This window comes from Zalophus californianus, chromosome 5 (assembly GCF_009762305.2).
Source record: "Zalophus californianus isolate mZalCal1 chromosome 5, mZalCal1.pri.v2, whole genome shotgun sequence".
Taxonomy (NCBI): Eukaryota; Metazoa; Chordata; class Mammalia; order Carnivora; family Otariidae; genus Zalophus; species Zalophus californianus.
Window position 1 is genome coordinate 63,648,655 of NC_045599.1, and position 576,716 is coordinate 64,225,370.

Sequence of the window (576,716 nt, forward strand, 5' to 3'; positions counted from 1 at the left end):
TATTGTAGTAGGATGTCATCAATGTAGCACAAAACCTAGATTGTGACATTTTGAGTCCTGTTCACTTGTTATTTGGGTAAATTTGGGCAAACATTCTGTATCTGTTTTCTCATCAGTGATCTGAGGATAATTATGATGAATTTAAAAATGTATCAGGGGATATCCAAAGGATACAAACATAGTGATTCAAGGCGGCACATGCACCCCAATGTTTATAGCAGCAATGTCCACAATAGCCAAACTATGGAAAGAGCCCAGATGTCCATCAGTCCGCCGACAGATGAATGGATAAAGAAAATGTGGTACACACACACACACACACACACACACACACACACACACACACACACACACCAGGAATATTATCCAGCCATCAAAAAGGATGGACTCTTGCCATTTGCAATGATGTGGAGGGAACTAGAGGGTATTATGTTAAGCGAAATAAGTCAGTCAGAGACAGAGAAATACCATGTGATCTCACTCATATGTGGAATTTAAGAAACAAAACAGATGAACATAGGGGAAGGGAAGGTAAAATAAGATAAAAACAGAGAGGGAGGCAAACCATAAGAGACTCTTAACTCTAGGAAACAAACTGAGAGTCGCTGTAGGGGAAATGGGTAGGGGATAGGGTAACTGGGTGATGGGCACTAAGGAGGGAACGTGATGTAATGACCACTGGGTGTTAATATGCAACTGATGAATCACTAAATTTTATCCCTGAAACTAATAATACAGTATATGTTAACTAAGTTGAATTTAAATAAAGAATTAAAAAAAATGTATTGGGAAATTAAATGTAGTCACTGATTTACTCTACAACAATTTAGTGGGCACCTACTTAGCCAGGCATTAAGCTACTATTCTGAAACAAGATTCAGTACTGCCATTTAAAGCTGTAATCAAGTATGAAAAACCATTTTGGAAGTATGAAAGATCTAAACAAAGACTTGTAGTTACTATTAAAAAAATGTAAAGATGGAGTAACTATTTTATCTATGAGATAATTCAATGTTCTGGTCTTGGTCTCTTAGTCTTAGAAATAGCTTAAACAGCAACTTTTCAATATTATATCAGTTTAGACAGCGTGTTCTCTCAAGAGTATCTCTACCTTTCAGAGACTCTATCATAAATAATAATTACACCTTTCTAATCCCAACTCTGTTGTGTGAAACAAGCAAAGCCTTTATTATCTCACCCAGAACTAATTTTCAAGACAACACATTAGTTTTGCTAGTTATATCCTGATTCAGCTTTTGTAGTGCCTGGAACATATACAAATTTGGGGTCTCTTTAAGAAAATGAATCTAATACCAAAAATACAAAACTAGGTTCAAGTGGAATATACAGATTTAGAATGAAATAATAAATCAAACTATAAATATGAAAACATTTAGCCATCAGACACCACAAACATCACAAAATTAAAAAATGATGCTTTATTAATTAATTTCCACTAAAATTAAGGGTTTTTTCCCCCTACAGTTTTGGCTGCCTACCCCTTGATCACCTCTCCATATAGTTTTTTTAATACCACTTTCTCTAGAGACAACAGAGTTCAGTCTTTTGTCAAACCTGGTTGATTGAAAACTGCTTCTATTAATTTAGAAATGTTGCTTCCAACCTCATAGCTTTCTACTGATAATGTCATATACATTTTAAGGATTTCTATCAAATTTGGGACATTTCTATCAAGTGTCTTTGTAATGTGAATTATACAATTTGGAAGAATTTTTTCTTCTACTGCTAGTATCTTCCAGTGATTAGAATAGAAATTCATATTCTGATTCAACCTCTGGGCTGAAATCTACATGTCATGGAGCTGGATGAGTTGGCATAATTAGGGGTCAAAGTGTTCCTGAAATGCATCCCTATACTGGATGGCCAGCAATAACTTAACTGTACATGGAAATGATTAGAACTACATGATATATCTCATTAAAGCCAACCTAAGAATATCTTCAACTCAACCTCCCAGTAACTCTACCTCCCAAATCCTCATGACCTTTCCCATATGAAAGAAAGTGAAGGAAAGTAGAAGAGGAGAAAAACATAAGCAATTATTTGTAAGGTGTCTTATGTTTTTAGATATTAAAAAATAACAAAGGACCATGTGAACACAGGGCTAGAACTCCTCCAAGAACTAAGGAAGGGGCCTTTGCAAATGAGAAGGGCCAAAGATTATGCTTCATTATTTCATCATAAAGTTGCCTTTGTGCTAAGCATAGGTCTTTCCTTTTAGAGCAGAATATTTATTGGATGGGTGTTATCCCGGAAATAGTATTATAAGATGGTAGTATTTTAATGTGAGAGAATGACATGGTTCCATTTCCTTGAATAAGGCCTTTATCTACTTCAAATATTGTCTTTATCAACTGCTAATTTGTTTGGAACCATTGGCTCTTAATTTATTCATGCAGTTAACCAGCAAATGTCACTTAGGTAAGGTAGTGTGCTAAACCCTACAGATGATGAAAGATGTGGGACAATCACTGCCTATCTCCCAGGGATTGTGGGCAGGTGTTTAACAGAGTAGATCACTTGTAAACTGATAGTCTTATTTCTTTTTTTTTTTAATTTTTTAAAGATTTTTTTAATTTATTTGTCAGAGGGAAAGAGAGAGAAAGCAGCAGGTAGAGGGAGAAGCAGGCTCCCCGCTCAGCGGGGAGGCTGATGCAGGACTCGATTCCAGGACCCTGAGATCATGACCCGAGCCAAAGGCAGATGCTTAACCAACTGAGCCACCCGGGTGTCCCTGATAGTTTTATTTCTTGAAATTCCGTCTTTTATCTGATATTTTAGAAAATAATGTGGAATAATCTCTGCTTTCTCAAATATCTTAGTATTTTTTTCTTTTTAAAAATTTTTTATTTTATTTCAATCCAATTAACATACAGTGTACTATTAGTTTCAGGTGGACAAAATAGTGAGTCAACACTTCCATACATCCCCTAGTGCTCCATGTAGATTTGTAATGAAATGTTTATAGCTATGTTCCTTGGCAGAGACTGAGGGAGGACAGAATCTTTGAACATTACCAAAGGTCTTGAACTGCTGTCTCATTACTGGACATATGGGACAATACAGACACCTCAGTTCCTTGTATTGTTTTTTCCTAGCATTGTCCCTATGGTGGAAACATTCCCTTTCGTATTTGTTTTAGATAGAATGGTAACCATCTGTATCTTCTCCCCTGGGAGTTGGTGGAACTGAGATGCTGACTGAAGACCCATTGATAATTCTGGTCAAGTTGTCACTGTATTTCATTTCTGAGAACCCATTCCTGCAGAGGGACTATTTTGATTTTGTTAATTTAGTGATTCGTGTGAAATGGTATCATGTTATGTGGGTGGCTTATATTTTCTTGTTCTTTTCTTTAAGATTTTTATTTATTTATTTGGGAGAGAGATGGACAGCAAGAGAGAGAAAGGGAGGAGGAGTGGGAGAGGGACAAACAGCCTCCCCGCCGAGCACAGGGCCTCAGGTGGGGCTCGATTCCTCAACCCTGAGGTCATGACTTGAGCTGAAATCGAGAGTCAGAGGCTTAACTGACTGAGCCACCCCGGCACCCCACATTTTCTTGTTTTTAAATGAGATTATTTCAGTTAAGAATTACACTATTCACCTGAGAAACTAACAGTGTCAGTGAGAGTGGACAGAATCCCTCTGCATGAAGAGAATGAGAGGCTTTGGATGAATCTGGGAGGAACCCATGGCATTGAGCATGGTTATCTTCTAATCAATCAAGATAGATTAAAAACAGTATTTTGTGTTTAAAGAAAGCATCAGAACAATTTTCCTAGTTACCCCTTCTAGTTTTCAACAATTTTGACTCTTAGGCAGTTGTTTTATTTGTAATAAAATGGCCCAGTAGTGAGCTTTGGGAACGAATACAGGTGGCTGATAACGAGAGCTCTCCAAAGGGCACCATGAATCAAAGCAGTGGTATTGAGGCTTGTAGTTTTGGAAACCTCCAATAGCCAACTGGGGAAATGAGGTAAAGTACTCAGCTTTGCAAAGGATTCCTATTAAGACCCTGGAAACTGGCGAATTTGTGAACATTCATTGAGCCCCTCTGAAATCAAGGGCAACTGCACCTCCGTTTCACAGAAGTGCCTTCTTTCTCATTCAGATCTCTTGGCTACACTTTGGTGAAATATTTAATTTTGAAGACACTTATTTCTTATTCAACATACTTTTTCATTGCCCCTAACGGTGTTCAAGATAACACACTAAGGATCCAGAGATGAGCAAAGGGCCACAGTCCCTGACCTTAAGGAACTCAGTCTAGGAAAAGATAAACATGAGGATATGTCTGAGGACCACTGTGGTACAATTATGCTCACCCAGAAAGAAACATATCAACAGGTCTCACTAGACAGGGAGAAATGCAGGAGTTTTACCCACTCTTACCACACTCGTGTTTTTAAATAGCTTTTCACATTAAGAAATAGAAAGCCTCTCAGGGAAGTATGTTCCATTAGATTACATCTCCCAAATCTAGAGCAACACAAATCCAGTAAATGGATACCATTTTTTGTCTTGAGCTTGGAATCTACTTTTTTCTCTCATTTTTCTTGTAAACCATTTCTCATTCTATAGAATTCAAAACAGAGATCAAATCTCATGGGAAACTCTCCCAGACAGCTCTAACCACTTTCCCTCTGATTCACAGTATCTTGAACAGAATTCGACTGATGTTTTTATCATATCATATTTAAATCTTATTGTTTACTTACTCAAGTTGCCAACTAGATACAGGGTTTCTTATGAGTAGAAATGTCTCTGCCTTTATAGCCCACAACCACAGCCAGCACACTGTGCAAATCAGTTGAATTGAGAAGTTGAAGTCATTAAGTGGAAGTCATTTTTTAAAAACTTTAAAAAAATTCATCCTATTTTTGATAATTATCTGCAGAGAAAAGGAATAGCAGGATTTTAATTAGTTGTCTATTAGGGCATTAAAGTAGTAATATAGCCAATGTTATAAAGTAAGCCCTTAGAAGGGAAGATCAGGGACACAAGTAGTGGTAGAGCCAGCCCTAAAACATGGGCAGAAGAAGTAGGGAAAACATTGAACAGGCAGACAAGCACCTTGGTGCAATAAATTGACAGATATTTCTAATACACCTGGAGGTTGCCCCCAAACTCCCAAGATTAATTTTGAGTCCAGGAAGTCGGGGAATGAATGTCATGACTTTTATCTCTAAGAATGGCAGACTTGACCTACCAGAGCTAGCAAATATTTCAAAAGAAACTTTGAGGCATTTTATAACTTAGTTGCTCTTATTAGTAATTATCTACATATAAAATTAAATGAGCATTATTACTCTAATTTGAAAGGCCATCCTTTGTCTTTTTTTACATTTTTTTTAAGATTTTATTTATTTATTTATTTGCCAGAGAGAGAGTGAGCACAAGCAGGGGGAGCAGCAGGCCAAGGGAGAGGGAAAAGCAGACTCCCCATGGAGCAGGGAGCCCACCGCTGGGCTCAATCCCAGGACCCCAGAATCATGACCTGAGCCAAAGGCAAAGGCTTAACTGACTGAGCCCCCCAGGTGTCCCTAACCTTTGTCTTTTAAATATTTCTTATTATTCATCCTGTATGTTTTATTTTGAGAGGTATTTGTTTTTTCCTTGAAAAGTAGCTGTTACTTAACAAGAAAACCTTTCTACTCATAAAAAAATATCATTCTTGATACTGCATAGTAAATATCTTTATAATGCTATAATTATGGGGCAGATACTATTTTATTTTGTGGTTAATAGCACCTTTATTTTGACCTTTCCATGTTTCCTTGGGATATTTTTCTTTATGCATTGTTATTTTAAGGATTATATACCAGCTTATAAAAATGTTTAAGTACAAATGAGAAAACAACAGGAGCAGAAGAAATATTATGTGGATGGGTTAGTAAGGTGCTTGATTCTACTTTGTTTTTAATAACAATCTAGTCGTATATTTTCTCAGTATATATGTTAATTATTTGTTTCAACAACTGTCTAAACATATCACTAAATATGGAAGTAGAATTGATACTTGAAAAATTTAAGTTGGATATACCTGGTGCTTTCATTTTGAAAATAAGGTTAATAACAACAAATAAAATATGAGGGGCACCTGGGTGGCTCAGTCATTAAGCATCTGCCTTCGGCTCAGGTCATGACCCCAGGTCCTGGGATTGAGGCCCGCATCAGGCGCCCTGCTCGGTGGGAAGCCTGCTTCTCCCTCTTCCGTATATACCCCCTGCTTGTGTTCCCTCTCTCGCTGTCTCTGTCTGTCAAATAAATAAATAAAATCTTAAAGAAAACAAATAAAATATGATTATAGAATAAATATGGGAGAAAAATAAGACTTGTGGAGGCTCTACCTACTAGAAGAGCAGGTTAACCTCTGGAATGAGGCATCAAAATGAACAGCTGAAGTTTTTCACATGCATATTTGCTTAGATGAATTGTGTGTGTAAATATAGATCCACGTATGTAGGAATATGTATATACGTGTGTATATATGTCTGTGATTATAATTTTATATATATATAAATAACATTGATATATATTTTATGTATTATATATGTGTATACATAATATAACAACTAAATAAGATATATGAAATTATTTTTATTTTATATATATTTCTATCAAATATATATATATTTCTAGGAAGATAATCAGTGGAGTCATTAAACTTTATGTGAGTGGAAACTATTCTTAAGAATTTAAAATCAAAGTATGCATTTATGTCTTTAAATACCGCACTTGAACTGCAGTACTTGATTTATCAGTTTAAGTAATCCTTATTGATCCCTTGCTATAAAATGTGAGTCAATTAAAAGCTTTCTCCCACCTTCATTCCACCACTCCATCTCCTGCTTTTTGTTAGTGATTTAAGTTATTTCTACATCTCAAAATTGCTATTGTTATGCTTTGATTTGCCCTTGGAAACACCACCCAAATCAAAAGTTATTTTACGTCATATGAGGGTTTTTCTCTTGCTATAAAATATTATTCTCTCCAAGAATGGGAGAAACATCTATTGATTATAGCAAAAACAGGTAAAATTCTTGAAACAAAAATAAATGAAAATAATCACTTGATAATAACAGGACATTCAACATGGCAACAGCTTTGTAAAAAGGCAGGTTCCTAGAGGCCCCCGGGGAACGTAAGGATTACTGACCTATAAAGTATTTATTTACTCCGCAAAAGGCAGCAGGTCCTTTGTCCTCCAAGGGTGGGTTGTCAACCGATACATCTTTGGATCGATACCATTTTGAAGGAGTCACCAGGTTAATTTATCCTTTTGTTATCTCTATATAGATTGACAGCTATGCACAGGCAAAAGTGGAAACCTGTTTCTTAAGATGAAAGAGTTTGTAGGGAATTCTAGGTCACTCTAATTACTATCACTCCAACTTAAACATAACGGCAGGTTGTCTTTTGATTCAGAGTCTGATGGTATAAAGGGATTTGAAAAATGCAACAAAAACTTTCAATCCACTGTTCACAGAGGGTTGCGCTGACAGTCACAGGGGTAGAAGCAGGGCAAGCTTTGAGTAAAAGTGATAGAAATGAGACATCTTCATTTCCATTTCCCCCTAATTATGATTGTCACACGATTAATCATGGGCTATGTCATAAGTATCTCAAGATTTAGGGACAGGTGAAATTAGAATAACGCCTTTACCCTGTTTTGTTGGAGCATCTGCTTCCATTGGCTCTGACAGAAGTACTTTCCTAAGGGACTCCCACGCTCCTCTCTTCCCTTCACATTATTCAGAAACGTTTCCCTCCTTCACTTAGCTACCTGCATCGGAGCAAAGCTGTGTTCAGTGATTTCTCCAGAGGTGAGGCTTAGCTGGCAACTCACCATAGACAACAGAGACGTGACAAGAAGTCATCTAAGAATTCGAAACTGTAAACAAGAAAAAAAAATATATACTCAAGCAACTTAGGCAAAGAGGTTATCCATGTATCTTTCCTGGTGCTTCTGAGAGATCTACAGAAGGGTCCTCTTATTATCTTGCACACACTGGGTACTTAAACTGTGCTTCCTGATACTATGGTAGCTGTGCCTCTTTAAAAGACAATACAATAATTATGGCTATCTAGCTGTTGAATTGGGTGGCCTGGCAAATTTCTTAGCTGGTTATTCACTGTTCCTTTACATCAGCTGCACATGGAATAACGTGGGGAGGTTTAAAACATTAATGCCTGAATCCCATCATCAGAGATTCTAATTTACATGGGCTAGCATGTAGGCCGGGCCTTGGGATTTTTAAAACCTCCCAGGTGATATGTACATGCAGCCAAGGTGGCAAATCATTGTGTAAATTGTATTAGCTGTCATGTAGGGAGCGCTTACTTTGTTCAAGCCCTGTGCTAAATGCATTACCCATGGCATCTTGTGTGCTCAGCAAAAACAACTCTTGGAAATTGCATTTAGTACCTCCATTTTACAGACGAGGACACTAAACTTAGGCTGAGTGCATTTCTCAAAGTCACATGGCTGGTGAGTAGTACAGAAAGGGTTTGATCCAGGTCTGTCCACCTTCCTCTACTGCTCACCATCCTCACTGGCAGAAGTTTTAAGACTGAGGTAGAACAAATAAATCACTGGTTACATGTTAATTCCGTTGTTAAGGAAGTTTCCTTACTGGGCAGGAGATAGAGCTGACCAGTGTTTTCCAACTTCTCTTAATGATGAGAATTTTCTGGGGTTTCCAAGCCTCTTTCCCAGAAATTGATTCAGCAGTTGTGGGTTGAGGGTCTAATGATTTTGTTGATGTTGTTGTTAGCAAATGTTTTGGTTGGTTCTTACACTGGGGAAGCCAGGGAAGCATTGAACCAGATGACTGCTGTAGGATCCCAGGATTCTGTGAGTTCCATTCCCCAAATCCTTCTAAGGAAAAGACAGAGGAACGATGGTTCTGAATTTCAACAAAAGCAGGAGACACAGACAACCTTGTCACTATATGCTTTTGTGTTACAGGCTCTGCGCATTATCCTGACCCCAGTGTTTTGGGGCAGCTCTTACCGTATCCATCCTGGCAGCTGCTGGTCCTGCTCTGTTGGTTGAGTCCTCTTCTCTCAAAAGCCAGCTATGCCCATCTCTGGCCAGCTCTCCTCCGTTTTCAGTGATGTCACACGTTGATAGCTTGCAATTGGCCATCTTGAGTTTTTTAAAATTTTATTTTAAGATAAAATTTTATTTTCGAGTAGTTTTAGATGTACAGAAAAATTGCAAAGATAAAACGGAGGCCTCTCATATTCCCCTTGGTGGGAGTTTTTATGCCAAAGAAATGAGCAAATGCCAAAACCGGGACTCTACTCCCGTCCCCTTTCCCTACCCTCCAGCTCATTTTTAAACATTTAGTGGCACACCACTGCCGAAGCATCTAAAACCGCTTACACAAAGTGGTAATATTTCTGACTGGAAAGGTCAAATTTTTCACTTAAGAGATGTTTTCCAATTTGTTTGCAGACTTTTTGTTTGGGTAAGATTCTCACTTTAAAAAAAATAATTCCAATTTAGGAAATGTATACTCAAAGTTTGAAAGATGGAATGCAATGCTTCCTGATTAACTTCAAGGGACAGTGAACACAATGGAAAAAAAAAAAACCAAAATGATGTCTTTATTTTACATCTCAGATATCTAGAGAGGTAGACTAGGGAATTTTATCTGAAAAATTTTGTAGGAGGCCTACGGGCTTAACCTAAGCCTCTAGGTACTAATGTATTTGTAATGATTTTATTTTTTATGAAGTGCTTACATAAATAGCTCTTCATTGCAACGCACCATAGAAATTTGCTTCATATTTATTTCATTATAGTTTAATATTTCTAAATTTCCATCTTTATGACATAATCAAATATTTTAAGGGTTTTGGAAAGGGTTTCTATTTAGAAAGCAAAAATACCTGCCAGTTATGAAAGCCCTGTTACATGTGGAATCAGAGTTCACTTAGTGAAATCTAACTCCTTTGTCTAAGACAAGGCCATTGCTCACTCACTCCAAAATAACATTTCCTTACTACACCAGTTCAGAATGATCCTTTCTCCCTCTGATTTATTGCTATTCTTCCTCTCCTCCCACAAGCTATTTGTTTGGCTCTTAATACCCTGAGACCTGTATTTGCAAGGTTGACTTTGAGGTTTCCCAAGAGAGCTCCTGTTTTGTTATAAATCTCTCGCTTTGCTATTTATTTTTTCGTGTTATTTCTCTTACACAGATTTCTGAGAATATCAAACTCTACAGTATCTTGGGTTTGAAGACATTTTAAAGCTCTTTCCAACATCATCCTCTCAAAAGGCCTCCTCCTTGTAGTAGGGAGTCACTGAAGCAGAGCTGACTTTATGGCCTGTGCGGTCCTGCAGGGCCCCAGACTCAGGGGACCTTGCACTTGGTTTAATGCTCTGCTGTTGTGTCTTGAAATTCTTAATAGTTTTTGAACAATGAGCTCTGAATTGTATTTGGCAGTGGGCCTATCAATTATGTAGCCAGTCATTCATCCAGTTGCTGATCACTTGAGGACACTGAGTACATCTTTCCTTTCTTCATAGTAATCCATGGCCTAAAATGTAATTATTACTCATTAAATATTTTCTCGATCATAGGGAACAGACTTTGTGCCAACCCTTGATGATCCCACCAAGGAAGATAAAGAGTCTAGGGCTATACATAATCTCTTTGAATGTAGAATGTTTCACAGTGGTAATGGCTTTTATTATATAATTAAATGGTTGACATTAGCCATAGAAAAGGAGACTTTTGGGGTAAATAGACCATATTTTACAAGGTAACTAACACTGAAGACATTTTTTATAATGCTAAAAATTAATGTTTTAGGCTTTGTGTCTAATGTTGGTAATAATAATTTACATTAAAACTATAATAACAACATCAGGAAAAATCCAACTGAGATTTCTTGTCTCATTTTCACTTAAGCCTGAAGGTATTAAAAACACCAGTTGGCAAATGTAGGTTTTGAATAATCAATTAGCAAAGCCTAACCCATTCCTTAATGTTTTACGAAATTAAAAAAAAAAAGAGAGAGAGAGAGAAGAGAAAAAGATTTTTACTAGAGACTCAAAATGAGCTTGCACTGCTCAGTGGGAAACCTTAATCAGCTCATTATTGTCTTAGGTTATTTTCCTTCATTAGGTAAGTGAACAACATTGAAAAATAAAATAACGAGCAAGAAAGTGGTCTTAGGTCTATACCTTAAAAAACCAATAGAAGATCTACCACCAGCTATTTAAAAGCTAACAGACTCTTATAAAATATGGAGCTTTTGATTATTGTGTTTTAATACTCTTCTGTGGAAGTGGTGAGCATGCATGATGGAGAAGAGAAATGCTCAGTGTGGAGGTGCTATCTCGAATACTGAGGTTTGGTCTCAGCAGTTCTATTGTGCCATGGACATATCAATAATACACATCTCATTTTTTGTAATTGAGAGCTGCATAACTGAAAGAAAATACTTAATCATATAGTAATATTGTTGTAATAGTGTACTGACTTGTTAAATGGGTAATAATACTCTTTCTATGTTTAGGGAATGAATAAACTAAAATCTTTGATATCTACTGATTTAATTTAGCCTGCCCTGAAATTATATAATTGAAGGAACTAGCACTACATTATATTTTTTAAGACTGAAGCTATCTATACATAACAGTGAACACTGTAGGGACAAATAAGGCATTACATCAGCAATGATTACTGTAATATTGAAAACCTGCCCTTTCTGACTGACCCGGGAGTTTTCGATTCAAAATCTAGGTTGCCAAATAGTGGGTCAAATTCTCCCTTTGTCATTTTTATCTATTCATGTTCCATGCTGAGAAATATTACAGGGTAAGTGTTCAATAGTAAATAATATAATGATTTCTACCTAGATGTGTACTTTGCCTAAAAGAAACCATTCATTTGGCACTGAAAAATGTGAGATTTTTCAAGAGTTAAATTGGATGCATTCTTCCTCGTAAGTGAATTGAAAGAGATAGCATTCTGAATTTTGAAAAGGTGAGGAAAAATTATAAGCTAATTTTTGGTTTAAACATTAGAGATTTATCATGCGGGAACATTTGAGATGTATTGAAAAATAGTAACTTTAGTAAGAAGTTAGTTTAAAGCTTCCCAAAGAAATATCACATTGTGTTTTAAATAATGAGAAATCATACATCCAACAATTTCTTTGGTGGACTGTAGTTCCTAGCAGAGTAATGTCTGTACATTTTTTTTGCATTTATTTCTAGAAGGAATGGCTGAATTATTACAGATGTGATAAAAACTGTGATAACCTGATGAAGTAACTGCTCAACTCAGCAAAGAGAACAATCAAAACCAGTGGCAATGTGTGAAAAAGATGTGAACAGAAATGCTGAAATGTTCACTTTGGTCTTCTATGGGCACATCATTATATTTCACTGAGAAGTCTTTTTTTTTTTTTTTTTTTTTTTTTTGAATCCTCAGACAAGTTTCCCCCATGCTAGGAACCTGAAAGACTGGAGACTAGTGACCTCACTGAATCTGATCCCCTGGACCCTACCCAAGGTCTGTATCAGGCATGCTTTTTCACTAGTACACATCCACCGGTTTATATCCTCTGAATGCTTTTTTGGAAGTCCACAGGTTGATTCATTTCAAAGTATGTCTGTAACATCTACATTTAATTTCCAGAAGTCACACATAAACTTAGGCTCAAGAGTCACCGGTTGGTTCCTTGTGTTGGTGTGGGAATCCTGCTGATTCTCAAGGAGAGCTGCTCCACGCTAAGGTAGAAGCAGAGACCATGCGGGCACAGGGGACAGGCTCGCTTTCTGGCAGGCTCAGGGACAAGCAATTTCACCCTGCAGAGCAAGAAAGGATGAAACCTGAAGGCCAGATTTTTGGAAATGCTATATGAAATCTGAAAACAGACTTCCCATGAAATGTAACGTTTTCTCATTAAACTAATGACTGGAGAACAGCTGTTGACTTTAGTTCAGTGAGCTTTGGGGCTTTCTCTTATTGCATTTTTCATCATGTACAAGTGTTAGTGTAAGGATAAAGTCTTGGGCTTGCAGTTAGGTGACCTGAATTCAATTCCCTTTACAGCACTAATAGGCTATGTGATCTTCATCAAGCCTTTCCTCTTTCATGCTTCATTGCCACTTATGAAATAGGGACAGTAATAAGGTGTCTTTTAGAGATTTTGTAATTTTTGTTTTAGCTATTATGAAAGGGAAATAGATTCACTACTTTTATTAGATGCTTGCTTGTCTTTTTCTTCTCATTCGCTATTTCAAGACGTGCGCGCGCGCACACACACACACACACACACACACACATTTTTGTGGCCAAATGGAAAATATTTGTGGCTAACCCTCTAGGCAAAGGTACCTCAGTGTCTAAGAACATCTAAAATGTCTCTGTGTAAGTCTTCATGCGAGTTTTTTTTTCAGTCACAGTGAGTTTATTTGATTTTGAAGTTCATATTCCCTACTCTGTATTTATAGGTATATACTGCACACACCCTTTGGTTAAATCTCAGTTTACAGATTATTTTTGCTCACATCAGAGGATCCATTAGTTTGCTTTGGTTCATAAAAGTCCGTATTTAATTTGTAGGAAATATTTAAAGAATGTGACCTTTAGAATTAAACTTACTCTGAGCTAAAGGTAGTGTGTCAATAGATCCTTTCCCGTGGTTACACAATGGTTTTCTTTTATGAAAATTAAACTACTTCACACAAATGATTTAATGACATTAAACTGCATACCTTCCATTTCTGCTAATGATAAGACAGCATGTGAAAAAAACTGGATATGCTACGATTTTTATTTATTTTATTTATTAAACTCAATTAGCATTCAAAATGGTGTGGTAAGTTGGAGAAAATCCTCAGGAACCATATTTTTACAGAAGGTAAATATGGAGGGTCTTTAAGCTGCCGGGCTGTTGGATTTGAAGTCATTTCTCCTGACTAGATTGTGCTGTTTCTATTGAAAAGAGCTCGACAGATTCTAGTATCCCAAATACTTGGTTTCTTCCTATTGTGGTCTGACTTTATCCCATTTACTAGGGATTCAAAACGCCTACTACACTGTTAAGATAGTAAGATCACTTTTCTAACTACATCACTTATTTGCAAGTTGAAATAAAAAAGCTGGAGTAAGACCTAAACTATCCTGAAGAATGGGATTTATCATCAAAAGCTAGAATGCAGGCATGAGCCAATGCTCATGGAATTCACAGGCCTTAGGTCTTACCATGTTCCCTGTCATCCCAGTAGCTGGTTTGGTAGAATGGTAAAATGGCCTTTTGAAGATGCAGCTAATTGCCAGCTAGGTGGCAATGCCTTGCAGAATGGGGAGGGGGCTCTCCAGAAAGCTCTATATGCTCTGAGTCAGCATCCAGTATGTGGTGCTGTTTTTCTCATGGCCACGATTCACAGGTCTGGAATCAAGGGGTGGAAATGGGAATGGCACCACTCTATTATCTCTAGTGACCCACTGGCAAAATTTTTGCTTCTTGTTCTTATAACTTTATGCTCTGCTGGCCTACAGGTCTTATCCCAAAGGAAAGAATGCTTCCAACAAGAGACACAACAATGATTCCACTAAGCTAGAATTTAAGACTGCCACCTGGCCAATTTGGGCTCCTCATTTCTTTTTTCTTTTTTCCCCTGCCTTTTCTTTTCTTTTAATTTAATTTTATTATGTTATGTTAATCACCATACACCATTAGTTTTTGATGTAGTGTTCCATGATTGTTCGTGCATAATACCCAGTGCTCCATGCAGTATGTGCCCTCTTTAATACCCATCACCAGGCTAACCCATCCCCCACCTCCCTCCCCTCTAGAACCCTCAGTTTGTTTCACAGAGTCCATAGTTTCTCATGGTTCATCTCCCCCTCCGATTCCCCCCCTTCATTTTTGTGGATCAACAGACAAAGAAAGGATTTACTCCACTGGATGGTGTGATTGATCCTGACTACCAAAGGAAACTGGACAATGGAGGGAGAAATATATCTAGAACACCAGAGACCCCATAGGGTGTCTCTTACTATTATCATGTCCTGTGATTAAAGTCAATGGAAAACTACAACGACTCAGTTCAGGCAGGACTTCTAATGGCCCAGACCCTTCAGAAATAAAAATCTGGGTCACCACACCAGGTAGAGAATCATAACCAGTTGAAGTGCTTCTGAGGGCAAAGGGAATATGAATGGGTAGTGGAAGACGGTGGTTATAAATATCGGTTATGACCACATGACCACATATAGAAACAAGTCCTGTAATTGTCATGAGGATTTTCTCCTTATTTTGTTGTGAATATATTTGTGTGTACACACACAAACAATAAGAATGTATGTTTTCTTTCTTTTCTTATCTCCTTATCACGTAAGATATATTCACTTTATATCATAGTATTTAAGTATTGTTAACTTTATATCATAGTAAGTTACAGGAGGATATCAAGGAGAAAAGTAAACAATACTCAAGGGCACTGCACCCTCTTCTGAGGAAAGACTTAAGAGCATTTTCAGTTGTATATAGGATGTTAGGTGGAAATATAACCTTATTATTATCTTTACGTGGACAGTAAGAGTGGTTTAAGAAGATGTCCTTGGGTGCCAAGTTGACAAAGGGTAGATTTATGATGGTTAATTCTATGTGTCAACCTAATTAGGCCACATTACCCATATTTAGTCAAACATTTTTCTAGATGTTTCTGTGAAAGTATTTTTTTAGATAAGATTAACATTCAGGTTAGTAGACTTTGACAAAAGGAGATTATCCTTCATTATGTGGGTGGGCCTCATCCAACAGTTGAAGGTCTTAACAGAAAAGGCTGAACGGTCTGGAAGAAGAGGAAGTTCTTGCAGAAGACTGAATTTGAACTGCAGTTTTGATTGTTTCTTGGGTCTCCAGCCTGCCTGCCTAACCTGCAGATTTTGAACTTGTCAAGCCCCCACAATGACATGAACCAATTCCTCAAAATAAATTTCTCTTTCTTCCCCCCTCCACACACACAGGAAGTGATAGGTGGATCATAGCAATTTTTTTTTAAATTTCAGGAGATTCAATATAGAGAGAAAAGATGTAGGGAAGAAGGGAGATTCACAATTTTAGGGAATAATGTTTAATAGGAAGGGCTTTAAAATCCAGGTTTACTCACTAGATAGTTGCTTGACTTTGGGCAATTTCCTTTACCTTGTGAAGCTCCTTATTCACCCACATAATAGATAGAATGATGTCACCTCACAGTAGTTGGGAGTTAAAAATGTAGAAGCATGCTCAGAATATTTTTCAGTACCTGGTGGGTGTAGCAGTTTCAAAACTTTAAATTCTTTGACACTCCTTGAGATTTTTTACTCACTCGAATCTGGAGTTATTGTAACTTCTTCAAGCAATAGAGTTTGCCAAAACTAATGATATGTGACTTTTGACACTGGGTCAAAAATGTCATGTTGTCTTGAGCTCTTGAAACACTGAACCATCATGTAAGAAGTCCAACTACCCTGAAGCCACTTGCCATGTTGGAGAAGCCCTGTATAGAGCCTCCAGCCAACAGCTGAGGAAGCTGTCTGGGAAAGCTATTCTCTAGCCCCAGCTTTTCAAATCCCATTTCTCCAACCATTTCAGGCTTCCCAACTACAACCTGTGCATCACAAAGCAGACACAGTCCTCATTTGCTGTTTTTTTTTTTCTTCAAATTACTTATCTACCAAATAGGTGATCATAATGAAATGGTTATGATTTTACAATACTAGTTTGGGGTGGTTTGTTTCACAGCAAAAGTAACCGGACAGCAGGAGTATAGGTGGTTGCTAACATGTCCAATAGGGTAATAAGCATGTTTATACCAGCTATTGCATGTGAGCCCCACAGCAAACCTACAACAAATGTATTATCATTATTATTTACATTTATCATGTGGAAAAATCAAGGTACAGATACAAGAATTCTTTTTCTGATGTCACAGAATTAATAACTGTAGACTTAGTAGTGAAACTTGTGTCTTTATACTTTGTAATACCAAGAAGTTTAAGATCAAGAGAGAGGGAAAATAGAGGAAAAGAGTGACAGAGAGACAGGGAGGAACGTGGGTATGGTGTCTGTAGAGTTGGGACAGAGTGAGAGGGGCTGGTTTTGGCCAAGACTACCACTGATTCAGACAGCCAAGGGGAGGGAAGCTGTAAGACAGGCTCAGATGGGGCTGGGTAAGGGCAGCATGGAGCCAGACCAACATCAATTTCCTGTTGTGTGAGGGGCCCTTGATGGGAGCCCTGGCTGGGGCTGATGGACTGAGGAAAATGGTACTGGTTTAATTTAGACCACCACTGGGGGGCAAAGGAGAAGGCTCTGGCCAAGGACAGGCAAAACGATTACTAAATAACATTGCATGAGGAGTTTACATAGGAAGGGAGTTGAAGCATTTGTCGTGGCAACAATCTGTGTAGCTCTGTGACCTCCCCCTGGGCTAACATCAATTCAGAGAGGGACCTTAAAGAGGCACATTTGGGGATGGGTTAAAGGTTGGAGATTTGCAGTATCTGTGTGCTGGAAGTGTGTAGTGAAATATGGGGAAAGGATAATTTATTCAATCACACAATAAATATTATTTCTATCTACTATGCTCCAGGGCCTCAATAAATATTTGTTTGGGGAGGTAGGGTCTAGACTAGTTGGGATGAACCCCCTGCATCTATGGAATGCAGGTCTGAACAAGAACAAGGAAAAACTGCGTGAGAGTGAGGAAGCAAGAGATCCCGGCAAGTTGGGGACTGGGCTGAAAAAGGGGCATATTAAGGTTTCAAATATCAAAGAAGTAATATATCTTGATGGTGACACAGTCCTAAAAAATGGAGTAGCTATCTTTAATGAAGTGAAGGAAAGAGTAGACATGAGGAATTCAAGGAATGTTGAGGCTAAATATTATATTTCCCCAATCCTCTTGGACCCGTCAAGTTGCCTGACATAAAGATAAGGTGCCTGTTCGTTCATTCATCACTCATTCATTCACTCATTCATTCATTCATATGTTGAAATCCTAACTCCTAAAGTGATGGAATTAGGAGGTGGGACCTCTGGGAGGTTCTTAGGTCATGAAACCCGAGTGCTTATGAACGGGCCTCATGCCTTATAAGTGCTTATGAACAGGCTTCTTGCCTTTTAAGTAGAGGCCCAAGGGAGCTTGCTTCCCCTCTCTCTGCTCTCTGCCATGTGAAGATACAAGGAGAGACATCCATTGCAATATCTGCTGAGGGAAAGAGTCCTTTGCCAGGACCTTCATCTTGGACTTCCCAGGCTCCCAAACTGAGACATAAATGTTTGTCATTTAAGGCACTCAGTCTATGTTATACTTGTCTAAGACAGTGACCTTTAGGGTAGGCTTTTATAGATGAGTAGGATGCTTCCAGATGAAACATGTGAGAAAGTGTATCATAGTCACAAGGAACAGCTTCAGTAGATGATCAGAAATATGAAGCCCTTTGAGTCAAACTTGCCTGGCGGTTGCCTTAGAAATAGTGGCAGCAGGAACTGGTTTCACAAGGGATGAGAGAGGCTAAGCTCTATCCTACATAGAAGTCCTCTCTGAGCGGCGGCTTCTTAATACATTTAGTAATGTTAGATGTTTGGATGAGATCAATCTCTGTTTACAATGTCAAAATAATTTACTCAATTTTGGATGCAAGCACACTGGTTATAAAAATATACACCGAGAGTATGAAAAATTATGTGAGGGACGCCTGGGTGGCTCAGTCGGTTAAGCATCTGCCTTCGGCTCAGGTCATGATCCCGGGGTCCTGGGATGGAGCCCCATGTTGGGCTCCCTGCTCAGCAGGGAGCCTGCTTCTCCCTCTCTCCCTGCTCCCCCCAACTCTCTCTAATAAATAAAATCTTTTAAAAAAAAAAGTTATGTGGAAGTATATAACACTTTTAATACAACTATGTTCTAAATTCTTATTTTCACACACACAGAGGGAGAAAGAACTCTTGACTTATAGCCAAATAATATTAGCAGTGAAACATGAATGTACGTGCTTAATTTAGATCTTGGGAATCATCAGACAGCTGGAAGGAGGTTATGCTTTTTCCCTCTGTACACTGAAGAACACGAACAAATGGCTTTATGAGTTCATAATTCACAGTGTATTATATCAGTCTGAAAAATAAAAATGTTGGTAACAGTTGGGCTGGAATCACTCTATAGAGTGAGATGCCCCAGAGGCACTGGCACATGAAGATGCTACTACTAACCGCCACCTCTGTTCATCATGATTATCAAGCAAGCCTGAGCCTCATGTGCTGATCTGGGCTCAGGAGGGCACTGTGATACTGAGCACAGGGAGACGGCCACTGGGTTCACAGTGACCAAAAGAGGGCAGAAGTTAAATCAGGTCACAAATGAGGATTGCCTGGAGTGCCTGCTTTCAGGCCACTGCTCAGTGGAACAATTTAGTAAAGCAGGAAGAAGCCAAGCCTTTGGCCACGCTCGGCTCCACACTGGACGTGCCAGATACAGAGTCTTTCTGATGCATGGCCTACAACGCTGTCTTCCTGTTTGTTCTTTCTCTAGTCGCTGCTTTAATCCAGGCATCAGCCCACGTCCAGGCTGCTTACTATTCTCTGCATTGAACTCCTTTTCTCCTCCAAACACTTTGTTCACGGTTGCAAGTATGGTTCTCAAACAGTTATGAGGATTTCATTCTTTTGTAAGGCAGAGGTTGCTGTTTAGCTGAAGAATACATTTCCCTGTTTCCCTTGTAGCGAAGCATGGCCACGTGATGGGATCTTGTCCAAGGAGACATGAAAAGAATGGATGGGAGCAAATTCTGGTGTATGGACTTGAGAAGGAAAGGACGGTGTTCTTTGCCCTTTTCTCCTTGCCCTGCTGACTGGAATGTGGGTGTGATGAGGGGAAGGACACTGGGTGGATCAGCCAGCTTCAGATAGCAGACCAACGAGACAGAAGGGAGACGTCTGTGACTCCGACGGCAGGATGCTGCCCTATTGGCACCGGACTGCTCATTCTTAGGTCTTTGAGTGAGAGGAATAAACTCTCCTATTGTTTGAGACACTCTTACTGTGGCTTTTTGCAGACTATATCCTCAGGCACATTGTTTATGAATCTTCATTGGCTCCGCTTGCTTGAAGGTAAGTCTTCCCGAAGGAGGGCATTTATGGTTCCTTCAAAGCTAGTTTCAGTCCACCTTTGCAGCTCGATTCCCTGTCACCTGCCCTAGGGATACACTCCTCGAGCCACATTAGTCCTTCCTTTTTCCCAAACCTACCGTCATGCGGTGCCTTTACCTAGGCTGTTCCCTCTTCTCCAGACTCATCCTTCAAGGCCCAGCTCTGAGGGCACCACCCCCGTGCTCCTTTCCCAGACTTCTTACAACACTTTTCCCTGGCAGACTTCATTTCTTCTTCCTCAGGGCTTCCTGAGCGTTGTGTGTGTGTGTGTGTGTGTTTGTGCGTGCACACGCGTGCGCCCCACTCCCTCATAGTTTCTTGCATTGTAATTTGTGTTTCTCTCCCTCACTTATTCCTTACATCTTACTGGCCAGAAGTAGACTATAGTCCACCCTTCATCGTGTTACAGGCAAAGTGAACAGTGGATAATCAGGATGGACACAGAAGTGAAGAATCTATCTTTCTCAAGGAGTGGAGCCCTGTTAGAAAAAAGGAGTGGAATAAAGTTTAGAGGTGCTTCATGTTCTTTTCAACGAAAATGCCTTTGACGATGGCAGGGAATGCAGGAAATCAAACAGCATGGGCCAGATGCCTTTGGTTACTGGACTCAAGCTGGAAAAACAGTCCTTGACAGGCTACAATCATTATTGTGTATTTCTAGAACTTTGAAAGATAAGGAGGAAATCTGCAGAGTAGCCCCATAGGGATAGGAAGGAATTGGGCCAGTGAAGTCCCTGAGAACAGGCATGCCTTGTGTCACTGGCTGTGGAAATGGCCTCCCATGTGTCTGACAACCACAGCTGCCCTTTGACATGGTCGCTGCTGACATATATGAATACAGCAGGCCTGCTCTGTGCCGAGTGTGAGACATCACAGCCAACGCATTTGGTTTAATCTGCTTAATCTCATGCTTAGCCTTGAACAAAGAATCATTTTTAACATTTGTGAATGAAGAATCCATATGTCCGAGCACTTTACATTTCCATTGAAACACACTTCTCTGCTCTGGGTTGTCCCCCAAATATCGAAGCCCTGTGAGAAGGGTCAATGGGCTAGAATTTTAGGAAGTCTAGTTGATGAAAGCATGAGATACTGGGAAAACAGTGTGAATATCTAAAAGTTACAAACTAATTTTGAAAATAAACTTTGAAATGAAAACCAGTGATGCAATTTTTTTTTCAATTTTTGAATAAGCTTATGAGAGTAGAGAAAGCAGATTCTTTTAAAACTGAATGGGAGACGGGTGCCTGGGTGGCTCAGTCGTTAAGTGTCTGCCTTCAGCTCAGGTCATGATCTCGGGGTCCTGGGATTGAGCCCCACATCGGGCTCCCTGCTCCACGGGAAGCCTGCTTCTCCCTCTCCCACTCCCCCTGCTTGTGTTCCCTCTCTTTCTGTCTCTCTCTCTGTCAAATAAATAAATAAAATCTTTAAAAAAATTTAAAAAAAAAGAATGGGAGAATGTTACATAAACATGGTGGTTAAGAGCATGAGCTTTGAGGTCAGAGTCTATGGACTGATGGTCTGGTTCTGTCCCATAGCAGCGGGATACTGAAGCCTGCTGGGCTTTAGTGTCTTTATATATAACATGGAGATAATATTACTGTCACTTCATAGGCCACTTATAAGAATTGAGATAAACATACGAGATCTTCCTTGAGTGCTGGCACCTAGGAAGTACAATAAATATTAGAACTCTCCATTAGTATTTTATGTAACATTCATTTGTCAATTAATACTCTTTCCCTTGACCTCTTACAGAACCCGAGACAATGGACTGTTTCAAAAATCGTATCATTTTGCTGGGACTGGTGACCTTATAAAAGAGAATGTCAAGAATTCAATATCTCCTTTTGTGACATTCTAGGATACAAATGAGGAGAATATAAGCTGATGTCTAAGTAATAAGTCCAGACTGGATTTTGAAAAAGAAAGAGGTTCTATTATGTTAGTTCTTCTGCAAGTGTGATCAAACTGGCATATGGTGGAATTTTGTAGGTAGGTTTTCGTAGGTGGTACTGGATAAAATCATAAATGTGTTGGAGGAGAAAGGCTCTTAAAATTAACCCACACAGCATTTCTGGCACAGATCTTCACGTTGGCCACCCCTGAGACAGTGCGAGCGTTTGAAGTGGATTTATGCCCAAATTCTTCATGGCATAATTTAAAAGAATTTAGGCAAAATATGCTGCCACAATGAACACACACTCTGTTTTATGAATGGTCTGTTTAGAGCTGTGGTTCTGCGCAACTAGAACAAACTGGTCTAAACCGGTCAAATTCATGCAGAGTCACAAGGCTGTGCTTTAAATCTATTCCTTGCTCCTAAATTCACTTTCAGCTATGTTAATGAGTAGATATTGAAATGAAATATACTGGGTTGTGCCCCTTTGAATGGCTCCATATATGTTACTATTTACTGCGGAGTGTGAAGGAATCAACGTGTTCCCCCAGCCGGTGTGGGTCTGACTGCAGGAAATAGCAGCTCAATCTTGGAAGCCAAGACTTTCCCTCTGCCTCTGCGAGTCAATAGCCCCGGAGAGCTTCCTCACTCCAAGGAAGTCTAGATAAAGTGTGTGATAGGAAGGGAGAGGGCTGTCTGTTGTGCTGTCAGAATGGCACCTGAGGGAAAGCAGCTGGCTCCTGCTGAGTGATAAGGTGAAGGTTACTGAGGCAGAGATAAAAAGCTCACTTGGCCGAAGTGCATTAAAACCGAAAGAGCCCCAACAGGAGTTTTTAGCATTGCACCCCAAGCCTCTGAACAAAATGACAGTCTGTTCTGTTTTTTTTTTTTTTTTTTTTTTTTAAGTAATATAAGAAGTATACTTTGCTAAGAGGATCAAGTGTAGAACACACACACTCACTCACTCCCTTGGCTGACGCCTTCCCCAGTGGGACACTTTAAGAAATCATTGCAAAGGACCAGAATGGACAGGATAGAGGATTCCATTGCTTGGAGCAGGACTTTTTATTGCTCCAGTTGCAAGTGTGGTGATGCTGCTGGTGCTGGTGGTAAAAGTCAGTGAGGGAGCTCCAGGAATAAAACACCTAGGTGGACGGGGCCATGGAAAACCTCATTAACTCAATACCGTAGCGGGTGTCTAGCCCACACTTTAAAACTCCTGCCTGCTTTTGATAAACATTCACTTCTCAGGCACACCTTTCCCTTCATAGTTCTGTCCACTGTCCCAATGGTGCCTCCACAGTGAAGATTTTTTGGGGCCTTATTTTCTATGGTTTCCATTTCTCCTGAAACATAGGTTCCCCTACCCAATACAGAACTATGTTAGCACTGTGACCTGACTCCTTTCATACTGCATGTAGAACGCTCCCTTATACCATACTGGTGGGGTTACCATCCGAACATCCTCACCCCCAGGTATTGTCCCAAACTTTTTTTTTCTTTTTAAAGACATACAGGCTTCCTGACACACTTTGCTAAGACCAAGCACATGGCAAGCCTTGTCTGAAAGAAATCCAAAAAAAATTTGTGCCATAGTAAGGGGGTCTTAATGGGAGATACTTATTACTTCCACCTGCTAAAGAACACACAGACCTTCCCTCTCTTGCTAGTTTGAGATGCCATTTCAACCTCTATATTCTTTCCATGCCTCCCAGCAACAATCCATAGTATAGCAAGACTTCCCGAACAAGAACTTGAATCTTGTTTACCTTTTGCCAATCCAGTCTGTCTTAATGAACAAAGACATCAGGGGGAGCTCTTCGAGTGAGCTTCGGGGTGGGGGGAGCAGGTGGGGGTGGGAGAAAGACAAGGTAAGACATGCAGAGAAAACAGCTTTGCAGAACTAATATTCTGCGTGCATGGGTCACAAAGGCGACCTTCCCTCCAAACTTGCTGGGTAGGCGTAGAGGTAGCCCAGGAGAAAGAAGGAAATGGTCAAAATTTAAAAGGAATGAGGATGGGGGCAACAGCTTGATGGTGGGATGGGGAGGTGATTTTTGGGTACAGCATAGTGGGCACTCTAGTTATCTCTAGGCATCGTTTTTAGAAATCTAGACCTGGAAACATGGATGGCCGGGGACCCAGCACAAGACTGTAGCCTCAGGGGTGGGGTCAGCACCAGGTGGTGGTCTTCTGATGAAAAACAGTAAGTGAGGTGAGCAAGAAGCAAAGGTTATTTGTGTTGGCACCAGCACAGGATTTCTTGGGGCAGAGTCCAGGAGTTGCTAATGTGTTAGACCAGCTTAGGAGCTTACAGACTGGCACAGGAAACGGCAGATGCCACAGATGGAAGCAAAAAAGCATGTATGAACCTTCCCATAGACCACCTTGAGCCAGAAAGGAGAGATGTGCAGAAACCAGACACCAGATTTTGCTCATAATCGTCAAATTTACCGTTCTGAAGTTGTATTAAAACCCTGTCATCTAGGATGATTTGGGACAGAGCGTGTTAAATATTGTCTGCACACACATCAAACGGTAGCTATACATCCTGTCACAAAGACATGTAGAGCTTCAAATAGGATAACTGTCCTTTTCCAATATGTCCAAATCACGATTTTTTCCCCCCACTTAAGCCATGTTTTCGTTGGTAAAACAAGAGTGAGAAAAAGCAAGCAAAAATACAAAGTGTAGCTTTTATCTCTCTGATTCCCGGGGAAAGAATTCTACGTGAATGTCACACTTACCTACCTACAGTCTTCCACAAAGACAGGGTCGAGAGAGCCGCACGTGAGGCTAAGCGGCCGCGGCCGCGCGACTGGCAGGCGCGACGAGGAGGCTCTGACCTTGGCTTCTTCCCGGACCTGCGCAGGCGCTGCGAACGGAACGCAAACCGAGTCTCCGCGGCACATGCTTGGCTTTGCGCGGGAACAAGATGGGTTAAAGGGGCTCGGTGCGCAACAGGCTTTTCCAGACCTGTGAACTGAAGTCAAAGCTGCGTGACACCTTTCCTTTCGTTTTTCTTTTCTTTGTTTCTTCTTCTTTTTCCTTCCTTCCTTTTTTTTTTTTTTTTTTTGATATGTCAAACTTTCGAACTGTATTTTGTATTTTGACACCTTCGTTGGAAACAGTAGGGAAGTTGGGGGATATTAATGACGCCTCACAAAGCATGTTTCCTCTTGAAAAAAGGTAGTGAATTTCGGGACTTATGATTTTAGATGAGCTAAACTTTTACAAGTGTTACTTGGCGTTTCAGCCTGACCAGTTATTTCTGAATGTACAAATGAAAAATTTCAGGATCTAAAATGAGTCCAGAAGGAAGGAGAGGGTGAGAGAAATGGACAGAGAAAGAGAGAGAAACCAAGAAGAAACAGAGATTACAATAGAATTTATGGAAATATTTAAAGGTCAAAAACCATTTCTTTAAGTTTATCAATTCCCAGTGCATTCAATTGTAACCATAAAAAAATGACAATAATCTATTTTACTAAGTGTAAATAACTTCTCATACCCTTTTTCTGCAGATTATAGTTGCTAGGACTCCTCATATATATTTTGAACTATTTAACCTTATATATAGTTTCTAAATATAGAAGTACTGCCAATTTCATTTACAGTCTTCAAATAAAAAAACAAAATAGGTTGTGTCATAATTCATTGTGCTTTAATTTAACAAAATCTCCTGAATGCAAAGGCTTTATCTGTCTGCAAGTTATTCAGCCCCTTCACTTTACTGATGGGGAAACTGATGTTCAGAGAGGTCTAATATACCTTTTTGTGTGTGGCTAAGTGATACATGAATTACTAACGGAAGTGTCCCTTCCTCATAGGTCTTCATGCCTTTAATTGCGGCCTTCTCCCAGTTCTTCCGTTTCAAGTTAAGGCAGAAAAGCCACAGTCTGGGTGTCTCACAGAGTGCCCCTGCTGACTGAGTTACTGCCTAGAGCTGACATGCTCCAGGACCTTGGGGCTTGGGCAGGAAGGAGTGGTAGAAGAAAAAGGGGCTCTTCTGCATTGGTGCAGGGTCTGCACAGAACTGGCTTCCCTTTGGTGGTGCAGAGGGCTGCAGTCAAGAGCACAGGGTACCTGTGACCCATTGTCAGTCCAGAGTTCTGAGTGTCTGCAGCCTCACCAAATGCTTATGTCAGACTGTCTTGGGGGTGTAGAATGGAGATGGCTGAGGCAGGGTTCAGGGGTTCTGACAGCAATACCATGTCTTCCTCTTTAAGGAGAATCTCCGAAGAAGCTGTATTTGTTCATTCGTTCGTTCATTCATTCATTCATTCATTCATTCAACAAATATCACAGAAAATAGATATGTATATAGGACTGAGATTCAGCAGTGCACGAAAGCCCTCATGGAGGAGCGATCCTCTAGGGAGGTGTCCCACTCGCCCAAAGATGGGTCCATATCAACTTGGCCAGAGGTCAGTGACTTGGGGGCTCATGGTAAAAGGCAGCAGCAGAGATGCCATCAACAGGACAGGCTGATTCTATATATCTCACTGGATGCCCGATGACATGGAGATGTGGGCATCCCTGTCCCATTAACTCACATCCTTCTATATTCTCTGAGGCTTAGGCTCAATCCCAGCTGAAAGACTGAAAGTGGGAAATTAGTGAATTTGAGAAGAAATTAGTAAATTCATAGGATAATTTAGAAATCTCTGAAGTAACTCAGTTTTCTTAGAAATAACTAAATTACTTTTTTTTTTTGGTGAGGAAACCGTAGGTAAAATATAAAGAATAGCGTTTTTGTACACCCAAGTTTGTGTCTGTGAAAAGTATGTCTGTCACAGTGACAAAAACAAAAATCACATCAAAAAACTGAAACTTACCGAGCACCTATAATATATATACAGATTTCCAGAGGAGAAACCAAAAACTCCTGGTGAGCTGCCCAGAGAAGATTTGGGATTTGAACTCAGGGCTGTCTGATTCCCAAACTTGAGACTTACTTTTTAGAGGCAGTAGAACGCTAAGTTCTTTAAGTCATGATAGTAATTATTTGCAAACATGGGTGTCTTAGGTATATCAATTTAAAGAAGGTATATCCACTAAATGGAAGAATTTGGCACTTGTCAATAGATGCTGCAGAATCCTGTAGGACATCTGGTGCACTCCCTAGGGATAGATTGGGAGATCTAAGTTTGCTAATAGAATTTACAATTTAAAATACCAAACTTAGAATATGCTAATAATATTAAAGTTTATATATTTCTACACTTTAAATAATGTCAATGTTTGAGCCTGTGAATAACTAGCTCTTTCTTTGGAAATAAAGTAGATAGTAGGTAAGAATATGACTCTCAGATGGATTACTATTTTTATTAAAAGTTAACTCATACTACTGAAACCACTCCATTGGAATAAATCCGTTCTAATAAATATTCTCTAAAGTAAATTTCAGCTGAGCCACAGTTATTGTTTCAGAGCTTGATTTTGTGATGGGGCCAATTACATTTTTATTTAGGCGGGGCTACATAATTCTGAAAATACCAAAGGATATGCTAACAGAAAGAAATATGGCTTGTATAGGGAAACCATTGCTTTTATTTTTGTGGGATTGTGAGGAGTAAATTTACTCAAGTCAGATGTTAACCTAAGGGACATGTATTTTTAATATTTTAAGAATCCTTTTAGAATATAAATCAATGACTCTCATCCTACATTAATTTATGGGACTGTTCTAATGAAAGTTTCAGTGGAATCACTCATTAATTCAAGTTTACAGAAACACACTCTGCCTTCCAATTCGTGTTATTTTTAGTGATACGCAATATAGACCATAAATTACAACACAAATGTACAAATTTTCGGTTTTATTTGCATTGCTGAATGAATTTTTATTAAAGTATTCCAATAAACATGCTTTTGAAGGAGAAAAGTAACTCAAATATTTTGCAGAGAGTATGAAAAGGCAAACCTTGGCAAGTACCAGCTACAAACATTTTCTTCAGGAAGAGTCAGAAGTAAGGTCCTATGCACTTATTCAAAGATGTCACTATAACAAAAGAGCTTTTTCATTCAGTGGGGGACAATTTGCATCAGCTCCTCATTCTGCCTTTGCTGCCCCAAATTCCACCATCATTAATAGCAAGCCCTCTGAGTTCAGGTAGAATGTCGACATGGTTATGTGGGTTCCCAAGTCTAACCCACACTGAGGAGCCATTTAATAGTAACTTACTGACTGAATAACAAAGACTGTAGAATTTTTGCTTTTCTTTTTCTGTTCAATATATGACTTTCCTGATACATCCTTAACTGTAACTGTTGCAACCATTTTTAAAAGCAGGAATAAGGGATGGGAAAAGACCTCCATACTCCCGTTACATGCAACTCATGACCCACAGCATGATCAGTGAGGGAAGATGGAAGCAAGTGCTGGAGTTGTCCCTTTTACGCCCAGAGTTTTACTCTGGCAGGAAATTTTCAGACTATGTTAAATGTATTGCAAAACTGTAAAATATTGATAATCTCCCATACTGGAAGATTGCCTTTCACAAAAATGGTAGACAGGCATTGAAACAAATCAAGCCTTTGTCCCCAGCACATAAGATGCTAATTATAATTAGCAAAAAAGGCCTCTTCAGGGAAAATGATATGCACAAAGGCACTTCCTATCCTCGGATCTCCCTCAAGATTTTAGCTTGCTAAATGCAAAAGAGGCTGGATTTCAACCTGAACTCATACCCCTGGGCCTTTCATTTTTGTGTGTGGCACAATCTGCTTAACAACACACAGATGCCCTGGACATAAATTTTATTGTTGATATTTCCACATGTCCTTTTGTTTTACTTTTAGTAGATACTAAATAGATTTCTTAGAGGAAAGAGTGCCTTCAGCACAGGTTTCAAATCATTATTTACTGCAAAAGTGGTTTAAATAAAAAATAGGAATACATATATGATAATGTGGTTAAGGAGGAAATGGATATTGGCCCAAACCAAGACCAAGGAACATTTTAATGTGCAGAAATACGTTAGAGATAGTCTGGTACTCACATTAGACTACAGAATGAACATCCTCAAGCTTATAGGTGCTGCTGCAAGATAAGCTTACTAAAGGATAAATCAGATAAGGGTTGGAAATGATCTTTTACTGCATTCCACGCACCTTACCCAGTTTGATGCCTTACCTTTTCAGAAGATCATTCAAAACATTGAGTAGGTTTTAAGCATTTGAAGAGGGATGCAAGAACAAGAACAGACTGATTGTTAAAATACCTTAACTACCAGTTTTCTGATTTTAATGAAATACATAGATTCAGCTTCAGCAAGGATGTAATTCAAATATTAGAAGTAAGATTCATTGACCATTAGAATTGTTAAAGACTTACTCAGGTTATACCGTCCTTTCTAGAACATATTGAAGACATTGAATGAATACAACCTAGAGAATTAAACATTTAAACAAATGCATCCCAGACGTGGTGGTCTCTTAATTCCAGTTGTCTAAGATTCTCTCAGCTTATTCTGGTTCACTGATGAACGATGGACAGAGAATTGACTAAATCAAGTTATAGAAATTTAATTTACTGATTACATGAGGTTACTCAAGGTTATTTGTCACTGAGTAAGCTCCTAATTCTACTAATTGAAGAGTCACCGGGGAATGAAAAAGATAATACCATTCACTCAGAAGTTGGTTCCTTAAATTGTGTTAGCACCCATGCTTTATTTTCTAAGATATTAGTCACCACTCAGCTTCTCTTCTAACCAAGTGTATATTAAATTTTAAATATTGAGAACTAGAACTCAAGCAGGGGTAGTTCTGTGTTTCCATTATGTAACATGAAATTCTTTTTAAAATATTGGAAATATCTGTGGTTTCTCTTATCTATAAAGCACTATTTTCAGATTTTTCTTGAATATAAGGATTTTTGATTATTGCATTAAAGATCTCATGCTCGCCACATGTGGATGGCCATTTACTGTGTCTATGGATAGGTGATTTGATGTTTTGGGCTTATTACTCACCTTTGAAAAAATTAATGCTATCTGCTTGATACCTCATAGTAGTCATTAGTTGTTCAGTAATTTGTGGCTCTTCATATATTCATATGATGGTCAACACTTCACCCACCGATCAATTATTTCAAATACATGTTATTAGATAATACTGATGTATTAAATTGTTTAGAACAAGAGGAGAAACTGCAGAAGAAACAATGCATTCTGGGTTGGAGGCAAATCATTCCTGTTGTTAATGTACTAGTGTATAACAAAACACATTTTCAGGACCTTTTGACTTGAAAGAAGAAAAAGAGTATTGAACTGGGTGGGAAACATCTAAGATCTAGGTATGTGCAAATCAGAGCTCTACAACCTGGACAAATCTCCTAACCGCTTTCTGCTACTCCATTTTTATTTATTTATTTTTTTAATAGAGAGAGGGAATGGAGAGGGGCAGAGGGAGAGAGAGAATCCCAAGCAGACTCCACGCCCAGCAGGAAGCCCAACACGAGGCTCAATCTCGTGACCCTGAGATCATGACCTGAGCTGAAATCAAGAGTCAGATGCTTAAGCCACCCACATGCCCCACTCCTCTTTCTCCTCTTACCAAGAGGACATGTTATTTCATTCTTCCTAGAATTGTCATACTAGTAAATTGGATGTTTCAGTTGTCATGAATATTAAATTGGACAGTTTGGTGTCCTTTCAGATGTTGACTTCCTCGGACTGCCTTCCCTCACTGAATTTTTACTGGTATAAGTTCTGTTTTATGTTCTCTTTGCACTTTGAACATATTTTTGTTATACAGCCTAATATGTTTACTTTCTTGTTAACCTCCTACTGCCCTCCACACTGTGAGCTCCCGAGAGTCAGTCTTTTCATCTCTGTATTTCCAGAATCTTGCATCGTCCTAAATTTTGCTCAAAGAATGATTTTAAAAAGAGGTTGGTTGATCTTAAAGGTTTAACCGAATGGTTAAACTTAATAGTTTAACTACTTAATAGTAGTTTCTATGGTGTTATTTATAAAAGAATTTAGCCTTATTTATATCTCCAGTGAAAGCGAAAACAATTTAATATTTTACAGAACCTGAATTACAGCCTAATGCTACAATTCAGAGGCATAAGTGTTTGTGATACCAGATTTAGGTAGGATTGTTCTCAAGCAAGGAATTAGTAGTATGAGTTTCTGGAAACAGCTTGAGAAGTTTAGAATGAGGGCATGGGGGAACCAGATTATGGATTTTTAAACCACAAGTGAATGTAGAAAAATCAATTAAAAGAAACAAACATCAAAGTCGACTCAACATACAAACAAACAAAACAACACATGGACCTGCATTATATCCCAAGTGGCAGGACCCCGTAGGTGGCCTCTGTTCATGCTGCAAACTCACCTTCAGGCCAGACTCAATAGTTGGCCATACCTTCTCTAGCAGAATTATTCCCTAGCAGAATAAACAATGAAACAGAATAGGGAAAAACTTGTTGTATTAGAATGATTTATGGGGAGAAGAATAAAGGGCTTTATCCACCACACAGAAAAAATCCACACAGTTCTCCTAGTATCTTTGTTTTCTTAAAAAGCCTATCAGCCTCCAGCACCACGGTCCTCTCTGTCCCCACCAAGCTTATAAAAGCCTCTTGTTGCCAGGATCCATCCAATTCTGGCTCTAAACTCACACTGACCACCCAGCATACCAGGCAGCTAGCAGACACTATCCGTTTAGAAAGCAGTTCATGCCCACGGTGCTGTGGTTTTCTAATGTTTACGACTGCGTCTCAGAGTAAGAAAAATAATTTATGCTGTGGTCAAGAACACATATATGCACAGGAATATAATTAAAATAAAAATGTTTTAGGAAAGATTTTTTACAGTGGACTCATTCCTCCCCTCCCCTCTTTCTCCACTCCTCTCCTAGTTTATTTAATTAAAAAAAAAAAATTACTGGTCCTAATCCACCAATTTCTCACCACTAGAAGTATGAAAAACACTTCAGTATTGTTTAAACATGGCTCTTAGAGTCTCAGTACACAACCCAAACAGCTTATCCAGGTATTTATACTACTAAAAACAGGTTCCTTTTAGGGATGTGTCTCAGTTTATTCAGGGAGCTGTCATACAATACCACAGACCGGGTAACTTCTTATAAACAACAGAAAAGTATTGCTCATGCCCCCACTTCCAGAGGCTGTGAGGTCCAAGTTCAAGACACTAGCACAGTGAAGCGAGGGACTACTTCCTGGTTCATAGCCAGTGCCTTTCCACTGTGTCCTCACATGGTGGAAGAGACTAGGGAGCTCTGGGAGTGTCTTTTATAAGACCACTAATCCCATTTATGAGGGCTCCACTCTCATGACCTAACCACTTCCCAAAGGGCCCCCTCTACACCACTACTTTTGGGGGTTAGGATGTTAACGTATGAATTTGGGGGGTACACAAACATTCAGACAACAGCAGGATGCATCTGCTATTGAAAAAATAGCATTTTTTTCTGAGGCACCTGGGTGGCTCATTTGGTTAACGTCTGCCTTTGACCCAGGTTGTGGTCCCATCCTCCTGGGATGGAGCCCTGCTTCGGTCCCCTTGCTCAGCGGCGAGTCTGCTTCTCTCTGTCCCTCCCCCCCATCCCTGCTCATGCTCTCTCTCAAACAAATAAATAAAATCTTTAAAAAAATAGCATTTTTCCATATTATTACCTAAGGAATTCAAGAACCGAGGAAGTTAAACCGCTTGAGGTTAATTATGTAGTGCACTTTGTGATACGCCCTCTTTCACCTCTCTGTTCAATTCCTCTTTCCTGAGCCCAGGTGGAAAATGCCACTGGGCTCAAGAAGCGCTGTACTAATCCTGTCAGCTAGAGTCACTGGCCTGCCACAGTTCCACTACAAAGCAAGTCATTATTATTATTATTTTACTATTATTATTTTTAAAATAAAATAGAATTCTCTTAATTCTCTTTTATTATTTTTAAAATACACTATTTTAAAATTCTTCATTATATTTCTCATTTTTATATAATTAGCTCTATTATTCACTAAGAAGCGGAACAATTATAAAATAGGTGCCAATCCAGGTTTAATCTGCCATTTAAGTCATTTATTATTGGAAACATTCCTTCTCTGTCATAGGCATGCAGTCCGCTCCCAGTCGCCTTCCCCTTAATTCTCTACAACGTCTGGGCCCCGCTGCTCCTACAAGTCATTACGAAGCTGTTTCCGTACTGGCCACGGGGGACTTGCTGTTTGAATGCGGCATCAGTCTCACTCCCACCACTTCTTTTCCAGGTAGCAGCAAGTTGATCTTATGTCAATTCATCATCATAATTAACATATTCATGGCTAGGCATGTGAATGGCACTAGGGGGACTTTACATAAATATAGAAGAGTGTGGTTCATGCCTTTGAGGACATTAAAACAAAATTAAATCAGAGGCAGTCACCATATGCAATGCCTAATCATGTAATATGGTGACCATTTGGTGATGTTACTATACCATATTTCCACAGCATTAGTGTTTTCAAATGACTCAATCAACTCCTGCCAAGATATGCAAAAACAACTAAATGAGGAGCCTTTTCCAAAAATGTTTTCCTGTTTCCGTTACCAAATTCATCTAATAGAATCACTCTCTGAGTAAGTGCCACTTGCCTACTGTGGAAAACACTTTATTTGGTAGCAATTTTGAAACTTCCAATATGAATTATAGATACTTACTGCAGTAGAATCAAGGAATCCTATTTCCCCCTTCAAAATCAATAGAAAAATTGCTACATACACTAGGTATTCTTTCTTTGTAAAGACAGATTTAACATTGCATTCTGTTTCAGAGCAGTTCAGGTTATTTCCAGCTAGCAAAGTGGCTTAATCCTCCACTTTACCTGCTCAGGTAAAAGAGTTGTTTTGCATTTTGAAGGCTAGAGGCAATATTTTGCACAAATAACACACTAACTCCATTGTTAATATTGTTTTCAACTGGCCTTAGGGAGGAGAGATAGAGAACACTGCATCACCGACAGTAAAAACTAATGTTTCTTTACCAAAATCTTTACTTAAAATCATGTACTCACAGTTGAAGTGCTAGATGTTTTAAACTTGTAGGTTCTACAGAGAGAATATCTTCCATTCATGATGTTATCCCTAATTGATTTTTAAAACAGATTCCAACAGGGTCAGACTTTCCTCCTTGGAATTCTAAATGTTCCTATTGTTTCCACATCTTGAATCAGTAATTTTAAAAGCTTCATAATTGAAAAATTTTCTGTTGAGTATTTATTCTATCACAATGAATTTTTACTCTGTGTAGATGTTGTCCTGATTCTTTATTGGCCTTCTTAAGTATATATTAAATATATGATATTATATATATATATATATATTTAACTTAGTAAAAGCATATTTGTATATGTTTGTGTATGTGAAAAGGTGAGGTAAGCAATGGAGGCCCACTGAAGCATTCACCTTCAAATGCAGTTAAAGTAGGGGAACATGAATGACTACACATGACTACACATGACTACAATGAACACACATGACAAGTTGATACCAAGATCTCTCAGAGATTCACTGAAACTCAACTAAGGAATCAACATCTAATAGCTTACTTTTTTTTCCCTAGATTTTTGAATCTTAAGAAAATATCTTAAGAAGTGGGAAGAACACAGACTTAATATTTTACCCATGACTTCCAGAGAGGCAGAAACAGGGCTTATGAAGAAATCAAGTGTTCTGACAGTCTTTAAGCAATAGCTGATGTTACATGGGTAAATATATTATTAATATTTGTGTTATTGCTTATTATTGACTGGATTGCTTCATTATGCTCCTGAGAATCATGTATTTAAAAAATACTAGAAGTGCTAGCAATGGCATGTGATTAACAACGGGCAGATCAATCCTGGAACACAAAACTTTAAACATGTATGAGGCAGAAAATGACTTTGCGCTACCAGTATTCTAATAAATTTTGCACAGCTAAAAGGAGTGGGAGAAATGCACACATTTTAAAAATTTTGGAAAATTGAGGTTAGCTGTTATCAAGGGGTATTTGGAGGCTACTGTAATTTGTTTTTTTATGCATTTGCTTAATTGTCTTGTACAAAGAAAAAGTACATCAAGCATGTAGTTAAGAGTAGTGGGCATTCAGACAATTTGTGTATTCTTACAAATGTGTTTAATTACAACTGCTTCAAAGGTATCCCAGATTTTCAAAAGTTTTATTTTAAGTTTGAAGACTAGACAAGGTCATACTAATTTTACAACATCCTACACGATTTAAGTCTATATATAAAGAAAAAAACCAACATTGGAATATTACACAGCTTGAAAGTTTGCAAAGGTTATTTGTGTCTTAGTAACTTCTGTACTTACTGACACATCAGACGCCAGCAGTATTGTTTCATAATTTGTTGACTAGCAAAGATACAATCATTAGTACCCTAAGTCTTCAAAGTTCACACCAATCCTTTGAAGCCATTCAGAAAGAGAAAGTCAACCCTGAAATTAGAATTAGTTACTATGATAAGTGCTTTCAACAGGACATAGATAAAATGGAGATGTTTAGAATGTTATTTCATAGATTATAAAACTAGCATATTATAGCTACTCCATATAGCGAAGACTTAGGTGATTTTTCTGTGTGTTCTGCTTCTAAGATTTCATTTGTTTTAGGGTGAATTTAAATAGAATAAATTTGTTTCCCTTCGGTGTCATTGATGCAAATGATACAAAAGCTACATACTACTTCACAGGAATTGTTAACATCACCACATGTGGGAATCCCTTTGTCTTCACGAATTTGAGGCATCGTGGGACAAATAGATACCCCACTGGTCATGCCACATTAGTGAAGAGCGCAGAGAGCAGAGAGAAAATGCACAGGCAAGAGAGAGCCACTCCACTGTATTTCTAAAAGGTAAGAAGTGTAAGTTTAACAAACTCCCTTTTAAAATATTTGTTTTGTAAGTTTAACAAACTCCCTTTTAAAATATTTGTTTAAAAAACTATCAATAAAATAAAACTCAAAACATCACAAGAAGCCAGGAATAGTTTTGAGAAAGTAAATCATTACAAAGCATTACTCATAATTTCTAAAACCTACTCTGTTTGGAATGAAGAATCGTGCATAGTCTGCAAAGGAAAACGGCTAGAAATTTGGTGGGGCAGTAGATGTTTACGGAAATAAAAGGCATTGGCTAGACAGTAAGTGTGTGTGTCTTTTTGGACCTAAGTAATTATTTGTAATACAACTTTGATATTTAGGAAATTAAAAAGATTTAATTCTTAATTTTAAAGTTGTCTGAAAAAGGCAATATTGGGACCTAACAATTTTGTTTGTGAAAGATGCTGAAAAATGATTACCGTTTCAGATGCTTCCAATCAACAATTTCATAAGAACCTGAAGTAGAAAGCCCATGGGCATCGGAAAAATGTGTGGCCAGCCAGTCCTAATTTTACTCTTATTAAAAACACCATTATGATTGACTTTCCCTTTAAATTCTTCACTATGATTGAAGACCACTCCATATATACATCATTAAGAAATGCTGTTAACACATGGACAGACAAGACAGTAACAGTCTAGTGGCTTTTGTTATGCAGCACAAATAATAGAGGGGAAAAAAAAAAAACAAAACCAACTTCTCAGTTTTGCACAGGACCTTAACATTTCATACACATACTATACTTTCTTTTCCAGGACCCTTAATTTAAAACTCCAATAATTCTGTGTCTAAGCCTTATAAAATAAATGCTTGTAAAGCTTATAAATTAGATGTTGAGGACTATTATGGAGGCAGTGTGAACTTTAATTTGAGAAACATGTCAATGAAACCTCCATTATCAATAACAAATTGTTATGATAATTGCTTATTTTTTCAGGACCTCTGAAGCAAAATAAATAGAAATCAATTTTCATCTTAAAATGATCTACTACATTGTCATTAGTAAATACTTTTCACAAATAACTACACAGTGTGCTTTCCTGGGAAACTGCCACCAGTTTCATTCAAGTCTCAGTAAAGTTTTAGTTTCACAGGAAATGCAGAGATGAACAAAGAAATGATGAGTATGCTTGGCCAGGCTCTGCAGCACTGTGTTAATATTTGTTTGCCAAAAAAATTTTAAATGGACAAAGAATTCATTATTGTATTATTTTAAAGATAAGGCTATGTACATACCGTCAAAACAAAGTTTTAACTTCTGGTTTAAAGGGACATAATACTATTTTGTTGTTGTTTATATCTTGCAAAATGGTTGTAATGGGTTTTTTATAAAGGAAGTATTTGGAAATTATATAGTTATAGCTTCCTTCAAAAATAGAATTGCAGATTCAATCTACTGATATTAAATATGATCAATCTACTGATATGCAATCATGTTCCATATATATGTATGCATATATATATGCATACATATACACACACACAAACATGAAACTTTTTGGCAAATAACAGGAAAAAACTCAATTAGAAAAATATAGGACTTAGTCAATATACAATATAAAGAATATAGAATAGAATGAAAAGGAAAAAGATCACATGATATATTTGATTAGAAATAATGAAAGTAAAATGAGAATTATAATATCAATTAGTACCTGCATGTAACTGATTCTTCAAAATTCGGTTATAAACACTGACAGTGTTCGGTAGGCACAGGGAAAACAATTATGATCATGTGGAGTCATTACAGAAGAAAAAAAACTTATTGCTAACATTGCAGTGTTCCTTTTATAAGAATTAGCTGAGTATTGATTATAAATGCTCTATCAACTCTTGCTTTTATTTGATAATTATGAGATTTTTTTTTACCCTTGCTATCAAAAGAGTGCTACTTTCTTTCCTTAATATATTTCAACCATTGAGAATAATTCAGAAAACAATGACAAAAGTAATGCACAAGGTATGTGATGTTGCTTAAGAAATTTAAAACAATAGAAATTAAAATTAAACCATTGAAAAGGCAGGCTTAGACCTCCTGAAAAAGACAGTGGACATAATTTGAGCATTTTTTATGAAAAATCCCATTCAGTTTCCTACAGAGTTTGTACAGTTCTTCCCACGGAGATAGTTTTAGGGGGACAGAGAAGAGGGTTGTGGGGTGTGGAGGCTCCTTACTCTTCCTCTGTACAACCCAGCAGCTCCGAGCGCAGCGTGATCCTCCCATACCAGGACCAGGGGAGGATTCTGATGTGCCGTGCATAGATGGGAGGGTCGATGACATTTTTCCTGTGGGTATCATTGTCAAAATTGCCCTGGAAAACCTAGGAGAAAAGAGCGAAGAATATCAATCATACCGCCTTCTTTTGCCTGGGAATTATTTTTATCATTTTCTTGTTTGGAATCTTTTTTCCCAAACATGGGATTTTGATAGCTAATCATGTTTTTCAAAACAAATTATTGCAGCTACTTTTTCATGGACATTTTAAAATTAAGTTGTCGGAGCGCCTGGGTGGTTCAGTTGGTTAAGCATCTGCCTTTGGCTCAGCTAAGGATCCCAGGGTCCCGGGATTAAGCCCTGCTTTGAGCTCCCTCCTCAGCGGGGAGCCTGCTTCTCCCTCTGCCCCAACTTCCCGGCTTGTGCTCTCTCTCTCTCTCTCAAATAAATAAATAAAATCTTAAAAAAAAATTGTCAAGTAATGTTTAAAGAGTTAAATAAGATGAAACTGGTCATCTAAGGCAGGAATACATAGATTTATCATCTTCATCTGCCTATCAGGTTTCTTTTTAACGCAATAGATATTTATTTCTTGCTTCTGTCACAAGCTGGTGTTGGTCAGGCAGCTTGCTGAAGGTGCTCTCTTTTAAGGAGTTGACTCAGAGATCCAGGCTGCTTGCAAATTGTAGCCGTCATCTGAAACAGGTGGCCTCCACATTGACAAAGGGCAAGGTGAGAGTTGTTAGACTGGGTGGGATGTTTTAAAGAACATAGTATAGCAGCAGCTTACATCATTTCGAGATATATGTCATTGACCTTAACTAATTATATGACCCCAGCCCAGCTGCAAAGCAGCTGGGAAATGGAGAGGAGCACATGGGTATTTGGCGAGGACAACACTCTCTATCACAGTGTCTTTTGCTCACTTCTCACATAGACAACAAAATTAACCCATCTCCAAGAGAGAGAACGCAATCAGTGCTATTTTGAACTATTTGTTTTTTTTTTTTTTTGGTTTCTATGTCTATTCATTCCTGGATCCCTGCAATACTGTTTGTGATCATTGTGACTTATAACATCCTGACATGTTGGCACTGGATTCTTCTCTACCATTCTTTTGTCTCAAAGCTTTTTTTTTTTTTTTAGAGCATTTATGTCCATTTTTTTCTCCAAAGAGACCTTGATAATAACTTTGCAAAGTGCTTGCTTCAGAAAAAACAAAACCAGAACACTGGGATCCTGATAGGAATGACATCAAATTACACATTACTTTGGGAGAAATTCATGCATTCATAATATTTAGTCTTACTTGAAGATTTCATCGTTTTTCATCTACGGAGCCTGCACACTTATTATTGAAGTAGTTTCTAACTATCTTATACTCATATTTTCGTTTTAGCTCAAATAGGATAATGAAAAATCTCTTCAGACTTTCCCCTTTTAACTTTATGAGGCATCTTATAATTGGAAGATAATTTCTTTCTTGCTTGAGATCAAAACTTGACTATATCGCTAAAGGGAGACCTGAAACAAAAATTCCCCAAAGGGGGGGAAAAAAAAACTCCATCACTACATGACAGAATATTTAACCCATATCTTTGAACATTCTAAAATTAAAGGGAATGTTTTAAAAATGGCCTTCTAGAATAAGTTGGTTCAGTCTCAAATGATCACAAAAGGTCTCCTGGATAGGGAAAAATAAAGATAGCCTCTCAAAGGCATTAGACAGCATGGCACTGATTAATAGAAGCAACAGACAAGATGGGGTAATCTTCCTGCTGGTTCCATGGAAAGATTATGTGTCATTGAGGGCAAATGCGAAGTGCCATCCCCATCCGGTGGAGAACAATTTTTCAGCCTGACACAAAATATATCCCCAAGGTGATTTTTGAATAAATATTTGCTGAAGAAGAGAATACCGAACTGTGCCACATCTAGAATTCATCATCCTGGCATATCTGAATCCATTTTCATTTACTAGGAATTTTATCCTCAGCAATGCTCTGGCTTTGCATTGACCAAGCAAGAACTAATTCTGGACTTAAATGTGTTACTAAATAACAGTGTCTCAGTTAGCAGAAGCTCACATGAATAGGACATACCACACAGACACTCACCAAAAATCCTTAAGAGAGGTTGTCATTGCAAAAGCAGAAAATAAGAGAGTACCTTCTATGGTTTCCTGACCTTCTCTCTGACATATGATGTTGGATTCAAATGCTTCACTGAGACTGTGGTGTTACAATTTAATACAGAATCTTAAATCCAATTTCATAGCCTTGCTAGAGAACTTAATGTGTTTCTTTGGAATAACAGAACTTAAATTCATTAACTTTCATCACAAGATCTATAACAGTACAAAATATAGTGTCATACCACTTCTTGGGAAGGATACTCAGTAAGAAATAATTTTCTTTTAAGTCACTGGTCTTTAGCACAAGTTTCAATAAGAAACTATCAACCCAGAAATAAATAGTTGAACTATTATACTTATCCTTTATAATGGAGAATACATTTAGAGAAACTACATCAGCTCTGAAACTGCATTCAACTCTGACACTTCGGATTCAATTCAATCTGTGAAACTCACAGATATTTGAATCTCATTAAAAAGATTAAATGAAGTTTCATAAAACAGTATAATTTAGAAAACAAAAATTTTCACAGAAAAAACAGCCACAAGCTACCTTGGAATCAACCAAACCATGGCCTAAAGGTAGTGAAGAGCCATTTTTATTTTTGGAAGTCTTTCAGTAATGACACAGCAGAGAACACAAAGCACATACTTGCAAATTCAAGCATGACATCTTGTACTTGCTGTGCAAACATGTGGCCCAAGTACTGTTTTCTTGTCTCCAGCACTAGGAAGATCTTGCTTAAGAATGCTAGTTCAATGTTTTATCCAACAAAGGAATGCAAACTCAGTATTTTTAGTTAACTTTTAAAAATGTGTAAAAATTCTAGAGACGGGCTTTCTATTTACACACTTCAGAGATAGGAGCATCTCAATTGATATCAAAGTCTGGAAAGACTGATGGAAAACATTATATCTCCATAGAGAGGGGAAAAGTTGTATATGAGAAAGACACTGAGAAACTTCTAGAAAAGAATATGCATATGCTTCAGTTTCAGGAGGAGGCTTAGCAAATTAGCTGATGACAAGTTTGCTGATGTACTCAGACATGATAATGCTTAGGGATCTCTCAGGCTTTTCCCATCATACGGGCCCTCAAGAAAAAGGTGCCCAAGGTACTTTGGAGAGGCTTCTACAACTACAACCTAGAGGATAATAAATAGAGAGAACTGCCATTGCCTCCATGTGTCTGAGATCTTGGATTCTGCTTTTCAGCGTCAACTCTCCTGTGATACTAGTTAAAATTCAAATCAGATTCCAATGAGGTTTCAAATCTCAGCACAGAGAGACTGTCAGATAAAACAATTAAATGTTGCTTCGAGCAACGTTTTAATATTTTTTTGTAAGATGAGACTTGTCATTCTTCATTAGGGACAATGGTCTATCCAGGCGAGAGCTGACGTCATCAATGCGAGACTGCCAAGAAGGCAGGGTTATCCTTTCATGACACTGTCAGACAGCTGGGGCATACTCAGCTTCTCTTCGCGGCCATGACCTATAACTGCCTTTCACAAAAGTTGTGGAATCCTTGCGGGGATTTCTTGCACATACTATTTATTTAGAATGTCATCTGGTCTGTGAAGATATACTTCTTTTTATTTGTCCTAAAAAATGCGTTAAAAGATTTAAAGAGAGGGGCGCCTGGGTGGACTCAGTTGGTTAAGCGCCAGCCAGACTCTTGGTTTTTGCTCAGGCCACGATCTCAGGGTCCTGGGATTAAACCTCCCCCACCATCGGGGCTCCACGCTCAGCAGGGAGTCTGCTTGAGATTCTCCCTCCTCATCTCCCTCTGCCCCTCCCCCTGCTCGAGGCTTCTCTCCCTCCCTCCCTCCCTCTCTCTGTCTCTCTTTAAAATAAATAAATAAATCTTTTTAAAAAGAGGTTTTAAAGAGACTCCCATTGTTCTAACCTTTTGGAATTTATGTTCACATCATCCAAATACCAGCAGTTTTAAGGATTTTTAGATAGCCTCCCTGAGCTCCTCAACGCTAATGAATCAGTATTTTAGCAAGGTCTCAGGTAACCATCAGTTCATCCCTAGGCCTTTTGGTTTCCTCTTTCTAGCATTTGAATCCAACATCATATGTCATCATTTGGTCTCCTCTTCTCTAATCAAAAGAGAAATAATGAAATGTGGAGACTAGAACTATAACCGGGATTCCAGATATTGTGAAAATACAAGGGTCGAATAAGCTATTGCTTGCATGTGCTTTGGCAATGGTGTCAAACATACCATTGGCTTCATTGCCTATGTCTGTACACTGATCTGATATCCTTAAAGGGTTAACGACAAAGATAAAAATCCATTACCCCAGAGCAGCATTTGTGTGTGGGGGGGGTGGGGTGGGAGGGAGGAGTGGAAAAAAGAAAAAAAATTTATTCAGCATATATAATTTCAATTATTTATTCTTTCATCCAGAGTACTTATGAAGGAGCTAGAAAAGAACAGTCTTTTCCAACTCTGATCCCTGAGAAACACTGTTTTTATGTAATTCCACCCATAGAGTAGAAGAATCTGAGACTTGGAAGAGATGGTATAGATCTGCCAGCACCAACTTTCCTCTAACATTTCTGACATGGGACTTCCCACGATGGTGACACAATCCTCAATATAATAGGGTAGGTACATATTTAGACACTTTGAAAGTCTGTCCTTTCATTAGGCTGACACACGCCTCTTTCTAACTGCCATCTACTGATCCTAGTGCTTTATTCTCAACAAGCATAGACGATATCTATCAAAAGAAAAACACTTTTAGATACATTTAACAATAATTAACATAAATCTCTCAAAAACTCAATATAGTGCTTTAGGCTAAACATTTGTGGTTGCTTAAAAAATTCCTCATGTAAGATGATTTTCCAAATTATCATTTTGATTGCATTCCATTGGATACCCTCTGGTTTAACTATGACTTGATTAAAGGGTGGTATTTATTCGGACATAGTACGCAGTAATGACCTGAGTGACTCAAAATATAGAGTGTACCTTTGTTATGGATACAATACTTCTATCAATGCAGTCTAAAATTTAAAACTATTATATTACACTTTCGGTCATGATTGATGACTAATGGTCAAAATAAACTTGGAACTTTTTCATAGAATTTCTCTTAAGCCAGGTTTTTCCCAATGTTTTACTTGTAAAATAGATTTATAGTGGATGTAGACATTTATATTTATTCCAATTTCATTTCATTTTATTGAATCATGACACTTTAAAGATAGCAATTCGTAGTTAAGATTATGATCTTTATTAAAATAGTGGAAATTTAGTGGACATAGGATTTAAGTATCTATTTCATAAAGTAACCATTTATATATTATGTGAGTATAAAATCTGACTTTTGTGGGTGATATAAAGGACTTACACTTACTAGTTTATGGTTCAGTATCATAAAAATCATTTTTATATACTTACTATTAACATTTAACATGCCTTGAATTTCTGTCAAATATTTCAGTTACAACTTGAATCAATGCTTTAATGACTTAAAGTCTAAAGCACAAACACAGTATTTATCTATTTGAATAGTGTTTATAAGAGAAACTTCAGTTGTTTCTCATTCATGTTTTACTTTGCCCTGTATTAAAGCATTCCAAAAATCACAACTTTTCATTAAAAGGTAAAACAAAAATTATTGTGTTAAAATGTATAGAAAATTGTTAGTGGTATGAAGGTATATCCCATTAAAAAGAAATCTTATTGGAAGTTTTCCATGTATGAAACTTCTGTTAGTGATTGGATATAAAAGTCTAAAACCAAAGTTTGATTATTTTAGCTTACACAGACTCTAGCTATTATTCAGCGAATTCAATTTTCTAGGAAAATTTATCAGCATCCTGAAACCATTTCATGATTGAATGGCTGGTGTATCATTCTTGATGGTTTTCTCTCCAATCAATTCCACTAAACCAATGAAACTCTGTAACAAAATTAGTCTAAATATAAGTACATTCTTTCTGATGTAATAAGGAAACAAGAAATCAGTTTCCAGGTAAATTCCAATATTCTAGGAAATGTTCCTTGGAAAATAGTGCATATTGAGAATCACATTCTAACAAGTGCATGCACACATAAAGAAAGGCTTTGTTGGAGATAGGAGATTGTGTTAACAAGTCTACATTGATCATCAGTCTGCAGCAGAATGAGTTGGGGGATGAGCTCTCACTATAGGACATCCCAACAATGATACAGCAAAAATCCTCATCCACAGAGAGGAACAGGGAGCTGCCTCGGTGTGTTCCAACCCAAAGCATTCTTGAATAGAACTACTGCCCTCCAAAGGTGCAGATTAAAGGCCATAGTCAACCAAAACAATTTATCAGCAGGTGAACCTATCTGCAAAGTTCAAGGTGTGTCCAATCTAGTATCGTCATAGTGATGCAGACATGTGTCATTCCAGTGAGGAGAGTACGGTTCATACAGGTTTGTATAATATGAGTGTGCAGTAAAATCTTAACCTTACCCAAAAGGAGGTCTGACCTTTGCTTTCAGTTCCTGGGAGATAATCTCTAAACCCTTAGAAAGTCCTGAATGATTAAGACTGTCTTTGTTTACATGGGAACCTTGGGCCACACCAGATAGTCTAGGCTAACAATGTAATTTATGGTGGGGGCATTGGACCAGCTTGACCACCGAAGGGGCTGGAGACACAAGTCAGCCTTGCAGGCAGTAAACCATGTCTACGTGACTGAGCTTCAATAAAAACTTTGAACATCAAGGTTGAGGTAAGCTTTCTTGGTTGGCAATACTTAGTGCATATTGTATGTCACACATCATTGCTGAGAGAGGTTAGCACTGTTTAAGACTCTGAGAGAGAACAACTGAAAGCTCATGCCTAAAACTCTTCTGGATTCTGCCCCACATCCCTATTCTCTTGGCTAATTTTAATTTGAATCCTTTCACTATTATAAACTGTAACTGTAGGTATAATAGTTTTACAGGAGTTCTGTGAGTCCTTCTAGTGGATTATCGGACCTGAAGTGGTCTTGGGGAACTTTGAACTTGCAACTGATGTCAGAAGTGAGAGTGGATTTGGGAACTCCCGAACTTTGCAATGAGTAATTGATGTCGAGGGGTTATAGGTTTCACAGAGGACTTTTTGATATTTGTTAACATTGATTAGTCTGAGAAGGGACCTCAACTGTCTGAAAGAATTGTGCCCCAAACTTCCTCAACATTATGTGCCAGGCCTGTCAGAGATATCCAGGCTTCAAAATTAATTGTGAACTTATTATTTTCTGATTCTTTGAATAAATCCTAACATGGCAACCTATTGAAATTTATTTATTGTGGCCCTTGAGTACACTTTCTAAACCTTTTATTCTTAGGTTCTACTCTCTCTATTTTACTTGCTCTTTTATTTTCTGGGTGATACTTATTCTCATGAACATAAACCTAATAAACATATCAAACAACTAGTGTTACTTGTTCTTTTTCATATTTCAGTAACAAAACAACTCAACGTCTTTATTCTTCTGTATTTCTTTAATATCATTTCTGCAAAAGCTTATACATTCCTTGGGGAATATTACTTTGGCCATCTACTAGGGATTAATTTGAAATCCCCTGGGAAACTGGCAGGTTTTCTGAAAGCTATAGAACATGGTGACATATATAAATCATTCTGCACCATATTTCATATTGGATACCAATTTCTGTCTGTGTCCCTTTCAAAATGTTATTTTGTTCCACAAGCCCTTTAAAAATCTGGACCCTGGTTCCTTCAGAGATTTGCTTCCCAAGCTCCCTCAATGAAATTATGAGACTTTCAAACTGCCTATCCAAAGACTTAACTTCAAAGGTCCAATTATAGAACATTTTTGTTTGATGGGAGAAGTAAAAAGAAAAACATGGGGACAAGTTCCATGTCTGTCTTCCACTAGTGCATGAATCATTTTAAACCATTAAAATGAATATATGGATTCTCTGAGAAAATGAATTCCACTCCCATTGCTGCCCTCAGGAGATTTCTTGTGGCTCTGAAGTTTGCTCTCTTTTGTAATTATGTAAAAATTAGGTCTCTAGCTTCAGGGAATGCTACATTTCACCGAACTGATCTGGCTTTGCTTCCTGTTCCTAGTGTATATAAATCTCTGATTATATCCCAATAAATTTTTACTAAACCACAAATTTGACATTCAGTTAGAGTTCTTGCAGTATTATCTGCACTCTATTGTTTTTTTTGTTCCACATTTTTTTTTTTTCCAAAATGCACCAGAGGGAGACTCTAATAATAACTGGGTAAAAAAAAATGCAGATATGTAGTCTTTTGCTTTCTACTCTGACAATAAAGGGTCATTTATTGCTTTTCAAACTATCACACCTCTCTTTCATTTTCCTGTAATTGATGTGAAAGCTGGTTGGCTGATACTTAATTCTTGATTGAAAAGAAGGCTGTGATATCTTTCTAAAATTCGTTCCTCCTTAGGTACTCTGGGGGTTGGGAGTTTTGGGAAAGAGGAGGAAGCAGCACATCTTTGGGAGTATTTTTGAGAACTTTTCACTTCTGGTCTCTCATAGAAGGGCTCAACTGACCCATAGAGATCTGAGATGAAGGGCCGTAACTCTCCACTGTAATAGCAACTTCCCTATTCCCAGTAAGCTGGTAGAGATCGTACCTGTGATTCCCTCGTCCACTGTGAGAATGACACACTGAGCTAAAGAACTGCTGAGATCCAATCTAATAAGATGAGAGGCAGAAGGGACAGGGGACAGGGTAGCCACCTCCATTCCTTCTGTGCTTTTCTTGCATACCTTAACTCTAAGAAGCTGGGGACCTGGCCACTTCTTACAGAGGGCCAGAGAACCTCCCTGAGAAATTTACAAGACTTCTGCTAAGTCTTGACCTTGGAAAAAGACACCAAGAAACATCAAAGCAAAACTTTCCAACTCTTGTCGACTGTTGCCTTCTTTCTCCCACATGTGCTGGCATTTGGAATGCTCAGTCTAAAAGTCATTCAGTAGGTAGGACACACCACCAATATTTAACTTCTTTAAGATGAAAGTCTCTTCGGGAAACAAGAATATCTTAGCAAATATATCTCATAGGATGATTGCCTATAAAGATTTATGAAACATAAAATATGCCATTCTAAAATGTGGCTATAGATTTAAACTATCTGCTTTCTGGCACTTAGATTTTGACTGCCATAAGAAATATTCCTACAGAAAAAATAGAACTGGAAAATCATCTGCTTTTCACAGATATCTATCTATAGGAGATATTACCAAGAGTAGTCAGACAGCAAGACCATCTAATTTTTTTTCCTTTTTAGTCTAACATCAGAAATGTAGAAATGCCTTTCCTCTTTTCTATAAGAGTACAAAATAGTCTGCTTCTCTAATGAATCCCAGCGCTCATCTCAAAGTTTCCTAAATCACACCGGCATTTTGCATTGTATCAGAACAATCTGTAGTCTGACTCTACCCCTTCAGAGAAGATATGTCAGTGATGTGGCAGGAGAGACATAGGTGTCTGATAATTCCCACCCCACATTAGGAACCTTTCCCTCACTCCACATCTCATGCTATTTTTGGTCAGAAATGACTTAGTACAGAGCTAGAAGTATGAGCACAGTAGTGATTTAAGCATTCAGCCATGTGTCTTCTAAGCCAGACTGGTGCTGAGGAAGAAACAGTGTTAGGGAGTTGGAGAAGATAATTCTGGAGACAAATGATGAGGTGGCAAAGTGGAGTCACAGACATGAAGCAGGTTGTGAGAGTGTGTGCATATATGTGCGTGTATGGAAGAAAGGCATTCTCACTTTATCCTCTCTTCCTTAGGTGTCTTCTCAGGAGAACATCTGGTCTAACTGGAAAATCTAGGAGATCTTGAATGGAGACAGAGTTGCAATACTTATACTAAAAGAATTATTCATTGCTTATCTGAAATTCAAATTTAACATGGTGTGCTGCATTTTTGTTTGCTAAATCTGGCAACCATAAATGAAGAACATAGAGAATCCTGCCCTGAGCTGAGCAGGGGCAAACTCTAGTTTGATCAGGGGAATCCTGGGTCTTTTTGTCTCAATGTGTTGAGGGTACACTGATTATTAAATTATATTTGACATCAGGAGGAAAAAAAAAATCACCTTTGCTAATACTTATAGATATTGGCAAAGTACCAAAAAGAAGAAGAATAGTGAAATTTTGCTATGTAAAAGTAACAATTTTTCACTCACCTATGAAGCATGCCTTCCTTCCCCCAAGCATATGGCCCACCGATATACAACAGAGGGTCTCCTGACTCAGGTTTTATGAAACATTAATACAAGACCCTTTCCCAACAATAGCTAGCCCCCTCAAGGTCCTAGAAACCTTGCTTCCAAATTCCTTAGAGACTTACGCTATCCCTAACCCCCTCCCAACTTGAAAGTATATAAGGAGCCGCTCCTCCTGACCCCAGTGCAGCTCCTTCTGCCCAAAGGTCCTGTCCCCGGGCTTTAATAAAACCACCTTTTTGCACCAAAGACGTCTCAAGAATTCTTTCTTGGCCCTCGGCTTCGAACCCTAACATCTTTCCTACATCAGTTTTCATAGTGGGAATGATAACCACCAGATTCACATTAAATAGGTCTCTATTTCTTCTAATAAAAATTTTCAAAATTCTTCCCAGCTAAGCTCTACTGTTTCAATCAGGCTCTTCACTGCCTTTTAAAGAATAATAACACACTTGAATTTTAAACAATTTATCAAAGTTTTATAGCCTTGACCATTTTATTGGGGACTTACCGCTAATCAGGACTTTTAGGGTGTTAACCTTTTTAATTGATGCCTAGGGCCATAGTTGGGCTAACTCTTGATGGTCCCTCACAGTTGAAACACAAGCATGACCTAAATAAGAGAATGAGTAATTCTTTTCCGCTGAGGAATACTGTCATTATACAGTTGTGTCTAATAATATGTAAGTCAAACATAAATATAAACATGAGATGTTCAGAATTTTCATTGGGGATATTTTTATTAATTTCTGATGAGTGATGGTGGATTAGGATGACAAAAAATAAGACATTAAAGTTTTTTGGCCTTTGGGCATTGGGAAAAATAAGGCCATACATGTAGTAATAATATGTAGTAATAAAAAATTATTTTTAATGAACATTTTACTTTAATAGCATGTTCTATATCATATTTCTTGTGTTTTTCACACGTTTTTTCATCTGTTAACTGGAAAAACTATATGGTCTCAAATTTTAAAGTAGCTTATCAAATTTTCTGGAAACAAAGAAGTTCTTGAGTTTTTAGGACATAAGATAATTAACACAAAGAAAAAACATATTCGTCCTTCACTGCATTTCTCTGCATTGTTTGTTCCTGTCTCCATTGTTAAAAACAAAACCACAGGCCCCAAATGGCATCAGTTAGGCCGACTTTGTAAACTGGGGCTTCCTAGTTAATCTAGTGCAGTTTCAACCTCCCCCAGAAATGCAGTCTTAGCTGTCAGTCAGGAATTTTCTGACGGGCGCCAATGCGTCTGCCACTGGGCTCTCTCCAACACCCTCCCCTCCCCCACAGAGGAAGATGAGGTAATCCTGCATGATAAGACAGACCCCTTGCTTTGACTCCTAAGGGGAAGCAGCCTTGCCTGCAACAATCCTCTCATGCTACTAATGTTCTTGCCCCACCCTCCCTCTATAAAAACCTTCCATTTTGTACAATTCCTCTGAGCTCCCTCTACTTGCTAGAAGGGGTGCCGCCTAATCTTGAGTCATTTAATAAAGCCAATTAGATCTTGAAATTTACTTGGTTGCATTTTTGTTATTTAACACTTTAAACTTCTATCTTACTGTGAATAATGTTTCGTAGCCTCTGCACTGGGATATTACCTGTCTCTAAATAGGAGTCATAGCAGCAGGGTATTTTCTTCCTCCTTGCTCCCAACCCACTTCCAAATTGGTGAGTTTTTATGGATTTTGTGTCTAATATTTACTTTTTTTTTTTTTTTTCTACTACCTTATAGTATAGGTCCTTAGACCAGCACTCTGCTTTTGTTTTTTCTTTTCAATGAAGATCAAAAAATCCAAACGCCATCTAAGAAATGTAAAGGCTTCAATGGTCAAAATGAACCATCTATTTTCATTGCTTGTCTTTAATATTATAGAATGTGAAATAATGTACAAAGAATTTTTTTTTTTGCAACTTCAAAATTGATCCTTGAAGAAAGACAATCAGCTTTCTCTTGCTGTCTCCAAATAAACTGAATGACTTCTTAATGAGCTCCTTAAGACCAATAGCTTCTGATTGTTCCTGTGGCTAGTCTCATTCTAGTTTGTCTTTTATCTCCAGCATTTAGCTAGTTACTGGATTCTACAGTTGTAATTACTTAAGTTACTAACCCTCTTCCTGCTCACCTCCATCCCAAAAGCCCCATTTCCTGGCCCTCCCTCCTTTCCTCATCATAAACCATTAACCCTCTATTCAGGAACAAACATCTTTGGGTAGGCAGGACACTTGGAGTTCATGTTAAACATGGAAATGGAAATACAGTCCTCCCTGTAGCTGACCTCTGCTCTTGTCTATTTGCGTCTGGATTTGCATCCAGTCTTCTGCCTTGTTTCTGACCCCCAGTCCCCATCTCACAACTAATTCTGATTGGTGAGGCCACATCATGTTGTTCTCTGTGCACCTTAACAACAACTACCACACCTGTCACTGGTGAAATGGGCTGCTTTCTGAATTTAAATGTGTTCAGTGGACTTGTTTTTTCCCATTCCAGTGGGCAGATCTAAGTCTGAAAATGACTTTCACTTTGATAAATCAATTCTTCTCTACTGGGTTAGTTCTTGAGATATGGCCTTCTTCGTCAGAGGCCTTAGTAAAATTTAGAGGGACTCCATTCTATTTTTGTCAAAAGCATGAATTATAAAAAGGTACATAAGGAATTACAGGATTTCCCTGAACTTTTTAGTTGGGGTATATATAGATTATGGCAATAATGGAATGTCTTTATTTACATGTTTTTACTAAATATTTTGTCTCTGCATGTTATCAACCTTCATTCAGTCTTGATGAGCACATCAGGCCCTAAGATTGCTGTTTTCTTTCTTTTAATTTCTTAGTTCAACGCGTTTTTTTGTTTGTTTGTTTTGTTTTTTGTTTTGCATTAAAAGTGGAATCATGACATTAACTATTATCTCTCTCTATCAGCTCCTGGGCAGGGCTTTTTAATATAATTTAAAATTAAAAATGGTGAGCTCATCATTGAACTTTACATTCTGCCAAAACAGAAACATTCTCAGGTGGTGTCCTGAGTTTGAAAATCTAATAACATCCACATTTATGTGAATACAGGTGATTGTGTATTCTTCATACCCAAACATATCCCAGCCAGGTCCCATAATATTGAATTATGATAAGGAAAAAAGCAGATAAAATTCTAAATAACAGTTGATACCAGATGGTGTTTATTTAAATAACACTGTCCTTATTTTTAGACAATGCTGAAACTGTAGCATTGTTTCCTTAACCTAGTTCCAATTAAGTGACTCACCAAATACCTAAGTAAGGACACTACAGTGACTACATATAAATCTCTGTCATGTAGGGGCACAACTCCTTTGCTATTTTTGAATCTGAACGCTTTGTGTAGAGTTGATTAGTTGTTGGGAAACTGCTTTCAGAAAAGCAGCGTCTTTTCTTTCCCTCCCTGCCTTATTTGAAAATAGTAACAAGGCTCTGAGTGGTTGAAACTAATGGTCTCCATGCAAGATGGAGACACCCCGTCCTTGATCCTGCAGCTCAGAAACATGTGGCTGCTCCACCCTGAAAGACTTGCTCATCCTCTTTCACTTCCTCCTGCTAGAATCCTTCTCACCAAATGCCACTGGGGATTCCATTTATTTTACCTCCCAGGGGATTCTGCAGGTTCCAAATTTTCTCAGCCAGGTCAAATTTCAAAAGAGCAGCATGGCTCTGATTCCTGAATTGACATCTCATCTGACCTCTGCCTCACAGATGAGCTGGACTTCCAAGGATTTAAATATTCAAATTTAATTTCAGCTACCTGAGAGCGCCAGCTTCAGCAGGAATGAAAGAATACCCTGCAGCATCTGTAATTACTGATTAATTTGAATATATCCTCCAATGCAGATTATGAAGGCTTTGCTAATAAGGACTGGTGACATTGCTACTTTTTTCTTTTTCACATCAACGTTGAGAAAAGAAAATAGAGAAGAATCAGGAACTCTTTTTTTTTTTTCCTATTGCAGAGTCATAGACTTTTATGAAATGAGCATAATTTAATATTATTATTATTGTTCTTAGATAGCTCTAAGCTTGTGTTACTTATTTCCTACAGTTATTTTATCAAATGATACACTTGGTAGGTTATATTTTGAGTCTTCAAAATAAGCTGACTGAATCAAACTTTTTCCACCATTCTTGAGTTCCTTATTAGGCTGGGATTTCTTTGTTGACCTGCTGTCATATTCAGGTTAACCCCCAATACATCCAAAACAGAGTAGACAATAACTGCCTTCAGAATAATACATGATTGAATGAATATAAATGTCACATCCTTCTAGATGTTTTCCCACCTAATATGTGTTCCTAACTACATAGATCTATTATTTAAATTTAAAATTTGTTTAAAGCTAATACATGCTTACTTGTTGGTGTTTGTGAGACAACTGGCAAACATTAAAATCTAAACTTACACTTGAGACATTGATTCATACTGACTTGCACCACTGACAAATTAGAGGCCAGCCAGTCCTAAAGAATTATAATATAATACATTCCATTCTGACTAGAAAAATACAAACTACACAGTTTCAAAAACTTAAATTTGGTGCCAATCAGAGTCATCTTTCCCACACGTGCTCATTATTCAAATTAGCTGGGGATTCTGTAAACATTTATTCAAATTAGCTGGAGCCTCTGTAAACATTTAGATTCCCAGCTCATCCCTCTGAGAGTCAGAGGCAGGGCCCAGAAATGTGTATTTTTTAACAAGCTCCCCTACGAGTGTCATGATCAGGCAATTTTGGTAACCACTAAATTAGAGAGTTCACCAAGATGTTGCAGGATTGTTCTTGATGAGTATGTGGCATCTTTAAGGACCAATAAAATCCTTTATTTATTTATTTATTTATTTATTTATTTATTTATTTATTTATTTATTTATTTATAAGGACCAATAAAATCTTAACTGGAAACAGACTTTTGGATTTTCTTTTATAGAAAATCCAGGGTGAAGCTGCAAAGTTTTGATTTATACTTTTAAAAACCTGGACAATTTCAGGGAGGGAGGCAGAATATTACCAGCTTCTTTTTTTTTTTTTTTCCCAAGAAGAAAGCCCCCATGGTGTGAATTCAGGTTTATTTAAACACCATGACATTATGACTAATATATTGGATGAGAAAATCCATTTTCATTTCTAATTTTTCCATATAAGAACACTTCCTGAAATTTATTATTGTTTTACTTTGGCTTATAACCTTAAAAATTAAATACTGGAAGTGTCTGTCAAATTTTGCAATTTTCCTCCTAACTGCAGTAAAAAACAGCTCCAAGAGTATAAAACAAATGTCACTCTCATGAGAGCAAAGGAACATTTGACTTTCAAATAAAAAATGTATCTGAATCCATGGTGTAGAGAAATATAAAAGTTAGTTAAATGTTAGAAAATATTGTAGACAAGAAAGAGAAAAATAAGAATGTAGAGATTGTGATGAGACAGTATCATCACATGCTCCATCATGAAAGACATAATGTGGAATTTTGTCAAAAAATAAAATGTTAAAGTAAATTGCAATTCTTATAAAGGCTCTGGGAAGATAGTGAGAAACCGACATTTCAATGAAGAGAACAGGAATTTGTCTTTAATTGACTTTTGGCATAAACACACACACACATACATACATACATACATACATACATATACACTGACACATACATTTAGACATTCCTATGTACATATACGCTTTTTCCTTGGCATTGCTTTCCTGAGGCTTAGTCAGTTATGAGAAACAGAAAGGGCATTCATACATTTTTTTTTTTTAAATTCAGCATTCATACCTTTTTAGTATTTCATTTACACCACTGTGGTAAACCTAGAAAATTGCTTATTTTGAAATTGTTTTTCTGAAGTAATCTTGTTTTTGGATCTATAGCAGACATCCACACCTACACCCCTAAAATCTAATTAGAGCAAGCAATCAGTAAAAACGTAAAGATACAAAAAAGAAATCAGAAAATTTTGTTTGTAAATATTTCCTTTTGAAATGTACATACATAAAACATTTCACAAGCACATGCTTCGCCCTGAAACATTCAATTCATTTATAATATTTGTGTGGATGAAAGTTTGTAGTTGAATTTGCATTTGTAAATACTGAAGACTTTTTCCCTTATGGAAAGTAACCATGGAAAGCGAGACACAAATAATATTAGGAATCAATAGGAAATGGCTTATTCAGAAAAATTAGTTACTAAGTTGTGGCAGCCTTCTGTAAAGAAGAAGAGCACACTTAGGAAGAATATATAAAATTATAGGTAAAATACCTAGTACAAATAGTAATAATAATAATAAAGCACAATTATTTGTATATATATATATATATACACACATATATATTATGAGTGATATATGTATACTTTGGAATATATATACATACAGATATGTGTGTGTATTATATATATATATATATTCTGTGTGTATTATATATATGTGTATATAATGCCTCTATTTCCAAGAGTTCAAAGAACTTTTGCTCTTCCTTCTTATAAAGTATTTCTTTATTGTAATTGTAGTTGCTGTATTCTTATGTACAGTTTATTGGAGTTTGTTGTTTTCTTCAGTAACAAATAGTAAACTTATCTAAGACTTATCTTCATCATACTGAATTAGTTATAATACCATAAACAAATTGGCTAAATTAATTTTAAAACTACCAGTTACATGGTCTGGGTTTAGCTGATTGTCATACATATAACATTAAAATGGTTTAATTCTTCAGAAATTTTTATATTGGATAGATGAAGCTGATTTACTGTCTCACATAAGAATTCTGGCCTACATCCTTTTCACTGGGTATCAATTTACTCTCATAGTTGACGAACTTGCCTAGTGGGAGCCTATTTCTTTCTTTATGGTAAGATGTATTTGGGGAATGTCAAAATCAAATGTTATAATAAATGTGGCTCCTAAGAACATGGATTTATAAGATCTATTTTGTGCTTCTAGAGGTAGGTTTCTGGGGCTCTGCATTAATTTGAAGGTAGACTAGTAAGTTTAAAATGTATGCTACAAATCTTACAGAAATCACTACAATAATAAAAAATAAAGTTATAGCAAGTAAGTCAACAATGAAAAAACCCCGACTGGAATCATTAAAAAATTCTATTAATCCAAAAGAAGACAGAAAAATAGAAAAAAAAAAAATGGAAAAGATGCAACAAGTAGGAAAATAAACAGAAGTATGACAGATTTAAACCCAATTATAATCAATATTCATATCAAATATAAATGGTTTAAATTCTCTGATTAAAGAGCAGAGATGGCAGGATTGGGGGGAAAAAAAGAGACTCAACTTTATGCTGCACAGAAGAAATGCATTTCAAATATAAGGTACAAATGGGTTAAAAGCAAAAGGATGAAAAAAACACACACCAACATAGCATAAATAAAAAGAAAGCTGAAGTACCTCTACTAATATCAGCAAAGCAGATTCCAGATCAAAAAATATTTCCAGGGATAAGGAAGGTCATTTTCTATTCATAAAGGAGCTGTTTGATCAAGTGGACATTACAGTCCTAATTGATCATGCATCTTTCAACAGAGCTTCAAAATACATCAAACAAACAGTGATATAACTGCAAGAAAAAATCAGTAACACCACAACTATAGTTGGAGATTTGCACATTGCTTTCTCCATAATTGCTAGTACAAGTAGAAAATCAGTAAGGATATAGAAAATCTTGGTCAACTTGACAAAAATTTTACATACATTTCAGACAAAGATAATGAAATGAAATGCACTAATATGCAAATGCATCATCTATTACTAAGGGAAAAATTAAAAAAATATTCACATAGAATCATGAAATCACATGCTTAATGTAAATGGAGAAAAAAAGTATTTCATCAGTACAATAATTTAATCATATTTTTCTTTATACTTCTTTCCTAAATCAATCTATATAAGGATTTTGCTATTACAGATATGCTTTTTTTAAAAAAATTGTTTATTTATTTTAGAGAAGGAGAGAGAGAGCAGGGATGAGGGGCAGAGGGAGAGGGAGAGAATTTCAAGCAGACTCCCCATTGAGTAAGTAGCCCCTTGTAGGGCTCAATTCCACGACCCTGAGATCATGACCTGAGTGGAAACTAAGAGCTGGACGTTCAACTGACTGAGCAACCCAGGTGCCCCTAGAGATGTGCTTTTTAGTGAATATTACACATGGAGAATGAATGAGAATATTTATCTATCTTAAAATTAATTTCAAGAGCTATATAATTTATGAAGTTTAAAAAGCTTCATTTTATGGAATATATTTTCATTCTCTATGCATCAGAATGCCTACTGTAAAAAAGGAAAAGGTAGAAACTGAAACAGTTATTAGCCATAAATCATGGCAGATATCTGTTTACAGCTCACAAATACATTTGAAGACAGTTTTACAAAAAACCCTATATCCTTTCAGTCTAAGATGCTATTGATTAGAAAACATGCCATTATTTTAGGTTCTTCTAGAAAATATTAAATGCTCCCAATTTAATTGTGACATTGTAAGATACAACAATTTCTGAGATGTTAAAATATAAAGTGTATGTGTGTGTGTGTATGCTCTGAGATGTTAAATAATGTACCCTGAGATGTTAAATGAGTGTGTCCTGAGGTGTTAAAAGGTAAATAGGGTGGATTTTATAATCTAAACCTAAAAATACGTCTCCCCTAAAGTGAATTTTATGTGAACTGAATTCAGACTGTGTTGACTCACTGGAATAGCCATTCCAGGCTTAGTATTGCTGGGAAAATCTATAAATTCTCTGCTTGGATATTTGAAAAAGATATTCCTGGGGTGCCTGGGTGGCTCAGTCAGTTAAGCGTCTGCCTTTGGCTCAGGTCATAATCTCAGGGTCCTGGGATTGAGTCCCACGTTGGGCTCCCAGCTCAGTGGGGAGTCTGTTTCTCGCTTTGCCTCTCCCCCCGCTCATACTCTCTTTCTCTCTCTCTCTCTCTCTCAAATTAATAAAATCTTAAAAAAAATAATTTTCTTAACTTTCTACTGGTTAATAATATGATAAGAATAAGGGAATGAAAGGGCTACATAAAATGGATAAAGTCATTATTAACTCAGAAATACTTAACATATTATATTTTCCCCCAAATCCTTGAACTAAGATATTTGTTTCCATTATGTCTTTAGAAAGTTAGAGTTCTTTGCACAAACACTCTAAGCAATGAATGAGTTTCAATTTCATTGGTCCAACTGAGACTACATTTTAACATCTGAATGAATTAGTTATTGATATGGAAGCCTGAGCACTTTCATTTTCTGGGGCCCTATAGGAATTTGGACCAGGAGATATTATGGAAAGATGTTTAAAATGTAAGAACTTTTAGAAAAACAATTAGATATAATATGTGTAGAATTGTATGGTGCAATTATATATATATATGTATATATATATATATATATACCTATTATTATATTAAAACAGTTACACAGGTCAAATAATGGAATAAATCCATGAATTAAAATGCAATCAAGGAAACTGGGCAGAGAAACAGCCTATGTTTTAATTTTGATAAACTAGTATAACAGTTAAAACTTGTCCCTTTCTAAAATTCCTAATTGTCAAAATAATAAAAGAAATACATAATTAAAATATCTTTTAGTTAATTTTTGAAATATTTTTTGCCAAAGAACATTTTTTCTAATAACAGTAATGTTTTTAATAGTAAAATTAGGGGCACCTGGGTAGCTCAGTTGGTTGAGTGTTCGACTTGGTTTCAACTCAGTCATGATCTCAGGGTCATGAGATCAAGACCCGTGTTGGGCTCCACAGTCAGCCAGGAGTCAGCTTGAGATCCTCTCCCTCTCCCTCTCCCTCACCCTCTTCTCCTTACCCCACTCCCATGCGTGTGTGCTCTCTCTTTCTAAAATTAAATAAATACATAAAATCTTTTAAAAAAGTAAAATTAATAGTGGTAAGTATTCAAACAATAACTATTTACATGTGCTTTATGATAAATTATTCAAGCTTCTATAGAATATAAGCAAATTTTACTTAGGTGGATCTCAGATAATTGATAATATGGAAAATGTTAAAGCTTTTTATTTAACATACATTCTTCAGTTGTATATAGCCATTAATTTTAATACCTATGTATAAGTAGTTCATTCGATCAAAATTGGATTCAGTTTGGTCCTCCATTTCTGCCTGTTCTAAACCACTCACATCACTTACCTTATCTTTTTTTTGCTTTTCATCCTGGTATACAGTCCAGTGTTCTCCATCATTGCTGTAAGCTAGTTTGTAGGAGCCTACGAACTGTACGTGACCAAAATCTTTAGCTCCTTGTGTAATGATGCCAGTTACTTTGGTAGGGACCAGAAGGTCCACCTAAAAAAAGGAAAAGATATAATTTAAATGCCACGATAGAGTCCATTATAAACTTGCAAGTCTCTTGAATTCAGGAGATTAAGTAACATACAAGCCAAAAATATACTGATTATTTGAATTTTGAAACTGATGACTGAGCTATTATTGGCTCATAACTTTGATTTTGCCACTGGATAAATTTAGTCAAAAACCTGAATAACTATTTTGATCATTTTAAAATAAAGTGATGGTCATTTCAGTCTACCAATCAATTTTATATTAAACTGACACATCTACCTGTGCACTTTTGTGCAACTAAGATAGTACAGAGCTGGCAAGTCTGGCCTTCTTGAAATGATTATTATCTTCCAGAGCTAGTGCTTATAATTCAATTTGCTGACTTTACTGGTCAATTCAATAATAATAAAAATAAAACTATAGTTGTGAACATATTAGGAATAAAAATGATATTATATGTATCACAGTTAAACATTAAATAAAAAGCCAACACTATTTCCATGAATTTTAACCAGCTCAGGAAAATGTAATTGAATAATAGTAATCATTGTCCAACGAAAATCTCTTTCAGAAAATTACAATCCTAAAAATGTTGAGGAGGAAGTCAGGCATTCTTCAAAAATGAAGAAGGATTAAAGTATGCATCCATGACTTGTGGGATCTGTGCTCATAATGTGTTTGTTCCTACAAAATATGTACTTATAAAACTATGAGACCCATGGTGACCTGGTAAGCATTAAATTAATCAAGATGTAATTGAAATGCAAAAGATAGGATTGATATTTATGAAGAAAGAGTACATAACACTGAATAATTTAGTATAATTCTTCTTTGTTCTCTAATTCATGAAGCTTTTCTTCTTAGGATGCGAATTTTAAAAAATTATAGGAATCTTTGTTTTCCTTGTGGATAATTCTTATAAGACCTTTACCTTTAGGTTTATTGATGTTCCTTGATCTACAGCTTCCTCTCTCCTTCCACAATAGCCACCTACTTCCTCCTACTTCCTATGACTAACTGCCCTGCTTACATCCTTGATCTTATCATCTTTCGCTGTCATGATCCCATGTGTGACCTTGGTGGCTTTCAACCACTATGTCCTTTTGTTTCTATTTCAGGTTCTCCATCCTGTGTGATATATGTAGCCACAAATAGACAGTCATGGGTCAGATACAGTACATGAATGAAAAGACAGTGTTGAATAGACCATATTTAATGACTGTATTTAGATGCTCTTCAATAAAGATATGAAAAAAATTCCCAATGTTTCACAGCCTAGGGATATTTCCTTAAAAAGTCATTGGGGCTTTTCAACACCGTTTGGAACATTCCTTAATTAAAGACATTAGACTCAAACTGGGCAATGGATTAAGACAGAAAACTACCTTTAATGCTTTATTAAAACATTTTAGAAAGCTTATCAAACACTCTAAAATACTTTTGTTTTTGCTATTTCCCAAACATGTATTATATCATCTAAAATATCTTATCTGTCCCACAGCAGGGCAAGATGGCAGAATTATGATACCTGGGAAGGAAACTGTTGCTACACCATACACACTATACTGAGTGCTTTCTTATGTCCTCACTGAATCCTCTCAACAGCCCTGTACCATAGCTTTGAGATGAGGAAACAGATGCCTAATACAGCATGATGTGTGATCCAAAGATAAATAGTGAGTAAAGGGAGGATCCTAGATTCAAATCCACCTTTCTGATTCAAAGTTCCACCATACATATAAATTCTCACTCAGTGATTTCTTTCCGTTCTTTGGGACAATTTCAGAAATTTCTGAAGAATCTCAAAGCTTCCTCATCATACTCATCAAACTTATAGGAACTCTAAGCCCCAATCCAAACCAATCCTGGCTTTACAATATTAGAAGAGCCCTGTGTTTTAACATGAATTTCGTCTCTGTTCTTCCCCTGTCCAGAGTTAAAAGTATGGATTGCTTTTGTTGTCCTAAATCCAAATATAATTGTGCAGAGACACCTAGGCATAGCCGCTGCTCTTCAAAATGCTCTTAATGTTGCTGACACTCAATTAATGGGCAAAAAAACCTTACAGTATTCTGAGTCATTGCATTACCATCAATGCTATAAATGCACAGAAACTCAAACTGTCACTAAGAATATGAACACTTCTAAGGCTGTATCCTTTGGTTCCTAAACATATCTATGAGTCTTTAGCTAGGATGATGCAATGAAGAGTCTTATAGCATATCTCTTTTTCTGTGGTATTTCTTAAAGTCAGCTGGGTTTCCTGCTGGGTGGAGATGTTTTCCCCTTAAGTTGTGTGTCTTGGCTCTTTCTAACAGATATGTTTTTCTCCCACTCTAACTGCTCCCCTTCTCCAGCTTTTTTTTTTTTAACTAGAAATGTTTTTCTTTTTTGTTCCAGTTAAGTCAACTTCTCTACTTAAATAGTCAGCAATCTGTTTCAAGCTGGATTTTGTCCTAAAATTTGCTACATTAAACTTAGAATACCAAGCCTAAGCAAACCTCTTTTAGTGTAAAAATAATCAGCATCCCACACTTAACACGAAAGTTCTGCAACAGGACATGTAGAAATCTCAGTCTGGGACACACTCACAGACATGTCACTCTCATATTCAGGATGATCCCAGAAAAGCTCATTCTTCTGGATCTATGCTTACCATTGGCCCAGAAGTACTTTGCCTTCTCATAGATCTTCTGAGTTAAAGTTGTACTGCAAACATGCTGGACAAAATGTCTTCAGCTGTTTTAGATAGACCCTCACCTCCCAAGGTTTGGCCCGAATACAGCAGATTATTTAGGGCACTGAGCTGGCAGATGGGTAGACATTTGGCTTACTGCACTGCACTTCATGTCTGCATCTGTATTAAATGTGCCTTACATATAACAGTCCCTCAATAAAGGTATGCTGGATTGAGCTAAAACTACTTCTTAAGTATGTTTCATGGACAAGAACTAACCATGGCTAAGGATGCCACAAGGTACCATAGCAGAAACTCTCAGCTGTCTTTCTCTTGTTTTTCTATATCGGGTAACATCGCTGGTCGAGGAAACAGTGTCACAGTGGTGCCAACCAGTTTTTACTGGGCAACTAGTTAAAAATCCTCTCCGATATTCTGATCGTGAGAGGCAGTCCATTGTACAAGAGCTGGGTGGTCTGGGTTCCTAAAATGGCTCTGCCTTTACTGGCTATATGCCCTTGGGCAGGCTACTTGACTACCCCACATCTCAATTTCCTCATCTGAAAAATGAAGATAATAATCGTCATTGGATTTTATGAGGATTAGATGAATTAATATTTAATAAGTGTGTAAAACAACATATAGACTATAGTAAGGGCTTTATTATAAGAGTTTGATAAGAATAAAACAATAAATAAATCTGGGGGAATAATCTATTATCAGTCTCAGCATGTTATTAGAAACATAAAAATAGAATCAGGGAAATGGGGTGGCCAGATTGTCCTAGAAGCAAATTCTGGATCACAGTATATTTTGGTCACCTTCTCAGGTTGTATACAAAGATAGTCATTTCATCTTTACTTAGAGTAGAGAAAATCTGAAGCACTGAAATTCCCATTTATGGGTGAAATGGCTTACTAAAAATAATATAATTTTATGGAATTTTGTACATCCCCATTTGAATATTAAGGTTATATTACAACAGGGAAATGGCTCCAAAATAATGCTAAAAGAGGAAATTAGATTCCAAATTACAGTGAGTGATTTATTTTCCTTTAATTATATGAGTAAAAAAAGAGGGATGCATATACAGAGAGGCTCAAATGATATGTGAGTAAAGAAAAAAGTATTGCATGAGGGTTATGTGGGAATGTTAACTCTTTTGTTGTAAAATGTCCTGTAATGTTTTAGTGAAGCATAATTATTTTTAGAGTGTCTAACTTAGGGAAACTGTAGAACAACTAAAAGCATCTGTTTGAGAAAGGTCAAGATAAATGACATTTCAGATGTCTGCATCATGCCCTGACAGATGGCTCCCTGGAAGGGCAGACTAGGAAAGTCAGCTGATTTTCACAGAGATGCTCTTAAAGGAGTGAGGAAAACAGATAAAATAGTGTGCAAGAAAAGTGAAAAGAAAAAAAAAAAAAGACCAAAGAGATTTATCACAGAAATATGCAACACGGCTGCGTCTAAAATGCTCTAGAGTTAGCCTGTCTTATTAAGCTATTTTGAATGACATATTTTCTAACTTCACAGAGCTTTGTAAAATTAACTCATTGAACAGAAGTAACCTTGAGCTAATTATATAGCATTTAAAAATCAAATTATGGGTAAGATGTTTAGACAACATTTTGGTTTCAATAAGGAATTTTTTACCATAACATTACATAATATAATTGTATGTAATCCTAGGTCCATGTAAGGCACGTAATTCACTGCACTTGGTATTTGAACAATATTGTTGGTTATCAGATGTTAGTAACACTTTTAGTGCGTATTTGTAGGCCAACTAGTTAATGTGATCAACTCAATATGAAATATTATCCAGCTCTTATATTTGATATTATCTAGTAGCTCCAGGGTTACAGGTTCGGTATTCTTAAAATACCAAATCCTATATATTCATTTCACCACTCATTATTGCTTTCCTCCTCCCTTTACTGAAGTTTAACTTTCTAATAATATTTTTAAATATTTAATATAGCAATTACTTTTTCCATATTGAACTTTACAGCTATGAGCACTAATAACAAAAAATTATACTATAAAATAACCTTTCAAAGGATAGAGGGTCTTTTCTGTTTTATTGGTGTTTTATATAGTATGCCTTTTGCATGTAAAACCACATATAACACATGTATGGTGCCATAAACAAGCTTTGTAAGCTTAGGTGATCATTCAGGAGTATGTTTTGTAGGACACCTGGCATAGAGTAGACATTCCAAATATCTAGGTATCATCTGCCCTGGATTCAAAATTGAGATAATTCTGTACTTAACAATTACCTGCAGTTATAACATGAACAATGCTCCAGGTCAGCCTGAGCTACACCCCGTGATTGCTGTCAGCTCATGAGTGCTAACTTTTTAAGAGTTCATTTAGAATCATGCAAGTTGTTCAACTGCATGTTTTAACTGAGGATGGGAGATAGCATGGTAACTATGCACAATTTATGTTTAATAATTTTATTTTAATAATCTTTCTCATGAAAGTAATACATACTACGAAGAAAAATTGAGGAATACAGAAAGAGTAGAAAACAATTCTGTCTCACTATCAGATACAATCAATGTTTTTTATTCATCCTAAACATGGGTGTTTTAGACAAATTTGTTGTACTTGGCATTTGATTGGTTACCAGGTGTAGGTTGCACTTTTAGTCTGCATTTGCAGGTCAATTCATTCTTTTTTCCACTTAGTATTTCATCAGTAATTCTCTATGTCAATAAACTATTTTTAAGACTGTTTTTTGCCATAACACACCATGTTAAAGATTTGCTGCAATTATTAACTATAAAACATTTACTCCTCCCTGTATCCTCAATTTCGTTTCTATTAAAATTAATACTCTCAAAAAATCCTAGTACTTTCATTTGATCACATATCTCATTTACATAGGATAAATTCATAGAATTAGGGTTATTTGGTCAAAAGATGTGAAAAATAGATTCATTTTCTAAAGATAAATAATAAACATTGTGAAAATTTCAAGTGGTGAAAGAGATAGAAGGAATTCTGATAATTTTAGATATTAGATAAATTAGATATACCATTGTTTTGGTAGAAAATTTTCTACTTTTATAGTTTCTCTTCATACCTTTAGAATAATTTCTGTCCTTTTGTTGTTCTACATCTTAAAAAAATAAGCCTTATATCATCTAGTTTTATTTTCCTTTACTTGAACAGAGAGAGGACAGTCCTGATGTCTGCCCAGCACACTAGTCACAAGGGTTCCCCTTTGCCTCTCACTATCTATTAGGCAGTTGTGGGAATTCTCTTTCTGACCTTCAGCTATCAACACTGCCCTGTCTGTTACCAATGCCCAGCAGACATTTAGGCTGAACACCTTAGTTAGTCTGAAGGGACAAGCCTCTCCTACTCTTGCTGTTTTTCCTCATGGATAGCCTAAATTAGATAAATTTAGATTTAGATAGATAGAAGGAATTCTGTAATTTTATTATCCGGAGTTAATTCTTGTTGATCTCTTGATACTCATATTTGCAGATAGTTTGTATTCCCATATATCTCCATAAAAATAAACTTTATAACTTGCATTTTTTTCACTTACTATGGATATTTTTACATATAAATAACAATAATGTATAATGGCTGTGTAACATTCTCTATTATGGATACAAGAATGAATATGAAAATTATTTAACCAGTCCCCTAATGACATTCCTTTAATTTGTTTCCAATTCTTTTTCATCAGTAAAAACCTAGAATGACCTCCCATGTTCATATCTTTGCTTGTTGGTGCAATTATTGCTTTATTGGCATAAAAGACCTGGATAGCACATAAAATGTGCTATACATTGTTTCCTTTGTCTCCAAAAAGATTACACACTTGCATCTACAGTATATGATAATTTTTTCTCTACATACTCACCAATCCCGTTTTATAAAATTTTGCATTCGATAATTTAAAAAATGGCATTTTTATATTTAATGTACATAAATTGTGATGTGATGTTTAATTGACATTCTAATTGTTCAGTGTCACTAATAATATATACATACAGTCTACTTAATGTTCTTTATTAGTCATTGGATTAGAGATTTTCTTGTTGGCTTTAAGAATTATGTATTTATATAGCATCAATATTGGCTTCTGTTATATTCATTGCATTTTTTCCTAATTTGCTATGTCATTTAATTTTATATTTGACACAAAAGTTTTAAATTTTCCTGTACTCAAATCTACTGATCATTCCCTTTGTGATTACATATTTTTGTATGCTTAAAAAACTGTCTAATTAATTAAATCAGTTAAATATGATCTACATGTTTTCCTATAATTTCCTATGGGTTTTCCTTCTGTGTTTTCTTTCAACATCTAAACCATCTTGGCTTTATGGATATATATGATGTGACAAAAAGTTCATACTTAATTTTTCATAAGGATGTAATTTTCTCAACACTCTTTCTCAAATAATCTAGTTCTTTTGTTTTGTTTTGTTTTGTTTTTTTCTCTCTACCTGGCTGATAGTTACAAGGTTTGCTCTTCATTTTTGAAATTAACACTACTAATGACAGTTGTCATCATCACATACCAGGATATTATCTTGGTAAGAGTCTCTTCTATTGCTTTTGGATGAAATCAAGTGGGTCTTGGTCTATTCAAGCTGTAGACATGTTACTGGGGGATGGAGGTATGGTCAAAAGGTATTCTTGTTTATAGTTTAAAATGTTGCTTCTACTTCTTTTGGTTTCTCCCAGCAGAAGGTCAGTTATCCAAAGACGGGCTCTTTTTTTGCTTCTGATTTTTCTTATTTATATTATTTTCTCGCTCATAATTTTCATTTTTTTAATTATTCCCCTTTGCATTCTCAGAGTTTCTCCATTTTGTCCTCAGTATTATGAATTTTATTTTTTTAAAGATTTTATCTATTTGAGAGAGAGAGAGAGAGAGCACACAAGCAGGGGGTATGGCAGAGGGAGAGGGAGAAACAGGCTCCCCAGGGAGCCTAACTTGGGGCTTGATCCCAGGATCCTAGGATCAGGATCTGAGCCGAAGGCAGATGCTTAACTGACTGAGCCACCCAGGCGCCCTGAATTTTATTTTTTATAATGCAATTTCTACTACTAAATTTTAAATTTAAATTTTAAAATTTCCTTGAAATTTACCTCCATCTCAGCATTCATCTCATCCTCTCTATTATTCACGGAGAAAATTCCTTTAAATATATTCTAGTAACGCATTGTTTTGGTAGAAAATTTTCTACTTTTATAGTTTCTCTTCATACCTTTAGAATAGTTTCTGTCCTTTTGCTGTTAAAGTTAAAAAAAAATTAAGCCCTATATCATCTAGTTTTATTTTCCTTTACTTGAACAGAGAGAGGACAGTCCTGATGTCTGCCCAGCACACTAGTCACAAGGGTTCCCCTTCGCCTCTCACTGTCTATTAGGCAGTTGTGGGAATTCTCTTTCTGACCTTCAGCTATCAACACTGCCCTGTCTGTTACCAATACCCAGCAGACATTTAGGCTGAACACCTTAGTTAGTCTGAAGGGACAAGCCTCTCCTACTCTTGCTGTTTTTCCTCTGAATATAGGAAGGATAATTATTTCTTGATAATACAAAATCCAAAGTACCCTCTTGTCAAATATAAAATTACAGCGGCAGGCAACTTGGTCTCTGTTGTGCACAACGTACCCGGCATATATAAGGTGTTTCGATAAACACATAATGAACGAATGGTTTGTTTTTTTAGGATTCAATGAGCTAACATGTAGTCAATGTGAATTCCACTCCACTTTGCCAGGTTTGTATTCTAGGGCCAACGGGTGTAATGGGACATTGGGAGGTAGAGCAGTGGCCACAGCATACAGTTTCTGGTTGTAGTAGAGTGACCATTGGGCCCTCCAGACCTCAGGGCGTGCTCTGGGTCTTGACCGCCACTGTTCTGATTTAAGGTTGGAATCCACACACTGTAGTTACAGGGGACTCTGCCCAGGGCCTGGAAAATCATCAATTGGCATACATTTGTATGTGTACTTTGTGGATGAGGGAAGGGAATCAAAGGTTGCAGCAGAAGCTGAATGAGTTAAAATGATGGAAGTGATCTCCTTGTAAGCTCAACATAGGAACACTTAAAATCAGGCTTGCTTCTCTCAGCTCCAGAGGAACCTTCCAAATGTAGTTCTCAGGAAAATGGTGGAGAAAATTCAATCAGGCTTCACTAAAGCTCTATGTGTAAATGGAAGTCCATCTATCAAGATTTTTTCATTAAATCTCAAACAAGTTTAAAAGACAAAAGAACCAAAATTATAAATATGTTAGGATTAATAAAATATGATGACTGACTCTAATGCACTTGTATTGATTTACTTAAATCATGACATATAAAGGGAAAATAAGGTGATACCCTTTCTCTCTTTTTTTAATGAGGAGACCTCTGTAATATTCTATATACATTTCATTTTTTGAATTGTTTTGCAAATATTATCCTCAAACAATTATAGTTAGAAGTAACTAAAATTAAAAAAAATGAAGTAACTAAAATTGACATCAAGTTAACAGGTAAGCTCTTACGCATTTCTTCAAATCCTATGACAGAAAGAAAAAAAAAACGTTTGAAGAAAATTATAAAACTTAGTAAATTCCTAGGGAAAAGAATCATACTTTTCTCATTGGGTTATTGAAAGTGACTTTCTGCTGAGTTCACCAAAAATAAGATCACCCTGAGAGAGTAGAATTAACATACCTTTATGTACATTTCAAGCCTGATTTTGATTAGGCTGGGAACTTTGGCTTATTCCATGAATAAAAATTCAGGGCAATGGCTAATTGAATTAGTCTGCAATTGATAGGGTCATTATTAATTGGTAAACGGAGACAAGAATTTTTAATAGAAGACTTTGATCAAAGAGCTTAATGATATCCAAAAAATATTGTTCAGATATTTTAATTAGAGCAGTGCCAAAGCCCAAATGAAGTAGAAAATAAAGAAAACTACTGGCAAATGATCTGTGTGTAGTTTCAAATAAAGAACACAACTTTTTAAATAGGAATTGAAGTAGTTTGTTATTTTGTGCTTTCTGATAGCAAACTGAGAGAGGAACCTAGGTAAAAATTGTGTCAGCATCTTTTATAAAGCTAAAGATTCATTGAACTGGCAATCAAACTTCCATGCACTTCAGTAGCCAGTATTTGGTTGACTGTTCACTTGAAAAAGCTGTTTCAATATATTTCTTTGGCAACCACTTTACTAAATATTACCAAAGGCACTTATATTTCTTATAATCATTATATATTCTAGAGGCTGACATTTACAAATACAAAACATCTATACACAAAAATGTGTTGATATGTAAATTTACATAAACCTTCTTGTTTTGTGACAAGTAAATAAAAATCGTGAGAACTCGGAAAATAAAACCCCCACAAATTAAAGTATACTGCAACAGCAAGTCACATTGCATATCTTAACTATTACGAGGCCCTCGAAAGGTAGGCAACTTGACAGAACACACAACCTATTTTTATGTGCCACGCTTGCTGGAGGAGCTATGCATTTTAGGCTGATATAAAACTTTGCCATTCCCACAATTTATAAATCATCCATAGAGTCCTGTGCATGATTTTGTTTCATCAGATCGGGTGAGCCTTAATACTAGATTTTTTTCAGTCTTCGCATACGTACATTATTCGATGACTGATTTTTAGGCTTCAACGACATCAATATACCAAGAGAACTAGGTGTAACTTTTCCCCTCCTTGTCCTTACAAAAGGAAGTGGAAAGGGTCATGGCATCTCAGGAACCAGGCATGAAGTAAATGCTTCAGATTGCTTTGGAGAAAATGTACCATCAGTGTCAACAGCTGGAAAACAGCCCAGGTCAGCGCGTTGCTCTGAAGTGATTGAAGGGGAAAGGGAGGGACATGGCTCAGCAGTAAGAGCTGCCTGGGGATTATGGGGTTAAGAGCCATTGACACAGAAAGTGAACTGCCCTAAAGGGTGGCTTAAAAAAAAAAAAAAAAAAAAAAAAAAAAAAACTTTTGTCCTAAGGACAGAATATACACATAGTGTGGTTAAAAAGGATACAAATTATTTCCGTTCAAATGCATGGTCAGTAACACTGTCAGCATTTTATTTGTGTAAAAAGGACAAGCCCGGCTGGGGTGGATCTGGCAGGGCTGTCTAGTCCCTCAGTACACCAGTCCCCACACACTAATTATAGTTTTAAAGAGCCTCACTGAAAGCCCTGGTTATAGATTTCCTCATTGAATACCCATAAAACCACCGTGTTTTATTTATTTATAGTAAAAATATCCTCTCTATATTCTTCCACTGTTATTGATGTTAATTTCCATCTGTTTTGTTCCTAAGTAGAAATAAGGAGCAGCTGAATTCTTGGAACTCCAATTTCATCAAGCTTCTCTTTTAGGTCCTAACATTAATTTCCCATTTATTCTCTTTAATATAGGGTCCAAGGTCTTTTGAGCTTATTAAGCGGTAAAATAGAAAACTGGGTGCTGGATGCTGATAAAATCTAAATACTACCTGAGGAACATATTTTAATTAGCTTCCACAGTGCAATGTGGCCTGGGTATATTTATAATAAAGCCCCAAATAGGCATATGCCTAAGAGTTATAATGTCATGGCTTGAATATCGGGTATATAGCTTTCGTAAAATATGTCCTTCTTGATTGCCCATGAACAATAAGATGCTAATACTTTCCTTCTTTCAAGCAGTAGCACTATATTTAAGGGACTCTCGTATATATGCTTGTCTCAGAACAAGAGCTCGTTTCTTTGTGCAATCAGCTCCAAGCAATCTCATATTTTTAAAATCACATTCTTTAACTCTAAAACTATTCATGCACTATATTTTTATATTACTGTAAAATAGCTCATAAACCACAGTTTTAAATTAGGTATGGAATTAATAAATCACTTGGAACAAACTCATTATATTAAGTTTATTTAATTTTTTTGCATTTGTATTCAAGAGTTTAAAAACTCTCCAAGTTATAGCTCACTTCACTAAAGGAGCACTTATAGATTTAAATGAAGAATTTCATGAGACACCTCCTACCCTTGTGGTTGAACACCTTTCAATAACTGTCTTTGATATCCCATCTGAGACTTCAGTCACAAAACTGCTGACATTTTTAACATAATTTGAAAAAAAAAGAAGTGAAATAAACAGGAAGTAGAGGCACAATTCCCTCTTATTTGATATTATAATTGCTTAAGGATCCTAAAATCCAAAAGATATTTTAGTGAATTCAAACACTGATTTAAAGAAAAGAGGAATCATGTAGAAATTATTTGATAGAATGACAGTAAAAGCATAATTTTAGAAAATTATTTACAATGGAATCAATCAGCAAGTAATCAAAACAGAAACAAAAATAAAAAAAAAAAACCTGTTCATCTTCACAAATAGCTCACAAGATTTGTCTCTTGATCTTGTGGCTTGTCGTACCTAAAGAGGTATTCTGACATGTGTTTCTCATTACAGAGAAATCTGGTACATTTTAAGAAGTGCTGAAATATCTGTTAGTTTAGGAATCAGAATATATACTTTGACACATCTATATGTTAGACGGAATCACTATAGGTCCAAGGCAAACAACTTTTTAAAATCTCCCCTTTCGAGACACTTAGGCCAGAGGTCACACATAAAATTACTACTTTTTTAATACCCTAAAAAATTAAAATCGTCTACAAAATCATGACTGTGTAATGCATTGTCTCCAACTCTTTTGTAATATTTCCTTTAAAAAGTAACAACAAGTGATATAAACAGTCATGTAGAGATTATGCTTTTAGGAGCGAGAAATTCACCATTGTTGGGGAGATTGAAAGGTTAATTGTGAAGAACAATTCCGAAATAACGAATTCTTTTGGAAAACTTTTAGGTCAAAACAACAAATGTGGTTATATTTTCAAGATGGAAACAATAATTTAATCCAACAGGAGGGGTGCCTGGGTGGCTCAGTCAGTTAAGCGTCTGTCTTTGGCTCAGGTCACGATCCTGGGGTCCTGGGATCAGACCTGGGTAGGGCTCCCTGCTCAGCCAGGAGTCTGCTTCTCCCTCTCCCTCTGCCCCTCCCCACTGCTTGTGTTCTCTCTCTCTCTCTCTCTGTCTGTCTCTCTCTCTCTCTCTCCCTCTCTCAGGTAAATAAATAAAATCTTCAAAAAATAAAATAAAATAAAATAAAATAAAATAAAATAAAATAAAATAAAATAAAATAATCCAACAGTAAAAACCCAGATATTAAGAATGTGTCTAACATTTCTGCACTGAGAATGTTTTCGATATAGCTTTTTTTTGTAGATATGTTTTATGAGATTAAGAACTTTCCCTTCCATTATTAATTTGTTTCAGAATTTAAAAATCATGCATAGGTATTTAATTTTATTAAATTATATGTCTGTTATATTGAGATGACCATACAGATTTCTCCTTTAATTAATTAATATGTAACAAATGGCCCCCAAACCAACACTCAACCAACACCAGAACTATAACAGTGACAATACCTATGGGCAACCTTTCCACTGTCTTCCTGCTTCTCTTAACTATGGTTTACATAATCCTACCTTTTTTGTTATTTCCTTGCTTTTTGAAACACAGTTTTATTAGACATGAGTGGACCCATAAATAATATTTAGTTTTAAGTTGTTTTTAAAATTTATAACAAAAGTATCATATAGCAATCTTCTGGGATCTGCTTTTTCCATTCAATATTACAGTACTAAGATTCATCTACATGTTTGTTTATAGTTATGTATTTATTTTTACTGCTGTGTAATAATAGTCCCTGTGTACATATAAGGCAGTAAGACCCATTCTATGTCATGAGTATTTGATTATTTCCAGTTTTAGCTTTTAAAAATCAGTGCTATGAACCTTCTTGTACTTACCTCCTGGTATACATATTCAAAAAAATTTTTTGTGATTATGTACCTAGGAGTAGAATTTTTCAGTTGTAGAGTATATGAATGTGCAATTCTATAAGATAAGGCCAAAAAATTTCCAGAATGACTTTACCAATTTACACTCCTACCAGCAAGATATATATATTCTTTACGTTTGATTTCCTATTTTGGTGATTAACATTAGTAGATTTTCTAATGTTTTTGTAAAGTTTGAACATTTTATGCATTCCTGGGATAAATTCTTCTGTAGTAAACCTATTTAAACTTTGATGGATTCTATTTAGTCACATTCTATTTGAGACTCTTACGTCTCTGTTTACAAGTGAGATTCTAAATCATTTTCTTTTCTTGTAACTATGCCCAGTTTTATTTGGTACCAGAAAACCATGGTTTCATAAAAGAATTTGAGAAGCCTTTCTTTCTTTGTTTTCTATAAAATAGTTTGTGTAACTCAGAGGGTATATGTATTTTGAAAGCTATAAAATCTGGTTTGAAGTCTTTAATGATGGTAGATCTATTCAGGGTTTCTTTTTTTCCTTTCTCTCTCCTATGTGAACTTTCTTGACTATCCAGGTTTCTACGTTTTTTGAGTGAATACTTTGTGTTAATGTTTCTTTTACTATAAACATATACATATATGTAAATACATATAGAAACATCTATCTATAACATATCTATGTAGTAAATATGGCACAATGTTAACCTCTATTAAATTTGGATATTGTTCTCTTCACATGACTGAAATATTTCATAATTAAAAAAAAACACAGTTTATTGTGAAACTCCAGGGAAGGACTGAAGTAGTCTTTGTATTTGTTTTTCTTTCCCCAGAAATACATGGAGGGGAGGGAGGGGATAGAACTGTTTAAGATATAATCCAACTTTCTCCAGTAATACTGACACTATGTATTTAGTTTGGCAATATAACCTCAGAGCACATTAATCCTTAGAATGAAAAGTAATGTAACTAGATAACTTCCTGTTTTTTTTTTTTTTAAATCTGCTTGCCCTGAATATTGTAACTGTAGCCCTAACAAAAGCCCAGATACCTCAGTGTTTAAAATCTAGGCTCTCTATTTTATTTTTTGGCATTTCACTTGTCTTCTTTTTAGTACTGTATCCACACCATTAGCCATTCATTTCATTCATTGAGCCATTCATTTCAAAGAAAGACTTTGCTCTATTAGCTGTATTTATTTTGTATAACTTATTTTTATATTTCTGCATTTTTGCTGCCTTTGGAAAAAAATAACTATGACAAAATCATATAAACATGAAAAAACAATGAAATCTGCAATATTTCAAAAATTATATTACCAAAATTAGGTTTTCTTATAGTGACAGAGGGAGAGGTAGGGACACTAAATATAATTCAGTTACCTTCCATAAACTTTATCATTTTCTTATTTTAAGTTTTATGAAAGATGAACTCTAACCCAGGCACCTTAAAGTCATTTTTGAAAACCATGCATAACAATAACAGAATTTAATGAGAATAATTTAAAAAATATTTATTGCCTTCCCAACATGTTCTGCCACTGCCCCACTTCAGCTTTTCTTATATTGCATGATGCCTAGTACAGAACTAGACCTCAATAAATGTTTTTATTTTTTCATTACTGAATGGAACCAAAATTCACGTCAACACATGAAAATTAATAAACCCATATTTGATATTCATCTGACACTCAAACATAAGGACTCTAAGCCCACTTTTCAAATTATCAGTCTATGCTCTCTTTAGCATATTCCTCCATTACAGCATATATCACATTGAGTTTGCAATAATCTGTTGATGAATGTTTGTCCTCTACAAGATTTTGAGCTCTTTGCCTGTTCTAATCATGTTTTAGTCACCTTTGTGTCTTCCAGGTTTATTCTAAGGCATGCATGTGTTAGGCATCCAGAACACCTTTACTAGATAGGCAGATAGATGAGATGGAAAGAGACTGGCTCAGAAATACAGGTTGGGATTTGTTTTCAAAGTATAGCAGGGCCAACTTTTTTTTTACAGATAAGCAGAAAGGAAAAATGATGTGTAAATGTCTAAAGAAATGTTTGAGTGAAGAACAATATTTTCCTGAGAGAGAAGTTTTAAGGTAGAGTATTAAGAATTTTATGTTTTTACCCCATGGTACTGTGAATTTGGCAGCATTGTGCAGTATAGTATCAACCTTGGCAGAAAAAGATCAAAGTTAATGAGAATGACTTCAGTGCTTTGTCAGTAATGCAGAAGGAGGTAAAGGTCCCTAGATTCTAAGAGCAGTAATAAGAACAGAAAATCCAGGGACAATGTGACAGGTGAAAGGACAGGATCTTTTTTTTTTTTCTTCTTTTTTTGGTACAGTTCACTCAATTTAATCAAAGCTTAAATCAAGATAAAGAGTGTCAAACTGACAGCCAATGCCAGCCCTCAGGAGCAAGAGTGGGTTAACACATCTAGGTCGGTAAAGGAGCTGGGACAGGAAGAAGAAGCTAGCAGAATACCAAGTCTAATGTCATTTTGCCAAGTAAGTTTCAGAACCAGGAGGCTAAGGGAACCAGTATGGTTTGGATTCTCTTGCTAGGACTAGAAAGGTGGACCATGCAAATCCATATTCAGCACTGACTTAAGAGGCCAGACAGGAGGAATGGCATACATGGGAACAAGGAAAAGAAGCTAAGTCAGGCCAGTTGGTCTAGAGTATCTTGGGAGACAGGATGTTACAGTTGGCTGTTGGAATTTCAGGAACCCAAGAGTGACAAAAGACAGAAGAGCTAGTGCAGAAGTTTGCAGATCTGAGAAGTCCAGCAAGATGTACTATATAGGAAGTAGAGTAAAGGAGGGTGTGTATCAAATGGGGACTAGAAGGGGTATTGGAGATGTCTGGCAGAAAACGACAGGTAAAGTTCTAAGCACACAGACACTCTGTGTATCTAGGAGCAGAGACATAGGCATAAGACTATGTCCCCTCAGTGGCTGTATTCTCTTTTCAGGAAATACTGATGAGACTTATTTTGGTACAATATGGAGTATCATGCAGAGAATCAACTGGGAGACCAAACAGGGTTGTGATGCAAAGCTGCCCATGGCAACAGAGAGGAACAGCAGCAATTTGAACGATACCCGACCCAGACTTTGCATGACAGGGCTTTACACGTGCCCTGTCTTGGAATAAGATTGACTCCAAAATTTGGGACTCCGGAGGGAGGATGAACCTGCAAGGATGGATGAGGTACCTTCAATTGTGGGGGGTGAAAGTCTGCAGAGAGTTCACTATACTGATCAGATCCATCCAGATCACTGAAGAGCTGAGGATCCTGAAGAGTGCTGCACTAGAAGTCATCTGCTCCTCCACTTCTCCCTATCATAAAATGCAACCCATTCACACCCAGACAGCTTCCGCCTATGACAGAGTAGATACGACACTGAAAGGAGAGGGTGAAGTAGGGTTTACCTGCACGGGTAAAGTATCATGGCACTGAGCAAAGATTACACACACGCACACACGCGCGTGGTTGAATAAACATAACATGGTTCCTACAGTTTTAAAATTCCCTTGATTTGCTCCTCAAACATTCCCTTGATTCTCCCTCCTTCCATCCCAGATTAAGTAAAAGGAAGAATGCAGGGGAATGGAGAAGGCTCTCTCTGCTTGGTGTCTGTACGTTCCTTTTTGTGCTAATTGTATAGTATGTTCCTCTGCACGCTGATTACTCCAGAGAAAAATAATCAGAAATAAGTATTATTAAAATCTCTCATGATCAATATAGGGCATCATGCTAGTTCTCTCTTCTGGCATAAAGATTTCTATAGTTTAACAAGTCTTGGTATGGCATATCTCCTAGGAAAAACATAAGATCTTTTGGTTGGACAAAATATTCTTTTAAGACTCTCATTTTTTCTCTTGTTGTTGGTTGTGAATATGAAGTGTGGGTTTTTAGTGACAGAATTTAATTGTGGTCTCTGTATGTTGGTGCTGAGCCCAGAAAGCTTTAGGAAATGGATGATTTTTGTATACCAAAGGAATAAATAAGAGCTACACACTCTCTGCTCTAAAATTTCTTGCTTATTCTTGTTCCTGAAATCAATTTTCGGTTAAAAAAGAAAAAAAGAAACCTACCTTTTTAAAATAAGTAAATTCATCTTGATTTTATGTCTGCCTGACCTCTCTTGCTGATTGTTTTATATATTACCTGTCTAGTGCTAGGTCAAATTATTTTTAGATTCATTACTTTAAAATTCAGTAAGTTAATTCATGCAATTTGAAATCTGCTTTTCAGAACTGTATGAATACGTTTGTATTGTTATTTCAAGTACTAAGATCTGACTTGTTTTCAGTCACTCTGATGTTAGAATTGATGCATGTATAATTTTTAGGGTCAACTGGGGTTTACAGTGAAACATAAAATTTCATATTAAGAAGTGTAGTATTGTAATACAGAACATGAAAATAAGACCTGGAAACAAGATTAATGCTTACTGAGAAAAAGGAAGGAGAGGCAAAGTGCCTTGATTTAAAAATAAGCATGTAAAATGCTCAGTATCATTTCCTTTGATCTACAAAATAAAAAGGATATAATTAGCAAACCAGTCCAACAATAAAAAAATAAAACAATGGCTTGTATAAAGGAGTTTAGTCACCAACTGCTCCTCAATACTTGAAAAAATTTTTTAGATTTTTATATACTGGTAAAATTACCAATAACCAAGATGTAGTTTATATAACAAAGTTTCTTTCATCAGATGCTTTATGATGTAGAACTAAAACTGTATGATACAGTTTTAAATCTTAAATCTGGGGGTGCCTCGCTGTCTTATGTGGTAGGCTTATTTGGTAGAGCATGTGGCTTTTCATCTCTGGGGTTGTGAGTTGGAACCCCACGTCAGGTGTAAAGATTCCTTAAAAATAAAATCTTAAAAAAAATCGTGAGGGACGCCTGGGTAGCTCAGATGGTTAAGCATCTGCTTTCGGCTCTGGTCATGATCTCCGGGTCCTGGAATGGAGTCCACACGTTGGGCTCCAGGCTCAGTGGGGAGATTGCTTTTCCCTCTCCCTCTGCCCCTCGCCTTGCTCATGCTCTCTCTCTCTCTCTGTATCTCTCTGCCTCAAATGAATAAATAAAATCTTTAAAAAATTAAAAAAAATCTTGAATCTGTTGTACATTAGTTTGATAACCTAAAGTAAGTTGCTCTCTGAAACTCACTGGTAAAATGAGAGGCATAGTTCAGAAGATTTTTGAGGTGCCTTTCCATTTGGAAATCTCTGTAATTCCCTATGCTAATGCTAATCAATAACAACCACCTCTGTTCAATTTCCTTTCATTCTCTGTTTATCCAAACATCAATCCAATATTTTTGAGCACCTACTTTATACTAGGGTCCCATGTTACTAAAATCCTCTTGAGCTCTGTTATCATGGGAGAAGCAGACTCATGTTAGCACAGATTATAGCACAGAGGCGTGGACCCTTTGAGGCATAGGAACAAAGTGCCTACAGAGTGTGAAGAGCCACTAGAGCCCAGGTGACCCCCAATGTTAAAGCATTAGTAGGAGCTGGGGGTGGGGTGGGGGAGAGCATTCTAGGCCAGGAGAAGTGCACTTGCAAATGTACAGTATCTTGAAAGAGCTTTCTGTGTTTGGAGAAGGAGAATTCCTTTTGGCTGGAACATAGGGCAGGAAAAACTGTAGGGGCAGGAAGCTGGAATGGAAGATTTGAACTGACTTCTGAAGGGGTTTTCTTACTCACTCACCATAGTAAGTGAGAGAAGAAATTTACAGCATAAGGACTTTAGATTTTAACTTAAATGTGCTGTTTTAAAAGTAAAGATAATTAGGTTGTCATCATGTACTCCACTTGAACAAATCCTTCAAACTCTCTGGATTTCAGGTTCTTTATAAAATGCCCAGGCCTACCGTTCAACACCATGTTTCTGTTTCGCCAATCTTCTTGTTCATTTCTAAATTTGGGCAGTCCCTAGCTATCAATTTTTATATAGATCCCTCCATTTGCAAATGGCTTGGTTTCTTCTTGTTTGAGTCTCCAATAACACAAAAGTCTATTAGCAATATAAATAATTTGTGAGCCTAGTGAGCACTTTGGTAGCAATTTACACCTTTTTAAAAAGTAACATGTATTCATATAGTATGAAGTAAACTTAAATCTTTTTGACTTAGCCAGACTACCAAACAGTATCCCATCCTTAATTTCTGGTGACATTAGTATGCTGACTTTCTAAAGTTTACTGTTTGTCAAAATACATAGCTGTTTTTTTGTTTTTTTGTTTTTTTATCTAGGGAGAAATTTCATACATCACCTTTTAGGTGTGTTAGAAAAAAGCAACTGCTAAAAATCAATTTTCTATTTCTGAAAAGTGCAGATACTTTGTGTATCTGCAGCTTTTATTTCAAAGTGTTTGCTTCTTACAGCTTAATCCTTTAAACGGTCACTGCAACTGTGTCTCATTATCCATATATATGTCCAGTATATGCAGACTCATCACTTGTATCCAAGCCTCCACAGTTTTGTTCTATCTCTGAGGAGGAATGATTACATATACAACTAAGAGTCTGAAAGGGATAATGTCCCAAATTCTTTTTCATATTGCTTTGGGTTAAAAAATTTATTTTACAGATCATATCAGGAAATACATATCCAGATACCACTACATATATCACAGATGGTTTATTATATATAATAATTAACCATATATCATATATATATATATATATATATCTTATTAAGAAAAAGTCTCAAATAATGTTTGTTATAATATGACCAACGTGTACTAGAAAGTGAAATGGAACCTGGGCTGGGGCCCCAAACTGGAATACGGTGAATATCTCCAGAACCCTCTTAGACATGGTATGGTCTTCTGATGACATGGGATACACTTGCCTACAACTTGCTTTTTCCCACTGAAAATGACCCTCCATCATTAGATATTAACATTGCAAATCCACACTAAAACTGATCAGAATGGTATCTGTATAAATTCTTATACGCGGAGAAAAGTAATGACAGCATTAAGACAGCCAAAACCAACACATTTGTGTGTTGACATTTCAAGTGATTTATGTGCTTATGAGATGAGCCAATAAAATAAATGCATAATTACCAAATCTACTGACACATAAAAGAACTAATTGTCTTTTTCTGACTCAGGCAACTTCTTTTTTAAAGGTGAATGAAATTCAGTGAGTGTTGTATATTAAATTTGAACACCTTTTCCTTTGAGATTAAGAAAAAAAAAAGATCAACTAAAACTATGCTCCCATAAGAGCAAGAAGAAAACAGTTCTTCTTAAATGTTTCTGTCTAGATTTGGAAGCCAGGAAGTATGTGGAAAAGCGCTCTCAGGAGAGCTGGCAGGCTGGGCTCAGAGGACCTCAGTCTTTTCCATCTATGTACCCCTAGACAATCCTGTGTCTTTTCTGAGACTCTTTCCTTTCCTCTACAGTAGGGTTCATAGCAACTGTCCTGACCTCCTTATATAATTGTTTTCAAGGTCAAGTGAGACAGGAAAATATTTTTGTAAGGGTAAAATGCTATACCAAAATATATCTTAAAAGTAATTTCCCTTTATATTTAGTTAAAAACTTGTTTGTTCCTGAAGAGCAATATAAGCTGAGTTTCCTAGAAATAAATGACACCAATTTAAAATCCTACCTAAAGATGCAATAAAGAGCAATAGCAACTATATAATGACCACCAAGAATGACATTTCTTAATCTTAGACCCAAACCAAGTATCAATGCTTGGAGAAGTGGTCAGCTTTTTGGGTTGAGAATCCTTTAACAGGGAGTATTTTTGAATCATTAGAAAACGATTTTAAGAAAAACAAAATCAAATATGAGGGCTTTCGTTCACAAATTGATTTGGGGTTACAAAGTCAACTTCAGATTGTTTACTCTATCTTCCATGTGGTTCAGGATAATTGAATAAAACCCTGGCAGTGGAGTAATGGTTCTTCCTTAGGTTCTTAAACTCTAGGAACTGAGCCTATAGGAGAATACAATTCCTCTTATATTTTAACAAATGCTAAGCAGAGAGAAGCAGCAGCTCCTCCCCATCTGGTCTTCCAGAAACAAGAGAAGTTTAGCTTCATTAGATAAAGATCTGCAATCTCACTGAGTTCCTTTTCGCTTCCCACCCTCCAGCCCACACTGCCCCGTGCTAGGGTTGACTCTGCTCCCACTGTCCAAATGTGAGGCTTTGCTAACAGCTCTACAGAATAGAGATGACTCCTAGATAGAGGAGCTATTAGCCAGAAGAATGTTCTGATTTTTTTCCTTGCTGATGCTGTCTTGAAATGCATATTGCTCCTTATCTTTTGTGAAGTGGTGATGGAGTGTCCCTGGAGGCTCTTCTCAGAATTCTCTTTATAGAATGTGCTCTAGGATCAGTCCTTTGACTGAAAAGGTGGGGGAGAAAGGACACAGGAAAATATAGGATGGCTAAAGCGATAAATGATCTTGTAAGAGGTATTTGACTCAAGTATGGACTTTAAATGTGGCAGGTAGACTTTCGGGTGATTAGGGTAATTTCAAATTTCTTGCTGTCCACACCGTTGTATGGTCCCCTCCATTGATTATAGGCAGGATCTGTAGTTTGCTTCTAACCAATAAAATAGGGAAAAGATAATGGGATTTCAGTTCTTTGATCACATTACATTATATAAGATTCTGTCCTAGCAGAGTGCAGCTTGAGTTTCTTCTAGCAGGCTTGATGAATTCAGAGACCATGTTGAGAAATCCACATGGCAGGAAACCGTGGGTTGCCTCTAGAAGGAGAAAGTGACCTCCAGCAACTGAGGGTATCCCATAGGACATAAGGACAGCCACTGCCTGACAGCCAGCCAAACAGCTGAGCCCTCATACAGCAACATGGCGGTGAATTCTGAAAACAATCTGAATTGTCTTGGGAGCAGATTTTTCCTCAGTCAAGCTTACAGATGTGAATACAGCCCACCTGACACCTTGAATGCATCCTTCTGAGACTCTGAGCACAGGACCCAGCTAAGCCTGACGCATAGAAACTGTGATATAATAAATACGTATTGCTTTAGTTCCTAGTAATTTGCTTTGCAGCAATAGAAGACTAATATACCAGATAACAGGAGAAAGTAAAAAAGATGACTTGGTGAAATGATTAAAATGCAAGTAATAGAGAAAAAGATGAAGGACATAGGTAAAGTGAAGAGCACAGGGTAGCGTGGGGAATGGATTGCACAAGAGTGTTCTACACTATTGACAAAGAGTAAAGACCTGTATTTGTGAACAGAATGTCAAACACTGCTGTACAGCATACCTTTGGAATGCATTCATTTCCACTTATCCTGTATTTTTTTCAGATCCTGAAGCTTTTCTTCGCATTAAACATTTATGTTGCTTGCTTCTAAAGTGTGATCCCAGTATTGCATATTCCATTTTCACAGCTTTGTTTAGAATCTCTATAGCAACTGGCCTACTCCCCCTTCCTTGCCTTACCTAGGTGAACTGCAAGAAACAGTATTTTTTTTTTTTTTTTAAGATTTTATTTATTTATTTGAGAGAGAGAGAATGAGAGAGAGCATGAGAGGGAAGAGGGTCAGAGGGAGAAGCACACTCCCTGCTGAGCAGGGAGCCCGATGTGGGACTCGATCCCGGGACTTCAGGATCATGACCTGAGCCAAAGGCAGTCGCTTAACCAACTGAGCCACCCAGGCGCCCAAGAAACAGTATTTTGTAATAACATAAGCAGTCAGATTTGACATTGTCGAAGTCTTTTTTTTTTTTTTTTTTTTTAAGAGTAAGAGTATAACGAAGCAGTTAAATCTTTTTTTAACTAGAAACAGCTAGATGTACTTTCTGGTAACCAATCACTCTATCTTACTGTATCTGCCTCATCGATTCACCATCTGCTTCCAAACTTCATCCAACAACATGTTTTTCTTCTTTGATCACACCTCTTATTTTCTCACTTTTATTTAAATTCACATGAACCTTCTGGAAGTTAACACGTTCATGCTCTCAACACCTCACACACAATCATAGTCTCTAGGCCATTCACTGCCAATTAATGATGGCTATGAGGCAAGCAGCTCAGGGAGCACAGTATCTGGACAACTTGACATTGACGACATTGGGGGCTGAGGAAAAAGGCGTTGTACGGACTCGCAGCCATGGCCACAAAGAGCGTCTCTCAAGTTTTGGCAGGATCCTGACATATACTTGGACTATTTGCCACCCTTCTCAAAGGCGGAACGTGGGTTTTCCCCACTGCTCTCTTTCCCCCTGCTGTCTTGGTGAGGAATGCCTTTCTCCCCAGAGTTCCCCATCAGAACGGGAGTGTCCTCACACACCCCCTGCTTCAGCAAAATTATTTGTCAGACACTTTTGGCAAATTTGTGGATTCAGATAATTTCCATTTTATGCTCTGCGATGTATTAGTTTGCTTTTGAGGTTTCATAAAGCTTAAGCAGGTGCAACACATAGGGATTCAACGATGCACGAATGATGGTAGAGAATACATGCTATTGTCACTATGTTACATTTCTAGACAGCAGTTCCCTGTCAAGGACCTAGGCAGGCACCTGGAGGCAGACTTCGTGTGTCACTCCAAGCCAGCTCATAACAGCAAAGAACTGAAAGGATATGATAACTGTGTTCAGAAGTCTGCTTTATGAATTCTTCAGATTAAAAATCTACATTTATTCCATAGACACTAGTAAAGCAAAATACTGATTTGGCCATTATCAAACTGATTTGGACACCATGCTCCACAAACCCTCATAATTAAGACTAAATGCATTCCTAATTTTCAAAAGTATCTTTCCTAACATATGCTCTTATAAGGATCATTTCAATGAAAGAGTCAAAACACTGCCATCTAGACACTGGTTAACAAAGCAGCAAGAAGAGATGGAGGCAAGTAAATAGCTCAAAAGAAAATTTTTGCAAGCACCTATGACAAACATGTTTATATTCAAATCATTAAGTTCAGGTCATAGCTCCAGTTTTAAGTTACTTTATCAACAGAGACAATGATATCTCCATATACTTCTCTTTTTTTCACTATCAAATTATTTTAAACAAACTATAGCCTGGAGAAATGAAAGATATCTTACATGAATCTATTAATTTTTTAATGTTATAGAAATATTATTGTTCCCTACTATATTATCATATATGATATTCTGAAAGTTATAGACTTTTAAAAATGAGGACTTTTAATTAGTGATTATTTATTTTGGTTTTCTCTTCCAGATTAGTAATGTATGAACATAAAATTTTAAGATTTTGGCTCAGATTCAGTGCCTACCCAACTCAACTACTGTGAAGTATCTGTGGAACCAGCTGCTGTTTTGCAAGATTCAATTTACCTAAATAAGAATCTTAAAACAGTCAATAATATGAGACATTAGAATAAATAATTCCAGGGAGGAAGAAATAAAAGAGCCCGAGTGGTAAAAGACTTCACTTGAGCAAAACCTTAATTATTGTAAGGAGGTGTTTCTTGACTTTATAAAATGCATGGCTCCCTTTGTTGAATGTAGAGATTTTACACTCTTCTTAATATTATCTGAAATTTTAAGTAAATTCCATGAATAAAACAAAATCAAAGTAATGTGACAAAATGATGTTTTATTTATAAACCACACATATTCTCCTCTGCCCTCCATTAAATTAAGAAGCCCTAGGAGTGCACTACTTTCTCCTATCTGAATGCTTACCCTTTCAGTCTGTAAATGATAGCCTTTAATCACATTAAGAAAAGATTGGAGAGAATCTTCAGAGAATAGCTATTGAATCTACTTGTCTACCTGCCACAAGACCTTCTTCTTAAATTCTGAACCAGCGATACTTAAGCGTGTCAAATTTTAAGTAATTCCAATGGGAAACAAGTTTCCTCGAAAAACAAAATGAGGAATGACTTCACTGAACATGCTCTAGGTTACACCCTGCTTTTGCAAACTGAATCTTCCACGGAACACGCGTGTGCAAAATAGTGTAAACTGGACTACTCAGACTGACTGGGGAGGGGGCAAGGCTGCCTCTTTCCCTCTGCCCTCTGGCACCACTGCGTATCCGACATCTCTGAGGCGATCCTGGGGTTCTGAGGGACACCATGAGAAAACTACCAATTTAAAACATTTTGACATATTCTGTTATTGCTTATATTGTACCTTCTGATTCAGTGCTTGGCCACACTGCTCCCTAAAGCTATCCATAAATATGTACAGGTCTCTTAAGGGTTATGTAGTAATAGCATATTATAACAGAGCTACTTTGAATTAGGACATAGTTGGAAACCTTGCAAATTATCTGTCTCCATCATTTTTGGATTAAAGTATCCTATGCATCCTTTATGGGGCAAACAGTTCTTAGGTCATCCCACAGAGCTGGAGGTATTAAACTTACTACATACTTTCAGATAACCATATTCTTTTTCAATAATTATACACCTGCTACACTTATATCATCAGTAGACTAAGTTAAATATAAAAGATTTTGATAACTTTATCAAGTTACTTTTTGGAAGAGTATTTGAAACTGAACTTAGAGAAATCCACTGGGAACAATTTCACACGACTTCTTTTCCATTTCAATTATTCTACCATTGCAGGCTCTTGTGTAAAGGTTTTCATTTAGCAAAAAATAGCTTGTTTTACAAGTTCCGTTTTTTTCCCCTCTATACTCAGGCAATAAAAGTAAGGTACATTAAAAACACCCATTTAGTAACTTTTTTTTCTATACTGGCTGATGGTAAGAAAGATCTGAATAAAAGTCTCAAATTTGGAGTTTGGTAACTGTTATAGATTCACTTTTTGGCTGGCATTTTATGAGAAACACTGTTTACCAACACCATATTGCTTAGTTCTTTCCAAATTACTTTTTGCCTGGAGAGAAAACCTGGATCTACTGGATGTATTTCCACCTAAATTATGTGCAGAGAAAAACATTTCTCATTTTGTTTTTCAAGGAAACTTGTCTCCCATTGGAATTACTTAAAATTTGGTGAAATTAGAGAATATAATTCTGTGCAAAACTCTGTATTCCACAATTCCTAACTCCTTAATTATTTCCTTCCTTTATTTCTTCATATCTTATATGAATTGCTCTAGACTGTTGGTAGGTGAAAGATACTATCTCTTTCACTGCAGGACCAAGTAGAATTAAACACACACACATACACACACACACACACACACCACACACACACACACACACAGATTGGGTTGCCTTTTTCCTTTCTTTACAGAAGTAGTTTTACTTATAATACCTATTTATTGATAAAAGACATGGCAAAAAAAGTATTTCAAAATTCTGTGACACTTTTAAATTCATTTTAATTTAATTCTTAACAGCAGTACCTACACACATTTTTTTCTTTTAATCCTGGAGACAGCCCTCAGTATGTTAGGAATCTACAGTACCTTAGCAAACCATCCAGCCCTCCTCCCTGCAGCCAGCTCGGGAATACCATGGTTGTGGGGGTGGGGGGGAGGGGAGGGTTTGCAGGGCTCTTGTTGGGAGTCACTACATTTGTAAATGAACACATGCTTCAGGGGAGAAGGGTGGGGTACTAGGGAAGGCATTTATTCCGTGAATGTTACTTTCTATATATAGTATCCCCACACCAGTATCTGGCATACAACTGATGAACCATTTGCAAAGTTATTTCTACATCGGTCTAAAGAGTAGAATTATCTGGCAATAATCATTAAAACTGCTGAGCTGTTACATGCTAAAAATGAATGTCAAATCTAGGAAGTTGAAACTTTAATCCATTTTCATATACTCTTAAAATTTTTAATAAAATCCAAACTCTGTAGACTTATCATACAATCATTGGGGATTAAAAATATCACAAACTTGCCTGATGAGCCATCTTAATGGTCAGTGAAATTTGTATGCCATCTGTGATCTTACTTAGTGGATATGTCTCAATTTCTGCTTTATTACATTCCATGATCATGTTTTATTCACCTGCCTATTCCTCTCCTGCTCAAAATTTCCAACTGAGAACAGAAAATGCTGTAACTTTCATGAAGGCTCATTCTCCCTCCTACCCAGTAAGCAAGGCCACGATTCTGATTATGTTCTCGACAGACATATTTTTATCCATAATGAGCTAAGACAATGTGTACCCTAATTTACCTCAGCCCCTGTAATTGATTAATTAGGAAACATAAAGTATAGCTGCTATGTTCATATTTTCCTATGACCTGTTTATGAGTAATCTTAAACTTCTTTCATTTCAGCAGTCAAATTTAACGATCCCTGGTAAATCTGAAGATATTTTGAGATAAATAATCTAGATGAAAAGAGAGCAAGGTGTTTCTGATTAAATTTAGTGGTTCCTACAAGCATATCAGCCAACATATTATGTAAGTGCTGTTGGACAAGTGCAAACCTTTCTAATAGTATTGGACACAGAATGATTAAATAGTAAAATCTCACACTACAGTATTGAACAAGAATTTTCATGATGCCTATATTTCTGGGTAATTATAGCTATGTTTTCCACTTTGGTATTCAAGCAGAAAGAATCTACTCTGAAAGAAAATCCAAGTATCCCTCCTCTCATCCCAGGGTGTGGAAGAATACAGTACAACAGACAGAACATGGCTGCCAAAGCAGCAGAACACTGGTGGTGTCAGAAAATGCTTTCTTCATTAAAAAACGTGCATATTCTCCAGCTGAGAGCCTGCATTGCCCAATTTGTTCTTTGAGCAAGAAGTAGACATGGCAGCAATGAAGGCAAGGGGAAATATCAGCATGTGACACACTGCAGAGGATCCAGAGTGTTCTGGGCATACTGTGATGTATGATGATGCTATCAGTCCAACAGACCGTGGAGACATGACAATAAACAGGTGATAACAACACAGGATCATGAGTGCTATGGTATGGGGGAGTGTTCCATGGGGTTACCAAAAAAGCAACTTTCTGACCCTGAGAGGTCAGGCAAGTCCTTCCAGAATAAGTGATATCTGAAGTGACTTCTAGAACCTTCTTAGTCAAGGTGTAATCCACCAGAGCATTGTCATTGCCTAGAAGCAGTTGTAAGAAATACAGAATCTTGTGCCTCAGCCTGAACCCACTGAAACAAATCTGTATTTTAACCAGATCTTCAGGTGATTTGTGTGCACATTAAAGCTTGAAAAGCACTGTTCTGGAAGACAACTTGTAAGTAGCCTAAGGGAACACGAAGGAAGACAGCTTTCTAGGCAGAGGGAGCAACATGGGCAAAAGGGCTTGAGGTAGAAAGAGCTTGCCTTGTTCTGAGAACTGTAGGCGTATAGTGGTTAGTGTGGCCAGAGGCAGTATAATGGGAGAGGTTGCTGGAAATGAGGCAAGAGAAGTGTACAGAGGTTGTTGAATGATAGATATGCTACATATAAAGGAACTGGACCTCCAAGATAACGATCAAAAGGATCATTTTTATATTTTAGTAAGATCCCTTTAGCTGCTCTACGGAGAAATTTTTGGTGGAGAGCATGTAGGGAAGCAGAAGACAATGAGGAGCCTGTTGTGGTAGTTAAAGGGAAAAAGGATGGTGACTTAAACTAGACAGAAGCAATGGGCTGGAAAGAAGGGCATACTTACATAAGGAATAGTAATGGGAAACTGTTTGACAGACTCAGTGATTAACTGAACACAGGAGATGGAGAGGCTGTGGGTAAGGCAGAAGGAGAAATCCCTGACATTCTCAGGGCATGGGAGTCTGGCTGGGGCATCTGGGTAGTTGGTGAAACCAGTCCCTGGAAATAAGGATTGAATTTGGATGGAAAAGGTAGGCAACTTATTCAACAGTTTGAGTTTGAAATAATCTGTAGGACATAGGAGTGAGCATATCTAGCGATCCTTGGATATATATAGGCCTAGAGCTATAAATCTGGAGGTTGTCAACAGAGTTGTTAAGAAAGGATTAAGAGTGGATTATATCATGCAGGGAGATCATATAATGAAAGGAAAAGAAGGCACAGGAAAGAGTGCTGGGAACAGGAAGAATAGCCCTTAAAACATTCCAGAAATGATCAGGTGAGAAGAAAAAAAAAAAAGAAAAAAATAACCTATTATTATTTCCACAACAAGAAGGAACTTTATGTCTAACCATGTCAAATATAAAATCTTATTGCTGATATGACCTTGCTGAAAGCAGTTTCAAAAGAAATGATGGGGTGCCTGGATGGCTCAGTTGGTTGAGTGACTGACTCTTGGTTTCTTTCGGCTCACGTCATGATCTTTGGGTTGTGAGATCGAGCCCTGCATCAGGCTCTCTGATCAGCGAGGATTCTGCTTGAGATTCTATCTCCCTCTGACCCTTCCCCCACTACCTCTCTCTCTCTAAATAAATCAATCTTTTTTTTTTTTAAGAAGTGATAGGGCAAAAGAGAGAGTAGGAGGTGAGAGGGATGTGAAGAAGTGAAGGTAATGAATAGTTAGGTGACTATTAATGGAAAGAGAATGCAGGGATTGCTTAATGGAGTCCCACTTTAAAAAAAGCTGCTTCACGGATTGTTAAATACAGACATTTGAACTTCATGGGCCCACCCAGGTTGTTTGTTTCATTTAAAAATTTTTTTTCAAAATGGGAAAAATAAAGACAGCCACTTTTTTAAATAAAATTCTGCTTAATGAGGCTTATTTTTATTTGAGTTTGTTCACATTATGCAAACCTCATAACTGGGAAATTATGGAAGTGATGATCATTAACCTGAAGACATTGTGCTATGTAGGGCCAAGAACAGATGCAACCAATAGCATCACCCAACATTCTTTCCAAACTTGAATGATCCAGACTGCAATGTGATGACACGGCATTTTCACTCCCTGGACCTTATTAAACCTTTGTTTTGAATAACAAATATCTTTAACACATTGAAGTCATTGTCAATCTGAGATACGATTATCTATAGAAATAACCTGAGTATGTTAACATTATTATTGTCAGGCAATTAAGCAAAATTTCAGGTAGATTAATGTTTAATTTAATGAGGCTAACATTTGAATTAAGATCGTGTGAGATTAATGACATTGAGAAATGTCAAGAGTAAAGAACACTGTCATGAAGGGGCTTCTGCACAAACATCAATGTCGGCCATGATCAAAGTGCAAGGGTTCGTAAAGGGGAGCTAGATGGCTGGACCCTGCACAGTTTCTAGGAATTGCTGAAGACTGTGACTGTAAACAGACACGTGAAGTATTATAGGTGGTGGCAAGGAAGAAATTTCCACTGACCAGGCAGGACGGTCATCAGATCCCACATATTCTTTTCCTTTTACCACATTGTCCCTGCCCCTGGCCCAGATGGCACACCACTGCCACCAGCTCAGGCCCAGGGCCAAGTTCTTTGCTAAGTTCTTTATTTCAGGAGCAATAATTTATTAGGACAGGCGTAATTATTCCTGTTCAACAAAGGCGGAAACAGAGCTTAGCGAGGTTAAGCAACTCATGCAAGTCACATAGCTAGCAGGTGGCCTTGCTGGGACTCATAGTAGAGTTTGGCAGATGCCGGGGCTCATGCTTTGAAAAGCAAGGCCCCTGCCTCCCAGGAACTCATTAATTACTTACTTTTCAGGATTATGGTTGGGGCTGTGTTTGTAATATAATGTTCAATATCCAAACTTCCCGTTTCTTCCTCTTTCTGCGTACTAGAGTATGTCTTTCTGAGTAACATTTGTATCAAGATAACTTCTTACAATGACCTCATGCATGATTCTTAATCAGCAGTCCAGGGACATCTTACCAATCATTTTTCTGTTCATACAATCTCATTCTTTGTAACATTTTGCTTGTACTTTCTACTCATACTATGCCACTTTGCTTATTTTCCCCAGCTTTGTCTTCTTTGCTGTACTATAGTCTCCTTTCCTTCAAAATTATTAATTTTTCCAGATTACCTCTCTGTACAGGTTCTGTTTCTCCCAAATATTTAATGTTTAATTGTAGCTGGTTTTACAAACATAAGGTACAGTTTATTTTATACTCTTGTCTGGTTTCATGGGTGCTGTTTAAGATTAATAATTCTGTGTACATATTATTTTGTGCTTCTAGGTTTACAATTATATCAATTAATTTTTCTTTGTTTCATATACACAATATCCCTCATTGTACTAACAATTCTATCATGTTCTTTACGAACCGAATAAATCTGGCATCTGCTAGCATTGGGGGTTTTCTAGATGGTTGTCTAATAGGCAGTTCACACTCCACGCTCACTCACATTCCCCCTCTTGTGGGAGAGAATTTCAGACAGGGGTGAAGCTTGGGGAAGCTGAGGGAAGCTTTTGGGAAGCAGACCTGGACTACATCCAGTCAAAAGTAAACCCACCCCAGTGAGCAGACAGCATATAGCAAGAGTGTCCAAAACAGCATAGGAGGTCATATGCGCGATGAGATACAGCAAGCCCCCAGAAAAATGGGTCCACCTCATATCCATATAGGAAGTGTCATCTACACTTCAGTGAGAACTTCAGGGCCCCGGAAGAATCAAACCTCTGACTGTAGCATGCTATGTCTCCTATTGCTTTATGTAACATTTCTTTTAGTTTCCATACCCTTTGCCATTAATGACATTTCATATCATCTGTGTCTTTAGACTTCCTTAGCCAGCTGCGTTGCGGCTGCCCTGTAATCCTCACCCAGCTCCTCCTCTCATCTCTATCTCAGTTTTCAGCCAAAAACGTGGAGATCACACTTGATTCCTCTTTGCCCTCGAACTCTACATTCATTCTATCAAATCATATAAGTTCACCTTCAAAATTTAAATGGACTCTGACCACTTCTCCTTATTTCCATTGTTCTTACCCAAGTTCAAAATCCTTTCTCATTTCTCATCTGAATCCTGAACTCTTCTCTTAGATATTCTTCACTGGTCTCACTGCTTCTATTCCTGCCCTTCTATAGTCAGTTCTCTTCATACTTGCCGAAGTAATCTTTTAAAAACAAGACAACTTCTTCCTTGTTTAAAAGAAAGCAATGGCGTGGTATGTCCTGGGCCCTGCCCATCTCTCCAACCTCAACCACACTGTGTCCCTGACTTGCTCCTCTGGCCAGTGTTCTGCATTTTTCTGCAATGTACCAAGTTTATTCTTGCTTTAGGGCCTCTGTTTTTGCCTTTCTCCACAGGAACTTATTTTTCGTGACTTGTACCCTCACCTCATTTAAGAACTTACTATACCCTCAAGTCTTTAAAGAAGTGGCCCCCTGGCTACCCCCCCGCAAACAGCAACCCCACTTCCATTCAGGCACACACATTCACACAATTTTATCATTTTTTTCCTGTTCTGGGTTTACTTCATGACACTTTTCACTACCTGGCATTATTATCCGTTTAAATTCTTTGTTGACTGGCATCTTTTCCACCCGATAGAAGCTCTATAAGGGTGGGGATCTGGTCTGTATTAGTCTTCCCTCTGTTCCCAGTGTTCAGCATGATTGAATGTGCTCAGTCAATGTTGATTGCATAAACTGTTACTATTCATATCCATCTTTTCAGGAAGGATTTGAAAAAAGGAAGGTCTGACAGGGAGGACTCCTCTAAGAGTCAGCCTAGATAGGTTGTAGAAACAGGATGCGATGTGGAGGTGAACTTGGACCTGGACTGGCTGGAATAGCAAGTCTGTTCCGAACCACTAAATGGCTCATCTTGGGCACGTTTCTTCCCTCTCTAAACTTGTGTTGTTTTTTCTTCCTCTTTTGACTTGTAAGTAGCAATGATGATATCTATTTTTCACAGTTTTTGTAAAGACCAAATATAGCTTCTATGGAAACCCTCGCATTCTGCCTACCACTGCAATTGGTTCATCCCCCTAGGGCTGTCACCAGTCAGTGCAGTCCTAGGGTCAGGACGTTGACCTCATGAGTTTAAGTGACAAGGATTAATTCAATAAAACAAAATGTTTGGATTTAAGCAAATGTTCATGCTTATGTTAGGAATACAGTTCCATTGGCAACTGTAAACAGTTTCTCAATTTGTTATTCTCCATGGCTTAAGGCGTATTTGAAAATTGTAATTACTCTATCCTAAACTATTAAAAGGGCTGATAAACTAATCAAAGTAATTCGAAATCCTTCCAGATATGATTTGATCTCTTTTTTTTCTGACTGAAGAAACCAAACTTATTACCGTATAAATAAATTTCATTTTACATGACTCTAACTGAATATATAAAATCTATTAAATACATTTACATTTATATGAAGATTTTACTGTGTTTAGTAAAATGTGCACTTCTAATCTTACTAGAGTCTCCTCCTAATTAAAGAACATATGGCTGGCAGATTTAAAGAACTAAAAAATTTGTTTTACAAATACAATTTTTAAATAATAAAACCTTTCCATGCTTTCAGAGAAGAATTTGTAACCTATTATACTTATTTCTAGGAATAGAAACTGAAAAAGTACACCTTCCATTTCTAAATAATCTCATACACACACATAATATCCATCAAGGTAACTTCAAAACTAAATTTCATACCTTTATTCCAAAAACAATAATGGGTATTGTTTATTATAAAAGTGCCATTCTGTTAGGAGGTCTCAGCTGAAGTCATAAGCATGGTCTGTGATTTAGAGTGGGGTGATTAAGAGCTGGAATGGGTGACAGTTGTCTTTCTTTTTTTTTTAAGGACTCTTTAATCATGAAGACCGAAACCATTTGAAATTTATGAAAAGGTTTCAGGAATATTATGCTGTCAACCATAGAGATTCTTTGTGTATGGGAAGTGATTGTTAATACATTAAATGAAGAGACATTGAGGAATAGGAGATAAACACCTCATTCAATTATTCATTCTCTCAATCATTTAACACATTTACTGCGTGCCAACCATGTGGTCCTCATGGTTCTGAAGGCTGGGATAGAGCAGTAAAAAAGGAAGAATTTGGTATATGTAAGTAGATGTTTTTAGTCAAGCTTAAAGTACCTGTTTAACCCAAGTTGAACAGTGTAAGATATACAAATATGTCTCTCAGAACACAAAACATTTTGTATCTCTAATCTGTTTTAAGGGGAATAGCTCAAGTGGAATTAACAAAAGGCCAAAGTACTCAGCCAATCAATCTGGTTGAAAAGTTGGCCAATGCAGTTATATTACTTCATATAGATTAAATTATAAGTCAACTGAAAGCTATTTTTTTGTTGTTGTTTCTCTTTTTTGTTTGTAATGGGCAATGGAGCATCTTAGAATTAGCCACACCTGCTTATATTGTGTTTAACTTTCCAAGCTTCAAATTCTAGAGCCCTAATAATTAGAGCAGCTCTATTAACCTATGATAATTGATTATATTTTATTTGGTTCAAAAAATCTTGACTCCATTATGATTAACAGGATTTTTCAATGTGCTACTTTCAGTATTCTTCCAAGAGCATGAAACTGCCATATCAATTGTCTAGAACTGTTAAATCACTTTGAGAGTCTTTGATCACATTTGTGGCTAAAAATTACAGACTCTCTAATGAAGTAAAATGTGAAATGAAATGCCACTTTAACACGGAATCCAGGAAAAAAGAAGATGAAAGGAAAACTAAGTAACTAAGGAAATTACTTTTCTGTCTATGGGTCACTTGGCTGTGGGTCCTAGCTAACTGAAGAAAAGATAAGGAACTCTGAATACCCAAATAATACTAGAGATTGAAGTCTCCTGCATTTTGGCTATAAATTTGCAACCCAACACAGAAGAAGGTTGGGCAGAATACACAGTGATCTCTGTAACATGGAGCAGTTTTGTAGACTTGCTGCTCCTGACGATTACAAAATAAACTGTTCTTCTTTTATAGATGAACGAACCAGACACTTGGATGAGCTGAGGAGTGATTTTAGTATGTGGTACACTTGGGACCTAACAGGGTATAGCTAGTGAGCATGGTTGTCTGTGAAGTGGAAAACACTATTTGTGAGTGAAGCGATATGGGCTCAGAAGGACAATATTGAAGCTGAAGAAAAAAGCAGCTCTATCATAATACAGTGGAACATTAGAGATGGATAAATGGTACAAGTCATCTAGTCCAAGGGGGAATGAGAAGGATTTAGTACCTAATATAGGTGGTACAGCTTGGACAGAAACGCTAGACTCTGGTTCTTAGGCCAATATTTTTGGCACAGACCTGTACCTTCATTCTAGAATTTATTCATAAGTTTCTTTTCTAGGGATAGCTCTGCCATTGTTTTTCAAAGAATATACTTAAGAACTTAATATCAATGTAATAAAAAATTTTATTTCAGAAAAAATGGAAATTAAAAAAATAATAAGACAGATTTTATGCAAAACATGCGCATTTCCCCCAACAAAACTCTTAGTATTGTAGGAAGAAAGCTACTTGGTTGGGATGAAGCAAGTAAGAATGTATACGATCAATTTATAGTGAGAAATATCATAAGAATACATGCATAGGAACATGGTTGTCTGGTATGGCAACAGAGTGAGAAAAACAAGGTTTTCAACAGCACTAAAAACTCATGGAACTTTTATCAAAAAATGAACCAGGCTGAGAAGTCTCAAAGAAGTAAAAAGATTCATATGAAGAGCAGAAGTGCTCTTAAGAAGTAAATGTTAAAACTGTGGCAATAGCCCTGAGAGTTTTCATTTAGAACTACAGCTTTTCTAGAGAATAGCAATTTTTCTATACCTTTGTCATCTCATAAATCTGCTTATTACCATGTGTGTTACAGTTAATAGAGCAAATTTGCTCTAAATGGTGTGTGATGAGATTTCTAGCCAAAGGAGAATGTTTAAGCCAAAGTTCAGAATGAGTCTGGTTTATCTGTATGCATACCAAAACCCTGGTTAGCTCCAATAATTATAGCCCATCCTGCTTCTTTCTCTTCTTTCTGTAAAGCTTTATTCTGATCTCAGTGTTGTGAAATGTGTGGAAGTTAATATTCTGAACTTATATTTCCTATTGATTTCATATTGATGGGTGCTGTAATTCACCTAGTTCAAAAAACATTAATTGAGTGTAAAGGCTTTGTATTAAGAGATAGAAGAGATTATAGATGATTTAAAAATCAGATGATTATTGGAGCTGGAAATGTCTTAGATTATTTGTCCAACCTTCTTATTTAAAAGGTAAAGAAAATAAGAATCTGCTTAAGATTTTTATACTTGTTGGTGAAGCTAAGATTGAAATTGAAGTCCCTTAAATTCTCATCTACTTTGCTTTATATTAAACCTCACTAGGCAAGAATCACTGAACTTCCAAAGCTTGCTATTTTGTGAGGAGGATAAATAGACATTTTTATACTTGGCTCAAAGAAAGGCAGAAAGATGCTATGTAGGCTCCACGCTCAGCATAGAGCCCAACATGGGGCTTAAACTTATGACCCTGAGATCAAGACCTAAGCCAAGATCAGACACCTAACAAACCAAGCCACGCACACATCTCAAGATTGCTATTCTTCTCACTGGAGGCTACTCAATTGTTGCTATAGAAGCCAAAGAGTGAACCAAGACAGGTGATGTTTGCAGAGGGAATCAAGAGGAGGTTTGATATTATGTTAAACCTTTTCCTATATCCAAAGTCAAATTTAATCCTCTCAAGGATCCTGTGAAGTAACTAACAGATGTTTAAAAAATTAAAAATAAACAGATGAGGAAATGCTCCCACAATGAGACTAATTTGGCTATCTAGGGTCAAAACTTGTGTGGAAGAATGTGAACTCATACCCTGACCTTACTGTTGAAAAGTCTATGCTCTTTCTCAATAAAACTGAGGGGGGAAAAAGTCTATGCCCTTTCCACAATGTCATCTTGTCATTCAAACCTACTTAAAATTATTCAAAAACTTTCTTCACATGGAAACAAGCTGTGTGTGAGCCCTGCCAAAATTCAGCTTCCACAGAGACTGGTTACCTGCAGGCAATGTTGTAGGGACACTGGATGTGAGTGTTGGAAGATGCAGGCTTGAATCTTCCCTTTGTTTCTAAGTAGCCTGTAACCTTGGACCTGCTCCTTAACTATTATGACTCTCAGTTACCTCATGTACAAGATGGTGAGTGTGATATCTGCCCAACACCTTCCACAGAGTTTTTAAGAGGATTAAGGCAGAAAGTGCTCAATAAATCTTTTCTCCATGGATGTTCTTACTCTCACATTTGCCCTTACACTCAAGCTAGATGTACTGTCAAGATTTATAGTATTCTTTTTATAAATCGAAATTGCTGTACAAATATAAGGTATTGTATTATGTGCCAAGCTGTTATATAGGGCTTTGCTACTGATAAACCTATCCTTCCATTTGTTCTTCAGTATGGTCCACAGAAAGTTTCAGTGAGAGTAATTATTACTATTTTTTATTCACTATAAAGACAGTTATCCTTTACAAATGTATAAACAACACTCTGTGACTTTATGAGGATCACATTATCCTGAGTTATTTTTATGAATTTGGAGGTATCTTTCACAGACAGCTATATTTATTCTTTTTTAAAAGTAATTCCTACATCCAATGTGGGGCTTGAACTCAAGACCCCAAGATTCCAAGATTTGAGTGCTGCTCTACCGACTGAGCCAGCCAGGTGCCCCTGTATTTATTCTTGTGAAACTGTGTGAGGATCAAAATAATTTTAAAATTCATGGTTTATCTTAAAAGTTTAGGAATAGAAACACATGGTGGCATACCAGGACACATTTTAATTTTTTTAATTATTTTTTTTAAGGACTTTATTTATTTGAGAGTGAGCAAGAGAGAGAGAGTGAGCAAGAGAGAGAGAGAGAGAGCACAAGTTGGGGGAAGGGGCAGAGGGAGAGGAAGAAGCAGACTCCCCTCTGAGCAGGGAGCCCAACATGGGGCTTGATGCCAGGACCTCAGGATCATGGCCTGAGCCGAAGGCCGATGTTTAACTGAGTCACCCATTTGCCCCTTAAATTAGGTTTTTAAAATAAATGTGTAACACATGTGGGGACTGCATTCACTGGACAGGAAATATATAATGGAGCATGACTTGGAAAAAATGATAGCATGCACTCATTGGGTAACATGACATGAATTATAAATAGTTCAAAGTGAATTCATTCTGTTGTTTTCTTTTCAATGGTTACTTATTCTGTCATCTGTTAGTATTGATTATAAATTGTGCCATTTCCAAGAAAGGTTCTATATAAATCCAGAGGAACAAATAACACATTCCCAAAGAAGGTCTGTTTTATTCCAATTTGAGTCATCACAGATGTCACCTTTCTTTGACCATCATATGAAAAGTTGTCCATGAGAGAAAAAAAATCATTGACTTAATTTTGTGCATATTTGGCCCTACTCTTCTATGTCTAACTATATCCCTCTTCCTCTCTGAAGTCTTGGTTACCCCAAGTCCACAGTCATTTCTTTCTTTTGGGAGCTCTTTAGGTCTGGTTGTCTAAAGTAGGCAGTAGACAATCAGCATATAGTTACTTGCATCTTTCTAAGTATAAATTCTGACTCTACATCTGGATGTGAGACTCTTACATCTGATGTTTCTGTACAACATTTGCCTCAACATGGCGTCTGCTTTATTAGACAACCATACAAATCCTTGATAAGATTCATGAAGAACTGATGTTTAAGAGGTCTTTGTGGTATTTTAACTCCTGTTTCCCCAAGCAGACTAACTCCCTTAATGGCAGGAGGGATGTTTGGTTTCTCTTTGGGTTTAGTACAATGATAGGTCAGAGGGGCATGAAGAAAATGCTAAGTAAATGTCTCCATAGCTGTCCTGACTCTCACATTTAGCCTCACACTCAATCTTATTCTACTCTCAAGAATCATAAAATGCCATCAGCACCTGGCTCCCCTTACTCCTTGTAATGGGCTGTGTCTTAGCTGGAATAACTAGGGAAGCTCATAAATCACCCTATTCAAAGAATTGGTAAGGTCTTCTGAGGCTAGCCTCTCTCTCCAGTGGTGTTAGAGAGTCATTAACTCTGGAATTACAAAACCTCACATCCCCAAAAGGCAAAGGAACACTCTGACCCTGGGGCTGGTTTTAATACGCATTGCAAAAACTTTCACTTCTCTCTTGAAATATGAGAGAGGAAAATAACACTAGGAGTCTAACACACTTTTCTTGGGCTTTTAAGTAATTATATGTGAAGGGCTGGATATGCAAGACCTATTTTCATCCTATTTCCTAGCAACATAAATATGAACAAGAAGCCCAAAGTGGGCTAATCATGCTGGTTCTAGCTGAACCCTTGGTTCTTTTCCTGAGTCGTTGGAACTGAGTCATTGTATTCTAATTTAGTTCTAGTTTCCTGATATGACTGTCCTGGGAGGTCCTGCGGCTGCCCCACAGAGCACTGGTCTTCCAAAAGTGCCTTGCATCCAAAGGGCTCCTTGGCCAAATCAGTATGGGGGAACCCTACAATTAATGGCCCTTCCTGAAGATTCATAATGAGTATTCGTGCATTAACATGCAGATTTAACTTTGTGCAAAAAGAAAATGCTTTCTTTTTATAATCTCATGTATTTCTTCTAGTATTAGCCTTCTAAAGATAAAATTTTATAAAATGCTGTTTTAATACATATAATATACCTTCTACTGTGATAATATAAAGAGGCATTTCTTAGATGCTTAAAAACAGATTTTACTCTCATCCGAGCCTTATATTCAGCTACTAATTGCTTTAATAATTTAGGACACTCGTACCGATTGGGAATGACTCAGATTTATATTCACCCAAAGGAAATATGGATTAAGAAGATTGCTTTCTCATGGGCCATTTCTCCAGAGATAGTTGCCTGAATTAAGGAATAAAATGTCAGGTCAAACTAATTTCTTATTACAATCTAGCAATCTAAATGGCAGCCATTGAGGTAAGTCCAGAAGGGGTTACATTTACATGGGAACAGGTTTATTGATTACCTAAAATCAATCCTTCTTTGCATCTCTTCAACTTTTAGAGAATAATTTTGCCGGATTAAAGAGGTCATTCTCCTTTAAAGAAATTTTGACCCTCGATATGGAGAGCTTTGCAATGGGATATAAAAGTTGGTTACACACACACACACACACACACACACACACACACACACACACACACGAGTGCAATGATTTCTGTTCCAGTGATTGATCTATCTATGCAACTACCTGCTTCTCTCAGAAACATCTAAATATGTACGTACATCATTTCCCCCTCCAGAACACAGTTATATTAGAGAAATACCTTTCTAATTCTCCTTTACGTTTCCTTACTAAAAATATGCCACTAAACAATCTCAAATATACAGACACATACATGCCACTAATTTCTACTTTTAGGTAGAATAAACATATTACCTGAATTTTTAAAAATAATGAAAAGTAAGTCGAAGAGAAAAATGTCAAGTAGAAAAGAAATGCATTATAACTAAACATAAAAATAAAATTAGGATGTAAAATAAATTGATTTTTAAAATGTGCTTAAGAAATGACTGGCACATTCTTTATATTCTAAGACCTAGTCAAGTGTGGAAATTATTTATGCTTTTTATATCACACAGCACTGTGAAAAGTAGAACATTAAGTACCTTCTGCAAATATTTAAGTTTATTTTAGCTTTACACAGATTTAAGAACAAATAGATATTGGGCACCATGAATTTAGTCTAGCCACTGGTAATGTATTATAAAATCTTGTCCTTTGGAATAGTAAAACTATTAAGCATTATTTTGACATAAATAATTCTACTGATTTAACAATTTTTGAATTGCACAAAAAGTTTTAAGTATAGATTATTTGCCTGTATATTGCTCCACACACCCTAAAATAATATGCTTAATGTAAATGCAAAAAAATTATTTATCTACTTAGATTGTATTCAAATTTGAAGCTGAAGAGATGTGTTCTTTATTAAATAAAAAAAAACAACAGTCGGGTGTCAAGGTTCCTATAACCTCTCTCATTAGGCCTTTCTTCTTTATTGTATACTGAGGACCTAATTACTAACTGGCACATAGTAAAATGACAAATCATCCCATTATCAACCAAAAAAAAAAAAAAACTGAACAATTATTTCAATATCTAAATCACATGCAAGATTACAGTTCAAATGACACAATAGCACTGCTCAATTTAAACTACATCCTTCTGTAAAGCTGAAAAGCAGATTAAATTTGAATAATTAATTTTAATGTTTTCATTTATATGTGATGCATTAAAATTTTACTTGCTCTGAGTCATTAATGATGGACTATAACCCAATTTCCAGGATTTAGAGATTATTTCTGCTCAGATTAGTCCTGGTGTTTATACCAGGCAAACCTTCTCAGAGGCAACGCAAAATTTGTAACTATACTTCACTTCTACTTGGTCTGACTCAGGCATGCTGTAACTAAGCAGACCCTTCCTGGAAGTACTATTCTGAAAGATATTGTAGCTATTTTCTGGGAAATATCTTTTGTTAACTAATTTTCAATCACTTTTAAAGTACAGTACAGTCCTTTGACATTACTCCTAATAGCCTACTTAAAATTAAATATTATTTAGCATAGCCAAAAAAATTGTTTTAATAAACTTTCCTTAACATCAGTGTTTCATTTGCTTTTTCCTTCTGTCCTTTAATGCCACTAGTTTTCAATCATTTACTCATTTATTAAGGACTATGTGCGTGCGTGCGTGCGTGCGTGTGTGTGTGTGTGTGTGTGTGTGTATGTGTATGGCCCTGGGCTAAGCACTCTTTAGGATATTCATGTTTAAGTTCAGAACCTGGTCCCCTTAGAAGTTTACTTTATTGCAATGGTGACATGATATAAGGCAGTGTGGTAAAACCTGGAGGAGGAAGAAAGGAGACTGAACAAAGAATCAAAATCTCTAGGTTTTGATCCTGGATGTGCTGGTTGGTTAATTAAGGGGCTTATTAGTATCCCCAAAGACACGAGTCTTTCCCATTTTTTTCACTCCATTGTCTTCAGAATATTGATTTTGTCCCTCCAACTAGCTTCCTTCAGTATCCCAAGATGGCTGCCTCAATTACCTGCCACATCATATGCCAACACAACAACATTCAGCATTATTCAGCAAAACCAAATTTAACTAAAGGAGAGTTGTCTTTTCCCTTTGAACTATAGACAAAAGACTGGGCTGTTGCCACCATGAGTTTACTGTATGTCCCTTGCACCCTTTGCCACTTCACTAAAACTGGATTAATCAGATTTTCTCAAAGGAATTCTAACTGAGCAATGGCTTGTTAATTTGAACTAGTTCCTTGATAAAGATGACATAAATTTGGTTCCAAGAGAAATTCTTGCTACTCAAAGTGTGGTCCCTGGACCAGTAACATTGACATCACCTGAGAGCCGGTTAGAAATGAAGAATATATGTCCTTACTTCAAGACATACTCAGAATCTGCATTTTAACAAGATGCCCAGGAGATCCATATGCACACTGAATTTTGCAAGACATATTTTTATAGACCCCACATATGTTTTGAATCCAAATATTTCATCAGAATTAGGCTAACAATGATGTTTTCATAAGAGAGCATTTTCTGAAGCAAATTGCATTGAGTCAGTTTAATTGTTTAATCAATTTTCTTTTCAGAGAAAATCTGTTTCCTTCATTCTTTTTTATTTTTTCTTTATTTGATCAATTCTTCTCTAAGTAAATTTTACAGAACAGATTCAAATCACTTACCATCTTTTATTTTTATATAAAATTATAGTATTTAACCTGCTGCCACATGCCTTTTTTTTTTTTTTGAGGGGGGAGGGACATTTCTACTAAGTTCAATTTTCCTGGCTTAAATTTATCATCTCTAACTTTTGTCAAAAATATTTTATTTCCATTAATATTTAGTCAATACAAATTTTACTATCTTTGGTTCCAGCCACAGTTAATTTTATTTTTATTTGATTATTTCTAATTAATAATAATTATATTTTCATTTAATAATGAAAATAACTTTCATTATTAGAAAAAACAGCTCCAAATACTTATCTTCAAACCAATTAAATAGCTACAGCTATCCCAATGTGTTGTCTACTAAGGTCTTAAATAAATTAAGAAAAAAGAAAAGGTCTTAACATTTAGGCTCAAAGTGGCTCATGTAAGAACATCTTGCTTAGCTGCAGTATCCTTTGAATTCAAGCTAGATTATATTAGTTTTTGTTTGTACAATGTAAAGACATTATTAGAGGGAATAGTACGTGTTGGTTACTATAAGAATATCCACAAATAAAAATTCTACTGGAATATAATCTCCTAAAGGGTAAGATCTATGTCTCATTCATGTTTATTCCCCTGCAAGAATTAACAGTGGTCAAAACATTTTTTGAATTAGAGAAAAGAAATAATAAACATACCCGTTCTCAGACAGATGCTGTAAGAATTCAGAAAAGGGAAACTTGGTCCTATCCGGGCTATAAGTTTTCATGCAGTAGTTGGTATTCCTTCCAGAGGGTACAGCATAATCCAAATATGGAGATGGAAATGCCCAGAGCTTTTTCTAGGACACTGTCCATTTTGATTAAGTATACAGTGCTCATGAGCTAGCACTGGAAAGGTAGGAAGTCAGCATTCTTATCAGTGAGATAATTAATCTGGTAGTCAGTACATATTAGACAGGCATAGAGGGTGGGGAGTGGAATGAAGCGAAGGAGGTGGTAAGAAACTGCCAATAGTGAAATCAGTGCGTAAGATAATTGCAGAGGTAATAAGAGCTTGTGCCTGGAAAATAGGAACTGGAGTGGAATAAAAGAAACAGATGCTGAAGATGCTTCATGGCAAAGATATCTCTTACTCTTGATCCTCTTTTCTTTTCATGCTGTTTTTTTTTTCTCCCCAAGGAGAGGAGTTATTTGCTAATAACTTTCAAATTCTAGTTTGCTTTCTCCTGTACTGCAGATAACATTTTAATCATTTTAGACTAACCCCTGGGCATTTATTCTACCATGTTGTATATGAACCTCAGTGTCTCAAAATAATCCTCCATGTTCTTTCCCAAACTAAGATTTTCTTTCTTTGTTTCTTTTCTTTTCTTTTTTTTAAGATTTTATTTATTTGACAGAGAGAGACACAGTGAGAGAGGAAACACAAGCAGGGGGAGTGGAAGAGGGAGAAGCAGGCTTCCCATGGAGCAGGGAGCCCGATGCAGGGCTCGATGCAGGGCTCGATCCCAGGACCCTGGGATCATGACCTGAGCCGAAGGCAGACGCTTAATGACTGAGCCACCCAGGCGCCCCTAAGATTTTCTTTGTTAATGATGACATTGTGAAAGGTAAAAATCAGTCTTATATACTACTAGTCACACAGGACTACCAATTTTATCTCTTAATTCACGCCTGCATTTTTCTCTCTGCTTATGCCCACTGCCTCTGCTACAGTCAGAGTCTTACTTATTTCTACCTACCTTTACAGTGTCTTCCTAACTTGTCTATCCAGTTCTTCATCCTCCAAGTCCATCCTTCATACAGGTGCCAGAGTAATCATTTTGACATGCAAATCTAACCGTGCCACTCCTCAACTTACAATCTATTAATGGTTTCTAAATCTTGCCTTTGGGAAATGTAATGAGTTATAATGGAAAGGGAAATATAATTTAGAATCAGACATGTAAATTTAAATTTTGTTTCTACTATATATTAATCATGTGGCTTTGAGCAAGTTATTTAATTTATCTGGCCCTCAGTTTCAAAAATGTTCCCTATAGAATTATTCTGAAAATCAAATGGAATTGTATAAAGGGCTTAGCACAGTACATAATAGGCATTGAATAAATACATACCCCATAAGAAAATTAACATTGAGAACGAGACAACAAAATTTTCCTTGAATATTCTGGGCAAAACCAGGATTAGATACTTCCTTAGCCTAATACAGTTAGATAGCATCAATTTCCTAATAAGGGGGCAATTACGTCAATACTAGGATCCATGTTAATTGTTTAGAAAAACACAATTCGACTTAGCTATAGAATTAACTATTTTGAGTGAATCCTGGCTCATGTCATAATAACATAAAGAAACCCTCTTGGGTATGTGGGTTATTGGTCCCTGAACCAAGTGAACCCAAGTAATATGTGCTGAAAAAATTCTGGTGCCTCATATAAGCACCTGAGGTTGGCTTTACTCCTTTGGATTAGTGTCCAAAAGCTAAGAACCTTTTCTATCTGGGCATGCCACATGATAACTGATGGGGAGAGAAACGGCCAGAGGCTGTGGCCACCAGTGGAAGGAAAGAGAATCAGGAGTGACAGGGAAGTTAAGGAAGTGAATGGAATGATATTTACATTTTGATGGTGGGAGGAAAATAAACATAGGATTATGACTTGAGCTATTTTTTCCCCTAAAATTAGAAGAGTCCTGGTCTTTTTGGTAGACAATGAGTGGAAAGAAATGAGAGACAAAACCTGTAGTAAAGAAGTATGTAATGGAAGCATCAGATGAGGTAGGAGAGAGTGTAATCAAGGATTACATGATAATGGATCCTTGATTTAAAAAGAGTTTGATAAATGTAAGCCTCAATAAACTTAAGTCTTGGTAAAAAAGAAAGAGTCCTCTTCTATTGAACTAGGAAGAAAGGAGGAGAGGATTCTTGTAGTTGAGGTAAATTTGTGACTGTGAATAATTTCCAACCTTGTCTGCACATTAGCCTGACCCAGGGGACTTCTACAAAAAGACCAATAGAAGGGCCCTCCCTGAGATTCTGATCTAATATATCTGGACAGGGATTGGGCATGGGAATTTTGTAAAGCTCCCCAAGTGATTTTAATGTGCATCCAGGGCTGAGGTCCACAAAGTTGCTTTGTGGTAGAGAAAAATGGAGGATAAATGACACTAGGAGAGATCATCTTGATCTCAGTAGCTATGAAAAAGGTAAAGTCTTTGGCAGGATGAGAGAAGTGTTTATGGGATAGGGGCAGAGAAACTTTTGAAGTTTGTGTAAAAAGCTTCCATTCCTTATCATGCTGCTTCTTCTGTCTACATCAATATGTGGCAAGCAATACATAAAGACATCAAGAACACACACTACATGGAAGAGGAGCTTCATGGAGCCATCCATCTGTTGTCAAACTCCCAAGGTGATGTTCAGTGAAAGTGGGGGTTGTTGATTTCAGAAGAAGAGATGGCACAAGGAATATAATGTGGCTCAGTGACATATTTTTTTTCCAAACCATCTTAGAGGAAAAAACAAAATAAAAGAATAGTATTAAAAAAAAGGCATGTGAAAGTATGTATGTGGGTAGATCATACTTTTGGTATGTATTATGAATTTATATTTTTATTCAAAGACTCGTAATTTTGCTACATAAAACATCTACTATAGGACAGTATAATTAGGCAAAGATGATACATGAAAATACACAAAATCCATGGACAATGTATTGGAAAAATTTTAAACTAAATGTATATGTATATATGTGCACATATAAAATTACACATATATATTCAGTCTTTATATATATATAATATTGCCTATGTATAATTTTAAATTTGAGTAATGTCCATCTGTGTTGAAGTTATAAACATAGATTTATATATATGTATATGTGTATATATATATATATTTCAGGAAAAATAATAGAAACAAAAAACATAGAAATAAAAAACTACTTTAATGCTTTTACCAAAATGGGGTATTCACCTTTCCTAAGACTAAGGTAAACTTTATCACTGGTATTTATTTGAGAATTGCTTTGGTATGCTGCAGTTAGTTAGAAGAGGAAAAATGAACCATAAAATTTTATGTTCAGGTATACTAACAACATGAAAAACTTCTTGCATTTCTTTCCTGTAAGAAATGGAATATACTCCAACTGTGAGATATTGCTGGAAGAACAATAGTAAGAAAACCTGCCCAGTGCTAGGCTTCATTAACTAAAGTCTATGTCTACAAACTCAGAGGCCAGAGACACCCTCACAGGGCATTCTACCCATCTCACTCCATATTGATTAGAATACTTATGGAGCATTGTGTTCAGTTCTGGAACCACATTTTAAAAAGATATTTAAAAAATGCACTGAGAGAAAGACAAATGAGTTTGCTAGAGGTACCATTCTCTATATACAATGTAAAGGTTAGAAAGAGGCTAGAAACTCACAGAAGCTTTTTAAAGAAAGGGCAATTTAATAATCTGAATAATCCAACAATGGATGCAGTTCCTTGTAACCAGAATATCTAGGTACAGGCTCAATGACCATACATCTATAAAAGCTATGATGAAAGGATTCTAAACATCAGGTTTGACGCATCATGTCTGAGTTTTGATCCGGATGACCTTAAAGTCCCTTTCTAAATCTGTAATGCCATTACTAGGACAAGAGTACATGCGTCCACATACACACGCATGTAGTGTGGACAGCCACTTAATGCTATAAAGGGACGACACAACTATACAAAAACACTAATACGTTTTTCTTTTTTGTTTATTTAAGTAGTTTTAAATCTTATAGGTGATCTTCTTTATAATTACATACATATTTGCTTATCTAAATGTAAGCAATAATATTTAAAAAATTATGTATCTCAGATCAAATCATTTATCTACAATTTTTTTTACTTTCAATCTTGTAACCAGTACTTCCTAAGCACTAAAAACGAGATTAAATGGCTTTCCTTAAGGAATACATGCATCAGGAGTTGTTCTAAAAATATCTACTAGGCAAAGCAATTTTCCAAGGTATAGCTGGGTTATGATAAATAGCACAAGAGCATATATATTGGATGCTTGTTTATTCTTAGGTGGGTATTTATATATTCGTAATGCGAGGGGGGTACAGAATATTAATTTAAACATATTTCTTGAAGCATCTGAGAGATTATGTTACATTGCTATGGATTTTCTGCTTCTGGGATTTGATTGTACTGTGAGCCCAGCAGCCTTTTTGGTCCTTTCCAGGTTACATCCATACAAGAACACTAGGATACCGATTCTGACTCCTGCAGTAGCAGAACTGACAAGGGACCTCACCTCTGGGGAACACCAGGGCCATGAGCTGTGGCAGCCTGCCCGCCTGACAGGGCCTCCTTCCTTGAGCTTCTCACACAGCTCCAACCATGTCTCTGATTCTCCCGGGGCTTGTCACTTCAATAAACTCCTGTCACAGATTGACTAGATTCAGCCATTGTATTAGTTTGCTAGGCTGCCATAACAAAGTACTACATGCTAGGTGGCTTAAGCAAGAGAAATTTATTTTCTCACAGTCCTGGAAGCTAGAAGTCTGAGATCAAAGTGCCAGCAGATGGCTGACTTTTCTCCGAGTCTTCACATGATCTTCCCTCCGTGTGTGTCTGTGTCCTAATCTTCTTAAAAGGACACTGGTCATATTTGATTAGCACTTACCCATACGACCTCATTTCACATTAATTGCTTCTTTGGAGATCCTCTCTCCAGATACAGTCTCATTCTAAGGTATTGGAGGTTCAGCCTTCAACATATGAATTTGTGGGGGAACACAGTGGAGCCCACAACAGTAATTTTAAAAAGTAGTAGTTCATTAAGCTAACTTTTAAAAATATGAAATACTTGTTTGACAATTTTTTTTTCAAGATTTGACTGGATGTTTTTGCATTAAGGAATTTTGCTAAATTAAAGATAATTTGGATAATATGTTTAACTTTAGCAAACCGTATTTTCAGACAAAAAGTCTAGATATTATTTTGGAGTTTTGATTCTACCTGTTCAACTACTTATTACCAGCCAGGCTCTACGTAAAAATGATACAAAAGCTTTATTAAGAATTTAAAATACTACAGAGGAATTTCAGTTACAATTTTAGATTTGCCAGATGCATTAGCATAAAACCTCATTGAAGTTTGTCAACATGCTCCTTGAACCATAATAGAGAGAAGCATAAAGTAGTATTTGAAAAGTATACTTGTTCTTTACATACGGAGAAATCAGTGTTTTCTTTTCCTTATGAAAGAGCTTCTCAGTGAAGAACTCATATAAGATTGCTAAATGCCTTTTCTATTTAATTAAAAATAAAGTTTTATCTGAAACGGATTAAACACAACTACTGTTTAATTAAACCAAAAGCCTTTCAGAGGGTCTCTCCAATAAGATCAATTAACATTCTGTTCCATATTGAACATAATTAGAAAGGCAATTCTTACAATCCACTGACATAACCTTTAAAATACACTTGGCCTTTACCATGTATCTATATAGCATTTCCTTAAGAATCCAAATGGTTAAACAGAAAAATTATATATTAAATTTAATGTTAGCTTTCATTTTAAAATTAAAATTACTCAGAAAATAGAACTAATAAATATTATTTCACAACTGGTATTTCTGATTAATTTGAGAAATCTGCATGAGAAAATACATTCCCACAGGTGAAAAAGGAGGAGGATCAAACCTTACGTTAGGGAAGTGAAATATTGAGCAAATATAAGAGGAATTCGAGTTCACACACTCCTTTTCAAAAACAAAACCGTTTCAGTCAGAGCTTTTGAAATATTTGCCTTAAATTTCTGAGTCATACAGCTTATATAGACAACAAAATTTTATGAATGCCAACAATAAATTTGAAAAGGTTTGTATTTTCAAACACTTGTATGAAATGGCCAAGAAAATTGCAAGAAACAGAAAAAACATACTGAAGTGGCCTTTGACCACTGCTTTGCGATATGGAGATTATCAACAGGATTTTAAAAGTATGCCCCACACTTAATCAAATATAAATGATACTCCTTGCTGCCAAATACATGCAGTTAAGTTTCTCCCATCAAAAGTAAAATATCTTGAAAGGAGTTCTAAGACAACTGGTTGAGCGGTTGAGATGTTCTACTTAACACTCAACATGGTTCAGATGGGCTAAAAGACTCTTCAGAAAGGTCTGGACTTTGGACATGCTCACTGGGGAAAGTCAGGCCATAGGAGAGGGTAGAGTTTCAGTACCCTCAGGTTTGAACTGCTCCTGGGTCCAAAGGTCACATTTTCAAGTCTTTTGTGTCCTCAGCCTAAGTAGGTATAGCCCATCAAGGAGTTGCCAAGACTTTGCCCTCAGGCTTTTTTTTTTTTTACGTAATTGCTTCTTCAGTGCACACTAGTCCAGTGTGGCTGCTTTCTGGAGACAAGACTCCCAACCCCTATATGTTCGTCATTATCTGCATATTGCACTGCTTTTCCCTTACTATTTGGGGAATAATTTCTTTCTTTTTTTTGGGGGGTGATTACTTTCAACTTGATTATTTCTTGACCAAAATACCACTTTGCTTCTGAAAAATCCAGTCACTTGACCAATGAGAATTAGTAACTTGTTTTCATATTTTCCATACTTCCTTAATTTTTTTTTCTTCTTACTTCAAAATTGAACTAAAGCATCTAAGATGCATAGAGTTCAAAAATATTAAAATATCAACCAGTTGGCATGTAACACCTAGGGAAAGAAGGTTTCGGAAACAATGCAAAGAATCGGTATGTCTAGAGTTCTGGTACACTTTCTGTGAGTCGCCAGTGCCCTACAGACAGAGAGCCGCACCCTCTGAGGGGTATACTAACTTAGTGATTGGACTCTGAGTTGTACCGGGACCACATTTTAATACAGTCGTCTGACAAAAGGGTCTGTTCTCTTAACCCTCACAACTATCTTTCTGACACATGGACAAAGGCTCTCTTCCTCTGCATGGTCTTCTCTAGACAGGAAGCTCTTCAGGGAGGGAAGAGGGAGCATTGGTTGGCTTGTAGCCACTCTCAACCCAGAAGAATGCAGGGCAAGACCCTGAGCCCCCTAGGCAGACTCCAGGTTACAGTGTTGGAAACAAAAGCTCTGTGCAGCTACTGCATAAAATTAGAAGACCAGAAATGTGACAGATAGTTAAAAAGGCTTCAGCATTTAAATTTACTCATTTTTAAAGAGTAATTTGTTATGTATTTTCTAAATAGTTTAATCAGTTTTACTAAAATTAGAAGAGCCACACATCACAGGTGCATAATTACATTTGCCATTAAATACAAACACAGATGCATGAAACAAAATTAGATGCAATCATTTCATTGAGAAAAGAATGACACTTGTTTCTCATTTCTCATTTTTGATTCAAAAAAAATAAACTAAGCTTTGGTTTTTCTCAAAGACTAAAGGGTATATTGTGTGTGGTTTGTAAAAACAAAACAAAACAAAACAAAACGCACAAAAACCAAAAACTTCCAACTTTTGGTGAGGAATTAGTGATCAGGTCATTCTAGAAGTAATGGAGAGAAACTTTATCATATCATAGCCGAGGCTTCCATCACTGTAGTCATGATAGTCATCACCATGTCATAATCAACTCTATATGGGAGACACTGCAGAAAGCAAATGTGCCTTCAACCCATCTAGAATGGCCCTTGCTATAATTTTGCCTACTATGGTATATCCATGTGGGGAAACAGGGCAGGGGGGCTGTTTACTATTTATGTACCCAACAGTATGATAACAATTTTCATGGATGTCCTCTCATTCCAGCTCCACAATAATCCCTTGAAGTAAAGTTGGCCTCATTATGAAGATGAGGAGACCTGGGGAGGTGAATTCATTTGCCCTGCTAATAAGGATACAAATTCTAGCAACAGAGTTAGAATTTGAACTCTGTCCTGGAATCTATTCTGGTATTCTACCTCCTTATCAGTCAACAAACCCACAGAAGACAAAGCCTTCTCTAGCCGTGGCCAGACAAGCTTTATCACTGATATCAAGTCCCACCATGTACATCCTGTAGGCCTGAGTGAGTGACCCCTCTCAGTACCTGAGCTTTTGGAATGCAGATGTTATATGGTGATTTATTTTTTATTTCTCTGTGACATTGCTTTTGTCACAGACTGTAAGACTACTGATGTTTTCTGAAATGGGCTCTGATATCAGAATGGATTTCTCTGACCAATATGGCTTTGGGAATGATTAAAATGAATCCCACATCAGAATTCTCATTAGTATTAGCTGTGGGTAAAAATAATTCATTTGAACATCTGTATAAATAAAGTTTTTTATTCTTTTATTCTTTAGACTTGATGCAATTTTAGGGCAATAGGGAACAAAGTTCATTCTCATGTTGATATGGCTGAATTTCAGCAAAGATCTTGCTGATTAATTCAGCTTTCTTATGCTGGGATAATAATCTCATTTCCCTTCTTTCCAACTCTTATTATAGAAACTTTTCAGTTTTAATATTAAATGATATGTTTTTAACTTTTCTTAGCTAGAGGATTAAGAAATAAAATCAGTTACATTTTTAAAAAAAGATGATGATCCCTTAAAATTAGATTTATTTAATTCATAATAAATATTTATGTGAATACTTCTTGAAATGGGGTCATTCATTGGTACAACTATTCCATTAAACATCCTAAATTTCATTTTAATATTATGCTGTCACTTTACTTAAGATTACATGCAGAGAACATATTGGGTAATGGACCTAAAGTTTATTCAACCTGCTAGGAGTCGAACTTCTTTTAGTTTCTCAGATATACTACACTTTCTTTTATCTCTAGGGCTACACATTGTTCCTCCTGGAACATTTTTTTTACTCCATCTCCCTCCTGTTTGCAGGCACAACTAACTCTTCTTTCTTTTTTTCTTTAAGTTGTGCAATCGTTATCATGAATACTATAAAATGATTTCTTTCTCACCCAACTCCTATCAATTCCACTTCATTGACAGATATCTCCTTTTGGGTGAGGTCCAGAGTAGCATTGTTATAACTATCACCATCTTCGTTCTTCTTATCGTTAACTATTTAATGTGGGTTTACTATGAATAAGTATTTTGCTGAATATTACATCTGTATTATATAATATAAAGCTTAGAGTAACCCTATAAATAAGGATTAATATTCTTATTTTGTACATTCTCTGCCCTTTGGTTTCAAGACTAAAAATTTAAAGAACTTGCTGGTTGACTTCCTTTTGGTCTCATGAGACTGCTGTGGTTGTCAGATGAATCTATATGACAGTGACATCATGCTCCTGTGCCCAGTTTTGTAATACAAATCTGGACCCCTTATCTGTTTTTTCCATTTCTCAAATCTTCCACTCAGAAGAGAGAAGCATCACTTCAGCTGCCAATCATTGACCAGGGTAAATCTCATGGCAAAGCATGAAATCTGTTGGTGAGAAGGTTTATTGTCCTCTTTCAGAAAGGAGAACTGCAAGGGAGTAGCAGTAGTGAATCTTTTGAAAAATAATATAAGCTTTCATGTGTGATCTCTTCAACAGGTATCATGTGTCATTTGATAATGAGCTGAAGAGGTACTTGGTAGTTTAAATTTTTGTAATTAAATTCCCATGTAAAAAACAAACTATAATTTAACATATTGAGACATGGATGTTTTGCATTCTTGTCTCATTAATTTAATATCATAACAGGTATGGGGCTCCTATGATTGAAACTTGAAGATCTTGGATACAGTTGTCTCCTAATTAGCTTTAATTGGCCAGTTTAATACTACTGTTCATTTCCTCATTTTCTTTGTGATTCTATATGCATCGGGTAAAGTGGTAGAAAAATAATAAGTCTGATTTATTTGACTTTTACTAGGAAATAACTGTTGCTTCTAATTTATTTTGGACATATTGAAAACTAGGTAAATATTTCAAAATTATAAAGGAAATAGTAAGAAATAAGATAGATTTTTCTAATATGGTTTGCATTTATTTGATCCATTAAAAAAAAACCACCTTGGAAATGAATATATTTATGTTCTTTATAAACAGATTTTAGTGTATTAAAAAAACTCAAAGAATAAAACTTCCTAAAGAGATTCTATACTTTCTATATTTAAACTTGATTAGCAATTTAATTCATGATTATTATTTATAGATAGAATTTCTCAAGTCCTGTATTTTTCAGTTGCATTTTTCTCCCAAGACCTGAAAAAGAGGCAGAATACTATTGTTCTATCATTATATTCTCATAGACTTCTAGGACCAAACAAACAAAGCAACCCTGAAACAATCAGTGCATAGCCTTTTCTAAAACATAAAGACTTGGGGCGCCTGGGTGGCTCAGTTGTTAGGTGTCTGCCTTTGGCTCGGGTCATGATCCTGGGGTCCTGGGATCAAGCCCTGCATCTGGCTCCCTGCTCTGCGGGAAGCCTGCCTCTCCCTCTCCCCCTGCTTGTCCTCCCTCTCTCACTGTGTCTCTCTCTGTCAAATAAATAAATAAAAATCTTTAAAAAAAATAAAAAAATAAAACATAAAGACTCTTTCACCATGAATTTTTCTTAAATATTTGGCACTGTCCACTTTTTGCGGGTTAGTATGGCCTGGCAGATGCAAAAAAAAAAAAAAAAAGTTGTTGTCCATTAATATGAATAGAGAGCTCAAGGAACAGCAAAATGTGTTGAGATTCTCTCCCACCTCCTGCTCTTAGAGTGGCTTTCCTCATATGGCAGGTTGGGACCAGCCTGTTTTCCAGTTTCATACCTGAGAGCAGAGTGATGGCTTCAAGGAGTTGCTAACTCTGAGGTGATTGGAAATTTTTGGTTTCTCCTTCATCTTTCTACAAAACAACTCTAAATAAATCACTTTGTCATAAATTATGGTATGCTTGCTTTACAAGTACAGCTTAAGGGAATGTCTTCTACTTCTTCCACCTTCCCTGGACAATTCCAACAAGATGCCACTTTTAAATCCATTTACAAGGAAGTTCTAGACTCCTCCCTGAAAAACTCACCTTGGGGGGTGGAACATGGGACTATGTCGGTAGCTTCTTTTACAATACCTGACTGGGGTAGCTCCCCAAAGGAAGTGACTTTCCAGAAGAAGGGAAATTAGACTGATAAAGCTATGAATAATCTTATAAGGGGTAGGAGGGAATTTCTCCAGCATTATTCAGATAGTTAAGTAGAACAATTATGGAAAAATCCAGGAGTCTAGGGAACTTCTGCAATACATAAAATACTCTGAATCAAAGCAAGGGACACAAAGTAGATTATTTCTGCCTTTTGATTAAATATAATAGAGCCACAGGATTTGGAGTCAAAATTAGCACCAGTACTGATAATCTCTAGAGTTACTGTTTTAAAATGCTGAGGAAGAGGCAGGAAAGACTGCTCCCATGGGGCACTTATCCCATTCCAGGCACCTTGCAGAATGTTTTATATATGTGATTGCCTTTGATCTTTCAACAGCTCTGTGGAGTGGGCATTTGCTACATTCCCAGGTGAAGAAACTGATGTTTAGGGGGAAAATACCATTCCTATTGTCACACAGTCAGTAGGTAAGGGGATCAAGAGTTGAGTTTAGGTCATAAAAACTCTTATCTTTTTATAATTGGAATTCACAGAGCCAAAAAACTTAGAGGATCTTAAATGCCATCTAGTGGCAATTTCTACAAACTGTAGACACAATATCCCGAAGGTCATTTAAGAGTCACTCAGGGGCATTCCTGGCAACTTCAGTCAATTCCTATGATGGAAAATATTATGCTGGGTTCCTGTATTTTGAGAGAGACTGACTTCCAGAATGTATCACCTGCCTTTATGTTTGGATCCCAGAGGGTTCATCTTATCCTTAGAAATCCATGAAGCACAGAAGAGCCAGCATATAGTTCCCCATCCCTAACAAAATAGGGATTAATAATATTGAAGTGGAGGTCAATTTAAGCATATCTATGTGGGAGTTAGTAAACTATTGGCTCTGCAATATCTATTCATCTGGAACATAAGTGCATTGCAAAAACAATTATGGATGAGCAATCTATTAAAACCATTCATCACCATATCAGCATCATATGTAGTTCAAGAAGAGGTGCCAGGGTAAAGAAATCAAATGAGATGTAGCAAAAATAGGGTTGCTGGATTAAGCAAAAAAAAAAAAAATACTGGATGTCCAGTTAAATTTGAAGTTCAGATAAACAACATTGTGTGTGTGTGTGTGTGTGTGTGTGTATAAGTATGTGCTCTGCAATATTTGCAATAGAAAAACTATTCTATTCATCATTTATCTGAAATTCTTAACTAAGCAATGAGTATTTTTATTTGGTAAATTAAAATAAAAGAAGATGTATACAGTTTCACTGGTTACTGGATTATTCTGATTAATAAAATAATAGTAAATAACATTTTATAGTAATTATTTAATTATTATAACCACTTCAGTTATGTTAACACAATCTTACAAAATAGACACTATTATTTCTGTTAAGAAAGTGAGAATATTGTGACACTAACAGGTGGAGTTATAGTCACACACTAGTTAGCGGCAGAGAAGGAGTTTGAACCCAGACAGTTTTGCTCTATAGCGTCTACCACTCTAATAGTTATGAAATACTGTTTCTTATCAAATATATCAATTAGTTTAAAATTACTCTATAAACTACATACACATTGACAATTTTTGAAAATATTATTCAACAGACTTTCAACATGCATTAAGGTTCTACTTTAAATAAGGCCTTTTCATGAGACAAAAACAAATACTCCATCTTCACTGAACATATTTTACTCTTTGCAAATGATACTTCAGAAACTGGTAGTGTCTCATGGTCATTATTAGGAATATCAAAGGACTAATTATCAAAAACCCTTGATTATTTAAATTCCATAATTCCATATCCTAGAGTTTTAATACTATCCATACATATGTATATGGTTCACAGCCAGAGAATACTGGAGATACAGAATCCATTACAGATTCCCTGTTTTAGATTTTAGATATGGTTCTATGTATGCATTTTTGATGTACCTTATTTCCCATAGAGGTAGGAGAAGCTAAAGATTTGTTGTTGGATTCATTCATTTAATAAAGTCAGATCAATGTAAGCCTGATATTTTTGAATTCTGCATATTTATTTAATTTGAAGTGTCCTCATAGTCTACTCCTAAACTGCAATTAGATTCCTATTCAAATAATTTTCAATTCAACATATACCTAAGCAAGTTCCATTAAAACAGTTGCCTCTAAATAAAAATGTTTGTCAGTCAAGCCATAAATTGCCAATTCCTTTTCTCTCAGATTTCATCTTGTGTAAGAATCCCAGCATATATACTCCAAAATGCACATTTTCTATGCCTCCAGAAGCTCTGTAGATGGAATCTGGCAATCTGCATTTTCAGCCAGCCCATGCCAGCTGATTCTAATGCAGGAAGTCTCCAAACCACATTTTGAGAAAATGACTTTGATTCCAACCTGCAAGAAGGTACAAGCAGCTGGTGGTATGCTTTCTCCCATTTCAAGCTTTAAAGCTGCTTTATTTTTAGAATTTCCCCTATTTCCCATTACAGAGCTTTGAGGCAGCTGTAGAAACACACACACACACACACACACACACACACACACACATTTAGTGTTACAGTCTACAGTGTTCTTAGATATATTATCTTGTCAATATAGCTCCTCCTATATCATCAGGCATATGCCTAACAGAACAGATGGGTCCTGTGGTATTCATGGAGAGCCATCAAAACCCATAGCTTTGGGGATTAAAACTACAGTGCTTCTCATGAAAGAAACAAAGGCTGAACCTCAAATAGGTGGTAGGATGTTGGGATAGGGGAGAAAGGTGACACAGAGCTTAACCAGAATAATAGTTATTCAATTACCTGTGCTTGTATTTTATTCATTTACTTTAAGTCCACTTAACCATATTTGGGTTCGTTAATTATGCTGCATATAAAATGGTAACAATAATCTTATACAATTCCACAATTATAATTAATACAATTTTGTATAATTAATACAATATAAAATTCTATTCTTTCTATTGTAAAACTATAGAACAAGGTATCATATAAGTAGATACTAATTAGTAATGCTTATAGATAAATATCTCTTGGTTTTTTTTTCTTTCTTATATTGGATAACCTTAGATGAAATGCTTTTTATCTGTTTTTAGCAGTATAAAGAAAATAGTACAAGTGGGCAAATGAACCTATTCTACTGAATATATTTTTCTCTACCAAAAGCCACTGACCATGTAGAAGAGAGGATTTATGGAGCAACAGAAATTTTATTATTCAAAGAGACTATAGTCTGACTTCTTAAATGAGGAAATTCTGCAAGGAACATATTTGTAAAACAATGATGCTTTCATAGTTCCAAGTTCCCATTGTTCAGCAGCGGTGAATGCTACAAAATGTCTATTGCTTATGTTTAGTGTCCCATTTTACAATAAAACAGTGACTATCCTAATACGAATTATACTTTAAAATTTAATGCACATCAGCTACAAAAGCCTCTCTCATTACAATGAAGAGAGAGAACTTTATAACATGAACATAGAGAAGGCAAACCCAAGAAGTGTATGAACATTTGCAGGAGGATGAACTTCACAGATTATATATTTAAAGATAAGTTTCAGTGATGATCCTCTGTCACTTTAAGTGAGGGAAAACAATTTTAAATAAATTATCAAATGGACTTTTCAACAAATGAGAGAAAAATTTTTTACCACTGGAGTGTCAAGTATTTGTGTACTATCATAAACTTCTCTACCTAAGCTTTATAGCTCATAGGAGATGTTTCTTAACAAGTGAAATGTTCACATGTTACTTTCCTTGCTTAGAGTGGTCGGTCAATGTACAGAGTCCATTTTAGTCATGGCATGGGTCCACTATTCTCCAGGTACACCCGGGCTCACTTTAGCTTATGGGAAACATTCTTTCAGAAACAGAAGTGAAAATAATGCTTTGAATCCATTTAGGCAATTTTAAATGCTTGGCTTGTACAGATATGGACATAGAATTGATGACGTTGTGATATTGAGTAGGTCTATCACAAAAATAGAAGAATGCAGTGAATTGGAAAACCCTACTTCCAAATACACATATTTTGCATATATTTGGCTATACTGAAAAAAATCGTGGGAAAAAAAAAAGGTTGCTAAGGATAGACTTCATTTTACATGATGCCAAATGCAAATAGCCATGAAAAATGGCACTCAATGGAAAACAGAGAAATTGGAATTTTGGGTCAAGTTCTGATATTTATAGGATTAAGTCATATAACCTCTGTAAATTGTTTCTTTATGTCTTGAGACAGAATACTTTATACAAATAATTATATGTATGCAGATTATTATAAGGATACAGTGAAAATTATTAGAAAAACCCTTTGAAAACAACAAAGTGCTGCAGAAAGACAATTTAATTGGTATAGAATATTCTAAGTGGTTCCTGGAGATGTTAAGGTAGTTATTTTTTTAAAAAGCACTCTGTGATCAAATAAGTTTGAATATCTCCAAATAAAACAAAACTCTTTCCTATTGGACTCTTAAGGATCCTGTGTTAAGATTCACTTGAATCAGTAAGAACAGAGAAGAGGATATAGGCTTTACCAAATATATTTCGGTACAGAATCTTTTTTTTTAATAACCTATGGAAGCAGTGTTTTGCAGGGTGCATTTTGGGAAATGCTCATAAAAGTTATCATTTGGGGAGAAAGGGAACTTAATTTGTTTTAGACTACTGCATGTTTTAAGATGAAAGAGTGATATATGCTATCCTAATTTTATCAATTCATAATCACACTGAGGAAGAGATGGCCTTTTGGAAACTCTGAGTCTGTGGTCAGAAGGGCAGAATTCTGGTGGTAGAACTACCTGAAGAAAAGGAGGATCTAGAAAAAAGAAAAATTTTGAGGGTCAAAACCGGGAACCAAAAGAGCTAAGACTGAAGTCAGTTGTGGCCACAAGCTGAACCTAGAGAAGCCAGTAGTCAAGGGAGCACTTGGTGACCCTTTGAGAGCCAGGCTGGGCTGAACCTTCCACAGGGATGAAGGTGTATCATAAACAGGCCGTCAACTTTCAGAGGGCAGAGCTGGAAACAAAGCACAGAGTAGACAAACCAAACGACCAGGACACAGGAAGCTTAGGTGAGAGGAGGGGAATCAGACACACCAGGACTCCAGGGAAACAGAGGGCAGGTCAAAGTGAGGGAACAGCATGCAGACATCTTGACGGACCTTGGGTAAGGGGCCAAAACTCCAGTTGGCTTTGATACTAAGACCACAATCTATCCTAGCCAAGAAACATATCTATTTTCCTCTGAAACACATACTACTTCCAGAAAGTAATTAATTGGAAGCGATAGGCAGGTAAGTCCTTATGCACATATTAAAAAAATCTCAGAGAAGATTCTAACCAGAGGTTAATACAGAAACAGGCATCATTAGGTGGACCTACACTTCCCAGGAGACAGACTTGGCCAGTGAACTACAGTAGCAGCATGAAGCAAAGACATTAGAGATTTAAAAGTCACTTCACAGAGGCATGTTTTCCCCACAGAAATGTGAGTTTAATAGTGAAAGAGAAAATGAATGTGATACTTGCTATAAATAAATTTATTTGATGTTGACATTAGCTAGCAAATAAATACTTCATAAATGAGAGACATCTTAATCATGAATGTAAATGAAAACTGGATGACCTACTCATCATGGCACCACTGACTTTGAAAAAAAATTACAAAGGTCTTTAGGAAAAACCAAAACAACTGGAGCAGGTGAGTTTAATTGTGACCAGGAGTCTTGAATAGAGCAGCGTTCTATAAAATGTAGGGTCTGTACACAGATGTGCCATCAAGTTGTAGGAAAAATTAGAATTTCTATCCTATTTCACACTAGTTTTATATTAAACCAAACAGGAATCACATTTTTAAAATATTTAATGTGTGCGTGTGCGTGTGTGTGTGTGTGTGTGTGTGTGTCTGTGTGTGTGTGTGTGTGTATTTAATGGTCAGCCAACACTAAATAAAATTTTTACAGTGTGGAGCCACAGATTTAAAGGGCAAGCTAGATGTACGGAAATACCAGAAGCCTTCCTCCCAGACAAGGTAAGTGGCCAGGGCTATGCAGTAGGCTCTGAAAGAAGGGCTTTCTAATCCAACAATATTCTCTGGAAAAAGGAGTCACCTCACTCACTGAACAGTCTATAAAACATTGCGGTAGAAATTGGCACATGAGCCTCCTGGCATGTTTCAAGTTCCCAGTCTATTGCTGGCTGGCCCTGCAATCTTCAGCAAGCCTCTCGGACTCCCTGTGGCCTCGTTATAAAACAGACATAACTTAGTCACTGAGAGAGTTCCTTTAAAGGCAAAACAAAATCACTGATTAGAGGAGATTTTCATTTTATTTAGAAGTCTTCACAAATGCTTGTCTTATTTCAATCAGTATTCTGATTCTAAATTCCAGGTTCTAAGTTTCACTCATTGGCATATCTTCAGCTCATATTTTTAGAGGAGAATGGTTACTATTCTTTAAAACTATATCTCATTAATAAAAGATAAAGAATATGTCACAAATTAAAATTTATTTGTGCACAAAGGAATCAGAAGTCATTTAATTCTTATTATCACAAAAACACGAATGGGCCTGCTGTGCACACACCATTCTTATAAGTCCCGCTGTTCAGCTTTTCAATGGTCTCAAATACTTCTAAGCTGAAGCATCCAATTCCCCCCATTTCTGTATATTGCCTCTGGACCGTTGTATCATGACAATTAGGGCGTCAGTAATCATACATGCAGGCAGACACAGTGCCAAACATACCTTTCAGTTCCTTGCACCTGGCACTGTGTTTTGCAACAGTAGGTGTCTCAAAAATATTTATGCGAATTTTTGAATTATGAAGCCACTTAAAATAACCTCTGAACCACAAAGCCTCCCTCCAATTTCCATGTCCCATCGAGGCTTGCTTCCAAAACTGCACCCTGCACTTAATCTAATGTACACTTTAGAAGCTACTGTTTTGTACATTTTTCATAATTTGCTATAGGTCAATGTTAGTGTATTAGTGCTTCATAATGGCCTAATATGTCTCACTGCTTTGTCTTAAGGGATTCTTATTTTTTTAAGCTGTTTATAGAGAGATATATACTAACCCATAGAAATGATGCAAAGTTAGAACAGGTGGAAAGGTAGGGGGGGATAGTTTAGGTATTAATAGATAAACTCTGCATAATATATGTTATTTTTTTTAATTTGAGAGAGAGAGCACAGAGGGAGAGTGAGAGGGAGAAGCTGACTCCCTGCTGAGCAGAGACCCCCCAATGCAGGGCTCCATCCCCGGACCCTGAGATCATGACCCGAGGCGAAGGCAGACACTTAACCATTTTAAGGTTAGATGGTTATATCTGCAACACTAAGTAATTATATGATGTCTTTTTGTTAACTTCATCATAAATTAGCTGGTGGTCCTGATAATTTTCTGATTACTTTGGACGTGGCCAACCATTATGTAAGATACTACAATCTTAGTTGTCTGAGAGTTGTTTTTTTTTTTTTTATTATGTTATGTTAGTCACCATACAGTACATCATTAGTTTTTGATGTAGTGTCTTAGAGTTTTTAAAAGGGAAGGTTGCCTGGGCGGTTATCTTTCTTTTTTTTTTTTTAATAATATTCACATTTCATTTTGTTTTATTTTATTTTTTAAAGTGATCTTTACACCCAATATGGGGCTCAAACCTACAACTCTGAGATCAAGAGCTGTGTGTTCTATGGACTGAGCCAGCCAGGCACCCCTATAATATTCACATTTTGGATGAACAAGAGAAAAAACGGAGTTTTAGAATACTGACGTGATCTGTCAGCCCCCCAAACCAGATTTTTGGACTTCAAACTATGCACTCAGTGTACTAGTTTGACTCTGGCTGCATTTCTCTTTGCCTTCTAAGTTCTTGCTATATAAATACACTACTCAATTTTTTTCTCATTAAAAGTTTTTTTTTTTTCCTAATTGGATGGTAGAGATTCCCTTTGATATTGTAAACTTACAAAAAATGGAAAGATGATTTATAGTCTAAGCCAAGTATGGACATCTTTGACTCATTTCATAAACTCCAAAATATACTAATGTTATGAAAGACGGAGGCTGTTTCATAATCATACATAAATTGTTTCATTACTTGATCTCTTTCAGATCTGCTTTATAACTGAACCTTTCCTGTGGGCTTATGGATTACTATATATGAGATTTTGGAATAGTAAAATAGAAATCAGAATATTTCTTCATATTGCCAAATGTTTTCCAGGGGCCTACAGGTCCCTTGAGCCTTGAAAATCTTTCCTTCAGCTTCTCTGTAAATAAATTGTCCAAAGGGCAAGAAAAGTTAATGGCTTTAAAGAAGTTATGAATTTTATGGCTAGAATACCCCCTTTAAAAAATCTGAAACAGACTAAATTAAATAAGGTTTAGTTAATTTGAAAACTTAAATTCAATTGCTTTCTCACACATTTCCATAAAATTAGTATTGCAATGAAGCTGTGTAGGGTTAGCTGCAATTTTGACAAAGGTCAATACTAAAGTGTGCAGTCTAACAACTCTATTAATTCTACTAGTTTGGTTGAAATACTATGCAGATACCTTAAATTAGCAAATGTCCCATGAAATAGACCAAAAGGTCATTTCCTAGGTGATCTGTTGACATTTTCCTTCCTGTTAGTCATTTATATTATGCTACCCTTCGTGAAATCTGAAAAACTTTTAACCAGACTCAGTTATGGATGGTGACTTAACCATGTTCTATAGTCACCACCAATAAGGCAATGAATTCATGCATGATATATTCACTATAAGAGAATTTATAATGTCTTATTTAAAAAAATATTTTTAATCAATCCAAGTTAATTCTTAGAGTGTTCCTTGTACAGCTGCATCTATTAGACCAAAATATTTCTTCACAATTTATAAGATTATCATCAGTAATGCTCCTACCTCTGTTAGAATGTCATTAAACATCTCAATTCCATGCTGAATTTTAAGCAGTTTGTATAATCCAAGCATAAATAAGAAGGGAATTTACTCAATCTGTTGAAAAGCCACTGAAAATGGTCATAAAAACACATAAACATTCTAGTAAGAATATGATTTCTGTAGAGAACTCTGCCAAGTGACATAATGTGCATTTAAAGCTATTAATATTATTGTTACTACTCGCAGGTAAAGATCTGAAAAATCTGCCACTACCTAGATAAGAAATTTGAAATTTTTTGTTTGCTAATGCAAATTTATGTAATTTATCAACACTGCTCACAGTTTGCAACTGAGCTGGTAGTATAGTATTTTACATTTCATCATTTTATTGGAAGAAGCAAAGAATATGGATACATATCTTCATTCTTAGTTATGACTGATGGCATCAGATTATGTTCTCCTGAGATTATGTAAATCACCAGAAAGAAAAAAAAAGGAGCTATCCATTGCTGGGAACCTATGTGCTTCCTTGGTTCTGTCATTTGTCTGATTTAATTCACCTTAAAATACGACAAAACTTCTGGGTCCTTTGTTTAGAAACTAACCACAGAAGATAACTGTCTGATTCTAAAGAATCTCAGTGAGATAAATGTCACTTTATTTTTATAACAGGGATTAAAATCTAATCCAACCATGTGTTAGGAATGTCCAACTATGAGTCAGGAATGATTGGCTTATGAGGTTTCAATTTAGGTGCAGGAAAGATTTTTTGAAAGGCAGAAACTGCAATTTAACCTTCAGAGGCTTTGGAAAACACACTGGTAGGACTTCTTGCTCAAAGTTTTAGAGAACATCAAACATATCAAAGTGACGGAACAACCTTTTTTCTGAGGTCTGAGAAATATCTCTCATCTAGGACTGCCTGTGGACCTAACACCCTTTTGCCACGTTTCTCTAGGAATAGCATAATGATTTCATGATTAACAGTAGCTCAAGGACATTAATCGGTTAGGTAAGATCACTTCCAAAAAATAACACAAGAACATTTGCTGGAGAAGCAGCTGATAGTTTGACCATATTATAGAAGAGACTAGAAGAAACCTTAGAGCAATAATAAGAATAAAATGTTAAAGTGATACTTGAATACATAAGAATTCCTTAAAAGAATATCTTAAAGAATTCCTTAAAACACATAATGACTGGGCCAAAGGGCATTTGGGGGGTTTCTTTTAGAGCAATTTTATTTCCAGATATTATCCAAATAGGTTTGGGGAAAACTTTTTAAACTGAAATAAAACTCTCATCATTAGAGGGTTATAAATACAGTTGCTGTATAAAAGAAATTTCTTAAAAATCAATTAGCAGGAGATTGTTAATGAAGGAAGGGAATTTTAAACGACAGACATGGTTTTTCTTCTGAAGAGCTATTTCTCAGAACTGATGCATTTTGGTTAAAAACACAGCTAAAACTTACAAATTCAGAAGTCTCAAACAAGGATAAAAACTGACTCTACATCAGTAATTCCAAAACCAAATCACCCTACACATTATCTGTAAAAATGTTAACATTATTTTCAACAAAGATACTAACAAGCATAACAAGGTACAGCAGAACAGATTATATTCTCTTGAGGAGAAGATGCTAAAAATAATCAATTCTGGAGCATTTTCTTTCATGATGTCAACAAAGAAAAAAAAAAATATAAGAAAAGATGTCAATTTACCTTGCCCTGGAGATTCTGAATGTGTTCTGACACAACAAAAAACACACTATACTGGAAGAACTGGTCCTTGAATTGACAGAAAATCTGTCACCAACAGAATGAATCTATTTCAGCATGCAAGTGACTTCAAGAAGACAGTTGAAAAGCCATCTTAAAAAAAGTGATGGATGGAGGTGTGGATTGAAGATTACACACTGATTCATGTAAAAAATGTTTGTTTTATTTTATCTTTCTAAAGATATTTGCCATAAGCAATCCTTTCATGTGGATATTTCTGGAGTCTACTAGCTTATCTGAGTTACTTATGGGGTATAAGATATTTTGTCTTATTCCACATGGCATTATGACTCACAAATAAAATTAGCTAAATCTAGTTAATCAGAGGTATGACTAGAATATTTCCAATACATAAAATGTTATACAGCAACAAAGAACCAGTTTAACTTTGCCATCCAAGTCTAATAAATGGAAAAAGTTTTTCCATGGTTTCTTCGAATTAAGAACTTGAAAACTTCATAAAGTCTATGTATTATGAAAATTTAGTTCCTGTGTTATAAAGACTAGATCTTTAACATGAGATTTTATTTTATTTTTTTAAGATTTATTTATTTATTTTAGAGAGAGAGCACACGCATGGGTGGGGGGGAGGGGCAGAGGGAGAGACTCTCAAGCAGACTCCCCGATGAGCCAGGAGCCTGACACAGGGCTCCATCTCACAGCCCACAAGATCATGACTTGAGTGGAAACCAAGAGTCAGACGCTTAACCCACTGAGCCACCCAGGAGCCCCTAATATGACATTTTAGATTTCTATTTCAAATATTATTTTAAAATTTGAGGATATTACCAGTTAGGGACCAGAATGATATGCCATCTAGGCCTAAATCAATAATTTGAATTACACTTTGAACTATTCATTTATCCACTTATTCATTCATTCGACAAATGTTTATTGAATGCCTATCATGTCAGGTGTTATAACAGGTATTCAGTTAGGTACTGGACAACAAGTTGAGAAGTCACAAAAGACAAATGTAGTTTCATCTCTCCTGGAGCAAACAATTGAGTCTGAGAACACAATTTCCAATACAGTGTGATAATGGACAGTGAGGGAATTACTGAGGACACAGTAGTACTCAGGGGAGAGCTGAGTACTACCGTGGTAGGATGAAGCTGGTAGTAGTAGCAAAGCCTTCCCAGAAGAAAGTACATCCAAACTGCAGCTGAGGACGTCAGCCACACAAGGCAGGGGATGCTAAGGGTAGAGGTGCTCTTTCCATTCTTTTCCTCTAGGAAGAGGACATTTATAAAGGCATTGAAAGAGAGAACATTTGGTTTGAGAAAGTGAAGCAAATTTAGAAGTGTGGTAAGAGATGAAATGGGGCTAACTCCCGCAAAAACTTTGAGGCTAGGGGCGCCTGGGTGGCTCAGTCGTTAAGCATCTGCCTTTGGCTCAGGTCATGATCCCAGGGTCCTGGGATCGAGCCCCGCGTCGGGCTCCCTGTTCGGCGCAAAGACTGCTTCTCTCTCTCCCACTCCCCCTGCTTGTGTTCCCTCTCTCGCTATGTCTCTCTCTGTGAAATAAATAAATAAAATCTCCAAAAAAAGAAAAAACTTCGAGGCTATATTAAGAAATCTGCACTTTATTCTGAGGCTAATAGGGAGCAATTGAAGGGTTTTAGAAAGGGAGTAAGAGAATCATATTTGCATTTTAGAAAAAAAAATGCACTCACTGGTTACAATTTGGGAAATGGATTTTTAGAGAGTGAGACCAGAAACAGGAAAGCTGGTCAGGAGGCTTCTGCAAAACCCAGGTGAGGGGGTGGTAGCCAAGATCAGGGAGGGGGCAGAGGGGATGGCGAGAAGATAAATATACCGTGTGAGTGTATACGTGTGTGTGTATGTTTGTGTGTGTGTATGTGTGTGTGTAGACACACACCCTTCCTTCAAAAAGCTCTTAAACATTAAAAGGAGAAAAACACACAGAATTATCCTTAATGCATAATAGCTAATGAAAGAGCTCAATAAAGCTCCAGATCAATAGAGATCCAGATAGAATGTTAGGGGAAAGTAAAGAGAAAATTGACTATTTCTATTGAGAAGACTCTATTGGACATTTCAGGTAACTTAGAACAGACTCAGGTGGCAAATTCTGGTTCCATGAAGAGTAACATTTGTTGCTATTATAATTGTTTTTGTGATTTTCAGAAATGTAATGAATTACCACAGTTTTGAAACTCATGGATACAGCATAAAAATACATAATAGAACTCATATCTTTCAAATAAAATGACCTCATCATGGAATTAAGCTGTCTTACTTTACTTTGCCACAGAAGACATTAACAAATTTGTGCATACTTAAAAGTACTCCACAATAAATGCATTTCAAGAAGATTGTTTTTAAAAAGCACTGACTATAACTGCACTTCATTTGCAAATGATAAATAGACTCTGCAGTGTCTATGCTTTCCTTCTATTAGCAAGGTCTCTTATGAGAATGTAATCAAATTGCTCCATTGCTTAGCAACCACGGGTAAAGAGCTAATAAGTCAGGAGTCCTGATTCTGTGGGAACAATCTGCAGGTCAATCGCATGATTTCAGGGTGGTCTGGAATCCTGCTGTGGCACTTTCAAACCAATACCAACAGGAAGCATTAGGACAGATGAGAGTTAAAATGCAAATGCTTTCATAATCGATTGAATTGACCTATGTATATTGTGATCTGGTACAATCTGGGGCATCAGTCTGACAGAAGCATCTATAAATAAACATCACAGTAAAAATAGTCCATGGATATGGCTTCATAAGGAATTTTTGTTTTACCAATTTTAGGTAAGCCAAAGAAAAAGGTACACCTAAATTAGAATGAAGGCAAGGATTCTGACATTCACCTAACCAACAGGAAATCTAAGGAAAGAGGAGCAGGCACTGGTGAAACAGTTTTTGAAAATATTACCTGTAACCATTGTGACTGGTCATTGTGGCCAGAGGTCCAGGCATTCACTTTGCCCTGTTTGTCCAGCCGAGCTTTCCTTGGTTCCCAAGTGAACATGTCCATGTTGAGAGTCCTGAAGATGCTTGATGCAGTGATCTGATAGTCTTGTATATGTCCTGATTTCATCCCCAGAGGCTCCGAACAGCCTGGAAGAAAATGAGAAGGGCTCCATGAGAAAAATAATTTATTACCCTGCAAGTTTTCTACGTTCATTTTGGGTGGGCAAAAGAAGATTAAGCATAATGCTATTCATTTCCCCAAAGAGAAAGCATCTAAATTCAGAAAAGGCTATAATCAGAAATAAATCTGGAACAAAATCGAAAAACAAGATAGCCAATTCAGGCTATTTTGTCTGAATATATTTTGGAAAAATTGAAAACAAGGCAGACAATTCAAACTACTTTTCTGCGATAGATGATTTTGCAAAATGAAAACAAGGCTGAAATGCTCTCTCGTCTCATTACTGATAGCCTCATGACTATTCTCTGGTTTTCAACAGTTTCATTGTGTCTTTAAAAAAGAACATTTTCCCACAAAGTATATTTGGTTTTCTTTTATTTGTTTCCATAATATTGCAAATGAAAATTCCCTCAGTACAAAGTCATTTTCACAAACCACTCCAATGGTATATTTCAAACTGGACAGTATTTTGTTTTCTGAGAATTGTCTGTTAATCTTTATCACTGATTCTTATAGCACCAACATGGCTTCTTCTGGACGTTGAGGAAGCTTATAATTATTCAATGTGTACCATGTGCCAGGCACTATGCAAGTATAGAATTTAAAGTAATAGATAATAAAAGAAAATAAGGTAATTCTTGCAAAAATCACTATTGCACAAGCCTTCTTATAAAAACTTACATTTTGATCATACTCAGTAACTTCTAGTATTGGATATTTTTGAAAGATTTTCAAATCGGCACATATGTTTTCAGTTTTGACATGGTATGAAATTTGGGTTTGTCAATGGGAAATTGTGTGTATACGTCCTCACATGCGTGCATGTGCACACACACACACAATTTCTCAAAGAAACGTACACACAACTTCCCAATCTTGAGTTCCAACTGTGACAAAATTCCATTCACAAAGCTCATAACAGGAAGCACGATGCTATTATCATATTAGTCAGTAGTTGAGTCTTCCTATGTAAAATTGCTACATTTTGACCAAAGAACACATGAGTCTGATCATCAAGAAAGCCAAGATGAAAAGGGGGACTTCTCCAATCAGGTCCGTCGCCTTGTACTGTACTGGTTCCCCACTTATTCTCTGTGTGACCTTTTACCCATTATTTAACCATTTTATGCCTCCCTTTTCTCATCTGTAAAATGGTGGTAATAATAGAACCTACCTCAAAAAGTGTCCAAAGAAATTAGCTAAATAAAGATTTATTTATTTATATATTTATTTATCTATTTAGCTAAATAAAGTATTTAGAAACAGTCTGGCATATAGCTAGCGTTCAGTAAATGTTAGCTATGCTTATTATTTCCATAAAGCTCATTCTGACACATAACAACCTTAAGTACCCAGATCAGCAGACCAATAAGCACTAAATAATGTAGTAGGACTGGTTGCATTTTTTTTTTAAAGATTTTATTTATTTATTTGAGAGAGAGAGAGAATGAGAGATAGAAAGCATGAGAGGGAAGAGGGTCAGATGGAGAAGCAGACTCCCTGCTGAGCAGGGAGCCCGATGCGGAACTCGATCCCGGGACTCCAGGATCATGACCTGAGCCGAAGGCAGTCGCTTAACCAACTGAGCCACCCAGGCGCCCCTGGTTGCATTTTTTGAAACTAGGCTGTTTTAAGTCCAGGCTCTAAGAGAGAGGGCTTAGAACTGCTCATGATAAATAATTCTTAACTACAATTAATTGCTTCTGTTCTAGTCAATCTAGATCACTACCTTCTTGAAGCTTCTCCACGTTTGGCTTCACCTCCACCTTCTAGGAAATACCTCTCCTATGCAAACATGGCCAAAACTGACATGGAGGGTTAGCCAATTGTGTGCCTTAGCACAAGTCTTATTGGAATTCAGGTGTAGGAGACGTAGACCATAAGTCTCAGGATTAAAATAGTTCAAATTCCTAAATAAAACTTCTGAGGGAGAAAAATTGCAGGACAAATCTCAAAGATTCTAGAAAATTCCAAAATCTTAATGACATGCCATTTATCTGCTGGCAGTTCTAAGGTAACACGCATTGCCTGCATTATAGATTTCTGACTTTTCTATTATGACCAACTCCCCGCCCCCCCATACTCACCCTGCCCTGATACTGGAGTCTTTGTAAAACTGCTTGGCTTGCAGAAAGATACAAGGGAAAGGGAAGTTGTTTTCTCCTTTTGTGATATAATATTTGAAGTCGGATGCCTTTACTTTGACCATTTCTGCTTCGTCATAGAATTCATTTCATACCCACTCTGTTGTCTAGTAGCTAGCCCAGAGCAAGTGCTGAATAATTTGTTCAAAGAATGGATGAATTAATCACTATTCCTCCTCTAATTACAGTCATGATTCATTTCATTCTAACCATCTTAAATCATACCCTTTGCAGAGAATTTAGGGGATTTTCTTTTTTAAGTGTCTGGCAAAAAATTAACTGTTGATCTTCTGGGCAGGCTGAGAGATCTTAGTAACAGCTTATTGAATACAGTAAGGCAGACTTGTGCTTAACGGCGTTGCAGGGGACTGTGGGAAATCATCTGGCACATTATATTGCTGTTTATTTCCAAGTGTTACAGCTAACCTCTCTGCCAATTTGCCTTACACCACAAATTTTCCTTCCCATCCATATGATTTCATCTGTGTAGATTAACACTTTTACGAGAATAGACAGCACCTGAACAAAATGAAGTATTAACAAAAAAATTGATTATTTCTAGAGTGAGGTGCCCTAGCATTTAAAAGCATCCACTGAGAGATTTTATCCTCTGCATGCAAGTTTAAAATCAATTTGTGGAATTGGAAGATGGGGTATGTTCTTTTTAAGAGCATAAAATCTGTAAAGTATCAGGTGTAACCTCCAGTAAAACCTGAAAGTAAAATATATTCATACCTTGGGGGCGTAACTCTGCCATGTAAGAGAGACTGACCCCTATGAATCAAGAGACTGGAGAATTGGGGATGGCAATGTTAAATAACTAAAAACCACGGGGCTTGGCTTCTCCTTGATTGCTTTATGATGAATGACTTAGGGATGACACTGGCCTGTGATGACAGAGTGACATGTAATATAAACACTGCACAGCAATGATTCTGTTGAGATTTCTGGCTGTCAATAAGCTGGTTCGAATTACCAAAATAAAGAAAACATCATTGTTAGGATAATTAATGGTACTAAAACCATATGCTGGTTACTTTATAAACGATGCCCATATATAGTATGAAAATGTGATTCTCAAAATAGATTCACTCATCTGGCCAAATGTCTCTAATTCCTTTAAATGTAATGGGTTCACTTAAAGTTTGGCTGTTTTTAATAGTAACTTTTATTTGCTAAAAATCACTCTTTCTTGGCACCACAAATAAACCTAAGGAGGGAAACAAATATAAAGCATGCATTTTAATGTCTGTACAACCTCTTGATATGAATAAAAAGCTCTCAGTTGTCCATTTGGACAGATGTGTCCTCGTATTTTTAGCTAAATGGCATTATTTTAAGTTTGATAAAGTTTTTCATGCTAAAAAGTGGGGCACACATGAATTTTGGCTTTCTACAAAACAACTGTTTGAACAAAATAATCTCAGAGCATAGTGGCAAAGATAGTTTTTAAATGTTGATGCTAGAAATACAAGAACCACCACCAAAAATATAGAACAGTGAAATGCCTAGACAAGGTTTTTTGTTTAGTTCAGAATCTAGCTATATTGAAATGGGACCACTGTGAGATCCACACATTAAGTCTTCATCTTTATATCTGGTACTGATGGTCCTGGAAGACAAGAATTATTTAACTCTGAATCCTTTGATAGATTTATCTTTGAGCTGGATAATCACTGTTTGTACAATAAGCAGGTTGCTAGATAAGAATAATCTCAGAATGAATTTATAGTAGCTATCATGGTTTTGAAGTATTACCTCCCTGAGAGGAATGATAAATTTACATGTTTCATAAAACCTAAACAAAACAAAATAAAACCAAGTTCTCATGGTGGATGGACAAAGATAAAGCTTACTCCTCTATGCCATAAACCCTAAACATAACTGCAATTTATGAGGTCAGGCAGATTCCTGTTTTTGCTGAACTTTTGTCACAAAACATAAATCATAGTTACTCCTAAAAACAAGACACAGTTAAATTTGACAAAAGCTTCCAGTGAGAATTTGTTGTACTTTTTTGAAATACACTGCTCCTTCCACATTAATTCTATTCTTGTTTTAGAACTTGTTTATCCTACACACATGCGTGCACATGTGCACACACACACACATTTTCTCAATGAAGCATGCCCTAGACATTTTGTAGCAGAAATTAATATCTATGAGTGTTGGAAAATGGCAAATTAGTAGTAGACTACATACAAATATGTGTTTTTTTCTTTAAAGAAAATACAGAAATAGATAATATAAGACTCACCTGATAGTTCACATCCAAGAAGTTCCATTCTCAAAGTGCAGTGTCTTCGACAAACTTGCGGATAGAGTCTTACATACTGAGCTTTTATCGGGGGTGTAAAAGAGTTAGCATAAGGTGTGTTGTTATCAACATTTCCACGAAACACCTGGGTAAAGAGATAATATAGAGTTTAAAATTATTAATTGCAACAGCTTTACCTATTTTCATATATTGACCCTATATCCTATTCAACATAATGCTTCAATAATTGGATTAAGCAATTTGGGGATCTGGAGCATTTAGGAAGCTCCTTGTCCTCAGCTGTAAATATAAAACTTATAGATAAAAAACTTATAGATAAAAATCCTAATTAAAGCTATAAACCATTGTGGTCTATGGCATAATCTATATTCTACTATGATGGTCTTGTTGATTTTAAGGTCAGTCCTTCAGAGCCAGGGGAGTGCTTCTTTATTTTTTTGAGAAATGGGCATCTTAAACCTTTCAACTTGATCTGGGTCCATCCGTTCATGCTACTTAGTATTTATAGGTGTTTTTGTTTGGTTTGGTTTGGTTTATTTTTTGTAGGAACTGGTCTTCACTAGTACTTTCTGATTACTCAGTCTCTCTAATGCTATGATCAGACTTAGGGATGCTTCAGGGTCTGATTCCTCAAGATTACTCTCTTATCAGTCAGTCCCAGATCACTGGATGAGAGAATCAAAGCCTTCATATATATCTCCAGTGAAAAACAGTGTTTCCCTCTAAAAATTAGATGCTAAAATGTGTTATTTTTAATTCTTTTAAATCTCATTCTTCTTTTACTTTTCATATAGCTTAGTAATCAGAAAACTTTATTTAATTTCACTTAAGAAAGTACTTAGAAAATCTTTCATAAAATTTATTAGAGTTTAGTCTAACCACTTGGTTTTAAATGAGATGAGCTGCAGTCCTGATATTTTTAAAATTAAACCTTTTGAGGAAAATTTGATAAAAAATTAGGACTATCATATGAAAAGGCAAAATAGACACTGAATATTATATTCATTTCCTCTAACATATTATATTCTGCTGAGTAACAAAGTTGTTTTCTAATATGAAATATACAAGCATACATCTTTTCTATCACCTGGTATTTTTGTTAATAATAATAATTTTTTTCTTCAAAAATAGTAATTTTGATTTGTACTTACTTGATTAAGGCGAGTGCTAATCTGTCAAAGCAATAAAATGAAATTGAAAGCTATTTTAAAAATAAAAATTGTCATATACAGGACTATGTTAACATTGTGATAAAGTGCTTATACAACCACCAATTAAAATCTGAGAAAATCTTAAACAGTAGCCACTGTACATTTATAACTTGGAAAAACTCCTTACACCCTACACCTTACTAGACCAATTAAAAAAAAATTACAAATGTATTTGCAACAACATAAGGCTTCTGTTTAAGACTCAGTAACTATTTGGCAATCAATGATTATTAATGAAACTTTACTTTTAAAGTAAATATGTTAAGTCAGTCTTACCATGTCTTCATTGGTGCCTTTTACTTTGTACATTGTCCAAGTTTTTCCATCGTTGCTATAGGCAATTTTGTAAGATTTTATATATTCTGGACTTCCAATCCTTTTAGCTCCTTGAGTAATCACACCAGTGACTCTCATTTTTCTTTGTAAATTTATCTAAAGAGACATGGCATAATCAACGGTAATCTCACTGTTTTCAAGATAACAATATTGACAATATCGATTTTGGGAATGGGACATTTTTATTTATTAGTATAGATTTAAAATAATACAAAAACATATTAATTTTCCTGTATTTTTTCAGATGATTATTAAGTGTACATCAAGTTTAGCTTCAAAATCTTTCTCTAATGGAATATATTTCTTAAGTAAGAAATATCTGTGAACAAAGTTTGAAAAAGGCAATTTGCTGCCAAAATATTAGTATGAAAAACATTTGGTTGGTCACAATATGGAGGTATGATTTAGTAAACTAAAAAATGGGAATATTATCTTGTCAAAATTGCCTCAGTGACATTACTTTGAAACTGTAATGTCAACATAATTTTAATGTGTCTCAAGTTCTTTTGACTTCATCAAATTTCCATTTAAAATTAAACACGAAAATCGTTCTGAGATCACTGAATACTAGAATAAAAAAAAGATAAAGGTGACAGTAATGACAAAAACAAACAAAAAAACAAACGGAAATATCTTCAGTTGCTGGATCTTTATACTGTAGTCTCTATTATGGGTTATGGAGGGTTTTTCAACACATAGTTGCTTTTCTCTTCATTTCATCATATGGAGACTTTCTAACCAGTATTTTCTCTCCATTTAGTCTCCCCATTCCAAATCACCTTCTAATAGTTTGCTGCAAGAGTGACAGTCATCTAATAAAATTTTTAGTATTTTTTCATAGTTAAATAGGGAACTCCTTCTGAATGCTACAAGGTAAGAAACATTTTCTTCATATATGGCAAACATTAAAAATTCTTCTATTAGTAGGGAGCCTTGGTGGCTCAGTCAGTTGAGTGTTGGACTCTTGATTTTGGCTCAGATCATGATCTCGAGGGTCATGGGATGGAGCCCTACATAGGGTTCTGCGCTCAGTGGGGAGTCTGCCTCTCTCCCTCTTCCTCTGCCCCTCCCCCCACTCGTGTGGGTGCATGCTCTCTCTCAAATAAATAAATAAATAATCTTTTAAAAAAAATTGTTCCATTCACTTTAGAATGCCCTTACGATATTTATAAAATCTTCAACTAAGTAGAAAGGTACTGTCTCAAATGTTCTTGACAAATTGCTATAGAGCTCCCTTCTCACCAATTACAAATCAGAACAATTTTAATGTCTCATATTATAATGTTAAGTTAATAATTCAGATATCATTTCCCAAAGAAAATGAGAAAATCTTCAGATTCATGCAAGTGACTAGGGTTTTTCACTTTGTGATGAGACTAAGAGTTCACATTTGTAGAGGATGTGCATGAGGAAAACAGCTCCTCTATGAGTCACTATATATATACATATATATAGCATATATAAACTATATGCTAAATATATATTCATGTTGCATATTCAAAAAGTTAAAAATCAGAACTAAGAAAGCAATCCTTAAAACCTTCCCACCCCCATACAATCCGTGTGACTTACTAAAGGCCTACAATGTTTTATTTCCCTGGATTTATAGATTTTAAATGTGTTAAGTGTGTTATGGGCAATCCTTCATGTAGCAAATGTTCTTTTAGGTTTTGGAAAATTTGCCAACAGGGCAAGGGCTACCTTCCTCTTTATTGTGAGTTTCCCAGTCTCATCTTCCCTCACTGAACATCATGAGGATCCTTCCCAATCAGTGTTAACAAGGCAGTTCTCTTCGGAAAAGGCAGTATTGACTCATGTATCGAGAAGACTTGTAATTCTGATGAGTTAAAGAACTGGGGCAGGGTAGTCCCCAGCTTCTGACTGGTGAACATGCCCCTCTTTCATTCGCATAATGCAGAACTTACAAACAACATTTTTTTTGTTAAATTCTGGGTCTTTGGTCCCTTCTCTTCTGCAACAATGCCAAGTAAGTTGACTCGGCTGTCCAGTTTTACTTTTCTCATTTTAATACTCTGACATCAACATTTCTGACATGAATACATTTTATGTCCTGTTCTTGTTTGGAGGCTCAAATAAAAGACTCTACTCCATGAAGGTAAATTTTACCTATTGCTCTTAATATTTATCTCAACTAGTTCTCTAAAGATTGATTTTGGAATTTTAACTGTGAGTTTAGAATAGGTAACCTCCAGAAGATATTTATTATTTCAATATGTTAAGTAAATTAGCACATTGCTATGGAAGAACAACATTCTTCCAGTATCTTACATATGATCTTCTTTTTCTTTTTTTAATCTGAGACTCTTCATAGTCTAAACCATTTTAATATATACAACATAAATAGTGGACACTTTGAATCATGTTTCCTCCCATTTTGGAAGCCAAATTCCACCCTTGATATTGCTGAACATTCCTTTTCAATTATCTTTTATCTTGTTTCAATTATCTTGTTTATACCTCTTATAGACAACCAAATTATCTCTGCTTGAGTTTTGGCTGATGAGCTGTAGACTCATTTTCTAAAGCTTAAATTGTGGAAGTACAACAATCAGAAAATAAAAATTTGAGTACATGTTTCTCTCTAAATCATTTGAAATGATGTTTTAAAAGATTCCTATTTACTCTAATATTTATAGGCCCTGAGAGTATATCTCAGGGAGCTGGAATTCCAGGTAATAAAGCACCACCCAACTTGGGTTGTATCTACTTTCAGTCAGTATTTGTAATTAAATATCAGGGCTGTTTTCATTACATAAAAAATTTATAGAACACAGGTTCTGGGATGATTAACACTTACTAGGTTTTAGACTGTTGAGTTCTCATATACCTAGCACTCTTAAGCTTGGATAATAAAATATTCAATATAAGATGGCTAAGACTTCACTCTCATGGTCAAACTCCAGTTTAATACCAGGAATCTATATTGCTATGAGAAATAAACTGAGCCTTGGAAGAAAGCTAGGGCATGATTTTAGAAACATCTCCACCACATAACTTGTTGCAAGTAATCCCCTTTCATAGATTCAAACATTATGTTATAATCTCTTTGTAAAGTGACATTGGCTCAAAGGAGAACTGCCTATTCTACTTATTCTGCCTGTATGAACCACTCCAGATACTATGTTAAAGGTCTACCAGGGACTGCACCAGAAATTCCAAAATTACTCCCTGAACTTGACAGATATTCAAATATACAATGAATTATTTTCATTTATTTATCTGGTTTCAGAGAAATTATTATTCTACTGGGAGGTAGGTAGATTGCATGACCAAACAGAAGCTCATTCTAAGGTATTTTGAGTGAATGGTGTCCCCTGCATGCATATAAATATTAAGAAATATAATCTGGATCTAGAATGCCTAGAACCCATGCAAAGGCCAGGCAGAAGGCAAAAAAACTGACGGTTTCAGCCCTGGCTTTTGTCACTTCCCACCAATATAATCTTGGGCAACTTGTCTAAGCTTTCTGAAATTTAATTTCCTCCCTTGTAAAAGGGATTTTAATAGAATTATTACATGTGAGGATCATACGATGTAATGCATGTAAAAATTTAATAACACCTGCCACCTAGAAATCTCTTGGAACATTTGTTTATGGGGTTGACTTTCAGTTTTTGTTGCTATTTAAATGAAAAGAAGCATTCTTTCTACTTTAACCATTTGATGTTAGGGAATTTGGACTTGGAGAGGTACACTGCATTTATTAGAGCTGATACTCATAATAACCATATGAAAATACCTTTAGAAACAACTTCCAAAGCTATGAACTTATAAGACGTTTAGGGCTACTATGTTTAAGTGTGTGTGTGTGTGTGTGTGTGTGTGTGTGTGCGTGTGTGTGTGAATCCAATCATTAGCTTCAAAGTGGGGAAAAAAGGAAAATTCATGGGCTCCTGACAAGACAAAAACAAGTATGGGATACTGCCCCTGTCCCCTGAATCCAGCACCGGAGATACTCCAGGTTAGAAAGTTGCTGAGCAGGCCTTGAGATTTATTAAACTCTAACGCAAAACAAACAAACAAACAAACAAACAAAAAACCATGAGAAACCTTTAGTGTAATAGGAGTTTTCGAGATCCCCGTGCATGTCTCTATGTTTGGGATGTGGGGAAAACTCCAAGGGCTAGTGATGGGAGACAGGCTTGAGAAGAGCTTTCTAAGTTTGCCATTTCTCATTCTCATTTTGCAGGCTGGCTCCTTCCTGATCTACCCAGTTCCAGTCCAGTGCCAGGGGAGGCAGTGGTGACATGTGGGCCAGGCTGGAATGGGGAGCCTGCAGTCACTAACAAGTCTGCGTGTTTCCCCCTCTGCACTCTGCAGCCCTGTCTCTGCACCAAGGAGGTAGAATGGAGCAATGGAGATGCTGATAGAAGCACGGTCTGGGGCAACTGAGCCGGGGGGGGGGGGGGGGGAAAGGGATTCAGGGTAAGTACAGATTATAACTGTCATAAGGCCCCCTCTTTGCACCAATGTGATCCACCTGGAAGAGCTGAAACTAGGTGGGGTGTCACCTTGCCCCTCAGGTTCATGACTAGCCAAGATATTAATACAAACTCTCTGAGAAATGCAAGCCCTGTAATCAAAGGAAGAAAACGAAAACAGAACTAATACTAGAAAAAAACTAATCTAATAGAACTGAAAGATTAAGACTTTAAAGTTAAAAAAAAAAATTCCCTAAGAAGATAAGGACATTTTTGAAACGTAAGACAGAAACAAAAAAACAAAACAAAACAAAAGAACCAATTGGAAATACTGAGAATAAAAAATATAATTAAAGTTAAAAAAAGTTTAAAATTAAGCTACATAAGGTTCCTAATGGGGGGATTTCAAACAAAGAGACAGAGCTGTAGAATAAACTAGTGAGCCCAAGACAGGTTATGAAACCCTTCCAGAAGGCAGTAGAATGGGATTCAGAGATTGCCCATACTGGCAGATGATGTAACAATTTACTTGGAGAATTCAAGGAAGCAACAAATAATAAAAATGAATGAAAAAGTTCTGCAAATTGGCTTAATATGAGATCAACATTTAATCTATATCAGCAATTAATTGAAAATGTAATATAAATAATTAAGAGAGTGTGACACTGCCATACGTAAAAGCAGACAGATCAATAAAACAGAGTAGAAAATCAATAAATAGACCCCACTCTGTAAAGAAATTTTATATATGAAATAAGTGATATTCAAATCAGTGGAGAAAAAATAGAATATTGAACAACTGGATTGGGATAATTTGGTAAATATCTTAAATAAAGAAATTTAGATCAATATCTGTCCTTTTATCCCAGAGTAAATTCCAGGTAAATTAAATACTTAAATGAAAAACAAACAAACAAACCACCAAAGGACCAGAGGAGAATACTGAATTAAAAATAATCTGAGATGAAAATGACTTTCTAATCATGGCACTAGTTTTAAAAAAGTCATTAAACTAAAAATTTCTTTAAGATAAAAAGAAAAATAAAGTAAAACTTAAATGACAACTAGGATTAATGTTTTCTAAATCATATCACAGCAAAGAGTTGATTAATCAAAGAAATCAGGAGATCTTACCTATTAACAGGTAAAACACAAACAACTCAATAGAAAAAACATGGGTAAGGGATTTTTGTTAGTTGACATCAAAGGAAATACATATGGATCTTAAACATATGAAGAGATACTCAATCTTACTCAGAATACAAATTAAATTAAACCTACTCCAAGATACTATAATTCACACAATATTACACAATATTCACTAAAGTGTAAAGAAATAGGCAAGCTTGTACATTCCTAGTGGGAGTATTAAATGACAGTCTTTTATGAAGGACTTTTATGAATTTAGTGACATGAAATGAAATGACAAATGCACATTTCCTTAAACTCAGCAATTTCATTCTAAGAACGTAGCCTACAAGTATAATCATACATAGGCAAACTGATGTAGGTACAAAGTTGTTCCCCCCAGCACCGTATATAACAGAACACAACTTCAAACAATTGAAAATGTCTATCAATAGGGGTCTAAGTCATTTCATTATGGAAAAGTCCAGAAAATAGAATACTCTTCAGTTGTAAAGAAAAGGAACAAGAATGAGGGGTAGGAGGAGAGGAGCAAGAAGGGGAGGGAGAGAAAGAGAGAGCTCTTAGCATAGGTTTAAGAAATTACTGCTTGTCAAGTTGTGGTGTGGTATCAAAGAAGAGTATCTACAATTATCTGGAAATTATATGGAAAAAACAGTAAAACGTTTGCAACAGAACAGTGTGTGCTGCATACTTCTGTTTATACTACTGTAAAGGGCAAATAATACATATACATATTTTCTTGTGCAGGATTATAATGTCTCTGAAAGCAAAAACACAAAACTGGTTAACAGTGGTTTCTTTAAAAGGAGGCAAACAACTTGGGGAGAGAAGAGGGAAGAATAACTTTGACAGTACTGTATATACTCTTTAGTGTCTTTTGAAACTTGAAGTATGTGATATCTTACCTATTCAAAATAGAAATACAATTAAAGTAAAAATAAAAGATTGATAATAAGATGTTATTTATAATAGTGAAAGGAATCATAAAATATCTAGAAACTGTTTCTAGAAAATATCTAGAAAGTATTAATAAACAATTAATATGACCTTATGGAAAATATTTTTTAACCAAAAGATATAACAGAAGACCAGTATATATTTTACTGGATGAAACAACATAATAAATTTGTTCTCTGAATTTTGTTTGTAAATTCTGTGCAGTTTTCATCAAAATCCAGGACAGTATTCTGTGTTATGATAAATTTATTCTAAAAAAATCTATAATTTTATTTTAAATTATACATAGAAAAACAAGTTTTCATTATAAATACTCAGGAATACTGGAAAAGAGATATGGAAAAATGGGGGAAATTTGCCATATATTAAGATATCTCAAGACTATTTTAATTAAAAATAATGTGGTGCTAACCTAGAGACAGAAAAATACCTAATCGGAATTGGAAGAGGGGTCCAGAAGAGGCCTAGACATATATTCACACTTGAAGTTTTACAAGTCAGGGGGAAAAGGCCAGATTTAGTAAATGGTGTTGGGAAAATTGGTACTCTATATAGAGAAAAATGAGGTTGGACTGGAAGGTACTAAGGGCCAAATGTGAAAAGTAACACTATTCATCTAATGGAAGAAAATGTAGAAACATATTTTTTGTGACCTCAGAGTTGAAGAAGCTGTTCTTAAGAAGACCAGAAAAACACAAAGTGTGAAGGGAAAAATGAAATTGGTTCCTTTTAAAAAATTTAAAGATTTCTATTCAACCAAGTACATTACAGGTAAAGTTAATAGAAAGGTGACAACTCGGGAGGAGAGATTTGTAATGTCAAACACCAACAGGGGCTTATGTAGTACACTAGTTCACAAAATTCTAGGTCTCAAGACTCCTTTACTCTTAAAAATTACTGAAGGACCCAAAGAGCAAATGCACTCACACACAGCATTGTGAGAGATTGTATATATATATATATATATATATATATATATATATATACACATATATATATATATATACACATATACACACACACACACACATATACACACACACTGTATATAGTAATATAGTAATATATGGAGTATATAACATATATTTATTGTATTAAAAAACTGACAAATTAAAAAATAATTAATTTTAAAATAACAATAATAAACCAAATGCATTTTAACATAAACAACATATTTTTCTAAAAAATAATTATATTGTGCCAAACTAAAAATTTATTGAAAGGTTATTTTACATTTTTACAAATCTCTTGAGTATCTAGCTTAAGAGAAGACAGGTAGGTTCTCATATTTCCTGCTGCATTCAATCCATTACAAAATATTTTTTGGCTGAAGCGAATGAAGAAAACGCAGCTTCACACAGATATGTAGTTGGAAAAGGAAGGACTATTTTAATAACCTTCCCAGATAACATGTATATTCTTCCTTGTTAGCACATCAAAACTTGACAACAGTTTAAATTTTAGTTGCAGTGTGGAATCTGAAATCTTCCAGTGAACTTTTTATATTTGTTAAGTTAAAATCCATTGGTTTATCTTGTACTTTAAACAGATGTTTTACCTACTCATGATTTTGTACCATCATGCAATGGCCATTTGGAAAATACGGTCTCACCGAGCTATGGAGAGTCTGTAAATATCAATACATTTTATTTTATAATGTCAAAAAGTTACATTCATTAATATCACCACCAATTTTATCAGAAAAGTCTTTTTTTTTTTTAAAGATTTTATTTATTTATTTGAGAGAGAGAGAGACAACGAGACCAGGAACACAAGCAGGGGGAGTGGGAGAGGGAGAAGCAGGCTTCCCATGGAGCAGGGAGCCTGATGTGGGACTCGACCCCAGGACCCTGGGATCATGACCTGAGCCGAAGGCAGACGCTTAACAACTGAGCCTCCCAGGCGCCCCTATCAGAAAAGTCTTTAAGTATTAGAAGCTATCGAGCTCATGTTGGTGCTTACATTTTTTTCCAAAATTCTAATTTTCATTTGAAATTTCAAATTTTATCACTAGCAACAAATGCTGTCAACTATGTTCCTTAATGTAGCAGGATTACTTTGTTCATTTTCAAGGCAATATCTGCCAAATATTCAGTTATGAACAGTCAAGGTTTGTCAATATCTCCTTAAAGTAAACATGATATTTAAAAAGGAGGGGGTAGGGGTGACAATGTTGGACTCTTGATTTCGGCTCAGGTCATGATCTCAGGGTCGTGGGATTGAGCCCTGTGTCGGGCGCTGTGCTGGGGTGGAGTCTGCTTAAGATTCTCTCTCTCCCTCTCCCCCCCACCTCTCTCTCTAAAATAAATAAACAAATCTTTAAAAAAAAATAAAAAGGAGGGGGTAGTTCAGCTTTGTTAACTCACACAATCTCCCAAATGCTTCTCCTTGAGATAATCACCATACTTCCATACTTACCAGAAGTGCTTTCTGTGTAATTCCAATTTGATTGTGCAGAATATTAAAGACAGAGTAAGGATTGGCATTTAATAAAATTAACAATCATTAACGCTTTATCAAGAACATTCTTAAATGAGCTGAATTTCTTTAAATTTTTTACCCCAACATGTGCCTGATGGAGATGGATAAAATGACTATTAGTACTGTGTGGTGCTACTGTCTTGATTTGTGCTAAGGAATCAGCAGTTTTGTGCATTGTTGTTTTGTGGCATCAGTGCAAATATTAAAACAGTGAAAATGGTAAAGAAAGCCTTAGAATTATTATGGAACTAGTGTTGACCTGTGAACCTCCTGAATGAGCTGGGACCCACTCCTTCCACAAGGGATATGTGAACTCACATGCAATTGAGGAGTAGTGATCTAAAATATGCAAAGTGTTTTTACAAACACACACACACACACACACACACACACACACACACGAGATGAAGAAACCAAAAGAACACAGAGCAAAGGATATTAAAAAGCAATTCAGAGAAAAGGAAATGGCAATAGCCAAACTCTCACTATTAATTAAATAAAAGATAGTAATTTATAGTCAACAGATTTATAGTCAACAGAGTGGCTATACTTCAGTCTGTCAGTTGTTAACAAAACTAAGCAACCTATTTCTGGGTATTATTCTCTGAAAAGTTGTTGCCTAAGTGTTCAATGAGAAATGCATGCAAATATTTACTGTAGAATTTTTTTATGTTAGCAAAGAAGGCAGTTTAAGTGAATATTCCTAGAGGTATAAGAGATTTAAAATATAAAATATATGTGTTTGCACATGCATGCATGTATGTACTCTTGCACACATACACACAGCCATACTTTCTAAGAGTCAGAAGTGATGAACTGGATTTATATATGGCTATCAACAAACATAAGATTATGTGAAAAAGAACAATAAAATATACACAATACCATTCATGTAAACTTAAAAACACACATATACAACATAACATCACACACTTTCCAATAATTCGCTTGTCTAAACCAACATAGGAAGGGTGAAATGACAGGTTACACATCAGCTCCACTGGGCTGGGTTTCTGTAAGGAGAGGGGAATGGAAAGGAAGGTGGGGAAAGAGTAACAATGCAAAGAAATAAGGAGATTCATCCTCAGATCAGTGCTGGTAAATGATACCCTAAATGGGGCAAGGAATCATTGGTTCTTCCCGTTTACTCCTCTCTTCTCAAGGAAAATGACTTATGCCCATCTGATGTAATAGTATTGGTTACATACAAAAGGATTTTCTGGACTCACTACCTAGTATAAAATACAGTACACAGGCATTTCAAACATACTTATTATATAATAACATACTTAAAATTATTTATGGTTGTAATTTAGGTGAAAGCTAGTATTAAATAAGCCATTGGCTTTAAAAGTAGTTTTATAAATAGCTAATTGTTTTCCTCTACATCAAGCTTGTTGCCAGAAGTTGTGATATACTTAAGTAGTACATTCAAGTGTGAGTCTGATTGGTAGCTGGTATCACTACATAACAATAATCCAAACAAAATGCAAACAGACACAGTATGCAAAAAGGAATTACCTTATTATTTTATTTAATTGAAAAATAAGCATTTAGTTTCTTAAATGTTGTAATGCTTGGGAAGTGGAAGAGGAAGAACTCCTTTTTGAGGAAACTATTTTTTTATTTTTTTTAAAAGATTTCATTTATTTATTTGACAGAAAGAGATAGAGAGAGAGGGAACACAAGCAGGGGGAGTGGGAGAGGGAGAAGCAGGCTTCCTGCCAAGCAGGGAACCTGATGTGGGGCTTGGTCCCAGGACCCTGGGATCATGACTTGAGCAGAAGGCAGTTGCTTAATGACTCAGCCACCCAGGCGCCCCACCCTTTTTGAGGAAACTTTAGGAAGCATTTCCCAACTGAAGATTGTTAAAAGGTAAACTTGAGGCATAGTAAAATTTTTTTTCAGAGTTTCTTTGAACAAAAATCAATTCAAATGGGGCAGCACCAATCCAGAAGAGGTTGGGAGTGCTCTGCCAATAGGGGTTAGGGAAGAGACTCTTTATGGGGAAGAGGTTAAAGCAAAGCAAGGAAGTTTGACTGGCTATACCTTGCATTATTTGGGAAAGCCTAGTTAAGCTGTTTGTGATTGGTTGTCCTTAGGTTTTGATTTCTTAACCTTGAGGCATTAGAAGCTTAGGTTTTGGTTTGCTCACTTAGGCTGCTAAGATATTAAAGCCAATTCAACTTAATGGTCTCCTCATTTAATTAATTTAATAAGATCAATTAGCAAGAAAAATAAATGCCTGATTCATAGCTATTCTTAGGAAAATCATGTTAATCATCAAACACTCAGGGATCATTTACTTCATGATTATTGACGCACAAGCAAGCAGTTTGTGAGTTTCTTCTTTGTTGTTGTTTTTAAAGATTTTTATTTATTTATTTATTTGAGAGAGAGCGAGAGAGAGCACAAGCAGGGTGAGGGGCAGAGGGAGAAGCAGACTCCTCGCTGAGCAGGGAGCCCAATGCTGGACCCGATCCCAGGACCCTGGGATCATGACCTGAGCCCACTGAGCCACCCAGGTGCCCTGGTTTGTGAGTTTCTATATAAAAATGCAGATTCAAATATTAAATAGCATATCACATCACAGTATTATATAAATATATAGTACTTACATAATAATGATATTTTATAGAAATCATTATATATACCAATGTTTTCATAATTTGCATAAAACAGGTAATTTGTTTAAACTGATTACTAAGTGGTAGTGAATAGAAATTTCTAAAGTCTTATTTTTTCTTTTTTAATTATGAGGGTTATAGAGTATCATATAAATAAAAGCATCAGGTAAAAGATTAAGTAATAAAAGGATCTGCTAGACAGGATGAGACTCATATATATTCCATCATTCAAATTGCTAAAAATACAAAATGAGGAATTTGCTGTTACTGTATATTAGCTATGCATACAGTCACCCTTAAACTAAGAGAAAAACACACTTTCAAGAAGAACCACCAAACCATAGCCACCTTTCAATTTTAGGAAATGAGTATTTCACTTGAACATCAGAGGTCCTTCTATTGAGTTAAAAACATTATTTTTCATATGATTATTATAAGAAAATATGTAATTGGAGAAGTTGGAGAACCTAAAATTGTAAGTTGTCATTATTCATAATACGTTCATCTTAACAGAGATTTTATTTTATGTACTAGCATTCTACCTCTGGTGGTGATACGTTCAATTAGCTCTTTTTCCTAACACCAAGTATCTGGAAGTATGTGAGTATAGGTATTTTTTTGAAATTTCCAAATAATGATTTTGTACTGATAGTATTTAAACTGTTATATTTGTAATTTTTTTTTCAAATTCACAATATTGTTCATAATTAACCTCATTTAGGCATGCGCAGTTCACAGTTGAAGACAATCCTCCCAGGAGGGCTTTTGGGTAGGGTCTTGGAATACAAGTAAGCTTCAGGCAAAAAGAAGAGGTAACCATCTGTTTTGTGTGATATGAGAAATAACTTGAGCCTCCCAGGCAGTTTTAAATATTTGGATTATAAAGATTGTCACTTAGGGGTTAAAAACAACAACAACAAAAAAACCCAAAAAAACACAGGAACATTATCACCAGAAGCTTCTCATTATAAATAAGAGGGAATTGGAACTCCCCTGTTCCTTCACATTATCTCATTAATGTATTTTATCGAATCCCTCTTTCACATCTTCTGTAGAGGCCTTGGTGGTGGGAAGCACCATGAATATGCCTAAGGAGAAAGGCATGTGTTTGAAGTATATCAAGATGAAAGGAGCAACTCAGAGCAACAGTGCACAGCTTACAGTTTTGACATGACTGGTCATAGTTGCTATAATATACTTTCTCTTAAACAACCTCCATATCACCAAAAACCCAGTCAACTGACATTCTCCATTCCCAGTTAAACATGATCCCTGCTCTACACACTTCCTGGCGCGTTGGGCTTTTCTTGGTCAGGCCCACCACTCATGTTCTTGAGAGCTGAACTGCACATTAACCATGAGTCAGTTGTGTTTATTCTCCAAACTTTTTTCAAGCTGCGCTTGTTATTTTAATTATGTAATTTAGTTAAACATAATTGCTAAAATGTAACTGGGAAAGGGAGGGTTTTTTGCCTATGAAAACATGAAAAAGCTTGCAAAAACCTTGGAAAGGCAAATTACTGAAAACAAACGATAACACTAGAAGAAATGATTACTAGAACTATTATTGAAGATATTAATAGAACTATTGTTTAAAATATTAATATCTAGGATTCTACTCTTGGATAACTTCACCAGTAGGTTTAAGCAAAGAAATAAGAACTGAAGTATTATTAATGCTTTATGGGTGTGGTTCATCCAAGAAACATAAAACAGAATTTAAATGTTTTTTTAATCAATTTTTATTACCTAACCAAATATTTAGTTCTGAAGCTCCAAATAAGAAGGCTTCTCAACTGTCCTTTACTATTTTGAGTGTCAGCCAGGCTTTGACATCTGTTCAATTAATACAACTGTCTTCTTTAAAAAGAGATGGGAAAAGAACACATGTGAACAGACATAAAACAATAATCTCTTGATGACTCCTTGCACCTGGTAAAGCTTCCAATCAAAGTGAAACACCTCATTCACTAAACAGCATGCAACAGAAGCAATGCACTGTCATGGGTGTAATCTGTTGGTTGTTCCAAGAGTCCTGGCCTAGCATAACAGTTTCCTCTGTATTTCCACCTGTTTCTAAAGGACTCTCACTATACTGTACTCATCTTTCTTCGTACTTGCCGTGGGTAGACTTTCTTCACATGCTCCGACACTCACAGCTTCACATTCAGAAGTGAACTGAACTGTGGCTATTTTGTTTAAAGACTTCTACCTGTATATTAAGTTCAGTGGAATAGTGTATAATAAAGGGAGTGTAGAACCCTCATAAATAAAGTCCTATGGTCTGAAGTATAGATTTAAATTCATATGCTATGAATTTTAGATTTTTGTCTCTTTCTTGGTTACTTCATATGGCTAGGGCAAAAATTAAAGGAGTCGTGTTTATAAAAAGCCCGTCAGTCTGAAGAGATTCAGTAAAAAGATGGAAGGGGGTGAGGGAGGGAGGAGAAAAATAAGAGAAACCACGAAGCACAGATAGGAGAAGTTAGAGAAGAAACCAGAGGAATAAAAAGAGAAAATGATGTCAAGACATAAATAGGAAAGCTAACGCCAATAAAAATATGTTAGAAATAATGAAAATAAGGTTACTTTGCTTATCTCTATTTTTCAAAGAAGCCTGAGGTGCTCCCCAAAAGAAAAAAAAATCCTTGATGCCTAAACACAGGGCCCCAAGTGAGTATGCTATAAAGGGAGAGGGAACCGGGGAGGCTGAGGGCAAGACCTGACTTTCTTACATTCCTGTAGGTGGCAACAGCTCTTCTGTGGGAGGGATTTCCATGTGAATGCTCTCTTCTGTTTCAACCACTTCACTGAGTGGACTTCAAAGTGAATGGAACTAAGAACAGTGCTGAGTAAATCAATACAACAACAATATAGATATACACAAAAATAAAAAACAGATATCCAATTACTTTACGGATAGTCTTAGCGAAAACCAAGTCCCCTGATGCCAGTATCCCTATCCAGGACAGGGAAGGATTAGCAGGCAGACAAAAATGTACTATCTCAGTACATGCCCTCTGATTTTTCTTAATTCATTGTATTATTTGTAGCATGCAAACAACAACAATGTCAACAGAAGAATTTCCAAGTTTTGCTATGGGAACATTCTATACTTTTCCATTTATGAAGGTATTATTGGCAGGCACAGCAAGTGACCTGAAATTTTAAAAGCTGACATGGGATCAATTAAACATCAAGACAAAACCAAATATCACATAATAAAAACTTAAAAGTACTTGTGGGAGGCAGAATACTATGATAATCTTCATTTTCATGTACTGCAAAGTCTACAAAGTAAACATATGCTCTAGCACAAGAGATGGCAAGTTTTCTAGGATATTATTTTCTAGCATTATGCAATATGAATGAATTAACTTAAAAAAAGCAATAAGAGGGCTAACAAGTGAGACTGGAAAGCTCTGGGACACAGATGTAGTACTGATTATCAAGTATTACCTTTATGTATTCCTTGTGTTCTTCTGGCTTTATTTTGGTCTAAATAAGTACAATCTTATATCTGTGTGTCAAAAATAAAATTAAATAACTGTATTTCAGCAGTTAAGTTATATTGCCATATTGGAATATATCAGCAGAGGCCTTGAGCAATAACAAAATAGACTTATATTTCATGGGTTTTTTTTTTTTTGAGAACTCCATGATTAAAAATTTTTGTACAAATAGACAAACTACACAGTGCTTGGTTATTTCTCCTTATGAAGAAATTGTTACTCTAGACCTAAAGGTAGGTGCTAGGCATGTTACTAAGTGGGCTAACCAGATTATCTAATTTCAGACATGCTGAAAGTAGGTTTTTAAAATGAATCCCAAATCAGACAAACACTAGCAATATTCCATACTCTCTTAAAATGTCACTGAATACAAAAGATTCATTGCAGTCTAGAGTGAAGTCACCCTAGAAGAAGCAAGTAATGTCTTTTAGTTCTTCTGCTTGCTTATGAATTTCTACAGTAAGGATTAATTTGTAATTTGCATTGTATTTCTATGGGAGTTATGGGAATTACCCTTAAATATCTAATTATTTTTGAATAATACATGGAAGGTAAAATGCCCTAAACTGTTATAACATTTTGAATACATTTATAAGCAAATAAATCCTGAAATTTGAGGTCAGAGTTTCTCATAACAAACCAACATCTGGGACTGGACTTGCTGAGATTGGGACCTCTTAGTATTTGGTGTTGGGGAGAACGGCAGTGCTATAAAAACTGGAAAGATGAGAAACGAAGAGAAGCAAACCCCGGGAATTGGAAGTCCTGTACCACACATCTGTAGGATGTGCAGGCCCCTCCCTTCTGGGGGCTGATCAGCAAAAAGGACCGCTAACACCCCAAATTGCCTGTCTCCCCTAGAAGATACTAGAAGGAACAACTGAATTTCTGTTTCTTCAGGGCAGGAGTAGATCACTGCACTTAATAGCAAGATGTTTGTTTTTGAAAAGCCAGGCTGGTAAGTAAGGTGTGCCCCACTACACTTTCTAACATGGCTTTGGGCAAGTTTCTTAACCTCTGTAAATCAGAATTTCTTTACCCATACAATGGTAATGAGGTGTTATCTAACTCACAGGGTTGTCTGAGTATTAAAGATGATGTTACCCTTACCTACTTGGCATCTTTAAGCATTTGATGATTGTTTGCTATCCTTACCATTTTGTCCAGGGAAGACCAAAACTGAATTTTCACTTCCGAATGTGGAAAAAGAAAAAGAACGAAAGGATTCTTTAACTCACAGTGATTAGGCACATTAGACTCCATTTTTTTAATTTTACTTTTCAAAGTTCCTCTATATACATGATATACTATTTCATTTGTTCTTTATATTAACCTTAAGAAATTAATTGGACAATTCTGGTCTTCTGTATGGGCTAACAGGGAAAGATGATGGGGGACTTTTTGGTCATCTCTGCTCCCTTAGAAGTAAGGAGAAGAATACACAAAGAACAAAACCAACCACAGAAAAAATTCTACCCCCCACACACCACTCTGGTCCAACAGCAACTCCTTAATAACATGGAAAAATAACATTTTTACATGTTTTCAAAGAAACACAGTTTCAACACTACCAGACAATTCTATATAGCAAAACATTGAATTATTTGAAAATTATGAGGAAGAAAATAGAACATATCTCATTATTTTAAAATAATAGTTTTGCTGAGCAGATGTTGGTAATTAGGAAATCTTTTAAAAATGTACTGATTGTATCATTTGCAAAGGCAAATTGAGGCAAACTAAATTATACTTGATCTTTTTTTTTTTTTTTGGTAGCTTGAACTATAGATTTTTTCCTTTGTTAAATCACTTCACTGTTAACAACAATAAAAAATTAAAAAAAAATCACTTCACTGTTTTCAAACCTTCAGTGGCTTTTCCCTCCTACCCAAATTAAAACATGTATGTTTTCCACTGTAGCATGCACAAATTTCTATGACATCATACAACTTAGCTTTCCAGCTGTAGTTCTGATTATTATCACATGTGTATTTATGCCTCTATATAATCATTAAAAGGATTTAATTCATCCATTATTTCTTGCATGTCTATAATCTACAGACATAATGACAGATACAGTGGGAAAATGTAAAAACAGAAAAGATTTTCGCACTTGTCACGTAATCAAAAAGAGTAAGACACACAGGGCGCCTGGGTGACTCGGTTGAGCGACTGCCTTCGGCTGGGGTCATGATCCTGGAGTCCTGGGGTCGAGTCCTGCATCGGGCTCCCTGCTCGGCGGGGAGTCTGCTTCTCCCTCTGACCCTCCCCCCCTCATTCTCTCTCTCTCTCTCTATCTCATTCTCTCTCTCAAATAAATAAAAATCTTTAAAAAAAAAAGAGTAAGACACACAGATGACTAACTACAAAACAAAACAGAATGATATAAATGATAAGGGGACAAATCCTTTGTCATGGACATAAAGAGAATATCAATTAATACTGGAAATAGGAAACCAAGGCCGAGAAATGCCAGGGGGCCTGCCCAAGGTCACATACCAGGACTGAATGGTCATCAAAGACTCAGAGAAAGGAAGAGAGATATGGTACAAGGTGGAGCACCCACTATGCTTAGGAATAATGAGAGGTCTGGTGAGGCTGGACAAAAAGGGAATTCTTCTTTTTCTATGTCTGTCCACCTGAAAGGCCTCTTTCATCTACTGCAGCAATCTGAAAACTTATCTGCTCTGTCAGCCTCATTTTATATGAGGCTTTATATGTAATGCTTTTTTGTAATACTTAAATTTATATGTAAAACTTAAACATTTATATGTAATATTCAAACATTATTATTATGGCATTAAAACATTCTGCCTTGGATATAATACTGAACATGCTATTGGCAGACTCATATATATATATATATATATATATATATATATATATATATATGTATGATTTGGTTCAGCTGTGACAAAAACCCAACTTAACAGTGGCTTAAATAAGATAGAACTTGGCTCCTCTCTCGTGTAAACATGTGACTGGGCAGATGGGGCTGATATATCAGGGCCCCAGGAACGTCTATCTTGTTGCCACTGTATGTAACCTTGATCTCATTGTCCAAGATGGCAGGATTTGAATTCTCAGCAGCAAAATGGAGAAAGGGATGAAGAGGGCATGTGGGTGTTATATCTGAAGGAAGGTTCCTAGAAACCACCATGTGACACTTTTGTTTATATGCTTTTGGCCCTTGTGAGTCACATGGCCACAGCTAGTGGAATGGGAGGTTGGGAAATACAGCCTAAAAGAACATATTTTTATACAGAATATACAGAATCTTACAGAATAAAACTGAGGTAAAAATTGCTTAGCCACTAATCCTCTTGCTACAGAAACAGATGAAAAAGATATGGGGAGACAGTTAAAAGTCTTGGATACAACTCTCAAATATTTCTGAATATGTGAGAATGTATATTTATTAATTACTTGCTATATAGCCAACACGTAACTAAACACCCATCATACAATCCTCACAACAATCCTAAGAGGTCACTCTATTTTTGTTGTCACTTTATATATAAAGAACTTCCATCTTAGAGTGGTTAAGTAACTGTATTCAAAATGACAGTGGCCAGTTGAATCCAGAACCACTGATCTTGAATACCATATTGTTTACCATAGAATATAACTGCTTATGTAACCTAAGTGTCCACTGAGAGAATGAAGAGAGAAGATGTGGTACATATATATAATGGACTATTACTCAGCCATAAAAACAAATGAGATCTTGCCATTTGTGACAACATGGATGGACCTAGAGAGTATTCTATGTTAAGTGGGTTAAGTCAGTCAGAGAAAGAAAAATACTGTATGATTTCACTTATATGTGGAATCTAAAAAACAAAACAAATGAACAAACAATCAGAAACAGACTCATAAATACAGAAAACAAACTGGTGGTGCTAGAGGGGAGAAAGTAGGGGAATGGGAAAAATAGGTGAAGGCGATTAAGAGGTACAAACTTTCAGTTATAAAATAAATAAGTCATGGAGATGAAAAGTACAAGGAATATAGTCAATAATATCATAAGAACATCATATGGTGACAGATGGTGACTACACTTAGTCATGGTGAACATTGTATAATGTGTGGAATTGTCAAATCACTATGTCGTGCACCTAAAACTAGTATGACACTGTATGTCAACTATACTTGAATAATAAAAATTTAAAAAAGGAAAATAGAAGTTTTATTTATAACATTGATTATGACAACAATTCTGTTCTTATTTATTAAAGATTTAGTCATAAGGAGTGGTGAGAATACAAGTGAGCCAACAGATAATGCCCCTACCCTCAAGCAGCTTACCTATAATAATCTCTGATACAGTCTTTAAGTATAAGCTGTGACAAGTGCTCGAGAAGAAAAGAACAAAATGTTATAGGTACATATATTAGGAGAATCACATTTAGTCTGAGGTGAGGGGTGGAGTTAAAGAAGGCTTCCTTGAGAAGGCAGCATCTAGAACAGTAATTGGCACATGGAAAATACTCAATGAATATGCTAAATGAATGGATTTATTAATTTAAATGGACTTGGAGGTCACTTTCAAAGTCACTTTTCTAAGCCTGAGGAAGCAGAAGGGAGTACACTTCAAAAAAGTCCCATGTGACTGGAATTCACATGGTAAATTTTCCACTCTTCCCAAAGCACAGAGTTAAGAATTCGGTTGTTCACTGAATTCAATCAAACAGCTTTTTCCTTCTCAAATGTCCATACAGTGAAGTAGAACATTTCCACATAAGATAATTTAAAATGTTTTATCTACTTAGACAAGCTCCACATGAGCACAAAAAACTTGTGTGTTGCCCAAATGGCTCCCTGCAAATAGTAACTGCTCAATAAATACTAGTTTATCGGCAACAGATCCGAAACTAACAAAAACATTCTGAAAAAATATTAGATAATGTACTCTTCTTTCAACATTTATGTACATCTTTCTAAATCTGGGTTAATGCTTCTAAGAAAAGGAAAACTAAGATCCACTGGTAATATTAAAATGTCATACTTGTTTTTTTGTTCTGCATGATAATCACATTTCAGTTTAAGGGCTTCTTGAAAGCTGCTGTTATGTAAAAATACTGGCTTAGGTTGGGCTCCTGCTAGGAAAACTAAGATACAAAAACTCACATCTACTTCTGAAATTCAGCACTGTATGTCTTAACAGCACTAATGATAGTAATAAACTAGGGAGACCTGGGTTTAACACAGTTTTTTAAATCTGAGAAATGAAAATACAGCTTATGTATTATGAACTCAGGAAAAATACTTCAAAGCTACTGAAGCATTACATATATAATAGATGCAAGAAATTTGTGAGCCCATTTGTGGAAAAAAGGAGACCTTTATTATTTTTTAAGAACCCAAAATCACAACACAGTAAAACAATCTACACTAAGCACACCAACGTTAGGCTGAAATAGCTACTGTTTTAATTAACTCTATCACTTCTGGGGAAAACAGTAGCAGCCACAGCAAAAACAACATTAAAAACAAATATATGGAGAAAATGAAAGTAACCTATGGTATGGAAATGGAATGTCCTGAACAAGGCATTCATGTAGAATGGCTACACTTACTCAGAAGCTCAAAGGTCAGTTCTTTCCTTCCTGAGGGTCCTGCACAATGGTGCTCCCGGGTAAACTGTTTTCTTATAAACGGCTTTGATGGGAATGGAATTAGAAGAAACAGAAGCTTTCACCGTTTTGGGAAGATACTTCATTTTAGGGTTCCTATCTGTACCCTCAAATATCTATTTCTTTTTTTTGGAGATTTCCATTTATTTACTTGAGAGAGAGTGAGAGCGAGAGAGATCACAGAGGGAGAGGGAGAAGGAAAGCTGACTTGCCACCAGGCAGGGAGCCCAATGCGGGACTCGATCCCAGGACCCTGGGATCATGATCTGAGTGGAAGGCAGACACTTAACTGACTGAGCCACCCAAGGGCCCCTCAAATATCTATTTCAACTCTAAGTGGACACCACCTTACTTTGCATTCCACTAGGTGAGGCCATGTGATCCACGAGTGGCCAATGAGGATAAGTAAGTGTCTCATGGCAGTGGTGCCCACTTACTCTACTTCTAAGGTCTGTACAGAGCAGCAAACTATCACTCTTCCAACTTTAGGCTTGACACTGTTAGGATTTTCTCCAAGTAAATCAAACATTAAGACTCAAAATACATTCATCATTTTCCAGCCACACCAACTCCTTTTCCTGATTTCTATATTTCTATTAATGGTACTAAAATCACGCTTAGGCTCAAAACCCTAGAGTTTAATTTTTCTCAATTTTTTTCCTTCCTTCTCTCCTCTAACACACAATTCAATCATCAGTGCTGCACCCTCAAGCCCTCTTACAATTTAATCTTTTATTTTTATTTCAACAGCTGCTACTGTAATTCAGGTTCTCCTTGGGCAGTTAGCTATAAAAGCCTCCTAACTGGTATGCCTGCTTCTAGGCTTGTCTCTGCACTAAGCACGACGTTTGTTTGATGAAATTTTACTAACTGCCTCCTAAACACTCAGTATTGTGTTGGGCACTCATAATACATCCCATTGACAGGTCATCTTCCTGAACTCTAGTTCTGACATGGTCAACACCCTGCTGAAAGCCCTTCAATAATCATCAAGTGCCGCCACATTGGACACTGATGTGCTTGCACATTCTGGTGTCGCCCTACCTTTGCAGATTTCTATTCTCCTATTCCCCTACATATACCCATCTTGTCAGTAAAGACCAGTCCCTGATACACCTTCCGCTCCCTCTGTTTCCCTTGTGACTTTGTTCATTCTGTTCTCTCTCCCCCTGGAATAACTTCCTTAACATCAACCTCAAAAATGCTGAATATGCTAAATTCACCTTTAATAATTAAAATGTAAATGGCTTTTTGATGTTTTCATTATATTCTGGTTGCATGGAAAATAAATATTTCTTCTTTAAAGACTCCTAAGACCCAGCTGAGGATTTAACAATAAAACATTCAAAGCCTGGTGTTATAGGGATGTAGATTTTTGTATAATCCTTTTATCATTTAATTATGACTTAATTATTGAAGGCCTCATGTTACAGACAAAAATCCTATGAAAACAATTAAGCTTTACTATATCTAGTTCATGGAAGAATGGGGATTCTACTTAGAGTCAGCCACCACGTCCAATGCAACAATTGTTGCATTGATATACGCAAGTTAGTAATAAAATATCACCAAAGCAGCTTAGGTAGTTAGGTCTTGGATTTGTGATGTTTTGATGCCATCCATTACTTTAAAATGTTTCACACCAATGTCTCATTTTGAAGAGCAATATACTGTTTTCTGATATCTTAATTTTTTAAATTGTTTCCAATAGTGAAAGGGGCACATCCAAGGGGAAGGTATGTCTCTCACACAAAGACTAGTGTGAGCTCCATTAGCATAGTGGTTACTAGTTTTTTTCTCAAAATCACCACTATCAAAATCCACCTGGATTGTCTTTTCATTATATAGTGTCCTAGGTCCCAACTCTGACCCATGAACTCAGAAACTTTAAGGGTGAGGACCCTATTTAAACAGCTCTCCAGGTAATTTTTATGTAGTTGAATTTTGAGAACTGCTGTCCCAGCTAGAGGTGGATTGCTTGCATACGGGCAAATACAAATTTTATTGGATACAACAGGCACTTTATAAAGCCTTAAAAAAATGCTAGACTCCCTCAGGCCCACTACAAGTGCCCATCACTTCTTCAAAAAAAAAAAAAAAAAAGAAAGAAAGAAAGAAAAAGAGAACTTTCAAGAGCTGTCAAAGAAAGGATAGTACAGAGGTTGTGAGTAGTTTGGGGCTGGCCTCTCACACAAGCTCCCTGTGTGTAAATCCCAAGCATGCAGCCTACTATTTTAGTGAATTTGGACAACTTCCTTTTCTGTGCCTAGATTCCCCCATCTGAATAATGGGGATAAGAACAATGCCAATTACCTGGAAATAGGTGGTCAGTATATGTAAAGCAATTGTAATAGCACACAGTGCTAGTGTTAGCTTATTTTAAAGCTAATATATAATACTATTGCTAATGAGACTCACTTGTAACCTAACTATAAGTGAATATAGTAACTTTTTTTCTACACTTAAGCCTAACCACATTCAGTTAGTTTTAAACAACAAACTCCCCCAAACCAAAATGTTTTCAAATTAACTACTGTCTCAAGAAAATGAAGCTTTCAGGATCAGACTAGCTGGCTCTGTACTTGGTCACATTTTCAAAACAAGGGGGTTTTCAGTAAGGCGTTGGGGCAGAACAAATTTGTTCAGTGTCTACAGTGGAAATAAGGGATTCCTTCAGCCCAATCCAAACAGTAATCCCACTGGTTCACAGAAGATAAACATGAAGAGACAATCAAACCTTTAGCTCAGACTCTCACTTTTCCCCCTGCGTCTCTGCATTTCTCACCTCTAGGGACTCAGGATAGGCTGCCAAAGGCACTCTGTCCTCACCCTATGAGGGACAATTGTTGCATTGGACGCCGTGGCTGACTCTATAATTTGTAAACCACATTTCCCATCAGCAGTTCTCATGAGTGGGTTTAACACCTTCGGTGAAGCTCGATTCACAATCACAGGATTATGAGGACTGCATCAAGCAATGTAAAAGAAAAGTTACAATAAGAAACTCTGAAAGATGACTGGAACTCAGTTACCCTCCTTTAGTCCTAGGGCCAGAAACTGGAAGAGACAGCCCAGAGGCTGACTAGATGGTCACGGGGAGAGATCTGAAGAGGAAACCGACCTGTTTGCCACGAATGTGATCAGGGCACATTGTAAAATGAGAAATTCTAAATGTTGACTGTTCTATTTTTTTTTTATGACAATAGCAAGTCATTATTTTCAATTAATTCAGATTATCTCTAGTTCATTCTTAACAGTATCATAAACTAAAAAATCGCTCTGGTAATAGTCACAAGATAATGGGAACTGAATGAACTACAAGGCACTTAAAATCTTAACCTTTCTAAATACAAAAGTTAAGCTGGAAATGTTTCCCTCATGGCCAAAATGTGTAGCAAATACAATCAAACAGTCTTGTATATACAGGTGGCTCACTGAATTATCTACTCAGAGTTTAATAGATGCTAAAAATTGTGTTAAAACAATTCCCTGTAGGAAGAATGAAGGGGGGGGAATCGGAGGGGGAGATGAACCATGAGAAACAATGGACTATGAAAAACAAACTGAGGGTTCTAGAGGGGAGGGGGGTGGGAGGATGGGTTAGCCTGGTGATGTACCCACCACCAGGGCACGTACTGCATGGAGCACTGGGTGTTATACGCAAACAATGAATCATGGAACACTACATCAAAAACTAATGATGTAATGCATGGTGATTAACATAATAAAAAAAACAATTCCCTGTAACTCTTTACATTCTATATTTTATGAATAATAGTAATAAGGTATAGTTTGTATGTTTTTGACATTTCTGTAAGGGTAAAAATCACAAATTACATAAGCTAGAGAGATACTAGTATTTTAAAAGCTTGTTTTACTCGGGCAAATAAATCTTAGAGAAGATATGGTTACTTTAGCAATAGCAGCATTGTCTAAAGTTTCAAATTCTTGCGTGAATATAATAAATTTATAAAAATGTGCAAGAAGCTAAAACATTTAATTTTTCGCATTTCAGGAAACACTTAAGCAGGATAGGAGAAGATGAAAATTCTGGTGTTTGGTATTCAAGGCTTAATTACCAGACTTCCTAGAGAACAAATATTACCCATGTCTATCTAATGTTGCTTATAAAGGTGGTTTGAAGTGATTACAGAAAAAGGTATGGGTCATCAGGATTTGCAAAATTTCTGATTCCTGTGCTGCCCAGATGGGTGAGGCTTTCCCTATACTGTGGGTAGACATACCCCATATGGCACAAAGGAATTGTGCTAAAATGGCACAGTTCACATGAAAGTTTATAACATCTGAACACAAAGAGCGAACTGAGTAGTTGGGGGCACTCTCAGCACCACTCGTGCAGTATAATTACCATGCAAAAACAGAAACTATCTCTTTTCCACTTATTTTGTTCAGTATTTTCTATTCTATCAATCAATTATTTGCATCTAAATGTTTTTGCTTTTTATTCAAGGTGCTATGGAAATAGACTTAAATTAGGTGTAATTAGTACTCTCAAGTGGCTTACAAAATAGGAGAAAGGTAAACAATGACCATAGAGAATGTTAGCTGCTGGTGACTAACATATATAATTGACAGAGTAGGAAAAAAGGACAGTGTGGTCACTTTTTTTCCCTAAGATTTATTTATTTATATTGGAGAGAGAGAGAGCAAGAGTGTGCAAGGGGCATGGGGAGGGGCAGTGGGAGAGGGAAAGGGAATCTCAAGCAGATTCCCTGCAGAGCACTGAGCTGACAAGGGGGGGGGGGGGGGCGTCAATCTCACAACCCTGAGATCATGACCTGAGCCAAAACCAAGAGTCGGCTGCTGAACCAACTGAGCCACTAGGTGCCCCCAGTGTGGTCACTTCTATCTTTGGAGATAAAAAGCAGGAATTCCAGGAATCACATTATACAGAATGGAATGAAGGACCTGAACCTACAGAAGCCTGTTAGATGGTGAATAGATGAAGTAGGCAGGGTATGTGCCTAAAGCACAGCAGCAGAAAAGAGCCAGATGAAACTGAGGAACAGCAAGAAATCCAGGTCAATGAGGCCCTGGGTGCCAAAAGTTGGAGAGGAAGCAGCTTAGAGCAAAGAGAAGAGATTCCAGATACAGCTTCTTTCAAATTAGAGAACAATTGCTATTTTCTCAATCATATATTCCATAGCTCATAGAATCTGGAATTAAGATCCAGCACACATCCTTTAAAGCACATTAGAAAGCAATATGTATTAGTATTAGTATAAATGCTGTAAATGACCGAATAAATAGACTAAATATATTATTATATTTTTTCTTAATGCTAAGTATCTTTTTGTTTTGAAAAATAAAAAAGTAATATTTAATTTAAAAAGTAGTGTTTAAAAATATTACAAAACACACACAACTATGTATGAAAGGTTACTTCTAATAAACAACTTAAAGAAAAAACTGCAATTTTCCATTTAGGATTCCTGTTTATAAAAAGAGATCACTAGAAGCAGCAACACATTAATGTTCAGATGTCATTAGTCTTACAGAGGAGTTTAGTATGGATGGCAGTGTATCTGAGAAAGTAGCGTTTTTTTAAGGAGAAACACAGGCTAAAACATTTTCTACTTGAATGAAGAAGTAGTAAAGATGAATTGGAGTCTATGTAATTCAGGTTCTGTAACTAGAAAACAACCTGAAAATGAAAGAAAAATCTACCTCTTAAAATCTGTGTTTTTGAAAATGGTTTTTGTATCTCAAGGAGCTCCAGCTGTCTATGAGTACCAAGAGTTTCACACACATTACATACAGGCTTTTGAAATGACATAGATGATTACTCTGTTTTTTGCTGCATTTTCAATCCTACTGTTCACAAAGATTAAAAAAAAACAAAAACAACCATGTATGAAATGTGTACTTCAGAAATATGAATCTGTAACTCAACTTGTGCTCACATAATTCTCATCTGGGCCCATGTATTCCACAGTAACTATTATTTTGTTTGAAATACAAAAGTCAGATGGTCTTGCTTTGGGATATTTTAAATTTTCCAACAACAAAGAGAATCTATAGCCACTTAGGACCAGTAGTTGCTGAAAATTCTTAAAGATTTTATGACTAATGAATAATGCTTGTTATGAATTGCTGCTAGAGCTGGGGGCACTTCTGCCTAGGATATCTAACATGGTTCTACCTCCATCCAGTTTAGAGAACTTTTGTGGGCCACATATTTCTCATTATCCTTCCTCATTTTTCTTCACCGTTCTTTCCTCTGTTTCTACTCTATACAGTTATCACTACTTGCAGTTCCAACAACAAAGTGCCCAGATCATCAAGCAAAAGTGTTATTTTAATTTTATTTATTTATTTTTTAATGTATCTCGGGCAGACCAAATCCAGGGTTTATGAGCTGATCAGACATATTTTTTCAGTGTAGTCTGACGATCTGCAGTAGGTCTGAGAGGCAATCCCGAAGTTTCTGTTTTTACCCAGTAACCCAAAAGATTCCTGTGCACATTAAAGTTTGAGGAGTAAGGATCTCTCCCCACACAAAAACTTTGTGGCATATAGAAAAGGAACATATTAAGATCATATTCACATTTTTTGAAAGAGTAATGAATTATTTAAAAGGGAAAGATCAAAGCCTATTTTTCTCAGTGATAAAATACTTGTACTGACACTACTACTGGTAAATTAACTTTCAAAGGAAAATTATGACTTCGCTTTGGTATGCTCATCAAACAGATCAGCATGTAATAATATAGCTATGTAATACCTAGTATAATGCCAATTCCTCTCCTCATGTTCTATAAATATTATGCTAAACCAGCTTTCCATTTAACAAAAGTTTTATTAGAATAGGCTGTTCAAATATAATAAAATATTATGGTTCAAATGAAAAGGTTAGCAGATGAGGTAAGACCGGGGTGTGTGTGTGTGTGTGTGTGTGTGTGTGTGTGTGTGTGTGTGTGTATGTATGTATATATATATATATATATATAATAGTTATATTTACCTTGTTCACTTTACTATATCCTAGATTCAGAACATTTTTTTTTTTAAGATTTATTTATTTACTTTAGAGAGAGAGAGAGTGTAAAAGCAGGGGGGAGAGGCAGAGAGAGAGGGAGAGAGAGAATCTTCAAACAGACTCCCTGCTAAGCACAGAGTCTGACGTGGGGCTCTACACGGGGTTCAACTCCAGGACGCTGCGATCATGACCTAAGCTGAAATCCAGAGTCGGCCGCTTAACCACCTGCCCACCCAGGTGCCCCTAGATTCAGAACATCTTGAAGGAAAGTGCTGTCTTTCTTCTAGTGCCTAGTAGAGCAGAGACTACAGAGGAGACAGTCATTTAGTAAATGTTTGTTGCATGGATGAATAAAATGACTAGCTGGAAATGTAATATATAAGCATTCTAGAAAGAATGTACATGCATAAAACAAATCAACTCAGAAATTAAAAAAAATATTTCACTGCATGTATCTATAAAAGAAATATAATGAATATAAAAGAATTATCTTTAAAAATAAATAGCAAATAGTCATCTTCAGCCCCTTAGTCAGCAAAGTACCCAGAAGAATTAAATAAGCTTATACTTTTTTATATAAGATAACCCAAGACATAATACATAATTATACAAAGTCGCTATTTCTAATACATCAGTCAGAAAGAGAAATTCACATTCCAAGATGCTAATGATCTAGTCAATGTTCAATGTGGTGGGTATTTATTGGTGGGAAAAAAAAAACGTAGGTAAGGAATATAAGGTCAGAAAAACCTGAAAATGGGGAGAAAAAGGTTTTGTTTAACTGTATTTGTTGCACTAACCCTTTAAATCCAAAACCAATTATAAACATTGTGGTGCTTTCAATAATTGCCCACTGAGTGTGTAAATTTAAAATGGCAATTTCAATTTTCATTTCACCTAGACAAGGAAGAAAATGGAATTGAATACTAATGTGTGTCATACACCTGAAAGAGTAAGGGAATACTGTGCTCATTATAAGTGAGTTTAAGCAAAGTACTCAAATGTTTCATTTGAAGTACTGAATATAAACAAAAGAATTAAGTGACAAGGGAAATTAATAATGCTCAGACAGAAGACTGGGTACATGAGTAGACTTCCCAGAGCCTCTTAGATATGATTTTCCTTTAAGAAAGGGATACACTTTTTCTTTTAAACAAATAACTCAGAAAATAAGATGTTATGAAAGAATCCAGTAACATAATATAATAACTTTGAACATAATCTCAGAATACTTATTAAAATGACAATTGAGAGTTTTCAGTTTTCCCTCCATTATACACAAGGCTTTTTCATTTAATTTAAAAGCCTTTTTATTTACTTATATTGCTTTTCTCTGAGAGTTCATTATCATCTTCAGACTAAAAGCAAAATAATAACAATAAAAAATGATAGACCCCCCTTAAAAATAAAAGAGGTATTAAATTATTCAACTTAAAAAATAAATAAAATAAAATAAATTACTCAAGTTAACAAAGTTATATTTAATCTAAATTTTTCTAAGAGTCAACCAATGTCCTGTTCCACTGAGGTTATTTCTACCTATAATTCCTGTGATAAAGAGAACTTAAAGTTAATTCATACTTTGAAAGGCAGAATGATGTGTAAGTTAAGTGGGCAATAAACTGGGACACAGTAAGTGAAAAGTCAGGATGTGAAATATTAATAAGGTGTTTCTCAGAGAAAACATTGCAAAAGTATGTTATTTATGGTTTATCAAAACATGGCAATGACTGAAGCTCGCAAACGTAATTTGTCAAACAGAAACCCCAACGCAGTTTTGTGACATTGTCTCACATCATTCTGCAATTTCTGCTACGAATCTTAATTTCCAGAGTTTTATCATGATTGCAATCCCACAGATGGTAACAGTCCACTAGGGTGATTTAAAAAAAATGGTCTCCACAATAATTTTTAACAATAGAAGATAAGCATTTTTTGTTGTTCTGCATCTATTTTAAATCTTAATTTTATCTTCATTACTCTGGGATCAAAACTGTATAGATATGCCATAGCCACTATCTGGAATTCTCTTTGCACATGTAGCTAGCTACGCATTAGAAAAATCAAGTGTAATTTAAGAAGGAATTTCTGCAAATGCATGCAAAAATAAATGCATAAAACAAAACAATATCAGGTAACCACGTGGAGCCATATAGATAAAAGGAATGTATATAGGTAGGATATGTAAAAATTCATAAGAAACCTGAACAAAGGAAATATCTAAAGGAGATTTTAGCCCAGTTCCTAAGGTAAGGAAGTCATGTTACTTGGCAATAAATCAATTTCTCATCCTATTAATTCCTGTAAAGCAATCCCTATACACTGCACTTAATAATGTCAAATCATGGATTTCCACATTAAAAATTACCCCAATTCAAAATACATAGTAAACAAAATAGCTCAACTATTTAAATCAAAATTCTGTAATAGTTCCCTGGAATAAGCCCCAAATCTTTTAGTATGTATGAGTCTTCATACATACTTAACTCACACTTAATTAGAACATGTTCCTCTATACACAAGTCATGGTTTTCTATATCATGTTCCCCAGATTCTCACCTATTTCTTTGATCATGCTGTTCCATAGATTTTTAGTCTCTACTGAAAGCCATTTTCCATGGCCCACCTAAAAAACTATTCTCCCATAAGGCTTTTTCATGATAATTAATTATGTCTTCCACTAAACGCATTGCACACTGGGTTTTCCTTCTCTTCAACACACATCGATGACTTGTTAGATGTTATTAATGTGCTCTTCTCAACACAGATATAATCTTTACCAGAAATCATGGTTTAATCACCTTTTCTGTCCTCTTATTATGTAGTTTACTGTCTCCCTTCAGCTAAGTCATCAAAAAGCATTTAACTGGATAAAACAGAAGGTTCTGGTATTACTACCATCCATCGCATTTTAGGGAAATCACTTACTATCTTGGTATATCATGCTCTTTCTGTTTTAAAAAAAAAAAGCTGGCTGATGGTAATAAATAAAACAGTATGAACTGAAACACTCTCAGCTATTAAAAGAAGGTGCAGAAGGCATTTTAGGGATTCTCATAATCTATTGTATACTTTACATGTTTTGTGCACGTGAAACCAATTCCAAGACAGAGAAAGAAAAGATGCAATTTTTACTTTCTTCAAGTGTCAGAAGTTGCTGTTAAATGTTAACACAGTACTAATGAACACATGGCATATGTAAAAACCTCCTTCTTTGACATGTACCTTAAAATAGTAATATTTATAGCCCAAGAATTTCAACATTTTTAACCCTCTTAATGCACTTTTCAGTCAATGGACATATATGCCAGTTTCAGATTTTATACCGAAATTGGACTCAACTAACTCATCCTATCCTCTGACCATGAAGAAAAGTCACACTTTGGGCTCTGACTTGTATTCTTTCTGAAATGATTCTGGTCATTCCTTGGCAGTCACCTTGTCCCATCCCATGTGTTACCTGAATCCATGGCCATCTGTCATTTTCTGCAGCTGTCCATGCATTTATAAGCCCCTTCTTATTGAGACGTGCATAGTAGGGATACCACTTCTGGAGTCCAAAAAGAGCTCGGTGGGTAGAGGAAGCTGTGATTTGCTGATTTGATATGATTCCACCTTCCATTCCCAATGGGCCTGAGCATTCTGGGAAGAAATCAGGAAAAGATGTGAGTGTATCAGAAATAAATCACTCTCAAAATGTGCCTGTTAGATTTGATAGGAGATATTTTTAAAATAAATTTAATTTGTACCTTCGTGCCTTAATTTGTACAAATTTAATTTGTTCCATACACCTACTTTACAGATCTGTCATCGACCTCCACATGAAGAAAATAATTCTTTCTCTTCATGACACTCTTCTTCCTTTGCTTTGAGTGCGGCAACCTCAACAGATACTGCCCTTCTGGATTACGAGTCTGCATATGCACTGTCATCTGTTGGCTGTTGATCACATCAACAAGAGTGCAATGCCCTTAAAGGGCCTATCTCATATTTTATGTTTTCAGAAATTAGCATACCTCGTAAATTGTAAACCCTCAATAAATATCCTCAATCCAGTATTTCTTGACTAACCTGCATCTGAGTTTTGTGTCAAAATCATTTTTATACTGACTTAGCATTTCTCATTACTATAAATTTTTTTAACTTAAATTTTTATAAACATCAGCAGGTATGCTTCCAACAAAAAGGGCAAAGTGAAAATCTGTCAACATTTAATAATAATAACTTGTAACATGTTATGAGTAATAGAAAACATGTAGACAAATTATTTTTATAAAGTAAACAGGTAAACTCCCTGACATTATACTTAACTTATGTACAACTAATAAGTAAATCAAGATATTAAAATATTTATATTTCTAATATTTTAAATTCAAAATTCATAATTATACATATAGGTATTTTGCACTTACATTTTAATTCTCTTTTAGAAATTTTCTTTAAATTTGCAACTTGGAAACAAGAAAAATTTCTTAATAAAATTTTTAAATCTTAACATTAAGGCATAATATAATGCAAATATGTTTTCAGATATCAAATGCATTTAGATTTTAAAATTAGAAATGAAGGCAAATGTATCTAAAAAGTAAATATATTTTTATATATATTTGAATTTCTTATTTCATAAAATTTCACCATAAACGACATTTATTTTTAAATTCAGTTTTGAAAATTCAGAATAAGTAGTATTATGATAACATGAAAAGTAATACCTTGTTTTCTTAATTTCAGTTATACATTTAATACTCATCTTTTTGTCAAATTCAATTTGTATAATATGATAATCCTGTTATAAAATATGCTATACTAATTTATCAGAATTCCTAAAAATATGCGAGGAGCACACTGCCATTATGAATTGTCAGTATATATGTAAGTCAACTTGATCAGTGATTGTCACCAAGCATATTTTGGGTTTTAATTAATATTGAAGCCCAACATTTGTTGGTAATTAAATGTTTACACTTAGATTGAGGATGGAAGTATGAAAGAAACAATTTTACAGTTGCATTATAGTATTTTAAAAAGTTCCAAAGATGTTTCTCATTGGTAACCATTCTTTCATTAAGCATAAACATGTTTCTCTTTTCTATTCCATGCTCAGAGAATAAGTAGCTCTAATCACATTACCTACTAATATTTCTCCAAGGCTTTAAAATCTTGAAATGCTTTTTATAAAACAGATGGAAATATGTGGATAAGTAATCATCTTAATCAGACTTTGTTAGTAAAGATGGCATCAATACAGCAAAAATTGCATCTCTGTAATTGATAACTGATAAATCATTTACCTTTAGGAAGATGCACTATATCACTTTGAAGTCATTAAATTAAGAAGCCATTCATTTTTAGAATTGCAGTATTAGGATAGATAATCATCTGATTTTCACATTTCAAAAAAAAAATTAACCCCCAAAACTCAGATGTTGAGCCTTTGGATTCTTGTTTTGCTTTCTATTTTAAACTTCAAGATCTTTCCAGACTTCATAAAAGCACTAAGACACTTTCATGATGATACTTTGATTTTAGACAACCACAGGAGGCTGGCTTTTTAAGAACACTGCCTTTAAAGGAGTCTTAAGCATGCTTGTCCTTGATTTGTGCAATGTTTGGATGGGAAAATACAGCAGGCAAAGAGATCATTTATTGTAGGCCAGTCAGTAGAACAGCAGAGAGAGAGAGCCAGGTTTAATTTAACTTAATTTAGTTTAATGTATTAATTAAACTACATGATAGCCTTAGAAAGAACTCTATACCATTTAGGTGTCTACTTCTAAAGACCTTATGCTGAACTAGACATTCTCACCAAATCTGTAACCATTTTAAAAGAGAGAGATTAGAACTCAAGCCACACTATTCAGTAAGTCTACTTCATTGGTACTCTTAACCTACCAACCTCCACTTATTAACTAACATGTCAGCAAACACAGTGGGCCAGGAACTGTTGCATTATCAGGTAAGTCAAATACAAATGAACAATTAAAACATGTATTTGTGTATTTTTACTCTGCCATAAGACTTCCAATTTTTGTTATGCCCTCACTACACATTCATTGAAACAAAACATAATCCAAAAAATATAAAGTGACATGTATTTTTATCGGGTTTCACAGCTTACAAACTAGTTTTACATGAGATATCTTATTGCTGTGATGTCAAATTTATTAGTATTTCTTTTCTCAGTCTTCAATCCCACATTTTTTTAAAAAATAAATTTTTACAACATTCACTTACATGCTGTATGTTGCCAATCAGTAAAGCCCACCAGAGGAAACATGATTATGTGTGGGGTTCTTAAATGAAGCATGCATCTTGAATGAAGGAAGTATCAGCTTACTTCCTTCCTGGCTAGCGGTCCCCAGTTTTTCTCGTTTTAAATATTGGGGTTATACTGGCAATGACGTGGATGCAGCTAGAGTGTATTATGCTAAGCGAAATAAGTCAGTCAGAGAAAGACAAGTACCGTAATGATTTCACTCATATGCGGAATTTAAGAAACAAAACAGATGAACATAGGGGAAAGGAAAAAAAAAGAGAGAGAGAGAGAGAGAGAGGAAAGCAAACCATAAAAGACTCTTAACAATAGAGAACAAACTAAGGGTTGACAGAGGGAGGTGGGTGGAAGATGGGCTAGAGAGGTGATGGACATTCAGGAGGGCACTTGTTATGATGAGCACTGGGTGTTGGATGTAAGTGATGAATCAGGGAATTCTACTCTTGAAACTAATAGTGCCCTGTATGTTAACTCATTAGAATATAAATAAAAATTTGAAAGAATAAAATAAAAATTGGGGTTATGATGACACCCTAATTCACCAGCTCTGAGGTAATACGAGGTAAAAAGTGCTCTTCCTCTGTAACTATAAATTGTTAGAAAAGAATGAGCTTGGTTCTGTACAGCCGCTTGCATGTTTCTCTTGAGAGCATAATATCGAGGTGATCCTGGATGTTTTGCTTCTCTGGAGCAGGCTCTGGGTCTTACACAGTGTTACATCCTTAGGTGCCCATGGTGGTTTGCACACAGAAAGAGTTTAAGTGATATGTGATGCATGTTGGTATTGGGTTTTTTTTTTTTTTTTTTCTGAACAGTAAACTAATAAGCAAATCCAAGGCTTATTCTTCATGTCACACTGCAAGTTGTCACAACAGCAGCTCTTCTTCACTAATCATTTGGAATACAATCAAATGGATGTCATCATAATAAAAAGTTCAAAATCCAATTTCCTTTTGCCTGTGCTATCCACTTCCCCAATGTCCTATTAAATTCAACAGTTATAAAAACTAATGAAGGAGTTGCAATTCAGAATGCAAATGATTATACACCTAAGATTAAGTGACCTTAAGCAGTGAACAATAAGATGCTTAAAAGGCAGATAATATGGAGATATATGCTGTCATCACTATCAACAAATAGGGGATAAATATGAAATAATAATTGATGAACAACATATTAGATGAGCATTCTGAAGTCTGAAAAGAGCATTCACAAGTATTTTCTCACATCAACAAAATAAGACTACACGAAAAAGAGGTTACCACACTTATTTCATCGATGAGGAAACTGGTGAGAAGGGCAGTTAAACTTGTAAAAGATGAGTCTGGAATTGAAGCCAATTCTCTGCCTCACAAATAAAATAATATCAATTGAGGGGAGTGAAGAGTTCAGTAATTCTTCAAACGTTGGTTCTGGACCTTTTTCTTCTGCTGTTATTTTATATGGGGGGGTGTGTACTTATCCCAGGAGAGAGAATAAGAAATAAACATGAAGGAAACATGTAGAATGTCACTAGTGGCATTCAGGATATGACAGATCTTTCTCAAAGTGGGATACATTAAAACAATGGGTGACAGCTGACGGCAGTGAGTCACAGAATTAAATATCGAGGTTTTGTGGAGGTCTGTGTCCCACAAGGTGTTAAAAAATGAACATGCTACCATTTTGGCCTATATACTGCTTATCTAATAGGGATAGGCTAATTCAGTTCCAACTAATTTATTGACTTCTCACTATGTGTCCATCCATCCATCAATTCCCCATTTAATTTGGTTTTGAGAAATGCATATTTATTAAAGCCATACTATATACTAGGGACTTTTCTAGGCAGTGGTGAACAAGGCAGAAAAGGCCTCAGCTCTCAAAGAGTTCATATTCTAGTGGGGAGAAAAACTGTAAACAAAAACTGAACAAACAAGGACTATCAAAGAGTGATAAGTAAAGAAAAAAAAGACAAATGAAACAAGTGAAGGTGTGCCAGGTGATCAGAGATGGCCTTTCTGAGCGCTGACACCAAATCTGATCTCTGAGTGAGTGAGAAGCTGGGCTATTGTGCACCGGTTTCCTCAAGGAGTTTTCAGTCCGGTGGGAGAGACACACACAGAAATAAAACACATTTTAATATTATGGCAGATGCTGTGATGGTGGATGCACTGAATGCAATGGGACAAAGGAAGAATGAATCATAAACAAGCTTGGGAATTCTTCAGGGAAGAATTTCTAGGAAAAGAGGGGGAGCTAGGCAAGTGAAGAAGGGAAGACATAGAGGCAAGAAACAGCTTGGTATGGTTGGGGAAGTAGAGGAAGTTCAGTACCCCTAGACCAAGGTGGGTTGGGGCAGGGATGGTCAAGAGATGAAGTGAAGAAATAGACCCTAGATTATTTTGCTGAAGAGCTTGCTGAGAGAACGTGCTGGGAGTTTTTGAAGGATTCTAACTATGGTCATATTTTCATTTAGTATCCATCATTCCTGCTGTACAGTGGAGGGTAGATTTAAGAGGGGAAAAATTATGGCCAAGATAGCAAGCTACTAAAATTGTGCAGGTACAAAAGGATGCAGGTCTGAAAGAGGAATGAAAAAGAGGAAGAGTTCAAAGAATATCCAGAAGGAAAGCTGCGCAGAGCTAGTAATAATGAAATGGTGGGTAGAGGAGAGAAACAGTATCTTCAAAGTTGCCAGACAGCGTAGCTGGTGCCCCTTCAGTTGGGATTTCCCATGTCTCACAAATAACACTGTTGAATCAAATCCTCCCTTAAAATTTTATCAAATGTTATTCTTGCTGCTGGATGCTTGGGAGGACCTGCTTTTGCCCTACCTGCTGTTGCCATGCAGACCCCACTAGGCTACACCCACATCGATCCGGCTGCAGGGAGAGGATTGAAAAGTGAAAACCTGCTTCTATGCTCAAGCCATACCCAGAACTTCCCTGCCCCACAGCGCATTCCCATGAATTGTGTATGTACATCTGTTGGCCCACAAAACAGGGAGCCCCTTTGCAGGTAGGGATTATATCCGTCATGTCATCGAGCAGTAAGCCTTGATCTTAGCAGACAATAAATATTTACAGAGGGAGCTAAAACTTTAAAATAAACATGAAAGATAAACAGCAAAAATGACAGGTAATATTGTAACATTTTATCTGTGCAATTCAATTTTAAATTAAAAAAAATAATTTCACCTATTCTCTCAAGAGTACAGATATAGAGGCCTCCTTTGGAAATTATTTGTATGCTGAGTGAAGAAGAGCCCCTCTTTACTAATGAAAAAAATGCACCGATAGTCGAGTGAGTTACTGCGCTTTCTGCCAGACGGCAACCAGGTAGTTCTAAAAACTGTCCACCATTATCCCTAACGTGGGCCCAGGGGCAATTTGATCAGGGCCAGTGATGGCAGCAGAATACGGTAGTCTATATTTCCCGGTTGCTAGATTTGTGTTTATGCATCTTTAGTATTGTGCTTACTTTTGTCAGGTTTAACAATAATCCTAAATTAATGAGTCCAATCAACATCGATTACCAGAGGCTCTTAGGCATCATTTACATAGTCGGTTAAAATAACGGCTTTGCCTGAATTGCCTGAGCGGCCAGCAAATGCCTTCTGACCCGAGCCCTGCTGTTCAGACTAACTCCGAGCGTGGGTAATGTCACCTGGCAGGTTGAGCAAGAACAGCTGGGCCAGTTAGGGCCAGGAGTCCGGTGCCATCCCCAGAGCAACGTCCCTGCCTTTGCCAAGTCCGTGTGAATAAAACAGTCTCAAAGTGAAGTCCTTCTCACTCTGCAAACTCATTCTCTGGAGCGTGGCAAAGAATGGCGTCTGCATTTTATTGATCTTGCAGCTGACAAGTAAGCAGTGCCTCAAGATGTCTCACATCTTGTTCCTGAGTGTGCTGATTAAGTCTTTCAAACAAGTGAGATGCACGGCTGAATCCGTAACAGGAATGCACTGCTTTCATTTGCTCTATCTCAATATCCACACATCTTCAGAATGAAAAGGATTTCAAATTAAAGCCATGTTAGAAACAAATCTCCTTTAAACATCTCCAGGCCTCTCTTTCTCTGAGCATCTCATTTTCTCAGAGGAGTGTGAGTCATCTGCTGTGCTTAGCATAGCACGATAATTGTGCTGAACACAAGCCCCAGAGAATGGATTACTGATGACCTCCAGCACTGCAGAAATTAATGCTGATTCAAGCATTAACCTCCCTCTGTGCCCCCTGGACCACGGCCTTTCCTTTATTCCTAGTATTTCTTTTATTTTAGAGCTGTCTTGAGACCAGACTCTAAATTGGTGAGGGAGAGGTCAAGGCCACTATTCCTCACACTGTGGCCTGGGGGTTAAAAGGAGCTCTGAAGATTTTTTTTTTTTTTTCTTGTGAGACTTCTCACCTAACCCCCCCACACATTTGCTCTGATTTCTCTCAGGTTATCACTTTTTTCCTGGTGTTGGGGAGTGGTGTCAGAAGGCAAGAGAGGAAATGAAGACAGGAAATCTAAGAAAGGTTGACCTCAGGGCTAGGGCTTGGATGCACAGGTGTGGCTGTAGGACACTGGGGAGGTGGCAAAGGAGCTCCCTGGACACAGTGTGAGAATGTGAATATGTACAACATAGCCTTCCCTCCACTCAGTCATTCACAAATTCCCATGAGCACCCTCTCCCAACCCCGGGGGTCAGCCTCTGGTCACGGCACTGGGAATAACCACCTTAAAAGAATTTAAGAGTAGAAATCCCATTTGGTGATGTTTCTCTCCACACCCAAACTCTGCTTCTTTGTATAAGAGCATAAACTTCACATGTGGCCATAGTAACCTCAATTAGAAAAACCAGGAATTACAAAATCATAAAAATAGTTTTCAAAAATTAGTTATGTTTATTTGGATTGCACATAAAATGTACGTGCATGTAAGAGAAAAGGTCATTTCTTCGCGTCACAAATCTTGAAGATCATTCTGTGATATGTGGCCACTAAAGAATTTTCCCTGTTCTATAGAAACTGTATTCTGTTATTTTCCATACCGGAAAGCTCAGAAGTTTCCAGGTAAAATGACAAGCAACAACTATTTGTGCATATTTTTTCTTCTGAGATAATATACATCCTAAAGGTAGAAACCGTGCCTTTTGTATTATTTATGTTTCCGAAGCACTTAACACAGTGCCTTGCAAATTGGCAGTTCTCAGTTATCATGGGTTAAAGTAAATTAAAACAAATCATTGTTTTTTGGAACTATTTCTCTTCCTTTCTTGAAATTTGAATTAATTTTCTGAATGCAGATATTATTACTCTAAAGATTCAACATACTGGGTGGGTGTTAAAATCAGAAAGGTCTTCTTGGTATGCTGGGATGCTTGAAAATATTTAAGAACCAGCTTTTGAAAGCAGAGGAAATACCATGTTTGAAATAAAAGCCAGCATTCGTAAAGTTACAGATTCAATTATCAGTCGTCTAGCTATTTTCTTATAAAATGTGGTTATGCTTTTCTTCACGCTGTATTATCTCAAGTCAATTATGATATATTATCTGCTTAAATTAATTGTTTTGAATTGAGGAAAAAATTAAAACTATGAATAAGCTAAATTAGAATAGGAATGTCAATTTTTGAGAATATTGATGCAGGATGATGGTGTGATTCAAATAATAGGGCCTCCGGACTTTAATATTCAAAGGCCAAAATTCTTATTGAGATAGTTCACAAAAGTCAACAAAATCTAAGATTATCATCCTAATGCAGTGAACAATGTTGCTATAGCAAGTAGAAGAATGTGTTTTAGTTTACTTAAGATGCATTCTTTCAAATGAGAAAAAGATATGGGCTTTTCAACTGCTGAATGCACTTTTGCAGCCAGGCAAGATTTCAGTAACTTGTTCTCAGGCTTCCACTTAAACTGCACAATTCATCTTCTACCAACTACGAAGATAACGACATGGTTTGATGAAACATTTGTCTGTAGAGTCAAAAGCCTGCAATTCAAAAACCTGTAGATGTATACCTATTCTTGCCTCCTCACAAAACATACATCTGCACAGGAAAGAGATAAAGAGGGGTATAAATGCCAAGGTAAAATGCTAAAGGTAGGATTCTGTTGCTTCAAGAAACTTGAGTTGAATACCAAATGTAAATATTCAAACACTGCTATGCAGAAGACATATCCCTATGCTTTTAAGTTATTTACCTCTTTTAAGCTTTTATTGGTGAATGTGTATCAGGATAAATACCGCAAGGCACTGCCTCAGATGTTTTGTTGCAAAGCAATATTCTTGGTATGTCAACCACTGATTTTTATTTGAAAGATAAATCATAATCCCAAATCCAATTATCAGCTATCTAGCCATCTTTTCTATGCAATGTGGTTATGCTTTTTTTCACACTGGATGCCATCTCAGGTCATGTATGAAGTCTCAGTGTTCCAGAGGTCAAAAGAAATCTGAGAGCTTAAATGGGAAGCCATTGCAGATGGCAAGATATGTCATAATGAGTCCTCTCTAATGCTAGAACACTTTGGAAAGTAGCTGGAACAAAGGATAGAGAGCAAAATAGAACCGAGAAAGTGTGTAGTGGGTGATTTGTTTATTTGAATTCTAGAGACTTCTACATTATGCATTCACTCCTAAAAATACAAAGGAATGTTTGCCATACAGAAAATAAATAGATAGTACCCATATAGTCAGAGAGGTTTTGGAATTAGGGACGGAAACTGAAAATTCCAGTAGAGAGTGAAGACAGAAGATGAATTCTTGATATACACATTTACTAATTAAACATTCCAGAGAATAAAGTATCACAAAGGCTTTGCATATAGTATTTGCAATTGCTTCGGTAGTTCTGAAAGGGAAAATTCAACATAGAATTTGAAACAGAGCAAATGTAAAGCTATTAAAATATAGGATGCTTTATGAATTTTTATAGAAAGAACATTCTAGGAGAATTTAATAGAGCAACAATTTTATGACAAACCTGTAAAAACTAAGCCAGCTTTTCACACACTATCTCTTATTCAATAGAGATTCATACTAGATCTGTTTTATAATGTAATGAATATGGGCCAGCCTATTAAAGTAGAAAACTTAATATTTGCTTTTCAAATTTATTATATGAAATAATAAAGTAGACCTGATATTATGCAGCATTCAGGTTAAATGCTCATTTTTGCTGGCAATATTTGTAAAAAAGACAACTTCTAAACTTTGTATTAGAGCTACCTAATAACGTATACATACATTTCAAAGAAGCAGAGGTATTTAAAAATCTTAAATTTGGATTTAAATCTTCAGCTGCTAAAATAAGTACAGAATTATTAGCTGTGTTCAAATATCCATAATGAGATAAATTGCTATTTCTGTTATGTTCCAACAGAATACATTGTTATGTAGTTCAGACTAATGATTAAGTAAATAAATATGTTTCCTATAAACTTATATTAAAATATATGACAAATATAAGGTTTTAAAACTACAAATAATTCTAGGGCACCTGGGTGGCTCAATTGGTTAAGCGACTGCCTTCAGCTCAGGTCATGATCCTGGAGTCCCGGGATCGAGTCCCACATCGGGCTCCCTGCTCGGCAGGGAGTCTGCTTCTCCCTCTGACCCTCTTCCCTCTCGTGCTCTCTGTCTCTCATTCTCTCTCTCTCACATAAATAAAATCTTTAAAAAAAAAAACTACAAATAATTCTATGACTGCCCATTAGGAAGTTGTACTTTTGAGAAATTAGTCAAAACTAGAATTTCATGCTTTTCCTTAAGCTTTTCATTAAAAGAGAATTTACTGTTTCTCTAATTTTGAAATTATATAGAATACTAGATTCTCTAGAAGCTTCCATCTTATCATGTTGGATAGCTCACCACCCTAGCATATATAAAATTAACTAGGAATCAGGTAAGGGCCATCAAATCGCACACATAAAATGATGCAAAGTCATTAACCCAAAAGAAAGATGGAAGAATTATTATCATTTCTAAAAAAACTGTGCAAATAAGGAAGATACTGACTTGCTTTTCCAAGGAATCCTTCACTTTCATTATATACTTCAAAAATAGGAAAAGCAGTTATTTTGTAACTCAATAGTCTTTAGGCTACAGCAGGATATAACTACTATTTTTAATAAACAGGAATGATAAATTGCATAAAAATAGAACGAGAGATATATATTTTACCTCACATTAGTAAGAAAATATTCCATTAGTTGAATAGTATTCTTCAATTACCCAAATTCTCTTTAGCTACAGAAAAGAGAAATGACTATGTGAACTATAAATTGCTCAGGTAGGGGGTTATCATAATATATTTTTGGTGCCTTCATACTTTCAAAAGTTATCCGCTTAGCTAAAAGTGCAAAGATTAAGAAGGAAATAGAAACACTTGCTTTGTATTAATAGATTTAAAGGTACACAATTTCAAAAGATCATGCAATTTACAAATATAAGTAATCTATTTGGGAAATAATTAAGGTTAACAATTAAGTGTAATATACTGGTGACTTGTGATGTATGGAAAGTGACTTACTGAGTCTTGGGAAATTTTCTATTAGAGCAGTTCATCAAGACTGTTCTTTGTGGCAATTTTGGTTATGGGTTTGAAGGAAAATGCAGTTCCAGATGTCTATATTTTAACAAATCTGGGTGATACCAATATACAACAAAGTATGGAAATTGTGAGCTAATTGTATTACAAGGAGAAAAACACCATCCAACTTAGGTTTGTTTCATAAATTGGAAACAATATAGGGTAAGCACAAAGTCAACTATGTGGCCCTAGGGCATGGTAGCTCTTATGTTGTTATTGTTATTTTATTGTTATAAAGCAAAAGTGAGTTAAAAGTCATGGATGGGAGGAGACTGACTTCCACTGTGACTACCCAGAGACCCAAGGTTTCAACACAGACTACTGGTACGGCCAGGTTTTATATGCACGTACTTCTTATTCAAGAAAGAAAAGAAGGGTAGAACATCTACCCATTACCTATGCAAAATGTTCTTTAATAAAAATTAAAATACATACATGAGCACAATTATTAATCATGAGCAGTACTGAAAATGATTCAAAATGCCATGTCACTTGGCATCTCCTCAAGATCATATTCATCATCAGATATTTCTGTCACCAAAGCATCCAAATTGTTAGATAAATCTCTGCCTGAGGGAAATATAAACTACAGCTTCTTTAATGAATGAAAACTAAGTGATTCCCCACAGTATATTGCTGAACTCACTGGAAATAAAAATAACTAATTAAATAATCTCTTTTTAAAATAGGCTTGTGTCTGGCAGGCACTTTTCTTCATTGTGGTACAAAATGGGGATCTCCTATGGAAAAGTCTCATATTAACACTTCGATAAACCAGATTACAACTCTGAAAAGCGCCTTTATAATCAAGTTTCTTGCCCAATTTAATATCCGAGTAATCCTATCCTTAGGTTAGATGGAGATGGAGTTTTAGCTGGTGGCAATTTTGTTTCAGTAATCAACGAAATCTCATTTCCTCAACTCCATAACTGAGAGTAAAGCAACAAACCATTTCCCCCCAAATTGAATAATACCTGGTTCCCATATCTTCAGCATAACCTTTTCTGTTTCATCATAACTTATTTTCCCCATCAATGTGAAAAGAAAGTTAATATTCATTGTTTCAGATTTCCAAGGACATAAAGGGGATGTATTAGGAAAAAAAAAAATCATGAAATACCCTTAGCCCCAGCTAACTCTTTTCATGATCTGATTTTAAGATATAAGAAAACCACGCATGAAAACTGGTTTCTTATGAAGTGTCACATAAAAAAAGTAAAATGAAGAGACAGTTTCAGAAAAAAAAAACAACAAAAAAGAAATGGAAGATAAACTCAGAAAATGTACATCTTTGCACAGGGGGTATCAAAAGCACATGATAAAAAAAACTTCAGAGGATGCCATAAAACATCCTGGCTTATTTGTTCCATATAAAGAAGCAGCTTACATTTTGGCACAGAAGTCAGCAGGGCAGCAAATATACACTTAAAATCTCTGAAGAACTGAGTGATTATCTCTTCTTTTGCAGTTTCCTTTCCTCAAGTCATCAACCTCAGTAGTCCCTAATGCTAGGCTCACCACTGGTTGAAAAGGGGATAGAAGGAAGCTTGGTAATATCAACACTACTTCTTTAAGTATCTTATCTTTATGATAATGGTTGTTAATGTAACACCTGAGTTCAGGGTTCTGTTTTTTGTTTGCTTTTTAACTCAGATCACACAGATGTCACTGCATGGAATCACCTAAGAAATGCTATGTTTTTCTTTCTCATTACTAATTACTTATTCATGACTAGAGTTTCCACTTTCAGAGAGAAGCACTATTCAAAATTCTTGCATCTTCTTGCTTTTGTTTTTTTCTTGGAGATAGCCAAGTGCCCTCTTGACTGAAAGAGGGAAATTTTTTTCTTACTGAAAATAGAGCAGTAGAATTAGAAAACAAAGATAATTTGACCACCTGAAAGTAGGGCATAATTTATTTACATATGGCTCTTTGTCATAGAGAAATGTCACAAATGTGATCTCTTTGAAGTCTGACTTCACTCTCTGAAAGCTGTTAAGGGTTAAATATAGTAAGCACTAAGTTGAAGAATATGAAAAATGTATCAGTAGCAGAATAATGGTAATAATAAACAACTGTATTCCTCAGGGCTCTGAATTTTAGCAGAAGGACTGCTTGTGAGTCCTCACTCAGTGTGTACCAACAAGTGACAGAGCAAGAGGAGATGGGCCAGCAGTCTCCTAAGTACATCAAGCTGTCTTAATAATGGAATGACACTGTGCTGGAGTCTAGAGTACGCAATAGATTAGAAAGATGGCATTATCCCAGGTGTTACACCCTGGGTGCTGAGCAGCCCTTGAGGGTCTGGGTCTAAACTTCCAACTTTCTCGCTTCATTACTATCTGTCTTAGGGTTGCATAGAGTGAGAACTGAAAACACTAGCAGGTGTTTCAGAAGGTTCTGTCTGGAAAATGCTTCAAAACAGCACAGATTGATATTTTAAAATCAATCTGTAAATAAATGTTTAAATGTTATTCACTATATTAGCTATTAAATCCTGTGGCTAATTTCATTGCTTAAGCAATTCTCCTATTTGCCTTTTCTTGTCTCATTCAGGGTACTGCCAAAGCTTGGGGGTCTCATTGCCCGTCTGCCTGCCCTCTACTGGATGGAGTCCCCCTCACTGATCCTACACATTGAATTCTGAATAAACTTTCTGAAAACCTGACCATTTCACTCTTTTTTTAAAGATTTTATTTATTTATTTATCAGAGAGAGAGAGAGAGAGAGAGCGAGCACAAGCAGGGGGAGTGGCAGACAGAGGGAGAAGCAGGCTCCCCGCCCAGCAGGGGCCTGATGCGGGACTCGATCCCAGGACGCTGAGATCATGACCTGAACCAAAGGCAGATGCTTAACCGTCTGAGCCACCCAGGCATCCCCATTTTCACTCTTTTGGTTATATTTTCTTCCAGTGGATCCACATTGCTCAAAAAGTAAAAGCCATCCTCCTGGCTGCTTGAAATTTATCTTGGACTGAATTTTATTTAGATGGCAGCATATGAAGTATTTTTGCAGCTCATGTCCCTGTCATTTTCTTCCCTGTCCTACCCTTCCCTCAAATTGAATTAACTGTGACAATTTGGGGTTCCAAAAAGACTGTAAGCATACTTATATCACAAATAAAACTTTGCATTTAATAATACTTTTTCATGCATTTATGAATTTATTAATCTTTCTTCCATAGTAGATTGGAAATTCTTCCAGGACAAGGGTTATTGGGTCCTGTGTGTTGGACCATGTTATTGCCTGCACCTTCCATAGTGCCTGTTAGTAAGAGGTGCTCAAAAACATATTTGGTTAATTCATCTGACGCTCATGATAACAGAGAGTATCCCTCTTTAGAGTGATTCTCTATGCAGCAATGCAGACACTTGTTGTATTTTACTCATTATTATTTCAAGCTCACTTTACCTGTTTTCCACTTCCAATACCAAGAGAAGTAATATTTAAACACTGCAATTCCCTCTAGATGAACATTGCATTTTTTTCTGTTCCCTTTCCAAAGGTATAGATCTTTCTTTTCTCTCACAGACATTACTGAAGAATAAAAATGAACCCTGCACATATGTATTGCAAAGAAAAATACGTCAGGAATTGCAGCCTCAAAATAGCCCAATGAATAGTAGTTTCACTCTCAATTTTAATTGAGGCAACTGAGGCTCAGAGAGGTTAAGTAACTCCCCTAAAGTCAAAGAGCCAGGATTTGGCCTCAGATGTATCTATTACCAAAGGGTCACGATAAACGTTGTGATACAGTGTGCTGGGACATTCTGTTTGCTGCATATGCCTTAAGCAGTGTGGAGAAGTGATGAAAAATGATGAGCAGAGAACCTGGCCATGATGTTTATAAAGACAAACAGTAGTGACCTAACTCACTCTGTGTTCCTCGTCATTGTTTCTGCCATGACTTGTGGACTGAAGGTTCAACACAGACTGTTATTCATTCAACATTTAACAAATATATGTTGAGCTTTTTTATGCAAGGCAGAGGCATTATATTTCATGCCTTGGTCTTTTAGGGTTCAAAGTGATTATACAACTAAGAGTAGCTTAGTAGAAGCTAATTTAAAGTTAGCATCATTTTAAAAATTTATCCACAGCAGAGGACTATGGCAAACTGCCTACCTCAGGGACTTCCAGAGCTTTATTTTTTCTCTCCTCTCTCACTATCTATTTTCTCCCTGCAATATAGGAACAGCTTTTATATTTTCACTTATAAGAAAGCCAATTATAGCATAGGGTATTCTTCTCCACTTAACAAATGCCTCAGGATAAACTGTGGAAGCAATTGCTTTCAATGCTGACATCTTCCAACATGAAATTAGCATCTGGGTAAGTATCCTTGTCTAACTTAGGATACAAAGGTAAATGTTTATTTATAATTTCCAAAATTTTATTATTACTCTATCAAGAACTTTGTGTCATAACCCAGAATTATTTCTGTAGTTGATATTAATTGTTTCCAATAGCTTTGTATTTTAGGTGCACAATAATCCTTAGAACAAATAAGCAAACACCGATTAAACATTCATATGCTCATAAACTTGAATTTCCTCAGTATGTTCTCCTTTCTGTCATATTCACTTTAATATAGAGCCAAGATTCATTATCTGTGCTAACAAATTAAAAAGTAAACATGAGGAAAATAAATCAATTATATTTACTCCACACACCTTGCAATCATTTTAAAATTCAGTTTTAACTCCAATTTCTAGTGAACATGACTAATTAATAACATTATTAACTGAAACATGACTTTTGCAGGTTTTAACTTTTAACAATACCCTCTGATTAAGATGGAAGGCTGAAAAAAAATTTCATTTCAACCAGTAATAAAAGCAGCCTTGTAGACAATTTACTTGGCTAGCCAGTTCCTGGAATTTCAAAAACTGTATGTATGATTATATTCTTGGGAGCAGAGGAGCTGTGACTAGAATGCAAAACAGTCACTCCATTTTACTTACAGGCTGTTAAAAAGTGTAAAACCAATCCTAGAAATTTTTGTTTTTCTTTAAAACTCAGTTTAAATTTGGATTAAATGTATCTAGTGGTCTGTTCATTATATTTAAATAAGTGATAATCTGCTTCCCATTTTTTTTTTTTTTTGGTTAATCAAAACAGATGAAGGCCTCTATGTGTCTCTCCCTCAAATTCTTATTAAAAACTCAAAAAGAAGGGGCCCCTGACTGGCTCAGTTGGAGGAGCATGTGTCTCTTGATCTTGGGGTCATGAGTTTGAGCCCCACATTGGTGTAGAGATAACTTAAATAAATAAAACAGACAAACAAAAAACTTGAAGAAATCTTAGCCACTCAACTGCTGTCAAATGCCAGATTTATCCACACAGGTATTTCGGGAATGAGGAAAGGAAATACACTGAAGAAAAGATATCTATTCTTTTTTTAAGATTTTATTTATTTGTTTGACAGTGAGAGACAGCGAACACAAGCAGGGGGAGTGGGAGAGCAGGGAGCCCAATTTGGGACTCGATCCCAGGACCCTCATGATCTGAGCCAAAGGCAGACACTGAATGACTGAGCCACCCAGGCACCCTGAAACAATATCTATTCTTGAAAGACTTTAGATCTGAAAGGGGGTTTGGCTAACTATGCACATGGAAGACACAGGCCAGAAAGAATACAGTAACAATAAATAAATACTATATGTACAGCCTTTAAAAAAAAAGCCTTTGGCAGTATGCTACCTCTGATGGATTTAAATGGACTCAAATTCCGAAGGAAAAGAAATTAAAACATTAATTTTATATTTTCCAAGTATTCTTTTATCTGTCTATCATCTATCTATCTATATTACTTTTACAATCAGATAAAAAAATGTCTAAGCAACATGGAAGGGTCATTCAAAACAAGTGAAATGTCAATAGTTTTCCGAGTGGACTACAGGGATGGTATCACCTATTGCTAAGCACATAGAGATACTCACTAGAAACAACTTGAAAGATAATTGTGCCTAGAAAAAGGTAATTGAATTACAAGTATTTTCTAATAAAGGTGTGTGTGTGTGTGTGTGTGTGTGTGTGTGTGTGTGTGTGTGTGTGTTAGAGGGAGCCAGAGAGAGAGAGAGAAAGAAATCCTGTATAATGATCTTATTGATTTTAAATTATTCTAAACACATCTCCACATTTGGGTAGGGTAATCTGTGGGCAGATACACTAGCTTCTACACATAAGGCCTTACCTAAATAATGGGAAGCTTCTACTCACTATTGGAAATACAACTGGATAATCTGAAATCATGCATCACTTGCTTTAGTATTAATCCATATTTGTATTCTCTGGATTTAAAAATCATTACTTGGATTTCTTAGCTTAAATTATAAATGCCTGCTAGTAGTAAATTTTTTTGAATGGTCATGTTACCTAAATTTCTGTGTTATTGTTAATTTAATAGAGTTCAGTGAGACAAAAATTCCATTATTGTTTACTACTGTGTAACATTTTTTAAAAAAAGATTTTATTTATTTATTTGACAGAGAGAGACACAGCGAGAGAGGGAACACAAGCAGGGGGAGTGGGAGAGGGAGAAGCAGGCTCCCCGCAGAGCAGGGAGCCCGATGCGGGGCTCGATCCCAGGACCCTGGGATCATGACCTGAGCCGAAGGCAGACGCTTAATGACTGAGCCACCCAGGCGCCCCACTACTGTGTACCATTATCTTATGTACCAATAACATGATTTTAAGATGTATCCCAATTTCAGAGATGCTAATATGTTTAAATAAAAGGGCATGTATTTTAGAATTGAGGAAATGTACATGATTTCTGTTTATTTTTCCTCTTAAAGTTTATCTTTTCAGTTTTTTTAAACAACTCCTTATTCCTGTATTCCTAATATTACCAAATGAACTACAACTAAGCAGTTCTACAGTTGGTACAGTTAAGCCAGTGCTACAAAATTACTTCTTCCAGGTCATATCAGAATACAAAAATCTAAGGGCTTAATATAAGACTGGGGAAATGATTTTTTTCCCTATTACTGGCTTGTCCATTTAATTGGGCAGAATTTTATATATTACTTTGAAGTATTTTCACTCTCAATGCCATTACCCCCAGTACATGAAAAAATTATTTTACTTTTTACAGTTAGAACAAGCACCAGAAGAACGCAGTTAATAGCTCTATGGGGACTTTTGTAGTGTTCTGCATAATGAATGAACTCACCTAAACTCCTATGATGAAATCCATCTGACTACTCAAAAGGTTAAATGTGTATAAAAAGCTGGTATTTTGCTATGTAAGGAAGAAGAGTTTAGATATACTAAATGAATTGCTTTTCTTCTCAGGCACAATTATAAGCTGATTATTTTGTGCTGTAAGTAACCTTTTCATGTACAATCCATTGCACTGTTTATTATTCATTAAAAAAAGGTACCTCAAGTAAAAATATTATTATAACTGAGGGATACTAGGTAAGTTAAAATTCATTATTCATGCAAAGAAGAAAACAGAGTAAAACAGGGAAAAGAAAAATGCTATGAGAGATCTGGAAACAAGAATAAGAGAATGAGAAAGCAAGATAGAAGCCCAAGGAATACACAAGCCTTCTTTATAGTTTTGGATCACATGTAATCTTGAATATAGCTCTCTTAATAAGGTAAATTGAGTGGGTCTTTCTTTTCTTTTCTTTCTTTTTTTTTTTTTTTGTAATCAAAAAGCCAGAGAAAGCACATCAGAGCTATATTTCAAATATCTTAATATCAATGACTCTGTTATATATTTTGATAGTTTTCTTAGCATCTAGCATAATGCTATTGCCACAGTCATACTGCAAAAAATCTAGGTGATTAGATGACCAGTCATTTCCACCTTTTTATTTCAGTCTAGCGCTCAGAGATCTGTGCAAACTTATCCTCCTTAAAGCAAGAAGATTAAATAAATGTTAGAACTGTAGGAAATGGAAAGTGTATACTGCTTAAAATAACTCCACAAATAAGTATATTCTAACATAAGAACTAAATTCAAAGATAGTCTTAATTATGTGTTTAGTGACAATACTCTGATGCTTTGAAATAGATATTTCACACTAGTGAAAATATCACTAAGTTAATAGATTGACATTCTTTCTCCCCTCACTCCAGGTAATGAGTAATCCCCATTTAGTTTGTATTTGGTGCTAAGATTGGGCATGACTAGCACTTTTTCCTTAACTCATACACTGGAGTGCCATTCTTCCACAGCAGCTATGTATATGGCATTGGCAACACAAACAACTGAACTGATTATAAACTGTTACATAGATAATAACTGATTTTAAGAAAATTTAAAAGACCCTGGTAAAAAGCAAAGTGAATGTGCTCAACTTCAGACAGTAGCTCCTAGAGGGATATTTTTTAGTTTCTCTCTTTTTCCTTGTCTTTTAAAAACAGTTTAGTGTCCACAGGTAACTTAGAATATATCATAGTGTTACAAACTTTCTAAATCTGCACTGCTGGTGAGAAGCAGGAATGGGTTCAATAAAAACTCAACACTGCTATACACTAATAATTCAGTAGCAGAAAGAGAAATTAAGAAAACAATCCCATTGCATTTGCACCAAAAATAATAAAATACCTAGGAATGGGCTTAACTAAGTTGGTGAAAGATTTATATTGAAAAAACTATAAAACATTTTTGAAAGAAATGGGAGATGACACAAACACATGGAAAGATGTATTCATGAACTGAAAGAACCAGTATTGTTAAAATATCCATACTACCCAAAGCAATCTATGGATTTAATGCACTCCCTGTCAAAACACCAACAACATTTTTCACAGAACTAGAACAAATAATCCTAAAATTTGAGCAGAAATACAAAAGACCTTGAGCAGCCACTGAAAAAGAACAAAGCTGAAGGTATCGTAACCCCAGATTTCAACATATACTACAAAGCTGTAGGATTAAAACAATATGGTACTAATACCTAGATCAGTGGAACAGAATGGAGTCCAGAAATAAACCCGCTTTTGTATTGTCAATTAGTCTACTACAAAGGAGGGAAAAACATACCATGCAGAAAAAGTTTCATCAACAAATGGCGTGGGGAAAACCAGACAGCTACTGGACAGTAAAAGAATGAAACTGGACCAGTTTCTTACACCATACACAAACATAAGCTCAAAATAGTTTCAAGACCTAAACGTAAGACATGAAGCCATACATTTCCTAGAAGAAAACATAGGCAGCAATTTCTTTGACATCAGCCCATGAAACATTTTTCTAGATATGACTCCTCCAGCAAGGGAAACAAAAGCAAACTTAAACTATTGGAATTATACCAAAATAAAAAGCTTCTGCACGGTGAAGGGAACCACCAAAAAAATGACTGAAAACTTACTGAATAGGAGAAGATATTTGCAAATGATATATTCAATAAGGGGTTAATATCCAAAATATATAAAGAACTTATACAACTCAACACCAAACAAAATAATCCAATCAAAATGGGCCGAGGATGTGAACAGTTTTCCAAAGAAGATATACAGTAGGCCAACAAACACATGAAAAGATGCTCAACAACACTAATCATCAGAAAAATGCAAATTAAAGCCACAATGAGATATCACTTTACAACTCTCAGAATAGCTAAAATCAAAAAAACAAGAAGAAATAAGTGTTGGGGAAGATGCAGAGAAAAAGGAACCCTTGGGCAATGTTGGGATGCAAATTGGTACAGCCACTGTGGAGAACAGTATGGAAGTTTCTCAAAAAACCAAAGCTAGAATTATCACATAATCCAGTAACTCCACTATTAGGTATTTACCCAAAGAAAATGAAAACACTAATTTGAAAAGATATATGCTATATGCACCTCTATGTTTATTGTGGCATTATGTACAACAGCCAAGATATGGAAGCAACCTAAGTGTCCACTGACAGATGAATGGATAAAGAAGGTGTGGTACACACACACACACAAACACACACACACACACTGGAATATTACTCAGCCATAAACAAGAATGAGATTTTGTCATTTGCAACAACATGGATGGACCTAGAAGGTATAATGCTAGGTGAAATAAATCAGAGAAAGACAAATACTATATGATTTCATTCATATGTGGAATTTAGGTCATCATGAGTACACTTATCTTGATGAGCATTGAGCAACGTATAGAATTGTTGAATCATCATATTGTACACTTGAAACTAATGTAACACTACATATTAATTATATTTGAATAAAAAAAGGAACATCTGATTGACATTAGGGAAAGAAATTTACTAGCTGATTTCATAAAACCATTTGCAGAAAAGTACAGGTTGGGACCAAGGTGTGATGACTCTGGGAGTGCAGCTGTAGTCTCATCCTCCACTGGATCTACTTGTTTTAGTGGTTTTGTTCTCAGCTTTGATAGCCATTGAGATCTAGTATTGATACGATCTAAAAATTGCTTTTCTCGGCGTTAATCTAAGGATTAAAAATAATGAAGCACATCTTATGATATTGCTTTCTCTAAAATACTGTTATTTTAGAGCAAAATAGGCTTTTTGTGCCATATGAAATGGTGTATAATAAGACAAGATGTAAATGTAAAAGCATATTATTTATTCATCTTTGTTTATGCTTTAAAATATTATTTTTGTGTATATTTTGTAATGCATGCATTAACTGAAATTGTGTATCTACTTTATAAATAAGTAAACTTATTTTGGGATTAAAAAAACACTGCTAATAAAACCTCTGTAAACCCAATGACAAAAATGTGGCTTAACAGTATCATGTTCTGCTATTTTACTTACATGCTTTTACACATGGAACTAGAGATCAAAAACTCAGCAGAAAGGCCAGGAATAGACATTCAATGAAAATGGCTCATTAATAGCTTTTATTTCCAAAAGCTTCAGCCATATTATACAGGAGGAAAGTAATATATTTTGAAACCAATAAGCCATTAACTCAGGGTTCTGAAACTTTTTTATGCTTTGGACCCTTTTATCAGTCTGGTGAAGACTAGAGGCTCTCCTCAGAATAATTCTGCTTAGTGTATAAAATGAAATACACAGAAATGCAATGTAATTACCAAACTATTGAAAAATAGTATAGTAACATATGTGCTTATCTATTAACACATTAAATAACTGAGTTAGTGGGAGGTCTACTATAGTTTCATATTAATAAAAAATATAAATATTTTTTTCAGATATAAGCAACAAGTAGACTGTGGTATAAAAATTTCTGTGATTTCTATCAGTGAAAAAGTCATTGGTACTGTCAATATTTTGATCTTTTGTTGCCAACATTTTTCCATCAACATAATTGATGGAAATTCTACATTGCAGGTAGCCATTTTGCTTTTCTTATCAACAGATGCAGACACCTTGAACTCTCTCCATCCATGCTTTGAGGGTTCTGTACCTTTGGTTAAAAACTGAATGAAGCACCTCAAAGGGTGGGACCAAGAACATCCTTATATTAATCCCTGTTGGAAAGTGCTCACGTTCTGTTAAACTGAAAACTATTCACAATAGTAGAATCCATGAATAATTCTAATGGGAAAGGAAACGGTATTATTAAGTTACTGCCAAGTGGATATGAAGCAATATTTATATACCAAATAGTCATTTTATGGATGTTTAAAAAATTGTGTGTCTGCCTGAGTGTACCAGAGAAAATATAAAGGGAATTTTATTTTGAACAAACAACCACAATATCCTTGGGTTTCTTGGAGCTAAGAGCTGCAGTTCAATTTCTTGGTATTTTGTAGTTAGATAATAGTGCTGAGTATTTATAGGCTTCCTTATATAACTATAGTTCTATCCATTTTTCTTGTCAGAAGAGTTTATTTTCTGTCTCTGCTCCTGTTTTCCTTGAATTTTAGTATCGGATTTACTGACTTTGCTCTGGCTGTACTTCTTTTTATAGAACCATAGTCCTCAAATTCAATTTATTTTTAAGTTGATACTTTATGTGTCCATTCCCTTTAGAATTCTAAAAAGAATGTGTATTATTGACCAGATGAAGCTATTAAGGTAACTATTATGAAATTTATTTTTAGGTCCTTGGCCACCTTAATGGCTCTTTGGGGTTTAAGATATGCTCAAAGCAGAGTGCACCATAACCTGGGAGGAACGTCTGTGGCTATTATTTCTCATTCAACACCTGCTCAATCTGGAATAGCTACAATCTGGCATTCTCTTCTACCACCCACTGTAATTATTTAAGGGCCATTAATGGCTTGAGGCTCCAAATTAAAACATCTTTTCTTAAGTATCCATTTCCTTGACCAGCTTTTATTTTGGAAAAATCCTTTTCCTTGCTCTCTCAAGTTTTTATTCTCTATTTTTCTGATTTTGCTTTTATTTCATTTTTTGGTACCATTGCAGATAGAATTTCTTTACCTGCCTTAAATTCGATCTTTAGCAATCTCCCTTCAATTTTGCCACTTCACCATTCTCATCTGATCCCTAAATCTGAATCTTAATTAGCAATGCTTCCTTAAGCTATCATCGGCATTTTAATAACTAGCTTACCAGGGTGTGCCAATTGTGCCTACATTTCAGTATGCCTTATGTTAGAAAGGGATCTATTGTGTTCCTATCCTTCAGTTGAAGAAGATAGCTTTGAAGATGACACTTAAAACATGTATGTGACTCTCTGTCTTACATGCTGCTGGAAGCCATCATTTTTCAAGTCTCTGATTTGGTTGAAAACTAGGACTAGGGTCATGCCAGTTGTTGCTATCTCTGCCCAACTTAGCTCCATTCTTGCCAGTAAAATTTTATTGCAGCTATTTGAAACTCTTGGGATTTCAGGAAATCATGGAAAATTGTGCAAAAGATCAGAAATCATCTATATTCTTTCCTTTCTTGCATTTGAGAAAAGAATTTGTTTCCGCTGTTTGGTGGATGTGATAAAGGGAGAGACCATTGTGGTTTCTGCCTCAAATTTCTCCATTATGAAATTACCATTTTATACCCACTTTGATAATTCAAACCCTAAATTTTACCTAAGCACCTCATAATGCCATATTAACATGTGTAGAGGATAATGACTAGCCCACAAATTACGTTTTAACCATGTTCAAAGTATAAATTCATCAGATGAGTTCTTTTCTAGTGGTTTCATTATAGATTGTTTTTTAAAGATTTTATTTATTTGAGAAAGAGAGAGAGCAAGCACGAGCTGAAGGTAGATGCTTAGCCCACTGAGATATCCAGGTGCCCAGATTTTTTTTTCTATATTGTATAGACTTTATTTGGGTTCTTCCTTTTATCTTTTCTTTTTCCAAAAAATTTTTTACAAGGGGAGGAACAGTGATGGTTGAAAAGATTGATATTTTCAGTCTGAGAAAAATACAATATTTTTCAGCCATACAATTTTAAATTTTATGAGGATGAAATCAAGTTGTCCTGCTCCCGATCTCTGCATACTTCATCTTTGACTTAGGAAATACTAGAATGCACTTTTCCTGGAGTATAAATGCCAGACTAAACGTTAACCCCTGATCATATGAAGTTCAGCAGAGAATGGGAATGTTAATACAATTTGAAAATCAAGAAGATCTTACTGGATGTTTCAGTAATTATTTGCAATCAAGTACAAAACCGTCAGGTAATGAGAATCTGATTCAATTTGTTAGAGGAATTTAACAAGTCCCGGGGGTCTATTTGAGCATTTTGCAGATATTTTTTTCTATCTTTCCTTTATTAGATCATCACTTTAAGGTACAACAGGTAAACTTTCAAAGTGATATGTCTGCACAAAACTGTTGGGCAACATTTGGAAAAATATACCCAGAGGCATGTGATTGAAGATGGAACTTGCATGTCAGACACAGAAAATCCAATTCGGTTTTGTCATTGAGTCAATTTTTTGTGTTTATTGTTGCAAAGACTTCATCCTGCAGTAATGTTGGAACCATTTCTTTCCTTGAGGGCTACTGATATACTTGCATGGTACTATTTTTCTTTTTTTTTTTTTTTAAACTTATTGTCACATCTTTTTAAAAAAGACTGTGAGAAATTAAGTTCAAATAATAATTTATACTCGAGTATTTGTAGTAATGGTTATTTACATTTATATCTCTATATATTTATGGGTAGACTTTAAATATTATGTATCTTAGATATAATATTATACAATTAATACTGAATATATACCTTTTATCAATCCATAGTTGATTTCTTAATTTTTTATTATGTTTGCAAAAGGTGACAGCTTGAGGCAAATTGTCCTTCTCCTGTCCTATTAGATTTCCAGATTAATTCCTAATTTTATGTATTTCAAGGAAAGTATTCTTAAATTTATCTCAGGTGATGGTTTAAAAGACAAAAACATTGCTAAAGCATGCCATTTCAAATTTCTAAAACATAACACATTTTTTTTAATCTGGAATAAAACTAGGATTCAAGTTGATTTTTTGATTTCTTTTACTTTTCTTCTTCTTTTTTTTTTTTTTTTTTTTTGCTTTTCTTTGACTTCTTGATATATTTACAAAAGTTAAAGACTACTTCAGGGTTTTAAAAATCCTTTATGGTTACGCAAAATGACAGCTAATGAGATGGATGTTTAATATATAAATGTTGTTTGCCATCGACTATTCTTGACCCCACATTGTCAGGGCCTAAAAGGTAAGTGATCATTCTAAAAATCTCATCACATGATGATTACACAGCAATTGAAACCATCCACTAAATATTAAGATTCTAAAGGACAAAGGGTATATTTATCCTTGTGCATATCATCTTTCTTGTAAAATTCCCCTCTCCATCACTCTCCATTTGGTACCTACTATATGTTCTTCTGGTTTCAGCTCAAATGTCATTTCCTTAAACTCCCAAAACAGAACAGGCACTCCTGTAATGGCTCCCTTTTCTTTTCATTCATAGCACTCATCATGCTTTATAATTAGATACTATATAATTCCTGTTTTTCTCTCCCACTAATCTATATACTCCAGGAGAGCAGGAACTGAATTTATTTTAATTACCATTTTGCCCCAGCTCTGGTGGGTGGCTACTATTGGATGCAATTTGGTGAATGAATGAGTTCATTTATATATGTTCTCAAAACCTGTACACACTTATGTTAAGAAAAAAAAATCAGTAAATATTTGTGGCTAGTTTATTTGATCACATGATTGAATGAATACATTTTCTATATTATAATAATGAACTTTGTAATTTTCTTACTAAATTTATATGTGTATTAATTCTCATTTTACTTCCTGATAAATACCTCTTATTTTTAATATTCTTTATATTATATCAGAATTTGTTTATATTTTGCTTTTGGATCTATGTCGTACCTGGACATAGCAGAGTAGGAGTTTAGTGTTATATGGCACAAAACTATAATCTTTGTTCATCTATTTAGAGTAAGAAAATACTGGAATTTTTCACTCCACCATTAGTTTCTCTTTACCATTCACTAAAATACTTGATCAAACAGCAGTGTTAGCTTACCATAATTACAAACATAAAAACATGGATAAACTGGGAAACAAACTGAGGGTTGCTGGAGGGGAGGAGGGTGTGAGGATGGGGTAACTGGGTGATGGGCATTAAGGAGGGCATGTGATGTGATGAGCACCAGGTATTATACACAACTAATGAATCACTGAACATTACACCAAAAAAAAAAAAAAATGAAATTAGATGTTTGTGGTTCAGAAATACGTGATGATGTCATTTTTTTAAAAAAACAAAGCAACTCCTATCTCCTATAATGGTTTGGTTGGATTGATATGTTTATTAAAGATTATATTAATGCCAAGAATTTCCTAAATTAATGTACTACTAAAACATGGTATGCAAGACATTATACCTGACCTCTACACAAGTTGTTCTCAAGTACATAGTTAGTTACTAAAGATAGGTTAGTTGTTTGAGTATACAAAAAATTAAAATCGCACAAAATTATAACAAAAGAAAAGATGGGATCACTGGTATCGGCTTTTCAAATAACTCAAAGATCCTTCTGTCCTTTCATTTATTAATGCAATTCACTGATCTACAATTTTACTAAGTACTTTATATATGCTATTAATTTTAGTCTACCTATCTATATAAACCAAATGGTTATATTAACTCCATTGATGGATGAAAACTCTGAAGCCCAGAAAGGGCAACTAATGTATCCAGACACTTAGTTACAAAGAGGAAGATCCAGAGTTTATACCCCAGTTCTATCTGAATGCAAAGCCTGTGCCCTTTCCTCCTACTCTTCCAACACTCGCCAAGGCACTCCTCAAGTACAAATGTTCTTACAGCGTACAGTGTAATGAACAGTGCTCCTTTCATCCTACAAGGAGCAGTATCAATCACGCTTAGGAGTGCATGCTCTTGCAGCTGCAATGCTTGGACGGAAGGCCAGGATCACAGTTGACTTGCCCTGTTGACTTAGGCAAATTATTTACTAAGCATGCTCAGTTTTCTCCGTAAAATGGAGCCGGTGATAAATAGAACCCACTAGAAAGTGTTAAGAGGGTTAAATAAATCAATATTTAAAGTACTTAGGACAGTTTTGGCACACAGTAAGTTAAAAGTCTAAATTAAAATCAACATTATCATATGACAGCTAGTTGGTGATATAGTGGTGTTTAGTTATTTACAAAAGCAAAAATTAAGTGTTGAGCATATAAAAATAAATACCACATAATTTAGTTATCTATAAAATATTTTAACAATTTTCACTGCATAAGTTTGTACTTGTACAAAGGTACTTGGCAGCATTGCTATCAAAAGGAAAGATACACACGTACATTTATATAGTGTATGTTGTATATGTTTGTGTATTTATACATACTAGCCCATTTGTAACAAAGGTTTAAAGAGTTACATCTGCCCAAAAAATGAAGATATGGAAATATTAATTTATATTTTTAAAAATACATTCACATGTATCATCATCTCTGTCTTTATTACTTTATAGGTAGAATTCTTAGGGTAGGGGTTACAGGATAGATTATAAAGCTTAATTTTTAAAAAATTGGACAGTTATGACACTCTAGAAACATCACTTTATCCTCAGTTGAAGATTTTAGTTTTCATTTTTAATAAAACTCTCTGAAACCATCCAAGTCTTAATACTTTTTGGCATAATAGTTTGGGGATGTTGCGTTATAAGAGATCCCTTGGTAACTATCTTAATTTCCAGAAATAGTATCAGTGATGAAAATGAATTTGAGTGCCATTTCTGAAATTTAATCAAGTCACATTTAAACACCCAGCAGGGAACTGTATATGGCTATTGTGGGCCATATAGTCCAATCAATGAAAACAATCCTAGTTATTTTTGGATTAGTTAACTAAAGTGCTATCAATTTCCATTGCACTTACTTTAAACATCACGTTCTGTTAAACATACACAGCAAAGCATATATTTTCTTATGAGAATAGGTTTCTCATTACAGTTCATCATCATTTCCTTTCAAGCTGTGTATGAAAATGGCTGAACGCTTGAGCTTATACCATTTAAAAACAATAAGAAAACATAAATTAGGACTTTATAATTAGGAGAATGGTTGTAATACTGTAATAAATAGTATGAACACGTCTAAATGATTTTCACATATCATTCAAATATAACTTAACTTAAAAATAATAAAAATTAAACTCCCCGTAATAAATAAATGAAAAATAAAGCTAAAAAAAAATTGAGATCTGCCAAAGGAAGTGATAAGCTGTATGAAGAATACCTGGAAATCTAAAACTGAAATATTTAAATCAGAAGTATTATTGCCTTAGCCTACCTACAAATATAATTAGCAAATAATTACTGGAAAAATACAGGCAGATTTTTGCCCAGTATTAAAACTTTTGTTATTAACATTTGAAATATTACATTTACTGAATATGATAGGTGATTGATTTGCATAATAATAATTATTACTACATAATTGGACATCATGTCTTAAGAGGGTTAGGTATAAATTTATTCCTTATAAAGTAAAACTGTGTAATACCTATATTAATTAAATACATACATTACGATAAAGAATTCACATAAGATTTTTAAATAATATTTATTAAAGTAGTATCTTAAACATCTTGCTTTTAATTGTTTAACTGAAAATTTAAAAATATATTTAGGTTTTAAAAATGTAGTATATCACTAATATTAAAAATATTTCACTTAATTGCACTGGCAAAGGTAATCTTTTTATTTTAATTCAATTAGCCAACATATAGTACATCATTAGTTTCAGGTATAGAGTTCAATAATTCATCAGTTGCGTATAACGCCCAGGGCTCATCACATCACGTGCCCTCCTTAATGCCCATCACCCACACTGGCAAAGGTAGTCTTAATAAATTGCTTAAAATTGAAGGGCATGTAAAAATGAGGGAAAGGCAGAGAAAGGTTAAAAATCTGAGAAAAACAAATCTTTATGATTATATGCACACAGATATCGAGATCAGTCTGTCAAAACCACTTAAAGAGTTATATCCAAAATTACCACTTTTATATTTTCAAGACATACTAGGGGTAGTAGTTAGATCAGAGCATTCATATGTGTCTACCTGATATTTGAAATGGATAAGAAATAAATAATGATCTAAGATAAATTATCAAGATGTCTGCATGCAGAAATGGCTTAAATGGGGGGTAGGAGCAAGATGGTGGAGGAGTAGAAGACCTAAATTTTGTCTGGTCCCAGGAATTCAGCTAGACAGGGATCAAACATTCTGAACCCCTATGAACTCAACAGGAGATCAAAGAAAGGAATAGCAGCAACTCTCTGAACAGAAAAGCGACCACTTTCTGGAAGGTAGGACATGCAGAGAAGTGAATCTGAGGCAATATTGGGGAAGACAGACGGCGGGGGAGGGGAACCTCCGTCAGCTGCTACTGGCAAGTGATAGAGCAGCAGAGCACAAAATCGTAACTTTTAGAAGTCTGCTCCGCTGAGGGATGACGCTCCAGTGGCTAAGCTGGAGGTGGAACACTCCCTGGGACAGTGTGGTCTCAGGACCCTCGGGGTCACACAAAGACCAGAGGTGCCTGAATGTGGCAGAGCTCTCAGGTATCAGAGCAGGGAAGCTGGCTGCAGAGATGGAGCCGAGGAGCGTGTTCTCAGCTCGGGGTTGCCATTAACCATGATCCGTGGCACAGTTGGGCCACTGCTCCTCCAGCAGGGATCCAACAAGTGGCAGATCTGAGGAGACTCACCTTCCTCCCCCAGGAGGAGCGGCGCAGGAGTGCACCACAGGGATCTGCTGGGTTTGGAGACTCCAAAAGGGGTTAGTGCCAGAGATAGAAAACACTTGGTCACAAGCCGGGTGGGTGCGGAGTGCAGCCGGAGACCGGGGAACAAAGGTGATTGACTGCTTTTCTCTGGAGGCTCAATGAGGAGTGGGGCTCCGAGCTCTCAGCTCCTCCAGGGTGGAGATTGGGAGGCTGCCATTTCATTCTCATCCTCCAAAGCTCTGCGGAAAGCTTGCAGGGAACAAAAGCTCCCAAGAGCAAACCCGAGCAGATTACTTAGTCCACCCTGAGCAGGGTAATTCTGCCTCCAGCAAAGACATCTGAGAGCCACCACAAAAGGCCCCTCCCCCAGAAGACCAGCAAGAACAGCAAGCCAAGACAAGTTCACCAATCAATGAGAACAGCAGAACTCCAGCACTAGGGGAATACAGCACATAGAATTCATGGCTTTTTCCCCATGATTCTTTAGTCTTTCTTTTTTTTTTTTTTTAAAGATTTTATTTATTTTTTTTTGAGAGAGAGAGAGAGAGATAGAGAGCACGAGAGGGAGGAGGGTCAGAGGGAGAAGCAGACTCCCTGCCGAGCAGGAAGCCCGATGTGGGACTCGATCCTGGGACTCCAGGATCATGACCTGAGCCGAAGGCAGTCGCTTAACTGACTGAGCCACCCAGGCGCCCGATTCTTTAGTCTTTCAAAGTTAATTTTTTTAGTTTTCTTGTTTTTAATTTTTTTTTTGCTTTTTCAACCAACATCTTATCAATTCTTTTTTAAAAAAACATTTTTATTTTTCATTTTTAGAGTAATATTTTATCCCTTCATAATAGTTAACCTTATTTTTGGTATATATATATATATATATATATATATATGTATATATATATATACATACATATATGTATATATAAGTTGTTCTCTCTTTAAAATTTTGGGATACAGTTTCTTCTAACAGACCAAAATATACCCTAAATCTCTAATGTATGGCTTTGTTCTAGCTTCCTGCCTGATCACATTCTCTCCATTTTTTTTAAATCCTCTTCTTTCTTTTTTCAACCAACTTATCAATTCCTTTTATAAAATCTTTTATAATTTTCATCTTTACATTCATATTCCAACCCTTCATTGTATTTGCCCTTATTTTTGTACATATATAAGTTTTTCTTTCTTTAAAATTTTGGGAGGCACTTTCTTCTAGACCAAAATATGCCCCAAATCTAGTGTGTGGCACTGATCTATGCACCAACCTGATCATAACTGATCATATCAAGAAGATCTAACAATTGAAAATATCTATGCCCCTAACATGGGAGCAGCCAATTATATAAGGCAATTAATAACAAAAGCAAAAAAAAACATCAACAACAATACAATAATAGTAGGGGACTTTAAACCTCCCTCACTGAAATGGACAGATCATCTAAGCAAAAGATCAACAAGGAAATAAAGATTTTAAATGACACACTGGACCAAATGGACTTCACAGATCTATTCAGAACATTCAATCCCAAAGCAACAGAATACACATTCTTCTCTAGTGCCCATGGAACATTCTCCAGAATTGATCACATCCTAGGTCACGTATCAGGTCTCAACCGGTACCAAAAAACTGGGATCATTCCCTGCATATTTTCGGACCACAATGCTTTGAAACTAGAACTCAATCACAAGAGGAAAGTCGGAAAGAACTCAAATACATGGAGGCTAAAGAGCATCCTACTAAGGAATGAATGGTTCAACCAGGAAATTAAAGAAGAGTTAAAAAAATTCATGGAAACAAATGAAAATGAAAACACAACTGTTCAAAAATTGGGATGCAGCCAAGGCAGTCCTAAGAGGAAAGTATAGAGCAATACAAGCCTTTCTCAAGAAACAAAAAAGGTCTCAAATACACAACCTAACCCTACACCTAAAGGAGCTGGAGAAAGAGCAGCATATAAAGCCTAAGCCCAGCAGGAGAAGAGAAATAATAAAGATCAGAGCAGAAATCAATGAAATAGAAACCAAAAGAACAGTAGAACTGATCAACGAAACTAGGAACTGGTACTTTGAAAGAATTAATAAGATTGATAAACCCCTGGCCAGACTTATCAAAAAGAAAAGAGAAATAACCCAAATCAACAAAATCATGAATGAAAGAGGAGAGATCACAACCAACACCAAAGAAATAAAAACAACTATAAGAACATATTATGAGTGACTATATGCCAGCAAATTACATAACCTGGAAGAAATGGATGCATTCCTAGAGATGTATCAACTACCAAAACTGAACCAGGAAGAAATAGAAAACCTGAACAGACCTAGAACCACTAAGGAAATTGAAGCAGTCATCAAAAATCTCCCAACAAACAAAAGCCCAGGGCCAGATGGCTTCCCAGGGGAATTCTACCAAACATTTCAAGAAGAATTAATACCTATTCTTCTGAAACTGTTCCAAAAAATAGAAATGGAAGGAAAACTTCCAAACTCGTTTTATGAGGCCACCACTACCTTGATCCCCAAACCAGACAAAGACCCCATCAAAAAGGAGAATTACAGACCAATATCCTTGATAAACATGGATGCAAAAATTCTCACCAATATACTATCCAATAGGATCCAACAGTACATTAAAAGGACTATTCACCACGACCAAGTGGGATTTATGCCTGGGCTGCAAGGTTGGTCAACATCTGCAAATCAATCAATGTGATACAATATATTAACAAAAGAGAGAACAAGAACCATATGATCCTCTCAATAGATGCAGAAAAAGCATTTGACAAAAAAAAAAAAAAAAAAAAAGCATTTGACAAAGTACAGCATCCTTTCTTGATCAAAACTCTTCAGAGTATAGGGATAGAGGGTACATACCCTCAATATCATAAAAGCCATCTATGAAAAATCTACAGCAAATATCATTCTCAACTGAGAGCTTTCCCCCTAAGGTCAGGAACACGGCAGAGATGTCCACTATCACCACTGCTATTCAACATAGTATTAGAAGTCCTAGCCACAGCAATCAGACAACAAAAAGAAATCAAAGGCCTCTGAATCAGCAAAGAAGTCAAACTCTCACTCTTTGCAGATGATATGATACTTCATGTGGAAAACCCAAAAGACTCCACCCCAAAACTACTAGAACTCATACAGGAATTCAGTAAAGTGGCAGGATATAAAATCAATGCACAGAAATCAGTGGCATTCCTATACACTAACAACAAGACAGAAGAGAGAGAAATTAAGGAGTTGATCCCATTTACAACTGCACCCAAAACCATAAGATACCTAGGAATAAATCTAACCAAAGAGGCAAAGAATCTGTACTCAGAAAACTGTAAAATACTCATGAAAGAAATTGAGGAAGACACAATGAAATGGAAAAATGTTCCATGCTCATGGATTGGAAGAACAAATATTGTGAAGATGTCAATGCTACCTAGAGCAATCTACACATTTAATGCAATCCCTATCAAAATACCATCAACTTTCTTCAAAGAAATGGAAAAAATAATCCTAAAATTTTTATGGAACCAGTAAAGACCCCAAATATCCAGAGGAATGTTGAAAAAGAAAAGCAAAGCTGGCGGCATCACAAGTCCAGATTTCAAGTTCTATTACAAAGCTGTCATCCTCAAGACAGTATGGTACTGGAACAAAAACAGACACATAGATCAATGGAACAGAATAGAGAGCCCAGAAATGGACCCTCAACTCTATGGTCAATCAATCTTCGACAAAGCAGAAAAGAATGTCCATTGGAAAATAGACAGTCTTTTCAACAAATGGTGTTGGGAAAATTGGACAGCCACATGCAAAAGAATGAAACTGGACTATTTCCTTACACCACACACAAAAATAGACTCAAAATGGTTGAAAGACCTAAATGTGAGACAGGAGTCCATCAAAATCAAAATCCTTGAGAACACAGGCAGCAACCTCTTCGACCTCAGCCACAGCATCTTCTTCCTAGAAACATCCCCAAAGGCAAGGGAAGCAAGGGCAAAAATGAACTGTTGGGAACTCATCAAGATAAAAAGCTTTTGCACAGTAAAAGAACCGTCAACAAAACCAAAAGACAACCAACAGAATGGGAGAAGATATTTGCAAATGACATATCAGATAAAGGGCTAGTATCCAAAATCTATAAAGAACTTCTCAAACTCAACACCCAAAGAACAAATAATCCAATCAAGAAATGGGCAGAAGACATGAACGGACATTTTTCCAAAGAAGACATTCAAATGGCCAACAGACACATGAAAAAGTGCTCAACATCGTTTGGCATCAGGGAAGTCCAAATCAAAACCTCAATGAGATACCACCTCACACCAGTCAGCATGGCTAAAATTAACAAGTCAGGAAACAACAGATGCTGGCAGGGATGCAGAGAAAGGGGAACCCTCCTACACTGTTGGTGGGAATGCAAGCTGGTGCAGCCACTCTGGAAAACAGTACGGAGGTTCCTCAAAAAGTTGAAAATAGAGCTACCATCCAACCCAGCAATTGAAGTACTGGGTATTTACCCCAAAGATACAAATGCAGGGATCCAAAGGGGTAGGAGCACCCCGATGTTTATAGCAGCAATGTCCATAATAGCCAAACTATGGAAAGAGCCAAGATATCCGTCGACAGATGAATGGATAAAGAAGATGTGGTATATATATATATATATATATATATATATACACACACACACACACACACACACACACACACACACATACATACACAATGGAATATTATGCAGCCATCAAAAGGAATGAGATCTTGTCATTTGCAAAGACGTGGATGGAACTGGAGGGTATTATGCTGAGCGAAATAAGTCAATCCGAGAAAGACATGTAGCATATGACCTCACTGATGTGAGGATTTCTTAATCTCAGGAACAAACTGAGGGTTGCTGGAGTGGTGGGGGGTGGGAGGGATGGGGTGGCCGGGTGATAGACATTGGGGAGGGTATGTGCTATGGTGAGTGCTGTGAATTGTGTTAAGGCTCTTGAATCACAGACTTGTACCTCTGAAACAAATAATACATTATACGTTAAAAAAAATAGAAGAAGAAGAAGATAGCAGGAAGGGAAAAATGAAGGGGGGGAAATCGGAGGGGGAAATGCACCATGAGAGACTATGGACTCTGAAAAACAAACTGAGGGTTCTAGAGGGGAGGGGGTTGGGGGAAAGGTTAGCCTGGTGATGGATATTAAAGAGGGAACATTCTGCGTGGAGCACTGGGTGTTATGCACAAACAATGAATCATAGAACACTACATCAAAAACGAATGATGTAATGTATGGTGATTAACAGAACATAATAAAATAATATTGAAAAAAAAAGAGAAGTGGCCTAAATAGAGGAACAGAGTCTTTGTTTACTTTTCTTATTTAAAATCCAACTGCTTAACCCTATTGCAAAGTAGAATTATAGAAGATTTTATCAAAGTCAAAGGAAAAAAATTCAACTTGTGGTATGATTATGAGTATCAGTTAATATACCAAATTATATTTCATTACACTGGCAAAAGCATCTTTAGAATACTACTCAAAAAATGGGAAGTCAGGTAAAAAAGAACTTGGTGGTAGTTGAGGACACTGAGAAATCAGATACCATTTCTATACTTACCTCAGAACGCTAGGTTCATTCATTCATTTATTTAGCAAATGTCTATTGAGCAACCACCATTTGCTAGTTCTCTTCTGTCAAATGTGATTACAATAGTACTCTTGTTCCCTCATGGAGGATATACTCATTGGAGGAATAGTCAGTAAAAAATATATATAAGTAAAAATATGATATGTTAATGATTAGTGCTAAGGAGAAAAACTGTAACAGAAAAAGGGGTGGGTGTTGTTTTGGTTTGTTGACGTAGGGAGGTAGAGAGGCTGAGGAAAGCCTCATTGGGAGGATGCCTTTATGCAAAGATCCAAAAGAACTATTGGAGTACTCATAACATCATAATAGAATATTACAGAAAAGGGGAGATGGGAACGGAAATGCTGTAGGGCAAGGACGCACCAGGTTTGCACCAGGTGTGTGCCAGGAATAGCTAGGAGGCCAGTGCAGCTGAAATAGTGCACAAGGAAGGGAGAGTCCCATGAGATGTGGTCACAGAGGTGAGTAAATAGGGCAGAGGCACAGGCAGGTCCTACTGGCCTCAGGAACCAGGGGGACTGTAAGTTTCACTTAGTGTAAGATCAGAAGTCAGTAGAAGATTCTGAACTGCTAGGTGATGTGTATTGACTTTTGCTTTAAAAGGCTCCCTCTGGTAGCAGAGTTAAGAACAGACTATGTAAGAAGCACATGTAGAAGGAAGGACCTCTCTCTAGTAAAACTGTCTCATGGGAACTTTTTATGTCTTTTGATAAACTTTTCTTTTGTCACCTCCTTTACCTTAAAATTCTCTGCCCACAAGGGCGGCAGAGAGAGAGAGAGAGAGAGAGAGAGGCAGAGACAGAAAGAGAAAGAGAGAATGTGCATGAGTGTGTTTCCTGGGATGGTTCCTAGGACTCTTTCCCTTCTCCTCATTTTTCTTTTCCATATTCTTTCTCAAGTTTGCCACCTAGCCTCTGCTCCTCCTTAGCTTTTCATCTGTTTCCATTTATCTGTATTTCCATTTGTGAAATGAGAGGGGGTAGGGATATGGGGTCTGAGGAAGAAGCAGAGTGATTCACGGTCAGTCCGGTTTTTTGTTCACATATGTAGTGCTCGCTCACTAAGTAGATGTTTACAATATAATTATACTTTTCAGATCACAAAGGTCCTATAAGCCTTATAAATTCAAAATATACTGAAGAATAAAGATGAAGACACAGCTCAACTATAATATGATAAATTTCAGGTTACTTACTTCCTTTGTAGGAAAGTTCTGTTCATGTTTTTGATGTTTTCTTTCTTCTGTTGTGTTTAATTTTATTGAATTAAAAAACATAATAAACTGAGGATAAGAAATATTTTCCTTTCACCTTTGTTATAAATACCTCCCAGTTTATTATTTGTGTTTACAGTTTATTACTTTGGTATAGATGTATTTAGGAAATTCCATTCCTCTGCAATATCTTTTATTATTTATTATTTGGGAGGGCATTGAGAATGATTTAATTTTAAAATATACCAAAACCTAATTAACCCATCAGTAGATATAAGAAAATAGTGGAAGAAGGGAAGTAATATGAGTGCGGACACCCAAGATTAGAGTGAAGTCAGTTTGGATTTGAACACAAGGACGCCAGCATTTTAATGGTATCCTCTGACCCACCCAGCATTAAGTCTCCATTTTTCTCCTTTTCCTCTTCCTTCTGAAATATCTGCCAAAACAAATGGCCTCTCTGCCATAACTGTAGGCATGAGCTGACCCACGGGTACCCCTGTGGGACATGACAAAAAGTTCAGAAGAAAGTTTATAAATCTTACTCCAGAATGGATGCTGGGCACATTGATTATAATCTATGTACTGTCAATTCCCAGGATCCTAACCTCAATCAGCTTAGAGCTGGCACTACATGTAATCTGCAGGTGTTTCTGTGTGCCCTGTAGTGAGAGAGTACTCTGAGTTCTCAATGTGTGGTACTACAGCATCACTGTGGTAGAATGCTCTTTCTTACTCTGGATTTCTAACAATTCTAAGAAGTCACACAAAAAAGCAGAACCATATCCCTAGACACTGAAACAGTAGGGAGATTAAGGATCCTTAAATTATTATAAACTCTTGCAAATCAATACAGTAAAAACAAATACCCCAATTAGAACATATTTTACAGTATATCCTAAGTGATTCTTTCTGATCTCTTTAGGATAATGTCAGAGCATATGATGGGTTAAGAAAGTCACTATTGCTTTCATGTTCAATGAGAAGTCTGAGTTTAAATATAAAGATTATATAAATATGAAACTAAATCAAAGAAAACATATTTATTAAACATAATCGAAAGACACTAGACACAAACTGGTGCCAATTAAGTTCAAGGTTTATTTCAATATGTCTTTCTATAATCAATCAAGTTTCTTTCTTTTCAAGGGTATTTTTAGATGTGGTGACCTCAACAAAATCTCTGCTGGAGATTTTAGGCTTCAGTCATCAGTTTCAACATCTAGTTCACATCCAGGTCTCCTTCCATTTTCAACCTGTAGGCAACTGACTATCTAGTTGCTCCTTGGCCAACACAGGAAGGCAAGGATACACACACATACATACAACTTCAAGACCTAGGTCTCTTGTCCCAGGGTGCCTATATCTTCAGACATCACTTCTTCTTCAGGGCATTCAGAGAGCTAGTGCTTGACCACCTCAGAGTGACGCTCATTGCTAGGCAGGCTTCCCATGACATGTTCCCTATACAGGGCTCTCCTTTTAGGAAAATGGGAAAGTCTCATCTCCCCATTGCTCCCCTGGCCAGGCTTCCTATGGGTCATGTTCGTAGCCAGGCATTCTTTTAAGCTCTGCCAAAGTTCTCGTACTGTCTGGAAGGCGCTTTATTCTGGCACCCCACGTCTGTTTTGGCTACATGGAAATCAAATAGTCACTGACATTAGTTTTTTGGTCTTCATCATGGTAATTAAATATTCATTTACAGATACCTTGGGGTGCTTTTTAGTACAACTTTCAATGCTAAGTAGACAGCCATCTGCAAGTCCCAAAAACCAAAGAAAGGAAGAATGCAAGAGTTGTATCTGGGTGGGCCAAGGACCAATCGAATCTGAATTAAGTTAACATACTGAATGGTCAGTTACATGCTTTACAGGAAGGTTTCTAGGTCAGTTGACTGGGTGGCCACTAGTCTATTTGGTTGTATGATCAATCTGCTTACTCAGGCTGTCCTTTCCTTCCATACATCCATGGCTGAAGGTTCCTATGTCAACTCACAATTACTATCTTCTCCAATTATTTTTTAAACTTAGAAAATTTCCCCACATCCAAGGTATTTCTTTGATATTCAGGATTTCATTAGTTTTTTATTTTGTTTATATACATAACCCAAATAATTCCTTAAGTAATTTTCTCTGTTTTAATTTATAAACTATCCTTGTCAAAGGGAAAGGAAGAGAAGGAAAGTGACATGTAAAATTGTTACTCTGGCTAAAAAGGAAGGAGTGTGTGTGTGGTGTGTGTGTGTGTACATGTGTGCGCTCATGAGCATGTGTAAGAGAGAGAGGAGGTATAGTGCGCTTTTGTGTTTATTTCACTTAATTCTTTTTTTTATTATTATATTATGTTAATCACCACACATTACATCATTAGTTTTTGATGTAGTGTTCCATGATTCACTGTTTGCGTATAACACCCAGTGCTCCACGCAGAACGTGCCCTCTTTAATACCCATCACCAGGCCAACCCATCCTCCCACCCCCCCTCCCCTCTAGAACCCTCAGTTTGTTTTTCAGAGTCCATCGTCTCTCATTTAATTCTATCTGAAGAGATATCTCAGTTTAGAGGAAAATGCACTGAACTGGGAAGCACAAGTCCTGATTCTACATTCCTTCTAGTCCTGCTTCTGTCACCAACTGAGACAGCCTGGGCAAACCACATAGCCTATGTGTCTCAGTTTCTACATCTGCCTTCTGAATTTGCATAACGTGATGCTCTAATAGTATAATATACATCAAAGCAGTAGTGCTATAGAGTTTCTATAAGTGTCCAACAATTACTAAGCTATATCATTATTGTTCTCATTAGCATGTATTTGTGCCCAATTCTGGTTTCATCCCACTGACTATAATCCTGTTACTGCCTTCTCCTAGTTTTTGTTTCTTTTGGGGAAGAAGCGTTGCTTTTTGCTTCTTTGTAAATACTTCAGGCAAATTACTGTCCTACCGTTTGATATATCATCACAAGACCCTACTCTCTTAGGCTTCCAAAAAGACCACTAAACAGTGTGTCAATTTCTTACTAATGTGTATGCCAGCTCAATACAAATCCTCCTTTTATTTGTGATAGAGGCTATCAGCTTAGAGAGCCTTGAATTTATTGTCTGAAGCAGAGTGGTCACTCTGGTGGAAATGCAGGTCATACACATACTCAAAAGCCAAAATGGGATTCATAAGGGAGATGAACTTGGACCGCTGAGAAATGCCGCCCTCGTTTCAGACCACAAGGTGGCCAATTCTATGCCTAGCATGCACTGAGCTCTATCCTGGAGAGTAGACATATATTAATAACATTAACAACAACAAATATGAAATGTGCCATTTCAATAAATTATAAACTCTAAAAGCAAACTATATTGATTTTGACCCAGATTCCATAATAAATGGAGAATATGCAAACAACAACAAAAATATATACATATATGAATACTTACTGTACTGACAATTTCTTCCCATGAATTCACCTGGGCACTCACAGGAATAGTTAGCAACAAGATCTGTACATATTCCACCATTTTTGCAAGGCTCAGCTTCACATTCATTTATGTCTGAGGGAAACAGAAAGAACAGAGAAAATGAGAATTATTGGTAAAAAAATGATTTTAGTTATTGGAAAGTTTTAGGCCTTTCAAGTAAAACAAATCTATGTAATTACTTTTGTGTGTTTGTGAGTGTGTATATGTGTGTTCAGTCAATAACAGAAATAGTGCTTAAAACCAACAACTGATTAATAATCAAGTTCAAATGGAATTGAGAATCCAAATGAAAGACCAACAAAAGCAAACTTTCTCCAATCCTGAAAATAAATATGAATAGTGTGGGGAAATATTCAGTGTATCTTTAGAATTAAATCAAGCAAATTAACCCTGATAGAGAGATGAATTGGTATCTCTTACAAGATCTAGAAACCTCCCCTGCAGCAACAACTGCCAATTAACACTGTCTCATTTCATTTTAATTCATTAAAATTCCAACTGACAGAGATGTTTTAGTTTCTAAATAGTTTGCCTTTGATGAATGCAATGAGAAGCAAATTAGAGTTAATAGCTAAAGCTCATTACATTAAGCAAAGTATAATAAATGTAAATGATGATCACTTCCTAATCTCATTCAAGGGTTTCTAAAATTAGGATGACTAAAGGGACTTACCTTTGATATACCATTATTATACCTCATGCAAAATCATATGACATATAAAACATTCAGTAAATTGTACTAATTCCCATGCTAATTTTGGACAACAGATACAATGGATATAATGAATATGATTATAAATGAAAAAAGAAATAATGACTAATTCAGTCAAATATCCATCACTGATACACATCATTCCCTCTAAGCACAGCACCATGCTAGGTTGTGTGGGAACTAGTAAGTAGATGGATAATAAATAACTGCTCCCCATTGCTTTCTCTTCCTGTCACCTACTTCTATTGAACTCTCTCTCCTCTCTCCCACAGCTCCTTACAGACCAGAATAGTATTACCTAGGAACTGTCTGTATCTGTGCCTTTCACCCTCTCACCTTAACTGTGAGCCCTACAAATGTAGCCCCTGTCCTGCACTGTTCTTTGTATCTCCATGAATGCCACATGCTATCTGGGAGACCACTGGTACCAAAAAATGTTTCTAGATAAAATTTTTAACAAAAGATCAGAAATAGTGGCGCAGACAGTCTAAACAAATAGTTTCAGATGTGTAATGGACCTTCTAATACACTACAAAGTATCAAAACGGTATTCTGAAGTCCTGGGTTTTCATAGGGCTTAAAGCATTATGATCATTAAATTACCCCTTCAAGACCAAACAAGAACAAAACACTACAAAAGCTCTATTTTGCTCTTTCTTTTAACTTTTTCTCTTCTAAACAGTGTCTCCTCTTGGTATCAGAGTTGGTCACCCTCTCATTTTAAGCTTACTGTAAAAGTTTGGTCTAAATTTCCTTAGGCAGATGATGACTTTCCCTGAAAAAGCCATCCTTTTTTTGATTTCTGGTTGACTGTCACAGTTTGAGAGTAGAGAAAGTTCATAACTATGTTCAGAAAGAATCTAAATAATTTGAGTATTTTATGACATCAAATAATAGGATAAAATCAGAATCTGATAATCTCTAAAAATACAAATACGTGCTATAAAATATAATAAACTCCCAAATATTTGAAACTAAAACTCTCCAGAAGGAAGGAGGGAGGGAAGGAAGGAGCCATTTATTCATTATCTGATGAAACATTTAGCTCTTTTTAGTCTTTTTTTTTTTTAAATATTTTATTCATTTATTCATGAGAGACAGAGGGAGAGAGAGAGAGAAGCAGAGGGAGAAGCAGGCTCCCAAGGAGCAGGGAGCCCGACGCGGGACTCGATCCCAGGACCCCGGGACCATGACCTGAGCCGAAGGCAGACGCTTAACCATCTGAGCCACCCAGGCGCCCATAGCTCTTTTTAGTCTTAATCAAAATTTCACTTAGTGTGGATTTATACTGGACTAACATGCAAAATATTTTCATTATGTTTTGAAAGTAGCACAAAAGTCACTGTGCTATTTATTTTATAGTCAGCTGAATGTAAGGCAACAGCAATAATTGGCTACTTGGGAATATGCCTACTATGTCTTTCCCTGCATCATATTGACTACAATCTTTTTTTAGATGAGAATATGTCAATAGCTAATAAGTTAAATCTTCATGTTAGAGAATGCATTGCCTTATTTTGTAAAGTTAGACATAACAAGTTATTATTTTATATACTTACGAGGAAGAAACTGAGTATTGATGTCTGAAGACCACATAGGGAAATATAATTTGATCCTGAAGGAAAGGTTTAATTAAGATTAACGACAGAATGGAGATTGGTGGTATATTTCCAAACAGGAAACCGGAATGAGTCACAACTCTGAAGAGAAACATTCATGGTATGACAATGTGTTCAGGGACACAAGTAGCCAGTCTGTCTGGAGCCCTGCATGGGAAGAGGAGTGCTGAGACCCCATATCAGAGGATGTAGATAGGAGCCAGCTTATGATGAACCATTAATGCCAGTGGAGGAAACTGTCCTTTACTTTTTGGCACTAAAGACTTGGAGCCAGATGGGAGGGTATCTTCTGTACCCTTGTACTTTAGATAGACCTAGTGAAGCCAATATTTGGGATAGAATTAAGAAATGAATGAAGGAAAGCAGAACAGACAGACCCACACAGGAATCAATGCTGATAGGTACAACATATATTTCAATTCTCAGGTAAGAGGCTCTAAGTGTTTTCTCATTTTAATATTGAACTATATATTATGAGTAAAACCAAACCCAGCTCTTGCTGCTTTAAAACATTAATAGAAGGGAGTTTTCATAGTCAATGATGTGAGAACTATCCAGAGTCATTTTATATGTCTGTAAGGATATGCAGGTACTATTGTTCTCTGCTTCCTTATTTCTTCCAAGTATTTACACAATAAATATTACTTAACACAGGTGAATGTGAATCTAATGGAGACAAGTCAACCTTTGAACCTTCTAGCCATTTGATCATCAGGACAGATCTACCATCATCTAAAAAGGAAATTATAATTAAGTAGATCAGATTCTAAAATAAACAAGTTTCACCTTTATCCAGAGGTTAACACAAGGTAAAATGAACTGGAATTGCATTTGCTGAGGAGAAAACACTTTATATCCATGCTCAATTTTGGATAAAGAATGACCTTTTGTTGCTTGTGCATTTTTCGATTTTTTAAACTAAAAAAAAAAAAAAAAACTACCTTAAATTTAATATTTGTAGAAATACAAATGTTACATTAAAGGAGATATGTACTTTTAATATAGTAGCCAAAAAAGTAAAATATTTTTTGCATACGTACACATCTAGTAATAGGTAGACTCAGATAACATATGCAAATTACATGGAAGCGTTTATATATTAGTATAATGCAGGAGTTCTTTTAGTGGTGAAGGCTATTTGCACTGTGATTAACACTGCAAGCAATCTAAATGGAAACAGACCTCAATTTGAATAAATCATGTTTAATTAAAGACTAGATATAAATGTTCATAGAATATAATGTAATGAAATGAAAACTAAACATCTTTGTAATAAATCACATACATTTCTCTTTGTCATAGATCAAGACATTATCATTTCCAGAAAAAAGTCCTCATCTATTCCAAACATAGTGTAATATACTACATTCTTTTATAATCAAGAAAAATTGACATAGCAGTCCCCATATAAAATAGGAATTTCTATATTTGGTTGTATTTACAGTTCATTTATAATATTAATAGCTATCATTTTTGAGGTTTTTATATGTATGACTGCTTCATGAGAATGATTTAAAAAAAACAGCCTCATTCAGAATTGGATTTTATAATTAAGACAACCAGCTGAGTTCTGATCCCTCGTTCCAAAAGCACAAAACTGCTACCTACCATCTTGTCTGACTGAGGACAATGACAAGAGCTGAACATGGATTTCCAGATATAAACACATGATGCTTTTTTAAAAGCAAGGTAAAGGAAGAAAGGAGAAGAGAAGAGATGAGAGAAGAGATAATTGGTCACAAAAGCATGCATTTCTTTGAAAGAAAGAAGTACTCCACAAGGATTTCAGTCCCTTTGCTCTATTGTAACTAATTACACAAATTCATTCATACTATATGCATAACTTAGACTCTGTCCTTTATCATTATGTTGCACTTAGCCTATCTTATACAGACTTATAAAGGTGTGTTGGTAGTCTACCCTCTTAGGCTTAGGTTTTTACTAATAGAAATAATGTCAACCCATACACACTTTGGAGACTTCACTGTAAGAATCCTCTTCCAGGAATTGACAAAAACATATTCATAACATCACTCTGAGTACTCATGACCTTATACACAACTGCATCCTGAGAAGTGTTCAGTTACTCCTAGTCTTTTTTTCTGGATCTTTTCAAACCCGCCATTGTGCAAATTATAGCCCTAAAGCCCATGAAAATGACTTTGGAGTGGGAGGTTAGAAAGAATTTTTGAAAATCAAAATTATATTTGCTAGTTCCTTATTTAAGACTTCAAAAAAAATGGCTTCCCTTGGGCATAATTTCTTGCTATAGAAACCATGTCACTTCTTTCCAGATAATTATATTTTAATACTCAGTAATCCCATTCTTCATTATAGACTCTACCAGCTGGCCAGAGATGAAATGGAGATTTCTGGAGACTAATTCCCTGGGACCTCCTCTGGAGACTTTTAAATTTATTTGATTAACTAATTAATTAATTAATTAATTAGTTTCAAATTGTCTCACATTTGTAATATGTAGAGTAGGAGGTATAGAAAGTACCACTCCTGGTCCATCAGTGTCCCAGTTCATCCCTGAGTTTACCCAGAATCCTCAGGTTGATGTCATGTGGCCCCAATAGTGCAACTACATTTACTTGCCAACCTGGCTTAGAGTATTTTGAGTACTGACCACCATTTACAGAAGGTCATCCAATTCTTCTTGGGGTAGAAATCCATCTAACCTCTTGAGGGGAGACAAAAATAACTTAATTCAATCATGAAAATACCTCCCAAGTACATCCAGGCCCATGAACATCAACAAGGAACAACGAATTTTCAGGCTGAGCACCCTAGTTTTCATATATTAAAAGGACACCATGATAAAGCCCTTATTTTTTTCTTTGCAAAGACATAATTTCTCAACTTCCTTATTCCTTTCTCTTAGGCTATCTTTTCTCCAGCAATATTGTTATTGACTGTTAATTAGCCGGCAGAGCCTATTTTCAAGAGTCTGCTATTTTTGATCCTAACAACCCATCTTCCCTGGGCTCCCCATCAGCTATTAAATATTCTCCAGATCTCCCATGAGTGACTGACTTTTAAAATTTGAGCTTTTATTTATTTTTCTTATCTAAAACCTATGGTTTTTCAATTTTTCTTTTAAAAGTCTCAATAAATTATGATGAATTTCCAGAAATTCCATTCTCCCACTCAGATACTGAATTAAATTATGCCATAATCAGAATTATCTACAGGATTTCCCAGGCCTTTCTGGGCCCAATTCACTAGTAATTAATTTTAAAATAGCAAATTAGAATCTGAATTCTTTAATCAGAACATATCACAAACCTTTTTATAATAACATTGATAACCTTCACTTACCTAGAACCATAGTGTAAAACAAACAAACAAACCCAAGTCTAAGAGAAATTTATCCCTTACCACTTACTAACAAAGATGATGCTCTCTGCTCATCTGTATCCTGGCATCCTAGCATTTATTTTGAGATCTCAGTTTAGATGCAAAAATCTTTGCTACTAGTATCCAGGTAAAATCCAATTCTTCAGGATGTTTGCCTATAAAATTATTCCAGTGGGGCTTTACTTCACTTATTCAGATATTTGGCTACAAAGATAAGATAGCTATTCAAAGGTACTTATAAAGAAAAAAACAAGAGAGATAGAAGAAGGGCTGAGGGAGGGGTAATCAAGAGGGTGCTATACTTCAAATATTTGAGGCCTTGAAAAAAAATCAGAAATAAAACCTATGTAAAAAACATATAGTAGAAGCCAAAAAGAACCAATGTCTCTGGTAAAATATGGACCAAAGAACAACCTCTCTCTAAGGACATTACCTCAAGGGCATGCAGCATAGTAACTTACCTTGCAATAGATATTTGTTGATTGGTAGAAAAGAACCGAGAATATTAGAGACCTGAAGAATTGTCAACTATACTGTAATAGTGAATGCCTTGATTGGGGCAGGTGTACCAGCCTACTTTAAAGGGGTTCTGGTAAGGAAAATGAAGTTAGGACAATGCTTGTTTTAAAAGCTAGAACTTTTATTTTATTTTTTAAAGATTATTTATTGGACAGAGAGAGACAGAGAGAGAGAGCACAAGCAGGGAGAGTGGTAGGCAGAGGGAGGGAGAGAAGCAGACTCCCCGCTAACCAGGGAGCATGACACAGGGCTGGATCCCAGGACTCTGTGATCATGACCTGAGCTGAAGGCAGACGCTTAACCGACTACGCCACCCAGGTGCCCCAACAACTAGCACTTTTAAAACATACCAATACAAAGGCCCTACACCAGAGATTCTGATTTAAATGGACTTGGGTGTAACAAAGGGAGTAATATTGTTTATACAGGATTTCAAGCAAGTCTAAAGGTAGAGTTGACAACCACCATGTAGAACCTTTGCTCATTCATCTATTCATCCTTAGTTCTGTGTTATGTGCTAAGAATGAAAAGATTAATATATCATGGCTCCTTACGTTTCTCAAGGCTCTTATGGTACAGTAGGTACTCTAAGAAATAATCCAGTTACAGTAGAAAGTGACAAGTATCCTAACAGGAGAATGAATGCACAGTTTCTCAAAAAAATTTAAATATCAATAACTAAACCAGTCTAGCCGACTAAGGAATGTTGAATTTTAGAGGAGGAGTCTAGCTGACTGGGGAGAATGCTTCTGGGTTATCTAGAGTTATAATTAATTACTCTGTAAAGTTATTTTTCTAAATTAATATGCATCTCATAATTCTACAGATCTGAGAGTGACTCCTCATTATCTCATAGTTCTTTGCTCCAAGTATGAAGTTATATATTTCCTAGCTTCCTACCTTCCTACTTTTATTATGGTATGTTATCATATATATATATATATATATATATATATATACATATATATATATAAACATATATATATACATATATATATAAACATATATATATACATATATATATATAAACATATATATATATATATATATATTCATATAATGTTTTATCCAGAATTAACTACTCTGTTCTGTCACCTCCATGTCAAATTTGTTCACTTGCAGGTCTCTCTAGTTTTAGTGGTAAAACTGATAATCAGCTATTTTGGATATTTTTCTTTTAGAATGAGTAATCAGAAACTCATAACTGGTTAAGATGAGGTTTATGCTGGAAGCATAACTATGACTCATATGGTTGCCTTTACCCACTTATTCACTCACTTACTTATTCACTCATGAAAATTTCGACAAGCCCCTTCCATGAGTCAAGCCCTAAAATATATGACTGGATACATCAGTGAATGGGGATCAGTTCCTTTTCTAAGACATCTCATCTTCTGTAATTCCATTCAGAAGAGAGATAATTATAAGACTGTGGAATATGTGTCCTATACTATTACACTTAAAAGGTACTGAGAACACAGAATAGGCAATGGCTTTGCCTAGAGTAGATGTGGAAGAAAGCTTACAGAAGGTAGTATGTGGTTGGTGCTTACAGGATTAGCAGGAAATTTTTTTAGTGGGAAGGAATATAAAAGAACACAATGTTTTCAGAAAGAACTGAATACTTTTAAATGTCTAGATAAGCACAGGGACTATGTGTGTGGAGCTACTAAGGATGGCAGTTACTAGGTAGTGTGGACAAGATTTTTATGGCCCTACAAATCAAGTTAAGGATTATGAACTTTAGTCTTTGGATCCTGGGGAGTTAATAGAGAATTGAAGAATGTGAAAGGGGGCATGGGATTGAAGAGATCTTTATTTTGGAAAGCTCATTCACATACTCTAGAATTTCATTACAGGGAACATTTTGGAAAAATAATTCAAAATGTCAGAAAGGAATTTTATGTGGAGCCCATACTACTCAGACCACATAACATGATGGCTATGGCCATGTATGTTTAAACATTTAGTTTGGAGTGAAATTAAACATACAAACTCCCTAATATTTAGGGTTGCCAGATTTGGCAACAAAAATACAAGATGCCTATGCAACATCTGGCTTATACAAAAGAAACAGTTTATCTGAAATTCAAATTTACCTGGGCATCCTGTATTTTATCTGAGAATCCTGCTTGAATTGTCAACCAGAATGTGATTTCTCCACATTTTCTTTCTTTCCTTTTATATAAGCACTTTAATTTTCAGCATATGGTCATGCTTTCCATTTTGTACATTCAGCAGACCTCAAGGAAGACCACCTGCAGTGGAAAATTATTATTGACAAACGAGTCTTCCTCAGGCTTTTGCTAACACTAAAATTTGTTGCTTGCTTTCTGCAGAGTGGTTCATAATTTTTAGAGTTTAGAATTACCTTTACGTAAGCCTCAATAACCACAAATATGAACAAACAACACTTCAGGATGACAAGTGATTGACAACAATGAGTATATCTACCTACTTGTAGATTACTTACTATGTGCCAAATATTTTTCTAAGTATTTTATATGTAACATGACACCCTCGTGAGCTAGTAACCATGAACATACCGTTTTGCAGATGAGGAAATTGAGACATTGAAAATGTAAATAACGTGCCCAGAGTCACACAGGTGGTAAAACTGAGATTAAAACCTAGAAGATTTGTCTCAAGAATCAACACTATTCACCAGTACATTTCACCCCCACTGCGAAGTATTAGTACTCCCTCTTCCCCATTACTTCATACTTGCCTTTGGGATTCTACTCTATTTGCTGAGGACAGATATGGGATAATGTATGGTCCTTGATCTCAAAATGTTTATAATGTCCTAGTAATACTAGCATCGATGCTCTAGGTCAAAGAATCCAGTCCTAAAAATCTCAGTTAGGAATATATTTTTCCCCCAGTTCCTTTATTTCTCTTGGAAATTTTTCTCAAAATCTTAAGTGATTTGGGCTTAATTGACATCTGTTCTAATTTTATTCCTCTCTACTTAGAAATAGATTTCTTTGGCTCTTATATTCTTTTATACATGCTTTTTAACTTTACATTCAGATGAAAGAAATATTTGTTTTAGTTCTTCCTTTAGAGAGGGCATGGATATATTTTATACCTGTACAATTGAAATTTTTATTTTTCAGGGGTGATAATCCACATTACTTTAAAATCTTTATCTGAAAGACAGCATACATACAGAAAAGCATGCAAAACAAAAAAGTTAAATGAATGATTGTTAAGAGACAACCTGTGTAACCAGCACCAAGGTCAAGCACAGTAACACTGTTAGCACTCCAAAAGCCATCACATGTGCCTTCCATTCATATCTCCAGCCTCACAAAGGTAACCCATCTCCTGCTCATGAAGGCAGTCAAGGACTCACTCTGTGTGGTTTATAATTTTACTACTTAAATATGCATTCCTAAAAGAGTATCATTTATTGTCTATATTTGAACTTCAGAGTAAAAAAAATCATTCAGTATGTGTTCTTTTGTTTGTGGTTTCATTCACAATGTTGTTGCAGGTGGGTGCAGTGAGGTCATTTTTCTTGCTTTACAGTATTTCACAGTAAAATGTACCACGATGCATTTCCCTTTTATTGTCAATGGCATTTATGTTGTTGCTAGAAATAAAAGCATCAGTGAGCATGCTTGTACATACCTCTCGATGAACAAGTATACTGATTTGGGGGGGAAGTACACCTGAGTGAAACGGCAGAGTCATTCATATGCTTTAGTAGGTAATGCCAATCTGGTTTTTAAAGTGCTTGCGCGCCTATCAGCAATTTAATTCATAACATTGTTGGTGATAAAAATGGCATGAAACTTGCAGGTAACCACTTATTCTACTTCATATACAAGTTGTAAGTAGAAAGACTTAACACCAGTACCTCCCTTTAAGGTATATTTTTAACAAGAGAGGCTTGTTCGGGAACAAATCAGAACTTTCAGTTCACTGGGTTGGATTATTCTTCCCTTCAATGACTGTGGCTTTTTTAAAAAAGTGAAGACAGTAACTTATGCTAAAAATAATGAACCACTGAAGGCATGTAAACAATGCCACATTTAAATCACTGGTACTGCTACAAAGTTAAATTTTGTATATACAGAAAAATAATTTCACTTAGTTCTAGAATTAATTTTTTAAAAAGAACTCTATAAATCAACTCTTACCTACAGATACATGTAGACTCAGATAATAAAATAAGAATACTTCCTGCTCCTACATTTTAATATCTTTGAAATTTTGTTATAGGCATAATTAAAAATGTGTTAAAATCACGAATTCTGTTACACTTCTAAAACTACCATGAACATTACATGAGGTAATTTGTGGTGAAAAATCTTATAAACTGGAAGGACTGTAAAAAGAATGATCGACATTATTATATATGGACTAATCTGTATATATATTGTTCTATAGAACGTTTCTTGATTATGTTGCTGAATGAAATGTAGGTACATTATTAATGAGACTTTCTGTACACAGATATTTCTACTTTTGGGGCTATCATCAGAGTAAATAAGTCGGTTGCATTTTCATAAATATTCTACAGAAGAGCAGCCCTCCCTTGGAGAGGCATGAAAGATATTATTTATCCACATAATTGCAAAGCCCATGGAAATTTTGATCCACTGAATGGGATAATTCAACAGATACTCTTAATATTATTTCTTTCTAAAATGGGGACATTCACTATTTTTTTTTTTAAATGAGAACATCAATGCTATATATTTTGGCTGACAGATCACTAAGTGCTAGAGCTGAAAGACTTAAATCATGGCTGGTAAATACGGAGAACACTCTTTTTAAATTTCATTTTGGTTCCCATCAAGGTGAAAGAACTGAGTGGCTCTATTTCCCTCAATTTGAGAATCTCATCTACATAATTATAGGAGGCTTCCTGGATTCCCGGCAGATCTGGAGGCAACAAAACATCTGCCACACTCAAAGCCACCATGGAAGAATCTGCTTCGAGCAACCAACTCATTACTCAGGGTTAAAAAAGCACTGCTTATGAGCCATTACTTTTGATATTTTATTTTTTTCTCCCATACTTATTATTAAGTATGCCAAATGGGCTTTTTTTTTTTTATTATTAAAATCTTGGGATTCAAGAGAACTTCAGTTTCTGGCCAAGACATAACCCAGATTTGTCCTCCTGTCTGAAACAACCAAAAAAGTAAAGCAGACAAAACATATGAGACAAAAGTTTTGAAGACACTGGACATTAGGAAAGAAAGGACAATAATAAACCAGGTGGGTCTTAAAATTACTCAGGTTTACTGCCTTAAGAGGGATTCCAGGCTATGGCGCAGAGAGGAAGAGTCCAGGTGGAGCCTGGCCAGCCCTCTGAGATAAAGAGAAAGAACTGAGAGGAAGGGCACAGAGAAAGCCCACAGGGATCTGCAGAGCACCCACTCAGGAATTCAGCAGAGCATGGATCAGTTCATGCAAGTAAGGAAACTACTGAGGAAGGAACCATCTGAGTGGACCAGAGGGTGCAACACTGGAGCTCACCCCAGGCTGGGGACTCAGAAGAACCTTGCCTCAGTGGTAGAAAGTAATTAGCCTAGACTAAAACCTCACTGGTCCCACCTAGCATATCTTATAAGCAAGACCCAGAGAGATCAAACTGTTTTCAAGTAACTTGACTGTGTAAGAGAACAAAACTCTAGAAGCTATAAAGGACTACAGAGTACCTAATACTCAACAAGGTAAAATTCATTTCTGAAATCCAGTCAAGATTAATAGGCATGCAAAAAAGTGGGAAACACACCAGATTTTAGAATTAGCAATGATATTAAAACAGCTATTATAACTACATTCCATATACTGAAAATGTTAGAGGCATGGAAAATACAAAAATACACCTAAACTGAACTTCTACAGATAAAAACTGTAATGTGTGAGATGAAAAATATACTAGAAGAAAATAAAGATTAGACATTGTAGAAGAAAAGATTAGTGAATTTTTAAGCCATAACAGAAACTATACAGAGTAAAACACAGGAGAGAAGAAAAAAACTGGACATCAGGGAGTTGTGGGACACATATACAAGTAGCCTAAAAGAGATATGAGTGAGGTCTTTGAAGCAGAGGGGACAGAAAAATATTTAGTAATGGCCACACATTTTCCAAATATGATGAAAACTATACCTATAGATCCAGGCAGCTCAACAAATCCCAAGCACCAGAAACATGAAGAAATATCACAAAGGCACACCATGATTATAATTATAAAAAATCATTCTGTAGATAATTATAGTTTTTTCAATAAATTATGCTAGAACAACCTAATATCTATATAGAAAAAACAAAAACCAAAACAAGGAACTTAGATCCACATGTCATACCACATACAAAAATTAATAGAAAATGGATGGTAGACCTTAAAGGAAAACCTAAAACTAAAAAAAAAAAAAATAATTATAGGAGAAAATCTTTTGGGGCCTAGTTTTCGCAAGGTTTTCCAAGATACAACATCAAAAGCACGAGCTATTACAATTGATAAATTATACTTTATCAAAATTATAAACTGCTCTTCAAAATCGATTTTAAGAGAATGAAAAATAAGCCACAGATTAAAAGAATATATTCATAAATCAAATATATTTACAAATCAAATATAAATCACCTATATTCAAAATATCTATAGATCTCAAAAGTCAGTAATAAGAAAACAAGTGACAAAAAAAAAAAACCCTAGGAAAAAGATTCAAATATACTCTTCACAAAAGGATATATAGTAAGAATGGCAAATAAACATATGAAAAGGTGTTCAACACCATTTGTCATTAGAGAAGTGCAAATTAAAACCAAAAAGATATTATCACACAAATATTACAATGGCTAAAATTAAAAAGACTGACCATACCCTCCTCCTTATCCTCAGGGAGGATGTGGAGGAATTGGACCCTCATATACCACTGGTTAGAATGTAAAATAATACAATCTGTTTGGAAAACAGTGTAACAGTTTCTCAAATACTTAAACATTATCTACCATATGATCCAGTCATCCCATTCCTAGAGTAATGACATAGCAGCTTTATTTGTAATAGCCCCAAACTGGAAATGATGGCTATCAATTAGTGAATGGATAAACAAATTGTGGGATATCTGTACAATTGAGTACTACTCAGAAATGAAAAAAAAAATGAACTATTGATACAAGTTACAACATGGAGGGACTTCAAAATAATTATGCTGAGTGAAAGAAACCAGACAAAGAGAGCACATATTTTCTGATTTAATTTATATATATTTCTAGAAATGCAAACTTATTTATAGATGGAAAGCAGATCAGTGGTTGTTTAAGTAAGAGGGACAGATGGGAGGGATTACAATGGGGTAGAAAGAAACTTCTGAGGATGATGAAAATGCTCAGTATCTTAATTAAGATGATAGTTTCATAGGCACACACATATGTCACAAAGTACCACAAGCGTGCATTTTAAATATGTGCATTTTATTGTATGGTAATTATATCTCAACAGAGATATTAAATAAAGTCATCATGTCAAGGTTTTATTTTTTATAACTCATTTATCAGCTGTGAACTTAGAACTAAACACACACACACACACACATACACACACACACACACACACACACACATCCAATATACATACGCTGCATCACTATAACCAGCCCACACAATTAATGAGGGACATCAGCCTTCTTAGCAAATTCACATCAGAAATGGTTTTTTATACTTATACCTCAAAGTGAGAACTATGCAGCCCAAATGAAATTAGGCAAGCCTTATTGAAAAGACTGAGTAGTTTAATAAAACATACTAATAGAAGGAGATGTATTCATAAAAATGACAAAAATACTAATTTTTTCACAGCAGTTTACCTCCTTTGCAGGTTATTTTCATCACTCAAGGAAGGCTTTGCAGGAAGTCTTAAATGAAGATGAATGAGAAAAAAATCACATAACTGCAAGATTTTCTATTACTCATATATTTTTGGTTTCAGATTGGATTTATTTCTGATACGGTTGATTGTAAGGAATCTGAAGATTATTAAACTATAACTGGGGTTACCCATACTTTTCCTATTAGTTCTTATTTCCCAGAAATTTTTCTGGGGTAAGTTCATAAAATATTGATGTGTATGTTTCCTGAACTCTTAGGATCTATTTAAGAGACTGTAATTTTCACGTAGGAACCATGAAATAATTTCCTCTAGTTCTCTTTGCTCCTATATAAGAGGTATGTCTTTAAAAACAAATATATGTGTGTATATATATATATATATATATATATATATAATAAGTGTGTGTTTATATATTTGAAAGGAGAGGTTTTTTTAATTAATTTCTTTTAATATACACTAAGATGGAAATCTCAATTCCATTAATTACTTGCCATGTAATTTCATATTGTAAAAGTAAGCCTTCAGGGCAACAATTTCCATCATCTCCAATGAACCTGATTAAAATAATTGGCTATTTCCATAACAAGTGTTCTAACAAACGGTCCTGTTCTGTCAGAGAGGAATGGGTCTGATTAGAAACTGCATTACTGTGTTATGCTATTGTAAGATTAATGTAGAAAAAAAGTTAAGTTCCTCTTAATAAAATCCAATGACGTGCGAACTGGATTAAATATCAGTAAATAGTAAGTGTAAGTGTAACTCCACTTAATTTGGTTGTTTAATTTGGCCCTGAATATTTTGATTTGAGTTTGCAGCAACTTACTTCCCTACACTCATTAAATCTTTCTCCTGTGTTTCAGAGGATACAGGAGTGCTTATGTAGTCTCAATTAAATGGGCAATAGAGTTATCTTCAGAAGTGATATTAGGATTTTCCCAGAGTAGATTCCATCCACAAGGTACTGCAATATATAAAATATTTTGTTAGGTCATGCACAGGTAGAAAACAACTAAGATCTACTGATGATCTACTTTACTGAGTGTTCAGATACATTTTTGAAATATGTAGAGCTTTCTGTTAAAGGTCCTGCTGGCTCCTTGCTGAGATTTGGACTCAAGTCTGCCCCCTCTGTGACCATTCTCAATCCAAGCTGAGGCTCCAGCAGCTACATTTTTTGCACCTCTGTTTATGGTGACAACAGAAATTCAAAAGAGCAAGTGAAACATGCAAGACCTTTTAAGGCTTAGACTCAGAAGTGGGTCACTGTCATTTCACTTCATTCAGTTGACCAAGCCAAGTCACATCTCCAAGTTCAAAGTTGAGGGTTGAGATAAATACATTCCCTTTGACAGGAAGACTTCTAAAGTCATACAACAAAAGGTGAGGATAGAGGGAGGGGTGAAGAAATGAGGCAATAATGTAGTCTGTATATCAATTCTTCAATGTCTTGTCTATAAGTGATTACAAAAAATAGAAAATGAAGAATATTTAGAGTACCATGATTATGTAAATATCATTCACTGTAGAACCAAGTAGGAAAACTGTCATTTTGCTTCACCAAAAATGTGCCATTCTATGGTGGCTGTTCTACCATTACAGTCAAATGGACTTCCTTTTGATACATCTATTAATTATTTAAATCATGTCACATTGACATGCTTCATATTTACAGAGGGTTTTTTCCTTCTCTTGGTTTTCCCCAGCATATCTAGTTGTTTGTCTTGTTGAGGGCAGTATGAACTTATTTACCATATGATCACAGCCTTTCCATATTTTGATTGAAATTCATTCCGAAACTTCTATTTTTTTAAGATTTTATTGATTTATTTGAGAGAGACAAAGCACACACACAAGCAGGGGCGGGGTGGGCAGAGGGAGGACAAGCAGACTGCTGGCTCAGGCTCAGCAGGGAGCCCAAGGCAGGACTTAATCCCAGGGCCCTGAAATCATACCTGAGCCAAAGGCAAACGCTTAACTGAATGAGTCACCCAGGTGCCCCTCCAAAGTTTCTTTTTTTTTTTTTTAAAGATTTTATTTATTTATTCATGAGAGACAGAGAGAGAGAGAGAGAGAGAGAGGCAGAGGGAGAAGCAGGCTCCCAAGGAGCAGGGAGCCCGATGCGGGACTCGATCCCAGTACCCTGGGATCATGACCTGAGCCGAAGGCAGACGCTTAACCATCTGAGCCACCCAGGTGCCCCTCCAAAGTTTCTTGAAGAAGACATTCTCCTGGAGCCTCCTGATTTCTTATTCTGAATTGGACTGATTGCTTTCCAGGCCTGCTGCAAGCTACATCCCGGGATTTCTTTTCCTTGCTCCCCTGTATGTATTCTATTCTATACTGGAATCTAAATTTCTTTTGCACATCCTCTTTTCATTTGCCATACATCTTCAGGTAATTTTCATGAAAGGAGTAAGAGAAACATTACTTTAAGCTTTTGTCTTAAAAAAATGTCCCACACATGAATAAAATTTGCTTGGTAATTGGAATCTAACTTTAAATTAATGTATCCTCAGAAATTTAAACATATGCTCATTTTTTTCATTGACTTACTATATATGGTCACTGTTTGAGAAGTCTGAAGCCAATGTAATTTTTGCTTCTTTAAGGTTAACATGTTACCTCTCTTAGGGGCTTGGGGATTTTCTCTATATCCATCATTCACTAGAATTTGTCTGGATACATCTTGCTTTTTATTTATTGTGTTGGTACTTATCAATTTATTTCAATATGAAGACTTGCTTGTTATTGCTTCCAATTTCTCTATTTTCCCCCAAACTATTAGTCCTATGCTGAATTTCTTAAACTGATTCTCCATGTTTATTAAACATATATCTCATGTTTTTCATTTGTTTATATGTTAATCTAAGTTTTGGAAGATTTCTCTGACGTTATTCTTCTGTTACATTTAAAAAAAAAATTCTTCCAATCATATTTCCCATACCTGTGAATTCTTCTTCAAAGTGATGTTTTTATTTTATGAGTATCATATTTTCTTTCTTGCTTTTAATTAAGATTTTAAAAAAGGTGTCTCTGTCCTATGAGTCATACTTGTGTCTTCTTGTATCAGTTATTCTATGTGCTCATTTTGGATCTTCTGGTTTGTGCTGCTTACTTCAAATAACTCATGGTCCTTGATTGTCTATTTATATGAATGAAAAAACTAGATTGATTAATATACTTAACAGGTATAGTTTCTTCAGTCTTTATCTAAGTTTATTTTCACCAAAAGTTTTCTCTCCTGCATGGAAGGACTGACTGTAAGATCCAAAATATGGAGCCTAGGCAGGGAGCAGGTAGCAAGGCTACCTCTATTTACAAAACGAGAAGGGTTTTATTCAGTGATAACTACTTCCACATTAGGAACCCAAGCTCTCCCCCTAAAAAAAAGACTCTCCAAGTTTTTAGACAGCAGTCTTTCAGTTGTAGCCTTGGAAGTCATGTTTTGTATGTAAAGGATGTAGGAAGAGAAGAGGTGAGCAACTGGGGTCACTGTTGCAAAGAAAGTTCTTAATTAACTAACTTGATTTCTGTCCACTCATTTGTCTGTACCAGCTGACTAGAGCTGACACCTAGCCTGGACTCTTCCACTAAAAGAAGAACAGCCCCTACCTCCATTTCAGGCTTTTCTAGGTCAGGAAAGTAGGCTCTTGGTCCCCTTCTCTATCAATATGATTTATTTCTATATTCCTTCATCTAGAAATGTCAAAAATCACTGGGGTGCTAACAGTCCTTTCTCACTATTTTCAGCCTGTTAAAAAAATTATTCTTTTATTCTTTATTTAATTTTCACTGTCACTTCAATAAGATTTGTGAATAAGAAATGGTAAATATGTAATACAGTTAGTTCATCATCTTGAAAGCCGAAATTTAAGTTATATATATAATTAATATAATATAATATAATATATAATATAATATAATATAATATAATATAATATAATATATATACAAACATATATAGTTAATTAGTAGTTAGTTAGTTAGAAACACAGAAACAAGGAGACATTCCAGGGGTGCTTGGGTGGCTCAGTTGGTTAAGCGTCTACCTTTGGCTCAGGTCATGATCTCAGGGTCCTGGGATAGAGCCCCATGTCAGGCTCCCTGGTCAGCAGGGAGTCTGCTTCTCCCTCTCCCTCCGCCTCTCCCACCCACTTGTGCTCGAGCGCTCCCTCTCTCTCTCTAAATAAGTAAAATCTTAAAAAAAAGAGACAACCCATTAGGGTATCCCTTTCCCAAAAAATTTAACTAAAATGTTCACTATATATTCCAAGGTTGTTAATGAAGAAGCTTTTTAAGCATTTGGAGACCAACCTCCTACCACCATCCCTTGATTTAAAGATAGCTCTTTGGGGAGGGTGGCAGCCCCACACATAAAATCATTTCTTCTGACTGCTCAGTAAAGTTACAGAAGAGCATATTCCCTGAGAGAGGAATAAACTCAGTCCCAGAGATTGTTTAGGAAAGCTTCAGGAGAAGTTATTCTTTTTTTAAATCTAGCATCTACCAGATAAAACCTTTCTTCAACACATGTTCATTTGAGACACAGACCAGAGTACCATACACTTGTCATATAGACAGAAAGAGAAAAGAAGTTAACACAATTGGGCTTCCTCCTCCAGTATGCTCATTATCAAAAATTTTATGCGAGAAATTAACCATGATCCAGATTTTTTATGTAATTCTCCTCAGAAGAAAAAAGAGTACCACCAAAATAAATAAATAAATAAACAAACAAACAAATAAATAAAAACCAATATAGATGCCAAAAAGAAAAAGAGTAACAAATACTCTGTCTTTGACTGTTTTGATTCTTTTAAAAAACTGAAGAGTATTTGACAAGAATCTCTATATAACTCTCTGGTTCTTTCTTTAAAATGAAGTGGAGGATTTATTCACAGTATTAATTCTGAAACAGTTTCATATACACTCCAGATGTGAAATAAGGTGGCCAGCAATTAGCTACTATGAAGAATCAGTTAAAGAAAGGGGTTGGGGGTCATGGAGGCTGAAATGTTCCAAACTTCTTCTTTGAACTGAAAAACACACACACGTGCACACACAACAGTTTCTGGCATTATTTACTCACACTGTTTTAATGAATGTCCATAATCTCTAAATGCAACATAATTTTTAAAATTACAAAGTCTGGTTCTATGTTCCCTCAAATCAATTTCTTGAACCCTTTCCATTCTGCCCACATGGTATAACTCAGTGTTCCTGACAGTGGCAGGGCTGCCAATCTCTGTGATCTCTGTAAGAAAGCCAGAGGAGAGAATGATATAGAAGAAGGTGATAAGTATTTTTTTTTTATTTTTGTGAATCATTGTTGGCAAATTTGCTTTTTCCTTGTAATTCTTATAGAGATGTGTTATGAATTAAAAATAATAAAATACAGAAAGCTAAGTGCCTAACTTACTAAATGCATAAATATTCAAAGAGGTGATTAAAATAAAACAATTTAGCCTTAGAATATTGCATGTTTTGGTGACGAATAAAAGTGGATGTTTCCGAAATTTTCTAGACCATGATAGCTAGAATATATTACTGAACAAAGAAGTGTTTCTATAATGAAGTAGCATGCTGCATATAATTAAACCATTACAATAGTATACAGACAAAAGCGTTAGACACAACAAGCTTCATTACATATGATGAAAGATAAAAGAAGAATACATTAATAAAACCAGATGTCCTAGTAAGTAAAAGTAAAAATAAATTGAAATCTGACTGGTTTATAAATCTATCAATTATATTGGACAGAGTCAAGTAAAATTTTGGCATTCTCATTTTTCTACTTTTATCGAACAATTCACAAAAATAGTAACCTTAGGGTTTTACCAATTTACTTCTTAACTCTGAAAGTGAACACTGCTCTGATATTTTAAAGAATATTATCTGCACTGAAGGAAAATTAAAGTTTTCTGGGAAAATAATTTACCCAATTCCCACCAGCAAAACACACAAAAATTCAGCTGCACTCATACATATCTAAATATGTCAGCTTTCTCTCAGAGACATGTCCTGAATTATGCTACAAAAAAAAAAAATACCTGCGAGATGAAAGAGCATTCAGAACGTCAAAAGAGAAATACATCGATTACTAAAACATAATTTTAAAGTGCTTCTAGCATATACAAAATACATTTATATTCCATAGTTATGTAGTGCATAGTATTACCTTATTATAAAGTAAGCTTTGCATCTATTTGCTATTTATCCCTCAATTACATGGTAAAATTGGATAGTTAAAAATAGAAGAATATATAAATACAAAAATTTTTGGTTCTATGCTCTGAAACCTTTTATCCTAAGATGTGTAGAAAAACTATTACTTTGAAATAAATGTATATTGGTGATAAATTATCCATTTTCTGTAACAAGGTGTTTACATTAATTTTTGAAACCTTCAGGTCAAGTCATTCATTCTGTCATTCCATGCTTTTGCATTTCAATGTCATTCTTAGTATCTAAGGTATTAATCTAATAATCATAACTCCTCCAAATATCTACAGTCATTTTATATCCCCCCAAACTCATTTATTACCAAATGCATAAAATGTTCCCCTGTGGTGCCTATAACAAAAGAACAAACAGAACAATAAAAAGAAACAACATACATTTTTATTATATTTTAATGATATCCCCCTTGCCTGTACATGCACAACAAAGTAGAAACATTTTAGCCACAGGCATCCCCAGAGATCCACTTTATGCCACTCTGCAATACAAATTAATGGGTAGAAATTTCCATTAACAAAAAAAAAAAGGCAACTAGCTATTTATTATAAATAAACAGTGTATTTATGAGTTAGCTCATCCCAAATCACTGTATGAAACCCAGGGTACCGACATTGTTACAAGTATTTCTCCTAGGCCTGCATAAATTTCTCTGATTGAGGTTTCATACTGTTTCAATAATCATAAGTAGACTACCAATTTGTAGGTAGAAAATGGTGTCTTTTGGGTTAGCTAGAAGCAGAAGAAATGAGTTAGCATAAATACAAGACATCCATTTGTTGGGAGTCTGGTGGCAGAGATGGCAGAGGAGTAGGAGACCTGGATTTAATCTGGTCTCAGGAATTCAGCCGGATCGGGATCAAACCATTCTGAAAACCTATGAACTCAACAGAGATCAAAGAAAAGAATAGCAACAACTCTCTGAACAGAAAAACGACCACTTTCTGGAAGATCTTTTCTGATTTGTTTAGAGTATGTTTTCTGGGGATGTTGTTACCCTGTTAGCATTTTGTTCTCTCATTCATCTATTCTCCTCTGGACAAAATGACAAGATGGAAAAAATCAACTCAACAAAAAGAACAAGAGGTAGTACCAACTGCCAGGGACCTACTCAATACGGACATTAGTACAATGTCGGACCTAGAGTTCAGACTCATGATTTTAATGATACTAGCTGGGCTTGAAAAAAGCATGGAAGTTATTAGAGAAACCCTTTCTGGAGAAATAAAAGAACTAAAATCTAACCCAGTCGAAATCAAAAAGGCTATTAATGAGGTACAATCAAAAATGGGGGTGCTAACTGCTAGGATAAATGAGGCAGAAGACAGAATCAGTGATATAGAAGACCAAATGATGGAAAGTAAAGAAGCTGAGAAAAAGAGAGAGAAACAACTACTGGATCATGAGGGCAGAATTTCAGAGATAAGCAATACCATAAGATGAAACATTAGAATAATTGGGATCCCAGAAGAAGAAGAAAGAGAGAGAGGGGCAGAAGGTATATTGGAGCAAATTATAGCAGAGAACTTCCCTAATGTGGGGAAGGAAACAGGCATCAAAATCCAAGAGGCACAGAGAAGTCCCCTCAAAATCAATAAAAATGGGTCAACACCCCAACCTCTAATAGTAAAACTTATGAATCTCAGAGACAAAGAGAAAATCCGCAGAGCAGCTCGGGAGAAGAGATATGTAACCTATAATGGCAGAAACATTAGAGTGGCAACAGACCTATACACAGACACCTGGCAGGCCAAAAAGGACTGGCATGATACATTCAGAACACTAAATGAGAAAAATATGCAGCCAAGAATACTATATCCAGCTAGGCTGTCATTGAAAATAGGAGAGATAAAAAGCTTCCAGGACAAACAAAAAATGAAGGAATTTGCAAACACAAAACCAGCCCTACAAGAAATATTGAAAGGGGTCCTCTAAGCAAAGAGAGAGCCTAAAAGCAACATAGACCAGAAAGGAACACAGACAATATATAGTAACGGTCACCTTACAGGCAATACAATGGCACTAAATTCATATCTTTCAATAGTTACCCTGAATGTAAATGGGCTAATTGCCCCAGTCAAAAGACAAAGGCTATCAGATGGGATAAAAAACAAGATCCGTTGATATGCTGTCCACAAGAGACTCATTTTAGACCCAAAGACACCCCCACATTGAAAGTGAGGGGTGGAAAACCATTTACCATGCTAATGGACACCAAAAGAAAGCTGCAGTGGCAATCCTTATATCAGACAAATTAGATTTTAAACCAAAGACTGTAATAAGAGATGAGGAAGGACACTACATCCTACTTAAAGGGTCTATCCAAAAAGAAGATCTAACAATTGTAAATATCTATGCCCCTACATGGGAGCAGCCAATTATATAAGGCAATTAATAACAAAAGCAAAGAAACACATTGACAACAATACAATAATAGTGGGGGACTTTAACACCCCCCTCACTGAAATGAACAGATCATCTAAGCAAAGATCAACAAGGAAATATGGACTTTAAATGACACACTGAACCAAATGAACTTCACAGACATATTCAGAACATTCCATCTCAAAGCAGCAGGATACACATTCTTCTCGAGTGCCCATGGAACATTCTCCAGAATAGATCACATCCTAGGTCACAAATCAGGTCTCAAATGGTATCAAAAGATTGAGATCATTCCCTACATATTTTCCGACCACAATGCTTTGAAACTAGAACTCAGTCACAAGAGGAAAGTCAGAAAGAACTCAAATACATGGAGGCTAAAGAGCATCCTACTAAAGAATGAATGGGTCAACCAGGAAATTAAAGAAGAATTTAAAAAATTCATGGAAACCAATGAAAAAGAAAACAGAACTGTTCAAAATCTTTGGGATGCAGCAAAGGCAGTCCTAAGAGGAAAGTATATAGCAATACAAGCCTTTCTCAAGAAACAAAAAAGGTCTCAAATACACAACCTAACCCTACAAGTAAAGGAGCTAGAGAAAAAAACAGTAAATAAAGCCTAAACCCAGCAGGAGAAGAGAAATAATAAAGATCAGAGCAGAAATCAATGAAATAGAAACCAAAAGAACAGTAGAATAGGTTCTTTGAAAGAATTAACAAGATTGATAAACCCCTGGCCAGACTTATCAAAAAGAAAAGAGAAATAACCCAAATCAACAAAATCATGAATGAAAGAGGAGAGATCACAACCAACACCAAAGAAATAAAAACAACTATAAGAACATATTATGAGTGACTATATGCCAGCAAATTACATAACCTGGAAGAAATGGATGCATTCCTAGAGATGTATCAACTACCAAAACTGAACCAGGAAGAAATAGAAAACCTGAACAGACCTATAAACACTAAGGAAATTGAAGCAGTCATCAAAAATCTCCCAACAAACAAAAGCCAAGGGCCAGATGGCTTCCCAGAGGCCTTCTGCCAAACATTTCAAGAAGAATTAATACCTATTCTTCTGAAACTGTTCCAAAAAAATAGAAATGGAAGGAAAACTTCCAAACTCGTTTTATGAGGCCACCACTACCTTGATCCCAAAACCAGACAAAGACCCCATCAAAAAGGAGAATTACAGACCAATATCCTTGATGAACATGGATGCAAAAATTCTCACCAATATACTAGCCAATAGGATCCAACAGTACATTAAAAGGATTATTCACCATGACCAAATGGGATTTATCCCTGGGCTGCAAGGTTGGTTCAACAGCTTCAAATCAATCAACGTGATACAATACATTAACAAAAGAAAGAACAAGAATCATATGATCCTCTCAATAGATGCAGAAAAAGCATTTGACAAAGTACAGCATCCTTCCTTGATCAAAACTCTTCAGAGTATAGGGATACAGAGTACATACCTCAATATCATAAAAGCCATCTATGAAAAACCTACAGCGTATACCATTCTCAATGGGGAAAAACTGAGAGCTTTCCCCCTAAGGTCAGGAACGCAGCAGGGATGTCCACTATCATCACTGTTATTCAACATAGTATTAGAAGTCCTAGCCACAGCAATCACACAACAAAAAGAAATCAAAGGCATCAAAATCGGCAAAGAGGAAGTCAAACTCTCACTCTTTGCAGATGATATGATACTTTATGTGGAAAACCCAAAAGACTCCACCCCAAAACTGCTAGAACTCATACAGGAATTCAGTCAAGTGGCAGGATATAAAATCAATGCACAGAAATCAGTGGCATTCCTATACACCAACAACAAGACAGAAGAGAGAGAAATTAAGGAGTCGATCCCATTTACAATTGCATCCAAAACCATAAGATACCTAGGAATAAATCTAACCAAAAAGGCAAAGGATCTGTACTCAGAAAACTATAAAATACTATGAAAGAAATTGAGGAAGACACAAAGAAATGGAAAAACGTTCCATGCTCAGGAATTGGAAGAACAAATATTGTGAAGATGTCAATGCTACCTAGAGCAATCTACACATTCAATGCAATCCCCATCAAAATACCATCCACTTTTTTCAAGGAAATGGAACAAATAATCCTAAAATTTGTATGGAACCAGAAAAGACCCCAAATAGCCAGAGGAATGTTGAAAAAGAAAAGCAAAGCTGGTGGCATCACAATTCTGGACTTCCAGCTCTATTACAAAGCTGTCATCCTCAAGACAGTATGGTACTGGAACAAAAACAGACACACAGTTCAATGGAACAGAATAGAGAGCCCAGAAATGGACCCTCAACTCTACGGTCAACTAATCTTCGACAAAGCAGGAAAGAATGTCCATTGGAAAAAAGACAGTCTCTTCAACAAATGGTGTTGGGAAAATTGGACAGCCACATGCAGAAGAATGAAACTCGACCATTTCCTTACACCACACAGAAAAATAGACTCAAAATGGTTGAAAGACTTAAATGTGAGACAGGAGTCCATCAAAATCCTTAAGGAGAACACAGGCAGCAACCTCTTCGACCTCAGCCACAGCAACTTCTTCCTAGAAACATTGCCAAAGGCAAGGAAGCAAGGGCAAAAATGAACTATTGGGACCTCATCAAGATAAAAAGCTCTTGCACAGCAAAAGAAACAGTCAACAAAACCAAAAGACAACTGACAGAATGGGAGAAAATATTTGCAAATGACATATCAGATAAAGGGCTAGTATCCAAAATCTATAAAGAACTTCTCAAACTCAACACCCAAAGAACCACTAATCCAATCAAGAAATGGGCAGAAGACATGAACAGACATTTTTCCAAAGAAGACATCCAAATGGCCAACAGACACATGAAAAAGTGCTCAACATCGCTCAGCATCAGGGAAATCCAAATCAAAACCTCAATGAGATACCACCTCACACCCGTCAGAATGGCTAAAATTAACAAGTCAGGAAAGGACAGATGTTGGCGGGGATGCGGAGAAAGGAGAACACTCCTACACTGTTGGTGGTAATGCAAGCTGGTGCAGGCACTCTGGAAAACAGTATGGAGGTTCCTCAAACAGTTGAAAATAGAGATACCATACGATCCAGCAATTGCACTACTGGGTATTTACCCCAATGATACAAATGTAGGGATCCGAAGGGGTACGTGCACCCTGATATTTATCGCAACAATGTCCACAATAGCCAAACTCTGGAGAGCCATGATGTCCATCGACAGATGAATGGATAAAGGAGATGTGGTAAATATATACAATGGAATATTATGCAGCCATCAAAAGGAATGAAATCTTGCCATTTGCAACAACATGGATGGAACTGGAGGGTGTTATGCTGAGCGAAATAAATCAATCAGAGAAAGACATGTATCATATGACCTCACTGACTGAGGAATTCTTAATCTCAGGAAACAAAGCAAGAGTTGCTGGAGTCGGGGTGGGGAGGGATGGGGGGACTGGGTGATAGACATTGGGGAGTATGTGCTATGGTGAGCACTGTGAATTGTGCAAAACTGTTGAATTACAGGGGCGCCTGGGTGGCTCAGTTGGTTAAGCGACTGCCTTCAGCTCAGGTCATGATCCTGGAGTCCCAGGATTGAGCCCTGCATTGGGCTCCCTGCTGGGCAGGGAGTCTGCTTCTCTCTCTGACCCTCCCCCCTCTCATGCGCTCTCTCTCTCTCTCATTCTCTCTCTTTCAAATAAATAAATAAATAATCTTTAAAAAAAAATCTGTTGAATCACAGATCTGTACCTCTGAAACAAATAATGCCATACATGTTAAGAAAAAAAAAAGAAGATAACAGGAGGGGAAGAATGAAGGGGGGAAATCGGAGGGGGAGACGAACCATGAAAGACAATGGACTCTGAAAAACAAACCGAGGGTTCTAGAGGGGAGAGGGGTGGGAGGATGGGTTAGCCTGATGATGGGTATTGGGGAGGGCACGTTCTGCATGGAGCACTGGGTGTTATGCACAAAGAATGAATCATGGAACACTACATCAAAAACTAATGATGTAATATATCACCATACATTAACATAACAATAAAAAATTAAAAAAAAGACATCCATTTGTTGGTTACTCTTACAAGTTCAAGTTTACATGGGCTCATATGTTTAAGTATATTTTTTCTTTGAAAAGTTTTAAATATTTTCTAGTCCTTTCTAACCATGGCCTCCAAATTCTTGATCACATATTTCTACCAGTAAAATTTTAATTGTGGTATGCACTTCCAATAAATATCTAATTATTTGTAAATTATATAGAAGTATTCCTAAATGAATATATTATTTAAATTAAAAATGCCTATAGAAAATATAAATTTTAAAAATAATGAGAAAATGTTGTAAAAAGCATCTCCCTAATTGTGATGGCTTCATATTAGAATCAATATCCCAAAACATGGTACTCACTCTGGGTGAGTTCGTCAAAAATATAATATGCAACATGCTGACAATTTCAATTTAGGAAGCTAATCTCCTGTTAGATATGATCAGTTTAACACTGCTTTATCTCACGCTTTGTGCTTAGCTCATATCAGGAGAAGAAATATTAGTTGCCATTTTCCTCTCCTCTTGCATTATTGGTATTTTCTCCCATCTGACATTTCTCTGCATATTTCTTTTCAGGCCAATGTGGGTTTGGTGAGGGTTAATTTAATAAAAAATAGATAACATAAGCAGCTGTACCGTGCTGAAAGTATGCTGCTTTGTAGAACTCCTACTTTTCCTTCGGAGCCTCCACACTAGGGTCTTTCTGACAAACAAATGCAGGGAGGTACCTTATTGATCTGTGTAGTAAAATTAATATATGTAATTGTATATGTAAAATTAATATATGTAATAAATGTAATTTGTAAAAAGTATATACAAAAGTAAATTATCTTATTTTCTTTGCACGTATCAGGGTATATGCATCTAGACATGAAAACACGCTATAAGTAAAGTGTTCAAGAGCATGGATCTGGGGACTTAACTTAGGTCCTATTTGTAAGCATAAAACCATACTCCCCTATTTATGATTCCTAAAGCATGACAATGGTTAATAGAATTAGATTTTTCTGTTATTTCAATGATTTTAAATATAATTAAGTATTTCTAACTTAAGGGAAAAATAAAATACCTTTTAGGCTAGTTTAAGGATAATTGCCTTTTTAAAAATTGGGTTTGGTATGACTAATGTTATATAGTCAAGCCTATATATTTGGACAGACACTAAGATCATAGGGTAACTGTAAGGTAACACTTCACCCAAATCAAAAAATGAACACTGGGTTTCCCAATATATAATATTTAAAACAAAGAGTTTCCTAGTATCTAAAACAAAACAAAAACAGCTTTTACCTAATAGTAGATACTTATGTCTACCTGTCCTTGAATCAAATCTTGAAGCAGCTTCCATACTTTCCCTGGTTACCTTTAGGTAATAAAATATCCTTAGCTTACTTCAGTTAATAAATAAACATTCATTTACATTTTACATATTAAACTAAGTCGAGTCTTGTGGCATCTAAAAATCCATGAATATATCCAGTTTGGAAATTTCTTCCCCATCTTAGGTGTACCTTAGCAAGGAAAGAGCAGGCCCCCTCTGACCACTTGCAGGGCCTGGGCAAAGGGGCAGCTGTCTCACACGTCTAAATATTTAAAAATTACAAATGAGGTTAATAAATTGTGAAATATATTTTTCTCTCTATATATACAGATATATATTCTTCTACATTTCTAACAATGTCAAGGACTAGGTTTGCATTTCGAACTCCCAGATACCTCAGAGTTCCATAAAACAAAGTGAGGACCCAGGGAAAAATGGCTTGCAACTCACACTTGTCAATGGATAACCCAGCCCCAGCATCTAAGCTCTGCCTCCCTCACGCAGTAAACAGCTACCCACTGAGCTGAGGGGTATGCACACTAGTGACAAGGTTCATCCATGCCAGGGCAGATATGAAGAAGAGGCCCATAGAGGCCTTTGAAGTAAGCTTGGTATCATTTGGACATAGTATCCTGGAGTCCTGAGTACCCTAAACATGGTCTAGAAGGGGATATCTATCTCCAGGCTGGTAGGCATGCTCCTTTGTGCCCACTGACTCTTTGCTCCATGGTGAGTGTTGATGTAAAATGAAGGCCAAAGCAAGGTCTCTAAAATGAGGGGTTCAAGGCAGGGGGAACCCTCCTGGCAGTGCCCAAGGAAAGAACTGAGAGCCAGTATAGTTTTTGTGTTTTGCTTGTTTGTTTTTTCTCATTCCAAGACATCCTCTACTCTCTAGTTGTATTTTGACCTCTCCAGTGTCAGAGTAGATGAAAGTCTTCCTTGATGGTCAGGTTGAAAGGTGACATTGGTGACTGCTGGATGTGCTGAATGTGCAATTGTGTGTTCATTCTCTCCTAGGGCAATTTTGTAGGTTTTCTGAAGACACCTCATTTCTGGGAATTCCTTACCTCTAGGCGCCTTCTCTGGTGTGTCACTATGCTCTGCCTCCTTGTTCCCTGTGGACCACCTCTCTGGTGAGTCAGGGAGCTTCCCTGGACTTTCCCCTTGGGCTCCATCGCTCCTAAGATAACACAGCTGCTTTGTTTTGAGAAGTTCACATCAGGCCCACAGGAAATCCACACAATATTTCTCTGCCATATTCTAAAAGTGTAGTCTGTAGCTTCAGTCACAGCCTCTTATCTTTGGACATCCCCAGGCAGGTGTTAAATCATCAGTGTGTATGTAATTGTATACAAGAAGTCACCAGAAATAATAAAGGAAAACTTAGTGTTTTAGTTCTTTCTGATCTCCCATGGTTTCTTTTTTCTTTATCAGTAATAATGTACTTAATAACAATCATGTTTTTAAAAAGGGACTATTTAAGGAAACAAGATATCTGCTTTTAAATCCACCAAGGCTTTTGAGTTTTGTCCTTGAGAAAGCTTTAAAATAAAAGTTGGGCAAGAAATTTGAACCTCAAAGAGTGACTCTACTTTCAAATGACAAAACAAAATCATGTTCCAAATCTCTGGAAAACAGAAAGTGACCAGGAGGTTCATTTTAAATATATTCTCTGAACCATTTGAGAATGGCAGGTCATAAACTACAGCAGAAAGATAGCTGGCAATAAACATTTTTCTTCAATTCAGTTGCACTGAAAGGGAAAGAAAAAGACTATGTTCTCAGATAAAAATGTCATTTACACCAATACAAGACTATATTCAGAGAAATTGAAATAAGTTATATTTCCTATGAGTTTGAAATATCAATTAAAAAATAGAATCAATTACTCGCAAGTTAAACTATCCCAAAGAAATAAGGCAATTTCACATTTGTTTAATTTTTGATATATAAGGCTATCAGTGAAAAAATATACCAAATACCTTAGATGAATTCATAACCTAAAAAAATCAGTTGATAGTCCAGGAACTTATCTAAGCAGACTTAAAAGATTAACCAGAGATAACAACCAGCCATTCTGAGTCAACCCAAGTATATAATTATGGTACTGTTGGCAGTAATGTATTAACATGGACACCGTCATCTTTTATAGAGAGAAAAATGCACATGGTGAGTTTTAGCAAAAAACAAAAAACAGCAACAAAAACAAAATAACAACTAAAATTAAAATCCATGTGTATAGACTTGCAGATATACAATGAGTTTTATCCTAAATGAGGACAAAGAAAATGATTCTGAAAAATGCTAGCTATATTGTCACCAAAATAGTATCTTATCAACTTCTTAGTGGACTCCATTGGTTATGCTATTCAAGTATGGCTATTTATATATAGCTCCATAGAAGATTGGAGTAATTTCCCAGCCCCTAAAAAGGTTAACTTGTACCCTTGGAGCTGGCCATAAGGGATTTATCTTTACTGTTTTACATGTTGTACTGTGTTTGCTGTTCTCATTATATACGCAGAGTCAATCAAGAAGAATTTGGAATAATTATTTATTTTTAACATATACCCCGATTTTCCCTAGAAGCAGTTGAAACAACTTGCAACAAAATCCCTACGTATTAAGAAAGGTAATAAAAATAGATGTCTGAAACCAGATAGTGGAGAGGGAATGGCAGGAACCTAGGATAGAATACTTAACTGATTTGTCTGTGCCGGACAAGCAAAATAGCTTCTATAGTTCTCAGTACCTGATAACATTGAGCATCTCTGTACCTCAGAAAAAAGAAACATGTACTTCCCTGAATTTATGTAAAATGTATAAATAAAACACCGATAATAGATATCCTGTCATTCACTCAACAAATATTTTTGTAAACGTACTATGTGACAGGCACCTTGCAAGATATAAGGGATAAATTGGTATGTAAAATAAGCACGTAACTCTGCCAAATAAGGGCAAGTAACCCCAACATATCTAGTGCAAAAGACAAGACAACTACAATTATTTCCATTGTAGATCCCCATGGTTTTCTCTAGGTTTCTATTTTGGTAGTCAAACAATAAGCAAGTGTTTGCTGAGCTCCTACTACTCATTCATTTATCAATTATATTTTGAGTACATATTATATGTAAGGCACAATTCTGGGTCATAATCAGGAATCAAGGATAACTCAGGTGGAAACTGTCTTTAAGCTACCTGGGGTGATAAGAAATACACAAATAAATACCAAGTAAGGTAGACAGAATGGAGAAATACGTGTCAATCAAGGTACAAAGTAGTGGGCGGTGTTCTTGCTGGAAGGAGTGTAAATCGTAGAAGTGTTCCTAGAGGATCTGCGCCTGGTATTATAGATGAGCCATAAGGGAAAGGGCTCCCCAGCAGGGAAAGCATATCAGCAAAGGCAGCACAATGGGCATTAAGGAAGATGAAGGAGGAAGAGCAAGTGGCTAAGCTGGGCAAAGCATTTGGTATATAAAAGAAAACATGGGAATAAAGTAGGGAAGTTAGGTCAGGGCTAGGGTTTTTTTGTTTTTTGTTTTGTTTTGTTTTTAGGTTCAGCTTATGGAGCTGGTGGCCCTGTGCCTCTTACTATGCAAAGGCTAGCAAAGGAGACAAGCAGCTAGACCTTTGCCCTCAAGGACTTTATAATCTAGTATGTACATGGCAAGGTAAATGCAAGATCCTTGCAGTTAACTATTCTCATGTACATTTCATCTACCAGATGATGTAGAGTTTTATAAAGAAAGCGACTACACAATTGGCACCTGTCTAGGAAGGGCATATTTAGAGTCATCTGACCTGTGGCATAACCACCTTCTACTGTGCTTACCTTGTATGTGTGACTACAGTTTCTCAGGACCCATTTCCCCCAGAAGGGTAACTCTTGTGCTGTAGTCCTCTCTAAGTACAGCTGGCTCCTGTCCTACAATAATACTCTTGAAGGATTCACTGCCTAGGCTGTGAGAATATAGCTCACAAAGGACCTCAGCTCAACCTGAAGAGATGTAGCATGAAAGCATACACAACTGGTGAACGGCAGCAGATAATGGGCTGAACGGGTAAGAACATATATGGAAGAAAATCAACTCCAAGAAAAACAGTGTGCTAACGGTAAACTACAAATAATGGCACAGAATCTAGAAACAAAAGTGGCAAATGGCTCTCTAGATATTCTTGATGGAAAGCATTTCTCATCACTCCTTTGTATTTCAGACAAAGGAAGTCACCACAGCAGGGCAACACTAACATAATCACTATTTCTGGGGAGAATTTTAAGTGCTGAGTCAATGCTTATAGACAAGTATGTGTGTGGGTGGACTTTACTCCTTGTGTATATATGCATTAAAATGAATCTATGAGAAGATGCAAAGGATCCTTGAATTAATTTTCAACCTCACCCGACTTGCCACCTCCATGTTTACCATTCATTTGACAGTAACTCCTGCACCTTCCCATGTCTAGATCTCACTTTGTTTTCATCCATTCTTTCTTCTTCACCTAAAGATGAGACTCTCCCTCTGAGCTTTCAGGGCTATTCCCACTCCCCCACTCCCATCTTTTCCAGGTAATTGAGTTAAACAACATTAAACAAGTTTTTAAAATCATCTAACAATTATGTATCTATCATTCTTTATATACTGTCGGGCTTGCCAGAACTTTCAATAAGTTAATGAACACTGACAACCTCCAAAAGGAGGAAAAAAATGTAAGTGTTCCCAAACTTGTTTGGCCACAGGACTTTTGTTAGATGGAGCAGTGTTTTTCTCCATATTAATTTCATAAGCTATTGAAGGCATACACTGTTTTATAAAGCTTCTTGGTATTTTGTCTTCCACAGAGTGCAACATTATGGAAGACAGGTATTAGTAGATGATACATTAATGGCAGATTGGTTGACACATTAAAGTTTCAGTTACTTATTTAACAAATACATATTTTTTAAAGATTTTATTTATTTATTTGTCAGAGAGACAGAGAGAGAGAGAGAGAGAGCACAAACATGGGGAGCTGCAGGCAGAGGGAGAGAGAGAAGCTGACTCCCCGCTGAGCAGGGAGGCCGATGTGGGACTCGATCCCAGGACCCTGGGATCGTGACCTGACCTGAAGGCAGATGCTTAACTGACTGAGCCACCCAGGTGTCCCTAACAAATATCTTTCGAGCCCTACTATGAGCTTTCTAGGCATTGAAAAAGAGGAAAAAGTAAATCAAGTCCTTGCTCTTAGGAAGCTTACTTTTTAGAGAAGGGAAAAACAATAAAAAATAAATACATAATACGTCCGGTGGTGAGGAGTGCTGAAAAATAAAGGAGAATAAGAGGAATGGAGATTAGAGAGATGGTAGAGGAAGGTTTTACAAAACAACATTTTATTCAAGCTGGCTGGAGGAGAGCATTCTGAGAATTACCACTTGTACAGAGATCTAATAAGAAAAGAAAAGGAGCAAGCTTCATGGCTATCTAGGAAAGAGAGGCTTGGTAAGTGAACACAAAAGCAAAGGCCCCACATTGGACGCAGGTTTGGCAGATTTTCAGACAGCAAGGAAAATGGTGTGACCAAAGTGGGATCAGCATGATAGAACATGGCTGGAGAGAAGGTCAGAGATGGCCAGGAGCAAAACACATCAATCTCTTGGTTGCTATACAACTTTGGATTCTACTCCAAGTGAACTAGGAAACCATGCAGCGAGGGGCGGGGGGGTGGAGGTGTACACAGAAATGCCCTAATATGAGTTGTGTTTTAAGAGGCACCTTGGCTGTTGTTTTAAAAATAGACTAGAGACAAATGTAGAGATAGCACACTCATTTGAGTATGTCATAATAGATAATGGTGCCTTAGAGACACAGTGGAAGTGTAAGAAGTCATCAGAATCTGGACATTACGTTCTTTAAGTAATCACAGAGCATACAGGAGACAAGGGGTATAGACAACTCTTCTAAAAGAGTTTCATGGGGAAGGAGACACTTGAAACAATAGTATTAACATGTTTTCATTCTCTCCTCTCTCCCCCCACTCTCTCCTTCCTTCTCTCCTCCCTTTCACCCCCACTATGAAGAAGACATACACTCTTGATTACAAGACTTTGTTTTTAAAACTAAGACATCTAGTGTTCCCATCCTCTCAGGGACAAAATTAGCTCAGATAAAATCAGTATTTATTTTAGCTTTCAGTCCCATTTTTTTTACCATAATTAAAGAAAAAGCATTTTGAAAGCCAATCATGTTTATGAATATATAGAACTTCTAATTGTATGTAACACTGCATATGTTAAGTTGCCTGGATATCATCAATCTGGACCTAAAAGTAGGCAAAGGGACCAGTTATTTCCATTTCACACGTGAGGAAACCAAGGCTTAGCATAATCATTAGTTCAAGTTGATATGACTTGTTAATGGCATATAAGGAATCAAAGTTTGGGCCTCTTCTACAGTGAAGTTCTCAACCTGCTTCATATCTTCCTTATTTAAATGAACTATACTCATTTTATTTAGAAAGAGTAAGAAGCAATTCCTTTATTGATCACTAAAAGAACTTTTTATCATATGGCTGAGGGGAAGAATTCACATTTAGAAATGTTGTAGTTTAAGAAGTGTCTTCTAAAATGATTAAAACTTACCAAAAATCCAAGGGTAATTTATTTCAAAGCATATATTGCCTTAATTTTTCTAAACTTACAGGCTATGGCATGATTGCAAAATCATTCAGGAATTGTGAGAGCAAAATCAATCCAGATACATTTTAAAGGCTGATGTTAGTAAATATCCATTCAAAGTAATTGTGATTTCCGGGTTTCCCAATGATGTCCTCTTTTTCAAAATCATTATTGTACTTTAGTATGTAATTACATTAGTGAAGATTTACATATCACTTCTATTATGCTTTCTTTAAAATATACTGAATATACTATATTCTACTGTTATGACTTAACTAATGTGAAAGATAAAGCAATATACAATACATTTAAAGACAACCAATTTTATGGGTCCTTTAAAAATCTTATGCATCTTAAGTAACATCTATATATTAAAGGCATTGATTATATATGTATATGTGTTTGTATTACACATCTTTTTAATCTTTAAAAGTTGAGTCTATGCTAATGATGCTGTTAAAAGCTAGAAACGAATGTCAATAACAAGGCATACTAGAAATTATAACAATGTATTATTATTTTTTTAAAGATTTATTTATCTGAGGGGAGGAGGGGTAGAGGGAGATGGAGAGAGAGAATCTCCAGCAGACTCCCCACTGAATGTGGAGCCCCACATGGGGCTCGATCTCAAGACCCAGGAAATCATGACCTGAGCAAAAACCAAAAGTCAGATGCTCAGCTGATTGAGCCACCCAGGTACCCCAAAATTATAACAATGTATTATACTGCCCTAGTCTATGGCAAAAGTAAAAAAAAAAAAGTTATGTTACTGAAATTCATTAGCAAAACACAAATAGTTATGATCCCAGTGGAATCCACTCCAAACTATTTTCCAAATCCGAACACTGTTCAGTTCTTCCCAAGTCCTCATTACCACCTCAGTCCTAGTCATTATCACCTCCGCGCTGGTCTCAGGTGTTGCACTCTTGCCCCCAACACAGCCTGTTCTTCAGCAGCAGCCAGAGGCACTCTCCAAACAGAAGTAAGTTCGTGGACTCCTTCTCACTCTTCACCCTCCAAAGGTGCCCTTCCACAATTACAACAAAATAAAAAGTCCTCCCTATGGCTTATAAGGCCCTACATGATCTGACCCTTGACTACCACTCAGGCCTCTTTTCAACCCCTCTCCTCATTATTCACCATACTCCAAGCACACAGCCCTCTTACAACTCTAGCATTTGCTATTTCCCCTGTTGGCTTGCCTGGCCCCTCTAACTTCATTTACCGTCTCTGCTCAAATGTCAGTTGCTGGGAGAAAACTTCCTTGGCCATGCCTAAAATAGCACTCAAACACCTCTGCTCTTTGTCTTTATCCTTATATATTAATACTTGATATTGTATAATATTACATTGTCTTTTTTAAAATTTTTCATTATGTTATGTTAATCACCATACATTACATCATTAGTTTTTGATGTAGTGTTCCATGATTCATTGTTTGTGTATAACACCCAGTGCTCCATGCAGTATGTGCCCTTCTTGATACCCACCACCAGGCCAAACCATCCCCCACCCCCCTCCCCTCTAGAACCCTCAGTTTGTTTCTCAGAGTCCATAGTCTCTCATGGTTCGTCTCCCCCTCTGATTTCCCCCCCTTCATTCTTCCCTTCCTGCTATCTTCTTCTTCTTCTTTTTTTTTAACATATAATGTATTAATCTCAGGAAACAAACTGAGGGTTGCTGGAGTGGTGGGGGGGTGGGAGGGATGGGGTGGCTGGGTGATAGGCATTGGGGAGTGTATGTGCTATGGTGAGCACTGTGAATTGTGTAAGACTGTTGAATCACAGACCCGTACCTCTGATACATTATCTTTTTTAATTGAGATTTTTGTTGAGATAATTGCAGATTCACATGCATTTGTAAAAAAAAAATAATACGAAGAAATCCCACGTACACTTTACCTAGTTCCTCTCAATGGTTAACATTTTGCAAAATCGTAATATAAAAGCACAACTAAAATACTGACATTACCACATCAATCTTATTCAGATTTCTCCAGTTTTACTTCTGTGCATTTGTATAAAGGTAAGTAATTCTATACAATTTTATCACATATGTAGGTTTTCTCATCTATCATCCCAGTCAATACACTAAATAGTTCCAACACCACGAAAATACCTCATGTCCTCTTATAACTACATTCCGCTACTTCTTTTCCCCTCTAACACTTGAAAATTACTGATCTATTTCTAAAATCTTGTCATTTCAAAAAGTTAACATAATTAGAATCGTACGTATTGTCTTGGGACTGGCATTTTTCTTTCACTCAGCTTAACTTCCTGGAGATTTATCTAAGTTACTGGATGCATCAACAGTTCCTTCCTTTTCATTGATGAGTGGTAAGTATGCCATGGTATGTATATACGACCGTTTGCTCAACCATTCACCTGGGCATCTGGGCTGATTCTAATTTTGGCTATTATCAATAAAGCTGCTAAGAACATCCACATATAGATTTTTGTGTGAACTTAAGTTTTAGTTTTTCTGGGATAAATGCCCAAGAGGACAATTGCTGGGCCATATGGTAAATTCATGCATCATAGTTTTTATTACCCATTTCCCTATCAGGATGGAAGTCCTATGATACCAGGGACTTGGTTATTTTGGATCAGTGCTGTATCCCAATGTCCAGAACAGTACTTGGCACAGAACAAGGAGTTAACATATATCTGTTGGCTGAGTAGACTTCAGAGCCTTGTTGAGCCAATGTGCACAGATGCTATTGCTTTTATAACTGATTAAAATGAAATGAGTCTGCAAAAAGCTCCCTGGGAAAAATGGTTGAGATGAGAGTTAGAGAGGTGCGGCCTCTGAGGTGTCAGTTTGAGCCCTGAATGGAAGAGCAGTTAGGCTGAGCAGCTGTGTGTATAAAGGAATGTGTGAGGCTTTGGAAAAAGTCACATGATGTTCCAGCCCCAGGGAACACAGTAGAATCCGATGTTGTTAAAATGGCTGATACAGCCTCAGATCATGTGCAGTTTCAGTTGCCTGGATGGCCACCAGCAGAAGACAGAGCAGCCTACTACTTAGCAGTATTTTCAAGATGGGACCAGCAGCAGAGCCAGAGAGCTTATATTCTTTCCTAAGCACATGTTGGCAACCTGGCAAAATAGTAAGTAAGCTCCAAAAAAATGTGTCAAATGTGTAAATAAATAAATTGCTTCTTCACAGGGATTTGGTTAAGTTTTCAGGGGAGAATGAGGCTTTACATAGGCCCCTGGGACGGATGATGGTAGTTCATAGAAGAGAAATGTGGAAATCAATGTTGAGAGCACAAGCTGGGAAGCTTGGGAAATTTGGATTACAAGCAAACAAATTATTATTTTTTAAACTGTATTTGTGGTACTACCTCTATTCCTGGAGATCTTTTATACAATAATGAGTCAATCAGTTCTAGAAGGTCAGGTCTATTAGTATAAGTACACCACTTTCATGAGTATAACCCTCTGGCAAAATTTGTTTAACGTGTTTTTGTTCAGAATTTGTTTTCCTGACAATCAAATTTCTTTTAATAAGTAACAGGAAAAAAAGAAGGTTTAACTGTTATTAAAAGTAACAATTTTCAAATATTTAGAGTTTGTGAATATGTGAGTATCTTATTGCAAAAATCACAAACTGCGTCCATATTTGAATAGTGTAAATATCCATTATATATATATCTCCCAAGACAGTGCTCTTTGTAAGGCTCCTGCCAAGGATGAAAACACAAAAATTAAAATGCCTTGGAACTCTGATAGATTAAGGGATAACATATTTAAAGAACAGTGAGCTAGTATCTTTTTCTGGCCTCATTCTTGTAATCAGTTCTTGCTGTAAATGGTTGAAAATGACAAAATTCAATAAGGTTGCATGATTATACATTTAATGTGGGATTATATTTGTGGATCCCAAGCTCGGTTTCTCTTTAAGTATTTCTCTGCTTAGTTTTTTTAAGGCATAGTAATTCCTCACGGTATGGTTCTAGAACACTGATTCCCAGCCTCGGTTGCACATTAGAATCATCTGGGGAGATTTAAAACTCCTAATGCCTAGACGATACCCCAGACCAATTAAATCACAGTCTCTGGGGTGAGAGCCAGGCATCAGTATTTTTCATAGGTCCCCAAGTGATTCTAATGTGCAGCCATGGTTGAGAATCAGTGTTCTAGAATCATCTGCATCAGTTTCACTAGGGTACTTATTAAGAGTCAGACCTGGGTCCACAATTGTATGTACTAAATTGGAATATCTATTATGAGCAAAAGAAATCTAAATATTTATCTGTACTCCTAGATGCACACTAAGTTTGAGAACCTGTGGCTAAAGAGTTAAGGTGGCTAACACTTAACACTTAGTTACATAGTTTGCAGGTGTCAGTAATAACTCCAAGTAAAGTTTCCACACAGTTTTCAAGTAAATCCTTTATTAAGACAAACTGATCCTCTAGTGGAAAGCTAAAATAAAAAGGCCATCAAGCCAAAAGTAGAAAGAGTTATTTTAAAAAATAATAATTACCTATAAGAATTAAGGATGTTAAAAGAGGAATTCTTATAGGAAAGCATAGAGCTGCAAATTGAGCTTCCCCTTGGCCCACCACTCATTTTTTTTTCTTAAAAAAATTACAATTAAAATGTTTTTAGAGGAAGAGAAAAATCAAAGACCATTAGGAATCCCCATTATATTTAAAAATATTAGCCCAGTAGGGATAGTTAATACCTTAAAATATGTAAAGTATGTTCTCAAACCTCTGATTCTAACAAATATCCTGTTTAGGGAAGGATAATGGATTATTAATTCCAGTTTTTATAGATGTGTTATTTCCAGCATATAACATAGTGTGAAGTTCTCAGTGTTTGTTACGTTGAATTGAATTATTGGATAAGGAAGTTGAAGCACAGAACCATTAAGTACTAACTGACCCTTCATCAATTGATCTAGAGACAGTTGCATCAAAAACCCCAGCATAATCCAGAATTCTTCCCTAACAGCAAGCTTCCTCCAGTAAAATTTGGAGAGTAAAGGTCATTTTTTAAGCCAGTTGTCCTTAGCCTGGTACACCTACGGACCATATGAACACTTTCAACTATATCCAGGGTACTGACCAAAGATTTTGATTCAATAGAGCAAGGTGAAACCAAAGTCTATGTTTACTAAGCACCACTTACCAGAGAAAACATGTAATTGACAAATATGTTATTAAGCCAATTAACAATGATCCTCGAAATGGCAAGTATCATTGGCTAACTCTGAGAAAAGTGAAATATTTAAGTTACAAAAGCAAAATGACTCATAGATCCATGCTGCATCAGCCTGGAATCATATCTTTCTCGCCCAGAATACAACTTCCTTTTTAATCTTGATCATGTGGAATTCAAGTGCCTTCATTTTTTTAGTCAGTGAATCAATCTTCTGCCACACATCTTAGAAAGCATTTTGATTTCCTTGCTGAATTCAGTGCCAAGGTCTGTGATACAAATGAATGCCTGCTTTCAAGATGGGTATCATTTATTGTCAGTATTACTGATAAGTGTTTTTTAATGTTAGGTTAGAATTAATACTACTCATAAAGTCATAATAAATATCCGATGAGACAAAAAAATAAAAATAAATATTGTTGAACATATGAATCTATTAATCAATAGGATAAAATTAAGAACACATTGGTTTATAATAGTTAGCATAATAACATATGAAGAGGAAAGTTTTAGATTCTATATTTTTCTGGCCAACTTCTTCAGTGGGTTAAGGGACTAGAAAGCTTATTGTCTTCAGCGAATCTGATAATGTGCGCTACTTCTTTAAATTCTTTTTTTAATATTTTATTTATTTGTTAGAGAGAGAGTGTGTGTGAGAGAGAGCAGGAGCAGGGGCAGAGGGAGAGGGAGAAAGCAGACTCCCTGCTGAGCAGAGACCCAATGTGGGGCTTGATCCCAGGACCCTGGGATCAGGACATGAGCCGAAGGCAGACAGACACTTAACAGACTGAGCCACCCAGGCGCCCCTGGGCTACTTCTTTAAACCAACCCTTTTTGTTTCAGGGCTTGATGGGTACCTAGATGAGTTCTCCTTCCTTGAGGAAGAGGAACCAAGAAAATTTGTGCTTAGCAGGAACTGAAGGCTGGGAGCTACGCATACATAGGGAAGAATGCTCAGAATGCTTTGAGAGGTAACATGGACAAAGAGTTCTGGGAATAAAGAAATTGTCCTTCTCTAAGGCATTAAATTTGTTTCTAGGCAACAAATAAAATATAATTACTTCTAGCCAGCCCAAAATGCAGCTCCCAGAAGAAAACTGCGTACATAAAAATGCCTTTCAAAAGTCTAAACTTTAGACAATTTTGGTGCTCAATTCATCCTATAATTTACATCTTATAATTTACACACACACACACCCATGCATATATATATACATACATATACATATATGTACCTGTGTGTGTTTCACATTATTCTAATGGTATTTTAAGAACATGTATAATTTGGTAATTCCATATAAAAATAATATGAATCCTTATTAGTTTTATAAAATTACAACATCTGCTACTTTCATGATCAAAAATGCACATGTAATGGCTAAAATCCAAAACCCTTACAGTAACAAATGCTGGTAAGGATATGGAACAACTGGAACTCTCATCCATTGCTGGTAAGTATGCAAAATGGTACAACCACTGTGGAAGGCAGTTTGAAGTTTCTTACTCTCAGGTGTCCTCTTACCAAATGATCCAGCAATTGCACTTTTAGGTATTTACTCAAGTGAGTTGAAAACTACATCACACAAGACAAAAGAAAAACCTGTACATAAATGTTTATAGCAGTGTTATTCATAACTGCCAAAAAATTGGAAACAACCAAGGTATTCTTGAATGAATAAGCAAACTGTGATACATCCATAAATTGGAATATTATTCAGTGTTTTTTTTAAAGCTATCAAGACATAAAATGACATGGAGGAACCTTAAATATATATTGCTAAGGGAAAGAAGTTAGTCTGACAGGGCTACATACTATATTATTCTAGCCACATACACTGTAGGATTCCAACTACATGACATTCTGGGAAAGGCAAAACTGTAGAGATAATAAAAAAAAAAATCAGTGGTTGCCAGGGATTTGGCAAGGGAAGGAGGGATGACTAGGCAGAGCACAGAAGATTTTCAGGTCAGTGAAACTATTTATGAGGCTATGGTAGATACACGATATTATGTATTTTTCAAAATCCATAGGGTTGTATAATACAAAAAGTGAACCCTAATATAAACTATGGACTTTAGATAAAAATAATGCATCAATATCATTTTATCATTTATAACAAATATACCATATTAATGTGAATGTTAATAATGGGGGAAACTATGCAGGCAGGTGGAGGGATAAATTTGAACTCCCTGCTTAATTTCTCTGTAAACCTAAAACTATTCTAAAAACTAAAATCTATTAATTAAAAAAAAATCATGTGTAGATAATATTAATGCTGGCGCTGGAAACATTTTTTTTTCTAATTTGTAACATATTGACAAAATAGTTATTAAAATAAATCTATTAATTATGTATTTATCATTCCTGTATCATAAAACTTAAAATTCTTTAACTATTTAGCTATATTCCAAAAGATATTTAATTCACATTCTGCCATACAGAACTAAATTAATACCTCCCCCATATATGGATGCCTGAAGAATTTTTTTCAATCCTTTTTCCAAATGAAATGTTCATATTATATTGGTACATTTCTCAATTTCATTGATTTTCAATATAGTTTTGATTTGCAAAAACCATAATAAATAATTTGCCTATAATGTATTGTTATGTAACTGAAAGCTGATTACTTTCAGCTACTGAAAGCCTTGTGCAGTATTTCTCAAACTTCAGTATGTGTGTGGGAGGCTACTGGGGATCATTTTGGAAAAAATAAACAAAAACTGATTCTGATTTAGCTGGTGTGAGGTGGTCCTGATAATCTACATTTCTAACAAGCTTCCAGGCAAGGCTCATGTATGACCTCACACTTTTGGCAGCAAGGTTCTAGAGCATATTTGGGCCATGAAACTATTTCCATTGTGAAAAATTAACCCAAATACCTAGCAGTTCTTACAAAGGATTAAAGAGCTGTTTAAAAAGAGAGAGAGAGAGAGGCTTTTTGTTTTTCCTACCTAAAAAAGCTCTCAGGGCTCCAAGAACTTCTAAATCTGCTTTCCCAATATATAAGCCTTTTCAATTTCATCATAAAGAGAATGGCTTGATAACCTTTGTACAGTGAGCAAGCTAACCATTTAGCCATAATACTCTCCTGGCTTGTATGAACCAAAGACCATCTATCTCTAGTTGAATTTCTCGATTTGTATGTCTTCAGTCGCAGAAAGGTCAAACAACTGGCTCAAGGTCACTTAACCAATCACTGTAAAGGTCAGGTCTGAATCTAGGTCTCTGATTCCAAATCCAGTCGTTTTCCTTCCTTTCTCTGTTGTGTCTGATAATGATGCACTTCAGAGAACAGGGTCTAGTTTGTTGAGACCACAAATCCCAGTTCTGAATTGAATCTCTCAGCCTCAGGCTTCCCAGGGCAATTCCTAACATGGGTTTAAAGTCTTGTGGGGAACCAGGTGCAGTAAGGGAGAGAATTTTTTTGTGTTTCAAAATAAGCTTTGAAATTCAACAAAATTATGTGGATTAATGAGCTTATTTGAATATGGTATAAGGTATGAGAGAAAAGACTTGGATGTTCCACCATGGGAGTGGGGCCAAGAATGGTTTGTTCTATTTTTCCAAACCTGATGGTTCTCTTGAAAGAATTCATAGCTAACCACATGTGGGAGTCAGAGGCAGGTGGACACCTCTCCCCAGGACCCTGTCCAGAGCAACCTCCCTTATATGGGGATAATCAAATGATGACTAGATGTCTTCAATGGGACTTCTAAACCATTAAAGATAATGGAAACTAAATGTTTCTTCACAATATGAAGAAAACAAGGCCCAGAGATGTGAAAATAATGTTGTACCATTGTACAGATATTATTAGTTGGAACTCGGATTTGGAGTTTCTCGACCTCTGGTTTAAGGACTAGCCCCAACTCCACACTGACATTGGCAGTAGATTAGGGTTAGAGAATTAATCAATATAAAATATTTAAGTGACATTAGGGTCTACACATGCCTTTTAAATACTGTCCTTCTAAGGATTTCTAACAGTTTGAATCTTTGTATACTCTTACTCTCTCCTCCTAGAGCCCTGCAGCTTAGGAAAGAAAAATTTAGGAAGATCTGACCTTGGGAGAAATTCCTGCCTCAGAACTTTGGACAGCATCCCATTATGAAAATTCTGTTCTCACCTCAAGGGGGGTATTCCTCTGTAAGTGTATGTGTGTATTGGATGCAAGTGGCTCTGAATTAAGGTACTCAACTGGGTGGCCAGACTGTCTTCCTCTGGGCACTGATCTGACACCATATCACGAGGATTTGTAAATACATAAGGATAGAAATATTCTCTTCATGGGTTTAAGTGAATATCAAGGCAGCCAAGATTTTGGGCTCCCATGTCTATTTGCTTGGGGATGTTCTGAGGTGTTTGTGTGTGAAAGCTGAGCAATGATGCCACAATGAGGGAGAATCAGCCTTGGCAACTTAGGCTCCAGTCTGAGAAAAATCAGTAGCCACTCAGATCCTTGTGGGCGATCTGAGCTCTTAGAGATAATTACAAGCAGTTTAGGTGCCCATTTTAAGGAGCATAAATGCCATTATAACAGGCTTCTACAGAAATTTTACAAATTCCCAGTTACAGAAGGCTCCAGAAAAATACAAAAGTACATTATGCCCCCATCATCTCAGAGCCAGGAGGTACTCTGTTTTTTGCTGGCGGTTGGAAATCTGGCTCTGGCTGACACATCCAACTTTGGTCTTAACCATCACTCCATTATTTAGAACTCATATATTCATTCCCCACTCTTCCTACCATGTGCCATTCCTCTGTTCCCCTCCTTTTTTTCTTTTAAGATTTTACTTATTTATTTGACAGAGAGAGAGAGAGCGAGAGAGGGAACACAAGCAGGGGGAGTGGGAGAGGGAGAAGCAGGCTTCCCCCGGAGCAGGGAGCCCGATGCGGGGCTTGATCCCAGGACTCTGGGATCATGACCTGAGCTGAAGGCAGATACTTAATGACGGAGCCACCCAGGCGCCCCTGTTCCCCTCCTTCTGATCAAAATCATCTCCCTCCTTCAAGACTCAGCTACCATGTGACAGCCTCCATTAGAGCCTGCCCTGACAGCATACTGTCCATGGTGGCCTCCCTGCTCTACCCTCTTCAGCAGTTAAGGACCTCCAACACTCACTTGGCATTTATGTTGAGCCATACTTCTAAGAAGGCAGCATCACAAGCAGACCTATTTTGTTTAACTTCCCAGGATAAATAAGAACTGGGATAAGAGAGAGAAGTGCAGATAACATAGTTGTTGAACTTTCAAAGATTTTCACACTAAAAATGCCAACATGTAAGAAGGAGGGAACTGGCTTATAGATAGGGCCAGGTGGGTGGTTTTCTTTTCTTGTATATCTCTGAACCTAATCAGAATAATGTCTGGGAAACTTGAAGAGTATAGCTGCAGGACAAATATGAAAGAAAGAGGCATATAGCAATTTAAAATAAAAGGCAAGATTTTGCAATATAGCTGGAGAATAATGAAAAAGAATCAACACAAAACTACTAGCCCCATACACCACTGGGAGGATTGAGAGTCCCTCAGTGGGAGATGTGGTGTATTCAGTGGGAGAGAGGCAGCATTAGCCAACTCTCAGGGTTCTTTGCTGTGGGAAGCTTCTATCAGTCTACTACCAACAAGAATGATAATGACTTGTATACTTTGCAATCAATACTAATAAAAGCACAATGATTGTGGATGACTTACTGTGCTGACAGTGAATCCCATTAAATCCTCGAGGACATTTACAGATGTAACCTATGAATGTGTCCCCTCTGTACGCTTCACTTATTTCACAGGTTCCTCCATTATGGCATGGATTAGGAACGCAGGGACCTGCAAGACAGAAGAAAAATTGCTGCATGATGTGTACGCTTTAAAGGAGATACTGGGCCAACCTTTAGCAATTAACCATTTTATAGAGAAAAGTGTCCTGGATATTAGTGGTATAGGAAATGGAGTAGTTGTGTGGGGCTCTGAGACTAACAGCCCGGTATTGAAGCCTGGCTTCCTGACTTTCTAGCCATGTGGTCTTGGAAGATTTATTTCACCTCTCTGTGCCTCAATCGCACTTTGGTTAAATGTCAGTATTAAAAGAATCTATCTCAGAGGGTGATGATACAGATGAAAAGAACTTGTATATTTAAAACACCCGAACAGTGTCTGACACATATTAAGAAGTCAAAAAGAAATATTAGCACTGAGTAAAATATTGGTATTAAGTTCTCCAAATTGTGAAATATCTTCTGCATGTTTCAAAAGTAATACTGAATGGCAATTTCTGGAGTTATGAACACTGAAGAGCTTTTATAAACTTGCTGGTAAAAATAGCATAAACTTGCAAATGACTGTAACCACATAGTCCAAGGGAAGTGGATATTTGGTTGCAATACTTTTATTGACTATTTATGGATTTGTAGTGGGGCATACTTCTGTGAACCACAATTTTTGCCCATCTATAAGAAGTAGCTCATCAAGTTACAAATATGGGGAAAAACAGGGGCAAAGGGAAAGGGAGAGAGAATCTCAAGCTGACTCCCTGCTAAGGGCAGAGCCTGACAAAGGGCTTGATTCCAGGACCCTGAGATCATGACCTGAGCTATAATTAAGAGTCAGCAGCTTAACCAACTGAGCCATCCTGGCACCCCAGGCTCATAGTCATTTTTAAGCTTTGAGAAAGTAACTTCACCAGAGTGAAGTACCTGTGAAAGCCAGTAGAAGTGTGGTGTCTGATCTCCCTTGGAGAAAACCAGCTGTTAGCACTATGAGGGTACAGAACTGGGACAGTCCTGCCTAACTCAGGACTCCTCTAGTGCACGTTCTTTACTCTGGGGTGCCCCTTTGGTATGGCTGAGATTTTTCTCAAATGGCATGGCAGTGCAAGGCTCTCTCTATACCATCTTCCTTCCTTCCTTTTCTCTTTTTGGAGGTGACAGGTTTATGTCACAGTCTGAAGGCTCATCCTACCTACTCTTGCTTCCATTCCCCCCCTCCCCAGTAAATCTTTTACATCTCTAATTCTTACAGTCTCATAGTTGGCTTACTGTTGGCTTCTTTGGAGGATGCTAATTGACTCAGGGCAGAATCCAGACTGGACAACGTGAAGAAGGGAAGAGAGAAGCTGAAGGAAGAAAACGTTCTCCCTGGAAGATGAAGAAAGGCCAAGGAAAAATGTATAGTATTCTCTAATTTTGTCTTTTTAAATTTTGTTTAACTGAAGAGACTAGAACACCTTTATGAGTGAAAGAAAAGCCACTGAAGAGAAAGTTAGGATGTGCATATTAGAAAAGAAAGAAGAGTAATTAAACTGTCCACTATGTATGAAAAGGTGAATGCCTGAGTCCTGGAGGAAGAAGAAAAGGAGCAAGTAGTTTTAGCAGAGAGTTGGGGGGTAGCGATAGGGCTGGGCACAAGAATAGTAACAACTTGAAGCAACTGGGTGAGAGCTCCACCAGGCAAGGCTGTTGGAAGAGTACAATGATTAATGGCTCCTCAAGTATTGGTCAAAGCCATTTAAAGACTTATGGAGAGAAAGGCAATTGACCCATCATCACTTTGAGCAGTGCGATAGAGTGTCAATGACAGGAAGCACATAGGGGTTGGGCAACATTGTCTTGCATTGAGTCAAAACTTTAAAATTTGATTCCTTTCTCCAACAACTGTTCTTGAAACTCAGTTTCTTCTAGTTTAAAATTGCATGAAATTCAATAGCAGTAGAATCTAATAAGAATATGCATGAAATAGAAAACAATGTGGCAACCCTATAGTGTCTGGACCTTGTTGATAGGGCTTAACTTTCAAACAGTGAAAAGAAATTAGTGTATCTGTGTATTCTCCAGATACCTTCATATCAATTAAAAACAATACATGGATTTAAGTAGGCAGTTTTGTGCTGTGCACTATATGTAAGTTAAACTAACCAACACCTGCCCTAAAGGTGGTACACTATCAATGTTTAAGACAGGAAGAAGGTTCAACACCAATGATCACTTTTGTGGCAATTTGGGTCACGTTTCTTCCATTACTAAAAGATGCAAAGCATGCCACAGAACTTATCTATACTCTTCTTTCTCAGTTTCTATTCCTCCCTCCTCCAAATTAATTCACATTTGATGGTGCCTTACAATCTACAAATTCTTTTCACATAAATAATCTCATTTATTTCTTACAATTCCATGAGGTCATTGTCATTACCATTAGCTTTTACATTAAAAAAAAAAAAGGAAGGGCAAAAATCTTAGATAATGTTTCTCAAATGAACATCTATGAGTGATGCATTTAGGTCTCAAATTAACAGTCTATGATTCCAAAACCTACATTTTTTAGAGACTGAAAAGTTGGGGAAGGGAGAATGAAATAAAAATGATATCAGAGTTCTGATTCATCAGTTCACTTCAAAATAAGAAAAACCATGACAGGTTTTTTAGTAACTGATAACTGATAGCCATCTATATAACTGCTAGAGAAAAAAAATACATATAAGTAATTATACTGAAAGAATTATGCAATTTTTTTCTTTTTAAGAATTATGCAATTTTAAACAAATAAGGAGCCTTAGAGATCACCTAATCCAATCTCTCAATTTTGTAGATAAGGAAACAAAGCCTAATAAGAATTCAGTGATTTCTCAAACTAAAAAACCAACAAACAAAAAACAAACAAACAAAAAAACCTAATATAAGAAAAGGTGGGTTTAAGGATTTGTATCTAGGAGGAAAAAAGTTATTAAAACCAAAATTGATTAAGCTATTCTCTTCCCCTTAAGAGAGTGATTTAACTTATATCAGAGAGGAAATAAACCTTTTCTATGCTCTCTTCCTCTTATAAAGCTGCGTGAGGGAGGGATTTAAAACAACAACAACAAAAAAGACTGAAACAGTAAGACCTCTGCCAGTTCTTAGGAGCAGTTAAAGCCACCATTCCAAGGAAGGTGGTCTCTTAATGTCACTTTGAAGAACAAAGGGTGAATATGAGCCTGGAAGAGAAGACTCCATTTACTCAAGCCCACAGCACCTTAGGAAAAGCAGAACTTGACTTGAAGTTGAGGATGAGCTAGTGGCTCTCATAATAAAGAGGAGAACTTAGGAACAGATGGAGAACACCCAGAAGAGGAGACCCCAAAAACAGAGCTGGGAGTGGACTTGAGGGACAGAAAGGGGTCAAGCAATATGTTGGGAAGCTGTAATAGGTGAAGAAAAGTAGCTAGCAAGAAACCATGGTATCTAAAATTCAGAATGTACATCTCTGTACATTCATGGTATCTAAAAGTCGTTAGCACAGCTGCTATGTGAACTGTCTCTGTTGGAGCATCCAGACCTACACTTAAGTCTGCTAGACACACAGACCTGTGTGTGGTGATTGGGGAAGTCAAGGGGAAAGGGCTATGCCATTCATCTGGCTCATACTGGCAGAAAGGAAGAAGCACTACAGCACATGAAGCCCAAGGGATTCAAGAATCCCGTGGATTCTTCAGAAATCTGAAGACAGAACTGACATATATTTCCTGAGGGCATAGGTGAAGCCTGTCCAGCAATCTTGGTGCAGCCTCTGGGATTCCCAAAAGAAACGAGCTAGAGCACTAGAGCTGATTTTATTTACAACCCAAAGAACATCATGACCTCAGCTGACATCTGAGTTTCAGAAAAAGATTACCTGCTAACAGAGGTCATGATTGTGGTTATTTTTCCTATTCTGAGAAATTCTATGATTTTCATTTAAAGGGTGAGAATGAGGTAAAGCAAATGGCTCAAGGATTTAACCTTTCTAGAGTGCTTTAAATGCTAAGCAACATGAAGTATACATAGTATTCTTCAAAGAATATATCTTTGTTTTTTTTAGAGGCAAGAAAACAGGCTTACTCACAGAGGCTAAGTAACATGCCTAACTGGAAAAGGCAAGATTTTAACAGACTCCACCTGACTATACATCTCTGTACTTTCCATTAAGCCACACTCCCTGCCATATTGAAGATCTGTACATTAATATGTTAATCTTGACAGATGACAGGATCAACATGAATTCATTAAGCATGTTCGTATAAATGCAGGACTCCAAGCATTCCTAAATGGAAATATTTCAGAGTGTTTTCAGCAAATGGGTGAGGGTGTATTAGATATTATGAATATAGATAAAGATAGGCTCTACTATACTAATAGCACTCCATTTCAGCTATGTTTGAAATCAACTGTCAAACATGAATATCTTCCCAATATTATTTTGTAATCACATATTTTGTATGTATATACTCTTGCTTGTTCTATGAAGATAAGAAAGAAAGCGACCGTGCCCTACATACAGGTTTTGTTTGTTTGTTCCTAATAATCATACTATGAAACTCATTGTATGCCTTGTACATACTCTTGGAGTACTCATGATAGAGTGCTGAAACGAGTGGCTACATCTCCCTTTTCCCCAATAAACCATAAATTCTCTGTGGGGAGGAGTTACAGTCTGCACATAGCAGGTGCTGGATACATTCTGAATAAACAAGGGTATGGCAAAGTGAGTGATGACCATTTCATCTTTTGCCCAAACCCTATTCAAACTGAGGTTTATAAGGTATCAATATCTTTGGTTTTTCATTTGGTAATTAATTAGGATACTTTCTGTAACTTTTCTACACCTTTCAAAGTTCAAGTTCCTTAAATTTGTAATTGGGTTCCAATATTTTTTGTCTCTAATAGAGCTTAAGCTTCAAGAATATTATATCTGTAAAGTATTACAATAGTAAATAAAAGATCATTAGAATGTAAACTTTTGCATAACAATTACGTGTATCTTAATTTTTGGCAAATGTGGAATCAAGAAAAATGTAACATTGTATAATCTCATCAACAGTGTTTTGGTCTCCTAATTTACCAATTCCTGTGTAAATAAAGACATTCACTTAAAGGATTAGCAAGATGAAATAATTAGAATATATAAATTAGTACCCAAAGATAATAAAATAAATGTAGCCCCAGTTCTCAGCTCACATGGTAGCCAAAAAGTTTTGTAGTTGGATATTAAATAGTGACAATTAAAATATTTACCAACAGTTTCCAGATTTCTTTCTCCAAGTGGTAATTGGGCTAAACATATGAGAATTAGAGATCTCAGGAAACTCCTTTCTGTTTTTGTGTTTTCCCCCATCCAATAATCTCATCTATTTTGATACTGAAAATAAGCATCATTTAAGGTGTTGGCACACTGATAAAGAAAAACCATCACCTACAGTGTATATTGTTGCTTGTACTATGAAGGTAAGAAAAACAGTGGCCCTGACCTTGATCAACATAGAGCAGTTTGGGAGTTTTTTGGTTGTTCTAATTTCAGGTTAAATAACATTATTCATTAGGAAACTATTATGTGCTGAGCACTCTACTAGTAATTTGGATAAATACTTTCAAGGGAATTAAAATTATCAACAGCTGGAAGAGTAAGCTCCTAACACAAGGAAATATTTAGTCATCCAGTTTATGCAGCTCACTTTTTAAAAGTAATTTTAATGGTTATCCTTTACTGAAAATATAATATGCTCAGTATTTATAAATATATATATTTGTATATATTTGTACAAATATATAGATTTGTAACTATATATATTTGTAACTATATACATTTATTTTATTATGTTATGTTAATCACCATACATCATTAGTTTTCGATGTAGTGTTCCATGATTCGTTGTTTGCATATAATACCCAGTGCTCCATGCAATACATGCCCTCTTTAATACCCATCACGAGGCTAACCCATCCCCCACCCGCCTCCCCTCTAGAACCCTCAGTTTGTTTCTCAGAGTTCATAGTCTCTCTCTCTCTCTCTCTATATATATATATATATATATACATATAAACTATATTTATATAGTTTATATAATGGTTTGATGGTTTCTGGAAACTTAATTCTAGGTTTCCTTAATGAAATCATATTAACAAATGTTTGCAATATGGCTACATTCTTCACTTTTACTGCCAAAACTTTAGTATATTTAGGGCATCTCATATCTTTTCTGTAACATGTAAATAAATATATATATATATATATACACACACACATATTTATATGTATATATTCTATATCTCATTTGTTTTAAAATTTTGCTCTGCTATAAAATTTTCTATAAAATTGTTTTCAATTTTATAGCAGAGCAAAATTTTAAAACAAATGAGAATTATTCAACCACTTAGAGCTTGTAAAAACAAAAATAAGATATACAAAGGTGATCTTAATTCCTTTCCACTTTAAAAGTCTGCTTTAAAAAGTTTGCTTCCTTTTGTGTAACAGGTACAGAATGGTGATTACAAGATTCAGTTCTGATTAGTATTCTTAAAAGTTCAAATCATCTGATAAGACAATAGCACTTGGTAATATCATATCACTTTTAACAATAAAAGCATAAGTGGACTTTTAAGATACAAGAGGCTTCAGGAAGTTTTAAAATCAATAATGCTCTAATACTTCTGTAGGTAATCTTTAAGTAGCTCTTAACACAATGGGGACAGTATATGATCGATATTAATGAACAACTGGATTCAACAGCATGCTTTCCAGGCATTTTTATGTAAGCTCATATTAAGTATGTCAACAAGATTAATTGCTCACAAAAGTAATGGATCTATATGGTTCGCTACTTTTCCGCATCTACCTTCTCACAATTCCAACAGCAGAGAGTTGAATTCATTTCTATATGTGTAACATGGTTAGCTTTTCACACATTCAGCGACTATGCCCCAAATCATGAATTCCTTATAGTGTGTAAGCAGATTATTAAGTAAATAGGTTAACCCTCTCTTGTGATTATGTCTACATAGACTCAGTCAATTTTACAAATTATTCTCCCAAACACTGGCACTTAGATATTAAAAATAAATGTACATTTTAAATTATGTTATAAGGAAATGCCAATCCAGCAATTGCAAGAGCACCGTTTCACTAAGTGTTCTCATAGGAAGAGTTATTACCCAAAGTTCACTTCAAAGTCTGGTCTTAAAAACACAGAAAAGTTTTATCATAGTGTTGTTTTTACATTTAATAAGGTGGAACATTTTGGCAGTTGCCATTTTGAGCCACTGCCACTCTATTTTAAAACTAGTTTGAAAAAGAAGGAATTATTCTGGAAACGTTGACTTGATTGATGTTTCCAAACCATTTTTTACGCTTGTTATTTCTCCTTCTCCTCCTTCCCTCCTCCTCCTCTCTCTTTGAAATGTAAAGTACAAATTCAGCCATTTGAGGAGAAAAATTATCTATGGGTATTTCATACTTATAAAGACGAGTAAACTATAAAAAAGCCTAAAGCGTTCCATTTTAGAGGAGAATATGCAAATCTAACAAATTGTTCTTTAAATGTAAAAATATTTGAGTAGATTATGAAAATTGAAATCTGAGGCTAAACAGAGTTGGTTTTATTTTTGTTTTTCTTTTTAAATACCTACAGATAAACTTTCTCCTCAAGCGTTAATGCTGAACTCTATATATAACTGTCCACAGGAAAGCACTGTGATAATTAGTGGCTAAAGAAGTGTCTTTAGGGTCCCTACATAACAAATTACTACAAAATAGGTGGCTTTAAACAACAGAAATTTATTCTCTCAAAGTTCTGTAGGCTAGAAGTCTGAAATCAAGGTGCCTGGATGGCCATACTCCCTCTCAAGGCTCAAGGGAAAAATCTGTCCTTTTCTCTTCCAGCCTCTAGGGGCTCCTGTCCTAGCATGACTCCAAAATCTGCCCTCAATCTCAGACGCCTTCTTCCCTGTGTTCTGTATGTTCTCTCGTCTTCTCAGAAGGACACCAGTCATTGGATTTAGGGCCCACTCTAACCCAGGATGATTTAATCTCAAAACCCTTAATTACATCTGCAAAGGCTCTGTGATGAGCTGAATTTTGTTCCCCCGAAATTCATGTTGAAGCCCTAACCTCCAGTGTCTCAGGATGTGACTGTGCTTGGAGACAGAGACTTTAAAGAAGTGATTAAGGTTAAATGAGGTCATATGGGTGGGCCCTCATCCAACCCAACTTCCCTTATAAGAGGAAATTTGGACACACACAAGATACATCAGTGATATGCACACACAGAAAAAAAGGTCATGTGAGGACAAAGCAAGAAGTTGGCTGTCTACAACCCAAGGAGAAAGGCTTCAGGAGGAACCAAACCTGCTGACACCTTGATCTTGCTCTTGGAGACTTGTGAGGAAATGTATTTCTGTTGTTTAAGCCACCAGGCTGTGGAATTTTGTTATGGCAACCCTCGCAAACAAATATATACCCTAGTTCCAAATAAGGTCCCAGTCTGAGATTCCTGATAGATATGAATTTTGGAGAGGTACTCAAACCACTACAGTCCCCAAGTAGTTGTTTTCTTACAGCAATGGAGATGGTTAAGGAAACCAGAGCCCTCATTTATTGTTAGAGTTGGCTGGCAAGGCACTCAGATTCATCAACAATTAATACCTTAGCTAAAACTAATTTTACTTGGCTCTCATCACAAGATCAAGAGAACATTGTAAATTTGGAGCAGTGCCTAGGAAGAGTGCAGAAATGGCTACTTATGTGGCATCAAGGAGGATCTGGCACTACAAGATAGAATGAAGTACCAAAGAAAGAATTAAGATTTCTTGGGGCTGCTCTTTATCCACTTAAAACTTTTGTCTAGAGTTGGGCTTGCCAATGGTAGTCTTTTTTTAGGTAGTCCATCAACATTCTGAGAAAGTCTTTATATGAATTATCTCTATGAACATATGTCATCATTTGTGTCACAACTGTTGATATGTCATCTTTTTCCAATAAATAAATATCTTATTAAACACTAACATGACTTCTTTTTAAGGATTTATTTATTTTGAGAAAGAGAGAGGGGGTGAGTGGGTGAGAGTGAAAGGCAGAGGGAGAGGGAGAGAATTTCAAGCAGAGTTCCAGCTGGGTGCAGAGCCCAATGTGGGGCTCGATTTCATGACCCTGAGATCATGACCTGAGCCAAAATCAAGAGTCAAATACTTAACCGACTGAGCCACCCAGGCACCCCATTAATATGACTTTTAAAAAATTAATTACAAACTATAGCAAAAAGATCTATCATTTTACAAAGGAAAAACTATTGCTATAGTCACATTTCATCAAGGAGCACATCCTCTCATCATTCCCCACCTCTATTCGTCCTGCACTACTGCCGAAGAAAGATTCCTAAACCACCACCCACGTAATGGAAAGTCTCAGCTTGCAATGTTTTATTAAGCAAATAGAAATCTCTCATTACTCTCCAGTCACAATGCACACATATTTTTTAATCCTCCAAAATGCTCTCTTGAAACACCTTTAGCTAAACAACAATATTTGCTGATTGATTGTATAGTTTTATCATTAACAGAGCAATACATACCGAACATAAACAAAAGATAATGTTGCCCTTTGATTTTCTTTCTAAAACAAAGGAAACTAAATCTGACATAAAATACCTATAAATAGGGGGTGGAGCAAGATGGCGGAGTAGTAGGAGACCTGGATTTCGTCTGCTCTCAGGAATTCACCTGAATAGGGATCAAACCATTCTGAACACCTAGGAACTCAACAGGAGATTGAAGAAAAGAATAGCAACAACTCTCTGAACAGAAAAGCGACCACTTTCTGGAAGGTAAGATGTGCGGAGAAGTGAATCCGAGGCGATATTTGGGAGGATAGACGGCGGGGGAGGGGGCCTCCATCGGCCGCTTCTGGCAAGTGATAGAGCCACGGAGCACAAAATCGGAACTTTTAGAAGTCGGCTCCGCTGAGGGATGTCACTCCAGTGGCTAAGTGGGGGGTGGAACCCTCGCGGGACAGTGTGGTCTCAGGACCCTAGGGGTCACAGAAAGACCGGGGGTGCCTGAGTGCAGCAGAGCTCCCAGGTATCGGAGCTGGGAAGGCGGCTGCAGAGACGGAGCCGAGGTGTGCGCTCTCAGCTCCGGGTTAACATAAACCGTGATCCGCGGCACAGTCGGGCCACTGCTCCTCCAGCAGGGACACAACAAGCGGCAGAGCCGGGGAGACTCCCCTTCCTCTCCCAGGAGGAGCGGTGCGGAAGCGCACCGCAGGGATCTGCTGGGTTTGGAGACTCCACATGGGGTCGGGTTCCAGAGATAGAAACGCTTGGTCACAGGCCGGGTGAGCACGGAGTGCAGCCGGAGACCAGGGAGACTGGAGTGACTGCTTTTCTCTGGGGGCGCACTGAGGAGCGGGTCCCCGAGTTCTCAGCTCCTCTGGGCAGAGATTGGGAGGCAACCATTTTCACTCTCGTCCTCTAATGCTGTACGAGAGCTTGCAGGGAACAAAAGCTCCCGAGAGCAAACCCAAGCAGATTGCTTAGCCTGGACTGGCAAGGGTGGGGCAATTCTGCCTCCTGAAAAGACATTTGGGAACCATGGCAACAGGCCCCCTCCCCCAGAAGATCAGCACGAACAGCCAGCCGAGACCAAGTTTACCGATCAATGAGAACGGAAAAACTCCAGCGCTAGGGGAATACTGCACATAGAATTCATGGCTGTTTACCATGATTCATTACTCTTTCAAAGTTAATTTTTTTTAACTGTTCTTTTTTTTTGAATTTTTCTTTTTTCCTTCTTCAACCAACATCTTATCAATCCCTTTTTTAAAAAAAATTTTTTTTATTTTTCATTTTTAGAGTCATACTCTATCCCTTCATAGTAGTTACCCTTATTTTTGGCATATATATATATAAGTTGTTCTCTCTTTAAAATTTTGAGATACAGTTTCTTCTAACAGATCAAAATATACCCTAAATCACTAGTGTACGGCTTTGTTCTAGTCTCCTGCCTGATCACATTCTCTCCCTTTTTTCTTTTTTTTAAATCTTCTTTCTTTTTTCAAACAACTTCTTATCTTATCAATTCCTTTCATAAAATCTTTTATAATTTTCATCTTTACAGTCATATTCCATCCCTTCATTGTATCAACCCTTATTTTGTACATATATAAGTCTTTCTTTAAAATTTTAGGAGGCACTTTCTTGTAACAGACCAAAATACACCCAAATTCTAGTGTGCGGCACTGATCTATGCACTAGGCTGATCATATTTGATCATATTCTGTTTTTTTGTTTTGTTTTGTTCTGTTTTTGTTTGTGTTTATCTTTTTCTTTTTCTTTTTTTTTTCTCTTTCTTTTTTCTTTCTTTCCTTTTCTTTTCCCCTGGTTTCAGGTCTTTTCTGATTTGTTTAGAGTATATTTTCTGGGGACGTTTTTAACCTGTTAGCATTTTGTTCTCTCATTCATCTATTCTCCTCTGGACAACATGACAAGATGAAAAAATCACCTCAGCAAAAAGAACAAGAGGTAGTACTGTCTGCCAGGGACCTACTCAATACGGACATTACTACGATGTCAGACCAAGAGTTCAGAATCATGATTTTAAAGATACTAGCTGGGCTTGAAAAAAGCATGGAAGTTATTAGAGAAACCATTTCTGGAAAAATAAAAGAACTAAAATCTAACCAAGTTGAAATCAAAAAGGCTATTAATGAGGTGCAATCAAAAATGGGGGCACTAATTGCTAGGATAAATGAGTCAGAAGAGAGAATCAGTGATATAGAAGACCAAATGATGGAAAATAAAGAAGCTGAGAAAAAGAGAGATAAACAACTACTGGATCATGAGGGCAGAATTTGAGAGATAAGTGATATGATAAGATGAAACAACATTAGAATAATTGGGATCCCAGAAGAAGAAGAAAGAGAGAGAGGGGCAGAAGGTAAATTGGAGCAAATAATAGCAGAGAAGTTCCCTAATGTGGGGAAGGAAACAGGCATCAAAATCCAGGAGCCACAGAGAACCCCTCTCAAAATCAATAAAAATAGGTCAACACCCCGACATCTAATAGTAAAATTTACGAGTCTCAGAGACAAAGAGAAAATCGTGAAAGCAGCTCGGGAGAAGAGATATGTAACCTATAATGGTAGAAACATTAGATTGTCAACAGACCTATCCACAGAGACCTGGCAGGCCAGAAAGGACTGGCATGATATCTTCAGAGCACTAAACGAGAAAAATATGCAGCCAGGAATACTATATCCAGCTAGGCTGTCATTGTAAATAGAAGGAGAGATAAAAAGCTTCCAGGACAAATAAAAACTAAAGGATTTTACAAACACAAAACCAGCCTTCCAAGAAATATTGAAAGGGGTCCTCTAAGCAAAGAGAGAGCCTAAAAGCAGCATAGAACAGAAAGGAACACAGACAATATACAGTAACAGTCACCTTACAGGCAATACAATGGCACTAAATTCATATCTTTCAATAGTTACCTTGAATGTAAATGGGCTAAATGCCCCATTCAAAAGACACAGGCTATCAGATTGGATTAAAAAACAAGACCCCTCGATATGCTGTCTGCAAGAGACTCATTTTAGACCCAAAGACACCCTCACATTGAAAGTGAGGGGTGGAAAACCATTTACCATGCTTACGGACAGCAAAAGAAAGCTGGGGTGGCAATCCTTATATTAGACAAATTAGATTTTAAGCCAAAGACTGTAATAAGAGGTGAGGAAGGACACTATATCCTACTTAACGTGTCTATCCAACAAGAAGATCTAACAATTGTAAATATCTATGCCCCTAACAGGGGAGCAGACAATTATATAAGGCAATTAATAACAAAAGCAAAGAAACACCTTGACAACAATACAATAATAGTGGGGGACTTTAACACCCCCCTGACAGAAATGGACAGATCATCTAAGCAAAAGATCAACAGGGAAATAAGGACTTTAAATGACACACTGGACCAAATGGACTTCACAGACATATTCAGAACATTCCATCCCAAAGCAACGGAGTACACATTCTTCTTTAGTGCCTAGGAACATTCTCCAGAATAGATCACATCCTAGGTCACAAATCAGGTCTCAACCAGTACCAAAAGATTGGGATTATTCCCTGCATATTTTCAGACCACAGTGCTTTGAAACTAGAATTCAATCACACACAACAGGAAAGTCGGAAAGAACTCAAATACATGGAAGTTAAAGAGCATCCTACAAAATGAATGGGTCAACCAGGAAATTAAAGAAGAATTTAAAAAATTCATGGAAACCAATGAAAATGAAAACAGAACTGTTCAAAATCTTTGGGATACAGCAAAGGCAGTCCTAAGAGGAAAGTATATAGCAATACAAGCCTTTCTCAAGAAACATGAAAGGTCTCAAATACACAACCTAACCCTACACCTAAAAGAGCTGGAGAAAAAATAGCAAATAAAGCCTAAACCCAGAAGGAGAAGAGAAATAAAGGTCAGAGCAGAAATCAATGAAATAGAACCCAAAAGAACAGTAGAACAGATCAACGAAACTAGGAGCTGATTCTTTGAAAGAATTAACAAGATTGATAAACCCCTGGCCAGACTATCAAAAAGAAAAGAGAAATGACCCAAATCAACAAAAGCATGAATGAAAGAGGAGAGATCACAACCAACACCAAAGAAATACAAACAATTATAAAAACATATTATGAGCAACTCTATGCTGGCAAATTAGATAACCTGGAAGAAATGGATGCATTCCTAAAGATGTATCAACTACCAAAATTGAACCAAGAAGAAACAGAAAACCTGAACAGACCTATAACCACTAAGGAAATTGAAGCAGTCATCAAAAATCCCCCAACAAACAAAAGCCCAGGGCCAGATGGCTTCCCAGGGGAATTCTACCAAACATTTCAAGAAGAATTAATACCTATTCTTCTGAAACTGTTCCAAAAAATAGAAATGGAAGGAAAACTTCCAAACTCGTTTTATGAGGCCACCACTACCTTGATCCCAAAACCAGACAAAAACCTCATCAAAAAGGAGAATTACAGACCAATATCCTTGATGAACATGGATGCAAAAATTCTCACCAATATACTAGCCAATAGGATCCAACAGTATATTAAAAGGACTATTCACCATGACTAAGTGGGATTTATCCCTGGGCTGCAAGGTTGGTTCAATATCCGCAAATCAATCAACGTGATACAATATATTAACAAAATAAAGAACAAGAATCATATGATCCTCTCAATAGATGCAGAAAAAGCATTTGACAAAGTACAGCATTCTTTCTTGATCAAAACTCTTCAGAGTATAGGGATAGAGGGTACATACCTCAATATCATAAAAGCCATCTATGAAAAACCTACAGCGAATATCATTCTCAATGGGGAAAAGCTGAGAGCTTTCCCCCTAAGGTCAGGAACGCGGCAGGGATGTCCACTCTCACCACTGCTATTAAACATAGTATTAGAAGTCCTAGCCACAGCAAACAGACAACAAAAAGAAATCAAAGGCATCCAAATCAGCAAAGTGGAAGTCAAACTCTCACTCTTTGCAGATGATATGATACTTTATGAGGAAAACCCAAAAGACTCCACCCCAAAACTGCTAGTACTCAGACAGGAATTCAGTAAAGTGGCGGGATATAAAATCAATGCACAGAAATCAGTGGCATTCCTATACACCAACAACAAGACAGAAGAGAGACAAGTTAAGGAGTTGATCCCATTTACAATTGCACCCAAAACCATAAGAAACCTAGGAATAAATCTAACCAAAGAGGCAAAGGATCTGTACTCAGAAAACTATAAAATACTCATGAAAGTAATTGAGGAAGACACAAAGAAATGGAAAAATGTTCCATGCTCATGGATTGGAAGAACACACATTGTGAGGATGTCAATGCTACCTAGAGCAATCTACACATTCAATGCAATCCCCATCAAAATACCATCCACTTTTTTCAAAGAAATGGAACAAATAATCCTAAAATTTGTATGGAACCAGAAAAGACCTCGAATAGCCAGAGGAATGTTCAAAGAGAAAAGGAAAGCTGGTGGCATCAAAATTCCGGACTTCCAGTTTTATTACAAAGCTGTCATCATCAAGACAGTATGGTACTGGCACAAAAACAGACACATAGATCAATGGAACAGAATAGAGAGCACAGAAATGGACCCTCAACTCTATGGTCAACTCATCTTTGACAAAGCAGGAAAGAATGGCCAATGGAAAAAAGACAGTCTCTTCAACAAATGGTGTTGGGAAAATTGAACAGCCACATGCAGAAGAATGAAATTGGACCATTTCCTTACACCACACACAAAAATAGACTCCAAATGGTTGAAAGACCTATATGTGAGACAGGAGTCCATCAAAATCCTAAAGGAGAACACAGGCAGCAACCTCTTCAACCTCAGCCACGGCAACTTCTTCCTAGAAACATTGCCAAAGGCAAGGGAAGCAAGGACAAAAATGAACTATTGGGATTTCATCAAAATAAAAAGCTTTTGCACAGCAAAAGAAACAGTCCACAAAACCAAAAGACAACCGACAGAATAGGAGAAAATATTTGCAAATGACATATCAGATAAAGGGCTAGTATCCAAAATCTATAAAGAACTTACCAAACTCAACACCCAAAGAACAACTAATCCAATCAAGAAATGGGCAGAAGACATGAACAGACATTTTTCCAAAGAAGACATCCAAATGGCCAACAGACACATGAGAAAGTGCTCAACATCGCTTGGCATCAGGGAAATCCAAATCAAAACCTCAATGAGATACCACCTCACACCAGTCAGATGGCTAAAATTAACAAGTCAGGAAACGACAGATGTTGGCAGGGATGTGGAGAAAGGGGAACCCACCTACACTGTTGGTGGGAATGCAAGCTGGTGTAACCACTCTGGAAAACAGTATGGAGGTTCCTCTAAAAGTTGAAAATAGAGATACCGTATGATCCAGCAATTGCCCTACTGGGTATTTACCACAAAGATTCAAATGTAGGGATCTGAAGGGGTACGTGCACCCCAATGTTTATAGCAGCAACATCCACAATAGCCAAACTGTGGAAAGAGCCAAGATTTCCATCGACAGATGAATGGATAAAGAAGCGGTGGTATATATATACACAATGGAATATTATGCAGCCATCAAAAGGAATGAGATCTTGCCATTTTCAACGACGTGGATGGAACTGGAGGGTGTTATGCTGAGTGAAATAAGTCAATCAGAGAAAGACATGTGTCATATGACCTCACTGAGATGAGGGTTTCTTAATCTCAGGAAATAAACTGAGGGTTGCTGGAGTGGTGGGGGGGTGGGAGGGATGGGGTGGCTGGGTGATAGACATTGGGGAGCGTATGTGCTATGGTGAGCGCTGTGAATTGTGCAAGACTGTTGAATCACAGATCTGTACCTCTGAAACAAATAATGTAATATATGTTAAGAAAAATAAAAAGAAGATAGCAGGAGGGGAAGAATGAAGGGGAGTCACTCAGAGGGGGAGACGAACTATGAGAAACGATGGACTCTGAAAAACAAACTGAGGGTTCTAGAGGGGAGGGGGTTGGGGGAAAGGTTAGCCTGGTGATGGATATTAAAGAGGGAACGTTCTGCGTGGAGCACTGGGTGTTATGCACAAACAATGATTCATGGAACACTCCATCAAAAACTAATGATGTAATGTATGGTGATTAACATAACAATAAAATTTTAAAGATTAAAAAAAATATTTATAAATATTAGAGATCGCAGATAGAAGCCTTAATGAATGCTGAATGAAATTAAATTATTATTGCTGAAGTTAGTAACATAAGGTCTGGGTGTACTTTGAAGTATTGGGTCAACAGAATAAATAGTCCTAAAATCTAAGAGAAACATTGATATCAAAAGTATCGGCCATTATTATAGTCAAATCATACTTTTTTTTTTTCAGATGGCCACTAGAATAAGAGTAATGATTTTCCTGTAAAAATTCCTATGAAATTTCAGAAACTGTAAATGCAATCCAAGTTACTTGATAAAATTAACATTCAAAAATTTTTTATCAGTCTAAGGGGAAAAAGTCTTTTTCTGTTTCTAATAACCATAAAAAGCCAGCTTTGGTTATCTCTATGAGATTATACCAATTTATCTCCAATTCCTTAAAACGTCCTCTTTAACCAGAGAGCTGTTTCCAAAGAGAACTCTGCAAATCACTTATTTAAGTGTATCTGTCCAACTCACATGCCACATCTTGCAAAATACAATTCAAGCTCAAGAATACACATCAGCAGGTGGTTCAAAATGGTAAGATATCATTCCAGTTTGCCATTAGCTATCCCTCTTCTACAAATCAATAGGAAAGGGTATAGATTTAAGACAGAGCAGAGACCAATGTTCTCCATGTGTATTATTATAAGCAAATATTTGAGCCCAAGTTACCGGAGCATCAAGCAATCTCAGTTCTCCACATGGGGTTTCTAAGAGGCTACAAGATTTCCATGTTCTTCCTCAATCTTTCTTTGACAGCTCTCACATTTTTCAGTCTCTGACTGACCTTGCCACTTGTACTGTGTGTCTAATATCTCACTGAACATTGCTTCCTTCTCTATTTCATGGGTCTCTTTTATCTCCCTAATGAGATTGTAAACTTATAAAATATAAAGAGTAGGGGTTCCTATAAACTACTTGTGCATAGAAATACCTTCTCCTTATATTTTTGTATCCCCAAAGACCCTGAAAAATGCTAGATACTTTGATGTTACTTCATAAATGTATGATGATTGACTGAAAATTATTACTTTTAGGAATTAGCATATAATCCACACTACTAATAATGATCTGTTAAATAAAAAAACACCTCTAAAGTTTAGAGATTGGATGCATTTTCATCTGTAGCTCTTTCTCATCCACACTTAGGAGGTTTCAACAACTAATTTTAAGCCTGAGGCCAAGTCTAATTTTTACATTGTTGAAGGCTGTCACAATTTGTAAAATATCAGATTGTAGATAATCTTATAATCACAAATTGGTGTTAAAAATAGGCTCAACAAAATAAAACAAAACACCAAACAGGTGCACTATATTCTACAAAACTACAGTTCTTTCTCTTGAAACCCAGAATAGTGGTTTTGATTTTTGAAGGTGGGGGAAAGGATTTCTATTTTCACTTTTGGAAACTACCCTCTGTGACTGCCATCCTAATCATGAGGCAGCAAGATCCCTATAGGACAGGTTCCAGCTACACTCAAATGGGAAGGATGTCTATTCAGACTTCACAGCTGAGAGTGCTGGAAGCACAGCTGGACAAGCGAGTTACTGCTTGGATTGCCTCCTCAGGTCTTGCATGTGGCTTCTTTGTGGCAGACGTGAGAAAGCATAAAAAAAAGCAGGCATGGATTCTGGCCAGCTGGCCATCTGTTCCTTCACCCACTGTGATAATTTGGTCTTGTAGAATTTTGTTAAGTGAGCATTAAGTAATGACCATGTCAAATAGAGTGCATAATGAATGCTTCTTAATCACTGGATAAAAGCTTAGGGGATGCTCGCCCAAACACAGTAAAGGTCACCAACACAAACCAAGAATTAAAACAAGAGAAGAGGAAATAAAGAGATGCAAAACAGAAACAATTCACTTCTTTTCCATTTTTACTTTTGATCATATTGAGTCAATGTCAAATAGATGATGGAGGTCTCATGAGAAAGCTAGGTAATATCATCACAGTTTCTACTATCTCATTATGCATATATCAACTTATATTGGTAAACTATGAAAGAACTTTAAAACATAAAAAAACTGTGAAGGACTTGGTCATCCTGACCTGAATTGAAAACACTTACAGTTACATCCATTAATATCAAGCTTTTCCAAAAAACTCCCCAGAATAGCACCAAGTAGTCACAGATTGGTCCAAGTATTTTCTGTGTTACATTTTTAAAGATGAACTGAAGTGTCCTATGCTAAGAAAGCAGCCTTTCCCTCAGAGACAATTAATAATTGCAAAAGAATAAAATTTTTTGTCCCCCCAAAAGGACACGTAATGATGTACTCAATGTGTTATTGGGACAGTCTCTGACTGCCTGGAAGTTGAGTCCATAAGTTTGGACCACTACTGTATAGTCAATTTTACCTCCACTGTTCACAAAAAATGAACCAAAGTGCTTTACCTGGTTAAGTTACCATCCAATCACGTAAAAGAAGATACTTTCTATTCCTAGGATTCTGCTCATATGGTTCCCAGCTTGGAATGCATTTCTACTCCCCACTGTTTCTTCCAAATCTCCCTTTCCTTCCAAGACTACCAAGTTTCATATCCTCCACTAACTCTTCCCTATAATCTCTTCTGGTTCTCTTTAACAAATGTTCTATTACTCTCTATTACAGTCTTTGTTTCATTCATTCATTCATTCATTCATTCATTCATTCATTCATTCATTATTTGCATAATCATTAGGTTCATATTTAGAGTTCCTATTGTGTTCCAGACACAGTGCTAAGTACTAGATTTATAATAGTGAGCAAAACAGATACTCCTTCTTTCTGCTTCATATAACTTTGGTCAAGTGGAAGGATGGACACCAACAAAATCATCACATAAAGAAGTGTAATTGTTTAGTAAGTCACAAAGAAAAGGTATAGTGTATCCTGACAATCTATTATTAGGAGATTCCCTGAGAAAGGGATGCATAAGCTAGGAGCTAAAAACCAAATAAAAGCTAAGGTTAAGAAGAAAATAATTCTCCCATTCATATCTCGGTGGGAGAAAAAGCAGGACAAGAATAAAAGTCTTTAAGAAAGCCAGTGTAGCTGGAGGAGACAGAGCAAAGACAGAGAGACAGACAGGGACCAGATCAGGCAGGCTGACAAAGGCCTTATACAAAACAAAAACAAAACTGGCTTTATGGGATACATTGATACATTTAAGCAAAAGGATAGTAGGATCAGAATTTCAATTTTAAAGACAAATTTGTGTGCTGTATGGACAGTACTTTGGAAAGAATCAGCATAGATGAACACAGACAAATTAAGAGACATCCTTCTAGTGAAGTATGACAGGAAGCCTAGATTAGAGTGTTGGGCTGGTAGACATGGAAAGAAGCAGATGGATTTGAGAGAGAAGGGTCAAGGATGACTACTGTGTTTCTAGATTTCACATCTCAATGAATGCTGATGGTATTCCCTAAAGCAGAAATCCTAGAGGAGGGTCTAGATGGGAAGGTAAGATTATGAGTCAGCTTTTGGATCTGTTATTGAAGAAGAGGAATCAAGGGGCACCTGGGTGGCTCAGTCTGTTAAATGTCTGCCTTCAGATCAGGTCATGATCCTAGGGTCCTGGGATCAAGCCCCACATGGGCTCCCTGCTTGGCGGGGCGTCTACTTCTCCTTCTCCCTCTGCCCCATCCCTCCAATTTTTTTTTTCTCTCTCTCTCAAATAAATAAATAAAATTAAAAAAAAAAAAGAAAGAAAGAAGAGGTATCAAGAAGGCAGAAGAGAGTGTGGCCTAGATATATAAACATTAGTATCCCTGGGTATAGGGATTGGAAATTAATGGTATGGATATAATTGCCTATTGTAACTGGAGATAATACAGAAAATCCAGGACCAAGACTCAAGAAATACTACCATTTAATGGCTGGATGGGGAATGCAATGTTCCAGAGAAAGCAGCAGCCAGAGACGTAGGAAAAAAATTAGCAGGAAAGTGAAATGATTGTGGCACTTAACATATTGCTTTGCATTATTAATAAACTGTTTGACATGTATGTGTTTTATCATTCTGAATAGATTTTAAGGTCCCAGAAACATAGGATTTCTTTTATAACCCACTCTGTTTTTACATACCTCCTAGCACACTTGCTGGATGTCTGAAAAATATTCACAACTTCATGGATTGAATATACTGGCAATGTATATTCAATGTATATGTTCTCCCTTAAGTGACATTACAGTATACCAGAAGGACATTCTAGTTGACTTTTTTGCTTATCTAGAGAGTCACTTTCACATAACTAAAGAAAAACCTAAGTTGGAGAAACTGCCGATACTATTTGCTTCCACAAGAAGGTTTATTTGGCCTATAGGAGTAACTAGAGTTTCAGCAATCTCAATTCCTTTAGAACCTACAAGAGGAAAAGGAAAACAGAGAACACAAAAGGGTGATATGAAAATGAAAACAGAAAAAGCATGTGTTGAGAAAATAATGTTTCCTAATTTACCGGAAGTCTTTCAGTTATTTTTCTGTTTTTCCATGATCTGCCTCTCCCCTGGTGCTACTCTCAATGTTGTACTGTCATTTTACTAACATTACAAGTCCTTTTATTGGACAGAATATCTAACACTGATCCTTGTAAGATCATTCTGATGGGAGAACCCATTTTAAATTGCTTTACCATTAGGACAAAAAAAACCTCTACCAAGATTTCCCCATTGGGATAACAATGTGTGGGTGGAAAAAAAACCAAAGAGCCACTTAGAAATGATAACAGCACACTTTACATAAAGTACTTGTCGGTATGCTTGTAGTAGATGTGAAAATGGAGTAGGCAGTTAAATATTTGAGAACTTAGGAAACCCACTTAAAATGTGTATAACAATTTATTGTCAATGCAAGCCCAATTAAAAATGTTGAGTTATTAAACACAATTCACTTTCTAACCCATGAAAGTATTAAATGTATGCAGCACAGATTTGCATTACTATAAAAATCTTTATTTCTACTTTTCCAGCATTATGCATTTATATTTGTAAATCCCATGTTACGTTAATCGCATGAATATAGATGGACAATTTTTAGATGGAACTATGGTAATCACTGCATTCCCAATAAAAGAAATCACTCCTGCTGACAATTTTGTGGTGAGTTTTGTGAAAGATTGACTATAGTTCATAAAATGGCAAGGCTTCCTTCACAAAAGTTATTAGACATTTCAGTCCTCTTTGCCCTGATCAAAATAATAAAAAAAATAAATATTACACTTTAATATCACTGTCTTTGGACTCTGACACTCTACATAACACTACCTAGAATATGGTCATATAGTCATTAAAAGAAGTGGCAATAATCCAGGTTTGACTGCACTGTGATTTAATATTTATAATGTTTTTATGACCCAAATAAAATATGCTGATTAAAATGATCAGGATGTCACCATCTGGATGGACAAAAAAGCTGAGGTTCACAACTTCAATACAAAATGCCTGGAGCTATTTTTGCCTGTTACCCTTTCTCATCTCCAACACATTTTCTCTTAGATGAAATATTATTGTATAGAGAAATTATATGCAGTAGAGAAGACTTTAGTCAATAAATGAATAGCTTAAATAATTAATTAGGAGTTATTACCAACATGTTATTTAAATCTGGTAGGTCTGAAATGTAACTATATTAGGTCATTCTTTAAGATCAGTGTGCCGAGTGTAAAAGATTTTCAGAGTAACTAATAATTTACTAGAAGTGACAGAATGTGTGGCTCCACTTGGTCAATACAGTAGAAGTGTTAGTGTGATTTTTCTTGCAAAAAGCCTTTTAAAATAATTTATAAGTCTAATTGAAGTAGGTCATAAACAACGGAGTAGAGAGATTTATGATTATTTAGTGCTAAAAAATCAGTTGTAAATGTATAGACATGGTAATTTTCCAGGAAGTAGCTAAACAATGTCCTTATATCATTGTACAAATACACTACAGTACTTGGGTAGGTAAGATATGTTGAATCCTAATGGAAAATTGGCAAGCAGCAAAACTGTCTCTAATTTGGGCATTCAAGGATAACCATATTGTTCAAGATTAAGTATCTTCTGGATGTGGACTGAGGCTCACTCCTACAATGTAGGAGGAATTTTATTACCCTTGCTTTAAGACTTTTCTTGATAAGATCATTTTGACCATGCTCTAGTTCACAGAACTTAAGGACTCCAAATTTTCTTTGATCTATGTGACAGAAGGGAACATGAAATCTCCAGGAGATTTCTCTTTCCACAGGAGCTATCTTAATCCACTTCTGGGCAGAAAAGCGCAGTCTTTGGTTCACATGCTTGTGCTCATCAGGCCTCTCAATTTTCCTAAGAGGATGTCATTCCTACTTTTGCCTATGCTGCCCCTTGGAGCATAAGGGTATATATGCTTTTACCTTGCATCTAACCCACTGGAAAATGCTGTTGTCTCTACCTCAAAATACTGAGTGGTCATAAAGCCAGAGAACATGGATAAATACAACAAATGATTTATAGATACTACATTGCAAAGCAAATTAATTTAGGTCTACAAGGCCCCTGTTCTTGTACTGAACATGCCAGTCAGGCTTCCACTTCAGGAGCCTTGTACCAGCTATTCCCTCTACTTAAGAAGTTCTTCTGCTAGGGGTGCCTGGGTGGCTTAGTCAGTTAAGCATCTGCCTTGGGCTCAGGTCATGATCCCAGGGTCCTGGGATTGAGCCCTGCATCTGGCTCCCTGCTCAGTAGGGGAGCCTAATTCTCCCTCTGCCCCTCCACCCGCTCATGCACACGCTTTCTCTCTCTCTCTGTCTGTCTTTCAAATAAATAAAATCTTAAGAAAAAGCAATTCATCCGCTAACTTTTTCATCTCATCAAACCTTTGCTCAAAATTACCTTATGAAACCTTTGCTCAAAATGTTACCTTTTCCCTGTTCAAACCTGCAAACCATACCCCTCAACTCCAATTACCCCTATTTCTCTCTTCCTGAGATCCTGTTTCCTCAATAGCGTTTACAACCTTCTAATATTACTTACTTATTTACTTATTTATTTACTTACTTATCTATCTTAATCTATTTGTTATCTATTGGTTTTGTTTCTTGTCAGACACCCCCTACTAGAATGTAAGTTCCATAAGGACACAGAACTTTGTTTTGTTCACTTATATATCCCAAGTGCCTGGCAATGACGTATTCAGTATAACTTTGTGGATAGAATATGAATCTGCATTTAAATGGCTAAGTTTTCCAAGTATTTGTTGGAGGATAGGACATTAAACTTACTAAATACTGATCAAAAGCTGGACTTATCCCTGTATTATGTCAGAACAGCATTTATCCATGTACATAGGATCATTTTGACAAATACAGAAGTGCTTTTATAGGATTATATTTTGCTGTTATACCACTGACCTACATAAAAAGATTTTAGAAAAACTGCCTTGCTTTATTTATTATACAGACTTACGTTATCCAGGACCAAGGACAAATCTCTCTGAACTTGAGACCAAGAATAATTGTTTCTTAGGAGCAACAAGTCTTTTATTCTTATGGAAAATTTGAACTTGAAACATTACTGAGTCTTCAGAAACTTATTAAACACCTGCTATGCGCCAGGCACTGGGTATTACAAAAAATATCAATACAGCCAATGGCATAAAAGATCTTATATGCCAATGAAGATTACAGACAAGTAAATAGAAAGCTTCGATATAATGAAATAAGTGCTAATGCATGCCAAATACATAGAGTTATGGGAGAATGTTGGAGGAATACCTAACACAGTGGTGGGGACTCAGGTACAACATCCTGGAATAATTAACAACTAAAGCTGGAGTCTATAAGATGAATAGAAGCTGGCTGATAAGGAAGGTCCCTTATACAGCCTCCAGTTATGGAATGAGTAAGTCATGGGAATAAAAGGTACGGCACAGGGAATATGGTCAATGGTATTGTAATAGTATTGCATGGTAACGGATGGTAGCTACACTTGTGATAAGCCTAGCATAATGTATAAACTTGTGGAATCACTATGTTGTGCACCTGAAACTAATGTAATTGTATGTCAACGATACTCAAATAAAAAAAAAAAATCAGTGGCTAATTTGTAGACCTGAAACAAATGCAATATAATTGCAATGTGAAGTGCAAGAGGGGTACTGGTAGGAGATGAAGTCAGAGGGCTTAGCAGAGCCTGATTATGACAAGTCTCACAAGCCAGATTAGGGATTTAGACTTTATCCTGAGGGTAATGGAAAGTAATTTAGTTGTTTTAAGTAAAGAATGACTGATCAGACACACATAAAATGGATATGCAGGATTAGCTACTTGATGGAGTTATTGGGGGAAGGTTTCTATTTCCTCTACAAAGTATATCTCTGTCTCAATAACAGAAAGGATAGTTGGAGGTGGTATGATAGGAAAGGCAGCAGAAGCAGTTAAAACAGCATCTGGTGGGGCATAGATGATATCTGAGTAGGCAGTCAGGGGATCTGTAGGTAGTATTGATGTTCAGTTGGTGTTGGAGACTAGGAAACTGTACTGGCACCAATCTCTGCATGGTATGGCATTTCTTCTGCTGTGCTTAGTAAAGAGGGATGATAATACCATTAATCCAAGGTGAAAAGTTTTTCACTTGTATGCAGCTTGGAAAGACAAGGCAAAGACAAATAAAATGTGTGCAAGACAGTGGCTTTAATAATAGACCCTATGGCTTTGGCTGGTAAAGGGAGGGAGGTCAGGCTTTAAGGAGCTGAAAGAGAAGAGTGGAGGGACACAGGGATCGGAGGTCTGAATTCAAAGAACAGAAGTAGTTTAAGAAACTAAATGAGCCACGGACCTGAAAAAAAAGTAGCACTGTGATGGAGTCACGTGCGAAATGCATATATACATTTTGGATATATTTTATAAAATGTTAGAGAAGTGTAATCTTTAGGTTAACAACATACTGAGTCATTCTTGACATGATCATAATGCGTGAAGGAGAATTAGCAAGAAAGTAACCTTCTCTGTAACAGTGTATCATTCAAGGTTATTAATATCTTATTCACCCACCACCTAAAATCATCCAATGACAACCAGCAGTGAGCATCAGAAACTTTTGAAAACACTGTGTTAAGGCACAGGAAATGTCTGGGAAGAGCTGAGCATGTCATGGAATTTGTGTGCTATGACTGGGGCTCTTCAATTTCAAGAAAACGGTGAGCAGCAGAAATTTGGACCTGATCATAGCAAGCTGAGCTATATGAGAACATGAATTAGTTAAGATCACTAGCCACAAAGGCTTCCAGTTTTCGTAGTCACTGAAGATATTAAGATGTCTAAGATGGAATGAGATTACCTGGCTATAAAATTTCCAGAATAATTAATTCCCAACAGTGCCATGATTCATAGGGAGACTCAGATCTCTGTAAAGAGCAAACTGCAACTTGAATTGATTTTGCTTTTGAAGGAGTCTTTCTTCTGGTAGGTAAAGATGAGATGGCTCTCAATGTGTTAAGATCTTTTATTTTGAAAACAGGAACAGCTCTTAAGAAGACATTTAGAGCCAAATTCATGGCTTACTTCTACCATACAAGCCTATGCTACAAGTGTGCAAACCCTTTACACACAGACCTTACCTTAATTTCATATTACTTTGCTTTACCTTTTTTCCTCTGTCCTGTTTTCCTTTTCCAACCATGTGCCACCAGAAAAACAATCATCCTCCCCCTTCTAATCACTTTTAGAAGGAGGATGGGAAATCCTTACACTGCATATATTGAAAGTTCAAACATCAATGAAGGGAAGACAATGGCCCCCAAATGTGATCCAGCCCAAAGTGAGATCTCCTATGTTGGTGGATTTTTGCCTGGCAATGCTTTCTGATGAAGTTGATCTCTTTTCCTATGTTAGACCGCTGCTATTACTGGCAAGCATGAGATCAGCAATGGGAGAATTGAACAAGGGGGCAGATTTCAGAGCAAGAAAGAAAAACACAGTGACTGAGATAGAGGACCAAAGTTTGGAATGGAAGGCATCAATGAAGAGAAAATAAGGCAAAAGTCTCAATCTTCTGTTTCTTTTCTCCTTGAGTCAAGAAAACAGTCATATCAAGCACCAAATTTATTTATTTGTTGTGTCATTTTTATTTCTTCCAGGAAGCCACAAATCTCCAGTAAAATCTTTGCAACAGGAAGCTTTTGTGTTGGTGGGACTGAAGAGACTTTAGCAGTGGGCAGTAAAAGGCAATGTCGGCTTCCTCCTATCACACCCCAGCTTACTCAAGAGCTCCATTAGCCGTGGCATTTGGGGGAAAAGCAGAAGCCCTGGAAGTGTACCCTGTGGCCCACTGTAAAGTTAACAAAGGCCAATGGCCAAGCCGAGAGCAACTAAGGCAGAGTGCCTAAGGACTGAGGAAAACAAGTCCTTTACAAATCTACAGATTTGGGGATTTCTAACAGTATATGGGTACACTTTCCCCAGAAGCCTGAAACATTAGGAAAAACCCAGATGATTGCATTCAAAATGACATTCAGGGATTCATATTCTTGAGTGAATTTATTAAGAATATGAATTATAAATGTTGTATGATTCATACCTGAATTTAAAGATGCCTCTGTAAAATCATTCTGAATGAAGGCAGAGTATTAATTAATCAATCTATCTAATGAGTTCAAATTTTCTCAGGGATTAATCATGACCATATGTAAAGATCTTCAGAACACATAAGCAATGAGGCATATTTGTTTTCAATAAACCAAACTGGACATAAAAATTAATTAACATTTATGAGTAACTGAAGTAAATATAGCAAGCTTTCTCCTTAGTTCTAAAACAAAAACAACAACAACACAAGACTCCAAACAGGAATCACAACATATATAAAGAAGAATGGCCATATCATCTTAAATTATTATGTATTTTAATTGATGAGGTTTCAAGTTTAAAGGAGTATATTTTCATATGACACATCCAAATTGTTAAATTTATTACACAGTTTTGTAACATATTATACTCGTTTTAACAAAACTGAAGCAATTAATCATATAATTATTCTAATGAAATTCATTTTAAAAGACACAAAAATAAAATTCTTAAGTCTAAATTAGGCCAATGTTAGTAGCAGATAGGCATTACTAACTATGTAGACATTGTTAGTAAGAAAACAACTTCCTTGGAAAGTATTGGCAAGTGGGAAGGAAACTAGAAAAACTGTCTTATATGGAGAAAGACAGGGTGATACATCTTCCAGTTATATGATCTTCACTAAAATTCACCCTCACAGGAAAGCCCAAGAAAATTATTTATCAAGCATAAGGCACTCAGATGCAGACTGGGGGAAAGTTGGATGTCTTATCACATTTTAATAGAATATTATTTGTTAGGGTAATGAAAAAATTAACTTCTTGTATCTTAAATCTCAAAGAAATAACCTGGGATATAAACACTAATTCCCAAATATATACCACTTGAACCTTGCGGATAAAACAGTTAAGCAACTGGCTTATAATCCATTTCTCTTCTTTTTAATCAGGTGTATGATCCAAGGGGGGGAAAAAAAAGAAAGATGTTTCAGTTCTTTGTAAACATAATAATATTTACTAGGATGAGAAACCTCATCTGTGAATGTTTTAGTAAGATGCCTCTATTTTAGGGTTGTTTATGGTAAATAAATCTATAATCCATAGAATTATAAAGCATAGCTTCATGGCAAATGTCATGTAAACTATACAACTACATGAAGATAGCTAATTACCTAAACAGCACTCCATCCCCACCCTCACAGATGTTGTGACACATGTACCATTCTTAGAGACCTCATCTGTTTATCTGAGTCAGAAAGCATGTGTCCAATAGAGGAAAGAAGAATCTGGGGAAAGAAGAATCTGCTACTGTCAATGTCCTAAGACTCTCCTTGCTTTGCCTATGCCCCTTGATTGCTTGAAATATTTAGTATCCTTGAAATAATTAGTACTTTGATATTGGGTAAGATCTCTGATTTGACAAATCTCTGGCTTGACAATGCTGATTTGATAATCCAATATTTTGAAATAGCTCAACTCTACTAAGTCAACCTTTCTTAATGTTGTATAGATTATAAATGAGATACCTGAAATAATCTAAATACCCACAAGTTGGGGTATAGTTAAGCAACCTTCAACATAACATAACTATGGAGTAGAATAGAATATTACCAACTAAATTAAAAATTGGGAAAACACTTAGTTACATGCTAAAATCTACATGGAATTCTATTAAATGCAAAAATGAAAGGGCACAGTCTATGCTACAATTAAGCAAAAATGTAGTATATACACAATGCAAGGCACTGAGGAAAGTAAAATGATTTTTTTTGTATATTACATTCATTTGCAGTTTATTTTGTTGAGAAAGGTATAAAATAAAGATCTTAAAGTACAAATACAGAATTTAAAAATCATACAGAATAGGAAATGCAAATATATAAAATATATAGTGTATATGATTAAGCATACAGTTGAGCTCTGTGCTTCCAAGGGAAATATGGAAAAGGACTAATACGTAATTCTTTTTTGTTGTTCTTTTTTTTTATTATTATGTTATGTTACTCACCATACATTACATCATTAGTTTTTGATGTAGTGATGATTTTTGGAAATAGCAGGGCTATGAGGGAAAATTTTGTCATAAAGTGTTTGAGGAAGAGGAATGTCAATACCGTCAAGGAAACTAGTGTGAAAGTCCTCATAACTGTCAGATTTTAGTCATTAAGACTTCACAAATGTACCAATTCTCCTCAGAGATATGTGGTAGGACTGTAAGTCTATATCCCTTTTGAAGTTTATAGTGGCCATGTGAATTTCTTTGCCCAATAATGTGAGAATAATGTGCATCATTTCTGACAAATGTTTTAATAACTAATGAGTGATTAACCATGTTTGCTTCACACTGCTTTGGTGATGTAGAAACAACTGTTGAGATGTAGGCTTTGTTAGCCTGGATCCCTGAGTGTCTACAATGTGCAGAGATCCCCTACTGACCCACACTGGACATGTATGTTAAGTCACTGGATCTGTATGTGGCTTGTTCCTGAGGCATAACCAGGTTCATCTGGTCTGATTCAGCAAGAAAGCATAACATTTTGCAAACTATAAAGAGCTAAGCAAAGTTTGTGCAAACACAGAGTTTTAGTACTATAGGATGTTTTATGCTGACAGAAATATTGGTAATGTCACTGAGAGAGGCAATACATGAAGGCAGAGGGGGAAAAAAGTAAAGAATATTTATCTTTGCAAATAGGCCATTAGATGTGGCTAACTGATATCTGAAAATAGAAATCTGAAATTCAGGAGAGAGACCAGGCTATAGAAAAGAGGGCAAAGAGAAGCCTTACATGTACTATCAGTTGGTTATTCCCCTTGGCCTTTTACATATAATATCTCCAATAATGATTACATAATTTCACCATTTCACTTAGAGAACTGAGTCACTGAGGTTTAGCTACCCAGATTTGGGTGTACTGTCTACACAGGAAGCCTGGGGGAGATTACAGAAAAGTGGGTCAAGGAGATAGTAAAGACCATATTCATGAAGCAAAGAAAACAGAACACTAAATAGGAGCAGACATCTTTCAAGCCAACCAAGAATACAGTACCATGGAGGTCGAGGCAGAAAACGTCAAGAAGTAATGGACCATTGTTCATGTTGAAAGCTACAGAAAAAACTAACTAGATTTACCTTCAAACTACTGAATTTTGCCTTCAAATGGTTAACTTGTGAGAGAAAAAAACTGTGAAGTACTCAGCTTTTAATATATTAATATTCTGCAGAACATTAAGCTGAACAAATCTCAAAGATGGGGTGTTTTATGAGCATTATACCTCATGTTTGCCTAAATTAAAATCTAGGGAATTAAGTAAATACTACCACTAGGAATATTTTTTTTTATTTCTTCAGATAAAAAGTCTCTAGCAAAGATGACCCAACAGATGTTGAATGAACCCCATAACAAGCCTAAATCATATAGGTAAATTAATTCCACAAATTGCTCTCAAAAGGAATTTGAATCTCAGTGCTGATTTTGGTGTGCCAAAAGTACATGTTCCTGGTGGGTCATAATGCTTAATGAGATGCATGGGAACCTCTGAATTGGATGAATATTCAAAGTGATCTTCAGGGAAATCCTAAATTAGAATGCACTCCAATAATTTAATTGAAAGGTCACCTGGGTGAGTGACTTACAAAATCTATCACATAATGGAAGCCTTGTACTCTCACAAGTGGCCATTAAAAACTTTCAGTCAAGAGCTCATCCCATTTCTAGACTTTGAGAAGACATTAATCTTTACTTATAAAAAAGTGTCAACATTTCTCTAAAAAAATACTCATTTTACATAAGAGAAATTACTTGCATATCTCATATTACTGATCTCAGAAAAGAGGCAACATTTCATGCAAGGAAAGTACACATCTGTAGATACATTCTTTTTTTAAAAAAAAATTGGATTGTTACATGCTTTTGCCATTCCTCACACACGATCAACAACTATTACAAATACTGGATTCCATCATTAGAAAACAGGTTTGCTTTACCTGTCTGTTCAACAGAGATTTCCATCTTTGTTGCTCTGTACTTTTATTACTTTAATTCTAAATAGCTAATGAAACCAAAACAACAAACACAAATTTATCTTAGTAAATAATGTTTATGGCTTTTATTGGACACAGTGAATAAACCTAATAATTGTTGTTACAAAATTTATTTAAAATATTTCATTAGAAAGTTACTAATTGTCCAAGCAAAACTACACATTTATATAACCTTGATAGTCAGATTCACTTTACATATATCCCTCTATATATCTATTGAAACTAACAATAGAGAACACAACCAATTTTAAAATATTTTGAATACTGTCTATCCTAATTATATTTGGTACAGAAAACATTTCCTTTATTTCATCAAAATGTAATAAAAATACAATTGGAATTTTTGCCATCAGAATAATTAATATAGATTAGAAAAAAGATGGCGGAGGAGTAGGGGACCCTATTCCAACTGGTCCCATGAATTGAGCTGGATATCTACCAGACCACTCTGAACACCCATGAAATCAGCCTGAGATGTAAGAAGATATATCTGGAACTCTACAAACAGAATATTGCAGGTGGTTGGTTTTGAGGTATGAAGCGGGGAGCCATGATTCTGTGGGCAAATATCAGAAGATAAACAGAAGAGGGAGGGAGTCATTGGGGATCCTGCACTGCCGGTGAGCGAAAGTCTCCCACGCTGGGAACCGGGCACAGACTCGCAGACTGGTAGCAATGGGGAAAGGACTTTAGGGCAGCCCCCCAGAATGAAACCTGGAGCTGTGGGGCCGCGCATGCGATCTGGGGGTGGCTGGTGGTTTTAGAAGCACAAAGGGCAGAGATAAGCCCTGACGTGGAGGAGAGGACTGGGAGCGCTGCTGAGGGGTGCACAACCCAGGACGCTGCAGTTTATAGAAGCACAGACAGAAACGGAGATAGTGTGGCCTGGAGAGCTCACTGAAGAACAGACTGCAATCTCTGCTCTGAGGCAGAGGGTTGGAAATGATCTCTTCTGCTCTGACTCTCAGAAGAGACATGGAAACCCGCCAGGGAAAGCCGCCAGAGAACAAAAGCCCAAAAAACCGGTTTTCACTGAGCCCATCTCCCCCGACACACAGGGGGCAGGGAAACTCTGCCCAAACAGGGTTGCCTGAGTAACAGCATGGCAGGCCCCTCCCTCAGAAGACGGGCTGGGAGAACAAGAGGCCTGCAACACTAAGGTCCCTATAAAACGGGTGCATCTTGCTTGGATTGTGGTCAATAATTTGGACTCTATACATTCCCTCAACCACCCCTCAACAGAATGACTAGGAGGAGGAACCACCAAAATAGGAAAGACTCAGAGACTGTGACTTCTGCCACAGATTAACAAATGGATACAGATATAACCAAGATGTTGGAAATGGAATTCAGGGTAGCAATTGTGAAGACAATAGCTAGAATGGAGAAATCGATTAATGGCAACATAGAGTCTCTAAGGGGAGAAATGAAAGCTGAACTAGCAGAACTTAAAAATGCTATGAATGAGATTCAATCTAATCTAGATAATATAACAGGTAGGGCAAGCAAGGCAGAAGACCGAATTAGTGACGTAGAAGACCAATTGATAGAAAAGGGAAAACAGGAGGCCAGGGGAAAACAACTCAAAATCCATGAAAATAAAATCAGAGAAAAAAGTGACACTATGAAACGTTCCAAATGTCAGAATTATCGGGATCCCTGAGGGGGTGGAGAGAGAGAGAGAGGACTAGAAGATATATTTGAGCAAATCGTAGCTGAGAACTTCCTTAATCTGCGGAATGAAACAACCATTCATGTCCTAGAGGCAGAAAGGACCCCTCCCAAGATCAAAGAAACGAGTCCAACACCCTGGCATGTAATAGTAAAACTCGCAAATCTTAGAATCAAGGAAACCATCTTAAGGGCAGTTAGGGGGAAGAGATTCCTTACATACAGAGGGAGGAACATCAGAATAACGCCAGACCTATCCACAGAGACCTGGCAAGCCAGAAAGGTCTGGCAAGACTTATTCAGGGTACTAAGTGAGAAGAACATGCAGCCAAGAATACTTTATCCGGCAGGCTGTCATTTAGAATGGATCAAGAGATGCAGAGCTTCTAAGACAGGCAGAAACTGAAAGAACATGTGACCACTAAGTGGCCCTGCAAGAAATATTAAGGGGGGTTCTATAAAAGGAGAAGACCCTAAGAGTGATATAGAACAGAAATTTACAGAGACAACTTATAGAAACAAGGACTTCACAGGCAACATGATGACAATAAATTCATATCTTTCAATAATCACTCTCAACGTGAACGGCCTAAGTGCTCCCATAAAATAGCACAGGGTTGCAGATTGGATAAAAAGACAGGAGCCATTCATATGCTGTCTACAAGAGACTAATTTTGAACCTAAAGATACATCCAGACTGAAAGTGAAGGGATGGAGATCCATCTTCCATGACAACGGACCTCAAAAGAAAGCTGGGGTAGCAATTCTTATATCAGACAAATTAGATTATAAGCTAAAGACTGTAGTTGGAGACACAGAAAGTCACTATATCATTCTTAAAGGGTCTATCCAACAAGAAGATCTAACAATTGTAAATATCTATGCCCCCAATATGGGAGGAGCCAACTACATAAGCCAACTGTTGACCAAAATAAAGTCATATTGATAACAATACGTTAACTGTAGGAGACCTCAGTACTCCATTCTCAGCAATAGACAGATCATCTAAGCAGAAAATCAACAAAGAAACAAGAGCTTTGAATGACACCCTGGACCAGATGGACTTCATAGATATATACAGAACATTCCACCCTAAAACAACAGAATACTCATTCCTCTCGAGCGCACATGGAACTTTCTCCAGGATAGACCACATACTGGGTCACAAATCAGGTCTCAACTGATTCCAAAAGATTGAGATTATTCCCTGCATATTCTCAGACCATAATGCTTTAAAACTGGAACTCAATCACAAGAAAAAAAATTGGCAGAAATTCAAACACTTGGAAGCTAAAGACCACTCTGCTCAAGAATGTTTGGGTCAACCAGGAAATCAAAGAAGAACTTAAACAATTCATGGAAACCAATGAGAACTAAAACACATCAGTCCAAAACCTATGGGATACTGCAAAGGTGGTCCTAAGGGGGAAATACATAGCCATCCAAGCCTCACTCAAAAAAACAGAAAAATCCCGAATTCACCAACTAATTCTACACCTAAAAGAACTAGAGAAAAAGGAACAAACGATGCCTAAGCCGCGCATTAGAAGAGAAATAATTAAGATTAGAGCAGAGATCAATGAATTAGAAACCAGAAACACAGTAGATCAGATCAACGAAACTAGAAGCTGGTTCTTTGAAAGAATTAATAAGATTGATAAACCATTGATAAACCGGGCGCCTGGGTGGTTCAGTTGGTTAAGCGACTGCCTTCGGCTCACGTCATGATCCTGGAGTCCCGGGATCAAGTCCCGCATCAGGCTCCCTGCTCAGCAGGGAGTCTGCTTCTCCCTCTGACCCTCCCCCCTCTCATGCTCTATCTCATTCTCTCTCTCAAATAAATAAAATCTTAAAAAAAATTGATAAACCATTGGCCAGACTTATCCAAAAGAGAAAGGACCCAAATTAATAAAATTATGAATGAAAGGTGAGAGATCACCACTAACACCAAGGAAATAGAAACAATTAGTAGAAATTATTATCAACAATTATATGCCAATAAATTAAGCAACCTGGAAGAAATGGATGCCTTCCTGGGGGGAAACCTATAAACTTATAAACTCCCAAGACTGAAACAGGAAGAAACTGACAACCTGAATAGGCCAATAACCAGTAACGAGATTGAAGCAGTGATCAAAAACCTCCCCAAAACCAAGAGTCCAGGGCCTGAAGGATTCCCTGGGGAATTCTACCAAACATTCAAAGAAGAAATAATAGCTATTCTCCTGAAGCTGTTTCAAAAAATAAAAACAGAAGGAAAGTTTCCAGACTCATTCTATGAGGCCAGCATTACCTTAATCCCCAAACCAGGCAAAGACTCCATCAAAACAGAGAATTTCAGACCTATATCCTTGATGAATATGGATTCCAAAATTCTCAACAAAATCCTAGCTAATAGGATCCAACAATACATTAAAAGGATCATCCACCATGACCAAGTGGGATTTATCCTCAGGATGCAAAGGTGGTTCAACATTCACAAATCAATGTGACAGAACATATTAATAAGAAGAGAGATAAGAACCACATGGTCCTCTCAATTGATGCAGAAAAAGCATTTCACAAAATACAGCATCCTTTCCTGATTAAAACTCTTCAGAGTATAGGGATAGAGGGACTATTCCTCAAGTTCATAAAATCCATCTATGAAAAACCCATAGCAAATATCATCCTCAAAGAGGGAAAGCTGAGAGCCTTTCCCTTAAGATCAGGAACACGACAAGGATGCCCACTCTCACCACTATTGTTCAACATAGTACTAGAAGTCCTAGCAACAGCAATCAGACAACAAAAAGAAATAAAAGGTATTCAAATTGGCAAAGAAAAAGTCAAAATCTCTCTCTTTGCAGATGACATGATACTTTATGTGGAAAATCCAAAAGACTCCACCCCCAAATTACTAGAACTCATACAGCAATTCAGTAATGTGGCAGGATACAACATCAATGCACAAAAATCTGTTGCTTTCTTATACACTAACAATGGAACTGTTGAAAGAGAATTAGAGAATCGATTCCATTTACAGTAACGCCAAAACCCATACGATACCTCGGAATAAACCTACTCAAAGAGGTAAAGGATCTATACTCTAGGAACTACAGAACACTCATGAAAGAAACTGAAGAAGACACAAAGATGGAAAAACATTCCACGCTCATGGATCAGAAGAAAAAACATTGTTAAAATATCTATGCTGCCCAGAGCAATCTATACCTTCAACACCATCCTGATCAAAATTCCAATGACATTTTTCAAAGTGCTGGAACAAACAATCCTAAAATTTTATGGAATCAGAAAAGACCCCAAATTGCCAAGGAAATGTTGAAAAAGAAAAACAAAGCTGGGGGCATCACGTTGTCTGATTTCAAGCTATATTTCAAAGCTGTGATCACCAAAAGAGCATGGTACTGGCACAAAAACAGACATATAGACCAATGGAACAGAATAGAGAGCCCAGATATGGACCCTCAACTCTATGGTCAAATAATCTTCGACAAAGCAGGAAAAAATATGAAATGGAAAAGACAGTCTCTTCAATAAATGGTGCTGGGAAAATTGGACAGCCACATGCAGAAGAATGAAACTCAACCATTCTCTAACACCCTACACAAAGATAAACTCAAAATGGATGAAAGACCTCAATGTGAGACAGGAATCCATCAAAATCCTAGAGGAGAACATAGGCAGTAACCTCTTCAACATCGGCCACAGCAACTTCTTTCAAGACATATCTCTAAAGGCAAGTGAAACAAAAGGGAAAATGAACTTTTGGGACTTCATCAAGATAAAAAGCTTCTGCACAGCAAAGGAAACAGCCAACAAAACAAAGAGGCAACCCACAGAATGGGAGAATATATTTGCAAATGACACTACAGACAAAGGGTTGCTATCCAATATCTATAAAGAACTTCTCAAACTCAACACCCAAAAAACAAATAATCGAGTCAAAAAATGGGCAGAAGACATGAACAGACACTTCTCCAAAGAAGACATACAAATGGCTAACAGACACATGAAAACATGTTCATCATCATTAGCCATCAGGGAAATTCAAATTAAAACCACATCAAGATACCACCTTACACCAGTTAGAATGGCAAAAATTGACAAGGCAAGAAACAACAAATGTTGGAGAGGTTGTGGAGAAAGGGGAGTCCTCTTACACTGTTGGCGGGAATGCAAGTTGGTATAGCCACTTTGGAAAACAGTGTAGAGGTTCCTCAAAAAATTAAAAATAGAGCTACCCTATGACCCAGCAATTGTACTCCCGGGTATTTGCCCCAAAGACACAGATGTAGGGAAAAGAAGGGCCATATGCACCCCAATGTTCATAGCAGCAATGTCTGCAATAGCCAAACTGTGGAAAGAGCCGAGATGCCCTTCAACAGATGAATGGATAAAGAAGATGTGGTCCATATATGCAGTGGAATACTACTCAGCCATCAGAAAGGATGAATACCCAACTTTTACACCAACAGGGATGGGACTGGAGGAGATTATGCTAAGTGAAATAAGTCAAACAGAGAAAGTCAATTATCATATGGTTTCACTTATTTGTGGTAAATAAGGAATAGTAGGGTGGACAATAGGAGAAAGAAGGGAAAAATGAAGGGGGGGAAATAGGAGGGGGAGACAAACCATGAGAGACTATGGACTCTGAGAAACAAACTGAGAGTTTTAGAGGGGAGGGGGGCGGGAGGATGGGTATTAAAGAGGGCACGTATTGCATGAGGCCCTGGGTGTGATACAAAAACAATGAATCATGGATCACTACATCAAAAACTAATGATGTACTGTATGGTGACTAACATAACATAACAAAATAAAATAAATTTTTTAAAAAAGGATAATTAATATATTTTTATAACTAAGTTCCATGTTTTTGATGTTCAGCCCATTCCTTAATTATAAAATTCTTTCTTTTTCTTCAATTCTATTTTGAAATTTGCATGCATCTCCATTAAATGCCCTCCATTTATTTATTACCCAATTAGTTTCTATCTCTAAGTCTACATGCAAACTGTCCTTCCCTTGTCTGCTTAAGTTCCAATTAACGTGGGGATATATAAGTATCCTTCAAAGAGCCTTATGCTCTTCTTTTAAATGGCATATTAGTGATCTCAAAATCATTCTTAAAATTCTTTTTTCTATTGTGACCATTTATAAGCATAAGTTAATTGGCCCAAGGCCAACTATCAAAAAATGGCTGCATGACCTAAAAGAGAAATGTTACTTTTGTATAATTTTTAAGTGCAATGTGCCCTGTAAATAGCCTTGAAAATTAAAGTAGTAACTTTTTACTCAGTCATGAATATATGTTTATACATATCTTTTTCCCACTTTGTTCAGGAAAGTTTTTTTATTTTTTTATTTTTAAAGATTTTATTTATTTATTTGAGAGAGAGAATGAGAGATAGAGAGCACGAGAGGGAAGAAGGTCAGAGAGAGAAGCAGACTCCCCGCTGAGCAGGGAGCCTGATGCGGGACTCGATCCCGGGACTCCAGGATCATGACCTGAGCTGAAGGCAGTCGCTTAACCAACTGAGCCACCCAGGCACCCAGGAAAGTTTTTAGATAGCCCCAAAATATGTGAAATAGCTAGAAACATTCAAATAACCAACCAAATTAAGAATGGACAGTAATCTGACAAGGAGCAAAAAAAATCAATAAAGTCAGATGTGTCACTTGCATGATGCAAAGTTGCATCTTGTCCACAGAGGCAATGTGAAATGTGTAACAGCCATAATATTTAAAATCTTATAAAGAAGCTGTGTCCACTTGAAGAATTTGACTCTTTAATGAGAGATGGTGAACACTAAAGCTATTCTCAATTTCTATCAATCATGGGGTAGAAACATTGGCAGTGCTGTAACACTCAGCAACAGAAAACACATATTTATTGAGTAGCCAGTTCATGGTAAATAAAGTGGAAGAAATTCCATTAAAATGTTTTCCTGACACATTTTTTTTACAGCAATCTACTGGTATTTTCTGCTCTATCCCTCAAGTTACTCAACATGATGATTTCCCAGGAGTCGTTTTGACATCATAGTGGGACAACTTGATTCTTGCTACCTAAATCTAGAAAGAGCTTAGACTTGTTTCTAAGCCCATTCTAATTCATCTTTTAGCATCACTCCCCTCAAGGGACATTTTCTAGATGTAAAAAATATTGGTAGTTTACCAACAAGATTTATATGTTAAAATGATCATGAAAGTGAAATTTAAAGTAGCAATAGTTTCAAAATCCCTGTATTCTTCACAGTAAGATCAAGCTTTAGCTCCCAAATTGCTAAAATGAATTTGGACAAAATACTGTTCTCATTTACCACAGTAAATATTTATTTTCTATTCAAAACAGATCATCCATATTGAGCTGATTTTTTCTGCCAATAAATGATAAAACTGAAATGGAAATAAGGTAAGGTTTAGTTTTATGTTTTCTAATTCTGTGTTTCTTCTAAGCTGACTGGGTAAAACAAAGGCATTTAGGTTTCTATAATCTGTGGTTCTGCTTTTCTTTTCCTGGCATTTACAAATTAATGAATCCAGCATTAAGGTTGGAGACTCAATAAAACATCAAGCAATTATAAAGTTATGTCAAAATATTTAAGAAGAAATTTGTGAATATTATTTTTCTTCTTTAAAATGAAAAGAAGCTACTTTATAATGTGGTTATAATATTGATTATCTCTGGTTTTTCTCTCTCCAGATGTTTCACAAACAACCATAGAGTTAAAATATTACCTATTAATCTAATTTATTTTTTACCTAGAAATCATTTCTTCGAACATAAACAATTTCCACTGATACTGAGGTTAGCTTCACCTTTATTGAATTATATTGGCTAAGGTTCTGACAAAATCTGCAGGCTTTATGAATGCTATCCATGTTGTTTTATTGAGTAAACTAGGATCTCATCATTATATTTTTATGACCAATTTTTTAAGCCAGGAAGTTCAAAATATCGGAAGTACAAGAACAAATATTCTACCAACTCTTTTGAATCTTTCATTATACATTAACATGTTCATTTACTTAAAAATTTCAGGTCCAGAAAATAAGCTAATTTATTTTATATTTATTTACCACATCTTACTTCAGCTGCTGGAGTAGGTTGAATAGTATTCCCCCAAAAGATACGTCCACAGCCAAATCCCTGGAACCTCTGAATGTTACCTTATTTGAAAAAAAAAGATCCTAATTAAGGATCTTGAAGTGAAATCATCCTAGAGTACCTGAGTGGGTCTTAAATCCAATGACAAGTGTCCTTATAATAGAAAGAATAAGAGAAGCCACAGACTTAAAAGGAAAAGGTAATGCCAATATGGGGCAGAGATCGGAGTGATGTGGCTATAGCCAAGGAAGCCAAGAAATGCTGCAGCCACCATGAACTGGAAGAGGTAAGGAAGGATTCTTCCCTAGAGTGCTCAGCGGGAGCACAATGCTGATGACACCCTGATTTCAGACTTCTGATCTTCAGAACTGTGAGGGAATAAATTAGTGTTGTTTTATATCACCAGGGTTATGGTAATTGGTTGTGGAAACATTGGGAAACATAGCTATAGATAAAGTGATAAGAGAATGATATAAATCAAGAAAAGTGACTTACATAGTTGCAATCTGCACAAATCCAGTGCCTGCGTATGGGTACTATGATACAGTTTACATATTTTCTATATTTGAAAAGCACTGTTCATTTGATCGATCGCTCTCCCTCTCCCTCCTCTCTGTTTTATGATCTCAACAGGTGATAACACTTTTAATGATATTATCTAGAGATCATGAAACAGGTATTCATCCCTGACTGTTTTCAGCATTGTTGGGAATGCAATAGAAGGATGACTCATAGTCAAATGTGAGTCCCCAGCCTAAGTGGAAAAACAACTCCAATGCAGATCCAGAACATAACAAAGGAACTAAAACCCTTTAAGGATAGAAACTATTGCCTCTCCACATCTTGTGAGTGTGAAAGATGGATAGGTTTTGGAGATATGACAGGGAAAGAGAAGCATGCTCTAAACAGAAAAATGTGAATTAAAGCTTTGAGGTAAGAATGAACACAGCATGTATGACTTGGAATAGAGGAGGCTGTTATCTCCTAGGGAGAAGAAACATGGTGTGACGGGTCATAAAAACCAGGTACAGGTTTCATGAGTAAAATGAAAGAATGCCTTAAGGGACCAGCTTTTGTTGGTTCCCTTATTTCCAGAATAAGAATAAAATTAGTGTGAATCATTAGTTTTATCCCTCAACCTCCTACCACCAACCCAAGTGTCAGGGAGCACAGAGTAACTGGGAGACAGACACAAAAGAGAATGAAAATAAAATCACCTTTGAAAACTCAAGTTACTTAAAAATATGCTAATCTTCCTTTTCTACAGCTCTATGAATTCTCAACAATCTCGAAAGTTAGACAAATTCCTTGAGTATTCTGCCTAAAGATTATCAGACGAAGGATTGGCATATCATAGGAACTCAACATGAATCAGAATTGTCAGTGGTTTCTTGATGATCTTATAAATAAAACAGTGTAAAACAATGTGTTTAGATAGGTGAAGGTGCAGAATGTTAAAATTCCAGGGGAAAAAAATCCCTGTCTGTTCACTTTCCAATTATTCTTATTGTAGCTTTGTTTATATTAGTAGCTCAGTACTTGCAGAATTCCTCTCAATCCATTTTTCAACCCTAAGTTATGGGATGAAGTAATTTCAGAGTGCCTCTGTCTCAGGCAGGCATCATGATGTCCTCTGTAGAACATCTAAAGCCCTGGCACAAATCACTGGCAGATATGTACAGTGGGTTTTATTCTTTGTTTTTATTTTTGAGGACTGGATTGTTCATTCTTTTCCAAAAGCCTCTGGTAAGCTTTTGAAACAATCAACAATGTTATTTAAATTGGATAAAAATACTGGACATTGTTTAAATTAGATAAAGAAAAATACTGGAGATTTTCTTGTTTAGATTTATGTCTAGAGAAGCAGAGAATTAGATATGAATAGATATGGGTATTATGTTAAGCATATCACTTAAATTGGATAAAAAATACTGGGTATTTCTCATTTAGACTTCTGTTTAGAGAAGCAGAAAATTAGCTGAATAAATAGGGAACGAACCTCTAAATCTTGGTGAATTCTAGCAATTGAAAGTCTGCTTTGGGCAACCATCTTTTTTTTAAGTGTATCCCCAAAATATACTATGCCCAGGTACATTTTATTTTTAAATGTGCTACTCAAAGTCCTAAAAAAATCTACCATCCATGCAACTTTGAAAAAAAAAAAAGATTTCTCGGAAGTGTCTGTGAACTTGAGGAGACAGGAATCAATAAGGACGTGGTCATGACTAAGTTATGATACTAAACAACTGCAGGCCCTTTCTCATTCCTCTTGGAGTTCAAACTCAGGTAGCCCAGTGGCCCCGCAGGCCTGCCAGGTCCCTGTGTGCAGCTTCCTGCATTATGTGCTGCCTCCCTGCCCTGAGCCACCCACTCTCCTGCCCATGCCCAGAACTGGATTATGGTTGCTGTCAAGTCTGAGGGTTCTTAAAATCACTGCTGCAGTTTCCACACAGTAATTACTAACAATGGTTAAATTACTGACATTCTGAGGACACCACCCTGAAAGAATTACCAAGCAAAACACATTTACTCTAGTGCAACAAAAGCAGAAAAACAAAGACCAATGCCAACAGATTGCAGTAATTTTAAAGTATCTTTAAGATTCTTAGCAAATTATTAGTGTTATCCTTTATTTATTTCTTAAATGGGGAAATACATCTATCATCACCCCCCTATTTCATTTTATAAAGAAGAACTGTGTATGTTCTTGGGTTGATAGTGCTTTAAAATCAGCATATAATCAGTATGGCTGACTTTATTCATTAATTCAATCATACAACAAGTATTTATTAAGCATCTATCATATACCAAACATCATTCTAGTAGGTGGAGATTCAGTAGCGAATAAAATAGACCAAAAAAAAAAAAAAAAATCCCATGCCTCAGGAATTTATATTCAGCCTGGATAGACAATAAAGAAGTGATATATGTAGAGTGCTCAGACAGTGCTAACATTAAAAAATAAAGCAGACCAGGAGACCTGACAAAGTGGAAAAGATGTGACCTTTTTAGAGACAAACAGAAGGCAGGCCTTCCTGAGAAGACATCTTTGGATCAAGACGGGAAAGATGTGATCAAGTAGTCATGCAGACACCTTTGGGAGAAGCCATCAGACGGATCTGTGAGTGCACAGCCCTGCCTATGACAGGAATGTGCCCAGGGTTTGTGCTGGTTTTACAGAAACAGAAGGACAGGGTGGCAGTCTTAGAAAATGCATCCAGAGGGGTAATGGAGAAGGGTACAAATTATATCCAGTTTCCATCCTGAGCCACTGGGATGGAGAAGACTGTAAGAGCTGCTAGATTGAGGCAGACTATTTTTTTTTTAATGCAAATATTCAATATAGATGGAGGCAGTCAGGTGGATTTTCATTTCCTATTTTACTCTTTTAAAGAATATTTACAAGGCCCATAAATTACTATAGCAATCAGACCATCATTTAAAATGATAGGTAAAATTTTGCACGCTATTAGTTTCAGTTTTATAATATATGCATAAAGATTGAATAACTGTGTATTGCTTTTATAATTGAAAGAAATATATATTATTTAAAACTATTTACAAGCGAATAAAAAGGCAGAGTTTGCTGAAGTAGAATAAGTACAAGTTTTCCCAGGGAAAGTTGAATTTGAATCTTGCTGCTGTTACTTGTTAATTATATGACTTTGAGCATATTTCTTTATGCTTTAAAATTCAGTGTTCTCCTCTAGAAGCAGGAATATAGATAGACAGATAGATGACAGATAGATTATAGGTATATAGTTATATTTTATCTTTAAGCTGTATTGCTTTATTGTGAAAGTTAAATAAAATACTGTACACAGAACACTCCACATATTCCCTAAAAATCATAATCAAAATAATAACAATAATAGTAATAATAATATGGAAAATAACACTGATGATAACGAAAGTAAAAATAACGTTTATATTCCCTGTACTTATAGAATGGGCATCATGTGGTAAGTGCTATAATGTATCATCACGTTTAATCCCTATAGCAAACCTCTAAGGTGGGCATTATTATTATCCCATTTTACAGATGATGAAAATGAAAGCTGTAAAAGGAAAATACTTTATAGGCAGGAGATAGCTATTTATCTGAAGATAAAAACACTAAAAGTATAGGTTCAGGCTTACAAGTCCATGGAGTTTTATCTTATCCATCATGAACCAGAAAGTTTAATGCCTTCCTTGAGAGCCCACAAATCCCTGGAATATTAAATTAATACTTCTCAGTGATCTATTTGTATTAAACTTTGAGGTGAAACTACAGACAGCAAAAAAATGGGCCAGACAACTGGAGATGGCCTTAAAGATAAATCCAACCAATATAGGGAAGATTAAAAATTAAAGAAGCTCAAAGTCTATGTGTGTACAGATGGTGAAGCAACAAGCACATTATTAAATGTTACAAATTATGTTTATCTGTTTCTCTGGAAATAGTTTTATTGAGAATTAAAATATTTTACATTTACATAATTTTTATTCGCTCTCTATGATGGTTATACTTTATGTGTCAACTTGGCTAAGACTATGGTGTCCAGTTCCCGTGGTCAAATACTAGTCTAGATGTTCCTGTGGAGATATTTTGTAGCTGTCTACAATCAGTTGACTTTAAAAAAGCAGATTAGCCTCTATAATGTGGGTGGGCTTCATCCAATCAATCAATTAAAGGCCTTAAGAGTAAAACCTGAGGTTCCCCTGAGAAAAAGAACTTTGACTCAAGACTGTGACATAAAAATCCTACCTGAGTTTCCAGCTGACCTGGCTTGCCCTACAGATTTGGGACTTGCCAAAGCCTACAATCATGTGAGTCAATTCCTTAAAATAAATCTTAGACTATATATATTATGTATTTATACACATACACACATATGGGTTATTGATTGATTGAGAGGGAGAGAGGGAGTGTGCAGGAGTGGGTGGTAGAGGCATGCGAGAGGGAGAGAAAGAATCTTAAGCCGGCTCCACACTCAGCATGGAGCCTGAGGTGGGGCTCCATCTCACAACCCCGAGATTATGACCTGAAACAAAATCAAGAGTCAGATGCTTAACCAACTGAGCTACCCAGGTGTCCCTATATGGTTCTGCTTCTCTGGAGAATCCTTACTGATACACTCTCCACTTCCATTTGTATACTTTTCTGACCATTTTGTTTTTAATTTGGTGATTTTTCAGTATTTGAGCTTAACATTAACTTGGGTTTAATTTTTGTTTTTTCTCCCAGTATTCTAAAGGTCAACAGCACAAAATCTAACTATTATTAATTGAAATAATATGAAATTTCTACAAACATTAAATCAAAATTTTATTTACACCTCCTCTGGAGTTATTTTTCAACATTATGATGGAAGTGAGCTTCAAAAAGTTGAATTTTTAAAGCTGCAGCAACATACATGCAAAGATTAAGTCACATTTTTTCCCCAAGTTTAAAAATTTTACTAAATTTGAATGGCCATTTTCTAATATTCTAAACAAAATTATTATGTTTTGGCTATAAGTTCATGATAAAAAATGTTTATCTATAATAAGATAATATCAGCCTGGGTTAAGCTAAGTAATGATAGTATCTAATGCTCTTAGGAATTTCTGGACAATGAAATTTAACATGACTGGCATTTTTTTGAAATGTGGGAGAGGAAGATTACAGTTAGTAGCACATAAGAACTAGAGTTGAGCAACTTAGTAGTTTCTGTAGAAACAGATCATTAAAGCAAAAAAGAGATTAGTTCAATAAAGGTAATAACATATAGGCAGTTTTGGCAAGCATAAAATATTTTTAAGCATATGAGAGAAAATACATAGTGAAGATGAGATTTTAAAAGTCATGATGTAAAACATTGCAAATATGAATACAGACTTTAGTATTACTGAGATGTGTATTGAGGTATTTTTCAACTATCAGATTTCCAGAGTCTCCTAAGAATTTTTATAAAATAATACAAAAAACATACCAAAGTGTAGAAGAACTAAGAAAGTAGTTAAAAATGACAACAAGGTGTCTTATAACGGTTACTTATAAACTTTACTGATCATTGACCTAGTATATACCTCCACCTGTCTCTTCCAAAAGAGTACCCTGATTCTTGTTCATGTATCTGCCCCTTAGCTCCTGATCCCAAGAGAAAGCAGAAATTAACTTTATGCTCCAGGGGAAGGGCTTGAGTAGCTGGTTGTTTCAAACACAGATTTTTAGTGATATCAATGAGTTATTATCAATTCTGTGAGCCCATAAAATCCCTTATTAATCAAGCAACATTAAACTGACTTTTCTTTTACAACTAAAGCATGTCACACAGGAGCACCTGGGTGGTTCAGTTGGTTGAGGTCCAACTTTTGATTTCGGCTCAGCTCATGATCTCACGGTTTTGAGATTTAAGCCCCACGACAGCCTCTGCTCTGGGCATGGAGCCTGCTTAAGATTCACTCACTCCCTCTGCCCTGCTCTCTCTCAAAAATGAATGAATGAATGAATGAATGAATAAATAAAAGCATGTCACACAATAACTGTTTTTAGAATGTATGCATTGCTAGATATTAACATATACTACTGAGGAAATTATATCTTCAAGTTATACTATGAGGGATTTTTGTTATTTCACTTATTTCTTGGCAATATTTTAACTTTACTTCAAGTTCAGATTTACACTTTTTGGGGAAAGATGATAGATTATATAACTATATCTATATTCATAGAGTTATAAACATATTCTTACACTTGTCTAAAGAGAAAGATATGGAGTAGGTAATCTCTCAAATTCCCTACTGGTAACATGATCCTATACTACAGTGAAGTTTATCTTAGTAAAAACATGAAAAAATACTATCTACATAAAACAGAGATTTAAATAACAACTATATTTTTTCTTACAGTTCAATATAATGTCACACATCAATAAAATGTTTTGTTTTATAAAAAAAATGTTAGCTCTATTTGGTGTTTTCACTAAAGCCTCAGTAAACTGGACAAAGCCAAATCTTTAGAAGCAATGGTTTCCTCCTTATTCCATTGAGAATCTGCAGATAATAACTTCTGGTTTTTAGAGATCATAGCAACAAACTTCTGGTTTTTACATATAAGTTTTTTTAATATTTAAGCCTCCTTAGCATATCTTTATGAACAAGAATATACTTGATAAAATAATTAGTAAAGTTGCTCCAGGCACTGAAGGGAAAATATGTCTATACAGAAAAGAAGAAAATGTGTAACAAATGTAAGGTGAACAAAAACGAGGATGTGAACCTCTATTTCAGACTGCAAGGAAGTAAAGTGCTAAGATCAGAATGCAAAAACAACTCTTGTTCATTAGAGAATAATATGGTAAGATATTATTCATTTTCAAAATGCATGGGTTGTAGAATAATTGAACAAAGTCAGCCATGTAGAATTAAATTTCATAAAAAAAAAACCAGGAAAGAGTCTAAAAGAAATCTATACCATAGTTAAGAAAATCACAAAATTCACTATAAACAGAAGGGAAGCTTTTGTAGGGCCAAAATTGAATATTTTTAAAAGTTAGAGAAAAATATCTAATTACTCTGTGTACTGTGTTTAGCTGCAGAAATATGTAACATTTGTTTTAAACATATATATATATACACACACACACATGCATACATACATATATATACATATATTTACACCCACACACGGTTTATCCATGTAACCATATACATATGGTTTATCTATAAGGCATAAATATATATTTATATATGTAAAACTACAGTTATAAATCTTTACTACTGCCCATCAGTGTTCTATTATATGTGTAGATGATTGGTGTTGTGTGTACTTCCTCAGTGGCCAAGCTGGTCTTTTGAAAGATTAAACATATTAAAAGATTTAGAAGGAAACAGTGAAAATGATGATGCTCTGGCGTGCCCCATCACTATTGTCTGGATCTCTGATGGGCATCGCAGAGATCACAATTAGTTTATTAGAAACTACTGTATCCAGGTGGCAATGTCTATCAACACTACCAAGTGGGATCAGATATCGATAGTCCTCAAATAAGTTTAACATTTAAGTAAACTATGAAATTTTAACATTATAAACATGTAAAGAACAGTATAGCTTTCAAAGTTTAGTGTTTTAACATAGCTGGTGGTCTTTTACATTCACCTGAAAGTTCCATTTTTTCTAATCATAACTTTTTGTTATTATTTGTTAGCTCAGTATTTATATAAGCCCAAACCCAGTTCTTTAATATTAAAAAAAAAAAGTGACAGAACAATTAAAAATCTCTCCTTAGGCAAGAGAAAAAGAAAAAAAAATCAAGCTTTGTTTTTGCGGTGGTAAGAATAAAACAGTATTTGGTTTTAATTTTAGCCACTGTCCTACTGTAGAGCTCTAAGACTTCCACAAGCCCGTTTTTGACCAATTTTGATCCCATTCAATAACACTTCTCATTTCTGGCCCTGCTGTTATTCTTATAATGATTTCATCAACTTGATGAATAAATGGTATTTCCAGAGAGGTAAAATACTAGCTAATAAGACAAAATAAATTAAGAGGAATGAGGAAATTTATGTGAGAATAAGCTTGATTTAATATACCTTATGGTTAATAAATTAAATTTTTATATAGATTAGCTCATTTGTAGAAGTCAATTTTCTAATGCAAATGTCTTAATTTTTTAAAGGACACAGACAAAAGTATTGGTATAATCAGTTTATGAAGCCTCTCCCTATTATGAAATTTAAATAAAAGATAAATGAAAATTGGATTTGTGCAACTGAGTGGGAAGCAGCCACTGACTTAACTTTATTAAAGAGTGTTATTTTATGGAATTTAATCTAAATATTGTGTATCACCTTTCAAAAGTTGTAAACTGATTTCTTTTCAAAGTTATAAACTGATCTATATTTCACACGCACAGATACACACACACTACACATTCTTAATAATTGTAAATCTTTGTTTTTGAAGGCATATTTATTAGTCCAAAGTCTGATGAATATAGTAGCACAGTTCTGAAACTATAAAGGAATAATTTATGTTACAATGTCATAAGCAGATTCTGAAGGAAATTTCAAAAGAGAGCTTCCAAAAACTATTTGAGCAATAGCAACATAATTGGATCATATATATCACCACTAAAGGTGATTCATTTCAAAGTACAGCATCTGTATGGCCACTCCAAAAATATGAATCTCATTAGTTTGTAATTATTGGGATATAACCTAGTTTGAATAGATTTCTTGTATAGTTCATGGGTGTGCTCTTTATACTCAATGAAATAAGATGTTTAAATATCTGAGCATAAGATTCAACTAAGATAAATAAAAAGGAGCTTTCAGTAGTTATAGAAACAGGTGTTAGGTGAAACTGCCCTAGTAACTCAGATGCTACAAAACATGTTCCTCTAGGCTAATGCATCCCATCAGAACCTTCAGAGCTGAATGATTAACAAGCAGATGCTCTATATTCAATAACAGGATATATCCCCAAGAGGAGAAATGCAGATGTGATGTATTATGCTTCCCCTCCACAAAATAACACACAAAAAAAAGCAGTTATTAAGTGCTTACTTTTTTGCATGGCAATTTAGAAGTTCAAATAAGAGAAATTAGGTATATTTGAATAAATAAACACAGAATAAAGCTTGAAAATATTGTAAACATTGTAATGTGGACACAGACTAGAGGGTTCAGTTATCTGTTTTAATAATAGCAGTCATAATAATTCTAAATTAAAGGCTAATCAAATAGGCTCTATTGTAAAGAGAAAGGCCTATATCATTTTGTAGCATTATAACGTGTGAAACACTATCTAATATCTCATTAATTCTCAGTTATATTGTCTATCATTCTGATTTTTTCACACTATATATTATTCAAGATAGAAACCTATTATTCTTTTTAGAAATAGTTCTGAACAATGAGAATTTGTCACATTGGGGAATTATAATTAATCCAATTCTGCATACCTGTGGGGTAAAAACAACCTAGATTTGTTATACAGTATCCATACACTGCAAACTTTTAATAAATAGTATCATTCAGTAGCAGTATCCACTAGGGACCTGCACTGATGTCATGTGTAGATTTGCTTAAAATGATCATTCTTAATTCATAATTCATATGTTAATAACTAATAATCAGGAGGCTGTGACACCCCCATTTACTTCACAATTTCTTCTTCTATTGAATTTTGAGGAGTAGCAGATCTTCTACTGGAAACATTCAAATTATTTAATTTAAAGAAATTAAAGTATGTATTTGAAGGAATTACTGTCCAATTATGCTGTGAATCTGAAGGAAGAATATGAGTCTGATAAGGATATTGAAGATATCATGTAGGAACATATAAATGTTTGATTCAGGTAAAATTTGGGGGGCAAACAAAAGATTGCATTTCATTGATGATATAAACAGTATGGAGAAATACCAGGAAAGAAAGAAAAAATAAAGGACCATGACATGAGTCTGAGCTTAGAAAAGATTATTCTAGATAAATTCTGTTAATGGAAGAAGATGAGAGTAGAAACAGAGAATTATTAACCATTTATGAAATAAATATATTCTGTGTAACAGTTTTAAATAAAACATGTATTTTGAATAAATATTAATAAAGAAGAATATTATGTAAACAGACAATAAATATTCATTTAAGAAAAATGTTGAAATAACTGGTGGCAAATGGTACCAAAAAGAACTAAAATAATCATAATCCACTTTCCACAACTATTCACATTCCTTATGAAACCAAGTTTTCACAAATCTCATAATAAATATTTTGTCAAAAGGTTTAATACTACACAATACTCTTTTTATTATGTACTTTGATAAAATTAAAAGGGAAACATTTAACTCCCACTGGCAGTTTTTATATAGAAGGAGTGCCTGCTTTCCTAAATGACAAATTTTCTCAATGCTGATCTGTATATGAAATATTTCGTTAAAATATTCCTTAAGAATACCTTTTTGTTCTATTCTAAAAGTCTGTGCTAAAATCACAACAAAAACATCCGGTCACATCTAAAAACAAAAATACTTTTAAACCATAATTTAAACTTTATGATGTTCAGATCACTGTAAAGTAAAATAAATATTTAGGGAAAAAAATACTCCGTTGCATTTGCCAGAAGTTTTCTTAGTAGGCAGATAAATTATTAAAATAACTTTAAAATAATAAAATCACACCAAGAAATAGGTATATACTTAAATATCATTTACACTATGTTAAAATTAATCCTCACTATGCAAAAATCATAATTCTTTTGCATTGGCACCAAAATTGTTTGGCAGGCAACAGAGCAAGGTGTGGGGTGTAAGATGGGAGATGAATGAGCCTGGGCTAGAAAGGCATCTTGCTCATTAAGGATTGATACAAAGAGAAAACTCAACTAAGGTTGAGAAATACAGAATCTTTGGGCAACCCAGTGAACACTAATGCATCAAGTTAGGGCAAAAAGAAGTCAGGAACTAGACAAGAGGAGTCATAGCAAGGGATGAGTTTGCTATTGAGTCATGTGATTAGATTGCTCCTAAAAATGGGCCACACATTATTGACTAGACTGGGAGAAAATGATAGGGAGCTCATATAATTGAGAGTTTATCTAATTCTGTGATTCCATTATCAAAGGAATTATAATAAGTATCATGCAATAAGACATCCTTGGGGTTTATGAAAGATTTTTGTGACATCTACTTCATTTTCTTCCACTGAATTTTTAATCTTTCAAATTTACTCCTACAGGTAAAAATCCCCACCCAGCCACTTTTGGAGGAAGGTAGAAATCAGGAAGTCTGGAACCAGTTGAAATAAGTTAGGTCTATGAATTGAAATGACCCTACCTTGTACCTAAATTCCAGTAACTGGGCTAGATTACCCCCTCCTTCCTATAAAATCAGGCTGCCTTTTGTTCATTGGCTTCAGTAACCATTTCCTGCTCTTGTCTCTCAGACTTAACTCCTTTCCGCAATTACTTGTCTAAGAAGGAATCTAGTGCTGAGATCTGTTTTTTCTCTTCAGACCAGCCTCTGACCCCTACATCTCAGGACCTGACTCCCTTTTCCTGATGTTGCTGGTCTGCCTGGGCCTTTTATTTATTGCTAACCACAACAGCTGTGCCACCTATTTTATCCTTATAAATGTGTCTGGTCTTCAGGCTCCTGGCATTTCTCTTTGATCCATCCCATTGTCCTAGAACCTAGAAGATACAACGCCTTCTCTACCATTAGCATTCTTCATAGTACTTAGTTCAAACTTGAGGCTGTGCTTGATAAATGCTGGTTAGCTGGATGAGAAGCAAAGTTATGATGCCAAGTTTCAGTAGCATTAAGTTATAACTGTAAAAATTTGTTTTAAATAAAGTGTTTGACACAATATGATTTTTATCCTTAAATGAATAGCATGTTTAGTGCCAGTTATATATTTGATAATGCAATATTCTATCATGGAAGGTCACTTTACCATTTTCTTTTTTCATTCTGCTCATTTTATTAATTTTCTGCACTTTATCATTTTAGTTTTTCCTCCTCATTTTGTTATTTTGGGCATTTTTCTTAATGTTTTAATTTTCTCATTTCCTTATTCTTTAATGTTGATGTGATATTTTATATTGTGTTTTCCTCTGTGGTAGTTTATCCTCAATTCTTTTTTTATTTAAAATTTATAGCCAACATAATTTAATCTGGGACAGCATAATGGGTCCAAGAAATAAAAGTCAATAAATAAAACAGTGCTAGTTTTTTTGGCTGAAACCTGAAAAAAATCCACTTCAAAGGATGAAGGGTCCATTAATAGGGGCATTAAGTTAAATAGAAATAATCTTATTAGCAACATAGGAACTTTACCTGCTGAAGTTGGCTCTTCTTCATCTGATGCTGTCATAAGAGGAAAAGAGGTGAAGTGGGGACAGGGAAAGGGTGGGGGTGGATAGGGGTGGGGAGGGAGAGAGAGAGAAAAAGAGAAATTGAACATAAATATAACATAAATATATTTTGCATTTTCAAACAATGACTATAAGCTCCTGACTTGTAATTTTGTGAATACATTAGAAATCTGCCATTAGATAATTGGATAATGACAAATTAATGGGCATTTACATTAAATTAACATTTATATACTTCTATACTCTAAAATACATATTTATTAGAAAAGACCATTCAGTTGTCTGAATCTGATTTCCCTTCCTTTTTGCAAACAAGATTGACTTTATTTAGTTTGAGTGTAAATTATAATTATTATGAATTATATTATTTAAAAATATAAATTGTATATAACATATGAATACCCTACCATCACCACTTTGTGGGAATTTTCTATTAGCAAAGAGGAATCAAAAGGCATTGTGGATAGTAAAAATTTTGTTCCACGAAGTAGACATTTTATAAAAGAGATAGGGGTTACACACAAACACACTCAACTCACACGTATCACACACTTTAAGATTCAGAAGTGGTGATTCTGTGGTGAAGCCACAAAAACCTGAATTTTGAAGGTTGACCCCAAGTGGTTTTGACGCCGTGGTCTACAACCCACAAATGATAAACAGGGATATTATAAAAGGAAAGGCCACAATATGAAAATACAACTTTATGCTAAAGCAGTGGTTCACAACCACGGGAATTTATATTAGAATGCCAAACTCTGGGCCCTACCTCAAACCAATTAAGTCAGAATCTCTTTCAATGGTATTAACTTGTAGCCAGGATTGAGGCATTACTAGATAATATAAGGTAACATGAACTATAACTCAAAGTGGGAATCATTCAGATTCCTGTTTTAAAAGGGAGGAATTAAAAAAAAATTTGAGGGGGTGGTGCAGAGAGAGAGACAGAATCTTAAGCAGACTCCATGCCCAGTGTGGAGTCCCCAACGGGGCTCGACCTCACAACCCTGAGATCATGACCTGAACAGAAATCAAGAGTTGGACACTTAACTGACTGAGCCATTGAGGTGCCCCAAGACATTACTAAATAACATCAATATAAGGTAACATGAACTATAACTCAAAGTGTGATTCAGTCTGATTCCTGTTTTAAAAGGGACGAATTTTTAAGAGCAGCCAGTCTCCAAGGGTAATAATCTGCTATGTGTGTGTAGGGGGTGTTGTAAGAGTGAAAAAAAGAGTTTATCTGAAGTTGCTTCACAATTTTGCCTAGAATCCACCTCTTCACCTTTACACTAACAGACAGACTCTGTGAGGGGGTATTTCTGCTCTGTACACAAGCGCAGCTTACCCCAAATATTACCGTTGAGTTATATGACACCAGCCGGTACTATTTCATTTGATCCAGGAAGTTTTAAAATAAAAATTTACTCAGCTGAATTGCTTATAAAGGAGGTTTGTTCCCAGGTGATTCATTAATCAAGGTATCACTGTGTAGCCAGGGAGCGGTCTCTACTCTTTCCCATTAAGGTTACCTGTGCACAGAGCATACCTTTAGACAAACTGACTCTGTGTCCTGACAGTATTTTCCTCTCACACGGTTTGGCTTGTCTCCTTGGCACATAAAAGAATGGAGAGAGCAAACACACTTGGCGTTCATGGTGTGGAGAACATAAATATTTAAAAAGCCGTTTGCTGCTTTATTATGTCCAAAATATACCTTAACATGTTCAAAGTGGAAAACTGTCAGTAGCTTCCAGGAATTCCCTTTTAGGAAAATACCATAAGGCCTTGTAGAACTGCTGACTTAAATGGTCATTATTAGTAAAAGTCTGGAGAGTCAAAGTGTGTGTGGGGGGAAAGGAACTCAATTTATAAAGCTATGATGAGATGAAAATTACTTATATTTGATACAGAGGTTTAGAGTGACTGAGCAATTTGTCTAAAGTCAATCTGAATTTGAGCTCATGTCAATGTGACTTTCAAACCAAAATCTTTCCACTATGCCTTACTTTCTCCCAAAGTGTTGACGCAGTATCCACTAAGAGATAAAGGGAAAAAGGGGTATAGAGTCACATAGTGAGGACTGACTAGATCTCTGATAGTGTTACTCGGACTTAAGCATAATGGGGAAAAAAAACTGGATGTAGGGACCGGAAAACTTCTTTAGGTCCCTTACAATCCAGGGATAGACACTGGCAGGTGAGATCTAGAGTGTGTAGTTAAAATATCCTAAGCATGTGATGCCTAAGGAAGATTAGAAATGCTAAGATTTTATCCCTCCATTATATATGGATAAGCAAGAAATTTTCGGAAAGAACTATCCAGCACAGAAACAAAGACAATTAAATTTATAGATGTCTTAGCAAGTAGAATGTCTTAAAACCAAAGCCTGTGGAGTAAGCAGTGCACTAACCTACACTTAAGCCTGTAATACCTAAAAATATCTTTGTAACAGATTAGCAATATTAGAGTCAGCAGATACACAGGTCTGCATAGAATTCTGTTTCTATACATCTCCATAATGGCGTTTCCTCGTAATACAAAGATGTCACTAACCAGTACTCATACTATTAAAATACACACACACACACACACACACACACACACAATCACAAAGGCACATACATAGGGTTAGTATTACTATTAATTCACTCTTGCAGTTTTCTCTAGCAAAGAGGGTCTTGTAGGTGGCTAGCTACTTTACCAAATAGAGCATCATGAACTATTAACAGGTGGCAGCTAGAGACCCAAAGGTACAAATAAGCCTCAAAGTAGACATTAGTGGCCTATTTAGCAACATTTAAGTAAAATAATTACCACAGAAGATAATGCCATGCTACCCAAATGATTTTTCACTTTTCCTATTTGCTTCTCAGAACTCATTGAAATCAGCAAATCAAAAAATATGTCTTTGTCACATGCAAGTTCCTTTAATCCCAGAAATTAAAAACACATGCACCGGGGCGTCTGGGTGGCTCAGTCAGTTAAGGGTCTGACTCTTGATTTTGGCTCAGGTCATGATCTCAGGGTCGTGGGATGGAGCCCTGAATCAGGCTCTATGATCAGTGCAGAGTCGGCTTGAGATTTTCTTTCCCTCTCCCTCTGCCCCTTCCCCCTCTTGCATTCTCCCTCTCTCTCATAAATAAATAAAATATTTACAAAAAACAAAACAAAACAAAACACATGCACTAAGCAAAACAAAGCTAAACAAATAACTCTGTATTGCTCTGCCTGGTCACAGTGCAGAAGGATGTACTGAAATGACGGTGACAGTAGAAAAACAGACAGCAAAAATATATATCTGATATAGACAACTTAGATGTGCGGCCCCCTCATTGCTCATAACATCACCCTGGTGTTCACTAAAATGCCCCAGATCTACTGAATTTGAATTTGGGTGTTAGTTCAGGTTTCTGCATTTTAAAAAAGTGCAGCAGGTGACTGTTACAAACATTAAATGTTGAGAATGATGGCTATACCCATCAAAATTTATTGCAATAGGAAAGAGCCATGGGTGCAGTTGTTGGAACTGCAGCAGCAAATTAGCAGGCTTATAGGAAACCCTTCACAATATGTACTGGGGTTGCTTCACCAGCTCTCAAAGCTCTTTCTCTTGTATCATCTTCAGATTTATTTGGATATCTACATCAATACTTTGGAGGAAGATAACTTATCCTTTGGATATAGAGGGGAAGCTTGTATCTCAGAACTAAATAAATCTTTTCCATTTTCCTGGCCACCATTATTCATCTAGGTAAGCATATGACCCATTTGGGGACAATGATGTGTAAGATCAAGTTTGTGTGTGCTTGGGTGAGGTGAGGCTCTTGGAAAGGAGGTTTCTTTAATCTTCTGAGAAAGTGTCTGGAAAAACCCTCTTTCTCTTCCCTTTAGACCCAGACAGGAAGCCTGTGGTCCCAGAAGTGAGCTGGCAGACATTTTGCAACCATGATGGGAGCCAGCGTTAGAAAGAAGCCAATCCTGCTCAAAGGCAGAATGGAAAAACAGAAAGAAATTAGATTACTGATGATATGGTTCAGCCACTAAATCATATTCTTACCCAAATCTGGACCTTCAATTCTGAGGAAAAATTCTTCTACTTTATTGTTTATTTAGTTTTAGTTTTCTCTAATTTGCAACTACATGACATTCTGCCACTACTATAACCAGTTTTGTTGTTCCCATTTAAAATATATTAGAACACATAAGGAATTAATTATCTCTGAGGCAGGTGAGATGGAAAGTACATACAGCCTTGGGCATTGCATTCTGAGGGCAGCTGGGCTTTCAGCACATAATTTTTCCACAGAGCTCATGACCATGTTTTGATACACTAAACCTACTGTGATTTTGAAGTTGGTCACTGTTTATTTAGGATGGTCTGACAGTGTACATGTTCATGAACTGGGTTAGTAGGTGGCAGAAGAAGGCAACCTGTGGACTCCCCTTCCTTCTTTTCTCCTTCCTTCCCAACCTTTCTCTTTTGTTCCACAGGCTCAACTGTCAAGTACAGTAACTACCCAAACCGGACGGGCTGTGTACTACAGGGATACACATATGATATTAAAACACACACACTTCTTCACTGGACAGGCTTCAGTTCTATATGGTATCAACAATTCTTATATCTCCTGTCTTCCTTTGTCTTATCCTTGGGTGTTTTAAGTGAACTTTTATAACCTGGAAAGTCTATCCATTCCAAAAACAATTCTATACCCACTGTGGCTCACCATCAAATAGGAATAGTTCATTATGAAAGACACAAAATACATTTCTTAGAATATTATAATCTATTTTACATATGGATGTTACTCAATTCATATTGATTTAAGGATCATTTTGTTTGCTATATTATAAATCTAGTTAATTATGTACCAGATATGCTCTGCAAGTTTGAAATTATCTTGTAATTCATTATTTCCATAAACAAAGAAACAAGAAATATATACTCTTAAATTCTGACAATATTTCAGAAGTTTTGATTCAACTGCAGTGATGAAAAAATAACAATATGTATGTATGATTATTCATGCTTGTGAGGTGATAAATGCTGTAAATGTGAATATGTATGTGTGTGTGTCTGTGTGTGTGTGTGCATGGGTGCACGCGTGTGTGTGTGTGTATGTGTGTGATTACTAAGGCAAAGAAGAGTAAATTACAATTTCAAATTTGTGAACTTAGTCATTTAAATAGGTTGTAGAGTTTCTTCTGGAAGTATTCAGAGATGTATTTAGAGATAGGTTTTGGTTCATATGGTTTTTGTTTTATTATTTGTTTGTTCATCTGTTTTTTGGCCAATGGCCCAAAGAGGACATGCCTTAGGACTTAAAAGTTGCCATTACCAACTTCTTCCTTGTGAAAATACAAAGAGGAATATTATTCTCTCCCAGCCAAAGACTTCAGACAGCAAATGATTTGGTCAGTTATACACTCTCAGAACTGCACGATGTTTGGGACACAATGAGAAACAACAGATAATGTTTGCATTGAAAGTATTCAGAGAATTACAAAGTCTTCTCTATGCTATTAGTCTTTCACATGCATTTTGATTCCTGTGCTAAATTTGGAGAATGGCATCTATTTGACTACAGTTCAAAATATGTAATATATATAATTTGTACACATGTAGTCAGTATGTAAGTATATATTTGTATGTTTATTAGTCTCCTCCATTGGACTAGGAGTTTCATGAGGTCAGGGCTGTAACTTTTTTGTTCACCATTATAACTGTAGTTTTAGAACAGAGTCTACAATGTTGTAGGGTTCAATAAATATTTGTCAAGAGAAAGAAAACAATATAGATAAATATTTAATACACTCCACTGTGTTGCTCAATAAAATTTAGCTGTTTAATTAGCTACATTACTAGACTTGTCAAAGAGAAAACCTTACATCTTCATCTATGTTTTAGTTGCATAGCTCTCTCTATATATGTAAATAATTATATATATACTGACTTACATAATTATATAGTCATATAAATCAGATTTACTTTCTTTGGGCAGGAGAGAAAAGGAATAATGGTTCAAAAGACAATGGTTACTCTAATGACCATTTGATCATCTCATGGAAAAATAAATTTGTGATTTTCAACTAATAAAAAAGCTTCAAACTAATGTTTATTAACTAAATAGATTCATTAAAATAGAACCACAAAATGCACTTTCTATGTTTAGTAGTGATATAGCTCACATGGGTTTCACAATATAGTTAAACAGTGAATCATGTTAACAGCAATTAGCAGTGCATTTGCGATTTTCTCACTTTAGGAATAGGTACAAATGGGAAAAATAATTTAAAAAAATGAATGGAAGCTTTAGTTTCATTGTTTTGTCACTGAGTTAAAAAAATACATAATTTATAAAACTAAACCAGAGTCCTGGGAAGTTGGGAAATAACATGACTCATCTCCCAGCTAGTATAAAAGAGACATTGGGGACATAATTAGGATACATTTTCCTGCTTAAAGGAAGCACTAAAGATCGTTAAGCTAGGTGATTTGACATTACAAAGGCCTTATAATTCAGTATGTCATTTATCTATTCAATTGTCCTCAATCTTTTATTTATTCTATGTGATCTCCTTCCCTATCCAAATTCATCCCACTCTTGTAGACTCAATTCAAATTTCACCATCCTCAGTGTATAAGCATTTATTTTAGTCTCCAGATTTGTGTAGTTGTCCCCTTTGATTCCCACTGACTTTTTAAACTATAACCTAAAGCCAGTGTGAAACAAAATAGCAATATTTTCCAGTCTTTTTCCCAAGCCGGACATTATCTACTATCCTTCATTCAGGGCAACAGTTATGTTTTAGTTTTGTATAGTGCACATAATTGGTACTGAGTAAATATTTTTGGAAAGCTGTCCAATTTTAGAGATGAGAAAATGAAGTCTAGTAAGTAAATTTAATGTCTGTTTTTACAGTACTGTGAGCTATGTAAAATAAGGATTGGTAATTAAACCTAAGATATCCTAAGAAAATTCATGGACAAATGGTAAGAAGAAACTTGAAAAGGACCAAGCAGATCAACAGCTAATATATATCTGATTGCTCAGATTGCCTCAATTTTAAATGAAATTAATTCATAATCTTTTTGAAAATTTAATTTGGGAGAGAGGAAGTAGTTCTGCAAAGAGAATGCTATGTTCTGTGACAAGGGAAGCCATGCAGCAGAGGTTACCTGCACATCACATGGGACATTCAGATGGTCACAGCACCCATATTATTTTGTTTCACAGCAACTGACAGAAGGAAAATGATACCATCAGGCTCACATTCCATGGATTTCTGTTTTTTTACGTGTGGGAAACTGCTCACTTCAACCTCAAGTCATTTCCATAAGTCTGGGCAAATGCACTAATTTAAAAAGCAAATCCGTTAAAACCAAAAGAACAAAAAACTAAAAGGCAATGGAAAGACCAGCAAGATTGACACAAATCTCAGGGACAGCATCCACTCAAGGAAATCACAGAATCATTGCACATAAAATGTTAATGTCAGAAGAGATTTTGTGATTAAGGGGTTGGCAAAAAACAAACAAACAAAAAAAACCTGTCAAAATGGTTTAAGGTTATATGTATTAAATCATCTAAATTACCAAATAAAACCCACCATAAACTGAATTTTGAAGTAAAATTCATATACATATGAATACATGTACATATAGTATATAAATGGTAATGAAATATTTATTTATAATATAAATAAAAGGACTACACAACACATGCTGTTCTATAACTTGCTTTTTCCACTAATATTTGCACATATTTTTCTGTGTCAATATACTCAGTGAATATGGGCAGTATTTAATGTTTTATGGACATACCATAATTTATTTAACTCTATTGAATGATATTTGGATGGAATCAGGGGTTTCTCTCTTACAAATAATATTGCAATGAATAATCAGACTCCATTTGAATAGTGATAGAAACATGAAACAAAAATAAATGACCAAATTTCATTAAATAAATAAGCTTATAATACTATATACAATATAAAATATTCCCTTTCTGTAAATGAGGCTTTTAAATGATCCTGTTTTATGCCAGCAGCCTATCCACAGTAATATGATTCTTAAATATATTGGACAATATATTTGTGCCTTCTTCCTGTGAAAGTTACTCCCACAATAGAGTTACCCTTAGTGGTGATCAAGTAGAACTTTCAGTGTCCCGTGTCCAAGTAGTACAAGACACAGAAACAAAAGAATTGGCTGAGCTCTGTGCTTGGGCAGATGCAGCCTTAGGGTTAACCACTGAGTATAATATTCTTATATTAAGTAATATAAAACTTTAATATTTTAAGAAAAATAAATGGTGGCCATTTGAAGACAGAAAATTCCTTTATTACAGAATCTTGGCATATAATGTGTGTGTGTATGTGTGTGTGCACAAGCAAACATTTAATATGTTAATAAGTTAATAAATAAGTTAAGTTGTTAATAAGTTCTTTCCAAGTTCTTTCCAAGACAGCATGTTACCACTTCTGAAATTTGTGAAGGCTTTTAACAAAATATCATTCCTTTTTCACTGCTTATATTACAAAGAGGAATTCAGAAATTTTATGATGGCTTTGAAATGATGAATTCCCAAAATATAGTTCCACGTGCTTGGCTTAATTAAAATACCTTTTGAAACTCAAAAGATGAAGGGGAAAAAATAGTGGGCAGGTGTAATTTGAAGAGAGCTCAGATATCTCTGGTGGATCTATGTTTCTCTTTGGTCTAGGGGAATTATTTTTTTTTTCTCACGTAGCTTGAACTCATCCCAAGGACACTAATTTTAAGAGATAAAGCCCAGCTTCTACTTGCCTATATAGAACTCAACTAATCTAATGTGCCACTGACTTATTCAGCAGTCAATGACTGCTAAAGCGGATTGTTTTTCCTCCTGCCTGTTAAAATAGAAGTTAAAATTAAATGCTTTCTTTTCAGAATCATTAGGACCTTCTTTAAAGGAAAATAGTCAGTGTATCCACATTCAGGCATTAATCAAGTGACATTGACAATGTGATTTCCCTATCCGCAAAACTGGTCTCCCTAAGCCAAATTTTTCCTTAATTGTAATGTCTTTTAAGAACTCAACTGATAAAAAAGTAGACAGGTCTAACTTTAAGACAATGAAATCAAATAAAGGTATAGGGCTATTCAAGGAGGGCCCAAGCCCCATTCTTCTTGTCTTTTTGCTTATTTTCAAGTTGTGAACGTGTACTATTAACTTCTACTCTTCCAAACTGCCAAAACGAACAAAACAAAAACAAAAACAAAAGAATAGTCAAGTAAATATAGGCTGTTCAGAAAACAGAATGTAAGTAACTTTGAGAAACAAAATTTTAAATCCAAACCAGACTTAAAGGTCACTTAGTCCAACTTGCCAACTAAACATCTAAATATTCCTTCAAAACTTCTAGTGGCAGGGAACTTATAATTTCATAAAGAAACATGTCACATTGCTCCTCCAGGGCTAGCCTCTGGAAAACAATGGGATGATATGGCTCTTTCTTTAACATAACAGCCATTCAAATATCTGAAAAGAGTTATCATATTCCCCATAATTCTCTTCTTAACTGAGATAAACACCTCCACTTAATTTCATATATCATGGCATATACCCTGGCCATCATTTTTTTTAACCTCCTCCTGATAATTTCAAATTTGTCAAGGTCTTTTGGGAAATACAGCAAGAAGAATTAGACCTCCAGATGAGATCTGACTAGGACAAAATACCATGCCCTTATTACCTGCCTTCTTTAGGCTGCTATATTATAACTAATAATCCAACAATGTATTAGCTACTAAAAGAGTAAGAAATTAATTTCCTTTCCCTCCTTCTTCCAGCTCCACCTTACACTAATTCCCAGAGAGCTAGGGACTACTATCGTATCTTCTTCCTGTCTGGGAGCAAGATTGGGCAGGAAAAAGAGGGGAGGGAGGTAGACGTGGGACAAAGGAGATCATGGTTGGGGTGGGGTCAAGGGAGAATATGACTGGCTTACCAGCAAGTTAAAAGTATTTTAGCAATAGGAAAAAATTACAAAATTTTGAACTAAGCAAAGCCTTAAATGTATTCTTCGAATCTTTTGCTTTCTTTCTAGCAAAGAATATAGTTTGTGTGTATTTCATATATAGTGTATTAAGTCCACGGACAAGAAAACCAAACACTTGTTTTTATTGAAACAGTTTCCTTAGTGTCCAGGACTAGGTAACCATCCAGGTGAATATTAATATTTGGTGGCTTCTCATAGGATTTTCCACATGTCAACTGACATTTATAGTCACAGAAGAATATTCCAGAAACTGTTGTTAGAATTTTATATTGTTTCCTCCAGCAAATAATTTCTGGTTAGAAATTCTAGGTTAGAAATTTAGCACTAATTTCAGTAAATAAGTCACATTCAGCCTTTCCCAAATCAACTATCTATGAGACCAAGTCTTACTGAAAACAATCACAATAATTAATGAAATGAAAAAAAGACCTTGGAGGCAGAATAAAAATGTAATAGGAAAAAATAGTACAATTTAATCCTCAAAAGACAAGCCTGAAGTAGTACTTAAAAATTACCTCAAATACTGTTCAGCAAAGTGTTTTGTGTTGTTTTTAAATAATGTTTATATGTTTCAATAATGTATTATGAAAAGAGGTCACAGAATCATGATCCTGGGATAATTTTGTTAATAACACTGAAAACTGTATTATAAGCATAGTCTGAGAAGATGACTGGAGGTCCTATGCAATATAGGTCCAAATCACCTTGCTGGTCTGACTCCCAATCATCCCTAAAAACACCAAGTAGTCTGGGCAACCACTAAGGCTAATTCTTCCAGAAGGTTCCCAAGTTCCTCAGCTTTATGTTTATCATCCTGCATTTTGCTTAAAACATTCCCCTCTAATAACTTGGCTGGTGAACTACACTTCCATCCCAGCCAATTTTAAAAGCTATCTTAGCTGTCAAATCTGATCCCTGGGACTCAAAATAACCTTTCCTCCTGTTGCTACCTATTGCACTGTGTTCTCTTTTTATGATGATTATTTACCTCAATGTGTGAGGGCTACTGATGTGTGTGTTTTATGATCCTTTCCCAAACAGAAGTATCTCAAGGGCAGGCTTTTTATTTTGGGGTCACAGACAAAAGGGAGATTAGCCTCTGGGGGTTAGGAATAGCCTTTAGAAGAGGCTCAATAATATTGGTTAAATGGAAGATCCTAGTGGTCTTTAGTACTCTGTGTTTTTATGCAAAACCACAAAGAGCTTACTGTTGATCTATCACATCTAAAAACCTAATATTAATATGGTATCATAAATTTCAACTTGGTATTTATTATACCTTTACAGATTCTCACTTTGCATTCTTATAAAGAAAAAAAATCAATTCATAAGTTATTTGCCATAAGCATAAGGAAAGCTATACTCCTAAAAGGCCGATTCCTAATTATGCAAGCATTACTTACACTACTCATAATTTTCAAATAATAAAACATAGGGTTCTCTTTTTCCCATACCAAGTAAGGTGATTTGTCAAATTATACGTTGAAGGAAAGAAATTTTTGAAAAATTAAAAGCTGACAGCTAAATTGCCCCCAGTTTGCATATTCAAGCACAAGCAGAAAAAATCCTGACATAAAAATAATAGATCAGAATTTACTGGACATCTAAATAATGTTATTAATGACTAAAATGATGGAGGAATATTCAGGAACTTAGAAGTCTGATTTCTGTATGTAGCTCTTGAATTGTCTATAAGATTTAACTATTTATATTTACTTATTTTATAACTCCTATATAGCTCTTTTTTTTTTTTAGATTTTATTTATTCATTCATGAGAGACAGAGGGATAGAGAGAGAGAGAGAGAGAGAAGCAGAGGGAGAAGCAGGCTCCCAAGGAGCAGGGAGCCCGATACGGGACTTGATCCCAGGACCCTGGGATCATGACCTGAGCCGAAGGCAGACGCTTAACCATCTGAGCCACCCAGGCACCCTCCTATATAGCTCTTATTATAAGCTAAGTGTTGCTCTAAGGGTCTAACATATATTAGCTCATTTAATTTGAACAAAACCCCTTCAAAGTTAGTACTATTATTACCCCAATTTTACAGACAAGGAACTAAGGCATCGAGAGGTTAAGCAACTTGCCCAAAGTAAAAGAGATAGTAAATAGAACAGCCAGGATTGAATTCAGTCTGGCTGAATTCTTAACCACAATACCATGATGCAATCCGTTAAAAGAATGTGTTCCTACAGAGTTCCAAGAAAGCATGCTCAGCATGTGACAAACACTGTAATTAAAGGTATTATTATAATTACTATTATATCTTCAGGTTCTTTTATTGTTTCAAAGCACCCATCCCCATATGTGTAACAGGCACAGTTTAATTTGAACACAGACACTGGACCATGGACAATGCACTGGACAAAACTTCAGGTTTAACATCTGTTCTGCCTGCCTTTAGCAGAAACCTACGACCTTGGTATAGTCATTACATTTATCATAGAATCATTTTCCTATTTAACACTGAGATTGGTATTAGCTCAACTGTTTATTTCAAGGTTATTACAAGAATAATATGTATATTAACATTTTAATGAATAGAGTACTCTAAAAATACAAGACACTATTAAAGAAAAAGGATGAGGGAAAAAATGTCCTTGGCATTATGGTGATGGGTAAACTACACAAAAAGACTCTCTGCCCACCCCCTTCAATGTTCATTACATGATGGCCTGATAGACAGCATGCCTGGTTGTGAGGTGAGCCTTACCACAGAAGTGTGGGGGTCAGGACATCATTGTGAAGAATAATATAGCTTGACCTCCATCACTGAATAATTAATAGAAGTTGACCTTAAAGGTCAGAGCATGTTGTAGGATGCACCCTGATTTATCCACTGCCTGGGGGAGCCAAAGCCATTGATTGAAAGAGAGCTGAACTGACAGAAACAATATTTATCTTGTTGAAAAAAAGCTACTATGTCAATGAGTAACAGTAACGAGTTCTGTACTCAGTTGCTCTCTATGATCTGGAGGAAGCACTTGGCTTCTGATTTCTCAATTAAAATCTTATCAGATGAAGACATTGTGGAGACTTAGCAACATGCCATGAAAAGAAGGTGGTGATTCTTATTTGAAATTTGCTATATTTTTCAAGGGTTAGTACTTAAGAAAATACGTTATGACTGGCTCCATCTTTTGCTGAGAAACCAAAATTGTATCCTCCTTACTTTATTTTCCAAGACTTGATTAAAACAAAATAAAGAGAACAATAAACATTGATTGCTGTGCATTTTAAATCACAGTTTGATGAATTTTATACTTTCAGAGGGAAAAATTTAATATATTCCAAAGAAGATTCTGCCCAAATTCTCACTCATTATATGACTCATTTAAAAATTATGTGTTGTCACTGTACTTTAAATAACATGGACTACAGAATCTGCCTCCACATAAATACTCTGATTTAGATAAACTGCCTTAGAGTACAAAGTAACCTTGAGATGTCACCCAATTCTCCTATGGCCTCAGGCACTGTGGCCAAATAAACCTTCACACAATGACATCCATTTGAAGCTCCTTGAGAAAAGACGTTATGCCTTCTGTTTCATTAGTAACCAATATGCTTTACTCTAGTAATCCCTCAAAACAAAGAGCATGATTTTAGCACATACTTGGTCCCAGTAAGATTTGGTGATTATTAGTCTATCTAACTTATAAATATTACATACTACAGGATTTCTAATATTTCTAAGAAATAAATTTCAACCTATCAAGACACTTTTTTAAAATGAATTCTTAATGCTTCTCTCATCTCTTTGTCTTCATTCTATCTTCAATTAATGGTAAGAGGGCAGATGAGAGCAAATGCTCTATGATTCAGTCAATCAGCTTTCAGTTTCCATTAGAGTAATAGTAATCATTTTCCCACTTCCTACCTTTATTTAACCTTCATAGGTTTTCTTTATCCAGTTATCTTAAGTCAGCTCCATATTCCACACGCTCTAGAGCCATTATTTACGACTCTTCTGCCTACTCTCTCTCTTATTGGTTTGAATTCTAGAGAACAGTCCTTTCCTCATAGCTTTTATCAACCAAACTGGACCTTAAGATGTGTTTATAATTTGTCCTTTTTAAATAATCTGTGGCCTTAAATAATGATTGTTTAAGTGGAAAATAAAAGGGAATGTAGTATTCACATATTATTTTAAAACTATAGGGGTGTCTGGGTGGCTCTGTCGGTTGAGTGTATGCCTTTGGCTCAGGTCATGATCCCAGGGTTCTGGGATAGAGCTCTGTGTCTGTGTTGGTCTCCCTGCTCAGCAGGGAGTCTGCTTCTCCCTCTCCCTCTGCCCCTCCCTCTTGTTCTCTCTCTCTAAAAAATAAATAAAATCTTTGGGGCGTCTGGGTGGCTCAGTCGTTAAGCGTCTGCCTTCGGCTCAGGTCATGATCCCAGAGTCCTGGCCTCGAGCCCGCATTGGGCTCCCTGCTCAGCGGGAAGCCTGCTTCTCCCTCTCTTACTCCCCCTGCTTGTGTTCCTTCTCTCGCTGTGTCTCTCTCTGTCAAATAAATAAATAAAATATTTAAAAAAATAAAAAAATAAAATCTTTAAAAAAATAAACCTATATTTGATGAGATAACCATCTCTGTTCTCCAGGTGTATTTTTCTCCTCTTACATTTTATATATGTAAATATAACTTATTTCTTCTCTGTTCTCTACAGACTGAATGACTCCAAATCTACATTATTGTGATTAAGTAGATCTAAGCCCATTACACTTTCTTTTCATTATAAATCCATCATGATGAACTGTTTAAACTTTTCTGTACAATTTTACAATATTATAGGTTCTCAAATAACTCTTAACCCAACCGTTAACTTTAAGAATTTAGTCTAAGGAGGGGTGTCTGTGTGGCTCAGTCGGTTAAATGGCTTACTCTTGATTTCAAATCAGGTAATGATCTTAGGGTCGTGAGATCACCCCACATCGAGCTCTGTGCTCAGCGGGTAGTCTGCTTGAGATTCTTTCCCTCTGCCCACCCCCCCCCCACTTGCAGGTGCTCTCTTTCCCCTTCTCTCTCAAATAAATAAATCTTTAAAAAAAGTTTAAAAAATGTTATTTTTAACCAAAAATCAATATGTAATGAACTCAATTAAAAAGAAGCAAACAATAGGTATAATTGTTAGACTCAAGAAAGAGATTCATGTTGAAAATTAAGAAGAGAAAACCAAATAACTATATGAAAGATCTTAAAGATTATTGGGCATGTTTTAACTATTTTATGTCATCTATGAGTCTCCTATAAACCTCTTTTCCATGAAAGTGCTCAACCTGGCAGAGAAAATTTTTTGAGGTTAATGCTAAATTTGCCACTTAGCCTATCACTTAAAACAGCAATTTTCAGTTTCATAAATGTGTAGAATTGTACATTTTGGCAGTGCCACAACAGACTTCATGCTGTTCCATTTGGAATTTGATTAAAAGAACAACTTAATGTCGCTTTCCACTTTTACTTTTCTAATTTTTCAATGTATTTCCTAAAATGAACAGACAATAATCCAGTTTTCCCTTTTTTTAAGAGAGCTTTTACTTTTTCCTACCTTATAAAGAAACAGACTACCTTCATAGCTAGTAACATAAAAATATCTATAAATATATCTACATGTTCATCAACTTTTTGCATTGCCAATAAAAACTGTTAATTAAAAAAAAAATTAAAAAGTAAAAGGAAAGCAACTACCTAACAATCTATAGTAAACTGTAAAACCACCCACAAATTCTTTCCCCTCTTGCATCTTCACGTTTTCAATATGAAGGGGCAGGTCCTCTTACGAAAACTGTTGTTAGCTAAAGTGACATAAACTGATATTTGAAAAGTGCTTATAATTTGGGCTTGATCTTTCTTACTGCTCTTGGGACTTTTCCACCACCACATAAGGAAGCCTGATTTAGCAGAGGCAAACTATCTCAGCTGAGCCATGTTCCACTACCCAGCACCAGTCAATGAGAACACCTACGTTACTCTCAGAATTGAGAGATAGTTGTTTAAACCCACCAAATTTGTAATGATTTGTTAAGCAGAAAAGCATAATGATACACATCCACTATCACTTCATTCACAAAAGTATTTATTCCCAAGCAATAGAAAGGTTATACTCTCAGAAAGAAAACAGACAATGGTTAAAATGATATAAATCAATATTTCTTTTAATGTGTTACATTTTCTTTTCTTACAAATAAAAACTGTACCACAGATTGGCTCTTATCTTTTTTCTGGGCAAGAGAGGATCTCTGTACTTGATACCTTCTAAGGTTCTTTGATATTTTTTTTTTTTCCTTGAGTTAATATATATTTGTTAGGGCTTGGAATTGCAAGCTAACAAATTCTAATCATTATGATTAACCTTAAAGTAGCAACATTTTATTTTTTTTTTAAGATTTATTTATTTTTTTTGAGAGAGAGAGTGTGTGGGGGGAGGGGCAGAGGGAGAGATTGAGAGAGAGAACCTACAGCAGACTCTTGGCTGAGCAGGGAGCCCAACGTGGCTCTTCATCCATGACCTGAGCCGAAATCAAGAGCTTACCTACTGAACCACCCAGGCTCTTCTAAAGTAGAAACATTTTAAAATTAAGAAACTAACTGTTTATAAGGTATGCTATAGAGATATTTACATATATAAAACGAAATTAATTTTCTATAATATATACAAAATAAATGGCAAAAATTTACCCTTAAATCCTTAACTCTTCCATCTTAACTGTACAATTCTACTCATTTATATGAACACACATTTCATCCTTTTAATTATCAGTAAAGTTAAATAGATACAACTCTGAAAGTGAAACCTCTGAGTCTAGTTGACTGGGAAATTTCTTAGCAATCATCAATGGCTAGCAATTTTTGAGAAACTATTTTAGTCTATGCAGAATAGCTCTCATTATAATAATTTCTACAAATGCGGTTTCAGTCATGAGATATCCTTCCTTAGTCCAAGAAGTAATCTTAAAGGGGAAAAAAACTGACAACTACTGGTAATTTTATCTAATATATAAATAATTTAACTGAAATTTATCAAATCTCTCATTTTGCAACCAAAGTTTAGAAATCTAAAAATAGCCTTGCTCTACCCAAGAGATTTACTTAAACTTGTTTACATTCTAATATTTCATGATCACTAACAAGAAGTCTTTCAGACAGTGCCAGCCTTTATTACACTACTTGATATTCTGACAGTGATCACTTTCTAAAAGGTAAACATGAATTTGCTATTCATGGGGCAAGATGTACAAGATGTACAGTGCAAATTGTTGGGTTTTTTTAAAAAAAATTATGAGACTTTGTGTTTCTGGGGTAAATGAAACCAATTTCTTATAATGAAATGGAAGCAGGAGGACAGATTAGCAGTGATGAGCTCTAAGGGCTACAAATTAAAAGAACCTGAATTCATGTTAGAAAAGGAATACCAATTACCAAAGGAAATAAGTTTGGATGGAATATGATAGAAGACAGGAGAAGACAGAACAGGATGAAGCACCTTCATGTTTATTAATCTTTCTATATGAGAAAACCTGGTCAGAAGCCAATGCCACTACAGAGAGGGTAAAGGGAAGAATTACACATGACATAATATGCTGCCTTTGTTACCCTATACTGAACTACTCTCATCACATAGGTACCTTGAATTTTTTTCTAAAAGTGATGATGGATTTTAAATTACTACCAAATTCCAATGTTTATGTCCTATGGCTTCAGAATGATAGTTTTAATAGGTTAAATGTATCCTAAATAATCCTGAAATATCTACATGAGTCAGCTAACATAATTTATTCTTAGTAAAACACAAGCTTGGGTGTTACGTCATATTTCTTAATCATAATGACATTAGAATTCCATCTTAAAGGAAAAACCTCCCTTGGTCCAAACTTCCCTTTCAATTTACATGCTCTCTCCCCATCCCTATGGAATGAATTTGCCTCAGTTCTGCTCTCTGTTCAAACACCAACTTCTCAATCTTTCTTAATAATCTTTTCTAAAAATGTACCTCCTTTTAATCTCTCTGACAGTTGTCTTTATTTTTCTTTTTGGAAGTTACCATGATAAGTATGATGGTTTACGCTCTAATTCCCCATTTGACTGCAAGATCTATAAAGGGAAAGCCTATTTTTCATGGTTATATCCTTAGTGCCAAGAACAGTGTCTGGCATATAGCATATATTCAATAAATATTTGATGGATGGATGAATAAACAAATAAATGAACAAATTGATGAATGTTATAGGCATTTTTTAAATCAAAGACTTGATTTTGGGGGCCAGTTTTAAGTTCACCGCAAAATAGAGAAAGGTACAGTGTTTTCCCATATAGTCCCTGAACCCCACATATGCATAACCTCACCATTATTAACATTCCTCACCAGAGTGGTGCATTTATTACAATTGATGAACCTACATTTACACATCATAATTATCCAAAACCCATAGTTTGCAGCAGGGTTCACTCTTGGTATTGTACATTGTATGGATTTGGGCAAATGTATAATGATATGTATCTAACATTATAATATCATGCAGAGTATTTTCACTACCCTACAATCCTTTGTGCTCTGCTTACTGTGTTTTTCATTTCAAATTTCACTTTTTTATTACTAGTTTATAGAAAAATAATTGACTTCTATATAGTAACCTTGCATTCTACAATCTTGCTATAATTGTTTATTAGTTCCCGAATTTTTTTGGGAACTAGGATTTGTTTCTACATAGATGATCATGTCAGCCATGAAAGGATAGTTTTATTTTTCCTTCCCAATATGTATACCTTTATTTTCTTTCCTTGTCTATTGCACTGGCTAGTAATTCCAGTACAATATTAAAAAGGAATAGTGAGAGGGAGCATCCTTGTCTTGTTTCTGATTTAAGCGGAAAAGCTTCAAATTTCTTACCATTAAATATGATTTTAGCTGTAGGCTTTCTTTTTAAATGTTTTATTTAAATTCAATTTAGTTAATATATACTGCGTTACTAGTGTCAGGGGTAGAATTTAGTGATTTATCAGTTGCATATTACATTCACTGCTCATTACATCAAGTGCCCTCCTTAAGCCCATCACCCAGTTACCCCATCCCCCCACCAACTACCCCTCCAGCAACCTTCAGTTTTTTCCCTATAGTTAAGAGTCTCTTATGGTTTGCACCTCCCTCTCTGTTTTTATCTTATTTTATTTTTCCTTCCCTTCCCCTATATTCATCTGTTTTGTTTCTTAAATTCCACATGAGTGAAATCATATGGTATTTGTCTTTCCCTGACTTATTTCGCCTAGCATAATACCCTCTAGTTTCATCCACATCACTGCAAATGGCAAGATGTGATTCTTTTTGATGGAGTAATATTCCATTGTGTATATATACACCCATCTTCTTTATCCATTCATCTGTCGATGGACATCTGGGCTCTTTCCATAGTTTGTCTATTGTGGACACTGCTGCTATAAACACTGAAGTGTATATGCCCCTTTAAATCACTATTTCTAATAGATTTTTTTTATCAACTTGAGGGAGTTTCCCTGTATTCCCAGCCACTTTTTAAAAATCCTGTATCTAATTCTTCCATGTGCCACAATCTAGCTCTTTCTCCACAACTCCAGCAAAACTGATGTTTGCAATATCATCTATCAGTCACATGTAGTCAATACAAATGTTTATCTCGGTCAACTTCCCCATCATATTTGATACTGCTGATCACACACGCCTTGAAACATGATTTACCCCTAACTTTTGGGGTGCAATGCTTTTCTGGTTTTTCTTCTATCTTTCTGACCACTCCTTCTCAGACTCCTTTATAAATTTAACTTTCTCTACCTATTGCTTAATTATTGATGAACTTCTTATCAGTTTCCATTCCTTAGTCTTCTTTTCAAAATGTATTCTCCTTGTGGGCTGACTTATACACTCCCTAAATTTATACAATTTATACAATAACTGTCTGTGTAATTATAACTTACAAATCTATGCCTGACTTAACTAATATCCAGCAAATTCCTCCAATTCAATATGTGAAATATTCAACTCATTTTCTGCCTCTCAAGACATGTATCTTCAATTTATACTAACTCAGTAAATGGCATCAAGTTGCTTAGGCCAAAAACTAGGGATGCTACTTCTTTACTTCTCCCTTTCTCCACACTCCTTTTATTCAATAACCCCATAAGTCACCATTAATTATCTACTGTATCCTTTAAATAATTACTGGCTTTCTATTTTCCATTCCCTTTGTTTCCCAAGCCAAACAATCATGTCTGACCTGGTCACCTGCAATAGACTTCAAATTGTTCCCCTGCCTTACTGTGTTCTATTTTTTTCCCCATATTGTCATATTATAGTGACAATGATCTTCTAAAAGTACAAACCCTCTGCATGTCTCTTAGTATAAAGTCCAAATTCTTTAAAACATCATGCAGAATCTGCCACCACTGCTTTCTCCAGATCCGTTGGGCCACTTTATGCCTTCCTTTTAAACTCTAGCCACATTGAATTTCTTGCAGTTCATGGAATTATGACTTTTCTTATCTCTATTATCTATATATAATATTATCTAAATACTTTTATCTTTCAGCTTGCTAGACTGGAATTAATTTTTATAATCATGTGAAAATGTTAGTTTTTGAGGTAGGCATGCATTCCCTGACATCCACATTAAGAGGAGACACCTGCTTTATATTCTTATGACTCCATATGCTTCCACTATCACAACACCCATCATATTCACCTATTTATTTATTTATCTGCTCTCCTTGCTAGACAGTAATTTCTGTAAATTTGTGTACCATGGCATTCCACCAGGTATGTAACTATTACTTAGCAAGTACTCAACAGATATATAAGAATATAAGGAAACTAAGATTTTTTTAAGTCAATCACTTATTTTGTTTTCTTTGATTGCATTAATATACTATGTATTTGAGTTGTAAAAGTTCATAATTGCTATTATTTTACTGGGTTAATTTGACAGCACACAGAGAAGAATTATGCCATGGAACTTAGATAATTTAATAATTTCCAAAATTTTCACATACAAATTCTAAAATTTCACTGGTAATATAAATCTCCATATGAAATAAACATATGATGTAATGTATGGTGATTAACATAAAAATAAAAAATTAAAAAAATACATCAATAGTGGAAACGAAAATCTTCTGTCTTTTAAGATATTACATTAAAATACCTATAGCTTTTTGGGGGGGATTGTATAAAATTCTATTACACTCTAGTACACTGCTTTCTGCACTGGTGCTACCTAAGGATATGGAAAGAACAACAGAAATGTACCACCAAAGTAATAGATTTTTTCAAACTAAAAATGCAGGATGGTCTTTAATGATCTAATGTTTCATATATTTTGTCCCAATAAGTAGTTTTAAAAATATGAAAAAAAAAACCCTCAGGTAGGCTAGAGATTAAAAGCACTGCTACTAAATGTTTTTATTTAATAAATATTCAGTATTCCCTTATTATATGCACAAAAACATGGAGTTGAGAAAGAAGTAGTAGAAAGGCAATTAAGGTAATACATGTATGTCCTAAAGAGGTATCTAACCTGACAACTGTGTTTGATTTCCCCTTATTTTTTCACCTTAAAAAAATTATTTCACAATATAGCAAAGTTGTATTTAAGAAACTATGGCCATTGTTTAAACTTTTAGGGTACTTGTTTTCTATTATTTTAATGTTATAAAAGCAAGCCATTAAATTAGAATTGGTATAACTAATATGCTATGCTAAATGACAAAGCAAATATGAAATGGGTATATTTCTTACAAGAACTCTTAAATATATAGCATGGAAGAATGAGGTTGTTTAAAACATACAATAAAAAATATAGCTTAAGATTATATACTATAACTACCTGATTTCTGAGTATCATTAAGTATTTTAATAATATATAATAATGACTCTGAGGAAAATTTAATTCTATAACCATTTGATTCCTCCACAGTCTCATTTGAACTGCATAGACTATGGCAGTATATTTAAAGTGTTGTTGCCCATAGTCTCATTTTTCTGATAAAATGATAAAAACTGAATTAATTTAAAAATATGGACCAAATAATTCAAGTATTTACTTAAAAAATCTATTAATATACTGATTTTTAAATTATTTAAAGACATTTGCCTCTTTAATTCCAGATTTGGCTCTTAAAAATAGCAATAAAAACATTATATACTACAATGTAAGGCACTGTCAGTTCGGGGTTAGCGGGCTTAAAATATAACACTAAAGTTTTATTCTATTCATCTATTCCTGTTAGGAATATTTATGACTATAATTTTCTTCAGAGATATAGACTTTCCTGAGGATATGGTTCTCATATTAAACTCTGAAACTCCCCGTACATATTTGGAGACTGGGTCAAAGTGGTTACAACAGTTTTATTTCAGTGGCACTGTATCAAACCCCCTACACTAGCAGTGAGTTAATAAAAGCCTTAGAAGAGAATTGTATTTGAAATGAATTAAATAAACAAAGTACCTTTCTGTAATAATACAATTGTTTCAGAAATATTACATTCATACTAATGTCATATAAAAATACAAGAAAACACATTTAACAGAGCACACTAAAATCCAATAACTAGTGGTCAAAAATGGCAAGTTAATAGTTTTAGTTAATTATTCTTTCTTTCATTCATTCAATAGTTATTGGGCTTCTACTATGCATACAGGTACCAGGTTAGGTGCATTAGATACAGTGATGAGTAACTCAAACTCTTCCCTTACTATATAGACACTATTACTTCTCTTCTTCAAAACTATTTTTCAAAAGCCATCAAAACCTCTCAGTTTTCCAAGATTTATGCTGGTTGGCAGAAATTTAACCCAAAACATGTTTAGTTTTCCTATATTGAACAGATATAGTTCACTTTTTATTTTCCTTGGTACAGATGTGAAAAAAATATAGAAATTTTTTTCCAACTTAATCATCATATTACCTTTAATCACTATACAAATTTACACAGTGCTAAATTATCTGAAGTACAGCTATTTCCTTAATGGGAACAATTTGGAAATTATGGAAGTTACCCTGAATCCGTAACTATACATGCCAATGAAGTACTTCACAGATGAAAAAAAAAAATTGAAATATGATCCATGACTAATCAATATTTGCAAAGCAAAGTTTTTGAGAAGACTCTGAAGAACAATGCAGCTGAAACATCATCTTTGATTTATTTATAGTCTTAGAAAAGTAATGATTAGAAGAGCTAGAAAATACTGATATAATCAGTCACTAATATAAGTTCTCTTTTATTTAGAGTGGCTAATTTAAATAAAATGACTTGGGAATTATTTTTCAGTGAGAATAAAATTTTAAATGTTTATCAATATTAGAGAAATAAAAATTTTATTATATTCAAGTAATACTTGTAGTGACTTTGAAGTATAGTGTTAATCACTAAAACATATTTTTAAATTACTTGAGAATACCACTAATACAAATATAATTTAACTCTAAAATACAAATTATAAAATTGAAAGTACTACAGAGGAGGAAACTGATTCATAGCATACAGCAATCTTGTACAGAATACCCATACTGCACCACACCAAATTTGTCAGTCACTCATGCAAACAAAGAAGATAACGACTGAAATGCTTAAATCTTGCACTTACCAACCTCCACAACACTAGTACAGTTGGGATCTGTGAAGCCATCTGGACACTCACAGGAAAAGGAATTGTCAGACAATCCTGACAAACAAACACCTCCATTTTTACATGGATTGGGATCACAAATATCACCTGAGAAATAAAGAAACAAATAATGAATTTTCATTTGTCTTAGGCACCAAAATATACTATGAAATTTCATATTCCGTCTTCCTTTGGTAAAGTCACTATACTGTTTAGATTTACATTTGAATCCATGTGCTTTTAAGAGATGGTATATAACATAAAATTAAATTTTCTAATTCAAACATTGCATATTGACTAGCATACTAAAAGTTATTAACTCAGTTTGGGGCTCCTTCATTACATGTAAATGAAATATTGTCTGATTTGTTAAAGATTAACCAAAATATCTCTGGTAGACTGATTTATTAATTATTCCAATAAAAAACCTTTCTAAATCCACACACTTAACTCTGGAACTTCGCAATTTCTCTCACTAAAGGAGTGGGGTTTATTTCTGGATCCCTAGAATCTGGGCTTGCCCATGTAACTTGCTTTGGCCAATAGGACGTTAGCAGACTTGAAGCCAGCAGAGATATGAAAAAGCACTTGAATATTTCTACTTCTTGGAACCTGTCAGGGCTGTGCGAATAAATTCAGACTAGCTTGCTTAAGAGAGGTGAGAGAAACATGGAAAAGTAAGAAAGAAACTGCCACAGAGAAATAAGTTGTGCTATAACAAAAACCTATAATATGTGGCCTCGGCTTTGGTACTGGGTGGTGGATGGTACTGGTGGAATCTGGAAAGGCACTGAAAGAATGACTACAGGAGGCTAGGAAAATGTGAGACTGTCCTACCTTATGTAGAGAAAAGCAGTTGGTAAGGTTGTCACCTGAGAAAACCTTAGTGAAAGAAAATAAACCTAATGACCTTTTGTATATGAGCTAGGAGATTTCCAGGCAGAATGTTAAAGTGTCAATTGGCTCTTAATACCTGCACTGATAAGGTACTACAAGAAAGAGATGTGATAAATAAAGAAATAATGAGTTTGAAAGTAAAGGAATACAGAGAAACCAGGATTTGATATAACCAACCACCCAACCAACCAACCAGTAACAACAAAAACTATGTCTCAATGCCAGCCTCTCAAACCAGTGAAAGATCAAATCCGGAGCTTTGTCAGCAAGACATGGCCTCAACATAAACATCAAATTGAGGATATGGCTAGAAAGCCCTTATAAAAATATTTCAAATAATTCAGATACAGCCGGAAGGATCCTCTAGGCTAAATAAAAGAGCTTCTAGAAGTCTTAAAGGTATTATCTCCAAACAGCTTGACACACCCAAAGTAGCACCGATTAAGTCTTAAGTGAAAAGCAGGCTTCAAAGTCATGGGTATGGTTTTATTGCACTACTAGTGATTTATTCCAAAGATACAGATGTAGGGAAAAGGGGCACATGCACCCCAATGGTCATAGCTGCAATGTCCACAATAGCCAAACTGTGAAAGGAACCCAGATGCCCTTCAACAGATGAATGGATAAAGAAGATGTGGTTCATATATACCATGGAATATTACTCAGCCATCAGGATGAATACATCAATTCATTTGCATTGAAGTATTCATTCAATGCAAATGAATACTTACCATTTGCATTGACATGGATGGAACTGGAGGGGATTAGGCTAAGTGAAATAAGTCAAGCAGAGAAAGACAATTATCAAACGGTTTCACTCACATGTGGAACATAAGGAATAACACAGAGGACCACAGGGGAAGGGAGGGACAACTGAGTGGGAAGAAATCAGAGAGCGGGACAAACCATGAGATACTCTGGACTCTAGCAATCAAACGGAGGGTCACAGAAGGGAGGGGGGAGGATAGGGTAACCAGGTGATGGGTATTAAGGAGGGCACGTGTTGTGATGAGCACTGGGTGTTATACGCAAATAATGAATCGTTGAACACTACATCAAAAACTAATGATGTACTATATGTTGGCTAACTGAACATAATTAAAAAAAAAACCTCTTAAATGGAAAAAAAATTAACAACATAATGTATAAGATGAAGAGCCAATGAATGTTTTTAACATGTATTTTAAAGTTTTGACATGGTCATATCTATATTTTAAGATGGATATCCTTGTAGCATTTTATAGACTACATTTGAATGGGGAGGTTGATGAATGATAGAAATATTTCAATAGCCTTTCTGTCTATCTCTTTATATATCTAGGTGGCTAGCCGCTCAGCCATTTCTCCATTCATCCATCCATTTGTCCATCTAACCTCCTTGAGTACCTATTTTATAGCAGGCACTGAAGTCAGTGTTGGGCGTACAGAACTAAAGATAGTCTTTACCATCAAGAAGTGCAGAGTCTACTATGTGAGATAAAAAAGCATGGACAATTACCACACATAGTAAGAGCTGTAATTAGTATACATGATCCAAAATGTAGGATCAACAAAGACCTCTAAAAGGATTCAGTGTTTTCAGGTGATACAGTAGAGGAGGGAGTACCTGCTTAGCATTCTAGGCAAAGGGCGTAGTATATACAAAGTTCCTGGGTCATTCCAGGAACATCAAAGAGGCCACTAAAATTAGAGCATAGATGTGTATGAGAAATAGAAAGGAGCTCAGAAAGTAGTATGGTCATATAAATTAAGGCCCTGAATATGCTGTGCCAAAAATTTTGAAGTTTACCTTTAAGCGCTAGAAAATTATAAAAGGACTTTAAGCGCTGGAACGTATATGATCACATTTGTTCTTTGGAATGATAACTCAAACAGCATTGTATTGGATCAAACAGAAGAGTCAAGGCTGAGGGCAAAAGGACTAAGTGTTAATCTCTTGAAGTAGTCCCAGAAAAAAACTGATTTTCTTAACCCTTTTCAGAGACAACTATGAACAGAGAATGCGATGGAGGCACCATTCAATCCCCGATTCAGCTAATAAATACTAGGTAATAAAACAAGAAATGAAAGTTCCCCAAATCACTACTCCTCCTCCTCCCAGATAATTAATCTAGAAGTAAAGGCATTACTGTTGAGATTTTCTAGAAAGAGGCAATCGTCAGTTTGAAAGTGATATCATCCCTCTCTGCTTTAGGTATGAGCAAAGCAACATAGTTTTGTACAGTCCGACTAACAACACTGTCATATACTAAACCACTATACTGCATGAAGATAAATATTAACACCCAAATATATTTTTTGATGAGAATCAGTCATAATTCTGTGTATTACCAATACTACAAAAAGAGGAGTTCTTTATTCCCTAGACCAGGATCTGTTGTTGCAGCAATGTCAACAGATCAAGGCACACTGTAGATATTTCTAATTATTTATTTACACTGACAGAAGCAATGTCTACAGGAGAAAGGCAAGAGTAATATCCCAGAGGTTCTCAAGCATACAGACTACGTTGATATATTTATCCAAAATCAAGTACCTTTCATTCCTATATAACCTATAACCAAGTTCCTGCATGGTTTATTGAGTGATGTGAGCTTACAATCCTGCTAAACCAGGGACCACACAAGGCGGGAATGCCTGGTCCGTTTAATTATCTCATCATGATGGGAAGTTGTGGTGTCCTGAGAAAATTATCTTGGTATGTGTGCTGCTCTTTCTAGGTGATAATACTTAATCTAATCAGTTTTCTACCAGGTATGGTATGCCAGTCATATGATGCTTCTCTGGTCAGAATAAGACAGGAAGATCGTTCACCCCTCCCTACATCTTGTAGATACCAGCTTCTGTTTACCTGACCTGTTTATTCTCTCTTGTCCGTGAACCTTTTTTGTTCTTTTTTGCTTATGTCTACTTATTTCTAATATACTGTACACTTGTGAAAATTCATCTTATATCTTATCCCCCTTTTTGATATTTACTCAGTGTCTTTTTGAAAGGTAGGAAAGAGGTAATAGATTTGACCAAAATGTACGAGGTAGAATCAAGATAACACTATGACCAAATTGATGTGGGGGTTGAGGGAGAGCAAGAAATCTGGGTTGATGTCTAGAGCTCCTGCCTGTATGACTGAGTAGTTATCTTTCATAAGGAAATTTAGTGGATTTAATTTTAAAGGAATTATTGTGTCTGAAAAGTCTGTGGGACATCCAAAATGAAAATGTCCCATAAAGCTACTGAATATGCAGATATGGAAATGTAGAGATTTTGCTACAATATGGATTGTTAAGTACAGATGTGAAAACTATATTTCAGTGACTCTTTAAAGGAAGGGCAGAGAAGGGGAGGGGGGAGTAGAGAGAAAAGAAAAGGAGAGGAGAGGAGAGGAGAGGAGAGGAGAGGAGAGGTCCTTGGGCATACCAACAAATAAGTGAGGAAAAATAAGGAAGAGCCTTCCGAAAGAGAAAAAAAAAAAAAAAAAAGGAAATTAGTGCTAGGACCTTTCCACTTCAGTAAAGATATTCAGTTCATTCACTTAGTGACTTTGTATGTCAAAGTCTGCCCAAGATTAATAAAGGTCCCCATATGTACCAGTGTTAGATGGACAATGTCAGCAGAAAACAAAATTTTGGCCTTGGATAAAGTAGAGGATAGACAACAGAAGCCCATCAAACATAATTAGGGTTATTATAGACTGTGCTTTAAATCTGCTTCCCCACATCTAATTATGAAATGCACCCCGGTGTCAGATGGGTTCTCCATGAAGTAAAGGCTAAGACAAACTTAGGAGTGCAACAAACTTGTGAAGAAGTAATGTCTGTGGAAGATAAATGAAGAGCAAGCAGTAAGGGGCAGGAAAAGCCTTCATCCTGTCAGGCAGATCTGACACCTGTGAAAAGAAAAGAGGGCAGGGGGTGGCGGGGGGGGGAGAAGGAGAATCGAACAAGTAAACCTCAGTTTGTAATACAAATTTGACAAAGTCTTAGCCAACCCACCAGGAAGGAAAGATGACTCTTTAGAGGAATCCTCCAAGAGCAGAAATGACCAGGCACGGGTACCCTTGCCATGTTCAGTCACTGGCTGCAGACACAGTGAGCCTCTAATGCTCCAGGGGGATTCTGGAAGGGCTGCAGATGGCCTCTGGAGGCTAACTTCATTCCTTGCAGCTGGACCGCTGATGTTCTTGAAGGGAGACTGCAGCAGTGCACTTCCAGTGGGTGCCACAACCCCTTCACTCTCACCATTGTCCTGGTTAGGATCAGTTACACTGTTATCTTGCTCTAAACCATCATATCTGAGCCTGCTGTTCTCTCTCCTTACCCATTATCTCAATGGGTTGTACAGATGAAGCCTGATGCTTTAAGTAGAAATAAATCCTCTAGCTGGAATTTCAAGTCTAATTAAAATGCACTGTAGGGATTTCTGATTCCCTGTCATTTCAATTAACCCGAGAAAGCATCAGTTCGGGTAAGAATCCTGATTAAAATGCAATAGATTCCTGGACCTCAAATCAGTGCTTTTTGTCTGTTTGTTTCCCAACGGATGTGTGGGTAGAGTCCTCTAAAACTAAGATGGCGGCCAGTGTAAGAAGACAGGCTCCATATAGGAAAATAGGGCAATACACGATTTCATGGTTCTTTATTCCACTGTCAGCAGGCTCCCAAAATATACCTCTGCGTATTGTAATCTGTGTGCAGCATTATACCTTGATGCTTCTTGGCTGGCTGGCCTCACCTGCTTTAGATTAGGACAGATGTGTTTAATTTGAATCTAACTATGTTTTACGATTCCATCTGCAGTTTATGGCAGACTCAGGCAAATTAAGCTGATGCCGATTTGCCTTTTGGCAATAGAATGAAAGCAATTATTTTTCCCAGGGGCAAGAAATCATTGCAGACTAAATTTAACTTCCTGTTTTCCTGGTCTTTCTCCCACTCTCCAGGGTTCTGCTTAGAGTGGGACCATCCTGTCTGAATCCAATGTCCATCTCATTCTTCTCACTGGCCCACCACCTGTTGCTAGTCACCTGTTCAAGATGATTCAGGGATTGTCTTATTTCATCTCATTAATAATTTGCAATCCATGAACATTTAGCCTAGATAGCACAGTATATAGGCATCTATAATACATCATGTAGCACTGCAGAAGACAATGTAAAAACCTCCTAAAAACCTAAAATCTCTTTATGATTGTGGTATGTGTTTTGTTTTTTTCTGTGAGGTCAGTATACAACTATGCAACTTCTAATGACAAGTAAAGGAGAAAATCCTATGTTGGCCCTACTCTGGAAATCAGGTAACAAGAACAGCTAATTTTTCTCATTAATGTTTAAACTCTCAGATATTTACGTATTGTTTTCTTTATATGTTAGTGCCCTTCTCCACTTCACAGATCAGAGAATCACTGATTCATTCATCATGTATTGATACTCCAGGAAACATAGTAGAGGCTGGGAATACAGCTGAGATGAAGACACACAAGGTGCCAGCACCTGTAGAGTTTCTGTTATAGTGGAGGGGATGCACAATGAAAAACTAACAAATAAGTAAGCAAGGCATTGGTCCCTATGATAAAAGCCATAGCAAAGGGGGTATAAGAAGAGAACAGGGTGGTGAGAAAGGCAGTAAAAAGAACTGGTTACTTAAATAAACAGTCAAGAAATGCTTCTCTGAGGAGGTGTCACTAGAGCCGAAAACCAAAAGATGAACGGCCAGTCATGTTAAAACCTAAGGAAGAGTCTTTCAGGCAAGGGGATAGTAAATGTATGGCTCTACTCATAGGCAAGAGTAATAAATTCAAGAAATGGAAAGGAGGTCAATGCATTTGAGACACGGTAACAAAATGTCAGTAAGTGTTTTTTGTCAGCAACACAATTTTAGTAGCAACCAATTTATAATTTAAAGCCCCACATTTGACTATCTGTCCTCATGATAATCAAGGGCATTTCTGCCAAGCCTATTCTTAATATTTATCAAACATCCACTGAAAATGTATTATTGTATTTACATTCCAATGTTCTGATGTATTTGTATATTGACATTTTTACATATTAATATATCTGCATAGTACTGCTAATGTATTCATGTATTTACACGGTAATGTAAATATATCAACAATTTATTTGGATGAATGCGTGCCTCTCCATTTTCTATGTTCTTTTTTTTTTAAAGATTTTACTTATTTATTTGAGAGAGAGAATGAGATAGAGAGAGCATGAGAGAGGGGAGGGTCAGAGGGAGAAGCAGACTCCCTGCTGAGGAGGGAGCCCGATGTGGGACTCGATCCTGGGACTCCAGGATCATGACCTGAGCCGAAGGCAGTCGCTTAACCAACTGAGCCACCCAGGCGCCCTATTTTCTATGTTCTTTTAACAATGCTAGAAGTCACCCTGCCCTCTCTCCCTTTCTGCAAAAAAAAAAAAAAAAAAAAAAAAAAAATTGTATACAGGTGTAAAATTAAAAACAAAAAAATGGTGACATATGATTAAAACATGTTACTTCACTAACACAAAATATTATTTAATTTCTTCAGTAGTTCCCCACACTAAAAGTGAAGCATAGTGCCATACATATTCATATGTGGGCAAGTAAGATGCAGCGACCATTTAAATTCATGTTTCACAACTATGACGTTCAGGTCTGTGTATTACAACCTCATCTTCAGTTTAATGCTCTCCCATTGAACTTGGGAGCTATACTTCTATCATTTCGTTTACAAACTGAAAGAAAATAAAAGCTTTGTTTTCAACTGCACAAATTAGGATTTTAACCAATCTGTAAACAGAGTACTTGGCAAAATGAGCCAATTGTAGTATACAAGTGAGCAATAACTCTAGTTAAAATGAAATAAATTTCATGAGAATTTGCATACTCGACCTGGTAAAACTCACAGAAAATGTTAGCACCCTTATGAGTTACTGCGGGTGCTTTGTGTACAACAAAATAAATGTCACTTTTTGAATCAACAATAGGCCTCTCAATTTACTTTGGGGCTTCCTGAGAGACATTTGTGTTGAATATTGAAATTTCATTTGTTGTATGTTCTAATGAGTTTGATGCACACAGTTTTATTTTAAAGCCTTCTTTCATAAACTAAAGTTTATGAGTGCAGCCAGTTTAAATTAAAATAAATAGTTAAAAGGTTTGATCTGATAGCTTCATATGTGCTTTCAAAATAAATTCTAATTGATATTTCAGACTATTACTTCAATTAAGAGGAAGAGAGAAGGAAATAAGATAAAAATGCCAAAAGAATAAGTTTATCTTCATTGATAGGATCTGCCATTTTACTGGAAAATCAATGGACATACTTGCAATAAAAGACCATCTAATTCTACACCCTGGTGGCCACAGGGCCCCAAAATGATCATATTCAGCTATGGAAGACACAAATCTAATGACTAAATGAAGGAACTTCTTCGACTCAAAGCCACACAAAGGCTAACTTAACGCACATTATCTCTCAGCTGATAGCCAGTGGTTTATCACACTATTTCTAAAGACATTTTTCTTTTTAGATAATGTTTTATTTTTATTTTTAGATAATCTTTTAAATGCTAAGGGAATATTGAAGAGAATTAGAAGAAAATTGGCAAAAATTGTTGAGTATCGACAACATGAATTTTGCATCCTTTAACACAGCTTCAATCAAGGCTAACTGCATGAAAAGACAAAACTATTTCAAGCTCTACATTTTGAAAGAAAATCTGGGCATATTTTGTATTTTAAAACACTCTGGAGAGTCCCTTAAAATAACAAAATCTAGAGTTTTTAGAATTGAAAGGGACATCAGAAATGATCTAACCCAGTGGTTCTCAAACTTTGCTATATGTTAGAACGCCAGGGAGCTTTTCAAATTCCTGATGCCCAGTTCAATTAAATCAGAATGACTGAGGGTGGGACCCAGCCCTCCATATTTTTGAGAACTCATCCAAAGATTTCAATTTATTAAAGAAGAAGAAAAAGAAATAACATAAAGTGAGGAGGGAAAGAAAGAACAGAAAGAAGATGGAAAGTTGGAAGGAAGAAAGTATGTATTTTCTGCCTTCATTTGAGAGGAAAGCTAATGAAGAAAAATGTTTAACTAGCTTTCTTTGTTGGTATACTATGATTATGAAAAAAATCATTTGCAGGAAGCTAGAATTGGCAATTGAAAAAGAAAGGTACACAGTGTGTTAGGGAAATTAGAATAGATACTACTTAATACTAACATGTATTGAAATCCTATCAAATAATTAGCCAAAACTTTATAAATTACCAGAAAATTGAACCATACAGAATTCTCCAGTATCATTGACTATACCATTTCTATCTATGAAGAACATCCATCTAGTCATTCAGTTTATATTTACTGAAGCCTATGTATGCTCCATTAAAAATGATAAATGCTACACATACTATGGGGCCTCTGAGAGACAATTTCCTGTTCTCTAGAGTTTAAGAACAGACACAAATAAGTTGACAGGTAATTACCACTGCATGTTAGGTCTATGAAAAAGAAAACTGTGGGTGCCAAGGAAGCACAAAAAGGGAGCACCAAACTCAGAACTGTGATTTAGGAAGACTTCCCAGAAGCAAGTGATCTCCAGTTCAAGGCTAGAGAACAGGTGGAAACCGGGTGGGCAGTAACATGGGACAGGAGATTGGATGCAGAGGGAAAAAAGTATGTGTGAATGCAGGGAGCAGAGGAAGAACATGTGTTTAAGAAACAGTAAGAAACTCACTTCGACTAGAGAGGGGAGTGAACAGAAATGGCAAGAGGCAAGGCTGAAGAATATAAAGTGCCCAGGATATACAGTGTCTTTAAGAGACTCAAAAGGAGTCTGGGCATTCCTGAGCAGAAAGGACAGCCATTTAAGGGTACTAAGCAGGAGGAGTGACATGATTTGGACTTCAGATAACTCACCTTACCTGTAGTGTGGAGAGTGGATCACAAGGAGGCAAAATTTAAGGGTGGAAGATCAGTTAGGAAGTGGCAAATGTTATTCTGGCACAAGGGATTGCTGGCTTGGATTAGAATACTAACCACAGAAATGAAGAGAAGTGGATTCCAAAAGATATACTGAAAGACAAAATTTATGGGTCTAATGGTTGAAAGGAAAGAGAGCTAAAAAATGAATTCACCTATCAAAATTCAACAAAAAGTTCTGCTTTTCATTTTGAGGGAAAACATGGTCTAAGGAGCAAGTCTGGGGATGGCGGTAAAAGGAGGTGAGAGATTCCATTTTGGAAATGCTTGGACTGAAGTGCCTATAGACATTCACCTGGAGATACTCAGTCAGAATTTGATTTTATGCACTGGAACCTGGGGAGAAAGGTCTGGGCTAGAGATAAATCAACGCAGAGTTGATTTTTTAAATCATGGGGATATAAACAAAATTTCTGAGAAGAGTGTTTGGATACATGGTCCAGAACCCATATAAACTTGCAAACTCTTTACACTGTCAACTCTCTGAAGTTCAGAATCATTTCAACTTAGCAAATTCTCCCCTGTGCCAAAGATCTGTGCCTGGCATATAGTCAGTGGTATCCAAATAAAATGTTACCCAAATACAAATTGGGTGGGAGACAGAGGTTGGAAATGTATTTAAAATGGCAGAAATTTAGCAGTACCTGAGTGGCTCAGTTAGTTAAGCATCTGACTCTTGATTTTGGCTCAGGTCATGATCTCAGGGTGGTGAGTAGAGCCCCAAGTCAGCTCCATTCAGGCATGGAGCCTGCTTGATATTCTCTCTCCCTGTTCCTTTGCGCCCTCCCCCTTCCCATCTCTTAAAAGAAATAATAAAATGGCAGAAATCTAACAGTGTTTTGGTGCTAATGGGAAGCAGCTACTAAAAAGAAAAGGTTAAAGATAAAGTAGAGAGGGAATACTAAGAATGGTAGGGAGTGTGGAAAAAAACATCACTGAAGGGAAAAAACATGGACAGAAAACACTGAGGGCTCAATTGAGTTTGAAAACAATTGATAGTGGTGACAAATACCCAACTAGGTATCTGCTTAGAAGCCAACACCTGGATGTGTGCTAGAAGTAGAGGACCAATCCAGGCACGTGGTTTCATCAGACTGGTCTAGCGACAGTCAACAGAGCAAGAGAGTGACACCTGGTTGCTTCTGATTATTTTGAAAAATGCACAAGATAGTTTGTTGAATTCGATGCTCTAAGATTATATACATTTATAATTATGAAAAAAATCAGAAACCCAGTCAATTGTTCTTTCAGAGAATATTTCAGTTCTTCAGTTGACAGCAAAGGACAGACGAAAAGATAGAATTTGGCTGCTGTATATAAATAACGCAGTACATCATGATGGCAACACAGCTCATCAATCCTTGTCAAGAATACAAACTCACACTGACTATAAAAACAATCAGGTGATACAAAGAAGATAAAATTTAGTGCCATGTTCAACTGTGGAAGTTTCACATTGTCTTCTTATTTAGATCTTAAATTGTCAATTCTGCCTCTTCTAAATGTAAAGCTGCTCGGCCGCAGTATAAAAATAACCTCCAAGGAAAACCTGTCTACAACAAGTTGGCTAACTTGATCACTTATGAAACATGGGTACCCAAAGAAAGAACAGGACATTTTGTTAATCATTGGATAACCCATTTTTTCATTTTTTTTTCAGGCAGAAGGGTTATGTCATGTTAAAATTATAGAAAAAAATTGTAAAGTCTAATGGTGTGTTTTATTTAGAACCTTGTTTGAAAAAGTCACAATTTAAGACAGCAGTAGAATGACAATTTCAAACTACACCATGTAAAAGTTGAAGGAATATTTTTCACTGTTTTAAGTGCAGCCCCAACTATTTATTGCCAGATATTTAAAGTAGTCAATCATGTCATTACATAACATGTTTATAAACTGCGCACTAAACCTGGCTACATGATGTTTACCCATTTGGAGGCTGGAGAAAAAAAAAAAAATCACAAAAATTAAAACTTGTCCTCTTCCAACTAAAAATAACCAATGGACACTTATCTAATTTATGGAATGGAAGTCATATTTTAAAAGTCAGATTTAGATCTTGATTAATTGTATAAAATAAATGATTTCATATTCACCTTTTATATTTAATATTTTCACATGAAAGCAACACTTTATAAAATAGTTGCTGAATGCTCTAATTCTAATGCTCTAATTTTCAGAATTTAAGGCTTTTTATTCACAGCCAACAGTCTTAGGGAGCAGAAACATAAATGATTTGGATAGGCCACTGTCTGTAGACATGCTTACTAATAAACATGAAAACATACTAGCTCTTTAATTCTTTTAACAAACATGGAATATCTTATTCAGATTTAAGGACTATATGGCCATTGTGTTTTCCTAAAGCCAGGAAGTTCCTGACAAGGAAAGATAGCTGAGCAGTTAACTCAGTGGAAGTCAGAAATTATGGGTGTTCTTGCTATCTTCTTGGTTTTCAATAAGTATTGGGTTTTGCTGTTAGCACTCCAATTTGCATCTTCATAGGGAGCAGCCTGACTGTAAGGAGGGAAGCAAAGTGCCCTTTCTTTAGGAGTTCCAGCCATCTTAATGGAACTCCGTTCAGAATATTCGTGCTTTTATACTGAAAAGAGCAGGGAAATACTTCGGAAGCTATAGACTATGTTACTCTTCTGGCCTACCAAATAGAAATGTGACTTGCTAAAAGGAAGCCATTAAGCACAGAAATGGACAACCAAGAGGACTTAAACACATTAAAAAACCCATTGCCGTTATTCTATCAGTGGTCTCCATGCTGCATTGGGTCACGCACCGTGAGTCCTTAGCAGGTATTCAATCTCTATCCCCCTGTCCTCATTTTTGTGATCATTTGATACCTTCCAGCTCCTTCCCAGTCCCTGAACCAGCACTGATTGGAAAGGAAGGATTTTCTGGACCTTTAGCCTAATGCTCAGAACCCAGCGTAAGTATATCACTGATATTAGTGAGGTTCTGACCTTATTTGTCTTTCCCTTTCCTCATTGGTTTAATTACCTTCTATGCAATTTTGTTAATGACTCAAATATGTGTGGTATCGGTGCAGTTTAGAATAATCTTGGATAAAATGCTTCAAGGTACATAAGCCAGTGGGAAACCCCCTGCCCCAAGCCCCCCATATAGCTTCCTTTTGACATACCTGTTTTGGTTACATAACTATCCATAGGACTGAAATCTTGTACCCTGTTCCTGAAAAAATTCCTCTGATACAAATTACGTGCTTGCTCAAATTTCCAAATTTCATATACTCTTGAATTCTTCTACTCCATCACTTAGCTGAACTGTTAGAACATTTTATTATTTCATAGTAATATTAGTTAATATTTTTGTGGCTTAACTATGTGCCGAACATTATACTAAGTGCTTTATGAGTATTAATCTCATTTGATCCTTATAATACTCCTATCAGAAACTTTGTTGATATTAATAAGTCTAATATTAATTCGACTCATTTTACATACGAAAAAATGGAAATTTACTAAAGTTGCAGAATTTACCAAAAGGCATAGAATAACAATGGCAAAGTGAGATTTACACATGGGCAGCATGGCTTCAGAAACAAGAAACTATGCATGTTTGGATGGTTTCCCTTGGCCCTATTCTCTCCTTCACCTTCTCTCTTCACCTCTTCAAGATCTTCATTTCTTCAAGTTCTTTTCATTCTCTGACTAGCAGCCAATTATTTAGTATTGTTGTATGTTGCCCACCTTTCATCCTATGGATAACTTCAGCCTTTTGGTATAATCCTCCCATCACTTGCATATCTGATCTTCCTTTTGCTTAAGGGGAACAATTCTAGGTTCCAGCCTGCAGTTAACATGGCTATGTCCCTTAGAATGAACTTTCTCTCGCTGTGGACAATGCTTACTACAGCTGAAAGCAATGGTAGGCCTTTGATAACAGATCAGATAGTGGAATAGACCATGTTGCAAAAATATCCTATGGTGATCTATTGATTCCTTGATGATATATTTATTCCCTAATATATAAATTATTAATTAGATAAATCTCTAGAGCCTGAGTATTATAAAAGAAATTCACCTATTACACCCAATCTTATTTGGAAAATTATGTAGATGACCACAGCATATGAATCACTGTTTGAGTCAAGGACAGCAAATCCCAGAATAAGATCTGATCCACAGTAGACTCAATATATATCTGGGGAAATAATCTCAGACATATATTTAAATGAACTTATATACATGTTCTCTTATAAAAAAAATGCAATGACGACAATCACGTGAAATTAACAAAATACCTGTGATAGAAATACAGCTTAGGGTAGCACATCTCTGTAAAAATTGAGTTAGAAAGAGTTTACTGTCCCTCCTATTGAATGGCATCTGGTACCTGTAGATCAATAAATCACTAAAACAGAGTTTTAGGAATAAGGAATGACTTCTGGACTAAGTGGCTAATTAGTTTTTTCAGTTGTGAAGAATACTTTAAGCAACAGAGTGAGGTGTGCATTCTCTCTGTATGAACACCAATCCTCTTTGAAACCATGTTATGCTGACAAAGATAAGATTATAACCAACTTACATAAAAGAGTAAAATGACTCATTATTGAAAACTTAAGTCTAACATGCAGATTTAAAGTAACATGGTGAACAATTCAGAAATTGATATCACTCTCATCCTAATTATGTGGTCTGTATTGCACAAAAAGCTACTCTGAACCTAAAGTTTTTTCTTTTTTACTTTTCCTCTTAGGGTTTAAGATAACAATAATGACAAAACCTCTGTTTTATTGAGCATGTACTATGATCCAAACACTTTTATTGTTAGAAAAAATCAATTGCCTCTAGTTGAAAAAAACTGGATAGCCACATGAAAAAGAGTAAAACTGAACCCCTATACACAAAAATCAACTCAAAATGAATTAAAGACTTGTGTGTAAGATCTAAAGCCATAAAACTCCTAGGAGAAAACAGAGAGGGTAAATCTCCTTGACATCAGGCCTAGCAGTGGTTTTTTGGATTTCATACCAAAAGCAAAGGCGACAAAAGCAAAAGTAAACAAGTGGGACTACATCAAATTAAAAAGCTTCTGCATGGCAAAGGAAACCATCAACAAAGTAAATAGGCAACCTACTAAATAGGAGAAAATATTTGCAGATCATATATCTGACAGGAGGTTACCATCCAAAATGTATAAAGAACTCATATAACTCGATAGCAAACATATAATCTGATTAAAAATAGGTAGAGGATCTGAATAGACATTTTTCCAAAGAAGACATACAACTTGCCAACTGGTACATATAAAGATGCTCAACATTACTAATAATCAGGAAAAGGAGAACAAAACCAAAAATGAGGGGCGCCTGGGTAACTCAGTCATTAAGCGTCTGCCTTTGGCTCAGGTCATGATCCCAGGGTCCTGGAATCGAGCCCCACATCAGGCTCTCTGCTCCATGGAAGCCTGCTTCTCTCTCACTCACTCACTCCCCCTGCTTGTGTTCCCTCTCTTGCTGTGTCTCTCTCTGTTAAATAAATAAAATCTTGGGCGCCTGGGTGGCTCAGTTGGTTAAGCAACTGCCTTCGGCTCAGGTCATGATCCTGGAGTCCCGGGATCGAGTCCCGCATCAGGCTCCCTGCTCGGCAGAGAGTCTGCTTCTCCCTCTGACCCCCCCCCCCCTCATGTGCTCTCTCTCCGTCTTTCATTCTCGCTCTCTCAAATAAATAAATAAAATTTTAAAAAAATGAAATATCACTTCATACCAGTTAGAATGGCTATTACCAAAAGACAAGCTAAAACATGCTGGTGAGGATGTTGGTGGGAATGGTGTCCCAGCCATTGTGAAAAACAGTATGGAGGTTCTTCAAAAAATCAAAAATAGAACTACCATATGACCCACAAATTCCACTTCTAGGTATATACCCAAAGGAAATAAAAACAGTATCTCAAAGAGATATCTGCATTCCTATGTTCACTGCAGCATTATTCACCGTATCCAAGCCATGGGAACAACCCAAATGTCTGTCAATGAATAAGTGGATCAAAAATATGTGGTGTATTATATAAAATGGAATCTCATTCAACCATGAGAAAGAATATTCTGCTTTTTGTGACAACATGAATGGACCTTGAAGGCACTATGCTAGGTGAAATAAGTCAGACAGAGAAAGACAAATACTACGTATCATCACTTAATATATGGAATCTTAAAAAGCCAAATGCAGAGAAACAGAGACTACAATGGTGGTTACCAGGGGCTGGGCAGGGGGGTGGAGGATATGAGGAGATACTGGTCAAAGAGTACAAGCTTCCAGCTAAGAGACAAATAAATTCTGAGGCTCTAATGTACAACATAGTGATCACGGTTAATAACATTGTATTATACATTTCTAAGTTGCTAAGAAACTAAATTTTGAATGTTCTCACCACAAAAAAGAAATGGAAATTATGTGACATGATGCAGATGTTAGCTAAAGCTATAGAGGGGTCATTTTGCAATATATAAGTGTATCAAATCAGCATGCCACACATCTTAAATTTACTGTGTTATATGCCAATTATATCTCAATGAACCTGGAAAAATAAAGATTTTGTTCATTGTAAACATTTCAGATAATACAGTAGTAGAGAAAGCAAAAAGCACCATTCTCTTACACTCCCATCCCTAAGCTATAATCATTACTAATCTGAATACATCCCACAAAACTTCTCTGTTTAACTCTACTCGTTTTAACCTAATATTTTTTAACTATAAAAGAAATGGAGGCATATCTTTTTTAAAGAAGTTAGAAATTCATTACATGGATTTAAAATACCCACCTTCTTTGATTTTCATTCTCAAACCCTAGAAGTAGCCACTTAGCCCCTTTTTTTTAAACCTTTCTGAAATTTATAAATACTTCTTTGATATTCGTTTTACACAAATCGACAGAAATGGCATGCTTTTCCATAACTCGTTTGTATTGCTTTACAGTGTATTTCAGAGACTGTCAGCATAAAGACACTTCATTCTGTTTAGCAAATATATGGTATCCAAATTTTATATGCAGTTCCATACCACTGGACATTTAGGAGGTTTCAAATGTTTTCCTGTTACGAACAATTATGAATTGATCACTACTGTACCAACATCTTTGTGGACTTTTACCCGTACTGGAAATAAAACCTTCAAAGTGGGCATATTCATCAAAAAATTTATTAATAATGCCTAATAGTCTTCCAAAAATATTATACGAATTTTGAATACCCCTAATAGTATATTGCTTTTCTTTATGGTTGGTGGCATTTGGCCAGGACTGTTTCTTAATTAACTTACATATTTGTAAGCAATATACACACATGATTTCTGTTCCTCTTTAATAAGAGCAGTTTACAATGTTGGTTCCAAGAAGCAAAAAACTCTGAGTTCTTCTCACCTGGGAAGAAAGATAAAGGATGATCTGCTTAACTGCATAACTAATCCAAAAGATGTACAAATTTGAAGGCTCTTAAAGCTTTAATTCTATTCTGAAAATTCTATTCTGACGGTTGGCAACTTTCCCAGATCTGGGGTTAGGAAACTCAAGAGACATATCAGTAGACACTAAATGGTCTCCAGAGGACCTGCCTACCATCCTGCCCCCTTCTCCCACACCTCAAGCTTGGAATACTCTTTACAGGAGATCATTAGAATTTGTAAGCATGGAGTCGGTACGCAAATGCTACTGGATCTTGTCAAAATCCTTTGTTAAATGGAAAAAAAAAACCAGGATGTACTCTATGATCTCTCTCTAGAGTCAAAGAAAGAGGGAAAAAGATCTAGAAAGATATATGCAAAGAGATGAACAGTGGCTATCTCTAGATTGGGAGGTTAAGGGAGTATTTAAATATTCTTCGTTGTGTTTATTTTGTAATGTTTTCTAGAATTATATGCCCTGCTTTTTTGTAATAAGAAAAAACTTAATTAAAAAACTTACAACATTTAAAAATCCAATTAGCAGCTAGGTAGAAGCAGAAACGATAATACCAAGGTTGAACTGAAAGAAACAGAGGTTAGTGAGCATTATGATGGGCCATGAATGTTTAATGTTTACTTAATGCAGGGAATACTAAAAATGTGATTTTAGGAATCCAGCCTGTGTTCATCATAGACACATCACACCTGTGAACTTTCAGGGTTTATCATAGTTGTTACACTCATGAGCTTGAAGATAGTAGGTACTTGTCAGTGTATGTTGATATTGTTTGCTTACTTTATGTGGTGTTCTTTGTCAATATACAACATCTTGATAAAATTAATGCATAATTCAAGTCCAATTCATTTCTTAATTTGGTGGATATGTTTCCTGATAAGTTAAAAAGGTTTATTTTATTTAATTTTCAAAATTAATAATAACACCAACAACTATAAAAGCTAACTCTTAAGCACTAATTATATGCCAAGCATTGTTCTAAGCAACTTACACATATGATCTCATATAAACTTTATAATAACCATATGACATTATCTCCATTTTGGTGATAAAAAAGAGTTAATAAGAAATAAGTTTATATAATTCACTCAAGATTCCACATTTAATGAGTAATGTCATCTATATTCAACCCCATACAATCTAATTTCTTATTCTCTGACCTAGAATCTGATAGAATGAATGAAGTCATACCCATAGAGTAGGCAGAAATGAAAATATTACAGAAATATAAGTAACAAGTCTGGATCACTAACACAGCCCAATCATGAAGAAAAGTCTCACTCATTCGTCCAATCCTTGATTCATTTAAAAATAATTTATTGTTCTCTTATTAGATTCAAGGCACAGGGTTAATTAGTGTGAATTATATTCCAAACTTACAATACAGTCCTAGCCTACTTAATTTATTTTTCAAAATTTATCTAGACAACTTAGAATTCATCTTTTCTGGATTTTTCCAAAAGAAGAGAAATAGACAACACTGACTCTATTTGAAGATATCACATTATTAGTATGAACTTTAATGTGGAATTATAATGCCCCTTTAACTGTCACTTAAAAAGGGGGACTTGGTTTATTATAGAAAGAAAACTAATGCTGATGTTCAGAGGATCCCTCATGAATGATTTATGCACCTTTGATTTTCCCATGAAGCCACTAGTTACTGATAGGTTTTAAGCTGAGATTTAGTTTACCTGTGGAGAAAGAATCTATTTTATGTTCATTTCAAATCCCTTATCTAGTTTTTCACTTTGATTAATAAAATTATGTCTCATACTTTTTAAAGCAATTACTTAATTACTAAATCAGCTACATTCTAATTCTATGGGGAACAGAATTCAATTTTAGTAACTTTATTGGCATGATAAAATCTAGGAGCAGTTCCAGGGTCAATATAGAAACTCTTTAGGCAGGATGACATAATTCACAGCAGCCAAAGGAATTGCACACCACAGCATCAGTTGGGGAATGATTCAGATTTGGATACTCTGCTACCACTATTTTCTCTGGAGCTTTTCTTCTTGATTTAAATTGTTAAATTTTGGTTTGTTATTTAAGAGCAAAGGAAGGAAGGAAGGAAGGAAGGAAGGAAGGAAGGAAGGAAGGAAGGAAGGAAGGAAGGAAGGAAGGAAGGAAGGAAGGAAGGAAGAAAGGAAGGAAGGAAGGAAGGAAGGAAGGAAGGAAGGAAGGAAGGAAGGAAGGAAGGGAGGAAGGAAGGAGGGAGGGAGGGAGGGAGGGAAGGAGGGAAGGGGAGGGAGGGAAGGAGGGAGGGGGGGAGGGAAGGAGAAGGAAGAAAGAGAAAGAAAGAAAATCTGTAACTACCTACAATTCATATTCTGTAAAGGCATGGAATTAAAAGTTCAAGAAGCACCCAAGCCTGTGGCAGTAATAACAATTCACGGGGTGGCTTCAGAGAGGCCAGTGGCTCTACCTCTGTTTCTTTACAGTTCTTTTGGTTTTGCTAGTCTCTAGTATCTGATTAGCTATCAGAAGGGTTTCTCACATCAGAAGGTTTTCTCAGAAGTGCCAAAAAGACCAAAGCAGTAATAGGATTTGAAACCACACAGTAGGATATGCAGAAGAGAGAATGTCTGATAAACATTCTTTTCTAAGAGCAAGAGAATTTCTTTCCCAGAAGACCTGGGAATTTTCTCCACTACTTATTGGTCTTAAATGTGTGTCACAGTGTACATTTCTGTTTCAATTCCTATCTTAAGGGAAATACCTTGTGCTGACACCGTAAGCCTGAGTTCCTGAATCAGTCCCTCTGGGGGCAGGCGGGGGGGGGGGTCTCCTTTTAAAACAATTAGGCCCACCTGGGGGACAGGCAGAACAAGATGAATCTGCCAGTGATGAATCAGCCAAACTCCTGGGTTCACATCTAACTTCCCCGCATTCTTAGGCAAGTCACTTAACCTCTTGGTGTTTCTGCTTCCACATATGTAAAGGGAAGATAATAATGGTACCTATCTGCTCAGGTTGTGGTAAGAATTAAATGAGTTAGTATTCATAAAATGCTGAGAAAAATATCTAGCACATAAGTAGTACTTAAGTGTTAAATAGACCCATAAAATCTACTTGAATAGTAAGAGACACAACACTGCCACAGTACCCTCAAAGTTCTCAACCACACATTCTTTGTTTTACAGTTACCTACTAATGCAAAGTCCAAGCCTTGCCTTTCTTTAATTTCTATTTTTACTTCGTCAAGGTTTTTATCACAATCCTCACATCCAGTGGTTTCCCATGGTAGCAGTCTCACGGCACTGCCTTCTTGCATGCTTCGACACACCCATCTCCTTGTATTTCCAGGTCTTTATCATATGAGAAGAGGTTAGGCCACCTTGTTTCATACCTGTACAATTATTCCTTGATTATGATCTTAGTACTACTTAATATTCTTCCCAGTGTGCACAAGTATGCCTTAGGGCCAAAATAAGGCCAAGAGCTTGACAACAGGTGGAGTTGAACTGACCTATTTTTCCAGTTTTTGTAGATTTTTTGTTTTTGATGCACATCTGCTTTTCTTTAGAATGCTACATTTCTGATTTAAAATGTGTTATTTGAATTTGAATATCCTAAAATATTTTATAATTATTTTTACTATCTAATGTTTAACCTCTCTGCACTTACCATTTTCCAATAATATTCTAGCCCAATTTTCACAAATATTGAGAGATGACTTTAAGTAGTACGTAAAAGAATGTATTACGTATGTATTTCAATATGCATTAGAAAAAATAAAAACAGCATACGAAATCCACATTATGGATATTACTGCTAACTTGCTTTGAGGAAATGTGAGATGATTTAAAGAAAATATTAAACAATTTTTGCATAAAAATGGTGATAAACAGGTATAGTAAAAATCCTGACTATCATAACAAATGACTGATTTTTGGATATAGCAATGAAAAGCAACATCAACAGGAGCAACCCAGGAACACACACAAACATATACACAAAGAGGAAGACCTTCAAGCACAATAGTCATCAGAGTGATAATAATAAAGAACTCACTGAATTTTATAGCAACTTAATTCTTTTAGCATATGCTCACAAGTGCATATTTCTTTTCAATCTCACAAAATAATCCTTTGATTTACTATAGCCCCTATCCATAAATTTTCAGAGATAAAGAGGAACCCAGAGAATGTATAATCCACCTCCCATATTCTTTATTTTTTTAAAATATTTATTTATTTATTTATTTTGGAGAGAGTGAGAGCACAGGAACACAAGTGGAGGGAGGGGCGGAGGGAGAGAATCTTCAAGCAGACTCCCCACTGAGCACGGAGCCCCATGCCAGGGCTGGATCCCAGGACCCATAAAATCCTGATCTGAGCTAAAACCAAGAGTCAGTCACTTAACTGACTGAGCCACCCAGGTATACCCCTTCCATGTTCTTTAAATGAGTAAAGGGAGATCTAGAAATGTAGTGACATGCCCAGCCAACTGGTAGCACATTTTGGATTGGAATCTTATTCTCCTGATCCCCTAAGCAGTGTTTCTGCTTTTGGTTTTGGTTTTGGTTTTGGTTGTGTGTGTGTGTGTGTGTGTGTGTGTGTGTGTGTGTTTTGTTTGTTTGTTTTAGCCATACAAAATCACCTACTCCATAGTTATTCTTCTTTTAAGGGTGGAAAACTGAGACTCTATGCTAATGAGTGACGAGGAAATCCAATTTCAATGAGTCAAGCAAGCCCCATGCTGTCTCTACTCTGCTTAGCGACTCAGTTGAGAGTACAAGAAAATCCACTTTGCAGGTTTCACTCGGTAGAGCTTTCATTTGGTCAAATGTACAAAATAAGTGATGGTCACAAAAGTCTCCCACCTGTTTTGACTTCCCACCTTAACTACTCATTTAAAGTATATCCATTCATTTAGTGGCACAAGAAAGGAATCAAAAGGATCTACAGAGAATTTATGAACACACTCTCAGCAATCACTCCCAGTTGTGTGTAAGTTATAATTTGTTGGTTTCATTTACAAATTGAACTCCCATTGAGTGTTTTTTCTCTTATGCCCAACTGAATTGATTTTAGTATGTAATATCTGTTAGATATTAAAAGAACTCGCTGAAAGTTCTCTATTTTTATTCCTAAGGCAATTTAACAAATTGTAGAGGTGATAATCTAGACTACTTGCAGCTCTAATAAGTGATTAAAGAAGCATCATTATTCACAGACAGTGGATATGAGAGAATCGCAACAACTAGGCAAATATATTAACTGAGTCCCTAGAGGAAGGTAGTGAATGATTTTGACAAATGCGTTTTCAAAACCAAAGATCTGATAGGTAAAATGTAAAAGTAAACCTTAAGCATCAACATTTTTCTTGTCAAATAGGACTATTAATACTAGCTCAGGGCCTCATTATGGCAAGACTGAATTGCTTTTTATTCATTGGATTTATTTATTTGCTTCAGGGAGTTTTCCTAGTTTACATTTTTCATGCATGAATATTTGGTAACTTTTCCCCTTGTATCAGTGGGATCTCACTTTCTTACTGCCCTGAGTCTTTTCAAGCCAGCCACAACTCATCTGCTGTTTTCCCTTTAAGTACATGTCTGGGCCCCTCCAGGCTGGTCCTTTGCCACCTCATCCTATTGTACATCATCTCCTTTGTTGGGTGCTTATTCATATGCATCTGTGTGTAGAACTTCTGGTGTGTGTAAAGTTAGCCAGGGAATCCCAAAAGAGGAAATAGGACTCTCTAGTTCCAATCCAGCTTTAGAAGACTAGAGTGTGAAGGTATGACTAAATTTATAGTCAGATGAATTCTAGAAAGTATTTACATTCTCTTGCTTATACATTTTCAACACAAATTCAAGACTTGTCCTCAGAATTCTCAGCTCTGGTTTTTAATTCTCCGCATTTACTTAATCTCTCACTGTGTTTTAATTACTTTCCTGTCATTTTTTAACCCTTTTCCTCATAATCTGTCAACACTAATTTATTTGCTTTTTGACCTCTTTGTTTTGTTTACCAATACCTTTATTTCCTCCTTGGCATTACTTGGCTGATACACCTCTTGACTTTATGTAAAAGTCAAGTAATATTGGTTTTACATAGCACATTCTAAGAATAAATGAACTGAATTAGGCACCTTTTAACCATTTAAACTTTTTAAACATGTTACCTATAAAACTTACAACTTTGTTATTCTCTGACCTTGGTCCATTAACACCAGTAGTCTTACACTATTATATAATATAAAGTTATATAAAAGTTATTATATTACATAAAGTAAACCTATTATATAATTTTTAATATAAAGTAATTTTTTAAAACTAAATAGCTGATGTCACTTTTTGCTTAATTAAGATTTTATTATGTGCTATTTTATGTTAAAGAATTACTTTTATTTATAAAAATGTTACTATTCATTTACCTTCATCTTCAAATATGTAGCTACTAAAGTTATTAAGACTGCAGTTTGAAATATCTCATATATGTACTTCTTAACATTTCATAAAACACCGTTCAGTATGATTGCCGTAATTTTTCTTCATTAATTCATTCAACATATATATTCATAAGTGCCTCACACAGTGAAGTAACAATTTACAACAGCATAAGTGTTGTTTCTACCATTTACATGGGGGCCTTATAATATCTTTTATTTCTAAAAACACTGAGCTAACAGAATAAATTAAAACTGATTCTTCTAATGTAAAAATCAGTTTTAATGCATGAAATTGAACCCCTTCCTTTGGAAGTTAATTCACATTATAATTAGTTGTATACCCTTCTATTAGTACTATTCCTCTGAAGTACCATCCCTGAAGACTCAACCTTTTAATGTCTTCATTGGTGTGACTAGAATCCTAATAATACCCCTTGTGTGTAGCATATTTTCCCAAATAACTTAAAGCAGTTAACAAATGTCATTTTCCCTTAATAGCCTATATCAATCACAAAGTCTAGATTGCTGTTTTTGTTACATAGATAGAAAAGCTGTATGCAAATACACGTAAAAGCAAATGTCTGCAAATGAACTTAAGGATGAACAGAGTTTATGAAACAAGAGTAGACGTAAAGAAGAAGATTCTGAGCAACAAGTGCAAGAGAGGGGAAGCACCATATCACAGGGTATGTGTCCCTCTTGTGGGTTTCACAGTGCATTTCATCCATTTAAACCGCTGCCTCTGGTACAAAATTGAGCATATCCACTTGAGCATATGGATTGAGTCTATTTGTGTTTCTGGCATCAATCTTGGCACAAAATAGGAACTCAAAAATGATCTGGACTTCTACAGAATCAGATGGGTAAAATTACTTACTCAGTATCACAAACTTACGCAGTAATGCCTGAAAACTGATCTTGTTTTCATCCTTTCAACACACATCAGCATACTGAGCATCTACCATGTGTCCCAAATTATGTCGGGTATAGAGGACAAGAAAGCCTGCCTGATGTCCCCACTGGTGGAAAAGGAACCATTAACATATCTGTGAGTCCACTGTTACTTCTTAGATTCTAACCTTATCTTAAAGAGAACAAAATTCTTCACAGAATGAAAAAAAAAAAAAAAAAAAACAGGGGCGCCTGGGTGGCTCATTGGATAGAGCGCCAGACTCCTGGTTTCAGCTCAGGTCATGATCTCATGGGTCTTGAGATCAAGCCCCACACTGGGGTCCCGGCTCAGCGAGGAATCTGCTTGAAGAGTCTCTCCCTCTGCCCCTCCCCCGACTCACACTGCGCTTTCTCTAAAATAAATAAAATCTTTAAAAAAAAAAGAATAAAAAAACCAGTGTGGACTGTCAGTGCATAACATATTTGCCTTGCTCAAGTGACTTTGCGTAAATAAATGCAGATCTGCTGACTCCTCTCCTGGAGGAGCAGGGATTCCCCATTCTTCCCCTAGCGCTCTCCTTAACATCTCTGACAGAAAGTGGCTAATTATTGTCCTACCCGGGTTCCTTGTTGTTTTGGAGAGCATGCAAAGGACAGTATTGTGCAATTCAAGGGCTGTGGGCTATCAGAAGCAGTTCAACCTCTTCACATTCCATTTCTACTACTTCTAGCCTTGTCACCTTGGGACCCTATTTGCCTCAGTTTCTTTTTCACTCTTAATTTAGGAGGCTTAACTAGGATATCAGAATAAGGTATGTAAAGCAACTGGAACAATGCCTGGTGTGTAATAGGTATTCGATGGCTATAAGTTCCCTTCTTCCCTTCCCCTTTCCCGAAAGAAAAATTATTCAAATTCTGTGTTAGAATAAAGGTTATTAAGTCCAACTCCCCCCAGTGAGAGGAAATAATTTAAATATATGTGAAGTAATCACATCAAAATACTGTCTTAACTATTAGTAAACCCTATCAATAAAGGAAAACCTATACTTTCCCAGGAGAAGTTCCTTCAGCATCCCACCAACATGCTAAAAATTGTTTTCTCATATTTTCTTTAAAAATCCTGCCATATAGATTAGCATAAAGAATGTAATCTGCATTCTACATGTGCATTCTTTATTGGTATGCAATTGTATTTACAGAGATTACTATCACCATGTACTGCTAAATCTACAATGGTTGATGCTTTATGAACAGATTATGCTATACTGTGCATATCTTAAAACTGTTCCCCCTTTTTTTTTTTTTGTAGTCAAAGCTACTATTTGCAGAGCACTTTCCTGTTTGTAACACTGCCTCTTAGGTTCAATTTGGACAATGCTTTGGTCTGAAAAGAGCTTCGCCCTTCCCTATCGCTCTTCCTTGCTCTCCTTATTACTCTTGTGACCTGCTGCCCACAGTGAAATCACAGGGCTGAAGCTGCTTTCAGAGATTTCTCCTGCCTGCTCTACTGACACCTGGTCTTTTCCAGCTCCCGTTCCAAAACTGTTTGAATACTCTACTGCTGCACATTATCCCCTGCTACTCAGGAATTCCATACTAAAATAAGCATTCCTTTATTACCAGTGAACTGACACACGCCAGTACTTAATCCCTGGGGTTTCCTTCCTGCTATTTAATGTACCACTGCTCAAGAATTGATGCTGTCCAGTTTGCACACACAACTGAAAGCTGCACATTTCTATTGCTTTATGGTGCTTGACGCTTTGGCCACAATGCTTTTCATTCCTCCCACGTGACTTGTATCACTGAAGGACAATGGCTGAGCGAGGGAAAGGCAAAATATGTTTTTTGTGTTTTCATTCTTCACAAAATGCTGTTTTGTGAGAACACAAAGAACTGTTCCCTTGTAGTATCCAGGACTTGTGTCCTTCGCTCTGCCCTTTCCTCCATCTTTACTGAGTAGTAAGGGATGTAATTTAGAAATGTAATGAGGGATAACAATAGCAACTCACAGTAATCCTACCAGACACCATAAGAACATGAATGTCCAAAAAGTATGTGGTGTGGTACAAAGACGGATCTGGGGTCCACAGACCTATGTTCAAATGATAGCTACACCAAGTATGAGCTGTATACCATTGCATCAACTCATTAGTTTCCCTAGGATTCATGTTCATCTCCTTGAAATTGATGTCATTAAATAAGACAGTGGTCATCCAGCAAGCATTCATTCAATGGTGGCTGCTCTTTTACTAGTATGTTCTAATGGCCCAGCTTCTCTACAGTGTTTTCTATTGTCATCCTACTTGTCTGTATAAGTTCCTCTTAGTAGACTGTATTCTTATGCCTATCAAATGATGATATCTTTTCTTCACTTGTGAGCCATTATCTGCAAATACATTTTTTTCTCTCACTTTTTCACACTGTGACTGTCAGCACTGCATTGTGGTTAAGAACGTGAGCCCTGGAATTCTGTCCTCATTACAGACTAGTTTTTTAAACTTGGGAAAACCACTTAAGATTTATGCTTTGGTGCTCTTTTCTGGGTCATTATGAGAGACAAATTAGTTAATGCTTGCAAAGCCCTTAAGAGTGACTGGCACATAGTTAGTGTTGAATAAATGACCACTATCATCACCAACTACTAACTTTTCATGATCTATTGAAGGGATTTGGTTTGCTTTTCAAAGTGTCATATTTTACTTTTTTCTTACCAGTTTATCCTCACTCAATTCTATTTCTTACCTTTGCTGTGATCAACAGAATTCAAATCTGACTTTCAAAGAGTTCAGATAGTTCATGCATATGTTACCATCTAATCACTTTAAAGTGGAAAAGAATTTGACTACAAATAGAGGAGGGTGCAGTGTACCCTGACTGATATAATCTCATCCCCCAACACATTATTCATTTGTTTTTTGAATGTCTTTTGTAACCCATATTCCCTTTCAGTAATGGGCAGCCCATTATAAAGCATTTTAGATCTCACTTCAATATGACTCTTGTTTTCATCTTATCCTAATGCCATAATCCACATAAAACATTCAGCAAAGTATCTAATCAGTGCTTAAAAAATGTTAGCTGTTAATATGATTTGTGGGTAACATCTGTGATCACAGTGTGGAAATGGCAAATGCACACTTGGTCTTTTTCTGCATGGGCAGTTGCATGTACACACTTGACTCCAGTTTGTTCTCTTCTGATCATTATAACCACACTCTCTAAGGCTGGCTCTGCTAATAAACTGTAATCTCAGGCAATTCAAGTACTTTTTTCAAATTATGAAATATTTCAAGAAAACAGAGAAATATGAAGATTAATACAATAAACACCCCTGTATTTACCACTTAACTGCCAAATTTTTAGCATTTTCTTCTTTCGCCTTTTTTTTAAGCAGAGTGTTAAAAGCATGGTTGTAAGTCTGTCTTCACCCCTCCTGATTCCATTCCTTTCCCTTGCTCATTCTGCAGAGGAAACTACTAAATAATTTTAATATCTATCATTTTAATACACAATTTATGCATTTACTACATAAATATAGATCCATATAAATCTAAAGTTTTATTGTACCCTCTAACTTTTATATATAGTATTATACTGAATGTATCCTTCCATATTTTTCTTCTTTCTTAGAAACTGTTTTTGAAGTTTATATATATCTACCCACAAAAGTCCAATTCATACATTTTAATTGCTTTATAACAGTCTACTGTAGAAATACAGCATAATTTATTTACCTGTTCTTCTGTATATGGATATGTGGGACTTAAGTCTGTCCTGTGTTGCTTTTAGTGTGTTTTGTTTTGTTTTTTTTTGCTATCGTATTTTAGTATTTTTCTCCTGATAAACTATGCAAAAATGTCCTTAAGATATAACTCTACAAGTAGAGTTACTGGGTCAAGTGATATGCATTTACTAAACTATTTTCAGATCATTCTTAAAAGCAGTGGCACTTATTTATATCCCCAATATCAGTGTGTGGTCTCCTCTACTCCACATTCTCACAACACTTAGTGCTGTTGGGCTTTTTATTCTCGCAAATTGATAGATAAAATATCATATCACTTTATTTTACTTTGCATTTCCCTGGTTACTCTTAAGTTTTCTTCTGTTTAAATTGAGGGTACTGGCATCTGTAGTTAAGTATCCAATACTGATATTTAATGACTAACTCTCCATTATGTTATTTTTCAGTCTGTTTCATATATGTGTTGAAAACCTAGTACATATCAATTATATTTTATCACTGAATTTGTTCTTGAGATTACCTAATCAAATGTCATGCTGGAAACAAATGGATACAAATGAACTATTTCTTTTTCCTTTTTGTAAACCAACATGTCACTGTGAGAGAAGAGAAGCTGGTAAAAGTCTGCATTAGGCTGGTATGTTCAATATTCATCCATTAGAGCAAATATAAAGTATAAAAACCATATTTAAAACTGACTAGGGGCACCCTGGTGGCTCAGTAAGTTAAGCATCTGACTTCAGCTCTATCATGATTTCAGGGTCCTGGGATGGAGCCCCGTATAGGGCTCCCTGCTCAGTAGGGAGTCTGCTTCTCCTCCCTCTGTCCCTGGATGCACTCATGTGCTCTCTCTCTCTCAAAAAAAACCCAAATAAAATTAAAAAAAAACTGACTATAAATGTCTGTTAAGCAAGGCTATAGTTTCTTCTAATTAAGCCATCTCATATGGGTATTTAATAAATGGCTAATGATGATATAATAATTATAACATCATGGCAATAATCATTCAAATCATTATAAGATCTAATAATTATAAGATCAGTTAACTATTCACGTTTATGTTGTAAGAATTAGAAACTGCTGTGATTATGGTTGATTGCTCTCTTTTTAAATAAACAATTTTCTTCATCCTAATTCTACTTTATTCCATAACAACAAACTAAGATAATCCTGGTTTTGATGGGGTATCCTTAAGGTCTCCTAATTTTAAAGCTAAGTATGACCCCAGGTTTTCCTTCAAAGGCCATGTTAAACTAAATCAGGTTACAGCTTAAAAGCTTTCAAGCTTTTACTTTAAAAGAAAGTATTTTACTTTCTTTACTTTAAAAGAAAAATCTCAATTATTTAGAATTACACACAAATTCTTGTTCACATTTCTGGCCATACTGAACTACTACTTGTAATTCACTAATCTTTCTCAATGTCTCCTCATCATTCAGCAACATGGAGCATTCTCTCTTCAGGAAACACCTTTTATATATATTCTTAGTTTCCTAGCATATATTTCTAGTTTTCTTCCTACTTCTCTCTGGCTGTTTTTTCTTTGCCTTCTTTGCCAACTGGTTGTCTCAGTTCATATATGGCTATGGCACCACAGGTTGGTTATCTTCAAAACAGAACATACAGGGTACCTGTGGCTCAGTCAGTTGGGCATCTGCCTTCAGCTCAGGTCATGATCCTGGAGTCCTGAGATCCAGCCCCCTATGCAGGGCTCCCTGCTCAGCGGGGAGTCTGCTTCTCCCTCTGCCCTTTACCCCACTTTTGTGTGCTCACTCTCCCTCTCTCTCTCAAATAAATAAAAATCTTTAAAAAAAAATTGAACGTACACTCCCTCTACCCCCTAAAACCTGCTTCTTCAGTGAAGAGCACAACCACTCACCCACTTGCACAAGGCAGCAGAGGAGTGTGCTCCTCCCTCATCCCCAGCATTCAGTCCGTGATCACCAAATCCCTTTTGTATTCTACCTCCTAAATTACCCTAGAATCTCCTCCCTTCCTTCCATCCCCACTCCCAACAACATCATCAATCTTCTATACTGTTGACGCTCTCTTTGCCAAGAATCCCCACACTCCTCCTTTTCAGTCTTTATTTCTCACCTATGACCTGAACTTCCCAAGTCCCAGCTGCCTTCCCCACCTCCTTCTACACCCAGTTCTGGTGAAGTACTGGGAGGTGAAGTACTCCTCCCAGAAACCCGATGGCATTGCTACCATAACCATGCACTCATTCTGTTTACCGTTCCTTCCTCACTGGGCCACAAAATCTTTTGAGGACAAAAGCCTATCCTTCATCACTTTATTGACAGCACCTAGAATGGTATAAGGTACCATAATCATGTTCAAAAACAACTTGCTGTAAGAAATGATTATAATAAATCTAATGAGATGGACATTATTAAGGAAAGTCTTAGGGCTATTTGGTTGCTTTTCCTCTAGTCTTGTTTTGACTAAGAAATGTTTCTGCCTGACAGAATAATAATTCTAACTTCTAAAAGTTTTTAAATAGTTTTGTCCTAACATCACAATTAACAGCAGTGCAATAAAAACAAAAGTCTTGAACAATTCAGACCAAAGAGCATAACCGGAGATAGATGCCACAGCTTATTGCTGTAATGCTACCTTTATTACCAGTACAACAAAGAAAACGCTATCCTGTTCATTCCTGAAACATATATTTTTTTGATTTGTAGCTAAGTATCAGTTACCACCCAGAAGACAATGGGAAAAAATCTATAAAAACTATTATTTTCAGTGACATTCAGTGTATGAGAGAAAGCTCCGTGATGGGTTGAAATTTAGTTTAACAAACAAACCAAACAACTGTCACAAAAAGTTGCTATCTACAAGAATGTTTCTAACGGCATATGTAAGGGAGTATGTTAAACAGCACTATGATAAGAGTATAAACTATATACACAAATCTAAATAACAGTAAATTTTAACATATCTGAATAAGTGGGCCCCTTTTAAACGTCAAAAAGCAAACATTCACATAATGAGTTGTGTTTTTTTTTAAAGGTGTATTTATTTATTTTAGAGAGGGAGTACTTGTGCATGAGCATAAGAATTGGGGGAAGGACAGAGGGAGAGAATCCCCACTGAGCATAGAGCCAGACATGGGCTCCATACCATGACCCATGAGATTAGACCTGAGCCAAAACCAAGAATCAGGAGGCTCAACTAACTGAGCCACCAGCCTCTTCTGAGTTGCACTTTAATGTTCGTTGATTAAGAAAAAGCTTAATGACAATATACTACCATTAACTTAACTTAAATTTAAGTTTTCTAACCAATAGCACCCACATATCTTTCAAAAAATTGTGTATGTGTGTGTGTGTGTGAGAGAGAGAGAGAGAGAGAGAGAGAGAGAGAGTGAACCACATTTATTTAGCCTTCAAATGCTACTTTGCCTATATATAGATTTGCTAATTTGAAGGCAACTGAGAGCCAATGATAACCTCATATACAAGGAGCATTTCTGGTTATAAAGCAGTGACCACGTCTTGGGGGCTTTGCATCCCTTGTGCCTCACATAGTGTCTGGCATATAGTAAGTATGCAATAACTAGCCAGTTGAATGAACAAAAACACTTTGTCTTTACAACATTAAAAAATTAATGTCATTCAGATTACCTGAGACAAAATACATTCATACAAGGAAACTATAATGGAAAGATAATCTTAGGTTAGACTGAGGCTTCTAGGTTGCTGGAAATAAATTCCATATTAGTTTCAAAGATGTTTGGACCCACTTGGTATGCATTCCTGCACTTTCAATGATAGTCACTGCTTTCGCCATGGAATTAATGAAGGGAAATGATGGACTGGGAGGACTCAGGTAGAAAGCCTTTGCAGGAAAAGTTGTCAGGGTGACTGTTCTGTCAGTGGCATGAGGGATCCAGTGGCGCTGATTAATTTCAGTGCCAGTACTTTATATGGAAACGGGGAGAGAACAAATGGAAAATATATTATATATGAAGTTTTTTTTTTTTACCTGTTTCAATGTAATTACTGGTGGCTGGAATCTCTAACTATATGATTTCCCTAAAATGAAACTCTTGTCCTGGGTCTTTAAATTCTTGCTTTAGCTTTAGGCTTACTGTGAACTCTATAGTCAGACTGCATAAATATTCTTGAGCTTTGCTTTTTGTGCCAAGCTCTCCTGAGAATAGCACAGGCAGTAGATTGCAGCTTAGGATATTAAAAATGTTTTTAATTCTGTGATATAATGTATTTTCACAAAAACCGATGTGCGTTTTCACTTGCTACATTCTCTCCATGCTATATTTTTAGAAGGAAGGGCTAAAAAGGAGTAATAGTTTACCCCTAATTAAAAAAAAAAAAGACATAAATATCCACATGAAAGAACAGAAGATTTATTAATGGAAAATAGAATAAATAAAATATTCCTTAAAGTACGGAAAAGACTACTCAGTAATAAATCTTGCAGTACAGGCTGATACGAAGTGCTTAAGGTCTTATCAAGTCTATACTGAAAGAATTCAGCAGTTAGCCGCACTATGAATCAAGACAATATATTTAGCTTCTATTCTTGGTATGCTTGTTTTACTCTGATAAACTTAAGCCAGAGATCCACAACATTATACATTTAGTTGGATTCTTTATATAAGGGACTCTTGATTGCCCTTCTTGTAGATTTTATAACTTATAGGTTAAATAGTGTAACAAGAATACACAGAATAATATAAAACCTATTTGTTCTTTTTGATGACTCCAGATACCATGCTTTCTCTATTCATGGTTTTTTCTCCTGCCTTCATAAAACAGGGCCCTGCACTACAGGTTAGAATCAATTAGGCTGAACCTCAGCTGTTCAGTGTTCAGGGTTCCCAGCGGGGCAGCCTATATGTCTGTGCTCTCCCCACTGGGGTTTTAGGATAAACTTTGGGAACTCTACCCACCCTTTAGGCCACGCACAGTGTCTCAGACACGCTTAGACATAGAGCTAGAGAGGATTATAGGTAACATTTAATAAAATGTGCTGTTCTGAAAAGAACCCCTTACCTAAGATGTCTGTGACCAAAGATTATGCCTGGTAATGAGAAGGAAGGCAGCCATACCATAGGAGATGAAGATTTTTGGTTGGTGATGATTTACATAATGCTGTTAAATGATATAACATATGCTTATGTTTTATAAATTATAGAGTTCCACTGATTTAAGCCTGTGTTTATCATCTTGCCTTTTTTCTAAGGTATACATAAGTAATCTACTTTCCAAAGAAAGATGAGCTATTTTGATCCCTTATACAAGAATGAGAGCTTAGTTTTGGATGTAATATGATACGTGAGATTATTTTAAAAGGAAAACTTATTATTAAGAATGTAAGATGTTGGTGTTTGGTTTCCAAAGGAGTTGGCTTCTCTGTGGCATACCTTTAGATCATTGTTATCAGAAATGAATTGAAGAAAAATGAAGGAAAACAATAATGCTCTTCAGATTCTGAATTATTGCGATATTAAGTTTTGAGGTCAGATTGCCACGTAAATATTTGTCAAATGATTTCCAATGCTGTTTGGAATTCAGCCTAAGTTTTGAAATTAATCAATAAAAATATGCAGGCTTAATAAATGGGAATTAAAGTGCAAGAATTTCTTTGCCTAGCAGGACCCACACAGAGGCCTGGTTTTTACATGGTCATGGGAAAGTGAAGTAAAAGCTTTGAAACGGAAAACACTGCTTAATGCAACTTGTCATTTCTTAGTCCTCACCCTACTTGACCAAAAGCATTTGAAACAGCCCAGCACTGCCTCCTCTCTAAACCATTTTCTTCACGTAGCTTCCAATACCCTTCTTTCCTCTGGTTTCCCTCCTACTTCTCTGGCCATTCCTTCATTGCAGGCGCACACTCTTCCTCTCCAGTCTTAATTTTAGAATGCTCCTGGGCTCAGCCCTTGGACCAGTTCTTTCTATCTATACTCACTCCCTTTGTGATTTTATCCAGTCTCGTGGCTTTAAATACAACCTGGAGACTGATGACTCTTAACATTTTTACCTCCAGCCTGATATACCCCCCTAAACTCCAGACTTTTAATTACAAACTCACTTGGATGACTTAAATTTAACACGTCCAAGCACCTGATCCTCTCTCTTTCTTGCTGTCTTTCTGATCTCAGTTAATGTCAACTTCATTCTTCCAACTGCTCTGGCCAAGAGCCTTAGAGGCATTCATGACTCGTTATGTTCTTTCAGACGCACATCCTCTCTGTCAGCAGTTCCTGTTGGCTCTCTCTTCAAATTACATCCAGAATCTGTGTCTCACCTATCCACTGCTAACACTCAAATTCAATCCATAATCATCTTTTGCCTGGATTATTGCAATAACCTCCTAACTGGTTTCTTTCACCTTTGCCCCTTGCAGTACTTTTTCACATGTCAGCAAGAGTGATAACATGTCAGATCATGTTATCCCTCTGTTCAAAATTCTCAGGGTCAGGATGATATTTGAAAACTTTAGCAGGGAGTATATAATGTGGTCCTGTTGGGTTGAAATGGATGCCAGCATCAACCGGATAAGTACCCAATGAAATGATTCTAACACCCAATTCTGACATGGGAGAATTGGGGGAAAGGGAGTTTTCCCAATACCAACAAGCAATTCCCGACACCAGCTAGGTGTCCTAATTCAAGTCACTATAATTCTGATACTACATACCCAGACACAGGATCAGATCCAACAGATTAAGGGTTCAGTCCTATCAGACTTCTCCTCCACACACACTTCAGACCTATTGTTACCTGTGCTTCTGACTGACTGGTTACAGATCAGAGGTTCCAAGCACCCTCTCCTTAGGTTCCATTAATTTGCTAGAGTAGCTCATACAACTCAGAAACATTTAACTTGCTAAGGATATAACTCAGGAACAACTGGATAGAAGAAACACATAGGGCAAGGTATGGGGAAAGGGCATGCAGCTTCCATGCGCTCTCCAAGTGAGACACTGTCCCCAAATCTCCATGTATTCACCAAGCTGGAAGCTGTCCAAACTTTTTGGTTTTTATGAAGGTTTCATTACACAGAATAGGCATAATTGACTAAATCACTGGAATGAGCCACCAATTCAACCTCCAGCCCCTTGCCTCTCCCCAGAGACCAGGGTGGGCGGGGGCGGGGGATGGACTGAAAGGTCCAACCCTCCAATCACATGGTTGGTTACCCTGACACCAGTACCATTCTTAGGTTACTTAAGGGCTTTACAAAAGTCACTCATTAACATAGCAAACGTCACCTATACTGCTCTTAACACAGGAAATTTCAAGAGTTTTAGGAGCTCTGTACCAGACACAAAACAAAAACTGAATGTGTATTTATTATAAATCACAGTAACACACCTACCAACTAAATATCAACTATACTCCAATGGTTTCCCAGCTTCCTTTTATTTCTGATCTCACCTCCATTGCTCAGTCTGCTCCACCCATAGGCCCCCTTACTATTTCTCGAATATTTCAGCCATGCATTTACCATCTTTGCATCTAAAACACCTTGCTCTGTTTGGAATGCTCTTGCTCCAAGCGTAATAAGGCCTATATCCTTACTGTATTTAATAGGTCTTTACTCAGATGATACCTTCTCAGAAAAGCCTCTTGTAAATTCAAATTGAATTATAAGTCTCCTTGCTCCCGAGGCACTTCCTTCATAGTACTTACCATTATCAACTATCATGGTACAAATTTTACTTAAATACCTTGTTTATTGTCTTTCTTTTCCACTAGAACAAAGGCAGATTTTTTGTTTTGGTTTGTTTTTTGTTTTTGTTTTCTGCTAGACCCATTAGTTAGAACAGAGTCTACATATAATAGGTGCTCTAGAATATTATTTAAATTTGTAATTAAAGTTGAATGGATGAGTGAAATACATATTATAGAGCCAAAATAAAAAATGCAGATCAAGGCTTAGGGACTGTGACTAAAACATCCCTGCCCTATCCTGAAATGCCACATTTTATAATGTTTCTGGTTTTGTTTTTTCCAGGAAAACTACTAAATTCAACACTTTACACTTTCTATATTTTTAAATGGAGCTGGGCATATAAAAACAAACAAAAATAGAATATATTCCATAATGTAGGCTTGGCTTTTGGTTTTATATACACTTAACATTCTATTACTTTATCTAAATAAATTTATTTAAACTTAACCATTAACAATAATAGAGGGTTTCATTAAATTTTTCTTCCTTTAAATTAACAAAAGAGCTTAATTAAATAAACAAATCGCTGCTTGAGTTTTCTACACTGTCTTCTTTCCAGAACATACCCTTTCCTACCTCCTCAATGGTGAGAGAAGACATCCTCTAATTCTTCATTTTTCAATTTTCTCTTCATAAGCTCTTTCTGGCCAGTACATGCTGACACATACTTGTGTCAAATACATTTCCTCCCTATGATTCATTCAGTCACTCCTTTACTCCTTGCAAGCTGTTGTCTGTCCCCAGGTCCTCATCTAAAAAGGAACCAAGGGTCACTTGGTTGTAAATCTATTGAGTATTATTCCACACTCCTTAGCACACCTGACCTTCTATCAGCAACTGACAAAGTTGCTCTCTGATTCTTAGAACACTTTCCTCTTAGAGTAGGACAACAAAATTTGCCAGTTCAAAAAGTATCTCCTTTAGGATTATTTCAGGCTGATGACTTTTAAGAAACAGAAGACTCCAAAAGGTTTTTGTTTTGTTTTTGTTTACATTTTTGTTTTGTGTTTTGGCCTCCCCTCAACTGCCTAAAAAAATTTAGATAGAGGATCTGTCCAAGGAAAGACACTATCACCTTAGGTAACTAGAGTATAATAGGAAAAAGCAGTAGACAGGGAAGATTCCAGCAAGGTCTGTTTGATCAAAGTTCTCCCTATTCCCCATTGTTTCTCAACAGCTTAGCAAACATTTGTTTACCAAACATTTACTCTTTCCATTCTTCCTGTGAATTGCCTTCCTTCCCTTTGAAGTCCCAGACTCCTAACCCCTCCTCCTTACTCTAGAATATATACTTCATTTTGTCTGTCTTTGGAATCTCTATGGTTTATGTAGATTCCCTGTAGGCACATAATTAATTTTGATTTACTCCTATTAATCAGCCTCATGTCAATTTAATTCTCAGACCAGTGAGAAGAACCTTAAAGGGTACAAAAAAAATTTCCTGCCCCAAAATAGCATTTGTTCCTTTTTTATCTTTCCATCCCTCTGACTAATCTCTCTAGGTATTTTTTCTGACACTATTCCTTTACCAGAAACAAATAGTTTACTGAAGTTAGTATTAATAATTCCAGACACCTCCAACTTACAGGTTAAGAAATTGCTTAAGCACTAAAATACATTGAAGAAATAAAAACCTTAATACATGAATTGTATACTCTTCCATAGTAGACTGTCCATCATAAGTAATGTCATTTTAATAACCCAGTGCCTTATAAGAAGAATTAAAAACAAACTCTTCCTGCCTTCTAAGTAATATATTCTAGAAGATATATTAGTAGGCCACTCAAATCTCTCTTCAGGAACAAAGCATTCATTCTTCCCCTGCTGGGAATATTGGCTCCAGAAAGCTCCAGAAAGCTCAAAAGTTAATTCCTCCCCAGTAACTCTCCTGGACAAGAGAGCTGACTCATTTGAGATTGTACTTGGGAAACCCTGCATGAGTGATGCTGGAGTGCAAAAGCATAGAAGCTGGCTTCAATGCCACACAACTTGGATGGACTATCCCAGCTTCAGAGCTACCCATGTCCGAGACATCTTTTACAACCTCATTATGGTCAACCTCTCTTTCTTTCTATTTCTTCTTTTCTTACTCCCTGCAAGTGTTCTTCTTACATGCAAATCTCCATTTTAGAGATTTGGTGTCTGGTGTCTGGCAGTCTCATCTGGACATACAGATTTTGAATATCTATGCTATTTCAAGTAGCTCAGTTTCAATCCTGGAACAGACCGCTTACTGAACACTTGCTATTTTGGCTTTACTCTGACTGCAGTATTTAAACTAAAATGTTCTCTACAATGGAACATTATAGCAAAAGAGCTTGCTTATATTATAATCTGCTTGATAACCCAATTTTTAATTTCAGCATACGTAACAAAAACAAACAAAAAAACAAAAAACAAAACAAAACAAAAAACCTGCAAGGTATTGTCCGTCCAGCAATGAGAATATGTGACATTTAGAACCATACAAGTTACTCAGTAGCTGCTTGAAGAACTGAACAGGGCTAAGAGAGAAAAGAGCTCATAGCTTTATATTCAGCTAAATCAATTAAGAGCTACTGTCTTTCCTTACTAAATTGATTTTCATTATCTGCACCAAAATGTTATCCAAATGATACTGAGACATTTAATTATATTTTAGTTATATTCACACATACATACAAACACACACAACTGGCTTGCTCAAATATCATTAAAGAATACTTTAATAACAAAGGGATAATTTAACTTCTTAAAAGAGGTTATCAGATTGAATTTTTGAAAATCCATCTATATGCCCTTTTCAAAAGGTTTATTTAAAGCAAAACCAACCCTGAAAGGTAGAAAACGGTGTGATGGGATATATATACCAAAGATATTCTACTTAAAGAAAAGCAAAATAAATATAAATATCAAACAAACTGAATTTTAGGCAAAAATCTACACAATGGTTATAATGATAATCAACCAAGAAGTACACATTCATTATCATGTATACACATAACACAAAACCAGTATAGAAAACAATAACTGAAAAAATGTATGTAGAAAACTTGGTTAAATTTTTATGGTCCCCTCCTGCACATTAAATAAATAAATAAATAAATAAATAAATAAATAAATAAATAACACATATCCCATTGGTTTACTCAGATAGAGTTTAACCAAAAAAACTCAGAAATGTACTAGAACTTTATTGTCCAATATAATGGCACTAGCCATAGTGACTATATAAATTTAAAGTGAAAAATAAAATTACACATACAAATTCAATTCTTCAGTCACACTAACCACATTTAAATGCTCCACTAGCCATAGGACTATTGAGATGCTACTGATGGCTACCTTATATGCATAGGCTACAGAACATTTTCATCATCACAGAAAGTTGTATTTGACAGTGTTCTTCCAGAGTATAAGCCAAACTTTTAACAGAGAAGAAACAAAGATTTGGGGTAGTCATTAAAGACAAAGATGTGTTCCACTCACTATTACTTGATGTTTTTTAAAAAAGAATGGAATTCACAGATTAAATGTATAGTTAAAATTCCTTTTAAAAAGGAATTAGCATTTATCACAGAACTGATCACTTTAATAAATGATTCTCTGCATGCTAACTTCTTGGAGATATATACATATTTACATTAATTTTGACCTGAATCATGACAGATCATAGCTGGAAGAAAACTATGCAGACCAGACCAGTTAAGTGTCTTACTAAACTCTTATTGTCACAGATGTAGTGAAAAGAAGGGCCATATGTACCCCAATATTCATAGCAGCAATGTCCTCAATAGCCAAACTGTGGAAGGAGCCAAGATGCCCTTCAACAGATGAATGGATAAAGAAGATGTGGCCTATACATACAATGGAATATTACTCAGCCATCAGAAAGGATGAATACCCAACTTTTACATCAACATGGATGGGACTGGAGGAGATGATGCTGATGCTAAGTGAAATAAGTCAAGCAGAGAAAGTCAATTATCATATGGTTTCACTTATTTGTGGAACATACGGAATAGCATGGAGGACATTAGGAGAAGGAAGGGAAAAATGAAGGGGGGCGGAATCGGAGGGAGAGATGAACCATGAGAGACTATGGACTCTGAGAAACAAACTGAGAGTTCTAGAGGGGAGGGGGTGGGGGGATGGGTTAGCCTGGTGATGGGTATTAAGGAGGGCACGTACTGCATGGAGCACTGGGTGTTATATGAAAACAATGGATCGTGGATCACTACATCAAAAACTAATGATGTATTGTATGGTGACTAACATAACATAATAAAATTAAATTAAATTAAAAAGAAAAGAAGGAGCCCTTCAGTGGGGGGTGTGGACACATTATGTAAGCTCACAACAAATACGAAATACCAGCTATCTATTGAAAAGTAGAATAATAAGTTCCTTTTTATATTTGATTTTTCAAACCACATATTTTTATTCAGGAGAAAGACTTAAGTAGTTTCTTTTTGTTTACTGATGTATACCTGCTAGGTAGCAATAGACATTATCTATGATTTAAAAGAAAAAAATAAACTCTTATTGTCATAGGACAACTGAGTTGGAAACATTGTATCCTGATACCCAGATGTTTGGGCCAAATTATATCTCCCCAAATTCATATGTTGAAGACGTAACCCCTAGTACCTCAGAAAGTGATTGTATTTGGAGCTAGGGTCTCTAAAGAGGAAAATAATGTAACATGAGGTCATTAGGGTAGACCCTAATCCAATATGACTCTCTCATAAGAAGAGAAAATTTTGGACACAGAAGTGTACAGAGAGAAGACCATGTGAAGATAACAGGGAAAAGATGGCCATCTACCAGCCAAGGAATGAGGCCTCATAATCTTAACCTCAGATTTCTACCCTCCAGAACTGTGAGAAAATAAATTCTTATTGTTTAAGCCACCTGATCTGTGGTACTTTGTTAGGGCAGCCCTAACAAACTCATACATCAGACTTGACATCTTTCTGTCACACCATGCTCCTTCTAACACTTATCTAATCAACAATGGTTGTGCGTATCAATGTGCTGCTCATATTATTTAGAAAAAAAACCCTCAAAAATATAACATTTGAAATTCAGAGCTTGTTTTTAGAATAAAATATTAAAAGGCTCTCAGAATTTCAGAATCCATTTCATGCTGAATAGGATACAGTGTTCTGGAGCCAGGAAAGCATTCAGTCTTTATTAATGCTTTTTTGTTTAGCTCTCTCTGCTGTTTACAGAAGAAATGGGACGAAAGCATGGTACAGATTTTCACAGCATAATGCCAAGCCAATAGCAATGATACAAACTCTCCAAGGCAAAGGAGCTGCTATCTGTGTTTATCATTAATGGTTGAAGATAAGATAAAAAGATAAAAAACAATGCTACAATTGCATCCTCCCTATTTTAAAATAATTTTTGAAAATATGCTACCATTAAAATATTTGACTCTCAGACTATATACTCAGTGATTTTACAGACTGACGAATAAATCAGATACCAGAAACTCATGGGTACATTGAGTAAACCAAGGGTTATTGCTAACAACATAATTACAACTGTTGTTATATTTACTTAACAAACACATAGCACTTCACAAAGTCAATAAGTTAATTTTTAATTTTCTTAACACTATGAGCTAACACTATTATCACCCAATTTTACAGCTGAGGAACCTAAGGTACAGAAAGGTTGAAAAAAATTTCTCAAGGTTACTGAAACAGAGTCAGCATTTGAACCCAGGTTCTCTAGCTGTAGAGTGTGTGCTCCTGACCACTGTGCTATAATTTCATTTGCAAGTGGTTCTGCTAACATTTCTTTACAAGCATAAGCTTAGCCATGTATAGGGGAAAAGGAATCATATCGAGTTCAATCCACATGCGTCCCAGTTAAATCTTTATATAAAGGAAAAATTTTAGATCTGGCAAATCTGTAGTCTTTAGGGATACAATTTTCAGGTTGTAATGTGGTAAAACATTCAAGGAAGTGATTACCATACAAATGAATATAATGTTTCCTTTGCCAATTGTGAGAAGGAAGAGGGATGGGAGGGCTGCGTTAGAAAAGAGCAACTGGAGATAATGCATCTGGGCTGGAGCTTTTTAGACGAGGTGATAGTTACAAGAATTCTCTCTTTTAAATAATTCATTCATTCCAATGCATACTTGTTTTTATTCATCTTTTTGTTTGTATGTAATTTTTCACAACAAAATCCTAGTATATTCATCTACACATACAAATACATCTTCTTTTGGATTTTCTGGAAACAGAAGAATGTTGTATATCCCATCTGCAAGTGTTTATATGAAATACATGAAGTATAGCAGCATCCAAAATGTAAGTCAAAATCACATACTGTGAAATCACAGATTCTTTTAAAACATTGCATGTACCATACTGATCATAAAGTAAGTCATCATCCAGATGACAAAGCTGTGAGAAATTTTAGCTGTCATGTATACTCCACAATTATTATTAAAAAATAAAATATTTTGAAACTAATTTATCATCAGAGTTTAGTCTTTTGGCAGATGTACACATACATACATACATATATGCATATCTCACTCAAGTACTATACCAATTAAAGAGATTTCTGTATTCAAAAAAAAAAAAACCTCCAAGCCAGCATTTTATTTATTTTATTTTTAAGGTTTTTTTTAAGATTTATTTATTTATTTATTTGACACACAGAGAGAGAGAGAGAGAATAAGCAGAGGGAGTGGCAGGCAGAGGGAGAGGGAGAAGCAGGCTCCCCACTAAGCAGAGAGCCCGAAGTGGGGCTCCATCCCAGGACCCTGGGATCATGACCTAAGCCAAAGGCATATGCTTAACCAACTGAGCCACCCAGGTGCCCCAATCTGAAAGCATTTTAAACAGGCACATGGATTTTCCAGTTAGGAAATACATTAGCCAACATTTAGTGGCTAATCTTTATTGAGTGATTACTGCATATTAGATGCTGTGGTAATACAGTTGTGCCTTACCTTCCTAAACCCCAACAATGAATTAAGCACCATTATCCTCATCTTACAGAATCAAGAGGTTGATAGAATGTCCATGTTATACTGCAAACACATGTTGACTCTAGGATCTATATGGAAAAAGTCCTACTTTCAAGGCATCATGTCACTACACAGAAGCAAAGGCAAAATTGAAGTGTGTCAGTAAATTGATTACAATGCACATTATGGCATATTTTAATATTTATACATTTTGAAAAGTGTAAGTTTATCTGGAGCATTTATCCAGTTTCCACAGATGTTGTACAAGGAATTCAGTACAAGAATAGTGGCCAGAAAAGAAAAAGGCAGAAGACTCAAAGTCATGAGAAAATGGAAATTTTTAATATTTTTTCCTTTCTTTGCCGCATATAATAACATAAAGGAAATTACAGGAAAATATTGTTGCATATATAACTTCCAAAAACAACAGCTATGTAAGTGTGAATATGTAGCTGTGTCTGTTTTAACTCATAGATAAGTATGTCATGAAGGAAGGATGTTACCCTACCCTAAAATAATGTGAGATCTCATTCCTGCTCTAAGAATATGAACCCAAAGGAAATTATCTAAAGTAATTCAGACAAGAGTATTTATGCATAATAACAAATTTTGCAATCATTACTAAAGCAACAGGAAAGTCTGTCATTTTAATAGTGGGGTACTGAAGCATACCTATCATAAAGATTAACTAAATCAAATTGTTAAGACTGTAAATATTCTTTTGGCTATTCAACAAAGATTTCATGTGTAAAGTGGAAAAAAGGCAGACCTACTAACTTTTCCTAAATTTAATGACTAACATCTGAAAGCTAAATTCAGAGTGCATTTTTTCATTTTAAAAATATCAATAAGAGTGATATTAACAATATGGTTCTTTAAATTAAATATATTACTCTTAAAAGACACAACTACAAAATTTTCCTAAATTACTGAAAACACAGTAAGGCAGACCATACTCTGCCACTGACTGTTACACAAAAATTTGATTTAAATTATTCCTCTATGTTTCTTAATTCTTATACAGACACCATTTACTATATCGTAAAAGAAATATTTTCAAAGCCCATCTCCATGTGAACACTGACTCAAATTGTCAAAAATCAAATGGCGAGGGAACAATTGTTATAGCCATGTGACAGAAGTGAGTGTTATCTTTGCTAAAGAGCTGGGTTTCACCACTTTCTACCTGGGCCACATTTACAGCTACTTTATCTATTTTAGTCTTGGTTTCCTCATTTGTAAAGTGAGGATAATAGGAGTTATTACTTCAGTTTATTATAAGGATAAATTTAGACTACACAAAAAGCAACAAACTTTGTATCTGACACATAGTAGGGAATTTATACCCAGCAGTTACTTTCTTTTTTCCAACTCTAACTAGGATTAGGTAGTTATAGAAAAGATATTAGACTCCTTCCCTCTTTCCTTACCCAAGGGGATTCTCTTCCTTTCCAGCTCTCTACAGACTTGAAACTTCAGGCAGTGAAGTTCAGACTAGCTCAGCAAGCACCTTATTACTGTTGTACCAGTGTTCCCTCTTACTTAGGTATTTTAGTGATGTTTATGGATAAAATTTATATTCCAGAATAAATTTGTTCTATTTTGAATTTCCCACAGGATCTAGGAGAGTGACACATACTCAATGAACATTAAATACATATTTTGAAATTAAAATGAAACTCCACCTGTATCTGAAGGGCACAAAGTATTTATTTCTCATTTTGAGAAACTTAATGTGATTTTAAATTGATAAAGCTAATAATACAAGTTAATTTTTATGTTATCTAAATTCAAAACAAAAGTGAAGTTTAGGTTGATGTTTTGTATCAAGGCACCTAAAGGAAACTTGTCACTACCATGTGATTGATGCCTACCCAAATTCACTCAACTGGAGTAACTGGCTATATGACTGCAGAAACTGCACTGGCCAAGCTCATATATAATCTCTGCATCGTGAAAGCAAAGGTCACACCATTTTCTTCCCCTCAAATTGAACATAACTGATCTGTCCATCATTCTTAAAACCACTCTCCTCTCATTGTTGCTACCATCACTGGTTCCTCTCTTGTCTCACTGAATATTGGTTCTCAGGCTTTATGGTTGGGGCATCACAGGGTTGCATCCTGTGGGTGTTTCTTCAACCATATAGTACATTCTTGCTAGGCCACCTCTTCAACCATATAGTACATTCTTGCTAGGCCACCTCAGATAACCTCATTTGCAAGCTGTCAACTAGTCACTGTAACATCTAAATGTGCAGCAAAGAGGAGAGTCATTATCACCAGATAAAATATTTAACAAATGTCTGGGAAACCTAATGAGCTTGTGTTGAGGAACTGAATACTAAGAAGGACAACTTAGCTCAGAACATTCTGTTAACCAGCTGCAGTAGAGGTAGGGTGGCTCTGCCTCTGGAATCCACTAACAGGTAGTAGGTAGAAAGGCAGGTACAATCCTTGACACATGTGGTAGAACTCCAGTGTCCAACATTGTTGTACTAAGAGATGGTGGTAGACATACATTTTGTAATAGCATATAGGCTAATACCAGGAGGAGCTAAAGCAGGTGAAACACATTCCTAGAGCTGCAGGGTAAGGCTGGGTGCCAGGGAACTGCCATTTCCTCTATTAGGACTTTTGGCATTATTTGATACACCTTAAAAGCAATATGCATTATTAATTATATATATATTTCATATATATATACACATATACATATATATGTGGAAAACTATTTAAAGCAAGTATAGTACTCTTTGAAGATACTGTTTCTTTGAGATCCCCATTCTCTATATATCCCTACAAAAATGTATGTTATCATTAAGGCTGTCCCAATAATTCTAACTCTTAGGTTGATATTTTTTTTCCTGTAACAGAAAGTCTTTTCTCTATCTTTTAGATATATCCTCCATTCTCCCAATACAAATTTAAATGGAATTGTTTAAATTTTATGACTATGATTACTATTTTCTGTTGTCCTAAGTATGTCTCAATTGATTACATTTCTTCTTACATACAAAGTTCAGTTTTTCTTAGAGTAATTTTTTTTTCTTTTCATGTGCTTACTGATCTTTGTATGTGTATCTCTATTTCAATTACATCTCAGAATGGATAGGAGGTGAATATGTATGATCAGTTAACCACCTTGACTCCAAGGCACTTATATTTTTATTTATCTATAGGGCAATCCTTATTAATCAATAAATCTAGAACATTCTGCATATCATAACATATAGGAAATTTTATGTTACCACATAATATATATACATAAATATATTTTAAATCTACCCTTTTTGGTCTGAATTTATCAACATTTCCCATACACTAGCTTCCACTGTTGCCATAACAAATTACCACAAACTCTGTGGCTCAAAACAACCCAAATTCATTATGTTATAGTTGTATTGGTTAGAAGTTTGACTCGTTATCACTGGATTAAAATCAAGGTGTCAGCGGGATTTAATTCCCTTCTGGAGGCTAAAGGGAAGAATCTATTTGGGACACCTTTCCCAGTTTCTACAGGCTGCCTGCATTTTTTGGTTCTTGACCCCCTTCCTCTATCTTCAAAGTCAGCAGCACTGCACCTTTCTGACCATTCTGTGGTTTTACATCTTCCTCTCTTCTGAACTCAGCTACAAAAGATTCCCTGATTTTAAGGGCCCATGTAATTAGGTTGGGTCCACTTGGATATTCCAAGATAGTCTCCTCATTGCAAGGTCCTTAACCTTAATCACATCTGCAAAGTGCCATGGGAGGTAACATATTCACAGTTCCCATGGATTAGGAAGGATGTTGACGTCTTTGGGAGGCCATTATTCTGCCTACCACACCCAGTATTACTGATGCAGTCTTATCAGGAAAAACTCTTAACAAGGGGTATGTTGTATGATCTAAGCAAATCACTTTATTTCCTGAGTTGAATGTCTATAATATATGGTTACCTATGATTTTATAGAAAACAAAATGTATATTCTAATAGCATTGAGAGAACTCCATTCTTAATACTTGTTAATTAAGAATAGATGTAAATAATAACTGAATTCCATAATATATCTATTTACAAAGCAATTTTATGTGTTACCTCAAACAAAACTACATTCTCAGGTAAACTGTTATATATCCTTTTGTAGACAGGGAAAGAGGGAAAGGTTATGTGACATACCTATAATCATACAATTACTAGATTGCAATATTTTTGTGCCATCAAGAAGTGATAGAACCCAGACCAGAACTAGAATGCAGGTATGCTGACTAGAATCCAATCATACCCGCTGACGGTGCACATGTGCACATGAACACACACACACGTCTCATAAAATATTTTTTATATTTTATAAACTACAGAATTACAGGGAATCAGAAGAAAAAGTCGAATGCAAACTCATGAAGTAAAATGAATCCAACAGCATGAACTATAAAAGATAGTTATTATGACAGGACAAATTTTAGACTTGCCCATCTCAAAATAAGCCAGTTAAATCAAGTCATAAGTAATACAGTAGACTCTTATTCTTGTAAGACATAGTAATAGCTGTAGTGAGCCAAATACAGAAATAGAATGGTCAGATTCTTCCCTGATAAAATATGTCAGCCTCTATCCTATCCCATAAATCACAGTTTCATTATTTTAACAAAAGCCTGTCATACTTGTAGTAAAGAATGAAACTATGATTATAAATCATCAAGTTGCGGGCCACAGTGACTTACAACTTTGTGAAGCAATCATTAATCAAATAAATTCTACATCTTAAAAAATCAACAAGACCAAATTCTTCTTCTTGTGATGATCTTTGCTGACCCTTTCAAGGAGTGTCTCAGTATTTCTTCAGCATTGCTTGGTACAAAGCAGATAAAGAAGATATGAAGATGAAGAAGAAACAGGAGTTCTAAGTATTTCTTCACCTCAGGTCCAGACGTGCATGTTTTTGTGTGATTTTTTTCTCCCCTGACTAGAGATTTCATAGTTGTCATCATATCGTGAAAGTAGTGTGAGACACAGAAGGTTAAGATCCATCTTATGCTGCAGAAGCCAACATTAAAATAATTTTTCTAATTGGTACAAATATTTTCTCTATAAACGGTATGGACTATGTAGAGTATATATTTGTGTAACCTGCCTGTCTCAAAAATGAGTCTTTTAGTTAAAGACTAAAAGAGCTTTAGTCAATTTATTAACTTGATTTGTAGCTTCTGGGGAGATTTAGTATTAATCACAGAGCCTTCATTTTATTCTTTTATCAGTTCCATTTTAATGTTTTACAGTTTTTTCCTGCAACCTATATTAGCACATTAATAACTGCACATGAGTTTTATGAATACTTGAATTCTCAAGTACATTATTTTAAAAGGATCTGTATCCTGTAGAAGGTTCAGTATGGATTTATTTTCTTCATTTCTCAAAAATGCCCATGAAATGTCATTTTCCAAAGTCTTTTCTGTGTTACCTATCTCCATTACATGGCTTGTATTTTAGGCAATATCATCATCATCTCACCTGCTAGTGATTTTGAGCCCATGGGGACAACAGCAAAAACTAGTTTAATCAAAGTAGAAGGTGGACAATCCCCAAAATTTATGGAGAACACTGAGATGGCTGCCAAAAATCCAATGAGCAGCATTTATTTTTACTCAGGGTAAAAATGTTTTATTCAATGTCTCCTGTGTATGTTGCACTGTGCCATCATGATACCCACAACATAGTTAAGAAGCTCCTACATGAACCATCTTAAGAGAGTTAAGTGATTTCTTCTCTACAGAGAATTCCTCCACCTACACGGGCCATACTTGCCAGACTTTTATTTCTGCAGTCAGCACCTCCTCCAGCACCTTTATCATTCTTTGATCATGAGCTTTTTCTTTGGAGCTTTCGTTGGTGCCCATGTTTTTCCTCACCTTAAAAATGAAGTACTTCAGGGGCGCCTGGATGGCTCAGTTGGTTAAGCATCTGCCTTCGGCTCAGGTCATGGCCTCAGGGTCCTGAGATCGAGCCCTACGTTGGGCTCCCTGCTCAGTGGGGAGTCTACTTCTCCCTCTCACTCTCCTCTGTGTGCTCCCTCTCTCTCAAATAAATAAATAAAAATCTTTAATAAAAAAAATGAAGTACTTCAGGGCGCCTGGGTGGCTCAGTCAATTCGGCATCTGCCTTCAACTCAGGTCATCCCAGAGTCCTGGGATTGAGCCCCACGTCCTGCTCTCTGCTCAGTGGGGAGCCTGCTTCTCTCTCTGCCATTCCCCCCTGCTTGTGCTCTCTCTCTCTCAAATAAATAAATAAAATCTTTTAAAAAATGAAGTACTTCATTTACACCTCATTGCTCATCCAGTTTCTCTGTACTTCAAAACAGATTTCTATAGTCTCCACTTTGATGCCCCATCTCAGGTCCTTTGAGTGAAGCAAAATAATTTAATCATCTATTAATTTACCATAGCCAATGAATAGGCTACACCTTGAGCTCATTATTATTAGGGCTATCTCCATCATAGTTTCTTGTATGAGCCACAGTGTCTCTAAAAACACTGATACTTTTCCTCGAAGCAATTCTCTGACAAAAACCACGATCTCTGTTAGGACAGTGGACTGCTGAGCAATTGTGCATGGCACAGCTCCAGGGCTGCCACGTGTAAGGATGTGAATGGTGCCAGCTGCACCTGTATAATGCAGTGGCCCCAGGCTCCTCGTCTTCACCTGTGCCACGTACATTCTCCCTCTGTCTTTCATGGTCCTTCTCGGGCTGGCCTGTCTGTGTTAGGAGAGCTGTGTCTCTCCCTCAGTATCCACACAATCCTGTTCCTTTACAAATAGCTGAATAACAAAACATGTCATCTAGCACCCATCTTTGAGTGATTGACCAGACCCTTTGTATAACATCAGGGTGAGCCTGTGTACTTGTGCTCTGTCCACGTTTTCATTTTCCATTTCCTTTCTGGTATGCACACTCTGTTTTCTTTCTTGACTGTTTGGCCAGAATCCCCTCCACCCCTGTTTCTTTTCATTATGTATGATATCTAAAGAATGGCTGCAGTAATATTTGGAATGTCCTTTCTGCTGCTTCTGTCCTGATTTCACAGATGTTGCATCCCATGTGCCTGTGAAACAGTAAGAGAACTAGAGAACCAAGAACCACCTTCAAGCTGACCACACTACTCGCCCTAACTTTGCTGTCTGCACCTGCCTCATAGGCATCCACAAACACAGTGATCACAACTTTTGAAGTACCCCAGACTTCTCTGTTCTCTGCATTGTTCTGACTTGCTAATCTACTAACATTCTAACCACATGGATGGACTAGTAATGTACTGCAATCTGATTTCATCTGTGCTACTTTGTTCTCCTTGACTAGTTTAGTGATTAACACCCATGTGGGTACATAATAAACAGTCAATATTTTAATTATTTTATAGACTATATTGGATAGCTTTTATTCCTAAAGTTAATAGTTAAATACAGGTCAATTTTTAATAGGTATAAACTATTTTTAATGGTTACAGTTAATTTTTTACAGTATAGAAAAGTATAAAATGACAATTTTAAATTCTCTCCTCTATTCTTCCAGCTCTTACATCCAACTTCCCTGAGGCAACCACCTGAACAGGTGTGTGTGTGTGTGTGTGTGTGTGTGTGTGCGTGTATGTGTTTGGGATAAAGTGGATCATGACATCCATACGGTTTGCAACTAGCTTTTCCACTCAACATCTATCGTGGACATCTTTTCATGGCAACCCATATAAACCTATCATTTTATTTTTAATGGGTGCTGAATAATGAATTCATTGGTAAGGACAAATCATAATTTATTTAAATAATCTGTGACTCTAAATGATTTTATTATATTTTATTTAAGATTTTATTTATTTATTTGACAGAGAGAGAGACAGCGAGAGAGGGAACACATGCAGGGGGAGTAGGAGAGGGAGAAGCAGGCTTTCCTGTGAAGCAGGGAGCCTGATGCGGGGCTCAATCCCAGGACCCTGGGATCATGACCTGAGCCGAAGGCAGATGCTTAATGACTGAGCCACCCAGGTGCCCCAACCCTAAATGATTTTAGAAAACTCTACAATAATAGTAAACATGAAGATACATAAAAGTAGATGGTTCAGTAAACAATATAGCTCATTCTTAATGTTTCACCATTGAGTAGCAGGGATGTTTTCTAGGTAAAACTGAATTGGTAACAGAATATGTGCTTTTAACACAATGCAGCAAACCTGACTACATTTGTTGGTATATGTCAGTGGACTGACAAGAATGTCAAACTTAGGGTTTTCAGCTCAAAGTCACCTAGGGTGCACCAAAATTGTGTTAGTTGGACTATGGAGCTTTCTCAATGTGTTATAGAACATCTGAGGCATTTCCATCATTTAACTAACTGACATGCATGACAGACCACAAATGATGAACGCCAGCTTGCATTTTGTAGTTTTGAATAGGCAGCCTCTATTCCACTCTTCTTGCTTTAATGGGGTTGACACACGAATGTCATAAAAAGAAATTCTTATATATCCTAAATGAGAATTTGAAGCCAATCCTTAGAAGATATTGTTATAAAGATCAATTAAGTGTGCAAGGTGAAATTATGTTCTGAAGGGTATATTGAGGTTCTGATGAATGATACATATTGTCTTGGGATAAGCCTCACTGAAATCCATTAATTAGTTTTACATGTTTATGACTAAAACTTTGAAAAGTCATTTCGACATAAACAAATCTAAGCACTGAAAAAATACAACCAATGCATACCAGCCAAGGAATCTTAAGGATGATAAAAACGATCACATTTTAAAATACAAAAATAAAGGCTTCACTTTGTAGTGACATATTTTAGAAATGTATCAGAAGCAAGGATCTCTCTCATTAAAAATAAATAAATAAATAAGTCCTCATCAATGTAATTCCAGAGATGGAAAAATGTCTCTTTTTAAAATGTAACTTTAATATAGCTAAAAATAAACATAAGGCTCTTAGGAGGGCAAAACGCTGCACTATATAGTGGCTTGGAACATTTTGGATAAGCTAACAAAATTAAACAATACTTGATATTTACAAATGTGGGTAAAATTAAGCTAATATAAAATAAATCTAGAATTAACAAAACTAGGACTTAAGCAGTAACTAAATAATCCTGATTTCATCATTCTTTAAGAATAGAAAAGGTGCATTTAAATGCTATGAACATTTTTTTTTTAATTCCAGTGATTTCTCCATGGCTACATATGTGAACAATTACATTAACTACCTCCTCCCTCTCATATAGTAAAACTGTTTCTTTGGACCACCTTGCAACTATTTTCTGTGCCTACCTTCTATATAATTTGTTCTACAAAATTTAGTTCTCAGCAGTTGTTGTATAATCACTCCCAAAGGCTCATATTAGCTCTGGTACCCTTGGTCCCAGCAGCCTTTTTAGATATAGGCTGTAATCTACTAGCTAAAGGAAGCAAAGTCTTCTCTAAAGCTCTCAACAGAGTTTGATTTGGAACTATGCTGTACAATTCCAAGCTGTGAGTTCTACTGCTCATTCATTAAAAAATAACATCAAGATATACTATGTACACGTTTTCTTTATTTTCATCTCATGTCCTCCAAGTTCTTCTACCTGTGAATTTGAACACATTCCTCTCCTGATTAAGGAATAGAATATCCTTCTCATTTGTGATGAGGGTTGTTGCTTTTTGACTTACTACTTTTTTTAGAAATTATCCTAGAAATAGTCATCAGGCACAAGTAAGTCCTTTTCTCCTTATACTTATTTCACTGTTGGCAGAAAAGTATTAGGGTTCTACTGCCATGTAAAAAAGGTCATTGGCTTAGGTTGAGCACTTGCTTGAAATACTGGAGGAAGACCAATCACAACAGCAACCAGCCTGAAGCATTTGGGATTGTATTCCTTTAAAGTCCCAAAGTTTGGTTAATATTAGAAACAGTAACATATGAACTAATCGAAGGCTAATTCTCATAATATTTTCTAAAACTAGAGCATACCTTACTGATAATACTGGCATATATTATTATTATAACAATCTTACTCTCATCTCAGCTTTTATAAACTAAACGAATCTTCCTTGAGATGTGGAATATGGCACATGTGTAAATTCTATTCAACACTCAAATAATCTACAACTCTCTTTTAACCAACACTGCTCAGATGGCATCAGAGAAATTTTAGAGCTTGGTGAGTAGTTAGTCAAAATCATCAGCCAAGTGTTAAATACAAATCAATTTCTAGTGAAAACAATTCTTTCCCAGGGCTTCATTTTTATTCCTTTGTGGTGTCAAAGTTGGTGGCAAATTTTTTAGGGTTGTAAAGCATGTTCCCTGAACAAGTCATTTCTTGAGAAGATTTGATCATTGGCAGTAGCTTATGCAACCCTTTCAAGTCATATTTTCCAAACCAAGTTAGTGATTATGTGTGTACACATGCTCCAAATCCTAGGGTCACTACTAGCCAGCCAAGTGACCTTAGAGAAACCATTTTATCTCCCTGTGCCTTAACTAGCCCTACTGGCAAAATGAAAGTAGTAACAGTACCTGTTCAGGAAAGCTTTATAAAAAGTATGTGAAATGATTCATGCTTTATACAATACTGGACACTCAGTGAGTTCTTAATAAGAGTCAGTTGTTATTCACATATTCTTCCAGTAAGCATCAACTAAGTATTGATTTCTTGTGTGTTAAGTGCTAGAGATACAAAAGACACAAATAACAGATATACAATCTAGCTAGGGAGGTACAATGAAATAACAGAAAGAAGTACAAGAACACATTTAAAAGAACAAGAGATACAAAGCCATTCCAAAGTGAGTGACAGGAGAGAGAGAGAGAGGGTTAGTCAAAGGTTTCATGGAAGAACTAAATATTGTCTGCAAGTTAAATGATGTCCTCAGATTCATGGAAAATTGCGAACAATGTTCTAGGAAGAGAGATCAGTAAGAAAAATCACAGAAAAGAAAATTAACAACATGGTATGGGTAAGGTTGGTCCTGAAGTAATTTGGATAAGGAAAAATAAAGAAGCCTCACAAAAACATTTTATATGGAATGTTATATAAGCTACAGCTATAAAAAAGGTGTTTAGCTTCATCCATTTATAGACATGAGCAATAACAAAAATCACTATCCATTCTTGAAGAAGAAAATAACTTGTCAAAAATTATGTTTTAGAAAGGTTATGCCAGCAGCTGTAGGCCGCATGCTCTGGGCTGAGGAAACACCGCAAGCATAGAAGTGGCAGCTGAAGCTTGGAGAGCAAATAAACTCTCTCTGAGGGAGTTATTAGAGGGAGAAAAGCAGAGGGCAAGGCCAAACTTGACGAAAGTCCACAATTAGCTAGAGCCTGTACAGGAGAGAGAGAGGGGAAAAAAAATATAGGAAAAGAAATAAGAAGGTACAGTATCGAAAACAGTTTGGTCTCCAGTGGACAAGGCAGTGATGAGGCGGAGGAAAGGCGGAGGAGAATATGAATTAGGAGACGGGAAAGAAGAGACAAATTTGGGTTTGAAAAGAATGGCTAGGGTAGAAAGTGAAACCAGAAAGGTAGTTTGAGGCCAAGAGCTTTGTAGGGTTCTTGCATTATCCTTTCAGCTACGAAAAGACTTGAAACAACCATGATTAGATCTATATTTTAGAAGAATAGGTCTGGCCAGCAATGTAAAGAAAATACTGGAGGGCTGAAGCATTGAAGGCAGGGAGGTGATTTAGGGGTCTCCTAGACTACTCAGTGCAGGAGGAACAGACATAGGAAAGAAGAGGAGAGGAAATTAGGAGACCATGGGATGTAGAATCAATATGACTTAGTGGCCTCCTAACTTTCTGACCTTTATTACTAATAAATTATCCAGTTTGAGCACACAGAGGAGAAACGGCAAAGTACGTTTTTGGAAATGCTGAGTGTGAAAGTTCTCATAGGATGTCCACCAGGCAGATAGGAACGTGTATCCGGAATGTGGAAAAGAGCCAACACTGACTGTATATAGGACTGTAAAGCTTAGGGTGATTCATATATATGAATATTGCCTAATGTTTCTGCACTACCTCCCCAGGTAAAGTAAGCTCCTATTCATCCGCCGAGCAGTCTCAGCTAGTGACACCTTAAATGCAATTGCTTTTTATATGATATCTACATGCCCTCCATTGTATTCTGAATTAATTCAATTTCATTTAGAATTGTTATTTCCTTGGCTATGTATCAAAATAAATTTAATGCTCGTTTTTGGCCAGCAAATTTTAGAAATGTCGAAAAAAGATAAGTAAATTTAGGATTCAACTTTCATAAAACAAATATTTTATATTCTATCGGGGCAATATTCACAGTATTAGATGCAGGACTAAAAATGCATCTTCTAAAAAATAAGCATCTGTTTTAAGAGATCAATCTAGTGGTCTGATATATGTATTTGATAGTGATTTTTAAAAATCAAATTGACACTTATTTTTCCAGGAGTGTATCATATTTTTCAGATAAAGATTCCTCAGGAGACGCATTGCAACCTTTTGATCTTGAAAGTGGGCAAAATTCTATCATCAATCATTCAGTTGTTTCACTTGTACCCATGAGAATTAGCTAACAATCATTTATGCAGACTGAATGATTTTTATAGGACATACAAAAGGAGATATTATATTCGTATTTTTGTCAAGTAAATTATATTAATATTTTTGTCAAGTAAATTTTTTTCAGAGTTTATATAAAGATACAGGATTTAACAAAACATGTTTACATTTCCTTTCATGAACTATGTGACTGGTGATACATACAAAGAATACAATTTTACCTTAACTCAAACTCAGGTAAGGATATGTTGAGAGAAAGATTTTCATGGAAAACAAATAACTGAAGTCTGACACTGAGACTACACACTTTAAAATAATACTCTAAGATCAGTCTCTTGACAAAGAAGATAAGTGAACCTTAAAATCAAGACATTCTTTCAGAAAACACTTCTTAGCCCAGAGTAGCACTTACATAGTTACAGTTGTGCAGCATGTTACTGATGATGATGATGAGGTCATATTAGAAATCTTCAGATTAATGGTGGTGAGTAATTTATCCAAAGTAAGTATGAGAGAAAAAAATATATTTTTTAATGTGAGGGATTATAGTAGGGCAGTATAAAGTTTCAGGCTCTGCTGTCATTACATAAAAACCATGTATTCTGAGACTTGTATGCTCATTTCATTTATGTTAGGACTGTAATTTCCAATTATTTGATGAGAAAAAAAAAATTCTATTGCACCCAAGGAGACAGACAAATGGTGAAAAATACATTACTTACATAAGCACTAAGGTGACTGTCACAGCCATCCAGATTGCTAATTCCAAATCTTTTAAGATCCTATTTCTTTATGCTTATACAAATACTTGCTGTCCTTTTAAATCAAAACTTATAAAGAAACAGATGCACACACATACTTGCATACATATACCAAGTGTACTTTGATGTAGTTATAACTTGCATATAATAAAGTGCACATATCATGAGTGTGCAGTTCCATGTTTACCCAGGTATACTCCCTTATAACCTCTCAGATAAAAATATTTTTTGAACAACCCAGCACACCCTCTTGTGCTCTTACCCAGTCAACAGTCATCTCTAAAGGTAACGGTTCCTTTGACCACCTTTATCATAGATTAGTTTTGCCTGCCCCTGGATCTCATATATATGGAATGTATTCTTTTTTTTTTTTTTTTTTTTGAGAGAGAGAGAGTGTGTGCATATGGGGTGGAGGGACGGGGAGGGGGGAGAGAGAATCTCAAGCAGGTTCCACACCCAGCATGGAGCCCAATCACACAACAGGGGATCGATCACACAACACTGAGATCATGACCTGAGCTGAACACCAGAGTTGGCCACTGAACAAACTGAGCCACCCAGGCGCCCCAGGAACATATTCTTTTGAGTCTAGTTTCTTTTCTTCTTCTTCTTTTTTTTAAGATTTTATTTATTTATTTGACAGAGAGATACACAGCAAGAGAGGGAACACAAGCAGGGGGAGTGGGAGAGGGAGAAGCAGACTCCCCGCCTACCAGGAAGCCCAATGCGGGGCTAGATCCCAGGACCCTGGGATCATGACCTGAGCCGAAGGCAAACGCTTAATGACTGAGCCACCCAGGCACCCCTCTAGTTTCTTTTACACAACATTATACCTGTGAAATTTATCCATATTGTTGAAAATGCATTCATATATTTAAGTGCATAACTGAAATTAAATAAGGGAAATTAGAATTTTTGTCACTAGATAAAATATAGCAAATATCAAATAGCTATCTTGGCACTGGTCAGGTTAAAAGACATAATATAATTTAAATTCAAATGGGCCACTGTAGCTCCATATTATATTAAGGAGAAAAAACAATTTAAATTGTTCTACCATTATAAATGCAGAGAGTTCGTTTTTAAGTAAAAATTGTTTCTTTCATTTTTTATGAAGACTACTGACTAACAGTATCTTAGGACACTAAGAAAAGAGACCATGGCTTTGCTATGAACATGGGTCACACACCACAAAATTAGGCCTATTTCTAAAGTAACAGAAAGGATCAAGCCTACAATCATGGGAAACATGGACAGAATCCTATAGCTACCATGTACTAGTGATATCAACCTTAGTCCAGTGAAGAGTAGCAGAAGATGCTTTTGCAAAATATGGTTATAGGAGTTCAGGGCATGCCACTCCAAAATATGCCACTTTGGTATATTATTTTTTAAGCTGAAGACACTTGGAAAACAGAAAATATAGAGAGAGGCTTTCTCTGAGCCACCCTTACCTATCTAAAGACAGATCCTCCAAAAGACACATAATTATAAATCCCCTTCCCGTGAGTTTCATCACAGGAGAGACTACAATTTGATATCACACCCAGAGGAATTATCCCAAACCATCATACCTCCCCTGGATCCTACTAAGGGCCCATTCATCTTTCCTGAAAACCATTTACTCTCCCCTAAGAGGCCAACATTCCACCTCCTCCTCCCAATTTCTCCAGTAAGATAGTAGTTAAGCCTGAATTCTAGAACTACCTCTTTGAGTTATTCTTTTTTTTTTCTTTTTTTTAGTATCTCTCATGTATACATGAGTTATGCACATTGGTAAACTTCTCTTTGTTTTTCTCTTGCTAATCTGTCTTTTATTACAGGGGTCTCAGCTAAGAACTCAAGGAAAATTATTTTTCCTTACCTACACTAGTCATTTAACCTTTTGGATATTCTGTTTCCTTTTTCTACAACGTATATAATATCTACCTCTACCTTGAAGGGTATTTTGAGCATTAAGGAGATAGATGGTGATTCCAAAGAGACAGGTAGACTTCCTGGTATATTTCAGTGGTTCTCAAATTACATATTAGTCTCTGGAAAACTTTAAAAAAAAAAATCCCAATGCCTAGGCCACACCTCAGACCAATTAAGTCAGAATCTCTGGGGGTAGGACCCATGCACCAGTATTTTTTAAGCTTCCAGGCGATTCCAAATTTGTAACCAAATTGTAAATATTTAGAAAAGATCCATACACTAAAAGTATAAATAACACAGGGCAGGTATCATTTAGTATGGCCCAGTAGTTGAGAAGGGAATGGAAGACCACAAGGGGGAACCAGAAAGGAGTCAACATTAGGACAAAGCAATCTGAGATGCGCAGAACATGGGGAAGGGGGTAGGGCAGTGACTCCAATGACAAATTTCTGCCATCATAACTGTGACTCGCTCTGCTAGGTCTTTACAGTATCAGAAATATCTGCCTTATATTCATGCCCAATTTGCTTTACTCCTTTTCCTTTTTAATTTAGCATTTGACTTTCACATAATAAATGCATGCAAAGGAAAATCTATTTCAGGCTATGGAGGATCTTTTATTAATACAGATGTACAGAAATATAAGTTAAAAGGTTTCTCAGATTTCATAAATTTCACCATGCTAAAATTATTAGGCCAATTTACCTTTGCAGGAAAGAACATCAATCTTCCTTCTAAAACACTTTGAAGATAAAAATGTCATCATTTAATCTTTTCCATTTTATCTCTCCTGTTCTATGATGTGAAATATTTAAAATATATAAAATATATTTTTTCTATAATGCTGCAAATGAGACATTATAAAACATAAATGTTTGAAAAGTCTTCAAGAAAATAAACTTTAAAATCTATTCTTAATTTAATAAACATATATGCATATTTAATCTTCTAAATGAATAACCCTCAAGAATCAAAGAAATCTTAAGAAAATTATTATGCTAACTCCATTATTTCAAGTAGTTCAAACAACTTAAAATATAAATATCTTTTGAATTTTATTCCTTTTATGGCAGTTGTAGAAACTGGATAATGAGGAGTGCAATGTGATGTTACTAATTGTTCACAATACATGAATCCTTTTCTATTACAATTTTTTGTTTTACTTTTACTTCTGGTTCAACAGAATTTATGGCTATGATTACAAAGATAATAGGTGAACTGATCTATTTTCAGTGAATTTGATCACCTAAAATCAATGACCCAACTGAAAATACTCATTATGATTTTAGTGATTGAAATAATTGCCATGGACTCAACTCTGCACTTTTGCTGCTACTTAGTTTATATAGAAATGATTTGAAATTTCATATGTGAGCTATCCCCAAACTCTTGTAATTATGAAAGTTTTATAATCATATCCGTTTAAATCTGCAGCAATTCAGAGAAATCATGCAGCTCATTCAACTCAATTTTTCAGACGAAGAAACTGAGATTTAGAGAACTTAAATCATAACTAATCCTTGTAAAGTGAGGTTAGTCTCATAATGATCAAATCCAGAGTTTTTCATTTGTTTATTTGGTTAAACCAGGATATTTCCTTTCATGCTGCATTTAAAAAAAAAAAAAGACAAAATATTTCACTGATTTCAGTGTATCTATGATATGAATTATATCAAGCAGCTTACGAAAGAAATTTCATGTAACTAAAACTTCTAAAAACGTGTATCATTGTCTTGCAATTGAATCTCTTTTTAAGTTCATTAAATTAAGTATACTGATAGAAAGGATTATTCTAAGAATTTTTTTAATACTTTGCTATCTAAAATGCATTACTTAAAAATGTGGAGCAGCAACTGGCATCACGAAAAGTGTGTTACAAAGGCAGAAGTTCAGGCCCACCCCAAACCAGTTAATAGATATCTGCATTTTAACGAGAGTCCTGGGAAGTTCTATGCCCACTGAAGTTTGGAAACTATGGCAGCCAGCTCTGGTCTCATCTAGGGAAAGGAACAGAAAATACAATCTAGTCAGCAGGAGGAACTGGAGGAAATGGAAGCTAAGCCCTGTGGACTTTATGAAGCTCTCATAGCTAATGTGAGGCTAAATTAGAAGTCTCTTGCTACTGTATCATCCTTTAAGTCCTATGCAATACCAACTGCCTCTAAGCAGATCCAGCCCTCTTTACTGATAGCAGAAGCAGGGAAAGCAATCTGAGCCACAGCCTGCTACAAATGTCCTGATCCCAAGCCATCCTACACCAAACATAGGAGGAAAAAAATGAACTTCTGTCAAGGTTTCTTCTACACAGGACTGCCAACAACAAAAGCTAAGGCAGGATACAGACGTGACTACACCATTTCTTGTAAATAGCAGGTTTGCTGAAGTTTTCGGTCAGAGAATCCTTATCAAGAAGGGAATTCCCTTCTATCCTATTTCTCTGAGAATTTTTGTCCTAAGTGATTTTGAATGTGACTAAATTATCTTCTGCAACTATTTAGATGGGACTTTTTTTCTTTTTAACATGTTAATATGGTGAACAGATTTTAAAAGCATATACCAGATTATATTCATGAGATAAATTCAAGTTTGGTTATGCTATATTATCTTTTTTTCCCTCATTGCTTTAACTGTTACTAAAATTTTGTTTAGGATTTTTGAATTTATTTTTGTGAGTGAAACTGTAATTTTTTTTTCTCTGAGTATTCTTGTCAGATCTGGGGATCAAAATTATAAAAGACTCAAAAAATAAAATGAAGGATTTTCTAGTTCTCTTTTAGGCTGATTTCTCTAAAAGCTATAAATTAGGGGTGCCTGGGTGGCTTAGTCGTTAAGCGTCTGCCTTCAGCTCAGGTCATGATCCCAGGGTCCTGGGATAGAGCCCCGCATCGGGCTCCCTGCTCGGTGGGCAGCCTGCTTCTCCCTCTCCCACTCCCCCTGCTTGTGTTCCTGCTCTCGCTGTGTGTCTCTCTCTGTCAAATGACAGTGGATTTTGGCAAGTGTATTTTCTTATAAATGTGTTCATTTTATTTGTCTTACTATCTTTTTATTCTCTGTAGTATTGGCAATTATGCCCATATCTCTCCTCCCAATACTATTTACTAGGGCCTTGCCTCTTTTAGCTTGATGAATCTTGAATGAGGTATTAACACTTATCTTAGGAATTTCAAAGAACCAACTATTGACCTTTCTTAGCCTATTTTTCCTTATTTTATCATTTGTACATTTATTGCTATTATCTCCTTAATTCTAATTTGCTTAGATTTATGTTTTTTAACCTAACTTCTTAAATATAATGCCTACATAATTTTCACCTTTTCTTCTTTCCTGATAAACCAAACGGCCACCCACTTCCCTCTAATTCTTTCTTTAATACATCCCCCAAGTGGACACGTAATATTTTTATTACTCATTTCAAAGTATTTTATAATTTGTACTATTACTTTTTTGACTCATGAGGGTTATTTTTTAATGTGGTTTTAAAAATGTCCAAACGTACGGAGTTTTGTAACCATCTCGTATCATTAACTTTTAGCTGAATTATGTTCTGAGAATACCAAAATATGCTTCTCTGAAATATGTTGAAACTTGCTTTATAATCTAGAATGCTGACAATTTCAGATAATGTTGTGTGTATTCTTGGCAGTTGTACATACCCTCCATCTGTTGGTGACCGTGAGCGCTCTGTGTGTCCTTAGATCAATGATGTACACATTTGCTATGTACTTACTAACTCTTCTTTTATCTGCTAGTTCAATCTGAAACATAAAGTTTAAAATCTGCCTTGAGAGTTGATTTGTCAGTTCACCCTTGTTTACTTTTGGCTTTACATATTTTAAACTATTATTAGTTGATACAGGACCAAAACTGATATATGTTACTGGACATTTAAGATTTTATCAATTTATAATAACCCTCTTAATATCTAGTGATGCTTGTTTCACATAAGTCTATATTGTCTAATTTACAAATTGCTTCATTTTGGTATTTGCCAACTATGTATTTTTTTCCATTCTTTTACTTTCAACATTTTTGTATCCTTATATTTTGGATCTATCCCCTGGCCAGATTTTGTTTTATTGTTTCCTTTGTCAATCTTTGTCTTTGAACTAATAGCATCCACTCATATTGACTCAGATCACTGATATGTTTGGACTCAATTCTACCATCTTTCCTTGTGCTTTTAATTTGTCCTGCTTTTGCTGAGGAGTTTTTTTCCCTCTCTTTTATATTGACCAATATTCTCCCCACCCTCACCCTCATTCTTTTCAATGCTTTGTTTGGGATATACATTTCTTTTCTTTTTTTTTTTTCCTTTCAGTTGTTCCTCTTTAGTTGCTGCTTTAGTTCAGGTGACTAGAAATTTGAAAATCCGTATTTTACTCGATGTGTTAGGTTAATCAATATTTTATCCTTTTCCAGATTAATACAATGATCTTTAAGTCTTTACCTATGATTGTCTATCTCTAGACTTAAGGCAATTGCATTCCAGGGCTTTGTTTGTAATTTGATTTTTTTTTTAAATATTTTATTTATTTATTTATTTGAGAGAGAGAGAATGAGAGAGAGAGAGAGAGAGAGCACCTGAGAGGGGGAACGGTCAGAGGGAGAAGCAGACTCCCTGCTGAGCAGGGATCCCGATGTGGGACTCGATCCTGGGACTCCAGGATCATGACCTGAGCTGAAGGCAGTCGCTTAACCGACTGAGCCACCCAGGCGCCCTATAATTTGATTTTTCTAACTTGAAAGAGATTGGAAATTTTTATGATTTTATACAATCAATATTTGGTTAGATTTTCCTCCATGTTTATTTGCTCACTATTCCTTTGCATAGACTTTTCTAACATGAGTATGTTCTTTCTTCTGGAAATACACAACTTAGAAGTTCCTTTAGGGTCTATTTGCTGGTGCTGAATTCTCTTGTTTTTTTTTCTAAAAATATATTTTTCACTCATTTTGAATGTTAAGTTTGCAGGACATAATTCTAAGTTACAAGTCCTCCTAGCTTTTAGAAAATAAGATTCAATATCTTCTCTCTTTAATTGTTGCCATGAAAAACTTAGAAGTAAATCTAATCTTTATTCCTTTGTTGTTCGGTTTTATTTTCTCTCTGGCTACCTATAGGATCTCTTTGTCTCAAGTATTCTATAGTTTCATTATGCTGTATTTAAATGTGAATAATCTTCCTCCTCCTGTCCCCTTCCTCTCCTTCCTTCTCCTCTACCTCCTCCTCTTTTTTCTCCATCTTTTTTGCTTTTGTTTCCTGTGCCTCCCAAATCTTCCATAATTTCTGGAAAGTGTTTTAGCTACTTTTATCTTCAGTATTGTTTCTTCACCATTTTCTATATTTTCCCATCTTCAAGTCAACAGACATAGGTCAGGACTTGTTTATCCTTCCTTCCTAACTTCTGTTGAGTTTTTTTTTTTTTTTAATCTCATGCTCTCTCTGCTCTTCAATGCAGATAATTTCTTTAGATACCTCTTCTTGTTCCTCAAATGCCTTTTTAATTATGTCTACCCCAGTTTTTCAGTTTACTGAATCCATTTATTAAAAAGAATTCCAATTATTATGTTTTACATTTCCATAAGTTCAACTTAGTTCTGTTTCAAATATAACTGGCCAATTTTCATAGGCACTTGTGCCTTTGTCATACTTTCAACCCCATCTTTTTTGGTTTATTTAAAGAGATTGAAGATATTTTTTATTTTGTATATAATAATTTTATTATGGAGAGTCTACAAACCTGATTCTGCATTAAAAAGTGTGTTCATAGTAGCTTATTTCTCTATATGTTTCATTTTTTAATTTTTTTTAGATTTTATTTATTTGAGAGAGAGAGAGAGAGACAGCACGAGCACAAGCGGGGGGGGGGGGGTGGCGAGGAAGAGGGAGGAGCAGACTCCCCGCTGAGCAGGGAGCCTGATGCGGGACTGGATCCCAGAACCCTGGGATCATGACCTGAGCCGAAGGCAGACGCTTAACCAACTGAGCCACCCAGGAGCCCTTGTTTATTTTTTAATTCCATGTTCTTTAGAGCCTTTTCTGTGAGAACACTATTTCTTTTTCCCAAAGAGACATTTTGTATTTACTTTAGTTAAACTCTTTGGACACCAACTTCCCAAGACCACTTTATATTACATTTTAGTTGTGGAGTTTTTAGAGCCATGCAGTTGGTGTAAATGTCTCGATGCACAGTGAAGGCATGGTCATGATTAGGAATTCTCAAGGAGACATGTAATTTTTGTTATTTTACCTCTTTCCACTGACTGGCAGATTAAGAAACCTGGGTTTCTTTCTAGTTTTCTCCCATTGAGGGTAAAGCTCTAAATCATCTTAGTTTTATATGAGGATAGTGTGTGGAGGTCCTTTTATATAAAAGATTCGTTTTATTTATTTGAAAAAGAGAGAGAGAGAGAGAGAAGGAGCAGGGAGAAGGACAGAGGGAGAAGCAGACTCCCCGCGGAGCAGGGAGCCTGAGTTGGGGCTGGATCCCAGGACCCTGAGATCACACGACCTGAGCTGAAGGCAGCTGCTTAACCAACTGAGCCACCAAGGTGCCCCTGTGTATGGAGGTCTTGCCAGCACACAAGAGCACTCCAAGAACACTTAGAGATAGTCTGTACCCATCTTCAAATGAAGGAATGAATGCTGCTCAAAGAGATTTTATTTCTAATATTGAATTTACCACTTTGATAACATTTATTATATTCTTCAGAAGTATCATTTCCTTTTGCTTTATTAGGGTGAGAAGGGAGCCAAAAATGAGCAATATTTTGTAAAAAGGATGGATAACATGGGGCATTTTCTGAAACATTAACTGTAGAAGACTGTCATGTGCAATTAAACATTTCAGCCTTTCTCAGTAATCCTCTCCTATAGAACGAGAAGTTCTATCTATAGAGCTTGTTTCTTAAAGCTGTGTCTTAAGATGGAATGAGTCCAAGCATATTAGACTTTGTGAACATTTATGCCATGGTGACACTGGCTATACAGAAATTCCTTCCCACCACTACCGCCCACCTCTCCTCCATCTCTATGCTGCAACTTTCTCTAGAAAGATGTGGTTATTATCATAAGAGAATGAGCTTCAATACCCTCAAGGGAATAAACCTTTGCATATCCACACTAAGTGGTATAATTCATCTAACTAAGTGCTTTAGGTGACTTTTTATCTCTGAAAGTTGAATCCAATATTTCTGAAATGGATAGATGATTCATATATGCCTAGGGTCTCTTCACATATATTATAAATGGCTCTACAGAAATACAAAATTCACCCCACTATCTCTTTACCATGCCTCTGCTTCAGTTCAGAAAGTGGCAAATTTCTTCAGCTCAAAGAACACCAGAATTCAGCTGAGGTAAAATGCCTCATATCATTCCATCAGCAAAAGAAGTGCAGTATCCTGAATGAAGTAAAATTCAAGTAACTGTTGGTGGTTCATATTATCTTTCACAGAATCTATAAGAGTATTTCAGTTGGGAAGAGGAGAAGAGGCAGATACTTGTAAAGTTTCTTACAAACACTTGAAATTTTCCTTAAGGAACTTTCAACTTCCCTGTCGGTTTGACCCGTCAGAGAGAGATCATCTTCTAAAAGAACTACAGTTCTTTGCCACAGAACCCTCAGTCATACCTGTGCTGAAAAGCAGTCAGCCCTCACCTCTCTCACCAGGTCTGAAACTTCACCATCTGCATACCAAATAATTTGATGCTAACTGTCCCATTCTGCACATTCTCTCCTTTTAATGAATATAAAAGTGTATCTGCTTTGAGAACAGGAAATTTGCTATTTGGTTTCTTCTTTTTTTTTTTCCGATAACAACAAGAAGGCATAAAAAGGAAAATGACTATTGTTTTTTCTCTTCCACAACAACTACTTTGTTGGAAAACTTAAAGGCCATAACTACTAGCTGACTATTACCAATATCCCATATTAACAAGGAAGACAGGGAAGAAAAAGTAAAGCAAAAGTTTGGGCAATTTCCATCAAATGTGTATGGTGTTATTCTGTAATACTAAGATTTCTCTTAAATATTCAAGATAAACCCCTTAACTCTATTTTCTAATAGAGTTAAGATCTATCCATTAAAGATCTTTAAATGCCTTACTATGAAATTATATATGTTCCTGTTACACAGTGCTTGCTGGGAAAGGCTCCAGAGTTGTATAGCTCACTACCTGCATTCTGTGACACTGTGACAGTGTATTAATTTGTCTAAGTTTCTTAGAAGTTAGTATACTGATTATACCAGTTGTGTGCATGCTTTCCATCTATTTTTGTGTTTGATAGTCTGTTGTTACTCAAAATTAATAAACTATTATTGATATAATTTTGGTTCTTCATGCTACTATATAAATTATTCGCCAATTTCTCCTAGTAATCATCACTTATCAGCATTTTTATAATAATGGTCACGATAATTTTCAAAATAATAATAAATACAATGATAAACTTAACACAATTAGTATTTGTCAAAGCATTTTCACGTGTCCTATTCACAACAATATTGACAAATAAGAAGGGAGGTCATATTATGGCCTTTGCATGAAAGAAAAACAGACATTTAGATATCAGCTGACCTGTCTGAAATCACACGATTTATAATTTTTTATACATTACTTACAAATTTTTAGAAGAAATTTCATTTCAGAGAATGCAAAATTACCATCAGATTTATTTCCAAATACCAAATTAAAATATCTAAATATCTAAATACCTAGATATCTAATTACCTAAAGTAGGTATCTAATTACCCAAAGTTGTATATTAGAAAGTAAGTACAGGATTTCCCAGAGACATATTTTATTGGTTATTAAATTCTAATATTGACCTTCAAATTAACTAATTTATTCCCAAGACATGTGAAATATAAGTAAGTATGATCAACAGAGACTAAGATTCCCAGAAAACTGACAATTTCTCTAGTAGTAACTAGTTACTTTTTCCTCTCAGGGCAAAGAAAAAAAGGTTTAGTCCTAAAACTGGTCTGCAATGCTCAGAGCTCAGAAATGTAGAAGAGTACAGCCTGCTTTCATTTAGATGACACTTAATAAGCAAGAGTGAGACATAACAGATAAAGGCAGGCTAGAGTGCATACTACACCGAATTACCAAAGATGTGTCCTGAGAGGTACAATTTGTTGCATTGATGCCTAAGTACTCAAATAATTTCTACAATAAAGCCTGATGGTTAATTTCAACGTTTAAATGGGTACAATCTGTATTTTCTATTGTTGGACATTACCTGCGCCTTAAAGTCAGAGGACTCTTTTCATGAAAACAAAGAATATAATTAAGTTGATCTGTGGAATTGTTATGATAGAATTAGTGTGATTATAGCTCTCAAATTTATACTCGAGATCTTATTTTTAAATGACTTAAAACTATGTATTTTATATATTGTCATGTCCATTCCCAGCAAGACAAACTAAAAAGGACAAATTTTTAAATATTATCCTTATTAATGGGATGCTTCCTCACATCTAGCTATGTTCCTTTATCTGTCTTTAATGAGCAGAGTCAACAAAAATTTCATCTAGATGAAAATACAGACTTATAGAAAATGTGGTCAACATTTACAATATAGAGCAATCATCAATAAAATTCCCTAGATCTTTTGTGGTTCATTCATCTCTCTGTTCTGCTTCTCTTTTAAGTAGATAGGGCTATTGAGAAGGCTCCTGCAGGGCTATACATTTACCTGTGGTCAAGCTCACCCTCCCTGGGTGGCAGAGCTGCCTTTAGCTAAAAGCAATAAAGAGAACAGTTGATTCTATGCTCCTAGAATATTGTGAGGCAAAGAAAAGTGGATCAGGAAGGGGTTGGCATTCGAGCCCTTAAAGCAGCTTCTCTGTTTTGTTTTGTTTTTTTTCATTTTGTTTTATTTCACTGATAATTATTTAACTGTTCTTATTAATAAAACTCTTTTGAAGGTAAATATCAAATATAAATATTTATCTGTATACAATTTTCTTTTAATGGTAAGATCAACCTTGGTACAGGTGCTATTCATTTACATATATTTATTTTAATTATTTTTAAAGATTTTATTTATTTATTTGACAGAGAGAGACACAGCAAGAGAGGGAACACAAGCAGGGGGAGTGGGAGAGGGAGAAGCAGGCTGCCTGCAGAGCAGGGAGCCCAATGCGGGGCTCTATCCCAGGACCCCAGGATAATTAAATCAATGGTTCCTCAAAAGGCTATGATGAACACAAAGAACTTTTTAGAGTTAAAGATCACCTTGGAAATCTCATCAGCATACTGCATAATGGGGGCAAAACTTGTCTACGTCTTTCTTATTGCATTGGGAAGAAGGATAATCAGGCTATTTTAAATGTATTCATAGATGATATACGTAGGTAAGTGAAAGATACAAAAATAGACATAGATACAGATGAATAAAAATAAGAAGAGTGGAGAATACAGAGGAAAAAGAGGGTGGTCAGTAAGAAAACAAGAAATGTGCTAAAATTAAAAAAAAAACAATTGTGAAAGGAAGACATAGAATTATACTAAAGCTCAGAACTAACTTCCTGCTGACATATGATTATGTGTTGGGGTTAATGTAGAGCATGAAATCAGCCATGATACCTGGCTTGCTAAAATGTAACACAGAGGCCGCCGGGGACAAGGGAAGGTTTCAGAGAAGGACAGAGGCCTTTGGAATGACCACTCTGCCGTAGGAATGCGGGGGGGGGGGGGGGGGGGGGGGCAGATGCCTTCCCTGAAGCTCTCTTTAGCCCAAACAGCCGCCCTGTGATCTAAGAGATTCCTGCATTGTCCCCCTAGGCTATGTTTAGTAGAACACACAGATTAGCATATCGTATCTTTCCCAGAAACAGATCCTCCTAGTTTCTGTAAGACCCCTTGTCACAAATCACATGCTTGAGAAACAGTGATGAGTGATAAGGATTTGTGATTATCCTGAAGGACCAATAAAAGCGGGAGCAAAAAAGAGCAAAGGGTCTTCGTCTCTGAGCATTGACCTCCTTACCTTTTCCTCTCTTTCATGGCAAAGTTGGGAGTCATCTTTCATTCCTGGGTACAGGAATTGCTGGCCATTCCCGGCAGTTAAGCAGTTTGATACCTCATCTTACTTCAGGTTGTGAATTAGTCAATTATAATCAATTTCTTATATCTAGGTTGCAAACATGGCTGATCATCAAGCGCTGGAGTTTCTTAAAAGCAACTGAAGCTAGGCAATTCATTGCTTAAATACTTAATTTATCCCCACTTGAAAACTAACATAATTCACCTTGTGAAATGGGGGTTGAGAGGAATTCAGTTTTTGATAGAGAAAATTAAGAATAAAAACTGATTCAAGTGAAAAATTAATCAGGATCTCAAATAACAAATGCATGCATTAACACATACTCTATTTGTTTAATTTCAAAGGAACAAGCTAATAATGTAACTAGGTAAATAAGAAAAAATCTGCAATGCTCATCCACTATAAAAGAATCATGAGATAAATACATTTTTTAGTCAGACCACTAAGTGCTATTTCTATAGGGACTTTTGAAGATAAATTATTATATGAGTTCAGAAACCATTAAAATTCAATAGTGAAATAATTATAAACATTAGAATATCACTAAATAATATATTACTTGTGTAAGCAAATTGAAATTTATGTATAATAAATTAGATAATAAAAAGAAAATGCATAGCTTCCTACGGAAGAACAAAAGGAAGGTTTTTATGGGTATGAAATTAACATTTCACTGGGAAATATTTTAGAAAAATAGTTAGGGAAACAGAAATGTTTACAATAGACTGACTAGTTATGATTTCCTTAACAAACAAAGAAAAAATCAAAAGCACAAACTTAATGAGTTACTTCACATTGAAAGATAAATTTCAGTGTCAGAAAGTAAATAAATAATTGGAGCCTATAGATTTTTTTTAGAGTATAGAATTTTCTCATGCTAAAATTTGTTATTCCTTTTTTCATTTTTAATTTCTGAAACATATACTCTTCATTTATCAACAGGACCACAAGGCCTTCAGTTAAATGAATAATTGAGTACAATATTGAAATCCATAAATATTATACCAATATATTCTACTTCCTACTATAACACTCAGTAGGGAAAAGACACAGACACACACTTTCCCCTCAAAAATAATCAACAAAAATCAGTAACTTAGCTTTGGAGTTCATATTTGGAAGAATTTCTGAATGCTGCCTGATGGAAGATAAAGAAACTAAAGATACCAAGGATGTAAACTTTTATGTGCTCATGGAAATAGAGCAAGGACCATGACTCAAAAAGTGCAATAATTGTACAATGTTTCTTCCTGCCCAGAAGAACAGAAGTAGGTATCAATACATTCTGAATTTCTTTCATCTTGAATCTTTTCATATAACAAGAGTGATGCCCTTGCATAGGGGCCATGTGGGATGAATTAACTATTTTATTCTTCAAATACTGCAACTAAAAAAAAAAAAAAAAAGAGGGAAGATTTTCTTACAGTACAAGAAACCAGCTTCTACTACCTTTTTCATCTTAAATATAGTCCAAGCATCCACATTCAGAATTCGTTACCAATGCATCCTGATTCATCATGCCTTTTTAGTCTCTGACTTTCTATTTCCTACCTGCCCTTTCAGAGATACATACCTATTGATTAGTTTGGTGACTGTTTATTGAATGCATTTCAACGTGCTGGGCAAAAATGGTGAAAACAAGCCTGGCTCCTGCATTCACTGAGCTTAAAGTCTCATCACCATGAATCCCATTGTTTTTTTAATGACACCCTTAAAGGTTATTGTATTTTACTTTATTCTTATTTTATCTTTTGCCTCAAGTATCATCTTCTATGTCTTCCTAAAACCATCCTTTTTTTTAAAACCTTCCTCAATAGATACTGTTTTGTTTTGAACATTTTAACTAACCACTAATGAACATTTAGTTCACTTGCCGTTTGTGCAATAAAATTTTAAATTAAATTTGGGTCAGAGGACTGTTAAATCCTTTCTAGCTCTATTCTCCAGATCAGAAAACATAAAATAACTGGAAGATAAAATAATTAAGAATTTTATATAAAGTAATACTTTTCATTGTAATTTTCACTCATGCTTCTTGCAGTTATACCAAAATTGAGACCTCTTATAATTTCTTAGTAAATGGAATCTACAAATGGTCTTTCCTAATTATAAATACCAGAAGGATATCAGTCTTATGAGGTGGTCAGGATAAGAAACTGTGACTGAGAGAGGCTCTGTAGGCAAAGAATGCCTTGAGGAAAAGTCTGTTTTGTAATCACAGCCTGGACCTTGGGTATAGGGGCCAAGGTCAAGCCACCCCAAGTGGGTTAGGCTACTGGGCATGAAAATTATTTTGAGCTGAAGGCAATTGAGACCCTTTTGCTCCTCCCTTAACTACATAGAAGAATCTAAATTGGGAGTCTTTCCCAGAATAAAGGTTATTACCAAAGATAAATTTTATGAGTGACCCATCTGTATGGCAAGACAATTACCAAACACCTGCTCTTCTTCTTATTGTCCTGTGAACTGCATTCCTTCCCTTTGAAGTCTAAGACCCTTACACCCTTGGACTTAGTTCAGGATAACATATATACCTCAGTTTGCCTGTCTATGGAATTTCCATGTCTCTGTGGATTCCCCATGTGTACAAATTAAATTTGATTTTCTCCTATTAATCTGTCTCTTATCAGTTTGATTCTTAGTCCAGTTAGAAGGACCTTGAAGAGCAGAGGAAATTCCTCCTCTCCAACACAGGTATGGACTCCAAAAACATGAAATCATCCTACTCAGAGCGTCAATGTACAGGGCTTTCCACACAATAAGCATCTTTTTGGCCTAACACAATATCAACTAATTGTTTCATTCACTGACACGGTTTTCGAGTACAGCATGCCAGTTAACAGTTTGGGCTCACTCTGAAGATTTGAATCTTGTTCTACCACTTACTATATGGTTGGAACAAAATGGTTTTTCTTATCTAAGCTTCAGCTTCTTCTTCAGACAAATGGGAATAATAATGCCATCTACCATGGAGAGATGTTGTGAGGATTAATGAGAAGATGCATGTAAATATCTAAATGCAATTTCTAGTTCATAAGTAAGCCACTAGTAACTGTCAGCCCTTACCATCACAATGTGACTCATTTCCATTGATTTTAGCAGGAAGTCATTTGTTTGGGGACATTTTGCCTCCAGAATCCATTAAACTGGACATTTTCAGATATATTTATACAACAAATATAACTATTTTACGGTATACAAACTATCTAAAAGATGCAAAATTACTTCACTGCAAGAACAGTAACAGAGACCAGTACTCAAATGTTGAAATGCCCCTTCCACCCCTAGTCACTGGTTGACCCACAGGAAAGCTTATATTTAAACCACAGTAGTAAATGATGTGACAGTTTATGAGCACATAGATCAATTTTAAAAATAAATTATCTTGGGGCGCCTGGGTGGCTCAGTCGTTAAGCGTCTGCCTTCAGCTCAGGTCATGATCCCAGGGTCCTGGGATCGAGCCCCGTATCAGGCTCCCTGCTCGGCGGGAAGCCTGCTTCTCCCTCTCCCACTCTCCCCGCTTGTGTTCCCTCTCTCGTTTTGTCTCTCTGTTAAAAAAAAAAAAATCTTTAAAAATAAATTATCTTGGGTATTGGTTAATAAGTTAAAAAGTTGAACCTATGACAAAAATTTCTCTGAGTAATAGAAAACAGAACAGGGTAAGGGTGGGGAATCACGCTATTTCATGCAAAAAGTCCTAACACGTGAATGTGGAAAATAACACTGGTCTTATTTGCCTTGCAAGACCTGAAGCTACTTCTGCCTAAGTGAACCACCCGGTTGGGGTGATGAGGCTCCTTTCAGATTAATCTGGTTGAGATCTGTGATCAATTGTTACCCTGGGCTCAGGGGTGCTCTTATTCTCAGAGAGGCCGACTGACACATGTCTTCCTCCTCTAATGTACCAACTCAAGTTTGGCATCTTTATTTTTTTTTTTTTAAGATTTTATTTATGTATTTGAGAGAGAGAGAGAGAGAACGTGAGAACAGCCAGAAGGAGGGGCAGAAGGAGAGAGATCATGACCTGAGCTTGAAGGCAGACGCTTAACTGACTGAGCCACCCAGGCTCCTAGTTTGGCATCTTTAAACTGCTGCCATAGTAAAGGACATCCTAACAGGGATGGTGCCTTGCACCAGTTTACCTTTTTACTTCATGTTATTGTTCATACCCAGGATGCATGAGCTTGATCTATTGTCCTCCTTACTGACAGGCACAGTGTACTTGAGAGCAAACCAAGAGTATCATTTATAGTTTTCTTATTCCATTGTTAGTAAATATGCAATTCTAATCAGCAACTAGATATTATAAAAAAGAAAGAATTCCTTTTTTATAATTCCAAATTTAATAACAGTATTTCACTAAACTCTTTACAGTAAGCTTTCATTACTGCTCTTCATTTATACACTGACCACTTCTATTACTCCCTACCATGTAAGTCATTTTAATCTTATGCCCTTGGCTTGTGATTTTATTTCTGTTTTTTTCCTAGCATAGCCACCATATATTCAAAATGTTTAGTCCGAATTTTCTTGTCCATTCTACATCTCTTTCTCTGTACTGAAAATGGATCAAATGTTACAAGTTTTCCCCTTCCCTCTCTCTGGTAAGGGCTTTGCAGCTATGCTTTCTGTTTAATTTCGGACCTACTCTATCCTGTTCCTGGACTCTTGTTACTGAAATCTCCTTTCTTCTTTTCATCGTCCTTTTACTGGCATTATTAGATCCTCCATTTACCACAAGTTATTTCTCCTTTTATTGTATGTTATTTGTTTGTACTAAAAGGCAAGCCCTAACCTAGGCACTGATGTGTTAAGTAGTGACATTCATTGAAAAAATACTTGCAGAAAAACTATTTTGAGTCATGCCTTAAATGAGAATCTGAAGATAAAACAAAACAAAAGCTATGGCCCTGTCCTTTAACTCAAAGCACATACAATCAAATGGACACCCCAACTTTTAAATAAACAATTACAAGAGGCATTAACTGTTATAAACAAGAAAGATTTGCATGCCTTAGGAAGACAGTGGAGAAAGGGGAATGGGTTAGGTAATATTGGAACAGACTCTTGACATACAAATAAAAACCTAATGAAAGAGTAAGAAATCACAGGAACTAGGAGTGCAGCATTTGAGGTAGTGGGGCTAGCATGTCCAAAGGCACAGAAGTATAAAAAAGTTTCACGTGTTTAGATCTCTGTGTAGTTGAAAAACAGGAGGATGGAAATGAAGGTGGCAAAGGTAAATGGGGATCATATCATGAAAAGTCTCAGATGTGCTGCTTGTGAGATTTCTTCCTGGGCACTCTGGTGTGTCTCTGAGGATTTCAGGCACAGAGGATCCCTGCGGTATAAAGGTAATTACTGGGACAGTATGAAGAATGGATTAGAGGAAGTTGAAACATGATTCAGAATTAGTGGGCAGTAATTATAATAATCCAGGGAAGAAATAAGGTGAGTCTGGACAAAGGCAGTGAGAATAGTAATAGGAAAAAAAAATGGTAAAAATAGAAGTGGTTTTTAACGAAAGAGCATCAGTAAGGCTCAGTAACTATAACTGGGAGGAGAGAGAGGGTGAGGAAGGCAGTTCATAAAGAATCCCTGGATTCAGGTTTGGTCCATAGGGTGGGTGATGGTGGCTTTAATTTAGATACATTTAATCCATAACACTATTGAGAGAATAGTGAATAGAATAGAATAGAATCACTATAGTGAATAATGAATAGAATATAGAATCACTATAAAATAACAATGTTCTAGAACTTCATTTATCTTACATAATGTAAATACAGTCCAAAACAAGATGCCAAGGACCTACCTCCCATTTTCCCTTGGAGTGAGATCTTACCTCAGAACCCTAAGATATAAAAGAGAGAGAGGGAGAGAGAGCTCTGAAGTGTAAAGAACTCAGTGTCACTCATCTAGTAAGTAGCAGAGCTAGAAATCCAATCTCATTCTTGCCTAGGCAGGCATAGTTATTTTAATTGTAGGGACTGCATACAGTTGCACAGATTGTTCATTATACAAAGGTGCCAGGACAAGTAAATAGGAGTTGAATTCCAGTCTGTGTTCCACTGGCTAAGCCAAGCACACTGACCCAACCCTGCTTATAAAACTTCAAAGATATGCCTTTCCCTAATTCATAAAAAAAGTCTTTCTGATAACCAAACTGTTATCAGAGCTTCAGAACTCTTAGAGGGGTCAATTGTTCAAATTTGCACAAAGTTACCAAAACCATCTATGGTCTTGAGGCAGCCTTCTTTATCTATTGTATTTTAAGAACTTTCTCTGTCTAGGTACAGGTTGATCTGCTTTGGCAAACAGTAAAGGCAAACTATCCCAAAGCTGGAAACAAGAGACGGGGTGGGAGTAAATGAATTTACATGTAAGAGTTTTTACGTATTAAATTCAAATTTTCCTGCACTCAATTCTAAATGGCAGTTACCTCCCCAAATTAGAACACATAGGCAACTAGAAATAAAAACTATAGTTATTCTAGTGTGCCTAAAATTAATTACAACATATACTGTATTATATACTAATATATATTGCTCTTTTGGAGCATGACTATTCTGAAACTAGAGCAAAAGTCCATACCAAGGGCATGGCTCTAGAGAATACATATATAAAATATGATTCAGATATAATAAATAAAATTCCTTTTCCTGACACCATATAGGTTTTATTTTATATTAACTACAAATGTGTGATGAAATCACTATATTCAGGCTGACCTGCAATATTTTTCACTATTTTTAGTCGTGGTAAATGATGAATTATAATCAGAAAACTGATTTCTTCTATAATGATGCAAATATTTTATTTTTACTATGGAACTATAATCTCTAATTCCATACTGAATAAATCATAATCATATGCAATATTATGCAAAAAATGATGTTGTTCTTTTTCATATCATAATAAAATAAGAGGCTATTAGTCACCAACTTTATAAGAATGTACATTTTCTTTTCAGTTGTGACACACTTCTCTGCTTCTCCGGAGTTTCATGACTACTAAACACTGATCTAAATACTTAAATATATACATGCAAGAGTCAAATAATTAGATACGGAAATATATTTAGAAAGCTCACTCTTGATTTGTGTTAATTAAAATTCTTCTTATTTTCTTTCCTATATTCATGCTAGAATCTCCATAGAGGCGATCACCACTGGACGTTATACTATTCCTGCAGGGCACAAGAAGGGCTAAGGAGACTATTCCTTAAGAAGCCCTTTTCTTCCTGAATATGAGTGGCCCTGTAACTTGCTCTGGCCAATAGAAGGCAAGACTGTTGAATCACAGACCTGTACCTCTGAAACAAATAATACATTATATGTTTAAAAAAAAAAAAAAAAGAAGAAGATAGCAGGAAGGGAAAAATGAAGGGGGTGGAAATCAGAGGGGGAGATGAACCATGAGAGACTATGGACTCTGAGAAACAAACTGAAGGTTCTGGGGTGGGGGATGGGTTAGCCTGGTGATGGGTATTAAGGAGGGCACGTACTGAATGGAGCACTGGGTGTTATACGCAAACAATGAATCATGGAACACTACATCAAAAACTAATGATGTAATGTATGGTGATTAACATAACATAACATAATAAAATAAAAAAAGAAGGCAAGTGGATGTGATGTAAGCAGAAACTTTGAAATGCACTTGTGTGCTTTGGTTGGCTTACTGCGTGTTTACCATTTGGCATGAGATGACCACTCCATGAAAGATAAGAACACATAAAGTAAATATAAATTCAAGTAATAGCCTGTGGTCAAGCCCAGGTAACCTATCACAGGAAGAGGAACCACCCAGCTGGGCCCAATCTAGATCTGTACACCAGTCCATTTGCAGACATGTGAGCAAAGAACTGTTGTTTTAAGCTGAGTTTGTCAGTATTTGTTATGTAATAATCAACTGATACAGTAGCCATATAACCTTAAACAACATATTTAATTTCTCTGGATCTCACTTTCCTCATTTGTACAAAAGAAAAATGGTTGGCACATGATGATAATACCTAAGTTCAATGGTTGTTGTGAAAAATCAAATGAGATAAAATATGTAAAATCACCAGCATACTGCCTTAACTATCTTAACTTCACATAAGCAGTTTAGCAGGGAGGTTGGCCCTGGCTCTGCTCCACATTAACACTATTGTGCATTACACCTCTGCCTTAATAAGTCTTGCGACAAAACCCAACATCATTAGGGTGGGTAAGTAAAAACTTCTCTCACTTTTATGCATCATTCTCAAAGAAACTCCTAAAATGATATTTTCTTATCTACTTACATGGTTGACTTATTCTCTGAGATACACTGTGTTTTAAAATATTTAGAATGATTAAAAAAAAGTTTATGACATATTTATTGCGTTTTTTAAAAATTACCTCTAGGAAAATCCTACATATGCCTGTTATTTAATCTTAACTCTAGCATGAACCCAGAATGCTCAATAAGTACATTTAAAAGATACTTGCAATTGAAGTGACTTCTAACTCTGATGCTTGAAAATAAAACTTAAGAATTTAGGAACAATGAAATGAGAGGCAGGCTATCCTAGAGAGTTATTTAAGTCTTAATCTGTTAAAATATACTTAATGAAGGGATTCTATTTCTGTCCAAAATTTTTAAAAAATAATTATTTTAATTTCTGTAAGTATAAAAGAAAATTTTTAAATACATTAAAAAATTTTAGTATGAAAGAATAAACACATCTTTAATAATAGTAAATTTTCAGAAGTATATAAATATTACATTTTATAACATTCCGACTATTGAAGGATTTTTTTGTTGCTTTGCTTTTATTTCCTTGTATTTGTTGTTCAGATATCACATCATAGGTATTGCTATTACCTATGAAGAAAGAGAACCTATTCCTGATACCCAAGTAAACTATGAGCAATCCATTCTTCTAAACTTATAATTTTATGCCCTTCACAAATGTAAATTAAACTTTTACATGAGCAACAAAAATAACAACAATGAACAGTGGTTCAGAGCACTAGCTCTAGCATTAAGCAGCCCTGTCCCTTATTAGCTTTGCTCCCTTGGAAAGTTATTTAGCGGAAAAGTACCTCTGTTCCCGTATCTATAAAATGGGGATAGTTATAGTCTCTTTCTTATTTGAATAATGTGAGGTTAAATGAATTGATATGTGTAATTAGAATAGAGCCTGGCAGTTTGAATTAGTAGATAGTGTTATTACATGGAATTTCAAAAAAGGAACATTACTTATATTTACATATAATAGAACTCTGTTAGTCCAAGTAGACATCTCTGGATTTCAGATTCATCTAGAATGACAATCTCCACAATATTTCTATTTTAATGGCATGCCCATTGTGAATCTAACATTTGGTTAGACCTATGCTTTATCCCGCACACCTAGAAGTACCTTCCAATTGTTAGATAATTATAAAGACCTTTCTAGTCTTTTATTGTTAAGAGGATAGAGATCAAATAGCCTACAGGGACGATTTGGCCCCTCTGCTATTCTCAATCAATTTCAGTTCTCTCCTTACTACTCAAGTCTGTTCCTTGACCTCACAAATTTTCTTTCAGTTTCTCAAAGGCACAGTATTTCCTCCCCTCATAGGGATTTGCCTGACATACTCCATAATTCCCCATCCACACCCTTCCCTTACCAACAGTCCCTCACCCCAATTAAGTGAAGTCCTCCACTCTTCATGGCAAGGAAGACTTACTTGAAAGCTCTCCTCATCCCTGCCCCGACACAGAGCCCTTTCTGAAACCACTGAAGGGGAGCAGAATTTGCCTGCCCAAAATATGCCTTTTTGGCATAAGACTTATTTTAGGCTGATTACCTTTTGAAAAGCTGCAGACATAGGAGAAGCTCTGAAAACCAAGTAGAAGTTACCCTTTTGTGAGGTAAATTTGCATTTACAAGTATAATCTTCATTTGTAAGGTGTCTCCCTCTCTGTACCTGGGAAGAAGGATGACTAAATCTCTAGAAACTCTTACTAACAGAGAAGGCAGTGACTTAAATGTACATAACAACCAAAACCCTGTTTACTGTGCTTTTCCTACAAACCTCTCATACCTGGCCTTCCCCTCCCTCCTAACATCCTTTGTCTTTAGCTGAAGATGGTATTTAAGGTGGTGGCTTGGGCCATTTTAAAGAGTTACTCAGTTTTCTGGGGTATCTCCCATGTTTATAGGACAGAGGCATGTCTTAAACTTCTGTTTTTCTCCTGTTAATCTTCTGTTATAGGGGTGGGGTGTGTCTCAGCTAAGAACCTTGAAAGGTAAAGGGAAAATTATACTTTTTCTCCTCTACAGCATCCATTACATTTCCTTTCAGCCTACATTCATTGCCTGATTACTGTTTATCATCCCTGACAGATCATCAGGGTTGGTATCAAAACACATCTTTTTGCTAAAATAGGTTCTCACAAATATTTATGAAATTATACACATTTATCTTTTATTTTCCACATAGCTCAATATTTTTCATATAGCATGCACTCAATGTGTTTCTGCAAATATTGAATGAATGAACTACTATGTGCAATATTCTAGACTGGGGATAGAGCAGTGAACAAAAGACAAAAAATCCTTGCATTAATGGATTTATATTCTAGTTATATTCTAGTTTATATTCCAGCTGCTTGACAACTGTGCCTGGCTATAAAAAAGAATTTACAATAATCAAAAGAAAGCTAAGCCTTACAGAAAATAAGGGAAAGACTTTTTTTTTTTCAGATTAACAGAAAAGACAAGTGTTCTTGAGATTCCAAAAGGTTTTATTAAATATTTCAGTATGACTTTAAAAATAAGTTAAAATTTTTCTATTGTCTATTCTATATGTTGTTGTATAGGGCAAATTACACAATCACTTCAAATCCTCTTGAGACTAACACCCCATTCCCAGAAAAAACCTGATGACCAGAGCAAATGAATATAACCTGAAATAGAGTCAACCAGAAAAATTCATCCTGTTTCAACTAATTATTTTTTAAAAACACTTTAACTTTCTAGTGGATAAAGGAGTTTTTAAAATACCCTTCCTTTTGCCTGGAGCAAACAGGCACCTTTCATATGAAAAACCCAACTGAGTATCTAAGTATAATATCCCTTGAATGCATCCAAATGTCCCTCTGACATAACAAAGAGTTAAGTGCAAATATTTTAGCTTATTTTAACACAACTGTTTTTCCTAGAAGCTCAAAATTCATTAAATGAATGATCAATGCATGTTTTTTCCCTTATACCATCCTTGAGTATTTAATAAAACAACAGCTTTTCTCCCCATTTTTAAATGAAGGAGGTTTATAATCACTATGTGCCCTCTTTTGGCCCTGTCAGGTGAAATGATTTCTATCCTTTGAAAAAAAATTTATCGATAAAATTTATGGACCACGAATGCCCAGTTTCCTGGAACTAAATAAGCATTTCTTTCATCTATTCTAAAAACACAGAACAACAAGTCAATCTTTGTATGATGAATTACCGATCTATCCTTGATGATTGTTTAATATTACATTTCAGGTTTTTGAATACTAACTAGAATCACACTGTTTACCAGAATGTTATTCCTCGTTTTCACTGTTTCCCTCTTATTTTAGAGACTTTAAAGCTTCTGGAGCTAAGGGCAAACTTATATATAATTCATCTATCCCTAAGTTTGTATTCAAATTATCAGGTTTTCTTTCAAATTTGACAACACTTTTTTTCAGGGAGGGATAGAAGGGAGGGAGAGAGAGAAAATCTTTTTTTTTTTTAATTTTATATTTAAAGATTTTTATTTATTTGAGAGAGAAAGATTGAGAGAATGAGTGGGAGGAGGGGCGGAGGAGAAGCAGACTCCCTACAGAGCAGGGAGCCCAATGCAGGACTTGATCACATGACCCTGGGATCACAACCGGAGCCAAAGGCAGATGCTTAATCACTTAATGGACTGAGCCACCCGGTGCGCATGCACGCTAGAGAGAGAGAGAGAGAGAGAGAGAGAGAGAAGAATCTTAAGCAGTCTCCACGTCCAGCTCAGAGCCCAGTGCTGGGTTCAATCTTACAACCCTAAGATCTTGATTTGAGCTGAAATCAAAGAGTTGGAAGCTGAATCGACTGAGCCACTCAGGTGCCCGATAGCACTTTTTAAAAAAAGATTTATTTATTTATTTAAGAAAGTGAGAGAGAGAGAGAGCATGTGCCTGTGAGCACACAAGTAGGGGGAGGGGTAGAGGGAGAGGGAGACAAGCAGATTCCCCACTGAGCAAGGAGCCAGACCACAGACCACAAGGGGCTTGATCTCAGGACCCTGAGATCATTACTTGAGCCGAAATCAAGAATTGGAGGCTCAACCGACTGAGCCATCCAGGCACCCCCCGATAGTACTTTTTAATAACAAAATAGTATTTTTTTGAGCATCTGTTAGGTAGTCATGACTTCTTTTAATACACCTTCCTTAATCAGACTCTTACTGTTCTGAAGCAAGGTGTTGACAGTCCCCTCAGAACAGCAGTCCTTCTCTTAATTCCCTGTCCAAATTCCTTTCCACTTTCTTGTATGTTATTTAAAATCTTCAGGACACCTAATCATATGTTTCTATGTTTTCAAGACTCAGACTTATGGTAAATACATATCTTAGAATTTTCAATGGCTAAAATGCAAGGAACAACCAAATATTTGCCTATTATCTTCAGAGAGAAATTAAAAAGGGTATTAAGAAGTCATTAAATTTGGCCCATTTAAAATTTGAGATGTGTGCTGTCTTTGCCTGATAATACTTTTTTTTTTAAGTTGGAAACTTTTATCTGATGAAATTCAGCACCTGAAAATTACTTGTTTTTCTTTTATTTAACACTAGCTGAGTTCCCAGTATATTTAAAATTAAAAAAAAAAAAAAAAACGTGCTTGGCATAACTTCTATTCTTGGCTATGTTCTGAAAAAGTTGTAACAATGGTTCAGGCCTTTAAATCCTTTTAACCTCAAGTAAAAATAGTTTCTTGACTTTGTGTCATGTTGTTAATGAATTGCAAGGTTTTTTTTAGTGGAGAAATGAAATTGTCTAGTTTATCTATTATTATAAGATGGGTCAGCTCATCTGTACTAGGGCAGGAAGTATAACTTGGATTTATGTTAAGTTCTGGAAAAGTGAAAATTAGTAAGTGATATAATATAGCCATATAGCCATCTTCCTACTTTAAGGCTTCAAAAAGCCAACCTAAACTAAACAACCATTAAGGTATATTCCATTTATACTGCATGAGTAACTGTAAATTTATAGTTACGTGTCCAGAGGAGATGAAGAGTCGTGATTACTCTCTGGAGACTCTAGTCTCACACTAACTCATTTTCTCTAGCAGGATGGAACCTGGGAAAGAAATAGGAGTGTTTCTCCCCTACAGGAAACACTCTAGGGTTGGTCCTAAAGGCCCAAGGCCTCACAGACTCTACTGCTGAAGGTGCTCTGGAGCCAAGGCTCAGGAAGAGCTTCAGACTGAGGCCCCATACAGATTCTGATGTGAAACTATTATGTCTTTAATATTTGGAAAAAGTGAACAACACTTTGGAGAGATACTCCACCAATTAAATAATTCTAATTTTTGAAAAAAAAATGTAGCCCATCTATGTCTGAAAGTTGCTCCTTGTGGTAGCAGAGGCTCTGTAAATATGGAAGACAAGTCTGGAAACTTGGGAACAAAGATGACCAAGAGCAGATCCAGAGTTAGGAAAGATCCAAAATATCTACTGAACATGTGACAATCAATTTTTAGTAAGAAGATTCATTTTTATATATTTTGTAACAATTGCTACATCATAGATCTTCTTATACATTTTATTTGTATAAGCAAATAAATTACAAGTATTTGAAAACCTTGCTCTGTGTGACTGAATAATGTCTTACACCCGTATTGTCCAATGGTAGCATTTGGTACATGGGCTATTGAGCACTTAAAATGTGGCTCATGTGTCTGAAGAACTAAATTTTTACTTTTTAAATAATTTTATGAATTTTAACTGAAATACTATTAACATTAAGTAGCTAATACTTAATGTAGCTATTAGAAATATTTTAAATATGTTAGCAACAACTTGGATATGTGATTCTCCTTTATCAAATGTAAAATTTGTGAAATCTAAATACAGATGAAGTATCTCTGATGAAAAGTTAGTATCTAGATTGAGATGTACTATTAAAGTAAAATATACATCAGATTAGAAATACCTAGAATAAAGCACAGAATGTAATATATATCATTAATAATTTTATACTGTTGTTTTTAAATGAGAATATTTTTGACCTATTGGTTTAAACAAAATAAATTATTTTCTCAGCTTTATTGGGGTATAATTGACAAAATTGTAAAGTTTTTAGTGTATAATATAGTAATTTGATATATACAAATATTTGAAGATTCCTTCCCCATCCGCCATTACGTTAATTAAAACATTTATCACCTCACATATTTACATTTTGTTTTGTTGTAGTGAGAACATCTCAGTTCAACTTTGAGCAAATTTCAATTATACAATACAGTATTATCAACTACAATCACCATTAAAATATATTATTAAAATTAATTTAGCCTATTTCTTTTTATGTTTTTAACACAGCTACTAGAAAATTTTAAATTACACATGCAGTTCATATTACATTTCTATTACATAGAGCTGCATTAGACAATAATAAATCAGTAACTATGTCAAATGCTAGGGCTCTTGATTTAAACATTTTATGTTCCTTCAAAATTATAATATCATTTTCAACCAGTAAGTCATCTCACTTACACTTAAAGCAAACTGGTAGTGGCATTCTAAAAACTCTTGTAATTGCTTACAAAGCATTTTAAGAGGATTATGTACGTTCACATAAGCATTTGAATAACCAAATTGTTATTCTCTCATCTTTTCCTATGGCTCATTTTATTGGCCCACACAGATAAAATTCTACATGCTCTACAGTATAAATGAATCTATTTTGTATTATCTCCCATTTCACCACAGAGGAAATACCTAACCATTTAAATCCTTCTGCAATTATATTATTGGGTAATACACATGCCACTCATTCACTTGCCATAAAAAGATAGAACCCTACTGATTAGAGACCTCTGAAATACATATTTTGTTAAGGAAATGTCCTCTGAGTTTACCTACTTACAAAAGGAATAAGAATTACTCAAATATTCTTTTCAAAATATCTATTATTCTTGGGGTAATTTTTTAATGGGGAAAATAAAGAGCAATAATAAAAAATAAAATACTAAAAAAGCCAGATACTCTCCTAATCTAAAAACTATCACTTAGGTTTACTTTAAAAATTGAATTACCGGCTGGCTGGCTCAGTCAGGGGAGCCTGTGACTCTTGATCTCAGGGTTGTAGGCTCAAGACCCATGTTGGGTGTAAAGATTACTTAAAAAAATAAAACCTTAAAAAAAAAAAAGAATTGAATTAAAGTAGAGCTATGACTCTCCAATTACAAGTTGCCAAATGATGACTACGAGTTATTTTGCAACAAAATATCCACAATTTGACCATCCCCTACAGATGTAAAAAAAGCACATAATATTATTAATTGCTCCCTAATTAGGTGGGACTTGGTGTGGTACAAATATAACATGTTTATGCTTTTTTTTATTTTTATTTTTTTTAAGAGAGGGAGAGAGAGCAGGGGGAAGGGATGGACAAAGGGAGAGGAAGCGAATCTTAAGCAGGCTCCACACCCAGCACAGAAGGCTCAATCTCACAACCCTGAGACCATTACCTAAGCCAAAATCAAAAGTTGTATGCTTAAGGACTGAGGCACCCAGGTGTCCCTGCGTTCCATTCTTAATTTATATGGATAGAGGAATAGAGACCCCATAAACATAAAAATGAAAAAATGCATAACACATAAAAAAGTATCTCTATGCATCATAATTCATATATATTTATAAATATACCATTAACCAAACATTTTGCACAACTTCTGAAAAAAAAACATGTAATCAAATGCAAGTACCAAAAAAAGATTTTTTTTCAAGCCAGTAAAAGCTGGTTCAAAACCTTTAAAAATAAGTACAGCCTGAATAAACTAAATTATATAGGAGAGTCTCACTCAGCAGAACCCTAGGAAACCACAGCAATGTTTCCTAAACTACTGAATCAGATGAATCAAGAAAATCACCTACTGAAACAAGTTAAAAAAGCACAATGTCTTATTTGTTGTTGTTTTATAAAAATGGATGCTTGCACAAATTTTATTTACTCTATTAAGTAACCAACTTAACTCTCTTATTTTTCTTTTTAAATCTTTACTTCAGGGTCGCCAAACTTTTTCCATAAAAGGCCAGATAATAAATATTTTAGGCTTGAGGGTCAATACTGTCTTTGTTGATATTATTCAACTCTGCCGTTGTAATGCAAAAGCAGCCAGAGATAATACAGAAAACAAAGGGTTTAGCTGTGTTCCAATAAAACTTTATTTACAAAAACAGGTTGTGGGAGCTGAGTGGGCCCAAGGGCCATAGTTGACTGACCCCTGCTCTATGCCATTGAACTATCACAATCTTGTCAATTTAATTTTGCTTATCATTTTATTTTCATGGGTATTCTCCTTAAGTAGATGCATATGGGGGACTTTTTTGGTTTTGTCTGCTTTACTTCCATTCCTTGTTTTTTGTTAATAGCTCCCTGATATTCCTTGGAAAACCTGCCTTTCCAATAGTTTCCATGTTTTCAGTGGCTGTTAGGGTAACTCAGGGATGATGAGATGAAGAGGCTGTGATACTTACTCTAGGCCTTTTGTGAAACTGTGCAGAGACAAAGCTCATCCTCTTTTTACTAGGCTTGAAACTGGTAAGATTTCTGTCTAGAGTCACTGATAATCATCTTACTTCTGTATGGGGAAAGCCTCTTCGAGAATGAAACCAACGTAAAACCAAGGGATGAAGTGAGTCCACAACCCAAAGCCATTTTTTAAACTACTAGATCCAGCTATGTCTGCAGTCAGAAACATGTCAGGTACATAACAATGCATTTCCTTCTTCCTTTCAGCTAGCTTTTGTTTTCTATCTTTTGCAAACAAAAAGTACTAACAAAAACACATTCAGAAATTTCTACATCTTAATGCTTCTAAGTCCTAACTCTTAGACAAGCTGCATAGTCCAGCTTTGGCTTCTTCTTTACTATATCTAGGAGACCAGAGATTATAACATAGTGGCCTTTTTTCCACATGGGCAGTCTAGGCAGCATTCATTATATGAATGGAAGGAAAACAGTAAAACTGTAAACCTCTTCAGATCTCATCAAATACAAATCTCTATTTTTATCTGTTCTCTTATTGGAAAGGTTACTCATCTCACACTGCCCTAAATAATTTACAGATCTTGTACCGTGAAGCAGAGGACAAAAACTAAATATGTATAAGAGGAAAGAAATGTTATGCTTCATTTGGGACTAGCTAATTGACATTTCCAATAATATTTGCCTTTAATTTTATCATAATACATTGTGCCCACATCATTAATTACAGTAACTAAAACCAAGTGCAGGTGACTTTTCTATTGATCTTCTTTACCTAAGTATATACAACCACATTTTGGCTTTTTTTCCCCTATAATCTCAGATATACTCTATTAGCTTTTAAAGAGAGGATTGGAAGCACCTGGGTGGCTCAGTCGGTGAAGCTCCCAACTCTTGATCTCCCTGAAATCATGTTATGATCTCAAGGTCGTGAGATTGAGCCTGCATTGGGCTCCCTTGGGCTCTGCACTCAGCAGTGAGTCTGTTTGGGATTCTCTCTCCCTCTGCCCTTCGCCCCAGTCAGGCACTCTCTCTCTCTCTCTCTCTCTCTCCCTCCCTCTCAAATAAATAAATAAATCTTTAAGGAGGTATTGGATTAATTTTGGAGAAAATTTCTAGTCACATTAAGGTCTAAAACCTAATAGGAGTAATTATGTAATTTGACTTCACATGTTATATTAGTCTATCTTATCATCTTCCCCTTCTCTGCCAATATTAAACTGCAGATTTCTTGAAGGTAGATATGTGTCTCTCCAGTTTTAGTCCTTGCAGGCTATTGTAATTTATTCCATTCAGGAGGGAGTCAGTATCCACTTAATTTTTTTTAAAGATTTTATTTATTTATTTGACAGAGAGAGATACAGAGAGAGAGGGAACTCAAGCAGGGCGAGTGGGAGAGGGAGAAGCAGGCTTCCTGCTGAGCAGGGAGCCCGATGTAGGGCTAGATCCCCGGACCCTGGGATCATGACCTGAGCGAAAGGCAGATGCTTAATGACTGGGCCACCCAGGCGCCCCTACTTAATTGAGTCACTTTTCTTTATAAGATATATTCAGATGGTTTGCCCACATCTCTATTACAAAGACATAGAGGGCAGGCATACCATTCTGAATGAATGAGATAAAGACCCTCTTCACCTCCTGCCAGAATTCTGTTATTTCATTCTGGTTCCCCAAAGATAGACCCTGAGAGTAGATCCAAACCCTATAAGAAGCAATGGTGAAGAAGTGGGGAAATGATTTATGGAAGGAAAGGCAGTCAGGAAAGAGTAGATAATTAAGCTACTGCTGAGACTGACTTGGGCTTAATTCCTTGGGGGAAAACTCAGGAAAGGGTGGAAAACACACTTCATAGACATATACCTTTTGGGGCATGGGAGCCTATTTATACACCAACTCCCTGTAGTCATTCCTTGAGGGCTGACCCATAGGGTGTTAATTCCCTGTCATTTCCACTCTAGCTGTTCCAGAAAAAGCGTTTAGGCATAAAAATGGTATGGCAGCTGGACATGCTGAGAACCCCAAAACTCAGTGCCTGAGGGATATGGAAGGGGCACTGACACTGTCGCTATACCCATTTTATCTTGCTTTTTTTCACTTTTCCTGTGCCATAGTCTAAAAAAAAAATGCCTATTTTATCAAACTTCCTTATCGAAAAAACCCTTCAATTATTCTCTCTTTGGTTTTACCAAATCTAAAATTTCTCATCTGATTTTCCTTTTTTGTTTTTTGTTATGGTTCCTCTGTGGCAAAATAAAACCAAAAACCAAACCACAACAAAAACTATCCACACAAAAAAAATAATTGTGAATTTGAGATGCATAGCTTACTGGATTAAAGATGAATCAATTGAAACATAAGAATGGTTTCCAATGTGTTAAGTTTTCCTCTTTGGTACTAGTACCCAGAAAACTCACCAACACAGAGAAGGTGCTCACTGTCTACTGAAGGTATAAGTATCCTATTGTTTTGAAAATATTTAACATCCCACCTCAACTCTTACAAAATTCGTATTTCTAGCCAGTGTTTGTTTAACGATGTTACACTTGAAACATCTTTCATTAAATATCATATTTCATCACCTCTTAGATTATGGAAATTAAAATATGTTATTCATCATTATTTTAACAAATAAAAATCATATGGTCCTACTTATGATATGTCACAGCCCTGTCCTAACGACTCCTGCACATACCTGAAAATTTCATCTAAAATATAGCTTTTTCTCTTCTCTGTACTATGTAATATACCAGACTTTCTAAGAGTTGAATAATATTCTATGTTAATTTCTATGGCCAAATTTAGTGGGTTTCGATACATAGTTACCATTAGGTTTGTATATGACCTCTTCATGTGACAGTCTCTATTAAGTTGATGGTCATTTAAGTTTGAGCCCATTCTTTACTCCTCTCCTCCTCTCCTCCTTTAGGTATATGTTACTGTATTTTATATCCTTTTTTGTGTGAGTTTTTGGCTGATTTTTTACAGGAATATTCATTTTTACTGCTTTTCTATGGCCAAATTTAGAAACATGTTCTATTACCATTAGTTATAAAGAATAACAGCTTGCTTTCCCAAATATGGGTGTTGAGGCAACAGTGCACCAGATATTTCTGCAGTCTTGTAGAAAAATTCATGATCCAGAGAAATCTAATAAGCAACACCTTTTCCACCTGTGTTCCCAGACCCTGTCTGTCCTGCAACAGCTTGTTGTTCTTCCTAGAGCTATGGGTTAGAGAGGATTGTTGTGAATTGATCTAGTTAGTAGATCAACCAGCTAACCCTCTTATCCTAAAAGGTAACTAACAGTAGTAATGCACTTAACCATCTGCTGATTCAAAAAATACATAATTCATTATTGAAAAAGAGAACTAATGTTTCGTGACTTACATTTTTAAATATGCTTTTGATAATAAATATAATTCATGATCATTTGTAAAAGAAAAAGCAAATTTTTACAAAGCAAAATTCCACTTTTAAGGGAAACATGTTCATACATGTTTCTAGCTATTTTTGTATGAATATGCATAAAATAGAATAATACTTCCCACTATGCTATTAAATGACCTCTTTTTCTCTCTTATATACCACCAACACCATGTCAAGAAATACAGCTCAAATCACTTTAACAAATATATGTTATTTTATAATGTGAATATACACCTCAATTCTCACTTTCAATTTTTATATGGCATGCAATATTATAGATTTTTATATGTACATCTATGTTAGCAAATACTTTTGATTAACTCAAAAATATATGTAATTTACTGTGTGCCAGGCACTGTTCCAAAAGCCTTAGCATTGCCATATTTAATCCTCCTAACAGATGTATACAGAAGCTATTATTCATGCTTCAATTTTATAGATGAGGAAACTGAGGTAGAGAGAGGCTAAGTACATAACTTAATGTCACACTGATAGTAGTAGCCGATTCTGTTACATAACCCAGGGAGCCTAGCTCTAGGATTTGTGTACTTAACAACTGTAGTAAGTTGCTTTATTATATTTATCTCTCAATAGTATAAGATTAGTGATTAGTGGTTATTTCTCTCTCAATCTTATGCCTCACTTTTAGTTATTAAATTCCTTAAGCTTTTATGTCTACTGTCAATTTTCCCAGCAGAAAATTTGAACCCATTTATTTACACTCTCTCCAGCAATCTGTGACCAGAATGACATTAGATATTACCAAACTTTTAATTTTTGCCTTATTGACAGGTAAGGAAAGCTACATCATACAATTTTTTTAAAGATTTTATTTATTTATTCATGAGAGACAGAGAGAGAGAGAGAGAGAGAGGCAGAGGGAGAAGCAGTCTCCCAAGGAGCAGGGAGCCCGATGTGGGACTCGATCCCAGGACCCTGGGATCATGACCTGAGCTGAAGGCAGACGCTTAACCATCTGAGCCACCCAGGTGCCCTATATCATACAATTTTTTAAAAGATTTTATTTATTTATTTGACAGAGAGATACACAGAGAGAGAGAGCTAACACAAGCAGGGGGAGTGGGAGAGGGAGAGGGAGAAGCAGGTTTCCCACTGAGCAGGAAACCCTAGCAGGACCCTGGGATCATGACCTGAGCCAAAGGCAGATGCTTAATGACTGAGCCACCCAGGTGCCCCTACATCACACAATTTTAATTTCAATTTACTTACTAAAGATGTTGATTATTCTTTGATACATCTATTAGTCACTTTAGATGGATGCTCTACTGAAGTAAATTTAAGGACCTATAGTTTAGTTTTGCAACCACTTAAAAGATTTCAGATAATCTTATTTATAAACTTCTCAAACTTGTATATCCTTAAACCATAGGCCAACCACTTATGTGACAATGCACAAAAGATTAGTAAGACTTAATCTTGAAATAACAAAAATAATTTTACTAAAATAATAGTATGCCATCATCTAGCTTTTTTAAATAATAGTGAGACACAATTGTCTTTAAAGGGCAATCATTCCACATATCCTTTAAACTTACAAACAAAAGCACTCCATGGGTAAATATTCTACTTCTGATTTGTTATCTCTTATTCTAGCCCAGCACTGTTCAGTAGAAATACAAAGTGATATACATACGAATTTTAAAATCTTCAGGTAACCACACTAAAAAGAGGAACAACACCTGAATAGATATTTTTCCAAAAACGACATACAGATGGACAACATACACAAGAAAAAATGCTCAACATCACTAACCATCAGGGAAGTGCAAATAAAAACCACAGTGAGATAGTTCCTCACACCAGTCATAATGGCTGGTATCAAAAAGATAAGAAATAACAAGTATTGGTGAGGATGTAGAAAAAAGGAATTCTCCTGCACTGTTGGTGGGAATGTCAATTGGTACAACTACTGTGGAAAACTGCATGGAGGACCTTCAAAATTAAAAAGAGAAATAGCATCTGATCCAGTAATTCCACCACTGGGCATTTACCCAAAGAAACAAAAACATTAATTGGAAAAAATATATGCACGTCTATGTTTATTGCAGCATTATTTATAGTGGCCAAGATAGAAGCAATCCAAGTGCCCGTTGACAGATGAATAAAGAAGATATGGTATATATTTACAATAGACTATTACTCAGCCATGAAAAAGAATGAGATCTTGCTATTTGTGACAACATGGATGGACCTAGAGAGTATTACGCTAAGGGAAATAAGACAGACAAAGACAAATACCATATGATTTCACTTATATGTGGAATCTAAAAAACAAAAGAAATAAAGCAGAAACAGCCCCATAAATACAGAGAACAAATTGGTGGTTGCCAGAGGGGAGGGGCTGGGAAATGGGCAAAATAGGTGAAGAGGAGTGGGAAGTACAGGCTTCTAGTAATGGACTGAGTAAGTCACAGGGATGAAAGGTACAGCATAGAGAATGTAGTTAATGGTATCATAATAGTATTATAATAAAACAGATGGCAGCTACACTTGTGGTGAGCATTGCATAATGTATAGAGTTGTCAAATTACTATGTTGTACATCTGAAACTAATGTAACACTGTGTATCAACTGTACTTCAATTTAAAAAAAGGAGGAAAGACAAGTAAAATTTATTGTGATAAAACTAATTATCATTTAAACATGTAATCAATATAAAAATTAATGAGGTATTTTATGGGTTTTTTGGTACTATCTTTGAAATCTAGTATACATTTTACACTCACAGCACATATCAATTAAGACTAGCCATATTTCAAATAATCAATAGCCATGTGTGACCAAACAATACTATATTGGACAGCACAGCAACACTTTTTCAGCTAGAGCATCCCTCCTTTTTAACCTTTAAACCAGCTCTTTGGGATATTAAAAAGTTATTCATAGGTCAGCAAGGACAGGTGGTTCTGGGAAACTGTTATACTCTGATTAGTGTCATTTAAACATGTTTATCTATTTTGATTCTTCTCAGGATTGAGACAATAAATTTGCAGCATCATTCTTGTTTTGCAATATTATCTGATCCAAAAATCTGTCTACAGTCTTTGGTATTATTTTAAGACCTTTTGTTGACAAACACTGTGTTCTGACCCTAGATATGTTGCTAATCAGCTACCTAAACTTGAGCAACCCAAGCTGCTGCTTTTCATCTCTACAGAAAATATATAGTGCAGGAAATCAACAAACTAGGCTTTCAGTCCTAAAATCCTGTCAGGGATGTATATATTTATTTTGTGTATTTATTTTTCACTATTTCTACATCTAATAATTGGCCAGTAAACAATCAACAATATACAGGTTTAGGCAGTTGCATTAATCAAAGAGTGGCATTAAAATGAATATTAATTTTACCAGTCATCTTCACTATATTCTCTTAAAAATTTTTGCTTCCCTGAAAAACTTTGTAACTCTGGGCATGTTGGGGATGTGCATAAAAAATACTTGTGTAATAAGGACCTTGTAGATGAACCACTTGTGACTCTAGTGAGGACCAAATGAAATAATGCCAACTATAACAAAATAAATGCATAATAAACCCAAAACCTCGGCTAGTCTTCCACTTGGCCTCACTGAGCAGATGGGACAGATGCTAATTTTTGAATAGAAAGAGTGCACAACAGGGGGCACCTGGGTGGCTCACTTGGTTAAACATCAGACTCTTGATTTGATTTCATCTCAGATCATGAATTCAGGATCTTGCGATCAAGACCCACATAGGATTCTCTCTTTTGCTCTGTCCCCCTACTCTTGTGCACATGCGGGCACCCTCTCTCTGTCAAAAAAAAAAAAAAAAAAAGAGTGCATAATGAATGATACTGGGGACCAAGTTGTGTTGGGGCCACTTCCCTTGCTCTTTGCACAGTGAGAATTCTTGGAGACTAAGAAGGTTAGAAAGTATGTCTCTAACTTCCAGTGACTCAGCTAAAATTAATTTTTTAAATGTTCAGCTAATCAATGACAGTTAAATAACTATCATACAGAAAGGCACTTTTAAAAGTAAAATTAATTTTATATTTTCTTAGGCTTATATGTGTTAGTGTCCCAAATGTGTATAACTGAAATACATTCAAGACCTGTATTAGTATAGAATTCCATTTTATATCTTATCTAATTTTTATATCTAACAGTTTTCTTCATTCCTTTATGAGAATTTTTATATCACTGTACTACCTCTAGGTTCATGTTTGCCTCATATTTTTAAGCACCTCATTAAAAAGCACCTATCAAATTTTGTTAAAATGATACTCTGAATATATAGATTCCTGTATGTAAAAAAAAAAAAAAGCTTCCAAATATGAGCAGATGGCCCATTTATCACTAGTAATATTAAACAGTATTTTAGTAATGTAAAATTATATACACTTTAAAGGATAATTTTTAACAAAGTTACAGAAGGGTTGGAAAGTATAATTTTATATCAAAATTAAGAAAAAGGAACAAACTCGGGAGAAAATTGTAAGCCAGTTCACCACCTCTATTAAGTCTTCTAAATGAATTGATAAACATATTTTTAAACACACTGTTCTCTAAGTTAGTTTTTATTTCAGATGAATTCACTCGATACATGTTTCACAATCTTAACCAATCACATAAAAAGCCACACAAAAATAATTATATATTCCCAGAATGGAGGATGCCAAAGCAAGAATAGTGATAGGAGGAAATGGTTGGGGTTATATAAATGAGAGAGATGATCTTTCATCAGTGCATAGTTTCCTATTGCTGCTGTAACAAATTACTACAAATTAAGACAACATAAATTTGTTATCTGAGTCTGGAAGACAGAAATATGCATGGCTCTCATGGACTCAAATCAAGGTGTCAGCAGGACTATGTCCTTTCTGAAGGGTCTGGGGGAGAATCTGTTATCTTGCCTTTTCTAGCTGCTAGACCTTGACTCGTGCTGCCCCTCCCATCTTCAAAGCCAGCAATGGCCAACTGAATCTTCTGCCCAATCACCACTCTGACTCTGTCTCAGTCATAACCTGTCCTTCTCTGAATTTCCTGCCTCCTTCATTCCACTTAAGGACCTTTGTGATTACCTTGGGTCCACCCAAGGTGGATCCAGCTTAATCTCCCCATCTCAAGATCCTTAATTTAATCACATCTGCCAAGTTTCTTTTTCACAGATTCAAGGGATTAGGACCTGGACATCTTTGGGGGACCATTTTCTGCCTCCCACATCAGACAGACACAGTGATGTCATTTACTCTCCAATACAATCTTAGATCTAACCAAGCATCATGCTCATTTTCTCCTAATGTTCATTATGTCAACAATTCAGGGATTGATTCTTCAAATATCATTTGTTTCACTTTTCAGGCCTTGTGAGAACAATATTTCTAATGTCTCTTTCCATTTTTAGTTGTAGCCTCCACCCATTCACCCCAGAACTCCTAGGTTCTTATCTTCCTGTGAATAAAATGTAAGTATAGCGTCAACAGAAACACTGGTAGAGTGTTGGCCCATTTCTTTCTCCCCAGAGCTGCTGAATCAGTGGTGGTAGCCATGAGGAAGCAGGATACACATAGAAAACCCAGGCTAACCACAAGAATCCTCCACAAATCCAAGGAACATTCTGCACAACAATAACTAGCTCTGGCATACCCTGGAACCCCATAATTTGGGGGTTTCGAGGACAATTCCAATGAATACATTACAAACGAAGATGGCATTCTAGAAATACATTCAGTCTTCTTTAACTATTTAATGCACCTTCTATTCTCAGACCCTAGGTGGGACAGTTTTCTCTAACCATACGTAAGCCATAAGACCACAGAAAAGTGTTGTTCATAATTAGGAATATCTACAACAATGTGATGTGATCAGGTGACAGAAAAGTTGCTCAGAAAGAGCAAGAAGTTCCCTTTTAAAGTTGCTTTCACTGGGGCATCTGGGTGGCTCAGTCAGTTAAGTGTCTGCCTTTGGCTCAGGTCATGATCTCAGGGTCCTGGGATCGGTCCTCACAACCTGCTTCTCCCTCTCCCTCTGCCTGCCGCTCCCCCTGCTTGTGCTTGGAGAACACTTGTGCAGGTATGGGATTTGGGTTTGTTCATTAAAAGATGCCATTTTCATGTTACTGCTGCTCTGCCCCCACAGATTAACATTTAACATTTTATATTTTGTGGTTTCAGTCTAAGATAACTTAAATATGAAGAATAATTTTTTTTTTAAATCAACTGTTTGATTCACTAAAATATTATCAGGCCTGTCTGCCTTTATAACACTATCATAAAATATGCAAAGCAGTTATTCTCAACACAGCAAGAATTTGGATAAATGTCCTCTCTAGTTCCCAACTTTTGCCCAAAATTTAATCAGATAAACATTTAACTAGATAAATGATTTATTATTACACATTGCCATTATTAAATGTAAAAGTACAAATTACATTTCTAAAATAGGCAATTTTATTTCTAAAGTGAATAACAAAACCAATACTTAAATTCCAACATTATGGCCCTCCACTTATATGGTTTGTGCATACTGAGACTGCAGTTTTAAATACATTGGGAATTCCCTAAGAACTTGGAAATCTGGAAAATAAAATTGTCAGTTGATGGTTAAACTATAAAATCCTAACAGAAAAAAATCCTGACTTTTCAGGACAGAAAGAGTTGACTTGGAACTCAGGAAATTTATTGCCATATTCAGAGAAAGAATATGTCCGTCAGATGTGCTTTGGTAGAGAAACAAGATAGAAGGAAAGAGATGATTCAGTAGTTTGAACATGCAAACCTGAGAGGGGGAGGCTAACCTTGCATTGCCCACCCAAACACTAGCCATTGAGTGGGATAATAGGGGCTGCAACATAGACTATGAAACAAGTGTGTCCCTGTTGTGGTCAGACCATTTTAGCCTCCAACCATTAAACACTCAAGTTGTTCAACTAACTCCTCTCTTTTAATTCCATGAGCAACAAAGAGTAAATTAACTGATTGGAAGAAGTTTCACGGTTCCTTTTGTGTCTTCAGTGCCATTATGGAATCTAAAATTCATATTCTGATACAACACACTTCTAAACTATATATCCCTGGGAGTTCACACTGAGGAGATGACTCTGTTCTCAGTACACTGACCAACCCATGTTTCTAGAACTGAAAGACTAAACTATGACTGCCATCTAAGCCTAAATGACTAGCAAGTGGGAGCAGCTCAAGGCCAGTAGATCAGGGGAGTTGAAAATCACAAGAGAGCAGTTCATGTAAGGGGCAAAATGATACAAGCTGAACAGAAAAATAAAGGAAGGCAAGAGGAGGTTAGTAGAGGGGAAAAGCAAAGATTTTATGAAGTCAAAGAACAGGTGTTGTAGGGGTAACGAAGCAATTCAAAATCTAATTGCTTTCCAACAGTTTGGACCTTACAGAAACATGTGAGAAAATATAGGAACAACTATTTGTAGAGCTTTCCCTGAATTCAATTAATTCAGTCAGAACCCAGCTAATTTACTTAAAGACTAAAGTTTGACAAATTAAAGGCCAAGGTGTTTGAAGCCTGGGAATAAATTCACTGCCCCCAAAACATCTCAATATAAAGTAAGTAGATTATTTGAATGCCCTTTATCAGTCATTTCCTATTAGATTAGTAAGAGGGGAATAAGTAATGCCATCACTTGTGTAGGTTATACCCTCAAGAATGGTAATTATCTATAGGAGAACCTTAGTAAACACTGAAAGGGAAAGAGATCTAAGTAAATCTCAAAGTAGAACTTGGTACAGATCTAAGAAATCATATCACAGATTGGCATGGCAAAAAGTGGTCTTTTAGAACATCTTTATTTCATTTTATTATAATCATATGTGGCATATCTAAATCATAGGCAGATACAGTGAATATAAATATATAGCTAATAATGGCCTCTCAAGCAAGAAGAATCCAATTTCTTTTCCAATAACTCAATCTAATGTTTAATTATTGTACAAAAGAGCAAAACAAAATATTTACTTGGGGAGTGGCTTATAAGCAAGATTCTTCTAGGAATATTGTTTTTTCCTAAAAAGTTCTAGGCACCACATTAACATATTAAATATTTGTTAATGTTCTGGAAAGGTGCCAGCAATGAGTAGCTCAAAGCATGTATCTCACCTCTTAGTATAGCTTTGGTCCACTTTCCTGAATCAATTCCACAAAACAAGTAGAAAAGATAGACAATTGATGGTTTTGCTTAACCTGTTTAAAAGAAAATCTCATTAGCTTGGATTTGGTTCAGGTGTGAGCCAAGATGAACTTCAAAGCAAAAGCTTTCTGGTGATAACATCATCTGGGATAAGGTCATCACTTCACACACACACACACACACACACACACACACACACACACACACACACACACTTTAAGCTTCTAAAGCAGGATGAAGCCTCTGTACAATGTTTTCCTGCCTTATGAACCTGACTATTCTGTAAAAAGCTAGGAATAACTATAACTACCAATATCTTTATAAATAGAAAATGCACTTATCGATCCAAGGTAGCTAAAGTGCACTCTTTATTTCTAGGGGAGTAAGTGATTTATAGGTATTCTAAACTCTGATTCCATTAACTACTTCCCAAAATTTTCAAGGTCTCATTATTTCAGCTTTTAATAGATCTGATGCTATGAATCTCAGATTATTTTTCTGGAACCTTGCAAAATTATGTATTTATTTAGTTTTATAAACTTCATTATTTGAAATGTTGATTTTTTTCTAAGAGTACTGTCTGTCATAGTATAAAAATATTAATAAAAAGGTTTTCTGAGAATTTGTCTATCAAGCATATCCTATGTGCAAAGTCCTTCTGTAAGCACTGTGAAGCATGAATGGTCTCCAATCTTTATACTTAATTCCTGTTCTAAAACAAGGCAAAGTATGAGTAATGAAATAAGTAATGTGAAAATGCTTTATATTTTATAAAAACCTACAAAAAAGGAATTGGTATTTATTGTTAAATATGGATCTATACAGAAACAAAATGAATAGGTATAAGATCTTAATCAATAGGAAGATATAATGTTGTTAATATGGCCATTCCCATCAAAATGATCTATAAATTTAACGCAATTTTAATCAAAATATCTACAAGATTTTCTGAAGTAACTGACAAGTTAATTCTAAAATTTGTATAAAAATATAAGATACCAAATAGAATACATTCAGAAGAACTATATTACCTAAATTCAAGCTTTACTATAAAGCTAAATTAATCAAAACCCTGGTGTTGGTGTAAAGACAGAGAAACAGATTAAAGACACAGAATAGATACAACCAAGGCAATCAGGATAGATCAAGACATTACAATGGAGAACACAGTCTTCCCGACAAATGAAATAACTGAATTTCCCTATGGAAAAAAATAAGCCTCAACTTGTACCTAATGATACATACAGAAATTAATTCAAGAAGGATCATAAACTCAAATGTAGAAACCAGAAATGTAAGATTTCTACAGGAAAAACTAAGACAATATATTTGCGACATTGGGCTAGGTAAAGGCATTTTAGGACATCCAAAGCACTCTAAAAGAAAGAACCAATAAAATTCATGTCATTAAAATTAGAAAGTACTTCCTAAAAAGACACCATTAAGAAACTGATTATCAAGCCACAGATTAGGAAATATATTTTCAATACACATCTGGCAAAATACACATATCCAGGATATATACAGAACCCCTATAAATCAACCTTAAAATACCCAGAAAACAGAAAGAAATACTTGTGAAATATTGGACACTTCACAAAAGAAGATATATGAACGGTCAATAAACTCTACAATGGTGTCCTCAATATACTTAGTCATTAGAAAACACAAATTAAAAATGCAGTGAAATACTATTTCATGTCAACTAGAATAGCTACACTCAAAAGACTCATAGTGACAGATTCGGGGTGAAGATATGGAACAACTGGACTTTTCAATAGCTACTGGAAGAATAAAATTATACAATCACTTTGGAGATGTGCTGAGTAGTTTTCAAGTTAACACGTACCCATCCATGACTCAGCAATTCCATTCCTAGGTATTTTACCCAAGCGAAATGAAATTATGTCAATTTAGAAAAAAAAATCTGTACGAATTTTCAGATTATCTTTATTCATTATAAAAGCTAAAAACTGGAAACAATCCAATTTTCCACCAGCTACAGAGCAGATAAACCAACTGTGGTATATTTATATGAAATACTATTCAGGAATAAAAAGAAATGAACTCATCATATGTGCAATAACAAGGATAAATAGCAAACCCATTATGTTGAATGAATGATACCAAAGTACACAAATACACACATACACTCTATCATAACAATGGTATAAAGTCCAAAAATAGACAAAATTAATCCATAATAATAGAAATCAAAAACACAGCTGTTGGAGAGAGCAGGGGTAAGGATGGGAGTTGACTGGAAACAACACGGAAGAATATTCTAGGACTGTGGAAATATTCTATATCATGTTTTAGGTAATGACTAGATGGGTACACACAATTTTGAAAACTCATTTAACTACATAAACTTAAGATTGTGTGGTTTGTTTGCATCTCAATAATGCCTCTAAAGATTTATAGTACCATTTTATCATTGCAGATATATCAATGATTTTCATAAACCAAAAGAAGCAACATTGACCATTCCAACATAATAGTCTAATAACCTAAATTGAAAGTCATAAATACTGTGGTTACACAAGCGTTGTCTGTATACTGTCTTGCAGCTGCAGTCTGAGTAGCAGCATCCTATAATAACAAGCTTATGAAGATATTTAACAAATGAACTTAATGTAGAATACATATAAACCAACTTCCCAAATGAGCAGTGATGCCAAAGGAACCAAGTTTTAATTATAAATATGCATTAATAGGTCTCCTGAAGTGGTTTCCACTTTAATTTCTGGATTATCAGCTTTAAAAGCACATAACAATAATAACTCTTTACTTTACTATACACCTTTATTATTACTCTAACAAAAGAAACAACAGTGTTTAGGTTCCTGGAGTGCAACCAAATTATTCATCAATTCATTTTGCTTTAATTTTCTTTGGTAGGAGTCAGGGAACCACTGAACCATCTGAAAAAGCTCTAAATTGTTGAATTGTATCTTCCTCATTCTCAGTGTCTTCCTAGGATTTCTTGAATAAAAAAAAAAAAAAATCTGTTGGTCCAGCCTACATTGCCTAAGTATAATTTTGTCCTATTAAATGTTATGGAGTGATGGTTTACATTCCTTCTGTTGCCAAAGGACCTAAATATGTTTTTTCTATAATGCAGTTACATACGAAAATGCTTACTTTCCAGAAGGACATACCAACATAAATGAGCCTAAGAGTTCACAGTTAAAGTTTGTATGCTCCAATTGCTTGGGCTTAGATTCTAGGCTTTGCTCATAGTAATTGCCTTCACAAACAATTAATCCTGGAAGAGGTCTTCATGACTCTTATTGTCCCAAAGACAACTGACTGAATTTATAACATATTCCCAATTAAAGTTAAATCAGCAACCTGAAATCTCCAACCCTAGATTGGTTTACTACACAGCAGTTATCAGTAATAACATTTTAAATATTTCAAGGTACTCTTAAATTATGAGGAATACAAAGCAAAATAAATAACCCCTTTAGAACTAATCAAGATATATTCCTTCAAATTGATCTATGCCACTTCCCTAAGAATATACAGAATTATTTATCAATAATTCTGCCTCTATTTTTGTTTTCCTGTTTCTAAATCTGACTTTCAAATGCATTTTATTTTTAAAGCAATCACCATATGAATTCTATTAGTAACTAAATATATCATTTAGTTTAGATATTTATTCTTCTAACTTATTTAAATACTGACATTTATAATAAAGTATTATAAATTTACATATACACATATATTTACAGTTATGGGAATCCCAATAACAAAACTGCACTTTGGTGTTGGAATCTAAGCTCATTATTACACTGAGGAGTATCATCAAGGAACCGCTAATTCAAAAATAAGTTATGATCGGGCGCCTGGGTGGCTCAGATGGTCAAGCGTCTGCCTTGGGCTCAGGTCATGATCCCGGGGTCCTGGGATCGAGTCCTGCATCGGGCTCCCTGCTCCTTGGGAGCCTGCTTCTCCCTCTGCCTCTCTCTCTCTCTCTGTCTTTCATAAATAAATAAATAAAATCTTTAAAAAAAAAAGTTATGATCCATACATAATTTTGAAATTGAGCTTTTTTAGAAAGAAAATAAAGCACGTTTCTCTAGCATCAATTCTATAATACTAAAACATTGTAAATAGTATCACTGCTGCTATATTTAAGGAAATTTTATTAATTTCATTTTTGTGGACTGGCACTAGGCCCAGAAGAAGTTGAAATTTGGGTTGTGAGGGAATATAGCAGGAGAGAAGATGACCCTGATTCCTTTAGAGGGGGTAATTTTCTCAGGAGGGTGAGAGAACGATTTAATTTCTTAGCTTTCTACATTCTCATGAACAAACAAGAATTTTCTAAGCCAGCCACCCTAGGTCTCAACTTAGGGTTGAAAGGGCAGGTGAAATCATAGACATGTGGAGACATCAGATACGAATGTGCCCATGTTAACACTTAAGAGCTGTCCAACATCTCATCACCACCAATTAAGTTCTCACAATACAGAGACTACCTACATATCATATCCGTCATCATTTCTTGGTGTGCTTATGTTCCTTTTCCAAACAGGTGTAATCAAAAGTTTTCATAACACCTGGATATGTTCAGTAAAACACACAAAAACAAATGAGAATATCAATATTAGCTGATTCTATAAAGGTATAGAAAACAAAGGAAGAATTTGGCTACCACCAAAACAGATGATTTACAAGACAGTTTTCAAGTTCCAAAATCATTCCCTGTATATTGCTTCATTTTCATTTTGATCATAAGGAAACTAGGGCTCAGAGACTGGAGTTTGCTGAGAGTCACAAGGCAAGTACTTGGTACAGCCAGAATTAAGTCTTTTGGTACCTAAACTAGTCCACACTGCTCTACAAACGAAGAGTTATACAAATCTATACCTACATGAGATTGTGAATGTAAACACTAGGAAGATTCTGGTTCCATGACCTTCACCCTTTGATATTTTGCCCATTAAATATATTAGATTTATATGGCAAAAGGGACTTGGTAGATGCAATTAAGATTGCTAACCACCAGACCTTAAAATAGGGAGATAATCCTGAATCTGGACATTGTAATTCTTCCTTTATGAAGATACTTATATAATACTCAAAAGAATGTTTAAATTGTGACTTGATTTGGAAATAATCCATATGTGATGTATCTGCTCAATAAATTTCAAGTTTTAACCATGTAAATTTCATGTGCTTTGGCAATCAGCTGATTTTAGTCATAAATGCTGTTACTTTAAACTTAAATGTCTTAAGGGAAAGTTTTCTTCTCCCCTGAAGTGGGGGCTGTAGTAAAAGTCAATTCTTTAAAATGAAAATAGAATTCTTTTATTTTAAAACCTTTAGGCCAACATAAAGTTTAATTTTTATCCATTTTTGACATAAAATATTAAAATAAACTTGAACTGCTGAAAGGCAAGACATAGTGAAGTTTTCTGAATACTAAGTACTGACCACAGAGACCACGAATCCTGAGTAAGTAGATTACAAAAAACTTTCATGCTGTCAACTGCCTTATATACCATATTTACAATTGAGACCTCTAAAGCAAAATGTGAAGCAAAAATAACCTAAAATACTTTAGAAGTTTCTATTATAGGTTATAAATCAGGACACAACTTACAGTCTATATTCAGAGTAGACAGTAAGTGCAACTAGGTGGGAAGAATATAAAGGAAGCAAAGACCTCCTGCTGGGTCAGGTGACACTGTAAGATAGTCTATTACAGACAATACTATAGACTATTTATGTCCCCCCAAATCCATATGCTGAAACCTAATCCCCAATATGATGGTATTTGGAGGTGGTCCCTTCAGAGGTGATTTGGTCATAAGGGTAGAGACCTCATGAATGAGATTAGTGCCTTCCCTGATAAAAAGCCTCAGAGAGCTCCCTGACCCTGTGGGAGCATGTAAGGAAGCAGGGAAAAGATGCCCTCCTATGAGCCAGGAGGCAGGTTCTCACCAGACATGGAATCTGCTACCACACTGCTTTTGGACTTCCCAGCCTCCATTACCGTGAGAAACTAATTTGTTTTTTATAATCCACCCAATCTATGGTATTTTTGTTATAGTAGCCAGAACAGACTAACAACAGTCAAATGCTCCCAAGATAAATGATTTAAAACCAGGAACATAACCAAAATATATTTAACATAAGTTGAAAAATTGCTAAGCTCTGTTGATTGGCCAGTTTGTCAAATCGATCCACATTCCCATCCCTTCCTTAGATCACTCTCCTTTGGTATCCCAGGGTGTCCCAAGGTAATTGTCCCCTTTACAGTAAGTAATAGCCACAACCACAACTAAGAAAATAAAAAATACCTAATATTTATTGAGAGTTTTTATTCTGGCAGGATCTATAAGCATATTACATAGGTTATATCTCTTAATGATTACAACAATCATATTAGATTGCTTCTGCTTTACCCAAACCCTGCAGATGAGGAAACGGGTTAAGGATGTAAACTGTAAAAGGCTTCAGAATTAGTAAATGGTTTATCCAGGATCCAACTCCCAGTCTGATTCCATTCTCTTATCACATTATATTAGTACATCCACAAACTGTATGTCAGTTAAAAGATTGCAGTCTTCTTGATAGAAGTAAAAAGTAAAATAATAATTGGATGAGAAAAATGACTGGTACTCAATTCATTTATCAATTACTTTTTATCATAATTTGTGCCAAGCACTGTGCTACAAAACTGGAGATATGAAGCCATGGTCATCATTGTGGTCATCACCGCCATCATCATCATCATGTTCATCACGGGCCAAAGACATTGTTCTAAGCAATTAACCTGTATTAGATCTTTACATTAACTTTAGCAGTCAGGCTCTATTATTAGTGGCCCCATTTTATTTATTATTTTTTTGAAAACCAATGTTAGTCAACTGTTGAAGTTAAAAACCCTGACTCCTGAGCCTGGAAGATTTATCTTGTTTTATGTTTGTTTTTTTACTTTGTAATTATCACATTGCACACACATTACTATGCTTTGTTTTGCATAAATAGTTTCACGAACATTTTAATGCTATGTATAATATATGCTAATAAATTAGAAAATATTTTAAATTGTACTATTGTGTCAGAAATGATAAATTATCAAAAATGGAAAAGGGATAACAAGTAAGTGCTCCATTCATTATGGAAGACCCCAGAACTAGTAGTCACAAAAGTATCCAACAAACAGGAGTGCTTAGGTGGCTCAGTCAGTTAAGCATCCAACTCTTGATTTTGGCTCAGGTCATGATTTCAGGATTGTGAGATTGAGCCCTGCACTGGGCTCTGGCTGAGCATGGAGCCTGCTTAAGATTCTCTCTCTCCCTCTTCCCTGCCCACCCCCTGTCTCTCTCTTACTCTCCCTCTCTAAAAAAATTAAAAAGGTACCCAACAAACAGATCAGACTGTTTGGTAGGTGAGTTATTTCAAAATTTTAAGAAACAGAAAACTCTTAAAGTACTTAAAATGCTCCAAGGAAGAGAAACTTCCCAATTAATTCTGCAACTATAGCATTTCCCTAGTACCAAGCTTCATAAAGATTGCTCAAATTATCATTTATAAGAACAAATGCCAACATCCCAAGTAAAATACTAGCAAACCATATTTTGATATATTTCTCATTATAGGCAATGATTACTAAATAAAATAATTCATAATTGATAATTGAAAATACTGTCCCATTAATAGAGAAGCAGCTCAGTAAGTCTCTAAACTGATGCAAATTATCATAGAATTTAGTATATGATATGTGCTTCATTTTTTAACAGCTTTTATAAGTTGTGTTGGGACATAAAGCTAACCATTTGGCAGAAAAAGCAAAGAGCAATTCTTATGCACTTAAATATGATGCCAAAAGCATCATAAGTCATAAAGGAAAATACGGATATATTTTACAAAATAAATTTAACTGTTACATAAAGCATAAGAAATACAGAGACAAATGAAATTTGAGACAATATGCTTGTAATATATCTCATTTCCTTAATGCTTTTGAAAAGGGAGGCTTGACCTGAGCATTCTACATAAAATTGAAATCCACTCCTGAAATCCCTCCTCCCTTCTTTTAACCTGCTAGACAATTTCCTTCGTTTATTCTTTGATTCCCTTCATTCGACTCATTAGAATTTAAGTTGCATGTGAGCAAGGATTGTCATCTGTTTCATTCACTCTTGTAATTCTATCACCCAGAACAGTTCTTGGCATCTATCTCTGCTCAATAAAAAGTTGTTGAATATATAAATTATAAGACTATGTGGCATGATCAATTTTATGATAAAAAATATTACTTTGAGATATTTATTTATTTATTGAAATAAGTCTCTAAATATAGAGACCAAATGATTCCATTATAGTTTTTCTTCAATGAATGTATACGTATAGGTTCAAAAATAATTAAAACTTTAAAGTAGGGATGAGGAATTAATTGCCCCTCAAAAAATATGCCGAATGTTCTCTTGTCACATATAAAGAAGCAAAGTCTTAGTAGATTTTATAATTTTTACTCTACACACTCCTTTGATATGCTATACCTTCTTCAGAATGACACGTTTTCTGAGCTTTCAGACTAGCAGTAGAAACCACACAATTACCGAGGTCACAAGCACACAAATAGTTTTAGAACCACTGAGGCATTTAAGAAAGGTAGAAGTATAGCTGCCCAAAGGGGATTAAACAGCAGTTAGCAGTGACATAAAGATTGTCATTACATAAAAAAACCTCTAAACAGAGCTGATTCTGAGGCTGTTGTCTCCTGGGTAAACACAGCTCCCTGATGCTGTCTTTTTGCCTCTGCCAAGTACATCTGGGTTTAGCAGGTGTGACTGCATGGCGGGAGGAGGGAAAGAAGTTATGGGTGAAGGAAAGTTATTGCTAGTGGAGCTTATGGGAGTGATCCCCCAGGCACTGGGACAATTAACAGATCAAAGGACTACCTGCAGCTCCCCCACCTGACAATTAAAACCACCACCAAGTGCTTTGATTTTGTTGCACATAACTTTTCTAGTCAACCCTTTATAATAAAATGACAAACTAAAGCTTACTGTTGATCTTCCATATACAATTACAACTATTTTATTGCAATTTGATAATTTAAGGTAAAACCCAAATCTTGCTTTTAAAGTATTTATAAATTAGACAGCTATGGAAACAAGTAGGTCATTTATTTAGTCTGCTCTTAGAGTTTGCCACTACTAAAGTATTTATTGCTTTCTCAAAGTGATTCACTTGTGCCATAAATCACAGGTCAATGCATCAGTGCTTCAAGCAGATAAGAATTTATTAAATGAGCTAATGGGTCTATCTAAGGAACACATTTTTTTTTTAACCAGAGCAAGATTTATACACCAACAGAGTTGTTTTTAATTCATGTTTTTCATTCATCCATGCATGCGTAAATTCAGCCAAGAAATACTGAGTGCCTACTATACATGAGGCACCATATTTAGAGCTGGATATACACATTAGGAACAAAATATATGTTTTCCCTTCCTACATGGAGCTTATAATACATTGAGAACAAGAAATGAAACAAATAAGCTAATAAGTAATTTTATAGCTATGATTTTTGGAAAGTGTCATAATATAAAAAATTAATGATAGAGAATTATCACAGGGGTATACTGTGGGTATATGTGTGTGTGTTGGAACATTGGTAACTTGGAGAAGGTGATCAGAGAAATTATCTGAAGTTGTGCAGTTTAAGCTGAGGGATGAGCTGGGAGCAGAAAATGGCAACATTTAGAAGGAGATAGCTAGAAATAAATATATAAACAAAAAAAAACAGAAATACAGATAGATGGTAACTTCAAGAAGATAATGAATATTTTACAGACTCAAAAGGAAGTAAGTATGAAAAAAACCAAAAGCTAAGGATGGGAATTTGCATTATAATTTAGCAAAGCTAAGCTAAGGATGGGACTTTGCATTACAATTTAGCAGATATGTACATGACACAAAATAGCAATAAATAGCATAATAATATAATTTGCAGGAAATTAAGTTATGTTATTCCGTGATTCTATGGGCAGGGAATATACCATATAAATAGTAACAAACATACTAAATACAAAATGAAAAAAAAATAAAGTAAAATTCCAGTGAGGGCAAAAGCAGAACAAAATTATGGAAAAAAAAATAAATAATGGCATATATAAGAGTGGTCTGGTAGGAAAAATAACCAGCAAAACAATACTAAAATTAAGAATGTATTTGCAAAAGTAAATAATAAAAAATAATAAAAATAAGAATATATTTGCAATATTAAAAAGGACAGACTAATGTGTATGGCATTATTTTAGGAATGCACATGCCAGGAATTCTCTTTTGGGGTTTTGGCAAGCCTGTTGAATAAATATGTAGGCTACTTGGACAGATTCCAAATGAAACAACTAAAATGATGAAAGGAATGGCTTACAAGGACGGATTAAAGGAAGAAATATGTAAAACCTTAGCATGTCAGAAACTAAAGAAGAAACATTATGGTTTACAAATATTTGAAACATGCAAATTTGAGGAAAAAGAATTCTTTGTGCACAAGGTTGCACAATTTTAAGTAAAGGCCAAAGAAATATTCCCCAAGTAATAATGTTGTTTTCCAGTTAGAACCAACCATTTGGACAAATGATCCAAGATGAGCAAGGATTAAGACCACCAAGCAGACACAGACATTCCCAGTAACCTAAACTATGCTGACCTCAAAATACATAGAGGCCCATCTGGATAGGATGAAGTAGGTCATGGCACAACTATAAAATCTTCCTATCCCCCAGATGTGCTTTAAATTTAGAAAGGCTCTTTCCTTGGATTTGGGCTTTTCTCTGTAATTGTGCTATAGTGAAGTGAGTCCTGGACTTGGATCTGTAAGGCCTACTTTGAGTACTGACCACTTACCCTATTCTCGTCTATATCCTCATCTGCCAATGAGGATAATGATAACCCCCTAGATGGTTGTGAGGTTTAAAAGAGCTGTTATATGAAGACATATTTTATGTGCTTAAAAGCAGCACCCTTAGTCAGGTATATCAATTATTATAATGAGCTCAACGTGCAAAAGCTGTAGGATGAGCACTGCCTAAGAGCATGGGGCTTGGGACTAGGCCACTCTTGTCTTCCTGACCTAGAAGAAATCAGCTCTTCTCTGAGTCACTGTTTACCCACAGCCCTCTTAAATGGATACTGTTTTCTCTCCCAAAGCTGCCAGACCTGAGATACGGCCTTAGTCTTTCCCACTCCTCAAAGCAACTTTCTGAACATTCTTTCTCCTTCCTCTCAAAAACAAAAACAAAACCCCCCACCTAGTTTTAATTTCATGTAACAGATCTCTGTTCCCCAATACCACCCCCTTATTACAGTTATCTCCTGATCTCTGCAGTATATGCCCTCATTCCTTGGAGATTTCTATTCCTGGTTCACTGTCATTCTCTCCAACATTTCTTCTTGTATAACTTTTTGGAATTTCAATACCCACATAAATGACTTTTACGACATTCCTTGCCTCTTTTCTTCTACTGATCTTGTCTTCTATCCTCCTTCACCATAATCCCTAATATGCTCCAAAATTTACAATTATCAACAGCTGTCATTCCCATATAATTTCTGCAGTGCCCCATAATACTTCTCATAAAATTACTTTCTTTCTTGCTCATTCCTTTTAGGACCCCCAACTCAACCTTTCAGCTACACCAGGGTTTCCAATGGTACTACCTTCTGACAACACTCTGATTTTCTTAGTTGCAGGGATAGGAATGGGACTTTGAAAACTACCTTACCTCGGGACTTAATGAAGCAAAAATGGTAAAAAGCATCTGGGCCAAGAAATAGTTGAACACCCCTGAAAATGGAAAACCACACAGACTGAGAAAAGAAGAAAGATAAGTAGGACTAAAAATTAGAGTCATGACAAGAGTGAGTCTGTGGGAATGAAAGGCAAAGAGAGGTAGAAAGACGATAATTCTGGTAAGAGAAAGTCTGAGAAATTTAAAGTACTGGTAGTTGAGCAAATCATGTGATAAGAAAGTCTATTGAACAGCATTGCCAATAGGTTCCTAAAAATGGAAGATGGGAATCATTAGTGTTGGGAACTTCCAAGAAGTCCAATACCAGAATGTTAAAAGGGTCACAAGCTCATGCATGAAAGATTTTTAAGTGGACAAATGTGAGAGAAGAAAGAAGGATCTGAAGCCATTGAGAAAGTTTAGGATGTCATTATGGTTAGTAAGTAACAGACTCCCTAGAGGAAAGGAGGTGTTCTAGGCTGATGGCAAGAAAGTGTTCATGTGGGAATGAGAGGCAGTTTGGAACAGTTTTTGAAAAAGCAATAGTATACCAATACCTCCTCCTCATCTTATGAGTCCAAGAACTGAGAAAAAAGTATAACTCTAATTACCACAAGTAAAGTGGTATAGCAGAAAAGAGGAAAAAGTATGTTGGAATCAGAATGTGTGGAGTCAAGTTCAAACTCACTGGTTGCTTGAATTTCAGCTTCCTTATCTGATGAAAGAAATTAAGAATGGCTTCTCTGCTTATGGTCCATAGAATAGAGATGGGAAATGCTTAAGAAATTTTCCCTATTGTTTTATTATTATTATTCTAGGGGAATAAATATAATAATGTGGAGGTCTATTTACACTATTAAGTATTATACAGATGCACAGTGTTATTAATAAGGTGATCTCAGATGGTATAATTTTCATCATTTTGTAAAAGTTGAAAGTCAACCAATCAATACTAGTTAAAAAAATAAACCATCTTTTGGTAAAATAATTGTTAAAATAAACCAGGAAATATAATTTTCTACCTGATGTGGTTTGAGACCCTTTGGTGCTTTTGTTTGGCTAAAATTTCTTAACGAGTTTACATAGAAATAAAATTAAATGAGGATAGGCTGTAAGGCAAATTAAATACCTTCATTAAGCTAGCAGAAATAAAAACCTTGTTAACCTTTAAAATCACTTTGTCCTACATTATATATCTGAAAATTACAGAGAAAGCATGCTCTTACACATCATATGGAGTAACAATAAAACAATGCAGAGGAGCAATGGAATGCTAGAAAACCAAAAAAAAAAAAGTATAAAAATCATGTTGCAATAAACTGAATGGCAAGATTGTGAAGAAAATGAGTTTTGAATCATTTCAAGTGTTCCTCTTCTTTTCCCTACCTTTGCTGTTCTTCCTAGTGATGCATGATTCTGAAAGACACCACTCTTTCTTACCAAAAAGAGCATACTCCAACCTTTATTTCTGAATGTGAAAAGAGGTATCCCATTTTGCCAACTAAAATTAGAAAAATTTAAAAATATTGTCCCAAGGGAAGAAATATAATTTACCCTTTCCAAAATATCTACCACTTAAATAGTAAGAGATATGAAGTATGTGTTTCATAAATAAGAAAATCATCTAAAAAACTATCCCCATGTGTCACTCATTGACACAGCAAGCTTTAGTAGGTAAGAAAGCAGGCTCTAGATTTAATCTGGATTCTAACAAGCTACTTGGTAACTGTGAGATCTTGGGAAATGATTTAACCTCTGTATTTCCATTTTCTCATTCATATGTAGATAATAACAGTACCTGGGCCCCCACAGATTTAGAAGAATCAGAGTGGTACTCAGAACAGTGGAACACATTGTGTGAACTCAATAAATAGACTTGTTAACTGTAGTTAAGAGAGAAATCAAAATGAATGCCCTTGTTAACTTATCTAACAAGATGCTTAAACTGACTGGTGGTGGTCCCCAAGTAAAGAGAAGAAAGGAAAAAACAAACTGATGCCTGAAAAATTACTGTTTCTGGGTCAAAATTATAGTCAGTTGGAAATCAGTCAGAACCCTGTATTTAAGAAAGAAATCTACCACTTAGAGGTAGCTCTTCTTTTAACTGAAGATGCATAACAACCATAGAAAGCACTTTACATCATGCCTGTATGTTAATATTATATATATATATTCTTTTAAGATTTTATTTATTTATCTGACAGAGAGAGACAGTGAGAGAGGGAACACAAGCAGGGGGAGTGAGAGAGGGAGAAGCAGGCTTCTGGCTGAGCCAGGAGCCCAATGGGCAGCTAGATCCCAAGACCCTGGGACCATGACCTGAGCCGAAGGCAGATGCTTAATGACTGAGCCACCCAGGCGCCCTTGTTAATATTATATTTTTAACAATGCTCTTGCAGGAGCATTGAGAAGTATTTTCAAAGTATGCTCATTCTACAACACAGATTGTAAAAAAACAAAAAACAAAACAAAACAAAAATGGTTAAATAAGAAACAAAGCTTTTAAAGTTTCTGAAACTTTTTTTTAAAGATTTTATTTATTTTATTTGACAGAGAGAGAGAGGCTGAGGGAGAAGCAGACTCCCCCTGAGCAGGGAGCCCGATGCGGGTCTCCATCCCAGGACCCTGGGATCATAACCTGAGCCTAAGGCAGACACTTAATTCACTGAGCCACCCAGGCGTCCCTGAAACTACTTTTGACTTAATTTTTCTGTAAAAGACAAACTGCCATTTAAAATATGTGGTTACTTCTTGAGGAACACTGATTAAGCAGGGCAGGAATAGTTCTAGTCATTTGAATATATACTATCTATTTTGGGTTTTGTTGTTGTTTAGTTGGATTGTTTGTCTTGCCAATACCCTTGTGAGCCCTGTCTCTATAGGTAGCACAAAATGTGACACAAGAACTTGCAGTATAAATACGAAAACATCTTGAATGGTAATTTGCTTGTTGTTTGTCGACAGCTAATATTTCAAAAGTTAGTGCTTACAAAATTAAACTATTCAAAGAAAAAAAAGTTGAATAAACAAGGCAAAATGAGAGTTCAATTAGTATTTGAAGAGAAAAATGAGGGGAGAGGGCATGAAAGATGTGAGCACGGATGGAAGACTGATGCCTAGAGGTGGCACACATTACTGGGAGGGAGTCATCAACTTATTTCAAATAAAAATATTTTCCAGGGCTCTCATGGGATTCTTCCACTCTTTACTGATCAAGAGTCATGAGCCCATTTTACTCTGGTTGTCTTCATATAATCTTTGGTATAGTAAAAGGTAAATGGTCATCCTGACCTCAGTACAGCAAGAAAAGCCTTAAGAGGATTATTCTGCATTCCCCAAGTTAAAAACTTTATCAAATAGCAAGCATAAACCTTAAAGAATGCATGACAGCCTAACCCCATTGATAGATTAGCTTCAAATCAACACAATGTCATCTAGCTTGAGATTAAAACCCTGGCCTTCCCATTTATGGACTGTTCTACTACGTTATATTATTCTTAAAAGAGATCAATCAGTCTGATGCAGACCTGTTTTAGAAAAGAGAAAAAGTGAAGCTAAGGTACAAACTCAATCTTCTTTTTCCATAGCAACAATCACATTCGAAAGTACTTTAGTACTTGGAAAAAGCCTTCGCTTCAATTCTTGTACTTATATCCTCCATTCTGCTTCATGCATACTGTTAAATCCCTTGTTGAACAAATCCTACACAGTTACTATCACTATAATAATGCATATTTTAAAAAACAAAATAGCAACACATTTTCTTCTAAAATATAACCAAATAATTGCAGGACATCTTATCTGCATTCTGCGGTCTACTTCTTTTGTACAAAATTGAGTCCTGTATTTCCTAATACTTTCATTCATTATTTTAGGGGAAAAGAATCAATAGAAAATACATAATAACATATTCTCTGGAATGATGGGAAAATAGCATATTAAACAAGTAAATTCTTTGGATATCCGTCTCTTCCACCATTAAGCAGGTTTTCCAAGCTTAAACATTTTTGACAAAATCTCTTCAATAATGCATGTATTTTACTGCCTTTATACCCCCAAATGTTTAACATATTGCAGTGAGTCTTTGTCTAGGATGCAAGGCCAATAATGGCACTAATTATTATAATATTCTTTCAGACACTAATGCCCTATGGCCTTTATACTTAGCCCCTCCTCCCATAAATGTTCCCGGTTTTTCACACTGTAAGGTATCACTGCTTTTGCATAGAATTTTTAAGTCCCGTTTTGGTCTAATAGCTGCCATGGTTTTTTGCTCCGATTAAGACTGACCTATTACCTCATATGCCTTTCGTTGTCTGGATCCAGTTTATAGAAAGCCCAGGAACTTAAAAACCAAGAGACATGGACTTTTCTATATGATCTAAGTATTAATGCATTATCTGTTTTAGGTGGTCATGAGTTTTTGATGTTTTCTCCTAGTTTCTCAGCTATGTGCTACAGGCAAAGCAAGAGACTTCTCTACAAGTTGGATGTTTATGTTATTGCCCAGATAATAGTTTCAGGCAGGACATTTGTTATCAAATCAAGACACAAAATCTCAAGTTGCTCCATAATTAAGATCCTAATTTATTTCCATTTATGTTTTAAAACTCAGGATTTAGTAATAGAGGCTTCACATTATCATGTTTTTTTTCTTTTTTTTTTTTTTAAGATTTTATTTATTTGACAGAGAGAGAGACAGCGAGAGAGGGAACACAAGCAGGGGGAGTGAGAAAGGGAGAAGCAGCCTCCCGCCCAGCAGGGACCCGACGTGGGGACAGATCCCAGGACCCTGAGATCATGACCTGAGCCGAAGGCAGTCGCTTAACCAACTGAGCCACCCAGGTGTCCCGTATCATGTTTTTTTCTTGACACACACAAAAAGTAAATGGCCAATTCCACAATGTTTTGGAGATTTGCAACCTCTTAATAATCATGGCAGAATTCCCTGCTCGCTATCCAGCAAAGAAATGTTGAGGACGCAGGAGAAGAGGGGAAAGATGAAGATGGAGAGAAATGAAAACGATTTTTATTTTAGGAGGACTGACTCAGAAAGGATGCCACTGGAGACAGACTGTTTGGCATGATGTCAGCATCTGTGTAAGAAATGGTGCAATGGCAAATCTGTAAGCCAGTTTGAAGGGCTACATCAGCAGATGCTAGAACTAATTTGAAAGGAATGATTATCAGTTAAGGATCAATTAAAAATAAATAAATGATGTCAAGTCACTAAAAGCTATTGATATACAATAGGCTCATATATAAGGATTAATAACTGTTTAAAATGGATACTGACAAAACTTTATTTATCATGTCATTTAGTCTCTTTTGGCCACATGACTTATGTTAATTAGATACTTGCAAGCTCCAGGAAAAATACACTTTTACCACTGTGACAGAAAAGGATAACTAGTGATCTCTTACCAGTACTACAGATGTGTATAAATGTACAATTAAATGTATATCCATGCAAATCAATGTAACAGAATTTTCTATTTATAAAACTTAGAGTTGGTATGGAGAGTATGCTTAAAAGTATGCTAAACATTTCAGCAATAATTGTTTCATGGCAAGTACCTCATAGCTCTATGTGTATTTCCTTGGAGGGTACTCAAGAGACCCCTGAAAAATAATGGTTCAACCTAGACATGCACTTGTTTGTGGCAGTTAGAGTAACTCTGTTTCCAAGTTTAAAAACTATGGTAAAGGGCGCCTGGATGGCTCAGATGGTTGGGCGTCTGCCTTGGGCTCAGGTCATGATCCCAGGGTCCTGGGATCGAGTCCCGCATCGGGCTCCCTGCTCCTTGGGAGCCTGTTTCTCCCTCTGCTTCTCTCTCTCTCTCTCTCTCTCTCTCTCTCTCCCTCTCTCTCCCCCTCTGTCTCTCATGAATAAATATATAAAATCTTTAAAAAAAAAAACTATGGTAAAAGCAGAAGGTTCTTACAATTCATCCTCCCTCTCTTTCTCAGGAGAGCACTGAAAACTAACATCAGTTTCATACAGAGCAGAAAGTGACTTTCCATGGATTTGCAGATTCACCTTTACTGGTTTACTTTTTTTTACTTTTTCCATGTTCCTTTAAAAGATCTCCATTGATTATCCTGACACCTGCTGGCAAGGGCACAGTTGATCTTTGTTGGCTTTTCCCCACTTACTCAAATCAAAGACTTTTTGGAGGTATTTTCAGTGACAACTAAGTGGTAATTTATCCAGTTTAAGTATTTATAGCACTTAATTTCTAACATTATCACATAACCACGAGAAAAATTCCAATACTATTCTACTTCACATGGGCGACCATTTGACTCTTTGTATATAAATACATGTTTGGTTTGATTAACAAAAGATACTATAATCATTACATGGGCTATGATTAAACAAACAAACAAAAAACATGCCAGGCCTCTTCCTTACAACACGGATAAGAATTGAATAATAGGAATGGCTGGGTTTTGGTTTTCTATTTTTTTCATAATAATATCAGTTTACAAACTACTTAGGAAATAAACTCAACTATGTAAAAAGTAAATTGATTAGCTATGAGAAGTCATGCCATTAATTACGTATTTTACAAAATTTGCTATTTGTTTCTCAGTGTCTACTCATGATGATTTACTCTGTCTTGAACTGAGTTCTGAAGTCTGCACTGTTTTATGGGTTTTTGGCAAGAATATGATGAACCTACTACAACCTAAATCATACTCAAAGCTATTGCACCTGCAAGTGTACTCAGTAAACAAGAAATACCAGAATTACTTTCTTAGGCTTTATGAAACTCTCGTATCAGGCAGGCTTTTTAAATTGTGCACAAATGATAAGATACACAGTCCATCCCATTATGCAAAACCCTACAAAAAGATTAAAAGTTTTAAAAATAAATTACCTAATTGAAATTTTTATCTTAGTATCAGTAAAATTAAGAGTATGGACTACTAATTTAGAATCTAGGAACTGTCAAACTTATATTTCGCAATGGTTTTTAGTAACCAAGCTATTTTATATTAGTATTGTATATTTTACCCCTTTACTTTACATTGCTATAATTTTGTGAGAAAGAAAAATCACATGTATCTGGCAATAAAAGCAAACTTTATTAAAATACTAAAAATACCCTAGATCCTGAATACATGTTTTATATGAACACTGATCTTAAGATATTTGAGAAAAATACGAGAAAGTTTTAATTTAGAGTACAGAAGTTAAATACATTTGCCTGGTTTTGAAGATCTTTGTAACTTTAAGACCATAGAAAGAAGAATGTAGCATTTCAATTTTTCAACCATAATTTTTATTATTATAAATGTTTTCCCAAAACCATATGCATATTTAAAACAAAATGCATTTCAATTCTAAAGAAACATTTCAAGAATAAGCAAAAAAAGCTTTTTCAGGAAGGGGGGAGGGGGAGGGCTGGCGGCGGGGACTGTGTGCTGTATCACCACAGTGTATGGAATGGCCAAGATTTTGCATTAGTGTCAAACTGTCAAAACAGGATACTTGATCTTCACTTTATTATTTTCAGTTCAACAGTTCAAAATTATTTTTAGGTGCTTCATCTGGCATCTGAATTAGCACTTATTTTTAAAGTACAGAATTCATGGTCATGTAAATTAAGTAACAAAGACACTAATGTGTAATAAATTTTTAAAAACACAAAAAACCTGTTAATGCAGTGTAAATATTGCTATACTAATTATAGAAACATACTGTTATTATCTTGAGTGAGACTGAGGTACTAATTTATTCTCACGTAGAATAACTAAAAAACACCATTGATTAAAAAAAGGAAATTCAAATGCCAATGATTCATAGTATTTAGGACATGTCTAGACATTTTTAGACAGTGCCATTTGCTTAAAGACTTCAGGCACCAACTGCAGGCACAGGGACAGATTGCATAAGATGTCACGTGCTTGCTGCAACTGTATGCATGTTATTGGATTTTTCAGAGCAACCCACGGTGATGAATAATTTAAGAGTTAATAAAATATTCAATCTGACTGATCCATTGGTTTAATTTTAAAATAAAAACGACTAATAAAAGAAATTACCAAATCCCAATCATTAATACATGTAAACTGCCACCCACACAGGGAAACACCAATTTCTAAAAGGCTACAGTAGATAAACGATGTCGGGGCGGAGGGATGCAAGGGAAATTCTCAGTGTTAACACTGGCTTAAATAAGTTTACTTAAAGTTTAATTGTTTGGAGCTGTCACACAAGCTGCACTCTGCCTTCTGCAGGGCTGAAGGAGAATAAATTAGAAAGGTGCAAGTTTAACAAAAAGGACTCATGGAAAATGGTCCGTTTCTTTCCTAAAGCCCTCTTTCCCTCTAATCACAGGATGGCTGGAAAAAAAAAAGGGGGGGAGCAATCTACGAAAAGAATATGGAGTACACCGCTGCCCGATTATTGTCTAGGAGCGGGAATGGAGAACCCCGGCAACATCGGCATGGTTGGTTTGTCTGGCGGAGTAAACTGTGCCCTAGGCGTGGGTATCTTTAGGAGGCAGAGCTACCCACTGCAGTGAGCCAAGACTCACCGCGCCCCAGGGTTCCCGCAAACAGACCCAGCGAGGATAGCGCGGCCACACACGCTAGACACATTATCCTCCTCCACCCCCGCCACCCTCCACCTCAGCTCGGGGACAGATGGTGGTTGCGGTGGCACGGTGTAGGTGCGTGTGAGTGGGTGAATGTGCATTTTCGTGTTTGGGGTGGGAACGGAGGTGGGGAAGAGAGGAGGAGAAGGTAGTGCCTGCAGTTCGTCCCTTCCCCTTCCTGCTAAGGGATGAAAGTGCTGAAGAAATCCAGATGGGAAATAAGAGAAAGGAAAAATAACAGTGGTGGGAGCCCTGTCTTTTCCATATCGCTGGGGAACTCAGCCGAGCAACTACAAAGCCATTACCATGCCTTAACCTTCAGTGGAGTGGCTGCTTCTGCCTGATAACTGGAAGGGCACTTTGTAAACGCTGGTAAGGCACACACCTACACACACGCCTACACCCTGGGGAAAATAGCCACGTTCTGGGGGAGGGAGGGAGGCCGAGGCAAAAGCACGGCCGTGGATCGCTACTGGCAGGGCAGTGAGGGCATCCAGGAACACCAAGCTTCTTGGGCAAACAGTAGCCCAAGAGCTCACAATTTTCCTATGAAACAAATAAATGGATGGATGCAGGCATGGGTGGTGTAGAATACTCATGCAGTGTGAATTTCAAATGAATTCAATTCGAGTCAACGCTTTTAATTCAACTATCCTTTTCTTAGAGACACTGCATTTAAAACCCTGTAGTGCACTCAGCTCTCCACTTGAAGCAGCCTGCTAAGGGTTGTATTACCCTTGGACCCCTTAGAAGGGGCCGCCCCTATCCGTGAGTGCAGAAGGGGTGCAAGTCCCTCTTGCGCGGTCTCCCCAGGACCCCTGTCGCTCCTCCTGCCCTTTATCGGCGCCAACTTCAGCCATGACCCGCGAAGTGACACGGCCAGGACAAGGGTTCATATTGACAAGCCACCCTTCGCAAAGGACCTGAAATTCGTCTATACAACTCAGTAGGAGACGCATCTACGTCCCGTAATTTTTTGTAGGCTGGTTTATTTCACACAAGTCATGGAAAGCACACCCAGACCAGCTCTTACAACTTTTCTGCTCTTGGGCGGGGGAGCGAGGATGTCTCGCACTGCAAGATTCTCTATTACCAAGAGTTACGCGTGTACACGGAGGGAGTGCTGAGCCAAGCTCGGAGCCCCCGAGGTTAGAGGAGAGGCGGGTTCCTGGGGTTTTTCTGTAATCGACGCAGCGCGTCCTGCAAGGGAAGGCAGGAGAAAGCCGAACTGACTTGTCAGACCCGTCTCCACCTCGCCCACCTCCAGAACTCCCAGGGCCAGGTTTGGATTTGCAAACCGCTCAGCCCCGGCCCACTTCGGAGAACTGCACCCGGGGGACAGACGGCCATGCGGCTCTCCAGCCTCTTCCCGTTTCAAGCAGATGACGCCCGCAAGCTTGCTTCCCAGCTCGGGCCCCCACGGAAGCCCCGCCCGTTGCCCGTAGCTAGCATCACCGGGCATTGCCCGGGGAGGTTTCGAGCAGTGACCCGTTGGCCCAGTGAGCCGAGGACCCTCTGGTTCCCGAGAGCGCCGTTCCCTCCCCCTGCCCTCGGTCCCCGTCTTTCCTGGATCTCACCTCCGTAACCCCTCACCCTCTTCCCCGCTCAGCCCCACGCACTCCGCTCTGACTTTGCGAGCACTTTTCCGAGGCACCCGGGGCGCGCCACCTCTCCGTACCGCCCGCGGCGCTCACCACCCCTGGCGCGCCCCGGGGACCGCCTCCAGCCCCCTGCGCGGCATTTCCCAGGGGACTCCAGCCTGTCCCGCACCTAGCGGCCCGGGCCCCGCCGCCTCACCTTTGCAGAACTGGGGGACACCGAGGCTAAGCCCGATCAAGAGCCAAGCGGTCACCGAGCGCTTCATGATTCGGTCTCCCGAACGTGACCTCGGCTGGTCAGGGGTCCTAACAGAGGGCAGTGTCGCTGAGGTGGCACCGCAGGGCAGCGGCAGACCCCGCCCCTGCCGGAGAATTCAAAAAGATGTCTTCTGCCCGCAGCACTACCTTAAACAAATTCTTGGAGAAGGCGAGAAAGAGTGGTGACCAAAGCGAGGAATCTTTTCTCCCCTTTTGCCTGCGCTCCGGCGCAAGGAGGTGGGCGAGCTCTGAGGAGCCGCCGCCGGGCTCAGCCTCCGCTGCGGGTGGGTCCCGGCTGAGGCGCGGCGGGCGGGGCGGGACGGGGCGGGGCGCGGGCTCCCGCGGAGGCTCCGGGTCACCCGCGCCTGTGGACCCGCAGACCGTGCGCTCCGCTTGCTCCGCTCTCGCCGCCGCAGCTGCGGGGCTTCTGACTTGGAGAACAATGAAGCGTGAGCTAGCGGGGAGCGAGCCGACGGCCGGGTGCGCACTGTGTACAAACAGAGGCGGCGTGCGTGTGAGCCTGAGCTTCGCAGGCGCGCTCCCTCGGTGCCCGCCAGCTCCCCCCCCATTCCCTCCCCCAGTCTTCCCCTCTTTCCTCCCTCTTCCCTCCCCCCCCCCCCCCCCCCCCCCGTGGCTCCTTCTACTGGAAGAGAAAAGGGAGACAACTGCAGCCACACCCTGGCACCTGCCACCACCTCTAAAGTTCCTACATTGCCTGTACCTTCTCCGCACACGCCAGAGACTCTAGGGCTAAGGGAGGCACTTTGGTGTCTGAGATTCTCTTGGTTCCAGCATTGACTTTACAATTAACCACGTTAAGGATGCCCCTGAAGTTCTCAGTATAGCCAGGAAAATAAGTTAAAGAGATTTTGAAAAGTGACTCTTGGGGCACGAAGCTGCGTGAGAAATGGAACCCTGCAAAGTGAATTGCTCCGATTCTCAGGAAATGCAACCTAGTCAACAGCCAGACTCTAATCAGCTAAGACAAGGCTGCTCAGTTGTTCTGTCTGCAGTTTAGTTAGCTCTAGGGCTGGGAGAGTGGATTGTGAGTTTATCTGTTCACATGGGCAAAAAGGTGAAGGCCTGGGGCAAGCCAGTACGAGACACATGTCTTATTAGTCAGGACACGTTTCAGATGAGAAATAATGGGGAGAATTTGGGCACTGTGCAAGAAAAAAAGAAGGCAAGGACAGATTCTTGAAGTATCACTAAGGTGGGTCAAATTTTTCTGCTATCCACCAAAACCACTATAAATAGACTGGTTTTTCTTGCGGTGAAAGAGACTGCAGAATACAGACCATAGCTTAAAATAGTGCTTTCTCCTCTGTTTTTACATTAGAATGATTGCTTAATGTACATGGATTTGATTCCATCCGTTGCAGGTACCAAAACGAAACACAACTCTCTTTTTTTCTTCCAGAGAAGGCTGTAGAGAGAGAGAGAGAGAGAGAGAGAGAGAACCACAGGAAAAAAAAAATTGTAGGACACATTCTTGAAAGCAAGCATTTGAAATGAGAACATACTCAGAAAGAGATAACAGGACAATTAGTCCTGCAACTTCATCTCCTTTACCTCCTTGAGTCCTTTAAACTTCAATTTCTACCTTCCTTTTGGAATTTGAAGTGAGATCAAGGATGCAAGGTTGATAGAAAAGTAATACTGTATGTTGCTGCGGAGGAGTTAAGATACTGTACCACTGGCAAACAAAAACAAAACAAGAAACAACAAAAATTATGTCAAAGCAAGTTTTGTTCAGATCTCATGTGCCGGGGGGAGGGTAAAAAAAATTTTTTTTTTAACACATGGCTTTGCTAAGGGTAAGAGGGAGAATCATTTATTTACTATTTTCATGCTTAAAGCCATAGATGTTAGAACACCACTGTCCAGAACTATAGCAAGAAACTTTTAAACAATCAAATTCCAACTTTCTCCCATGTCATTATTACTTAATTCTGAAAGTAAGCCTTCAGTCATGCTGTGGCATGTCCCTCATAAAGTACCTCTAACATTTTGAAATGAGATATTTAAAATAGTTTTAAGGTTTTATTTCTAAAGGATAGTACTAAATCTCAAAAATATAAAATCAGAAACTGGTGTCTGTGATGAGAGAGTAAAGAAAAAAGTGTGCCCCAAGAGTTTTATTTTCCTACTTTATTCTCTGTTTGTTCCCACTTTTCCGATAATATGTGACCTTAATAAGCATGTTAGGAAGTTAATTTTTTGGCAACAGTGCATGTTCTAAAATTTTATCTTTCTTTTAATTTAAGCTCTTAAAAAAAAAAACCTCCAGGAAAGCACAAAAATACTATCTTTACCACTATGACTCTTAAAACTCTCAGGTTAGTTAATGGCCAGGTCTCAGTATTCTCAACTGTAAAATGGAGTAAAACTCATAGTGGTAGTTTATTGTAGTGCACAAAAGGGCCTAGTCAGTAATGAGTACACAAATGAAGATAATGATAATGATGAATAAATAAGAATAATCACATATATAACTCCAAAAGACTTTTCCTCAATAGCTGATTATCTCCATTCCTCACTGGTCACCCCCAATAAACTATATGGAAAATTTTTAATTTACCTTTTAATTTGTCAAGCAACAAATAACACTAAATAGAGTATTTCTGTAATTATTTCCATAATTGAATATTTAGAAATAAACTAGATACAGAAAGGGTCTTAGCTTGTTTGATCAAGTTACACTCAGTACTATTAAATCTTTAAAATCATTTTCCATTTAAAAACTATTTTACATTTACAAAAACTTTATTTTCTTTAATATCCTAAATGCTCTGGATTAAAAGTTGGATTTCAGGGCGCCTGGGTGGCTCAGTTGGTTAAGCGACTGCCTTCGGCTCGGGTCGTGATCCTGGAGTCCCGGGATCGAGTCCCACATCGGGCTCCCTGCTCAGCAGGGAGTCTGCTTCTCCCTCTGACCCTCTTCCCTCTCATGCTCTCTATCTCTCATTCTCTCTCTCTCAAATAAATAAATAAATAAAATCTTTAAAAAAAAAAGTTGGATTTCAGCTTTGTGAGATACAAAGCAGAAAACTAAGCCAAGCCTACCTGGATGTATGACCTGCAGAATTGCGAGTTGAGATTAGTGTTGTTCTAAACTGCTAAATTTGTGGTAACTTGTTACAAGCAACAAGAGAAAACTAATACAATAAATTAATACATTAAATTATCCCCTGTCTAGAGAAAAGGAATAAGGCGCAGATAGGTTAGATAAATTGCCCAGGGTCTCAAGTTAGCGTGTGTTGGAGCCAGTAAATGAACCTAAGCAGTCTGAATCCAGAGCCCACTCACTCCACTGGCAACAACTAGGGAGACTCAACTGCGTGCTAAACACTACTACATTTATTACATGTATTGCTTCGCTAAATTATCTCCACAACCTTTATGAGGTGAACATTATTATTATTTCAATTTAACAGTTGAAGAAATCAAGGATCAGTGGTCCATTTATTTATTTATATTTTCAGTTTTATTTCTAATTTTAACTGTCATTTTTTAGTAGTTTGTATTTTCTCTACCCTTCTTGATGTATCATTTTAAAGGATATTTTGCTCAAATGTAGAGTTCCAAGGACACTTTTAAACTCTAAAATAGGGGCAGCTGGGTGACTCAGTAGGTTAAGCACCCGACTCTTGATTTTCAGGTCATGATCTCAGGGTTATGATCTCAGCATCCTGAGTTTGAGCCCTGCGTCAGTCACACTCAGTGGGGAGTCTTCTTGGTATTCTCTCTCTCCCTCTCCCTCTGCCCACCCCCCCACCCCCACTCCTGCTCATGCACATGCATGTGTGTGCTCTCTCGCTCTCTCTCTCTAAAATGAATAAATCTTTTAAAAAGTTGTCTAAAATATTTGCATAATTTAGAACACTTTTTTCATTGATCTCCATAACACCAAGTTAATTCCTTCTTTTTGTTTTAAGATTTATCTATTTGTTTTGAGAGAGTGAGAATGAGAGAGAGATAGTACATGAGAGGGGGAGGGTTAGAGGGAGAAGCAGTCTCCTCGCTGAGCAGGGAGCCCGACGCGGAACTCGATCCCGGGACTCCAGGATCATGATCTGAGCCGAAGGCAGTCGCTTAACCGACTGAGCCACCCAGGTGCCCTAATTCTTTCTTTTAATCCTCTGCTCATGGTGTTATCCTCATCTGAAATGACCTTCTACAAATTGTAATTAGCTGAATTCCTACCTCCCTTTAATACCTCCTAAAATTATTCCAGCACTACAGAACCATGATCCTTTTAGAATTAACAATTTTTGTTTTTCTCTAGTTGTTTCATCAGTGTTAGCCTTACCTTTCCAAATAATTACAAATGGTTCTTGCTATGAAGGTAACTGCTTGCCTTAGACATACCTGAGTGTTATGTTTTAAACTTCTTTAGTCTTCCCACTATGAGCACTAAAAGAAATTTATTTTTAAGGCTACATTGTTTTATACCAAATTCCCAGTTCCCAGTGTTTCCTGGCTTGATTCCCTGATGGATGCTGTACCCAGAAAATATGCAGGGTCATTATACAAGAGTGCACCTTTGCTTTCAGAACCTGATCTTGGTAACATAAACTTCCAGTGCCTCCAGTTCCTTCTGCTCAACCCATTACAGTGACTTAGCTTTCAGCTCCCTAAAATAGTTCTGAATAACACATGTATATAATAAAAGTTCAAAGGGACCAAGTGGGCATAGAGGAAAATAAGTTTCCCTTTTAATGACACTCCCTCCTAACATAGGGTTGCCTTCCTAGGATAGCTAGTAACTATTGCTGTGTATCTTTCTAAAGATGTGTGTATATACATATATATTTAGTGTATATGTATATGTGTATATGTGCACGCTTTCATATATACTATGTATATGTGTGTGTACCTGTCCACGCTTTCATATATACTATGTATATGTGTGTATACGTGTGCACGCTTTCATATATACCATGTATATGTGTGTGTATATGTGCATGCTTTCACAAAAATTGCTAAATTATACAAACATTACACATCTTGCTTTTTTCACAAATACATATTTCTGAAATTGTATCAAGGGCTACACAGTATTTGTGTAACATAAATCCCTTTTGACAGATTTTAAGTTGCTCCCAATCTTTTGCTATTGCAAGCAATGTTGCAGTGAACTCATATTTTGCACGTTTGCAAAATATACTCATTAGAATAGATTGTTTGAAGTGGCATTGTTGGTTGAAGCTATGTGCATTTAAAATTGTGGTAGATATTGCCATATTGCCATTCATGAAAGATGTATGAATTCATCCTTCTACCTATCAGAGAGCTTGTCTCCTTGCTTCCTGGCCATACAATGTATTTGCAATTTTTGGTCTTGTCAATCTTGTAGATGAAAAATGGTCTCACATCATTTTGAACATGTTTTATCATGAGTGTGTTTTAGCAACTTTTTACATATTTAAAAAATAATTTATATTTTCTTTATGTTATCTTTCATGTCTCTTTCTCTTTTTTCTACTGGATTGCTGACCTTTTCTTGATTGCTAAGAGCTCTGTATATATTAAAGAAACTGTCATTTTTGTGTCAAAAAATTATCCAGCTAATTTGTAGCTGTTTTGATTTTTACTGTGCTAAAATGTTTTATATTTGGAGTGATGAAATTTATCCATCTTTGCTTTATGATTGCTAGGCTTCAGGTTTTGCCAAGATAGGCTCTTACTCTTCTGAGTTTATAAACATATTTTCTTATAGTACTTTCAGAGGCATTATGTTTTCATATGTGTTTTTATAGTTCTTATCAAACTGAAATTTATTTTTTTGTAAGAGGGTAGTATAGATCTTGTTTTCCAGAAAATTATGTTATATAAAGTCCATTTATTGAGTAAATCCCAGTCTTCTTTACTGATATGCCATGCCAACTCAGTCACCTAGTCACTATAGATTTGGCCCTACTGATTGCTTTTATACACTGTGCCATTTGATTTTCTATTCATGTGCCAGCACCAACTCTTAATTATTGAATTATTGTTGTTTAAAATGTTTTTAATAACTGCTAGGGTAAAATACCCTCATCTACTTCTTTCTAAGAACTACTCCCTAATACTGTACATATATTTTCCCCATATATACTTTAGAATGTACTTGTCTAGATGAAATGGTATAATAAACATATTTATAATACTAATATTCCTATGTATATATCCAGGTTTTCTTTTATGTTCCTCTTGTTAGGTTTCTACTTAGGTATTTTACCTTTTTATGTCCCTATCTAAATGAAGTTTTTTCATTATGCTTTGTAACGGGCTGTTTTATGTTTATAAAAGGCTATATGTGTATGTGTCTATGTGCATGTACTAATGTTATACTTAGTCACTTTGGCAAAGTTTTGTCCTGTTAATTTAGTTTTTCTCTTGATTCTTTTGGGTCTTCTAGATACACAATTATATCATCTTAAAATAATAGTATTTTACTTCTTTTCATATTGTCATACTTACTTGTTCTCCCCATCAAATTGGTATTACTGCTGCAAAATAAATGCTACATAAGCAGACACACTTGTATCGTTCCTGACTCTTATGTTCACTTTAGTCACTTTTTGTGGGCATGGCACACATCCCCTGGGTTCCTGGGTCCAATGCAGCCATTACAGTAATTTTCTATATACCAGCATTTGCTCAAAAAATAACTTTAAGGGGTGAAGACATTACTATAAGTGTAAAAGGGAAGTAAGTGTTCATGAGGGTACAGGATAGGATAAAAGAAAAAAATAATGTTTTCTTTAGCAGGAAAGAAAGAGAGACTTGTGGAGATTTGGCAGTATTAAATGCTATAAACTTTGAGGTTGCATTTGACAGAAAACTGGAACTCAGTGTCTTCTGATTTAAAATTCAATGATAAAAACTTCTTTCATGGGCACCATACCCATAGCTATTTAAATACATGGTTAACTGGGACAGGGGTAGGGGGGAAATGTTATTATAACAGTCAAAAGGACAATCTTCAACTATTTCCCCCTTTACCTGGTTTTCATTGGCTTTCCCTCTCTTTTTCTCCATTTATAGCATTGCTAAAAATTGAGCCAAAGATTTATTTATTTAAAATATACAAGACTTCTAGTTTGATCCATCAAGTATAGTAACTGGACCAAAGCTAAATGAAACTTAGAGAAAAATGTTTCTGCTATCCATAAACAAATGTCAAAGAAAACGAATACATAAGATCCTCTCTGATTTTCCTGGTTCCAAAATGGGCTGAAACTTAAAAACTCTTGTCAATAAAAAATTACTGATTCTTATAATCATGGTTTTATTTTAAAACTGAAAAAGTAAGTGGAGTATATTTTAATATGTGGTATTTTGGCACATGCAATTTAAAATATGGTTCATTTCTTCAGCCATGGGGAGAACAACGTTTAATTTCATGTGTTTAATATTAACATTGATTCTGTTACTTCTGTCTATAGATAAAATACTCCAAGCACATTTTCCCTAACATACACAGTAATTTTAAATATTTCACTAATATAAAATAGAATATGACACATGTCTCATAACAGTTATAATTTGCCTTAAATTATTATTATATTAGCATAATATGAAATATTTGATTAAATATTTTAAACCCATACATTTCCATACAAACCAATACAAAACCAGCATGCCAATATTAAATTTGGAGGATAAAAGAAATATCATGGTCCTCATTAAGAAGAAAATTATAATATCTTGCCCTCATGCCTGTGAGAGTGACCAAAACAAAAACAAAAATGTAAACTAAGAGAATTTTAATAAGGTTTTGAAAACGCAATGACAGCATGCCTTTCTTACTTTATTTGGTGATCCTGGGGACTTAATTCAGAAGGAAGCTTTTATTTTCAATAACAAAATTATAAACCATATCTATAAGAGACTCAGAAGCATGATCGCACCATTGCCTCATGAAACCCTTAGAGAATTCAAAGATTTCTAGTCGGATTCCATTAACAGTTTTTTTTTTCCTAAGCATGTATAGGGATGAAACTTGATTTGTAATGTAATTTGTGATCTGAAATATATTGTAATGGACATCTTGAACTGAAGTTATAGGTTATAAAGTAAAAACCCACTCCAATGTGGGCCTTTACTCACCCAATCATCAATAAATAAGATTGAAAAAAGTTAATTTTCTATTTAGTTGAATTATGATTTACCATTTTATTATAAGGAATACATTTCTGAATGTTTTCTATTAAATAACATAATGAGAAAATTTATGTGAATTTGAAAGTAGAGATTACACATCAATCTAAAATCAGGTGTTTTTATGTTTTGTTTAAAAGTTGATGAATTTAGAGGACCCTTTAGACTGTCACACTGGAGATGAGTAAACAAAAAGTGTAACCAAGTGGAAGTTAAGTATTCTTGCCAAAAAGTTTGAAAATTGCATTTGTCCACTTTAAAAAATAAAATTAACAGTGGTATTGATAGTAAACTATTTCCTAGCCTTCCTGTTTATGAATAGGAGACATAACAGTGTGTAGGTTGAGGGTGGAAATGTTTCTAGTGTTGCCTGTGATGATCTGACTCAGCATCAGCTGAAAACACCCTTGTATTATTTTAACATTTTCCTTTCCTCTGTTAAATAATGTGTCACTCTGGGCTGTGACTCGAGCTGGTGACTCAGTTTTATTCAGGACTCTGCCTGGGAACCTTGACTGAAAATCCCAGGAAGTTTTCCCTTTAGAAGAGCCTTGATTTTGATAACTTAATTGTGTAGACTACCGATCCACAACTTTTAGCTGCTTTACTTTAAATAAAGGAAATGGCTAGGCCCTTTACCTTTCATATTTTTTAGCCAAAGTAAAATCTTTTATTGTTTTATCTGCTTTATATTCTACTGTACTTATATTATTATTATATTTCTTTTAGCTTTTTTAATTTAATTTTTTTCAAATGCAGAAGACCAATCTTGTGAATTCTCTGAATAGCTTGCATTCCAAACAAGAGAGATGGACAGCCCTTTTGCCTCTAATTAGTTCTGTAAAATTCCTTTTAATGCTATAAAACAGATCTACTTTTTTAGTCCCAGATGGCACCTTTGCCCTAAAAGGCAGTCTTGTGGAGGAAGTGGATAGCACAGAGCTTAAATCACTGCTCCTGGCAGTTGCTGGGACTGCTGGTGGAGGATTCCTTCTCATGGGAGCAAGAAGCACCAACTCACCTATAGCTCAGCGTAACCACTAGAGTATTGTGGCTTTCTAGTTTCTAAGATCGTTCAGTCCTTAATAAACAAATCCATGAATTAAAGATAACTTTTTGACAGTGACCAAGCCTTCCATTCAGCCTGTAGTATGGGGTAAAAAGGAAATTGGAAATTATCACAATTCCTTCACTAGTTGCAATGTCTAGCACTTCCAAAACAAATCTACATAATTCTCAGGGGCATGAACTTCTGATGGCCTTCTAGCTAGACCAAATATGAGCAACCTATAGAAACATGTCATAAATTGGCTTGTCTCTGCCTCCTTCAGGAATCTCCTAGGTACCTGAAGTGGAAAAGGAAGATATACCTCTTTGGATAAATCATTAGAAAGAATAGTGAGTCTGTTCCTAAGTCCATTTAAACACTTTTGAGGTAAAGAAGTTTAACAATGTAAGTTAAATTCTGGGTTGATTTTTGTTTCTTCTTTAAAAACAAGCAAAGTAGAAAGGAGGGTGGAGTTGGGGGAGTGCACAGGGAGAGGGCACACATCAACATCTTGCCAGGAAAGGCAGTAAGAGGTATTCCTCTCTAAGATTAAGGATATCCCAATATATAACTGCTGATACATGGGTAACTGGAGCTCAGAGTACACACTAGAATGGGAGAGGTTGTCGAGCTGGGAAGGAGGGGTGGCATGGTTCTAGAAGGCCTGGAAGTGCGACATTCAGAAGTCAGGAAGCCAAACACCTGGATAGCATATTACAGGAAGCCTCCTCAACACTGTAACCATGAGAAGAAATATAAAAATCAGAAGGGGTTATTAGTTTGCTTTTTTCATTTGCATTCTGAAAATTTAAGATTTTATTAATTATTTTCTGCTTATTAAATTTCATTCCACAGAGCAAATCCCTATTAAGAATTCTTACAAGCAGGAGTATTGGCTGCCCAGCATAATTTGTTTCCCTAAACTTTACTTCATCATTGAAATGTCAAGAGAAGTTTGAGTCTCTTGGAAAAAAAAGGGCCAAATGTACTATGGGTGTATCTCTTATAATGAATAGGATGTTGATTTTGCACTGACCAGCTACCTCACAAAATTAGACCAATATGAGGGGTCTAAACATTACATCCTAATTTTTTTTTCCTTGGGAACATTACCTAATAACATTTTCTCAATTAAATTTTTTTGAAGATTTTATGTGTGTGAGAAAGAGAGAAACAGAGAGAGAGAGAGAAAAACAAAACAAAACAAAACGCATGAGTCGGGGAGGGGCAGAGGGCCAGGGACAAGCAAACTCCCTGCTGAGCAAGTTGGATGCTATGAGAATGCAGGGCTCAATCCCAGGACCCTGAGATCATGACCTGAGCCAAAGTCAGACGCTTAGCCGACTGAGCCACCCAGGTGCCCCTCAATTAAATTTTTTGATTAGTCTGTTTCTTTGATCAATTTGCAGAGTTAAACTCACAAGCATTAGCAGCAACTCTGTGACTTCTTGCTATTTTCCTCCTCATTGACTCTGAGCTCAAAGTTTTACCAGGCAGTTTGGGTTGATTCTCACCCTCAGTTAATTTCCCTCCTACCAGTAAGAAAATCTAATCATGGGATGTTCAATCATTCATGTACTCCTGCATGCATTCAAAAAATATTAATTTATCACATACTATGTCTCAGGCATAAGCAGTTCCTTTTAAACCACTAAATTTAAGGTCTGTAAAATGCTAAAATATACTCTCATAAGTGTGATTGTGCAGCCCAGATACTCCAGTAACTTCTTAGTCTTGACTGAATTCATCAGTGTACACACACCCTCATACTTTCCATATACACCTATAGTACTGGTTTGCCAAAACTACATCCATCCGAACCCATCAGATATTGGAATTCATTTAGCTCCAGACACCAGGGACAGTGCAGTTTCATAAGGAAACCAGAGCCCAGAATAATGCTGATAAGTCTTCTTGCTGAACATCTATTATTTAAAATGAAAATTCACTCACTAATTTAAAATTCAGCCCATTGTGCTAAGGCAAACCACATACAGGAGTGAATGGACCTAAAAGAACACAATAAGAAGTGGTGGCAAATTTACAAATGCATGCCCAATCTTAAGGGTACAGTAGCCACCCACATATAGTCAGTGTTGCTTTGTGGGAGTATGGGTCCAGCATGGCCAGACCCCAATTTCTCAAAACCTGAAATTTAATATGAAATTTCCCAATTTTTAATAATGCAGATGTAACTCAACATTTCTGCATATCAAATAAATAAGCATACTACTAGTAATTGGATTTTTAAAATTTCTATTTGAATAACTAAAATAAATTAAAAAGTGATCAACAAGCTAATTAGCTTTACTATCAAGCCACATAAATTTAGGTCAATATTTTAATCTAATTTTTGGTACGTTAAAAAAATGAGAAGAAACTAGAGATAAATTTCCTGTCTGCAGAACATAAAAATAACTGAAAGGTAACTATAAAAGCAGGAAGAATACTTCTCAGTGATGACTGACTCTCATATACCACTACTGGGAATGTTAATTGCTTCCACCTTCTAAGGAGGAATTGGACAATACAGGTGAGGGACCTTAAAAGTAAATATGAGCTTTGACCTAATAAAACAATATTTAAGAATTTATCTTAAGGAATTAATTTAATATAGTTTTAGATATGATTACAATTCAGTCACAGAAGTGATTATTCTAGAATATTTATTATATCAAGTATAATATATATCACATAATTTATTATATCAAATATTCAAAACAAATTAAATATTAAGTATTAAAATAGTAAAGGCTAAATTATCTTAACCCATTCGATAAAAATAATCTATGCTCTTTGTAACATAGATGGCTTTAATTAATTTTTAAGATATTATAAATGCTTATGTTTAATTTAGATTTTTTTAAATGCTAGAAAAAATTCATCCATAATCCACCACTACTTATTCATGATTGCTAACATTTTAGAATATACCTTTCCAGAATATATCCTTAATGTGTATGAACAGAGGATATGGATATGTATCCATTATACCTCTTCCCTCTTTCATTTCTCTCTTCATTCCTGCTCTCTCACTAGACAGTAAACATACTATAAATATATTTATGGTTCATTGCACATGTAAATGTAATTTTAAATGGTTTTATAATATTCCCTCCTATGATGTATGACAATTTTAACACTATCATCCAATCCCTTTTTGACTAGTTGTTGGGTTGTCTGCAATTTTTGTTGTTGTTGTTGTTGTTGATTATCTTGCTATCAGAGACAATGCTGTAAAACAATTTGGTAAGTATATCTTTATAAACTGCAATAATCATTTCTGTAGAAAAAATTCTTAGGTGAGAGATTGCTCAGTGAAAAATCATACATATGTTAGATTCTAATAGATACTCCTTACATTTTCCAGAAAGTTTGTACTAAGTTTATCTTTCACCAGCAGAGTACCAGAGTACCCATTTTCCCCAATAATACTAGATATTAGCAGGCTTTTTGAGTTATGCAAATCTAATAATCCAAAAATCCTCATTATTTTAATCTGTGGTACTCTGACTACCAGTGAGGTTAAACATCTCCATTTGTTTTTTACCTATTACTTTCATCTTATATGAATTACCTATTTATATTTTATGCCCATTTCTTACTGTGAGACTTTTTTTACATAATTTCATGGTTTCAATATAATGGAGATACAATGTTTTCTTAAATATTAATCAACATTTCCTTGGTTTTTTTCTTTTAACTTTGTTGAGCAGAAGTTTTAAGTATTTTATGTAGTTTATCTGCTTTCTCATTTATGCTTAATATTAGCCATCATGGGCTTATAATTTCACTGATAATTAAATGAAAAAGTTCAGACTATTGAATTTCCTCCTGATCCTTGTGTATTTTATATAATGAACTATTCATACGTATATAAATTTAGATGATTAAATATGTATATATTAGGAAATAGAGTATGTATGCTTTCTTCGGCATATCCAATATTTAAAACCATTTAAAGGTGTCTCTATTACTTTTATATTCAGAAAAGGCACTCAAAAATATTCCTTATTTAATCACACACCCTTGTACCTTTCCAACCCTTAACAAAGCTTCTGAAAACCTCTTATCTCCTATAGGAGATTGACAGTGCCTGTTTATCTGAAAAACACTATACTTCCTTGCTACACTCTACACTCTACAGCTGTGCATGTTAGCACTTAGTATGGACAAGAATACTATTTGTTGTTATTTTTGGTCATTTTTTTCTTCTTGCTTGCATTTATGGGTGAGTGCCAAGAGTAGTAGATTCAGATTTTTTTGGGACCAGGGGCTTATGTAATATAGCTGGCCGTCTCTATGAAAAAAATGATCACTTCTTTATTTCAGAGAAATGTTTAAATATGAATTCCTGTAGAGAGAATAGAAAGATAATTTGATCTTTCCACTAGCATGATTCATTTAAAAATTTAAATCAATATTTTATTGAGGTTTATATGTCACAACTCCTAGTCAACAATGTCAGAAACTTACAGAATTTTTAAGATTATTTATTTATTTGCCAGAGAGAGAGCTAGAGAAGAGAGAGAGAGTGAGCATGAGAGCACAAGCAGGGGAAGCAGCAGGCAGAGGGAGAAGCAGGCTTCCTGCTGAGCAAGGAGCCCGAAGCAGGACTCGATCCCAGGACCCTGGGATCATGATCTGAGCTGAAGGCAGACGCTTAACTGACTGAGCCACCCAGGTGTCCCCAGAATTGGTATTAAAGTTCACAAAACTCTATCAATTTTTTTTAATAAACAAGGTGTAAGATTTCAAAGAATATTCTACTGACTGGATCTCTGGGTCTATACTTGTCAACTGTATTTCTCTCCCACATTTAGTGCTGTGTACCTCCATACGGTCTAGCCTTAGTCTTGTAGTCAAGCTAGCAAATGGTAATATTCATGGAGTCATTGCTACACTATAGTGTAATGTATAGTTACTTACTATAGGTAAAGGTGACCGCGAACCATACAAGAAATGCCACTAAATCCAAAATAAATGTATCCTCAACTCAACTTTTTCATAATCATATCCCCCAAATTCCCATAGCTCCATCAATGCCACTCCTCACAAAGGAAGGTGCTGACAAAGGGAAACTTGGACTAGAAAGAGACAGTGGTTAAATATCTTACTTTTTCAAATTTTTTAAAAAGCCTATGACCATATGAACACATTGCCAGGTCATCCCAGGACTTTGGAAGGCAGTACAAACAGAAGCCCCTGTAAATTCACTAGCACCAAGGCAAATCTGTCTCTAATGAGAACTGTCATCAACTTAGGAAATTGCACTCTCCTTCCCCAGAATAAATCAGTCAGCTGCTCAGTTATTTGTGGAGTAACCTGCATTTTCTGTTGTCACTTCAGAAAGGAAAGGTGGAATAAGTGACAAACTGATGCTAGAAATTCTGGTTGTTGGTGGGCATCATATAAACCAACCAAACTGCTTAAAAGAGGTAGACAGATAAAGTCTTATTAAAGAAAAATGGGAATTTTATCCCTTTATTCATCAAAGTTCTGTTCCTAGAAGTTAAATGTTAACAGGCTAATTACATGTAAATGTTTAATTAAATAACGGTACTCCCAGCAATGAGATAAATGTGACCCTTAATAATGTATCATAGAAAAAATATTCATTAATACAGAAAAATAATCATGATTCAAGGAACAAAGAGGCAATTCTCAAAATTATGTTCAATATGACATAACTTTGTAAAAATATATTTGTTGTTGCATAGGAAACATTTTGGAAAGTTTTCAAAAATTAAATTGTTAGTAATGATTTTCTCTAAGGCTTGCATGGATATTTTGAAATTGAATTTTAAAAAATATGTTACTTTAAAAATTTTTTAAATATTACGTATACTGCTTGAAATATGTTGTAAAAATTATGCAACTATTTTTATTTGAAAAGCAATAAAATGTTTGATGTTCAGTATGTAAACCACACAATAATATGGAGGTTTTGTATAATAGGAATCCATTTTGGCTTATTTTTATACCAGTTATTTGACTCCAGCATCAGTCAGCCAGCATTTCTGTATGTTTTGATAAGCCCATGTTTTCTACTTTTTTTGAGCTAAATCTTGATGAAGCGGATGATAATCTGAGGCTTGCCTGCTATCCTGTGAAAATCCCTCTGTCTTATAATAAAGGCTTCATCTCTACTTAAAGTACCTGTCAAGAGTGGATAAATGAAACTCTTTTAAACACAGAATAACATATTTATTAACTAATTACTTATATGAATTATTTATATGATTATAATATGTGATAACATACTACTTATTTATACTAATTACTCACTTACTTACTTTAATGTAAAAAATAGTCCAAGGCTTCCAGTAAAATTTGTTTCTTTCTATTTTCAAAGATAAGAAAAAGCAATACACTTTGAAATTAAAAGACAGGTAAATAAAATAACATATTCCAAAAAGAATTGGACTAGTATAATTCTCTGATTATCTATTTTATAGTTTATGTTATGTGTGATTGTCTAGAAACATGATGTTACTAATCTTTGAGATACTGTAGTCAGTGTGGCCTGCGGAGTTTTGCTGTTCAATTTATCTTTAACATGGATCTGCAGCCTCTTGGGGCTCTCAGCTATCCTATGAAAAGTCCCTCTTTTGCTGCTTCCCTTTGTCATTAAACTCTTGTTTCCAATCCATCAGCACGTCTTTTATTGAGTTTCTATTTTGTTAAAGGCAAGACTCTGAGGAAAACGCAAAGAAATATCAGAATCACAACCTGCCCTTTAAAAGCCCAGAGTCAGTGCCTGTGAAGGAGCCATAACATACTTCAACAATAAATATTGAGGGTTTTGTTATTTTGTTGCTTATTTATATGTTTTTACCAAGAGTAAATTGTAACTGTTTCAGTGTCCATAGATGAAAGAGAAGACAGGGTCCTGAATAAAATAAAATGTGTATCTATAATATGGTTAGTCGTGTAGACTTTATGTTTTTTAAGATTTTATTTATTTATTTGACAGAAAGAGAGACAGCAAGAGAGGGTACACAAGCAGGGTGAGTAGGAGAGAGAGAAGCAGGCTTCCTGCTGAGCAGGGAGCCTGATGTGGGGCTCGATGCCAGGGCCCTGGGATCATGACCTGAGCCGAAGGCAGATGCTTAACGACTGAGCCATCCAGGCGCCGAAGCTGTGTAGACTTTATGTAGAAAGAAATAAGAGGAAAACACCAGGGGTGCCTGGATGGCTCAGTCCATTAAGGGTCTGACCTTGATTTAGCCTGAGGTCATGATCTATGGGTTGTGGGGTTGAGCCAGAGCCCGTGTTGAGCTCTGTGCTGAGAGTGGAGCCTGCTTGAGATTCTCTCTTCCTCTTTCTCTACCCCTCCTCCCAGCCCCTTTCAAAAAAAAAAAAAAGGAGGAAAAGAAAACACCAAATTCTGGAAGAATCAGAAATTAATCTGTTCCTTGAAACTCTTTGCTAAAGACTGAGGCATTGAAGCTTCAAATTTTTATTTTTCAACACAGATCAGTTAGCATTGATGTCTTTAACTTGAAAGTAATCAAAAACTCAATCCAAATGGAAATTTCTCATTCATGTGATTAAAATCCGGGAATCTCTTACAACCCAGGCACGGCTGGATTCAGGGAATCAAAGGTTGTCACAGGTACTGATTTTTCCCAACTTTTGGTTCTGCCTGCCTCTATGTTGGCTCCAGTCTGACAAGCATGTCCCATGTGGTGGAAAGATTATGCCAGAAGTTTAAGCCTTGCATCAGCATGGGTTGTAGAATATGCAAACAAAACCTTTTCTTCCATCAGTTTGAACAAAATTCTAGTCCTTATGGCCAATATCCCAAATTAAGGAGCGTATCCATCTCTGAACCCATCTCTGTTAAAGGGAAAATGAAATGCAATGTGTGGCTGAGGCCTGGATCACAAACATACCCCTGAAATAGGAGACAGAATCAGCTACACCAAGGACTGAAAGGGGGCAGCCACTCCCCAAAAGGAAAATCAAATAAGGTGAACCGGTTTTTAGATAGTTTTTAGATGGTCAAAAAACCCAGTATTGCTTCCATTTCATAATGCAAGAAAAGTATTAGTGAATTGTGGGACTTTATCTTGAATAATTTCATAATTCACAGAATTGCATGTTTTGTATGAATGTATGGACAAATTCTTAACAAGGTGGTCAGTGTATTTAAATGTTATTCAAAGAAGAAAATTTCAGTGTTAAGAAAAGTGTCGAGAAATAAACACAAATATAATATAAAAAATAAAAGTTAACAGTAAATATGAAAACTTTAAAAACTACTACACCATTTCCCTTAATAAATTCACATCTTGAAATTTATCTTAAGGGAAAAATTGGTCAAGCGCAGATGGATATATACATGTTTACTGCACATTGTTAATAATATAAAAAAATGGGAACTTATTAAATGATGAATAATAAAGAATTAATCAAATAAACCTTTTAAAAGATTTATTTATTTGAGAGAGAGAGAAAGTGTGTACAAGCAGGGGCAGGGGCAGAGGAAGAGGGAGAAGCAGACTCCCCGCTGAGCAGGGAGCCTGATGCGGGACACGATCCCAGGAACATGACCTGAGCCAAAGGCAGCCGCTTAACTGACTGAGCCACCCAGGCAACCCAAATTTTCTTTTTTTTTTTTTTAATAAGAACTTAAACCAAATGAATTTTCTTATGTCCATATAGTCAAATACTTTGGAGGTATTATTATAATTCGTCTTTGTTAATAAGAAATATTGCATAAAACAAATCAGGTTAAAGAAAAGCATATGTATTATGATTCCATCTATATATGTAAATGCTTAGAGAAAGTTTGGAAGTATATATACTAGGAGATTAAAACACTGGTTATGCCTACATTATGAGGTTGAAGGCAATTTTTCTTTTTGTTTAGCTCTGTTTGATATTTTATAGAATAAAAAGTTTTAATTTTAAAATCAATAATGATAGGAACAGGGACTGGAAAATTTCTTCACTTTTCATTTACAAAGTAAAGTACAATTTTAATGAGGAAAAAATGGTGTTAGAGCAGTTTGAGTGCTTTAGCTTTATTTAATATATGTGAGAAATATGGTATTTCAATCTCAAAAAGAAAAATGACTTGGCTTACATGTGTGTGGTTGTGTGTGTATGTTTACATATATATCGTATATAGACAACCCCCAATTTTTAAATTCAGATTTTATGTTATATTGCTATTTTCAAACAAATGTTAGCTTTTTTGCCCCAGTGACCAAATCACTGAATTACATTAAATGTTTAAACTGGAGCACTGTGTTTCTGCTTCAGAAATTTAACTGTATACATGAACCAAAAGACCTTGTAATTTCCAAATAGGAAAATTATTAGCATCAAAAGACCTTCAGTCACACATCACTCATTTTGAAATCTAACACTTAATATCAGCCTATGAAGATTTCAAATGGTTTATGGCAGGTAATGCCAATGTCTTGCAGAATAAAATCTATCATGTTTCCAAATATTTATAACTGACATAAAAAAATAAATACAACTATCTAAATACAGATAGCTCATGTTTTAAAAGGAAAATATAACTTGAAGAAGTATGTGAGAGAACCAAAGAACTTCAAATTTGGAATAAGTTTTAGGGAATAACTTTGTATTTTATTTTTTCAATTTAATTAATTTGTTTATATTTAAGTTCTTATCTTAATTCCCGTTAGATACCATACAGTGTAATATTAGTTACAGGTATACAATACAGTGATTCAGTACTTCCATACACCATATAGTACTCAACAAGTACACTCCTTAATCCCCATCACCTGCCTGCCCTCTGGTCACCAGCAGTTTGTTCTCTATAGTTAAGAGTCTGTTTCTTGGTTTGCCTCTTTTTTTCCCCCTTTGCTCATTTGTTTTGTTTCTTAAATTCCACATGAGTGAAATCATATGGTATTTGTCTTTCTCTGACTTATTTTGCTTAGCCTTATAAATATGAAAAACTAGGCACCATAATGCAAAATGACTCACCCAAAGTCCTATGGCTCAGTGAGGAAAATATTCAAGACCAGGCCACTTGACTCACAGTCCTTTGCTTCTGCTGTTATGATACATTGCTAAAGCAATGAAAAATGAGCCCAGTACTCATTGGATTTTCTGGAAACTATGTCTGGAAAAACAATGCCTTGGCCTGTCATGTCAAGAAAAGAGTGTAGACTTTGAGTCAAACAAGCTGATCTTTCTCACAACTTAATTAACTATGTGACTTTGGGCACGTTAGCAAAGCTGAGCTTCACTTTCTTTATCTGTTAAATGGGATGAATAATATTCACATAAAAGTGTTTCTGAGGCTTGTGGGTTTTGGAGGTAATATGTATGAAAAGCCTAGTGTAAAGTAGGTTTTGGTCCGACTGTCCTATTGATTCTCTTCCAATCTTATGTTATCTTGTTCAGGATTAAAACTAATCAGTCTTTTGCATTCTTAGGAATACTGAAAACAAAAGTTGCCATTGGCATTCTAATTTAGATACCTTTTATGAAATTTTGTTCATGACACAAGATGCTGATTCTTAATTCACCGTTTACTGTATCTAGTAGTCTCCTTGATTTTATTTAAGAGAATCTGATTTTTTATTACAATGGGCAGGGAAATTTTATTGGGCAATATGAAATGATATGACAAAGAAATTCTGTCTGCCATGTTTTTGTCTGAATTTTCAAGGTGTATACCTGAACTTTTTCATTCTAGACGGTATACTTATGTGAGTATTTTTTCATTAGGTTTCATAATCATTTAAAGAAGTTTGACTTATTTTTAATTAATTCCAGATTGTATCTAAAATGTGTATTTCAGGGGCACCTGGGTGGCTCAGTCGTTAAGCGTCTGCCTTCGACTCAGGTCATGATCCCAGGGTCCTGGGATTGAGCCCCGCATCAGGCTCCCTGCTCGGCGGGAAGCCTGCTTCTCCCTCTCCCACTCCCCCTGCTTGTGTTCCCTCTCTCACTGTGTTGCTCTCTGTCAAATAAACAAATAAAATCTTTAAAAATAAATAAATAAAAAATAAAATGTATATTTCATTGTTATTTAAAAATACAATAACCTTTTGCCTTCAGAGGGGACTTTTAAAAATTATTTAATATCTCATATTACCTACTGATAAACTATTTTTTGAGAAGAAGCTATTTTAAGATATCCTCTTGAGTAGTAAAAGGTTGGCATATAACTGTGACAATATCTCTCAGGCTCTAACCATCACTGCAGGGGTGTGTGTATGTTTATATACATATATATATATATATATGTCCCATTAGAATAAAGGAAATAGGCCAAAACCTGAGAGAGACCTTAAATGTATGACACCCAAAGCAAAGGGCATATCCAGAGCTTAGGGTTTGTTAAAACCATCAGAATAACCACTGGCACCAAGACTATCCTTTTCACATGGAAAAGAAAGAAGTACTTGATAGGATGGAAAGAGCTGTAGGGTACACGGTGGCTAAATCATTCTAGGAAGTGCTTAGATGGGAAATACTGAAAAGAAGTTGCCAGAAAACAGATTTCAGCCCTATCAAAGGAAGAACTATTTGAATATTCTAAGCTGCCCAAAAGTGCCTAGGAGATGGTGAGCTCTATGTCACACATCTTTTCATGAAAGGATATATTTAAATATGTTCCATTACTTCCCTAAAGGTATGAAAAATCCCCTTGTTTAAATTATACCAAGGCAGGGTGCCTGGGTGGCTCAGTTGATTAAATGTCTGCCTTCGACTCAGTTCATGATCTTAGGGTCCTGGGATAGAAACCCACATCAGGCTCCCTGCTCAGCACAGAGTTTGCTTCTCCCTCTCCCTCTGCCCCTCCCTCCACCTGTTCTCTCTCTCTCAAATAAATAAAATCTTTAAAAGAAATTATACCAAGGCAAATGTAATATAGTTTTTGAGAATGATACATAGATTAAGCCTGAAATTTTTTTACTATGAGAGTAAAAGTAATTTCCAACATTAAAATATAATGCTGTTTAACTTCTATTTTAAAAATCATCTATTGATTTAGAATTTAAAAGTAATTAATTAGCTTTTATGTTTACCTGTGTGATCTTTAAAATTGTGATCCTTGTAGACATTTATTGAGACATTGTGTTAAAATAACATTTATGTCCTAAAATTGAATCAATTAAAACAATTATAAAATTTTGATTAATTTCTTAGATCATTCTTCTGCAGGAGCAATGCCAATATTAAATTAAATACAAGTCTTTATGTAACATATCTGTCTGGGTTGAAAAGATATATGCCAATAACTAGTTGGGTTATTGAATAAACATGAGAAATTCTCCATAGATATAATTGGATTTAGAGAAGGGAAATACAAAAAAATCAGAGTTGCCATGCATGCTAATTTAATCAATTGTATTCTTTCTAGGGAAAGTTTACCCATAAAAACAGCTTAAAATAGTAAAATAAATACAATAATGAATAGATATTGCATATGTGCCCTTTGTTAAAATCTTTGCATACATTACTTATAAGAGATATCTCTCATCACTCCTGTTCAACATAGCACTGGAAGTTATAGCCAGAGTAATCAGGAAAGAAAAAGAAATGGAAGGCATCCAAATCAGAAAGGAAGAAGCAAAATTGCAACTGTCTACAGATGACATAATATTTCATATAGAAAATCCTAAAGACTCCACCTAAAAACTAGCACAATAAGCAAATTCAGTAATGTTACAGGATACAAAATCATACAGAAATCAGTTTTGTTTCTGTACACAAACAACAAAATACCTGAACAATAAAGAAAACAATCCCATTTACAGTAGCATCTCCAGGAGCTTCCAAACCATGGCTGAGGGGGACTAGAGACATTTCATGGGCCACCTCAGGGTCCATAGCCAGGACCAAGTTCTGTATGCCTATTACCCAATGCATAGTTGGGCAAGACTCCTCCTTGGTTTCTTGTTGTATGGTGCTGGTGATGAAACCATTGTCAGAGGAGTCTGTATTCAAGTCATCAGGACTATGGAGTTGTTTCCAGGTCTACCGGCAGAACCATGCTCACAAGTCAACCACCTGGGTGTAGGCCTGTCTTTTTTGAATGCATTTGGGGTTTCACAATTTCCTACCTGAATCTCAAAGCTCCCACAAAGTTACTTTTATCCATGGATGGGTGCTAAATTATTTTTATCAAGGGAGGAACATGAGTGAGGGAGATCTTATCTGGCCATCTTGCTGACACTACTCACTCTTATGATTTTATGTTGACTTTTTAAAAAAAGTCATTTACTAGATATCAGTGTTTTTAACTGGCAAGTATAATCTTTGTCTTTGGCAAATAAATTTTCTAATTTGAAATATGCACATTAAATCTGTAGTATAGCTTGTTCTAAATGTGCATTCAACTCATGTGAATGTATGACTTTTAATGTTTACAAAAGTTATTCTCACACCTGTAATTATTTGATTAGTCCATGTTGTAACAGAAAGTTTTAATAATATTTTTTTAACAAATAACATCTTCCTGGGTTGTGTCCCTTTGTAATGTGACATTGCTGGTACACCAATTGTGAAATGGAGTTCTATTTCTTGAACTTCTTGTACTGGGATGGTCTTAATTCTTCTTTCTTTGGTCAGCAGAATGTGTCAGATATAATACTGTGTGAATTCTAGAGCCTAGGCCATAAGAGGCTCTGGAACTTCTGCTAGCTCCATCTTGGAACACTGAGATCACTATGTTGGAAAGTATAGTCAAGCCCCAGAATTATTTGGCTTGAGAATGAGAGGCCAAGTAGAGGAAAACCTTAGTACCCCAGGTGACCCCAAGGTTCAGACATGTCATTCAAGTCATTTGGGCCATCCAGTCCTGCCACCCTCCAGCTGAATGCAGCCACATGAGTAAGCCTAGGCAAAACCAGTAGAGGAAATGCCCAATCAATTTACAGAACTGTGGGAAATGGTAAATTGCTCTTATTTCAAACCACTAAGATGTGGAGTGGTTTGTTACACAGTAATAGATACATTTCTTTAGTCATACTATATTATATAATAGGACACAAGAAGTTATAGTAGTTGAAAATCAATCCAGAACTATTTTTAAAGATTTTATTTTTTTATTTATCTGAGACAGAGAGAGAGAGCCCACATGCAAGCATGAGTCGGGGGTGGGGGGTTGGGAGGGGCAGAAGCTCGATCCCAAAACCCTGGGATCATGACCTGAGCTGAAGGCAGCTGCTTAACTGACTGAGTCACCCAGGCCTCACCAGAATCATTTTTAAAATGACACTATAAACGTGTAACTCTAGTAAGATGCACAATAACAAAAATTAAAGAGAAGCTAACTATCAGCCAAATAGAATGTGAAGTTTTATTACTTAGAGAAGGTATATATTTAGTCAGTATTTTTAAATGAATGAAACATATAATGAGGCATACCATTATCTCAGACAATTGTGCAGGAAGTCTATAAAGAAAAAGTAAAGTGGAAGGTAAAGGTAATTATCCTGTTAAAGTAGATATTTCAAAACTTCCTCAGTTAAAGAAGAGACTTAGAATGAGTCAAGATTTCAGTCATCATATATAGCATTAATTCTCTGATTCTTTGACAGGTGGAATATAACTGCTATGTTAAGGTAGAGAATCTATAGAGATAGAATTTATAAACCCCTTTTTGAAGACTCTAGGTTCTTTATGAGTTAATCTAGCAAATGTTGATTCCAACTTATGCTTGTTTTCAATGTTATCATATGAAACTATTAATATTTAATCAATGTTTTCTAGGTACATTGACTTTCACAATTTACTTCTTTCTAAAGTCAATGTTCTCATCTCATGGATATTAACAGAACATGATAGAACGACTTTCACTTTCAATTTGCAAACATTTTGAAGGCTGCCCCATGGAGGCACCATTCAGACTCTGAATATCTCCAAGGGTTAGGTGCAATCTCATTTATCATTGTGTTCCTGGGGCTAACATTTTGCAGTTCTGTGGCAGAAGGCAGTTATTCAATAAAGGGTGGCCTGTTGAATGAATGATCAAAGGTTAATGGTTAAATCTAAATATTTATAGTCCCGATTCTCAGTAGTTATATGATTCTGAACTGAAGTGATCTGCTCCCTCCTTACATCTGTCCTATAACATAATATGAAAAATATTGACACAAACAGTTTGCCCAGGCAAAGTAAAATATATTACATGGTAGTTTTTGAATAAAAACTAGTGAGGGAGAAATTATTTTCTTCAAAACATATGTACTGATTTTGTTTATCAAAACTGTGACATACAAATATGTCATTGGAGAAGAATCAGAGTAGAAAATGGGAAAAAGTACTTCTAAATTATAACACATAAGAATTGATAAATCTCTGCAAAAGGTCTGGAATAGAAAAACAGAAAACCCAGTATTATTTTACCACTGGAGCAGTTTCCATGGCCATGCTCTTTGTCTTAGGATTACTGAGTGTCATTCCTCCATTGCATAATCATGTGCCTTTCTCTGCAGGTGGGGGAGAACATAGGGGCATCTTAAATAGAGAGATTTCCAGTGCCCATTATTTTCCACTGTCCTATGACTTTGAAAATGATTTCCCCTCTAGATAGGTTTAAAAAATTTTTTTTCAGGAACATATTGATTTATAAAAGCACTTTGTGGTTTACTTGTTGAAAATGCACTTAGTACTAATAGCATGCTTCTTCTTTGCCCCTGATGTTACAGAAACAGATCATTTTTCCAGAAGTAAAGACAGAAATATTTTCGTTTGGGAAGAGACTATCTTTTTCCCCCATGTATATTTGGTTTGAGGCCTAATATCTTTTAAGATTTATTGTTTATAATAAATTAGCCTACAAAATTAAAAAAAATAAAAAGAACAATAACATGACTAAGTATAACTCACAATTATAACAAAATGCATGAAATTATCTTCAGATGCTTAGATGTAAGCTAATTGAAATATGGATTAAAAATGTCTTCAGATTTGGGGCACTTGTGTGGCTCAGTAAGTGAAGCTTCTGACTCCTGCTCAGGCCATGATCTCAGGGTCCTGGGATCGAGCTCTGCCTTGGGCTCCACACTCAGCCAGGAGCCCGCTTGTCCTTTCCCCTCTCCCCCTCCTTCCACTCATATTTTGCCTCTCTCTCAAATAAATGAGATCTTTAAAAAGAATGTTACATAAACTTGACCAATTTAGACTACTGCCAAATAACAGAATATAAAAATAAATAGCATTAAAAATATTAGATATGAGTTATGCTATTATACGATTAATTTTGCCATTTGGGAGCTATAGCATTTTTATATAAGAAATCTCAGATTTGGGCATCCAAAGACATAAAGCAAAGCAAAGGTATTTTGAGTTGCCATTTTCTGTAGTAACACTTTCCAGGGTTTCTCAGGATAATGCTATGACTGATCACACAGTATACAGTCCTTATCCAAATTACTAAAAAAAAAAAAAAAAAATGCAGAAGTACAATAATAGCTATTCCTCCCACTCCTTTCTTGGGTAGTTTCATTTTAAAGCAATTAGGTAGACAAAATAAGGTTGGCTTTTATGTGGAGGGGTTGGTGGCATGGGGAGTCAGTGACCAATCCAAGTAGAAAGAGGGTCCTGCTGGGGATCAGAATGCTTACACTGAAATGCTTCAGAAAGAGGAAAAGTTATTTGCAGGGTACTTGTAACTCTTCTGTAAGTTTGAAGTTGCTTAAAAAAATAATAACGTAAAGAAATATACTTACAAAAGTTTGTGCTTGCTTAATAGCAATAAAATCAAAATCAATCAGATTTAAAAGTTATACGAAAACAATGAATCGTGGATCACAACATCAAAAACTAATGATGTATTGTATGGTGACTAACATAATAAAATAAAACTAAATTTAAAAAAATTTCAAATAATTATGTAAACTGTAGATTGGATATGCCCAATAAAATGTCTCATCAAAGTGGTTTCTTTTTTTTTTTCCCCCAAGAAGCCTGGCTACATTTTCAAATACTTGTTTAGATTCTGTGAAGACGGCAGAAACCATTATTTATCCTGGTTTTTTATGTATTATTGAGCAATAAGATAGGTAAACAACTCAATGAATGTTGACTGACTGAAAATTATAAACAATTAATGCTCAGTATGTGTTGAAATCAAGTAATACAACTCACACACCCTACTTCACAATCTTTTGGAAAAAAATCTAATCACGACCTTAAGCATGGAAATCTATTCCAGTTACCCTGAGTTTGTTTCCTAGAGTTCAGGAGGTGGGTGGAAGCAAGGGATAACTGGATGATGGGCATTAAGGAGGGAACTTGATGTAATGAGCACAGGGTGTTATACGCAACTGATGAATCACAAAATTCTACCTCTGAGACTAATACAAAAAGAAATCTATTCCTTTTAGACAGTCTTCCTTTCTCTGTCACTTTGTATTGTGTACATAGAAATAAAACCATTAGAATGATTAAGGATTTAAGAAATGGGTTAAACTAGATCACTGTAGGATGTGTTGATGGTCTTCAGCGAAGTGAACTATGAAAATAAGCATTGAGCATGGATAATCTTGTCTTGACTTTGAAGTGTTATAGAGATACAAACATCAGGCTTCTAACTTAGCATGTATTCGAGTAAACACAAGTAAACACATCTTTCTAAAAATAGAGCAATTTCTCAGGAGTCTGACCACTTAACTATTTTTTTGTTATAAATCTATTTATGGACTTATATTTTTCAAAGAGAGTTAAAATGGGTTTTCATATGCAGTGATTGGTAGGAAGCTTAATAAACTTATTTTAAGAAGTGTTTAACTTTATTATTTGCTTACATATTTTAAATCTTCGAATAAAAACACATGGATTAAAACATATGTAAATCTAAATAGACACTATGGATTTGAATAGTGTTCATACAAGTGGAGTAGAATGAATGGAAAAGTATTAGGAGTTCAGGTCCATTTTCTGTAATTCCTCCCTTAGCACGGTCGATTATTTCTTCTAGCAATATCTAATTTCTCTTCCCCACACTGTCATGAAAGAGTGTATTTTTTTACCCAAAGATGTTGGGTTAGTTCTGTGCCTTACTTGGGCCCATGGGGTATTAGTGGATGTGATGCAAGTGAAGATTTGAAACCTGTTTTGAGGTCGGACTCGCTTTCTTATGCCTCAGACAGTTGCTGGCCCAAGAAAGATAAGAGTCTTCTGAAGCAGACAGAAAAAAGCATGTACTTTCTTCAGAGTTAGTAATAAAATTAAAGTTTATCAAGTAAATACAATAGTGTAGAGGAATCACAGGGAGAAAAAGATCATAGATCGAGAAATTTGTAATAATACATAGAATAGATATTATTATGTCATCTAATCAGCAGTCTTAGTCCAAGCAGTTGCAGAAAAAGATTACCATATAATCTAACATTACATTGTATATTCTAACACATTATAACATCAAAATATAAGCAAAAATATTGAGACTTACATCCTTTCCTCCCTTTATATATGTAACAGTCTTAATGTCGATGCTGATTCAGTTGTTTACATTATCGATATAATTATTCTAAGTCTTTACTTCCATTTCCTATTAAAAATCTAATTAAACTACACACTGAAGGGGATACATATTGATACTAAGTGTTAAAAAAACTGCTTTGAAAACTTACTTTTGAATATCATCCAAAGAGCTCAAATGATTATGTATGGTATTAAAATTTAACATGAATATTGTATTATTCCATTATTAAATTACCACTTAAATGAATCTGGATTGGGTTTGTTAATTTGGTATATGGGATTTCTTTGCAATCTTTTTCTCAATAGTTATTGAAGTATCTTATATGAGATTTCAACAAATATAAATAATCTTTATAATTTAGTTAAGTCCTTAAATTTTCAAGTCTTTATTCTGCTTACAGGCTTTTCTCCAAATATTTAAAATGTTTTTGTTCATCATTCATTTTGATTTTTTTGGTAAAAATGTAAACATATTCAAGTTTCTTGCTATAGAAGTCTGACAAAGTAAAAATAAAAATCATCTAATTAATTAAATGCACAAAAACATCGTTCAATTTAATTCTTTACTGATTTTGTGATAGCTTTAAATTAAATTTAAATTAAATTTATTCATTCACTCAACAGTTAATGACTGCCTTTTATGCATTAGGCATTATATTAGGCAGGAGAACAAAATGTTGATTTTGCTTATTTTTGCTTCCGTGGAACTTAAAATGTAGGTAAGGATAGATAATTAGCCTAAAAATTTCACAAATGAAAATTTGTGCCTTGTGGTGAGTGCCACAAAGGAGAAGTAGATGATAAAATGAGAACCTCAAGGGGTTAAGTCAAGGCTTAATCAGAGGAGCCAGGGAAGTCTTCCACGAAGTTGTAAATGACCTGAGGTCTGAAGAAACAGTAGATGCTTATACACAAGAGGACAGGGTGTCCTATTGTCTGCACATATGAAACCATATGTGAAACTGTCCTAGGCAGTAGAAATTACTGGGACACATACTATGGAAGGGATAAGTAGCTACTGCTTTTGTGTATATGGGTCTGGAGCCAATGAGAATAACATTTCAACCATAAATCCAATTTAAAAGGCAAAAATTTTGGTTCTAATTTCAGATTATAATTTGGTGCAATGCTAGAGTTGTGGGCTATAGCTGATATCCTTCTACAAAGTCAGAATTACACAGCATGGGAATTACTTCAAGTCAGCAGGCTGCTTGGCTCATTTCTTTGATTTTGCCTGTGTATAGCAAAGAGAATCTTTGAAGTATATGGCAGGGAATCGCTTATTTCTTGCTGAAGCAATGCTGCATAACAAACTACTGTCAACATTGAGTGGCTGAGAACAGCATATACAGTAAATGTAGCTCACAAATAGGCAGGTAGGTTAGGTGCTTCTGGCCTCACCTGGGCTTACTCCTGGGTCCCTGACCAGCACTGTATCTGCTAGAAGGCTCTTATGATCTCCGCTGGACTTTTGTACATTTCTGTTGGCTGGTATAAAGTAGCTACAGCTGGGGCACCTGGGGCGGTTCAGCTCTGTCCCAGTTAGTTTGCTTATCTTCTAGTAGGTCTGGCAGAAGAACAAGAGAGGAAGTGAGGAGGCAACACTAACTTTCCCAGTGGCCAAAGCAAGTTACATGACCAGGACCAGAGTCAGTGCAAAAGGGCATTACCAAAAGTCATGGGTGACAAGAGGTGTGAAAAATTGGGACTATTAGTTGGAGTAACCAACCACACATGGCATCTGGAGCAGCAACTGTGGTCTCAGCAAAATAGGAGCACTCTGTTTTTGAAGTGTTTTCCTTTCCTCCTCTAGAGCCTGACAAACACAAAGGTCAGTGTGGCTGGAGTGCAGAAAGCCAACGCTAGCAAAGTAGGAGTCAGAGCTAGAAAGCCTGGTCTTATGTAGGCTCTCACTTCTGAATTCAGTGAGGTTTTGCTTTTTTTTTTTTTTTCTTTGTGAATGAATGTATTAAAAAAACAAACTTTCCTGTTAGGAAAAATTAAGTGACATATTTACAGAGAGACCAAAATTAGTTTCTTTGGTATGTAATTTTCCAAGAATAACACTGAAATTTAACAATTCTATTGAAACAAAAATTATAAAAAGCTCATTCTAATACATAAAAACACCATAAATCTACAATTTGACCTTAATTTAAATACACTACTCTTCTGATACTTTGATTTTTTAGATGGAAAAGAATCTCTCTATTACCTTCAGTGCAAAAGTTGATTTGTTTTGTTTAAAAAAGTTCAATTGTTATGTTTTTAATTTTTGTGTTTATGATAAAATATGATTTTTATATGGTTTATTCCTCTTAAGTTTTCCTAAAATGTATTATCTCATTTTAATATTTCTTTTGGTTCTTAACCTTCACAATGTTTAGTTTAGTTGGATTTCAGGAAATCTTTAAAGTATAATATACATGTAGAAAAATGCACAAAACATACGGAGATAGCTCACTTCTCAAAATTAACTTAATTGTGTAAGGAACACCATGATCAAGATAAAGAATATTATGTGTGCCTCAGACACAATTCATCCATTTTCTCCCAGGAACTACCACTCCTTCCCCCAAATAGCCTCTATTCTGATTTCAATCACCATTAGCTAGTTTTGCTTTTTTTGAACTTTATATAAGAATTATATGGTCTGGTTTATCTTGGTCAACTCTGTCTTTGTAAGCTTTTTTTTTTTAAAGATTTTGAATTTATTTATTTGATAGAGAAAGAGACAATGAGAGTGGGAACACAAGCAGGGGGAGTGGGAGAAGGAGAAGTGGGGCTCGATCCCAGGACCCTGGGATCATGACCTGAGCCAAAGGCAGATGCTTAACGACTGAGCCACCCAGGCGCCCCTGTGTTTGTCAGCTTAATGCATGTTGCATGTAGCAGTATTTTATTGATTTGAATTGTTGGAGAATCCTAAACATGAATACACTATAATTTATGTATTCTATCCTTGATGAACATTTGGTTACTTCTAATTTTGTGGCTAAAATAAAATGGTGCTTTATTGGTAACCTTGCACAAGCCTTTTAGTATATATGTGTGTACAATTTAAGTAGTTCTGTACGAATGACTATATATTTAGCAGTAATGGGTTTGTGCCTATCACTATATACCTGAGAAAACTGGGGATAGATATGCCTAAGATATATACCAAGGAGTATTAGGAAAACAAGAATATTATGTTCCCCTACAGCAGATAATGCCAAATAGTTTTTTTTGGGGGGGGAGGTTTACTTATTTTCACTTCCTCCAGCAGTACATATTTTTATTATTCCAGATACTCTCAAACACTGGTACTGCCAGCCTTTATATTAGCCATTAATTAATTTTATCCACTCTGGTACCTAAGTAGTTGAATATAATTGTGGTTTTATTTTGTAATTCCCTGGCAAATAAACAGGCTAAACACCTGTAATATTTTTGTTGACCATTTGGGTAAGTGTGCATATATATATGTGTGTGTATATGTATATATATATATATATTTTGAAGCACATTTTTAAGTCATATTTCGCTAGTAGATTGCTCATTTTCTAGTGTCTTTTTCTTTTGTATTATTTGTCTTTTAATACTGATTTATAGTTTTAAAAAGTGTATTCTGTGTATAAATCCCCTACTGGATATTTGTATTACGAATATATTTTCCCATGTGTGGTTGTATTTTCATTCTCTTATTGGGGTCTTGATGAATAGAGTTCTTAATTTTAATGAAATCCAATTTCTCAGTCTTTTATGTGTGGTACTTACTGTGTCCTACTTAAAATATCATTGCTTACCCCAATATCTTGAGGGTACTCAATATTCTTCTTCTAAAATTTTAATATTTTACCATCCACAATTAGATTTAGCATCTATCTGGAATGTATTGGATTTTCTAATGTATGCAACAGGTCTTCAGCAAATAAAGATAAATTCATTCCTTTTTTAAAAAAGATTTTATTTATTTACTTATTTGTGTGTGAGAGAGTTTGAGAGAGAGAGATCACAAGCAGGAGGGTGGATAGAGGGAGAAGCAGACTCCCGCTGAGCAGGGAGCCCAATATGAGACTCCATCCCAGGACCCTGGGATCATGAGCTGAGCTGAAGGCAGATGCTTAACTGACTGCGCCACCCCAGCACCTTCATTCATTCCTTTTAATACTAACAATTTTTTCATTCTTTATTATGCTGAAGAGGGCCTCTAGTAAAATATTAAATAAAAGTAAGAATAACAGTGATCCTTTTTTCATTCCCAGTCTCAAGGAGAAAGCTTTCAATTTCACACTTATTTCTAATTTGCTTTAAAAACCATATAATCATGAATAGCTGCAGAATTTTTGCAAATGCATTCATGTAGCTATTGAGTTTAACATATGATTTTATCTTTTATTTTAATAATATGATGTTGTGAGTTACAATTTCATACTGTTTAATTTTTGAATTTTAAACAAAATTTGCTTTTCTGAAATAAACTGACCCTCTCTATACTATCCTTTGAAAAAATACATCACTGGATTTATAATACGGTTTCCAGAGAAACAGAAAATATCTATATCTATAGTGATATAAAAGAAGAAGGAGGAGGGAGACAGGGAGAGAAAAGAGAGAGCACTGCAACTTATCATCATGATTCATATACTGCAATTGTTTTCCTTAAAAACTAACTTGCCTATGACATTTCCAATAAATCTCATAAAGCTTACCTACAAAATTTTCCCAAACGTCAGTGTCTGAACTTCAGGGATACTGGTCTACTCTTTATGGCAAGGAAAGTAGTCTATGAACACAAAATTTCATAGCGAGTTTCAAAATCTTTTTAACCTTTACTACCATGACATCTCTACAGCTGACTATGGTAACCAGATATATGGATACTGTTAATATGACTATTCATGTTTCCACATACCTTCTAATCTTGGTACTCACTGTAGGAACAGTGGCATTCTACAGCAGTCACAGAATACACGCTCCTCTGTCTTTATATTCCGTGGTGTCCCCCGTTCCCTAATGAAACCATTCAATTACGTCCCAAGATATCCTTTTCATTAAGATAGATATTCTCTACATCTCTATTTTTTATCTTTATTGTATTTCCAAACATTATTCCAGCCCACCGCCTATTAAAACAAAACAAAACAAGAACCTACTTATTATCCTCTAAGCAACAGATCTGTTTTTCTTTAAAATTTTGCACAGAGACTCTCCAAGATGGCAGAGGAATAGGGGATCGTAGTTTCATCTAGTCCCAACAGTTCAGCTAAATAGTTATCAAATCATTCTGAAAGCCTGTAAAATCAACCAGAGATCTGAGAAAAGAATTGCTACAATTCTACAAATAGAAAAGCAACCACAGGGGCGCCTGGGTGGCTCAGTCGTTAAGCGTCTGCCTTTGGCTCAGGTCATGGTCCCAGGGTCCTGGGATCAAGCCCTGCATCAGGCTCCCTGCTCGGCGGGAAGCCTGCTTCTCCCTCTCCCACTCCCCCCTGCTTGTGTTCCTTCTCTCGCTGTCTCTCTCTCTCTCTCTGTCAAATAAGTAAAATCTTAAAAAAAAAAAAAAAAAAGAAAGAAAAGCAACCACATTTTGCAAGGTAGCAGGTGCAGAGACATGAATCTGAAGGGATACCTTGTAAGATAAGCCTTGGGGTAGGGATTGGGAGCTCTGTAAACCAGCTTCCGGAAAGTGTTATAAGCAGTGGAGCACAAAATCAGAGTTTACCTGATAGGTGCTCAGGAAGCAAAGCAGGGTGGAACCCCAGGTCAGACTGCATGGTCCCAGGATCCACGGGGTTACAAAAAGAACAGGGGTGACCAAGTGTGTCAGAGTTCCCAGGCACTGGAGCAGGGAAGCTGGCTGCAAACAGCAAGCCCAGGAGTGGGCTTTCTGCTCAGTGTTGCCATAAACCCTGAACTGCGGCATGGTTGGGCAGAGGCAAACCCCAGCTAAACACCCCTCCCTACTCCGGGAGGAACAGTACCGGTGAGTGCCGCAAGAGTCCATAAAGTTTGCAGACTCGAAATGGGGTTGTGTGCCCGAGATAAAATGCTAGGTCACAGCCTGGGTGAACAAAGAGTTTGGATGGAAACCTGGGACACAAGAGTGATCGTTTTCCTATGAGGGCTCACTGAAGATTGGAGGGCGTGAAATTTCAGTTCCCAGGCTAGAGATAGGGGTGCTGCATTTTTAGCACCCCACCCCCTGCCAGCTTCAGAGCAGCTTTCACTGAGCCCAGCCCCCTGGCAAGGGTGGTACAATTCCTCCCAGGCAAAGACACGTGAGAATCAGGGCAGCAGGCCCCTCCCTCAGATCAGCAGGAACCCGCAGCTAATACCAAGTTTACTGATCATACAGAACTATGAAACTCCAGCTCTCGAAGAAAGAAGTATATAGCATTCGTGCTTTTTTTCTTAATATTCTTTAGACCTTTAGTTTTATATTTTATTATCCTTTTCAGATATTTTATTTTATCAATTTTTAAGTCTTTTTTTAATTTTCAGTTTTTCACTTATGGTATACATATATATTTCACTTATGGTGTATATATATATATATATATATATATATACACACACACACACACACACACACACATACACATATATATATATTCTTTTTTGGCTTCCTTTAATTGTATTCAACTGCATTTGTGTGTGTGTGTGTGTGTGTGTGTGTGTGTGTGTGTATGGTTTTCTTTCATATATATATATCTTTCATATATATATGGCTTTCTTTCTTACCTATTTTGGATCTAGTTTCTTCTAACAGACCAAAATATACCCAAGATCTAGTTTACTGTTCTGTTCTATTCACAGCTTTTTGTCTGATTTTATTCCCATTTTTTTTTTTTTTAGCTTTTGTTATCTGTTTGGTTTCTGTTCTCTTCTCATTAGTGTAGTGTATATTTTTCTGATATAGTTATTATTCTTTAGTCCTTCAGTTTTATATTTTATTACCCTTTTCAGCTATTTTCTTATCATTTATTTTTTTAAGTCCTTTTCAATTTTCATTTTTACACTTGCATTTAATGTATATATACATTTCACTTCTGGCTTCCTTTCATTTTATTCAACTACATGTTTGCATATATATATATATATATATATAAGGTTTTCTTTCCCGCCTATTTTGGGATCTAATTTCTTCTAACTAACAGACCAAAATACACTCAGGATCCAGTTTATTGTTCTGTTCTGTTCTACTTCTTTGATTTTATTCTCATTTTTTTTCTTTTTCTTTTCTTTTTGGTTTCTGTTCTAATTTGTGTAGTATATTTTTTTCTGGTTTCATTTTTGCTATATTTGTATTTTCCCTCCCTTTCATCATTCTTTTCTGGACATAATGACAAGATGGAAGAACTCACCCCCAAAAAGAGAACAAGAGGCAGAACTCACAGCCAGGGATCTAATAAATATGGATAAAAGTAGGATGTTGGAACTAGAATTCAGAATAATAATTATTAAAAAACTACCTGGGCTTGAAAAAAGCATAGAAGACACTAAAGAATCCCTTACTGGAGAAATAAAAGAACTAAAATCTAATCAGGTCTAAGTCAAAAAGACTATTTCTGAGATGCAATAAAAATTAGAGTCTAACTGCTAGGATAAATGAGGCAGAAGAGAGAGTCAGTAATATAGAAGACAAAATGATGGAAAATAAAGAAGCTGAGAAAAAGAGAGGTAAACAACTCCTGGATCACAAAGGGATTCTAGAGATCACTGATACCATAAAGCAAAAGGGGTCCCAGAGGAAAAGGGGAGAGAGAGAGAGAGAGGCAGAAGGATTATTTGAACAAATTATAGCTGAGAACTCCCCTAATCTGGGGAAGGAGACAGGTACTCAAGCCCAGGAGGCACAGAGAACCCCCCTAAAATCAACAAAAATAGATCAACACCCTGATATATAATAGTGAACTTGCAAATTTCAGAAATAAAGAGAAAATCCTGAAAGGACCTCAAGATAAGAGGTCCTTACCCTACAACTGTAGAAACCTTAGACTGGCAGCAGACCTATCCACAGAGACCTGGCAGGCCAGAAAGGCCTGGCATGATATATTCAGGATAATGAATGAGAAAAACATGCAGCCAAGAATACTTGATTCAGCAAGGCTGTTATTCAGAATGGAACAAGAGATAAAGAACTTCAGGGCAAACAGAAACTAAAAGAATGTGTGATCACTAAACCAGCCCTGCAAGAAATATTAAAGGGGATCCTTTAAGCAAAGAGGAAGCTGAAAAGTAACAAAGACCAGAAAGGAACAGAGACAATATACAGAAATAGTGACTTTACAGTAATACAATGACACTAAATTCACATCTTTCAATAGTTACTCTGAATGTAAATGGACTAAATATTCAAACCAATAGACACAGGGTATCAGATTGGATAAAAAAGCAAGACCCATCCATATGCTGTCTACAGGAGATTCATTATAGACCCAAAGACACCTCCAGATTGAAAGTAAGGGGGTGGAAAATGATTTATCATATTAATGGACAACTGATGAATTATCATATTAATGAAACAATTGATAATAAAACAATGATAGTAGGGGACTTTAACACTCTACTCACAGCAATGGACAGATCATCTAAGCAGAAGATCAAGAAGGAAACAAGGGCTCTGAACAACACACTGGACCAGATGGACTTCACAGATAATATTCAGAGCATTTTATCCTAAAGCACCAGAATACACATTCTTTTTGAGTGCACATGGAACAAGTCCAGAATAGATCAAGTTCTGAGTCACAAATCAGGTCTCAACTGGCACCAAAATATAGGGATTATTGCCTGAATATTCTCAGACCACAGTGCTTTAAATTTTGAACTCAATCACAAGAGAAAATTTTGAAGGAACACAAATACATTGAGGTTAAAGAGCATCCTACTAAAGAATGAATGAGTCAACCAGGAAATTAAACAAAAATTTTAAAAATTCATGGAAGCAAATGAGAATGAAAGCACAGCAGTTTAGAACCTTTGGGATGCAGCAAAGGCAGTCCTAAGAGGGAAGAAAACAGCAATACAAGCCTTTCTCAAGAAATAAGAAAAGTTTCAAATACACAACCTAACCTTACACCTAAAGGAGATGGAGAAAGAACAGCGAATAAAGCCCAAACCAAGCAGCAGAGGAGAAATAATAAAAATTAGAACAGAAATCAATGAAATAGAAACCAAAAGAACAGTAGAACAGACGAATGAAACTAGGAACTGGTTCTTTGAAAGAATTAAGATCGATAAACCCAAGCTAGACTTATCAAAAAGAAAAGAGCAAGAACCCAAATAAATAAAATCATAAATGAAAGAGGAGAGATCACAACCAACTCTGAAGAAATACAGTTATGAGAACACATGAGCAACTGTATGCCAACAAATCTGGCAAACTGGAAGAAATGGATGCATTCCTAGAAACATATACACTACCAAACCTGAACCAGGAAGAAATAGAAAACCTGAACAGGCCCATAACCAGCAAAGAAAGTGAAGCAGTAATCAAGAATGTCCCAACAATCAAGAGTCCAGGATCAGATGGCTTCCCAGGGGAATTCTACCAAGCATTTCAAGAATTAATACCTATTCTTCTAAAGCTGTTTCAAAAAATAGGAATAGAAGGAAAACTTCCAAAATCATTGTATGAGGCCAGCATTACCTTGGTCCCCAAACCAAAGACCCCACCAGATATTCATACAGATGAATATCCCTAATGAACATGGATGCCAAAATTCTCACCAAGATACTAGCCAATAGGATCCAACAGTACATTAAAAGGATTATTCACCACGACCAAGTTGGATTTATTACTGGATTGCAAGGATGGGTCCACATCCTGAAATCCATCAGTGTGATACATCCATTAATAAAAGAAAGGACAAGAACCATATGATCCTCTCAATAGATGCAGAAAAAGCATTTGACAAAATACAGCATCCTTTCTTGATTAAAACTCTCCACAGTGTAGGGATAGAGGGACTATACCTCAATATAATAAAAGCCATCTATGAAAAGCCTACAGTGAATATCATTCTCAACAGGGAAACACTGAGAGCTCTTCCCCAGAGGTGGGGAACACAACATGGATATCCACTTTTAGCACTGTTGTTCAACACAGTAATAGAAATCCTAGCCTCAGCAATCAGACAACAAAAAGAAATAAAAGGTTTCCAAATTGGCAAAGAAGAAGTTAAACTCCGACTCATCCCGGATGACATGATACTCTATGTGAAAAACCCAAAACACCACCCCAAAATTTCTAGATCTCATAAAGAAATTCAGCAAAGTGGCAGGATATAACATCAATACACAGAAATCAGTGGTATTTCTATACACTAACAATGAGACAGAAAAAAAAAAAAGAAATTAAGGAGTCAATCCCATTTACAATTGCACCAAAAACCATAAGATACTTAGGAATAAACCTAATCAAAGAGATAAAGGATCTGTATTCTGAAAACTATAGAACATTTATGAAAGAAATTGAGGAAGACACCAAAAAATGGGAAAACATTCTATGCTCATGGATTGGAAGAATAATTATTGTTAAAATGTCTATACTACCCAGAGCAAACTGCACATTCAATGCAATCCCTATCAAAATACCATCAACTTTTTTCAAAGAAAGGGAACAAATAATCCTAAAATTTGTATGGAACCAGAAAAGACCCCAAATAACCGGAAGAATGTTGGAAAAAAAAACAAAAGCAAAGCTGGCAGCATCACAATTCCGGACTTCCCGCTCTATTACAAAGCTGTCTTCATCAAGACGGTCTAGTACTGGCACAAAAACAGACACATAGATCAATGAAACAGAATAGAGAGCCCAGAAACGGACCCTCCACTCTATGGTCAACTGATCTTCAACAAAGCAGGAAAGAATGTCCAATGGAGAAAAGACAGTCTCTTCAACAAATGGTGTTGGGAAAATTGGACAGCCACATGCAGAAGAAGAAAATTGGACCATTTCCTTATACCATACACAAGAATAGACTCAAAATAGATGAAAGACCTAAATGTGAGATAGCAATCCATCAAAATCCTAGAGGAGAACACAGGCAGCAACCTCCGTGACCTTGGCTGTTGCAACTTCTTGCTAGACACATCTCCAAAGGAAAGGGAAACGAAGGCAAAAATGAACTATTGGGACTTCCTCAGGATAAAAAGCTTTTTCACAGCAAAGGAAACAGTCGACAAAACCAAAAGACAACTGACAGAATGGGAGATGATATTTGCAAATGACATATCAGATAAAGGGCTAGTATCCAAGATCTATAAAGAATTTATCAAACTCAACACCCAAAGAACAAATGATCCAATCAAGAAATTGGCAGAAGACATGAACAGACATTTCTCCAAATGAGACATACAAATGGCCAACAGACACATGAAAAAATGCTCCACATCACTCGGCATCAGGGAAATACAAATCAAAACCACGATGAGATACCACCTCACACCAGTCAGAATGGCTAAAATTAACAAGTCAGGAAACGACAGATGTTGGCGGGGATGTGGAGAAAGGGGAACCCTCCTACACTGTTGGTGGGAATGCAAGCTGGTGCAGCCACTCTGGAAAACAGTATGGAGGTTCCTCAAAAAGTTGAAAATAGAGCTACCATACGACCCAGCAATTGCACTACTGGGTATTTACCCCAAAGATACAAATGTAGTGATCCGAAGGGGTACATGCACCTCAATGTTTATAGCAACAGTGTCCACAATAGCCAAACTGTGGAAAGAGCTCAGATGTCCACCGACAGATGAATAAAGAAGATGAGGTGTATATATATAGATAGATAGATAGATAGATAACAGATAACATATATAATATATATATATAACAGATAACATATATATATATATAAAATCAATGGAATATTACTCTGCCATCAGAAAAGATGAATACTTACCATTTATATCAATGTGCATAGAACTAGAGGGTATTAGGCTGAGCGAAATAAGTTAGTCAGAGAAAGACAATTATCATATGATTTTACTCATATGTGGAATTTAAGAAACAAAACAGAGCATCATAGGGGAAGGGAGAAAAAATAAAGACGAAATCACAGAGGGAGACAAACCGTAAGAGACTCAACTCTAGGAAACAAACTGAGGGTTGCTTGAATGGAGGTGGGTGGAGGGATGGGGTAACTTGGTGATGGGCATGAAGGAGGGCATGTGATGTAATGAGCACTGGGTGTTGTACGCAACTGATGAATCACTGAACTCTACCTCTGAAACTAATAATACACTATATGTTAATTAATTGAATCTAAATAAAATAAAATTTTTTAAAAATCTTGCACAAAATTCACTATACAGGTTACTCAATTTTTCTCTGGCTCATAATTGAAGAAAAAAGGTATTTTTCTTATTGTATCACATTTTTAAAGACAATAATAAACTGATGCTGATGCTTACATTATAATAAATGGAAACATTGATTAATCCAAGCCCATTTCATACCAAATCTGCACAATTCAGTTCACCTAAAAATATATACAGATAACAACTATATTTTTTTAAGCACTTGGGAGAATAAAATAGAAATCAGATATGGCCACTGCACAAGCTTGTTATATAGATGATGCTATAGGTATATATAACTAATATAAAAACATACTAACAGTTGTAAACTATTAAAAATTATAAAGAGATATAATGACATAAATGAATAATGGTCCTAATAACTTTGGTAATCAAAATTTTTGCATCAGTTATTCAGAACTGCTGCTAAAATTGTCAGCCATTCTATATTAGCCGTATAGATGACCTCAACCTTTATTTTTTTCTTTTTGGCTCTCTTGTGAGCACTATATAGTCATAATCCTTTTTTCAGCTTTCAGGAGGAAATTAACCATCCATTAAATTTTTAATCCATGAGCTTGTTTTCCCAATTTCTAAAAATATCAGGCATTTAGTCCATGTTTTTATAGAAATCAGAAATTATCTCCGAGCAGCTGCACTTTTTTCCCTACATCTTTCAAATTTGTTTTAGGTACTTTAAAATTAACAGATGCTTTTATTTCTCAGTTATCTCAGTGACAAAGAGCAGAATAAATGAAAGTTTTTCTCTTTCATTCTCTTTCATTCAAGAAGTAGCTACTTCTCTGGACTGTACCTATTATAAGAACATATAAAATATATAAAAAGAACTATGTAGAATCACCTTGATTTCAGAATTGTTTATATTCTTTATTAATAGATATTGACTTCTTTTTAGCTTTAAGAGGATGAATAAAATCTTATTTCCACAGAAAATGAAAATCTTTCAGAAAAGAGAGGGTTGCAGTTGATTCATTCCTTTTGATGTGGGTGAGAAAAATAACAACAGATGAATCTACATAGGCAAGAGAGGACTGAGAGGGAAATAATAATCTACCAGGTGCCAGGCATTATTGCAGACATGTGTTTCATTTAATTTACTTTGTGATCCTTTCAAACAGGTATTATAGTGCCTAATTTTAACCCATTCTCCCAATCTGACCCAAAAGGCAGCTTTTCATGAACATGAGAACCTGGTAGTTTTATTTTCAGACCTTGGGAGCTTTCATTTGTCTCTCATTGCAAAGGTCTTCATCTTCCAAGTTTCTGAAGATGGATTGCTCTTATTTTGTTTCTTAGCAGTTCCAGCCCTTGTAGATGATTAAAATTTAGACTGAATTTTTTTCCTGTTACCTCCTAGTTGCCTTCAATTTGCACCATGTTGTAATATCAATGCCAATATGGACACCAGCATCAAACTCAATGGAAGTACACACACCTGCACCAACACTGGCACTGATGCTGACGTCAGTACCAATACAAACATCAGGACCAGCAGCAGTGTCAACAGCAGCACCAACGCTGACATCAGTACTAATAAAACACCCACACCAATATGACCACTACTATCACTATAAACATGGATGTTAATGCCAACACCAATATCAATACAGTTACAGTATCAATGCCTTAATTTATTTCATTTCAAGGAAATGCATTCTATCTTCATTAAATTCTCACAACAAATATATATCAAATTATTATTAGTATCTTTGTTTCAAGATGAGGAAACTGAGGCTCAGAGAGGCCAAGTAACTCACTCATCATCTTAAAGTGAGCGAAGTGGTGGAGTCAGACCTGGGTTCTAAAGACCTATTGCAACAAATGTAATACACCTTAGTCCTTTCCACATTCATTCTCAATCTTTCAAGAACAGTTTATTCTCCATTCCTTGCCCCACCCTGCCCCATGTAGGCTTCTTAAAATTATACAGATATAATTCAGTTTTTGCCTTTCAGAAAGTCTGTATTCAGCTTTCAAAAAGAAATGAACTTATTCATCAAATTTAATTTGAATTTTCCAACCAAATTGCAGAAACATTCTTCACTGATTGATCTTTTAACAATTGTGTAACTACTCATCTAGTCCCTCATTAAGGCTTCAGGGGGACTCAGTTCTTCAGCCATAATTGGAGAGTTTATTAAAATATTTTTGAATCGGGACGCCTGGGTGGCTCAGTCCTTAAGCGTCTGCCTTCAGCTCAGGCCATGATCCCAGGGTCCTGGGATCAAGCCCTGCATCGGGCTCCCTGCTCAGCACGAAGCCTGCTTCTCCCTCTCCTACTCCCCCTGCTTCTGTTCCCTCTCTTGCTGTGTCTCTCTGTATCAAATAAATAAATAAAATCTTTTAAAAAAATAAAATATTTTTGAAGAAACACTTTTTATACTTAGATTCTTAGCGCAGAGACTTAGGGTCATAAGTGCCTTTTTCTTAATCTGCCAACACATCCAACTATTAGTCTGTGAACCCTCCCATTTTTTCATGATCCCCAATAAACATAGGGATGCAAAAATCATACCATTTCATTGTAGGCAAACTTCTGTTCACATTGCTCAATATAGTCAGTGGAGTTGATTTTGCCTCCTGATTCATCTTGCTAACACTGCCTTCTCACCTTTTTAAGTGCTCAAAATCCCCACTTCGAAAGAAGTATTCAGGTGTTCTTGTAGCGCCTCATGATTTTTAATAAGTTCTCTGAAGCTAATAGACCACATTAATGGTTTAGAGTCTCATTTCCTTCATTTATCTTACATTAAACTCTTATGACAACAAAGGAGGAAAAATCTAGGATTTCCAGGTACACAGAAAAATACACATGGATAAGATCAAATCAAGGTGGGAACTTCATGCTTTGCTTACCTCGAGGCAATCTCAAATAGTCATTTACTCCACTGTGGTCAGCTCCCATTATGGTCTCTGCTTCCACTGTCCAACTAATTATATTTTCCTACATCTACTTCCAAGTGATGATTGAGAGTAATCCATAATTTCAGTTATTTCCTAATTTTAACTAAAATATTCTTTCTAGCTTTGCTCTGATTGGTGTTTTATTTTTCTTTTTGCTTTTATAGTCTAACTCCTTAAAGTCATTGTTTATCCTATCTACACTTTTTTTTTTTTGGTAACTCCCATTCACTGCTCAAACTTCCCACCCAAGACAGGGCTCCACATTCCAAATACCCTACTTTACTCTTTTTTTCCCCCATAGTTCTTCTCATTTGTAATTTACTAGATAATATATTCATTTTCATATTTATTAGTTAACATCTGTCTCCTCTCATTAGATGTAAGTTTTACACAGGGATATTCTCCACCCACCACCCACCCCACCCAGATATTTTAATTCCAAGTATCTAGAATAGTGACTGGCACTAATTAGTACTCAATTAATACCTAATTAGTGAATGAATGCCCCAGTAACTCATCTGTTTACTTCTATTCATACTTTAAAACTTTAAAAAAAATCATACTTGCAAATATGTTACTAATTAATCTATTCTTGTCTTCTCAAATCCTTTTAATGTATTTAAAGATCATAAAAAGGTTAAATTATATGATGCAGTTACTTGTAAATGAATATGGAAGAGTTTCTTTAGAGTGTGATACTTAATAAAGATTTCCCACAATGGTAGAAACTGATTGGCAAGATTAAGAGTAAGATTTGATGAATGGGTGCCATAGGGGGAAAGCATTTCCGGTATCAGAAATAGCTTGAGTAAATGTGGAGAAGTGGAACTAAGTGTGGCATTCATGAAATTAGCAGAGAAACAAGATTGGAGGGCAAATATTAGGCAAAGCAGAGATAATGTTAGCTAGCTGGGGAGAAGCAGAATATGGAGAGCAGTGTGGTCTGACCAAAATACCTTGGTTTTAGAACAAAAAATAAATGAGCAAATAAGTTCTTGATCAGGGAAGTGGAAAGATAAAATGCATGCTTTAGAAAGAGTAAGCTTTAACATCACTTGCAATGTGTAACTTGAGCTGTGCAGGGTACTAATGGAAAGTGCAATTAATAAATAATTTTTAGTAACTACTTTATGCCAGGCTCTGTCCTGAGTGCTTTAAATATTTTATTTAATTTAACAAAAAGGTAATAATGCAATAGAATGATTTTTTGTGTGTGTGCAAAATACATTAGCCTTGCACTCTTACAAGCGAAATTAGGACTCATTTAATAATATACTACATTTGCAGATATGGTCTCTTGATTTCTCAGATATATTTCAACATTATGTGAAAGTGCTCTGACTAAATGATACTGAATTATGCCTGTTTGTTCTTTATGCCAACCATATTACCTGCTAAAGTGCCCTATATTTGAAGGCATTTAGTATGTTTCCTGCATAAACCATTTACTTTACCATATGAATGTATATACTTACATGTATGCATATTCATATATAAGCATAATGAAGGAATATATTTATTTCAGTATATTACATTTTAAAAGGTATTGACGGTATAGTTAGAAGACGGAGTAAAGATTAGCCATTTTTTAAATGTAAAAGTCCACATTTCCATTTAGAGAGTTAATGATGCTTACTTGGCTGTTAGTATGTAACAGTGCTTTCTGCATGAGAATTCAAAAATGACAGTGATAGAAGCGAGTGACCTCTATCAACTGATGATTAAGGTGGCTGACTCACTTTTTCCAAACATTTTCTATGTTCTTCTAAAATATTTGGGAGGAATAATTTTCTTAGTTATATTACCACAATTTCTGTCTTTCTAAGAAATGTAGCATTGGCCTTCGATAGGGTTTTTATTCAGGAAATAGGTACACAGTTTTTTATCTATGTCCTCTAAGAATAGTGCAAGGGATGTGAGTTAGATATAAAGGAAATGTTCCCGACAGTGTGAGCTGTTAAACATTGGACTAAATTGTAACAAGGGTAGGTTAGAGGACTTTACAAATGAGATGAATTATCATCTTAATAAGATAGCATAAAAGCACATAAGAAATGTCACTCAAGGTCAGATGAGTGTCTATCCAGCTGCTACTACATAAATATCTAGAATGTAGTAGCTTCCTTCCCCAAAAATCTTAAAAGAATGTAACTCAAGTACTCTTAGTTTCACCACAACATGTAATATAGTATTTGAGGAGTGAATTTACTTCACTTTAAACATATTCATCTCTTTATCCAGCAACCTCTTTTAGGATAACAGATAATATTTTCCTTATTTTTTTTTCTATTTATTCCATTCAGGCTTTGTGTGTTGGGTCCACAGTTAATTAACTAACACATCCATTTGTTCATGTGATAAAAATAATTTGAAATACCATTAATTAGTTTACAATATACAAGAAACTGAGATAGGCCATGTATGAACTCAAAATAAATGGCACCTTCTCAATCTGATCTCAGTTAAGAATTACATTCAGTTGTGAGAACAGAGACCCACAAACCAGTAGCTCAAGAAGACAAAAACAATATCCAAAAATGCACTCTAAAGTGTGGGAATAGAACGGCAGGTGACGGTATCGTCAGGACCCAAGACGCTTCCATTCTTCCAGTTAGCCTTCTGTAGGATGTATGTCTCATGGTCATAAGAGAGCAGATGAAGCTCCACCTTTCACATATGAAGGAAGGAGGAAGAGAAAAGGCAAAGGGCAAAAACTGCTTCCCAGACAGACATCAGCTTCCTTTTAAAGAATCTTTACCTAGAGCCTACCCAATAAATTTGGCCAGAACTTAATTACATGGCTACCTGTACCACTGCAAGTGGCTGGAAAATATCAATACTAACTTGGGAATATTTCCTTCACAAATAAATCAGAGTTCTGTTAGTGAGGAAGCGAACAAGAATGCACGTTAGACAAGCATTGAAAAGTCCATGCCACATCTTTATCATATGTGCACTATGTTCATCGCACTAAACTTTCTCACTAATCCCACACTAATGATCTATGTTTGCATTTCCTTTTGTTTGTTCTTCACTGTTTATTCCCTCTGACTAAAATGTGTGTACCCTGTTCACTATCGGTTGAAATCTTAACTGTTCCTGACTTTCGATCTTTGTTTCCTCAGCTATTCTTTGTCTGCATTTTTTCCATCTGCTTCAATTTATGTCCTCTCCTTTGTTCATAAATATGCACTATGCTTTCCTATAGTAAAATAAGAAATCATTTCTTTCCTGATCTTAATTTGCTTTTCAGTTGCATGTATTTTTTTTAAATCTTACATTTACTAACATTTCTGGTTATTTGCTGTTGGCCTTCCAAATCTAGTCTTCATCCTTCTTTACTAGGCAGGTATTATGTTAAGGGGTTTCCAAGACTTCAGGTGTGGTTTAGGTCTGGCAAAGAGGAAACTATAGGGAAGAAGGGAGAATGAATGTGGAGCATTCATTTTCCCAACTCACCGCCTTAGAGATCAGTTTTAGGCTTGTGTCCCTCGACTAAAGTCACTGCTCTTTTCAAGACAACCTGGGTTCCTGTAACTATTTTATCCTCCTATTCCTTGGGGCTTAGGAGTGGTGACAGGTTAGCTGTAGTTCTCTTAAACCTGCTCCCATTACTGTAATTATTGTCTTGCATTATATTATAAACTATTTAAATCCTGATGAAAACCTACTTTACTCATTCTTCACCATTTTCTCACCATAAATTTGTTCCTTAATTCTGCAATCTGAACTACCATCTTTGCTCTCCTTTTCAGAGAAGTCATTTATTGCTACTTGACAATGAGGACAGACCTCTGAAGATCCATTCCAAGGCAAGTACCTTTCCCTTTGGAGAAATGATGCATCTGAGAGAGAAGCAGTAGATGAAAACATCTGAGAGAGCAGTAGATGAAAACATCTGAGAGAGAAGCAGTGGATGAAAGCCTTGGACCAGAAACAGATTAGAAGCATACAGCACAAGATCAGGAGAAGACTAAGCCTAATTTATATTTAACAGAGGAAAGTAATACAACACGGTCAAGCGGCTCGAATAATTTAAAACTTTCACACTAACATACTTGAATTGCCAAGCATTTTCATATACTTTTCATATACTGTTTTTTTCCAAAGGTGTCAGAGATAATGTTGCATTTTATTTATTTTTTTATTAACATGTAATATATTATTTGTTTCAGGGGTACAGGTCTGTGATTCATATAGTCTACGGAAGCATGTTCTTTAAAAATCAGCACTTGGCTATACCGTAGATTACCTAGATGGATCAATGGAGAAATTAGTGACTTTTAAAATACTTATTATTCAATCTTATTAACTATGAAGTAATATTTACCCTAGAGCCCTGAAAAGATGGAAAATTGTAGCTAAATTACATGTGGAAAAAAATTACGTTGTAGCTAAATTACATACAGTATCTTGAAAAATGTAAAATAGTTCAATATTTTATTTATTTTTTTGAAGATTTCTTTATTTATTTGAGAGAGAGAGAGAGAGAGGAAGAGTGGTGGGGAGGGGCAAAGGCAGAGGGAGAGAGAATCCCAAGCAGACACCTTGCTGAGCATGGAGTCTGAGGCAGTGCTCGATCCCACAACCCAGAGATCATGATCTGAGCTGAAACCAAGAGTCTGATGCTTAACCGACTGAGCCACCCAAGGGCCCCAATAGTTAAATATTTTATATAACTCTACATAAATGAGTTTCATTGGTTTTCTTTCTTTTTTTTAAATATTTTATTTATTTATTTGACAGAGAGAGACAGCAAGAGAGGGAACACAAGCAGGGGGAGTGGGAGAGGGAGAAGCAGGCTCCCAGCCAAGCAGGGAGCCCAATGCGGGGCTCGATCCCAGGACCCTGGGATCATGACCTGAGCTGAAGGCAGATACTTAACGACTGAGCCACCCAGGCTCCCCTCATTGGTTTTATTTCTATTGTACTTTTTAATTCTATTGAATTTTCTCATTTCTCATTTTCTCATTATCATAACACACTAATTACCAAAATGAAAAATGTAAAACATCAACTCATGATTAATTTTGTGACATATTATTTGAAGGTATTTGATATTATGACCACACTAACTAGATAAAGACAGCAATATTATTCTATATGTCTAATTGGGTTTTTGGAATAACAGAATGATATAAAAGTAAATTCAAATCTTCAGCTAACACTGTTCCTATTGCATATATATGGTTAATGGAAAATGTCAGTAGAAGATAAGAATAATTACATTTAAAAATTCTCTTGATATAATATCACCAAGGTATTAGTTTCAGACTAATTGACAACAGTTTGCCTTTAACTCTTTTGACCTGCTCCCATTTCTCTTGTTGTCTCCTTTAAGAACCACATGAGGAAGGAACACTGGGAAAAATATCTGGAAAGATCACACTGATTGTTAATGGTAGTTACCCTTGGGTGGTAGGATTTTGGATGCTATTTTGTTGTTGTTTTTGCTTATTTGTATTTCTAATTTTTATCTATGTTAAAATATGTTCCTTGTAAAATTAAGAAAAGGAATTACCCAAAACCTAAAAATGCTGATTTTGAGAATACAATAAGCTGCCTCTTCCTATCAAAATCAATCTGAGTTTCACTGATCTTAGAATATATTTGAACTTAACTTGGTTCATTTCAGAACATATTGCTGAGTATCTATTATGTGCCCTATGTTCCCTGCTAAGCCCTGAACAAGGATGAAGAGAGATGCAGTCTCCACCTTGAAGGCAGTCACAGAGATATTATGAATTGTAGTACCAAGTCAAAGGAGAATGAAGTCTACTCTAGGGTTATAACAATTAAAGTACAGAAGAAGTTATTATTTCTTCCTACTTTTTGGAGGTGAAGGATTTTAAAAAGATAGATCATTCGGAATCTTTAAGGATGAGCAGAATCTTAGCATATAAAAGGATAAAAGAGCATAGAAAAGATGTGAGGATTTTTAATTTGGAGAAAGGAATATTGAGGTGACAATACATTTTAGTGCCCTTCAATTACGAAAATGACTCTTACGTGGAATAGGATATAGATGTATTCTATGTTGCTTTAGTCAGCAAGACTAGGGTATATCTTTGTTTTAATCACACAATGTTGGTTTTGTCTTTGATTTACATCAATGCCTTGATAAGATACAAAACTTGGGAATACAACATTGTTAATGAAGAAAATATGGGCCAAGTTATGAATATCACTTTTGGACATGGTTTCGAGCAATTCAAATTTCCCCTCAAAATAAAGGTTGCTTTTACATATACATATAAATTAAACCAGGTTACCTTGGTTTAATATGTTTACTAAGAGTGTTTATCTTTGCTCTTAGTTGTATGTGCAGGGTGACATGATGTCAACTATTTGCAACATCATGGACTGTAAACGGATGAGAAAAACAAGAAAATTGGAAGTTGTTATTGGATAAAGTCTACTCAACAATTTATGGCAATAAATGTAAAGACAGTCTGGCAGATTGTTCTTTTTCTGCTATTTTCATCAATGAACTTAATAGAGAATGAAATCAGTAAGAAACTGTCAAATATAGAGATAAGAAAGTTTACTACAGGGAGAAATCAACTACAGAAGTTTAATCTTGTATTACAATGCTCACAAGCAGATAAAAGTTTAAAGACTATAAAATATCTTTAAGGCCTGAGTTATGGATCCAAGCTTGTAGTCAAGAATCTGGATAAGTTTTGTGATTTGTGAACGTCCATTCGTGCCTCTTAAATCTGAAAAAAAAATAAATAAATACAGTCTACAAGGAAGTAAGAAGAACCCACAAAGAGGAAACTGACCCCTTAGTAACAAAGTGCTTCATTTAAATGGAACTTATTCGGTATTCTTTTGTGTTTATCTATTGCCACAAAGATTCCACAGTCTACAGTGTAGAAATATAAAATAAAATAATATAGCTCTTGGAGAAGGGAGTGCTTTCTTCAAATTCAATTACAAATCAACATAACTACTGAACTTGAATATGTTGTAATTCTAATAAAATGCAGTGTTTTGATATTTGTTTTGATTAACTGAAGATCATCTTTTATGTTTTTGTAAGTCTTTTAAACTATGGCTAGAAAATACCCTAGTTAGGTGGACAAAACATAATTAAATTTGCTGTTAGTTGACATTATTAGAATTAAATATCCTGAATATTAGGACATGCTGATATTCCATGAATGTTGGCAAAGAAATACCTTTTGTCGGCACTGTTCTAGATACTAAAAAGATGAAACAAAGAATAAATTAATAAATACTGAAGAACAGAATCAGACTTGTAGAGGGCATCAGAGATTAGATTGAATTCATTAAACAATTATTTATGGGCTGCTATATGCTCATCATTGTTCTGGGTGCTAAGGATACATTAAGAAACAACATGAACAAAAGAAAAGGAACAGACTACCATCTTTAAACTTATTGCTAAGGGAATAATCAGAGGGCATTTCATGTAAAGAACTTAATTTGAAAGCAAGAGGATAAAATGTCTTTGCTAACCACATCCATCTTCTCAGTGAAATAGGAAAGAAGATAATTGGTAGAGAATATGGTAGAAGAAGACTATTGATAGTTTGAAGACAGAAAGGAAGATGTGAAGTACTCATCTAGGAGAGGGTAATATAACTGACTGTAAGCACTAAAGACCTATTTAAGGTTTGTGATCATTAACTGACTTTGAGCATGCTTATATGTATTTCTCCAAGCAGATGTGGAATACAAGGTTAGATTAAACCACAGTTGAAACTTTCTCAGAAAATATAATGTACAGGAGTAATAATAATGATGGGTGTGGAATCTAAGTCAGATAAGGAGAAGGTTGCAGAAAACACAGAATTAAGGAAGAATGAAAAGATGGTAGAATCAATGAATTCAAGGTTTCAATAAAGACAAAGAATTACTGAATCAGAACAACAGAGAGAATGAGCTAAAGGTAAATGGTTATAAATGGAAAGTTGGGTGCTTAAAATTGAGAGGATAGAGGGTGTACAATTATTAGTAAAAGGTTCTAGAGCCTGATCATAAGAATGAGCTGACTAAAGAAAGGGGAAGGACAAGACACTGGAAGTGAGGAAGTATAAGTAACCAAAACCAGAATTTTGCAAAGATCTAACAGAGACATCGAAATAATTAGAAAGTATTTGCACAGGTCCTAGGCCATATTTTGAGAGAACTAAAATAATGTAAATCTCTAACAGTCACATGATTTTACTCATTATTCTTTGTTCCTTAAAATTAAATCACATAAAGCCATTCTAACATACTAGGCATTCAAATGTGTTAATATATACACATTCACATGTGTGTGTATCCCCATAATACTAAGTGGTCTTTTTCTTGAGCCAAGTCTAAAATTAGCATGGGAATGTATGTCAAGGAAAATAACTCTGGCTCCTAAGACCTTGAAAATTATAGTTACTCTACTAGATTTTCCTGAAGAATATTATACAGAAGCAATTATATAGCACACAACCCTCACCAAAACTTCTTAAAACTTCTCTTAATTACTTTTTCATCCATTCAATTTTTCCTAACTTCTTACCCTATCTATGCTAGTTCACTTCTTTTATTGCCTAACACCCTTTGCTGCATGCTCACCCTGATGAAATTGTAAGGCAATCTGGGGCTCCTGGTACTCTTGCCATTTAGATCTTCCCTCATTATACAGCACAGATCATGCATTTTTTTTAAAGGTATGAGAGAGCAAAAGTGATAAGTATTTAACTTTCATATATTTAATCCCCATCAGATATGTTTATGTTTATATAATATGCATAAATACTTATTTGTATATGTCAAAGAATAAGAGAAAGTTTACTCAAAGACATGAGATGCAGTGATTTACCTTAATGTTGAGAATCAAAACTGTGGGGAATGAAAACTTTATTAAATGATAGATCTTCACTGGGTGATTATTCAGGTAAGTTTGAGAATATGACTGTAAATAAGTGAATGAGGAATTGAGTTTGACATTTTCATGATGAAATATGAAGCACATTTTCAATAATTTCAGTGATCCCCCAAATATCATTCAGAAATGTTAGCTGACCTAAATTTCCATTTGGCTAATGATTTTCTTTGCAAAACATATGACAAACTGTCACTGCCATAACTCTAGTAATATATCAATAAATTCCACCCTTTCTGAGTTTTTGTATATTTATAACTAAAGCAATGGAAAAATCCCCATGTAGAATAGAAATTGATATAATCTCTTATAAGCCAAGAGAGAACATTAATGTTTAAAACATTCATGTATTTGAATATAATGCAAAATGCAAGGCTGTCTATGACTGCTAAATAAAGAACGTTTCACTATATCCTAAGGAAAGCATCCTCATTTATCATTTTTGGGCATTAAAAAAAAAAACCTTCAGAAGTCTATAACATTTTTTTAATAAAAAGTACTTGCAAAGTTGAGAGGATTTCAATAGGCAAAACGTTATTTTTTTTCTAAATAAGATTAAATCCCTAATAAATAATACTAATGTGCTTCTCTCTTATCTGCTTACGTTTCCCAATGGGAAATGATTAACAGGAAACAGGTAGAGAGGAGAAAAAAATCTTGATGTACATATTTCAATTTTTAACTAAAATGCTATACACTAAAATTCTTATTAATTTACATACTCGAGTAGCTATTAGCTCATGATTAGGCGTACTGATCACTGAATGACAAAGATCATTTTAAATTGATCTTTTAGGGGAAGGAGCAAGATGGTGAAGGAGTAGGAGATCTAAATTTTGTCTGGTCCCAGGAATTCAACTAGATAGGGATCAAACCATTCTGAACACCTATGAACTCAACATGAGATCGAAGAAAAGAATAGCAGCAACTCTCTGAACAGAAAAGCGACCACTTTCTGGAAGAGTCATATTCTATCCCTTCATAGTAGTTAACCTTATTTTTGGTTGTTCTCTCTTTAAAATTATGAGATACAGTTTCTTCTAACAGACCAAAATATACCCTAAATCTCTAGTGTATGGCTTTGTTCTAGTCTCCTGCTTGATCACATTCTCTCCCCCCCTTTTTTTAATCCTCTTCTTTCTTTTTTCAACCAACTTATCTTCTCAATTCCTTTTAAAAAATCTTTTATAATTTTCATCTTTACAGTCATATTCTATCCCTTCATCATATTAACCCTTATTTTTTATACATACATAAGTTTTTTTCTTTAAAATTTTGGAAGGCACTTTCTTCTAACAGACCAAAATACACCCAAAATCTAGTGTGTGGCACTGATCTAGGCACCAGCCTGATCATATTTGATCATATTCTGTTTTTTGTTTGTTTGTTTGTTTTTATCTTTTTCTTTTTCTTTTTTCTTTCTTTCCCTTTCTTTTCCCCTGGTTTCAGGTTTTTTCTCATTTGTTTAGAGTATATTTTCTGGGGACGTTGTTACCCTGTTAGCATTTTGTTCTCTCATTCATCTATTCTCCTCTGGACAAATTAACAAGATGGAAAAAAATCACCTCAACAAAAAGAACAAGAGGCAGTCCCGACTGCCAGGAACCTAATCAATATGGACATTAGTGCGATCTTGGACCTAGAGTTCAGAATGAATTTTAAAGATACTAGCTGGGCTTGAAAAAAGCATGGAAGATATTAGAGAAACCCTTTCGGGAGAAATAAAAGAACTAAAATCTAACAAGTGGAAATCAAAAAGGCTATTAAAGAGGTACAATAAAAAAATGGAGGCTCGAACTGCTAGGATAAATGAGGCAGAAGAGAGAATTAGTGATATAGAAGACCAAATGATGGAGAATAAAGAAACTGAGAAAAAGAGAGATAAACAACTACTGGATCACGAGGGCAGAATTTGAGAGTTAAGTGATACCATAAGATGAAACAATATTAGAATACTTGGGATCCCAGAAGAAGAAGAAAGAGAGAGAGAGGCAGAAAGTATATTGGAACAGATTATAGCAGAGAACTTCCCTAATTTGGGGAAGGAAACAGGCATCAAAATCTAGGAGGCACAGAGAACCCACCTAAAAATCGATAAATATAGGTCAACACCCCAACATCTAAGAGTAAAACTTATGAGTCTCATGGACAAAGAGAAAATCCTGAAAGCAGCTTGGGAGAAGAGATCTGTAACACACAATGGTAGAAACATTAGCTTGGCAACAGACCTATCCACAGAGACCTGACAGGCCAGAAAGGACTGGCATGATATATTCTCATATATAAATGAGAAAAATATGCAGCCAAGAATACTATATCCAGCTAGGCTGTCACTGAAAATAGAAGGAGAGATAAAAAACTTCCAGGACAAACAAAAACTAAAGGAATTTACAAACACAAAACCAGCCTAAAAGAAATATTGAAAGGGGTCCTCTAAGCAAAGAGAGAGCCTGAAAGTAACACAGACCAGAAAGGAACACAGACAATATACAGTAACAGTCACCTAACAGGCAATACAATGGCACTAAATTCATATCTTTCAAGAGTTACCCTGAATGTAAATGGGCTAAATGCCCCAATCAAAAGACACAGGCTAACAGATTGGATAAAAAAACAAGACCCATCGATATGCTGTCTGAAAGAGACTCATTTTAGACCCAAAGACACCCCCAGATTGAAAGTGAGGGGTTGGAAAACAATTTACCATGCTAATAGACACCAAAAGAAAGCTGGGGTGGCAATCCTTATATCAGACAAATTAGATTTTAAACCAAAGACTGTAATAAGAGATGAGGAAGGACACTATATCCTACTTAAAGGGTCTATCCAACAAGAAGATCTAACAATTTTAAATATCTATGCCCCTAACGTGGGAACAGCCAATTATATAAGCCAATTAATAACAAAATCAAAGAAACACATTGACAATGATAAAATAAAAGTAGCGGCCTTAAAACCCCCCTCACTGAAATGGACAGATCATCTAAGCAAAAAATCAACAAGGAAATAAAGACTTTAAATGACACACTGGACCAAATGGACTTCACAGATACATGCAGAACATCCCATCCCAAAGCAACAGAATACACATTCTTCTCTAGTGTCCATGGAACATTCTCCAGAATAGATCACATCCTAGGTCACAAATCAGGTCTCCACCGGTACCAAAAGATTGGGATCATTCCCTGCATATTTTCCAACCACAACGCTTTGAAACTAGAATTCAATCATAAGAGGAAAGTTGGAAAGAACTCAAATACATGGAGGCTAAAGAGCATCCTAGTAAAGAATGAATGGGTCCACCAGGAAATTAAAGAAGAATTGAAAAAATTCATGGAAACCAATGAAAATGAAAATGCAACTATTCAAAATCTTTGGGATACAGCAAAGGCAGTCCTGAGAGGAGAGCATAGAGTAATACAAGCCTTTCTCAAGAAACAAGAAAGGTCTCAAATACACAACCTAACCCTACACCTAAAGGAGCTGGAGAAAGAACAGCAAACAAAGCCTAAACCCAGCAGGAGAAGAAAAATAGTAAAGATCAGAGCAGAAATCAATGAAATAGAAACCAAAAGAACAGTACAACAGATCAAAGAAACTAGGAGCTGGTTCTTTGAAAGAATTAACAAGATTGATAAACCCCTGTCCAGACTTATCAAAAAGAAAAGAGAAATGACCCAAATCAACAAAATCATGAATGAAAGAGGAAGAGAGATCACAACCAACACCAAAGAAATACAAACAGTTATAAGAACATATTATGAGCAACTCTATGCCAGCAAATTAGATAATCTGGAAGAAATGGATGCATTCCTAGAGATGTATCAACTACCAAAACTGAACAGGAAGAAACAGAAAACCTGAACAGACCTATAACCACTAAGGAAATTGAAGCAGTCATCAAAAATCTCCCAACAAACAAAAGCCCAGGGCCAGATGGCTTCCCAGGGGAATTCTACCAAACATTTCAAGAAGAATGAATACCTATTCTTCTGAAACTGTTCCAAAAAATTGAAATGGAAGGAAAACTTCCAAACTCATTTTATGACGCCAAAATTACCTTGAACCCAAAACCAGACAAAGACCCCATCAAAAAGGAGAATTATAGACCAATATCCCTGACGAACATGGATGCAAAAATTCTCACCAAAATACTAGCCAGTAGGATCCAACAGTACATTAAAAGGATCATTACCACAACCAAGTGGGATTTATCCCCGGGCTGCAAAGTTGGTTCAACATCTGCAAATCAATCAACGTGATACAATACATTAATAAAAGAAAGAAAAAGAACCATATGATCCTCTCAATAGATGCAGAAAAAGCATTTGACAAAGTACAGCATCCTTTCTTGATCAAAACTCTTCAGAGTATAGGGATAGAGGGTACATACCTCAATATCATAAAAGCCATCTATGAAAAACCCAAGGTGAATATCATCCTCAATGGGGAAAAGCTGAGAGCTTTCCCCCTAATGTCAGGAACATGGCAGGGATGTCCACTCTCACCACTGCTCTTCAACATAGTATTAGAAGTCCTAACCACAGCAATCAGACAACAAAAAGAAATCAAAGGCATCCAGATCGGCAAAGAAGAAGTCAAACTCTCACTCTTTGCAGATGATATGTTATTTTATGTGGAAAACCCAAAAGACTCCACCCCAAAACTGCTAGAACTCATACAGGAATTCAGTCAAGTGGCAGGATATAAAATCAATGCACTGAAATCAGTGGTGTTCCTATACACCAGCAACAAGACAGAAGAAAGAGAAATTAAGGAGTCAATCCCATTTACAAGTGCACCCAAAACCATAAGATACCTAGGAATAAATCTAACCAAAGAGGCAAAGGATCTGTACTCAGAAAACTATAAAATACTCCTGAAAGAAACTGAGGAAGACACAAAGAAATGGAAAAACTTTCCATGCTCCTGGTTGGAAGAACAAATATTGTGAAGATGTCAATGGTACCTAGAGCAATCTACACATTCAATGCAATCCTTATCAAAATGCCATCAACTTTTTTCAAAGAAAGGGAACAAATAATCCTAAAATTTGTATGGAACCAGAAAAGACCCTGAATAGCCGGAAGAATGTTGAAAAAGAAAAGCAAAGTTGGCGGCATCACAATTCCGGACTTCCCGCTCTATTACAAAGCTGTCTTCATCAAGACCGTCTAGTACTGGCACAAAAACAGACACATAGATCAATGAAACAGAATAGAGAGCCCAGAAACGGACCCTCCACTCTATGGTCAACTGATCTTCAACAAAGCAGGAAAGAATGTCCAATGGAGAAAAGACAGTCTCTTCAACAAATGGTGTTGGGAAAATTGGACAGCCACATGCAGAAGAAGAAAATTGGACCATTTCCTTATACCATACACAAGAATAGACTCAAAATAGATGAAAGACCTAAATGTGAGATAGCAATCCATCAAAATCCTAGAGGAGAACACAGGCAGCAACCTCCGTGACCTTGGCTGTTGCAACTTCTTGCTAGACACATCTCCAAAGGAAAGGGAAACGAAGGCAAAAATGAACTATTGGGACTTCCTCAGGATAAAAAGCTTTTTCACAGCAAAGGAAACAGTCGACAAAACCAAAAGACAACTGACAGAATGGGAGATGATATTTGCAAATGACATATCAGATAAAGGGCTAGTATCCAAGATCTATAAAGAATTTATCAAACTCAACACCCAAAGAACAAATGATCCAATCAAGAAATTGGCAGAAGACATGAACAGACATTTCTCCAAATGAGACATACAAATGGCCAACAGACACATGAAAAAATGCTCCACATCACTCGGCATCAGGGAAATACAAATCAAAACCACGATGAGATACCACCTCACACCAGTCAGAATGGCTAAAATTAACAAGTCAGGAAACGACAGATGTTGGCGGGGATGTGGAGAAAGGGGAACCCTCCTACACTGTTGGTGGGAATGCAAGCTGGTGCAGCCACTCTGGAAAACAGTATGGAGGTTCCTCAAAAAGTTGAAAATAGAGCTACCATACGACCCAGCAATTGCACTACTGGGTATTTACCCCAAAGATACAAATGTAGTGATCTGAAGGGGTACGAGCACCCCGACGTTTATAGAAGCAATGTCCACAATAGCCAAACTGTGGAAAGAGCCAAGATTCCATCAACAGATGAATGGATAAAGATGTATTATATATATATATATATATATATATATATATATATATATATATATACACGCTTGAATATTATACAGCCATCAAAAGGAATGAAATCTTGCCATTTGCAATGACGTGGATGGAACTGGAGGATGTTATGCTAAGAGAAATAAGTCAATCAGAGAAAGATATGTATCATATGACCTCACTGATACGAGGAATTCTTAATCTCAGGAAACAAACTGAGGGTTGCTGGAGTGGTGGGGGGTGGGAGGGATGGGGTGGCTGGGTGATAGACATTGGGGAGGGTATGTGTTATGGTGAGCGCTGTGAATTGTGTCGGACTGTTGAAGCACAGACCTGTACCTCTGAAGCAAATAATACATGTTTTTTTAAAAAAAAAGAAGATAGCAGGAGGGGAAGAATGAACGGGGGTAATTGGAGGGGAAGATGAACCATGAGAGACTATGGACTCTGAGAAACAAACTGAGGGTTCTAGAGGGGAGGGGTGTGGGGGGATGGGTTAGCCTGGTGGTGGGTATTAAAGAGGGCACGTACTGCATGGAGCCCTGGGTGTTATACGCAAACAAAGAATCATGGAACACTACATCAAAAACTAATGATGTAATGTATGGTGATTAACATAATAAAAAAATAAAAATAAAAAATAATTGATATTTTAAAAGTAGTTTGGCATTTTCATGGAAAATCAATACTAGATAGGTGAAGGTCTATTGCTGTAGGCAGAGATTATGTGATCACAAGAAAATAAAGCCACACAAGGGAGTTCAAACAAAAAAGAGATACTTGGCAGATGCATGGCATACTACCCAGAAGAGTGAAAGGAAGGTGAGTCTCCCTGGGGCCTTGAGTCAGGCAGTTGCCTTTCACTGACATTCATTTACATCCTTTTTCTTTCTTTTGTGCACACCTCTGCAGCCCTTTCAGGCTAAGTAGTCTCTCATCTCTGCCTACTATTACGCATCTGTTTCTTTTCCTCTTTCTAGATTAACTGCTTTAGCTTTACTCACAAATGACCCATATATGGCTGTCCTTGTGGAGGCTTGTGCGTAGCCTCTAGTTCAAGGGCCAAAGTCAAACTAGATACCTTGTGTTGTGAATTCAATAGCTTATATCAGGTGAGCGGCCCAGAACTAATGAATTGTGATATAGAAAGGAGTATAGAGACAAGGCACCATGTGAGGAGGTTACTCTGGGAGCACGTTCTCTGAGAATGGCCCAACGCCAGTGATACAGATGGTTAAAATTCCCATCTATTTGCTATTTTGCAAAGGACTAGAAAGTCCCTTATTCCCGATACCCTTCAACAGCTGCTGGTAGAACTCACCCAAATTTCTATTCAGAAATCAGTTCCTTTTTGTGGAAAGCACATTGTCTTGGCAATAAAAATCCTTAGGGGAAGATTACATGTGATAAGACAGAACTGAAAAATAAATCTTAGTTTGAATGAACTCTGTTGTCTGCTTCAAGTAAGTTGTAACTGCAAGGAACTTTAGATAATCATCTGATCTCATTCTTTGTTTTACTGGGGCAGGGGAGAGTAAATTGCAGAGGTTTAATGGCTTGCCCAAGTCCATGTGGCTATTCTGTGAAAGTCAAGGATAGAGTTCAATTTTATTGACTCCAAGTCTAGAAGTATTTCAACTGAATTGAAATGTTTCTTTTTTTTTTTTTACAATTCAGTTTGACCAGTGTACCAAGGAAATTGAAATTCTCTTGTATTGTAAGTGTCTGTATTAGTCTTCTTTTGCTAATGTAACAAATTATGACAAATATGGTGGCTTAAAACACACGTTTATTATCCTATAATTCTGGAGGTCAGAAGTCGAAAGTGGGTCTCACTGGACTGAAATCAAGGTATTGGCAGGGCTGTGCTCCTTTCTGGAGGTTCTAGGAGAGAATCCATTTCTTTGCCTTTTCCAGCTTCTAAAGGCTGCCCACAAACTTTCTAAAGGCCCCTTCCATCTTCAAAGCCAGCAGTGATGAGTTGAGTCCTTTCCCATCAAAACACTCTAGACTCTGCTTCAATCCTCACTTCTTCTTCTCATCCTTTTCTACTTTTAAAGACTTGCAATTACATTGGGCCTACCCAGATGATCTGGGAAAATCTATTTCAAGATCAGCTGATTAGTAACCTTAATTCTATCTGCAACGTTAATTCCCCTTTGCTATACAACTAACCATATTCACCAGGTTCTGGGAATTAGGACATGAAAATCTTTGAGGGAAAATCCAGGGGCAATGGAGGGGAAACTATTAATCTGCCTCAAAAAGAGAAAATTCTTAAATAGGTCACAAAGATGGAGAGACGCTTATCAGGGAATGGGTGGGTGGTCTGGAAGACAGTTTCCTTTGATCTCTGCCACACAGGCCTTTCTAGCTCCTCTTTCAGCCTTGTGAATTTTCTCTATCACATTAACTGGGCTCCCAACTTTCCGCTGCTCCCGCTAACTATAGGCATTTCTCAAGACTCAATTTCAGGCCATCTATTAAGCTACATTTTTCAGAGAATTTACCTACTTTCAGAAGGTCATCTTACCCCTTATCCAGCCAGTCATCACATCTTACTTAAATTACTTCTCATTACTAACAATTTCTTTTTTTCAACCCTCTGAATCTAATTCTTTCTAGTTATTTGTGGGAAAAATTAATACCTCTATTTGTACATGCAGAAAAAGGAGAAATTGCTTTGGTGACATCGTATAATGTAAATCAACAAGACAGTGAGTGACATGGCTGAGAACAGAGTTTAGTTCAACTTTCAATTCATGTTTCCTACAAAGCATAGCTCAAAAACAAGGAAAGAAATCCCATATGAATTAAACATCCTTCTTTGAATCAAAAGAAGTTTTCTTTCCAACATCAACACCTTCACCACAGGATAGTCTGTGAACTGAAAAGAAAGACTGCTGAATCTGTGTCATGCTAACACTTCAGCTGACATATTAACTTCTTGTTGGAGAGCGATTTAATGTGAATAAAACCTGAACAGCTACAATGGTAGGGAGATTTTATGTAATCCTCATTTTTCTATTAACAAAAGCTCTACTACCTTTAAGATCTGAAAAGGCAAGACCTCTGCCATTAAAACAAAATTACAGTTATCTCAGAGACATTCACAAGCAGTTAGCAAATACGGCATTGGTTTTTACATGTTCCTAAGGCACAGAAGAGGTGCCGTGATGAGATCAGAGATTGACAGAACTCCTAAGTTGAAAATAATACTGACTTTAAATGAATGTATGATTAGACCTAAAGTTTATACTTTGACATGTTAAAGCTTACCTTGGAAAGAATTTAAATTTCAATAAAGAATATAAGATTGAAAGAAAATGGCCAATATTTTAGCTAAAATTCAATGAATAAAATTTTCTTGCACAGAGGGACAATTAAAGTTGCAGCACTTTTATTTATTTTATTGAAAAATAATTGACATACAATGTATTAATTTCAGGTGTACAACATAGTGATTCAATATTTACATATGTTATATAATGGTCACCACAATAAATCTAATTATCATCTATCACCATACAGATTTATTACAGTAGTGACTATATTCCCTATGCTGTACATTATAGGCTCTGTCTTATTTTATAAATGGGAGATTGTACATCTTAATCCCCTTCATCTATTTTATCCATTCCTGTACCTCCTTCCCCTCTGGCAACCACCAATTTGTTCTCTGTTATCTATGAATCTATTTCTGTTTTGTATTTTCATTTGTTTCTTAGATTCCACACATAAGTGAAATCATGTGGTATTTGTCTTTATCTGTCTTATGAATTTCACATAGCATAATACCACTAAGTCCATCTATGTTTTTGTATATGTCAAGATTTCTTTCCTTTTTCATGGCTGAATAACATTCTATTGTATATATACACCACATTTTCTTTACCCATTCATTTATCAAAGGACACTTAGGTTGCTTACATATCTTGCCTATTATGAATGATGCTGCAATGAATATGGGGTGCATGTCTTTTCCAATTAATTTTTTTCATTTTCTTTGGATAAATACCTAGATATGGAATTGCTGGATCAGATGGTAGTTCTATCTCTATTTTTATGAGGAACCTCCATACTGTTTTCCACAGTGGCTGCACCAATTTACAGTTCTACCAAGGGTTCATGAGGATTCCCTTTTCCCCATATCCTTGATAACACTTGTTACTTCTTGTCTTTTTGTTACTAGCCATTCTGATAAGAATGAAATGATATTTCATTGTGGTTTGATTTGCATTTCCCTGGTGGTTAATGGGCATCTTTTCATGTGTCTGTTGTCCTTTCTATGTCTTATTTAGAAAAATGTCTATTCAAATCTTATGAACCATTTTTTTAATTGGATTGTATTTTTAATATTGAGTTTTTTGAGTTTTAATGTATTTTGGATGTTAATCCCTTATCAGATATATCATTTGCAAATATCTTCTCCCATTCAGTAGGTTACCTTTTCGTTTTATTGATGGTTTCCTTTGCTGTGCAGCTTTTTAGTTTGATGTAATGCCGTTTTTTTATTTTTCCTTTTGTTGTACTTGTCTGACGAGACAGAACCAAAAGGATAGTACTAAGACTCATGTCAAAGAACTTACTGCTTATGTTTTTTTCTGGGAGTTTTATGGTTTCAAGTCTTAAAGTCTGAAATCCATTTTACATTTATTTTGTATACAGTATATTTTGTATATGTTGTAAGAAAGTGGTCCAGTTTTCCTAACACCATTTATTGAAGAGACTGTCTTTTCCCCACTGTATATTCTCACCTCCTTTTGTCATAGATTAAATGACCATATTAGTGTGGGTTTTTCTCTGGCCTCTTTATTCTGTTCCATTGATCTATGTGTCTGTTTTTGTGTCAGTACCATTCTGTTTTATTAGAGCTCTGTAGTATAGTTTGAAATCTTGGCGCATGATACCTCCACCTTTGTTCTTCCTTCTCAAGATTGCTTTGAATATTTGGGGCCTTTTGTGATTCATTACAAATTTTAGGCTTATTTTTTCTAGTTCTATGAAAAAAAATGCTGTTGGTATTTTGGTAGGGATTGCATTGAACCTGTAGATTGCTTTGGGTTGTATAAATTTTTTTTAAAGATTTATTTATTTTACACATGGAGAGGGGAAGGGGCAGAGGGAGAGGGGAGAGGGGGAGAGAGAGAGAGAGAGAGAGAGAGAGAGAGAGAGACTCTCAAGCAGACTTCCACCTGAGTGTGTGGAGCCCCACATGGGCTTGATCCCATGGCCCTGAGATCATGACCTGAGCCAAAATCAAGAGTCAACACTTAATTGACTGAGACACACAAGTGCACTGGGTAGTATAAACATTTTAACAATATTTAATCTTCAATCCATGAGCACAATATACCTTTCCATTATTTGTGTTGTTCTCAATATCTTTTATTAAGGTCTTATACTTTTCAGAGTATAGGTCTTTCACCTTCTTGGTTAAATTTATTCCTAGGTATTTTATTATTTCTGATACAAGTGCAAATGGGATTCGGTCTTAAATTCTCTGATAGTTCATTATTGGTGTAAAGAAATACAGATTTCTGTATATTGATTCTGTATCCTAATGTTGCAGCACTTTTTAAACATGAAATTCATGTATAACCTACTATTGAGTTTGAAAGGACCCTATCAGTGTACCATTTATCCAAGGAGAAGAGGCAAGTGTCTTTGCTTTTGCCCTGAAAGGACCCACAGTAGTTATAAAGTTTGTATTTTAGTGCACAGAATAGCATGCCCCTATGTGTAAACATATAAACTTGCAACATAATCTTCGAGTATATTTCCTTCACTCATAATAGGGCAATCTCATTTTAAATTGTTTCACATGCGTTCTGATAATTCCTGGGCTCTACTTTGGCATTTTGGCAGACAGGTAAAGTCTGGTTGAATTATTAAAATTAAGTTGAGTTATTCACATTTTCTGTTAACATGGAAAAACATTTTGAAATTGATAGAGTCATTTGAAATCTACAATTCATAATAATGTATGATAAAGTGTCTTTATTCTAGTCACTGTGGTACATTGCAAAGAGCTAAAGGTAGTAAGATGCTGTGGAATATAAAACAAACACAAATAATTATTAAATAATGAAAAACTTAGTAATAGATATATATAACCTGAGTCTTATAAACAAAAAAAACTTACAGGGGTTATTCTGTAAGGTGAAGAGTAGAGTAAGAATATTCCTATCATAGGAAACTTCATCTGAAGACCCATGAAGACAGAAAATAACATGATGTAGGTAGAGAACTGTATGCAGCTCAGTGCAGTTAGATCATAAAGTTCAAGCGGAGAAGCATGAAAATATGTTTGGAGAGATAGAAAGTGTCCAGGTCAACATAAGGTATACAGGATAGTTTGATCTTCATTCAATAGAGACTATAGAGCCAATGAAAAGTTTTAAGAGATGGTTTCTGTTTTACATAGGGTACCCTGGTAATGGTGTGGAGAACAGATTTGAGAGCATAAAATTGAAAGCGGGGAAAGCAAGTTGTTAAGAGAATGTTGAAATAGTGCATGGGAGGGATGTTTTGAACCTCAACAGGAACAGTGATACTAGTGATGAAGAGGCAGGAGAAGATTAAAAAAAAATATTTGGGAGACAAAACTTCCAGGGCAAGAGGCAACTGCCACTGGGGAACACTATCTGTGGGACTGACACAGGAATCAAGAATAATTATTCTTGGACTTTTCATTTGAGTGACTGGATAGATGGCCTGACAGCAACTTGATTAAAGAAGATAACACAGAAGAGAAGGAGCAAGACTTGAGAGCCAGAAGAGAGAGAGGGAATGTTACTGATCACTGCACTTGCAGGCAAACTGGCCCCTTTTACATTAGTGGACGTGAAATGAAAACACAGTGACATCAGAAGGTGTTCACTATTGGGGCACCTGGGCGGCTCAGTTGCTTAGGTGTCTGCCTTTGGCTCAGATCATGATCCCGGGGTCCTGGGATCAGCCTCGTGTCAGGCTCCCTGTTCAGCGGGGAGTCTGCTTCTCCCCCTCCCTCTGCCCCTCCCCCTGCTCCTTCTCTCTGTCTCTCGCTCACTCTTTCTCCAATTTGTCAGAGAGAACACAAGCAGAGGGAGCGGCAGGCAGAGGAAGAAGCAGGCTCCCTGCTGAGCAAGGAGCCGGATGCGGGACTTGATCCCAGGACCCTGGGATCACAATTTGAGCTGAAGGCAGACACCCAACCAACTGAGCCACCCAGGCACCCCATAAATAAATAAAATCTTTAAAAAAAAGAGAAGGTATTCACTATCTTTGAAGAATTTTAATACAGAATGGTTACTCTCAGCTATGCCGGAATATTTATTATTTTGATTTTCACTTTGCAATACTGTAGCATTTTATTAGAATTTCTTCTATTTTTTCAAATATTCTCCATATATTAAACTAGGTTAAGGCTGTCAATCTACAGAGAAAAGCAGTAATGGATCAGACTGATTTTTGAAACATTCCATCATTCCATCCCAGGGTTAACATTTAAGATGAAATTTTAAAAGTTTATGGAAATTTATCAAGCATCCCTACATTTATTAATGAGTTAAGGATTTATCAGCCTTAATTCATTTCATAGAATTATATCTAAAATAAATAGTTAGCTCAAACTATCCATCTGGTGTGTTTACTCTGAGATTAATGCTTATGTTTCTTTGATTTGGCCATTACCTCATCACTAAGATGCAGTTGCTAAAACCCAAACCAAATAAAACCAAACAAAAAAGTCATCTAACCAAAAACACTACCCCCTAATGTAATAAACCCCATTCATCTCCAAGTAGTAGTAAGTTGCTGGTATATTAGACTATAAAGGGATTTAAAAGCCTGACTATATGGAAATCAGAAAGACCTTTGTTCTAATAACTGACTCTAAAACCATAAAAGGCACTGTTGTGCCTTTTTCCTTTATTAATATAAATTTTAAAAGGCTGGGCATACTGTATCACATAATTCTAGAAAGATCTCATGACTCAAAAGTTCTAACAACACTAAAATAAAATAAATAGCTCTAGATTTCTCACATTTCTGTACCTCTAAACACTAAAAATTTCTTCACTTATATTTATCACAGTATATGCTGTAGAATTATACTTGCAGTACAAACGTTAGAAAGTCATTTACATCATGATTTGTAATGTATATAATGTCAACAATTTACTTTGTTGTGATATAGTTTAACTAAAAGGAATTATCTATAGGGCTGACACAAAGGTGGCCTTTAAACTTACAGTTTATGGCTTTTAATTCTTCCTACATTATTATGACTATAATGTTCTAGAGATGCACAAGTGACTTAGAAGAGTTGATATGCTTCCCTAAACACTTACAAGAGCACTACATTTTGGAACTGGGGAAAATCCACCATTTTATGTTTAATCATTTACAACAAAAGGTGCTCTATATCTGTTGCTTATTTTGTTAAATATTCTTAGAATAATACTTAGACCTCAACGGAATAAGTGTCATTCAATGGAAATCATTAAAGTACTGAACCTAAAAGGACTTAAATACCCAATGAAGTAATTTGAGACATGGTCCATTTATACAACTGCACCCTGTCAAGACAGTTCAGTGAATGGCAAGACTGGTTTGTTTAACTTCTTGGTATGCTCTAAATTAGGCAAATGGGTCATGAGTATCAGTCTGATATTTGAAATTTGATCTAGACACAGGATTATTTCCAGTTTTCTTTGTAAGATAAACCCTAAGTATTTTTTTTTTCTGTCAGACTTTGCTTTATAACCATTGTCTTTGTAATAACTGTCTTCAACATTATTTTTTTCTAAACCGGTTTTAACATGTTACCCCACAACTATCTGAGAGCAATCGAACAAAGACATTTTCCCCAGGGAAGGGGAAACAACAATTTTATTTCTACTGTGAGTAGAAATAATGATTCCAAGGCACCAACCAGCAAGCCCAGCATCCCTTTAAACCTACCACAGGGTGAAATTCATTTGAATGAGTGTCTTATGGGAAAACTTGGCAGAATCACTCTGAAGCATTTTTAACGTGAGGAATAACACACACGTGTTAATTTCCTAGTAACCAAAGGGCCACATTAAAAAGATTTGTTATAGTTGAGGGATTTTTCAAGGTTATGCTATCACCCATCAAACATCAAAACATGAAATGGAAAAAACCCAGTAACTTTCATTTTCACATTCAGTAGTGGGTCCCTGGGAAGTAACTGGGTGTCCTTGATACTGTACTATGGTTAGTTTCTGCTGCTCTAGGTATTTTGCTGAAGACTGCTTTTACCTTTATGGGCATGCAGTCATAAACAGTGGCAGGGAATGGTGAAATACGTACATGAACTTATTATTTGGTCTTGTTTATAGTAAGAATTCAGAAAATGTACAACTCATGCTTAGAATGAATGCTTATTGCTTTTTATGTGTTTAAAGAATTGAATGCAGTTGTTTTAAAAATTAGAGTGGAGTAAATTTGAAGCAACACCTTTTGGTTTTTGACTCATGTGTGATTTCACTTGACACTAAATTGTTGGATTTGAAATATAGTAGGCTATGGAATTCTAGTTTATTATTTCTTTATAGAAGCATATCTCCATTTTAATAAAATTAATGCAATGGAGCCTTGGAATTTTAATACCTTCAAAGCCAAAACTGTATTATGGTTCATAATCTAGGGTTTCACATATGAATCTATAGTAAGATAGATTCACATATGAATCTATATTTGTATATACTAAGTATATACAAATATGCAATGAAAAAACAAGCTCCTAGTGATGGAAATATACTTTGTTATGATTCATTCCTGGGAGACAACACAAAATATAAAATAAATGCCATCAAAATGAATTTTTATATAGCTACATTATTAGGAAAATTACTATTAGGTTTTTTTTTTTTTTTTTGCCATATGCATCTCATGGCCATAGCCTGATCTTAATACACAAATGGTTTCAGATGGGATACAAAAGTTCACACTTAATATAATGTTTACAACAACCTTGATTTGGCTATTCACATTTTCCTGAGCCAGACATTCATAAATTGAAATAAGTATCTTCTATTAAATAGGAATGTAAGTGCCTCAAAGGACCATGCCATTTCATCATCCTCTATATCCTTTGTGTCTGTCACATAGTAGGGTCTCTATAAATGCTTCCAAATGAATGGTTGAGTTCACATACAAGCATCCTGGAAATTTACAATTTATAACCCTAGTGTATCTTATTAGCTGTACAATGTGCTTTAGCACATTATGCATTTGCTATAAAACCAGAATTTGGAAGTTCTTTTACATAATAAATTTGGTCATTTTTTGGGTCTATAATTTAGATAACATTTAATTTTACAAAGTATAATTACATGCTATATCCATGCCAGATACAGCTAGCCAGAGATTTCGATAGCCATGCTGTGTTCCCCACATAAACATCAGGAGATTTTAATTTATGCCAATCTCATTTCCCCAAAGCTGGGCACTACTGCCCATCAGCCAGAATAATTCCTACATAGGGTAGGTGCTTATGAGGTAACACAGTAATGGAAAATATAGTCTTCGGTGGGTTTAGGGTTTTTTGACCCATATCCCTGGCAATGAGAAATTCTCAATATAAACACAGAGTAAAATTTATTAAAAATCATACATGATATAAACAGAAGTATTATCTTGCTTGATTTATATTTATTTATCAGCATTTTAGTAAAAGACTATATTTAGTATACTTATCATTTCATTGCTGTTAAATTCATGAGTTTTGTTTCTTATAAAATATGGTCATTGTAACTATAACATATCAAAATGAGGCCACTAAGGTGAGGACAATAGATTAAATAATTTTTAATATAACTGTAAATAGCTTTGGAAAGCAAGCTCAGATAGTGTTAACTTCAAACTCTGTGTCAACACAAGAACAAATTAACCTCCTTGGCCTCAGTCTCATTACTTTTCAAGAAGGAGAAGTAGAAATGTCTTGGAATGTCTAATCCATGTATACTCTAAATATCCCTTACATATAATGCTGTTATTATGATTACCACATCATGATGTTCATCATCATTATTTTTGATTAAAAGTTTTAAGAATTAAAAAGCCTCAGGACTTGTTCTAGTAGAAGGTATAACTCCATTTCTTTTCCTCTGGCCTGATAGATATCTCACCTTCTAGAAAGAAATCCAGTGACTATGGATGATGATTTTTATTATGATCTTTTTTTTTAGTCATGACACAGCAAAAAAAATAATTCAGTGAATGAAAAGTATGATATATTCCCCACAATAATGCAACATTTTTACTTTATACTAGACTTTTTCTGTACAAGTTAAAAAAAATTTACATTTTAACCTAACATCTTTATAAATATGATTTAACTTATAAGTTCATGGTAAAGAATTAAAAACTACGAAAAGATGTTATTTATTCTAGGTTGCTTAAGAACGTAGCTGCTAAGCTTTGAGTAGTAAGAGATAATCGAGATAGATGATGCCTACTGAGAATATTATTTTTTTATTTATTTCATCATCTGTTAAGGATTTTCCTAAAATGTTTTCATCAAATTAAATGTTCACTCTTTTTCATTAACACTAAACCTAAGTAAATGATAGTAATCTCACAAAAATGCCAGGTTTAAGTCAAGAATAAAAGGTCTTTCCATATTCAGTAACTTTGTCTCTTAACCTATTACACTGGTACAAAATCAGCACCACTATTTATTTTTCCCTTATCGGCACTTCAGGGTGCTCTCAAGAAATGTTGTTTCAAGGTGTTTCAGTAAAAGAAAGCTTGAGGCAACTGTGCTTTAAAATTTTATTTGGGGAAATTTCATTTTGACACATTTATGTCTTTATAACATAACTATTAAACTTTAATTTTCTGTGGTGGTTCCAGGAAATTATATATATATTTTTTTATATTTTTAAATACACACACACACACACACACACACACACACACACACACCCTGCTATAAGTTGGTATATGTTGGTATGTTCTAACAAGTTAAAATCTGCCAGGCTATTAAAATTTAAAAAAGTTAAATTAGTGGGTGTGTAAACAATTACTTCCACATTTTTTTAAAACATTTTGTATACCGTTGAAGCAACTTAGAATGAGTGTTGTGGTAGATTTTCCATAATGAGTGATCCAATGGTTCTCAAACATTTTAGCAGCATATTTATTTTATAAGAAATCAATAAAACCTATAAAGTAGAGGTAAAACAGGACTTTAATAGCATTGTTTTTTATGTCATGCGCGCATTGTGTTAGTATAAAGGCCTGGCCAGTTATTAATCACAAGACTGGTAATTCAATTACCAAGACTTGGATTCTTCATTTGTAAAATAATGCAAATAACAGTTTACCTCCTGGAGTAACTATGAAGATTAAATGAGACAATACTTGTGTAGCCTTAAGCACAGTTTCCACCATTCAGAAAGTAATAGCAAGAATTACAAGTGAGGTAGGTGAGGAGCGCTGGCGAAGCACAGGTTGGAGTCATTCAAGTCCTGCTCTCTTAACGGCACTGCTATTCCCTTCTGGGTATCATTAATGGTTCAGAAGATGAATTTCAAATACTTTCTCCACCCCATTCCCACATTAAATTGAGGTTTTCATCTATGATCCAGAAAAAACGGGTTCAGATAAATGACAAGTGTTTTCCTCAGTAGATGCTAGATTCTTCCTACTCTCTCAGTGAGATGTCAAATCAGGATAATTTCCCTTATTGGAGGGGCCCATGCATTAGAGGAGTTTTAGGGTTACAGTACAATTAGGAGCTAATGTTCAAAATGGCTCTTGTCTCACACATAAAGGCTGATAATAGCGGGCAGTATATAACTGTAATGCCTAGTAAGTACTAAGGGGGCTGACATCTGCTACTGACTGGACTTGATGGGATATCAGAAAGTTCAGGATTGCTGCTGCCATTTTCCAATCTTAGGAAGTATCCCAAATGTCATGAGAGCAATAAAAGAACACTGGTTTAGGATAGATGATCAGATATAGCAGTCCCTGTTCCATGTTATCTGAAAAGAATCCTCCTTATTATCTTTTTGTTTGTTTGTTTTTAAGACTTACAGCCAGAATGATTTCCAGGGCTAACAGGCCCACATATTAAAGAACAGGAAGGTTTTATGGGCCAACCTGCACATTACACCAGGCAAAAACAAAGTACTGTACCAAGCATACTGGACGATGTCGTAGGTTGGCAATTCAGGCCGTGGTCTGCTGGGAACTTCTGGATAAAGCTTGACTCTCTCATGCATCCATTGTCTACAAGTCAGTGAGGAGGCTCTTCTTCTGGGGTAACAGGAGCAACTGAATTGTGTGCTTCTCATCTTTCAAAAAAGGCTAATCTGGACTTAATCACACCCCTTTCAAAAGCAATATGTGCTATTGCCATCTCAGGATCCCCAGAAATCTCATTCAATTATGACACCAGGCTCAAAACCCTGGGTTATCAATTCTAGATGCTGCTATTGGGATGTGCCTTCTTTTGTTCCAGAGAACTGCAGAAAATGAGCTATCTTTCTCCCTAGATTTCAAGAGATAAGTGACAGACAAGAACAGGAAAACAACATAAGTGCTCCCATCTGAGGGAGAAAACAGAATACTGCAGTCACTGGTCCATGACATTTCAGAAATCCAATGAGACAAATGTTACCAGGCCAGCTATTCTAGGAACAGGGAATTTTTTTTGACCAGAGTCTGGTTCCGCTCCCTGGGAATCACTCCCCCATGCCATTGTTTTCCATGGCTTTCAGCTCCAACGTTGATTTTCTCTCATTTCTACTCTCCTTGGCCACTTCTGAGAAGAGTATTGGAAACACATCTCTGAGGACTTTTCTTAGTCTAGTTCCTGCTCCAAGAAAAAAAGAGGTCCAGAGGTCTTGTCCCCTTTTGAACTACCTCAGTCCCCTTTCATCCATGCACACAGTGATTTCATTTGTATAATTTTAATAACTTGCGGTTTCCAATGAATTTCGTGGTACGAATTTTATTCACCCAAAAGACATACCACAATTTCCTCTACTATGGTTTGACATGTCAGGATGCTATGGAAGACACTTGAGGCTCTTAGAAACACTTTTTTTTTTTCCTAGTTGGCGGGGTCTAATACACATCATCTGAATTCTTTCAGATTTCTTAAGAAGGGGTCTTATACCCATACCATTGATTCAATCATTGACCCAGATTTTTCTTTGAGAATCTTTTGTCATTTGGATCAACTAGGATAAAAGAAAGTTTTAAAAACTATTTTCTAACCAGCTACAGGCAGATTAGACAACACCATTTCTGAGGTTGGACTACTGACTAGAGCAAGGGAGGGGGACCGGACGTGAGTATCTCATGCTCTAGTAGGCCAACTCTGGTCCTGTACACATGGCAATGCCACAGCTCTAAAAGGGAATGGAGAGGAACAAGGCTTCAGAACTGATGCATAGTCACTTTTACCACATTCTACTGGCCAGCTCAGGTTCAAGGGGAAATGGAATCTGCCCCTTTTTGGAAGGAGTGAAGAATGGTGAACATTTTTGCAATCTGCCATAAGAATGATAATATGAACTGTTGGTTAGACTTCACGTAGCATCAGGTAACCTGGAATTGCTTGCTACCGTTTTGTGTTCTTTGTGGGCATCCTGTATATACCATGAAAACTAGAAATAATCAGTGGTTGGACAAAGGAAGTCTCTGTTGCTACTACCTGTTAAGATTTCTCTCCATTATGTCATTTAGTCTAAAAACCAGGATCATTTTCTTGTGGTAAGGAACATGGGACAGAGCTTATATACCATCCTGGGCATAAGAAATGACAAATAGAAAATATCATGCACAGCATAATAGTTAAAAAATAGACTTACAATTGACACTAATCACCGCTGGACTCCAAGAGAAGTTTTCAGAGAGGAAAAATAAACAGATCTCAAACAAAAGAGTATAATCAGAATGGCTTCAGATTTTGCAATTTCCACAGTGGAAACTAGAAGATAATGGAGCAATGTCTTTGAAATTTTGAAGGGAATATTCACAACCTAGAAAGATATACTCATAAAACTACTAACTAAATGAAAGGGCTGAAATTCTGTAAAGCAAGAACTTTAAAGATTTGCTTCTCACATAAACTTCAATAGAAAATCATGAAAGAATATGATTCACCAAAGCAGGGAGAAAGAAAAGAGAGAAGAATAGTAAAGAGGGAGGGAGGCAAGGAGGTAGGCATTACACATTGGAGGTGAGCATTATACATTCCTTCCCCTGAGAACGGGGAATGAAACCCCTTGATGGTGGAGAAGGGGCAGCCCAGAATCACTGCTGCATACCAGGTGTATAAAGGTAAAATAGTTCAGTTTGGAGCAGGTTAAATAATTTGTAGACAAAGAAAGGGAAGAACTCCTTACCCACTAACCTAATGAAAGTCAATGGAATTATCACCTTTATGGGTGATTAGGTATATTCTAAAATGACCACAGGACAGTAGTAAACAGGTATGTCCCTAAACCGATGGTTATACTAAGTCTTATAGGAGTGTCTTCCCACTAATCAATATCCACGCAAGAGACTCCTGTTGCCCCTAGGCTACAATGCAGAAGAGAGCAAAAATTTGCCAAATAAAAGGAATGACTTTATATGTTCATATACACTTGTATATGCGTAGAATTATCCCTGGAAGGATACTCAAGAAGAGAGAAGGAGGCTTGCTTCTGGATAGGAAGAGTGCAGTGTTGGATATTAGACAGAAACTTAATTATCACTGTTTACTCATTTGTTTCTTTCGAATTTTGTGCCACATGCATATATTTCCTATTAAAAAACAACAGAACAAATATATTTTCTAAGACAAAAATTACTGAAGAAATTAATTATGTCTTGATATGGCATGGTCTTCAAGGAACATTCTCAAGAGGTAAGAGCAACATGCAGAACATTATGTAGAGTAAACTGCCATTTTCGTAAGAAAAACACACATTCACATGCACACATACGTATATATGCATATACACATGTATGTACATATATGTCCATACATTTGTGTTTCTTATTCCTAAAACATCTTCAGAATAATTTTTTTACAAATTGGTAAAATTGGTAGCCTCAGGGCAAAAGAAATGGATGCACATGAACTGCAGATGGAAGCAGCACACTTTTCAGTATCAACCTTTCATACCTTTTGTTTTTGTAACGTAGGTCTATATTAACTTGATAATTAATGAGATACCAAAATAAATTACTTTCACTAAAATGATAAAACTATAGAAAATTGTGACTGCCCTAGGATACGGAGGTTGATGCCTCAGTCCTGGCTCTGGTCTGCAGTCTGTCCTGCTGCTTCACCTCAGTCCAAGGACATGGTCACTTTGTGGGCCTCTTTTCTCATCTGAGGTTCAGGAACATTCTACCTAAAGCATTTGTAATTCATGTTTCTTATAATTTATATTAATACATGACAACGTTGCATAATTTTCTGCTCTGTGTAACACAACTTTTTGTTTGGTTTGCTATTAAGTAAACCAGACGGTGCCTAGAACAGTGCCTGACGTTGACTGGATACCAAAAAGAGGTTTATAGAGTGAATGACTGAATGAAAATTGTCCCAATTATTATTAGAACAATATGCCTGGAGTCTGACACTTTAGACAGAATTTAGGGCTGGTTAAGGTGTTAATATGCATTTGTGCTCTCATTGGAACTGTAGCATCCATCAAAGTGCTTACTCTGTTTAAGCAGTCTGGAAAGGAAGGTTCTCATTCAGACAGAACTTGTTATTTGTATGTCTTGTCTCCTCTTCCTCAGTGGCTGCAGCAATACATGTTTACTCTCAAACTCATTTGTGATTTAGATGCCAGACATCCTTAGTCCAATTAGCACCCTTATCTCCAGAGAATGAGGGACAAGTCGCCTCATATTGTTACAATTTACAACCTGAAATTCTCAGATTCTGTGGAGAAAACCTACACCAATTTGTCAAAAGAAAATCTTGCTTGCTCATTAGAATTGGAAATCTGTTTTTTTATATATATTTTAAATAGATGTTTGCATCTGATTCAATATGAAAAAAATACCCCCGCCAGAATTTGACTGTGTGGAGGTTTGAGTAACATTAAAAAACTATTTTTAACTAATTAATGAATAAAAAGATATGTTGCAAGAAAAATATCAAAAAAAACTAATTAAATGTTCATCTGCTCTGTGACTACTTTTCTGTGGGTGACATTTGTGATGACAATTAATTATTCATTTCATAGGACACATAACTTTGCAAAAAGTTCTAAAAGCTACATTCAGAAGTTCTGGTTGGAGAAGGAGATAACCTAAAATGGAACAATATCGACTCTATGGTTGAAAACATTTTGTGTATTTGATTTTAAACCATCTCAGGTTTTTGATATATTTTAGTAGAGAAGAAATCCATATTTTAAATTTCCCAAACCAACATGAATATAAAGGAAATAAAAATGTATATGCACATTCATTCATTTGTTCAACAGCTACTCACAGTGAGAACAGGCACTATTTCAGTGTTTGGGATTTTAAAATATGGATTATACATGAATTTTTCTTGAGTTCTGAAAGCTTCATGTGTATGTACCTAAATAAATATAAGCAAAAATTTATTTTTTTTTAAATCATACAAATCTAAACCACATATCCAAGACAGTTCAAGCAAAGGAATCACTCATGGGAGAAGCTCTTGAGTGACACACTAGTGCAATATTCCTACCTAGATTGATAAAATTCAAATCCCTTCCCTAATCCATCTATTTTCCAGCATATCATTTATTAAATTCTCCATTCCACACATTTCTTAAGTCCCTACTGTGCACTGTATCTCCTAATTCTAGGAATTGGAGATACAGCAGTAAAAAAAAAACAAGATACAAGTACCCATCTTCATATCATCTAGTCTGCTGTGGAGCTGCAAAACACAGAATCAATAAAGGAAATAAATTAAAAGTGTAGGGTTTCCTGGTTGGATCAGCTTCTACATTGTCAAGTACTAAGGGGAGGAAGGATGAATGGTCAACGTGTTTTGCCAATACGGGCTATCTGGAAGCTGAAGCTTGTGATGACATCACTGCTGTTAAAACAAACCTTTTCCACTTCACACCCTTGCCACATCACACATTCCCCAACTGTCTAAATGGCTGACTCCTTTGAATCACTAGATCTGAAGTAGTACTGCTCATCCCCTGTCTCACCCCAGCCAGGTCCCTTTTTAATTGTAAGCTCTTGTTTATTTCCTTCCTAGAACTTGTCATCATCTATAGGTATCTCATTTATCTTGAATCCCTGGCTAATCTCCATCACCCTCCTACCCATACCCACCACCCACAACCCTGCTACCAGAAGGCCCTTATCTATCTTGTTCCTTGTTGCCAACCACAGTCTATGGCATACAGAAGAATCTCAGTAAACAATGAATTCAGCAAGCTATGAAGCATTTAGGATATAAAGAACAGAGTGTTCTCTGTCAATGGGTAGTGATTGGAGAACTCAGCTGACCTACAGAAAACATATGAGTCAGGTCAATGCTAATGTATTGGAAAGGGAAATTATAATTTCTTACTCTTAATGAAGAAAATATTTTGAACCCAGACACTGTTTCTGCATAATACCTAACCTTTTATATATCCTGTACTTAATTTCTGTGACACTGACTCATTTCTTGCTCAGAATATATCTCTACAATAATCTTCTCTTTAGCTAACCTGGATGAGTCTCTCTGAGTCAAATAATGTAACCTATCCACTGGAAAAAACTTATTTGATTTATGAGTTGCCCCCTTAGAGATTTGTGTCACAATATCTGTGATATAGGGTAACTTTTTTAAATCCTCTCCTCAGAGAACTGACATATTTTTTTCTTAACAGTATTAAACCAGTAAGAAATGAAATCATTCTAGTTATGAAAGAAGATTTACCCTATTCTACTAGTTCCAAATCAATTCAGATTATGTTGATTATCTTTTGTGTGATCTGGAGACATCAGAATATTTCCTGATGGTAATTTATATCACAATCTTAAAACCACAATATCCAAGTTGGGTCCCAGTCATGAGCAACAGGAAGCAATTTAATGAAATATGAAAAGCTTTTTGGCTACCCTGAGCTCAATTGAGTTATTCTCATCTGACAGCCAGTTCTAGTTCTAAGACTTAAACTCTAAGGATTTGGAGGTTTATTATTTTAGAGATTATCTATCCTTTCTGTGGCTACACAGCAGCTGAACATTGCTCTGTTTTAGAGATAACAGGTAGTAATTTTTATATTTAGGTACTAGAAATAGAATATGTTATCAAGTGCTCTACATTCTAACGGAACTTCTTAGTATTGGCTGTACCAAGAGCTAAACATTCCACTCCTAAAACACTGGATTTATATAAGCCTCAGGGAAATTTGTCATGAGTACATTCCTTATGGATGTTTGGAGGATTTGTGAGACCTGTGACTTGCATACAATTTCAGGGACTAATTTTTATAAGGAAGTTGTGTAGGTAAATAAGGTTGGATTAGTATTTTAATTTCCAAAACTTATAGACCTTTCATAAATAATGGAAAAGAATGGCAGCAACATCTTCTCTCTGGCAGGAAAGGAAGCAACATCTCCATCATTTCCTCCATAAGTACACCGAACTACTTGCATTGGTCTTCTCTGCTGTCATTATAGATGCCTCTTACCTATTTCAGGCCAATTTTTTCATTTGGGTTCTAGATTCAATACACTCTTGCCTTTTTTAAAACATCACTTTTGCAATAATATTCTCCTCTATAAATTTTTCCTCTCAAAAACCCTATCCTTAGAGAATAATTTATATTTTATCTTAACAGAATTAAACCAGTAAGACTTGGAATTATTCAAGAGACATAAAAAGACTTTTCCTACAAGTACCAGCATATAAATAATCAGCAGGACCTTTCATTCTAAAAACAAACAAAACCTCTCTTGGACCAGTAGCATCCACAAAGTATATGCTAGCAAACGTTGAACAACCAGTCTTCCAGAGGACTGCTGGGGAGGAAGCCAGCTTGTAGCATTTTCTGAAGTCTATGGTATAAATACTCCCACCCTGGCTGATTTCAAGTCATGTAATATCATTGAACATGGAGCTGAAAAGAAATGCACAGTAGCACATTAGACACCATTATAAGTTGTCTTTCCAGCATATGGACACGAGTGTAAATATCCTGAAGGGCATATGGTAGAGAATGAATGAGAATGAATGGTTGTGTCCCTTCCACCCCCAAAAGCATATACTGAAGTCCTAACCCCAAATGTGATAGTATTAGAAGGTGGGGCCTTGGGCAGGTAATTACATTTAGATGAGATCTTGAGCATAGACCCCCATGACAGGACTAGGGTACTTAGAGGAAGAAGAGAGATCAGAGCACTCTCTCTCTGCCACGTGAGGATACAGTAAGAAGGCAAGCTAGGGAGAGGGTTCTCACCAGGAACCAAATCTGCCAGCACCTTGATTTTGGACTTCTAGCCTCCAAACCTGTGAAAAGTAAATGTCTATTTTTTGTTTGTTTCACCTCATTATTATTGGAAAAGATATTTTGTATGATTTCCATCTTTTAAAAGGTATTAAGACTTATTTTATGGACTAACATATGGTTTATCCTGGATAATGTTCCATGTGCACTTGAGATAAATAAACTCTTACAAATTATTAGTAAGTGATGAAGCTTGAGGTTATTACCTTTGTTTTTTAATTTTTCTTCTTTTTTAATAATAACTTCACTGAGATACCTAATTTACACATTCTCCATAGGTGATCTTGCTCAGGTCCATAGTTTCAAGATCATCAGTAGATTTATGATTCCCAAATCTCTACCTCTTGCCTTATTTCCAAACTCAAAATCTTCCCACACTCCACAATCATGTGCATAACTACTTTCTTGACTTGTATATTTAATAGGCATCTGAAACAATACATTCAAAAGAAAACCCATCTTTTCCTACCTCCAATTTGTCTCCTTTAAAAACCCTATGTCTTCTCTTTCTTCATGTTATTACAATGTTCTGAATTACTCAACCTGAAAATCTAGGCATCTTCCTTCACTTTTCTTTCCCTCACTTTCCAGATCCAAGTAGAGTAGATTCTACTTTCAAAACATTTCCTAAATCCATTCACTTTCCCCATATTACCACCTTTATCTGATGTCTTGCTTGGGACTTAATGCATCCCTCTTTTCTCTCTGCCTCACATCTTGTCCTTCTGAGATCTATTTTCCAAACCTTAACAAATACAATATTTAATATTTATTAAGTACTTATTAAGTACCAGACACTATTCCAAAATACTTTAAATTTTAAACATATTGGATCTCACAGTAAACTTATGAGTTAGGGTATTTATTATTATTATCCTCAACTAGGTAAAGAAACTTAAGGCCTCAGTGTCTGAAATATATTGCCCCATGTCACATATCTAATAGAGGCCAGGATTCTACTGAAAGATATCTGGCACCTGAGCATGAGCCCAGAACCAATATTTATTCGTCTTCATGGAAATCAGACCATCCCAGTCCTCTAACATCAGCCCTTCATCCCCCATCCCCAATCAAGCCCCCAGTTTTTTCCTTTTAAACTTAAATTTGCTTTTAGTATTCTAAAAATGATTCAGTATTCTCAAAGTGATCTGCCTACTGATTATCTCTCTGCATTATTTTCCTAAGACTGCCATAAGAAATTACCCTGAACTGTGCAGCTTAGAACAACAATGTATTCTTTAGCAGCTGTGGAGGCCAGAAGTTTGAAATCAAGGTGTGGGCAGGTCCACACTCCCTCTGGATGCTCTAGGGGAAAATCTATCTTTGCTTCTTCCTGCTCCTGTGGCTCTGGGCATCCCTTCGTTTCCTGGGCTCATGGCCACAAAACTCCAGTCACCTCCTCTGTCTTCATATTGCCTTCTCTTCTAAGGACTCTTGCCATTGGGTTTAGAGTCCATTTGGCTAAATCAGGATGATGTCATCCTAAGATGCATTCTTTCTATCTGCCAAGACCGTTTTCCCACATACAGTAACACTCATAGGTTACAGGGCTTTGGACATGGACATATCTTTCTTGAAGCCACTTTTTAACTCTCCACACTCCCCACAATGATAATATACATCTACACTTCTCCACCATTAGGCTCCAGGCACACTGGCTTTCTTTCCATTCTTAGGAAATAATAAGCTCAATCTACCTCATGACCTCTATACTCATCCTACCCTCTGCTTAGGACAAATGTTTTACATAAATTTAAATGCTGACTAGCTCTCATCATACAGGCCCAGACACAGTATCACTCCTTCAGGGGGGCTTCTCTTCCCACCCTATCACACCCTCATATCACTTTAAATTCTCTACAAATCACTCACTTTCATCTGAAATACTTGTCTTTTTTTATGAATTCATTCATCTATTAAAAAAAAACTGTCCCTCACTCTCAAGAACACAAGTTTAAAAAAATTGTGACTTTGTTTGTCAGGGTCAAGTTGTGATCCCAGGGCATTCAAATTATAATTTTTGAATGAACTAGGAAATAAGTTACTAAGTTAATGAATTTTTTGTTTTATATATAAGAGCAGAATTGTGCTCTTCCCATCACGAGTACCAACATACTTAATATCCAGATAGTTCATTAACATGGGATGGAAATCTAGTGAAATTACTTTCTGCATCTCTGAGAAGTGTTTTCAGAAATGCTTTTCCTTTGCAACAGCGCAGGTTACTGAAGGAATGATTATCTCTCTGCAACAAGGTATGTCCTGATGGAGAAAGGAATGCAAAGCAGAGTTTTAAAGATTGTTTTTCCTTCTCTATTGTTTATCTTTTCCAGATGCACAAGGGACAGTCAGAGAGAGTAAAATGGGATTATTTAATCATGAGGGCAGAGAAGATGAAATCTTCATGATCAGGCTAAGACATTAGATATATATTTATGTATGCATTAGGTTTTTTTTTTAAGTAAAGTTTTCAGAACTATGTTGATCCTAGAGCTCTCTCCCAAACTCCTCTCTTTCATCTGCAATTCCAAACCCGAGACAGCTGCATGAAACCTGAGTCAACCAAAGGTAGATCCCTTCCTCAGAGTGCCTAGTACAGTGCCTTGCACAGAGTAAATGGTCCCTAAACAATGTGCTCTCTCCAAACAGCTTACAAAGGAGATAACGTGTAGGCACGTGTGTTAGTCTAAATAAATAATCCATTTTCTGAGAATCCATATCCTCATCCATCCCTAAGAGTTCTGAACAAGGGATGGATGGGGTAAGGTTAGGGATGGGATGGGGAGGATGGGCAGGAGCTGATAATTATAACCATTAAAAATATTCTAAAAACCCTTAAGTTTATATTTGATAAAATACAGTTGATCGTTTTGCTGAGGAGATAGAAAAAAAAACTATTAATTGCAGCTTTACATTTGTGGGTGCATACATATGTCTCATTAAGAATTTTATGAAAACACTAAGAAGTGAAGAAGGACTAATAAAACGAATATATGATAGCCTTGTCAACCAAACTATTCTTGCCAAATAGATGGAAGTCTCCAAAGAGGAATCAAGCAGAATGGAAGGATCACTGCAGAGTTCTGGGAAATACCAGTGACAACATCAAGAAAATTTTAACCTATTAGGATTATCCAAAGATTTTTGACTCATTTTAGACTGTTTATGCATTCAGAAAATTAAAGAAAGAGTTTGACCATTCTAAGAAAAGCTATGATGCAAGTAAAAGAATGAAACTGAAAATGCCAGATGTTTGATGAGGATCAGTAAATCAGGCAATAAAATATTAAAGTTACTATTCAAGGGTAAGTAAGTACTAAGTAGCAAGGATGACCCCCAGAATCACTTTGGAAATAAAATAGCAACAGAGTGGGCACTTCTGGAGAGAATACTGATACTTGCCTTCACATAAGCACAGGGTACTCACTGTTGTTGAGGCACTCCGGGACGGGAGGTACAGGTCTTTGAAACAGAGATACCGTACTAAGTGCAGCAATTAGAGCGACAAAAAGGTTTTAGCACCAAAGTAGCCTACTTCACACCACATTCTGACCGACATCTTTAGTCTCAGAAAAGAATCAGCATTCAGGAACTGCCATCTTAGAGAACTGTGAGAAGGCTTTCAAGCATGAGGAGCTAGAAAGAGATCAGTCCATGACTGACTTATAAGCAAGTCCTAGCATATGGTAAGAAAAGCCAGAGTAAGGCAAATACTGAAAATTTTTATTTTCTAGGCAAACTTCATTAATATTTTATGAATGTTGTAGATTTTGACTCAGTAAGTCATGATTTGTTAATAATAATTCTAAAAAAGTATTTTTTGGACAATAACTAATTTTTAGCATAATGCTTTTTTTCATCCAAAACATATCAAGTAAATATGTTATAAAAGTAATATTTCAACATTATGCTTTTAGGCAAAAACAAGATGGGCCAATTACTTTATACTGCTTTTCTAATTAGAAAATATTATAAGAAACAAGACTTACATTGTGTACCGTATTTGGTTGGACCCAAGATGGCTTGCTTTGTACATTTTCACCAAGTAAGAGTAATTAAGAGGTAGCAACTTCTATTACTTCACGTTTTGAAGTGTTCTTTTGCTTTATTTTGGATTTATTTTGCCATAAAGGGTTTATAGCTCTGTTATAAATGTAGCTTAAATGTAGGTATTTTAAATGTAGTTTGAAAGTAGGTAACCAAGAGCCTCAACTGGTTTAAAAGAATGCACAGAAAGAAAACTACATCTTTCAAAGAATGACCCTGTACTTTTCCTTCATCACCTAGAATCATGTCTTATCTTTCCCCTGTAGTGAGTTCATGTAATATCACATTTTCTAGGTTCTAGAGTTGTTACTTGGACATTTGGAGGACTTGCTGATGCAAGGGACTGCCCCTTTCTGGGTTAGTCAATTGCTAGGGATAATCCAGGATTCACAAATCCAGGACACATACCCCCAACCACTTCCTGTATGGGGGTCTTACATCAAGGACTACTATCCCCCTGCACTAATCACCCCAGGGGCAGGTACCAGATAACTAGGAACACCTTCTATGCCCAGAGCCTGCCAAAAAATTCAAACTAGCTAATACTAAACCTACTTCTTTGTTCATTCTCTCCTATGGATACCACAATAAAGACTCTTGCTCAAATCCTCTCCTCTCTCCCACTGCCTCCTGACAGATCCTGATGCCTCTCTGTGTGACCCCTGTGGTGGGATGTATACCTTCCTATTGGGAACTGTGATTAATAAATTATCTTAATGTCAGTCATCTTCTGTTCTGCTGGTTTCACCAAACCTGAATAATAACAAAGCCAGTTTTAAAACAGTACAAGACACTTTATTTATGCTATGGTTTTTGCATACAGTATTGTTAATTAGGTATAGAAATACATCTTCATTCTTTAACTGATGATGTGAAAATATTTGGGCATCTTAAATGGGAATAATACTTCTCATTAAAATTAAAGGATTTTTTTTTTCAAACTAACAACTTTTTCTACCAAAGAGCCATGGTTTTCGGGAACAAATTGAAGTCATTAAAGCAGAAGACAGGTACATGTACCATTTTGAGTGTTTTTTTAGAAAGTTCCATTCATTTATTTGAGATATATACAGATAGAGACGTAAATATATAAAATACTCAGTGCCAGGGACAGTCCCAGCATAATTTCATAATATAGGGTATAAGTGCTATTTCTAACAGGACATTTGATTTCAACTATTATCCCAGAACTAAAAAGAAAAAAAAAAAGAAATAAAAATATGATGTTATGGTAAACACTTGAACTTCAGTTTAAGTCCTGGAGTGAGAACTTATTCTCTCACTTTCATCTAAATAGGCTCTCTAATTATATGGGGGAGTTTCAGCAATTGTGGCCACCAGAGTCCTAGAGAAGCCTGTGACCTCTGAGAAGATCTGTCAATTCAGTGCTCTTAGAGAGGCGTCAGCATTACCTGAGGGTAGACTGACTTGGAATAATGCAAAATCAAACCAGGGCATCATACCGAAGGGCTTAAGTGAAAAACAGCTAAAATATAGAATTTCAAATAACTTTAGCCCTAATCAACAGTCACTGGATGAAATAGTTATGTAAGTTTAAATTCTAAACTACGTGGAAAAAGTTAGAAAAAGAAGGAAAAATCTTAGAGTCTCTTTGCTCTTTTAAAATTTGAACAAATAGATTTTCAGCAAGGAGGAATTCCCTATTCAACTCATTGAATGCTCTTGAAATATTTATGAAGATAAAAATAACAACAAAAATGATTCCATACAAAGAAGTTAGTAACAGAACTTCTCATTTTCACTTTATTGTCATATGACTGCTAGTCATTCTGTTTCTCAACTTTGAGAAAATTGCCATATCCACAGAATGGCTAGATGTAGAAATAGTCTCCAAATGGTATAGACGTGATAGTCAAAATGTCTTGAATACACATTCAAATATAGCAATCACATTAAGGATCACTACATCATAACTTGAAGTAACCCAACAATGGAGTGGTCACATTTTATTGTAATAGGAAGAATGTGATCTTTGGGAGTAGATCTACCTTTGTTCAAATCTAGGTTCTGCCTCTCAGAGTAAGGCTCTAGGCAAAAATTTCTCAAATTAACATCACTCTGGTAATAATAATTCGTAGGAGTAACACAATAAAAACAGTAAAATAACAATATTTATTCAGCATTTACTATGTTTCAAGCAATATTTAAGTTCTTTTTCTGTATTAATCAAAAAATCCCATAACAGAAGTACTATTATTGTCTTTTTACAAAAGATAAAAGCGAAGACAAAAAAAAAAGGAAAGATACTCAAATAAATAAAATTTGAGATAAAAGAGGAGACATTACACCTGACACCACAGAAATACAAAGGATCATAAAAGACTACTATGAATAATTTTATACACCAACGAATTGGACAACTTAAAAAATGGATAAATTCCTAGAAACATACAACCTACTAAAATTGGATCACAAAGAAATGTGACTGATTACTAGTAAGGAGATCAAATCAGTTATTAAAAACTTCCCAGCAGGGGCACCTGGGCGACTCAGTCAGTTAAGCGTCAGACTCTTGATTTCGGCTCAGATCATGATCTCAGGGTTGTGAGATTGAGCCCCACACCGGACAAGGAGGCTGCTTAAGATTCTTTCTCTCCCTTTCTCTCTTCCCTCCCCCACCCCCCCCCAAAAAAAATAAAAACAAAAACCCACCTCCCAACAAAGGAAAGTTCAGGACCAGATGGCTTCACTGGTGAATTCTACCAAACATTTAAAGAAGAGTTAATACCAGTCCTTCTCAAACTCTTCCAAGAAGTAACAAAGGATTCATTTTATGAGGCCAGCAGTACCCTGATAGCAAAACAAGAGCACTATAAGCCAAAAAAATTATAGGCCAACATCTCTGAACACAGATGCAAAATCGTCCACAAAATATTAGCAAACTGAATTCAATAATACATTAAAAGGATCAAACACCATGATCAAGTAGGTTTTATTGCAGATAAAAAGATGGTTCAATATACAAAAATCAATCAAAGTGATACACCAAATTAACAAAATGAAGGATAAAAAATCATATGATCCTCTCATTAGATGCAAAAAAAAAGCATTAAACAAAATTCAACATCCATTCATGATGAAAACTCTCAACAATATGGGTATAGATGGAATATACCTCACTATATTGAAGGCCACAGCCAATATCATACTCAATGGTGAAAAGGTGAAAGCTTTTCCTCTAAAATCAGGAGCAAGACTAGGATGCCCACCCTTGCCAGTTTTATTTAACATAATACCAGAAGTCATAGAGCAATTAGGTAAGAAAAATAAAAGGCATCTAAATCAGAAAGAAAGAAGAAATATAGTCTCTATTTGCAGATGACATGATATATATCTACATCTATATATCGCTGTCTATATACCCAAGGGTTCTACCAAATAAAACCTGTTACAACTAATAAATAAATACAAGTAAAATTCTGGGTTACAAAATCAATGATAAAAAACCAGTTGCATTTCTACACACTAATAATGAACTCTCAGAAAGAGAGATTAAGAAAGCAATCCCTCTTACAATTGCATCAAAAAGAATAAAATGCCTAGAAATAAATTTAATCAAGGATGTGAAAAGTTTGCACACCAAAACAACAGGAGATTGATGAAAGTAATCAAAGAAGGCACAAATAAATGGACTGATACTCTGTGCTCATGGAGTGATAGAATATCATTGAAATGTCCATACCGCTCAAAGCAATCTGCAGGTTCAATGCAATCCCTATCAAAATACCAGTGTCATATTTCATAGAAATAAAACAGGAAATCTTAAAATTTGTATTATTTTAACCATAAAAGACCGTAAATAGACAAAGCAATCTTGAGAACAAAGCTTGAGGAATCAAACTTCCTGATTTCAAACAATATTACAAATCTATAGTAATCATTAACAGTATGGTATTGGCATAAAAACAGACATATACATCAGTGGAAAAGAACAGAGAACCCAGAAACAAACCCATACATATACGGTGAATTCATTTATGGGGAAAAGATAGTCTCTTCAATAAATGGTGTTGGAAAAGCTGAACAGTCACAGGCAGAAGAATGATACTGGATTCTTTTCTTACACCATACAAAAAAATTAACTCAAAATGGATTAAAGATTTGAACGTAAGTCTTGAAACCCCAAACATCCTAGAAGATAACGTAGGGGGTAATTTCCTTGACATTGGTCTTGACAATGATTTTTTGGATTTGACACCAAAAGCAAAGGCAACAAAAGCAAAAATCAAGTGGGACTATATCAAATGAGAGAGACCTGCACAGCAAAGGAAATCATCAGCAAAACGTAAAAGCAACCTATGGGATGGGAGAAAATTTTTGCAAACCATGTATCTGATAAGAAACTAATATTCAAAATATACAAAGAACTCATGCAACTCAATAGCAAAAAAAAGAAAAAAAAAACAATCCAATTAAAAACTGGGCAGGTGGGCGCCTGGGTGACTTAGTTCGTTGACTGTCTGACTCTTGGTTTCGGCTCAGGTGGTAATCTTAGATCAAGCCCCATGTTGGACTCCATGCTCAGTGGGGAGTCTGCTGGAGATTCTCTCTCCCTCTCCCTCTGTCCCACCTGCTTATGCTCTCTCTCTCTCCAAGATAAAAAAAAATAAATGTTTTTAAAAAGTGGGCAGAGAAACCAGATAGATATTTTTCCAAAGAACACATACCAATGGCCAACAGGTATATTTAAAAAATGCTCAATATCATATCATCAAGGAAATGCAACAAAAACACAATGTCACCTCACAACTGTTAGCATAGCTGTCATCAAAAAATCTAAGAAATAACAACTGTTGGCAAGGATGTGGAGAAAAAGACACTCTTATGCACTGTTTATGGGCGTGTAAATGGGTACAACCACCGTAGAAAATGGTAAAGAGATTCCTCATAGAACTAACATATTATTCAATAATTCCATTTCTGGGTTTTTACCCCCCCAAAACCCCAAAATCACTATCATGAAAAGAGACCTGCATCCCATGTTCCCTGCAGCATTATTCACAATAGCCAAGACATGAAAACAACCTATGTGTCCACTGATGAATGGCTGGAAAAAAAGAAAACACGATACACACACATATACATGCATGCACACACACACTGGAATATTATTTGGCCATAAAAAGAAGGAAATCCTGCCATTTGTAACAACATGCGTGAATTTTGAGAGCATCATGCTAAATGAACTGTCAGAGAAAGACACTACATGTGGAATCTAAAAAAAAAAAACAAAACAAACTCATGGGTACAGAGAACAGACTAGTAATGATTGCCAGAGGTTTGGGGGGGGTGGAGGAGTGGGTGAAGATGGTCAAAAGATACAAATTTCCAGTTATAAGAAAAATAAGTCCTGGAGATGTAATGTACAGTATGGTAACTATAGTAAACAATACCACACTATATATTTGAAAGTTGTTAGGAGAGTGGGTCTTACCATAAGGAAAAAAAAGTTCAACTGCTAGATTATGGATATTAAACTTAACGGTGGTAATCATTTCAAAATATACACATATATCAAATCATTATGTTGTACACCTAAAACTAATGCAGTGTTATATGTCAATTATATCTCAATAAAACTGATTGGGAGTGAAGTTAAGGCACCTATTTCTGAAAATTGGTGTGGATTTTATGTTGTATGTTTTAACTTCATGAATGTACTTTTGAATTAAAAAATACAAATGTGTAAAAGGGAGGTAATACTTATTTGACAATTTAACAAATTTGTACGAGCAGGCATTTGTTAAAGTGTAAGTATGATTTTCTTACTGTTAAGAAATGGATTGTTCTCTAAATTTATGATATTTTTCCTTTCCTCTTTCCTTATCTACTTACTTCCTCCCTTCATCTTCCTATACTGCCTTCCTCCTTCCCTTCTCTCTGTCCTTCTTTCTCTCCCTCTTTCCCTCCCTCCTTTCCTCTATCCCTTCTTTGGTCACACAGTCTTCCATTAAATATTTCCTTGGTACTACATACTGCTCTTGACTATAAGGATCCTGTGGGGAACAAGACAGGCAGTTTCTGTCCTAGTGGAGCTCACAGTCATATTGGTAGGGAACATGGAGAAGCATTAGAAAGTAACTAAAATACAGTTGGCCAATTTTTAAAATAGAGGACGGTGTTTAGGAACTTGTAACAGAGAACCTGACCTAGACTACAGTTGAGAAAAGACTTTTAACACGTCAAAATCATTTAACACATAGAGATATAATCATATACAGCTAAATTAATTTTAATGCTTCGGAGATTACATTTAGAATTTTCATATTTTCATATATGAAATAGTCATTTCTGCAGAACATTAGGCTTATCTAAGGTTATTTTCAGGACATTCAAATTTCTAAATTTATATTACAATTAAGGCTTTTAAAAAATAATACTGCACTTTACAGAGAGTATGATTATCTTATAGCCATTTCTCTTCTGGAAATACACTCAAAATGTCAATGAAGAAATAATACACCATTTACACAGTTCAGCTTTTACAAAGGAATCTTTCTAGAAATACACCCTGTTGCATAATTCAAAAATACTTTAGAAGTTGGCTTGGAACATCAAAATCATCATGCATAAAATAATCCTCATTATGTTGTTTAGTGAGTCACAGATAATATCATGATTGGAAAAACAAGTGATTTTTCTCAGCATGGCAAATCATATTTTCACCATATACTTAGCCTATCATTTCAATGTAATCATCTCATGGGGCATTTGAATTGGTTGGTCCAGTTGAAATGCAATCATTTGAAATGAATTTTGAAATGAATGGATTTGAAGATACTATATTTCATATTTTGAGAAATTTAGAAATGAAAGAAACTCAAGTTCAGTCTCATAGGAGAAGATTAAGATGTGACTTGAACCCACTGGATAAACTAAGATATATTATTGGTTCCTGAACACCAATTTTGGTCATTTTTTCTTCTTTTTTATAACTTTTAAAATTTTTTGGTTTTTTGCTTTGGGGCTTGATTGTTAACAGAAGTTCAAGCATTGAACTTTGCTGTTTGAACTGGGGAAGAGTAAGTAGTGTCGAAGGTTAAAAGGGTAGTTATTTAATGACAATGTAACCTGCAGTTATTTTCTCCCTACACTAATGCAAAGAACAAGGAAATGAATTTTTATAGCTTAGTGCCGGAGAAAATAGTTGTAGCTAAGTCCATTAGTTTTCTATTGTTGTGTAACAAATGACTGCAAACCTACTGGATAAAATCAACACAGACTTACCACCTCACAGGCTATCTAGGTCCACTGCTTAGGACCCCACCAGGCTGAAATCAAGTTGTTAGCCAAGGATGTGATCTCTTCAAAAGCTTTAGGTTCTCTCCAAGCCCATTTGCTGTTGACAGAATTCAGTTCCTTGAAGCTGTAGGAGCTCAGCATCTGGAGGCTACCCACTGTTCCTGGTCTTGTGGCATTCTCCGCACTTGGCAGTTTACTTTTTCAAGACCAACAGGAAAAAGGCTCTGCTGTTTCAAATCTCTTCTGTCTCTGACCTCTAGACCTTCCTTTTTTTTTAATTTTTTTAAATTTTATTATGTTATGTTAGTCACCATACAATACATCATTAGTTTTTGATGTGGTGATCCATGATCCATTGTTTTCGTGTAACACCCAGTGCTCCATGCAGTACGTGCCCTCCTTAATACCCATCACCGGGTCTAGACCTTCTTTTAGTGGACTCCCTGATTAGGTGAGGACCCTCAAGAAAATCTTTTTCATTAACTTAAAGTCATCTGTTTAAGGACTTTAATTACACTTGCAAAATCCCTTCAAATTCACCATATAAGTTAATCATGGGAGTGATATACCCTCATATTCACTGGGTCCACCCGCACTTAAGAGAAATGGATTATGCAGGGCATATACACCAGGCGACCAGAGTTAGGAGCCCAGTAGAGCATTTTCCCTACCACAAAGATTTCCCCAGGATTACTGCAATCTGGATCATTTTCAATTTATAACATAAAGAGGGAATACCATCAGCAAAGAATGGTAATATTTCAAATCAATCAAACACCAGATGACTGTCTTCAAAAAAAAAATACAAAAAAACCCCATTAAAATGTTCAGTAAACTTGATGAATACAAAAATGGAAATTAATCCATTTTTATTTAATTTGAAAAAAATGTATCAAGATACATTGCAACATTATGCATTTTACATTTTTAGTATAAAAATTAAAATATAGACTATTTTTATGACAAGGTAGTTCTGTGTTGTATCATGTCTATTGTGAATTGGCAACATTATTGGTGACTGAATTTTTAAATTGGGTACAAAAAGGAAAACCGTTCCTATATTTTTCTTTCTTTGTGGCATATCAGGAAAACTGTTTCACATGAATACACTTCCAGAATAAGGAAGAAGATAGCAAACTGACATTTATGAATATCCTTGAATGAAAGCTGTTCCCAGAGTCACTAATTGTTTCATTTTAGGCTGGTTACATCCCATTTATTGGAAACCAGTGGATATATTTTGCATACTTTATTTGAAATATATTGACTTATTTATATTTAATTTGAATATCCTTTTAGAACCCTAAGATTCACATTTAAACTATCTTACTAACTTGGGTCAGTGAAGAATATGATTTTATAAAATAAACATTAAACATATAATAATGAAATTCACAAAAGTTCAAATTATAAAAAAGATACAAAATGTGGATCAATAATAATAATAATAAAGTCAATGGTTTATATATAAACTTGAGAATTAGAAATGTTTCCAGGCATCCATATACAAATAGAGCATCAGGACTTCCTATTCATATATGATATACAACATATAACTTCCTAACTGTTTATTCCTTAAGGACCTGACAAGAACAAAAACAAATTTAGTCATATTTGATATTTTTAACAGTAATTTTATAAAATTATAAATTTTTAATAGTAATTTTATAAAAAAGATATTTCTAGTATCTATTCTATTTATTTCCTTTTTTGTTAACTTGTCTATGACTCCCAACTTCACTATGAAGTCAAATGCAGAAAAAAGTTTGAAAAATCTGGTTGTAAGAAATTCTTTTTGTGCTGTACCAGACCAGTAAGTATTACTTTGGAGGGTCCCCCATAGGCCCATAACCCCTTTGTGGTAGTATTTATTGAAATGCATATGATTTTATTGAAGGCCATGCTACTGTCTGACCACAGGCACTGGAGTCAGATAACTTAAAGGCCATCACTGGGGCTCAGGCACTTCCTAGCCAGTGACCTTACCCTGTTATTTAATCTTTCTGAAGGCCAATTTCTTCATCTCCAAAGTCAGATAATATAGAAATATCTTATATTTTTTGATAATCAAATGTGAATGTCTCCAATTTTACTCTTGCTTTATGAAGCATTGGAAGAGAATACAACAACAGTTTAAGCAAAACAACACAAGAGCTCATGTTCTTGCATAATATAATATTGGTTAAACAAATGAGAGGTCTGTGTTTGTTAGACTATCTGCATATCAGTCCTAAACTGGTAATACTCTACATTGTTTCTGTGATTTGGGAAGCTGGGCATCATTTCAATGCTTCCTGTTAAGAGCTGGAAGGAAAATTATATGACCCACTCCCAATTTGTGATTTTATTTTGCTAGTATTTATGTTTTATTCTTAAGCTTGAGAAAAAAAATAGTGCATGGAATTGAGGATTTGAGACAATTTAGAAATCATCACTTCAAATTAAGAACAAAACAACAGTCCCTCCATCTAGGACAGAGATCATCTAGGTTTTGCCAGATTTTTAACTCCAGGGGATAGTGTTTACATTCTCAGTCTGCCATGGTTCATCAAAACATGGTGTCTCTTCAGCAAAGACAGATGTCTGCCCGACCTTCGGCACTAAGTGCTGATCCCTAATTTACATGTCTTTTGCCAACCACTTGATGTACACATAGAAGTCAATGATCGCTGTCAATTCCATGCCAAAATTTCCTTTATGCTAAACCATTCACAGCTAGGGCTTCTGTATTCAATATAATGGGTTCTGGTCACCACCCTAGCTTACTATTCTTTATCTACTCAGCAAAACTTTTTTCTTTTTTAAAGAACTGTCCCTGTGGGTCTTGAGACTATCCATGTCACACAAAAAGAAACAAATATATTAACAAGATAATGCTAGGAGAATAGGCTGATTGACTCATTGCTTCATCAATATGTTTTCACTGAAAGTCTGTTCTTCTACAGAAGTTCTGAAGGAAAATAGGAAACAAAACAAATAGTTCTTGTCTTTGAGAAACAGAATTTTGCTCAGAAATTTAAAGTGTAGGGTCTACAGAAAACACTAATTTGAAAATCTATGCCCACCATCCAAATTATCCTATTTCTTTTTTAAACTACATTCCTGTTCCTTCATTCTTCAGGCTTTATTCTCAGCTCTTTCCAGTTACATGACCTTAGTCAATTCATTAACCCATTTAAGCTTTATTTTCCTCTTTTGTAAAAGAAATAATAATTAATAGTTCTTAACTTGAGAATATTTGAGGAAAAATATGATGATGATTGGTAAACAATATTATCTAGTAGTGAGAATGAGCTAAATAAGCACGAGGAACCAATAACCACAGTTGTCTGAATAATAATAATACCAACAATAAGTTTACAATAATAGTATTCTGTTAGTTGTTTATGATTGGATTCATTGTAATGCTGACATTTCAGAACAAAGATCACATATATTTATAGTCAAAGAATAACACAATCTTGGTGTTTGAACATGGGAGCTCAAGTACCACTCATTTTGCAGATAAAGGTACTAAAGTCTGGAAAGTCTATGCAACTTGGTCATTAGTGACTAAGAACCTAGCTCTTTTACATCACTTCGTATTACAGTAACAACTAACATTTGCTGAACATTTACTAGATTTAAGTGATACATTAAAGTCAGCAATATTATTTCATTTAATTTTCACAGCAATCTATGATATATGTATGTAACTGCTTCTATCTCTATGTCTACACATATGGAAACTGAGATTACTTGCTCTAGACAGGAGAGGTTTGGTATGAACATAGGTAATCTAACTCCAGAACCCAAATGTAGAACCACTGAGTTTGTATGTATGTGTGTATGAGTTAAACACATATGTGGTAATTTTTATAAGATGTTTTTAAGAAATTTATTTATTCGAGAGAGAGGGAGTGCATGAGTGGGAGGGGCAATGAGAGAGGGAGAGAGAGAAAGAGAATCTTAAGTAGACTCTGCACTGAGCGCAGAGGTTGATGCGGGGCTTGATCTCATGAACCTGAGATCATGACCTGAGCTGAAATCAAGAGTCGGCCACCAACCAACTGTGCCACCTAGGTGCCCCAATTTTTATAAGGTTTCATTGTCATTATTTTACCCCTCTTCCTTAAGCTTTAAAGAGTATATATTTTAAGTTTAAAAATCTTTCATAATGTCCATTTACAATGGTGGTTCAGAGTATGGGAAATTAGGTGACTTAGGGGAAGGAATTCAGAAATATTCAGTGATCAGATGACCTTAAAATTAACATCTTTAAAACAAGAAGAAAAATCACACTGACTTGAATAATCTGAGATAGTATTCAATACAAAGAAGTTCATGTTCTTCAATTAAGAACAAGACAGAAAACAAAATAAAAACTGATAGACATGAAATTGGGAAAGACCAGTTCCTTCTATACAACAAGAATATAAAAAACATTATTTTAACAAAAGTTGAGCATGGTAGGGTAGCATCTTTATAATGATGTGAGATATAAGAGGTCAGTGTCAAGCACTTCATAATTTATACTCTACATTAGTCAATCAATAATACCAAATGTTGGGAGACAATTCTCCATAAAGCTCATGGACATTTTGCAAACAGAAGCACTGAGGCACCTATGTTCCAGAATATACTTTTAAGCCTATTTTTATAGCAAAAAAGTATTGGAAGATATAGATAGCACCTCCCTTCAGTATAAAAAATTAGGTTCCTTAACCTCAGATTTCTTCTCCTATAACACAACTCACTGCATGTGCAGGCGCCCCTGACCCATTTCCCATCACCCTGTGGGAATCTGGATTTGAAGAACAGATGCCAAGTATGCTGATGCTCATGCTACTTGATGTGCTGAGAGAAAAAAAAAATGCTCTTGTTTCTGATCCAGGAATCTCAGATCTTCTATCAACATTAATGAAGTTGAGACTTTTTCACTACTTCCTAACACTGAGGTTCTCAAATTATGTTAATTGACTGATACGTAGGCAGGTTAGGACCTAACTGTATTGGGCACTTATTTTCTCCATAAAACAAGTTTTGGAGTAAGAGACAGATTTCTCAGTCATCTCAAACATTTTGGAGATTTTCTCCCTTTCTGGGGTAATTAAATAAATATATTTTTAAAAGCCCTCGACCAACATCCCCTCTTCCATTATATCACTTCACTTTTGCTCCTACTTCTTAGTTTTGCCTTTTTAACAAAATGATATTGATATGTATTTATGCCACACAGGAGAAACTACATATGCATGGTACAGATTCCTTCATACTGTGTTTATACACAAGCATCCTATATCTGCAGTGTAATTTTCACATTTTTTGTGGCGTTAAAAACTATTTTTTAGTTCCTAGATAGAGACAAAAAACCTAAAATGGAGTGATTTCTTCATATTCATTCAGGAGATTGGAAAGAGGAATTAATTTTTGTCAAAAACTCACCTATCTACCAGTATAGATCAGTAGCTGCTGCATTTGGAAGATTTATCTGGAATGCATGGAAGTCCTGAAAAAACTAAGCAGCTAAAATTTTGCCTTTCATTTGAGCATTTATTTATCTTTCATGAACATGAAGATACTAAATTATTTTCTCTGGAATTTGAAGAAAACTTACATTGTGCTAAAGCTGAAAGTTTCTTAAATAAAATTTCATATTGTGAAACTGAAAGTTATTAAGTATGAATGGCTAAAATTACAACTTATTCCATATGACTGACTGAAATGTCATCAGTAAATGTTTATGGAACATCTATTATAACATGCTTCATGTTAGGCACTAGATAATAAATTATAAAGAAAAATACTTATGCCAGAATATTTCTCAGTCAACTACAAGAGAAAAACAAGGGTTAGTCATGTTAGGGATGAAACTTTTAACATGAAAAAAGTTAAGCTATGAATAGCTTTTAGGCCACTCTAAGGGTATTTTTGTCATAAGAAGAAATGAAATATGTATTTCTTTATCTTTGAGTCTCCAAGACACATAGGTATCTTCTGAGTATTCAAATTATTTAATATTTCTGCAATCTTGAAAAAATGGGCTTTATTTTAGTCTATATAATAGTGCCTCAAATAAGTCATCACACTACTATTTCATAATTTAGGAAATTGTATTTATTTTTTATTTATTTCTTAAAGATTTTATTTATTTGAGAGAGAGAGAGAGCGCACAAGTAGGGGTGGGGGGTAGGTACAGAGGGAGAGGGAGAAGCAGACTACCTGCTAAGCAGGGAGCCAGACGAGGGGCTTGATCCCAGGACCCTGAGATCAGGACCTGAACTGAAGGGAGACACTTAACCAGCTGAGACACCCAGGTGCCTTAGGAAATCATATTTATACAGACTCCATACATGTTATTATTCATAATGGTTTTACAAAGTTTGCCTTTGTATACTCTATTAAGAAATGTTTCTTGGCAAATTGGTAAAAGAGAAATGGGGATGGTAGTTGTCTCTTCTAGAAATGATATTCAAAATTTATTTTAGGAGCCACCTAGCAGCATATATTTATAAAATAATGCACTTAGTTTTACCTATACACAGATTGTAAATACAATTTAAAGAAAGCCCTACATGTCTATACATAACTAATGGTGGTATATCTCCATATTCTCAAAATATATCATTATATCCATTATTATGATAATACATACTCTCACAATATATATGCTTGATTATTCTAATATATAATTAATGCTAATTGAAGAGCCCATTACATATTCTGAATTAGAGACACTTTTGGTTTTTACCCAATCATTTTTATCTATTATTAAATCTATTTTTAATTCAAAAGTCAATATATAATAAGCATCTACTCTATTCCTGGCACTGTACTAGGCATGAGGTATACATAGATGACTAAGACACGCTACCTGTCTTCACTATTATCACTTTTTAGCACAGAAAACTACCCTGTTTTAGGCTAAATGTTATCTTGTTACAATTTGATAGAAGACATAACAGAGGATTGAAAAACCAGGGTAAAACATATCTAAGGGAGTAAGTCATTTTCCATGGATGAGTGTGTGGGAAGGGGGTAATGGGAAATAATGTAGTATCATAGAGAAGGACTTATAATTTTGAAGGTTCTTTAGGAAATCATGGAGAGAAGAAGGCTGATAAAGTTAGGGATGAGAGAAGCTTTATGACAAAGGAATACACAAGCACATACATAAATGCCAAAAATGAAATGAGAACCTAATGGATAATGAATTGTCTGGCTTAGCAAGACCAGATCATTTCTGTTTGTAAATCTTTGAAATATGAAGGGACAAACTTAATTACAGACATATTTTGAAGGACACTGTGCTTTAAATGTTAAGGTGTTTGGATATTTTGCCTGCAATGATAGGAAGTCACCACAGGTATTTAGATAAGGAGTGACTTGCTGATTTTTCTGTTTTGGAAAAATTTGTATTATTGCTGCATGGAGTTTGGATCAGAAAGAGAAGAGATAAGAGGTAGAAAACTATTACAACTTCTCATGTGTTCAATGATAAAATGTACCTAGTCATCTAGTTTCATGTTTAGGATCACTTTTCTTGAAAAATTTTTATAAGGCAATTATTAAAGAAAAATGTTTAACATAAAAATGTGTCTATCTTAAGTCACAATATCTTCTGAAATGTAGGATTAGGAACAAGACAAGTACGTCCATTATCATTTAACATTGTTTTGGAAGTAGAATCCAATATAATCAGGAGAAGAAAAGTTAAAGACAAAAATCGTAAGAAAGAAGTAAAATTTTCATTATCATTATTGGCAAATGACATGGTAGGAGGCATGGAAAATTGTAAAATAATCAACCAAAGAAAATTTTATCAACTTCACTCAAATGCACATTAGAACTATATTTAGGACCCATTTCTCCTCCACCTGATTTGCAAATATTTTGTTATTTCTTTACAGTCCTTGAGAGTCTGAATTTTCTATGATGTGAATATTTTGGAGTCATTGGTAAGGTGGTTGGGGTATGGAGGTATGGAAATACATGATGCTGACTCCAATCTCTCTCTCATGATTAGAGGGCACTAGAGCGAAAAGGTTCTATTGTAGTCATTTTTGAACCCTGTAACACCAGTACAGTGTTTGCAACATACAAGACAATCAAAAACATATGTTGAATAACTACGGAAGTGGCAATTTCTATAATACCATATGGAAAATGTCACGATGCCCCCAGAGGTGTTTTGCCAAAGGGTCCAGGATGTCACTAAATCTGCTCTGTTTTCTCAGTAGGAATTATGAAGAGTAGGTTGCATACAGAAGTAAGATTTAGTAGTAGCAAATGGATTACAGATGCAGAAGTTCAAATGTCAGTATCATTTGACAGATTCTAGTCAATTGGAAGGGACCTTGAGTTCAACTATTCAAATTAGAAAGGTAAGTAGCATGGTAGATGATATGTGCAATGCAGTTGACAAGAAACAACTGCAGGAGAAAAATAAAACAAAATAATGAAAGATAATTAGAATCTTCTCCTAAAAATATGAACATACACCTTCACCCATTTAAAGATTCAGAGTGGAAGCTGCTATTCTTACCTGAGAGATCATTTATTCCCTAATGACTTAAAGGAGTATAAAGATTTTGAGATCCTATCTTGCTATAATATAAAAGATTTCCCTAAAGGACAATGCACTCCATATAAATAAAAACTATTTCCAATTTTTAAGTTAGAAACTTCTTTCATATGCTTTTTGAACAACGCAAATTAATTTTCAAAGTATTTCATGGTTACCTTGTATACTCTAGGATTCTGTATCCTCCAAATATTGTAAGGGAAAATACCCTGCTTTGTCATAGTCATGAGAAATTAGTTACCTGTCACTTTAATGTCACTAATACTTTCTTAGGATTCTAAAGTTCTCTTGTAAAGAATGTATACAACTGAGTAGATTTCAAACTTAGGATTTAGAAATCCAAATTTGCCACAAGTAGTCTTTCAGAAATTTACAGGGCTGTGAATCCTTTAAAATATTTTCTTAATTTGGGGGCAAGCTATCTAAATGACATTGATTTGGAGTAGTCTGGTTTTCTATGGCTCAAGAAGGAAAAAGTAGATATAAACTAGGTATGGAAACAGGGAGAAACAGAGGTCTTCCCCCTCTCTCAACATGTGTATAGAATGAATTGAAAGTAAGTCCAGGAATCAGTGATGCCTGTCACATTCATAGTTAATTTTAGAAAATGGGGTTTCTCCTCTGTGAGGCTGATGAGGTATATTCCTCTTCTTTGTCATATTTCTATGTCCTGATAATAAGTGTCATAGTTATAAGTAATTCAATATGTTTCTTGCTTGGGATATTAGCAAACTGTCCTTCTGGATGATATGAAGCTGTTATATGTTGAAGAACAGTATGTATACATTAGAACTACTTTACCAAACTTAAATTAGTGTATTTAACTTGCAATATGGGGCTGGGTTGCAAAATATATTGGTCTATACAATTGAGTGTATAGCATTTCAGAAACTGAACTGTACCTTCTGTTTGTGTTTTACAATATTGGGAGAAATATCCCTCATCCCCTTCTATGTTACAATCTACACTTTGTTTTAGATTTTATTCTCACCTGTATCTTAATATATACATATTACATATACACACTCCCTATATACAAATGTACACATATATAAAAATATATGTATTCATATATATGAGCGTGTGTCTATATATATATACATAAATATATAATAAAAAATTTCCAGAAAATATACAAAACATAAGTACAAGGCATATTCACTGATTTAAATCATGTATCAAATGCAAAAGACGCCTAAATCCACACTTCAGAACAAGTCAAGATATCCAAAGAACTGAACTAACCATAGTGCTTCTCTTAACTCCCAAAGAATTAAGCAGCAACTGCTGTGTTCAGAGTATTTTTCCTTTCTTTATAAAAAGCTTCATAAAAGGCCAAGAACCAAAGATGAAAATTATTTTATTCTATTTAAATGGTTGTCCTGTGGGGAACAAAGCCTTCTCCACACCCAAAGCCCCACAAATCTGTCAGCATGAGAAAACTCCCACAGGTCTGACTCCAGAGAGGCAAAGTTTCTGAAGACTGCAAGGCTCCCCAGCTCCTTGAAATAGAGGAAATGCTTCTCCTCTGAATCACCTTCTTAATTTTTTTTTGTTGTTGTTCTTTTTCCTTCAACTTGCATAATTTTGGTGCCCTTAGACACTTCAAATACCACCTGCCCTAGCCTTCATAAGAATGATAGGATTAACACATTAGGGACCTTAAAATCTTTTCTGCAGTTGTGCTAAGGAACTATATATTTTTAAAATTATTTATATATTTAAATTATTTCAAATGTTCTGAGAACCATACTAAATCTTGGAACATGTACCAGAAGTGTTCTCCAGAATGATTAGATTAAAAATAAAGCAACTGAGAAAAATGCAAGGAGAGATGAATGAATTATGATTCAGAAAAAAAAAAGGCAGAACTGTAAAGTCATGAGCTGGTTCTTTTATGAAAACTAATAATATGGTCAAAATCATGTGAAAATATATTTAAGAAAGCAAAAACAATAGCATAAAATTAGGAATGTCAAAGCAAATACAACAGGAGACACAGAGAATTTTTTTTAAGATTAAAATATATTTAGATTTAACCCCTGGAATTGATAAGCTTTGTTAGTTTCATATTTATCCTAGGTCAAACTCAAGTCTAAACTGAATGGGAGGAAGGAGAATCAGAGCTGTAATCAGGAGAGTCACTAGAAAGGAAAATATAGACCAACACACAGAGTAATTGTCCCTACTAAGGGAAAATAATGCTACCCTAGTACTCTGTTGGATATGATGTGCGAGCCAGAAAAGGAAGATGCTCTGCTGAGTACAAAGAGTACACTTTTGGTAGGAGGCTGGATAATGAACAGGCAATTCCAATGCATTGTGATAAGCATTACAACGGATAGGGGCAGTGGGCTGGGGTGTGGATACAGAGAACTACCAGAGTGGATCTGTTTCAGATGAGTAGGAGGTTGCCATGATGGCACTGGAGCCAGGGAAGGTTAGAGATGAGACTTGACGAGGTAAGCAGAGCCTAGAGAATAAAGCACCATCACAAAATAGCCATCTTTCAATCACAGACCTGTTGTACCTCTGAAACAAATAATACATTATATGTTAAAAAAAAAAAAAAAGAAGAAGATAGTAGGAAGGGAAAAATGAAGAGGGGGAAATCGGAGGGAGAGACGAACCATGAGAGACTATGGACTCTGAGAAACAAACTGAGGGTTCTAGAGGGGAGGGGAGTGGGGGAATGGGTTGGCCTGGTGATGGGTATTAAAGAGAGCACGTACTTCATGGAGCACTGAGTGTTATACACAAACAATGAATGATGGAACACTACATCAAAACCTAATGATGTAATGTATGGTGATTAACATAACAAAATAAAATAACATTTTAAAAAATAAAGAAAAAAGAAAAATTTAAAAAAAATAGCCATCTCTAGCTTGCTTTTTCTCTGATTCTCTTGAAGTAATCATCCTGAGTGTCTTTGATTATTTTACAGCATGGTATGGGCTTATTACAGTGCTCATCCTAGTTACTCAGGGGAAGACCTGAGACTTAAACACAGGCAATCTCACTCCACAGTCTGTCCACACTCATAATCACTATGCTCTGATGTCTCTTCAAAATGATGTGTGAGAATACTGAGTAATGATCTAGAATAATTACTGGGATTGACACCAACTAACCAGTATTTTTAATCCCTTCAGTGCGTATCTGAAAACATAGTAAAATATGGCTGAACAATGGATCTAGAAGAAGGCCTGGTATGTATTAGTATTAAATATACATTTGTTGCAAGAATAAATATATTCTTTAAAAAGGAGTAAACTATTATTTTTAGCTGTCAAGCAAGTTTATCTTTAACACCGAGACATAGATTTGATTTTTTTACAGAGCTTTAGAGAACTCCAAGAAAATCAAGGTAGCAAAAATGAAGCTCAGCTTTCTGATCTCTAGCTCACTCAGTTCTCTTTTTCTACTTGATTAATTTCAGCACTTTAACCTAGATGTCTAGGTCCTTTCTCTATAGGTTAGTTAGTACCAAGCACACAAACTATCCCCAATTCCTACTTCCTCCATACCTTTCAGTATCCTTTCAGACACATAAGAATCAAAACACATAGGTTTAAATCCTAGCTCTACTACTGGGAACTGGGTATCAATCAGACTGGTTGCAGAGTGGCATACTTATGGGAAAACTACTGGAAGGCAAGATATTCATATGAGAAGTAGGTATTTGGGGGAGACAGATTTCCATGGGTCTCTCTTATTTCTGCGTATCTTGCAGAGACTATCTACAGCATCTTTGCAATGATGCTTGTGTAGTGAATAGCCTTAGAATATAGAGTATTTCCCTCTGGAGAAGAGTAAAATAAAAAGAAAGTCAGTAAGATAAAAACAACTGTCCTTTCCAGAGCAAAGGCCAGGCAGTGTATCTCATTGTCATTATAAAACTTGTATTTTCCAGGTTATGATTTCCTAAGTGGTAACATGGACCTACTGTGTGCACAGCATCCAACTGGATCCCTCTGTGTTGCCCATGTGGGGCTTAGGACAAAGGAACTGACACAAACATGAAACTAATGTATACATCACAATAAATAATAAAGTCCTTTGTGTCTAACCCAGGAATCTGGCATCCTCTGCCACCATCCATGAAACTGTGGTGGGCTAACTTGTCCACTTACAAGCAGGATAAAGTCTCAAGAGACTTCACAGTTATTCATAGGTGTCTCACAAAATTAGTAAACCACTCTATTCCTCAATATATACTTATATATCATGAACCAATAGTGCTTTAACATAACTAGTGCTATATAATTGACAACAATCTCTTCCTAGTAAAACAAAATTTCCTTTCTTCCCTACAATTTTTGTTTTTGGAATACTCTGCTAAATTCTCTAAGTTTATCCACGAGCACTTTCCCTATGCTATCTTGCATTTTTGCATTTATTTCACCTTAGTTTAATACACATTTATTGAACAGCATTGGGAATAATCAGTTATAGAATTTATGACACTGAGTACAGAAGATAGTGAACTGTTCACACTCATATGACCTCCTTTAAATAAATTTTTAATAATTATGCTTAAAAAGCCAAAACAAAATAAAACCTTTATTCACCCTTGAGAAGTACAGGAACCAAGTATGCCTTGAACTGCACATACATATTCAATAACTGATCTGAAATCAGAATGTCCTTATTCCTCCCCAGCCTATAGGTCCAATCAGGTCACACTGACATAAAATCCCCAATACTGCTGGCTTGTTTTTTTGCATAATTTGAGGAAATCAATGTCGACTTCAAAAACCCTCCAAGTTGTTTCTGGGAGTCTCTAGAAGGTGTCTGAGGGGAATCAAAAAGAAGTCTGCTCTGGTTCTGCATTCCTTTGCAGAAGTGTTCTGCTGGGCATGCCAGTGGCTCGTGTTGGTCACTGCTGTTCTTCTAGGGCAACCCTTTTTCCCCCGTGGCAGATATGTTGATCCCTGAGCTGCCAAAACTTCACAAATGCCTGGGTCAGAGAGGGGAGTTGTTTTAAAAATGTACATGTTGGACATAGCATGGTAAATTTGTTGCAGCCATAGGACGAATCAAGAATAAGGCCCGTAAGAAGTTTATTATATTCATAGGTCCCAGAGAAGGGAGTGAACGTATGCTGCTCAGGGCCACAGGGGGTGACACCAGCATAGGTCCTGAGGCAGAAGGGACAGAAGCAAAGGGAGTGTTTCGACCATGTCCTTTAATGGGGTTCCCACGGAAAAAGAAGGCAAGGCAGAGTAAACAGTTTATGATTTGACTAGTTTGAATAATTCCAGCAGGCTTGAGAGGTCTCTAGTTGCCTAGCACCTGGCCCTGGGATGATTAAGGCAGAGAAATATTGCCTGCCAGGGTGCACAGGCCAGACAGAAGAAATCTATCACTCTAGATTGGTTAGTATGCATATCAAAGGCATGCTTCCCAGCTGGGCCCTTTGCTGTCTCTAAGAATTGGCTAGCCCCAGGAGGGACAGTCTTTTCCCAGCAAGAAAGGTTGCTTAAGACATCAAAACATCATACTATACAGAAAATGAAAAATATACATATATTGGGGGGAAAGGGCTATTTTCCAATTCTGGATTGAATGTCAGCACAAGGGCTCTGAATCCATGCTGCTAGGGTCAAAACTTCAAAATGCCCCTTTGGGAAAGTTTCTTTGCCTTCTGCCCTCATTCCTTCTCCCTGTGATGGGTCACTTAGTCCCTGGGCCTGGCTGAGGAAAGGCATTCTATTATTTAACGTTTGCCTTCTTTTGTGATACATTACCCACATTACAAAAGTTTGAAAGTTTTATTCCCAACATCCATAGCATTTCAAGCAAATAGATACAGATATTTAGAACATAGCAGTTTCTCAGATGTTTATTAACTGACTGTCAAATTTGAGGCAGAGAGGATCACCTCCGTTTTATTCTTCTAATTTCTGGCTTAAGAACCCATCAGCTCTTTCTTTAGAACACCATGAATTATCCAAGTATGTTGATCACTTACACAATTCAAAAGTGGTCATTCCAGCTTCTGCAGATAAACAAAAAAAGGCCCATCATTCCACCTTGATCTTGTATCAAACAAAGACTTAAAGTGTTGCTGTTGACCTTTCCGTCCAGCGTAATTAGACAGTCCTTAAACACCGTGCTGTGGTTCTCCACTGGCCAACTGACTTCCTCCACCCCAACCAAAGTTGTAGCTCTCAATACACAGTCTTTCTTAGTTCCCATAAACAGTCATCTATAAGGGCATCACCTCTTCCAGAAGCATCCTCTACAAAAAGATCCAGAACAGGTTATAGGACTTTTTCATCGTTCATTCCCTACTCTATCTAGTGGCTTTAAAGACTTTCATGTTCAACTTTCAAAACACAAAGGGTTTTATTATGTCCCTTTCTTCTCCAACTTTCTAAAGAGGCTAGCTTTAATGATTCCAAGACAGTTTTCTGGCAACTTTTTCACTAGAAAAGAGAAAAAAATAACTTTCATCTCTGGCAGAGGTACCTCTGCTAGAGTACCTGTTAAACAAGCAGGCTCTGAATGCTAGTTAAGGCTGTCTCCAGACTCAACATTTATTACTGTTACCAACACAGCATTAGAGTTTGACTACAGAATCAGAAGAAGTCACATGATATATGTGAAATCCAGTGGGAGTTCATCTTAGTAAGTGTAAAATTGTGGACTCGCAGGTTGAAAAAGTATATGGAAAGTAATATAGAGTTCTTGCTAGCAAAATGAGGCAGAGTTCAAAATGACATGAAAGAATGATACGTGTGTGAAGTGTACAATGGTGAGGAGTCTTTAAGTGGAGAGAGGGTATTGACAGGTTCCCAAAGCCAACTAAATTAAAAATGAAGTCTAAGCAATTAGCAAAAAAATGATAGCTATAATCTAGGAACGAGGTTGAAGATTAAAATGAAAATGAGGTTATATTAAATTAGCTCTAAGGGTCAGGAGCAGAGAGAGCAACTCTTTGGTATTATATAGAATCCCTATTATAGTAAAAATAAATAGGACTCAGCCTAGGGTGGAGATTGGGGAGGCAGAAAGTAGTGATTTCCCGCCAAACAACGCTCTCTTGCTGTTTAACCTGAGACAGCTGTGACTGAGAGTCCAGTTTACTTGGGATGGTCTTACTATTTCTTAGTAAGTCTATTAATCCTAAAAGCTTTAGAATTAAGCACAGAAATAACTAAGTTGGAGTACCTTTTGGTGCTTAAGACAATTTAGAATATTCACATATTTAACAACTTACTTGTTAAATCCTAATTTAAAAGTGTATTTGAATAATTAACATAGATTTGTTATTTTATTTGAAAAATTAGAGGAAATCTTACTGTTAATAGTGCAGAAAAATTTAAGAATCTCAAAAGATACAAATGTATTTATTAGATGCTTAAAAATTTCTGGAAAACTTGAAAATATTTTGTTTTTTATAAAGAGAAATTTGAATATATTTCCTTCAGAAATGCAGCTAGAATATTACACACAATAACCAAGCTATACTTAAGGCTACCTTTAATATAATAAAGTTTATTAGAATTATAGATTAAAATTTATATCTGATTTAAAATTAAAAGTGAACTAGATTTATGACTCCCCAAATGACAGTAAATCTAATATGGATTCTAAAAACTAAAGAAAATGCAAATGGTCTTTTTATTGTAACTGAACACCAAAACAACTTATTGTGAAAAATATAATCTGGTAAAATATTGTAATAAAATAGAGATAAGATTAATGTCATATAGTTAGGCAAATTGAAGGGAAAAAAAAACAAAACAACAAAATCTATAACTCCAAGTCTACTTTTTAAAGAAGTTTCTCCCCAGACTTGATAACCAAATAAAAATATTCAAAACAGTAGTGGTCTACATTCTTTAAAAGACTTAAAAATAAAAAGACCTTTTCATAGTTAGAAGGTAACAACTTTTTGATGTAAATAAAATACTTTCAAATAATGCCTTGGGAGATTTGTTTTTTTTTTTTGTTTTTTTTTTGTTTTTTTTTAAAGATTTTATTTATTTATTTGAGAGAGAGAGAATGAGAGATAGAGAGCACGAGAGGGAAGAGGGTCAGAGGGAGAAGCAGACTCCCCGCTGAGCGGGGAGCCCGATGTGGGACTCGATCCCGGGACTCCAGGATCATGACCTGAGCCGAAGGCAGTCGCTTAACCAACTGAGCCACCCAGGCGCCTGGGAGATTTGTTTTTTAAGTGGATTTATTTAAATGAAATCTAAATGCTTCTTGAAGATTTATTTTCTTTGGTTGCAGGAAATGTTTTTTTTTTTCCTTCCCATTGCATTTCACGGTATTTTTTAATATTTTTTAAATTATTTATCTGCTTTCAGACTTAACTGATATTAGAAAAATAAAGGATTATTAAATGGTACTGCCTTTGTAATAACACTGCTGATTTGGGAATAATTTCTGCCATAATACTGATTTGTGCTCTCAGATTCAATTATCTCTCTGATCCCCTGGGCTATGTCCCCTTATGGCAAAGCATCTGTATTGACCTTTACTCTATTATGTCCATTATGGATACAAAAAATGAATTGCTCAGAGCACAACATCAAAGAATTGTTTGATAAGAACACAGCAGAATGGCAAACATTCCAAGGTAAATTTATGCACACCACTAAATTAAATATACATTGAAAGTAAAAAAGAGCAGTCACTAGATCACTGCAGTAATGGGAAAGTGTTTAAAAATTATTATAATGTAAAATAAGTTGCTTCTCTATTTACTGAACTTGTATTTTCATATTAAACAAATAGATGGAGCTACCTGTTTAAACCCTTACCTAAGAGTTAAACTCTTACCTAAGATACAGACACTGCATTTTATTAAAATAACTATAAAGACACAAAACAGAGGAATCCTAGTAGAAAAAGCAAAAACTAGGACTGACAGCCAACCCATTGGCCAACTCTGGGAGGACTGTCCACAGGAAGCCTGACTCCAGTATGTGTGGACCTGAAGCAGGAGTATAAATGGAGACCCACAGGCTATGGTAGATTTACTGTAAAAATGGCCTCAATTTTCTGCCCCTTTCTTTATCTTCACCCATGCAATCTGAATTTGTAGCTCTTCTCATGATGAAGGAGAGTCGGTTTCCCCATGACTTGTACGCTGGTCTTATGAATTACTTTTGCCAACAGAGTGAGTGGAAATAATACAGAGAGAGTTCTGAGACCACGCTTCAAGAGACCTTGCATACATCTGTTCCTTTTCTTTTAACTCTGCCACCACCATGGACTAGCCTCGTGGAACAGAGTTGAATCATGTCAGTTGAGACCATTCTAAGCTAGCCAGCCCCCAGCCAACCAGCTAGCTGACCACACACAGATCAGCCAAATCTGGCCTGTATCCAAGGAATGGCTTAATGAGAGAAGTAACAAAATGTTAATATTTAAGCCACAGCGTTTGAGGAAATTTGATATACTGATAACTAATATATAAACCATATTTAAAATCACAGATCAAGCTAGCTGTTATATAAAATGTTTTATCTTCTTACCATTATAATAGTAATTTCATAATAACCCAGAAGGCCAGGTCTAAGTTCAGAATTCTCAAACTTTTTGTCATTCCAAGGCACAACTTAGAGGACAGAGTGTGCCTCTTTGCCATATCCCCAGCCAGTGGTTTGCGTCCACCTTCTCTTAGTACTTTAAGCTCATATTTTCTTCAGGAGCAACCTAATGCCTGCATGTGGATACCTCACAAATGCAAGTTCTATTGACAACTTCTGCCTCCAATGCAGAGCCAGGGCAATGGCTCTGCAGAAGTGTGCACATGCACAATGATAGGCTTATCATTGGAAGGAGAGACACAGGAAAGAAGTCTTACAGGCTCTATGAGAAGCCTTGGGGCTACTGGGCAGGGATTTACAGGGAACCAGGTACCCTAAGCATGATCTGGAGAGTGGTGGAAGGCACAAGTTCCAGATGAGCATTTCACCTTGCCCTTGCAGACCCTTTACCTAAGAAGGAAGCTAAATTGTTGAGATCAGGACAAGCACTTCTCTTGACCAGATCTAAGGAGGCTACTGACTACAAGGCCAAGAGAACCAGACTGAAAACAAATTGTGGACCATTAGAAGACAGAAAGAAATTTCCTTTCCTACTTCTGTCCCGTAATTATAGTATATGTGCTGCCGAAGCGAGCACTGCCCCATAATTATAAATGAAGTTTTAAAAAATTGGGCAACTGACAAACACCAAGCAAGCCAAGACCAAGTTGATCGATCAAGGAGAATAGGAGAACTCCAGCGCTAGGGGAATACTGCACATAGATTCATGGCTTTTTTTTTTTTTTTTTTTTTTACCATGATTCATTATTTCATCAAAGTTAATTTTTGTTGACTGTTTTTTTTTTATTTTTCTTTTTCCCTTTTTCAACCAACATCTTATAAATCCCTTTTTTAAAAAAAAAAACATTTTTTATTTTTCATTTTTAGAGTCATATTTTATCCCTTCATAGTAGTTACCCTTATTTTTGGCATATATATATAAGTTGTTCTCTCTTTAAAATTTTGAGGTACAGTTTCTTCTAACAGATCAAAATATACCCTAAATCACTAGTGTATGGCTTTGTTCTAGTCTGCTGCCTGATCACATTCTCTCCCTTTTTCCTTTTTTTTTTCTTAAATCTTCTTTCTTTTTTCAAACAACTTATCTTACCAAGTCCTTTTATAAAATCTTTTATAATTTTCATCTTTACAGTCATCTTCCATCCCTTCATTGTATCAACCCTTATTTTGTACATATATGTCTTTCTTCCTTTAAAATTTTAGGAGGCACTTTTATCTAACAGACCAAAATACGCCCAAAATCTAGTGTGTGGCACTGATCTATGCACTAGCCTGATCATATTTGATCATATTCTGCCTTTTTTGTATTGTTTTGTTTTTGTTTTTATCTTTTTTTTTTTCTTTTTTTTTCTTTTTCTCTTTCTTTTTTCTTTCTTTCCCTTTCTTTTCCCCTGGTTTCAGGTCTTTTCTGATTTGTATACAGTATATTTGCTGGGGACGTTGTAAACCTGTTAGCATTTTGTTCTCTCATTCATCTATTCTCCTCTGGACAAAATGACAAGACGAAAGAAATCACCTCAGCAAAAAGAACAAGAGGTAGTACCGTCAGCCAGGGACCTACTCAATACGGACATTAGTACGATGTCGGACCTAGAGTTCAGAATCATGACTTTAAAGATACTAGCTGGGCTTGAAAAAAGCGTGGAAGTTATTAGAGAAACCCTTTCTGGAGAAATAAAAGAACTAAAATCTAACCAAATCGAAATCAAAAAGGCTATTGATGAGGTGCAATCAAAAATGGGGGCACTAACTGCTAGGATAAATGAGGCAGAAGAGAGAATCAGCGATATAGAAGACCAAATGATGGAAAATAAAGAGGCTGAGAAAAAGAGAGAGAAACAACTACAGGATCACGAGGGCAGAATTCGAGAGATAAGTGATATGATAAGACAAAACAACATTAGAATAATTGGGATCCCAGAAGAAGAAGAGAGAGAGAGAGGGGCAGAAGGTATATTGGAGCAAATTATAGCAGAGAACTTCCCTAATGTGAGGAAGGAAACAGGCATTAAAATCCAGGAGGCACAGAGAACCCCTCTCAAAATCAATAATAATAGGTCAACACCCCGACATCTAATAGTAAAACTTACGAGTCTCAGAGACAAAGAGAAAATCCTGAAAGCAGCTCGGGAGAAGAGATATGTAACCTACCATGGTAGAAACATTAGATTGGCAACAGACCTATCCACAGAGACCTGGCAGGCCAGAAAGGACTGGCAAGATATCTTCAGAGCACTAAACGAGAAACATATGCAGCCAAGAATACTATATGCAGCTAGGCTATCATTGAAAATAGAAGGAGAGATAAAAAGCTTCCAGAACAAACAAAAACTAAAGGAATTTGCAAACACGAAACCAGCCCTCCAAGAAATATTGAGAGGGGTCCTCTAAGCAAAGAGAGAACCTAAAAGCAGCAAAGAGCAGAAACGAACACAGACAACAGACAGTTAACAGTCACCTTACAGGTAATACAATGACACTAAATTCATACCTTTCAATAGTTACCCTGAATGTAAATGGGCTCAATGCCCCAATCAAAAGACACAGGCTATCAGATTGGATTAAAAAACAAGACCCATCAATACGCTGTCTGCAAGAGACTCATTTTAGACCCAAAGACACCCCCACATTGAAAGTGAGGGGGTGGAAAACCATTTACCATGCTAATGGACACCAAAAGAAAGCTGGGGTGGCAATCCTTATATCAGACAAACTAGATTTTAAAACAAAGACTGTAATAAGAGATGAGGAAGGACACTATATCCTACTTAAAGAGTCTATCCAACAAGAAGATCTAACAATTGTAAATATCTATGCCCCAAACATGGGAGCAGCCAATTGTATAAGGCAATTAATAACAAAAGCAAAGAAACACATTGACAACAATACAATAATAGTGGGGGACTTTAACACCCCCCTGACTGAAATGGACAGATCATCTAAGCAAAAGATCAACAAGGAAATAAAGACTTTAAATGACACACTGGACCAAATGGACTTCACAGACATATTCAGAACATTCCATCCCAAGGCAAAGGAATACACATTCTTCTCTAGTGCCCATGGAACATTCTCCAGAATTGATCACATCCTAGGTCACAAATCAGGTCTCAATCGGTACCAAAAGATTGGGATCATTCCCTGCATATTTTCAGACCACAATGCTTTGAAACTAGAACTCAACCACAAGAGGAAAGTTGGAAAGAACTCAAATACATGGAGGCTAAAGAGCATCCTACTAAAGAATGAATGGGTCGACCAAGAAATCAAAGAAGAATTAAAAAAATTCCTGGAAACCAATGAAAATGAAAACACAACTGTTCAAAATCTTTGGGATACAGCAAAGGCAGTCCTGAGAGGAAAGTATATAGCAATACAAGCCTTTCTCAAGAAACAAGAGAGGTCTCAAATACACAACCTAACCCTACACCTAAAGGAGCTGGAGAAAGAACAGCAAATAAAGCCTAAACCCAGCAGGAGAAGAGAAATCATAAAGATCAGAGCAGAAATCAATGAACTAGAAACCAAAAGAACAGTAGAACAGATCAACGAAACTAGGAGCTGGTTCTTTGAAAGAATTAACAAGATTGATAAACCCCTGGCCAGACTGATCAAAAAGAAAAGAGAAAGGACCCAAATCAACAAAATCATGAATGAAAGAGGAGAGATCACAACCAACACCAAAGAAATACAAACAATTATAAGAACATATTATGAGCAACTCTATGCCAACAAATTAGATAACCTGGAAGAAATGGGTGCATTCCTAGAGATGTATCAACTACCAAAATTGAACCAGGAAGAAATAGAAAACCTGAACAGACCTATAACCACTAAGGAAATTGAAACAGTCATCAAAAATCTCCCAAGAAACAAAAGCCCAGGGCCAGATGGCTTCCCAGGGGAATTCTATCAGACATTTCAAGAAGAATTAATACCTATTCTCCTGAAACTGTTCCAAAAAATAGAAATGGAAGGGAAACTTCCAAACTCATTTTATGAGGCCAGCATTACCTTGATCCCAAAACCAGACAAAGACCCCATCAAAAAAGAGAATTACAGACCAATATCCTTGATGAACATGGATGCAAAAATTCTCACCAAAATACTAGCCAATAGGATCCAACAGTACATTAAAAGGATTATTCACCAGGACCAAGTGGGATTTATTCCTGGGCTGCAAGGCTGGTTCAACATCCGCAAATCAATCAATGTGATACAATACATTAACAAAAGAAAGAGCAAGAATCATATGATCCTCTCAATAGATGCAGAAAAAGCATTTGACAAAGTACAACATCCTTTCTTGATCAAAACTCTTCAGAGTATAGGGATAGAGGGTACATACCTCAATATCATAAAAGCCATCTACGAAAAACCTACAGCGAATATCAGTCTCAATGGGGAAATGCTGAGAGCTTTTCCCCTAAGGTCAGGAACGCGGCAGGGATGTCCACTCTCACCACTGCTATTCAACATAGTATTAGAAGTCCTAGCCACAGCAATCAGACAACAAAAAGAAATCAAAGGCATCCAAATCGGCAAAGAGGAAGTCAAACTCTCACTCTTTGCAGATGATATGATACTGTATGTGGAAAACCCAAAAGACTCCACCCCAAAACTGCTAGAACTCATACAGGAATTCAGTAAAGTAGCAGGATATAAAATCAATGCACAGAAATCAGTGGCATTCCTATACACCAACAACAAGACCGAAGAGAGACAAATCAAGGAGTCGATCCCATTTACAATTGCACCCAAAACCATTAGATACCTAGGAATAAATCTAACCAAAGAGGCAAAGGATCTGTACTCAGAAAACTATAAAATACTCATGAAAGAAATTGAAGAAGACACAAAGAAATGGAAAAACGTTCCATGCTCATGGATTGGGAGAATCAACATTGTGAAGATGTCAATGCTACCTAGAGCAATCTACACATTCAATGCAATCCCCATCAAAATACCATCCACTTTTTTCAAAGAAATGGAACAAATAATCCTAAAATTTGTACGGAACCAGAAGAGACCCCGAATAGCCAGAGGAATATTGAAAAAGAAAAGCAAAGCTGGCGGCATCACAATTCCGGACTTCCAGCTCTATTACAAAGCTGTCATCATCAAGACAGTATGGTACTGGCACAAAAACAGACACATCGATCAATGGAACAGAATCGAGAGCCCAGAAATGGACCCTCAACTCTATGGTCAACTCATCTTTGACAAAGCAGGAAAGAATGTCCAATGGCAAAAAGACAGTCTCTTCAACAAATGGTGTTGGGAAAATTGGACAGCCACATGCAGAAGAATGAAACTGGACCATTTCCTTACACCACACACAAAAATAGACGCCAAATGGTTGAAAGACCTAAACGTGAGACAGGAGTCCATCCAAATCCTAAAGGAGAACACAGGTAGCAACCTTTTCGACCTTAGCCACAGCAACTTCTTCCTAGAAACATCGCCAAAGGCACGGGAAGCCAGGGCAAAAATGAACTATTGGGATTTCATCAAGATAAAAAGCTTTTGCACAGCAAAAGAAACAGTCCACAAAACCAAAAGACAACCGACAGAATGGGAGAAAATATTTGCAAATGACATATCAGATAAAGGGCTAGTATCCAAAATCTATAAAGAACTTCTCAAACTCAACACCCAAAGAACAACTAATCCAATCAAGAAATGGGCAGAAGACATGAACAGACATTTCTCCAAAGAAGACATCCAAATGGCCAACAGGCACATGAAAAAGTGCTCAACATCGCTCGGCATCAGGGAAATCCAAATCAAAACCTCAATGAGATACCACCTCACACCCGTTAGAATGGCTAAAATTAACAAGTCAGGGAACGACAGATGTTGGCGGGGATGTGGAGAAAGGGGAACCCTCCTACACTGTTGGTGGGAATGCAAGCTGGTGCAACCCCTCTGGAAAACAGTATGGAGGTTCCTCAAACAGTTGAAATTAGAGCTACCGTTCGATCCAGCAATTGCACTACTGGGTATTTACCACAAAGACACAAATGTAGGGACCTGAAGGGGTACGTGTACCCCAATGTTTATAGCGGCAATGTCCACCATAGCCAAACTGTGGAAAGAGCCAAGATGCCCATCGACAGATGAATGGATAAAGAAGAGGTGGTATATACACACAATGGAATATTATGCAGCCATCAAAAGGAATGAGATCTTGCCATTTGCAACGACGTGGATGGAACTGGAGGGTGTTATGCTGAGTGAAATAAGTCAATCAGAGAAAGACATGTATCACATGACCTCACTGATATGAGGAATTCTTAATCTCAGGAAACAAACTGAGTGTTACTGGAGTGGTTGGGGGTGGGAGGGATGGGGTGGCTGGGTGATAGACATTGGGGAGGGTATGTGCTACGGTGAGCGCTGTGAATTGTGCAAGACTGTTGAATCACAGTTCTGTACTTCTGAAACAAATAACACAACATATTTTAAGAAAAAAGAAAAAGAAGAAGATAACAGGAGAGGAAGAAAAGGGGAGTATGTCAGAGGGGGAGACAAACCATGAGAGATGATGGACTCTGAAAAACAAACTGAGGGTTCTAGAGGGGAGGGGGGTAGGGCGATGGGTTAGCCTGGTGATGGGTATTGAGGAGGGCACGTTCTGCATGGAGCACTGGGTGTTATGAACAAACAATGAATCATGGAACACTGCACCAAAAACTAATGATGTAATATATGGTGATTAACATAACAATAAAAAAATTAAAAAAAAATTGGGCAACTGGGCAGTCACTCTATAGTTAAATGGATGGGAATTTATATGTAAACATGTGAATCAGAGTATGTGTCTTAACTGAGTTGTTCAATTATTCTATATTACTAACTTTTGTCTTTTTCTGTCAGAGAGTTTGTTAAAATTTTGCACTGTGATTGTGGATCTGTCTAGGTTCCCTTTTATTAATGTCAGTTTTTGTTTCATATATTTTGAATCTAGACATGTGGTGCTAATACCATTAGAATTATAACATCGCCCCAGGGACTGAATATTTTGGCATTATGCAAGGTCCTAAAGTCCATTTTGTCAGATTTTAGTATAACACCTATTGTTTTTTGGTTTCCATTATCTTGGTAATCGTTGTCTATTCTTTTAGTTTCAGGTTTTCTGTATCCTTATACTTATGGTATGACTCTTGCATGCAACATGTACTTGTCTTTTCTTTTGTAATCCTAACAATATATATCATTTTAAGAACGTTTAGTCTAGGGGCACCTGGGTGGCTCAGTCAGTTAAGCGTCTGCCTTCAGCTCATGTCATGATCCCAGGGTCCTGGGCTCAAGCCCTGCATTGGGCTCCTTGCTCAGCAAGGGAGACTTCTTCTCCCTCTGCCTCTGCCCCTGCTTGTGTGTGCTCTCTTGCTCACTCTATCTCTCAAATAAATAATAAAATCTTAAAAAAAAAAGAATATTTAGTCCACATCAATTTAATTCACTTACTATACATTTGCATTTAAGTTTTTACCTTTTCTCCCTTTTTCCCCCCTACCTATAGTATGGTACTCTTCCTTATTTTATTGTCTTCCACTGGATTATTCATGAACTGTTATTTTTTTTTTCTATTAGCCTGTAAATTATTTATTCTACTACTAATCTTTTAGTGATTATCCCAGGAATTACAATGTACATCCACAAATTAATGCCTTGCTACTTCCCGAATATTGTAAGAGCCTTACCCCTTTATCCTCTTCAAATATATGTGTTTTAATTCAGCATGTATTTTAAAAATTACATAATACTTTTTTTTAAGGTTTTATTTATTTGACAGAGAGAGACACAGCGAGAGAGGGAACACAAGCAGGGGGAGTGGGAGAGGGAGAAGCAGACTCCCCGCTGAGCAGGGAGCCCGATGCAGGGCTTGATCCCAGGACCCTGGGATCATGATCTGAGCCGAAGGCAGACACTTGAGCAACTGAGCCACCCAGGTGCCCCCCTTTTTTGTTTTATACACTTAATATTTGTGTTTATGCAAACATTAACCTTTTCCATTGTTCTTTATTCCTACCTTTATTTCATTGTTTACCTCTGGGCATTTTTCTGCTTGAAAAAAATTCTTTAGTATTCTCTCAGTTTTTGTTTTTATGAAAATGTATTTTTCCTTCACCTTTGAAGAATATTTATGCTAAGTTTTGAATTATAGCTTGGAGTTTTATCTTTTAAAGCTTTGAAGGCATCCTTCCATTTTTTTCTGGTTTCCTTCATTCCTAATGAAAAGTCTGTAGTCAGTCTTATCATTTTCAGGTTATTTATTTAAGAATCATTCACTGGCTGTTTTTAACGTGTCCTTTCTCTTTTTTTCCCATCATCTTGACTATGATGTACATAGATTTTATTTGTTTCACTTAAAAAAAAATCTGCTTGGACAGATTCTTTCATTTTTGACTTGATATCTTCTGACAGGTTTTGGAAACATTTTGGTCATGAAATCTTTAAATATTGCTTCTACCCATTTCTTTTGTCTTCTTTCCTTCTAACATATATTAGACTTTGCTGATGTGCCCCAAATATCTTTTATTCTGTTTTGTTTTGTTTTCTGTTCTATTTCTTCTCCTGGTTTCAGTCTAAAAAATTTCTAACCTATTTTCTGCTTACTAATATATTTTGCTCCATTTAAACAGCAATTAAGTTCATTTATCTAGATCTTAATTGTAGTTTTCAGTTCTAAATTTCTCATTTGATTTTTTAAAATTTAGATTTCAGTTTTCTGAAATTATTATCTATTATCTGGCACATACTAATAACAATTATTTTAAGCTTTATGTCTGCTATCTTCAATGGACTTGTTTGTCCATTTTTGTTCTCTTGGTTGTGTCATTTAGTCACATCTGTGGTATGTCTCATAATTTTTGCTTCAATATAGCATGTTGTATCTAAAATCTGTACAGATAGCTTGAGGCTCTGGTTGACGGTTACTCCCACAGGAGAGGAATTATTTTGTTTCTTGCTGGCAGTTACAATGAAGAAAGATCATCTTAATCCAAATGATGCTTGAGCTAATTTAAGGCATAGTTAAAATCTTTGTGAAGACAGATCTGTAATTCAGTTTTCCTATTCTTCGACCTTATTCCTATTAAAAAGGTTTCAGGTTTTTTGTGGGCTTGTATATTCATATCTTCCATTACTTCTAGGATACAGACCTTCAGGGTTTCTAGCTGAAAATCAAACATTTTTCAAAGCCCTTCCTCATGGTGAGTCCTAAATTCTAATTTTTGTCCTTTAACACCATTTAACTCTCAAAATCTGCTTATCATCTTAACTTCTTTACCAGAAAGGTATCACATTGGCAGATGTATGAAGGGGACTATGATAGAGTGAGGGACAATGCTTGAAATGGTGGGTTTGTGTCATTATACTTTTCTTTTGGATCTTGACCCCTCAGGTTTGGTTGCCAGTATATAACTTCTTGAAATAGAGGTTTCTATATATAGATAAATAGATACAGATAGAGATATTTTACAGTTCTCTAGTTCATTTTTGTAGAAAGGTTTTCTGTAGAAAGGTTAGTCTGACTTAAGCTAATTCACCATAGCTAAATGTGAAAAAAAGTCATATTTTCATCCAGTTTCATTCATGGCTTCAACTTTGTTTTACAAAATATCTCACTGAACTTCAGAATTTATATCTATCCAATAAATTGTCACTCATTGTTCAATCATTATATTTATTACCTAAGTGTTTATTCCAATGCCACTCACCCACGCATTCTTAAAAACTGTCTATGAGAGCACAACTTCTGTATCTTCCTATGGATTGACGTAGCTTGACTTTATGTCTGGCACATAGTCCTTTCTAACCTCTACCTATTTTCTAAAAATTAAGTTCTTCTAAGTACACAAAAGATGAGAGTATCACCCTAGAAATCTCCATCATTAAAGGTCATTCAAGTAAGCTCAAATAGTTTAGTTTTGAAAATACATGCAAAACTCTAAAGACTAACCCAGAAAATTATCTTGAAAAATAATCAGGAGTGACAAAGTATGTGTGAAACATAGTTCAATCAAAATGGAGAAGTAACTGAATGTTAAATAATTTGAACATTGAATGGATGATTTGCAAGGAGATATGTTAGAAAAAATAGGTTTTGTGATAATACTAAGCATTAGAAAAATAAAAATTATAAGAGTGTAATACTTTCTAATAGAATTTCCCAGTGTTATTTACATGTATGCATTTTAGGATCTTATTACATTTCTTTCAATTTTTAAAGTTTATAATGACATTTTTTGATTTTCAGAAAAAGTAGCTAAAATAATACATGAATATTCTTGATCATGTCATGTTATTTCTTAATTGGCCACATGATATAGATTATTATTTTTCAGACAGCTTTCAGGTTTTTTCCAGACAGTTTTGCCCATTTTAAAAGCTCATTTTTAAACATGTGATGAAATCTATTACATAGTAAATTGAATGCTAGAATTAAGATGATTAAAATGACTACATTAAATTTTTTCTGATTTAATGCTTTTGTTTCTTAGGTAGTGGTTCAGTTATAAAAGTCCACTAAAACAACAGTATCTAATGTATTCTTCAGAGAGAAAAATGCTGACAAATGGAGCAGTATCAGAAAATGTACTGAGTTATAAGTAAGCATGAATTTGAAGTAAATATATGCTTACAATGATACAGAAGAAATTTAATCATTTGTGTATAAATCTTCCTTTGAACCCTAACCTGGTTCACAACTTTCCATTAGCAAATTATTTTAGTAAATTCAAATCATACAGATTTGTCTAAACTCCATTCTATTTCCTAGGTATATCATTTTAAACATTTCTGACATTGAATAAAGTGAAATTCAGTATGTTTAATAATACAATTTCTTTCAAAAATATTTTTCAAATAAATATAAGAGAGAATGGTGGGTAAATTAATTATCCTGTCTAAATGCTTTAAATTTATAGTAAAAAGTCTATAATAACTAGTATCGACATTTTAATAATTAGGAACAAAAATGAGAGCATGCTAATAGAAAACTATTTCTTTATGAAGCAGAGCATAAATCTTTGAATATTTTAACATCCTAATGTTGAACCTATGACTCATTTATTGTGCATATTGTACCTTAGACTCTATTCTAATTTTTAAATGGTTTTAAATTGAAATGCAGGTAAACACCATTATATTAAACTCCTCAAAGTAATGTCTGATTTTTTTTCCTTGAATCTAATGCACTCTGTCAAATTCCATTTATATTACTTAGAATAAACAGACTATTGACTGGCTAAGCATATTGTGTTTACTTCTGGGAGCCATACATCACAAGGATTTTAGGTAATCTAAAACACTTCAAAGAAGCAGAACTGAGAGAATGAAAGTCTAGAACATATGTTGTACCAAGAATCATAAACAGGACTGTTTGGCCTAGAAAGTAGATGTTCAGGGCCATGATACAGAATAGGAATTATACCCCCTTTTCCTGGACCCATTGGTTAAAATATACAATAAATCGATACATACCACTGAGAAACAGAATTAATTCCATATAAGAAAATGTATCCCTAAAAATCAGAGTTGTCTGACTTATCTACAGATGGAGTGAGTCTCTTAAGAACTCAAGCACCAGATATATGAGAGGAGAGCAGACATAGGAAGAAGGTGGAATGATCATGAATGTCCATTCCAGCACCTGAAATCTGCTATGAAGAATAATCAGATAATCTATGAACCGTTAAATACAGTTTTAATCCCTATTGAGACAATGCCATGATTTAAATCATCTTATATACTAATAAGGGAGAAAGATTCACAATGTTACCATGTTTCTAACACTAAGAAATATTAAAGTTTATCTAATCCAACTCTCCCATTTAACAAATAAAGAAACCAAGGCTAAGATATATGAAGCAACAATTTGCTAAAAGTTATTAGACAGTAGAGTGAGAGAATAAATTCCCCGTCCACAGACAATGGTATTCTAGTAGTGATTAAGAACACTGGTATTGGTATGAAAGAACACGTACTATATCACATAGAAGTTTTGAGGTCCTGGATGAATTATTGAGTTTTTCTAAACTTTAGTTTCCAGTTACTGGGGGAGGGGGGTAAAAAAGCTTATATGAAGCTTCATATGAAAATATGAAGGGTATGTGAAAATGAGAAACATGAGTTAGTGGAGAAAAATAGTAGTGAGGACATTTTTTCATTTTGTATTTACTGCATTCTTTTTTGGAGCCTTTTGAAACGTCCTTATGTTACTATTTTTGTTTTTTTACATGGGCATGAATAAGACATTGGTATGGAAAGCTTTATTTTCCTATTATTTGTATAACTTCATTGAATTTTTATTGCCTCTAGACTATAATCTTAGAAATAGGTTAAGCTTATGGATTAACATTTATGTAATTTACTAGTTTTATTTACTAACTTTATCTTCTAATTTACTTTTATAATTCTTTTGTACACTTCATGGAAAGTTTTTGTCTTTTTGTTTAGTGTTTCATTTCTTTCTTAAAAATAAATCTATTCAAGGTTTGAAAACTGTGTGTATGTGTAATCATAAATGCTAAAAGACAATAAAATAAAAATATATTTTAGAGACTTCTAATCATACACAAGGGTTTTTCAGTAAAGGAGTGTGGTTAGAAATACGCTATTAATGATTTTTCTAAAAGCATCAGGAAAGCCTATAAATTAAGTGACACATATTTGATAATCAAATTAAATGAAACTGTATGTCAGGTAGATTTTACCAGATGACTAATTCTATGTGGTTTGAATGTTGATAGTAAATTTCACATATTCTTTTTGGTAAAGTACAAATATCACAACAAAACTAAGGCATAGATTTTGGGATCACCTGTGAAAAATAATTTATCTTATAATATTTAGTGATTCAAACGTGCCCGAGTACCAATGCAGTACATGATTTAACCTAATAATACATCAATATTTTTTATTTCTCATGGAATCATTAACCTTTCAAGACACAGCTATTTCTAATAGCTCTTCCCAGAAGACTACTTAAAGTTCCTCGATGATTTGAATTTAGTATGAATTGGTTATGTGTTGGTGCTTATACAAGTTGTGATATTTCTTTCCTATAGAAGAAACCTGCATTGGGCTTCTCTAACACAACCAGATCCATTGTAACTCCTGGCAATACAATATTTATTCCTCTCCAAAAGCTTATCCATTATACTTTTTTTTATTGAGCAAAGAAAAACATTACTGTGTTCTCCAAAGTTATTTATAACCTTGAAAGGATATTTCCCCTTGTTGTTAAAAAGAGTCTTTGAATGTTATCCAATACTGTCAGTATGCCATTGGTAACCTGATAGTTCTTTAATTCATTTGATTTCCTTTTACTTTTGCTAATGAACTAAGTTGCTTTGTGAAAATGAAAGTGTTTTATAAAGGACTATTTTCAGGAAAGGAATGCTTCTATATTTAAATACATTAAAAAGATATATTCATGTACACAGTGAATTAAAGTAACAAAATAGCTACAATTTAGTAGGGCATCTTCTAAAGATTTAATAGCATTTTTGATCAAGGAAGACACAAATATCCGTCCTGACATTATACTAGACAAAGGCATATATCTTATTGACAGTCTAAACAGGTGAAACTGTTCTAGATGAAAATGACTGCCCTTAAAACACAATAATAAACACCTCAGTTACAAAACCATTCCTCAACCCAACCTGAAATAAAATTTCAAAGAATCTTTAAATACCTTTGCTTATGAAAATTAAAACAGAAAACTTAAGTAGGTGGACACAGAGGACTACAAGAACTCATATACAATTAGTACATTATCTTTTATTTAGTTAATGGCAGTTCCTACATTTCTGTTGTCTGAATTGAATGATCCCAGATACTTCCAGCAATTTCTTCTTATGACTTCAAGAATTAGAATCTGGTCTTTGACTTATGTGTTCACTTAAAGTAGGATATTTATTGTATTCTGTGGCTGTGTTCCATATACACAGTGACATTTAATTATTTTATTATTTCATCATTAGTATATTCATTGATATTTAATACCAAAATTATCAATGGTAAATCAATCCACACATATTTCATTAGAGTCTTAATACATGAAACACAAATCACAAACTAAGATAATTAAAAAAGTTAATTGTTATTTGTTTATGAATTGGAGCTGCTGCTTTTGTTTGACTAATAAAAAGAGATTTGGAGACATAGAAAATGGTAGATTACATATATGGTAGAATCTATGTCTGAGAAAGAAAATAAAGAACATTAATGAACTTATTAGAAATGAACATCAGAGAAAGAGCTTATGTAGTCATGGGACCATACAGTCTAATGGGAGAAAGACAGGGAAAAGGAAAGGAATGCTTGATTCCTCACAGGGTCAAGATTGCTCACTGAGCACCTAGCTCAGTCCAGGGAATAAATGAAAGATAGTGACAAAGAATAAAGTCTCTTGTTATTACTTGTGAACATTTCAAACATACACAAAATAAGTGAGAATATAACCTACTACTCAACTTCAATATTTATTGCCATTTTGCTCATCTTTAAGGGCCTGTTTGTTTCAGGGGAATTTATTTTTTTTTTGTTTTTATTTTTTAATTATTTATTTGAGACAGAGAGAGTGCATGAGCAAGGGGAGGGGAAGAGGAAAGAATTTTTTAGTATATTTTTTTATTTAAATTAAATTAGCCAACATATAGTACATCATTAGTTTCAGATGTAGAGTTCAGTAGTTCATCAGTTGTATACAGCACCCAGTGCTCATCATATCACGTGCCCTCCTTCATGCCATCACCCAACTACCCCATCCCCCTACCCACCTCTCCTCCAGCAACCCTCAGTTTTTTTCTATAGTTAAGAGTCTCTCAAGGTTTGTCTTACTCTCTGATGACTTCCCATTCAGTTTTCCCTCCCTTCCCCTATGATCCTCTGCACTGTTTCTTATATTCCGCATATGAGTGAAACCATATGATAATAGTCTTTCTTTGATTGAGTTATTTCACTCAGTAAAACACCCTCCAGTTCCATCCACATCGATGTAAATGGTACGTGTTCATTCTATCTGATGGCTGAATAATAGTCCACTGTATATATGAACGACATCTTCTTTATCCATTCATCTCTTAAAGGACATCTCAGCTCCTTCCACAGTTTGGCTATTGTGGACATTGTTGCTATAAACATTGGGGTGCAGGTGCCCCTTCAGATCATTACATTTGTATCTTTTGGGTTAAATATCTAGTAGTGCAAATGCTGGGTCACAGTGTAACTCTATTTTTAACTTCTCGAGGAATCTCCATACTGTTTTCCAGAGTGGCTGCACCAGCATGGATTCCCCACCAGCATTGTAAGAGGGTTCCCCTTCCTCCGCATCCTCGCCACAAGTTGTTGTTTCCTGATTTGTTAATTTTAGCCACTCTGACTGGTGTGAGCTGGTATCTCATTGTGGTTTTGATTTGGATTTCTCTGATGCCAAGTGATGTTGAGCATTTTTTTCATGTGTCTGTTGGCCATTTCCATGTCTTCTTTGGAGAAATGTCTGTTCATGTCCTCTGCCATTTTCTGACTGGCCTATTTGTTTCTTGTTTCTTATTTCTTTTACCAGTGGGTAGTAATTGTTATCCAGGGAAAAACATTTACATTGTTCCATGGGCAGTTAACCAAGAGAAATAAGAACTATGAACAGTAGTTTATCTGAAACATTAACTGAATAAAAGAGTAGTATCTGTTTAAGAAATATAATCCACACTGCCACTGTGTCAGCATGGCATCTCTAGCATGAATGTTTTTATTTTTTAAATAAGTGCTATTACATTTTTTATACAAACAGCTGATAACCAGAAGAACAATTGAGTCAATGATAATACATTTTTAATTCTCTGGAAAATGATGAAAAAAAATTTCATCATATCATATTTTATCTTGGCTTTTCATATGATATTGAGCATTTAAGTCAATTGTCCGATACTTACATTTAGCTATTAACATGCAACATTTCTAAAACTGAGTAATAAGCCAAAAGTTACTTGTAGATTTGGTGAAAACTGAAAAAATTATCAAAAAATGATGGTTTTTGTATCAAATTAATGTAAAAACTCTAAGATATCACTAAGTCCTTATGATAGAATATGCAGATGGGAAGAGACCTATTTTATTTTTCAACAGAGAAAGTTAAAGCTTATGTCAGAATGTGTGATTAAAATGTAACACTTGCCTGTTAGACTGTGCAGAATAGATGGGAATTTGGAAAGTAGGTGCTAGGTGAAAACCTAGTATGCATATGTGCTCTAATTTGCCATGCTCAATCATTTTCAAATTGTGATCACCCAAACTATAAATGGAACAGCTGTCATTAGTATCCAGTGGTGTGAAAAAAAAAAAAAAACATTTGACCTCAGATTGTGAAAAAGTCTAAAATCTAAGCCTGTCTTTATACATTAAATTTCAAGATTCAAACACATTATTGACTAACAAAAGCTGTAATGAAATGTAAATATAATTTAACGAAACAAGGTATGTTGTACTGAATAGATCTCTAAATTATTAAATAACGTCCTTTAATGCTGTGAAACTGAAAAATAACACTCTACATTTGATAAGAAACAAAAAACATACTTCAGGAAATCAAGAAATTGAATCTTTTATTTAATATAACAGCATGCATGACACAATAAAAATATCAATTATTTTGAAAAGATTGTAGTGATAAAATGTTATTAATTCAACACATATTTATTATGTACTATATTTAGTTTTCTATGGCTCTTCAACAAATTACCACAAACATTGTGGCTTAAATAACATCCATCTAGCTCACAGTTCTCTAAGTCAAAAATTCAAGCATGGTGTGCCTGGGTTATCTGCCTAGGGTCTCACAGGCAAAAGTTAGGATGTACATTAGGGTTCTCCAGAGAAACAGAGCCAACAGGATAGAAAGATAGAGCTATATTCTATTAGACACATACACACACAGAAGAAGATTTATTACAGGAATTAATTCACACGATAATGGAGGCCAGGAAGTCAGTCCCACAATCTGCCACCTGGAAGCCAGAAAAACCAGGAAAGTTGGTGGTATAATCCAAGTCTAAAGGCTTGAGAACCAGGGGAGAAATTGGTTGTTAAGTCTTGCCTATATTGAAGGCCTAAGAACCAGGAGCACTGATATCCAAGGGCAGGAGAAGAATGCTATACTAGCTCAAAGAGTGAATTTGCCCTTCCTTTCCCTTTTGTTCTCTTGGGGGCCCATAGCGGAATGGATGCTCCCTCATCCATGTTGGGGAGGGCCATCTGCTTTACTCAATTCACCAGCTTTACAAGTACGCCAGTTCAAATGCTAATCTCTTCCAGAAATACCCTCACAGACACAGCCAGAAATGTTTTACCAGCTATCTGGACATATCTTAGATCAGACAAGTTGACAAGTAAAATTAACCTTTATCACAAGGTATCAACTTAGCTGCATTCTCCTCAGGTGACTCAGAGGAAGAATCCGCTTGGAATTTTATTAAGATCATTGGCAGAATTCAGTTCCTTCCTATTGTAGGATTAAAGTCTGCACTTCCTTGCTGTCTCTCAGCCAACAGCTTCTCAGGACTCCTAGAGGGTGCTCTCATTCCTTGTCACATGTCCCCCTCCATCTCCAGGCCCTGGGACACCAATAATCAGAGTTTGGAAATGTGAACAGAAGACAGTGAAGGATTCTGAGAAGTAGTGGCTGGAGAGGTAGGAAGAAAAGCACTGAGGATATGTGGTCATGGGTGCGCATGAAACAGGTGTTTCAGAGAAGAGAAAGAGTTATACTCTGTCCAATACTATTGATTAGACAAATACGATGAGAACTGAGAACTGACCATTGGATTTGGTAGCATGGCAAATAATGTTTCCCTTAGCAACAGTTTGAGCTTGGTTGTAGTAAATTTGTAAAAGAGCAAAGAAAAACTGAAGACAAAGCAGAGTATGGAGACAATCCTTGTAAGAAGTTTTGCAGTAAATAAAATCAGAATATTAGAACTCAGGAAAAGTGAGGCCAAAACAAACTGTTCTCACATGAGAAAAATAACAGCATGCTCGTATGCTAATGGGAATGATTCTCTGTAGTGTGAAAAATTGACCATGCTTTTGGAGAGAGAAGATAAACTGAAATGATATCCTCGAGTAGGCCAGGAGAATGAAATCTTACTCATAAGTGAAGGAACTGACCTTAGTAGAGCAAGGAGAGCCCATCCACAGTAAGAGGGTGAAGGCAGAACCTGGCCTATGCAGGTGCAGATTCTGGCAACTGGGTAGAGGCTATAGGTATGTGTGGATGTTTGTTTCCGATTGCTTCTATTTTTCAATTAAATCATATTATCATTAGTGCTCTGTAGATAGGAAAAGCTTAGTTTAATAGAAAGAGCTCCGCTGGAAGAATTAGGAGGACTGGATTCTCATACATTGCTACCTTAACTCCAGTAACTTCGGACAGCCATGACTAACCTCTGTGCTTCTATTTGTCTATCTGTAAAACGTAAAGATTTAACTAATAACCTGCACATCTCTCCCAGTGCCGAAACATTCGTATTGTAGAGTAATGATATTTTACTAGCATATTTAGTTTTAATGCTTAACTACAGAAAATATACCTGGTACTTTGTTTTATCGATAGGCAACATGGGGATGCACAAAACTCCATCATTCCAGGTGAAACATTCTTCTCTAATTGGGGCACTTAGAGTATTTCTATTGCAAATTGTCAGGGCAGGATTTATTTTTAACATAAGGGCTATATAGGTCAATTCTCTTCAGTTAAGTCTACATGAAATGGGGTGCCTGGGTGGCTTGGTCGGTTAAGCCTCTGCTTTCAGCTCAGATCATAATCCCAGGGTCCCGGGATCAAGCCCTGCATCAGGCTCCCTGCTTGGCAGAAAGCCTGCTTCTCCCTATCCTTCTGCTTGCCACTCCTCCTGCTTGTGCTCTTTCTGTCAAATAAATAAAATCTTTTAAAAAATTAAAAAAATAAATCTACATGAAAAATGCCATTGGATCTTCAAATATAAATAAAACTTGCTTATATAAAAATTAAAGAATTTAGACCTAGAAGAGACTTTAGAGATGATAATCCAAGACCTTCACTTCTCAAACAAGGAAACTGAGACCTAGAGAAAACAAGGCAATTGGTCCATAACTATATAGCCCCTCAGAGAGATAGGCTCCAAGTCCCTGGATGCCAAACCAGTGCTTTTACTTATGCCAGGTAATAGACACTTATTCCTCAATGTAGCTATGCATCTTTCTTTCTGAGTTTGGATTATACTTGCTTACTGTTGAGAGTCAGAGTGAAATTTCCTGGTAAATATCTTTCAATATTTTGTTAATTTAAATGAAGCAGTTCTCGTACCCATTCAACAGTCAAGTATTTACTGAGCTTCCACTAGATGTCAACCTCTATTTTAAAATGGAAGATACAGCATTAAACTCAGTAGATGACGTCAGTGCTCTCATGAAACTCAGTTTTAGTAACATAAATTTATCTTCATTCCAGGGATAAAGAGTTACTTTGAAGAAACATTATTTCACCTTTTCACCCATTCCAGAAGTATGGACCACTGTGCTAGGTGCTGGTGATAGAAGTGTACGATGTGGTTCCTGCTCTCAGAGCTGATGGCATATTGAAGCAGACAGGCATGGACAAAATTACAGCTGCCACTGTCATTGATAAATGCTGGGACAGGAGTGTGCACAAAGGAGAAGCTCTAAGACTAAGAAGTAAAACTCAGCTTACTGGTAGAGCTGATACCTGTGTCCAACAGGATTAAAGATGTGTGAAGAAAGTAACCCATTAAAGGTGGGGGGTTAAACAGATTTTCAAGTCAAGTGCAAAGGCCAAGAAGCAAGAGAGTAAATAGTACAATGTAGGAAATGCAAGACATTCTGCCAAATGAGCACACTAGGCAAAGAGGAAGACAAGATTGGCACAAGATAAGGTTGGAGAAGTACAGGCGGCAAATGGAGGCGGTGGCCGATGGGAATTCTATGTATTAGGCTTTCCTTTTGTGCCAGGAATTGTGCTAAGCCCTTATTCTTCATAACAATCTTATAATTCCACTTAGTTATTTTAGTTGCATGTAACAAGTAAAAAAAATGAAATTCAGGGAGTAAAAAACAAATCACCAAACCATGGTGTAGGTAAGAAGTGATGTTGAATGAAAGTGTTCTTAAGTTCAAAGGCAGAATCTAATTCTTGCTCTAAAATATATTTAAAATCCTATTTTTATTATCTACTTTTTGTTTAATTTGCTTTTGCTTGTTTATATTTTTTTTGCTGATAGCAAAGAAAAGCCTTGAATGTTTTTTAGCAGGAGATTGACATGATTCAAGTATGTTTGAATCTTTTTGGATTTTAAAATAGTCTGGCTGTAGAATGGATTTGGAAAGAATGGATTCAGTGTGAGAAGACCTTATTTGGAGGCAGAAAGACATTTTGGAAGGCCCCTTTTAGAAGCCTCCAAAAGTAATGATTGTCTAAATTAAAGTAGTATAACAAGATATGGATAGAATTGAGTACATTCAAGAAATACTAAAAATGCTCAACAGACAATACTTGGTGACTGAACACGGACACTGATTGGCTAGGATAGGTGTCCCTCACTAATATTGGGACTACAGGATGGCGATGGCAAGTGTAGTGGGTTGAACAGTGTTCAAGTCCTAACCTCTGGAATCTGTGAATGCGACCTTATTTGGAAATATTCTTTGCAGATATAATCAAGTTAAGATGAGGTCATACCTGAATCCAGTGACTGGTATCTTTAAA

At 35.9% G+C, this 576,716-nt stretch overlaps 1 protein-coding gene across 2 annotated transcripts; it reads right to left on the bottom strand.

The window, feature by feature from the left end:
- Positions 1–32,696: 32,696 nt before the first annotated feature.
- On the bottom strand, positions 32,697–448,561 carry EDIL3 (EGF like repeats and discoidin domains 3). Of its 2 annotated transcripts, XM_027606748.2 has the most exons (11): positions 448,058–448,559; positions 328,255–328,383; positions 304,554–304,583; positions 251,577–251,705; positions 205,902–206,015; positions 165,106–165,287; positions 133,782–133,937; positions 132,274–132,418; positions 127,654–127,838; positions 58,763–58,918; positions 32,697–38,311 (listed from the first exon to the last, which is right to left on the bottom strand). In XM_027606748.2, the coding sequence occupies exons 1-11, from the start codon at positions 448,122–448,124 to the stop codon at positions 38,162–38,164; spliced, it is 1,443 nt and encodes a 480-aa protein (XP_027462549.1). In that variant the 5' UTR covers positions 448,125–448,559; the 3' UTR covers positions 32,697–38,161. The 2 variants fall into 2 exon arrangements, with proteins under 2 accessions (XP_027462549.1, XP_027462550.1); XM_027606749.2 differs by lacking the exon at positions 251,577–251,705 and having other exon boundaries at positions 448,058–448,561.
- Between the last annotated feature and the right edge of the window lie 128,155 nt (positions 448,562–576,716).

Coding starts and splice junctions, on each gene's coding strand:
- EDIL3 (XM_027606748.2), bottom strand. CDS start 448,124: ATGAAGCGCTCGGTGACCGCTTGGCTCTTGATCGGGCTTAGCCTCGGT. Junction 165,288..205,901: donor GGGAAGAAATTGTCAGTACA/GTAAGTATTCAT, acceptor ATTTCTTCCCAG/AATGCTCAGGCCCATTGGGA. Junction 133,938..165,105: donor ACAGATGGCCATGGATTCAG/GTAACACATGGG, acceptor ATGTCTCTTTAG/ATAAATTTACAAAGAAAAAT.